The following is a 576,716-nucleotide window of genomic DNA, read 5'->3' as shown; positions in this document are numbered from 1 at the left end:
AGATGCATCGAACGAATCGACCAAATTCAGTCCATTTGAATTAATTTTTAGGCACGAAGTAAGAGGACAGTTAAAATTCTTTATGGAGAAATTAGTAAGTCAGAATTCAGAGGCCACCCATTTGGCCGATGTGTCAAATGGTAAGGAATGGTTGCATAAAGCTGGAGAGTTGATTCGACCACATTTAAAAGTATCGCAGCATACAATGAAACAATAAGCAGATAAGAAATCACAAAATCGCAATTTTGCAATTGGGGATAAGGTATTGGTGTTACTTCCAGTGACAGGCGAGCCTTATAAAAAAAGGTTTCATGTACCTTATCAAATTGAGAAGAATTTTAGTGATGTGAACTACTTGCTAAGGACTCCAGACAGGAAGAAATCTCACAGAGTGTGTCATGTGAATATGCTCAAAAGGAGAAGGAAGGCAAGAGGAGAAGGTGTTCATGTTAACAACACAGAAAGAAAAAACAAGTTCAGAAGATTCTGAATTTGACATTCCTCCAATCAAATTGAACAATGAGAAAGTTGTCAAAAATTGGGAGAAAATATTGAGTTACCTTCCAGAAGAAAATCGGAATGACCTGAACGATTTTTTACTCACATGAAGAGATATTCGGAAATAAAATGGAACTGCTAATTGTGCATGATGTAGATAGAGGAGATGCTGTTCCGATTAAGCAACATCCTTATGGGCATAACCGCCTAAAGTTGGCAGAGGTTCAGAAGGAGATAGAGTGCATGCTCCAAGATGACATAATCAAAGTGAGTTACAGTGACTGGAACTCACCTATAGTCATGGTGCCAAAGCCAGATGGTACCCAGTGGTCATGTGTGGACTATCGCAAAGTCAACGCCGTTACAAAGACTGATGTATATCCAATTCCATGTTTGGAGGATTGTGTCGAAAAAGTGGGAGAAGCCACTTAAATGTCTGACTTGGACTTGCTCAGAGGCAATTGGCAAGTACCTCTGTCAGAGACAGCAAAGGCAATTTTAGCTTTCATAACATCAAATGGACTATATCAGTTCAAAGACATGGCATTTGGTATGAAAAACTCTCCAGCTGCATTTCAGAGATTGATAATAAGGTCATTGCCAGATTAGCCAACTATGTGGTATACATTGATGACCGAGTGATTTTCAGTCAATCATGGAAGGAATATTTGCAGTGTTTTTAGGATTTGTTCGCTCGACTTCAGAAGGCAGGCTTGGCGGTAAATCTAGCGAAATGTGAATTTGTGAAAACTCAAGTCATGTTCCTGGGCTACGTTTTTGAACATGGACAAATGACCCAATCAGATATGAAAATGAAAGTAATTAGGGAATTTCCCACACCATCGTCAAAAGAAAAGCTGCAGCACTACTGTTCCTGGGATTGACTAGATTTTACCGAAAGTTTATGCCAAAATTTAGCAGTGTGGCTGCTCCAGCCACCGAATTGTTAAAAATGGACAAGAACTCCCTGTGGACAGAGTACTGTCGAAAGGCATTTGATTGCCTAAAAACTGTGTTAACCACTGCCCCAGTGTTAACCACAGCAGATTACAATAAGAGTTTCAGCATGGCTATCAATGCCAGTGATGTGGGTGTCAGTGCGGTGCTCCTGCAGAGGATGACGAGGTAATCAAAAGACCCATTACGTATTTTTCAAGTAAGGTGAACGTACATCAACAGAAATATTCAACGGTGGAGAAAGAGAATTGAAGCTTGGTGTTGGCATTGCAACATTTCAGTGTTTATATTACCAGCAATGCATCGGAGACAATCGCACGCACTGATCATAACTCATTGACAAGTGTGGAAAAATTTAAGGACAAAAATGCCAGTCTGTTTAGATGGAGCAGTCATTCAGTTTCACAATTGTACATTTGGCAGGTCGTGAAAACGGAATTGCTGATGTGTTATCGAGATTCGAATGAGATGCAGAGGCGTTCGCTGGAGGGTGTGCTGTGGCCTGAATTTTCATGGGTTTCTGCATGTTTGGATTTTGACAGTTGGTATAGTGTACATGCCTTTTAAAGAGTAATAAATAAGTTTGAATGGTTAAAAATGCAGCAATCGTTTGGTAGCGATGGGTCATTTTCATTTGTGGGGGGGGGGGGGTGGGTGGGAGGTATCACAAAGCTAACCCCTTTTTTGTCTAAAGGCTGTTCCTTGGCTCAGGGAGTATCTGTCCTTGGTTTTATTTTCAGAGGGGCAATAACATGGGGCATGACTTCGATCATTCTGGTTTGGTACAGAGATGAAAAGGATTTTCAGAGGCCTTTTGTTCATCTGGAAACAGATGAGATTTCAGGGCAAAGTGGTCATGCCTTCGAAGTGACCTGTATACTGAAAGGGGAGTGGTCAGCTCTTTCAGTTGAACTTGCTGAGCTTAGCTGAGCAGTTTCAGTTGAGTCTTGAAGTGGGAAGTTCAACAGAGAGCTGTGTGGAAACTCCGTGTCTTTTCTGCCCTTCAACTTCAACCTGAAAGCATATGTTCCACTTATACTGGGTTTTCAAGGGAGTTTCCTTATTGGGACTGTTGTGTGTATTTGGAACAGCATAATTAAGCCTAGCTGAACAGGTTGAGATCTGTAGGGGTTCTTTACTCTGTTCTTTGTGTTTCATTGTGTAATTTGTGACTAAAGTGTTTTTTCTGTTTTAAAATCCAGTAGTAAAAGTAGCTAATTTACTCTGGTTAATATTCATTGTGCATTTACCGAAACAAAATGCAAAGTTATGGTCTGAGCTGCCTGCTTAAGAAAGCTTTGAGTGGTCTAGCCTAGTCCATAATATCTCTAAGATGGAAGAAACCTCCTTGGGACTTGGTACAAATCATTCACTTCACTCCTCACCATCAGCAAATCACGTTAATCTAACACGTGTGTACCATTAGTAATGGAGGCAGGAGGAACAACATTGAATCTCTGATTCATTGGTGTGTCATGTGGCAGCATCAATTACATCCCGCTACTTCAGTGTTACAGTTTGGAGCAGTTAAATGGCCTCGTCTGTTGATGTGTCAGTGTCTGGAGAGGCGGAATGTCCTCTACCTGGCCCCAAGGCAGAGGTTCAAGGGTTTTAGTAGGCAACCCGTGGTTCCAGCTTACCAGTGTGTTGTGCTGACTAGACTCATTATCTTCCTGCGTCATAGGAGACAAACAGGAGGCTGGAAGAACACAACAAGTCAGGCAGCATCAACAGGTGGGGAAGTCAGCATTTCAGGTATAATCTTTCTTCAGGACTGTGGGTGGGGGTAGCGGGAGCAGCAGAAAAAGAGGAAAGGGACTGGTTTGGGTGTGGAGAGCAGCGGGATGGTGAGGTAGGAATACATGGACACAAGTGGTGGGTGCAACCTTCTTGGTCGGTAGGAGGGATGAATCCGATTGGGAGCTGGAAGGCAAGGTATCATGTGGAATTGAAAAAGGGGGAGGGTCTAGAAAGTAAGTAAGGACATGGCTGGTGAGGTTATTTCAACTTAGAGAACTCATTTTTGAGTCATCCAGGCTGTAGGCTATCCAGGCAGAAGATAAGATGTTGTTCCTCCAAGTTGTGGTCTGCTCACTGTGGCAGCAAAGAATGATATGGATGGTTATGATGGAAAGGGAGTGGGAAGGGGTTTGAAATGGGCGGTGACGAGGAGGTCAGGTTATACCCCACAGGCCCAACTGTGATGGTCAGTGAAACGTGCCCTTAGTTTACGTTGGGTCTCCCCAATGTAGAGAAGACCACATCGGGAGCACCTGATGTAGTAAACTAGGTTGGAGGAGAGGCAGGTGAAACTCTGTCTGACCAGGAAGGACTGTTTGGGGCGCTTTAAAGAGGTGAGGGAGGTGGGGTGCCAAAAGGTGATGCATCTTTTGCAATTGCAGGAGAAGGTACCTGGGGGCGATTGCAGTGATTGGTGGGGAGTGAGGCACAATAAACAATGAGAACGGCCTTTGTGGAAGGTGTGGCAGGTGGTGGGATCCAACCTAGTTTACTGCATCTCATGCACTCGATTTGGTCTTCTCTACTTCAGGGAGATCAAAGGTAAACTAAGGGAATGTTTTGCTGAGCATCTCAATCGGGCATGTCAGGGCTGACCTGACCTCTCAATCACCGCTATTTTCAATTCTCCCACTCAGTCCTTTTCTGACATGGCCACTGATGACCTCCTCCATTGTCAGAATGAACTTAAACCACAAAATGGAGGAACAACACTTCATCTATTGCCTGGCCAATCTACAAGCCAAAGGCCTCAACACTGAGTTCTACATTTCAAATAACCTCCTTTCCAATCCTTTAATTCCCTTTCCAGCTCCTCCTCCTACTTTCCAGTTCTCTGATCAACCCTTCTTCCACATACCAGCCGGATTCATTCCTCTCATTACCAAACCGGTGGTGCCCTCTATTTGTGTTCATCTATCCTCACTCACTACCGTGTCCGCTTCTCCCTCACCACGCCCCTTTATCTGTATACCCCCTTACCCCCATTCCCAGTCCTGAAGAAGGGTTATACCCAAGGCGTTGACTTCTCAACCACTTGATGCTGCCTGGCGTTTTGTGTTCTTCCAGCCTCCTGCGTGTCTACTTTGAATTCCAACATCTGCATGTTTTTAAAGTCTTCTTGTGTAATAATCAGGAGAGAGTGAATGGGTTGTGCCTCTTCTTATCCAATAGTTTCGATGGGCTGAATGGCTTCCTTATATTAATGTGAAACCTGCTTGAGTTGCTGGTGAACTCCTCTTTTTTTCCGTGGAAATGTCTAGTGCCTAGCAGTACTTTTCGATTAATGTTACTTATATATTAACAGCACAAGCTTGAATGTTGTCCGATTTCATATCTTAGCACCTGAGCACCTGATGAAGGACTTATGCCCAAAACATCGATTCTCCTGCCCCTTGAATGCTGCCTGACCTACTGTGCTTTTCCAACACCACACGTTTCGACGTCTACCACCCTGCCCAAGTCAATCTTCCTGTTATGTCATCAAATTACTTTAAGAATTTTGTCAGGCATAAACTTCCTCGCACAAAGTTACACTTACTATTCCTAATTAAAACCTATCTTCCCAAATGCATGAACATCTTATCCCTTCTCAAGTAACTTTCCTACCACAGATGTTAAATCTCCTGGTCTGTAGTTCCCAGTATATTTTGATCAGTCCGTCTTGAATAAGGGCACAAAATCTGCTATCCTCCAGTGGTTAATGATGATCAAAGTTATCAGTCAGGGTCCCCGCAAATTCTCCTGTAGCCCCTTGCAGTGTTCTTAGGTATATCTGATAAGGACCGTGAGATTTGTTCACTTCCAAACATTCCAGAACGGTCGAAACCTCCTCTATTATGATATGGATTGTTCCTAAGTTATCACATTAACTTCCTCAAGTTCTCAAGTCATAATGTCTTTCTCCAAGGTAAACATAGAGTAGAAATATTCCATGAGGACTTCGCCCATCTCTTATTGTTCCACACATACATGTCCACTTTGGTCTTCGACGGGTTCTATTTCCTCTCTATTTATTGTTTTTAATCCTTTAATATATTTAAAGTACCTTTTTGGATTCATCTTAATCTTCACAGCCAAGGCTCTTTCTTGCCCCCCTTTTCACAGTACTGATTTCCTTCTTCCGTAGACTCCTGTGTCCCTTATATACCTCCAGGGATTCCCTTGATCCCTGTTGCCTCTATCTGAGCCACGCCCCAAATTAGAACTTGAATCTGTGGACCAGTTTTGTTCCTCTCCATATCTATTTGAAACTTAATTGAACTATGGTTACTGGTCCCAAGGTGCTCCTCCACTCTTAACTCAGTCATCTGTCCTGCCCAATTTCCTAAGAGTATTTTGAGTTTTGCTCCTTCCCGAGTAGGCACGCTATATACTGCTTGAGGAAACTTTCCTGACGCATTTTACAGTTCTACCCGTTCAAATTACTTAACACTCTGGCAGTCCCAGCCTATGTTAGCAAAATTAAACTCCCCAATTATGATAACCCTATTGCTCCTCAGGTCTCCCCTCTCTCCCTGCATATTTGTTCCACTCATTCCTGTTGACTATTTGGGGGCCTATAATACAACCACAATCACTACACCATCCCGTTCCTATTTCTTAGCTCCACCCACAAGCCTCACTGGATGATCCTTCAGTTATTTCATCTCTGATTACTGCTGTGGTACTCCCCTTAAACAGAAATGCAACTTCCTCTCCCCTCCTCCCATCGTCCCTGTCCAGTCTAAAGCACCTGTAACCTGGCCCATTGAGGTGCCAGTCCTATCCCTCCCTTAGCATTTTTTTCAGTAATAGCTGTACTATACCAGTCCTGCGTACCTATCCATGCGCTGAGTTCATCGGCCTTACCTGTCAGCCCTCTTGCATTGAAATAAATGCAATTTAATCCAAAAGGCATTACTTTCTCTGTCGTATTCGAGCCGAACCTATTTCTTCAACTTACTATTTCTGATTGCTGCATCTCCTTCCAACCTCACGCTTGCCTCCCTGCTCTTGAGGATACGACCCCCCTGCGAATCTCATTTAAACACTCCCTTGTAGCACGAGTAAAGCTGGCCGCCAAGATATTGGTGCTTCGTCCATTGCATGTGGCACTGGTCACTGATGGTAATAAAAAATTACAGCGCAGTGCAAGCCTTTTGACCCTAGATGTAATCTCCCTCTTAGGAGATTTGCACTGTTAATTTTTTAAATGTTTCTCTTAGCTCTCGATAATCACTCTGCATGACCTCATTCCTATCTCTACAGGTATCATTTGTGCTAACGTGCATAATGACTTCTGGCTGCCCACCCTCCCCCTAGAGAATATTCTGCACCTTCTCAGAGACAGCCTGGACCCTAGAACCTGAGAGGTAACACACCATCCTGGATTCCCATTTGAGGCCATAGAAGCTCCAATCTGTTCCTCTAGCAATCAACTCTCCTATCTCTAAAACCCTGCTTACTTTTACCCTTTCCTGCTGTGTCCCAGAGCCAATGGTAGTGCCACTAACCTCGCTAATGCTGCTTTCCGCTGAACAGTCAATGCCCCCAACATTATCCGAAATGGTATACTTCTTTTCAAGGGGAATGGCAACAAGTGATTCCTGTACTCTCTGCCTACTCCCTTCATCATTCGTGATGGTCACCCAGCTACTCTTTGCCTGGAACATGACAGGGAGCAAGGAACGTCTGTTTAATTAAATTGTAAACATTTAAATGCAACAGACCTTACAAGTAAGCGTGATGAACTCTGGGTGTGGATCTTTACGTGGGACTGGGATATGATAGTCATTACAGAAACATGGATAGGGGCAGGTCTTGAGTGTGACCACCGCACTAAAGCACTTATCTTTCTCCAGCTCCCGAACACAATCACCAAGGAGCTGATGCTGGATGCATTGCCCACACGTGTAGTCATCAGGGACGTTGGCAATCTCCCTGAGCTCCCATATCCCGCAGGAGGAATATGCGACTCCCCCAAATGCCGTCTGGACTGCTGCAAGACTAAAGATAGAAGTACCTAGAGCTTGCTTGTACATTTTGCTGACCTGTTGCTCACTGAAGCTTATCAAACCAAAGCCTTACTACTTACTCTGCTACCGACAGATTGGTAAATGTGTCGATACAACAAAGGTTGTTGGAGTTGTGGATAATTTGGAGGGCTGTTGTAATTTGCAATGGGACACTGATATGATGCAGAACTGGGCTGATAAGTGGCAGATGGATTTTAACCTGGAAATGTGTGAAGCGATTCATTTTGGAAGGTCGAATTTGAATGCAGAATAAAGGCAGGATTCTTACTTTGTGGAGGAACAGGGGGATCTTGTATCATAGCTCCATCAGAGTTGCCACCCAGGTTGATAAGATTGTTAGGAAGGTAGATGATGTTTTGATTAGCAGGGGATTGAGTAGTATAAAGTGTTGGTTGGACGTCAAGGGCCAAAAGGTTAGTACTGTACTCTAATGTTTTATGATTCTGTTTCACCCAGCTTGTGGATTCTTATTAATTTTTGAATGTGTCATGGAGTAGTGTGTATGAGAACATTAAGCTTTTTAGGGGCGTTAGGCCAAGATCACCAGTTATGGTGCGCATTGTTACAGTCACGTGAAATTCAGTTCAATATGTGTGTGTCGAACTACACCAGACAGAATCTGTCAAGTTCAGTTATTAACGTGATTCTTGACTTGCCACTTCTTGCTGTTTTCTTCAGATACATTCTGCTGGGTGACCCATGTATTAATCTCTGGCCATCCACAGAGATGTACAATTTTAGTTTGATACTGGTGAATGTGAAGGTGCCATTTCTTACATACGGTTTTAGAGGTTTCTTTGTGAGACACGATGTGGTGCAGAAGACTGCAAACTTGTTAACGTCTTCACCCAGTGTCTGCTTCAGGTTTCAGATGCATGGGGTCTGGGAGACAGGCCAGATATCATCACCATAAGTGACTTGTGTGATGTGATTCTGACACTCCATACCCATTCATCTGCCCCCTGGACCGGGCTCAGTCTGAAGATGAATTTGTAAGGCATGGTTGTTGGCCAGTCATTGATCTAATTTGGACAGCATTTGTACCTACACAGAGATTAGTGAAAGCCTGATGACTAGTTTCTCTCCGACCCAAGGTGGAATCCAAATAATTTGTTGCGAAATAATGTTTCAATGACTGCCCTGACCCAGATGAATGACAGCACTCCATCCACTCCAGGAATTCCTAAAAATAATCAAAAACACCAAAATAGAGGAAGACGAAACAACGATCTCATTCGACAGAACAGCAAAGTTCACCTCCATCAACATCGACCTAGCAAAGGAAACACTTACCACACTTTTAAAAGAGACTACTACAAATACCCCAACAACCATCAATCACATTACCAACGAAAACATCATGAAGCTAGTGGACCTGTGCCTCCCCACCCACTTCACCTTCAACAACATACACGACAAACAAACCAACGGCATACCCATGGGTTCTCCGCTATTAGGATTCATAGCAGAAGCAGTAATGCAAAGACTAGAACAAACAGTCCGACCAACCATCAAACCAAAAATCTGCGTCCGCTATGTAGATGACAGCTTTGTCATCACAAAATGAAACAAGATAGAAGAGACATTTAGCATCATCAACAACACCCTCACAGGCATAAAGTTCACCAAGGAGGAAGACACTGACAACAAACTCGCATTCTTGGACGTCACCGTCGAAAGAAAGGACAACAGAGATCTACAAACCTGCGTATACAGAAAACCGACAAACACTGACCAAATACTTAACTACACCCGCAACCGTCCCAACACACACAAACGAAGCTGTATCAGAACACTATTCCAACGAGCCACCACACACTGCAGCACAGACAAACTTCGGAAAACAGAGGAGAACCACCGATACAATGTATTCGAGAAGAACGGATATTCAAAAATACAGTGCAGATTCGTGAAGAACAAACCACGACAAGCAGACCAAACACAGCCAGAAACCCTAACCACCTTACCATTATTCAAAGAAGTTTCAGAAATGACAGCCAGACTACTAAGACCCCTCGGAATCCAAGTAGCACACAAACCCACCAACACTCTGAAACCAAAACTAACAAACTGAAAAGACCCAGTGCAACCCATGGACAAAACCAACGTCATCTACAAAACTCCATTCCAGGATTGCCACAAACACTACGTAGGACAAACAGGAAGAAAGTTATCCACCAGGATACACGAACATCAGCTCGCCACAAAAAGACACGAGCTTCTCTCCCTGGTAGCCCTACACACGGATGAAAAAAAAAACAGTTCGACTGGGACAACACATCTGTCCTGGGACAGGCTAAGCAAAGACATGCCAGAGAATTCCTAGAAGCCTGGCACTTCAACCACAACGCCATAAACAAACACATAGATCTAGATACCATCTATCAACCCCTCAGAAAACGAACAGGAAATGGAATCGCCACAATCCCTAGGAAACCCATCCAGGACAAACATGTAAATAGAAAGCAGAAGACAACAGCTTCGCTTCACTTGGAGGTCGCCACTGATGATGTTACCTTGCCAGGTAATGAAACGTCTGGATATCAAACCTACAGCTCAGCGAGCAAACCTACACCCAGGGAGGAAGCTCTCTGGATAGATTTAAGAGCAGACCATTGTCTTCCTCAGTATCACAGGCTGCTGTGACTGAATTCCAATCTTTCAAAATCCATTTTCAACGTAGGTTATGATTGCAAGCTGATGAGTTTACTGATCTGAAAAATAATCAGATATTTGCTAAGTTCATGAATTGGGCAAAACTGTGAAATATGATTATTCATTGTTCAACCAAACAATAATTGCATCATCTCTGGAAACAAATGGGTTGATGTTATATTTATGGAACTATAATACAAAAGCCTGTCAAAATTATAAGATACAAAAATAAAGAATGTATATTTATTTAATAGCGAACAAAGAACGTGATATCGGACTATTGTGGTGATCACAATTACATATGCATTGTCAGTATTCAAATGAATACATCGTCGCTCCAACATTTGGAACGTGGTTGGCTTCTGAATGATTATGTTTTCAGAGAGAGAAAACGATTGAACATCATAGAGAAATAGCTTTCTTATACATTTATATATAATCAATCAGTTTAATTTCTCACCGAAACGTGTGATTTTCAGCTATTTGCCAACAGTTAAGAAATGACAATAATTCAACATGCACTGTGAATATTGATTAAATAAATGATTTGTGTTATTAAATTGAAGTGAACAATAATTTGAAACTTTGCAATTTTTAGAATGAATGGTATTTATCCAACTCCGAGGTCTTGTGCTGACAATCTTGAAACTGGGACATTTAGATGCTGTAATGCCAGCTAAGAGAAATGGAGTATTTTTATTTTACCCTGTATTTCTTTCAAAATTCTGTGCACTACAATAAGTTCACTTCTTTCTCTCTTCTGATCAATGAAGAGTAAATCTAATTTCTCACATCTTTAACTACATCCTTATTCCAGTTATCTTTCTGATAATTTAAGGTTACTGGTATTCTTCTGCAAAGTAATGAAGGGTGTGTGTTTGTGTGTGCGTGTCTGTGTGCATGTCTGTGTGTGTGTCTGTGTGTGTGTGTCTGTGTGTGTGTGTCTGTGTGCATGTGTGCGAGAGAGAGAGAAAGAGAGAACACTCCACTGTAATGTCTGAATTACACCCAGTGCCTCATGTAAAAGAGGTAAGGATTAGGAAGGCAGTATAGATTAAAATGTGGTTAAAGAGCTAGTTCAATTTTGAAGGTTTCAGATTTTTGGATCATTGGGATCTATCCCAGGACAGGTGGGTGCTTTAATAAATGAACAGGATTGCATGTTAACTGGAGGAGCATCAACATCCTGGTGGGGAAGTTTGCTAGTGCAAATTAGGTAGATTCAAACTCATAAACCAGGAGGCTGGGAAACAAAGCAGCAGGTGAGAAGATAAATAGACGGTAGAGGTGAGAAGGACATCAGGTACGGTCAGTCTCATGTCCATGCTGCGAGAAGGCATCAAAAAGTCCAAAATGTGAGTTGGAGGTTGGAATAAATGAAACTTAACAAATGAAGATGGGACGTGTTGGTGTTGTTAACGAGTGAGGTGTGTGAAATCAGGAAGCTCGTACTCGAAAAAATATTAAAGGGGAAAGACAAATCAAAATAACTTATTTAAAAACTTTGTGCATAAAAGCACACAGTATTTGGAATAAAATTTATGACCTGACAGTAAGTACAGAGACAAATGGGTATGACCTAGTAAGGATGACTGAAACATGGTTACAGGAAGATCAGGATTCGACAGTGAACTATCCATGGGTACTCAATGTTCCGAATGGATAGACATAAAGGCAATGGAGGTGGAATTGATGAATTGATTATAGACGATATCAAGTATATGTTAAGAAATGGTATTGGCACGAGGTAACAACATGAAAATCAGTCCAGGTGCAAATAAAAAGCAAGGGAAGAAACCTCTTTGGAAGAGTAATTTTCAGCCACCGTCTCCGCAAAGTACTTCTGAGATCGGAAATAATGAGGGCTCCTGACAAGGTAACAACGGTGGGATAAACGTGCATATTGAATCAATTAATCAATTAATCAACTAGGCCACGGATAGGCTACAAGTACAAATCGTAGAGTATATGAAGGATTGTTTCTGAGAGCACATATCATGGAACCAACCAGAGAGCAGGCTACTTTAGATTTGATATTAGGAAGGAATGAAAAACGATCTTGCAGTTAAGGATCCTCTTGAAAGGAGTGAACACAACATGATGCAGTTTCAGATTCAGATTGAAGGAGAGAGGACAGAGTCACATACGAGAGCCTTATTGTTGGGCAATGATATTTACAGTGGCCTAAGGAAAGGTTTGGTGTGGGGTGGGGGGGTGGATGCGAACAGTCAAAGGCAGGGAAGGTGAAAAAATTACCAAATACTTAAGGGGATACTAAATATCTCTCAATTAATGTTTGTTCGTGAGAGAAGAGGAATTGCATTACAGAGAAACAATATCCATGTCTAGGTAAGGTAGTCAATGACAGCATGAGGGCAAAAACTACGGCAAATCATACTGCACAAATTAGTCATGCTCGGAGGGATTGGGTAAGGCAGTGGCCTAATGCGTTATAGCTGAACTGTTCATCGAGAGACACAGATAATGTTCTGGGGACCTGGGTCGAATCGTGTCATGGCAGATGGTGGAATTTGAATTCAAATTTGGGATTAACAGACTGATGGTGAACATGAATAGATTGTCAGGAGAAGCTCACAAGTTTCACCAATGTTCTATTGGAAGGAAACTGCCAAATTACCTGGTCTGACGCACATGTGACTCCTGACCCACAGTAATGTAGATCACTCCTAACTGCCCTCTGGGCAATCACGGATGGACAATAAATGCTGGCTAACGTAGCAATGCTCTCTTCCTGTGAATGAATGAAAACAAAAAAAATAAGTTTCCTCAAAGGGTTAAAACACAACATTAAAAGAAGCTATGACAGGAAACGAACTGATACCAGAAGGTTTCACTAGTAAATAAAAAGGAAATGCGTAGTAAAACTAAGTGCTGGCTTTTTTCAGGATGAAACTGACATGTTAAAAATGAGAAACTCAAACATGGCAGAGGCACAAAAGCAATGTTTTCACAAACTACCCTAAAACTGTAGCTCCTACAGAGGATCTTGTTGGGATTACTGCTGTTTTTCATTTTTATAAATGACCTAGATGACGGCATAGAATGATGTGTTAGTAATATTATGGATAATATTAAGGTGGTTGAAGTGTGGATAGTGCTGAAGGATGTTGCAAGTTACAGAAGGGCATAGATAAGCTGGGAGGTGGCAACCTGAGTTTAATGTGAAAAGTGTGAGGTGGTTCGCTTTGGAAGGATCAACAGGAATGAACAATACTGAGCTAATGGTAAGATTCTTGGCAGTGTCGATGAGCAGAGAGATCTCAGTGTCAATGTACATAAATCGCTGAAAGTTGCCACCCTCTTTAATAGACTTGTTAAAAAGGTGTACTGTATGTTTGCTTTTATTGGTAGAGGGTTTGAATTTTGAAGCCACACGATCATACTGCAGATGCACAAAACTCCTTTGTGGCTGCACTTGGAGTACTACGCATAGTTCTGCTTGCTGCATTATTGGAAGGACTCAGAAGCTTGGAAAGGGTTAAAAAGAGATTTACGAGGATGTTGCCTGATCTGGATGGAAGATCCTATAAGAAAAGTCTCTGAGTTATTTCGGCTGTTTTCGTTCGAGAGAAGAAGGTTGAGAGGTAACTGAATTGATCTATATAAGATAATCAGAAGGTGAGATGGGGTGGAGAGTTTTATGAAGCTTCAAGTGTACTATATCATTAAGAGAGTTGAAATGTTCGCCAAGGGCTTAGCAAGAACACAGAGTAGTGGGCAAATTAAAATGCAATAATTGGTAAAACAGCTAGCAGTGTCTGGGTTACTATGAGACAAAAACAAATTCAAATTCAGCCACTCAGTTTAAATTCTGCCCAACATACCAAATGCCAATCAAGTTTGTATTTAGTATTTTGACAATATTAAAGCCAATGAAATGATCCAATGTTTTGGTGTATAAATATCAAACAATTTGAACTATTAGCCAGAGCGACAAAGACCAGCAAGCCGCCAATATGTCCAGCAGAAAGATCTGCTCTCTGACAGGTACCTTTCTGAAACAAAGACCTGGGAAGCAGAATTCTCAAGAACAAGAAAAGAAGACAGGAATATGGAGAAAAATCGACAGCTGCCTGGCTTTGAAATAAGATTTTTTTTAAAAAAACTTAATCAGCAATTTTTGATCGGACTATTATTATCGAGGTGGAGGTAAAATATAGCTTTAAGGTAAAATAGTTGTAAATAGTTGTTAGATAATATTCTCTGTTAGACTTAAGGAATAAAGTTGTTAATTTTTACTTTAAATATTAATTTCGGGATAGCTCTTTGCCTCTGGAATTTTAACAGATTACAGCACGGGGTGAATTCTTTACGTGTTGCCGTTTTAAATTAGCAGAGGGGTGTACCCCGGGTCGGAACAACAGTCAGAGCCTTTTTCCTCGGATGGTGATAGTTATCACGACAGATATACTTTTAAATTGGAGGGGTGTAATAGTTATAGGATAGATGTCAGAGGTAGTTTCTTTACTCAGAGAGTGGTAGGGGCATACAGCGCCCGCCCTGCAACCATAGTGCACTCACCAGCTTCAAAGGAATTTAAATGTTCATTTGATAAACATATGGATGAAAATGTCGTAGTGTAGAATAGACAGACTTCAGATTGGTTCCACAGGTGGGCACAACATCGAGGGCCGCAGGGCCAGAACTGTGCTATTATGTTCTATGTTCTATGATTGCTATGACCAGGGAAAAACGTATTAAGTAAACTAATGGGATTAAAGGCAGATAAGTCCCAAGTGTATTAAAGGAGCTAGCAGCAGAGATAGTAGATGTATTGGTTGTGATATTGAAAAATTACTTGGATTGTAGAAATGTGCCAATGCATTGGAAAATTGCTAATAATATGCCATTCTTATTCACAAGGGCGACAGGCAAAAGATGGGACACAATATATCAGTGAGTTTGACCTCTGTGTTGGGAGGTTGCTGGAATCAATCATAAAGAATGAAATAACTGAACACTTGGAAAAACACAGATCATGTCACCAGTTTCAGCAGTTTCAAGAAGGGTAGGTCATGTTGGACAAATCTGCTGGAGATAATTCAGGATGAAAACAGGAAGTTGTATAATCGGGATCCAATAGATGTCGTATCTCGAGACATTCAGAGGCATTTAGCAAGGCGCTACATAAACGACTGATCGAGAAGGCTAGTTCCCAGAAGTTTCCCGGCAGAGTATTGGCTTGGATAGAGGTTTAGCTGACTGACAAAAGGCAGAGAATTGGGAGATGGAGAAGTCAACATTGCAAGTGTATGGAACTGAAAATGACCATTTAGATTAGAATTAAAGAGCGTTGACCATTCTTTTGCGATTTATTATTTTTTTCTGCAGATGCAAAGGCTGGAAAGTGGGAAACGGGGCTGCAAGAGACCAAAAATAAACTACAGATGCTGGAATTCAAAAAAGACAAACAGAAGGCTGGAAGAACACAGCAGGCAAGGCAACATCATGAGGTGGAGAAGTCGACGCTTCATGTTTACACCCTTCTCCACCGCCTGATGCTGCTTGGCTTTCTGTATTCTTCCAGCTTTCTGCCTGTCTATGATAGAGCTGTAAAACATGTTTGCATTACTGCAAACTGACAAGTTGGACATGGTGTAAAAATATTGCATTGTCAACACCATTGGAATGTGGCCACAATCCATATTTTTGGCAAAAACGTCGAAGAATATAAAGATTGGAAAGCTAAAAAAGGGAAGATATGAAATGGATATCAGTCTATTGGTGCGTAAAAATGGCGAACTTGTAAAGCTTTGGGCAATACCATGATGACCTTTGAAAAGGTAAGGTGCTTTTCGGTGATTAAACAGAAACATGAACGTCTGTGGGTAAGCAGTTTGCAGGTGCCCATTTGACAGAATGGAGCAAAACCGATCAGTTGTCAGACCCAAGCAACATTTTTACCCAGGCAACAATTCAAATTCTGCCAATTAATTTAAAAAGGCACTTGGAGACTAAGGGTCCATTTTCGAGTTAATAATCTGAAAACAATCATATTAGAAGGATTTCTTGTGTCAAGGAGGTATATAAAACAGAGGCAATTGAACAGAGGGGGGAGAGTCAACTGTCTGAAAAGATGATGACAGGAAAGAAATATTGGGGTCTTGCAAGAAATTTCCATGCTCGGTATAAGAAGCTCTATCCATCAATAAAGGCTAAGCAAATATTCTTGAAACCAGAAAACAACTGAGAAAGCATTTCAGACAGAAAAAGATGAGGGAATAAGATACAGATATTTCAAGTGAACCCATTCTGTGAAACCTTTGAGAAACTAAGTTTTTATTTATTGTTCTTACTAAGAATGGATTTATGAGTGGAATCTGTATTATTAAAACAGCATATAAGGAAGATCCAGAATAGATAGTTATTTACAGAGTGATGGTTCACTTTTTCAGAGATTCGTTCACTGTTAGAGTTAGAATCATAGAATTCCTACCGTGGGGAAACAGGCCCTTTAGCCGAACAAGGACCACGCTGACGCTTTGAAGAGTAAACCACTCAGATGCATGCCTCTACCATATTAACGTCTGGCCAACCTACACATCCATGAACACTGTGGACAATTTAGCATGGTCAATTTACCTAACCTGCATATCTTTGGATTGTGAGACGAAACGGGAGCGCTGAGAATGTGTTAACTCCACAAAGACATTTGCCCGTGGCTGGTAGCGAACCCGGTTCTCTGGCGGTGTGAGGCAACAGTGTTAACCCCTGAGCCACCGTGCCACCTCTTAACAGGTAAATAGTTATTTGATAATTACAGAGTGCGAGAAAGGATTCCATTTCACTGAACCACTCCTTTATAACAAGCTGGTATCAAAGTGCTACATCACTTGTCACACTTCCTTACCATATTGTAAGGCGAGGAGAGATCTTCGCTGGGTGTATTGGTTTTAATTATCAGATGGATGTTGATCTCCACATCATAATATTATAGAAAACTCGAGGTGGGTCAAGTGAATGATATATTGGTATATGGAGTATAGCAGGAAAATGTGTATGTGTTTGAATAGATTGGTGGTGTGAATAGAAAAACTGTGTATTATTCCAATGGAGAGATTGCAAAGCTGAGGTACAGGGGAATCAGGCACCTGGATCACAAAAAAAAGCACATTGCTTGCGCATCATAGCGAGGCAATATAAATTTTCAAACCTTTTGAAAGGGAATATATGGAGAAGTAGGGAAGATTTACTACAGCTTGGCAGGGTAATGGTGAGACCACATCAGGAGAACTGAGGGCATAATGACATGAAAAGCAGTCCAGAGAAGATTCACTCAACTGATTCCTGTGATGAGCATTTATCTCTGGAGGAAACATGGTCAGACTGGCCTTGGATCTGTTGGAGTTTAGGCAAATGACATATGATCCATTTTAAACCAATATAATTCTGAGTAGTATATTCAAATTGAATGCTAAACCAATTTTCAATTTGTGCGAGAGATTTCCAGAAATGGATGGACTGCTGAAAACTGGAGAATATCCCAGTGAAGGAGTTGGTGATTGTTTTGACCATCTCATAGGGTTCTGCGTCTGTGGGAACTCCCCTCAGAGAGAGTAAGACATTGAATATTCTTAAGACACCGGCAGACAATTTATCGCTAATAATGATGCATGAACGTTATAAGGCATAGCACGAATATGTGTTTCAGGCCACAATCAGATCATCCATGATGTTATCACATGGAGGGCTTGGTTCAAGTTGTCCAATCACTTACTCCTGATCGTAGTTTCTACGTTGCTATTACCTTTAGATACTGACAAATAATGAAGACATTCTCAAGCGCACAAAGGTTCTCCCTTTCAGAATGATGAGCATAACTTGCAAATTTGATTTTTAAACAGCACTGCGAAAGCACACGCAGAAATTTAATGGAGTTCCGGTAGGATCAGATGCTTAGGCAAAGTAAAAGCCTAATTAAAACTGCGTTAGAAATCAGATCGGTTAAAATGGATGCCGTCAGTAGTGCAGATCCCTTTCAGTTGTTCTTGTGATGCGAATTCCGTTGGCAAGACCAGCATTTATTGCCTGTGTCTTATTTCCACTCAGAATATGGTGGTGAACCCCAATGATCTTCGTATTGTAGGTACACGAACTGATATGTTTCAAAGAAAGCCACAGGACTCTGAAAATCTGACAGTGAAGGGACAATGGTATTGATTGAAGTCAGGATGCTGTGTAACCTTGGAGGTTGTATTCATCACCACATGATGTTCACAGCAATGAAAATAGTGGGACTACATCTTCTGTTATAAAATGCATAAAGTCGTATGGCATACAAACAGGCCCTTCAGCCCAACAGGTATATGCCAACCAAAAGCTAACAAACTGCAATAATCTCACTTGCGTCCAGATTATAGCCTACTCTGCCCTGGCCTTTGAAGTGCTGAATCAGTTGCTTCTTAAATGCTGTTATCTTGTATTGTCTGTGTCTGAGTTGTCAGTTGGTTAATAATTTATGCGTGAAATGGATTCTACAAATAGATCACACAATTTTAGAGACAGTGACAGGCTCATCAGATCAATAAAACATCTGCATTGTTCAACAATTATTAGAAAATTGAGTTTTTTAAAAAACATTCACATGGGATTTTAATGAGGTAGACCGGCTTTAATTGCCCTTGAGAAGTCCCAGTACAGCTGGTGTTGGTAATCCACAGTGCTGCTGGGACTGAATCTGGGAAGTGCATTTGTGTGTCAGTATTGCAGCGAGGCAGTATTACTAACTACAAATGGATGTAGTGCATAATTAGGCCCCTGCTTTCTCTTCGACAACAGCTATTGCATCTGTATTCATCTGGGCACCTGAGGGTCTTCTCTGGGCCACTCCCTGCCTGGTGCCATGTAAATACTGGAATTTGGTGAACTTTAGGAGGTGAGTTAGTCACCACAGAATTGCCAACATCTGAAATGCTGTTTTTTTTGCATGGCCAGTCCAGTTGAATTTTTGACAGATGTTTATACTCTGGATATTTGTCATTGGGTATTGATTATGTCACAGATATCAATAGAAGGCTTTTAGATTCTCTCCAATTTGAGATATTAATTGTCTGGTCATATGAAAGAATTATTCTTGTTTGCCACTTATCAGATAAACCTCAATAGTGTTTACATATTTCAGAAGAGGGGCACAGCCTGCTCCAGTACCAGAGGATTGTAAAATGGTGCTGAAGAATGTGTTTGAGTTCAATTGGGACACTGTTGTTTTCCTACTCACTCAGCATTTTATTTGGAATCACACGTTCAAGTCACAGAAACATGGAATTGAATCAAGGAAATAGTTAGCAAAATCATTGGGCCTTGCATATTGGGTTGGGGTGGGGATGTGAATGCTGTGATGAACAACAGGCAGGAAATCACAGGAAAACATGTTGTTTGTCAAAGCGAATACCTGTGAACGAACTTAAGCTGCCCCCATCTCCCACATTCTCACCATCATCATTTATGAATATCACAGAAAAACCTTGATTTTCTTCCGGGTCTCCAGATGTTATTCACAGAGGAAGAATGAAGAATTCCAGTCTCCTGCTGTTCTTATTTTGGCGAATTTACAGAGTGATGTAGTTCAGTTCTTTTATGACGGGGCCAGAAATAACATTTGAACACAGCTGAACCTACTTTTACACTCTGCCACCTCTGCATGTTTTATTTATAAAGCTTGTAAATAATTTAGGAAAGACTAGGGTTTGGCACCTTGCACTGGAACATTTGTATTTTCCGTGACACTGGAGTATGCCCTGTGTAACATTCCCAGCAATAGTCAGAGCTGAAACAAAATCGCAGGATTTCTGGACTCATTCGTTTTTGTTTGGAAAAGCGAATGTGTGAGGATAAAGACTTAATTAAATTGCACCTAATGGACACACTGCAGGAGATTAGATCATATTCTCATATCTTCCATGAATTGGAAGCAAATTATTGGAACAAACGCCCATTGTTGCACATACTGTAGAAACAAACGTTTAAAAAATGTTGAGGCACCACACTAAGGGGGAAAAAACGTGTCGTCTGCACTTGATGGAGATACAAACATTCAGAATAATTGTACAATCTGAACAAGAATCAAGCGATAGAAAAATATATAACAAGTCTTTTCTCAGATCATGACCCCATCATGGCACATCAGTCCAATGTATCATCTTCGATAATTTACCTAATTTCTCCTGGTGATCCGCAAGCCCCCAACCCACACGCATACACACACGCTGCCCTTCCAACCCACACCAAATGTCCCCCAAGCTGATGGCCCTCTGATAGCAGAGGTCGCTTCCATCTCCTACACAAAATCCACAAACAGGACGACCCAGGCAGACTCACTACTTCAGCCTGTACCTGCTACGAACAATTCATCTCTTCCTCCATTGAATCAATCTTTTCCCCTGGTCTAGTCCCTGCCCACGTACATCCGTGATTCCTCTGACACTCTACACCAATTTCAGAATTTCAATTTTGCAGGCACCATCCACCTCCTGTTTCCAATGAATGTAAAATCACAATACACATCCACCCCCCCCCCCCACCCACCCCCACGAGGATGGTCTCAGGGCTCTCTGATTCTTCCTGGAACAAAGACATGAACTGCACCCAACCCCCACGTCCCTCCACCAACTGGCTGAGCCCGTCCTCTTCCTCAACATCTGTTTTTATCATTCCCATGATCATTCCAACTTTGCCTTTTCTATACATCTTTTCTCTCTTCTGGTGTATCTTGTGCCCCACCTCCTGATTACTGTTTGGAGGCCTGTACAAGGCTTCAACTATGTTTGTTTTATTCACCTTTTCCATGCCTCAATTCTACCCACACAGATTCTCCACCATCTGACCCTAAAGTCACTGGTTCCCACTATATCTCTCTCAGTCCCTCAGTCCATCCGTCACTGCATGCAGCCTTTCCTCGAGCCACTCCTGACACTCCCCAGAACTCATCACTTGGCAATGGATGCTCCCATGCAGGGCTGTTTACACAAAGACAGTGGGCACTTTCTGATCCACTCGGAATGCTTGGAAAAAACCTTACCATTGGAAGGAACAGAAAAGCTAAAATCCAAATGAATAGCAAAGCAGAGTAAACATGCCGAATGACATCCATCTGCTCTCTCTCTTTCTGGTCTTTCTGACCATTTTCTGTTTATCCTTGTCCATCTGCAAGATGGTCCATACGTTATACTTGGCCAAACAGCTTTGGTAGAGGTGATAGATATCAGATCCTGTGGTTACTGGACTGATTCAGTGGATTCCTCTTTCTCAGTTAATGAACTCACACTTAAGTATTTATTTTCAAGTCTGTCCATTTTAAACAAAAAGTCTTGGCAGAGTTGTGCTGAAATGATATTTAAATTTTAGAGACACAGGACTATGACATGTGGCAGTGAGATTAGGAATAGGAAAGTAGTACAGTTACATGTATATGGGCAAAGAGCTGGTAGAGGAGGCAGTACTTCTGACATGTGTATCATTGGTATTCCCGGTTCGTTAGGATATACACGAGAAGGATGGGATGGACATTAATTGGCAGCAATCTCTGATATCTGGGTCATTGGGATTCCCAGGTCTGTAGGATATACACAAGAAGGCCGGGATGGACCTGAACTGACAGCAATCTTCTGGCAGGAATGTTTGTTCTTGTCACTCAAGAGTGTTTAAACTTGTGTGGCCGGCCGGGGTGGCAGGGCGGGGGGAGGTGGAGGAGGACAGTGGGAACCAGAGCTGTCTGTCCACAAGTACAGTGTCTGAGAAGGATTGGCGACTAATCCCAGTACAGCTAAGACCATCAACAGACAGGAAGAGGTACAGACCACAATGGGCCTGGCAGTCTGAGGTGCGCTGATTATAATGTGAGGAATATGACAGTCGAGACCAATGAACTTGGAGCTTGGGTGAGTATATATTACTGCGATGTTAATATTACAGAGATTTGGTTGAGAGAGAGGGGCAAGACAGATGTCAATCCAGTGGGTCCAGAGAGAGTTGTATAATAAACAGTGAGTGGCTGGAGACAGTTGATTAATCTAAAATACTTATCCAGCACTTTACTGGAATTGGAAAGAGTGTGTGACTCAATGCACGGATTGAAGGGACAAGGGAGGAAACTGGAATTGTCTGTTTGCAATATTTTCTGTTTACCGACAATCTTTTGCAATCTCCTATTATCAGAGGCAAGGTGCTAACGTCGATAGAAGCTTGGCTGTCTTACAGAAAGCAGAGAATAAGGATAAAATTGCCTTCTCAGGATGGCAGTAAGTGACAAGTATTGTCCTACAAGATTCGGTGTTGGGATCACAAATTTTCACTTTATACAGTTAAAAATCTAGATGAAGGAACTGAGGGCACGCTGGCTAATTTTTAGAGTTAGAACGACTACAGTGTGGAAACAGGCCCTTTGGCCAAATAAGTCCAGACCAACTCTCCGAAGAGTAACCTACCCAGATCCATTCCCCGCTGACTAATAGCTTATTGCATAGACAATTTAGCATGTCCATTTCACAGAATCCATTTGGACTGTGCGAGAAAACTAGAGCACCTGGAGGGAACCCATGCGGACACGGGAAGAACGTGCAGACTCCAAACTGACGGTCACGCAAGGTGGGAATTGAGCCTGCGTCCCTGACACGGTAAAGCAGCAGTGTTAACCACTAAGCCACCGTGCCAAATTCAGCCGGATGGTTAGACAATACAAAGACATGTAGAGGGACAGATAACATTGAAGAGGTGGAGAGCTTGCAGAAATGTGCTCCACCGAATCTCCTCAACTTCCCACACCTCTGTACTTGATCCCTACTCTTCCTACCGCAGCAAGGATAGACCCTCATGATCCTCAACTTCCAACCCACCAGCCTCCAGATACAACTCATCATCTTCCACCATTTCCGCCGCCTACAATCAGACCCCACTACCAGAGGTATATTTCCCTCGCCACCCCTATCAGCATTCTGTAGAGACCATTCCCTCCACTACTCCCACATTAGGCCCAAACCACCCCGGCCCCATCCGCACCCCCACCAAGCCAACATTTTCTCCCGGAACCTTTCGTTTTCAACGCAAGTTGTGTAAAATCTGCGCCCACACCTCCCCCTCACCTCCATTCAAGGCCCGAAAGATTCCTTCTATAGCCTGCAGACAATTTTCTGTGCATACAAACATCTCATCTAAGGTGTCCATTTCTCCCTCCCTCCTTCATCTACATTGGGGAGACAGGATGTCAACTGATGGAACGCTTCAGGGAACATCTCTGGGACACACACACCCAACAATCCCACTGCCCTGTGGCTGACCACTTAAATTCTCCCTCCCATTCCACCATGGACATGACAGTCCTAGGGCTGATCCACCCCCACACTCAAGCCACCCAACACTGAAGGAACAACATCTCACCTTCCACCTTGGGAAACTCAAATCAAACGATATCAATGTCAATTTCACCAGTTTCCTCATCTCACCTTCCCCTCACATGATCTCGGGTGTAACACTCCAACTTGGCACCGCCCCCTTGAACTGTCCAACCTGTCCATTTTCCTTCCCATGTGTCCGCTCCACCTTCTGCTCTGACCTTCAATATCACCACCCACCTTCATATAACTATCGCCTGACAAGGTACCATTCCCCCAGGCTCACCCCCTCCCATTTATTTTTCAGCCCCCTTCCACCCACCCCACTCATTCCTGAAATGTTGCACCTCCTTCTCCTCAGTTGGTGCGTGACCGGCTGTGCTTTTTCAGCATCACACTATTTGACTGTGATCTCTAACATCCGCAGTCCTCACTCTTTCCTGCAGAAGGATGTGGACAGGTTAGGGGAGTGGGTAAAGAATTGGTCGATGAAGTAGATTGTGCGAAAGTGTGAGGCATGGATTATTTTCGATAGTAGGAGTAAAATCGGAAATCTGAAGTGCAAAAAAACTTGGGAGTTCTGATACAGGAGTCTCTCAAGGTCAACTTGCAGGTTGTCAGTAATTAGGAAGGTATCTGTCACGTGCAATTGTCAAGTACAATTCTCTTAATATATCCCTGTAGTTTGCTTGTTATAATCCATATTGTCTTAAGCACATTTTCCTGTCAGATTATGGACTATAAAAGTTCTTTCAATTTTATAATCACTGATCAGTAATTACAGGCTGTGTGTTTCAATTTATACAGGGAGAAGCTGATTTATGTGGGTGACACAGTGGTTAGCACTGCAGCCTCACAGCGCCAAAGACCCGCATTTAATTCCCACTTCAGGCTAACTGTCTGTGTGAAGTTTCCACATTTTCCCCGTGTCTGCAAAGGTTTCCTCTGGTGCTCCGGTTTCCTCCACAATCCAAAGATGCGCATGTTAGGGGACTTGGCCACGTTAAATTGCCCGTAGTTTTAGGTGAAGGGGTAAATGTGGACGAATGGGTCTGGGTGGGTTGCTCTTCGGAAGGTCGGTGTGGACTTGTTGGGCTGAAGGGCCTGTTTCCACATTGTAAGTAATCTAATCTAATCTTATTACTCCCATACCCAAGGCAGATTGAATGGTTACACACAATTAATCTACCATCTCCAACATTCACTCCCACATATCCCATGCTGAATTTGTAGATTTTAAACGTTATTTTGAATTTTAATAAAATCAATATTGAATTAAAAGGGGTTAACTGGAGTAATGTCAATCTCTGTAGATTCTAATTATCCCAGTGGAGGGTTTCCAGCGTTAAATAATAAATGGGCTCTGTCAATGTGTTATCTCATATTATGAGAGGGAGTATCAAGGACAGCACTAACAGGGATCAGCAGCTCCAGAGAGAAGGAGAGGAGAGATCAGAATTTGACAACATTAGACTGGAATGTTCCGACGATGGATAGAATCTAAATACATTCGACTCGAATGTTCCAACATGGATTAGAATCTGAGAACATTCAAGTGGAATGTTCCAACAATGGACAGGAGTTTATACTCGGGTCTTTACTATCTTTCTCAACCATGGATATCATTAGCATCACGGATCGAAAATATCCTTTGGATCATTCAAAGTGGTTACTATCCCATCTTCGCTGTAGTTGGTGTTCCGAGTAAGTCATTCTCTTTGACTGTTAAACTGAATTGAACTGAATTTCTGCTCATGACGTGTAAATTTTAGTAAAGTAGAAATCGATGTCTTCAGTTCCAATCAAAAATTCCTTTTCATATAAATTGTATAAAGCAAATTACTATTTATAAATTACTCACTGATATGAGAGAAGGAACCAGACTGTTCTCAAACTCCATAATCCTTGTTGTCCTGCACAGATTTACATCTCCATATCCTCCCCACATCCTGTCCAATGCTACCATTATGATATCCCAGTCTCCTCCTCAACCTCAGTGCAACTTCTGAATGAACTGTCGTTTGTGCTTTTGTTAAATCCGATACATCTGTTTCAAGTCTCTTCAAATCACGTGTCCATTACAAAATAATTGCACTTGAGATATTTAAATTGTTCTCTGTACATAATCTGTCAGATGTTAAACAGTGTATTGTGCTCAAGTCATTGACTCATAATCTACAGCCATCGAATAATAATCCATTGATATCACATGAAAGAAGTTGATATAATTAAATTGAAAACATAATTTGTGAGAAAAAGCCCATTTGCTTGCCTCTCGTCCTTTAGAGAAGGCAATGGGTCATTCTTTCCAGGTCAGGTCTCTGGTGTGACTGCAAACTCGCAGCAATATGTTTTACTCTTTACTGTCCTGTGGAACAGCTGAACCAGCCACTCAGTTCAGGTTTCGCATAACATGCTGGCCTGACCAGGACTGCATACATGCTGTGAGAAAAGAACAAAAGGAAAGATATCTCCCTTCCTCTGTCTGTGTCCCGTATTCCTACAGCTCATTTCCATTCAGGTAGGTGACCATTCCTTGTTTTAGGTGTATCTATCTCTTTGAAATTCTTCACAAGAATGTGGTTCATCTCCATCTCTGGTGATGGCTTTATTGATGCTGATGTACAGATATAAGGAACTTGTAAATTCCACATCAGTCTCAAGGCATAGAGAAGGTACGAGGATTTCACACCACAGGAAAGAAACAGAGATGGCAAAGTGAGGGAATGGAATTATTGTTATCAACTCTGAGAGTGTTATTGAGGCAGCATTTAGGGTATTGTGGACAGGCTTTCTTTCCTTTATAAGGAATGATCACCTCGTCACAGAGAGAATGTGATGAGTATCAGCAGACTAATTCCTGGAATGATGGTACCATGAGGAGTGAGTGAAGATTAATCTTTAGCACTGTGAGAGAATAAGAGGTGAATATATTTAAACTTGAGGGGAATGGACAATCAGTCATTATGTTCTAAACAGACACTAAGAACGTGATAAATTCCATTGTTTGTTTGTTTTTTCCTCGGATTATGATTCACGACAGTTTAAGTACCTCTGAGAACGTTTCCCCGACTTCACCCCTGCTCTCCATTTTGATTGACAGAGAAAAGTGCAGGCTTTGCATAAACTCTCTCCACATTAATAAAGTGCATTCGGTGCGTGTGATTCTGCACTGAACGTCATGTTATCCACAACCCGACAGTAGCCACAATACCATCACACTAAAACAGTTAACTCTTCCCACCAGCTTTTGTCCTCGATGGAGAACATGGGTGTGCCTTCTCGGAGATGGAAAATGCCTCCTTGAGACTTGGCACAAAGTATTTGGCTTCCCTCCTCACTGACAGCAAACCATATTATAATAGCACACGTTCCACATGCAATGGGGACACGAAGAACATCATGGAGCCGTCTCTGAGTGCTGTCTCTGCTCCATTGGTTAGTTATGTTGGAGCATCAATGATAAACTCCTGTTCCTGCATAAGCCATTAAGTGAATGAATCGCCTCTCTCTGGTCCCATTGAACATGTTCAAATTGTCTGATTGCATTTTTCTGTTTAACAGTTAGATGCACTAACCAGACTGCTTCTTTTCCTGTGTAACAGGCAGAAGGATTGAATGGGTTGTCCCTCTTCTTTGTTTATTAGTTTCGATGGGCTGAATGGCTTCCACATATCCGTGTGTAACCAGCTGGCAATACTAAACGAACTCCTATTTTAACTGTGGAAATATGTAGTGTCTGGCAGGACTATCACATGAATGTTACGGGCACTTTAACAGCACAAATCTGAATGTTGTCTGGGTCTTGCTGCACAGACACGCTCAGGAGCTGACAGGGGACAAAAGGTTCTGAACATTGTCTAAACTTCAGGGACCATCCCAACTTCTGATCTTCTGGTGGAGGAAACACATTGATGCAGCAGCTGGAGATGTTTGTGCTAAAGAAGCTCCCCTGAGGATCTCCTGAAGGGATGCGCTGGGACTGAAAGGATTGATGTCCACTAACCACGAACATTTTCCTTTGTGCTACGGATTATCCAAACCAAAGGAGATATTGTGGTTGATTCTCATTAAATTTAGTTTAGTCAGCGTTCCTTGATACCATACTGAGTCAACCCTTGCCTTGATATCAGGGACTGCCACTCTTGGCTGGGCTCCTGCGTTCACCTCTTTTGAACATGCCAATACGTCATTGTGTCTGTGTGGGAAGTGTTTTATTCTCACAAAGGCTAATGAATGTCAGGAACTATCAAGACTAGAGTGTTCGGAGATCTAGATCACTGAAAGTACTTACAGAGGAGGTAGATTGTTTTTTGCCCTCGATCATTGAGTTGAGTGGTGTGAAGAATTGGGAATTGAATGCAGTTGATGCTGACAGTGGTTCAGCCATGATGGTATACAATGGTATGGCAGGATTGACTGGCCGAATTTCCTGATCCTGTTCCTTATGTTCTCATGTTCTGTAACTGGAAAGTTAATGGTTGTAATTTTCCTGAATGTTCTGTTATTGAATGTTGCAATCAGAGAGAGCAAAGTATTTTGTGTATCATCTCTGAGTGATGTCTGTGAGCTGTATTCACAGTGAATCTGGGTCTAAAACATGACCAACAAATGAAGCACAAGTTGCAGAGAGGAGACACTCTGTAAAGAGACCAGAGGAGTCTTTCTAACTCAGCCTGGATTTCCAAATAACATATTCCAACCCACAGCAAACCGTGAGTGTCAGTCTGGATGGACTGAATGATATCCTGTGTTACTGTGGACCAGGTAATTGGAGCAAGTGCCTTCCATCTGCTGCTGTGCAGGGGCTGAATAGCACATTGGAACACATGAGTGAGGAGCAGGAGTGGGTCATTAGCCACTTTGTCACTGCTGTACCAGGGACTAAGATCGTGCCTGATCAGGCTGTGGTCTCAGAAACACAGTATGTGCACTGTTTTCCTTCTCTCACTTGTCTATCAAACATTTAACAGACACAACTTTGAATAAATGCAAACACCCAAGCATCACAAACTTCTGCGGAATGGAATTCCCACTTGTCCAGCCCTTTCAGAATTTCTCATTCGTGTTCCAACCAATGTTGTAGAATCGCTGATTCCTTTTGCAGACCCATTCATTACTGCTGTTGTACAAAGTACCTTTCATTAGCAAAAAAAAAAGCTTTATAATTCGATGAAATGTTTATATGTGTCTGCATAATTTTAGAAAATCGGTTGATGTCTTTATTATATCTGTGTTAAAATCAATGTCACGACATGGGGTGAAACCCTTCTGCTAATTTAAACCAGACACAAAGAAAAACTCACCTTATCTCGTAATCTGTAAAATACAAAGTGACAAAGAACTACCAACTTCCAGTATTTATAGAAAGCAATACCAGTTTATTCTTTAACCTAAAGAGAAAAGAGAATATTAAACAACAACTTCCTGCACTGTAATCATCCTTGTCTGATCAATTTATCTAACTCACACTCTACAGCAGTATACTGATCTGTTAAAACCACCCGATTCAGATTTATAAAAAAAATGAATTTCAAAACTAGCGAGTTACGTCGATTTTCCTGTGACTCTTCCTCTGTAGGATTTCTTGAGTCTTTTCTTAGTCTTCTGCTGCACTGATTTCATAGAAACAGGTACCTTTCAGTGAGGGATTCTGCAGGCAGTCTGCATTTGTTAGAGCTCTTTGCTGCTCTGGCTAACTGTTCAAACTGCCCAACTTTCTACTCCAAAACATCGGATTGTCTCATTGGTTTGATATCATTAAAATTCAAATTCATTTGGATTTTGGTATCATGGGGCGTAAGTTAAACTGATTGGCTAAAGTCGACTTCGTTGTATACCATAGCACTCAGCTCAGCTCTTTATTTCAGCCAAATGTTACTTTTTAAAAAAATGTTTCAGCACACTCTGTGCTTGTTAAGCCCTTGCCAGATTTCACTCTCTTTAAAAGGTACAGTGCACGCCTATGCATTCATAATAATCAATACATCGTATACTTAAAATTTATTCCGCAGTTTTAAACAGCCTGACAAGAGAAAATATGTATCCAGCTGATTTTTCCCAAACTCGGGAATCGTTCAAAAAAGCTTCTGATCCAATACTGAAACCGATAATGCTTCTTATCAAAAGGCCTTCTGGGAACGTGTGTACAGGGAGCAGGAGAATTGTGTTTCCAGCGCATCACTGATGGAGGGCTTATGCCTGAAACATTACCTTCCTGCTCCTCGGATGCTGCCTGACCTGCTCAGCATTTCCAATGCCACACTTTTCGCCTCTGACCTCCAGCATCTGCAGTCTCCCTGTCCAGATGCAGTAAAACATTCCCACAATTAAATCCGCTACCCTTTCCCAGAAACAACATCAATCCAAACCACTTGCGACAACTGCAGACTAACTTCATGGGGAAGGGGAAGCAGGAGGCCATTCAGCTGGACCAGTGAGAATGCTCATGGATGATCCCAGTGTGTCTGACTATCCGTCTCCTGTCTGTTCCCAATAAACATTGACTCTCCTGTCCAGCAAAGATCAGTCAAGCTCAGCCTTGAATATCTTCAATAACCAAGTCTTCACTGCTCCATGAGGATGAGGACACCACAGACAGCACAAAACTAAAGGGAAAGGGACATCCTCATTCCATTGCAGGGCCCGCTAGTTTAAAACTATGTTAACCTAACATCAAATCGCCAGCTTTCTTGAAACATAAGGACAGAATAATTAGGAACAGACGTAATCCATTCAGCCCTCGAAACATGTCCAATATTACCACTGACTCTTTCCAATCAAATATGATGGTATACAATGGTACGGCTCATTCCCATTCTCCACTCCTGTCCCAGGAAGAAGAGCTTATGCCCGAAACGTCGATTCTCCTGTTCCCTGGATGCTGCCTGACCTGCTGCGCTTTTCCAGCAACACATTTTCAGCCAGGAAGAGAATACCAGATAGCATAACACAACACGAGCATTTAAAAAAAGGAGCAGAATTAGGCCATTCAGCTCATCGAGACTGAATGCCATTTAATAACGAATTTGAGGTTTCTCAACGTCATTCTCCTGATTTCTCCCTGCAACCTTTGATGTCCTTATTCATCAAAAACCTATCTCTGTCTTATGGACGCAAATGTCCATGTCTCTGTGGCTTTATGTGTGTGCGTGTGTTTGTTCATGTGTTTGCGTGTCTGTGTATTTGGGTGTATACATTTGTGTGAGGGAGTGGAGAGAATGTGGTAACACTTATCCTGGCAGGACGGGGATACAGAATGTCCTTATTGCTGGACATTCCTTCAGATCATCTCAGCATCGAGGTGCGCCTCCCTGAACATCTTGTCCAATTCTGTCACACACACCCTGTCCCTCAGATCCCATAGAATCAGTTTGGGAGGATCTTAGCAAGGAGAAACAAACATTGGTGTGTTATGTCGTGCAAAACTATCGTGCAAATTTTGTGTATCTTATGATCTGGAAATTTGATATTGTGGGTGCCGCAGTAACTCTGAATTATCTCAAGTTGCATCTAAATTGCGTTAACTAAGTGACTGCTCATGCTGTGCAAAATAATTTCCAGAAGTGTATCAAGTAGACTGAAGAATATGTTGTGATCCAAACTAGAGACCAGGTTAGTTTGGATTTGGTGCTGTCTGGTCAGAAGGAATAATTGATAACCTTGTTCCGAAGCAGCTTTGGAGGAATAGTGACATTAATATGTTGCATTTTACACGGTGTCTGAATACAATATAGAATGTTTGAACATTCTGGTCAAACATCATGGAAACCTGGCGGATGGAGAGTCAAGTTTGCTCCACTGAATTGGGGAAGTACAATATAACATTCAGTGGGAAACAAGCAATGGTTATAAGAATCATAGAGTCTTAAAGCAGAGAGACAGACCCGCTAGTCCAAACTGGTCCATTTCGACCAAAATGTCCATTCACATGAACCTCATTTCCCTGCCATTGCCCGTATCCTTCTAATCTGTTCATATCCATGGATTTGTCCAAATGCCTTGTTGATGTACCCGCCTCAACAATTTCTGCTGGCTGCTCATTCCATATATGTACAAACCTCTGTGTAAAAAAAGTTGCCCCTCGGTTTCCCTTTTACTCTATCCCTTCTAATTTTAAACTGATGCCCTCTCGTCCTTGATGCCCAACCCTGGGTAAAAAAAAAGATTGCATATGCACTTTTCCGTGCCTCTCATGATCTTATATATTTCCATAGGATTTCCCCTCAGTCTCTTACAGTGCAAAAAAAAATGATCAAGCCTGTCCAAACTCTCCCTATAAATCAGGCCATTGAGTACTGGCAATTTCTTCTGCATTATTTCCAATTCAATCACATTCTTCGTGGAGCAAATTTAACAAAACGAACACAGTAACCCAAGTGTAGCCTCACCAGCGTCCTGTATAACTGCACATAACTCACCAAATTCGATGTTCAATTCCCTGACTGATGAAGGCCAGCGTGCCAAAAACCTTGTTCATTGCCGTCTACCTGTGATTCTATTTTGAGAGAACCGTACACCTGAATTCCAAGGACCCTCTGGTCAACTACACTCCTTAAGTCCCTACCATTCACCATGAAACCATGAAACTCCTACCTTGATTAGATTTTTGAAAATGCAACTCCATTTGCCATTTCTCTGTCCACTTCACCAGCTGATCGAGGTCCTGCTGCAATTTCTGATAACTTTCCTCACTCTCCACTATACCGACTATTTTAGTGTCATCAGAAAAATTGCTAATCAGGCCTTGTACATATTTCCCAACACAGACACATGTTTGACAACAAACTGAAAAGCAAAATCTCTGCAATGTTGTTTTGAAGTAACTTTATCCAAATATTATTCGAACTCATGACAAAAGGAGAAAAAAATGAGTGTTTGGCACAAATGTTATTCCACTCATAGAGTCATGCAGCACAGAGACAGACTCTTTGGCCCAAACTGATCCATGCTGACCCAAATATCCCTCCATAGTAACCCCATTTCCCTGCACTTGTTCCATCCTTATAAACCTTCCCTATCCATGTATTTGTCCAAATCCCTTTTAAATATTTTAATGTAAATGCCTTAACCACTTCCACTAGTAGCTCATTCCACAAGTGTACCACCCTCTGTTGTTTTCTCCTTTTATTTTTTTCCCTTTTATTGTTTCCCCTGTAACCTTAAACTGATGCCCTCAAGTCCTCGATTCTCCATCTCCGGGAAAAATGACTACAACCAGTCACTGTATCCATGCCTCTCATGATCTTGTAAATTTTTTTAAGAACCCCCAACAACCCCCCCCCCCCCCAACTCCTTCATTCTCCTCTGCTCCAAAGAAAAATGTCCTAGCTTGACCAACCTCTCCCTGTAATGTAGACCATTGGATCCTGGCATCATGCTTATAAATTTCTTCAACAATCTTTGCAGTTTAATAACATCCTTCCTTTACCTATGTGACTAAAACTGAATACAACACTACAAGTGTGGCCTCACCAACGTCCTGTATAACTGCAATATAACTTCCCAAATTCTATACTCCATGCCCTGGCCAATGAATGCCAGTGTGCCAAAAGCCTTCTTCACTGCCCTGTATACCTGTGACTCCATTTTCGGAGAATCATTCACCTGAATTCCAAGGTCTACCTGTTCCACTACACCATTGAAGGTCCTGCCATTCACCATAAAATTCCTACCTTAATTTAACTTTCCAAAATGTAAAATTCACTCTTACCTATATTAAACTCCGTTTCTATTTTTTGGCCCACATCCCCAGCTAATCATAGACCTGCTGAAATTTCGGAAATCTTCCCTCACTCTCCACAATACCACCTATTTTAGTGTCATCAGCAAACGATCTCATCATGCCGTGTATATTCCTAACAATACTAGTGATATAGATAACAAACAGCAATGGTCCCAGCACAACCCCTGAGGTACTCCACTATTCACAGGCCTTCAGTCTGACAAGCATCCTTCCACTATTTTCTTCTGCTTCTTACCATCAAGCTAAGTGTGTATCCAATTTGCTAGCTCCCCTTGAATTCCATGCGATCGGACCTTCAAAGCAGCCTATCACGGGAACCTTATCAAAGTCCTTACTGAAATCATTATAAACTACGTCGATCACCCTTTCCTTATCAACCTTCCTGGTCACTTCATCGAAGAACTCAAACACATTTGTGAGACATGATCTCCCGCTCACAAAACAATGCAATCGTTCCAGTTTAATAACAACCATTAATACTTGTTATTAAAATAAATAATAATGATTCCTAATCAAATCCTGTCTTTCAAATTGCATATATACCCTCAGAATTATCTCAAGTAACCTACCTACCACAGATGTTATGCTTACTGGTCTATAGTTCCCAGGTTTTTCATTGCTTCTCTCCTTGAATTAGGGAACAACCCTCCAGTCTTATGGGACCCCACCTGTAGCTAACGATGATGCAAAAATATCGACCAGGCTCCCCGTAGTTTCTTCTCTCGCCTCCTGCTACGTTCAGAACTAGGTGATTTATCAACTTTCATGCATTCTAATATATCTAATACCTCCTCAACTGTGATATCTCCAAGATATCACCACGAACGTCCCTAAGCTCCCAAATCGTCATGTCCTTCTCCACAATAAACACAGAGGAGAAGTGTTAATTGAGAACTTTGCCTATCATCTGTGATTCTACATGTCCAATTTGGTCCTTGAGCGGTCATATTCTCACGGTAGTCATTCTCCTCGCTTTAATATACTTAACCTCTTTGGATTCACCCTAATCTTCTCAGCCAAAGCTATCTCTTACCCCTTTTTTGCCCTCCTGATTTCCTTGCTCAGTAAACTTCTATGTCCAGGGATTCCTTTGATCCCAGTTGCCTGTACCTGAGCCACGCCTCCGTTTTCCTGGTCAAAGCCTCAGTAGCTCTTGTCATCCCGGGGTTACTCTTCCTGCCAAACTTGCCCTTCACTCTCACTGGAACATACAGACCCTGAATTCTAGCCAGCTCACTTTGAAATGCCTCCCACTTGCCAGAGGTCCCTTTGCCTGCAAACAAACTACTCCAATCAACCCCTGCAAACTCCTATCGAATTCCATCAAAATTCGCCTTCCCCAAGGTAGAACTTGCACCTGTGGACCGATGTTTCCCTCTCTATAACTTCTCTAAATTTAATGCAACTATGGTCATTGGCCCCAAAGTGCTCCCCCACTGCCACCTCAGTCACCTGCCATGCTCTATTTCACAAGAGTAGGTTGAGTTTTGCCCTTTCCCAAGTAGGTCCCTCTCTATAATGCTTGAGGAAACTTTTCGGAACACACTTAATCGGTTGACCCAATCTAAGCCCTTAATCCTGTGTCAGTCCCAGTCTATGTTAGGAAGATTAAAATCTCCCACTATGACTATACTGTTGCCCCCGCAAGTCTCCCCAAATCTCTGTACATATTTTTTGTTTTTTTTAATTCCCCATTTGGGCTCTATAGTACAACCCCAAAAATGTCACCACCCACTTCTTATTTATTATCTCTACTCACAAAGCCTCACTAAATGATCCATCAGTTATTTCATCTCTGATTACTGCTGTGATACTCGCCTTAATCAAAAATGAAACTCCCCATCCCCTCCTTCCACCGCCTCTGTCCCACCTAAATAACCTGCACCCTGGTACAATCTTGTCCCTCCCTTCGCCATGTTTCTGTAATGGCTATAATACTCCAGTCCCACCTACCTATCCACGACCTGAGTTCATCGGCCTTACCTGTCAGGTCTCTTGCATTGAAACAGATGCAGTTTAATCCGACAGGCCTTCCTTGCTCCCTGTCGTGTTCCAGCCTGACCTGTCTCTTCACTTTAATGTTTCTGATTACTGTTTTGCCTCCAGCCTCGCACTTGTCTCTCTATTGTTGAGGATCCCACACCGTCCCCCACTCCAGCCAATATAGTTGAAATCCTCCCTTGTAACACTAGTAAACCTGCCCGCCAGGATATTGGACCCCCAACAGTTCAGGTACAACCTGTCTCTCTTGAATAGGTCATCATTGCCCCAGAAAAGATCCAATGATCTAAAACTCTGCACCAATTCTTTAGCCATGCATTCATCTGCCATGTCCTCCTGTTCTTACCGTCACTAGCACATGGTCCTGGCTTAGATCCTTTACTCCTAGCTCTCCATAATAACTTTGCAAGACGTCATCCCTATTTCTACCTGTGTTATTGATACCAATGTGCACAATGACTTCTGGCTGCTCCTCCTCCCACTTGAGAACGTACTGCAGCAGCTCGGAGACATCCTTGATCCTGGCACGTGGAAGACTACACATCCTGGATTCCCATTTGCTGCCACAGAATCTCCCGTCTTTCTCTATCACTATCGAGTCTGAATAATTACTTCTGAAGTTATTCTGCTCGCACAACCTTCTGACAATGTGAATGCTACCTGGAACAATTCGATTTGGCTGAATTCCGTGTGCTTCAGGCAGGGAATTCCTGTGCTTCAGACATTCCAATGAATCCTCATCATGAATCCTCCATGAGTGATAAAATAGACTGCACTTTTTTTTTTTTTTTAGCTCGCACATATTGCTGTGGCGAGGGACAGGGAAAGAGAAAGGGAGCAATAGAATGTGCCTTCTTAGATAGATTACATTTTTTCCACCACTAAGTTGAATCAGTAATGTTATCAGACCCCAACCTGGACCATGTGAGCTCTCCTTGAACATTGTCTGAACTATTTGACTCCAACACATACTCTGCTCTATGTAGGTGCATCGTTGCTTCTGTCGTACACAGAATCATTTCATTAACAAAAAATGGCCCTACTTGATTTGAAGATATGTTTATATGTTCCTGCATAATCTAAAAATAAAACGTTTAATGTCTTCACAATATCTGCGTTAAAATGAATGTGTCTTACTCTTAAAGAAATACGGACATTGTTAGAAAAGCTCAGCAGGTCTGGCAGCATGTATGAAGAGAAATGAGAGTTAACTTTTCTGGTCCAGTGACATTGCCGCAGAACCTGTCTTATTCTTAAATTACTTCCCCAGTTTTCTTCTCCCACACAAGTGGAAATATACATCATATACACCAGCTGCTCTCTTCTCATAATATTATATGATCAATAAGAACATCTCTCATTTTCAGGTCGAAACAGTTAACCTTCATAACATAATGTCTTCGTAACAAGTCCAAGTAAAGAGAAACATGTTTGAAAAGTTTAAAAGCAGTTTAGCTTTTGGATTTGACTTTTGGGGATCAAAGCTTCAAACAGTACATCAGATGTGATCTCAGCAATGCCTTGTACCAATGTAGAAAAACATTGCTAAGATCAAAGCCAATACCCCTGGCATGAAACAGCATCATTCCGTTACCTTTCAAATCACATGCTTCATCTTCAGAGTAAGTTGATGTGATTCATGTGCTAAAGCACACAAATACGTTTGCACCACCGAGTTCTACATTGTCTCTCCATTTAAATTATTTACTGCTGTTTTGTCATTTCCCCAAAACACGAAGTTCCAGTCACCCACATTGTACTGATTTTCTTTTGTCGCAGGTTTACTCACTGCCCTCCCGTGTCTGTGTGCCATTGCAGATGCTCTGCCTCCACTTTCCATCTTATTGTATGAGCAAACTGAGCTCCAATCCATTCAGCCCCTTCATCCAAGGCATTAACCTTGATTTTAAACTGTTGATAAATTCACACTGATCCCTGAGGAATTCCACTAGTTACATCTTTCCAACCTGGAAACAAGTAATTCTCTCTACTTTTCATTTCCGGCGAGCTAACCAGGGCTCCCCTGCCAGTGTGTAACTGCCCAGAAAGGTGAATGGCCTCCTCCTGTTCGGTGTAGTCAATAGGTTGCATTCTATTCCTGTGCAACTCAATAGACGGGCAGAATGGTCTCTTCCTGTCTCATTATAACGATTCTGACTGGCTGAATGAGGTTTTCCTCTCTCTTTCTCTGTAACAGCCTCGAGGGGTAAATCGGGAGAACAACATGTGGGATAGGAGTAGCAGTTTATTATTCGGCCCCTCCAGCCTGCTACTCAGTTTATAAACATCATGGATGGTTTGCTTGTAGCTGACCAACCCCTTCCTGTTTGTTCCCAATAAATATTGACTCTCCTGTCCATCAAAGATCAGTTAAGGTCAACCTTGAATATCTTAAATGACCCAGTCTTCACTGTTCCTGGGGATGACAGCACCACAGATGGCACAGTCCTGCTTCATGGCAGGAGACAGTGTGGTCGTGGAGGAATGTGTATATGTTTCTGTGCATATATGCTTCATGGCAGGAGACAGGGTGGTCGTGGAGGAATGTGTATATGTTTCTGTGCATATATGCTTCATGGCAGGAGACAGGGTGGTGATGGAGGGATGGGTGTGTGTGTTTCTGTATATATCTGTTTAATTGAAGGAGACAGGGTGGTGGTGGAGGGTTGTGAGTGTGTGTTCCTGTGTATAACTGTTTAAAGACAGGATGGTTTGATTGTAGCTGACCAACCCCTTCCTGTTTGTTCCCAATAAATATTGACTCTTCTGTCCATCAAAGATCAGTTAAGGTCAGCCTTGAATATCTTAAATGACCCAGTCTTCACTGTTCCTGGGGATGACAGCACCACAGATCGCACAGTCCAAAGGAGAAATAAGCCACCTTACCTCAAACGGAAATGGGAGACACTTTAATTTTAAACTGTCCTAACCGCATAGCAAGCCACCTCCTCTTTTCAGAAATAAGGGCACAACAAATATGAACAGAAGCACACCATTCAGCCCCTCAAACGTATCCCACAGTCTCATTGACTGTTCAAGAAAGTATTTACCAAACTCAGCCTCCATTGCACCTTGGGAAAATATTCCGACCATCTTAAGGACATACAGCATAGGAAATTGAAATAAGGACATTTGACCCATCAGGTATACTTTGCGGTTGTGTCCTGCCTAACATGTTTCTTAAAAAAATTCTCCCGCCTTCTCACTTTAATTCTTGATACATGTTTTATTCAAAAATTATATATCTCTGCATTAAAGACACGACTGTACCTGTGTCTCGATATGGCGATATATGTGTGTGTGCGTGCTTGTGTGTATATTTGCTTATGGCAGGACACAGGGTAGTCGTGGAGGATTGTGCGGGTGTGTTTCAGTGTACATCTCCATAATGGAAGAGGATAGGGTGATCGTGAGAGCTGTGTGTGCGTTTCTGTGTATATCTGTTTAATGGCAAGAGACAGGGTGGTGGGCTTAGTTGTCTGTGTGTGTTCCTGTGTATATCTGTTTAGTGGCAGGAGACAGGGTGGTCGTGGAGGGGTGTGTGTGTGTGTGCGTTTCTGTGTATGTTTCCTTAAAGGCAGGAGACGGGGTGGTGGTGGAGAGAAGTGTGGGTCTGTGTGCTTCTGTATATATCTGTTTAATGGAATGAGACTGGGTGATGGTGGAGCTTCTGAGTGTTTTTCAGTGTATATCTGTTTAATGGCAGGAGATAGGCTAGTGTTGGAGGGTTTTGTGTGTGTCTGTGCCTGTTTCTGTGTATATCTGCTTAATGGCAGGAGACAGAATGGTGGTGGTAAAGAGTTGTCTGTGTATATTTCTATGAAGATCTGTTTAATGGCAGGAGACAGGGTGGTGGTGGTGGGTTGTATGTGTGCGTTTCTGTGCATATCTGCTTCATGGCAGGAGACAGGGGGGTCGTGGAGGGATGTGTATGTGTTTCTGTGCATATCTGCTTCATGGCAGGAGACAGGGTGGTGGTGGAGGGTTGTGAGTGTGTTCCTGTGTATGACTGTTTAAAGACAGGAGACGAGTGTGTGGTGGACGGTTGTGTTTGTGTGTGCGTGTTTCTGTGTATATCTGTTTAATGTCAGGAGACAGGGTGGTGGTGGAGGGTTGTGTGTGTGTGTTTCTGTTTATATCTGGTTAATGACCGGAGGCAGTGTGGTGGTGGAGTGTTGTGCGTGTATTTCTGTATATATCTGTTTAATGGCAGGAGACAGGGTAGATGTGGAGGGTTGTGCGTGTGTTTCTAAGTATTGCTGTTTAATGACATGGGACAGGGTGGTTTTGGGGTGTTGTGTGTGTGTGTTTCTGTGTCTCTCTCTTTCATGGCAGGAGACGCGGTGGAGGGTGGAGAGAGATGTGTGTGTTTCTGTGCATATCTATTTAATGACTGGCGACGGTGTGGTGGTGGAAACTTGTGTGTGTCCGTTTCTGTGTATATCAGTTTAATGGCAGGGTACGGGGTGGTGTTGGAGGATTGTGTGTGTCTGCGTTTCTTTGCATATCTGTTTAATGGCAGGAGACAGCTTGGTGATGGAGGGATGTGTGTATGTTTCTGGGGTTTTATGTTTAATGGCAGGAGACAGGGTAGATGCGGAGGGTTGTGTGTGTGATTCTATGTATTACTGTTTAACGACAGGAGACAGGGTGGTTGTCGGGGGTTATGTGTATGTGTTTCTGTGTCTATCTGTTTAATGTAAGGAGACATGTTAGAGGGTGGAGAGATGTGTCTGTGATTTTCTGTGTATATCTGTTTATGGCATATGACAGGTGGTGATGGAGGGTTGTCTATGTGTGTGTCGGTGTATAGCTGCTGAATGGCAGGAGGCAGGGTTGTGTGGGATGATTGTGTGTGTGTTTCTGTGCGTACCTGCTTGATGGAAGGAGACAGGGTGGTGGTGGAGGGTTGTGTGTGTGTTACTGTATTTCTTGGAGAGGTGCTAAATAAAGATTTCACATCGGTTTTCACTCAGGAAAAAAATATTGTAGAAGAAAAGAATGAGGTACGAGATATTAGACTAGAAAGGATCGAGGTTAGTTTCGCACAGGTGTTATCAATTCAAGAAAGAGTGAAAGTAGAGAAGTCCCCTGCGCCAGATGAGATTTATCTGAGGATTCTCTGGGAAGCTAGAGAGGAGATAACAGAGCCTTTGGCTTTGATATTTGAGTCGGCATTAGAGACTGGTTTAGCAACTGAGGACTGGAGGATTGCAAATGTTGTGAAATTGTTCAAGAAGGGCAGCAGAGATGACCCAGGTAATTATAGACCAGTGAGCCTTACTTCTGTTATAGGAAAGATCATGGAAAGGATTATAAGAGATAAGATTCATAATAATCTCGCAAGGAAAAACTTGATTTCAGATAGTCAACATGGTTTCGTCAAACGTTGAAAAATGTGGTGCTGGAAAAACACAGCAGGCCAGCACCACATTTTTCAACTCTGGTCTCCAGCATTAGCAGTCCTCATCTTCTCCATGGTTTCGTCAAGGTCATGTCATGTCTCACAAACCTCATTGAGTTTTTTGAGAAGGTGACCAAGCATGTGGATGAGGGTAGGGCAGTTGATGTGGTATACATGGACTTCAGTAAAGCCTTTGATAAGGTTCCACATGGTAGGCTGATGGAGAAAATGCAGAGGCATGGAATTGATGGTGATTTAGCAGTTTGGATTAGAAACTGGCTTTGTGGAAGAAGGCACCGAGTGGTGGTTGATGGAAAATATTCAGTCTGGAGTACAGTTACTAGTGGTGTGCCACAAAGATCTGTTTTGGGACCACTGTTGTTTGTTGTTTTTATAAATGACTTAGACCCAGGCATAGGTGGATGAATTAGTAAATTTGCCAAGGACAATAAAGTCGGTGGTGTGGTGGGCAGTTTGGAAGAATGTTACAGTTTGTAGGGGGACTTGGATAAACTGCAGAATTGGACTGAGAGGTGGCAAATGGAGTTCAATGTAGCTAAATGTGAGGTGATGCACATTGGGAAGAATAACAGGATGGCAGAATATTGGATCAATGGAAAGATTCTTGGTAGTGTGGATGTGCAGAGGGATCTTGGAGTCCATGTGCATAGATCCCTGAAAGTTGCCACCCAGGTGGATAGTGCTGTGAAGAAGGTATACGGTATGTTAGGTTTCATTGGTAGACGGATTGAGTTCCAGAACCGCAATAATCATGCTGCAACTATACAAAACGCTGATGTGGCCACACTTGGATTATTTTATACAGTTTTGAATGCCCCATTACAGGAAGGCTGTGGAAGCATTGGAAAAGATGCAGAGGAGATTTACCAGGATGTAGCCTGGTCTGAAGGGAAGGTCTTATGAGGTAAGTCTGAGAGACTTGGGTCTGTTCTCATTGGAAGGAAGAAGGCTAAGAGGGGATTTGATAGAGATATACAAGATGATCAGAGGGTTAGATAGGGTAGATAGTGAAATGCTTTTTGCTGGGATGATGACGTCAGTTTGTACTAGAGGGCATAACTACAAATTGAGGGGTGATAGATTTCAGACAGATGTCAGAGGAAAGCTCTTTACGCAGAGAGTGATAAGTGCGTGGAATGCCCTACCTGTTAATGTAGTCAACTCAGTCACATTAGAGAGATTTAAACAATCATTGGATAAGCACATGGATGATTTTGGGATAGTGTAGTAGGAGGAGCTGAGAATAGTTCACAGTTTGGCGCAACATCGAGGGCCGAAGGGCCTGTTCTGTGCTGTATAGTTCTATGTTCTATCTGTTTAATGGCAGGAGACAGGCTAGATGTGGAGGGTTATGCGTGTGTCTGTGTATAACTGTTTAATGGCAGGAGACCGTGTGGTTCTGGAGGGTTGTGCATGTATGTTTCGGTGCATATCTGTTCAATGGCAGGAGACAGGGTGATGGTGGAAGGTTGTGTGTGTGTTTCTGTGCATAAACGCTGAGTGGCTGGAGACACGGTGGTGGTGCATGGATGTGTGTGTGTTTCTGTGTAATTTGTTTAATGGTAGGAGACAGGGTGGTGGTGGATAGTTGGGTATATCAATTTCTGTGTATATCAGTGTCATATCAGGAGTCAGGGTGAGTCTTGAAGGGTTGTGTGTGTGCTTTGCTGGGTACATTTGCTTAAATGCCGGAGATAGGGTAGTCGTGGAGGAACGTGTCTGTATTTCTGCGTATATCTGTTTAACGGAAAGGGACAGGTTGGTGGTGGAACGTTGTGCGTGTGCTTTTCTCTGTACATTTGCCTAAAGGATGGAGCCAGGGTGGTGGCGGAGCCAGGGTGGTCGTGGAGCATTGTGTGTGTGTGTTTCTGTGTATATCTGTTTAATGTCTGGGAACAGGGTGGTGCTGGAGAGTGTGATGTGTGTGTGTGTTTCTGTGTGTATCTGTTTAACGGCAGGAGACAAGGTGGTGCTGGAGGGTTGTATGTGTGTGTGTTTCGAGGCATATCTGTTTAATGGCAGGAGACATGGTGGTGGTGGTGGGTTGTGTGTGCGTGCGTGTCGGTGTATATCTAGTAAATGGCAGGAGTCATTGAGGTGCTGGAGGGTTGTATGTGGGTGTTTCTGTGTATATCTGTGTAATAGCAGGAGACAGGGTGGTGGTGGATGGTTGTGTGTGTATTACTGTGTATATCTGTTTAATGGCAGGAGACAGGGTGGTGATGAATGGTTGTGTGTGTGTGAGCATGTCGGTGTATATCTACTTAATGGCAGGAGACAGGGTGGTGGTGGATTGTTGGGTTTGTGTGTGTGTGTGTCTGTGTATATCTGATTAATGACCGGAGGCAGGGTGGTGATGGATGATTGTGTGTGTGTTTCTGTATATATCTGTTTAATGGCAGGAGACAGGGTAGGTGTGGAGGATTATGCGTGTGTTTCTGTGTATTACTGTTTAATTGCAGGAGGCAGGCTGGTGGTGGAGGGTTGTCTGTGTGTGTCGGTGTATATCTGCTTATGGCAGGAGACAGGGTGGTGGTGGAGTGCTGGGTGTGTGTGTATCTGTGTATATCGGCTTAATGGCAGGAGACAGGGTAGGGGTGGTGGGTTGCTTTTCAAACTGGAATACTGGAGCAAGCCGTGATCCACAGGAAAATGTGTTGGATCCACGTTTTCTTGTCATTTCTATAAATGATTTAGGTGAGTATTACAGGAGGCATGATTTGCAAATTTGCAGATTACATCAAGATTGGTTGGACATTTGGACAGGGTTTGTATAATGGTTAACACTCTAAGATTACAAAGAGACCTTGATCTGTTGAAGCAGTGGATCATCGAGGTGTACATCAGAGAAACAGACCTTTTTACTCATCCAAGCTGACCAGATATTCTAAATTAATCTCCTCCCATTTGCCAGCATTTGTCCCATATCCCTCTAAACCCTTCCTATTAATATACTCATGCCTTTAAAATGTTGCGCTTGTACCAGCATTCAGTATTTCCTCTGGCAGTACATTCCCTACTCGTACCACCCTCTGTGTGGTAAATTTGAACTTTAGGTCCCTCTTAATCTTTCTCTTCTCACCTTAAACCTGTGCCTTGGACTTTTGGACTCCCATACCCTGGGAAATGGACCTTGACTATTCATCCTTCACATTATTTTACAAACGTCTAGGAAGTGCAAATGTGACTCCAATCAAATGGAATCTATGTTTTCTGTCATCCCAAGCCAAAATTCTGAAATTCAATACTGTCATCTCTTCCTTCTCCATCAAATCACAATTCCAAAATCATTTAAATCAACATGCTCCAGACTCGGATGACTGTCCGTGTGGAGTTTCCACAATAGAACATAGAAGAATACAGCGCAGTACAGGCCCTTGGGCCCTCGATGTTGCGCCGATCCAAGCCCACCTAAACTACACTAACCCACTATCCTCCATATACCTATCCAATGCCCTCTTAAATGCCCATAAAGAGGGAGAGTCCACCACTGTTACTGGCAGGGCATTCCATGAACTAACGACTCGCTGAGTGAAGAACCTACCCCTAACATCAGTCCTATATCTACCCCCCCTTAATTTAAAGCTATGCCCCCTTGTAATACCCGACTCAATACGCGGGAAAAGGTTCATACTGTCGACCCTATCTAACCCCCTAATCATCTTGTACACCTCAATCAAGTCACCCCTAAACCTTCTTTTCTCTAGTGAAAACAGCCCCAAGTGCCTCAGTCTTTCCTCATACGATTTTCCTTCCATACCAGGCAACATCCTGGTAAACCTCCTCTGCACCCGTTCCAATGCCTCCACATCCTTCCTATAGTATGGCGACCAAAACTGCACACAATATTCCAGATGCGGCCGTACCAGAGTCTTATACAACTGCATCATGACCTCAGGACTCCGGAACTCAATTCCTCTACCAATAAAAGCCAGTACGCCATATGCCTTCCTCACCGCACTATTTACCTGGGTGGCAACTTTCAGAGATCTGTGTACATGGACACCAAGATCCCTCTGCTCATCCACACTACCAAGTATCCGACCATTAGCCCAGTACCCCATCTTTTTGTTATTCTTCCCAAAGTGAATCACCTCGCACTTAGCTACATTGAATTCCATCTGCCACCTTTCTGCCCAGCTCTGCAGCTTCTCTATATCCTGCTGTAACCTGCCACATGCTTCCTCACTGTCAACAACTCCTCCGACTTTCGTGTCATCCGCAAACTTGCTCACCCAACCTTCTAACCCCTCTTCCAGGTCATTTATAAAAATGACAAACAGCAATGGTCCCAAAACAGATCCTTGCGGAACACCGCTAGTGACGGCACTCCATGAAGAAACTTTGCCATCAACTACTACCCTCTGTCTTCTTCCATCCAGCCAATTCCTAATCCAAACCTCCAACTCACCCTCAATGCCATATCTCCGTATTTTCTGCAGTAGCCTACCATGGGGAACCTTATCAAACGCCTTACTAAAATCCATATATACCACATCTACCGCTTTCCCCTCATCAACCTCCTTCGTCACCTTTTCAAAGAATTCAATAAGGTTTGTGAGGCACGACTTGCCCTTCACAAAACCATGCTGACTATCCTTGATCACATTATTCCTATCTAGATGTGCATAAATCCTATCCCTTACAATTCTCTCTAAGACTTTGCCCACAACAGAAGTGAGACTCACCGGCCTATAGTTACTAGGGCTATCCCTACTCCCCTTTTTGAACAAGGGAACCACATTTGCTATCCTCCAGTCTTCTGGGACTACTCCTGTAGACAAAGAGGACATAAAAATCAAGGCCAATGGCTCTGCAATCTCCTCCCTTGCTTCCCAGAGAATCCTAGGATAAATGCCATCAGGCCCAGGGGACTTATCTATTTTCACCTTTTCCAGGATTTCCAACACCTCTTCTCTACATACCTCAAAGCCATCCATTCTACTTATTTGTGCCTCAGTATTCTCATCGACAACAATGCCCTGTTCCTGAGTGAATACTGAAGAAAAGTATTCATTCAGTGTCTCCCCAATCTCTTCCGCCTCCACACGCAACTTCCCCCTACTATCCTTGACTGGACCTATTCCTACCCTAGTCATTCCCTTGTCTGCGAGGGCTTCGTCCAGGTGCCCTGGTTTCCTCCCACAATCCAAAAATGAGCAGGTCAGGTGGATTGACCATGCTAAATTGTCCTTTAGAATTAGGTATATTAATCAGAGGGAGATGGATCTGGATGGCTTGCACTTCGAAGGATCGGTGTGGATTTGTTGGGCTGAATGACCTGTTTCCACACTATAGGGAATCTAATCCAAATTTTGATATATAGAGAAACACCTCTGTGTGATTTGAAACTCGACCTTCAGGCTCAGAGGTAGGGACACTAACACCAATCAGCAATAGCCCCTAAAGCTGCAACATGATTCTCCTGTGTGTTTGTTTATCAGCCTCTTCTGACATGCTGTGACACACTTCCACAACAGGCAGCACTTGAATCCAGATCATATTTTATGTGTCAGGTTTCAGCTATGTATGCATTTATTAAACATGACGAAAAGACACAGGCAACAGTTCTCACTGTTAAACAAATGAAAGGTACTAGCTTCAACTGGAGGATGTTGAGTTCATGTGCTCTGCATCGAAATAAACTATGAATATTTATAAATGCTTGGCTATGATTTCCAGCTTAAATGGCTATTATCTGTAATCTGCAATATTCCAGAAAGAGTTCCTGCAGACACACTCTGCATATGAAGGATCTCGAAATGATATCAATGCTGAACAGCAGAGATGAGGAAATGGCACAATTTCTGGCCAAAAAATACTGGTCACTATCCCCAACTTCTAAGACGTGGCTTCCCTCTTCCTAAAATCATTCATTGGTACAAGGCAACTGTTTACTTTGCAGCCTCTCCTTATCCACTCCTCCCTCTGCCTGCGTAGGCAAACCAAGCTCTGGGTCTTTGGGAAACTCAAGGTGGTGTTTGTAGGCCTTCTACAGAGGTGAGGGTCTTTTAAACCTGAAGGAGGAGGGTGAGGGGTAGTAATATCACTCAGTGGGCTGAGGTGTGGTAGATGGAGTTTAACTTGGAGAAATGAGAGGTATGACATTTTGGTAAAATAAACAAGGGGAGGGCTTATACAAATAATCGTAGTGCATTGGTCGTGTTGTAAAATAGAGGGATCCGCAGGAGCAGGCCGAATTCTTTAAAATTTGCGGGAAATATGGACAGGGTGTTTAAGGTGCTTTCATTGCTCAGACCTTTGAGGCTACAAGTTAGGAAGGCATGCTGCTTTTGTGCAGGATATTGACAAAGCCTCTTCTGTGTGCAGTTCTGTTATAGGAAGGAGTTTATTAAGCTGGAGATAGTTCAGAAGAGATTTATCAGGATGTTGCCAGAAACATCTCATATTCTGCCTCAGGAGCTTACAAGCACGCTACATGAACATTGGATTCACTGATTTACAAATCTCCCCTCCATCACCCAGATTTCAGATCCAGCCCTCCGTCTCAGATCCGCCCTCTCAAGGAAACCGAACTGTCCATCTTCCTTCACACCTATCTGCTCCACGCACCCCACTGACCTATCACTATCACCCTCCTCCTTCGTTCACGTATTGCCTACCTTTCACTCAACCTCATCCCCACAACCCATTTACTCTCAGTCCCCTTCTCTTTCCCCAGTCCTGAAGAAGTGTTGTACCTGAAACTTTGACTCTCTTTCTCCTGGGTCATTTTCTAGAAAAAATGTGGGATACAGAAAGTTGAACTCATAACAAATATTAAAATGATAGAGTGTCCCACATGTTCTTCTACGTTTGAAGTTACTGGATTTCTTTCTGGAACAATTGGATTTGGCTGAAACCCCTTTGCTTCAGGAAGTGGAGAGATTCCAATGAATACTAATCAGGAATCCTTCTCGTGTAGTAACGATAACTCAGGCATTTTATGGGCGCACATTTTGTTCTTGGTCTGAATAAAGTAAGAGAGAGGGATTTTGTGTTTGAACAAACAATAGTGTCAACTGAACACTGGGCGGCACGGTGGCACAGTGGTTAGCACTGCTGCCTCACAGCGCCAGAGACCCGGGTTCAATTCCCGCCTCAGGCGACTGACTGTGTGGAGTTTGCACGTTCTCCCCGTGTCTGCGTGGGTTTCCTCCGGGTGCTCCGGTTTTCTCCCACAGTCCAAAGATGTGCAGGTCAGGTGAATTGGCCATACTAAATTGCCCGTAGTGTTAGGTAAGGGGTAAATGTAGGGGTATGGGTGGGTTGCGCTTCGGCGGGGCGGTGTGGACTTGTTGGGCCTGTTTCCACACTGTAAGTAATCTAATCATCTAATCTAATCATAAACTGGGCCATGTGCACTCTCCATGAACATTCTCTGGAATGAATGATAATGGACTATATGCTGGGACGTCATTGCTGTTATTGTACACAGTGTATTTCATGAGCAAAAAAATGTCCCCGCTTTATAATCTGATGACTTTTTTATGCGTCTGCTAATTTGTATATATTGGTCGATGTCTTTTATAATATGTGTTAATATCAGTACATCTTATTCTTAAAATTTATTCTCTACCTTTACTCTCCTTAACAAGAGAAAACATGCACCCTGAAACACTTTTCAGAGAATCATGTGTGGTTCAATAAGATTTCTCATCTAATATCTAAACCGATAATCCCCTATAACAAAAGGCCTCCAATCCAGGAATGAATGAAGGGAAACGTCTATGAAAATCTTCTCAAAGAACTACATCCTGTCTTAAATTTAGGGGATCAAAACTGCACACAGTGCGTCAGGTGTGGTCTCAACAATGCCCTATACAGATGCAGTAAAACATTCCTCACTAAACATGATATCATTTGCCAGAAACAGCATAATTCCATTTATCTTCCAAATCACTTGCTGTATCTGCAGACTGACTTCATATGATTTCCTCCTAATAGTCCTAGAATCATTGAAGAAAGGATTGGGAAGGTGATTCAGGAGATGAGTGACAGTAATAGGGTGGTTGTTATGGGGGACTTTAACTTTCCTGATATTGATTGGGAAAGCTATAGCTCAAGTTCGTTAGATGGGTCAGTGTTTGTTCAATGTGTGCAGGAGAGTTTCCTGACACAATATGTAGACAGGCCAACAAGAGGTGAGGCCATACTGGATTTGGTTCTGGGTAACGAACCAGGCCAGGTGTTAGAATTAGAGGTAGGTGAGCACTTTGGGGATAGTGACCATAATTCGGTGATTTTTACACTCGTGATGGAGAGGGATAAGTGTGTACTACAGGGCAAGAATTATAGCTGGGGTAAGGGAAATTATGATGCGGTGAGGCATGACTTAGGATGTGTGGCTTGGAAAAGTAGACTCCAAGGCAAGAGTGTAAATGATATGTGGAACTTGTTCAAGGGGCAACTATTGAGTGTCCTTGATAATTATGTACCTGTCAGGCAGGAAGGAAAGGGTCGTGCGAGGGAGCCGTGGTTTAATAAGGAATTGGAATCCCTTGTTAAATGGAAGAGGGCGGCCTATCTCAAGATGAGACGTGAAGGTTCAATTGGGGCGATTGAGAGTTATAGGGTAGCCAGGAAGGACCTGAAGAGAGAGCTAAAAGCAGCAAGGAGGGGACATGAAAGGTCCTTAGTAGATAGGATTAGGGAAAACCCTAAGGCTTTCTATAGGTATGTTAGGAATAAAAGAATGACTAGGGTAGGAATAGGTCCAGTCAAGGATAGTAGGGGGAAGTTGCGTGTGGAGGCGGAAGAGATTGGGGAGACACTGAATGAATACTTTTCTTCAGTATTCACTCAGGAACAGGGCATTGTTGTCGATGAGAATACTGAGGAACAAATAAGTAGAATGGATGGCTTTGAGGTATGTAGAGAAGAGGTGTTGGAAATCCTGGAAAAGGTGAAAATAGATAAGTCCCCTGGGCCTGATGGCATTTATCCTAGGATTCTCTGGGAAGCAAGGGAGGAGATTGCAGAGCCATTGGCCTTGATTTTTATGTCCTCTTTGTCTACAGGAGTAGTCCCAGAAGACTGGAGAATAGCAAATGTGGTTCCCTTGTTCAAAAAGGGGAGTAGGGATAGCCCTAGTAACTATAGGCCGGTGAGTCTCACTTCTGTTGTGGGCAAAGTCTTAGAGAGAATTGTAAGGGATAGGATTTATGCACATCTGGATAGAAATAATGTGATCAAGGATAGTCAGCATGGTTTTGTGAAGGGCAAGTCGTGCCTCACAAACCTTATTGAATTCTTTGAAAAGGTGACGAAGGAGGTTGATGAGGGGAAAGCGGTAGATGTGGTATATATGGATTTTAGTAAGGCGTTTGATAAGGTTCCCCATGGTAGGCTACTGCAGAAAATACGGAGATATGGCATTGAGGGTGAGTTGGAGGTTTGGATTAGAAATTGGCTGGATGGAAGAAGACAGAGGGTAGTAGTTGATGGCAAAGTTTCTTCATGGAGTGCCGTCACTAGCGGTGTTCCGCAAGGATCTGTTTTGGGACCATTGCTGTTTGTCATTTTTATAAATGACCTGGAAGAGGGGTTAGAAGGTTGGGTGAGCAAGTTTGCGGATGATACGAAAGTCGGAGGAGTTGTTGACAGTGAGGAAGCATGTGGCAGGTTACAGCAGGATATAGAGAAGCTGCAGAGCTGGGCAGAAAGGTGGCAGATGGAATTCAATGTAGCTAAGTGCGAGGTGATTCACTTTGGGAAGAATAACAAAAAGATGGGGTACTGGGCTAATGGTCGGATACTTGGTAGTGTGGATGAGCAGAGGGATCTTGGTGTCCATGTACACAGATCTCTGAAAGTTGCCACCCAGGTAAATAGTGCGGTGAGGAAGGCATATGGCGTACTGGCTTTTATTGGTAGAGGAATTGAGTTCCGGAGTCCTGAGGTCATGATGCAGTTGTATAAGACTCTGGTACGGCCGCATCTGGAATATTGTGTGCAGTTTTGGTCGCCATACTATAGGAAGGATGTGGAGGCATTGGAACGGGTGCAGAGGAGGTTTACCAGGATGTTGCCTGGTATGGAAGGAAAATCGTATGAGGAAAGACTGAGGCACTTGGGGCTGTTTTCACTAGAGAAAAGAAGGTTTAGGGGTGACTTGATTGAGGTGTACAAGATGATTAGGGGGTTAGATAGGGTCGACAGTATGAACCTTTTCCCGCGTATTGAGTCGGGTATTACAAGGGGGCATAGCTTTAAATTAAGGGGGGGTAGATATAGGACTGATGTTAGGGGTAGGTTCTTCACTCAGCGAGTCGTTAGTTCATGGAATGCCCTGCCAGTAACAGTGGTGGACTCTCCCTCTTTATGGGCATTTAAGAGGGCATTGGATAGGTATATGGAGGATAGTGGGTTAGTGTAGTTTTGGTGGGCTTGGATCGGCGCAACATCGAGGGCCCAAGGGCCTGTACTGCGCTGTATTGTTCTATGTTCTATGTTCTATGATTCATGTTCCAGGAACATGGAAACCGCCTATATCACAGAGTTCTGCAATCTCTCTCCATTTAAATTGTTTACAATTGTTTTATCCTTCCTGCCAAAATAGTCAACTCACGTTATGTTATTTCTGCTGAAGGTTTGCTCACTAACCTTCCCTGTCTGCATCACATTGCAGACTCATTACCTCCATTTGGCGCCACATTAAATGACCATCTTAGTGTACGAGCTAATTGAGCTTCAAGCCATTCCTTCCCCTTCCTCCAGATCTTTAATACAGATTATTGATCATTGATGACTCCATAGTGATCTCTGAAACACTCCACCAGTTACAGCTTTGCAGCCTGAAAATGAACCTTTATCTCTTCTTTCTGTTTCCTGTAAGTGACAGCATGTCTGTTCCTGTGTAGCAGTTCAGGCGGGTTGAATGACCTGCTCCTGGGCTATGTAATGTACTCAACGAGCTGAATTACTTCATTCTATATTCCTGTGTAACTTCTTCGAGGGGCAGAATGGTCTCCTCCCGTCTCATTGTAACGATCCTGTCTGACTGAATGGGGTGATCCCCTACACTGTAACAGCATCGAGAATGCATTGAGGGAACAACACATGGGATAGGGACAAGAGCATATCGCTGTAACAGCCTCGAGGGTGGATTTAGAGAACAATTCATGGAATGGGGCAGCCGTTGGCCATTCGGCGGCAACATTCAGAATGCTCATGGCTGATCAGACTGTGTTGGATCATCCGTCTCCTGCATGTTCCCAGTAAACATTAACTCTCCTGTCCAGCAAAGATCAGTCAAGCTCAGCCTTGAATATCATCAATAAACGAGTCTTCACTGCTCCCTGAGGATAAGGAAACCACAGATAGAACAACACTGAAGTTAAAGGACAACGTTATTTCATTGCAGGACCCGTCATTTTAAAACTGTATTAACCTAACATCAATCTCTTTCCAGACATAAGGATACAATAATTAGGAATAGACATAAAGTACTCAGCCCTCCAAACGTGTCCCACTGACTTTTCCAATCAAATACGTTTCAAACCAAGCCTCTGCTATGGTCTCAGAAAGAGAATGCCTGATAGAATAACGCCATACAAGCATTTAAATAGGAGCAGAATTAGGCCATTGGGCCGATCGGGTCTGACATGCCATTCAATAATTTCTTATATGTTCCTCAATATCATTCGCCTGCCTTCTTCTGATGATCCTTGATCCCCTTATAAATCAAAAACTTATCTGTTTGTGTCTTAATGACACGAGTGTGTGCTTGTGTGTGTGTGTGTGTGTCCGTGCATGAGCTTATTATCTGAGTATTTTCGTGTCTACTTCTGTCTGTGTATCAGCTTCTGTGTTTCTATCTATGTTTGTGTCTATTTGTGTGTGACTGTATTTCTCTCTGTGTGCTTCTGTGTATGTATGCCTATCTCCCTGCATGTATTGTGTGTGTTAGTATATTGGTGTTTTTACAAATATTTCTGTATTTTTCTATGCCTGCATCTCTGTTCAATGTTGTTTTGAGAGTGAGAGAACTGACGTTGGAACTGCCAGTGCCTTTAAAGTGAGAATTGCCCTTCACTGAACATTGCTCCTTACGTGGTTGGTGGGATGTGGATATTTCAGATTCTTCACATGAATCGTCCCGGTCCTTTCCAACCTGTGTCAGTGTCCTTCCTTCATGACGTCACCATACTTGGAAAAAGTCTCTCCCTGTCCGCCCTATCCAACCCTCCGATTATCTTATGTCTCTATTAAGTCACCTCTCAACCTTCTTCTCTCCAAAACAGCCTCAAACCCCTCAGCCTTTCCTCTAAGACCTTCCCTCTCTCCCAGCAAACATCCCAGTAAATCACCTCTGCACCCTTTGCAAAGCTTCCACGTCCTTCTTATAATGCCGTGACCAGAACTGTACACAATACTCCAAGTGCGGCCACATCAGTGTTTTGTACATTTGCAGCATAACCTGATCATTCCGGAACTGGATCCCTCTATTGATAAAAGCTAAAACACTGTATGCCTTCTTAACAACCCTGTCAACCTGGGTGGCAACATTCAAGGATCTGTGTACATGGACACTAGATCTCTCTGCTCATCTACACTACCAAAAATCTTACCATTAGCCCAGTACTTTGCATTCCAGGTACTCAGATCAAAGTGAATCACTTCACACTTGTCTGCATTAAACTCCATTTGCCACCTCTCAGCCCAGCTCTGCACTTTGTCTATGTCTCTCTCTGTAACCTACAGCATATTTTGTCACCATCCACAACTCCACCGACCTTAGTGTCATCTGCAAATTTACTAACCTAAAATTCTACGCCCAAATTCAGGTCGTTTATAAAAAAGTGACGAATAGCAGTGGACCCAACACCGATGCTTGCGATACATGACTGGTAACTGGACTCGAGGATGAACATTTTCCATCAATCACCACCCTCCGTCATCTTTCAGCAATCCAATTAATGATCCAAATTGCTATATCTCCCACAAACCCATTCCTCCGCATTTTGTACAGTAGCCTACTGTGGAGAACCTTATCGAACGCCATGCTGAAATCCATATACACCACATCAACTGGTTTACTCTCATCGACCTGTTTGGTCACCTTCTCAAAGAACTCAATAAGGTTTGTGAGGCACGACCTACCCTTCACAAAACCGTGCTGACCATCCCTCATCAAATTATTATTTTCAAGATGATTATAAATCCTATCTGTTATAACTTTTTCCAACACTTTACCAACAGCTGAAGTAAGGCTCGCTGTCTATAATTATCAGGGCTGTCTCTACTCCCCTTCTTGAACAGGGGGACCACACTTTCTATCGTCCAGTCTTCTGGCACTATTCCTGTTGACAATGGCGATTTAAAGATCAATGCCAAACGCTCAGCAATCTCCGCCCTGGCTTCTCAGAGGATCCTAGGATAAATCCCACCCGTCCAGGGGACTTATCTATTTTCACACTCTGCAGGATTTCTAATACCTCTTCCTTGTGAACCTAAATCCCACCTAGTCTAGTAGCCTGTATCTCAGTATTCTCCTCGACAACATTATCGTTTTCTAGAGTGATTCCTTTCGAAAAATATTCATTTAGTGCTTCCCCTATCTCCCCTAACTCCACACACAAATTTCCACTTCTATCCTTGATTGGCCCTAATGCTATTCTCGTCATTCTTTTATTCCTTAAATACCGAAAGAAAGCCTTAGGGTTTACCCTGATCCTATCCACCAACAATTTCTCATGTTTCCTCCTGGCTCTTCTGAGCTCTCTCTTGGTGCGTTTCCTGGCTATCTTTTAACCCTTAAGTGACCTAACTGAGCCTTCACATCTCATCCTGACATAAGCCTTCTTCTTCCTGTTGACCAGAGATTCCACTTCCTTCGTAAACCATGGCTCCCGCACTCTACAGCTTCCTCCCTGCCTGACAGGTACATACTTATCTCGAACACACAGGAGCTTTTCCTTGAATAAGCTCCATAGTTCTAATATGCCCATCCCCTGCGGTTTCCTTCCCCATCCTATGCTTCCTCAATCTTGCCTAATGGCCTCGTAATTGCCGTTCCCCCAGCTGTAACTGTTGCCCAGTGGTATACACGTATCCCTTTCTAGCACAAACGTAAACGTAACGGAATTGTGATCGCTATAACCGAAGTGCTCACCGACTTCCAAGTCTAACACCAAGTCTCATTACCCGTACCAGATCTAATGTGGCTTCGTCCCTTGTAGGCCTGTCTACATATTGTGTCAGGAAGCCCTCTTGGACAAAACCTGACCCATCTATAGTACTCGTACTATAGTGTTCTCAGTCAATATTTGGAAAGTTGAAGTCCCCCATGACAACTACCCTGTCTCTCACTCCTTTCGAGAATCATCTTTGCAATCCTTTCCTCTACATCTCTGGAACTATTCGGAGGCCTATAGAATACTCCCTGCAGGGTGACTTCTCCTTTCCCGTTTCTAACCTCAGCTCATACTACCTCAGTTGACGAGTCCTCAAACACCCTTTCGACAACTATAATAGTGTCCTTTAACAATAATGCCACTCCTCCCCCTCTTTTCCATCATCTCTGTTGGTACTGAAACATCTAAATCCTGGAAGCCGCAATAAGCATTCCTGTCCCTGCTCTATACATGTCTCTGAAATAGCCACAACATTGAAGTCCAAGGTTGACCATCCCATGCTGCAAGTTCACCCACCTTATTCCGGATGCTCTTGGCGTTGAAGTGGACACACTTCAAACCAACTTCTTGCTTGCCGGTGCCATCTTGCGTCCCTGAAACTTGATTTCAGTCTCCCTACGCTCAACCTTTTCTATACTCAAAATATAATTTTAGTTTCCATTCCCATACTGTTTAAACACACCCCAATAGCCTTAGCAAGTTCCCAACCCCCCCCCCCCCCCCCAGGATGTTAGTACCCTTCTTGTTCAGATGGTATTTATGTGGTAACATTATTAGAAACACTACTCGGGTAGTGTTTCCCACCCCTTCTCCTTCTCTAACCAAACAAAAATGTTCTGTGCGCCATGTTGGTAAGGTAACGAGTTTATTTTTTATTCCTTATTTCTCAAGAGTCTCTTTGGGAATTTAGAACAGTGGGAATGGAGATTCGGGAAGTTGAAAGTTCCTCCTGTAAAATGTGGGAGGTAAGGGTCACCACTAGTGTCCCTGCTGACTACATCTGCGGGAAGTGCACCCAACTCCAGCTCCTCGACAACCGCATTAGGGAACTGAAGCTAGAGCTGGATGAACTTCGGATCATTCGGGAAGCAGAGGGGGTTATTCAGAGGAGTTACAGGGAGGTAGTAACTCCTTAGGTACAAGAAAAAACAGATGGGTTACATTCAGGGGACGGAAAGGGAGCCGGCAGGCAGTGCAGGGATCCCCTGTGGCCATTCCCCTCAACAATAAGTATACCGTTTTGGATACTGTTGGGGAGACGACTTACAGGGGAAGGCGATGGGGCACAGGGCTCTGGCACAGAGTCTGTCCCTGCTGCTCAGAAGGGAAGGGGGGAGAAAAGCAGTAATCATTGGGGACTCCATAGTTAGGGGGACAGATAGGAGGTTCTGTGGGGATGAGAGAGACTCACGGTTGGTGTGTTGCCTCCCAGGTGCCAGGGTTCGTGATGTTTCTGATCGGGCTTTTGAGATCCTTAAGGGGGAGAGGGAGCAACGCCAAGTCGTGGTCCACATAGGCACCAACGACATAGGTAGGAAGAAAGATGGGGATTTAAGGCAGAAAGTCAAGCAGCGAGGATGGAAGTTTGGGTGAAGATTTGTAGCTCTGGTGCTCGTTGCTGTGGTTCTGTTCGCCGAGCTGGAAGTTTCTGTTGCAAACGTTTCGTCCCCTGTCTAGGTGACATCGTCAGTGCTTGGGAGCCTCCTGTGAAGCGCTTCTGTGGTGTTTCCTCCGGCATTTATAGTGGCCTGTTCCTACCGCTTCCAATTGTCAGTTTCAGCTGTCCGCTGTAGTGGCCGGTATATTGGGTCCAGGTCAATGTGTTTGTTGATGGAGTTTGTGGATGAGTGCATGCTTCTAGGAATTCCCTGGCTGTTCTTTGTTTCGCTTGCTCTATAATGGTAGTGTTGTCCCAGTCAAATTCATGTTGCTTGTCGTCTGCGTGTGTGGCTACTAGGGATAGCTGGTCATGTCGTTTCGTGGCCAGTTGATGTTCGTGGATGCGGATCGTTAGCTGTCTTCCTGTTTGTCCTATATAGTCATGCATGAGCAAAACTAATGTAGTGTACAAAATCCCATGCAAGGACTGCACAAAACACTACATATGACAAACAGGAAGACAGCTAACGATCCGCATTCACGAACATCAGGAAACACCACAGAAGCGCTTCACAGGAGGCTCCCAAGGATGTCACCTAGAAAGGGGATGAAACGTTTGCAACAAAAACTTCCAGCTCGGCGAACAGAACCACAGCAGCGAGGATGGAAGCTTAGAGGTCGTTTGTCGCCTGTGCCATGTGCTAGTGAGGCGAGGAATAGGGAGAGAGAGGAGTTGAACACGTAGCTACAGGGGTGGCGCAGGAGGGAGCGCATTAGATTCGTGGTTAATTGGGGCTCTTTCTGGGGTAAGTGGGACCTCTACAAGCAGGATAGTCTTCATCTGAACAAATGCTAAGGCTTTTGGTCGAGTTTCACCCTCCCCACCCCCACCAGGATATTGTTACCCTTCTTGTTCAGATGAAGACCATCCTGCTTGTAGAGGTCCCACCTACCCAGAAAGAGTCCCAATTATCCACGAATCCAAAGCCCTCCCTCCTGTCTCACCCCTGTAGCTATGTGTGCAACTTCTAGCTTCCATTCTAGCTCCCTGAATTTCTGCCTTAAATACCACAGAGATCAATGCTGTATCCCTTTTTATTCGTAATTCGGAGGTGCTGGTGTTGGACTGGTGTGGACAAAGTTAAAAATCACACAACACCAGGTTATAGTCCAGCAGGTTTATTAGGAGGCATGAGCTTTCAAAGCGCACTATCACCTGATGTAGAAGCAACGCTTCGAAATCTAGTGCCTCCAAATAAACCTGTTAGACTATAAGCTGATATGTTGCGTGATTTTAACCTTGTTATTTGGGATATTCATAAATGATGTCGATGTGAATATGGAGGAGGGTGGGGAGGAGTGTGATAAGTAAGTTTGTGTTTTACACAAATATTGGCTGGGTAGTCGGCAATGAGGAGGAAGGCCTTATATTGCAGGAAGATATAGAAGGAATGGTCAGAAGAGTAGATGAATTGCAGATGGAATGTAACCCTGATAAATATGAGGTGATACACTTTGACAGAATGAACCAGACAGGGAAGGACTCAATGAATGGCAGCACACTAGGATGCTCAGAGAGTGCTTCTCGACACATCAATGAATGTGACTGGACAGGTTAATACACAAGTTGACAAAGCATAGCGACCATAAACATAGCCTTTGCTCATCGAGGCATATATTATAAGCGCTCGGCCAGGTCTGAGTACTGTGTTTAGTTCTAGTAGCGACATAATTCAGTAAGGATGTGATTGCACTGGCGGGGGAACAGAGAAGATTCACCAGGATGTTCCCTGGGAAGGAGCCTATCAGCTATGGAGAGAGGCTGGATAAGCTCGGGTTGTTTACGTTGAAGCAGAGAAGGCTGAGGGGGATGTGATTCAGTAGGATGAGATTACGAGGGGCATGAAGAGGGTGGATAAACAACAGCTGTTACTTTTATTCAGAGGGTCAAGGACAGGAGAGCACACTTTTGAAGTGAAGGGATTGAAGTTTAGTGAGGACCTGAGGATTGTTTTTGTTTAACCCGAGGGTGTGAGGTCTGGAAAGCACTTCCTGAGGCAGGAGTTGTCAAGGTAACCACACAACTGTTAAAATGTCTCTGGACGAGCACTTGAAGTGCCATAACATTCCCGACTGTGTACCTCGTGTCGGGAAGTGGGGCTAATGTAAATTGCGCTGTATTTCTGATGGTACAGTGTCAATGCTCCTGTGAGTGTATGGCTGTGGAAGTTGAAACTTTATTGCTGGTAAAACACAGCAGGTCAGGCAGCATCCATGGAACAGGAGATTCGACGTTTCGGGCACAGGCCCTTCTTCAGGAATGAGCAGAGAGTGTTCAGCAGGAGAAGATAAAAGGTAGGGAGGAGGGACTTGGAGGAGGGGCGTTGGAAATGTGATAGGTGGAAAGAGGTCAAGGTGAGGGTGATAGGTCGGAGTAGGATGGAAGCGGAGAGGTCAAGAAGAAGACTGCAGGTCAGGAAGGCGGTGCCGGGCTGGAGGGATTCGGCTGAGACAAGGTGGGGGGAGGGGGGATGAAGAAACTGGTGAAGTCCAAGTTCATCCCCTGTGGTTGGAGGGTTCCCAGTCGGAAGATAAGACGCTCCTCCTCCGACCGTCGCGTTGTTGTGGTTTGGCGGTGGATGAGTCCAATGACCTGCATATCCTCGGTGGAGTGGGAGGGGGAGTTGAAATGCTGTGCTACAGGGTGGTTGGGTTGGTTCGTCCGGGTGGCCCAGAGGTGCTCTCGGAATCGCTCCGCAAGTAGGCGGCCTGTCTCCCCAATATAGAGGAGGCCACACCGGCTGCAGCGGATGCAGTAGATGATGTGGGTGGAGGTGCAGGTGAATCTGTGGCGGATATGGAAGTTTCCTTTGGGGCCTTGGAGAGAAGTGAGGGGGGAGGTGTGGGCGCAAGTGTTGCACCTCCTGCGGTTGCAAGGGAAGGTGCCGGGAGTGGAGGTTGGGTCGGTGGGGGGTGTGGATCTGACAAGGGAGTCGCGGAGGGAGTGGTCTCTACGGAAAGCTGATAGGGGAGGGGATGGAAATATATCCTTGGTGCTGGGGTCTGTTGGAGTTGCCGGAAGTGACGGCGGATGATGCGCTGTACATGGAGATTGGTGGGGTGGTAGGTGAGGACCAGTGGGGTTCTGTCCTGGTGGCGGTTGGAGGGGCGGGGCTCAAGGGCGGAGGAGCGGGAAGTGGAGGAGATGCGGTGGAGGGCACCGTCGACCACGTCGGGGGGGAAATTGCGGTCCTTGAAGAAGGAGGCCATCTGTGTTGTACGTATTTTGAACTGGTCCTCCTGGGAGCAGATGCGGCGGAGACGAAGGAATTGTGAGAATGGGATGGCGTTTTTACAGGGGGCAGGATGGGAGGAGGTGTAGTCCAGGTAGCTGTGGGAGTCGGTTGGTTTGTAGTAGATGTCCGTGTTGATTCGGTCGCCAGAGATAGAAACAGAAAGGTCTAGGAAGGGGAGGGAGGAGTCCGAGACTGTCCAGGTGAATTTGAGGTCGGGGTGGAAGGTGGTAGTGTAGTGGATGAACTGTTCAACCTCCTCGTGGGAGCACGAGGTAGCGCCGATACAGTCATCAATGTAGCGAAGGAAGAGATGGGGGGTGGGGCCAGTGTAGTTGCGGAAGATGGATTGTTCCACATACCCTACGAAGAGGCAGGCATAGCTGGGGCCCATGCGGGTGCCCATGGCTACTCCTTTTGTTTGGAGAAAGTGGGAGGATTGGAAATAAAAGTTGTTCAGGGTGAGGACCAGATCGGTCAGTCGAAGGAGGGTGTCGGTGGAAAGGTACTGGGTGGTACGGCGGGAAAGGAAGAAGCGGAGTGCTTTGAGTCCTTCGTGATGGGGAATGGAGGTGTACAGGGACTGGATGTCCATGGTGAAGATGAGGCGTTGGGGACCGGGGAAGCGGAAATCCTGGAGGAGGTGGAGGGCGTGGGTGGTGTCACGAACGTAGGTGGGGAGTTCTTGGACTAATGGGGACAGGACCGTGTCGAGGTATGCGGAGATGAGTTCGGTGGGGCAGGAGCAGGCTGAGACGATGGGTCGTCCGGGGCAGTCAGGTTTGTGGATTTTGGGCAGGAGGTAGAAACGGGCGGTGCGGGGTTGTGGGACTATGAGGTTGGAGGCGGTGGATGGGAGGTCCCCTGAGGTGATGAGGTTATGGATGGTCTGGGAGATGATGGTTTGGTGGTGGGGGGTGGGGTCATGGTCAAGGGGACGGTAGGAGGAGGTATCTGCGAGCTGGCGTTTGGCCTCAGCGGTGTAAAGGTCAGTGCGCCAAACTACTACTGCGCCTCCCTTGTCAGCTGGTTTGATGGTGAGGTTGGGGTTGGAACGGAGGGAGTGGAGGGCTGCGCGTTCCGAGGGTGAGAGGTTGGAGTGGGTGGGAGGGGTGTGGGAGTTCAGATAGCGGTTAATATCGTGGCGGCAGTTTGCTATGAAGAGGTCGAGGGCAGGTACGAGGCCAGCACGGGGTGTCCAGGTGGACGGGGTGTGTTGGAGGTGGGAGAAGGGGTCGTCAGAGGGTGGGCGAGAGTCTTGATTGAAGAAGAAGGCACGGAGGCGAAGGCGGCGGAAGAATTGTTCGATGTCACTCCGTGTATTGAATTCATTGACCCGAGAACGTGTGGGAACGAAGGTGAGACCTCTGCTGAGGACTGATCTTTCATCCTCAGAGAGGGGCAAGTCTGGAGGGATGGTGAACACACGGCAGGGCGGGGAGCTAGGACCTGGTGTGGGACTGGAGCTGGATGTGGGGGCGGGGTTAGGCCTGGGGGCGGGGACAGAGGTCGGCGTGGGGGCGGAGTTGGACATGGTGATGGAGACCGGCGGGGGGGGCGGGGTTAGGCGCGGTGACGGAACTAGGCCGGGGGGCGGAGTTAGGCGTGGTGGCGGAACGCGGCGTGGGGGCGGGGTTAGGCGTGGTGACGGAACGCGGCGGGGGGGCGGAGACACATGCGGCGATGTGGTCCAAATGTAGGTTGCTGACGTCACTGGGGGCGGAAGTAGCTGCGGCGACCACGGAGACAGAGTTCTTCCCCATAGCCGCGGAGGAAGGCTGTGGAAGGTCCGTCATTGAACAGCTTAAGACAAGATTGATGGGTTTCTCAAGAGCATCTCAACAAGGGTTATAAGAGTGAACTGGTAATAGCTTCTAAATATATGTCAATGACAAGACTAATGGCAAAATTAAGGTAAAAAAGGTTCAGCTTTCTTACACTCTGATACCAGGAAAAAAGACTGGAGTGAAATTAGAGACTAAACAGTTTTAGTGAAAGTATTGGGACTGAGTGCATGGTCATGGTTTTAGAATGGGAGAGCTGGCAGGAAACAGTGAGTAGGAATAAAACCATTTTGATTTTAGAAAGGAAGGCTTGGAGGATATAGCAAGGATCGGGGTTTGGGATACAACTGTTCCCAATATACATCATATGATTGGTTGGAGGGTTCAAATGCAATATTCCCACGTCTGCTGACAGCACGAACCGATGTCGGATTTTGACTGGTTGAGGAGGATGCAGAAAATCTCAACGGGAATTGAAGCAAGTGGAGTGAATGGGCAAATACATCACACATGGAGAGCAACGTGGGTAGATGTGACTTTGTATATTTTGGTGGGGACAGTAGAATGGCAGCTGGTCGTTTCAAAATGGATTGGCTGAAAAATGTTGATCTATAAAAGGACGTATGCTCGCTTTTCTTGTTTCCTTTTGAGCAGCCCTCTGAGGTCCATGCAAGGAAGTGAGTTCTGAAGCCATAAGTCAATACTGGGAATGGCATTGGAAGGCTGACCAGTGTCCATAGACCCACCAAATGGGTAGCTGTAAAATTGGAAAGGATCTGGGATCTCCCTGTACACCAGTCACTGAAAGCAATATTGCAGGCACAGAAAGCAGTTAGGAAGATAAATGCGGTATTCACCTTCATTATATGGGGGATTTGAGTATATGAGTAAGAGTATCTTGCTGCAGTTGTACAGGGCTTTGGTGAGAGCCCATCTCGAACATTGCGCAATATCTGTGCAGTTTTGGTCTCCTTACCTAATAAAGGACAATCCTGACATTGAGGGAGTGCATTGAAAGATGACCAGACTGATCCCTCGGATGATAGGCTTGTTGTGAAAGCAGAGTTTGGGGCGACTAGTCCTGTATTCCATGGGCTTTGGGAAATGAGTGGCAATCACAATGAAATATTTAAAACTCTGACAGGGTGAGACAGATTGGAAGCGGAGATGATAATTCCCCAGGCCAGGACGTCTAAAACAAGAACGTCTAAAACACACTATTAGGTACAGGCAGGTCACTCTGCATTGAGATGGGAATAAATGTCTGCACTCAGAGACTGGTGAACCTGGGAAATTCTCTCCCACACCAAGCTATGGAAACCAAAGCACTGAATATTAATAAGGCTTTCTCAACACTACAGGAATAGGGAGAGGGCAGGAATATGGTGTGAAGATAGAGGATCAGATACCAATATAGGTTGTTTGCCAATAACGCGGTATTTGTGTACCTGTGCAACACTGTGTTGTAGAAAATCGTGCAATATTAATAATAAGGCCTACAGGAAAAAGAGGGTAAATGGTGAACCCCCCAGATATGAGTCAAAACCAAAAAAAGTTAGTCTAACGCACACACACTAGTACAGTCTAAGTAAATCGTTAAATCATGCATTGTAATGAAATAGTGCAGTAAATGTAAAACTTTCGCACTATAGTCACTGACTACAACCCTGTACCTTTCACCAAGCTCTTGACCAGAAAGCACGCAAGCCGACTGACCACGTGATCCTGGCACGGAATTCCAGTTCTCCTCAAGATTCTCCCCCTGGTTTGAAATAAAGTTCCTTCTAAGTGTTGACTACAGATTAAGTTTCAGATTAAGTTTCAAGGCTTGCAGAGCGGATTACATTCCTGCTGTAGCTGAACACACTGAGGGTGTATTTTGCGGACAGAGGATCCTTAGGCTGGGTTTTGCTGTTCAGCTGGTGCTGGGGATGGAATCGTGTCACAGTAAACGTGAGCTCGCTTTCAAAAGAAAGGTGTGCAATTCATAAAACACATTGCAGCCAAATTATGTTTAATAAATAAGCGTTTTCAGAGAACCCCCTTTATATTGAATGGAGGAGCAAAATTGATGGACCGATGTTTAAACATACTAAGGGATATGAACACTGTGGGGAAAACTGCATTGAAAGATTTCTCCATGAGCTAGAATGGGGAAGGTCCAATGCGTCGAATGGAATTCGCTTTTCCTGATGTTTCTGTACAGTCTGCGGAGAAGGTCTGTAACTGTTGTCACAAGCTTTTAAACATTAGGAAGGCAGCATCTGTCCGGTCGACAGCACTGTGTTTCTATTCCTTTTCTGAAACCAAGCTTGTTGCTGGGTGTTCTGCCTCGGTTTATCCTTAAAGACCTCGGAGCAGTTTGATACAACTGAGTGTCTTGCTTGATCATTTCAGAGGCTGTTGAAGAGTTTTATCACATGTTTGTGTGCTTAGAGTTACTTTTAGGCCAGCCCAGGAAAGCACAGGAGATACACTCCCTGAAAGTGCATTGGGGAAGGAGTTTGATGTTTATAATCGACATTGGATTCCGGGTCACTGCTACTGACACCAGGTTTCATTTCTTGATATTTTATTAATTGTTTTTTAACTTCCACCAGTGGCTAGACCAGCAACCTGTTCTGGATTAGCAATCCAGTGACATTTCCACAACAGCACCATTTCCACATGGGGACCCATAAGAAACCACACTGAGCAGGTGCTGCTTGACAGCTCTGTCAAGAAGGACTCCCATCAATGTGACTATCGTGATGGAACTGAGGTCGTGGGAATTGGTCAGATTGCAATTATTCTCCTCTTCGAGGACTGGATATAGATGAGTAATTTTCCATATTGCCAGGGAGATGTCAGAGTTGGAGCTGGAATGAACCAGTTTCCCAAAGGACACGGCTTCATATGCAACACAAGCCTTCAGTCCTATTTCAGGAATGGTGTCAGGGCCCAATGCCTTTGGGGTATTTACTGTGTCTCGCTGTTTCTTCATGTCACGTGCGGCGAATCGAGTTGATTAAAAACTTGCATCTGTGATCCTGTGGGCATCAAGGCGAAGGTGAGTCAGATCATCGACTCGACACTTCTGGCTAAGGTTGGTGCAGATACCACAACCTTGTCTTTTACACTGATGTACAGTGCTGTTCCATTGCTTAGAATGGGGATATTTATGGAGACCTCTCCTCCAATGAGTTCTTTAACGTCCATCGACATTTATGCTTGGATGTGGCAGAACTGCAGAGCTTAGATCTGACCTGTTAGTCTCGAGCTAATTTACCCCTCTCCATCCGATGTTAGTCCTGCTGTAAGGAGTCAAGGGCGTTGTCATCAGGTTGTACACATGGTTCTGACTGTACAATGTTCACTCACATTCGTCACTGAAACATGGATCCGCTTGATGGCAATGGAAGACTGACGGATTATCCGGGGGAAAAAATTACAGATTGTGGCTGAATACGGTTCTGCTTGTACGTCTGCTGTGGTCTACAACATCACATGATAACTCAGTTTGAGCTACAAAATCTTCAATTCAATTCTACTGACTGTCCCCCACTTCACACAGAGACCCATTCACTCATCAACTCCGTACACAGTGACCTAACCTGGTTTCTGATGTTGTCACATTTTCATATTCTCATTGTGCTGAGGTTTTCTCCCTAGCGTTACGCCTCCACTTTGTTACAATACTCAAACCTTTAACATATGCATCTGAATCTTTTCCTTACCTGTACAATCATCTTCTGTGTTTGGTGTGAATGTGTTTCCCTCTGGTTTTCACCCTGACCATGATTAAGAGCTCCGTAGTGTCAGTGATGCCAGCCTTATGCAGTTTCAGAACCAATGCATTTGTGCAGCATGCATTATAGTTCTCTTCCTGTTGTAAGACGCTCCATGCTGGACAAGACGTTTGAGCAGCTTTGACCCACGGCTTTGGAACTTGTTCAAAACAGAAATTGCTGAAGAGCTAAGCAGGTCTGGCAGCATCTTGTGGAGTGAAAGCCGAGTTAATCTTTCGGGTCCAGTCACCCTTTTACAAAGCTCCCAGTTTCTCAAGCAATGTTGGCCTTTTTATTTCCAGTATCCATTGCTATTTGTTTAATGGAAAATTTGTGTGGTGCCTATTCATTTCTGGAGAAACTCAACATATGTGAAAGCATCCGCAGAGACAGAGAAACAGAGCTAACGTTTCAAGTCCAATGTGACTCTTCTTCAGAACTGAAAAGGATTTGAAACTGGGCTTTTTAATCCGTTGACAGAGGTGGGGGATGGATGACAGGGAAAAGACAGTGTGGCAAAAGGTGAATGGACTTTTAGCTGTGGTGAAATAGAAAGTTATGTAAATTGGACTTAAATTAAGGTGTGTGTAGGGGAAAGAGGTTCTCTCTATTGAGAGCAAGATAAAGAAGACACAGCTACACAAGGGCACAAGGAGACCAGGACGGAGAATGTGGAACATATGGTATTACACAGACATGACAACAAATACCTTTTCACTGTCGAGATCGTCACCCATTCAGGCAAAGAATTTCAGGTGTTTACATTCTTATTGGCACCAATAAGAGTTTCATGCTGCCTTAATATTGTAACATGGAGAAAAAGAAATAGAAGTATTAAGTTTGGGCTGAGTGTTGTTTACCTGAAGTTTTTAATACTGTGTCACATTTGCAGTGTTTATCTTTAAATGCTTGTTCATGAAGCTAGTAACAGATGGAATTTCGGAGGTTGAGGGGTGATATTACAGAAGTGTATGAAATCGTGAGAGGCATGGAGAGGGTGAATAGCCAAGGGCTTTTCCACAGGGTAGAGGAGTTGAACATAGAGGACATTGCTTTAAGGTGAAAGGGGGAAGATATAAAAGGGGACAAAGGGGCAACCTTTTCACGGAGAGGGTGGATGCGTGTATGGAATCAGCTGCCAGGCAGAGAGTGGTGGATGCATGCACAGTTACAACATTTCAAAGACATTTGAACACACGTATGAATGGGACATGTTTTGCGGCATATGGACCAAATGCAAGCAGATGGGACTAGTTTAGTTTGGAAAACCTGACCAGCATGGACAAGTTGGATCAAAGGGTCTGTTTGTGCGCTATATGACTGTATGAGTCTAGAAAGCGAGGGAAAACGAATAAAAGATATGATGTAAGCAAATTGTCAAGAAATATAAAAACAAGCATCTCGAGTTTTTCGGTGCATATAAAGAAAGTTCAAGATGAGTGTGCAGGGTATGATTGGGGAATTGGCTAGAGGGAACAGGCAGATATTTTACACCAGTATCTGACATCGTTCCTCACAGAGAAGGTATTGTAAGTATTTCAATGATGTAATCCAAATGGTACTAGGAGGGAATATCATGAGCTGCTTTTATCAAAAGAAACAAGATTTTTAACAAACAGGTAAGACTAAGGGTGGACAGGTCAGCAGTAATTTATAGCTGGTTTAAAAGAAATGGTTGCAGAGTGACTGGTGGCACTGTGTGAAATATTCCATTATTCTCTGAATTACGGGAATGTTCCAGCGAAACTGGAGAACCTGCAATGTGGCGTCTGTCTTCAAGAAAGGAGCGACACAGAAAGCAGGAACCATTTAGCCGAACCATTAAAGCTGGGAATCTGATGGAGTCTGTTATTAAGGAAGGAATTGAAGGGCATTAAGAAAAATTTCACGCAGAGTCAGTAGGGTTTTGTGAAAGGGAAACTGTATTTTGCCCTGTAAAATCATACAAAAACGTTTTGGAGATCCCTGAGAATGTCACAATCGGACTTGATAAAGGGGAACTGGTAGACACGAGGCTTTACACAGATTTTCCAGAAGGTATTACAAAATAAAGGTTCTTCCACAAAACAGAGGGTCTTAGAAGGACGGATAATGTATTACCATAGAATGACGATTGGTGAGCACATAGAAATCGGAGGGTCAGGATTCATCGATCTTTATGGTAAAGATGTATCTACTGGAGTACCACAAATATCAGTCCGATAACTTCAGTTATTTACAATCTACGCTGATTGCCTGATGGCGCGATCTCAGTACAACATACATCCGAGTTTGAGGATGACACTGAAAAACAAAACGCAGGTTTTTACTGAATTAGGAGGATTCCCAAACTAAAGAGCAGTACAAAATAATTGGCAAGTTCCTTTGTGTGAATCATAACGTCAGCATGCTGATGCAGCAAGTAACTAGGTTGGTTCATTAGGCGGGTTCCTGGGGTTGAAGGGTTGAATTGTTGAGTGCATCTAAAATGGTGAGGCGAACATACATTGTGGTTGAAATGAATGAAGGTGATGTTACTGAAACGTACAAGATACAGAGGAGGTTTGACGAAGTAGATGCTGAGAACGTGGCTCCACACCTGGGCAGAGTCTCCAACTCGGGGACATAGAATAAGGGATATCGATTTCAAACTGGGATGTAAAGAAATGTCTCCTCTCCGAAAGTACTGAATGTCAGGAAGTCCCCAAGACAGAGAGTTGTGGGGGCTGGGTCACTGAATGTATTTACCGACGGGGTGGATTTGGTTTTGACATATCAGCGAGTTGAGGGATACAAGGTGTTCGCAGAAAAGTGGAGTTGAACCGTGGAGCAGATCAACCATTTTCTTATTGAATAACAGTGCAGGTTTGAGGGGCCGAATGGCCTACTGCTGTTCCCATTTCTTACGTTCTTATGCTTTTGGAACGTCATGTTGTACAATGTTATATCTAGGGAGAGCAAAGGACTTGTTTGAGTTAATCTTGGGTGGGGTAGGGGGCTGCATTCACCGCTTTTCTGGGTCTGTAAAGTAACCGACATCTGGAGCAGAAGTTACAGAGAGGGGAAGCCTGGAAAGAGGGATTGTGGTTGGAAGTCATTTCCTGACCCAACCTTGATTTTGCAAGTATATTTCCAAAACTACACCTTACCATCGCAGTGCTTCGATCTGCCACTGTCGAGCAGGTCTGAAGGCTGAATGGAACATCAGAACACAGGGCTGAGGGACACGAGATGGCCATTCGGCATTTTGACACTACTCCACCAGTAAATAAGGTCGTGGCTCATCACATGGTGGTCCCAGCTGCACTTTTCTCTCCATGCAACATTATCCCTGATTCACCTGTCAAGGGACAATCAGTTGAAGCCAGCCTTGATATAATATAAAGATTCAGCCATCTTAAACTTCTGGGAAGGAGAATTCCTGCGTGAATAAATTTCCACTTTGTGAATTTCTTCTCACTCCTGTTCTGCTTGAGGTTGGAGAATGTTACTGTCTCATTTTCTTGTCCCACTCATCCACTGCTCACAGCAAATTTTAAATGTAACCAGGTTGGTGATATGGCAGATAATAAAGGTCTCAGACTGGGTCAGGTTCAGTGATAGGAACAAGTCAGGCAGATTTCCTTAGTCAGGAAAGTAAGTAATAGAACTAACGGAGGAGAATAATGGGTTTGTGGTTAGTGCTTTTGCCTTACATCACCAAGGAGATAGGTTCATTTCCAACCTTGGGTGAACCTCTATGTGGAGTTTTAACAATCTCCCTGTGTCTGTGTGGGTTTCCTCCCAGTGCCCCACTTCCCTCCCACAGTCCAAAGATGTGCAGTTTAGAGTGGATTGGTCATGCTAGATTGCCATAGTACCCAGTGATATATAGGTTAGGTGGGTTAGTCATGGGAAATGCAGGGTTACATGGGGGGAGGTCTGGGTTCGATGTTGCTTGGTGGGTTGGTGTGGACTTGATGGGCAGACTGTCCTGCTTCCACATTGTAGAGGTTCTATGACAATGATAACAAGTTTGGACTATACAAACACCCAGTGGGTATCTACCTAATTCACTCTCCTCTTGTATGTTTTAATCAGATCGCCTCTCATTCCAAGAGTAAGCTGTTAAAGCCTCCATAATATAAGCCCTTCATCCCGGGAATACTTGAAGTGAAACATTTCTGAACTGCTTCCTATGAAATGATATTGTTTCTGAGGAAAGGAGACAAAAACAAATCTCACACACAGATGACCTTTATGTTTGGTTTCTCAGTGTTGTGAGTCTTTGTAACGCTCTTCCCCGCAGAGTATTGGAGGCAGATATATTGAATATTTCCGAGGCACAGGCAGAAGATTCATAAATAAGAACGGAGTCAAGGATTATCCGGAATGGGCAGGAATGTGCAGTTTCGGGAAACACTGACAGTGGTACAATACCACAATGCTCCAGAACATCCAGGTACATAATGCAAAACAGAATTATAACATAGATTAAAAAGTTAAAATGCTAACAATGATAGAATAGAGTTCCAAAAACCATGGGGCTGCTCTGTCATTAGAGGGAAACCTCCCGTGGTGGTTTACCCTGAGGGTCACTACACCTCGGATGATGGGGTGAAGGTGACAGAAACTCCCCTTCATGGTAACCTCTGTCAGTGTGGAGAATTGAACCTGCGCTGTTGGCCTTCCTCTGCATCACACACTTGCCGTCCGTCCAACCAACTGAGTGGGAGACTGTGTAACTGTTACAGACAATACAGTCACAGAGAAATAGCAAGATAAACTTTCAAAACATGGTAAAAGGGTACAATTCAGTTAAAGGTCAAGATAATGGCTGAGGTTAAAAACGTTCTCTGCTGGAAATTGTATTTTATAACGAGACAAGTGTTTGGAAAGTGTCTTTGCCTGAATACAATAAGGTGAGACAAGTGAAATAACCATAATTACTAAATGTGATTGGATATCAATAACCATAAAATAAGTGTATACATTGATTGTTCTGTGTAAAGTGTACTTAACATTACGTAGAAGTATAAAGCTGATGGATATATTGTTTGGAGAGTCCGTCCACATGGAAAATGCCCTGGGACTGGCACTTGAAGAAAACCGGGGTAAAAGTGCCTGAGTGTGGTCTGCTCAGTGACAGGAACCCAGAGGTTTGATTGACAGAAATTTTCCTCTAACATGGAGCTGAGAAAACCATAAGTTAATCTAGAGCACGCTTGAAGGGCTGAATGGCCTCATGTTGGAATTGAACTGTATGTGATTTGAGTAGTGTACTTCTCTACTCCTTCGAATTCTATGTTACCTACTGGGGCATCGACGTTTTCCTGAAAATGGGAATTATTTGGAACATTATCTGGAGTATTCCATATCTGGCACTCTGTCAACATGTGGCGGTATTGCAAAGGCAACAGGGGGGAGAGAGAGAGAGAGAGAGAGAGAGAGAGCGAGAGACAGGGAAGGTGCTTCATGCAGTAGTGAGAGAGTTGGAGTGTGAGCCTTGTTCCCGGGCTGGTGCTGTAACAGCTATACAATGCTGTGAGGGAGCAGAGAGAATACGGTGAACCTTATCCCGACAGAGCAGGGAAGGTTACTGGTGCTTGTCCTGTGTTGCTGGACATTTCTTCAGACTGCAGATACTGCGCTGAGTTGGGTGGGGAGCTCAGACCACGCTCGGTGGGTCTGGTGGTGCAGCCTCCGCTGGGAATAGAATGGTCCTTCTCTGTACTCGCCTATCCAACAGGAGCTCCGTACTCCTGTTGAAGAATCATGGTGCAATTGCCCATTTTCTGCCCTGCTCGGGGTAGCTCCGAACTGATAAAGTTCAACTGTGTGCCCATTGGCCTCTTAAAGATGACACCAGTCCCCGGGGCCATGGAGTATCGGGGGCATCAGTGCGATGGCGAGTACCTCCAGCCATGATGGGTGGGAGACTCGGGCTGGTATTGAATGAAGGGGATACCATGGGGTGGGGTGGCTAGTTAATATGGTGAGTTCGATAAGATAGCAGCAGGAAACTAGCTCAGCTTCGTGCAGACAATCACTCTGTCACACTCAATGAACATGTCGCTGAGACAAATTATTGTTAGATTCAGCCCAATGAGTCGAAGACTCTGCTGACCCCACACCCAGTTACAAAGTTGCAGAACAAATGCTCATCCAATACTTTCCAACTTCTGAAAAGACACTACCATCCCCTTCATCCATCATTCCTGGGAATACTGTCTCATGTTGCAGGATAATGACGAAACATCTTCATTTCAGCATTCTGAAACCTGTGGTCTTAAGTGATATTTTTTTTCTCAATCTCCATTCCTCTTTTTCCTAAAATCCTTTTGTTTGTTGGTATGTAAACTGATTCCCCCGCCATCTCTCTCTGGCAGGGAATAAGGAATAGGGAATATGGACTATGGAATAAGGAATGTGAATCGGAGTGATAATGTAACTGGACGGGTAATTCAGAGGCACAGTCTATGACTCGAAAGTCAGTGTTTGCAATCCTCACACAGCCGATAACAGAGCTTAAATTCGAATGGCAAAATTTGGAATGAAACCTAATTTAATTAATTGAAAACAGAAACCATCTGGGTTTATTTTAATGTTTCACTGATAGCCTTTGGTAAAGAAACTTAACGTTATTGTCCATTCTGGACTAAGTGTGTCTTCAGATCCACAACAAAATGGTTGAATCCATATTGTCTTGACAAATTATCTCACAGTCAAGGGAAATTATTGATGGGCAACAAATGCTGCGCTTGCCATTGATGCTGACATCCCGTGAAACAACAGCATTAAAATAAACCAAGGAACTGTGAATGCTAGAGATCTGAAATAAAATTCTCCAGCGTCTGAAACTGTTGGAGAATCTCAAAAGGTATGGCAGGCTCTGTGAGGAGAAACACAGATAACGTTTCGAGTCCATTGACCCTGCTTCACAACGGAAAGCATCAAAGAGATAATATTATTTATCCTGGATGGTTGAGCTGGAGGGAGATGTAGGAGCATAAAAATATGTTGCTGGTGGAGCGCAGCAGGTCAGGCAGCATCCAAGGAGCAGGAGAATCGACGTTTCGGGCATAAGTCCTTCTTCATGAATGAGGAGGGTGTGCCAAGCAGGCTAAGATAAAAGGTAGGGAGGAGGGACTTGGGGGAGGGGCGTTGGGAATGCGATAGGTGGAAGGAGGTTAAGGTGAGGGAGATAGGCCGGAGAGGGGGTGGGGGAGGAGATGTGAGGAAGAAGATTGCAGGTCAAGAAGGCGGTGCTAACTCTGAGGGCTGCTGCTGCTGCTGAACTGAAAGGAAAATAAAATGGCAAGTTATTCTCACATGCCCCTTTTCCCAAATTCCTGAATATCACGTCCATTTAAATATCTCCCTGTTTGAAGTGAGTCATGTTCCCACTGAATCCCTTCTCAGATTGTGATGATCATCTCCATCGGCAATACAGGTGCTGCCCTGATAGTTGCCGAGAGGCAGAGAAACGTAATGTTCCATTGTCAACTGCTTTCGACAGAGGAACTGTGCAGAGTTGCAACCGCTTTCTCAGCCAGTTAGAGAAACTGAGGAGAGAGAGGCATTTTCTACACTGAATGGGTGCACCATGGGTGTGGGGATTTGACTTGCACCTGTCATTGGAAAGTCAGCGGGGTTTTTATGGATGGTGTTCCCGAGTTTGTTTTGTTAGCTGCTGGGTTCATTCAGGGATAACCGAGGGTCTGGCGACCGCACTCTGGACACTACATTTACAGAGTGTCTGGGTCCATGGTAAACAAATGGAGCTGACACTACACAGAAGTGAAGTTCTGGAAATAGGAGGAGGTAGGCACTGCACTATCCTCCCCGGGATTTCCAGGAACATTTGGCTAAGCTGCTCTCATTCCAAGTATAAAGTGTGAAAACAGTTTGATTAATATATGAGGTCGTCACTGAGCTGTGTCCCCTTCTTCAGTATAACATGTAGCCTCACACCAGGGACAGGACTGTGCTGACACTCACCATGAAGTGAACTGGATTGATTATGGAACTTTCCAGCGCAGGGGTGGGTGGCCGATCCATTATCTCCGGAGTGCAGTCCTCTGATGTATCACTCGCTGATAGAATCCATCTGCCCCGCTGAGAGGAACATATTGGCTCTGTCTCCACCGTGGAAGTTACAGAATCAAACTAGGAAACAGAATGGCTGGTGTAAAAGGTGAACAACAGGAAATTAGAATTAGTAAAAAGCATGTCTTTGAAAGTCTCATTGAACTGACGGTTTGTAAGGTGATGCATCTGATAAGCTACTTCCACGAGTATTAAGGAGGTAACAACAGAGCTAGTAAACGATTTATTGATTATTTTTCAAAGCTGCTTGGATTCTGGAAATTATCCTGCAGACTGGAAAGCAGCTATAGTGACACTAAATATTTAAAACAGATCAGAGTGAAAAAAACAGAAATATAGATACTGGATAGCTTGATGTCAGCTGTGAGGATAAAAAAAAAACACAATTGTAGCCTGATTTAAGAATGTGACTACTTAACACTTGCAGAATAATTACTTGATTTGGTAGAGTCTGCCCAGATTCAGGAAAGGGAAATCATCTCTGATAAAACGCTGGGGTTTGCGGAGATTCTCCGTTGTGACATCAACAATTGAGAAACAATGGGAGTGGAGTATTCGAGTTTTCAGCAGACGTTTGACATGGATGAATACAGGCGAGTGGAGAATGTTAGAGTCCATGGGTAGGTAGGGGTGGAATATATGCCATATGGATTAAAAATTGGGTAATGGAGATACGAGAAGAGTCGTGTTTTTCTCTGGACTGAAGTCTTGTTGGGTATCAGATGGATCACTGTTTGGAAAATAGTGATTCACATGGTATTAAAACGATTCAGATGGGAACAGCAAATATCATTATTCAACATTTATATTTATTAAATGGTGAGAGATTGGGTAGTGCTGTTGTTGAAAAGGAGCTGGATGTCCTTGGTCGTAAGTCACAAACAGAATTCTTACGGCACAGGAAGTAGATAATATGTGGTTCTTCATGCGACATGATTGAAGTACCAGAGTTAGTATATCTTTCCCAATGGTAGTGTTTGTGGAGGGAGTATTTGGTGCATTGTGTACAGATCTGTTCTGCTTTATAAATAATGGTCTTTGTCACCGAGACAGTGCAAATGAGTTTCAAAAGACTGAACCCTGGCATGATAGTGCCATCGGGGAGAGTGCAGTAACTGTGTGTTTAATCTGTAGCGCTGTGAGAGAATAAGAATTTGAAGCTTGATGGATATAGACAGAAACTCATTACGTCCCAAACAGCTGAATAGGGTGGAAATTTCATACTTTTCATTTGATTCCCGATAGTTTACATGCATCTGCAGAGCTCCCATGTCGATTGATAGAGAGGTGCAGGCTCTGAGTGAACTCTGAACATTTTAATGCACAGTTACTGCGTGACACTGCATTGATTGTCATTTGTACACAATCCTGTCAGCAGCTAAAATAACTTCATTCTGAAACAGTTAGCCATACCCCAGCAGCTTCTGACCTCCATGGAGTCCATGGGTCTGCTTTCTTGAAGATGGAAGACAACTTGGAGAATGGCTGAAAATGTTGGTTTCATTCCTACTGCCAGAAAGCCATATTTAAGTACCATTTTAGTACAATGAGTAATTAAGCCACGTAGTTCAATTTGGAGCAGTCTATCTGTGGATTTCTTGCACTATTTGTTTGTGATGTTGGAGGATCTCTCAGATCTTCCTGTTCTTGTGTTAGTGCCTTGAAAAGCTGAATGGCCTCTTCCTGTTCCTTTACATGTGATTCCAAGTGTGAAATGGTTTCGTTCTGATTCCGTGTAAGTGACGTGTGGGAGTGAGCATATTTCTTCTCTTCCTGTGTAACTGGAGGAGGGACTGAATGAGCTATCATATGTCTTGCAGAGTAGTTTTGATGGGCTGAAAGACTTCCCCATATTCCTGTGATCCCAGATTGAGGTGCTGAATGAGCTCCTACTTTTACTGTGGAAGCATACAGTGCTGTTATATGAATGTTACCCAGACTTTAACAGCACGATATTGAATGTTGTCCAGGTATTGTTGCATATGAACACAGATGCCTTCAGGAGCTGAAGGGGGATAATTTGTTCTGAACATTATGCAAACTTCAGGGATATCAGCACTTCTTCTCAGTTTGGACTCAATTGGCTGAATGGCCTCCTTCCACACTGTAGGGATGGTTTGATGATAAATTGGAGATGCCTTGTCTAAAGGAGCTACCTTAGGATCTCCGGCAGTGATGTCCCACGGCTGAGATGATTGATGCCATCTTATAATGAACATCTTCGCTTGTGCTGTGAATGGCTCCAGATAGTGGAGTGATCACAATCAATTCTTATTAAGTGCGCTTTTGGACAGGTTCCTTGGTGTCTTCCTCAGTATAGCACTGAATTTGTGCATCCTGCATTATTGTTCTCTTCCTGGTTTATGGCGCTATATGCTGAATAATGCGTTTGAGCAGCTTTGACACATGTCTTTAAAACTTATTCAACATCATAAATTGCTGGAGAAACTCAGCAGGTCTGGCTGCATCTGTGGAGATGGAGAAACAGAGATAATGTTTCAAGTCCAGCATGACCACATTTCAGAACAAAAGTGGACAAAGGATGATGGAAAACAGAGCATGTGGTGGTGCAATTCCACAAAGGAGGGGATTTTGATTGTGGTGAAAGAGAAACTGACGTAAAATGGGTCTAAATTAAAGTGTGAATGGGAGAAATGAGTTGTTTGTATTGTGCGTAAGATAAACAAGACACAGACAAGATCATTAGGAGACCAGGAAGCAGAATGCATGAAGGTTATTGAAATGTGAAGCAATGAGAGTGCCATGGTTATTCCTACAGACAGAGTGAGAGTGTTCCTCAATACAGTCTCTGTTTAGTCTACCCAGTGCAAAGGAATGTAGGGAAACCAGGAAGCAGAATGCCTGAAGAATGGAGAACAGCCATAATGGAGTCAGGCTGTGAAGTTATGGAATTGAATATTAACTCCTATAGGTGGAAACTACCAAAGTGCAAAGTGAGGTGTTACTCGAGCTGGGGTTATGCTTCATTGCAACATTACAGCAGCCCAGCCCTGATACGTTAGCATGAGAGCAAGGTAGGTTATTGAAGCGTGAAGGAACGAGAGTGTCATGGTTTTTCCTACAGACAGAGTGAGAGTGTTCCTCAATGCAGTCTCTGTTTGGTCTCCCCAGTGTAAAGGACACTGTATTGTGAGCAGCAATGAGGGAGACTGGATTGAAAGAGTACAAGAGAAATGCTGCTTCACCTGAGAAGTGTGATTGGGTCCTTCAACAGCGAGGAGGGAAGAGGTGAATGAGCATGTGTTGCAGCTTCTGCATTTGCATAGGACTGTGCCATGGAAGGAGTGGGGAAATGTTCGGGGTGATGGAGGGTGTCACAGAGGGAACAGTCCCTGTGAAATGCTGACTGTGGACGGGAGGGAAAGATGTGTTTGATGGTGCTGTCCTGCTGGAGGTGGTGGAAGTGGCGGAGGGTGATTCTGTGAATGTGGATTCTATCATTGTTCCGGGAAGGAGGGGACAGAGTGAGGGCAGAAGTGAGGGAGATGGGACAGTGACAGCTGAAGGTCCTGTGCACCGGAGTTTGGGGGTTTCTGGTTTAAAGTAAAAGGAGGTCACATCACAGGCAGCTCACTAGAATGTGGCATCATCAACCAGAAACAACAGAGACGGAGAACCTGGGAGAATGGAGTCAGTCTCCCCTGATCATGTGTTCAGCCACATGCAGAAGTTCCCCCTGAATGACTGAAAATAACCAGACATCGAAATTGAGAATTTCTGTCTCAACCTGCTCTGAAGCGGGATGTGGAAGTAGACCCAGAGGAAGGTCAGTGGGTGTGCATGGGCACACATTCAAGCAAATATTCCATAATACTCAGAAATTATTGTTTTTGTTCAAAAACAAGGGCTCGATAAGAAGATGAACCACCCATGGTTGACAAAAGCTGTCAAAGATGCTATTCAATCACAATTATGAGTGTTTGTGTCGGGCCGGGTTTATGATGTTTAGTTTAAGGACCAGAGCAGATGCTGGGCATGCATTTCAGCTGTGCTTCCTGAATTACCCCCCAGAAATCCGTGCCATTGCTGCTCCATCCTCTTCCTTGCTCGTCTACCCTTCCTGATCCCAGGTTCTTCCTCTCAAATTACAGAGCACTTTCTCTCATTCTGGACCCTACCCACTTCACCTGAAACTCTTTGATCAAGTCTACCTTCCCTGCATTCGCATCAAACTGCGTTTTGTGCTGCCACTTTACCTCTGGTCTCAGTGTGGCTCGACCTCTCCATTCTTGCTGTTTTACACCTCCCAGTCATATCTCATTCTGGAAAATGTTCTTCTTGGAATAAACCTAATTGAAAACACCTCTCCCCTTTTACACTGAATTCACAGTTAATCCAAATTTCCAAAAGTATACTCAGGCTTCACCTCACTCTGCTAAATGCAACTGCATGCTGTCCGTCTGGTATAATAATTCCGTTTCTCACAAAGATCTAGCCAGAGAAATGTTTTCACTGGAGGCATCATCATCCCCTTTCGACAAAGGACTTCAGGTGTTTAACTTCTTCTTGGCACGAGTAAGCAGTTCATGCTGCCTTAGTATTGTAACAGAGAAAAACAAATCACAATATAATGTTTGCTTCCCTGTCATTTTGGATATTGTTTCAACTTTGCAGTGCTAATCTTTAAATGATTGTTCTTGAAGTTCGTATCAGATGGAGTGTAGGAGGTTGAGGGGTGACATTCTAGAAGTATATAATATCATGAGTGGCATGGATAGGGTGAACAGTCAAGGTCTTTTCCACAGGGCGGGGGAGTTCAACATAGAGGATATAGGTTTAAGGTGAAACGGGGAAGATTTAAAAGTGACAAAGAGGCAACGTTTTCACGCAGAAAATGGTGTGTGTTTGGAATGAGATGCCAGAGGAAATATGGTAGATGCAAATACAGCTACAATATTTCAAAGACATTTGGACAAATATATGAATAGGAAATGTTTAGAGGCGTATGGGACACGTGCAAGCAGATGGGACTAGTTTGTTTCGGAAAACCTGGCCAGCATGGACAAGTTGTACCAAAAGGTCTGTTTGTGTGCGATATGACTGCATGAGTAGAGAAAGCGAGAGAAAAGGAAGAAAATACATGATGTAATTAAATTGGCACGAAATATAAAAGCAAAATTTCGAGCTTTTCCGTGTGTATGAAAACATGTTCAAGGTGAGTGTGTGACCTTTGGTAGAAGTAAATTCGGGAAAGTTTATTGAGGACATTTGGAGGGTGTGACTGGGAAATTGAATACTGAGAAGAGGCAGATAACTTACACCAGTGTTTTACATTCATTCCTGACAGGGGAAGGCACTGTAAGCATTTAAATGATATAAACGAAATGGTAAATGAGGGGAGTTCTTGAACTGTCCCTAACCAATAGGAACGAGTTTTTTTTTAACAAACAGATAAGACTAACTGTAGGCAGGTCAGCAGTAATTCAAAACTGGCTTTAATAGGTGTGGTTACAGAGTGACTGGTGGCCCTGTATGAAATATTCCATAGCTCTCTGGATTGCAGGAGTGTTCCAGTGACACTGGAGAACCTTCAATGTTTCGCCTGTCTTCAAGAAAGAAGCGAGACAGAAAGCAGGAATCATTTAGCCTCACCATTATTGCTGGGAATCTGCGTGAGCCTGTTATTACGGAAGGAATTGAAAGGCATTTAGAAACGCTTCACTCAGGGTCAGCATGGTTTTGTGAAAGGGCAACTATATATTGTCTGTAAAGTCAAGCAAAGTCTTTCTGGAGATCCCTGAGAATGTAACAAGTGGACGTGATGAAGGGGCAATTGTCGACACGAGGCTTTCCAGAGATTTTCCACATGGTATCACAAAATTAAGGTTCTTACACAAGACAGAAGCTCGCAGTATGATGGATAATGTATTAGCATTGTATGTCGCTTGTTTAACACATAGAAATTGGAGAGTCAGGATTAATCAATCTTTCTGACAAAGACGTATCTACTGGAGTACCACAAATATCAGTCCGGTAGTTTCTGTTATTTACAATCTTCACTGATAGCTTGATGGCGGGAGTTGAGTGCAACACCCATCCGAGTTTGGGGATGACACTGAGAACCAAAACGCAGGTTTTTACTTAATGAAGAGGACTCTCAAACTAAAGAGCAATACAAAGGGATGGGCATGTTTCTGTGAAAGAACCATAAAGTCAGCATGGTGACGCAGCAAGTAACTAGTTTAATTCATTAGGCGGGTTTCTGGGATAAAAGGGTTCAATTATTGAGTACATCTAAAATGGTGAGGCGTTTCTTCATTGTGTTTGAAATTAACGAGGGTGATATTACTGAAACGTACAAGATATAGAGGGGGCTTGACAAGGTAGATGTTGAGAATGTGGTTCCATTCCTAGGCAGTGTCTCGAACTCGAGGATATAGATACAGCATTAGGGATATCGATTTCAGCCTGAGGTGTAATGAAATGTCTCCTCTTAGAAGATCGTGACTACCCGGAATTCCATAACTCAGTGAGTTGTGGGGGCTGGGTCACTGAATGTATTTACCGACAGGGTGGATTGGATTTTGACACATCAGCGAATTGAGGGATACAAGGGGTCAGCAGGAAAGTGGAGTTGAACCGTGGAGTAGATCAGCCATGTTCTTATTGATTGACAGTTCAAGCTTGAGGGGCCGAATGGCCTACGCATGTTCCCATTTCTTACGTTCTGAAGTTATGCTGTTGGAAAATGGTTATTTTCCCAGAAGTCGTGTTGTACAAAGTTGCATTCAGGGAGAACAGAGGGTTTGTTTCTGTTAACATTGGGTTGGATTGGGGGCTGTATTCACAGCGAATCTGGGTCTGTAACATGACCCACATTTCGAGCAGAAATTACAGAGAGGGGAAGCCTGGAAAGAGGGTATGGGGGTGTGAGGGTCACTTCCTGACCCGGCTTGGATTTTCCAAGAACATTTCCGAAATTACACCTAACCATCGGAGTGGCCTCGATCTGCTCCTGTGTCGCAGGTCCAAAAGGCTGAATGGAACATCAGAACACATGGCCGAGGGACACGAGGGGGGCATTCTGCCCTTTCACACTACTCCACCAGTAAATAAGGTTATGACTCATCTCATTGTGGTCCCAGCTGCACTTATCTCTCCATGCACCATTATCCATGATTTACCTGTCTATGCAAAATTAGATGAAGCCTGCCTTCATACAATATAAAGATTCATCCATCCCAAACTTCTGGGAAAGAGAATCCCCACTTGAATGAATCCTCACTTTGTGAGTTTCTCTTCACTCCGGTTCTGACTGAGGTTGGAGGGTGTCACTATTTTCTTTTCTCGACCCACTCCTCCACTGCTCACAACAAATTTTAAATGGAACCAGATTGGTGAATGGCTGATGATAAAGGTATCAGACTGGGTCAGGTTCAGTGATAGGAAGAAGTCAGGCAGGTTTCTTCAGTCAGACACAAGTAACGTATATATCTAACAGAGGAGCACGAGGGATCTGTGATTAGCACGGCTGGTTTCAATTCCAACATCTAGGTTAGACTGTTGCTGGAAAAAGTACAGCTGGTCAAGCAGCATCCGAAGTGCAGTAAAATCGTCATTTCAGGCAAAAGCTCTTCATCAGGAATGGATGGGTTCAATTGCAACCTCGAGTGAACCTCTATGTGGAGTTTGAACATTCTCCATCTGTCTGTGGGGGTTTCCTCCCAGTGCCCCAGTTTCCTCCCACAGACTCAAGATATGCAGCTTCGAGTGGATTGGCCATGTTAGATTGCCCACAGTGCCCAGGGATGTGTCGGTTAGGTGGGTTAGTCATGAGAAATATAGGGTTACATGGAGGCAGGTCTGTGTGCGATGCTGCTTGGTTAGTTGATGTGGATTCGATAGGCAGACTGTCCTGCACCCAGACTGTACAGATTCGATGACAATGACAACAAGTTTTGACTATACAAACACCCAGTGGGCATCTTCTTGATCCGCTCTCCGCAAGGATTTGTATATATCAATAAGAACAGCTCTCGTTCCAAGAGTAACCTGTTAAAGACTTCATAATATAAGCCCTGCTTATATTTTATGAGGCACAGACGGAAGGTTTATAAATAGCAATGGAGTCAAGGATTATTAGGCAGGAATATACAGTATGGGTGAAATGCTTACAGTGGTACAAAATGACACAGATTCAAAACATACAGTAATATAATGCACAACAAAATTATAACATAGAAAATAAAATAAAATGTATCAGTGATAGAGTACAGTTCGAAAGGCCATGGGACTGCTCTGTCATTAGAGAGAGACCTGAGGGTCACCAGACCTCGGGTGATAGGGTGAGGTTGATAGAGCGTCCTCTTCATGGTAACCCCTGTCAGTTTGGGGAATTGAACCAGCGCTGTTGACCTACCCATGCATCACAAACCAACCGTCCATCCAACTAATTGTTACATACAGAAACAGGCACAGAAAAAAGGCAAGAGAAACTTTCATAACAAGGAAAAAGGTACAATTTAGATAACAAGATAACAGCTGAGAATAACATCGTTCTCTGCTATAAATAGTACTTTATAACAAGAAGCTCTCTTAGGCTGAATACAATACGGTGAGACAAGTGAAATAATCAGAATTATCAATTGCAATTTGATATCGACCTCCACAAGTAAGTGCATATTTTTGATTGGTCTATGTAAAATGTGCTTACCATTACATAAAAGTGTAAAGCTGATGGAATATATATAGAATATATTGTTTGCAGAGTCCATCTTCATGAGAAATGCCCTCGAACAGATGCTTGAAGAAAACCGGGGTAAAAGTGCCTGAGGGTCGTCTGGTCAGTGACAGGAACCCGGGGGGTTGGTGACTGAAAGTTCATGTAACATGGAGTTGCGGAAAGCATCAGATCAATCGCAATCTTATTAAATGCTAGAGCACATTTGAAGTGCTGAATGGCCTCATGATGGATTTGCATAATATGAGATTTTAAAAAAGCATACATCTCTACTTCTTCCCCTTATGAGTTTCATACTAGGGCATTGACATTTTCCTGAAAATTTGAATTATTTGGAGCATTAACTGGAACATTCCATAACCAGCACTCTCCAGAGTATTCTATTGCGTTGTGCTGGAATTGAAAAGGCGAGAGAGAGAGGGTGAGGCAGAGAGGGAAGCTGCTGCATGCGGCAAAGAGAGGGGTGGAGCATGAGCCTTGTTTGGGGGTAGGTGCTATAACAGATATACAGTGAGTGTGAGGGAGTAGACAGAATACGGTGACCCTGATCCTAACAGAGCGGGTAAGGTTATTGATTCTTGTCCCGTATTGATGGGCACTTCTTCAGACCAAAGATGCACTGAGTTTGTTGGCGAGCTCAGACCATGCTCGGTGGGTCTGGTGCTGTGCCCCCACTCTGGGAAGAGAACGGTCCCCCACTGTATTAGCCCATCCACCAAGACCTCCGTGCTCCTGTCGACTAACCGTGGTGTAATTGCCCCTTCTCTGCCAGCTATGAGTAAACTGTGCAGGGCAGCTCCGAATTGAGAAAGCTCAAACGTCTGCCTGTTGGCCTTTTAAAGATGGCACCAGTGACAGGAATAACGGAGTATCCAGGGGTATCCATGCGATGGTGACTACCTCCAGCCATGATGGGTGGGAGAATCGGGCTGACATTGAATGTAAGGGTTGTTAATGAGGTGCGTTCGATAAGATAGCACCAGGAAACTAGCTCGGATTCATGCAGAGAATCCCTCTGTCATACTCAATGAAAATGGCACTGAGACAAATTATTGTCAGATTCAGCCCAATGAGTCGAAGACTCTTCTGACCCCACTCCCAGTTACAAAGCTGCAGAACAAATCCCCATGCAAACCTCTCCGTCATCTGAACTCACATCACTGTCCCGTTCACCCATCATTCCTGGGAATATTGGCTCACGTTGCAAGATGCCGTTGAAATATCTTCACTTCAGCATTCTTAAACCTGTGATCTTCCATGAAATTGTCTCTCAATCTCTCTTTCTCCTTTTCCCAAAATGCTTTTGATTTTTGGTATTTAAACTGATTTCCCTAACATCTCTCTCTGGAGTGAGTTTCACAGCCACAGCACCCCTTGCCATGTTTCAACGGAGCTGTAAATGGATGGGGGCTGTACATCCTGTCACTTCCAGCATGGGCTGCAAGTTTCCCCACGCTGGGCCGCGATCTAACACCGTGTTACTGAGCAATGTACTGGGGTGGGGTACACAGCCCAACATGCTGGGAGGGTAACTTCTCCTGTTTTACGGATCAATGCTCTCGGATGGTGTACACAGTCTAACATGCTGGGACGGTAACTGCTTCTGGTTTACAGATCAAAGCACTGCTATTCACTTGACAGCTCCCCAGACTGAACAGATAACTTGTCAACGTTTATCGAGCAAGACACTGGTGTGGGCTGCATATCACCCCATGCTGGACAGCCCATTTCGTCCAGCTTTCTGAAGCAATGCACTGATGCTGTCTGTACTCTTCCCTATGTTGGACAGATTGATTAGTGAGAGCTGCACAGTATTCCATCCTGGACGGATTGCTGAATTTTACTGAACCTGGTCTGCACAGTGTTCCGTGCTGAACAGATATCTCACCTGGTCTTATATGTGTCTGGCCTGGATCTGTGAGGTGGAGTGTGCATCTGATATAATTCCTGACAGAGTTATCACTGGTCCAGCTCGGCGCATTCAAATGTCAAACTCCGTGTTTCTTCAACTTATCGTCCATTAAGTAATTACCCAATTACAACATGAATACCTGTCCTTCTTGCTATGGAGCCGAGCAAAGGCTCCTCAAAATATATGAAGAAGGTAGTCTCGACCCAAACATTTTCTTATTTTAAAGTTAATTGTCAGGTGCTGTGTTTCAGATGCAATTCGTTTGATCAAAATATTCGACATGAAGCAACACACAATTTAGTTAAACACAGTAGACAAAATACAATAAAAACAAAATGAACTTGGAATAACTTAATTTATTGGAAAACTTAATGGATTGATAGATTATTTAATTACTAAAGAGTAACTGCTCCAACATGGTAACATACTTGAAACACACACATGTCACAAAACAAATTCAGAAACATATTGTCTCACATGCAGTTCTCCAATACAGGAGGAATGAATATCAGAAGCCAATTCTGAGAGAAATCTCAGAGAGTGCAGCAGCCAGGAGAGATTTACTGCCTTCCAACTCTGCTGAGACCTCAGCAAAAACTGACGAAAGGGAAAAATGAAAATCCTGGTGCTGGGAGAGTTTGTCCAAAACTCCACTTGACCAGGCTGCGGGTGGAAAGACCACAAAACTGTATCTACACCGTTTATGCCACTGTAGGAGCCTTTCAGAAATGCCTAACCCCAGCTAAGCCGTAAAATGTTGATAAGATAAATGTCAAAGTTAAACATAAATAATTAATAGCAAACGATGCAACAGGCCAGGTGATCAGACAGGGATGGCCTAGGGAGCACAACAATTCCTACCCTGCCAAAACGCAGGGGAATCATCGAGCTTGTGAAGAGAAAGCATCATCTATCTGCCTCACCTCTAACTTTACAATTGGAGATTTGCCATTAGCCCAATAGTCAGCGATGTCAACATCTCAGGAATACAAAGTTTTGTTGTCATATGTCAGGGTTGTTGTAAAAGGGGTTAACTGGGGCTGTTTGTACAGTGACTTTGGTTGATGTCAGTCTCATGGATCTTAACTGTGTCACTGGAGTGTTTCCTCTTCTATTAACCTTTTATCTCATAGTATCAGCGAAAGCGTCATCCTCAAGATGATTGGGATCAGCAGCTACAGAGAGAGGGCGAGGAAGAGAGACTTAGAACATTAGACTGGAATGTTCCAACAATGGACAGGAGTTTATCGTTGGGTCTTTACTATCTTTCACTGGATTGAGCACAGTTAGAGTTGGGGATACAAGCTGTACTGTTGATTATTCAAGCAGGTTACTATCCTATCCTCGCTATTATTGGTGTTCCTGGTAAGCCTATCTTTGTCAATTCTATAAACTGTAGTGACGGTTATTGCTATTTCAGTTATTAATATTTAACAAATATATCTACAGTTCAATCACAAACTCCACTTTATTTCCATCAATCTCAGACTCCTCACTCATAAACATCTAAGAAGGAACAAAATTGTTCAGACACTTGAGTCTTCGTTTTACCTTCAACTGTTTCTTTATATTTTCTTTGCCATCAAACCTGCCTACGCCCAGCTTTGTAATATCCCCAGTCTCCAACTCTGCCTCAGTGCTGTTGTTGAATTAGCCATCATCTGTCCCCTTCTTAACTTCAGATTTACGGCTCCAGATCTCTTCTGACCTCTCCTCCAATTGCAAATATTTTGAATACATACTTGTTCTTGCCTCTCCAGCTATTTCATAATAGGGACTCCATATCAAAGTAATAATGTCACTGGACGGGTAATTGAGAGGCACAGGTTATAACGGAAAAGGCATTGTTCCAAATTCTATCACAGCCAATGACAGAACTTAAATTCGAATGACAAACATTTGAATGAATTCTCATTTTACTAACAGCAACCATTAACCATCAGGATTTCTTACATTATTTCACTTATAGCCTTTGGTAAAGAAACTAAGTGTGACGTCAGACCCATGGCCACATGGTGGCTCCATATTGTCTTGACAAATGACCTCACAGTCAAGGGAGGTTAGTGATGGACAACAAATGCCGGTGATGTTGACATCTGTGAAACAACAACATTAAAGATGAAGTAAACCAAAGAAATATGGATGCTGGAAATTTGAAATAAAATTCTCCAGCGTCTGAAAATATTGGAGAATCTCAGCAAGTATGGCAGCCTCTGTCAGGAGAAACACAGATAAAGTCTTAAGTCTAGTGACCCTACATCAACACTGAGAGCAACTGAGAAATAATATTATTTCTATCGGTGATGTCTGGATGAGTGAAGGGGAGGTTAGTTGAATGGGTGGAGAAGTGTCCAGCAAGAGAGAGAGAAAGAGAGAGAGAGGGAGGAAAAGAAATGAAAAGCAAAAAACTGACTGTTGATGATGAAGTAGAAGGAAAATAAAAATGGAGCGTCTTCTAACATAACGCCTTTTCCCCTTATTCCTGAGTATCACGTCAATCTAGATATGCTCCTGTTTAAAGTGAGTTATATTCCCTCTATCACTCTTCTCTGAGTGTGATGATCAACTCCATGGGAAATACTGATGCTGTCCTTATAGTTGCTGGGATACAGGAAAACGTAATGTGACATTGTCAACTGCTTCTTCAGAAAAAGGGACTGTTACTGTGGGACTGTGCAAAGATGTAACGGCTTTTTCAGCCAGGAAGACAAACATTTTCAACACGGAAAGGGTGCACTGTGTGTGTGTGAGGTTTTGACTTGCGCCTGTCATTAGACAGTAAGGGGAGGTTTAGTGGGTGCTTTCCTCGAGTTTATGTATTATCAGCTGCTGCATCCATTCAGAGAAACCTGAGGTCTGGTAACACCACTCTGGACACTGCATTTATAGAGTGTTTGGTTTCAAATAGAGCCGCGACTATACAGAAGGGGAACTCTGTACACGGGGAAGGGCTGGGCATTGTACTGTCCTCCCTGGGATTTCCAGGAATACTTTTCTAAGCTGAACCAATTCCAAACGTAAAATGTGAACATTTCAAAAATGAGATGGTCACTTAGCAGTTTCCCCTCCATCAGTATAACCTATAAACTCACACCAGAGACAGAACTGTGTTGCCACTCACTATGAAGTGAACTGGATTAATTCTGGAACTTTCCAGACAGGCGTTGTAAACATATTCATCATCTCCGAAGTGCAGTCCTCCTAAATATTCACTGGCTGTCAGAAGCCATCTGCCAGCTGAGAGGAAGATATTGAGTCCATCCCCCTGAGGAAGGTACAGAAGCAAACTTCCAGATATACTAGCGAACAGGGGACTGGTGAACATGCGGAACTGCACAAAACTAGAATTAATGAAGAGTATGTTTTTGAAAATCCATTCGAATTAAAGGTTGGTAAGGTGCTGCATCTGATGAGTTCCATCCCAGTGTATTGAGGAAGTGACAAGAGAGCCAGTGAAAGCAGTACTAATTATTCTTCAGAGCTGGTTTGATTCTGGAAAGGATCCTGTAGCCTGGAAAACATAAATATTGTAAACATAAATATTTTAAAAAGAACAAAGAGGGAAAACATCTTTTATAATAAATGTGACAACTGGACACTTGGAGAACAATGATATATTTTGATGGATTTGGCCTAGATTTAGTAAAGGGAAATGATCTTTGCTAAACCTGCTGGAGTTTGTGGACTCTGTCCGTTGTATCATTGCCAATTGAGAACCAGCAGGAGTGACGTATTTGAATTTTCAGAAGACGTTTGACATTTCTGAATGCAGTTGGGTGGAGAATATTAGAGTCCATTGTCAGGTAAGGGTGGAATACACCGAATGGATTAAAAATTGGATAATGGCAAAATGAACAGAGTAGCGTATTTTTTGTTTCTCTGGACGAAATGTTTGTGGGGTATCAGAAGGATCAGCTGTTGTGCAATAGCTGTACACAAGGTATAAAAATGATTCAGATGTGAACAACAAATACTATCATTCACATTTAAGTTTATTAAATGGTGAGAGGTTGGGAAGGGCTGTTGTTGAAAAGGACCTGGATGTCCTTGGTTATAAGTCACTAACAGAATTCGTATGGGGCAGAAAGTCATTCTAACTGTAAAGGATATGTGGTCAATCATGGAAAATTATTGGAGAACCAGAGCAAATATATCTTACTAAATGGTAGTGTTTTGTTGAGCCAGTATTTGTGGGTATTGTGTACAGACAGAATATGTTTTATAAATAATGATCTCCATGTCACTGAGACAGTGTACAGGAGTTTCACCAGACTGAACCCTGGCATGGTGTTAACATAAGGAGAGAGTGCAGTAACTATGTGTTTAATCTGCAGCGTTGTAAGAGAATAAGAAGTTGAAATTTGATGTTTATGGATGGACCCTCATATCTCAAGCAGCCATTGATAAGGTGAGAAATTCCATATTTTCCATAGGATGCTCGACTCCTAATATTTTACGTACCTGTGCTAAGACCTCATTTTGATTGACAGAGAGGTGCAGGTGCTGAATGAACTCTGAACAGTTTTATGCACACTTACTGTGTGATCCTGCACTCAATGTTAGATTGTACACAATCCTGTCAGAAGCCATTATACCTTCATTCTGAAACAGTTAGCCATTCCCCATTAGCTGCTTACGTCCAGAGAGAACATGGGTCTGCTCTCTCAGCGATGGAAGATGCCTTTGAAACTGATTAAAATTTGTCTTCATTCCTACTCCCAGGATATCATGTTAAAGTAAAACGTATGTACTATAAGTAATGACGCCACGAGGAATAAGGTGGAATAGTCTTATCTGTGCAGACCCTGCTCCATTTGTTTGTGATGTTGGAGCATCTCTGACATCTTCCTGTGCCGAGTTAGTGACTTGAGAATCTGAATGGTCTCTTCCTGTTCCTTTTTAATGACTCCAGGTGTGAAATGGTCTCTTTCTGATCCCGTGAAAGTGACATGTGGTGTTGGACAGACTGCTTGTCTTCCTGTGTGAAAGGCAGGAGAGACTGTTTGGCAGAGAGTTTATGTGCTCTGCCTTCGATTTCCATCTCAATTTCGCCCTCTCTGTCGATACCACAAACTCCTCCCATTTGTTGGTATTTAAACTGATTCCCAGGCGATCGCTCTCTGGCTGTCATGTTCATACCCACAGCTCCCCTTATCATGGCACGGTGTAGATATGGAGCTGTAAATGGATGGGAGCTGCACATTGTGTCACTCCCAGCATGGGCTGCAAGTTTCCCCACGCTGGCCAGTGATCTAAAACAGTGTTACTGAGCAATGTACTGGGGTGGTGAATACTGTTCCACACAATGGTCCCATATCTTATCTGGTTTTATGGATCAATGCACTGCTGTGGTATGCATACCTTTCCACTCTGGGTATATTGTGGCTTTTATTGTACAGTACATCAGCCCGGTCTGCACAGTGCTCCGTGCTGAGAACACTTCTGATCTGGGTTGAAAGATCAATGCACTGCTATGGTATGCCCAGTGTTTCACGCTGGAATGATTGCACGGTTGTGTTCAACAGTGCACGAGCCTGGTCTGCACAGTGCTTCATCCTGAACAGATATCTCCTCCAGAAATATGGTGTCACGGCTGGTTCTTTGAGGTGGATTGAGAATGTGATAAAACAAATCGTTTCAGTTGATATGACAATGCCTTGATTTTTTTTCTCATTCTTGTGATTGGACCCTCCAAATTCTGAATCCTGCGGCAAGTCCTTTTCTTCAGTCTACTTGCATATTTCGGCAATTTGTCCCATGAGTAATTGTCCAGTTATAATGTGAATAATTGTCCTGTCTAGTTCCCTGGTCTTTGAGACTGCTCACTTTGGAGCATCGGGATTCAGCGCTATGAACCTCAGGAAAGTCATTCCTCAGACTCAACGCTCTAGGGAATATAACCCCAACATATTCATACTCTCTGTGTAGGTCAACATCACCCGCTCCCCCAACATCATCAACATACTTGTAAATTTTAACTGCATCCTTTGAAGTTTAACAACATCTTTTCTATAGCAGGGTGATCAGAATTCAAAGCTGAAAATATGTTGCTGGAAAAGTGCAGCAGGTCAGACAGCATCCAAGGAAGAGCAGAATCGACGTTTCGGGCATAATCCCTTCTTCAGGAAAAAGGAAAGTGTGTCCAGCAGGCCAAGATAAAAGGTAGGGAGGATGCACTTGCGGGAGGGGCGTTGGAAATGCGATAGGTGGAAGGAGGTCAAGGTGAGGGTGGTAGGCCGGAGTGGGGTGGGGGCGGAGAGGTCAGGAAAAAGATTGCAGGTTAGGAAGGCGGTGCTGAGTTCTAGAGATTTCACTGAGACAAGGTGGGGGGGAATGAGGAAACTGGAGAAATCTGAGTTCATCCCTTGTGGTTGGAGGGTTCCTAAGCGGAAGATGAGGCGCTCTTCCTCCAACGGTCGTGTTGCTATGGTCTGGCGATGGAGGAGTCCAAGGACCTGCATGTCCTTGGTGGAGTGGGAGGGGGAGTTGAAGTGTTGAGCCACGGGGTGGTTGGGTTGGTTGGTCCTGGTGTCCCAGAGGTGTTCTCTGAAACATTCCACAAGTAGGCGGCCTGTCTCCCCAATATAGAGGAGGCCACATCGGGTGCAGCGGATGCAATAAATGATGTGTGTGGAGGTGCAGGTGAATCTTTGGCGGATACGGAAGTATCCCTTGGGGCCTTGGAGGGAAGTAAGAGGGGAGGTGTGGGCGCAAGTGCTTCATTTCTTGCGGTTGCAGGGGAAGGTGCCGGGAGTGGAGGTTGGGTTGGTGGGGGGTGTGGACCTGACGAGGGAGTCACGGAGGGAGTGGTCTTTTCGGAATGCTGATAGGGGACGGGAGGGAAATATATCCCTGGTGGTGGTGTCCGTTTGGAGGTGGCGGAAATTACGGCAGATGATACGCTGTATATGGAGGTCGGTGAATGGTAGGTGTGGACCAGTGGGCTTCTGACCTGGTGGCGGTTGGAAGGGCGGGGCTCACGGGTGGAGGAGCGGGAAGTGGAGGAGATGCGGTAAAGGGCATCGTCGACCAGGTCGAGGGGAAATTGCTGTGTTTGAAGAAGGAGGCCATCTGTGTTGTACGGTATTGCAACTGATCCTCCTGGGAGCAGATACGGCGGAGACGAAGGAATTGGGAATATGGGATGGCGGTTTTACAGGGGGCAGGGTGGGAGGAGGTGTAGTCTAGGTAGCTGTGAGAGTCGGTCGGTTTATAGTAAATGCCCGTGTTGATTCGGTCGCCCGAGATATAAATGGAAAGGTCTAGGAAGGGGAGGGAGGAGTCTGAGACGGTCCAGGTGAATTTGAGGTCGGCGTGGAAGGTGTTGGTGAAGTGGATGAACTGTTCAACCTCCTCGTGGGAGCACGAGGCAGCACCGATACAGTCATCGATGTCGCGGAGGAAATGGTGGGGGGTGGTGCCAGTGTAGCTGCGGAAGATGAACTGTTCCACATATCCTACGAAGAGGCAGGCATCGCTGGGGCCCATGCGGGTGCCCATGGCTGCTCCTTTAGTTTGGAGGAAGTGGGAGTATTGGAAGGAGAAGTTGTTAAGAGTGGGGACCAGTTCAGTAAGTCGAAGGAGGGTGTCAGTGGAAGGGTACTGGTTGGTACGGCGGGAAAGGAAGAAGCGGAGGGCTTTGAGTCCTTCGTGATGGGAGATGGACGTGTACAGGGACTGGATGTCCATGGTGAAGATCAGGTGTTGGGGACCGGGAAAGCGAAAATCATGGAGGAGGTGGAGGGCGTGGGTGGTGTACTGAACGTAGGTGGGGAGTTCTTGGAGTAAGGGGGACAGGACCGTGTCGAGGTATGCAGAGATGAGTTCGCTGGGGCAGGAGCAGGCTGAGACAATGGGTCGGCCAGGGTAGTCAGGTTTGTGGATTTTGGGCAAGAGGTAGAAACAGGCGGTGCGGGGTTGTGGGACTATGAGGTTTGGAGGCGGCGGATGGGAGATCCCCTAAGGTGATGAGGTTATGCATGGTCTGGGAGATAATGGTTTGGTGGTGGGAGGTGGGGTCATGGTCAAGGGGGTAGTAGGAGGAGGTGTCCGCGAGCTGGCGTTTAGCCTCAGCGGTGTAAATGTCATTGCTCCAAACTACTACCGCGCCTCCCTTGTCTGCCGGTTTGATAGTGAGGTTGGGATTGGGACGCAGGTTGTGGAGGGCTGCACGTTCCGAGGGTAAGAGGTTGGAGTGGGTGAGAGGGGTGGAGAAGTTGAGGTGGTCAATGTCGCGGCGGCAGTTGGCTATGAAGGGACCGAGGGCGGGTAAGAGGCCAACACGGGGTGTACAGGTGGATGGGGTGTAGTGGAGGCGGGACAAGGGGTCGTCAGAGGGTGGGCGAGAATCTTGGTTGAAGAAGTGGGCACGGAGGCGAAGGCGGCGGTAGAATTGTTCGATGCCACGCCACGTGTTGAACACGTTAATCCGGGAGCATGGCAAATGAAGGTGAGGCCTCTGCTGAAGACTGATCTTTCATCCTCAGAGAGGAATAGTTCTGGAGGGATGGTGAAAACACGACAGGGCTGGGAGCTAGGACCTGGTGTGGGGCTGGAGCTGGGAGTGGGTCTGGAGGGATGGTGAAAACACGACAGGGCTGGGAGCTAGGATCTGGTGTGGGGCTGGAGCTGGGAGTTGGTCTGGAGGGATGGTGAAAACACGACAGGGCTGGGAGCTAGGACCTTGTGTGGGGCTGGAGCTGGGAGTTGGACTGGAGGGATGGTGAAAACACGACAGGGCTGGGAGCTAGGACCTGGTCAGAATTCAAGGCAGTATTACGGAAGTGGCTGAACCTAGTGTGTAGGCGGCAGTGAGTACTGCTGATGCTGGAGATTAGATTCGAGAGTGTGGTCTGGAAAAGCACAGCGGGTTAGGCAGCATCCGATGAGCAGGAAAGTCAATGTTTTGGGCAAAAGCCCGATTCCTGTTGAAGGGCTTTTGCTCAAAACATCGATTTTCCTGCTCCTCGGATGCTGTCTGATCTAGCCTGCTTTTCCAGCACCACACTCTGATCCCAGTGTATATCTCAGATGGCCTCCTTCTTCGAAAAATGCTATTTCCCCTCCCACATGGTCGACGATGGCCTGCAACGCATCTTATCCACTTCCCACACCTCTGACTTCGGATCCCACCGCTCCAAATGCAACAGGAAAATAAAATCCCTGTTCCTCACCTTCCACCACACCAAACCACCAGATACAATGCATTTTCCTCCCCCATTTGCGCCAACTACAAACATACCCCACCAGCAGTGATATATTTCCCTCCCCACCTCTATTCTCATTCGATAAAGTCCATTCCCTCCGTGTCTACCTCATCAGGTCAACACTGCCCACCAAATCACTCTCCCCTCGCAGCTCCTTCCCCTGCCACCGCAGGAATTGCAAACCTGCATCCTCACCTCCCCCCTCACCTCCGCCCAAGGCCCCAAAGGATCCTTCCACATCCATCGGCATTTTACCTGCACTTCCAGACACACCACCGACTGTATCCGTTGCTCCCGATGTTGTCTCCTCCCCTTTGGGCAGACAGGACGCTAACTTGCGGCACACTTCAGAGAACATATCCAGGACACCCGCACCAGCCAACCCCATTGCCCCATGACCGAACATTTCAGCACACCCTCCCACTACACCATGGACCTGAGCCTCCTCCATCACCACCCCCTAACCATCTGATGCCTGGAGGGAGAAAGCCCCATCTTCCACCTTGGGACCCTGCAACCACAAGGGATCAATGTGGATTTCACTAGTTTCCTCATTTTCCTTTCCCACACATTAACCTTCCAACTCAGCATCGCCCCCATGACCTGTCCTACCTGCCCATCTTCCGTCCCACCTTTCTGCTCCACCCTCCTCTCCGACATATCACTTCCACCCCCAATTTTATCTACCTATCACATTCTCAGCTACCTTCCTCCATTCCCATCACCTTCCCATTTAACTCTCAGCACCTTTGGGCGACAAGCCTCATTCCTGATGAAGGGCTGACACATGAAATGTGGATTCTTCTGCTCTCCGGATGCTGCCTGAAGGGCTGTGCTTTCCAGTTCTGTTTGGTATCTTTCTACATATTATGATCGGTTGACGTTATCATGGCGGATGTATTATGCTCTTCGCATTATTCAATATATTTATTATCCGCTCCTGTCTATCATTGGTGTCCCTGGTAAGTCTCACTGTCCAGATATTTTTTCTATAAACGAGTTATGACTGCATTTCTGTTCTTTCATATACTCTACACATCTTGCCACCAATAGAGTTCCTGGTGATACTTTGAATCCAGTTCAATCCCTGTCTCCCTCATTGCTTCTGACAGTGTTACTCATGGGTCTCTATGTTGACCAACTCAGTTGCAGATGTGATCCATTGTCTCTCTGCCCTTGTTATTTAAATGTTCTGGGCGTGGAAGTCATTGACATCTATCATGTTTACAAACTCAGTTTCCTTCCTGAGACTCCATCCCATCCCAGGCCAATATATTTTGTTAACATTCATTTGTGGAACTTGAGTGTTGCTGGCTGGCCAGCATTGATAGACCATCTCTATTTGTGCTTTAGAAGGTGAGGGTGAGCTGCCTTCTTGACTCGCTGCAGTCCACTTGCTGTTGGTTGACCCACAATGCCAGTAGCGAGGGAATACCAAGATTATGACCTAACGACTGTGAAGGAACAGCAGGCGTTGTTTGAAACAAACCAATCACTACTTTGATGATCCCTTTGGCCATGAGCTGATTCCTAACACTATGAGGAATCTGAGGAGGTAGGGGAAGCACTAAATGAGTTTTTTGCTTCTGTCTTTACGAAAGAAAGGAACTTTGTAGTGAATGAAACCTTTGAAGAGCAGGTGTGCATGCTGGGATTGATAGAGATAGAGGAAGCTGATGTGCTGAAAATTTTGTCAAACATTAAGATTGACAAGTCGCCAGGCCCGGACCACATTTGTCCTCAGCTGCTTTGGGAAACGAGAAATCCATTTGCTTCACCACTTGCGAAGATCTTTGCATTCTCGTTCTCCACTGGAGTCGTACCTGAGGACTGGAGAGAGGCAAATGTAATTCATCTCTTCAAGAAAGGTAATAGGGAAATGCCCGGCAATTACAGACCAGTAAGTCTCAGGTCTGCCGTATGCAAAGTGTTAGAAAGGATTCTGAGGGATCGGATTTATGACCATCTGGAAGAACATGACTTGAATAAATGCAGTCAACACGGCTATGTGAGGGGCAGGTCATGCCTCACAAAACTTATCGTGTTCTTTAAGGATGTGACGAGAAAAGTTGATGAGGGTCGAGCTGTGGATGTGGTGTATATAACTTCAGCAAGGCGTTTGATAAGGTTCCCCGTGGTAGGCTCATTCAGAAGGTCAGGAGGAATAGGATACAGGGGAACTTAGATGTCTGGATACAGAATTGGCTGGCCAGCAGAAGACAGCGAGTGATAGTAGAAGGAAAATATTTTGCCTGGGAGTCAGTGGTGAGAGGTGTTCCACAGGTCTCTGTCCTTGGGCCTCTACACTTCGACATTTTTATTAATGACTTGGATGAGGGGATTGAAGGATGGGTCAGCAGGTTTGCAGACGACACAAAGGTTGGAAGTGTCGTTGACAGTATAGAGGGCTGTTGTAGGCTGCAGCGGGACATTAACAGGATGCAGTGATCGGCTGAGAGGTGGCAGATGGAGTTCAACCTGGATAAATGCGAAGTGATGCATTTTGGAAGGTCGAATTTGAAAGCTGAGTACAGGATTAAGGATAGGATTCTTGGCAGTGTGGAGGAACAGAGGGATCTTGGGGTGCAGGTACATAGATCCCTTAAAATGGCCACCCAAGTGGACAGGGTTGTTAAGAAATCATATGGTGTTTTGGCTTTCATTAACAGGGGGATTGAGTTTAAGAGTCATAGAACATAGAACATAGAAGAATACAGCGCAGTACAGGCCCTTCGGACCTCGATGTTGCGCCGATCCAAGCCCACCTAACCGACACTAGCCCATTATCCTCCATAAGCCTATCCAATGCCCGCTTAAATGCCCATAATGAGGGAGAGTCCACTACTGCTACTGGCAGGGCATTCCATGAACTCACGACTCGCTGAGTAAAGAACCTACGCCTAACATCTGTCCTATACCTACCCCCCCCCCCCCCTAATTTAAAGCTATGCCCCCTTGTAATAGCTGACTCCATACGTGGAAAAAGATTCTCACTGTTGACCCTATCTAAACCCCTAATCATCTTATACACCTCTATCAAGTCACCCCTAAACCTTCTTTTCTCCAATGAAAACAACCCCAAGTGTCTCAGCCTTTCCTCATACGATCTTTCTACCATAACAGGCAACATCCTGGTAAACCTCCTCTGCACCCGTTCCAGTGCCTCCACATCCTTCCTATAGTATGGCGACCAAAACTGCACACAATACTCCAGATGCGGCCACACCAGAGTCTTATACAACTGCAACATGACCTCAGTACTCCGGAACTCAATTCCTCTACCAATAAAAGCCAGTACGCCATATGCCTTCTTCACCACACTATTTACCTGGGTGGCAACTTTCAAAGATTTGTGTACATGGGCACCAAGATCCCTCTGCTCATCCACACTACCAAGTATCCGACCGTTAGCCCAGTAGCCCAAGTCGTGAGATCTTGTTGCCGCTCTATAAAACTTTGGTTAGACCGCACTTGGAATACTGCGTCCAGTTCTGGTCGCCCTATTATAGAAAAGATGTGGATGCTTTGGAGAGGGTTCAGAGAAGTTTTAACAGGATGCTGCCTGGACTGGAGAGCTTATCTTATGAGGAGAGGTTGACTGAGCTTGGAATTTTTTCATTGGAGAAAAGGAGAAGGAGAGCGGTCCTAATTGAGGTATACAAAATAATGAGAGGCATAGAGAGAGTCAATAGCCAGAGACTATTTCCCAGAGCAGAAATAACTAACAAGAGGGGTCATAGTTTTAAGCTGGTTGGAGGAAGGTTTTGAGGGGATGTGAGGGGCGGGTACTTTACACAGAGAGTTACGAGAGCATGGAATGCGTTGTGGAAGCAGGGTCGTTGGGGACATTTAAGAGACAACTGGACATGCATATGGTCACGGAAATTTGATGGTACATGCATGAGGATCAGTGGTCGGCACAACAATGTGGGCTGAGGGGCCTGTTCTGTGCTGTACTGTTCTATGTTTTATGTTCTATGTTCTATGCCCTGACCATTATTACTTTTAACTATTCACTGCTCCAGAATATACTTCTCTGTCTTAACCGATCTGCTGTTTGAACCTTCAGCTGTGAAATGTAGACTTAATGATGACAACAATCTGCTGCTGAAACTCACGAGTTGAAACCTGCAGAAACCAGTCTGATTCGACTTCAGACCAAAATCCCATCCGTCTGACATTTCTGTGCACGCTGATCTAAATCGCTGTTGTGTCTGGCAATGCCTTTATTTTAATATTCTTGAGCACTTTAACTCATCTGTCCATGAATCTTCCCTCAATCTCTCTGTGTAGATTATCCAAATCCCTGTCAGTTGTTCATATTTGACCTGGTTTTGTTCAAGTGCATTTTCTCTCAAGCAATGACTTTCGTCCTCAACCACCCCAAATGCACCCCCCCCACACACACACACACACCCACGCACACCACACACACACACACACACACCTCATGCTGGGCAGATAATCTAGTTTACTGAGCAATGCACTGGCATAGTCTGCGCAACTCTCCATGTTGGTCTGTCACCTTGTCCCAGTTTATGCTACTTGAAATGTTCTGTGGAGTCGATTCAGAATTTGTTGAAACAAACCATTTCAGCTGATCTGAAAATACCCTAATTTAATGTTCTCATGCTTGCAATTTTTCTCTCGAAGGGTTCAATCCACCAGTTAGTCCCACTACCCAGTCTTTTTCTATATATTTCCACCACACGTTCTCAGTTAATTAACTGTCTGTTTCTGTCTTTAATGTGAATCTTTCTATTCCTTTGTATCTTTCCCTGGCCTTGGTGTTTGGTTCCCGAGTGTATCGAGTGCTGGCATTGTGAAGCTCAGAAACAATGAATTGGTGTGTGTCAGGCTGTTGTTCACTTCCCAGTGTATCCCATTTGGTGCTCCATGTCGGGGGAGGGAGGTGTGTGTCAGTCTGTTGTTCGCTTCCCGGTGTGATTCATGTGGTGTTCCATGTTCAGGGGAGTGTGTGCCGTACTGTTGTTCAATTCCCGGTGTGTCCCATATGGTGCTTCATGTTCGGGAGTGGGTGGGTGTGTCAGGCTGTTGTTCACTTCCCGGTGTCCCATGTGTTGCTCCATGTTGGATAGGGGTTTCAGCAGCTTTGACTCGCTTATTTTAAAATTGATCTGTGCCTGTCCACTGAATGTCTGACTTCTGTGTTTGTCCCTTTGAGCTGATCGTGTGGTCAGTAACACAAGGAAGCCCGTTGAGTATTATTGTAAAGGACCAGGTACCTAACATTTCTGACAATGGTGTCACTTTAAAAAAGGTTATTTGCTCCTTCTCTTTAAAGAGAGATCTTAAAGGCCGAACTGCCGACTGCAAACGGCTGAAGTAAATAACTTGGGATGCTTTTAGTTTTTTTTTAAATATAAATAGTGATAACAATAGTCAGTTCACACATATCAGGCTTTCCAGTTTTTCTGAGCTGTAACAATCAAGGGTGCTTGGGGTGGGAGCACGATTGCATGCTTCAGTAAATGATCCCAAGCTGCTGTTCTCTCTGACGTCTGTCTTGATGCTGTTTCCTCCTGGATTCGAGAACTGCATGCATGACTGACTGGCCTTGGGTGTGTCTTTTTGCCAATGTACGAGTTTATGGGGTGATCGTACATTGGCATTGTTCATTAGTGGAAGGTACTTCGTCTATTCTTGTCTTAAGATTTCCAGTAGTTAAGTTATTCTACGTTCCTCTCCTTTTTGTGTGTATTTTTATTAGAGTAATTAAATAAATTGTGTTTTGGTTTAAGTTGATTTGTTTGAACAGCTGCATCACATCTCGAACACATTTCATCAGATCATAAGATCATAAGACATATGAGTGGAAGTAAGGCCATTCGGCCCATTGAGTCCACTCCGCCATTCAATCATGGCTGATAGGCATTTCAAATCCACTTACCCGCATTCTCCCCGTAGCCCTTAATTCCTTGTGACATCAAAAAATTATCAATCTCTGCCTTGAAGACATTTAGCGTCCCAGCATCCACTGCACTCCACGGCAATGAATTCCACAGGCAATTTGTCTCAAGAAATGTCTCCACATTTCTGTACTGAATTGACCCCCTCTAATTCCAAGGCTGTGCCCATGGGTCCTAGTCTCCTCGCCTAACGGAAACAATTTCTTAGCGTCCACCCTTTCCAAGCCATGTATTATCTTGTAAGTTTCTATTAGATCCCCCCTTAACCTTCTTAACTCCAATGAGTACAATCCCAGGATCCTCAGCCGTTCCCCGCATGTTTGACCTACCATTCCAGGGATCAGCCATGTGAATCTCCGCTCGACACGCTCCAGTGCCAGTATGTCCTTCCTGAGGTGTGGGGCCCAGAACTGGACTCAGTACTCCAAATGGGGCCCAACAAGAGCTTTGTAAAGTTTCAGTAGCACATCGCTGCTTTTATATTCCAACCCTCTTGAGATAAATGACAACATTGCATTCGCTTTCTTAATCACGGATTCAACCTGCATGTTTACCTTTAGGGATTCCTCCGCTAGCACTCCCAACTCCCTTTGTACTTTGGCTTTATGAATTTCCTCACCGTTTAGAAAGTAGTCCATGCTTGTATTCTTTTTACCAAAGTGCAAGACCTCGCATTTGCTCACATTGAACTTCATCAGCCATTTCCTGGACCACTCTCCCAAACTGTCTAGATCCTTCTGCACCCTCCACACTTCCTCAGTGCTACCTGCCTGTCCACGTAATTTTGTAAGATCGGCAAACTTCGCTAGAATGCCCCCAGTCCCTTCATCCAGATAATTAATATATAACGTGAACAGCTGCGGCCCCAAAACTGAACCCTGTGGGACACCGCTTGTCAGCGGCTGCCAGTCCGAAAAAGAACCTCTTAGTTCAACTCTGCCTTCTCTCAGACAGCCAATCCTCACTCCATGCCAGTAGCACACGTCGAACACCGTGGGCCCTCACCATACACAGCAGCCTCCTGTGTGGCACCTTATCAAAAATCTTTCACAGCTACCTTTACTATAAGACAAAGTTGGCGTCCAGGCTGCCATATTAAAGCATTTTAAGGCAGTCTGCTCTGGTCCATAGTAAAGTGGGGACTCTTGTCCGTTTCGAATTCGATAATTCCAAATCGGGTTCAGGTTCGGAATCTATACAGTGTGGAAACAGCCATTTGGCCCAACAAATCCACACCAATCCACCGAAGAGTAACCCAACAAGAACCATTCCCCTATCCTAATATTCCATATTTACCCCTGACTAATGCACCTAACTTACACATCCCTGAACAGTATGGACAATTTACCATAGCCAATTCACCTAACCTGCACATCTTTGGGCTGTGGGAGGAAAACTGAGCACCCACGTGGGGAGGGGGAATATGTGCACAGGGAGATTGTTGGGCTCAAATGCGGCGTTTGGTAGTCGTTAGCGTCTTTTGTTCCGCGCGTTGAATTCGGTTGGTTTGAACAGTGCTTTGTGAAGTAATGGTTCTTTCTATGTCTACGCGTTCTCTGGATGTGGAAGAAGTGAAGTTCGAGATTTTGCAAAAGTTGAACAAGGCAAAGTATTTAGAATTGGCAGACAAGCTGGATTTGGGTTTGTGTTTGTCTGTGAGAAAAGGAGATAATTACAGCTATATCTTGGCATTTAAATTTTGGTGGAAACATCGGAATCTTTGGAAATGGCTGGAATGCAATTGCAGATGAGGCAGCTTGAACACGAAAGGGAATTAAAACAGTTTGAAATATGGTTTTAAGTAGAATTAAGAGAAAAGGAAAGGAAGAAGAAAGACAGAAAAAGAAAGAAGAAAAACAGGAAGAGAGAGAGTTTCAACTTCAAAAGTGATCAATTTGAGAGAAAAGTCGACTTAGCAGGGTGGAGATGAAGGTAGACGGTGGGTTGGATGAGGAGGAGTGTGAGGATGAGTAACTCTATGGTACCAAAGGCCTGATGTGTATCTGTTTCAGTACACCCAGGCATTGTCTAAATTTGATGAGAAGGATGCAGACGTCTTTTTTAGTTTCATTTCAGAAAGTGGCTAACCAGATGCAATGGCCACTCACCATGTGGATTTAGTTCAGCCAAACAAAGCTTGGAGTGAGGTATTTGCATCCCTATCGGAGGAGGTATCTGACAAGTATGAGGGGGTCAAGAAAGCCATCTGAAGTGCATATGAGCTTGTCCAGAAGCCTAATGACAGCATTTTAGGAATCTAAAAAAAGCGTCCCTGGTTAAACGTAAATTGAGTTTGAAAGAATCAAACAAAGTAATTTTGAAAGATGGATAACGGTATTAAAAACAAAGCAACCAATGACACTCTTAGAGAGATTCTTACTTGGGAGGAATTCAAAAATTCACTTTCTGCAGTCGTGAGAACTCGTGTGGAAGAGCGGAAACTTAAAACGGCAAGCTTAGAAGCTGAAATGGCTGATGATTATCAGTTGGCCCATAAATCAAAGTTTGGCTTCTGTGAGGGATGGAGAAGAATTTGCGAGATCTTAAAATATATACATGTGAAAGTAATGTTTACTGGCATAGGCCAGGAGTAGCAGGTAAAGGAGAATCAGCATTGAGCGGTACAGAAGCATGCAAATCTTGGAAGCTGAGACATGAGGAGACATGTCATTGAGAAGGACTATTGGAGAGATGAGATTTGCTCCATTATGTAATGTGTGGTTGGAGTGTCCGGTGAAACTATCAACAGGAATATTTCACAATTGTGAAGGAGGCCTTGAGCTTGGTGTTGGCATTATAACATTTCAGCATTTAACTTGAAAATAACGTGCCCAAGACAAATCTACAAACGATCATAACTCGTAAAGGTTTTTGGAGAAATTTAGGGAAACAACTTCCGGGCTATTCAGATGGAGGTTATTATTGTTGCCATTCCATTTTGAAGTTATGCAGGTGACTGAACGAGAAGCTGTACTTGCGGCCAAGTTGTCGAGACTTGGATGAAGAAATACAGAGGCGTTCTGTGGTCGGAGTAAACTGACTGAAATAGAATGGAGTTGTGAATGTTTGTCTGCTTCGTGTCAATACAATATATATGCATTGTAGTCTACTGAAACAGTAAGAATAAGGAGTGTAAAATGAAGTCACCTTTGCATATTGATTGTTCATTTTTTTTTCAAGGGGGAGTTGTGACTTCTATGATCCGGAACTTTCCAGGCAGGACTGGTGACTTATCCATCATTTCCCAGTATGTCGACATCAATGTTACCATTCCAAGATGGAGGATATGTATGGTGGATGAGGTGAATACAATGTTTTCGCCCTCAGCAGGGATCTGCCGAGTGTATCTCTGCTTTCCCAGTAATTTTCCCAATGATGTACATGACTCTGCTGGTCCCCGTGTCATTGAGGAGATGGAGTGTAACTGCAGGAAATCTTACTCCATTAATGTGAGATGCGCTCATGCACAGTACATAATGTTGGCGAATACCCACTGTCCTCGCAGCAGCCACAGCCTCTTCATTCAGACGCAGTCAGATCATTCCTTCATCATCGGTCTCCATATAGAAATAAATGAATGTATCTTAAAGGCCGTCCCCTTGCTATACGTTTCAAAACATGTCCCCACTGCCAACCAACAACATTAGGCCAATGGGAATGGCATGGAACAGATCATCAAAGAGATGGAGCAAAACCTCTCATGTCTGAACTGGTCTGAGTCAACTCCCCAATACACAGTACTACTAAGCTCGGTAATCTCTCTCCATTTCAGTAACATACACCCTTCCATTCTTCCTGTAAATAAAATGACAGGTTATATCATGTTATATTCTACTGCCTTGCTTAATAATTTAATGTCTTGCTTATCACAGAGTCATCCGCAAACGTAATTATAGTACATCTGTTCCATAATCCTGATCATTGATATAGATTGCAAATAGTTGAGGATCAAGCACTGGTCATTGTGTGACTCCACTGGTGACGTTCTGTCAAACTGATATATACGGAGTGCCTGCTTCCTGTTTGATAAGCAGTCCTTCCCCATTCCTGTGTAACACATTCGAAGGGCTAAATAAGAACAAGGAATATCAGTCAGGAATTCAGCCGCTCCAGCCTGCTCCACCACTGAATACAATCATGGCTGATCTCATCGCGGCCTCTGTCCCACTTTCCTGCCGATCTCCATCCTGAAACTCTGGTCTGTTGTTGTAGATTGCTGCACATGATAAAACATCCACTCCACATCTACACTGGCAATTATTTTTTGCGTTTTACACACCTCAATTAGATCTCCTTTCATTATTATAAACATGAGACTATAGATCTGAACTGCTCAATCTCTCTTCATAAGACAACTCCCCCCCCCACCACCACCCCCCCCCCCCCCCCCCCCACACCCCCCACCAACCCCGGCTCCCATCTCTGGAGTCAATCTAATGAACATCTTCTGAATTACCTCCAATGCAAATGCATCATTTCTGAAGTCAGGGCACCCAAACTGTACTCCAGTTGCAGCCTCAGTAATGTCTTGCATAACTACAGCAAAAGTCCCTACCTTTCTACTCTATCGTTTTACAAATAAAACTGAAGCTACGCTTGCCTTTCCCATTACTTGATGTAGCTGCATGCAGGTTTTCTGTGAAATGCACGTGAACACATAGACGCCTCTGCACGTGAGCACTTTGAAGTTTCTCTCCATTTGGATAATAATTTGCCTTTTTATTTCGCTGGCCAAATTGAATAATCTCATAGTTATCCACTTTAATTTTCATTACCAAATGTTAGCCCATTCACCCATCCTATCCATATTCATTTTTAAACCTCTTACATCTTCATTCCGAAGTAATTTCCCACCGATGTTGGTGTCCTCTGAAAAATTGGTTATAGCATTTTCTATCCCGTCAACCGAGTAATAATATTGATGTAAAAAAGTTAAGGCATGAGTACTGAAATCTGCGGCACCCCAGAAGGTACATTTGTCAGAAGAAAATGACAGATCTATTCCATCTGACTGCATTTTGTTGGTTCACCAATCCTCATCCAAGCTAATAAATTACTCCTCAACCCATGTTGTCTGATCTTAACACTTACTCTTTGGAGAAGCATCATATCTAATCCCGTCTGAAAGAGCAGATATATTCCTTCGCACTAACCACCTTGTTTGTGACATCTTTAAATAACTCAAGCAAACAATTCAAACTCGATTTAGCCTTCGTAAAACCATGTTGACTCTGACGGATTGTGATTTAACTTTGCAAATGTCCTGAACAATGGACTCTAACAATTTGCCTTAAATTACAATAGTTTATTGTTACATTTTTTCCCTAATGTATACCATTATTACAAGTTCTTCCCTTTCGAAAACCTTCACGTTTTCTTTGGATTCCTGTTTAACGTGTGATATGGCTTGCATTAACATTATTTCGAGCACCAAGCTCGAGATCAGGTTATTTAGGAATTGTGTTGGATGATCAGAAGAGCTAATTGAAAACTTTTCAGTAGACGACCTTTTGGGAAGAGTGACCACAAATTTTTATTTGAGATTCGATTCCCCACAGTATGGAAACAGGCCCTTCGGATCAGCAAGTCCACATCAACTGTCCAAAGAGTTATCCACCCACTGATTTCCCTCTGATTAATGCACCTACCGCTATGGGCAGTTTAGTATGGCCAATTCACCTGACCTGCAAATCTTTGGACTGTGGGAGGAAACAGGAGAACTCGGAGGAAACCCACGCAGGTACGGGGAGAATGTGCAAATTCCACACAGTCGCCTGAAGCTGGAATCAAACAGGGGACCCTGTTGTTGTTAGGCAGCAATGCTAGACAATGAGCCACAGTGCTGCCTGTATTAGTTTTCTTTTATGCTGTTTGAGTATGCGACAGTTTTTGTTTTATTTGAAGTAACCGTTATAAATCTGAGTCATGAAAGCCATGAAAGTGTGAGGAGAAAGTGGGGACCCCAGATGCTTGAGATCAGAGTCGAAGAATGTGGTGCTGAAAAAGCACAGCCGGTCAGCCAGCATATTAGAAGCATGAGGATCGACGTTTAGGGCAGAAGCGCTTCATCAGGAATGAGGCTTGTGGGCCAAGGGGGCTGAGGGATAAATGGGTGGGGGGTTTGGCGGGGGGACGTAGCCAGGAATGTGATAGGTAGATGGAGGAGGGGTTGAAAGTGATAGGTGATGAAGGGAGGCAGAACGCTTCATCTTCTGCATCCATTCAAACCGATGTGGTCTCCTCAACATCGGCGAGATAGGGCATCAACTTGTGGATCGTTTCAGGGACACACTCACACAGACCAACTTCACCACCTTGTGGCTGAACACTTTAACTCCCCCTACCACTCCACCAAGGACATGCAGGTCCTGGCCACCTCCATCGCCAAACCCTAACCACCTGACGCATGGAGGAAGTACGCCTCTTCATCCACCAGGGAACCCTCCAACCATAGAGGATCAATGTGGATTTCACCAGTTTCCCCATTTCCTCTCCTCCCACCTTATCCCAGTCCAAACTTCCAACTCGGCACCGCCCTCTTGAATGTTCCTGTATGTCCATCTTCCTTTCCAACTATCCACTCGACCCTCCTCTCCGACCTGTCACTTTCACAATCCCCTCCCTCCTCCCCATTTACCTATTAGATCAAAGGAAGCAGCTTAGAAAAATGCCAAGTATTGTAGTGAGCCAGTGGATTCAGAGTAATGTAGGACCCAGCAAAGGAGGACAAAGAAACAGAGGTAAAAATCAAAAAGAGAAAAAGCATGCCAACACAATAACAACGTCAAAACTGCCAAAAAGCTGCTGTCAATGTATGAAACAACAATAAAAACAAGTTCAAATATGGAACAGTGAGTGTGTGGACAGGATAATTTATTGTATAAAACAGAGACATTACAGAGAAAATAAACAGTTTCTTTGTATCTGTCTTCATGGAAGAATTATGTCCAGAAATTCTCCCAGAAATACCAAGTGACCAATGGACTTGTGTAAGTAAAGTCTAAGATCATTCATATCTGGGGTGAGGTAATATTTGAAAAGACAACTAGACTGAGTGTTGATAAATCTGACAGACCAGATTTACTTCATACAAAAATTTCAGTGGAAGCAGCAATAGTCATATTGTTTGCATTACGGATTTTCACATTATTTTCCAACACATTCCAGAAAGGCAGGTGGCCAATCGGGATAAGGGACTGTTATAAATATTATCCGCCGGTTTAAGTAAGGATGAAGATGGAGAGTGGTGAACTACAGACCATTACCTTGTCATCCGCAGTCGGGTGTCTTTTGGACTTGATTACAAAGAACATGCGACTTGGTATATAGAAGGTAAGGGGAAAACTGTGGAGCATGATAATGCCTCGATGAAAGGAAAACCAAAAGTGGCAAACCTTCATTTGGGATGGTTTGGAGATAATTCTTGTCGACATTAGCAATGAGTATCCAATGGATAACGTATAGTTGGATATTCAGAAGCACTTTGTTAAGGGCTCACATACTAATATCATAAGAAAAATTAAAGCAGAAAGTATTGTGCAGATGGAACAGTAAAAATTAGGTATACATTCATGAGAATTTAATTGGAATATAGAAGATGTCGTGCACGCGTTGCATGGCGTGTTGCTGAGACAAAACTGAGAGTATTGTGTACTATTGTGCAGACTCCATCTAAGAAAAAATATACTGACTACCGAGGAACTGCAAAAGGCATTCTCCAGATTAATCCCTAAAATTGCAAGATTGTCTGTTTGGGAAACTCAGCCTGTGAATTCAAATTTCAAATAATGAGATGTGATCGTAGTGAATCTTAGAAACTTAGGGACATACAGGGGACTGAATAAGACAGGGGCCTGGAAAACTGCAAGCAGGCGCGATTAGGGAGAATCCCATGATATTCTACACAGACAACAAGTAGCACAGAATAATCAGTGAACGGTTCGTGTCCATTAGGAACCTAGAGGGCAATCAGTGTGTGACGTTGGAGAATATTGAGAGATTGTGACATGAGAGCTTCACAACTATTTTACTAGGGAGAAGGATGAGGCAGGTACAGAATTCGAAAAGATGGATGGGGAAGCTCTTGAGCAGATTGATGTAAAATGCGAGCAGAAATCTGAGGCTTTGGCTGATAGAAAATTGGACTGATTGCCAGGTCTGAATGAATTGTATCACAGGCTGTTGTGGGAGACAGGGGAAGAAAGACCCTGACTGAAAAAAATAATTAGAATCTGACCATAGGGGAGGTGTCAGAGGACTGGAGAACAGCTAATACGATTCCACTTTACAGGAAGGATGGAAGAGATAGACCGGGAACTATAGACAAGCAAGTATTAGATCACTGTTCGGGAAACTACTGGAGAAAATTGGGAAGGAGAAAATTGAACACCAATCAGAATGACAAGGCTTGATCAGGGATAATAATCATAACTTTATCAGAGGGAAGTCACTCCTAACGAATGTGAATTACTTTGAAGAGATCGCTTAATTAGTTTTGCAGCAACGCCTTTGACAAAGCTCCACATGGGAAACTGAAAAAGCAAATAAAATCTCACGGAATCAATGATAACTTGACAAGTTACAACGATAATTGTCTCAGTGGTAGGGGTCAGAGGGTGATGAGAGAAGGCTGTTTGTGTGACTAGAGACCAGTGTTCCCTGGTGTACCACAGGTACTGTGTCCCTTATTGTTTGTGGTATTCATAAATGGTGCAGATGTGAATGAAGGAGAGTGGGTGAAGGGGGTGGGGGTTGTGATAAGTAAGTTTGTGTTTACCTGGTTGGTTGGTAGTGAGGACGAAGGTCTTATGTTATAGAAAGATACACATAGATTAGTCAGCTGGTCAGATCAATGGCAGATGGAACGTAAAGTAATAAATATGCCGTGATCTATTTTGGAAGAAGGAAACAGACAGGGGAGGACTCAATGAATGGTAGCACACAAGGAAGCTCAGAGTGTGCTTCTCCACACATCCCTGAATGTGACTGGACAGGGTAATACGTTAGTTAAGAAGTGGACCTTTGGTGTCGCCATTATTAATCGGGGCGTAGATTATAAGAGTTATACACGGCTTTGGTGAGGCCAAGACAGAGTACTTTGTGTAATTCTGGGAGCCACATTACAGCAAGGACATGATAGTACTGGAGGGTGTGCAGAGAAGATTCACCAATATGTTCCCTGGAATGGAGCATTGCAGCTATGGAGAGAGGCTGGGTAAGCTCGGGTTGTTTAGTTTGGACAGAGAGGCTGAGGGGGATGTGATTCAGAAGGACAGAATGATGAGGGGCATGGAGACGGTGGATAGACAGCAGCTGTTCATTTTAGTCACAGGGCCAAGAACAAGGGAGCCCACTTTTAAAGTGAACGGTTTGAGGTTTAGTGAGGAATACAAGATAGTTATCTTTCACCCAGAGGGTGTTGGGGTCAGGAATTTAATTCCTGAGAGGAGAGTTATCACGGGTATTCTCACAGCCATTAAAAAGTGCTTGGACGAGCAATTGGAAGTGTCATAACATTCCAGGCCTTGGGCCTGGTGTAGGTAAGTGGGACTAGTGTAGATCGTGCTGTATTTCTGACAGTACAGAATAAATACTCCTGTGAGTGTATGGTTGTGCAAGGTCAGTCATTGAGCAGCCTAAGGCAGGAATTGATGGGTTTCTGAACAGTATATTCACAAGAGTTATAAGAGTGAACTGTAATAGCTTGTCAAATTATGTCAATGTGAGAAGTATGAGAAAACAATTGCAGCTTCCTTATAGTCTGAAACCAGAGAATGGACAATGGGGAACAGGGAAATGGCAGAACTATGAAGCCACTACCTCAATTCTGTCTTCACAGAACTTTCTATCAATACTAGGAAAACGACGTCTGGTGTGGAAAATGATATAGTACATGGAACGTAGAACATAGTAAGTACATGGTTTTGGAGAAAATATTGGGAGTGACAGTAATGGTCATAGACAACACTAATATATATTTATGAATTGGAATTATGATTGAGAAGCAGACTGGGAGACAAATGAAAGAGAAGCAATGGATGTAAACATTTGTATTTTCAGAAAAAAATTCGTAAAGCTCCAAGCCCAGTTTACAAAATTAAATCTTAGTGGATTGGGGCGAATATATGGACATGTTTCTAGAATTGGACAGCTGGCGGGAAACAGTGAATAGAAATAAACAGCCTCGTCAACAACAGCCTGACATTATATGCAAGGTTCTGTGAGTATGGCCATGTCTCAGACACCCCATCAACTTCCCCAGATATCTCCTGTCTCACCAGCAGGACAGACACGGCAGAAGTGGCAGAACAGTGGGGTACAGTTGGAAGGGAATTGCTCTGGGAGTCCTCACCAGTGACTCCGTATACCATGCTGACTCCTGGCGTTAGTTTACACATGGGAACGGAAACCTCCTGCTGATTACCATGTACCAGCCTCTCTCAACTGATGAATCAGTACTCCTCCATGCTGACCAACACTTGGAGGAAGTACTGAGGGTGGCAAAAGCGCAAAACGTACTCTGGGTGAGGGTTTTTAATGTCCACCACCAAGAGTAGCTCTGCAGCAACATTACTGATTAAGCTGGTCCGGTCCTAAAGGATATAACTGCTAGACTGGGTCTACAGCAAGTGGTGAAGGAAACAACAAGAGGAAAATACCTACTTGACCACATCCTAACTAATCTGCCAGTTGCAGTAGTATCTCTCCATGACAGTACCGGTAAGAGTGACCACCGCATAATCATTGTGGAGACAAAGTCACACCTTCACATTGAGAATAACCTCCATATTTTTGCATGATACTATCATCATGCTAAACTTCAAGCAGATCTAGCAGTTTAAGTCTGGGTTTCCATAAGGTGCTGTGGGTCAGCAATAGCAGCAAAATTGCACTCCAGTGCAACCTCACGGCCTGGCATATCCCCCTCACAACAATTACCATCAATCCAGAGGATCAACCTTGGATCATTGGAGAGTGCAGGATGGCAGGAGCAGCACCGGGCATACCTGACAATGAGGTGTCAGCCTGGTGAAGCCACCAACCAGGACAACGTGTGTGCCAAACAGCATAAGCAGTAAGTGATAGATAGAGCTAAGTGATTCCCACAAGCAACGGTTCAGATCTAAGCTCTGCAGTCCTTCTACTTCTAGTTGAGAATAGTTATGGACAATTACACAAGTCATTGGAGGAGGAGACTCCACAAATATCTCCATGCTTAATGATGGAAGAGCCCAACACTTCAGTGTATAAGATAAGGCTGATGCATCCGTAACAATCTTCAGTCAGAAGTGCTGAGTGGATGATCCATCTCAGACTCCTCCAGTGGTCCTCAGCAATTCAGTTACCAGTCATCAGCCAATTTGATTCAGTCCACTTGATATCCAGTTTCAGTTGGAGACACTGGATACTCCAAAGGGTACATACCCTGACAACATTCTGGCAATAGTATCGAAAACTTGTGCTGGAGAACTTGTCACTGCCCTAACTAAGCTGTTCCAATATCGTTACAACAACGACATTTCCCCGATTACGTGGAAAATTACCCAAGTATCTCCTATACGGAAAAAAAAAGAAAAAATCCAATCCGGCCAATTACCAACCCATCAGTAAAGTGATGGAAGGTGTGAGTGCTTTCAAGCAGCACCTGCTCAGTGATAACCTGGTCAATGATGCTCAGTTTGGGCTCCCCCAGGGTCACTTAGCTCCTGATCTCATTACCTTCGTTCAAACATGGACAAAAGTGCTGAATTCCAGAGGTGGGTGAGAGTGACAGCACTTTAAAACAAGGCTGCCTTTGACCAAGTGTGGCATCAAGGGGTGTTAGTAAAACTGGAACCAATGGATATCAGGGGCAAACTCCCCGCTGGTTAGAATCATACCTGATATATAGGAAGATAGTCATGGTTGATAAAGGTCAGCCAACTCAGGTCCAGGACAAGTCCATAGGAGCCCCTCGGGCAGATGCCTCAGCCCAAACATCTTCAGGGCTGCTTGATCAATGACCTTCCCTCTACTAAAAGGTCAGAAGTGGGGAATGTTCGCCAATGATTGCACAATGTTCAGCAAAATTTGTGGCTCCTCAGATACTGAAGCAGTCCATGCCCAAATACGACAAGATCTAGACAGTATCCACGCTGACAATTGGCAAGTTATATTCAGGCCACACAGATGCCAGTCCCTGACCATCATCACTAAAACACAATCTAAAGACGGCCCCTTGGTATTCTATGCTGTTAACATCACTGAATCCACAGCGGTTCAAAAAGGCAGCTCAACACCACCTTCTCAAGGGGCAACTAGGGACAGACAATAAATGCTGGCCCAACCAGTCACATCCAGATTCAGGATTTTTTTTTTAAACTTAACAGAGGAAGGTTGCTTAGTTATCATAGTGATCTGTGCTCAGGCCCCTGGTGTTCACAATACCCATTAAACATTTGGCTGTTGAAATAAAATACAATATATCCCAACCTGCTGACAGAACTAAAGGATGTTGGATTATGAGTGGGTGAGGAGGTTGCCAAAAAGCTTCAAGGTGACCAAGACAAATGGTGTGAATGGGCAAATACGTGTCAGATGGAGAGCGATGTGGGTAGAGGTGACAGTGTGCCCTTTGGTGGAAACAATAGACTGGAAGCCTATCGTTTGAAAAGGGAGTGTTTGAAACATGTTGATCTACAAGGGGACGCATGTTCCTTTTTGTTGTTTCCTTCTGCACAGCCCTCCGAGGTCCCTGCAGCGCAGTCAGTTCTGAACCCAGAAGACAATATTGTGAATAGCATTTGCACGCTCACCGGGGTACATAGACCCACCAATTGGGCAGCTGTAACATTGCACAGGATCTGGATCTCCCTGTACATCAGTCACTGAAAGCAATATTGAAGGAAATAAAGCAGTTAGGAAGATCAATGTGCTGACCTTCATTTCAGGAGGATTTGAGTCCAGGAGTAAGGGTGTCTTACAGCAGCCGTACATGGCGTTAGTGAGATCCTATCTCGAACATTGTGCAATATTGTGTGCAGTTTTGGTCTCTGTACCTAATAAAGGGCAAACCTGACATTGACAGAGAACAGAGAAAGATGACCAGACCGATCTTTAGGATGACAGGCTTGTTGTGGGAGCAGAGTTTGGGGCGACTAGGCCTACATTCCATGGGGTTTAGGAAAATGGATGGAGATTTAAGTGAGATATATATAACTCTGACAGGGTGAGACAGATTGGAAGCAGGGATGATAATTCCCCAGGCTGTGGTGTCTAAAACAAGGGGCCACAGTATTACGTACAGACAGTTCATTGTTCATTAAGATGACAATAAATGTCTGCACTCAGAGACTGGTGAACCTCGGGAATGCGCTGGAACCTGGAAGCCTACACACTGAATATAAATATGGATTTAGAGACAGTAAAGGGATGGTGGGAGAGAAGGAGAACGGTGTGGAAATAAAGTGCCAGCCATTATAATAGCGAACTCGATGGACCAAAGGGACTACTGAACTTCCTATTTTATAGCTTCCCAAGTTTATTCACGTTAACGGACATATTCATTGTGTGGGATAAGTGCATTGCAGGGATGTTTGAACATGAACAACAATGAGGAAGGCTCAATGTGTTGCATGGCCTAGTCCATTCCTGATGTTTCTGTGCAGTCTGTGGGAAAGCTCTGTAAAATGCTGTCACAAGCTCTCAGATGTTAGGAAGGAGGTCTCTGCAGGGTCGACAGGATTGTGTGTCCCGTTCCCTTTCCGTTACTGAGGCTGGGGCCGGGTGTTCTGTCCGGGTTCATCCTTTAAGACCTCGGAACAGTTTGATACAATAGGGTTTCTTGCTTGGCCGATTCAGAGACCATTGAAAAGTTTATCACATGGCTGTGTGTCTGCAGTCACGTTTAGGTCAGACCAGGAAAGGGATTCACTTCCTGAAAGTACATTGGGGAAAGAAATTGTCGTGTACAATCGACATTGGCTTCAATGGCACTTTTACTAACACCAGATTTTGCATCTTAATCCTTTGTCAATGATTTTTAACTTCCAGACCATTAGCCGGTTTGAATTAGTAATCAAGTGACATTTCCACAACAGCACCATCTCCACATGGGGACCTATCGGAAACCACACTGAGCAGTTTATTTCTGTGCTGCTTGACAGCTTCGTCAAAAAATATATCCCACCAACTTGACTGTCGTGATGGGACTGAAGGGGTGGTAAATCGTCAGATTGTAGTTATTCTCCTCTTAGCAGACTGGACATAGCTAAGTAATTTTCCAAATTGCCAGGGAGATGTCAGAGTGTCCCCAAGGACACGGCTTGTTGTGCAACACAAGTCTTCAGTCCTATTGCAGGAATGGGGTCAAAGCCCATTGCCTTTGTCGTATCGACTGTGTTCAACTGTTTCTTCATGTCACGTGCAGTGAATCGAATTGGGTGAAGACTGGCATTTGTGAATCTGTGGGCATCATGGCGAGGATGAGGTGGATCATCAACTCCACATTTCTGGCTGAGGATGGTGTAGATACCACATCTGGTCTTTTGCACTGATTTACAGGGCTGTTCGATTACTTAGGATGGGGATATTTGTGGATCCATTTCCTCCAATCATTTGTTTAATCGTTCATCACCATTTAAAACTGAATGTGGCAGGAGTGCGGAGCTTCGATCACATCTGTTGGTCAAGTGTGGTATATTTAATGCGTTAGCATCAGGTTTAGGTTCATGTGGTTCTGACCCTGACAAGTTCATCCACATTCGTTACTGAGCCAAAGATCGTGTTGATGGTAATGGCAGACTGAGGAGATTATCCCGGGCAAAATGTTACAGCTTGTGCTTGAATGCAGGTCTGCTTCTTCTGCTGCTGTGGTCTGCAGCACTACATGAATAGGCAATTTAGAGATGCAATATCTGAAATGCAATTCTGCTGCCTGTCCCTTAGTTCACAACGAGACCCATTCGCCCATCAGCCCTGTACTCAGTGACCTACTCTGGTTTCTAATGTGGAAATACTTCCATTTTCATATTCTCATTCTGCTGAGGTCTCTCCCTGGGTTATGCTTCCAACCTGACACGGCAAAACCAATTAATTGATTTTAATTCAATTGTTTAATTCATCTGAATCGTTCTTCCTTGAGTAATACCATCCTCCGTGTTTAAAATGAATGTCTTTCGCTCTGTTTCTCTCCCTGAACATGATTAAGAGCTCTGTCGTATCAGTGATGCCAGCCTAATGTAATTTCAGAGCCAATGAATTCCCTGGATTCCCAATCATCTTCACCACATGGTACGTTTCCACTTTTGGTTTGATTCCGTATAGTAAGGCTGCCTTGTCCTCCCATGAGTATGTTTCATCTCCTTTGGGGTGAATTTCTGATATCCTCCGAATTTTCCTCAGACATTCCTGCCATTGCTGCTCCTTGGTCTTCCCTGCTTTATTCCCCTTCCAATTAACTCTGGCCAGCTCCTCCCGCATGTCTTTGTAGTTACATTGCTCACTGATAATCACATTCCATCGAGAAGACAGCAATAGAAATAAACCGAAAGACGGAGTTTTGAGAGAAGGCACGCGAAGAATAATTGGTAAATGTCTTAACTAGCTACAAAGAGAGAAAGAGAGAGAGAATATAGATGAGGAAATGTGAAAATGAGAAAACTAGATTATTGAAAGAGGTCGATGTACATTCCTCAATATTTTGGCAATTCCAGCGTGCTGCGGTACTTTGCACAGTGCAAATACAACAGAGCAATATGTTCAAATGCTGGGTCTGATGGCAAAACTGTTATCTCCAATAATGTGACAGACACTAGCTTTGGAAAGAACCCCGCAGACCAATATATTGAAGTCCTGGTAGAAAGGGGATTAACTGAAATACGTTGGGATACCAGAAGCAAGAACGTATAACACACATCCTGATAAGAATGAGAGATTAGAGTCGAGAATTCCAGAAAAGGAGGGAACATTGAGAGAAGGGGAACATATCACTTTAGATGAGCGTCAAATAATGTTTTAATGTTTTATAAACTTTATACATCATGTTCATCATTTTTTTTTTAAAAAACTGTGTCTCTGTTGTTCATTTAGAATGTTCGCCACATATGAAAAATGTTACTTATCTGCACACACACATTGACTAAACAGTGTATATAAAATCATTTTTCCACCATTGTAATGGTGCTGTTGTCGCGTTACCAGGATACATGGACCCCAACTGGCCACCAAAAGACACGACCCACTATCACTATGTTCCTTACATACAGAGAAAGAAGGGGACCACTTTGACTGGGGCAACACAAACACATGCTAAGACACGTCAGGACCTTCTTAGAGGAATGGGTTCTAACCAGAAGTCCATCAATTAACACATTAATTTAATCCTATCTACATTCTCTTGTTAAAAAGAACCGGAAATGACATCACACACTTTAAAAAACGAATAGCTATAAATAGAGAGGCGGGGCATACCACCAACCCTTCAGCGAGACAACTTGCAAATATATAAATTGTCATTTTTCATTTATTAGTAGAATTTAGGAAATCTCTGTCACTCACGTTTTAACAGATTATGATGTGAGGTGAGCTTTTCTGGGTGTGTTGTTTTAATTAACAGTGGGATTCGACGTTGATGTCATCATAGTTTGCAGCCTTGCCGTGTGGGATTTGGACAGATTTGGGGTACTAAGGTTCCAGCAAATTTCAATACATTGCAATTAATGACCAAGATCTTCAAATAAAACCTGTGGGAAAATTAATTTAATTTTGTTCACTTGTGGTTGGTTCAATTAAAAGTGAGGGAAATGGCTTTTGATATTACTAAAGAGTTCCCAAATTTGCCAAGGGAGTTTAGAAAGACAGAAGAAGGAATATTTTTAGAATTAGCAAATAGTTTTGAATTGGGATTAACCAGGGACAAAAGGAAAGCTGAAATTGTAATGGAGTTGGTCAAGCATTTTGATGTATCAGAGAAACAGGCAACTGCAGTTGAGTTAGAATAAACTTAAATTGCAAATATGGCAACTGGAGTTAGAAATGAAAACAGGGACGGAAACAGAGAGAGAACGAAGAGAAAGGGAAAGAGAGGAAAAAGAGAGAGAATTTGAAATTCAGAAGTTGGGAATTAGACAAGAAAGTTAAATTAACAGGATAGAGATGACGGGAGAACGTAGGGATGTATTCAGCTATGTTAATACATTGCCATATTTCGGTGACAAAAACGTCAAAATCTGTTTTTATTTCATTTGAAAAAATGGCTCGGCAAATGGCGTGTCCAGTGAACTTGTGGCTAATGCTCCTTCAGACTAAGCTGGTGGAAACGGCTAGTGGGGTCTGTGCAGCGCTGTCAGATGAGCGGTCAAGAAATTATGTAGATGTTGAACTGGCTATTTTGAGTGGTTGTGCATTGGTACTGGAAGCATATAGAAAGAGGTTCAGAAATATAGAGATGGAACCAGGTCAGACATATGCTGCGTTTGAATGATAGATGGGTGCGGGCCTTAAAAATGAATAAGACTTGTGAGGCTCTAAGGAAGGTTATTCTGCTGGCGGAGTTTAAAGACTCACTTCCAGAGATGGTAAGAATTAGTGTGAATGAAGAGAAAGTTCAAAAAGTGAGAAGCGTGGCAGAAATGGCAGGTAAATATACCTTGGTGCATTAGATGAAATTTAGCTTTTAGGAGGATTCCCATCCTGTAAGGGATAGAAATTGGGAGAAGGGAAGATCCTATACTACAAAACAAATAGTCGAGCACACTGGCAATAGTTTACTACAGTTGAAAAAAGAAACCCAAAGGGGTTGAAAGGTGGTGAAAGGCCTCAGGTGTTCTCACTATAAGGGAGTGGATCAAATAAAATTACAGTGCCGATGGTTTAAGAAGGGCACTGGGAAAAAGATGTTTTCACTGCAGTAAGCTGGGACACACTGTGCTGGGCGTTGAAGGAAGACACTTTGGAAAAAGATGTGTAGAAGTGGTTCAGCCAGTGGCATCAGGGAAACTGGTAAAGGAGACCCCAAGTGGAGCCGAGGAGCTGCAGGAGAGTGTACAACCGAGGCAGGGGCTGGTTGTGGAGTCAGTGCCTGATCTCTACAAAGAATCTGCCTCTGTGGATGAAGTTTACTCAGAAAGAACAAGGGGAGAAAGGCAAGAAGTTATAAGTTTGTGAGATATGGAATCTGTTCAATCTCTAAAAGTTGAGAAGTGGGGCACTGGAAAAGCACAACAGATCAGGCAGCATTTGAAGAGCAGGACAGTCGACACATCAAGCATAAATCCAGCGTCAGGAATGTAGCGGGGGAACATGGGGACTGAAAGATAAATAGGACGGTAGGAGTTGGGCTGTGGGGAGGGCCACTGGTAGGGTGATAGGAAGATGTAGGTGGGAGTGATAGTGATATGTCGGAGGGGAGGGTGGAGTGGATAGGTGGGAAGGTAGATGGACAACTAAGACTGTGCAAGAGGGCGGTGCTAAGTTCAACAGTTGGATCTGGGATAAGGATGGGGAGGGGAGATTTGGAAATTTGTGAAGTTAATGTTAATGCCTTATAGTTTGTGGGTTCCAGCTGTCCTACCACCTATCCACTTCACCCTCCAGTCCGAACTATCACCACCACCCCCCACCTGCATCTATCTAACGCCTTCCAATCTACCTACCACCGAGCTCCACCTCCACCCTCCTATTTATTTCTCAACCCCTTCCCCCTCCCTCACGCCCCACTCTCCTGATGAAGGACTTATGCCTCAAATGTTAACTCACCTGCTCCTCAGATGCTGCCTGACATGCTGTGCTTTTCCAGCCCCACACTTTTCGACTCTGATCTCCAGCATCTACAGTCCTCACTTCCTCTCAACTTCTAATAGTAAGAGATGGAAATATTTTCACTCTTTCTGACATGTTCCTCAAAAGAGTGATAATTTGTGGAATGGGGACAGAAATTAAGCATTCCCTTGTCTAACATCAGGTTGGAGTGCCAAATCAGGTTTGGGGAAGTAACAGTGAGAGTGAGTGACAGAGGGTCAGTTCCAGGTATACGGTTTGTTCTTGTGAACGATTTAACACGATCCATGGTGGGAGTGACACCACTTGTGGTGGAGATGTCAAGGAAGACTAGGGAACTGGGGTGTTAAAAGTCATGGACTGAAGTCGGAGACTTCACACTTGGATTATGTATGTGAGGTGAGGGCGAGATTAGATGGTGTAAGTGAGTTAGCTGAACAGCACCTGAAGAGGACACAGCATAGAATGAAGCTGGTGGAAGATAAAAACTCTGAAACTTTGACAATTTCCTGTGGGGATGACGTATTAGTATTGCCATCAGTGGTAGGAAATCCCTTCAAATCCAGGTTTAGTGGCCCCTTTCAAATTAAAAAATAATTGTGTCAATTGAACTATCTGGTAAAGATACCGGATATGATAAAAACATTATCGAGTATGTCATGTGAATGAATAATGCACCAGCCACATTCAAGACTCAGGAACAGAGTTGTGGCCAGATGAACAAATTGTGCAGCTTATCTGTATGATGTAGTGATCTTTAGCAAGTGATTGAAAGCTCACATGTTACAGTTGGCAGAGCATGTTGAACGATTACAAGAAGCAAGCTTGGTAATAAACTTTAAGAAAACAGAATTCGCGAAGGCAGAGGTGACGTTCTTGGGACATTGCACTGGACATTGAAGTTTGACCCCATGGAACACAAAGACGAAGGGCTTTGAGGGATTTCCACGACCATCCTCGAAGAAAAAGGTGGTTCGATTTTTGGAACTGAGTGGATTCTATCGGACGTTTGTTCCAAACTTCAGCACCGTATTAGCACCACTGATGGATTTATTAAATAAGAATACAGAATTGTGGTAGACAGAACAATGCCAAGAGGCATTTGAGAATTTTAAAGCAGGTCTAATCACCGCACCAGTTTTAGCTGTACCAAGTATTATGAAAACCTTTGAAAATTGTATTTGATGCTAGGGATATAGGGCTCGGAGATGTATTGATACAGAAAAATGATGATGGAATTGAATGGCCAATTGTCTATTTGTTGAAAAAACTCAACATCCACCAGAAAACAAAACATCCCCATTATTGAAAAAGAATGATTGAGTTTGGTATTGACCTGACAACATTTTAATGTTTATATGACAAACAAACTGCCAGAGTCGGTTGTGCACAACAACGACAATCCTCTCGCTTGTTTTGGAATAGTTAAAGACCAGGATATGAGACTATTTCATTGGAGTCTCATATTACCAACTTTAAACTTACAAAATGTACATGCTGTGGGTCCTAAACATGTGATAGCAAATGTGTTACGCGGATGTAAAGTAAAAAATGTAGATAAGATTTGACTTATTCCAGTGTTATTATTGTGTGCAGAATTAATATGAATGGTATAACTGAGATTAATACTTTTATATTTCATAATAATGAGATTAAGAATTAGAGAAAAAGAAATGAAGCCATCTTTTTATTCTGATGTTTTTTTATCCCTGAAGGGGGACGGTGTTATGAAGCCGAAAATATGTCCGGTCACTTTAAGAGAGAACGGGTTTTGCTGAACAGAAAGTACAGTGACAGATGCCAGCTAAAGGTCACACTGTTCCACATGTCACCATTAACTGGGAAATAGATACCCGAGTTTTGGTTGTTGTTTTGACAGCAATTCAAATATAACCACAGAGTTTAAATAACGCTCAGGATACCAGAAGCCAACGGAATTTGAATATTATTGTTTGGACACCTGGAAAGCAATCAAATTGTGAGAATTATTGTATCATGGGGAGTATATAAACCCAGCATTTTGAACACTAGAGGGAGAGCCACTGCCATCCAACAGCAGAGTAACTGCTGTAGAGCAGGAGTGCTAACTAGCCACCTCAAACACTCTCTATCAAAGACATATGTTCATTTAAAACCTCCTTGCAGTAAAAATAAACAAGACCCAGTGAGATCAGCAGCTGGAAGAGTGAACACAGCGGAGAAGATAGAGACTGTGTTCTTGAGGTTGTACTGTTTAATATGTGGGTTGTCAGAACAACATATTTTTATGCAGTTGGAGTCAGATAGTAATAGTTAAGAAAAGAGGGGCTTGTATTTGTGAATAGTTGTTGTTTAGTGTCCCCTATTTAAGTCAAACAAACTAATTTGTTATTTTTGTTTAAATATTGGAATTTAGGAAATCTGTGTCACTCATATTTTAACAGATTACGAGGTGAGGCGAGCTTTTCTGGGTGTTTGGTTTTAATTAACAGACGGGTTCGACTCCACTTTGTAAATGTCCATCCACGTTAACCCCATTTCCCTGCAGTTGGCCCATATCCTTCTAGTCCTTTCCTATCCACATATTTATCCAAATGCTTTTAAAACATCTGCTGGAAGCTCATCCATGTACCAACCCTCTGTGTGAAGAAGAGACCCCTCAGGTTCCATTTATCCATTCCCCTTTAACCTTAAACGAATCCCCTCAAGTCCTCGAATCTCTAAACCTGGGGAAAAGACTGACAGAATTCACCCTATCCATACTCCTCATGATCTTATACAGCTCTATAAGGTCCACCCTCAGTCTCCTACACTCTAAATAAAGGACATAGCTTGTCCAACCTCTCCCTATAACTCAGACCGTTGGGTACTGGCAATGTCATTGTAAATTTCTGCTGTACTCTTTCTAATTTCATAGCACCCTCCCCATAACAAGGTGACAAATACTGAACACAATGCTCCAAGTGCAACCTTAGCAAAGTCCTGTGTAACTGCAACATAACTTCCCAACTTCTATACTCAATGTCCTGCCTGATGAAGGCCAGTGTGCCAAAAGCCTTCATCACTGCCCTATGTACCTGTGTCTCCACTCTCAGAGAACCGTGCACCTGAACATCAAGGTCTCTCTGTCCACTATAACCCTTAAGGCCCTCCCATTCACTATGAAACTTCTATCTTGATTAGAGTTTCCAAAATGCAAGACCTCACACGTCTATATTAAATTCCATTTGCCATTTCTTGGCCCACTTCTCCACCTGATTAACGTCCTGCTGCAATTTCTGATAAACTTCCTCACTGATCACGCTACCACTTATTTTAGTGTCATCTGCAAACTTACTAATCATGCCTTGTACATTCTCAACCAAATCATAGATAAGAAGCAGCTATGGACACAGCCTCCAGTCTGACAAACATCCTTCCACAAAACCCTCTGGTTCCTTCCATCAAGCCAACTGTGTATCCAATTGGCCGGTTCCTCCAGCATTCCACGTGATGAAACCTCCCTGAGCATCCTGCAATGTGGAACTTTATCAAAGGCCTTACTGAAATCCATGGAGACTACGTCTACCGCTCTGCCCTCGTCAACCTTCTTGGTCACTTCATCAAAGAACGCTAACAAACTTGGGAAGCATGATCTCCCACTCGCAAGTCTATGCTGACTGCTCCGAATCAAACCCTATGTAAGTAATGGGTGCAATCAATAGTATGCTTTCTGTCATTGTAAGATGATTCACTTTCATAAGTAATGCCATCTTCCTGTAGTTGTAGATCCTTGCTGAGAGATCATTTGGGTCACTCTCTACAGATTTGATCTCCTTTGTAAGGAATAATCTCCTCACCACAGACACGGGTGATGGTTTCATGAGGAGACACAGTGAATAAGCTGAGTGTTTAATCTGTAGAGCTATGAGCGACGAAGAAATGGAGTCGCTAAACATGAGGAGTGGCAGCGATCACTTACTTCCAAAACAGACATTAATAGGGTGAGAAATACCATACTTTACCCAGGATTGATTGGTTTGATTTATTGTCACGTGTACCTCAGTACAGGAAAACACTTTATTTATGAGCAGTGGAGGCAGGTCATAGGAAGCATGGTCAGACCAATCATAGGGTGGAAATAGACTTGGACAGAGTAAGGCATTCAGGCTACACTGAACAGGACGTGCACTAGACAAGATCAACATGAGCATGATCAGCATTAATTGAACATAGAGAGTCCATTCATCAGTCTAACGTGACTTTCCTAATAGGTTATAAGCCTAAATTAACTCGCCCCATGTTATTGGGCAGTCATCGTGTGAACCCGTACTGAAGGTTAGGTTGCTTACAATCCCCAACAGCAGCCACAATACCTTAAATCAGAAACAGGTAGCCATTCCCACCCACTTCCGCCCTACATAGAGAACACCAGGCTGTCTTCTCAGAGATAGAAGATGCCTTCTTGAGACTTCACACAAGACATATGGTTTCCCTCCTCAACACTAGAAAACTACGTTAAAGTCCCACGTGTGTATCATGCGCAATGGAGCCACGAGGAACAACGTGGGACAGTCTGTGCAGTCTCTGCTCCACTTGTTCATCATGTTGGAGCGTCAGTTTGGAGACAGTGACGACTGCTGATGCTGGAGATCAGAGTAGAGAATGGATTGCTGGAAAAGCACAGCAGGTCAGACAGCATCCGAGGAGCAGGAGAATCTACGTTTTGGGCATAAGCAATTCATTAGGAATCAGCATCAATTACCTCATTCTGTCCCTTTGTAAGTGCGTTGAGGGGGACTGGCCTCCTCCTGTTCCTATATAAGTGACTTAAGGGGCTGAATGGCCTCCTCCTGTTCCTATGTAAGTGACTCAAGGGTCTCAATGGCCTCATCCTGTTCCTATGTAAGTGACGCAATGGCTTCTTCCTCGTCCGATTGGACAGGGCCAAGGGCCTGATTGGGTTACCCCTCGTTCCTCTTTGAGAGCTCGATGTGCTGACAAGTGAGATGATGCTGCAGCTTTAAGAGGTTATTTTTGTCCTGGTTTCTTTTCAGAGAGAGATTTAACGATTTTTACCAAGCTGACTACTTAAGACCCCTTGCGTAAACAGCTAGCGAGGTCTTAGGTTTATTTTAATGCAGCGTGAATGGGTGTGGCCAGCTCTCACAGATTAGGATCTCTGGGTTTTGCTTTCTCAGTAACATCAAAAACTGTAGGGGTCTCCACAGAGTTGGAAGCGTCAGTGAATGTCTCCTGGTTGCTACTGTCTCTGAAATTTCTCTTGATGCTGTTCTTAATTCCTGGATTGGAGAAATATTTGTGACATTCTGTGTCTGAATTTTCCTTTCTGCCAGGGGCTGTGTTGATGGGAGTTTCCTATATTGGAACAGTTCATTATTAACAGTTCCCAGATCAATTATTCTGTTAACTTGGTAATATAATTACGTTATTCTAAATTCTTCTTTCTTTGTTTTTATTTCATCTTTCATGTTTAAGTAAATGGTGTTTTGCTTCACGCTGAGTAGTTTGGCCAGTCACATTGCATCTGGAACAGACAGTTTACATTTCCTTAAAAATACAAAAAAGAGTCTAGGCTACGCCTTCAAATATTTTCGAGGGGCTCTGGTGTGGTCCATCACACTCGACTCCTTCTCTTCCTGAGTAATAGGCTGGAGGCACTGAATGGGCTATTCCTGTTCATCTCGAATAATGTCAATGGGCTGAATGGTTTCCTCATATTCCTGTGAAACCAGCGTGAGGTGCTAAATGAACTCTTATATTACTGTGGCAATGTGCTATGTCAGGCAGTGCTGTTACATGAATATTAAAGACCCTTTTACAGCACAAGCCTCATTGGAGTCTGGGTCTTGCAGCGCATGGACACAGACCAGTTCAGGAGCTGATGGGGTTAAATTAGTCTGATCATTGTGGAATCTTCAGTGACCATCCCCACTTCTAATCTTATGTGGGGAGGGGTGGGGATGGGGAGAGATTGATGAAGCAGCTGAAGATGTTTGTGAAGACGAAGCTACCCTAATGAACTCCCACCGAAGTGACCCAGGACTGAGATGATAAACATCTTCCTTTGTGCCATATTTGCCTCTAAACACTGGAGAGGTTACTCTGATTCCCATTAAGTCCAGTTTTGTTAAGCTCCTTGATGTCAACAGAAGATAACCACTGCCTTGATATCAGGGCCAATCATTTTTACCTGAACCTTTGTGTCAACCTCTTTTGTTCATATCAATAGGCCATGATATAGGAGCAGCGAGTGCTTTCTTCAAACAGGTGGTATTGAATGTCAGGATTTCTCTTCTAAAGTGTGTTCGTGGAGCTAGATGACTGAAAGTATTTGAAGAGGATGTCGATGGATACTGACCTGTCAGAGAGTTGAGGGCTATGAAGAATTGGGTATGAAAGAGGATTTGAGACCTAGAGCAGATCAGCCATGATCTTAGTGAAGGGCAAGGCAGGCTTGGGGAGTGAAAGACCTACCCCTGTTTCTGATGTTCTCACATTCTGTTATTGGAAAGTTAGTGGGTGTTATTTTCATGGATGTTCTGTTACTACATATTGCAGTCAGGGAGACCACAAGTCACAATTTTAAATCCATTATAATCAGTTTGTTCAGATGTATCATGAGACACCTCTGTGGGCTTTACACCTAGACCTTTGTACCCAGAGGTAGGGACACTAGCGTCACTCAGCAATACCCATAAAGCTGTAACAGTATTCTCCTGTGTGTTTTATTCATCAGCCTGTTCTGTCATGCTGTGACATACCTCTGCAACAGGCAGGACTTGAATCCAGGTCTTATGGTCCAGAGCTAGGAACACTACCACACAAGTCCAGGAATTGGAATCAAATCCAGAGCTCTGGCTCAGAGATAGGGACACTACCCACTATACCACCATACCCAGGTTTTGAATCATATTTTAGTGCCCACTTTCAGGTTGGTGCGGATTTATTATAATCAGGTTACCATTACTGAACTACACAAAACACTTTGTATTGTTAAACAAATGCAAGATATTTGTCTCAATTGTAGGATATTGAGTGTACGTGCTTTGCTATCGAAATTAACTATGAACATCTTTAATGGCTGTTATCTGTAGTCTGCAATATTAGAGAAAGAAAGCCTGCAGACACACTCTGCACAATGAAGGGTTTCAAATGGATATTTATTACTGAACACCAGAGAGGAAGGAAGAGCCGCTGCTTACTGTCCAGCCTCTCCTCCACAATGCCTGTGTCTGCAATCTGTCCCTCTTCCCCCTAACGACACAAGGCAAACCAAGCTCCGGGTCTTTGTGAAAATTAAGGCTGGAGTGTGCAGGCCTCCTGGAGAGGGGTGGGGTATTTTAAAATTGAAAGGGGGAGGGTGAGGTGGCTGTAATATCACACACTGGGCTGAGGGGTGGCAGGTGGAGTTTAGTTTGGATTAATGCAAGGTATTGGATTTGGTAAATCAAACAACAGCAGGACCTATAGAATTAGAAGTAGAGCCTTTGGCAGTGCTGTAGAACAGAGACCTAGGCCGTCAGGTATAAATCTTTAAAATTTGTATCTCATATAGATAGTGTGGTTAAGAAGGTGTTTAACACACGTGTCTTCATTGGTCAGACCGTTGAGTATCGGAATTGGATTGTGATGTTGTGGTTGTACAGTACATTGGTGAGACCCCTTCTGGAATATTGTGTCCAGTCTGGTCATCCTGCCCGCTCATTCCATAGGCACAACACCCTCTGGGTGAAAAAGCTTCCCCTCAGGTCACTTTTAAATGTTTCCCCTCTCACCTTAAGCCTATGTCCTCTAGTTTTGGACTCCCTGTACCATTAGAAAATACCTTGACTATTCACTTTGATATTACTGACCTTGATATTATTAAGCTCAAGGGTTCAGAAGAGATTAACCTGGATATTGCTGAGAAAGGACGGATTGAGGTATAAGGAGAGGCTGGGTAGGCTGGGACTTTTTTTTACTGGAGAGCATGAGATTAAGGAGTAACATTACAGAGGATTATAAAATAATGAGTGCTACAGATAAACTGAAGGGCTGATGTCTACTCCCTAGAGTTGGGGATTCAAAACTGAGGGATATTTTAAGGTGCGAAGAAAAAAGATTTACAAAAGTCATGAGAGGTAATTATTTTAGACAGAATCTGGCTTGTGTGTGGAATGAACTTCCAGAGGAAGTGGTGAAAGCAGGGACAGTTACAACGTTTAAAGGACATTTAGATCAGTGCATAGGTAAGACATCAATTTGGATGGTGCTGTGAGCAGCTGCCCTCTCCTTCCCCCTCTCTGAATGAATCCCTGTTGGTTTTCACCCTCTGCCAATGCCTGTGAAGTGGCGTGTGGAGGCCAGCAGAGGGTGGCATTGCATCACTATAAGCACAACAGCTACTGCCAGACCTACCCCACACAGAGACACACAGATATACACACAGCAATTGTTAGAACACAGCGTGAAGCTCATCTGGTAACTTAAATGAAGCATACAGAATGCTTAATTCACCTCGTAAACTGTTAAAATATGAGTGACAGATCTGCCAAATTCCACTGTTTAAATAAAAACATCAATTTATTTTTTCACTCTGAAAGTGAACATTTTACATCAACTATTCACAACTCTGAGACCCCCTTTCTCTTAACTCTTATTACCCGACTCCAGCTCTATAACGATATATTGTTTCTGGGTCTGACATCCTCTCATACCACAGGCGCTTGTAAGCTCTCAGTTCAGAACAGCATTCACCCTCTCTTAAAGGTATAGTACACGCTTTCAACTGCATTACATTATACCCTGATGAAGTGGAACCTTTCCGATTTCTCTTGCTCTATGTCATCTACTCTATCTCATATGTGTCAGGATTTTTGTTGCTCCATTGACAGCATGTCATTATTCGACTCTGTCCGTGGGAATATATCAGTATTTCACTTGCTCACACTCGTGAATGTGGGGCAGGATTTCAGTTTTTCATGGAGACTGTGACGAAGATAAATTATTGTTAGCGTCTGCCATTGAGTCATAGATTCTGTTGAAACCAATTCTAGTTACAACGTGCAAAACAAATGCTCATCTGACGTCACACCAATATCCCTTTTTCCCATCTTTCCTGGGAAGATGAGCTCATGTTACAGGATGCTATCGAAGTGTGTACATTTCAGCTTCCTGAAACCTGGGAACACATCCTTCCATGACACTATCTCTGAGTCTATCTGTCTCTGTCTATACCCCAAACCCCTCCCATGTGGTGATATTTAAACTGATTCCCCCGCCATCTCTCTCTGGCAGTGATGTTCACAGCACTCCCTTGACATGGCACAATGGAGATATGGAGCTGGAAATGGATGGGAGCTGCACATTCCGTCACTTCCAGCATGGGCTGCAAATTTCCCCACGCTGGGCAGGGATCTAACACAGTGTTACTGAGTAATGCACTGGGGTGGTGTACACAGTTCTAATTGCTGGGGGTAACTGCACCAGGTTTACAGATCAATGCACTGGGGTGGTGCACACAGCTCTACATGCTGGGAGGGTAACTGCTCCTGGTTTACAGATCAATGCACTGGGGTGGTGCACACATCTCTACATGCTGGGAGGGTAACTGCTCCTGGGTGACAGATCATACACTGGGGTGGTGTACACAGTCCTACAAACTGGGAGAGTAACTTCTCTTGGTTTACAGATTAATTCACGGGAGATCACTGCACAGGTCGCTGTGCTGGTCAGACTGTACGGTTGAGGTTTATAGATATTGCAATGATGTGGTTTGTGTAGCTCCTTCTGCTGGATGGATAATTGTTTCAGGTTCACACATTAGTGCCCTGATGTGGTCTGCACAGCTCCCAGTGATGGACAGATTTTTGTTCCGTGTTAATAGATCAATGCCCTGATCTGATCTGTGCAGTGCTCCACTCTGTTCAAATTGCTTGGTTGTACTGAGCAGTACATTGGCCTGGTCTGCACAGTGTTCCACGGTGAACAGATATCTACTCTGGGTTTATGGTGTCTGGGCTGGTTCCGTGAGGTGGATTGAGAAGGTGGTATATCTAACCATTTCAGCTGATCTGGCAATGCCTTTAGTTCCCATTCCTGTTTTTGGACCCTCCGTCTCTCACCCCATTAATGTTACAGTGTGTCCAGGCACAGTACATGATGTTGGTGGGGTGGGTAGAGGGGAAAGGTGATGGACAGGTCAAGGAGTTCCCTGTACGTTCTGTCCCCAACATTCTATAACTGACATTCACCGGAACGTTCTGTCCCCAACATTTTATAACTGCCATTCCCTGAAACGTTCTGTCCCCGACATTCTATAACTGACATTCCTTGTGAACGGCCAGACGTCAGTGAATTAAACAAACGATAAGATCCCGAGGGAAGAGAACCCGTTCCAGGGAGAGGGAGACACTATTCCGAAGGCCCCTCAGCCTGTTAATAGGGTGAATACGTTTTCCCTGCGTTTACATTTTCTTCCCGACACAGGATCGACCACAATTTAGAACAAAATACAGAAATTTCCAAACTACGTTTGTCTTCAGGAAAGTGGGAGAGAATCCTTCAGGACAGCAGCATTTCCACCCTCCGTATTAAGAACTGGAAAGGAGTGAGCTGTGTCTGCTCTCGAGTGATCGATTGTGTGGGAATGTTCTAGAAACCATCTGTCCTTGTGGATGTGTCTCTGTGTGTTTGGGGAGGGAGGGTTTCTTGTGGTTTATGTCACATTTTTGTCAGTAATTCCGATCTTCCCATTTATTATTCAAGCTCCAATTAATTTAATAAATCCCTGAATACAGAGACACATTTGAAAATCTCACTGGGTCCCCAATCAAACGTATCCCTTTGCCTCCAGGCTGATGGATAATGGGTTTGTTTTCCTTCCTCACAGTTAACATAGTGACCATCTACGTCCTGCTTTATAAAGATTGTGGATTGTCTCCATGTGTCAGACGTTACCTGGGGGCCATGGCAGCGGCGGATCTCCTGGTCATTATCCTCGACCTGATCCTGAGACACATTCCCATTGTTTATTCGGAACAGTTTAATTTGCTGAAGGACTCCGTCCCCGTGTGTAATATCCATGCCGTCCTGCTTTATGCAGCCACTGACTGCTCTGTCTGGTTCACCGTCACTTTCACCTTTGACCGGTTTGTGGCCATTTGTTGCCAGAAGCTGAAAAGTAAATATTGCAGTGAGAAAACAGCGGCTGTGGTTCTGGGAGCAGTGACTGTGCTGAGCTGTTTAAAGAACATTTTCTGGTATTTTATGCTCACGGCTCGGTATGGGCTGGGGAACCGTCCCTGGTTTTGTGATGTAACATTCGCTGTTCATGACTCCATTGTCTGGGTCACAATCGAGTTCCTCCACCACATTCTAACCCCGTGTGTCCCATTTCTCCTGATTCTGCTGCTCAATGTTCTCACCGTCAGACACATTTTAGTGACCAGCAGAGCCCGCAGGAGACTCCGCGCTCACACCAATGGGAACGCTCAGTCTGACACAGAAATGAGAAACCGAACAAAATCCATCATTTTACTGTTTGTGATCTCGGCCAATTTCATCCTGTTATGGTCAACGTTAATGCTGTATTCTGTATGGTACCGAATGTGGTGGATTGGGTATCAGTCTGTGTATCTCCATTACTTTGTGCAGAAATTGGGCTTCATGCTGCAGCTCCTCAGTTGCTGCACAAACACTGCGATTTATGCCGTGACCCAGACTAAGTTCAGGCAGCAGCTGAAGAATGTGCTGAAGTATCCCTTCACCCAAATCCATCCATCAATCAATATCCCTCATTAATCAATCCATCCGGGATTTTCTCATTTCAGTTCAGTGTTTCAGTGATGGAGCAGCCTTTCGCTATGGTAACAGACTGAGGGTGGCGCTGGTTTGTCCATCCTTATCCCACAGTGGGTTACAGGTTGTTAGAAACACAATTATCAAAATTAACTGACACCACCAAAAAGTCTGGAAACAAGACAATTTATTTACGAACTTGCAAGTACGGGCTGCATAAGCTTTGCCAAGCAAATGAGCTTGTCAAGCGAATGAGCAAATTAGCATTTGGATACACGATCAATTATACCTTTCAGCTGCATGAGGTCACGTCTCCCACCCCCGTAACATCCAATCATCTTTTACCTGTGGCTACGTGACTTCCCTTTTATCTAAATTAAACTTGATTTCTATTTTATTGGGCTTACGGCATACTTCTTTGACCATCTTGCAAAAACCCGTATCACATGTTACGTTTGTGGTTTCACCTTGTTGCTCTTTTCCCACGGGATAAGGGGTCGCTACACTTACCACCTCCTTGCAGCTATCTCGATGACTGGGCTTTTCGTTCCTCTTTTCCCATGGCACATATTCTTCTATGTCTAGTAGATTAATAATTGAGCTTTAATTATTGCAATACTTAGCTTGCCAGCATTATTTATTTTCTGCAAAAACAACATACTTTTCTATTTCTCACAACTCCCCCATTTCTTTTCTTTTACAATTTGTTGTTTTTGCATTTTTCTGTCCTCTTTTTCCCGTTAAGAAGCGGAGGTTCACAGTCTGGTTTCAAATTCATGTAGCAGCCTTTGACTTTCCCTTCGCTGTCTGTTTTCTACATCCTCACTTTTTATAGCTGTCTCCTCCAGATTGTGCCTCTCTTTGTTATTCCAGAGATAGAGTTCATTATCCGTTGGGTTAAGCCTTGTACGCAAGGTATAATACAACAGCCAACTGTGCTGCAACCCTCAAAGTGGTGAGAACAGTAGCTATCACCTCCTTCCACTCCTTGTATCCTGATTCTGGCCCACCTGTGAGCGATGTTTTAACCAATTCTTCTGATAGGATGGTCAATCATTGCAATGCACGAGTAATTGTCCCATCATTTGCTATATTATTCGGAATAAAGGTACAGCAGCTTTCTTTTAACATTACACATACACCACCTTTTTCGGCTCGGATCATGTCGAGGGCCAGTCTGGTTTCTCAAGACATACAGCTCGTGGCATTAAGCTGTTCAGCAATTCCCTGGACTGCATCTCTAGCATATTTAATAAATCTTTGTTGGTTATTAAAAATGTAGTTTATCCATTCTACCTATTTATTAATCGTTACCCACCAAAATAGGGATGATTCAAAACCTGCTGCACTCTGATTGCGAGTCTTAAACTCGTCAGGCACCACTCTGGGGACCCCTATGGAGTCTCGATAAATCCTGTCATCAACGGAAGTACCCAATAACGATTTCTTGCCTCATTCATTCTTCTTTGCTACCTCCTCCTTTTTCTCAAATGCCAAGGTAAATGGAATTGCCAATTTTACAATTGCACAAGTGCCTCGCCAGTTAGAGGGCATGGTCGGTCTTAAAGTCTTTCCACCACAGTACCACCACAAATCCGCTCGGAGTATTTTTAAGGCTGAATAGTTCCTTCCCCACTCTGTCTCGGAGACTGATTCAACTTCCAAGCATAGCTTTAAGTCTCCTAGAAATCGTGACTGACCTGTCCCATTCCTCTTTACACATTCGCAAATGTAGGAGATTTTCTCAATTCCCCCTTCTTTAAGACAGGAAACATCGACACCAATGTTCGACAAGCAGGGTTTCCCCATGCCGTCTCATTCTGGAACAGGGCTATCATGCATAGCATACCAGTCTTATCTCGCTTCCACCCGAGCGGAAAGGGGACCACACGAGCCATTGGTCTTCCCGAGGCACATGCATAGCAATTGCTTTTATTTAGACGTTTTGCCGCATATCAACACCCATTCTACCCAGACATTTGTCTCCATGTATCCAGGTTCTATTTCAATGGTTTGTCTTCAGTCGTTAACTTCTATAACTTTTACCAAATTCGGGTCACCGTGAGGGATAAAAGGTTTTTGTTCTTTTTGTTTTCCCTTCTCTACCATTATTCGGAGACAGCATCCAATAAAACACTTCCAGGGTAGCTTCCAATGATCGTACTCTTGCATATCCTCAGAGCGTCCACTGGGGCTTCCATTAAAATCCTAAGGTTGTTACTAAGGGGCCAACTTGCATTTAAACTAGTAGGAAAGGATTCTTCAGAGGAGGTTTTTTAACAGTGAGGTATATCGGGTTGCATTTCTTATCAGTGCATTCGAGGGACGGACGAAAGGGATCTCTATGAATTGTGATGCCGGGTGGTGGCCCTGTCATACCAAATTTTGTCTGCATTTGGTTCTGGAGATTAATTGCAAAGGTACTGTATTTTCTCTGTTTCTTTACATCTCCGCAATCTACTAGGCTGCAAAAATCACATTTTATTACGTGCGGTTATTCAGATTCAGGGACTTTTAATAGTACCGAACATGTCAACCTTATTTCGTGAAGCCTCAACATTAAGAGGATGAAGTTAGCAATTATAGAACATAGAACACAGAAGAATACAGCGCAGTACAGGCCCTTCGGCCATCGATGTTGCATCGATCCAAGCCCACCTAACCTACACTAGCCCACTATCCTCCATATGCCTATCCAATGCCCGCTTAAATGCCCATAATGAGGGAGAGTCCACTACTGCTACTGGCAGGGAATTCCATGAGCTCACGACTCGCTGAGTAAAGAACCTACCCCTAACATCTCTCCTATACCTACCCCCCCGTTAATTTAAAGCTATGCCCCCTTGTAATAGCTGACTCCATACGTGGAAAACGATTCTCACTGTCGACCCTATCTAAACACCTAATCATCTTATACACCTCTATCAAGTCACCCCAAACCTTCTTTTCTCCAATGAAAACAGCCCCAAGTGCCTCAGCCTTTCCTCATACGATCTTCCTACCATACCAGGCAACATCCTGGTAAACCTCCTCTGCACCCGTTCCAGTGCCTCCACATCCTTCCGATAGTATAGCGACCAAAACTGCACACAATACTCCAGATGCGGCCACACCAGAGTCTTATACAACTGCAACATGACCTCAGTACTCCGGAACTCAATTCCTCTACCAATAAAAGCCAGTATGCCATATGCCTTCTTCACCGCACTATTTACCTGGGTGGCAACTTTCAAAGATTTGTGTACATGGGCACCAAGATCCCTCTGCTCATCCACACTACCAAGTATCCGACCGTTAGCCCAGTACCCCATCTTTTTATTACTCTTACCAAAGTGAATCACCTCACACTTAGCTACATTGAACTCCATTTGCCACCTTTCTGCCCAGTTCTGCAGCTTATCTATATCCCGCTGTAACCTGCCACATCCTTCCTCACTGTCTGCAACTCCTCCGACTTTCGTATCATCGGCAAACTTGCTCATCCAACCTTCTAACCCCTCCTCCAGGTCATTTATAAAAATGACAAACAGCAATGGTCCCAAAACAGATCCTTGCGGAACACCGCTAGTGACGGCACTCCAAGATGAACCTTTGCCATCAACTACTACCCTCTGTCTTCTTCCAGCCAGCCAACTCCTAATCCAAACCTCCAACTCACCCTCAATGCCATACCTCCGTATTTTTTGCAGTAGTCTACCATGGGGAACCTTATCAAACGCCTTACTAAAATCCATATACACCACATCTACTGCTTTCCCCTCGTCCACCTCCTTAGTCACCTTCTCAAAGAATTCAATAAGGTTTGTGAGGCACGCCCCGCCCGTCACAAAACCATACTGACTATCCTTGAACACATTATTCCTATCCAGATGTTCAGAAAGCCTATCCCTTACAATTCTCTCTAAGATTTTGCCCACAACAGAAGTGAGACTCACCGGCCTATAGTTACTAGCGTTATCCCTACTCCCCTTCTTGAACAAGGGAACCACATTTGCTAGCCTCCAATCTTCTGGCACTACTCCTGTAGACAACGAGGACATAAAAATCAAGGCCAATGGCTCTGCAATCTCCTCCCTTGCTTCCCAGAGAATCCTAGGATAAATACCATCAGGCCCAGGGGACTTATCTATTTTCACCCTTTCCAGAATTTCCAACACCTCTTCTCTACATACCTCAAAGTCATCCATTCTACTTAATTGTGGCTCAGTACTCACATTGACAACAGTGTCCTGTTCCTGATTGAAAACTGACGAAAAGTATTCATTCAGTGTCTCCCCAATCTCTTCAGCCTCCACACGCAGCTTCCCACTACTATCCTTGACTGGTCCTATTCCTACCCTAGTCATTCTTTTATTCCTGACATACCTATAGAAAGCCTTAGGGTTTTACCTAATCCTACCAACTAAGGACCTTTCATGTCCCCTCCTTGCTGCTCTTAGCTCTCTCTTCAGGTCCTTCCTGGCTACCTTAAAACTCTCAATCGCCACATTTGAACCTTCACGCCTCATCTTTACATAGGCTGCCCTCTTCCATTCAACAAGGGATTCCAATTCCTTATTAAACCACGGCTCCCTCACACGACCCTTTCCTCCCTGCCTGACGGGTACATACTTATCAAGGACACTCAATAGTTGCTCCTTGAACAAGCTCCACATGTCAATTACATCCTTGACTTGAAGTTTACTTTTCCAGGCCACACATCCTAAGTCATGCCTCACAGCATCATAATTTCCCTGCCCCCATCTGTAACTCTTGCCCTGTAGTGCACACTTATCCCTCTCCATCACTTGAGTAAAAGTCACCGAATTGTGGTCACTGTCCCCAAAGTGCTCACCTACCTCTAATTCTAACACCTGGCCTGGTTCATTACCCAGATTCTGGATCAGTGGTGCTGGAAGAGCACATCAATTCAGGCAGCATCCGAGGACAGGCAAAATCGACGTTTCGGGCAAAAGCCCTTCATCAGGAATAAAGGCAGAGAGCCTGAAGCGTGGAGAGATAAGCTAGAGGAGGGTGGGGGTGGGGAGAGAGTGGCATAGAGTTCAATAGGTCAGTGGGGAAGGAGATGAAGGTGATAGGTCAGGGAGGAGAAGGTGGAGTGGATAGGTGGAAAAGGAGCTGGGCAGGTCGGACAAGTCCAGACAGGTCAGGGGATCGGGTTTCTGGAGGTTAGAAGCGAGGATGAGGTGGGGGAAGGGGAAATGAGGAAACTGTTGAAATCCACATTGATGCCCTGGGGTTGAAGTGTTCCGAGGCGGAAGATGAGGCGTTCTTCCGCCAGGCGTCTGGTGGTGAGGGAGCGGCGGTGGAGGAGGCTCAGCACCTCCATATCCTCGGCAGAGTGGGAGGGGGAGTTGAAATGTTGAGCCACTGGGCGATTTGGTTGATTGGTGCGGGTGTCTCGGAGATGTTCCCTAAAGCGCTCTGCTAGGAGGCGCCCAGTCTCCCCAATGTAAAGGAGACCGCATCGGGAGCAACGGATACAATAGATGATATTAGTGGATGTGCAGGTAAAACTTTGATGGATGTGGAAAGCTCCTTTGGGGCCTTGGATAGAGGTAAGGGAGGAGGTGTGGGCGCAGGTTTTACAGTTCCTGCGGTGGCAGGGGAAAGTGCCAGGATGGGAGGGTGGGTCGTAGGGGGGCGTGGACCTGACCAGGTAGTCACGGAGGGAACGGTCTTTGCGGAAGGCGGAGAGGGGTGGGGAGGGAAATATATCCCTGGTGGTGGGGTCTGTTTGGAGGTGGCGGAAATGTCGGCGGATGATTTGGTTTATGCGAAGATTGGTAGGGTGGAAGGTGAGCACCAGGGGGGTTCTGTCCTTGTTGCGGTTGGAGGGGTGGGGTCTGAGGGCGGAGGTGCGGGATGTGGATGAGATGCGTTGGAGGGCATCTTTAACCACGTGGGAAGGAAAATTGCGGTCTCTAAAGAAGGAGGCCATCTGGTGTGTTCTATGGTGGAACCGCTCCTCCTGGGAGCAGATACGGCGGAGGCGGAGGAATTGGGAATACGGGATGGCATTTTTGCAAGAGGTAGGGTGGGAAGAGGTGTAATCCAGGTAGCTGTGGGAGTCGGTGGGTTTGTAGAAGATGTCAGTGTCAAGTCGGTCGTCACTGATGGAGATGGAGAGGTCCAGGAAGGGGAGGGAGGTGTCAGCGATGGTCCAGGTAAATTTAAGGTCAGGGTGGAATGTGTTGGTGAAGTTGATGAATTGCTCAACCTCCTCGCGGGAGCACGAGGTGGCGCCAATGCAGTCATCAATGTAGCGGAGGAAGAGGTGGGGAGTGGTGCCGGTGTAATTACGGAAGATCAACTGCTCTACATAGCCAACAAAGAGACAGGCATAGCTGGGGCCCATACGTGTGCCCATGGCTACCCCTTTGGTCTGGAGGAAGTGGGAGGATTCAAAGGAGAAATTGTTAAGGGTGAGGACCAGTTCGGCCAAACGAATGAGAGTGTCGGTGGAAGGGTACTGTTGGGAACGTCTGGAGAGGAAAAAACGGAGGGCTTGGAGGTTTTCCTGGTCATGGCGGATGGAGGTGTAGAGGGATTGGATATCCATGGTGAAGATGAGGTGTTGGGGGCCGGGGAAACGGAAGTCTTGGAGGAGGTGGAGGGCGTGGGTGGTGTCTCGAACGTATGTGGGGAGTTACCCAGAACCAAATCCTGTATGGCCTCACCTCTTGTTGGCCTATCTACATATTGTGTCAGGAAACCCTCCTCCACACATTGGACAAACACTGACCCATCTAACGAACTTGAGCTATAGCTTTCCCAATCAATATCAGGAAAGTTAAAGTCCCCCATAACAACCACCCTATTACTTTCACTCTTCTCTTGAATCATCCTCGCAATCCTTTCTTCTACGTCTCTAGGACTGCTAGGAGGCCTGTAAAAAAACTCCTAACAGGGTGAGCTCACCTTTCCTATTCCTAACCTCAGCCCAAACTACCTCAGATGGCGAGTCTTCATCCATCGTCCTTTCCACAGCTGTAAGACTATCTTTGACAAGCAATGCCACACCTCCCCCTCTTTTACCCCCACCTCTGACCCTACTAAAACATTTAAACCCTGGAACCTGCAACAGCCAATCCTGCCCCTGTTCTACCCATGTCTCCGTAATAGCCACAACATTGAAGTCCCAGGTACCAACCCACGCTGCAAGTTCACCTACCTTATTTCGTATACTTCTTGCATTGAAGTATACACACTTCAAACCACTTTCCTGTTTACAGGCACCCTCCTTTGAAATTGATGCCACGTCCTAACCTCCCTACACTCCAGGTCCTGCACCCTAAAGCTACAGTCTGGGTTCCCATGCCCCTGCAGAGTTAGTTTAAACCCCCCCCCCCCCCCCCCAAGAGCACTAGCAAACCTCCCACCAAGGATACTGGTGCCCCTCAGGTTCAGGTGTAGACCATCCTGTTTATAGAGGTCCCACCTTCCCCAGAAAGAACCCCAGTTATCCAAATACCGGAATCCCTCCCTCCTGCACCATCCCTGTAGCCACGCATTTAACTGTTCTCTCTGCCTATTCCTCGACTCTCTATCACGTGGCACGGGTAACAAACCAGAGACAACAACTCTGTTCGTTCTAACTCTGAGCTTCCAACCTAGCTCCCTGAAAGCCTGCCTAACATCCTCAGCGCTCCTCCTACCTATGTCATTGGTGCCAATTTGGACCAGGACTTCGGGCTGCTCCCCCTCCCCCTTAAGGACCCGGAAAACACGATCAGAGACATCACGTACCCTTGCACCTGGGAGGCAACATACAAACGTGAGTCTCTCTGCTTCCCACAAAACCGCCTATCTGTGCCCCGAACTATCGAGTCCCCAATTACTATTACTCTGCTCTTCTCCACCCTTCTCTTCTGAGTAACGGGGACAGGCTCCGTGCCAGAGGCCTGAGCCCCGTTACTTGCCCCTGGTAAGTCGTCCCCCCACAAGTATCCAAAACGGTGGGGGGGGGGGGGGGGAACACATGCTACCCATTTTATGATAATCCTCTTATACTTACTCACCCCGTTACTCTGTTTACTTCTCTTATTTATCGTCTTTTTCAGATGTCTGGGAGAAATGAATCCACACAGCTCTTAAAATTAATAACAGCAGTTTTAAATCAATAGCAGCAAATTTTAGAAGTCTCTTATGTCAATTCAGTCTTTCTGCTCAACCTGATTCTCAGAGGGTCCTCTGTAGGATGAACTTGCCACTCTGCCGAGGGAGTAGGTGCGTCTACCGGACCCTTAACGCGAGTGTGATGGCTACACCCTTTTTGTGTACCCATACTGCCGTCTCGGTAGTCAGGAGAGTGAGGAACGACCCTTCCCAATTTGGATGTAGTTTGGTATCTTTCTAAGTCTTTATCAGAACCCAGTCTCCTGGCTTTATCTGGTGTGCTGCGAACTCTAAAGTTGGTGTCTGAGCCAAGAGACCTTTATTCCTAAGAAAAGACAATGAAGAACCAAGAGCTACAATATAGTTTTTCAGAAATTTATCAATAAATTCGGCCGTAGGTACTTCCCCTCTCCCCGTCACAGAAATGCAGCTGGATTCAAGCAACTGTCCGTGACTAACACAATGTCATTCTGCTTTATTAGGATTGTGTCATATTTCAAAATCCTAGAGTCTGTGAGCCATCGTCCTGCCTTCTAATTTAATATGGTCCGTATCTGATGTGGGGTGCTAACTATTAAAGCTCCCCATAAGTAAGTTTCCTACTCTCCTCCGCCATCAGACTGTTGCTGTCACTGCCCGCATACATTCTGGCCAATAATGCACGCAGTCAGGTTTTAAATTAATCATGAATCAATGTGACAGGTCACCCAAAATGTGTGAAGGTCGCCTGACAATACTAATTCAGGTCAACACAATCGATCCACCACAAATACCAAATGATTAAATCGAGAATGAATCAATTGTGCCAGCCCGAACCGACACTAGTTATTAATTATTGTATAATTCCTGGTGGAAAACGCAACAAGTGACCAAAACATTCCAACAGCTGTAATCGCGCAGTTCTGTTTGTTTACCAGTCACCTGTGATGTCTCATTCTGTTTCTGTATTTGTTTTGCTCGAGCACATTCATTTTAAAAACCCCAACAGATTCCATAGCACTATTTGCAGTTAATTTGATCCTGAATTTATTTCAACATCTTGTCATGAGCGCAAAACTGATTCTTCGTACCTCTCATCACAAAACTGCTCTCATGGTCCAATTAACATTTTCGTTCTCACTCCCGTGGGCTGAAAATTTAAGGATGATCTTGCTGTCCTCTTATTGACTAGGAAAACTACGTTCTCTTTGTACGGTCCCCCCCCTACCCCCGCCCCACGGCCTTTAATTTTATTATGGCTTCCTGGCGGGTCCCTGGGGGCAGGAACTCCTGACACTCCTATTTTCATCAAGTTTCATACATGGCATTGCCTTTACTTCCTTTTTCGGATCTGGACACTTTCTCTTAAAGTAACTGGTCTTTCCACAGAAATAACATCCCACCTGTGGGGATTTCCAGTTTGATCCTTGTTCCTGTCTACCAGATCCCTTAACATCTCCTCCCCATCCCTTCTTTTATGTTCACTATGTTGCCTGCCACCAGTCCAGTTTCAGTCTCCCGATTCAAATCCAAACGTATTCCTCCTAAGTATTTCCGGTCAATTATTGCTCGATCACAATGCTATAGGCTGCCTTACAAAGGGGCCCGCCCATCCAAGCCAAAGCTTCAATTCGTATAGGCAAATCCCCTTCAACGCACCCCCGTCCTCCATAACTTTGTTCCATGTAAGGATAAAAGAGGTTAGTTAGAAACTGACAGTAAGGTAGTCATGTCCTGTAAAAAGAACAGAAGTTTACTTTTATTTCATAATCTGTAAAATCCTTAACCTTAAAAGAAATCATGTTAAAATTTCCACAATAGAAATCAGATTCAAAACAGTCCCGGATCTTAGGCTCCAGGGAACAAAGCACAAACGTTTAATCACCAGTAAACAAATGTACATTCAAACCGAATCACAAAGCATTCTTCTCGCTGTGCAGCTTCTCTCTCTCTATCTCTCTCTCACACACACACACACACACACACAGACACCATGTCTCACAGAAACTTTGAGTTTCCCACAACAACTCCTCCAGCTTTTGAACATTTTTCTGGATGTCTTTTTCTTTGTACTACTCTTGACGACCTGTCTATAAATGGCTGATCTCCTTCATGTAAAGGAATATCCTGTATGTCGGCTCTTATTCTGGTCGCGTATCTACGGGCTCTCCCTTCCATATAAAGGTAACTGGGTTCAAACAGGTGTCCGTTGTTAACACCAGGTCTTCTCTCTCCATAAGGATGATTTCATATCTTAGAATGCTTGAGTCTGTTCCCATCCTTCTAATTTTTGTCGTTTCTTTTGTATGTCTGGCCACGATTTGGTTTCAAACCGGACCTTGAAGAGTCCCCGCCTAAACATACCTCTTTCCTTTCCTGAGAATAACGTTCATAAAATTGCCATCAGTTCTCTCCCTGTATATAAGTTAGGTACTAGAAATTGATCTAACTGCTCAGCCAGTCCCGCCAGATCCGCTATCGAACTTTTCATCTCTTTCTTATAAGTTCTTACTTCACTACTAATTCGTGGTGTATTAATATATTCAATTTTACCGTCACCTACAGAGACTTCCCTCGAGGGAACTAATTGGGCGGTGGTCTTATCAGTGCCCTACTCTTTCTGTTTCACCATTGATCTCATTTGCCTCAAACTTACCTCCAAACCTTCCTTATTTCCCTCAAAGATCTTCAGGGAAACAATACTTAGCTTGCCAGCATTATTAATTTTCTGCAAAACCAACATACTTTTCTATTTCTCACACAGGTGTAAAAACAAATTTCAATAAACTTTAGACGAGGCCACCAAAGCTGGAAAGAAGACAATTTATTCTACGATATTGCAAGAAAGGACCCAATTGCAGAGAGCAATTGAAGTGAAGAAAATTTCAAATTACTACAACAGTTATACTTTTGAGTTGCGTGAGGTCATCTCTCCCGACTCCTATATTACCTAATATTTCTCGTTAACTTCGCCTCTGCCCATCTATGCTCCGTGCCCATTGCCCCCTTCTTTCCAAGTTGGCAATTTTCCCCTCTGTAAATGCTGACACAAGGCTAACCTTGTATCTTGATGTTCCTTTTTCACTTGTCCATTATCCATAGGGACATCAAGATCTGCTCTAATATTTTGTATCAATTCTGCTGATACATTCCATCCTCGGATATTTCATTAACTTGTATCATTTCGTATAGCCCAAGCATTTTGGTTATCTCAGCTTTTTGCTGAAAACATAATTTTTAAACAGAACTTATTGAACTTATTTGAAACCTTCAATAATTACACACCAAAGTTACTATTTAATTAACCATCATTATAGATTATTTTCCCTCAATACCTACAGAGTTAATAATTTCTTTGCTGTACCACTTTCCTGTATGCGTTTTCTATATCTGCAAAAACAACACTGTTTCCCCATTTCTAACAACTACCCCATTTCTTTTCTTTTACCATTTGTTGTTTTTGCAATTTTTATTTTCTGCCCTCTTTTAACCCTAGGGTGTAGTGGTTCACAATCGCGTCATTTCTGCCTTTCTAAGTCTGTCTTTTCTCAAACTCTAGGAGTAATCTACCACACTTTCGTTCCTGTGCTTGAGCTATAGTTATGACCATCATTGATTGTTGTCCTCCCAAAGATATTACCAGCTTAATCATTATTCATTTTAACACATTAAATCCTATCAGTAAACCTACAATTATTAGTAATGCATGAATACCTAAATTAGCTAAACATTTTCCCCAACCGGTCAGTCTCCAGTCACCCCATTGCCATCTTTCATCTTTTCGGAGTTCATCCGCAATTTCTCTTATGTTGCTTATCTTTTTCTTTACTATTTCTGCCTTTTCTTTCACTATGAAAGAGGTGTCTGGGATGAAGGTGCAGCATTTCTTACCAATCAGCGCACAGGTTCCCCCTTTTTCGGCCAAGAGATAGTCTACAGCCATTAGATTCTGTAAAGCTGTTCGTCTCGTTGCTAACATTTCGGTGGTTATGGCTGATATCTGGGATTGAGTTTCTCCCATTGCGCCGGTGGTATCATTAATTAAATTTTCAAGGGCAGCCGCCAGTTTCTGTATTTCCACCCCTGCCCTTGTAGTGCCGTAGTTTGGGAGTAGTGTCCACAGCAAACGGTCTCCTTCAGGGACCTCTCGGGTCTTACACCTTATTCCCCTCTCCTTTCTCAGGTTGAGCTCATGTTTTCTATTCAGAGGTGAGGAACTATATAAGCAAGGTAACAGCAATCACTCCAGCATTTCTTGTTTTGAGGCAACGCTTCAACAATTTCATAACATACATTTATTTCCACACATTCGGTCACACGAGCGTATTATTACCCGGGAATAAATGGATAGGCCTTCAGACCACATACCCAATATGTCCCGTTCAATACTTGAGGAGTGTTCTTGGCAGTGGCTTGGTTGGTGTAGGTGCAAGATGATTTTCCTAATTGGAAGGTTGCGGCGTCATTTTGATTACAGAAACAGGTTGTATTCACCGCTCCTTTCAGTGGCGAAACTCTGAAGCTATTGATAACACCTTGAGTTTTTGGGGCCGGTCTTGGGAACCATCTCGCAAACTTATAGGTGCTCTTTTTAGATTCCCACTTTGTATTTTTTGAGCCCGAGTCAAATTGTTGTACATCGTACAATTTTTCTTTAGTGAGTGGTATTACCAAGGTGGGGATTCCTGATTCACCATGGTGTGGAATTTCTGCACAGACCCATCAGGCGGCAAGTCCCTCTTGCTTGGCATAATTATGGCATAGAGTAGGAAAGTGATATTTCCCGTTTCCTTGAACAGTTAGTACTACTAACGTTAATCATTTAGGCGCCGGGGAGAGGTGAGTCCACGCAACCCTTACAATCAATACAATATATATCATCAAACATTAAAAGAGTATTTTATCTCAGCTCATTCCCTCTTTCTCTGGTTAACTTTCAGAGGGTTGTCTGTAGGATGAGCGTGCCACTCCGCCAATGGGGCGTTCACAGGATCTTTGACGCGAGTGTGATGACTCCACCTTTTCTCAGCAGTTCGGATGGCTGTCTCATTAGTCAGGAGGGTTAGGAATGGTCCCTCCCAGCTCGGGTGTAGTTTGGTATCTTTCCAGGTCTTGATCAGGACCCAGTCACTCAGTCGTATCTGATGTGCTGCAAACTCGAGTGGCGGTGTCTGCACCAGCAGGCCTTTGTTGCTAAGATAAGATAATGAAGAGCCAAGTGCCACACACAGTTTTTCATAAACTTGTCATTAAACTCAGCTGTAGGCTCCTCTCCTTTCCCTCCTAGAAATTGTAGTCCAAACATCATTTCATAAGGAGAAAGCCCGATATCATGTCTTGGGGCAGTCCGAACACATAATAGCACAATAGGCAAACATTTGGTCCATGGTAATCGAATTTCTAGGACTAGCTTAGATAATTGTTTCTTTAAGGTCTGATTCATTCGTTCCACCCGTCCAGAGGAGGGTGGGTGCCAAGGGGTGTGAAATCCCCAAGAGATCTCTCATCTTGCCATTACTTCTTGTAGAATCTTGGAACTAAAATGGCTACCTTGATCTGAATCTATACTTTCCACTATTCCATATCGTGGGATTATATGTTCAAGGAGGGTTTTTACCACTCCTTTTGAGGTGGCTGATGACATTGGGAAAGCCTCCACCCACCCGGTTAAGTGGTCTACTAAAACCAGCAGGTACGTCTGTTTTCCCACTGGGGGTAGTTCGGTGTAATCCACCTGTATACTTTGGAAAGGTCTCAGTCTTGGGTTCCTTCCTCCTTTGAGCCCTTCCTTTATTATTTTCTTATTGATCTTTTGACAAGTTATGCATCCTGCACATATCTGTGTTGCCAACGTATATATTCCCTTACATCCATATTTCCTCAATACTCCGTCACACATGGCTTGTGAGCCTCAATGGCTGCCTTGGTGTAAGGTGGCCAAAATATTTCTCATGACTGATTTACTCAGCAATTCCCGCCCATCAGGGAGAATCCATTTCCCTTCAGTTGTCTTAGTGGCCCTTATTTCTTGGAACTCTTTCTCCTCCTCTTCCATGTATACGGGGTTCATGGCAGAAGCGTCAATTAGGGGTATAAGAACCTGTATCCTTGTGACTGGGCGGTTCATAGCTGCCTGTTTGGCTATTTCGTCTGCTAGTCTGTTTCCCTTTGCTTCTACAGTACTCCCCTTCTGATGTCCAAGAATATGGACTATAGCTATTTCTCGGAGTAATTCCATCTTTTTAATACTTGTCCTATTAACTTTTCATGTACTAACTCCTTTTCCCGACAATTGATTAGTCCTCGTTCTTGCCATATCTTTCCAAAGATATGGACTACTCCGTAAGCATATTTAGAGTCAGTGTAGATAGTTCCATCCCGATTCGCTAAGTGTTTTAAAGCTTGATTTAATGCGTACAGTTCACAGGTTGGGCTGACCATGTGTAAGGCAGCCGGTCTGCCTCCACTGTTTGGTTTTTGTTACCATCCACTACTGCATATCCATTGCGTCTTTTTCCTTCCACTATTCTCGATGATCCATCTATAAACAATTTATCCCCGTCATGTAAAGGTAGATCTCTCAGGTCCTGTCTAATTTTGGTTTGATACTCTATGATATCTAAACAGACATGTTCTAATTCTTGTTTGTCTAGGGGTTCTCCCTTCCATAAGAAGGTAGCTGGGTTTCGACAGGGGTCTGTTGCTAACACCAGATCAACTTTTTTCCATCAGGATGGCCTCATATTTAAAATTGCGAATCTGTTAACCATCTCCCTGCCTTTTGGTTTAACACAGTTCAGACTTGAAGGGGGTACTAACTACGAGCGCTCCTCCAAAAGTCAGTTTTCGGCTTTCTTCTACCAATATCGCAGTTGCTGCAACTGCCTGCAGACATTCAGGCTATCCCCTTGAAACAGGGTCCAGGATTTTGGACAGGAAGGCTATGGGCTGTTTCTTCCCTTCCCATTTCTGGGTTAAAACTCCTAAAGCTGCTTCATCGATTACTGTCACAATAAGGTGAAATGGTTTCTCTCTGGAAGGAAGGGCCAATATTGGAGCTTGTGTTAAACTACGCTTCAATTCAAGTAACCCTTCATTTTCCTTTTCTGTCCAGTACAGGTTTTCGTGTTCTGAATCTGTCAGTTTGTAATATAACCCTTTCGTTTTCTGGACATAGTCTTCTATCCATAATCTGCAATAACCCATCAGCCCCAGGAACTTTCGTAATTCTCGTTTGGTGTTCTGGAGGGGCAGTTCTACTGTCCCTTGAATTCTTTCGGGGTTAATGCGTCTAATTCCCTCACTAATAAGGTGTCCTAAGTATTTTACTTATTTTTCTACATATTGCAATTTATTTTTGGATACCCTTAAACCCTGTTGCTCTATGAAATTCAACAATCCATTGGTGGCTGAATTTCCATCGTTTCTCTTTTGTCCTGACACTAGGAGATCATCCACATATTGCAACAGTGACGTTTCCCGATGCATTTTATATTGTTCCAGGACTTTTTCCAGTACTTGCCCGAATACGTTAGGTGATTCTGTGAATCCCTGGGAAGTACTGTCCATTGGAATTGTTGTTTTCTGTCAGTGTATTGGTTTTCCCATTCAAAAGCGAACATGTCGCGGCTCTCTTGGGCTAAAGGACAAGCCCAGAATGCATCCTTTAAATCTATTACACTAAACCAGCGGTGGTTACACGGTATTCTACTAAAAAGGGTGTATGGTTTGGGCACCACTGGGCACCGTCTCTGGACCAGCCCGTTCACTGATCTGAGATCTTGTGCCAGTCGGTAAGTCCCATCTGACTTCCGGACCGGTAGTATTGGGGTATTAAAGGGAGACATGCATGATTCCAGTAGTCCTTCTTTTACTAGACAATCTATTACTGGTTGTAAACCCTTGCGCCCCTCTAATGAAACCGGATATTGTTTAAGCCTGACTGCTTTATTCTCTTGGGACAGTATAATTAATATGGGATTGACTTTTAAATGACCCATGCTGCCGGGTCTCGCCCACACGTTAGGATTTATCTGTTCTTCATCACTAACCGTTAGTTTATTTATTGTCACAGTAATTAACTATTCTCTACTCCAATCTTTAAATTTAACCAACTTATTAAATCTCTACCCTAAAGAGTGCTTCCAACATCAGGAATATATAATAGTTGTCCCGTCACTTCTTCATTATTTCCCTTTATTAGGGTCGGCTAGAAAATGGGTACTAAGAATCCTTCTCCCTTTACTCCAGAAACTCTGAGACTTTTATTAGTTAATTTAACACCGCTCAGTCTAAAACTTAGAGATGACCATGCCGCTCCTTTATCCACCAAATACACTGCCTCCTCCTCTTCAGGTCCCACTTTCAAATTTATAAGGGGTTCCCGGTGGGTCTCGGGAGGAAGGAACCCCTGACTCCCCTATTCTTCATCAAAAGTCATCAATGTAATAGCTTCTCTTTGTTGTCCTAACTTTGCACATTCCCTTCTAAAATGTCCTGTTTTTCTGCAGCAATAACATCCTGCCTGTTGCCTTCTCCCCTTACTATCCGTTGCTTTTCTTTCTTGTCCTAATTTTCTATTCGTAATTTCCTCGACCGCTGCAACCATTATCCTAACTTTCTGTTTTTGCTTTTCGTCTTCTCTTTTCACATATACTTTCTGTGCTTTATGCAACAATTCTTCCATCCGTTTTTCCCTCCACCTCTCTAATTTCTGTTACTGTTTTTTATATGTCTGGCCATGAGTTTGTAACAAACTGGACCTTTAAGAGTCCCTGAGCAACTGGATCATCGGGATTTATTCCCGAATATTTTCCAGTGGCCTCTCTTATCTTTGCAAAAAGGCTGACGGGGCTTCATCTTTCTCCTGCCTCACTTCAAAGGCTTCAAACAAATTCTGAGATCTGGGTGCTGCGTCTCTAATATCCAAAATAACCATTTCTCGAAAGTCCCTCATTTCTCCTCTATCATGTTCATCCATGCCCTCCCAATGAGGCTCCACAGTGGGGAATTTATTTTTAGCTGGTACTACTCTTTCACCCACCAGATGTCTCTTTTCCCATTCCTTCAGGGCAGCTCTTCTAATCATACCCCTTTCTTCTCCTGAAAATAATGAACGCAGAATGCTTATCAATTCAGCCCATGTAAATAAATTCGGCCCCAAGAACTGATCCAACTGTTCTGCCAATCCTGTGGGGTCGTCAATTAATCTTTTCATTTCCTTTTTAAAAGATCTGACTTCGCTGCTAGTCAGTGGTACATTGACATATTCAATTTCACCATTACCTATGTGTACTTCTCTAAGGGGCTATATTGGTGCCGTTGCCCACATATGTCCCCCTTTTCCCTCTTTTTCATTGCTGATCTAGTTTTAATCGGACTCAGGGGAGGTTCTTCCCCTGGACCATTTTCACATTCTTTCACTGGGGAGGGCGCTGTGGGAGAGGAGAAAGACGTCGACGGACCATTATTGTCGTTGTTGTAAGATTGGGGTGGGGGGGGGGGGGGGGGGGGTTTGGCAAAGGATCCCAACGGGACATTTTTGATTCCTCATCATCTTTTACTGACTTTTTCAAAACAACGATTCTCAGACACCCTATCCAACAAGCGGCATAGTCAAATTCTTTACGGGAGTACCATTTTTTATTTACATAGATATTTAAATCTTGACATAGCCAATCTTCGTCTGAAGTATATTTAGGCCAAAATATACTTGGGGTTTTAATGCTTTCCTTTGTCCAGACAAAACAACAAAACTTTGTCATTTGTTTTTTATCCTTTCCTCGCATCCGAGGGTTATACTTGTCTCATAACATTTTTCCTAAAGGGCTGTCCGTTGGAATGCGGTCCAAGGACATCCTTTTAGTTTCTCCTTCTACACTTAAATCACTATTATTATTTCCCATTTCAAACTCGGCCGTTTCTTTATGTAACTTAATTAACCTTACTGAGGTTCGGTGTAACCTTCTTCAGCACCCACTTTAGGGTCCTGACCTTCGCGTGGGGGATTTTCACTCTTAACAACCGGTCTAAGGCTGGGTGGTCGAATCAGGTAGACACCTCACTCATCAGATTAATTTAGCCAATTAACTACCTTAATTTATGTGTTGCCAATTCACCGTACTTCTCGTACGTGCCCGACCACCAAGGCAATACTTAAAGGTCCATTTTCATACCTTGGTCTGTGCATAAAAGTTCCCTGGTCGAATGCACCTCGTCCCGCGGCAATACCTGGCAGCAACCATCCCACTGCTTACCCAGACAACAATCGCTACCTATCCCGGCCGCCCGGATACCCAGGTCTTGTATACACAAAAATTGTCCTGACCAAAGCCGTGGCGTGTCAGCGTGCTCTGTCCCACGGCAATGGCAGCAACAACCGTTGCTTGCCAAGGTCTCCCGGAGATATACAGATATATCTTACCCGGGTCGTCTGTACACAAAAGTTACCCGACCAAACCTGCCGCACGCCAGCCAACGGCAATGGCAGCAACAACCGTTGCTTGCCCCAGTCGCCCGATGATGTACAGATATATATCTTACCCGGGTTTTGTGTATAAAAGAGTTTCCCAACCAAACTTGCCGCGTGTCAGCACGCTCTGCCCCGCGGTGATATCAGCAAATACCGATACCATCCCGGTCACCCGGATAATACTTATTTAGGACCTTTTTCTTACCCGGGTGCTGTGCACAAGAGTTACCCGACCGAACCCGCCGCGTCTCAACCCGTCTTGTTTCCATGGTCTCTCAGTCCGGATCTCGCTTGCCTGAGCCGCTGCGGCAAAGAGGGAAACTAAAGACTGCCGAAATCAACGAGGTGCACCTTCTCCATTTTCCCAATAATTGCCGCGCGACCGGAGCTTGGGTTCCCAGGACGAGCACCCAAATCTGTTAGAAACAAAATCAATAAAATTTAGACGAGACCACCAAAACTGGAAACAAGACAATTTATTCTATGATCTTGCAAGAAAGGACTCCAATTGCAGAGAGCAATTGAAGTGATGAAAATTGAAATAACTACACAGTTATACCTTTGAGTTGCATGAGGTCATCTCTCCCGACTCCTATATTACCCAATCTTTCTTATTATTTTCTACCACTACCCCTCTGTGTTCTGCCCTTATTGTTTCCTCCCCTCTCCAAGTTGGCAACCTTTCCCTCTGTAAGTGCTGACATAGGCTAAACTGTTATCTTGATGTTCTTTTACTTTGCTTGCAACATCTTCCATTGTTCATAGGTACATTCCATTCTTGAACATACGTTTTGGCAATGTATCTTTTCTTGCCGAGATTATGCGTTTCAGCAATCTTAGCTTTTTTTGCTGAGACTGTTGTTTTAAACATTGTGATGAAAGGAATTATTTTCTTTAATAATTCTACATTAAAGGTAGTCTTAATTATACATAATTATGCATTAAAAGTAAAGATACATTTCCCTAATACTTGCTTAGACCCCTTTTCTACGCATACACTCCCTTCCTTTTCTATTTCTGTAAAAACAACACACTTCCCCATTTCTTACAGTTAGAGACTGAAAGGTGATCTTCTCAAGACTTATAAAATCATGATGAGCATAAGGTGAAGAGGTAGAGTCATTTTCCCATGTGTGGTTGGTCCAAAACTAGAGGGCACATGCTTAATGTGAGAGGGAAAAGATTAAAAGGGATCTGAGGGGCAACTTCTTCACGTCGAGGGTGGTGCTTGTATGGAATGAGCAGCCTGAGGAAGGAGTGGAGTCTAGTACAATGACAACATTTAAAAGGCATCTGATTGGGTAAATGAAGAGGAAGGACTTCGAGGGATATGGGCCAGCTCTTGGCAAATGGGAATCCTGGATTCCTGGTTGGCATGCATGTGTTCGACCGTAGGGTTTGTTTCTGTGTTGTACATCTCTATGACACTAATAAATTAAAACTAAGATAGGTTTCTATTTTATGGAGATGTAGCACAATTTCAGATAATTCTCTTTGGAGCTGAGAATGTTAAGCAGTAATTTCGACCAGGAGCAGATAGTTTTCAGGGATATTTAATTTACAGAGAGACAGAGAGAAATTATAAACTTTGTCACATTTTTTAGTAACTTCTTTCATTGGCAAATAATGCAGGGTGAAAATGTGAAAATCGTTTTACTCAGTAAGTTCTGAGCATCTGGAACAGTTGAAATGGCAGGTGGATGCTGATTCAGCAGTTATTCTAAAACAGATTTGTAACAACTTTTTGAGGGAAGATTTGGAGAGCTGTGTACAACTGAGAGGGGGGTTGGGACAGATTTGCAACATCTCCAGAGGGACAGAGTGCAGCCCCAATGGGTTGAGTAGCCCCCAGCCCCTGTGCTCTCTGATACTGCACCATTCACTGTGAATGATGAAACTCATCCAAGGGCAGAGAGAGGGAGGATCCCAGCACTCACCTCACAATTGGGCCTTGCTGATTGATGGCAGCTGCAGACCAATAGGAGTGTGGTGCTGAAGCCAATGGGAGAGAAAATCGGGATGGAGCCAGCAGGATGACATGTGACCATGAGCTGTTGACTCCAGGTTCGCACCAATAGGAGGAAACTTGGTGTGGTTCTGCAGCCAATGGGACTGAATGAGGGGTGTGTCCAGCAAGGTGACATCTGGCCATGAGCTGTGGCACAGTGTCACTATCAGGCCGTGGGGGTGTGGTCAGTGAGTGTGAAGGGAGTGGGAGAGATAGCAGAGACTGGGAGAGAAATGGAGTTAGTGTGGACTGGGTGGGTTTATAAATACAGTATAGGTTGCTAGACCTGAATTAGAAACTCCCAGTGAAGTAAAATCAAAAGAACTGCGGATGATGTAAATCAGAAACAACAACCAGAAAGTGTTGGACAAGTTCAGCAAGTCTGGCAACATCTGCGAAGTGATTTCAGAGTTAGCATTTCGGATCCGGTCACTCTTCCTCAGAGCTGATAGTCAGAAAATGTTGGTTTATATGCTGAAGGAAAGGTTGCGGGAGGAAGTAAGGAGTAAAGGATAGATAGGGATAGAGTGAGAAGAACATTTGTATTCAGAATGTTGTTAGGAGGGTGAATTGCTGTTAATGGAGACTTGGTGGTGAACCATAGGTAGTGTGGGCTAGGACAAGGGGGGAGTTCAGGCTGTAAAATTGCTGAACTTGGTATTGAGTCTGGAGGGCAGCACGGTTCCAAATGGAAAACGAGGTGTTGTTCTTTCAACTGATGTTGATCTTTGCTGGAACACTGCAGAAAACGTGAGACAGATGTTGGCCAGCGGACAGGGTGATGTGTTAAAGTGGCAGGTAACTGGAAGCTCAGGATCTCTGTTTACATGGAGAATATAAATCATCTGCCGGCATTTCGGCCGACTGCAAGATGCCACCATCAGACATATTCCGCTCCCCTCCCTTGTCCACTTTCTTGGTCACTCTAGCCCACTCCCCACCCCAGCACCTTCCCTCTCAACATGCTCATCCCCCACCCCAGCACCTTCCCTCTCAACATCCCTCTACCCCAACCCTGCCCCAACCCTCTCAACATCCCCCGGCCAACACCAGCACCTTCCCGCTCAACAACCCCCTCCGCACACCAGCATCTTATCTCTCCACATCCCCCTCCCTGACCCCAGCACCTTCCCTCTCCACATCCCCCTCCTCCACATAACACCACCTTCCCTCTCAACATTCCCTCCCCCACCACAACACCTTCTCTCTCCACATCCACGTCCCCACCCCAACACCATCTCTCTCAACATCCCCCTTCGCCACCCCAGAAACTTACCTCTCAACAAACCCCTTCCCACCCCACCGCCTTCCCTCTCAACATCCCCCTTCCCAACCCGAGCGCCTTCCCACTCATTATCCCCCTCCCCACCCCAGCGCCTTCCCTCTCACCATTCCCCTCCCCCACCCCAGAACATTCCCTTTCACCATCCCCCTCCCCCACCCCAGCATTTTCCCTCAACAATCCGCTCACCACCCCACCGCCTTCCCTCTCAACATACACCTTCCCTACCCCAGAACCTTCACTCTCAACAATCCGCTCCCCACCCCAGCACCTTCTCTCTCCACATCCTCCTCCCCCACCCCAGCAACGTCCCTCTCAACATCCCCCTTCCCCACCCCATCACCTTCCCTCTCACTATCCACCCCCCCAACCCAGAACCTTCCCTCTTATCATCCCCCTCCCCACCCCTACACCTTCCCTCGCAACAACCCCTTTCCCACCCTGCCATCTTCCTTCTCAACATCCCCCTTCCCCACCCCAGGGTTCCCTCTCATCATCCCCCTCCCTACCCCAGCGCCTTCCCTCTCACCAATCCCCTCCCCACCCCAGCACCTTCCCTTTCTACTTCCCCCACCCCTTTCCCAGCACCTTCCTTCTCAACATCCCGCTCCCCCACCCCAGCAGCTTCCCTCTCAACGTCCCACTCCCCCATACCAGCACCTTCCCTCTCAACATCCCCTCCCCCCTCCCCCACCTCAGCACCTTTCCCCCCCAACAACGCCCTCCCCCACCCCAGCACCTTCTCTCTATACATCCCCCTCCCCAGAATCTTCTCTCTCAAAATCCCCCTGCCCCACCCCAGCACCTTCCCTCTCAACAACCCCCTCCCACAACCCAGCACCTTCTCTCTCAACATCCCCCTCCACCTCCCCAGAACCTTCTCTCTCAAAATCCCCCTGCCCCACCCCAGCACCTTCCCTCTCAACATCCCCCGGCCAACACCAGCACCTACCCTCTCAACAACCCCCTCCGCACACCAGCACCTTCACTCTCCACTTCCCCCTCCTCCACAATACACCACATTCCCTCTCAACATTCCCTCTCCCACCCCAACACCTTCTCTCTCCACATCCACCTCCCCCACCCCAACACCTTCTCTCTCAACATCCCCCTTCCCCACCCCAGAACCTTCCCTCTCAACAATCCGCTTCCCACCCCTGCACCTTCTCTCTCCAAATCCCCACCCCACCCCAGCAACGTCCCTCTCAACATCCCCCTTCCCCACCCCATCACCTTCCCTCTCACTATCCCCCTCCCGCACCCAGGCACCTTCCATCTCAACATCCCCCTCCCCACCCCAGCACGTTCCCTCTCAACATCCCCCTCCACCACCCCAGCACCTTCCCTCTCACCATCCCCCTCCCCCACCCCAGCACCTTCCCCTCCTCAACCCTCTCCCCAACACTGAACCTTCCCTCTCATCATCCCCCTCCCCCACCCCAGCACCTTCCCTCTCAACAACCCCTTTCCCACCCTACCGCCTTCCCTCTCAACATCCCCCTTCCCCACCCCAGCGCCTTCCCTCTCACATCCCCCTCCCTACCCCAGCGCATTCCCTCTCACCATTCCCCTCCCCACTCCAGCATCTTCCCTTTCTACTTCCCCCACCCCTTTCCCAGCACCTTCCTTCTCAACATCCCCCTCCCCCACCCCAGCAGCTTCCCTATCAACGTCCCACTCCCCCATACCAGCACCTTTCCTCTCAACATCCCCCTCCCCCTCTCCCCCAGCACCTTCCCTCTCAACTTCCCCACCCCTTCCCAGCAGCTTCCTACTCAAAATCCCCCTCCCCCACCCCAGCTGCTTCCATCTCAACGTCCCACTCCCCCACCCCAGCGCCTTCCCTCACATTATCCCCCTCCCCACCACAGCGCCTTCCCTCTCACCATTCCACTCCCCCACCCCAGAAACTTCCCTTGCACCATCCCCCTCCCCCATCCCAGCATATTCCCTCAACAATCCGCTCACCACCCCACCGCCTTCCCTCTCAACATACACCTTCCCTACCCCAGAATCTTCACTCTCAACAATCCGCTCCCCACCCCAGCAGCTTCCCTCACAACGTCCCACTCACCCACCCCAGCACCTTCCCTCTCAACAATCCCCTCCCCACCCCAGAACCTTCGCTCTAAGCTTCCCCCTCCCACACCCCAGCACCTCCCCCCTCAACAACCCCCTCCCTCACCCCAGCACCTTCTCTCTCAACATCGCCGTGCCCCACCCCAGCATTTTCCCTCTCAACAACCCCCTCCCACACGACAGCACCTTCCCTCTCAACAACCCCCTCCCACAACCCAGCACCTTCTCTCTCAATATCCCACTCTCCCACCCCAGCACCTTCCCTCTCAACATCCCCCTCCACCCTCCCCACCCCAGCACCTTCCCTCTCAACTTCCCCACCCCCTTCCCAGCACCTGCCTTCTCAACATGCGCCTCCCCATCACAGCAGCTTCCCTCCCATCGTCCCACTCCCCCACCCCAGCGCCTTCCCTCTCATTAGCCCCCACCCCACCCCAGCGCCTTCCCTCTCACCATTCCCCTCCCCCACTCCAGAACCTTCCCTTGCACCATTCCCCTCCCCCACCCCAGCATTTTCCCTCAACAATCCGCTCACCACCCCACTGCCTTCCCTTCAACATACACCTTCCCTACCCCAGAACCTTCCATCTCAAAATCCGCACCCCACCCCAGCACCTTCTCTCTTCACATTCTCCTCCCCTACCCCAGCAACGTCCATCTCATCATCCCCCTTCCCCACCTCATCACCTTCCCTCTCACTATCCCCCTCCTCCACCCCAGCACCTTCCCTCTCAACACCCCCCTCCCCCACCACAGCAGCTTCCCTCTCATTGTCCCACTTCCCCATCCATGCGCCTTCCCTCTCATTAGCCCCCTCCCCACCTCAGCGCCTTCCCTCTCACCATTCCCCTCCCCACTCCAGAACCTTACCTTGCACCATTCCCCTCCCCCACCCCAGCATTTTCCCTCACAATCCGCTCACCACCCACTGCCTTCCCTCTCAACATACACCTTCCCTACCCCAGAACCTTCCATCTCAACAATCCGCACCCCACCCCAGCACCTTCTCTCTCCACATCCCCCTCCACCACCCCAGCAACTTCCATCTCATCATCCCCCTTCCTACCCCAGCGCCTTCCCTCTCACCATTCCCCTCCCCACCCCAGCACCTTCCCTTTATCCTTCCCCCACCCCTTTTCCAGCACCTTCCTTCTCAACATCCCCCTCCCCCATCCCCAACCCAGCACCTTCCCTCTCAACTTCCCCACCCCCTTCCCAGCACCTTCCTTCTCAACATCATCCTCCCCCACCCCAGCAGCTTCCTTCTCAAAGTCCCACTCCCCCAACCCAGTTCCTTACCTATCAACATCACCCCCACCCCAGCACCTTCTCTCTCAACTTCCCCCTCCCACACCCCAGCACCTTCCCCCTCAACATCCACTTCCCACACCCCAGCACCTTTTCTCCCAACATCCCCCTCCCCCACCCCAGCACCTTCTCTCTCAACATCCCCCTCCCGCACCCCAGCACCTTCCCCCTGAACAACCCCCTCCCCCACTTCAGCACCTTCTCTCTCAAAATCCCCCTTCCCCACCCCAGCACCTTCCCTCTCAACATCCCCCTCCCCCCTCCCCACCCCAGCAGCTTCCCTCTTAACGTCCCACTCCCCCATACCAGCACCTTCCCTCTCAACATCCCCCTCCCCCTCCCCACCCCAGCACCTTCCCTCTCAACTTCCACAACCCCTTTCCAGCACCTTCCTTCTCAACATATTCCTCCCCCACCCCAGCAGCTTCCCTCTCAACGTCCCACTCCCCCAACCCAGTACCTTACCTATCAACATCCCCCTCCCCACCCCAGCACCTTCGCTCTCAACTTCCCCCTCCCACACCGCAGCACCTTCCCCCTCAACATCCCCCTCCCACACCTCAGCACCTTCTCTCCCAACATCCCCCTCCCCCACCCCAGCACCTTCTCTCTCAACATCCCCCTCCCGCACCCCAGCACCTTCCCCGTCAACAACCCCCTCCCCCACCTCACCACCTTCTCTCTCAAAATCCCCCTTCCCCACCCCAGCACCTTCCCTATCAACAACCCCCTCCCACACCCCAGCACCTTCTCTCTCAATATCCCACTCTCCCACCCCAGCACCTTACTTCTCAACATCCCCCTCCCACACACCAGCACCTTTCGTCTTGAAATACACCGCCTCCTGTCAAGAGCACCTGCCATTCACATTATCTTTTCTCTTCAGGGTTTATATTGCTCTACCAAGGTCACCCCTCAATCTCCGACATCCCAGTGAAAAATATCCCTTACCATTCAGCCTCTACTTATAACTGAAACCATACATTCCCATCAACATCCTGGTAAATCCCTTCTGAATCCACTCCAATTTAATGATTTCCTTCCTATGACAGCACAACCAGAACTGAGCACAGTATTCCAGAAGAGGCCTCTCCAACTTCCTGTACAACTTCAACATAACGTATCAACTCCTGTACTCAATGGTCTGAGCAATCAAGGCAAGCATGCTAGACACCTTTTTAACCACCCTGTCGACATTTGCAGCAAATCTCAGAATTGTTTTTTTTAGATTACTTACAGTGTGGAAACAGGCCCTTCGGCCCAACAAGTCCACACCACCCCGCCGAAGCGCAACCCAACCAGACCCCTACATGTACCCCTTACCTAACACTACGGGCAATTTAGCATAGCCGATTCACCTGACCTGCGCATCTTTGGATTGTGGGAGGAAACCGGAGCACCCGGAGGAAACCCATGCAGACACGGGGAGAACGTGCAAACTCCCCACAGTCAGTCGCCTGAGGCGGGAATTGAACCCGGGTCTCTGGCGCTGTGAGGCAGCAGTGCTAACCACTGTGCCACCGTGCTGCCCAAATCTGAACCCCTAGGTCGCTTTGTTCTGCATCACTGCTCAAGGCCCGTAAAAGTCGAATTGTGTATGTATGCTGTAGTGTTTTATGTAAGGGGCATGGTAGACATTGAATGTGGAGAAATAGATGGTGACATTTTGAACATGTCCATCCTACAGAGGTGGTGATGCTGGTGTCTTGAAACACATAAAGCTTTGTAAATCCCTAGGGCGCGATCAGGTGTACCCTAAAACCCTGTGGGAAGCTCGGGAAGTGATTGCCGGGCCTCTTGTGTCATGAGGATGGATTGGACAGAGTCCGCATGAGTTTAAGAGAGGGGAATCATACTTAGCAAATCTACTGAAAGTTTGAGGATATAACTAGTAGCATTGATACGATGAAACCAGTGGGTGTTACTTTGACTTCAGAAAGTTTTTGATAAGGTCCCACAGAAAAAATTAGCATATAACATATGAGATTGGGGGTAATGTATTTGCATAGACAGATACCCAGTTGACAGACAGGAAACAAAGAGCTGGAACAAACAGGTAATTTTCTGAGTGGCAGCCAGTGACCAGTGAGGTACTACAGAGATCAGTGTTTCAAACCCAGTTATTCACAATATTTATAGATGATTTATATGAGGGATCTATTACTATTTCTAGGTTTGTGGGTGACACAAAGCTGGGTGGAAGGGTGAACTGAGAGGAGGACGGACTGTGAGGACGATACAGAGATGCTTCAGTGTGATTTGGATAAGTTGAGTGATAGGGAAAATGCATGCCAGATGAAATATTTTTTGGATAAATGTCAGATTTTTGGTTGCAAAAACAGAAAGGGAAACTATCTGAATAGAATTGGAAAGTTGGAGGTGCAACTAAAGGTGTCTTTGACCACCAGTCACTGAGACTAAGCATGCAAGTGCAACAGGCAATGAAGGTAAATGGTATGTTGGCCTTCATAGTGGGGTAGTCCAGAACCAGTGATCATAGTCGAAAGGACATAGGATTCGGCTATTTAGAAGTGAAATGAGGAAATATTTCTTCATCCAGATAGTGGTTAACTAACAAAATTGTCTGCCACAAAATATTTCCGGACAAAATATTGAATATTTTTAAGGGATAGGTATAGTTCTTAGGGCTAAAGAGATCAAATGGTATGTGGAGAAAGTGGGAACAAGGTTTGAAATTGGATGATCAGCCATGATCCTATTGAATAACAAAGCAGGCTCAAGTGGCTTACTACTACTCTTGCTTTTTATGTTTCTAACAGGAAAAAAAGTCAAATATTTCTAAAACCTGTCAATTGCTTTTCTGGATCACAAAAGATTTTTTTAACAGCCTCTTTAAGGTTTTACACGAACACAATTGTTACAAAGTTCCAGTGACATTTAATTCACCCTGGGAAAGGGTGCAAGTTTCTATTAGTTTTCCAATATTTCAACATTCACACAACAAATATAATTTATATTTTAAATTCTGCATGAGGTTTCAAAAATCCAGTAATTTGACTGAATTTTATTCAGAAAGGTTGTACAGTCTACCATATAATCAAGGCCATTATATCGAAACTTTCACATCACATTGTATAAGACAAAGGTGAAAATTAAAATAAATTGGATTATCATGAAATACCAATACATTGTTGCAAAATGACAAAGCTGTTTCCCCCTCATGATTAATTAATGAATAAATGTTCAGTTAAATGCAGCGTTCTAGCAAAAATACTATTTAAAACAGGTTAAGTTCATAGCACAGTGCAGATTGTGTACACAGCTGCGCTGTAACCACAGGGTATATTTGTGTTACTTGCTTTTATTGAAGATGGTTTCATGGAATAGGAGGGTTGCCAATGAAACCAGCATTTTTGCTCATTCCCAATTGCACTTAAGTGGTGGTATGCTGGCCTCTTGAAGGTACACCCACAGTGCAGTCAGGATGTGTTCCAGGTTTAGTGATATGATTCCAATTCAAAACTTAATGCAGCTTGGAGGGGAACTGGGTGGTGGTAGCATTAGTAAGAGAGCAGTAGCCAACATTGTCTTAAGATAGCACAGATAATGGGTTTAGAAGCTGCTATCAAAACAGCTTTGGTTAGTTGCTATAGTGCACCTTATCTTAGGGTTGACCTCCTGGTTTGATGCTAATGGTTGAATGTGTGATATGCCAAACCATGAGACTACAGATTGAGGAGTACAATTCTGCTGCTGGTGATGGCCCACCGTGCCTCATGGATGCCCAGTCTCAAGTTCCTAAAATGGCTCAAGTTTGTCCCATTTAGCATCGTGAATCATCAATGCTATTTTTCCGGTAAGAACTGTTCACCCTAAGGGCTGTTATCATTGATGGTGGAGTAGCCCAAATTTCTCAATTAACAAAATCAATTTCACAATTATCTATGAAACTGACACTTAACTCGAAGCATTTTGCTGTGAAGGCAAGTGTCGAGAGTGTAATGCTGGAAAAGCACAGCAGGTCAGGCAGCATCCGAGGAGCAGGAGAATTGATGTTTTAGGCATAAGCCCTTCATCAGGAATGAAGCTTCTGGGTCGGGGGGCTGAGAGATAAATGAGAGAGGTGGGGTTGGAGTAAGGTAGCTGGGAAAGCGATAGGTGGTTGAAAGTTGGGGAGAAGGTGATCAGTCAGAGTGGGAGTGATGGACTGGTCTGGAGGGCGGTGCCAAGTTGGAGGCTTCGGACTGGGATAATGTGGGGTAAGGGGAAATGAGGAAGCTGTTGAAATCCACATTTATCCAATTTGGCGGCAGGGTCTCAAGGCAGAAAATATGAGGCGTTCCTCTTCCAGGCGTTGGTTGGCAACGGTTTGGAGGTGGATGAGGCGCAGGAACCTGCATGTCCTTAATGGATTAGATGGGGATGTTGAAGTTTTCAGCCCCAGGGCGGTGGAGTTGGTGAGTGCGGGTGACTCAGAGACGTTCTCTGAAACGATTCACAAGAAGGCGTCCCGTCTATCCGATATAGAGGAGACCACACCGGGTGCAACGGATGCAATAAATGACATTGATAGAGGTGCAGGTAAATTTCTGACGAATGTGGAAGGATTCACTGGGGCCTTGGATGGAGGTGAGGGGAGTGGTGTGGGTTCAGGTTTTCCCTTCCTGCCCTGGCAACTCGGCACCGCCCTCCAGACACGTCCATCACTCCCCACTCTGACTGATCACCTTCTCCCTTACTTTCATCGACCTATTGCTTTCCCAGCTACCTTCCCCCAAACCTCACCCCCTCCCATTTATCTCTCAGCCCCGACCCACAAGCCTCATTCCTGATGAAGGGCTAATGCCTGAAACGTCAATTCTCCTGCTCCTCGGATGCTGCCTGACCTGCTCTGTTTTCCAGCACAAACTCTTGACTCTGATCTCCATCATGTGCAGTCCTTACTTTCTCCTCCCTGTAAGCCTACTTTATCCCCACTTTTAATGATCAGACATTTTCCTTCCCTGCCCTTAGGTCTCATAACAAAAGTCACCAAAAGGAAATACACCAAACAATAAAGAATATAAAATTTCTAATCACTTATCACTGAGTAAAAGTAGTCACCATAGCCCTGGAAGGCAGTAGGGCTGCTCTGTCATGACAGAAAAAGTGGTGGTTTAACCTGAGGGTCACCGCACCTCAGGTGAGGGACAAGTTTGAAAAGGTGGAGCTTTCACGGTAACCTCAGCCGATGCAGAAATTGAGCCTGTGCTGTTGGCATCACAGCATTGCAAACTAGCAATCCAGCCAACCGAGCTAACTAACCTTTATTACAGCACGTGCAAAAACATGGGAGAGAAAAAGAGGTTTAACCAAGCAAGGGACTGGAGCATCAACCAACAATGAAAGAAAATGGTGATTCTCAAAACACAGATGGCCAGTTAGACTCAGATATACAAATTGGAGATAGGCCCTTTGGTCCAATTTATCCATGCTGACCAGATATTCTAAACTAATCTCGTCTCATTTGCCAGCATTTGACCCATATCCCTTTAAAACCTTCCTATTGATATATCCATCCAGATGCTCATTTAATGTTGTAATTCTACATGCCTCCATACTTGGCATGGAATGAGCTGCCATACCTGGCAGCTCATTCCATACTTGCGTGAAAAGGTTGCCTCTTAGGTCCCTTTTAAATCTTTACTCTGTCACCTATGCTGTCTAGTTTTCGACGCCCCTATCCTGGGGAAAAGACCTTGGCTACTCACCCTATCCATGCCCTTTACTATTTTATAGACTTTGAAAAACATCCTTCAGCCTCTCTCAATAGCTCAAAGCCTTCACCCCTAGTAACATTTTTGTAAAACTTTTCCGGACCCTTTCAAGTTTCACAACACACTAGCACTGAATGCATTCTTCCAAAAGTGGCCTCACCAATATCCTGCACAGCCACTACATGACATCCCAACTCCTACACTCAATGCACTGACCAATAAAGTCAAGCATACCAAACGGCTTCCTCACCAGCCTGTCTGACTGAAACTCCGCTTTCAAGGAACTACGAACCTGAACCCCAAGGTCTCTTTCTTCGGCAAAACTGACCAGGACCTTACCATTGAGTCCTGCCTGACCTGCCTTACCAAAATGCAGTACCTCACATTTATCTAAATTAATTTGATCAGAAAAAAAGCACCAGTAGTTTAGCACATCATCCCCATCTAATTATGTATTAAATATGCTAAACCTGAATCAAACCTTGCTTAAGCCACATTTGGATACTGTGTGCTGGCAGATCACCATACAATCAACAGAAAAAAAGAAACCGAAGCGGGTACACAGAAAAGATTGACGAGGTGGATCACAGAAATGTGTGGGTTTACATGTCAGCAAAGGGTTGACAGGCTGCGTCTCTCTGAAAGGAGGCCAAAAAGAGACGTGATGGAGGTCTTTAAAATGATGAGAGGATTTAACAGACTGGATACAGACAGAATGTTTCTTTTCAATTGGAACAGCATATCCTGAAGTCACAAAGTCGTCACCAAGAAGTCCAACAGGGAGATATGGAACCAAAAAAGAGAAAATGCCTGAAAAACTGAGCAAGTCTGGCAGCATCTTTAAGGAGAGAAAGAGTGGACGTTTCGAATAAAACTGACCCTTTGTCAACGCGGTCAGTTAGACTCGAAACGTCAGCTCTTTTCTCTCCTTACAGATACTGCCAGACTTGCTGAGATTTTCCAGCATTTTCTCTTTATTGGTTTCAGATTCCAACATCTGCAGTAATTTGTTTTTATTTCGGGAGATACGGAAGTTCTGCAGAATAGGATTACAAAAATGAAGCACAGGAAGTGCTTGAGTCCAATCTCATACGTTTAAGGGGAAGATAGACAAGAGAAGAGGCATAGAGGAATAGAGAGTTAAAGTAATAGATGAGTAAAGGTGACAGGAGACACGGGTGGAGCAGTAATACTGACGTGAACTGATTGGAACAAATCAAAGAATCCATACAGTGTTGGAACAGGCCATTTAGAACATTGAGTCTGCAATGAGCCTTCGAACAGCATGCCACCCAGACTGACTTCCCTACACTTTTCCTGTAACCCTGCATTTCTCATGGCTAATTCACGTAGACTGCACATCCCTAGGCACTATGGGCAATTTAGCATTGCCTATCGACCTAACCTGCACATTTGTGGACTGAGGCAGGAACCCCACGCAGACATGAGGAGAATGTACAAACCCCACACAGACAGGCCCTGAAGGTGGAATCGAACCTGGGTTCCTGGCACTGTTAGGCATGGTGTCGGGTCTTTGCACTTTGAGACAATTAAGTATGGTGCCGCACTAATAAGGCCTGTTTGCATCCTCTATTGTTTATACAATCCTCTTCGGAGGTTAAAAAAAAAGCTTACACAATGATGTAACGCTGATAATCCCACCAGGAAGAACAATTGCTGCAACATTTGCATGGACCTCAATTTTCCCATCACAACCGCTGAAATGCAAAGCAAGATTAGCACTCGTGAACATTTTTACATTGCAATTCAATTCTGAGACTGTTATACCAGGGCAATGGGGGTAAATAAAAAAAGATGAGGGTAAGAAAAACACTGCACTACTTGGAGAGCCGTCGCAGTGAGGGTTTTTCTGTTGTAGGAGACCAGAACAAGGGGTCATAATTTTAAAACCAATTCCAAACCATTCAGGAAAGGCCTTTCATACATAGGGCTGTGTGAATCCCAATATTTACCCTTTCTTACCCCTCCCTGCTTTGGCCCATTTTAAAAAAAATTAGGCTTTGAATAAATTGAGAAGTTCAAATGTGATACTGATTATTTTTTGCTTTTAGGAATAATTATTCAGGGAAACAGACCAAGCAGGGAGATGTAGATCAATTATAAAATAATTATTATTACTATAAAATAAGTATTATTTCTAAAGGCAAACAGATGAATGGCTCAACAACCTAGTCCCATTCATATGCACATGATCAAGTGCAAAGATGTTTTGACTCCTTTGTAGGATATGCTGATAACAGGTAGTAGACATATTACAGGAAGCGAAAAAACAGAAGAACATATACATTCGGCTGAAAGCTCAATGTCTTGAATTGTCATTTCAACAGAATGCAGAATAAAACGCAATAACTTTGAATACAAAGGATGGTATTTTCAGCAGCAGCAGATATTCCTGAATATACAGGTTTAGGTTACAGAGATTTGACCTCTACATAAATAAACGTGCACATATTATCAACTTAATAAAAGTACTGAGTTTCAAGTTGATGTTTCTCACTAGCAGGCAAACCATTCTTATATAGATATTTTTATTGAAAATTTAACATGTTTTTCAAGTTTAGAAAAAAAAATCCAAATTATAAACATTGATATACAATTAAATTTTAAATAAATAATAACTAACATCTATCAAACAGAAAAAAGAAATACCGAGAGAAAAAAAACAAAACTCAACTAACTACTAATCTAACGTACAACTCACCAGAGTGTATAATTAAATCTCTTACATTATTCAGAAAAAAAAGATAACACAGAAATTGAGGAGTAAAATATATGCTCGGAATGTGTTAATATCAGATCATTATAAAACCCGTATCTTTTCCTTAAAATACGAAGAAAATGTATATTTTAATGACAATGTAGACTAAAAACTCTGCCGATAGTAAGCATGGATTAACAGAACTTTAACAGAACACTTTTGAAGTATAAGTAAATCAAATTAATATATACAATGTAAGCTCAAGCTCCTTTGAACATTAACTACTTACATAGAACATTACAGCCCAGTACAGGCCCTTTGGCCCTCGATGTTGCGCTGACCTGTGGAAACAATCTGAATCCCATCTAACCTACATTATTCCATTATCAACCATATATTTATCCAATGACCATTTAAATGCCCTTAGAGTTGGTGAGTCCACTCCTGTTACAGGCAGTGCATTCCATACCCCTTCAACTCCGGGTAAAGAAACTACCTCTGACATCTGTCCTATATCTATCAACCCTCAATTTAAAGCTATGTGTCCTCATGCCAGCCATCTAAATCTGAGCAAAAATGCTCTCTCTGTCCACCTAATCTAACCCTCCGACTTTTTCATACGTCTCAATTAAGTCACCTCTCAACCTTCTTCTCTCCAATGAAAGCAGCCTCAAGTCCCTCAGCCTTTCCTCATAAGACCTTCCCTCCATACCAGTTTACATCCTAGAAAATCTCCTATGCACCATTTCTAAAGCTTCCACATCCTTTGTATAATGCAGTAACCAGAACTATACCCAATACCCCAAGTGCGGCCCCACGAAGGTTTTCTACAGCTGCAACATGACCGTATGGCTCCGAAACTCAATCCCTTTACCAAAAAAAAAAATAACACACCGTATACCTTCTTAACAACCCTAGCAACCTAGGTGGCAACTTTAAGAGATCTATGTACATGGACACCGAGATCTCTCTGCTCATCTACATTGCCAAGGATCTTCCCATTATCCCAGTACTCTTTACTCCTGTTGCTCCTTCCTAAGTGAATTACCTCTCACTTTTCTGCATTAAGCTCTGTTTGCCACCTCTCAGCCCAGCTCTGCAGCTTATCGAGATCCCTCTGTAACCTACAACATCCTTCACCACTCTCCATGACTCCATCAACTTTAATGTCACCTGAAAATTTACTCACCCTTCGATGCCCTCATTTGGGTAATTTATAACAATGTCAAACAGCAGTGGACCCAAACCAGACCCTTGCGGTACCTCACTCGTTACTGGACTCCAGCATGAACATTTCTCATCAGCCACCAGCCTCTGTCTTCTTTCACCAGCCAATTACCGATCCAAACCACTAAATCCCCAGAATCCTATGCCTCCGGATTTTGTGGAATAGTCTCCCGTGGGTATGCTTATCAAATGCCTTACTGAAATCCACAGAAACCACATCAACTGCTTTAACTTCATCTAGCTGTTTGGTCACTTTCTCAAAATAACTCAAAATGGTTTGTGAGACATGACCTAACCTTCACAAAACTGTGTTGACTATTACTCATCAACTTATGCCTTTCTGATGATTATAAATTCTATCTCTTATTAGCTTTTCAAACACTTTTCCCACAACCGAAGTAAGGCTCACTGGTCTATAATGAACAGGATTGTCTCTACTCCCCTTGTTGAACAACGAATCAACATTTGGTCTCCTCAATTCTTCTGCTACTGTTCCTGTAGACAATGACGATATACAGATCAAAGCCAAAGGTTCTGCAATGTCCTCCCTGGCTTCCCAGAGAATCCCAGGATTAGTCCCATCTGGCCGTGAAGTCTTATATATTTTCACACTTTCCAGAATTGCTAACACATCCTCATTTACCTCAATCCTCTCTCGTCTAGTACCCTGCATCGCAGTGTTCTCCTCGACAACACTGCTTTTTCTCCAGTGTAAATGCTGACAAAAAAATAGTGCTTCCCCATCTCCTCGGATTCCACACTCAACTTCACAAAACTATCCTTGATTGGCCCTAAACTTTATCTAGTCATTCTGTTAGTCCTGATATATCTGTAAAAAGCTTTATGGTTTTCCTTGATCCTATCTGGCAAAGACATCTCAAGTCTCCTCCTGGCTCTTCTTAGCTCTCTCTTTAGGTCTTTTCTGGATAACTTGTAACTCAAAGTGTCCTAAATGAGCTTCACATCCCTTCCTAACATAAGCCTTTTCTTCCTCTTGACAAGAGATTCAAATTCTTTGTTAAACGGCGGCTCCCAACACATGGTATAATGATGCTCTATTTACAGACAAACTTGGGTAAATCTGCCCAAGGGGATCACACATTTTCACCACTGCTGATTTAGCAACTAAACCATAAAGGGAATGATCAGGATTTATGATTTTGTTAAACAGCAAATTCTTCTTGATATTTTATAACTTTAATGCCCCTACATGCTTGTCATACGCAATTTGGAGAATACTTATTTCAACTGGACATTGTTTATGCTCACAAAATTAAAAAGGGTACTTTAAAAGAAAGCCTGGAAATAAAGAGTTGGTGTCAGTAAAAGTATCCATAAAGAAGTTAAGCAGCCATAAAAACTCAACTAATTAATGGATGGTCTTTGAAGAACTAAATCTTCTGACCACAACTAATCTTGCATATGTGACTACAGTATCATGGCAGTATGGTTGGCATGCACACCATACATACCAATCTCTTGAAATCGTTTGATATTAAGTGGTATTATCATCACTGATTCCCTCACGATTAACGCAATGGAGTTAACCCCGACCTGAAACTGAACCGGATCAACTATACAACATTATGTCAACAAAAACAGGTCAGAGGCTGAAAGTTCTTCACTAAGTAACTCACTTCCAGTCTCCCAGTACATGCCTAAGAAACATAACACCAGATAGGATATAGCAACCTGCTTGATCAGCACCCCCATTCACCAACCTATACATTCACTTCCTTCATCAATAAACAGGGAGAGCTATGTGCACTATAAGATGCACTGCAGCAACTCACTAAACTCCTTCAACAGCATCTTCAAAGACTGCAACCTCTGTCACCTAAAAGATCACAGGCAAGTAGATAACATTGAAACATCATTACCTGTAAGTTCCTCTCCAAGCCACACACCGTCCTGACTTAGGAATATATCATTCCTTCACTGCTATAGGATCACAATCCCAGGTACTTTTTTCCTATCAGCATTGTGATTGTACCTGTAGCAGGTGACTTCAAATGTTTGAGGAAATGGCTCACTATCAACTTCCCAAGTGCAATGAAGAAGTGATAACAACACTGACCTTGCCAGCAGTGCTAACATCCATTGAAAATAAAATGTTTAAAAGCCTGACCCGTGGATTAGGACAACAGTCTTACATCAGTCTGCTACAGAACCCTGAGCTCCAACCCTAACAACACGTGAGGGTTTATATATTTATGTTTACCTAGCAAGACTGCAGTGGCTCAAGGTAGCTCACCACCGTGACCATTTCGAGAACGAGGGAAAGGTACCAAATACCAGCATTACCGCAAACATCCAAATTCAAACAACGAACTAAAAATCTGAAACAAATAAAATCAAATTTGACTTCATTCTTCTCAATCCACAAAAGCAATAAGGGGAAAGATGATGTGAATACCTCGATTCTGGACAACAGCACGATTGCAATGAGAAAAGACAACGGTTTCCCTCCCTTTTCTGGGAAGGATTACTGGAAGGAGCTGCACATTCTAACATCGCATTTTTGAAAGGCTATTAAGCTTAACATCCCTACATAGGTCAGCTCCTACCTTTTTCTGGGGATACAACCAGTCCAGCTCTGTTTGGGATTTTACTTCAAGGCTTGTCCTCGCAGTTTGAGGAGGGCCACCTGGTGCGGTGCACGCAGCTCCTCCTCCTCCATGTACTGTTGCACCATCTCCATGGTGAATGTAGAGAAACTGTCTTGTCTCCCCGAGAAGAGCATGCTTGAATAATACTGGACAGTGAAAGACAGGAAGACAAACTAGAGTGAAGTGATCTGCTTCCCCTGACTCAAGTAAAACTTGCTCTGTAATCCACAAAAACACCGGACTGAGTGCAGATAACAGCAACACTTAAAAGTAGTTGGAGTATCATCTGACATGCTAATCATGCTGCATCACAAGTGATCCCATCAAACTATCCTAATATTTATCAGGATTGGTAAATGCTGGCTGTGTCAATTCATCATCTGTGTAACACATTAAGACCGGCGAAGTCCCTCATCCTGATAATTTTCTGGTCAGGACTCCAGTCACTAATTTGCTGCCAGGTTCTGATAAATAACGAAAAACACAACAGGAGTTGCACTTGCAGAGAATAAGGGTGCAATGGTTACATCAACATCAGAACACGAGGAGGCTACTTAGCTTCTTCAACTTATTCCACCATTCACCCAAATTATGGTAATCTTCATCACCATAACAAATCCATGTCTTTGTCCCATAATCCGACAACATTTTCATTAAAAATCTACCAACCTTAGATTTAAAATTTACAAATGATTTCCCATCAATCGCTGTTTGTGGAGCTTTATCAAGCTTTATCAATTTCTGTGCATAAAAGTGTTTCCCGATTTCAAACCTCAATGTTCTGATTCTAACACTTTATCTGTTTAACTTTTATTCTTAAGTTAAGCCTTGGAACCCAAATATCACTTCAGTAAATCTACACTGCACTTTCACTCAGAATGATACTCTTCTTAAGCCATGGTGCCCAGCCCTGACAGCTTGGTCTAACTAGGTTCTGATTTGCTGAAGCATGACTTCTAATCCTTTGTTTTCTAGACTTCTGTAGAGATCAATGTCAACATTCCACTTGCCCCTTGATCATTTTTCTGAACCTGTTGGTGACATTTTCATAGACTATCCAGCTGGATCAATCCCACCAAGTTTCTTTGGACTCCACTCTCTCTCAATTTTCATAATCAAGAAATATCCTATTTTGATCCAACCTCTCACAAACTCATCTGTTGTTGTTTTTTTTTAATTTACTGAATCTATCAATATTGCTTTCTAATGCTATGCTTCATCTACCTACACTTGGAATCGCAGTAATCTGCAGAGTGGCCCCAAATTTTGAATGTGGCTTTCCTTTCATTATGAATAGTGAATAATTAGGACTCCAACATCGATGCTTGCAGGATATCACTCACCATATCCTTCCAATCCGAATATCTCTTATTATCTGCACAAATGTCTCTTGTTCAAATCAAATTCCTCTGCAAACCCCCCCTGCGTTTTGCATCTTTTTACCATCCTTAATGGAAAGTAGAAAGGTGTAAATTCAGGGACATTCTTAGCAGTCAAATTTAGCTTGTATTTACCTGACTGGGTGAGCAAGGAATCCCAGTAAATATTAATCTTCGTCTTTACTACATGGGAACTCGATCACAAAGATTAACAATGTGAAATATTTATTCTTCTTCAAACTGTATAAACTCTGGGCACATTGTTACCGAGTGGTACTCGCTTTTTTTTCAAAACCACAGGCCTCGTCCAACTGTTGGCTAACACTCGTTACACCATATGGTCCTCATCCTCTCCATCTGAATCTCATGGCAAGTTACCTCGAGCATAGAGAGGAACAACTATTCCAAGCCCTGAAATCCCACTAATTAGCACCACCTCTCAACTTAAACCATAGAAGCCGATTGATCCGCACTATGTCCTCATCTGAATCATCCTGCTGGCTGCATTTCTTCCCCATATTAAAGCGGTGATGGCTCTCTGATGGCAGAAGGGAACGAAAGGATTTGTCTTCAATCTCATCTTCAGTCATTGACTCGTCGAACTTATGGGAGTACTCAGTGGCAACAGAAGCAGAGTCTAGAGAGACAATAAATGATTTACGTTGTTCTTTGTTATTTTCCATTGCTCACTGACAGGTTTAGAACTTGAACTTGAAGTTAAGGGCTGAGCTCGAATCCAAGGATTAATTATCTGCTCAAGGAGCAGAGTGGGGTTACAATTATTGATTCAACATAACTTTGATATTGAATCACACAATGTTTAACATTGCTCATGCACAACCCACAGATCCAGGGGAAACACAAGGAACTTGGATTGAATAGCTGAAGCACATGACTGAATAAAGGAGTCTTGAAATAAATCAGTGCAAGACATGTGCCTATTTGACCCACATATCTTTGGATAGGGAAGGAGTGCTAATGTAGCAATACATTTTATTGATTCGAATCATCTAACCAAAGAGACACATTTCCCCGTTAAGACATGAGGTCAGTGGAAGGACAAAACATCCTTTCTGGTAAAAGAATTCACCTTTCTCACCAGGTAATAAAGGCACACTGTCTCTGTGGATCGAGTCATTGTCCACTGTTAGAAACACCTTCTCAATATTTCCCTTTGTGTGGCCAGAGGTTCTTATTTTCTCCAAAAATGATAAGGGTGAGCTGTCTTTTTTTAGATTAGATTCCTTACAGTGTGGAAACAGGCCATTCGCCCCAACCCTCCAAAACGTAACCCACCCAGACCCATTTCCCTCTGACAAATGCACCTAACATCATGGGCAATTTAACATGGCCAATTCACCTGACCTGCACATATATAGACTGTGGGAGGAAATTGGAGCTCCAGGAGGAAACCCATGCAGTCACAGCGAGAATGTGCAAACTCCACGCAGGCAGTCACCCGAGGCTAGAATCGAACTTGAAATACTGGTGTGTGAGGCAACAGTGCTAAGCACTGAGCCACCATGCCACCCTTACTTACTATTGCCGCTGCTGCTACTATAGGAATGTTACAGATCAACACAGATGCATAGTTTCAGGACACAAAAACAGGTTCTCAGTATTTGTGATTTACACAAGCTTCCTTCTCAACCTAAACCCATCAACATAGTTTTCTTTGATTTCGTGTATTCCAAGCCCCTCCTTGAATTCATCTGTTATTTGTTTGAATTATTTCTGATGAGGTAAGTTCTACATTCAAGCCCCTTTCTGGGTAAAAACTTTGTCGCCCTCTGAAAATTCCCTGTTGGATTTAATAGTGACTACAATTATATCCACAGCTCCAGGGCATAGTGTCATTCACAAGCAGAAATATATTTTCTAACTCTATCAAACCCCTATGCAACTGGACCATGTCACTCTTTTTCAATGAGACTCGTCTGTCCAATCTTACTTGATGAATTCAAATTCAGTTGTGATATAATTCCAGTAACTATTCTTTATCTGCCCTACTGCCTGTACATCCATATTACAGTATGAAGATTAGAATTATTTGCAGTGCTACAAGGGTGATCTGTCCATGGTTCTACACATATCTAACACATTTCCATTCTGTTAACACAGAAATAAAGCCATGCTCTACTTTTCTATGTAACCTCACAAACCGGTGCCATTTACTGTCAGTGACTCATTCCTATCTCCAGATCCCTCTGCCCTATTTAAGGACATATTAACAATGAGAAAGTGGTCTCTTTATTCGTTTGATCACAGTGTACTACCTCACACATGGGTGGAAGTTAACCTTCCACAGCTTTGACTGCAATATTCCCGGAACCAAATCCTCCCAACAGTAAATCTTCTTAAAGACAAAACTCCAATATATTAATGCAATTAATCTCGTCAACTATTTCTTGTTTGAAAAGCACTAACTGTCCAGCTCAGTTTTGAACAAACATCCTCTGCAACAGTTATTAAAATGTCACAAGCTGAACTACAACCACTATTTGCATTCATATTCATTGCAGCCCAAGAATGAGATGTGGTATCATTGAAGTCTATAAAATGGTCTAGGGATTGACCGAGTAGATGCAGAGAAGATGGTTCAATCTAAAATGAGGAGTCGTAAGTTTACAATAAAGGGAAAGCTGGAGGAATTACTTCTCTTCGAGGTTGGTGAATCTGTGGAATTCACTACCTCAGAACAATGTGGATTCTGGGACATTAAGTAAAGTTAAATATGAGATACGCAGGTTTTTAATTAGTAATGGGTTGAAGAGTTAAGGAGAGCTGGCAGTATTAGTGTTAAGGCCAAGATGAGATTAGCCATGACTGTATCAAATGGCACAGCAGGTACAAGGGGTTGGATTGATAATCCTGCTCCTAATTCTGATTATGTTCTTATTTCAAAAGGCGGAAGTAAGAGGCATGGACTAATACAAGGTGTTTAATGGGCATGGTATTGGAAAGACTATGGTGAGAGGCTGTTTGATTTGGTGAAGTGAGCTACAATATCTCTACAGTAGTGTCAGCAGACCAGCTGGGCCCAGCACAGAGAAAAGGCCGTGATGTCTCCTTTGCAGCATCTTTCCCCACCTATCCATTTCTAGTTTCGACCTTATTCCCTCCTCCCTAGCTTTCAACTTGAAGCTCCCTCACCAAAAACCTTGCAACCTCTTTCTCCAAACCCACCATCACCGAATCCCCCACCATCAACATTCTGGAGGTTTACTGTTGACTAGAAATTGAAGTGGACTAGCCATTTCACTACTGTAAATAAACCACTCCCCGAATCTCTGAAGCCAGTCCACCATCTACAAGACACAACTCAGGAGTGCAATAGAATATCCGCTACTTGGCTAGGTTTGGGTGCAGCTCCAAGAACACTCAAGAAGCTTGACAGCATCAGGAAAACGCAGACTGCTTGATTGGCACCACATTCACTCCCTCCTCCACTGATGCTAGGAACAGCATTATGTACTATCTACAAGATACATTATATCAATTCAAAACACTTCAATAGCATCTTCCAAACCTATGACCAATGCCAACTAAAATGAAAAGGGAAGCAGATTCATGAGAACACCACGTTATACAGGTTCCCTTCCAAGCCACTACCATTTGGAGTTGAATATCTTTCAGCCTTCCTGAAGTGTCATTGAGCCAAAATTCTGGAACTCTCTCCCAACAGCTCTGCCAATAGGCCTACAACCCACACAGACTGCAGTGATTCATAAAGGGAGCTCACAAGTATCTTCTCAAGGGCATTTGAATGAGGCAATAAATGTTCGCACAACCAGTGACACCCACATTCCACAAATTAATTAATTCCTTAACGCCTCCTTCCTTCCTTCCACAACACTCCCACCCAACATCAGCTGCGCTGTGCAAACACAAGCCTTGAGCAGCATGTGGTAGCCTACAAGGAGACCCAAGCCACATTCAGGAATCTCTTGAGGCCCTGAGCCGTGCTCAGAAAGGGGTGGTCCTGAATGAATAATAATCCCCAGCGATTCACAGAACGTAGTTAACAGTGAAGCTATCAGTTGCCAACTTCTTCACAAATAGACTGTTTGGGACACGGGATGAACGGCCAGAGTAAGTGGTAGATGCAAGTACAATTACAACATTTAAAAGACATTTGGAGAGGTACTTGAATAGGAAAGGTTGAGGAATTTGGGCCAAACACAGGCAAACTGCACGAGCATACTTTTTGAAATTTGGTTGGCATGGATGTGTTGGACCGAAGAATTCATTTCCATGTTGCATGACTATGATTATATTGTTTTCAGCCACGGTAGTATTTTGCAATTGTCCTAAACTATGGTGTAATTGAACAAGTCAATGGAGGCGTTTGGCACCAGGGCCACAGTACTCTGTCGGTAAGATGTTGAGTAGTAGCTGCAATTTAGTTGGCATTTAATAGACACAATAATGGAGAAGTATGCAAGGAAATTACTGTAGGTGTTGGAATCTGTACTGAAAACAACAAATGCTGGAGCTGACAGCAGGTCAGGTATCATCCATAGAGACCAAGCAAACTAACGGTGAGTCTCAATGACTCAATCAGAGCTCTGACGAAGCGTCATCTGGACTCAAAATGTTAGCTTGCTCTCTCCGTCGAGTTTTTAAAAGAAGTTCATGGATGAAAGTGTCATTGGCTCGGCAGCATTCATTGTCCATCTCTAATTGCCCAATGGGCAGCTAAGAATAAAGCTCATTGTTGTGTGTCTGGAGTCACATGTAGGAAAAACTATGTAAGGATGGTAGCTTCTAACCTCAAGCATGTTGGTGAACCAGATAAGTTTTCCAAAACTCAACAAATGATTCATGGCTATTGAGGGAGTGCAGCGTAGGTTCACGAGGTCAATTACTGGAATTGCGGGACTACCTTACACTGAAAGACTGGAGCGACTGCGCTTGTATACCCTTGAGTTTAGAAGACTGAGAGGAGATCTCATTGAGACAGATAAGATTATTCAAGGATTGGACACTCTGAAGACAGGAACATGTTTTTGCTGAAGTGTGAGTGCCGAAACAGAGGACACAGCTTAAAAATACGGGGTAGACCATTTAGGGCAGAGATGAGGAGAAACTTCTTCACCCAGGGAGTGGTGTCTGTGTGGAATGCTCTGCCCCAGAGGGCAGTGGAGGCCCAGTCTCTGGATTTATTTAAGAAAGAGTTGGATAGAGCTCTCAAATATAGTGGAATCAAGGATTATGGAGATACGGCAGGAACAAGACACTAATTAAGGATGATCAGCCATGATCACATTGAATGGCGGTGCAGGCTCGAAGGGCAGAAAGGCCTACTCCTGCACCTATTGTCTATTGTCTCTTGTGATGAGATTTTTAATTCCAGATATTCACTGAATTCAACTTCCACCATTTCCTGTGGCAAGATTCAAACCTGGCTCTCCAGAATGCTGAAAAATGTGTTGCTGGAAAAGCGCAGCAGGTCAGGCAGCATCAAAGAGGCAGGAGAAACGACGTTTCGGGCATAAGCCCTTCTTCAGGGATTAGGATGGTGTGCCAAGCAGGTTAAAATAAAAGGTAGGGAGGAGGGATTAGGGGGAGGGGCGTTGGGAATGTGATAGGTGAAAGGAGGTTAAGTTGAGGGTGATAGGCCGGAGAGGGGGTGGGGGCGGAGAGGTCGGGAAGAAGATTGCAGGTCAAGAAGGCGGTGCTGAGTCCGAGGATTGGGACTGAAATGAGGTGGAAGGAGGGGGGAAATTAGAAAGATGGAGAAATCTGAATTCATCCTACAAGGAGAGCTCGAAGAGAAAGGTGAGCCACCTGTGAGTAACAAAGGCAGTCAAGGGCAGTACCCACAAGGAAAAGAATGACATAGCAGCGGATGACTAAAAAGACAGAAAAATGAACATGTAATAAAATTGACAAGAAACAAAAATGAAAGGCAAGAGTTATACAGGAATATAAAAGTTGAGTATCTAAAGTCAGCATCGAACCCTTGGAGGTTCTGACTCTGTAATTGATAATGGGTACAGGGAAACAGCAGATAATCTAAACTGATATTTCACATTGGTCTTCATGAAGGAAGATACCGTTATCATCCCAAAGGTAGCAAATAAGCAAGTTAACCATGGGGAGAAAAACGTTATAAAAGTCTTTGTCACAAGTGACAAAATATTGACCAATTAATTGGACTAAAGGCAGACAGGACCTCATGGCCTGGATCAAACATCTTTGAGGTAACTGGCTGCAGAGACATTCAAGGCATCGATTGGAATATTCCAGAATCAGGGGAAACAGGGAGCATCCAGTAGATTGATCAACTGTCCAAGAAGGGAAGGGAGACAGAAATCAGGAAACTATAGACTAGTAAGTTTAATATCTGTTTTGGTAACATAGCAGAGTCGAATATTAAAGTATGAAAGAGCAGGACATTTAGAAAAGCTTATCATTAAACATGGTAGACTTGGTTTTGTGAAAGAGAAACTATATTTGACAAATTTGCGACAGTTCATTGAGGAGATAACAAGCAGGGCTGATAAAGGGCAATCCAATGATGTTCTGTATTTGGATTTTAAAAATGCAAATGATAAGGTGCTACACAAACGTTAATTGCACAATATAGGAGCTCACTGTATCGGGGTAATGTATTTGCAGAGACTGAGGATTGGTTAACCACACTGGCTGTTGCTGAGACCTCATTTGGAGTACTATATATAATAATGCTCCTATATTTAATAAAGGGTAAAACAGCATCGGAGTCCATTCAAAACAAGATTCATTTAGGTGCTTCGAGGGTGAAAGGATTGACCTATCAAGAATAGATAAACAGTTTAGGTCATTATTCAATAGAATCTCGACAAATAAGGGGTGATCTTATGGAAACAAGAATCTGAGGAGCTTGACAGGGTAGATGTTGACGAGATCTTCGATCACCAGTGAAGTTTCAAACCAGGGAACATTACAGAAGGGAACATTCATTTTTTTTTAAAGTAAAGAATTTTTACTCTCAGTGAATGGCTAGAATTTTCTAGCCCAATGAATTGTGAAAGTTAAATGTGGTAGGGGAATGGGTCTGCTTGGGTTACTCTTCGGAGGGTCAGTGTAGCTTGTTGGGCTGAAGAACCTGTTTCCACACAGTAGAGAATCTATGATTATATCTCAAATTATTTTAAAAGAGTGCATATAGATTTTTGAAATATTGAGCAGTTGAGGGCAATGCGGATCAAGCATAAAAGAGGTGTTGAAGCCTGGGTTGGCCCAGCCATGATCTGATAGAATGGGGGAACAAGCTGATGGGGATGAATGCCCTACTATTTCTTCAATTCCTTGAAGCTCCATTTCATGCTTTTTGGCTCCAAAGAAGACCGTGATACAATGTGCTAAAAATCTCAGATGTTGTGAAAAGGAGTGAAAATGGGGTGTTTATGTACTGATTCAGATGGGACTGATTCATCAATCACAGCTATGCAGTCATGAGTAGGAAGGTAATCCCTCCATGAATAAAGGAAATCTACTGCAGAGCTCACACAAAGGGAATTCTTACACTCAGTAAACTCTCCCATCACATGACCCAACATCTCAGCAAAAACAGGACGTACTGCGCATGCTCTAGCTAACAAACGTACCCCGGGTGTTTGATGTCAACACCGGACCAATGAAAGGACGTTGGCGGAGCTGGAGGACCTGGCGGGGCGGTTGGCGTCCAACCAATCAAAGTGAATAAGGGGCGGAACTAGACTAAACCACGTGATCACCCTCGCGCGCGGAGCAGAGTCGCTGAAATGAATGCTCCGGAAGTTATGGAGCGAAATGATACGTTAAGGAAAGAAATAAACAGAGGGAAACCGGAGGAAAACTGTGTTGCTATGAACAGAGAGGTTTTGCAAACATGTTGTGCGCGCCGAAAAACGCACATTTGAACGTCCCAGTCCCATGTTTTCAGTAAACGGGGAATTGCCTCAGGGCGCTGACATCTTTATTCGGGGCAACGATTCACTGAACACGTCTGCGGCCGCCATCTTTGTAGGGGGCAAGGTGCAGCCATGCGCATGTGCAGCCTTTCCCTGGGAGAGTCATTGTGATCATAGCAGCTCACACTGCTCTGATTCATTTCTGGGCTCCCTCATGACCACTTCGTCGTAGCTTCCTCGGTCTGGAACCATGGATGTATTTTTGGTCTGTTTTGTACTGTAATATTACTTTTATAGACCCTTTGTAAATGAGGTTTTCACTGCAGCCCAGACACTGACCATGTGCTGCTCTATTACCAGATTATTTTTTTCTAGAATATCTTTGACAGTCAAGAATTATTTTTCCAAATAAGTAAGTGCATTTTCCTTCCATTTCTAACTATCAAATTCTGCACCTTTTTCATTCCCTCTAATCTATATTACACTCCCTGAAACATCAACTGTGTTTCTCCTTCCACAGATACCAGTGATCAATGCCAAAGCCCTGTTGCCCGTGGAGAGGGTGATGTTTAACTTTCTTGTACAGCTGCAGCTGGTATGGTATAGGTGTTCCCACAATGTGGCGAGGTAAGAGACATTAAAGATTATTCATTCAGCAACAGTACAAATTTGAAGATAATGTCCAAATCAACAACGGTTTGTATTATTATTATCATGCTTATAATTTCATAAAAAATATTATTGAGAACTTTAGACATAAAGCCAGAGATGAATATATTAGGTCAGGTGACCAAAAGCATTGCCAAAAAGCAGGTTTTGATGAATGTCTTAATGATGGAAAACAGACCTATGAAGTTTTAGTTGAGAATTCCAGACAATGTTGCTTTAGCAAATGTGGAAACAGCCACACAGATGAAGCAAAGAAGTAACAAATTATTGGGAGTCTGATGTGGTTCTGTTCGCCGAGCTGGAAGTGTTTGTTGCAAACGTTTCGTCCCCTGTCTAGGTGACATCCTCAGTGCTTGGGAGCCTCCTGTGAAGCGCTTCTGTGGTGTTTGCTCCGGCATTTATAGTGGCCTGTCCCTGCCGCTTCCGGTTGTCAGTTTCAGCTGTCCGCTGTAGTGGCCGATATATTGGGTCCAGGTCGATGTGTTTGTTGATGGAGGTTGTGGATGAGTGCCATGCTTCTAGGAATTCCCTGGCTGTTCTTTGTTTGGCTTGCCCTATAATGGTAGGCGTTTCGTGGCTAGTTGATGTTCATGGATGCGGATCGTTAGCTGTCTTCCTGTTTGTCCTATATAGTGTTTTGTGCAGTCCTTGCATGGGATTTTGTACACTAAATTAGTTTTGCTCATGCTGGGTATCGGTTTGGTCATGTATAGGACAAACAGGAAGACAGCTAACGATCCGCATCCACGAACATCAACTAGCCACGAAACGACATGACCAGCTATCCCTAGTAGCCACACACGCAGACGACAAGCAACATGAATTTGACTGGGACAACACTACCAATATAGGGCAAGCGAAACAAAGAACAGCCAGGGAATTCCTAGAAGCTTGGCACTCATCCACAAACTCCATCAACAAACACATAGACCTGGACCCAATATACCAGCCACTACAGCGGACAGCTGAAACTGACAACCGGAAGCGGCAGGGACAGGCCACTATAAATGCCGGAGGAAACACCACAGAAGCGCTTCATAGGAGGCTCCCAAGCACTGAGGATGTCACCTAGACAGGGGACGAAACGTTTGCAACAAAAACTTCCAGCTCGGCGAACAGAACCACAGCAACGAGCACCCGAGCTACAGATCTTCTCACAAACACTGGGAGTCTCGAAGAAAATGGGTTGTCGAGGTCTCAAAGGGTGTGTGGTGCGCGGAGATTGGAATGATCACAGCCAGGAAAAAAGTCAAGAGTGAGAATTTTAAATTGTTGTTGCTTATTAATATGATGTTGCTTATGAATAGGTTGGATGAACATGTTTGGGGAGAAGTGAGCACGTGGGCGACAGTTTTAGATTTTCTTGAGATTATAGGGAGGTTGAATTTGGGAGGCTGGCCAGGAGTGTGTTTGGATCTTTAAGTCTGGAGATAACACACAATGGATGAGAGTTTCAATATATTAGCTGAGATGAGAGTGTAATCAGCTGGAAATAGTGGTGTTGGAGTGGGACTGGGCTGTCAACTTCACTCCATCTCTGGGATTCAGCTGGTTGTCAGGTTAAGAATCAGGGCTGCAACACAATCGGGAGCTGAGTGGTCCCGGTGGAGCCTAAAATGAGTGTCGCTCAGCTGGCTGTTGCTGAGCACCTGCTGATTGATAGCCCTGTTAATGACATTTTCTATCACTTTACTGCTGATCGAGTGTGGACTGACAGACGGAAATTTTCTGGGTTGGATTTGACCTGTGATTTTGTGTTGAACATCCCTGGGCAATGTTCCACATTGTCGGTCGATGCCAGTGCTGGAGCGGTAGGTGGCTTGGTGGGAGGCAAGTTCTGGAGCACAAGCTATCAGTATTATTGCCAGAATGTTAGCAGGACCCATAGCCTTTACACTATTTGTCCACTACTTGATATTACTCAAACTAAATTGAACTGGCTTAAAGCTCACATCTGTGTCGTAGGGAATCACTGGAGAAGGCTGAGATGGATCATCTCATTTTGCATCTGGCTGAAAATTACTGCAAATTCTGTCATCTTATCTTTTGTATGGATGTGTGAGACCCCTCCATCAGTAAGGGTGGGGATATCTGTAGTGCTTCCTGCAACAAGTTGTTTTATTGTTCATTACCATTCACAACTGGGTGTGACACAACTGCAGAGCTCCGATCTGATCCATTGGATGTGGGATCGCTTCGCTATATCACTTGCTGCTGATGCTGTTTGATATGCAGATGGTCCTGTTTGGTAGCTTCACCAGTTTGGCACTTCAATTTTAGGTCTGCCTGGTGCTCCTCATGGCATGCCCTCCTTTTTTGTCAATTCTGATGTGTGAGTGCGGGATTTACAAACACATGAGATTACAGATTGTGCTGGAGTACAGTTCTGCTGCTGTTGATGTCCCACAGTGCCTCACAGGTATCCAGTTTGAGTTCCTACATCTGTTCGAAGTCTGTCCCAATTATCACGGTGATAGTACCACTCAACACAATGGAGAGTACTCTCAAATTTAAGGACCCTACCAACTCAGTCAGTAATCCTGCTGCTGAGCTACTCTTGGTGGAGGACATTGAAATCCTGTACCTAGAGTACTTTTGACACCATTTTACTGCCTCAGTGCTTCCTCCAAGTATTGTTCAACATGGAGGAGCACTGATTCAATAGCTGTGGGAGCACGGTACGTGGTAATCAGCAGGAGCCATGAGACTTTCTGGTGTCCAAAGTCAATGCTAAGTACTCCCAGGGCAAATGGTTCCTGTGTGTACACCACTGTGCCATCACCTCTGCCTGGTCTCTCCTGCTGGTGGGACAGGACATATTCAGAGATTTCAGGAGAAAGTGAAGATTGCAGATGCTGGAAATGAGAGTCGAGAATGTGGTGATGGAAAAGCACAGCAGGTCAGGCTGATGAAGGGCTTAGGCTCGAAACATCGATTCTCCTGCTCCTCGGATGCTGCCTGACCTGTTGTGCTTTTCCATCACCACAATCTCGATATCTAGGGATGGTGATGACCGTGTCTGGTCATTGTCTGTAACGGATGATTCCATGAGTATGACTTTGTCAGGCTGTTCCTTGACTAGTCTGTGAGACAGCTCTCCACATTTTGGCACAAAAAAACAGATAGTAGTCTGGAGGATGTTGCACGGTCAAGAGGGCTGATTCTGTGGTTATATTTCCTAATGCCTTGTTAGATGCCGAGTGGTCCATCCAGTTTAATTCTTTTGTTGAGACTTTGCAGTGATTTATACAGTGAGTAGCTTGTTGGGCGACTGTCAGGTTGGCAGGATTTTTTCCGCCATTGACGATGGTTCCGCGGAGATCAGGAGATTCCTAATTCCAGTTAAATTTTACTTGAATTCAGATCCCACCACCTGCCGAGCTAGGATTCGAACCAGGACTTCAGTTGTACATTTTAATATTCTGAATAAAAGTTAAATACATCAGGTTTGTTCACACACTTTAAATATCACTAACCCTGGTTTTGTTTCTTTGTAAACACTGCCCATCATCCTGTCTCCTTCATCCTTCCCTCCAACATCAAGAGCAAGGAGCACATTGAGTTTCTCTATCACTAAGACTGAGACAATCCGATCAGCCACCTCTGCTGCTTCTCTCCCTCCCACTAGCACACGGAGCCAAACTATCTCACGTGGTGTTCCTGGTTTTTGTCCCAAAGTTACATCTTTCTCCAGTTTCTTGTCAAGCCTTATCAGGGCTCATCTTGACCTTTTACCCTAGTCTCTCTAAATTCCGAACATTACATCTCTGTTTCTTCCTCCTCCTCATCACTCCGCCTCGCCAATTCACAGATATTATTCCTTTTTGTGTTTGTCTTTTCTGGTTATGTCCTTCTCTTTCATTCTGCTAAAAACTAATATTTGACCTCACCATCGTTGGAAAATTCTGTTCCATCTCCACTCTCCCTTTCAAAATTCATTGTATTTGATGTACCTCTATCCTTGGCTCCTCCCGTATCTCTCCTACATACTGCCAGGAGGTGACATCATACAAAAGCACAATGTTGGCCTTCACATTTACACTGACAAGGCTCAGCTCTCCCTCCCCATCATCCCTCTCCATTGCTCCATTGATACTCTGTTATCAAACTGCTTACCACGTTCCCACTACTCGATTCGCTACACTTTCCTCAAATGAAATGTTGCAATGGTTCCATTGCAAACATTCCATTGCCTTCAGTTGCTATTTCAAAATACTTTCCCTTACTGCTGTGCCTATCCCTCTCCCTGGGAACTATCTGAGGCAAAACCACAGTCTTCACAATCCTGCTGTCATATATGACCCCAAGGTGACCTTCTGATCAGACATCTACACAATCCCAAACACCAGAAATTCCAGTCTCTAAAACGTTGCTTGTCTCCACCTCACCCCAGCTCCATTGCTACTGAAAACCGTAATCTGAGTATGTGTTTCCTTAAACCTGACGAACCTGAAACAGAACCCTTGATTCAGTGACTGACACAGAATCTGGTTCCAGACTCCCCTCCCAGTATTTACTCTCAGACACATCCTCGCAGTTTCTATCCTGTCAAACACCTTAGGAATCCCATATGTTTCAACAAGATCACCTCTCATTCTCCAGAATCAAGTGAGTAGATACCCAACTTGTTCAGCCTTTGCTTACAAAATAATTCCTCCAAACCAGGGATCATCCCAGTGAACCTTGCCTGAAATGCCTCCAATAAAGTGACACATTTCCTTATCTAAAGGGACCAAAACTGCTTTCATTACTCCAGATACGGTGGTCTCAACAGCACTGCATAAAGTTACTCTCAGGTTACTCCAAACTGTCATACTGAAAACCCTTGAAACAAAACATTCCATTCCCCTTCCTGATGACCTGTTGTAACTGTGTGCTGGCTTTCTGTGTTTCCTCACAATTTCACCCAGCTCCCTTTGTGGTACAGCTTTCTACAGTTTCCACCGTTTAAATAGCACTCCTCTTTTATTGTGTCCTCCAAAATGACCAATTTCCCTTTTTGCCAAATTATACTCCATCTGACAACTTGTTGCCCACATCTCCTGTGCATCTCTCTCTCTTCACAATCCTCTGAGAACTTTACAGCTTTGCCTTTTCGAGGAGATTCCCCTCCCCCCACCCCCATTCTTCTAAACATTTACAGGGAGCACTGGGAAGTGTGCAAAGTTGCGTTGTTTTTAGGGATACTCTGTGGGATGACTGGGAGGAGCATGTTGCCCATTGGTCAGAATGGACACAACTTGCCCATCAAGCTGCATGAGCCTTTCATACCCCATGTCTTATTGATGAGGCACAATGGCAGCACGGAAGGAAAGAAAAGGAAGCAAATCCTGCTCTCCACATCTCACTAACACTGGGACCATTCTGTCCCATGTGTCAAATATCTGTCCTGTCCAGTCACCTGAAGTCCCAAGGTGGAAACTACTAGAAACCCACATAGATTTCCCACTGAATTGACTGCTGGTCTCCACGAGGGTAATGTGTTCAGTCATCCTGGGACAGGAGGAGGGGATGGTGTGAGTTTCTAATATGAACTGACAGTGACAGACTTTATAAACATGTGTTACAGGATACTACAGGTAGGCATTCAGATGGTAATCTCAGTAATTGTAATGCCAAACCCTGACAGAATTTCAGAATTCATCAGGGCCTGGATATTTGCATTGTGTGTGAGGATTATGTTCCAGCTCAAACCCGATTTCTGCATAAACGTTCTCCTCTGAATCAGCCCATTCTCATAATAGATCTCCCCAAACCATCAATGTGTCCTCTAGCCCTTGTATCATGAACTGATGGGTGTAAGGTTTATTATTATAACGTGTAACTTTTGTGAACCCCTCTCTCACAGCTCCCATCAAGTTCATTTGCTACAAGGAGAACAATCTATTTCCCCAAACCCCTGATTGCCCAATGTCTCTTTGTCTCTATAAGATTCACCTCAGGATTGTGTTGGAACAGTCTCCACTTGCCTGCATCAGTGCAACCCCAACAATATTAAAGAAAGTGAACATCCTCCAGGACAAAGCACTGTGCTTGAGTGGTGTCCCAACCACGAACTTCAGCATTCTCTCTCTCCACCCCTGAGGCACAGTGACACTGTGGAAAAGGTAAAGTCAGCATTGTCCTAGCAGGTCGTACGACCGCTCTCTCGTTATGGAGAGATGTAGGGCGGTGGTATGACCTGAAGGTTACCACAGTCCAGGCAAAGAGAAAGGTTGAGAAGGAGAGTCCATCTATTGTAGATCGATATTATCTATGTATCCGCAACAACTATATCATAACAATGAATAATGAAAAAGAATATCCAAACACTCCACTAAAATCCCCCATTCCTTGAACCATCCTGGTCAATCTCCTGTGCGGCCTCTCAGGGACCCTGCCATCCTTCCCAATGTGTGGGCGATCTCTGGTTTGCACTGACCCAGCTGCTCTTTGTTCTTGTGGGTGATGTCATCATTGAGCAACAGTTGCACTAAACCTCATTTTTTTGAAGAGTGGGAGACACAGAATTGCCAATAGCATTTAAGACATATTTAGGTGCACGCTTGCGATGCCAAGACAGATAACGCGATGGACCAAGTATTGGAAAATGGATTAGGATAGTTAGGTGGTAGATTTCTTTACTGGCACAGACTCAATGGACCACAGAGCCTTTTTTTCTGTGCTGTACACCTCTAGATACTTAATGTAGGAATATGACAGGCCACATTTGAAACTAGGCCAGAAAAGGCGATATTAGAACAGAATGTACATGATAGGTCTATGTGTTTGGGAGGAAAGTGAGAGAGAGATTTATGAGGAAATTCTGGAGCTCGGCACAGGAATCTGAAAGGACCGTCATCAAGTGAGGAATAAAAATGGACTCTCCTGAAGGCTGGAGTCAAAGAAAGGCACATGTAGCAGAGATTTGAGAGACTGGAGGGGATTAGAATTAGGGGTAGTTCTGATCCTGTGCCCACACCTCCTCCCTCACCTCTATCCAAGGCCCTAAAGGAGCCTTCCACATCCATCAAAGTTTTACCTGCACATCCACTAATATCATTTATTGTATCCGTTGCTCCCGATGCGGTCTCCTCTACATTGGGGAGACTGGGCGCCTCCTAGCAGAGCGCTTTAGGGAACATCTCCGGGTCACCCGCACCAATCAACCAAACCGCCCCGTGGCTCAACATTTCAACTCCCCCTCCCACTCTGCCGAGGACATGGAGGTGCTGGGCCTCCTCCACCGCCGCTCCCTCACCACCAGATGGATGGAAGAAGAACGCCTCATCTTCAGCCTCGGAACATTTCAACCCCAGGGCATCAATGTGGACTTCAACAGCTTCCTCATTTCCCTTTCCCCCACCTCATCCTAGTTTCAAACTTCCAGCTCCGCACTGTCCCCTTGACTTGTCCGGACTTGTCCGACCTGCCTAGCTCCTTTTCCACCTATCCACTCCACCCTCTCCTCTCTGACCTATCACCTTCATCTCCTCCCTCACTCACCTATTGTGCTCTATGCTAATTTCTCCCCACCCCCACCCTCCTCTAGCTTATCTCTCCACGCTTCAGGCTCTCTGCCTTTATTCCTGATGAAGGGCATTTGCCCGAAACGTCGATTTTGCTGCTCGTCGGATGCTGCCTGAATTGCTGTGCTCTTCCAGCACCACTGATCCAGAATTTCCTATTCGATACCTGTCTAAATGACTTTCTCGTAGAATCCCTACAGGGTGGAATCTGGCCATTTGCCCAACATATCCACCCACACCCATTCCCCTACGTTTACCCCACACTAATGCACCCAACATACGCATCTCTGAACAGTGTAGGCGATTTAGCATGGCCAATTTACTCGTGGGAGGAAACCCACACAGACACGGGGATAATGTGCAAAGTTCACGCAGAGAGTCGCTGGAGGCTGGAATTGAACCCGAATCCCTGTGCTGTGAGCCACCGTGCTCCCCAGCAGTTGTAATTGTGTTCACATCTACCACTCCTCTGGAAGTTCATTCAACACATTAACCAACTCAGTGTAAAAAAAATCTACAATGTCTTTTTAAAGCCTTTTCTCCCCTCATCTGTAATGTTATGCAGCCCTCTCTTGAATTGCATCCCCTCCTGGAAAGGGCCTCTAATGAGGTCACCCCTCAACCTCCGACACTCCAGTGAAAAGAAGTCCCTGTGTCTCCTTATAACTGCAACCATCCATTACCATCACCATCACCATCCTGGTAAATGTCTTCTGAATCCAATCCAATTTTATGATATACCCCCGAGACCGGCACAACCAGAAATGGGCACAGTAATCCAGAAGAGACCTCCCCAACATCCTGTACAGTCTCAACATAACGTCCCAACTCTTATACTCAAAGATCTGAGAAATGAAGGCAAATGTGCTAAATACCTTCTTAACCACCCTGTCTACATATGACACAAATTTCAAAAACCTGAACCCTTAAGACTCTTTGTTCTTTATCACTTCTCAAGGCCTGACTTTCAATGTGTAATTCCTGCCCTTATTTGTTTTATGAAAATGTAATATCTTGCATTTATTCAATTTAAACTCCATCTGCCACTCTTCAGCCATTCACCCAGTTGATCAAGATCTCTTTGGAATCGTACAAAACCTTTGTTGTTTTCCACTTTAACATCATTTTTCGTGTCACCCACAGACTTACAACCCAAACTTTCCATATTCTCATTGAAATCATTCATATGAATGGCAAATAAAAGTGGACCCAGCACTGATCCCTGTGGAACACCGTTAGTCACAAGCCTTTAGTCTGAAAAACAACCCTCCACTATTTCTCTCTCGCCGACTATTTCAATTCTGACTATCACTAATCATTCCATATCTCTCCAAATAAATGTATCCTATCCATCAGAATCACTTGCAGCAACTTACCCATCACTAAAGTCAGACTCACAGGCCTCTCGTTTCCAGGCTTCTCCTTATATTCCTTCACAGACAACGGTACAACATTGGCCACTCTCCAGTCATCAGACAACTCAGACGCCATTTTTGATTGTACAAATCTTTCCAAAAGGAGCCGACAATTTCGTCCCACCCAAAGTGTTCCCCTGCTCTCACTTCAATTACTTACCCTGCTTATTAACTGAGAAAAAGTCAGGTTTCGCTCCTTCTCTGACAGGAACATTTACATATTGATAAAGAAAATGTTCTTGAACTCATTTAAGAACATAACTTCGTCACCAATTAAATCTTTCACACTATAGTAGTCCCAGTCAATATTTGGAACATTTAATTCACTACTATTACAAACTTATTATTCTGCCATATTCCTGAGTTCTCTCTGTACATTGTTCCACAAGTTCCCTCTGATTATTGCAGGGTCTATAGCGCCATCGAACAAGGTGATTTTTTTTGTTTATTTGAAAGCCTCTGTGAGCACAGCATTTCAAAAACAAAGCTGTCTTCCACGATTTCAGTTTTCCTTGTGAATATTCAGAGGATGTGGGTGTCACTGACCAGGCCAGGATTCATTGCCCATGCTTCATAACTCAGAGGGCAATGAGAGTCAGCCGCATTGCTGTGGGTGTGGAGTCTCACGTAGGCCAGAGCAGGTAAGGATAGCAGTTTCCTTCACTAAAGGACTTTAGTGAACCAGATGGGTGTTTCCGAACAATCGACAATGGTTTTATGGCCATCATTAAACTTTTCATTACAGATTCTATTGAATTCAATTGCCACTATTTGCCATGGTCGAATTTAAGTCCAGGACCCCAGAACATTACCTGGGTGTCCAGATTACTCCTCCAGGTGACAATACCTTTTAGGTGATCGCCTCCCCTGATAATGATGTTAAAAATAAAAGATCTCCTTCTATGTTTGTAATTTGAGGAAATGAATTAAGACATCTCCAAAGACTTCTTCAAAAATCTAGCGAGAATAAACTGTTTGGGGAAACAAATCGTACTTTTTTGAAGGTTTTTTTTCGATCTGATTAGTTAGAATTGACAGTGCAGCAGTCTGTAAGGTCTGTAAAAACAGTAAGTAAGTTAAAGCTTTATCAATGTTTCCTTTTACAGAGTTTGCATTTCATAACCAGTAATTGCTACTCAAAATCATCAAAAAGACTCAAAGTGCAATTAAATTCAATCTATAACAGATGAGCACTAAGAGTTAATATACGACTGCATTCAACAGCCTCGGCACTAAAATGGTCTCTCTCCCTCTCTCGTGTCCTTTTGAACTCTCAAGCAAACATTTCCTTTCTCTCTGTGACAGCCCCGCTTGCAAGGGCTAATAAGAATCCATTATAATCGGCAGCGTCTGACCGTTAATTACAACGCATTTGATAGTACCGATTTTCGTTTCAGGGTCAGATTCAAACACTGTCATTACTTTCACAAGGAAATGCCTGTCAATGTTATCACTTGGTGTCCTGTTAACACAGATACACCGATACTAAGCCAAATGTTCTTAATTGCCTCACAGCATCGTGTTATCATTTGCTGACCCCAGGTGTCAATATCTTTTGCATTCTTAAAGTTCACCCCTTTTCTGAGCCCTTCTGCCTGTCTATTTTCTAGTGCAGTAAATGTGTTCAATATTTCAGCATTACATTTTAGTCTTTTTTTGTGAAACTAATAAATTAAAATAGATTTCCTTTTATTTTATGGAGAGGTAGCAAAACGTCTGATAATTCTTCTTCAAGCTGAAAAGTTTAAGCAGTGATTTCGAACAGGAGCAGATTTGTTTCCAAGATACTTAATTTACAGAGAGACCGAGATATAAATCATTTAACACTGTCACAACTTTTAGTCAGTAATAAAATTGGCAAAACATGCAGGGTGAAAATGTGAAGATTATTTTACTTGGTAAGTTCTGAGCATCGGGAACAGTTTGAATGGCAGTTGCATGCAGATTCAGAAGTTATTCTTAAAATGGTTTGGAATTTAACTTGTTGAGGAAAGATTTGGAGGGATATGGACAATAAGGAGAGGGATTGGGACAGATTTCCAGCATCTCCAGAGGGAGAGAGTACAGCCCCAATGATCTGAATTGCCCCCAGCCCTTGTGTTCTGTGATACTGCCCCATTTACTGTGAATGATGAAGTTCATACCAGGGCAGAGAGAGGGAGGATTCCACCACTCACCTCACAACAGGGCCCGGCTGATTGATGGTAGCTCAAGACCAATAGGATGTGAGTTGGTGTGGACAACACGTGACGAAGAGCCATGCAGGCGCAGTGTCACTGACTCATGTAAAAAAACCCGAATCATGCAACGAAAAACGTCATTACTTGAACCATCCTGGTAAATCTCCTGTACCCCCTCTCAGGAACCCTGCCATCCTTCCCAATGTGTGGGGAATCTCTGGTTTACACAGACCTAGCTGCTCTGTATTGTTGTGGGTGATGTCGTCGTAGAGCAATGGTTGCACTAAATCTCACTGTCTATAAGGGTGGGAGACACAAAAATCCCAACAATATTTAAGATGTATTTAGATATACTCTTGCAATGCCAAGGCAGATACGCCTATGGGCTATGTGCTGGAAAATGGGATCAGAATACTTATCTGGTAGTTTCCTTTATGGCACAGATCCAATGGACCACAGATCCTTTTTCTGTACTGAAGGAATTCAAGACAATTAATATAGGAATATGTCACGCCACATTTGGAACCAGGTAAGGGAGGGGATATTAGAAAAAAATGATACATGATTGTTTAATGTTTTTGTGAGGAAAGCTCATCCCAGCTCTTCCCCCTCCCCATCCCAGCACCTTCCCCCTCAACATCCCCTCCCCACCCGAGCACCTTCCCTCTCAACATCCCCATCCCCAGCACAGCATCTTGCCTCTGAAAATCGCCTTCCCTACCATACCACCTTACCACTCAACATTCCCTTCCCAAACCACAGCCCCTTCGCCCTCAATAACTCCATCCCCAACCCCAGCAACATCCTTCTCAACATTCCCTTCCCCAACCCCAGTATCTTTCCCTCTGAACAGCCCCCTACCCACCCAAGCCCCACCCCTCACAACATACCACACTGCCACCCGATCAATTTCCCTCTCACCCATTCCCCTCCCCACTCCAGAATCTTCCCTCTAAACATCCCTCCTCCCACTACAGCACCTTCTCTCTCAACATACCTCTCCCCATACCCAGCACCTTCTCTCTCAACATCCCCATTCCACACCCCAGCACCTTCCCTCTCAAAATCCCCGTCCCCACCCTAGCAACTTCCACCTCAATGTCCCCCTCCCACCCCAGCACGTCCCCTCTCAACTTCCGCCTCACCCACCCCAGCTCCTTCCCTCTCAACATCCCCCTCGCCTGCCCAGCAACTTCCCTCTTCAGTTGCTATTACAAATTACTTTCCCCACACTTATGAGCCCCTCACTCTCACTGAGAACTGTCTGAGGCAGAACTACACACTTCACAATATTGCTCTCATATCTGACCCCAAGATGACCTTCTGATCAGTCATCACAAACATCAGGAATTCCAATCTCTAAAATGTTGCTTGTCTCCACCTCACCCCAGCTCCATTGCACTGAAACCTCATATCCATGTCTGTGTTGCTTTAAACTTGACGAATCTGAAACAGAAACCTAGATTCGTGACTGACCCAGAATCTGGTTCCAGACTCCCCCATGGTGGGACACACCACCTCAGTATTTACCCTGGAATATATGTTTCAATGAGATTACCTCTCATTCTTCCAAAATCCAGTGAGAGGTTTCCCAACTTGTCCAGCCTTTTTTTAAAAGATACTCCCTCCAGCTAGGGATCATCCCAGTGAATCTTATCTGAAATGCTTCTGATGAAATGTTATGTTTCCTTAACTAAAGTGTGCAAAGTTACGATGTTTTTATGGGTAATCTGTGGGATGACTGGGAGGAGCTTGCTGCCCATTGGTCAGAATCGAGATAACTTGCCCATCAAGATGCATGAGCCTTTCACCCCCCATATCTTATTGATGAGGCACAGCGGCAGCACGGAATGAGAGAAAAGGAAGCAAATCCTGCTCTCCACATCTCACTGAATCTTGGAATATTCTGTCCCATGTGAAAAAGATCAGCCCTGTTTAGTCACATGAAGTCCCAAGGTGGAAACTCATACAAACCCACATAGATTTCCCTCTGAACAAACTGCTGGTCTCCACGAGGGGGGATGTGTACAATCATCTTGTGCTCGGAGGAGGAGATGGTGTGAGTTTCCAATCTGAACTGACAGTGACGGATTTTATAAACTTCTATTACAGGATACTACAGGTGGACATTCAGATGGGCATCTTAGTAACTGTAACGTCAACCTCTGACAGAATTACTCAATTCACCAGGACCTGGATGATCACATTGTGAGAGAGTGCTGTGTTCCAGCTCATTCCCACTTGCTGCATAAAAGTTATCCTTTGAATCATCCCATTCTCTGAGTTGGTCTTCCCCCAAATCATCAATATGTGTCCTGTAAATCCTTTTATGATGAGCTGACGAGTGTTAAGTTTATCATCTTGATGTATATGTCTTGTGAAACTCTCTATGACAGCTCCGCTCAATTTTCTTTGCGACAAGGAGAACGATCTCAGTTTCCCAAAACCCGTGTTTCCCCAATGTCTGTTTGCTTTCTATAAGGCACACATCAGGATTGTGTTGGAACAGTCTCCACTTGCCTGCATCAGTGCGGCCCCCAACACTATTAAAGAAAGTGAACATCCTCCAGGATAAAGCACTGTGCCTGAGTGGTGTCCCATCCACCAACTTCAGCAATCTCTCTTTCCACCCCCTAGGCACAGTGGCATCACTGTGTAAAAGGGAAAGTCAGCATTGTCCTACCAGACCATAGGGCTGCTCTCTCATTAGGGAGATATGTCTGCTGGTGGTTTAACATGATGTTTACCACAGCCCAGGCAAGGGGAGAGATTGGGAAGGAGAGTCCATCTATTGGAGATGAACATTTTTGTGCATTATTAACGCTGATGTCCTGCAACTAAAATCCCCCATTCCTGAACCATCCTGGTAAATCTCTTGTGCCCCGTCTTAGGGACCCTGCCAAACTTCCCAATGTGTGGGGAACCTCTAGTTTGCACAGACCCAGCTGCTCTGTGCTCCTGTGGATGATGTCATCATAGAGCAACAGTTGCACTAAACCTCACTGTCTCTCAGGGTGGGAGACAGAAATCCCAATAGCATTTAAGGTGTATTTGGGTGTACACTTGCGACGCCACTACAGATAAATTTTGGACCAAATATTAGAAAATAGATTAGTAAAGAGGTTGTTTTCTTTTTGTCACAGACAGACCCGATGGACCACAGAGACGTTTTCTGTGCTGCAGACGACTGAGATGCCTAATATAGGAATACGACGTGTCGAATTTAAAATTAGGTCTGAGAAGTTGATGTTAGATCAGATGAGACATGATTGTTTGACGATTTTTGGGAGGAAAGAGACGGAGAGGTTCAGGAGTAAATTCTGCTACTTTGGGCGCAAGAATTTGATAATGCCATCATCACGGGTGAAATAAAAGTGAGGTATCCTCAAGGCTGGAATTAAAGAAAAGCACACATAGCAGAGCTTGGAGACACTCAAGATTGGAGGTAGGAGAATAATGAGGCTGGAAGAGTCCGGGAGGATTGTGAGTTTGGAGGATGTTAGAGATAGAGATGTTTGTGATAGCAGAGATAGTGTCGGTTTTGAGGCTGGAGAGGAATTAGATATAAGGAAGAGTTGTAAGGCTGGACGACGGGACAGTGATGGAGTTGTGAGAATACAGGAATTAACAGATAGTGAGAGTTAGTCATACAGATAAACAACACAGAAACAGACACTGAGATCCAACAAATCCATGTCTACTATCTTTCCAAACTGGACTAATCTCACCTGCCTCTACTTGGTCCACACCCATACAAAAATGTAGTTGCCCCAAATGTCTCTCATAGAATTCCATGCCCCTACTCTACACCCACCCTTGACTAATTCACCCAATGTACACATCCCTGAACACTCGGTGTAATTTACGATGGCCAATTCATGTAGCCTGCAGATGCTTAGACTATGGGAGGAAACTGACACCTGGAACAAACGCATACAGACACTAGGAGAACATACAAGCCCCACAGAGACAGTTGACCCAGGCTGGAATCGGCCCAAGGCTGTGAGGTAGCAGTGCTAGCCACTGTGCCACCCTGATATTGTAATTGTACTCACAGTTACCACTTCCTTTGGAAGTTCATTCCACATATGAACCACTGTCTGTGCAAAAGCTTTTTTTAAAAATTCTTTACATCTTGAATCGCGCCCCCTCCTGGAAAGGACGCGTGCTATTCACATTACATAGAATACAGAACATAGAAAAATACAGAGAAGTACAGGCCCTTTGGCCCTCGATTTTGCGCCGATCCAAACCCATCTAACCTACACTAGCCCACTATCCTCCATATGCCATATCCAATGCCCGTTAAAATGCCCATAAGGAGGGAGAGGCCACCACTGCTACTGGCAGTGAATTCCATGAACTCACGACTCGCTGAGTAAAGAATCTACCCCTAGCATCTGTCCTATACCTACCACCCCTTAATTTAAAGCTATGCCCCCTCGTAATAGCTGACTCTATATGTGGTGAAAGGTTCTCATGGTCAACCCTATCTAAACCCCCAATCATCTTGAACACCTCTTTCAGGTCAACTCTAAACCTTTTCTCGAATGAAAACAGCCCCAAGTGCCTCAGCCTTTCCTTATACGATCTTCCTACCATACCAGGCAACATCCTGGTAAACCTCCTCTGCACCCATTCCAGTGCCTCTACATCCTTCCTGTAATATGGCGACCAAAACTGCAGACAATACTCCAGATGCGGCCGGACCAGGGCCTTATACAACTGCAACATGACCACAGAACTCCACAACTCCTCTACCAATAAAAGCCAGTACGCCGTATGCTTTCTTCACATGACTCTTTACCTGGGTGGCAACTTTCAGACATCTGTGTAAAAGGACACCAAGATCCCTCTGCTCATCTACACTACCAAGTATCTGACCATTAGCCCAGTACCCCATCTTCTTGTTACTCTTACCAAAGGGAATCACTTTACACTTAGCTACATTGAACTTCATTTGCCACCATTCTGCCAGCTCTGCAGCTTATCTATATCTCGCTGTAACCTGCGACATCCTTCCTCACTCTCAACAATTCCACCGACTTTCGTATCATCAGCAAACTTGCTCACCCAACATTCTAGCCCCTCCTCCAGGTCATTTCTAAAAATGACAAACAGCAATGGTCCCAAAACAGATCATTACGGAACACCGCTAGTAACTGCAATCCAAGATGAACCTTTACCATCAACTACTACCCTCTGTCTTCTTCCAGCCAGCCAATTCCTAATCCAAACCTCCAACTCACCCTCAGTGCCATACCTCCGTATTTGTTGCAGTAGCCTACCATGGGGAACCTTATCAAACGCCTTACTAAAATCCATATACAACAGATATACCGCTTTACCCTCGTCCACCTCCTTAGGCACCTTCTCAAAGAATTCAATAAGGTTTGTGAGGCACGACCTGCCCTTCACAAAACCATGCTGACTATCCTTGATCACCTTATTCCTATCCAGATGTTCAGAAATCCTATCCCTTACAATTCTCTAAGACTTTGCCCACAACAGAAGTGAGACTCACCGGCGTATAGTTACTAGAGTTATCCCTACTCACCTTCTTGAACAAGAGAACCACATTTGCTATCCTCCAGTGTTCTGGCACTACTCCTGTACATAACGAGGACATAAAAATCAAGGCCAATGGCTCTGCAATCTCCTCCCTTGCTTCCCGGAGAATCCTAGGATAAATGCCATCAGGCCCAGGGGACTTATCTATTTTCACTCTTTCCAGAATTTCCAACACCTCTTCCCTACATACCTCAAAGCCATCCATTCTAATTAATTCTGACTCAGTATTCACATGGGCAACAATGTCGTGTTCCTGAGTGAATACTGACGAAAAGTATTCATTCAGTGTCTCCCCAATCTCTTCAGCCTCCACACGCAAATTCCCACTACTATCCTTGACTGGACCTATTCCTATCCTAGTCATTCTTTTAATCCTGACATACCTATAAAAGGCCTTCGGGTTTTCCCTAATCCTACCAACTAAGGACTTTTCATGTCCCCTCTTTGCTGCTCTCAGCTCTCTTCAGATCCTTCCTGGCTACCTTATAACTCTCAATCGCCCCAATTGAACCTTCACGCCTCATCTTTACATAGGCCGCCCTCTTCCCTTTAACAAGGGATTCTAATTCCTTATTAAACCACGGCTCCCTCACACGACCCTTTCCTCCCTGCCTGTCAGGTACATACTTATCAAGGACACTCAATAGTTGCTCCTTGAACAAGCTCCACATATCAATTGCGCCCTTCCCTTGAAGCCTACTTTTCCAAGCCACGCATCCTAAGTCGTGACTCACCGCATCATAATTTCCCTGCCCCCAACTATAACTCTTGCCCTGCAGTGCACACTTATCCCTCTCCATCACTAGAGTATAAGTCACCGAATTGTGGTCACTGTCCCCAAAGTGCTCACCTACCTCCAATTCTAACACCTGGCCTGGTTCGTTACCCAGAACCAAACCCAGTATGGCCTCACCTATTGTTGGCCTGTCTACATATTGTGTCAGGAAACCCTCCTGCACACATTGGACAAATACCGACCCATCTAACGAACTCGAACTATAGCTTTCCCAGCCAATATCGGAAAAGTTAAAGTCCCCCATAACAACCACCCTATTATTTTCACTCTTCTCCTGAATCATCCTCGCAATCCTTTCTTCCACTTCTCGAGGACTATTAGGAGGCCTGTAGAAAACTCCTAACAGGGTGAACTCACCTTTCCTATTCCTATCCTCAGCCCAAACTACCTCAGATGGCGAGTCTTCATCCATCGTCCTTTCCACCGCTGTAATACTATCTTTTACAAGCAATGCCACATTTCCCCCTCTTTTACCCCCACCTCTGACCCTACTAAAACATTTAAACACTGCAACAGCCAATCCTGTCCCTGTTCTACCCATGTCTCCGTAATAGCCACAACATCGAAATCCCAGGTACCAACCCACACTGCAAGTTGACCTACCTTGTTTCGTATTCTTCTTGCATTGAAGTAAACATTCTTCAAGTCACTTTCCTGTTTTCACGCACCCTCCTTTGAGATTGATGCCATGTTCCTAACCTCCCTACACTCCAGGCCCTACACTCTAAAGCTACAGTCTAGGTTCCCATGCCCCTGCAGAGTTAGTTTAAACGCCCCCTCCCCCCCCCCCCAAAGAGCACCAGCAAACCTCCCCCCAAGGTTACTGGTGCCCCTCAGGTTCAGGCGTAGACCATCCTGTTTATAGAGGTCCCACCTTCCCCAGAAAGAACCCCAGTTATCCAGATACCGGAATCCCTCCCTCCTGCACCATCCCTGTAGCCACGCAATTAACTGTTCTCTCCCTATTCCTCGACTCTCTATCACGTGGCACGGGTAACAAACCAGAGCCAACAAGTCTGTTCTATCTCAGCTTCCAACCGAGCTCCCTGAAAGGCTGCCTAACATCCTCATCCCTCTTCCTACCTATGTCTTTGGTGCCAATGTGGACCACGACTTCGGGCTGCTCCCCCTTAAGGACCCGGAAAACACGATCAGAGACGTGACGTACCCTTGCACCTGGGAGGCAACATACCAAACGTGAGTCTCTCTCGCCCCCACAAAACCGCCTATCTGTGCCCCGAACTATCGAGTCCCCAATAACTACTGTTCTGCTCTTCTCCACCCTTTCCTTCTGAGCAACGGGGACAGGCTCCATGCCAGAGGCCTGGACCCCATTGCTTACCCCAGTTAAGTCGTCCCCCCCCACAAGTATCCAAAACAGTTGACTTGTTCTTGAGGGGAACGGCCGCAGGGGTCCCTGCACTGGCTGCTTCCTCCCAGTCCCCCATCTGTCTGCAATCTTTGGAGTTACTACTTCCTTAAAGCTCCGATCTATGACCCCCTCTGCCTTCCGAATGATTCTAAGTTCATCCAACTCCAGCTCCAGCTCCAGTTCCCTCACACGGTCTTGGAGGAGCTGGAGATGGGTGCACTTCCTGCAAGTGTAATCAGCAGGGACGACCATGGCATCCCTCACCTCAAACATGTTGCAAGAGGAACATTGCACTGCCTTCACTGCCATCCCTCTAAAAGCAACCTTTAAAAACAAACTAGGTCCAAGAATAGAACAAGCAAAATGCAGTACTTACCACAACGGGTGGGAGGCACTACCTCTGTAATGCCTCGGGTTCCTCTCCTGCGCACTTTTATAGGGAAAATAACCTACCCAGGTAAGTCTGCGCTACAACAGCTTCCGGGTCCGCTCCTCGCTTTTTTTAAAAAAAACCTGTACTCTTTTTCTTATTACCAGTACCCTTTATGGTTTTATAAACCTCTGATAAGATCACCCCTCAGCCTCCTACACTCCAATGAAAGACGGCACAGCCTATCCAGCCTCAGGTGACTGCTTATAATTGAAACCATTCATTCCCACCAATATCCTGGTAAATCTCTTCTAAACCCGCTCCAACTTAATAATGTCCTCCCGAAAACAACACAACCAGAACTGGGCACAGTATTCCAGAAGATGCCTCCACAACGTCCTGTACAATCTCCAACATAATATCCCAAATCTTATACTCAAAGGTCTGAGAAATGATTGCAAGCATGCTAAACACCTTCTGAACCACCCTGTCGACATGTGACACAGGCTTCAAAGACCTGAAACCCTCCATCTCTGTGTTCCCATTTCACTACTCGAGGCCCTACTTTTAATCGGTGCCTGCCCTCGTTTGTTTTATCAAGATGTAATATTTTGCATTTATTCCAATCCAAAAATCCAAAAAATCCTGAGCGCTACAGACAGTAGGAGCACACTAAAGAGGGAAGTCAGGACGGCAAACAGGGAACATGAGATAGCTTTGGCAAAAATGGTTAAGGATAATCCAAAGGGTTTTTATAAATACATTAAGAACAAAAGGCTAATTAGAGAGAGAATAGGGCCCCTCAAAGATCAGCAAGACAGCCTATGTGTGGAGTCACAGTAAATACTAACCGAGTATTTTGCATCAGTGTTTACTGTGGAGAATGACATGGAAGATATAGAATGTGGGGAAATCGATGGTGATATCTTGAAAATGTCCATCTTACGGAGGAGGTAGTGCTGTGTGTCTTGAAACATGTAAAGCTTGGCAAATCCCCAGGACGGATGAGGTATACTCTATAAGTCTGTGAGAATCGATTGCTGGGGCCCTTGCAGAGATATTTTCGATTAGATTACTTGCAGCGTGGAAACAGACCCTTCAGCCCAACATATCCACACTGACTTGCCGAAGCGCAACCAACCCAGACCCATTCCCTTACAGTTCACCCCTTCACCTAACACTACTGGCAATTTAGCATGGCCAATTCACCTAACCTGCACCTTTTTGGACTGTGGAAGGAAACCGGAGCACCCAGAGGGGACCCGCGCAGCTAGTGGAAGAATGTGCAAACTCCAGACAGTCAGTCGCCTGAGGCGGGAATTGAACACAGGTGTCTGGCGCTGTGAGGCAACAGTGCTAACCACTGTGCCCCCATGCCGTCCATCAATGCATTGTTGAATGTCATAGGTGAGATTCCGGAAGACTAGAGTTAGGTTAACGTGTTGCCGCTATTTAAGAAAGGGGGTAAAGACAAGCCAGGGAACTATCGACCAGAAATAGGGGTAATAGGTTTAGGGTGAGAGGGGAAAGATTCGAAAGGGAACTAAGGAGCAACGTTTTCACTCAGAGGGTGGTGCGTATATGGAATAAGCTGCCAGAGGAAATGTTAGAGGCTGGTACAATTACTGCATTTTAAAGGCATCTGAATACTTATGAATAGGAAGGGTTAAGAGGGATATGGCCCAGGTGCTGGCAAAAGAGACTAGATTAGTTTCGGATATCTGGTCGGCATGGACAAATTTGACTGAAGGTTCTGTTAGGTGTTGTTCATCTGTGACTCACAGCTCAGTGGGTTTCGATCTCTTCAAAGATAAATCTTCGACTGTCTTATTTTTGTAAATCTATGACATTCAGTAGGTGAGGGTTTATTTATTTATATTCGCATCTTATGATACTTTGATTAAGTTTTTAAATATAACACATTGGTACTAATTTATGCTCGAGTAGTATTTTGTGAAGCAGCAAGACTGTGCCTTTGTCTGGGTCTGTAGAATGTTAAGGTGCAGAGATGGCATTCGTACGGGGATGTGCTCTTCCTATCGGATGTAGGAGATGAGGGAAAGTTTCAATGGTTCTCATGATTGTCTGCAGGAGGTGAGGGAACACATCCTATAGGATTTCATGGATCAGATGGAACTTTGATTAAAGAATGAAGAATTTGCCAGAGCTGGAGGGGTGGTGATAGATGGCAGTTTCAGAAAAGTAGGAAAACTGCAGATGTAGTCAGATAAATGGGTTACACCTCCTGGGAAAGGTAGGAGCGGAGGGCAAGTCGTGCAGGAGTCTCCTGTGGTCCTCTCCATCTCAAACAAGTATACTGTTTCGGAAAATGTAGGCTGTCCCAGACTCTTGTGTGAATGTTGCACTGACAGCCAAGTTACTGGTACTGAGACTGACTCGAATGTAATGAGAGATATATCAGGTGCCAAATGATCAATGATGATTGGGGACTCTCTGGTCAGGGACACAGACTGTCGTTTCTGCAGCTGACATTGAGATATCAGAATGGGTTGGTACCTTCCTGGTGACAGGGTCAAGGATGGAGTGCAGAATATTCTGAAAGCGGAGAATGATCAGTGGGAGATCATTGTACATTGGTACCTATGACATAAGAAGAGAAAAGGATGTCGTCCTGATGAGAGAATATAGCAAGTTAGCGTGGAGGATAAAAAGTAGGTCCTTGTGGGTAGTAATATCCTGGTGCCACGTCCTAGTGAGAGTAGAAATCGCATGATAGAGCAGAAGAATGTGTGGCTAGGAATCTGGAGCAGGGGAGAAGGATTCACATTTTTGGACCCTTGGTATCTCTGGGGTAGAATTGTTCTGCATAAGAAGGATGCATTGTACCTGAATTGGAAGGTGTCTAAAGTCCAGGTAGGGAGATTTGCTAGCGCTACTCGTGAGGCATTTAACCAGTGAGGGAGGGGAGCAAAATCCAAAGAGATCGTGAGAAAAGAGGTATGTCTGAGGCTGGTACAGTTGAGAAGTTAGACAGCCAGGATGGGCAAGGGCAAGGAACAGAATAACGTGGGACTGACAAGTTCCAATGGACAAAAGGTGCAGGAGTAGGCCATTCGACCTTTTGAGTCAACACCACCATTCATTATGATCATGGCAGATCATCCACAATCAGTATCCTGTTCCTGCCTTAACCCATAAACCTTGATTCCACGATATTTAAGAGCTCTATTCAGCTCTTCCTTGAAAGCATCCAGAGACTTAGCCTCCTCTGTCTTCCAGGACAGAGCATTCCATGTGTCCACTACTCACTGGGTGAAGACGTTTCCTCTCAACTCTGTTCTGAATGACCTACCCCTTGTTTTAAACTATGTCCTCTGGTGCTGAACTCTCTTGTCAGCGGAAACATGCTTCCTATCTCCAAAGTGTCCAATCCTTTCATCATCTTATACGCCTCAATCAGACCCCTCTCATCCTTCTAAACTCAAGCGTATACAAACCCAGTCGCTCCAATCTTTCAGCGTGAGATAGCCTCACCATTCCGGGAATTGACTTCGTGAACCTACCCTGCACTCCCTCAATAGCCAAAATGGACTTCCTCAAATTTGGAGACCAAAACTGCACACAATACACCAGGCGCGCTCTCTCCAGGGCCCTATACAACTGCAGAACGACGTCTTTGCTTCGATACAATTCCTCTTGTTATGAACACCAGAATGCCATGAGCTTTCTTCACTGCCTGCTGTACCTGCACGCTTGCTTTCATTGGCTGATGTACAAGAATACCTAGATCTCATTGTACTTCCCCTTTAACAAATGTGACTCCTTTTAGATAGTAATCTGCCTTTCTTTTTTGCCACCAAGATGGATAACCACACATTTATCCACATTAAACTGCATCTGCCATGCATCCGTCTACTCACTGAGCCTGTCCAAGTCACCCTGTATTCTCATAACATCTTCCTCACATTTCACCCTGCCACTCAAAGTGGTGTCATTAGTAAATTTGCTAATATTACTTTAATGCCTTCATCTATACCATTAATGTATATTGTAAGCAGCTGCTGTCCCAGCACCGGACCTTGTGGCACCCCATCACCGCCTGCCATTCTGAAAAGGACCTGTTTATCACTACTCTCTGCTTCATGGCAGCCAGCCAATTTTCAATCAAAGTCTGTATTTTGCCTCCAGTACCATGTGCCCTAATTTTGCTCACTAATCTCCTATGTAGGATTTTATCAATGGCTTTCTGATAGTCCAGGTACACTGCATCCACTGGTTCTCTCTTGTCCATCTTCATAGTTACATCCTCAAAAAATTCCAGAAGGTTCGTCAGGCACGCTTTCCCCTTCCATGCTGACTCTGATGAATACTATTAGTGCTCTCCAAATGAGTCGTAATTTCATCTTTTATAATTGCCTACCGCATCTATGCCACTACTGACGTCAGGATAACCAGTTTACAATTCCTTGTTTTCTCTCTCTCTCCTGTCTTGAAAAGTGGGATAACGTTAGCCACCCTAGAATCCGCAGGAACTGATCCTGAATCTATAGAGCATTTCAAAATGATTACCAATGCGTCCATGATTTCCAGAACCACCTCCTTAAGTACCATAGGATGCAAACCATCAGGTTCCAGGGACTAGTTACCATCAGACCTTACAGTCTATCCAACACCATTTCCTGCCTAAGATACATTTCCTTCAGTTCATCCATTACCCTAGGTCCTTTAGCCATTATTACATCTGGGAGATTGATTGTGTCTTCCCCAGTGAAGAGAGATCCAAAGTACCAATTCGACTCTTCTGCCATTTCCTTCTTCCCCGTAATAAATTCACCCGTTTCTGTCTTCAAGGGACAAATTTTAGTCTTAACAATTCTTTTTCTTTTCATAGACCTGAAAAAGCTTTTACTATCCTCCTTTATATTTTTGGCCAGTTTGCCTTTGTACGTCATGTTCTCACCACGTATTGCCTTTCTCGTTATCCTCGGTTGGTCTTTAAAGTTTGCCCAGTCCTCCGGCTTCCCGCTCATCTTTGCCGTGTTATTCTTACCTTTTATCTTCATATTGTCCTTAACTTCCTGCCTCCCCTTAGGATCTTTCTTCCTCTTTGGAGTGAACTGATCATGCACCTTTTGCATAGTATCCAGAAATATATGCCATTATTGTTCCCCTGCCATCCCTGCCAGGCGATTGATCCATGGATCATTGACCAGCTCCATAGTTCCCTTTGTTCAACTGCAATACTGACACTTGTGATTCGCCCTTCTCCCTTTCAAGTTGCAGATTAAAACTGATCATATTATGGTCACTACCTCCTAATTGCTCCTTTACTTCGAGGTCCCAGTTCAAATCCGGTTGTTACACAACACCAAATCCAGTATTGCCTTCTCCCTGGTAGGCTCCAGTACAAGCTGTTCTAAGAATCTATCTCGGAGACACTCCATAAACTCCATTTCTTGGAGTCCAGTACCATCCTGATTCTCGCAGTCCACCTGCATGTTGAAATTCCCCATAACAACTGTCGTAATACATTTGCAACTGGCCAATTTCAACTCCTTCTTCGAATTACAAGCTACGTCTAGACTACTGTCTGGGGGCAAGTAGATAACTCCCATTCGGGTCTTTCTACCCTTCCAATTTCTCAGCTCTATCCATACTGACACGACATCTCCTGATTCTATGTCGCCCCCCCGCGCCCGCCCCCACGCGCCCGCCTTTGCAAGGGGCTGAATATTATCCCTCACCAACAGGGCCACCATCCCCCATCTGCCCATCGGTCTGTCCTTTCGATAGCAATGCACTGCATTTATTTCAATGCCAGAGCTTGACAGGGAAAGTAGGTGAGCTTCGGATATGGTTTTGAACATGGGACTGGGATATCATGGGTGTTACAGAAACGTGGCTCAAGGATAGATAGGGCTGGCAGCTTAATATTCCAGGATATAGATGCTATGGAAGGACAGAAAGGGAGACGAGAGGAGGCAGAGTGGTATCTTTGATTATGGTTGTGCTTAGGGAGAATATTCCTGGAGTACGTCCGGTGAAGTTATTTGGGTGGAACTGGGAAATAAAAAAGGGATGATCACTTTTTTGGAGTTGTCTGTGTGGATTTCATCTGGGTGCGCTGGAATTCTCCCACAGTCCAAAGATGTGCAGGTTGAGTGGATTATCCAGGCTAAATTGACAATGCTGTTCAGGAATATGCAGGTTAGGGTGGATTATCCAGACTGAATTGCCCATTGTGTTCAGGGATGTGCAGGTTGGGTGGATTATCCAGGCTGAATTGCCCACAGAGTTCAGGGATGTGCAGGTTGGGTGGATTATCCAGGCTGAATTGCCCATAGAGTTCAGGGATGTGCAGGTTGGGTGGATTATCCAGACTGAATTGCCCATAGTGTTCAGGGGTGTACAGGTTGGCTGGATTATCCAGGCTGAATTGCCCACAGTGTTCAGGGATGTGCAGGTTGTCTGGATTATCCAGGCTGAATTACCCACAGTGTTCAGGGATGTGCAGGTTGGGTGGATTATCCAGGCTGAATTGTCCATAGTGTTCAGGAGTGTGCCGGGTGGGTGGATTATCCAGGCTGAATTGCCAATAGTGTTCAGGGATGTGCAGGTTCGGTCGATGAGCCATGGGAAATGCAGTGTTACAGGGGTAAGGTGGGAGGCTGTCAGAGTCATTGTAGATGTGATGGGTCGAATGGTCTACTTCCACACTGTCAGGATTCTCTGATAATTCTACTAGATTTAAAACAGTTACAGAAAATATAGACCAGACCTAAAAGTTGGTGTTTTAAATTGGAAAAAGGCGAATTTTGACGGCACAAGGCGAGAACTTTCAATATTTCTTTGCTATTCCCAGGTAAAGGAACGGCTGGAAAGTGGGAACATAAGAATATACGGAATAGCAGCGGGAGGAGGCCATCTGGCCCCTCAAGCATGCTCTGCCATTCAATAAAATCAGGGTTGATCCTATCATGTCCTCAGCTCCACTTTCCTACTCCTTCACCAGAACCCTGAATTCCTTTCCATTTCACAAATCTGCTTTTGCCTTAAAGACATTCAAGATGAAAACCTCAACTGCTTCACTCAGCAGGGAATTACATAGATTCAGAACCATTTAGCTGTAGAAATTCCTCCTCAACTCAGTTCTAAGTCGACTCCCAATTATTTTGACGCTGTGTTGTCTAGTTTCACCCGCCCCGGTGGAAATGAACTCCCTGCTTCAATCTTATCTATTCCCTTCTTAAATTTATTATTTTCCGATGCAACCTCGCATTCTTCTAAATCCCAAAGAATATAGTCCAAGTCTACTCAATCTCTTCACATACGCCAACCCTCTCAACTCCAAGCTGAATCTAGTGAACCTCCTCTGCACTCCCTCCAGTGCCAGTCCATTCTTGCTGACGTAAGGAGACCAAACCTGTACGCAGTATTCGAGGTGTGGCCTCACTGGCACCCTATACAGATTCAGCACAACCATCCCTCTAGCAGTGAAGGACACTATTCCATTCACCGTCTCTTATAGCCCCCCGGGATACATTCCATCATGGCCAGGAGATGCATCTACCTTTAGGCTATTATCTTTCCCAACATTGCTGCTTTACTGATTACTTATTCAAATTGTCTCATTTTTCAGGCCTATGGAGACAATGTGAGTACACAGACAGTATGTTCCTGTTAAGGCCAAGGCCGGTCGGTGTAGAGAATGCTGCCTGTCAAGAGAAATTGAGGCTCTGGCAGAGAAAATAAATGAGGGATATGACAGGTACAGACGCTGGGTTTGTGTGAATACCTGGAGGTGTATGATGCAGTAGGAGTATACTAGGAGGGCACAAAAAGGGCATGAGATAGCTTAGGAAAACATGTTTAAGGAGAATCCAAAGAGATTCTACAAGTACACGAAGGACAAAAGAGCATCCAGGCAGAGAATAAGGAACCGCAAAGACGTGCAAGGGTGTCTGTGGAACCACAGGAGATGGGAGAGATACTATCCGAGGATTTCATGTCAGCTTTTACTGCAAGACGATATGGAAGCTAGAGAGATTGGAGAAATCAATAGTGATAACTTGACCGGTGTCCATATTACAGAGGAGGAGGTACTGGATATCCTATAATACATAAAGCTGAATATCTCTGGTACCTGATCAGGTGTATCCCAGAACTTTGTGGGAAGCTAGGAACGTGATTGCTGAGCCCCTCGTTGCGATATTTGTATCATCGATCGCCTCAGGTGGGGTGCTGCAAGACAGGTGCCATTATTTGGGAAAGGTGGTAAGGAAAAGAGAGTTAAGTATAGAGCGGTGCGGCTGAAGTCAGTGGCAGGCAAGTTTTTGGAAGGCATTCAAAAGGACAGGATTTGCATGTAATTGGAAAGGTAAGAAATGATTAGGGATAGTCAGCATGGCTTTGTACATAAATGACTAACTTGGACTTCGGAAAGATGTTCAACAAGGTTCCACATAACAGAATGGTCAGCAAGTTAGACAACATGGGATACAGGGAGAACTAGCTATTTGGATACAAAATTGTTTAGAAGCTTGGAGACAGAGAATAATGGTGGGTGGTTGCTTTTCGCACTGTAGGCCTGTGATGAGCAATATGCTGGAAGGATCAGTGCTGGGTCCACTGCTTTTCATCATTTATATATTGATTTTTATGTGGATATAGGAGGAATGGTTAGTCGGTTTACAGTAGACGCTAAATTTGGAGATGCAGTGGATGGCGAAGAAGGTTACCTCAAAGTACAATGGGACTTCAATCAAATGGGCTGAGGAGTGGCAGATGGAGTTTAATTCAGATAAATGTGAGGTTCTGCATTTTGGAAAAACAAATCAGGGCGTGACTTATGCACTGTATGGGAAGGCCCTCGGGAGTGTTACTGAACAAAGAGACCTTGGAGTGCAGGTTCATAGTTCTTTGAAAGTGGAATCAGAGATAGGCAGCGTAGTGAATAAGGTGTTTGGTGTACTTGCCTTTATTGGTCATTGCATTGAGTATAGGAGTTGTGACATCATTTTGTGGTTGTATAGGACATTGATTCTGCCACTTCTGGAATTCTGCTTTCAGTCCTGGTCTCCCCGCTGAAGGATGGATATTGTAAAACTTGAGAGGGTTCAGAAAAGATGTACAAAGATGTTGCCAGAGTTGAGATTTTGAGCTATATAGACAGAGGCTGAATAGGCTGGGGCTGTTGTCTCTGGAGCATCCGATGCTGAGAGATGACGTTAGTGGTTGATACAATCGTGAGGGGCATGGATAGGGTAAACAGTCAGGGTCTTATTCCCTGGTGAGGTGAGTCCAAAACTAGGGGGCACAGGCTTAATGTGTGAGGGAACAGATGTAAAAGAGATTTAAGAGGCAATGTTTTCAAGCTGAACGTGATATGTGAAGGGAATGAGCTGCCAGAGAAAATGTAGAGGCTGGTATAATTACCCAATTATGACTTTGAAATGTTGTATGTGATTAGCAAAGGTTTGGAAGGATATGGGCCAAGTACTGGCATATGGGACGAGATTAATTTAGGATATCTGGTCGGCATGGACAAGTTGGACCGAAGGGTCTGTTTATGTGCTGTACATCTCTATGATACTAATAAATTAAAATTAAGATTGGTTTCTCTTTTATGAAGAGGCAGCAGAAGGTCAGACAATTCTCCTTGGAGCTGAGAAGGTTAAGTTGTGATTTCAACGAGGAGCAGATTTGTTTCCAGGATATTTAACTTGCAGAGAGACAGACTGAGAAAGTATTAACGTCATAATTTTTAGTAACTACTTTCAGGTACCTGGCAAATAATGCAGTGTAAAATTGTAAAGATTATTTTACTCACTAAGTTCTGAGCATTTGGAACAGTTTGAACTGAGGCTGGATGCAGATTCCATAGTTATTGTCAAAACAAATTTGGAATTTAACGTTTTTAAGGAAGACTTTGGAGGGCCACAGGCAAATGGGAGGTGAGTTGGGACTGACTGGCGCCATCTCCAGAGTGAGAGAGTACAGCCCAATGGGATGAATAGCCCCCAGACCCTGCGCTCTGTGATACTGTCTCATTCACTTTGAATGTTGAAGCTCATCCCAGGGCAGATGCATACAGATGTACAGCACGAAAACAAACCGTTTGGTTAAACTCGTCCACGCTGACCAATTATCCTACACTAATCTAGTCCCATTTTCCAACACTTAGCACATATTCTTCTCCACCCTTCCTATTAATATACCAATCCTGATGCCAAATGGCATTATTGTACCAGCCTCCACCATTTCCCCTGACCGAAGATTCCATACACGCACCAATCTCAGTGTGAAAAAAGTTGACCCTCTGGTCCCTTTTAAATCTTTACGCTCACATCTTAAACCTATGCTGTCTCGTTCTGGACTCTTCCCCCACCCCGCCCCCCCCCCACCCCACCCACACCCCACGTCAGGGAAAATACCTTGTCTAATTATCCCATTCATGTTCCTCATGATTTTATAAACCTCTATGAGGACACCCTCATCCTCCAATGCTCCTGGGCGGAGCCCAACACCATGTCACAATGGGGCCCGGCTGATTGACGGCAGCTTCAGACCAATAGGAGAGTTGGCGTGATCGTCTAGCCAATGGGAGTGATTGAGGAGCTGGGTCCAGCACGCCCATACATGCCCAGCTGTGCAGGCGCAGTGTCACTGTGAGGGGGAACTCAGTGAGTGTGAAGGGAGTGGGAGAGAGTGGGAGGGTTAATAAACATACAGCGTAGGCTGCTCGACCTGAATTAGAATTTCTGGGAAAATTAGAATCAAAAGAACTGCAGGTGCTGTAAATCATACAGCAACCAAAAGGTACTGGTAAATCAATGCAGGACTGGCACCATCTGTGAGTGAAATCACAGTTAACATTTTGGTTCCTATGACCCTTTCTGAGAACTGATGTAACTGAGAAACAATTGTCAGTTTATATGCAGAAGGTAGGGGTTAAGGAGTAAATGATAGGTGGGGATAGAGTCCAATAAAAGAGATGGAAGCAGTTGAACAAAGGAATGGATAACGATTTGGCTGGGGGAGGGTGAATAGCTGTTTATGGGGACTGTTAGTGGATAACCATATGTAGTGGGTATTGGCAGGCTATGTAATAACAAGGACTGGTCTGTGGGGTGAGGGCTAAGGCGCTAGTACGTGAGAGAGTTCAGGACCTAAAATTATTGAATTTGATATTGACACCAGAGGGTTGCAGGGTCCCCAAGTGGATGATGAGGTGTTCTTCTTCCAGCTTACATTAAAGTGTGGTGCTGGAAAAGCACAGCAGGTGAGGCAGCATCCAAGGAGCAGGAGAATTGATGTTTTAGGCATACGCCCTTCATCAGAAATGTGGGGGATGGAGAAGAGGGCTGAGAGATAAGTAGAAGGAATGTGTGGAGTTGGGGGCGAAGGTAGCTGGCAAGGGAATAGGTAGATGCAGGTGGGGCTAATGGTGAGAGGGTGGACTGGATAATTGGGAAGGAAGATGGACAGGTGGGACAGTTCAGGAGGCCAGTGCGAAGTTGGAGGGTTGGATCTGAGATAAAGTGGGGGAGGGGAGATGAGGAAACTTTGATGCCGTGTGGTTGAAGGGTCCCAAGGTGGAAGATGAGGTGCCTTATCCTCCAGACGTCGGGTGGCTCGGATTTGGCATTGGAGGTAGCCTAGGACTTGCATGTCCTTGGTGGAATGGATTGGGGAGTTAAAGTGGTTGACCACACGTCACTCGGGTTGGTTGATGCATGTGTCCCAGAAAGGTTCCTTGAAATATTCTGCAAGTTTGCGTCCTGTCTCCCCAGTGCAGGGGAGAGAGCAAAGGACACAATAGGTGAAGTGTTTGGATGTGCAGGAATGTCTCTGCTGGATGTCGAAGAATCCTTTGCTGCCTTGGATGGAGATGAGTGGGGAGGTGTGGGCACAGGTTTTACAACTCTTGCAGTCGCAAGCGAAGGTACCATGAGCAGAGGGTGGGTTGGTCGGTAGCGTGGATCTAACGAGCAAGTCGCAGAGGGAATGGTCTCTGCAGAATGCTGAAAGGGATGGGGATGGAAATGTTTCTCTGGTGGTGGGGTCTGATTGTAGTTGGTGGAAATGGCAGAGGATAATGAGTTGTATTTGGGTGGAAGGTGAGGACTGAGGGTACTATCCTTGCTGGGGTTGGAGGGGTGTACTTCAACGGCAGAGTTGTGGGAAGTCGAGGAGATACACTGGAGTGTATTGTTGACAACATGGGAGGGAAAATTGCAGTCTTTGAAATAGGAGGCCATTTGGTATGTTCTCGGGTGTTCTGCCAGATTGCATCAAGCTTAACTAGAACACTGCAGTAAGCATGAAACAGAGATGTTGGCCAGGGAACAGGCTCGTGTGTTAACGTAGCAGGAAACTGGAAGCTCAGGGTATTTTTGCAGCAGAACGGAGATCATCAGCCACCATTTCCACCACCTCCACTGAGATGCTGACACATTAATGTCCCCTCCATTAACAGCTATGCACCCTCCCAGCCAGATTGTTATCCACTTCTTTGTCTTTCCAAATGTTCCATTGGGTTCTGTCCCCACCTATTATTCGCTCTTTATCTCCTATCTGCTGCAGTCCAAAGATGTGCAGGATAGGTGAATTGGCCAATCTAAATTTCTCGTCGTGTTCCGGGATGTGTAGGTAGGTGCATTAGTCAGGGGAAATGTAGAATAATAGGGTCAGGAAATGGGTTTGGGTGGGATGCTCTTCACAGGGTGGGTGTGGACTTGTTGGACCGAAGGTCCTGTTTCCACACTGTAGGGATTCTAACTTTCCCAGTTGCCATCGGTTCTGAGGAATGATCACTGGATCCGGAATGACCCTTGGTGTGTGCAGGAGGCGAAAACTGGAAAAGGGAGAGTGGCAGCGGAAACCGGATGAAATAATTCAGTTTAGACTGGGAGTGTTTAATTACACGCTGTGCAGGTCATTATTCCTGAATCAGAAACTCTTGGTCCCACATTTACAACAAATTGGAAAATGTCTGCGGCCCTCAGGCAGTGATATGTCCTGGGTTATGGTCACCGTAATACTGGGGACAAGGTAGAGCGAAGCACATGCGCATGTCCTCTTCCTGGGTGGGGGGGGGGGGGGGGGGGGGCGATTTGAAGAGGAACATTTACACATCAAACACATACCAGAGAAATATTTGTCTTTACCATTCACCCTGCACTTACTGAGTTTTCTTTTGTGAATTCTATTTATAGGATATTAATTGAGAATAATTGAGTCCGGGATCTCAAAAGCAAGTTTCTACAGTCAGCGGAGTCATCAGGATCTGAATATTATTGTCATTTACCTGTGGAAAAAGAAAGGTTTGTCTGTTCTGTCTGTGGGAAAGTATCTCATATTTGTTTGTCAAGCAAATTGCAAAATGTTGTTCATGTTCCTGGTTGGATCACCTTGGGGTATGTGTTCTGTTCTGGGCCCTGCAGTTGAGGAAGGAGATATTGCCCTGAGAGGGAGCACAGAGTTATCCAAAGTACACCTCGTCTCTTTGTAGGAACATTCAGATTTAGACCCAGCCACTTACTTCATGATGTTAACCTGTAAACCCCTTATTTTCAAATCCCTGAAAACTACCCATTAAAATTCCTTATGGACTCAAATTCCAGCACCTTTTCAGGTGTAATGTTCCAGATTCTGACAACTGTCCATTCATTTAGAAACTGCGCCATGTTGACTCTGAGGATACAAAGGGCAGAATTGAAAGATGAGATGCTGTTCCTGAGCTCCGATTGAGATACATTGCAACACTATAGGAGGCTGAGGGCAGTGTAGGTGTGAGCAGACGATGGAAATGACAGGGCTGCACTGTGAGTGCTGCTTGACTCAATGAGAGTGTTTTGGACTTGGGTGCAAACAGAGTGATTTGAGACAAGGAGAAGGTGAGGCTGAAACTCAGTTTTAGTCCAGGCCATTGAGAAATTCACATTGCCCCAATGGGAGCAGACAGTTTGTAAGCGATGCCATGGAGCATTTTCGAACAGTTTTTAAAATGTAACATATCAGCTTAAGTAAAGATCGGGGCTTTTGATTATAATGGAAATGTTTGAAGTTAAGGAAGATTGATAGCTCATTTGAATTCTCTTAAAGGGAGTAACTAGCTGAATCAAGAGAGATGTTGTGACAGTAGCCCCCAGACCAGTGGCGTGCTCCACTTGCACCATGTGGGAAATATGGGATGCTTCCAGTATCCCTGACGGCTATGTGCGCCGGAAGTGCGTCCATCTGCAGCTTCTGGGAAACTGCTTGTCAGAGGTGGAGCTGTGAGTGGCCTCACTATGGAGCATCTGCGATACTGAGAATGTTATGGACAGCACATTTGGTGAGTTAGTCACACTTCAGGCGAGGGTTACACAGGCAGAAAGGGAATGGATGACCATCAGATCAAGTAAAAGGCTCAGGAAGAGAGTGCAGGACTCCCCAATGGTTATGCCCCTCTCAAACAGATACTGTACACCGCTTGGGATTCTGTAGAGGGCGGTAATGGGTAGGGTGGCCACTCGGGAAATCAATACCTGCCAGGGTCATGACACCACAGAGAACTCTGCTGCACAGAAGAGGAGGAATGAGAGTGGCAGGGCTATCGTGACAGGGGATTTAATAGTCACGTGCTGTTGAGAGCAGGGACAAGAGGGTGGATCAACTGGATGTGTGGCTAGAGAAATGGTGTACCAGAGAAGGGTTCAGAATCTTCAGGCATTGGGACAGTTTCTGGATTAGGTGGCACCTGTACAAGCCTGACCGGCTCCCCCTGGGTAGGGCTGGGAGAAATCTCCTGGTGCCAGTCCTATTGGTGAGGTTTTATCTATCTGGCAGGGGGATGTGAACTAAAGTGTAGGCTTAGATGGGTCAGATTCAAGTCAGGGAATGGGAGGTAGGATATCAGTGATGTAGTCACCAGCTCAGAAAGCCAAAGGGAGGGAGGATTAAACAAGAATTGAGTCTTTCTTCATCCATCAGTCCTGACATCCCAGGAATCAGAGTCAACAAAATATGGAGCTCGACAGCTCTCTTTCTCTAAGTGCTTCAGCAAAATGGTGGAAATCTACAATAAATACGAAATTTGCTGGAGATCATCAGCAGGTCCACAGCATCTAAAATGGTGCCATTTTCAGGAAACATTGCACCCTTGAAGAAGTGCTGAGATGATCACACCAGGCACTACAATATCGATTACATGCTGAGTGCCAGAACGTGGAACTCGAATAAATAGATGCTAGATGACCAGCATAAATACGATGGGGTTGGAAAGTCAACGTTTCGGGTCAAGACTATTACATCAGGACTGACAAAGGGTCCTGAGCCAAAATGTCAACTTTCCAGCTCCTCCGATCATGCCTGACCTTCTATACAGGAGGCTGAGGGCAGTGTCGGTGTGAACAGACGATGGAAATGACAGGGCAGCACTGTGAGTGCTACTTGACTCAATGAGAGTGTTTTGGAGTTGGGTGTAAACAGAGCGATGTGAGACAAGGAGAAGGTGAAGCTCCTCTATAAGGTAATCCTGCAGTCTCTGAAGCGCCACAGCTTGCCACAGTTGTTAGGTCTGCTGCCTCACAGCGCTAGAAACCCGGGTTCATTTCCCGCCTCAGCCAACAAACTGTGTGGAGTTTGCACATTCTCCCCGTGTCTGTGTGTGTTTACTCTGTGTGCTTCGGTTTCCTCCCACAGTCCAGAAATGTGCAGGTTAAGTGAATTGGCCATGCTAAATTGCCTGTAGGGTTAGTGGAATGGGTTGGTATTGACGTCTTTGGCCGAGGGGCGTACTTCCACACTGTAAGTAATCTAATCTTAAAAAAAAGCCCCGGCCTAGTCAACCTCTCTCTTTAACTCCATAATCCTAACAACAACGTTGTAGATATTTTCTGAAACCCTTCAAGTTCAGAAAAACAGACTCAGGGATGTATAGAATGGAAACAGACCCTTCAGTCCTACTCGTCCATGCCAACCAGCCCATTCTAAACATGCACCAACCTTTGTCTGTGTGGAGCAGGTTGTCCCTACGGTCCCCTTGAAGTCTTTCTCCTCTCACGTCAAACCTATGCCCTCTGCTTTTGGACTCCCCTACCCTGGGAATAAAGAAACTGTGACGAGTCACCCTGTCATTGCTCCTCACAATTTTATAAAGTTCTGTAATGCTATCCCACAGCGTCCACTGCTCCAGGGAAAATATGCTCAGCCCCTCCCTATGGTTCAAATGTTCCAATCCTGGCAACACCGTTGTAAATCTTTTCTGAACTCGTTTAAGTTTCCCAACATCCATCCTATAGCAGGGAGATTGGAAGTGAAAGCAGTCTAAAAGTGGCCGAGCTAATACATTATACGGCTGAAACATGATCTCCCAACTCTTATACTCAATACACTGCCCAGTAACAGCTAGCATACCAAACACCACCTCACTGACCTGTATACATCCTCACCTTTTTCCCCCTCCGTCCACGCATCAATGAATTTATTACAAGCCGAGACGTCGAACACTTCTTCCGCCGTCTCTGAGCTTACTTTTACAATCAGGCCTCCCGCCCACCCACCTTCCATGGACCACTTCGCCTATCTCCAGCACACTCCATTTACCTGGACACTCCATGTTGGCCTATTACCCGCCCTCGACGTCTTCATTTCCAACTGCAGCTAGGACATTAACCACCTCAACCTGTCAACCCCACTCCCCCACTCCAACCTCTCACCCTCACAACACGCAACCCCCCACTCCCTCTGCTCCAATCCCAACCTCACTATCAAACCAGCAGATAAAGGGGTGCAGTGGTAGTCTGGCGCACTGACCGCTACACCGCTGAAGCCAGGGGCCAACTCGAAGACACCTCCTCCTACCGACCCCTCGACCATGACCCCCACCCCCATCACCAAACCATCAAATCCATGCCCATACAGAACCTCATCACATCATGTTCTACCTCCTTGCCAAGATCCACAAGCCTGACCACCCTGGCTGACTCATTGTTTCAGCATGCTATTGCCCCTCCGAACTCATCTCCACTTACCTTGACACTGTCCTCACCCCCCCAATCCTGGAACTTGCCATATATGTTCGAGATACCACCCACGCCCTAGAGTACCTCCAGGATTTCTGTTTCCCTGACTCCCAATGCCTCATCTTCACCATGGAAATCCAATACATCTACACCTACATCCGCCATGACCAGGGCTCCAATCCCTCCATTTCTTCCTCTCCCGACGTCCCCAACAGTACCCTTCCACCGACACTCTTTCGTTTGGCTGAACTGGTCCTCACCCTTAGCAATTTCTCCTTTGATTCCTCCCACTTCCTCCAGACCAAAAGGGTAGACATTTGCACACGTATGGGCCCCAGCTATGCCTGTCTTTGTTGGCTACGTAGAACAGTCAATCTTCTGTAATTACACCGGCACCACTACCCACCTCTTCCTCCGTTACATTGATGACTGCATTGGCACCACCTCCTGCTCCCGCGAGGATGTTGGGCAGTTAATCAACTTCACCAACACATTGCCATCCGATCTTAAATTCACCTGGACCATCTCTGACACCACCTTCCCCTTCCTGGACATCTCCATCTCCATTAATGACGACCGACTTGACACTGACACATTTTACAAACCCACCGACTCCCACAGCTACCTGGATTAAACCTCTTCCCACTCTACCTCCTGCAAAAATGCCATCCCGTATTCCCAATTCCTCCACCTTCGCCATATCTGCTCCCATGAGGACCAGTTCCACCACAGAACACACCAGATCGCCGCCTCCTTTAGCGACCGCAATTTCCCTTCCCACATGTTTAAAGATGCCCTCCAATGCATCTCGTCCACATCCTGCACCTCTGCTCTCAAGTCCCAACCCTCCAACCGTAACAAGGACAGAACCCCCCCGGTGCTCATATTCCACCCTACCAACCTTCGCATAAACCACAACATGCAACAATATTTCCGCCAACTCCAAACTGCCCCTACCACCAGGGATATATTTCCCTACCCACTCATTTCCACTTTCCGCAAAGACCGTTCCCTCCGTGACTACCTGGTCAGGTCCACGCCCCCCTACAACCCACCCTCCCATCCTGGTACCTTCCCCTACCACTGCAGGAATTGCATAACCTGCGCCCAAACCTCCTCCCTCACCTCCATCCAAGGCCTCAAAGGACCCTTCCACATCCATCAAAGTTTCACCTGCACATCTATCTATATCATTTATTGTATCCGTTGCTCCTGATGCAGTCTCCTCTACATTGGGGAGACAGGATGCTTCCTACTAGAGCACTTTAGGGAACATCTCCGGGACACCCGCACTGATCAACCCCACCGCCCTGTTGCCCAACATTTCAACCCTTCCACTCACTCTGCCGAGGACACGCAGGTCCTGCGCCTCCTCCACCTCCGCTCCCTCACCACCTGACGCCTAGAGGAAGAATGCCTCATCTTCTGCCTCGGAACACGTCAACCCCATGGAATCAATGTGGATTTCATCAGTTTCCTCATTTCCCCTTCAGCCACCTCACCCCAGTTCCAGTCTTCCAACTCAGCACCGCCCTCATGACCTGTCCTACCTGCCTATCTTCCTTTCCACCTCTCTACCTGACCCTCCTCTCTAACCTATTACATCCATCCCCACACCCCCCCCCCCACCCCCATTCTCCTATTGTACTCTTTGCTAACTTCCCCACCCTCCTCTCTGGCCTATTAATCTACATCCCCACTCCCATTCACCTATTGTACTCTATGCTACTTTCTCCAGACCCCCATCCCCTCTCATTTATCTCTCCACTCTGCAGGCACCCTACCTCTATTCCTTATGAAAGGCTTTTGCCCAAAACGTCGATTTTCCTGCTCCTTGGATGCTACCTAACCTGCTGTGCTTTTCCAACACCAGTCTAAACTCGACCCTGTCTACATTTAACCCCACTTCCAAAGATCTAACAACCCACACTGCATGGTCTATTTTTTCGTCAGCACATCCCAGGAACCTACCATTATGAGGTTGTGTCCTATCCTGGAAACATCTTTCCGAAATGAGGGAGACTACAATTGAATGCAGTATTCTGAAACTGGCCTCACCAATACCCTATGCAGCCACAGCATGATCTCCTAACTCCGGTACTCAGTGACATAATCCCTACAGTTTGGAAGCAGGCCATTCGGCCCATGATGCCATACCAAACATCGGAAGAGCATCCCACCTGAACTATGTAACCTAGCATTTTTTCCATCGCTAATCCCCCTAACTCGCACGACTTTGGATTGTGGGAGGAAACCACAGCACCCAGAGGAACACCACGGAGATGCACAGAGGGAGAAATGCAATCACCACACAGAGTGGAATCGAACCCGGGTCTCTTTATTGATCAGTGCACAGACCAATAAAGGTCAGCGTCCCAATGCCACCATCAGCACGTGATCTCCCTGAAACTCTACTTTCCAGTAACTATGCAATTGTTCTGAGCCCTTCAGAGGGATTGAAGGTGAGGAGGAGAAAACAGGAACAGGATGGAGTTGTAGATCTATAAAATAACAGTGTCCCCCCTCTCTGTATCACCCTCTCTGTGCCCCCCTCTCTCTGTCTCCCTCTCTGTGTCCCCCCTCTCTTTGTGTCCTCTCTCTCTGTGTTCCACCTCTCTGTTTCCCACTCTCCTTTCCCCTCTCTGTTCCCCCCTCTCTTCCCCCTCTCCGTTCTCCCTCTCTCAGTTCCCCCGTCTCTTTGTTACCCCTCCCACTCCCGTTTCCCCCCTCTGTTTCCCCCCTCTGTTTCCCCCCTCTGTTTCCCCCCTCTGTTCCCCCCTCTGTTTACCCCCTCTGTTTCCCCCTCTGTTTATCCGCTCTGTTTCCCCCCTCGTCTCCCCCTGCATGTCCCCCAATCTGTTCCCCTCTTCTCTCCCCCCACCCGTTTCTGTGCCACCCCTCTCTAACCCCACACCCTCTGTCCACTCCCCCACCCTCTGCCCAGCCCCCGTCCCTATCCCCTAGTTCTGTACTCCCCAATCACAGGGAAAAGACCTTGGCTATTTATCCTACCCATGTCTGGCCTGATTATTTTAATCTCTATAATGTCACCTCTCAGCCTCCGATGCCCCAACGAAAATATCCTATCCAACACTGGCAATATCCTTGTAATTATTTTCTGATCCCTTTCAAGTTTGAGAACAACCTTCCGACCGGAATGAGACCAGAATTGCATGTCATGTTCCAAATGTTGCCGAATCAATGTCCTGTACAGCCGCAATATGACCTCCCAACCCGAAACTCAATTCACTGACCAGTAAAGGAAACCAGATCAACTGTCGTCTTCACTATCCTACCTGCTAAGGTAGTCACCTTAGCCACATTAGGGAGATTTAAACAATCCTTAGGTAAGCTCATGGATGATTTTGGGATAGTGTAGGGGGACGAGCTGAGAAAAGTCCACAGGTCGGCGCAACATCGAGGGTCGAAGGGCCTGTTCTACGCTGTATTTTTCTATGTTATATATTCTATCTGATTTAAATCCCCTTGTACTTTGAGGTAACCTTTTTCACTTTCCACCATACCTCCAATTTTAGTGTCATCTGCAAACTTACTAACAATACCTCTTATGTTCACATTCAAATCATTGATATAAATGACGAAAAGTAGTGGATCCAGCACCAATCCCTGTGGCACTCCACTGGTCACAGGCCTCCAGCCTGAAAAGCATTCCTCCGGCACCACCCTGTGTCTTCTACCTTTGATCTAGTTCTGCATTCAAATGGTGAGTTCTCCCTGTATTCTATGAGATATAACATTGCTAACCAGTCTTCCATGAGGAACCTTGTTGAATGCATTACTTAAGTCCATGTCGATCATGTCCACTGCTCGTCGCTTAGCAATCCTCTTTGTTACTGCTTCAGTAAACTCAGTCCAGTTCATGAGACATGATCTTCTAGGCGCAAAGCTGTTATTAATTTACTGGACTTACCTCTGTACATTGGTGTCTGCGCAGGTGTTACTAGGTTATCGGTGTTAAATATTCTCGATAAAGTTCACATACACTAGCTTTGTGTCAGTGACTGTGCATTGACTCTTATTAATATCACCAGCACGGGTTAGTTCCATTTGAAAAGCAGTTCTTATAACCCTCACCCACACCCATCTGCTCTGTCTCCTCCATCCCCACCGTAGACAATAAGTGTGAGGAGCTCATGGAGTTTCCAGTTGAGTGAGATTGAGAAAATCTTCCCTTCTTTCCACTAGCCCACCAGGAAATGGTGGATATGTCCTGACCTCTGGATCAGGAGGATTGGGTTCAGAGTTGAGTAACAGCATCTTTGAAGAGGCTGATTAGAAAACATGCCCAAGCCTCCAGGCCATACTGTCTCCCAGCTGTCCCTGCTTCCGAACAGAACCTTCCTGTCGTTTCTCTCCTGTCAGACTCTCCCATTGCTCAGTTTGCCTAGGATCCCCTCCTGCTGCTGCACTGATCCTGTCCCTTAGTGACCTGCCCATCCCCCAGTGTCCTCCACATTCGTTCATTGTTTACAATCCCATTGTCCTCGTCGTCCAGCCCCGCCACCTCCACTCTATTAGGCAGCAGCTGCTGTCAACCACCCAGCCTCCTGTGTGAACTAGAGCATATGCTGTCGGAGGGGAGACCAGGGCACGGGCAAAGTGCTGGCCAATTCTTGGCGCTGTGCAGTCCGGTCAGTGCCAGGGAGAGAGGCTGTGGGTGTGTGGGATTAATCTGTCATTGGCAGCTCCCTCCCTTCCTCCCTCTGAAAACAGGACCCGGGGAATGACCCCTCACTTGGTATCGAGACAAGTCGTCGAAGTCTCAATGGGGGAGCAATTTGCAGAAAGTTATCAGAATTCTTGTGAAGATTCATGATTATTATGGAAAAAGTCAAGGATAGGGCTGCGTTTGGAGTTCTAATTCGGTTCATTATAGTTCAACTAGATATGATTTGGCCAGTGTGTTCAAGATGGTTCTCATCAGAGGGTGGGGTGGGGAACACAAATAAGAGGCTCCAGATTGATTTTTCCCCAACGTGGTTCTGACCAGGAAGGAAACCCTGAGATGGTGGGGGGAGGATTCACAACACCGGGAGCCTGCAAGTCGGACTCATTTGAGTTGTTTCTTAGTCTGCAAACAGGAGCGAGGAAACTGAATTCAAAGAGAGGAGAGAGAGGGTGAGAACTCTGTGTGGAGGAAAGAAGTGAGGAGATTGGTTTGGTCCTCAGTTAACAGAAGAGAAAAAGTGTGAGACTGAGATTTAAATCTTTGAGCGAGCAAGAAAACTACAATTTAATCCTATCATTGTCTTATGAAGTTCCATCCTGTATTAACGTGGTGAGTTGTTTTCTCTGTTGTAGGATACTGAAAGGGTGGATTTGCGGATGAGAAATTAAAATTGAACTTCATGTTCAGATCTGATAGTTACTTGATCGGTGCAGATCTGAATACCATTGGCCTTTTTATCTGGATGGAAAAGTGTGTGTTCTATCCGTGGGTGAATATTTCAAATGTCAGTGTGATTGGAAAAATTACTGAGACAAAGCCAAGTCCATGTTAGTGTGGTTTGTGGCTTTGATTGGAAGCTGTTTATCAGGATTATCTACATGGTAACGGCAGTTTAAAAAGTCTAGTTCAATTCAGCACTTTGTGTTTAAACAACACACCCCTCCCCAACACCCCGCTGGCTCACTCAAGTACCTGACAGGCGCTTCAGTTTCAGTGGGGTTGTCTGTCAGGATTCAAATGTGGAGGAGCCAGTGGTGGAGTGGGGTGGACAAAGTTATAAATCACACAACACAAGGTTTCAGTCCAACAGGTTTATTTGGAAGCACTAGCTTTCAGAGCACGGCGTGATTTTTAACTTAGCAGGATTATCTCTACGGTGACAGACTTCTTCAGTTAAGTTCTTCATCAATTACAGAGGTCATATATTCCCCCTACAATAGGTTCCCCTCTAGCAGTGTAAACTGCTAGTCTGACCCTGTGGATAGCTATTCATCACTGTCAATCCCCAATCCCATAAAGCGTTCTGTTGATCTTTAAAGTTTTTTCTTAATTCCTATTTTCTCGCTGGTCTTTGCCAATTTGTATGCCTTCTATTTCGAGTTGATAGACTCCCTTATTTCCTTAGCCACCCATGGCAGATTACTACTTTTCCTACAGTCCTCCCTTTTCACTTGCATATATTATTGCTGAGCTGTTTGAAATAAATGCTTTGATATTTCTCCACTGTCTGTCAACTGTCCCACCGTAAAGTCTTTGCTTCCAGTCTGCATTAGCCAATTCCTACCTCATTCTATTGTAGTCTCCTTTGTTTAAGCACAGGGTCTTGGGATTGGATTTAATCTTCCCGCTTGCCATCTTGTTCTAAATTCAAACAGACTTATCACAAATCTTTTATCAGATTACGAGATGAGGCGATGTTTCCTGAGTGTTTTGGTTTTCATTATCAGAGACCTTGGCTTTGTAATAAAGTATAGGATAGATAATCACAACAGAGTATTCTGGACGGTGTGAATGTACTGCACAGTTTCAGTCCATAAATCACTGCCTCCCCGAGTGTAAAATTGCTAAATCATTGTCTCCTGCACGCTTTCTCAGCATTTAAGTTTGGAACGCTAATCCACCTGACTATCCTGCATTTTCTGTAAATCTCTTTTGGTGAAGGTGGTGAGTTTTGGATTCAGCTTTCCAGTTATTACTGTAAGAAGATAAGCACTGGGCACAGGAGAGGCAATGCAGCCCTTCGAACCAGCTCCACCATTTAATACGGTGATGATGGAGCTCACCTCGGTCTCAGCTGGATTTTTCTCGCCTGCTCTCTCTCACCCTTCAACGCATTGCAAATTAAGCATCTGTATCTCTTCATTAAATTTTTTCATTGTCCTGGCATGCACTGCATTTTAAATTGGGAATTCCATAAATTAAAATCATATCGAGATAGGTACATTCTTCCTCATGAAAACAGAATAGGGTCCCTATAGTGCAGAAACAGGGTATTCATCCATCGATTCCACACCAACCCGTTGATGAGCATCCCATTCAGACCCACCCATTCCAGTAACCCTGAGTTTCCCATGGCTAATGGCCTAACCTGCAAATGTATGGACACTGTGGGCAATTTAGCATGGGCAATCCACTTAACCTGCACATCTTTATACTGTGGTAGGAAACTGGATCACCCAGAAGAAACCCACGTACACATGGAGAGAACGTGTAAACTCTACACAGTCGCCTCAGACTGGAATCAAACCCACGTCCCTGCCGCTGTGAGGCAGCTGTGCCAACCACCTCTGAGCCACCTCTGCTTAAAATCTGCTACCCCTTATTAACCTCTCCACACCAACATTGGATGAATCTATGCTCCTTCCATCAGAAATTGGGTTGTCTAACCAGATGTCTCAGTAAAACCCAGTAACAACCCACATGTCCTGTGTGTCTGAATGGTTATCCTATACACAACATCCTCCAGCCCACACTTTCCATTCACCTTCCAGTGACAGGGCTCCAGTGCTTCATGGGGACGACAACTCCCTGAGGAAGAGACCACACGTGTGTGGGGAAACCCGGCACTGCACATGTACAGAATGTGGGCGGGTTTTCGAGTATGTGCTTTGAGTAACCAGCGGAAAACATTTCACAGTGCGATTGGCTGGAGGAGGAACGTATCTGCTTGTAGTATTAATCGGTTGGTGGTCAAAGAGTCACTACACCCACATGGGACCAAGTTCCATCCCCAACTTGTCATAATACTGGGAATCGAACAATGGGAAACAAAGAAGGATCTGACCCATTCTCCCAGACTGAAGGTTCCTCTTCTGTCCAGGATCTGCCACCTCCCTTTCTGTTTCCTTTTGTTTCATTCTGCTGTTACATTATTGAACTACAGCAACTGAAGGGAAGGGAAGTGAACCCAGAAAGGGTGCAGAGTCTAACCAGGAACAGGAACAGTGGTGGCATGGATCTGTTTACCGGTAACTCCATGAGAATGGGGAGGGGATACATTAGAGACAGCAGAGGCAGAATGGTGGAAGAGAGTATGTGGGCTGGAGGGTTACAGCTTTGGAGAAATGGGAAAAATATATTACAGAGAAACGAGAATTGTCTGTTCTGAATTTCTAATCTGTATTTAAACCTTTATACAGGGTGATAGGTAATGAATATTTGCAGACTGAAATCTCAAAATCATGTGCAGATCGTTATTATGTTAATAAGCATTCGAAGAACCAAAGTTAAAGAATCACTCGGCCAAAATCCTGCAATACTCTCCCTCACAGCATTGTCGGTCTATCTGCGCCAAATGGACTGCGAATGGTTCAAGACAGCAGCGCACTACCATCTTCTAAAGCGTATTTAGAGATGGGGAATAAACGGTCTGAGCCAGTGATGCCCATATCCTGGAAATGGTTTCTATCTCGAGTTGCTGAAACCCAGTTGATGTTATTGCAGGATGATGAGGGATTGTGACTGCATCCTCCAGGGGGCAGAACCATCACATTACCCCTGCCTACACCCACACAGTAACACAGCAACATCACTGGAACAAAAGGCAGTGAAGCCAAAGGAGGACTTAGATGTAGTTTCTCGAGATAATGTCATGAAAGGGGATTGGAGCACAGCACGAACAGGAGACTGAGCTGGATGATCAGCTGTTTCCCTTTGAAGGGTGGAGCAATATCGAAAGGCCGAATGGTCTTCTCCTGCTGCTCTCTCCCAGGAATGTATGTAGCCATGGAGCCGAGATAGGAAGAAGTGGGCAGGGCAGGGATTCTCCAGGAGATTACACTTCCACATCAGTTTTCAGTGAGGGATGGTTTAGTGGATTTTATTTAACTTTTGTCTTTAACAGAAGGTTTGTGAATTTGGTTTTAAAATATTGTAGATGTTTATTCCACAATAAATAAAATTAAAGAAAATAAAGGAAACTATCTGAATATAACAGTTTTAAAATTTCAAACGCCCTGTAAAACAAAATTCTGTCTACTCCCGGACGCCATCACTTTCCACTTACTCAAACTCCAGGGAAATATTCCTTCCCTCTCTGAACCGTTGGTTTGATTTAACTGCTTTTCAGTTCTCCTTCTGTGAGCTGTGAAGCGTTAATTTTTTTCCCCATTTCTCCTACCCAGAAGTGTTATGACACACAGCTGGGCAACTGTCCCACCATCAAAATCATCATTCCGCCGTTTTGCCTTTGCTTAATATATAATCACCAGCAGTAAACACCCGTGTAAGCAAAGAAAGCCTATATAGGCAAAGCAAACCAATACAAGTGACAGCGTAGGAAAGGACTAAATCAAAGTAGAGTTGGGGGTGAGGGGGCAGCGGTGGAGATAAAGCACTGTATCCCCTGCGGTGCCCACCTCTATCTAAAGGCATCGAGAGCATTGATACACACCACATGCTCCTTCTCTAGGGACATCCCACTGTGTAGCCTTTTTCCTCAATCATGGAATAGAATCCCAACAGTTTGGAAAGAAAGCAATGGCCCATCAAATCCCGCCTACTATCCGAAGAACATACCACCCAGAGCACTCCATCCTGTGACACTGCATTTCTTATGGATGATCCACCTCGTCTGCACATTCCTGAACATTGTACAATTAAGTACGACCGATCCACCTAACCATATCATTGGACTGTGGGAGGAAACCAGAGCACCTGGAGGGGGCCCACACTATCATAGGGGAATGTGCAAACTTTACGCAGGCAGTCTACCAAGACTGGACACCAACCGTGTACCTGGTGCTGTGAAGCGGCAGTGCTACAATCACAATTTAAATCAAAACAGATGATCCCTGCTCATTGTCACATTGTTGTTTGTGGAGATTTATTGCTCACAGAGACATCCTGAGGTTCAGAATATAGTGATTATAAATTTAGTCAACACCAGCCCAGTTAATGTCATTAACAATCCAAACATCAATACGCCAACATTTTCATCTTGTACAAGGTCCAGTCCTGACTCTGATGAACAATAACTGCAGAATCAGAGTCCTGCAGTGATGTCTGAACTTTACCCCACACGGGGCATGTGGATTACCACTTCCCTACAGTCGTAGTGAAAACTCAGTAAATCCCTTGTCACATGGAGAGGTAAATAGCTCCTACCCAGTGTGATCCCGCTGGGGTCTCACCAGGTGGGATGAATCACTGAATCCCTTCTCACACACTGATCATCTGAATGGCCTCTTCCCTGTGTGGGGTCACTGGGCTCTCAGCGGGTGGGGCATTTGAGTGAATCTCACCCTACACTGGGAACAAGTGAATGGCCTTTCCCCAGAGTGGGCTCACTGGTGCTTCAGTAGGTCAGAGGACTGAGTGAATCCTTTCCCACACACGGAGCATGTGAATGGTCTCTCCCCAGTGGGAATTCACTGATATCTCCACTTTTTGGAGATTTGAATGATTCCTTTCTCACATATGGATCAGGTGAAGGGTCTCAATCCTCTGTGCCCTCTCCGGTGCATTAGCAGATTGTAAGATCGAATAAATCCCTTCCCATACGTGGGGCAGGTGACAGACCTCTCCCCAGTGTGACTGTCGGTGAGTGTCCCGATGGGAGGGGCAAGTAAATTCCTTCCCACAGTCCCCACATTTACACAGCCTCACCCTGGTACTGTCATATTCGTGTCTTCCGAGATCACATGACCGCTGAAATCCTCGACCACTGGCACAACATGGGAATGGTTTCTCTGGGCTGGGATTACTGTTTTACCCTTCCATATTGGGTGAATTGGGTGACTATCAGATCGATTTAAAGTCTGAATTTCCCATCTGTGAATCATTTTGCTGTAAAACAAGTTTATCTCTGTCATTATTGCAGTACGATTGCAAGAGGAACTGAGAACAGTGTCTAACTATCTATATTATTAGTGTCTGCTCAGGATCTGATTTCCCTGCTCTCCAGGTTAACATCAGTCTCTCACACACGCAATGTCTCCATCCCTTTAAATGACAACAGCAGAGAAGGTCAGTGTTCCTTTAAACAGCCAGCCTCTGCACATGCTCCACTGACTCAAATGAGCAGCATAAACCTGTAGACGCAAAGATACCCACGCCGCCCGGAAGTCAAGGCAATGGGGGGACTGAAGGAAAGGTTGCAATTACCCGCTGAGGTGTAAACTCACTTGCTCAGTCACACTGCGGACAGGCCGTCCACCACTCCCATATGTGAGAAGTAATCACTCAGGAAACCAAACTGCAGAATCACCTGCAAGTTTATAAATAATAGGAGGGGTTCGATTCTGATGTGACTACAACTGTTAAGCAATGAACAATGCTTGGACGTCTGTTTCCAGTTGAGTTCCACCATTTTATGATGTTTATCAAAATTTACAATTATTTGCCGGAGTCATAATTTAGAAGTTGCAATGCGATGCAACAATTGGTCGAGTTGTTGACAATGACGAAGATTGCCAGGGACTGGACAGATGTATCAGACAGGTGGAAAGCGAAAATGATGAATGGCATTGAATGAAGAGTAATGAGTGGTAATGAATTTGGGAAGAGGAAACAATAACAGTGAGGATTATGGGTGTTTTAGAAGCACAAAGCGATGTTGGAGTGTACATTCACAGATCACTGAAGATTGTTGGACAGCAAGGTCAGTTAGTTGAGAGGGCTTTTGGATATGTTCTGTTGCTGACCATTGGCTGGGGATGATACCAGAACCGCCAGTTGAGGGAAAATCTAAAGGGCTGAGCACAAGTCTGGTCACTACAGTAATCAACATTTTTTAAAATTGTTAAGATAAAAGATGGAGAGCTGAAGTAGGCCACTATGCCCATCAAGTCCGCTTCACAAATCAATGCGTTTATCACTGATACCTCTCTCCAAGTCATGGTGGAATATGCCTTGGAGGGTAACTTGCAAATGATGGCGTTTCCATGCCTCTTCCCACCTTGTCTTTGTCGTCGGTGCAGTTGTTGATCTTTGAAGCTTCTGTCAACAAAGCCTGGCTCAGTGACACCAGTGCGTTGTGTAAGTGTGCACTCTGCTGCAATTGCGCCTTAGCGTTGAAGGGAGTAATGATTGCAGTTACTTTTTAGGGTGCAGTTATCGTGAAGGGTGTCTAGTTCGTTAAATGTTATTTAAGCTTCACCCATCCAGGCAAATGGTGAGAGAAAGATCTGTTACATATCTGATTTGCGCCTTGCATCACCATGCAGGCTTCACGGATTTAAGAGCTGAGTTAATAACCACATAAAATGCCTACCCATGGATTTGTGTTTGTTGCCAAAGTATTTATATAGCTAGTCAAGTTCCGTTTCTCACAAATACTTGTTCCCTGGACGATTATACGAGGGAATCCAGTTGTAATAAGCTATTGAATGTCACTGGGATATGATTAGATTCTCATTGGTCAGAATTATCATTATTGTTTTTGGTGTTTATGTGGACCAATCCGATTGTTATTCCTAACTGATTCCAGTACAGCACCGCCTGCAAGTGGAGGGAAATGGCTGAATACTTCACCAATGGATACAGCTCACTTCAAGGGGAAGGGATAAACAGTACTATCCCGTGTGCAGGGAGACATAATGAGAAGGAGATGTTATTGAAACGCTTTGCTACTTAGAATTCCTGAAGCAAGGTGGGATGTAGTTGGCTCTAAGCGGCTCTCAGCTGGTTTGGTGTTGGAAATGTAAGAGTGTCACTGGCTCGTTTATCTCGGGGCATGACATTCCCCGAGCTTGTGTTGAACTGGCATGTGAGAGAGCCTTACTTCAAATTGCCATCGAGCCTTGGTCGTTTGATTTCACTTTTGCCAGGTCGCCCTGTCAGCTGTTCGATTTTTTTTAAAAAAAATGTCCTTCATGAGGTTGGTCTCGTTGAAATAGGTTTGAGTTTGGGACCAGAGTGCCAATGTAGTGAACATGGTACAGCAGCACACGTGGTGAAAGTGAAATAACTGTTTCACCCACACAATCCCACGCTGAAAACATCCACCATCTGGATGTTCACACAGTTCTGGGTGTGAAGGTTTAGGAAGCAGGGACATGGCATGAGTGGAGGCAGCGCTGAACAGGTTGATGGGAATGATGCGGTATATGAGGAATGTCAGCAACAAAGGTGTATTGGAAAGTTGGGACAGTTCTCCTTGGAGAACCGAAGGCTGATAAATCGCCTGGTTGAAGCTTTCGAAGTGATGAGGGGTTTAGACACGCGGAGATAAAGGAGTGAAAATGCTCCTACGCCTGATAGGATCGAGAACGATTCAGCACAGATTTCAAGTCATTAGGAAAGGAAGTAAAAGTGACATGAGGAGGAAGGTTTTCACACAGGGAGTATTTAGCACAGAGGCATGGTGCTAAAGTGCTTTAGTATGGTGGTCATCACTAAAGAGAACGTGTTAGAAGACTGAATGGCCAGAATGCAGATAAATCATCTGGACCAGACGGACTACACCCCAGCCTTGTAAGGGAGATAGCTGAAGATATAGTGCAAGCGTTAGATGTGATCTTTGAGGAATGACTAGAATCAGGATAGTGCAAAATGGACTGAGTATAGACAACGGAATGTGGTGGTCATCACCAAAGAGAACGTGTCAGAAAACTGAATGGTCAGAATGCAGACAAATCATCTGGAGCAGATGGACTACACTCCAGCCTTGTAGGGGAGACAGCTGAAGATGTAGTGCAAGCGTTAGTTGTGATCTTTCAGGAATGACTAGAATCAGGAAAGGGCAAAGTGTACTGGAAAATCGCTAACGTGACATCCCGTTTAACAAGGGATTAAGGCAGAAGACGGAAAATTACAGACTGATTAACCTAACGTCACAGCCACCGAGACTTTGAGAACATTACAGACTGATTAACCTAACCTAACAGCCACTGAGACTTTGAGAACAAATGTGTGGGCCAGTTATGGAAAGGTGTAATAAAAGCGGAGTTGTCAGAGTGAGTGACTTCAACATCCCCAATATTGATTGTGACTCCCTCAGAGCAAGTGGCTGAGACGGGGCAGAATTTGTTTGGTGCATTCAAGCGGGTTACGAGAAACGGTATGTGGATAGTCCATTACAGAAAGGGCCATATTGGACCCCGTATTGGCTACTGAGCCTGGACAGTAGTTTGGAAACATTTATAAAACTCCTTCAGTTTTAAGATAGCTAAGAACATGTATAAGTCAGGACCTTTTTGAGATGCTATGGAATTGGGGTAAGGCAAGTTATGTCAGTATCACGCAGGAACTAGAGGTGTTAATTGGGAGAAGGTGCTATCAGGCAAATCCACATTTTGTGTGTGGCAACTGTTTATTAAATCCTGATTGCAATATCATCAGGTGAATGTCCTCCCGACTGTTCGAATTTCAAACTATTTTGTTTGAACAGATATTTCGAGGCCGCTGTATTCCAGAGAACAGCAAGAGATAATGGATGATTGTGCTCTGTGTCCTTCACTGAACCAGCTTGATATGAGTTTTATTTAGAAATTCCCCTGAACCGCAAGCTCTTTGTCTGGGAGCCATACCCTGTGAGCACCATGCTGATAATGGTTGTGATCCCAGATCATTTATCTCCTATAATATCACAGAGTTGAGTGGCTGACAGCTAAACAGAATCCAATAGACCAATTGACTGGATCCAAAGAGAAGGTGGATTAATTGAAATAGACTGTGCCAACAATAGCAGAAACTGATAACCCCCTGCGACACTATGCGATAGACTGGGCCAGAGAATCTCATTGAGAGGGATCACTGACAGAGGGGATATCAGCTTCTCAGCTGTGGGTCAAGAAATGACTGAAAACGTTTACACACCACTTCCATGGTTTCGTAATCCACACTTCACTTCATATAGCTCGATATAATGAGTGTATTTTAACAATCTTATCTCTTTGTACATTTCATATTTTGGTTTGTCCAGAAAATCATTTAGTCCGTCTAGTTTGTGTTGAATAAACACATTTCATTTCGGGGGAAGAAAGGACCTGTTCTGATGGGACAGCCTTCATCGTATCTATGCTGGGACCAGAGTCCGAATGAATTGCATAACTAGGGTGGTAGACAGGGAAGTAAATGGAATAGGAGTGGTGGTGGTGGCGGGGGTGGGGGAACGTGAATCAGTTACGGGGTAATTAGAAAAGCTGAATTAAAAGAGGAGGTAAGAGTCCAGAATTCAGGATATAGTATTAAAATCTCCAGCACAGACATTAATCGGATAGAGTATCTAGAAATGATTAACAAAGAAACTTCAAGCACACTGGAAAACGAATGACCATGAGAAGAGGGTTAGTTAACACAGAACTGTCAGTGTTATATCTGATTGCATGCAGTATAAGGAATAGGGTAAATGAATTCCTGACCCAGATCGAAATTGGCAGGTATAACTTGATGGGCATCAGGGAGACATGGCTGCAAGGGGATCAGAATTGGGAGATAAATATTCAAGCATGTGCACTCTATCCAAAAGATACGCAGCTGGGCAGACGAGGTGGGGTTGCCTTATTAGTAAGAAATGAAATTAAATCAATAGCAAGAAATAACATAGGGTCAGATGGTGTAGATTCTGCACGGGTACAATTGAGGAAACATAATGTTAAAGTAACTAAAGTTGGAGTCTTACACAGGCCTCCAAACAGTAGTGAGGAGCTGGGCCATCAGATACATCAGGAGATAGAAAAGATGTTTAGGAAAGACAAGGTTACAGTGATCATGGGGGATTTCAATATGTAGGGGGACTGGGAAAATCAGATTGGTAGTGGATTGTAAGAAAAGCAATTCGTGGAATGTCTACAGGGTGTTTTTTTTTAGTAGCTTGTGGTGCAGTTCACGAGGGAACAGGCAATACTGGTTTTAGTGTTGTGCAAAGGGGCAGGCTAGATAAGGGAGCTTAAGTTGAAGTAAGGTGTCGGAAGCAGCAATCACAACATGGTTGAATTCATTCTGCAATTTGAAAGGCAGAAGATAGAATGAGAGGCAACGGTACTTCAGCTGAATAAAGGCAACAGCAGAGGCATAAGGGAGAAGCTGGGTAGAATTGACTGGGAGAGTAGCCTAGCAGAAAAGACAGTAGTACAGCAATGGCAAGAGACTGTAAGAGTAATTTTGGAGACACAGCAGATATTCATTGCAAGGAGAAAGAAGCATGTACAGGGAGGATGACGCAACCATGGCTGACGAGAGAAGTCAGGGATAGCATCAAAGCAAAAGAGAGAAGTATATAACGTAGCGAAGGACAGTGTGAAACCAGAGGATTGGGAAGGTACAAAGACCAGGAGAGGGCAAAAAAAAAATGTATAACCAGGGAGAAAATTAAATAAGGGGGTAAGCTAGCCACTTACAAATATATAAAGTTCAAAAGAAAGGAAATGATACCAGAGAGGTAGTGATGGAGTACAAAGGAATGGCTGAGGAACTTTGCGTCAGTCTTCACAGTGGAAGACATGATTAATTTCCCAAAAATTCAACAGGGTGAGGGGCAGAACGTAGTATGCTGATCATCACCAAAGAGAACGTGTTAGAAAACTGAATGGCCAGAATGCAGATAGATCATCTGGACCAGATGGATTACACCCCAGCCTTGTAGGGGAGACAGCTGAAGATGTAGAGCAAGCGTTAGTTGTGATGTTTCAGGAATGACTAGAATCAGGAAATGGCAAAGTGGACTGGCAAATGGCTAACGTGACACCCCGTTTAACAAGGGATTAAGGCAGAAGACGGAAAATTACAGACTGATTAACCTAACCTCAGTTGTGGGTAAGGTCCTGAAATCCATTGTGAAGGATGTGATTTCTGAATACTTGGATGTAGCTGGTAAAATATAGCAGAGTTAGCATGGTTTCATCAAGGGGCGGTCATGCCTGACAAACCCACTAGAATGTTTTGAGGAAGTACTGAGCAGATCAGGAGAACCAATGGATATTATCTACCTGAACCTCAAGACTTATTTTGACAAATTGCTACACTAGAGGTTATTGAGAAAGGGGACCCATGGTGTCATAGGCAACGTGCTAGCATCGATAGAAGCCAGCAGAGAGCAAGGCTAATATGTGCCTTCTCAAGACGAAAGTCAGTGACAAGCATTGTTCCACAAGACTCAGTGTTGGGATCACGAACTTTCACATTATGCAGTTAATAATCTAGATGAAGGAACTGAGGGCACTTTGGCTAATTTTTAATATTAGAATCACTAGAGTTTGGAAACAGACATTTTGGCAAAATAAGCCCACACCAACCCACCGAAGAGTAACCCAACCAGACCCATTCTCCGCTGACTAATAAAAATGTTTTGGTCAATTTAGCATACCAGTTTCACGTAATTTGCACATGCTTGGACTGCAGGACAAAATCAGAGCACCCATGGGGCGAATATTCAAACGCCAAACGGGCGGTTACCCGAGGAGAGAATTGAACCTGGGTCCCTGGTATTGTGAAGTATCTGTACTAAGCCACCGTGCCACCCACAGCCTGATCCCCAGACAGTACAAAGATATGAAGAGGGTCGGATAGCATTGAAGAGGTGGCGAGCTTGCAGAATGGTGCTCCACCGAATCTCCTCAACTTCCCACACCTCTGTACTTGAACCCCACCCTTCCGTCTACAACAAGAATAGACCCCATGGTCCTCAACTTCCATCCCACCAACCTCCAGCTACAACTAATCATTCTCCACCATTTCTGCCACATATCGTCAGACCCCACCACCAGAGATATATTTCCCTCCCCACCCCTATCGGCATTATAGACAATAGACAATAGGTGCAGGAGTAGGTCATTATGCCCTTTGAGCCGGCACCACCATTCATTATGATCATGGCTGATCATCCTCAATCAGTATCCTGTTCCTGCCTTATCACTATAACCCTTGATTCCACTATCGTTGAGAGCTTTATCCAACTCTTTCTTAAACGAATCCAGAGACTGGGACTCCACTGCCCTCTGGGGCAGAGCATTCCACACACCCACCACTCTCTGGGTGAAGACGTTTCTCCTCATCTCTGTCCTAAATGGCCTACCCCTTATTTTTAAACTGTGTCCTCTGTTTCGGGACTCACCCATCAGCGGAAACATGTTTCCTGCTGCCAGAGTGTCCAATCCTTTAATAATCGTATACGTCTCAATCAGATCCCCTCTCAGTCTTCTAAACTCAAGGGTATACAAGCCCAGTCGCTCCAATCTTTCAACATAAGATAGTCCCACCATTCCAGGAATTGACCTCGTGAACCTACGCTGCACTCCCTGCACAGGGCCCTGTACAGCTGCAGAAGAACCTCTTTGATTCTATACTCGATCCCTCTTGTTATGAAGGCCAGCAATCTACAAAGAATTATGTACCTACACCCCGAGCTTCCGTGTTCTCCAACACTACGCAAAGCCCTATCAGTAATTGTATAAGCCCTGCACTTTTGTTGTATCAAAATGCAATACCTTCCGTTTATCCAGATTGACTCCATGTTACATTTTTCAGTCCAACGACTTATTGGATTCAGATCCTTTTGAATCTTAGATAATCTTCCTCACTGTCTACAATTCTGGTATCGCCTGCAAACCTACGAAGGATGCCTGCTGTGATTTCCACTGTTTTTCATATAGATTCATATTTACTTGGAGTGGCCGTGATTCAGCAGTGTGCAGATCATACAGCAGTTAGACATGAAATTAACCATTAGGAAGAAGGCCGCAGACTGCAGGGAGATATCAAACAATTGGAAAGAAAAATGGTGAAAGCAATTCATTCCAGGGAAGTGGGTGAGAGTGCAGCAACATCAAACTTCAAACGAGCCGACCACGCTCCAGTTGTGGCACTCAGCTGTCTCAGCAAGATGTTTTGTAGATTGCTATGTTATTATAAACGGGAACAAATTTTCCCTCCTATCCTACCTTTGACCAGGAGCACTCCCAATCTCTGAATTGTTTGCGCCTCTAAACCGTCATAGAAGTACTGTGCATTCACCAGTTGTATCACTGGAGCCATCGAGATGCTCTGCGACTTTATTCCCATCCTGATCTCCAGTTGGAACTTCACGGCAGCGCCACTCAATTCCTCTGATTCTGGGGCTGGGAACTGGGACTCTGTGGCAGCAGTGGATACTGCCTTTGTGGGGAAACTGGTGAAGTAGCCGATGTTAATCTGCATTACTATTGAAGCATACATTTCGACAAAAACTGCACTGTCCCCGGAGTCTTTGATGTTTTGGAGAAATATATTTATCTCAGCCTTCAGCATATTAATGATGGAATCACCACAGCCTCCGGGGGCACCAATGTTAAACGGTCAGCCCATTCTGAGTTCCCACAATTCTGCCACTGTTCGCTAAGCACTGATATTGTTCATTTGGTGTTCTGCCTAACATTTCCTCTGCTACTGTACCTATTGGGCACTTTTCACATGTTCGTTTCTGGGATGCCGTGATCGTTTGGTGGTTAGTATTCTGCGTTGTAGCCACAACAACCTCGGTTAAAATCTGAGTCACGCAGTAATTGCCCTATCTGTCCCAGTTGTTATGAAACACAAAGGGATCAGTTGTTTTGACATGGTAGTTTTCTCCAAGGTCATGTTTTTTTCTCTTCAAATTCTGCTTGCTCACATCTCTGTGTTTCATATGTCAGAATTCAAATCGTCCCGTTCTCAGGGATTTCTTCCCTCCTACAATCACTAACTGAACTTTCCATCTCACACCCCCATTTCATTAATTTGGAGATGCCGGTATACAAACATAAAAATCTCACAACACCAGGTTATAGTCTTAGAGGATTAATTGAAGCACTAGCTTTCGGAGCACTGCTCTTTCATCATGTAGTTTTCGAGTCATTTCCTATTTCACTCAGGCACTGCAGAATCAAACACTGACTCTCACTTTAATACCGTTCAGTCTGTGCTGCTGTGGTCACTGTTGCTGGGTGAACGTGCCCAAACCCCATCATCGGGAAAGGCAGACCAGTTGATCCATTTGGTTACCACTATTGTGAGATCAATACTCATGTAGCAGCTTTTACTGACATGGACCAGAGAATATTGGGGGGGTCAAGCTCAGGAAAATGACGCAGGGCAGTATCGGGGAAAAGCGACTTCACTGGAAAAGATCAGTTTCACCGGTTTTCTACAATGGCCGAGCGCTATTACCACTGACCATTAAACTGCTAATTCAGACACCAGGGACTCGGGTTTGACTCCGACCATGTTTGGTGGTAGAATGGGGATTCAATAAATATCTGGAATTACGAATTTAATAACTCCTATAAATCCATGGTCAATTGTTGTAAAACAAATCTGACGTCCTTTGAGGAAGGAAACTGCCATTTTTACCTGGTGGGGCCTCCATGTAACTTCAGACTCACTGCAATACAGTTGAGTTTCAACTGGCGGTGTGCAATTAGGGATAGCAATAAATACTGCCGAGCCAGCGACGCCCCCATAGTGTAAAATAATAGAAAAAAAGCTCATTCGGTTCTAGCTAGATTACTGTGTGCAGTTCTGCAATTCACAATATAGCATGGATCTGATCGCACTGGGAACCTTGCAGGAGAGATTCACTGGGATATTGTCTGGGCTGAAGAGTTTCAGAATTGAGTAAAGATTGGACACACCGGGGTTGTTTATCGCCGAGCAGCGCAGATTGGAGAAGACATGACTGAGAATTACAAAATACTGAAGGATATGGACAGGCTAGACTGAAAGAAGCGTTTCTTATTGATGGAGGGATCGAACACCGGGGCCAAGAGATTTCGGGTAAAGGCAGAAAGGTTTGAGTAGATGTGCGGAAAGGGTCAGAGAGGGGGAAACTCTTTTAACCTGAAAATAATTCAGATGTGAATTTGTGATGCCAAGACATATGAGACTATGTGCTAAACGATGGAAATCTTGATTCATGTCGTTAAGCAGTTGTGTTGAACAAGTGCGGCCACAACTGGCTGAAGGGCCTCCTTCGACGTTGTTGTCCTCCACAGTATCGTGGTTAGTGTCCCCTCCTGTCACAGGGCTCAATTCTCCGCTGGGGGCATCGTAAATGTTTTAAACCTGTCGCTCTGTTCCCCAGTGAAGGTTAATAATGCTTGGCCTTCCATTCTCGAAGGGACATATCACAGCAAGGACAGTGCTATATGAATTAGTTGGGGAAGGATTGCAACTCCTGGGGAGAGAGAGTGTCGGTGAAAGTGCAAACACGTAACTTCTGCAAACTGCACATTGTATCTGTGTTGCAATGAAAACCATTATATAGAGTTGTTCCTGACTGATATGTTTATTTAAAGCAGGAATCTGAGGAAGAAAACAGAGTAAACCCATTCAGACCTGAGTGCAGAAACATTTCCAGCAGCACGAATGAGGTTGTACCGCGTAGAACCGCGTTTGGATGCATTGAATTCAGGTTGATGGGTGCAGCTTGCTATCACTAGGCTGAGTTACCAGTGTGTAAAGCCATTACACATGCTACAGATAGTGTTCAATGTGATGGTACATTTGCTCAGTGGTTCGCACTGCTGTTAAGTCTGTAGGTTAGGTGGATTGGCCATGTTAAATTGCGCTGATATGTCCAGGGAGTGAATTCATTAAGTTAAATGAATTAGCCATGGGTAACGTAGTCATAAGGTCAGCAGTCACACGATGCCAGGTTTTATTCCAGCAGGTTTATTTAAAATCACAAGACAGGACTGCGGGGATTGAGAAGGGAGCTAGGTCTGGTTGAGATGCTGTTCAGAGTTTCTCTACAGAATCTATTGGCTGAATTGTACTGGTAGGGAATCTGTGATTCTATCAGAGAGGACACTACCAGCGTTTACTGGGCTGCTAAGACATTAGAGACGATGCTGACGGCGTTTAGTGGGGATGGAATTTTAATTATTTGTGTTTTGGAAAACTTAAAACTAAACCAAGCAAAACCGAATGGAAGTTTTCCAGAGTATTTGAGGGTTGGAGAGAGTAAATAGGTGATAAATTCACTCTTTCAAGTTCGCAAATTTTGAACGTCAGACTTAAAACCATCGATGTAGGACAAAGAAATAATGGGAGCAGATTTCTGTCACTCAGAGAATCCGTTTCCAAAATATTTGGAAAGGCACATTTAGAGACACACAAGCAGTGAGTTTCACTAGGAGAGAGACAGCCTGTGGCCAGGTAAAAGTGTAAAAGTGGGGTGTGGGGGGTGGAAGGTGCGAGGAGACAATGTCTAATTTGGACGACACTAGATGTAAAGAAATATCGGAAACGTATGCAGCTGAATAAGATTCAGCAAAAAAACTCAGAGTTTTGAAAGATTTCTATTAATATTCCACATGAATCAAAAATGGAACTGAGCAGATGTTGTATATTGTCAAGCGAAGATATTCTATAATGAATAGGAAGTGACCGGCCTCTTGGAGATCGATTTCCTGCTTTAATCCCATGCCTTAAAGATGGGAGGACAATCGCCATGATGTTGGGTTCATTTGATACCCACTGAAATCTGCCAAAGTAACTGAACATCAAAACTGGCATCTTGTTTTGTAGTTTAACCTTCCGTTTTTCTCATCAGTATTTTCTTTAAGCTGAAATAAATTCGGAGCAAAATTGAATACAACATGAAACGTTCAAATCATATAAATCCAATTCACTTCCGGACATTGGAATGAACAGAGTGAAGTTGCAGCAAAATTAATAAAATGAAACGAACAAAACTGCATTTTCGGGAATTTTACCCAGTTCAGGTTCAGCCATGTGAGAAAGACAATCGAGCTAAAACATCACCTTCACTTCTCTCTCCATATATACTTCTTCACGTGAGAGAGAAACTGTCTGAAGAAATTATGCGTCAAGACTAAATGTGCGTGTGAATGTGACGGGAATTTCATCTTCGCTAGTTCATTCTGAAACAGTTCCGACTCGAAATAAATCAAGGTCAAGGTATTCCTTCCAAGGACGAGGTCAATTCCTTGGAATTTGCTGGTATTATTATTCCACTGAAAGCAGAAACATAATGGTGCGGATTCGATTCCGCTCAGGGAATTTCTTATCCCCTAGGTGCACCATATGTAATCTTGATGTGGGCACATGTGAGTGCCTTTGCCATGGGCTGAAGTGGCCCAGAGGTTAAGGCGACGGGTTGCTCTTCCATTGTGCATGTGTGGATTCGAATCCTACTCTGGCTGTTACTTCTATCAAACGCAGCGGTGGTTTCCCTTTGTGCCTCGCATCTTTAGGATACATTGGATGAAGAATCTTGCTCTTGTCCTTCATTGAACTGGAGATTTGTGATAAATCGATAGCACATCAATGTCGAAATAAACCAATTTGATTCTGTTGCAAGTTGAATTGGGATAATGAAAAAGGAGGGCAACGTTTCTTTCCTCCCTTCATTCCATCTTGACGTTGTATGAATTTACATCGAATGAAAGCGAAACAAATAAGGAGAGATCAGGTGCAATATTTATCCAGTGAGATTGTGAATTTTAATGTAATATTCCACACAAAGTTCTGATTATTATTTTATCAGTCAATTGAATTGGAACCGCAGAAAACTTTTCCAATGAAATGAATCATTCATTCTTCCACAACCTTTTGTTGTGTGAATCATACCGCGATCCATCATCCAACGTGATCACCAAGTTGCCAACAGCATTAGATCCACCAGTTTTCTTTAGCAATCACAGCTTCTGCACATACCCATCTGTGGTGTGCGCAGTGCCATGTGTTGTCTCCAGGCCACATCACATTTCTTGCTCATGAGCTTGTGCGCCTAGTCCCTGATCTGTCTGATACGTTTGGAAACCTTTTCTATCACTTAATCCCATCCTCTCAGAATTCTAAATTTATCAATAAAGTAAGATGTTAGACCAAATGATGTAGGATTCGAAGTGGGCCATTCAGCCCATCGAGTCTGTTCCACCATTCAATGAACTCATGGCTGATCTGATAATCCTCAACTCCATTCTCCTGCATTGCCTCGACAAAGCTCCATCGTCTTTCTCATTAAATATCTGTCTGGCACAGTTTGAACATACACCACAGCTCAGCCACAGCAGCAGTTTCGGTAAGGAGTTCCACCGATTCACTGGCCCCTGAGCAAAGAAATTACTTATCATTTCTGAGTAAATAGGCAATATCTAATTCTGAGTTCATGTCCTCTGGTGTTCTCCTCATACCAGAGGGTGAACCACCTGCCAGTAACTACCCTGTCAAGATCCCACGAATATTGGACGTTTATAAATGTTATTATGTGTTTATAGAGCTCCCCTGCACCTCCTTTGTTTCAAGGAGAATAATCCCAGCCTAACCAATCATTCCACGAAGCTCCATTTTCTCCAGTGTTGACAACATGTCCGTAAACCTCTGCTGTCCCCTGCAGCGTCCTTACATATTATTACGGCAGGTGGAGACATTTATGCGAAGAAACGGTTGAAACTTCAAGCGCAGACGGGAATTGGAACTTGAAATCACACAGCGACTGGAATCAGATTTGTCCACATAATGACGAAATAGAGTAATGATAACTCTGATAAATCAGAATCTAATCATATCCCACTGACATTCGTTGGCTTTACTGAAACCAAATTATCCCGTGTAATTGTCCACAGAGCTAGTATTTAGAAAAATATACGGATGGAAACTGGCTATATAGACAATTTGGCAACAAAAAAATGTCCATTAGTGTCGTTGGTGCACTCTGCTGCAATTGTGGCTTAGCGGTGAAGAGAATGAATATTGCAGTTATTGAAGAGGGTACAATCAAGTGACTGCATTGTCCTGGACCGTGTCCAGTTCCTTAAGTGTTATTGAAGTTACACGCATCGAGGCAAATGGAGAGAGTTGTGTTCCACGTCTCATTTGTGCGTTGCAAATGATGCAGGATTCACTGAGACGCAAGTTGAGTTTATAATAAAAAATGTCCACCCTTTCCAGAATTTCCAACACCTCTTCCCTGCATACCTCAAAGCCGTCCATTCTAATTAATTGTGACTCAATATTCACATCGGCAACAATGTCCTGTTCCTGAGTGAATACTGACGAAAAGTATTCATTCAGTGTCTCCCCAATCTCTTCAGCCTCCACACGCAACTTCCCACTACTATACTTGAGTGGACCTATTCCTACCCTAGTCATTCTTTTATTGCTGACATACCTATAGAAAGCCTCAGGGTTTCCGCTAATCCTACCAACTAAGGACTTTTCATGTCCCCTCCTTGCTGCTCTTAGCTCTCTCTTCAGATCGTTCCTGGCTACCTTATAACTCTCAATCGCCCCAATTGAACCTTCACGCCTGATCTTTACGTAGGCCACCCTCTTCCATTTAACAAGTGATTTCAATTCCTTATTAAACCACGGCACCCTCACGCGACCCTTTCCTCCCTGGAAAGGAATCAGTAATAAAGTCACTGGTGAAACGGTCTTGATGGGCCAAGTTGCATACTTCAGCCTTCCATGTTTTATCTTACAATTTAGAACAAAATATTGTTTATGCTGTGACCTGACATGTGCTCAGTCCTTTAGGTGTTCCCTAAACTGGTGGTTGCTAAGGTTCTATTATCATCCACAGCCTGTGGTCAACAATAGAAAATATCCGAAAACGCTCTCAATCAACTGATTCCTCTCAAGAATAGAGTGGTGTTGGAGAAGCACAGCAGGTCCGGCAGCATCTGAGGAGCACGAAAAATGAACGTTTCAGGCAAAAGCCCTTCTTCAGGAATGAGACTGGGAGCATATTGGATAGACAGATAAATGGGAGTGGGGCGGGGCTGGGAAGAAGGTAACATGAGAGTGCTGCAAATGGATGGAGGTGGGGGGTGAACATGAAATGTCAGAGAAGGTGTAGTGGATGGGTGGGAATGAAGATGCAAGGTGTGACAGGTCAGGAGGATGGTGTTAAGCTGGAAGTTGGGAATTGGTGTAAGGGAGGGGATAATGAAATGAGGAAACTGGTGAAGTCCAAATTGATGCCATGGGGTGGAAGTGTCCTGAGGCGGAAGATGAGGCTTTCTTCCTCTAGGCATAGGGCGGTGAAACAGTGGCGATGGAGGAGGCCCAGGACCTGTATGTCCTCGCGAGATTGGGAGGCGGAGTTGAAATTTTTGGTCATGGGGGCACTGGGATTGATTCTTGCGGGTGTCCTGGAGATATTCTCTGCAGTACTCGGTGAGAAGACATCCGGTCTCCCCAATTTAGAGTAGGCCGTATAGGGAGCAACGAATACAAGAAATGACATGTGTGGAAGTGCAGGTTAAACTTTGATGGATGTGGAAGACTCTATGGGAGCCTTGGACAGGGATGAGGGGGTGGATGTGGGCGCAAGTTTTGCAATTCCCGCGGTGGCAGAGGGAGGTGCCGAAGAGAAGGGTGGGACATTGGAGGGAGTGGACTTGACTGGTTAGTCACAGAGCGAATGGTCTTAGCGGAAAGTGGATAGGGGTGGTGAGGAGAACATATCCCTAGTAGTGGGATCCGTTTCGAGATGGCAAAACTGTCAGCGGGTAATGTGATTTATGCAGAGGTTGGTGTGATAGAAGATGAGGACCAGGTGGGTTCTGTCATTGTTGTGGTTGGAGGTTTGGGGTTCATGGGTGGAGGTACGGAACATGGATGAGATGCGTTGGACGGCATCTTCAACCACATTGATTGGGAAGTTCCGGTCTTTAAAGAAGGAGGCCATCTGGTGTGTTCTGTGGTGGAACTGGTCCTTTGGGAGCAGAGAGTAAAAACAATGACTGCAGATGCTAGAAACCAGAGTTTGGATTAGAGTGGTGCTGGAAAAGCACAGCAGTTCAGGCAGAATCCGAGGAGCAGAAAAATCGAAGTTTCGGGCAAAAGCCCCTTCATCAGGAAAACAGGCAGATTGCCTGAAGGGTGGTAAGATAAATGAGAAAAGGTTGGGGGTGGGGAGAAAGTAGCATAGAGTACAGAACACACCAGATGGCCTCCTTCTTTAGAGACAGCAATTTCCCTTCCCACGTGGTTAAAGATGCCCTCCAATGCATCTCGTCCACATTCCGCACCTCCGCTCTCAGACCCCACCCCTCCAACCGCAACAAGGACAGCACCCCGCTGGTGATTACCTTCACCCTACCAACCTTCGCATAAACCAAATCATCCGCTGACATTTCCACCACCTCCAAACGGACCCCACAACCAGGGATATATTTCCCTCCCCACCCCTTTCCACCTTCTACAAAGACCGTTCCTTCCGTGACTACCTGGTCAGGTCCACACACCTCTACAACCCACCCTCCCGTCCTGGCACCTTCCCCTGCCACACGTCCTCCCTCACCTCCATCCAAGGTCCCAAACGAGCCTTCCACATCCATCAAAGTTTTACCTGCACATCCACCAATATAATTTATTGTATCCGTTGCTCCCAATGCGGTCTCCTCTACATTGGGGAGACTGGACACCTCCTAGCACAGCACTTTAGGGAACATCTCTGGGACACCCGCACCAATCAACCACACTGCCCTATGGCCCAACATTTCAACTCCCCCTCCCACTGTGCCGAGGACATGGAAGTCCTGAGCCACCTACACCGCCGCTCCCTCACAATTGACGCCTGGAGGAAGAACGCCTCATCTTCCGCCTCAGATCACTGCAACCCCAGGGCATCAATGTAGACTTCACCAGTTTCCTCATTTACCCTTCCCCCACCTCACCCCAGCTCCAAACTTCCAGCTCAGCAATGTCCGCATGACTTGTCTTATCTCCCTATCTTGCTTTCCACCTATCCACTCCACCCTCCTCCCTGACCCATCAGCTTCATCTCCTCTCCCACTCACCTTTTGTACTCTATGCTACTTTCTCCCCACCACAAACCTCCTCTCATCTATCTCTCCAGTCTTCAGGCTCTCTGCTGTATTCGTGATGAAAGGCTTTTGACGGAAACGTCGATTTTACTGCTCCTCGGATGCTGCCTGAACTGCTGTGCTTCTCCTTTGGGAGCAGATGCGATAGATGTGGAGGAATTGGGAATATAGGATCACATTTGCGCAAGAGATGGGGTGGGAGGAGGTATAATCCAGACAGCTGTGGGAGTCAGTGGGTTTGTAAAAAGTGTCAGTAACACTGAACTCGAGGGATATATTTCCCTCGCCACCCCTATCCACCTTATACATAGACTGTTTCCTGCACGACTACCTAGTCAAGAACACGCCCTCCAATGACCCAAGCTCCCCTCCCAGCACCTTCCCTTGCCACCACAGCAATTGCAAAACCTGCACCCACATCTTCCCCATCACATCCTTCCAAGGCTCCAATAGATCCTTCCACATCTATCAAATGTGCATCTTCACTGCCACACATTCATTTATTGCATCTGTTGCTCTCCTCTACATTGGGGCCAACAGACACCTTCTCGCAGACCGCTTAAGAGAACATTTCCAGTACATCCGCAACATTCAACCCCAACTCCCCATGATCAAAAACGTCAACTCCCTCCACCCCCACTCTCCCAAGGACATGCAGTTCCTGGGCCTCCTCCACCGCCATTTCCTCAACTCCCGATGCCTCATCTTCCACCTCTGGACCCTTCAACTCCAGGGCATCAATGTGGTCTCCATCAGCTTCCTCATCTCTCCACGCCCACCTTACCCTAGTTCCAACCTTATAGATTGGCACCATCCTATTGACCTCTCCCACCTGTCTATCTTCCTTCCCACCTATCCGCTCCACCCTCTCCTCCGACCTATCACTTTTAACCCCACTTCCATCCCCCTATTGCACTCTCAGCTAAATTCTTCCCAGACCCAGTCCTCCCGTTTATCTCTGCTCTCGAGGCTCTCAGCTTTAATCCTGATGAAAGGCCTTTGCCCGAAACGTCATTTTTGTCTGCAACTCGGATGATGCCTGACCTGCTGTGCTTCTTCAGCACCACTCTAATATCGATTCTGATTACCAAAATCTGCAGTACGTACTTCCATCCAAATGATTCCCCTGTCCATTGATCTTCAGCGATCGTGAATGTCCACTCCATGATGTCTTTGTCCGTGTACTCCACACAGAATGCTCACTGTTATTGTTTCTTCTCCACAAATTCATTAACATTCATTGATCTGGATTCAATTCCATTCAGCATTTTGCCATTCCACCTGATTGATACATCCCTGCAGTCCCTGGCATTCTTCACCATAGTCAACTGCACGACCAATTGTTGTATCATCAGCAAACCTCTGAATCATGACTCCTACAACTAAATCTAAATCACTGATCTACATCAGCAAACAGTGGCACTCCACTGGAAACACTCATGCAAACAGGGTTCATTGCTGGTTGGGATTAACAGCTGCAATAACAGCAGAATCGAACTTCTGTTGTCATTTGTAAACTTGCTGGTGACTCTGCCAGTTGGTCTTCTGAGAGATCACTTCTCACATATGGGAGTGGTGAATGACCTGTGCGCACTGTGACTGAGTAAGTGAGTTTACACCTCAGCGGGTAATTGACTCCCTTCCTGCAGTCACCCTATGGCCCTGACCTCTTGGCGCTGTGGGTATCCTTGTGTCTCTTTAGTTTGAGAATCAATTGAATTCGAGTCCACACAGACACGATTCCCGTTTCGCCTGTTGTCCAAGTATTTTTATTCTTCCTTATTCTCCCACGGAATGTGGCTATCATTGGTCTGAAGAGCATTTGTTGTTCATTCTAATTCACCTTGAACTGAGTCATAGGGCATTCATGGTGGAACCACATTATTGTGGATCTGGAGTCACATGTTGACAGGACACATTACAGTCAGCATACTTCCCTTTCGAAGGGACATGAATGAATGAGTTTTCAGCAATATAAAGTTATTGTCTCTGTTCCTGAGATTGGGTTTATTTCCCAGATTTTATTCATCGAATTTAACGAGCAACAGCTGCCACGTTCCAGTCTCCAAAGATTACTAGCCCAATCGATCGCCGCTGCACTAACAACTCCCTGCTGCATTTCTCCATTCAAAGAATGACATTATCAATTCAGATTATCCCAGATGGAGAGAGAATACTACGCGTTTCTGTGTTGGAATGGAAACAATTTACGCTGGATTGAAGTGTTTACTGGAGCAAGAGACTGATGTGGAGACGATGAGAGCAAAAGCAGTTCTTACTGTCAAAGTAACAAAATACCACTTTGTGAAGGAAAATCTCTTAGAATGCTTTCAACACATCGACCTCTCACTTAAAGCTCCAGCATGCTTCCTCTGAGCCAATTCTCAGTGCGGGTTAATGCTGCTGCTGAATCTTAATAATATTATAAATTGAGACCAATATGCCCTTCCACCTCGCCTTTGACCAGAAGCACTCCCAGCCGCAGCATTTCTCGTGTTTGGATAAATAGACAAAGTCTTTTCCCTGGGGTCGAGGAGTCCAGAACGAGAGGGCATAGATTTACATTGAGAAGGGAAAGATATAAAAGAGACCAAAGAGGTAACTTTTTCTTACAGAGGGTGGTGCGTGTAGGGAATACGCTGCCAGAGGAAGTGGTGGTGGGTAGTGCAATTGCAACAATTCAAAGGCATTTGGATGGGTATATGAAGAGGAAGGGTTTGGAGGGATATGGGCCGATTGCTGGCAGGTGGGGTTAGATTGGGTTGGGATATTTGGTTGGCATGGACCAAAGAGTCTGCTTCCATACTGTATATCTCCATGACTCTATGACCGCGCCTTTACCAATCGTGTCACGGGTGCCACAGAATAGCTTCACTTGCTCATTTCCACCCCCACTTCCGGTTTGGTATTCGCGGCTGTGCCACGAAGTTTCTCTGATTCCGGTTTTCGGAACTCGGGTTATGTGACTGACTGCAGCCGTGGGTACTTCCTTGTGTGGGGAAGTTGGTGAATAAACTGTTATTAACACATTGTTAATAGCACATTGTTATTGAAACATACATTGCAACAATATCCCGCCCTATCCCCTGAACTTTTTTGTTTCTAGCAATCTATCAAACTCAGTCTTGAGCATGCGGTCCTCGATGGAACCACCACAGCGTCTGGGTACATCGAATTTAAAGATTCAGCTAATTCTGAGTTCCCACATGTCTGCTATCGCTTGCCTAATATTCCTGTTCTGCATCTGCTACTCCTACTAACATCTCCTATTTCACTGTAAATATTGCTGGTTTTAAACGCGTGTCTCTGCATGACTCAGTGATGGTTTGAATATTAAAAGATTCTGCATTGTGGCCGCCGTAAGCTCGTTCGAATCCGATTCACTGGATTTTACTCCTTGTAACTCATGCTGAAGAAACACAGAAAGGAATTAGTTGAATTTACACTAAAGCAAAATCAGAGATTATGATTTTTCCCCATCAAACCCCTCTCTCTCACATCTCTGTGAGTCATATATCAGGATTTACACTCACCCATTCTCGGAGAATTCCCTCCCGCCCGCAATCACCTCTTTCAAGTTCCGCCTCCCATTTCCCTTACAATCACTTTCACATTGATCTCGTTAGGTCTGTGCTGCTGTGCTCACTGTTGCTGAGTGACTATGCCCAAGTCTCACCATTGGTACCCTCAAACTAGTTGATCCATTTTGATATCGCGGTTGTGAGCTCAATCCACATGGCACAGCTTTTACTGACATGGACCAGCCGTTATTGAAACATCAGACTTAAGAAAAGGCCACAGGGCAGCATTGAGAAAATGAAACTTTATTCAAAAAACACCAGTTTCTGTGGACTTCCGCCTCATTTATTTCACTTGTTCATTCGGCTCAAGCGAGACTATTGTGTGTAGTTATGCAATTCACATTATAGCAGGGATGGGATAGCACTGGAAACGATTCAGGGGAGATTTGCCAGGATATTGTCTGGGCTGAAGAAAAGAGATTGGACAATTGTTTTTCATAGAGCAGAGGAGATTGTGCGGGTGGTGGGGGGGCGGGGGGGGGGGGAGGGCATGATTAAGATGTACAAAATACTGAGGGGTATGGATAGCATAGACGGAAATACATGTTTCACTTTGACGGAGATTTCGATCACGGGAGGCCACCGATTTACGGTCAGAGGCGGAAAGATTAGAGTGAATGCGTGGAAAAACGTTTTCAAACAGTGGGTGTTTGAAATCTGGAAGATAGTGTATGCAAGACTCTGAGAGGCAGAAATCCACATAACTTTCCGAAGTATTCCGTTGTGAATTTGTGATGCCAAGACATACAAGGCTATGGGTCAAGTGATTTGAAAAGGTGTTAGGATAGTTAAGCGATTGTTATTGAGCAATACAGATACTCCGTTCTAAGTACGGGTTAGTAATACCTGTCCTTCCATTCTCGAAGGGACATGTCACAGGAAGAACTGTGCTGTCTTAATCAGCGTGGGGGAGTACTACTGCTCCCGGGGAGACAGACTGACAGTGACAGTGCAAACACGTGAGATCTGTAAGCTCTACCTTGCGTCAGTTTTGGAATGAAAATCATTTGGTAGTTTTGCTCCGTAGTGAGGTGTTTACTTATAGCAGGAAGCTCAGGAATATATACATTGTACTGCCCTTTCCCCACTGGCCCATACCACCATTCCACGAAATCCCAAAAGTTGTAATGCTGTTCGTTTACAATGTCTCTCCTCACAGTGTAAGGTTTCAGTGATTAATCTGCCCATTACTCAATTCAGCAAACTGCATTTCCTGCTCACAATGTGATCTCGTCTAGACTGGGGAGTGAAAAACAGAGCGGGTGACAAACGTGTGTATACCGACGTTCTGTCGGTAAGCAAAGACCCTGAGCTTCCAGGTAACTGTCACTGCAACATCCCACTGTGTTCCCATACCTCCATTTCAGTTTGGTCTGCTGCAGAACTCCCGCATAGCACAGCGTGAGTTAGAAGAGTGGCAAGTTATTTTCTCATGAGAGACCGTGCAATCTTCAGTACCCAACATCGATTTCAATCATTTTATACACAAACTTATACACATCAGGTGCAATGTGCCTCAACGACAGGACTCGCTGCAGTAACATCCCATGCTGATTCAGACAGCACAGTCCTCGCTGTGATTTCGAGAAGGACACAGATACTGTTGCCCATGACTGGGAGAGATTCTCTCTTTCCTCGCAGTTCTGCACTTTTCTGTTTCAGATGGCGTTATTTGCACAAGGTTCCCAAAAGAAGATGAGGTCCTGTGCCTGCACGATCTCCGTCTTGTTTAGCTTTCCAGAACTTCCATAACTCCCACTCCCTCTAACACCCTCCCCTGCTCCACAACTCCGTAGTTGATAGGGAATTGAAGAGCGCGTTCACGTTTCTCTCCCACTACACTGATTGCCAATAGAAGATGGGTTCGTCCAGCTGCCAATGGTGGGAGCCCGCTCGCGGGGGAAGCGGCTAGCACAGCCTCCTGGGAAATGGGAATCAGAATGGCAAGGAGCTGTTATTAAAACTCAGTGCTAACTTCACTCCGAAACAACAGAAGCAACCTTTTTTTTTAAACAAAGAGTCTCACCTGATTTATGGATCATGCTTCTGCTGCGGTCTGGCTTGTTGGTCTTGGGTGTGATATCACCTCGGGCGGGTGATGTAAGTGCGAGAAGTTACACTTGAGCCCTGGAGTTTTGAATCCAGTTCCAGTTTGGACTCAGAAGGTATAATTTTGATGATATTGAGGTCAGATCAAGGTACCGAAGCTTAAAGACACACAGCAGAAGCTTCTTGTAGGCCGTTACGAGATGCAGAAATGGATTCTCTCACTTCAAATGATGCTGATCCTGTTCATGTAGATTTTGCCGAGTGCACGTCCTGTGCGGAGTAACCTGAAGCTCTGATCTGTCCAAAATGTTGTCTTTTTCTCAGGCTGTGATCTGCATGCCCTTGATTGTTATGATCTGCCTTTACCAAACGCAAACAACGGTTTTCACTGTACTCATGTTCATGTGACAATCAATCAATCAAATAAAGTCAGTCAATCGAACCACATAGACATTTTCTTATTGTTTGGTGCCAGCACAGCGAAGGTTGTCTGCATGGCCTCACTTTGCACTGTGACATATTTTGTGATTCTGAGTGAGATCACAAAGAATGTGAGAAGTTACTCACAGGTTATATTGACACAGCCAAAATACATCTGTGCCACATAGTATCACACAATAATAGTGAAGACCTTTTGCAATCATCCTCTGAGGTACATGCCACACGCCAGACGAAAAGCTGAAGACAGTGTGATTCTGTTATGGTCAGCGCTAACAGAGCGGCCCAGCGCGAGCGTATTGGGCTCATAACCCGGAAATTAATGGAATGAAAACATCCTCTGCTCGTTGAAAATTCCAAATTTCAGTGTGTGTACTGTCCCCGCCAGTGTTTCGCTATAACAGAGGTCTATTCTACGTATTGCATGTTGTTTTACTTTACACTTCCTTTCATTCAAAGTATCTGAAATGAATATCACTACTGATACACCCGCCAAATTGACACAGGTGAGGAAACACACTTGTGAATGTCTACAAGCTGTTTTCTTGTTCTCTGTTGGTCTGCTCTGACCTGATTCGGAAAATCATTTGCCAGAGCTGGGAATAAACTGGTGATGGTGAGATATATCAGTTGTAGATTGGTCTATGTGCACGACGCCCTGCTGGTATTCCCCACGCTGCTTCACACAGCAGTGTCTTCCCTCGAAATGAAAAGCTGTGAGTGACAATTAGATCAAGTTGATGGAGACAGCATTACGATACAGACACAGCTCCGCATTATTAGGACATATATCACCAACTATGAATAACCACAGAGATATACAAGCGACAGAGAGTAGCCATGGACTCGATGGGCTGAACAGCTTCTGTCGGCACGTGAGTGAAGCCACACTTTGTTGCTGCCACTCTTCCTGTCTCTGGGACGGAGTGGCTGATGGAGAAACAATGTATCATTGTTAACGTATCGTCTACGTTAGACAGTCTGCAGCCCCGCAGCTCAGGGCTGTGGGGATGACTCTCAGTGAGTGAGCATTTCACTCGGATTGTCTTCATCTGTGACAGTTGGGGCTCAGCGGTTAACTGCTGCCCGATTGCAGCAAAGAATCTGATGTCACTGTTACAAAAGCCTTTCTGCAGGATTGCTGTGAAGATGGATTCTGAACACCAAACAAACTGCACAAAGATGCCCTCACATAAATTTACCTGAGGGTAGAGAATCCAGAGTACATTTCTGTCTTTCCCACCAACTCAACATCTTTATCGCTGTCTCAGATGCATGACATTTGGAGGATGTTCCCAATCAAACTAACTGATTTCCAGCACTTGATGGAACTGGCTGTGCCGATGAGAGCGAGCTTTAGAGTGTATCCGCGCTTGCCTCTCCTCACACTCCTTGCAGGTGGAGGGAAAAGAGCTGAATATGCCGATGGCGACAACTTAGTCCAAGCAGAAGGAATAAACAGCACCGTCCCGCAAACAAGGAGACGAAATGAGAAGGCGATATTCTTGAAACACTTTGGTGCTTACGAATCCGAGAGCACAGTGGGATGTAGTTGGACCAGAGCGACTCTCAGCTGCTTTGGTGTTGGAAATGTAAGAGTGTAGCGGGCATGATCTTCGCTGAGCAGCTTGTGTTAATACTGGCAAGTGAGAATGTCTTACTTCAAGTCGCCTTCGAGCCTTGGTTGTTTGATTTCACTTTTGCCCTGCAATCCAAACAACTATTTGATAAAAAGCTGGAAACCATTAGGTTTAACCTTGAAATACCTTTGAGCTTTGGGAACAGAAGTGTCATTGTAGTGGTGATGGCACAGTATCACATGTGGTGAAAGCGAAATAAATGTTTCAGGATTCTCACCCACACAATCCCACTCTGAATAAATCCATCATCTGGATGTTCACACAGTTCTGGGTGTGAAACCTTTGGAAATGGGGACATGAAATGATTGGAAACAGCCCTGAACAGATGGATGGGAATGGTGTGGTATATGAGTAATGTCCACAATAAATGTAATTTGGAAAGTTGGGACAAGTCTCTTTGGAGAGCAAAAGGCCGAAAGCTGGCCTTTTAAAACCTTTCAAAGACATGAGTGGGTTAGACGGAGGAAATAAGGAAGGGGGAAATGCATCTACGCCTGAAAGGATCGAGAACGATACGGCAGATATTTAAAGTCATTAGTAAAAGAAGAAAAATGTACATGAGGAGAAACGTTTTCACATAGGCAGTGGTTAGGGTCTGTAAACTACTGCCTGACATTGACAAAGAGGCAGTTTCAATCGAGTTATTTAAAAAAATAAACGATGTTTATGTTGAAAGGAGAAGTGTGCAGAGTTTCAGGGAGAACGCAAGAGAATTATACCAAAAGAAAAGCACATTTATCTCTGTGGAGAGCCAGCACAGCTAAGTTGGTTTGTGACAAATTTGTGATTCTGAGTGGAATCACCGTTCGACCAACAGAACGTCATGAGTTAGACCAGGGTGATATTGGCAAAGCCGGGACACATCTCCACAACAGAATCTGTGCCAGCACGTACATGTCACAGGGAGGATGGCGCTGTCTGAAAGTCCTGCTGGTGTCCTGCGTATCAGACACAGCACCCTTCACTATTGTAGGGTCGCCAAGCAGTCGAAGATTCAGGTTCCGGTTTGGCAGGCGGTGTAGGTTCGAATCCCAACTTTGCAATTTCTGCAACAGCTGCAGCATGTTAAAGTGCCGTGGTCAAAGCCAAACAAAAATCAGAACAGCAAGTCTTCAACTTGGAGAGTTAACTGCAGCGAGAGGGCAGACTCTCTCAAAGGGGTCAGTGTCCGTGCTGTCATGACGTGTTCGCCTCCCACACGATAAATCATAGGCTCAAGCAGCTCTACTGCTGCTTTATGTTCCAGGCAGGTTGAGTTTTTACTGGATGCAAATGGAGACTGTTACTTCATCGCTGTTGTGAAACAAAGTCCCGCAGTGACTCTACTCGCAGTTATTTGGTGTTCTGGCGAATGGGAAAATAATTGCGATGTTATATATTAACTTTCTCTCATTTCCTTCATTTCCGTCCTGGAGACATCAGGGAAAGGTCATATAATCGAGACTGTGATTGGTGACATTCACCTTTTATGGCCCATTCTTATTATGTTCTTTCTTTCCCTCTTTTCAGCACTTTCTTGGAAGTGGTGATGCACTAAGGTTCCAGTATGTTTGAAAGAGTAGTTTGGGATTGTCCTGTTGTTAGCTGTGAGATTAGTTTATAACTCACGCACTCGGACTGTCTCACATTTAGTATTCATGCTTCTCTGTGTCTGAAAATGCATTAGGTATGCCAGTTTTGTTTGTGTTCCGTGTTAAATGCTTTCTGTTTCGCGATTCGCTCAATATATTACGAGTTACCAGGGTTTCTGAGGTAACTTCCAGCAGCAAAATCCTCAACTGAGGATCTGGGAATATTTCACAGAGTATGGTCAGTCGGGGCAAAAGTAAGGAAGTTTTTCGTTTCTGCAGTGTTTCACAATACTACCTTTCCCGTGAGCAGTCGAACTATTGCGCCACAGCAAGCGATAGCAAGCAAGGAAAATTGGGCATTGTTTGGGAACAAGAATTCTTTGGAGGGAATACGAAACACGGCAGTGAGGAATAATAAGATTTCTGAGAGTGAAATTGAAATAGAAGTGGCCGAGAATGGATGTTCTGAGAGAAAATGGGAAACAGGAGGCGGAGAGAATGGGAAACACTGTTGGCAGCATGGGAGATCTGAGGCTGAATAAAAAATATAGGCGTGAGGGGGAATGGGAATTCTGAGTGGGAATGGGATACAGGGGAGTGGGATGAAATAGAAATTCCGAGAGGTAATTGCAAATGACAGTGGCAGAGATTTGGAATTCTGAAGGGGAATTGGAAATAAAATGTGGAAAAGTGTAGGAATTTTGTGAAGGCATGGGAAATATGTGTGGGCTCGGTGGATGAGCAATGGGAAATGCAGGTGTAGAGCTGGGGAGGGGCGTCTGCATTGGCTGGTCTTGGGAGGGTTGATGTGGACTCAAAAGGCCAAAAGGCCTGCTTCGACACTTTCCCGAATCTCTGATTATCGATCTCTGCCCCACCTCCGTTCTTCCACTGCAGAAACCTCGTCAATGCCTTTCTTACGTCGAGACTTGACGATTGTATTATACTATATGTTCTATTCCAGAAAGCCGGTTTGTGAAGGATAGAACCAATCATTGCACCACTTAGGTTAATGTACATGATTATACATTGCAGGCAAGGGATTTGCATTCCTTTAATTACAGTTTTTGAGAATTACAATTTCAATTGCTCCATTAATGGAAGAGCCTTCAGTTACGAAGACAGTGACCTCTTTAATTCCTTCCATGAACTTTGCTTCTGTCTATGTCGCTGTCCTCCTTCAATACACTCAAACTGTATGAAAGATTTCACATCTGGCCTTGGGTCTCTATGAGGCTCAGGAATATGTTTTATTCTATTTCTGACGAGCGACTTGGCTTGTTTTATCACATGAAAGATTTATTGGAAATGCATATTTTTAAAGATAGAACAGGTGACTGCGAAATAAAATGGTCACAGTAAATTTCAAAAGTGATGACTATGCTTGAAAAATCGCAAATTTAAGATGTGCAGATATGATGGGTGTGTACATGCACTTCTTTAAAAAAACACTATTTGAAAAGGTATCATCCCTGAGATTAATTGGCACGGAATTAAGGCAGGGATAGAAAATTGGATTTAAACGGAAGGGTGGAAATTTGAAAAAGGACTTGTGGAAGTTCCAGAGTGGTTCACGTAAGGAGTGGTGTCTGGTAGGGCTTGCTTCTCAGGGCACTTATCGTTTCGGTGTTAATTTCATAATTTTATTATGTGCCAAGTGTGTGGCGTTGAAAATCAGAATATTGTAAAATAAAAAGTATGATTAGTGTTTTGGAATAGTTAACGAAGCTGTAATGAGGTTTGTGAAGAAGCAGGAATTGTTTAAAGATGACAGGTAGAATTGTCTTGGCGGATGCGTGTGTGACAATAGACAATAGGTGCAGGAGTCGGCCATTCCGCCCTTCGAGCCTGCACCACCATTCCATATGATCATGGCTGATCATCCTTAATCAGTATCCTGTCCCTGACTTATCTCCCTAACCCTTGATTCCACTCTCCTTGAGAGCTTTATCCATTTTTTTCTTCAATGAATCCAGAGACTCGGTCTCCAATGCCCTCTGGGGCAGAGCTTTCCACACAGCGACCACTCTCTGAGTGAAGACGTTTCTCCTCATCTCTGTCCTAAATGGTCTATCCCATTTTTTAAGCTGTGCCCTGTGGTACAGCACTCACCCATCAGCAGAAACATGTTTCCTTCCTCCAGATTGTCCAATCTTTTAATAACCCTTTATGTGTGTGGCAGTATATTTGTTCACATTTTAGATTAAAAGTACCAACAGCAATTGTAATTTGAGTGGGAGCAGTCCTGCTGCTTTGTAACAGCAAGTTCATAGGGCAATAAAAGCTTTACCTCAAAAGCTGTGCTTTTGATTCTGGAGCGAATCGAATTCAAGAACTTAGGAGGTGAGATTGTTCAACCAACCCCCACCCCCCTATAATTCTGGGTGGCCTAGAAAAGGTGTCACTAATCCACCTAACCATACATCTTTGGACTGTGGGAGGAAACTGGAGCACCCAGAGGAAACACACATGGGTACAGGAGAAATGTGCGAACTCCACATACAATTGCTCAAGAGAGAAACTGAACCCAGGTACGTATGGCTGTGAGGTAGCAGAGCTAACCACTGAGCCACCATGACACCCAAGGGGAACTTTAAAATCAATCTCCTTTCTTATCCTTCCTTCTTCCTTTTTCATAAACTTAGAAAATAATGTCAGACTGGAATCAATGTTTGCTTTCTTCTCCGATTTTTAAGTCTCCTTCCTCAAAAGTGCCTGAGTGTACATAAAAGCCAGATGGCCAGTTAATCAGCTCCAGAGTCTGTGCGCATGGCAGACCTAGTCTAAAATCCCACCAAGCATCTGCAGCTGGTTTGATCAGCCTGTTTCTGTGACACAGTCAGGAAGGACATTTCAAACATGACCAAGATTCACAGACGTTTCCTAAAGTCATTTGGTGTGCTTCGAAATTCAAATATAACGTGCATTTATTTTTAAAATGTAGCATGGCTGACAGTGTAGCACAACACGAGGAATGGTGATTCTCGAGCCTTTTGTTTTGTGTGAAAGTGAGAATAGCACCTGATTTGGGCTTGCTGTAGGATTCAGTAAGGGTGTTTTGTTACAATTTACTTGTGGGATATGGGCACTGCTGGGTGTCCAGTATTTATTGCCCTTCCATAATTGTCCACAGAACAGTTAAGTATCAGTGAACCACATTGCTGTGGGTCTGGAGTCACATGGAGAACAGACCAGGTCAGGATGGCAGTTTCCTTCCCTGAAGAACATTAGTGAACCAGATGTTTTCTTTTCCTCACAATCGAGAATGAATTCATGGTTTTCATTAGACTCTTAATTCCAGATTTTTAATTTTATTGAATTCGTGCTGGGATGATGACATGAGTTCTGTCACAGAAGGTTTTCCCTCTAGTTTTGCTGAATACTGTGTTGTCACCGTCAGAGAGGCCGAAAGCCCAAAGTAAGTCAGCATACGTATGCTAGATTGTCTGTTAACATCTAGTTATGTCAGTTTCCTTTGGAATGTCTTGAGTTCAAACAGTAAGAGCTTAATGCTGATGCAAGTTTGATTCATTGGTCTGTAACTTCGGTCATGTTGCATCTGTCTAAGTTGGAGAAAGAATGGGGCCAGCTTTTCAGAAAAACAATGAATGCAATGGAAGTATTCAACAAAGAAAAATCAACTCATAGCATTTCTGTCTCTCCAGTTGTATCCCTTTGCCACTCCAGCCTCCCATTTGCTATCCTCAGCTAGTCCAAATCCTTTATATCACAGCAGCATATTCCAGCCTTGAGTGAACCCAGCATTTACTGAACACAAACCTGTCTCTGTAAAGGTACATTATCATGCCACATCATCCATAACTCTCACCAACAGACTTGATAATTCCATCCTCTTTTGGTCAGATGTTTCTCCTTATACTCCATAAATGTGAACACTTCCAAATGTCTGCTGCCTGCATTCTGGAAAGGGCTTTTATTGTGACAACTATCAATCTGGCCTTAATGACTTTGCCTCCAAAACATCTAACTTCTCCAATCTAATTGTCATATTTTTGAAAGTCTTTCATGATGAATCCATGCCTTACTTTATGACCTTTAGTCTAACATTGTCCTCCAACCTCTTGTGGTTTTAAGTTCCCTGACTGGTGCACCCCTTCCAGAGTTAACTTAAATTCAGGCCATGTATCGTAGCCTCATTGTAGAATTCCTTTCCAAATCCCATTCCTCTCCTGTCCTTCAAATGCACATCTTTTGCAAGCTTTTAGTCTCTAGCTTCTTATTTTGGCTTTTTTCCTCAATATGTTTCTGACCGTAATTGCACCATTATTACCGATGCTGACTGCCGAAATAGTTCTGCTGTGTGATCGGCTGGTGTGTACGGTGATACTGCAGATCTGATTCGGAGATGTGTATGGCGACACTGTGGCTGCCAAGAGATCAGTGTGTTCATTGCGCGAGGGTTTTGTCAGTGGCATCGCAGGTTTGATTAAAGTTGTTGAACAGGGTGTGAGAAGTGTGACCAAGTGTTATGCAGATTTACATATATCTCTTATCCACTAATGTAGTGTCCAAATTCAGTTTGTTTTTAATGAGCCCTGTTAACATCCATTGGGTGGATCTTCTACAGAAACTACGTCAGTCCAGAGTGCGCTGAGGGACGAACTTAAAAAGCACTAGACTATTGTGGACAAGCTGAAGAAAGAACAGAAGAAACGTCAAAAGGAGCGATTTAAAAGAGAGGAGGCCAGCCTCATCACACAACTAGAGGTGAGATTGAACCCACCACGATGCTGCAGATTTCAGCTGGGGATGTATGGAACATGCGAACTTGAAGTGATTGCAGTTCAGAACATTTCACATGTTTCCATTCTGCATTCCCAAAACCAAATCAGTATCCATCTCCTTTAATTAAAAATTGTTGGGGGCTATGAATTTTGTTCTTGACAACTTAAGGAAAAGTGATCTAGCAGATTTCCTTTTTCTGTTTTTTTCTCTCTGCCATGAATAAGAGTTTATATATTCTGCCTCACGTTCATTCAAACCGAATTCCTCAAATTCTTCTTCCTAGCCTCCTCTCCTCCTACTTTCAAGAGCTTCCTTTTTTCCAATGGGGTCTTGAATATTCTGATCTTATACTTCCTTCTTCCTGACCAATGTCTCACTATTCTTTAATCAAACAGCTTTGGGGCCTCTTTCTTGTTAAATGCTGCATATATGAATTGCTGTGATGTTGAATGGTGTGTGCAAGGGTTTGAGAGGAAAATGTGGAATAAATAAACTTGCTTTTGAAATTATTCAACCTACTGTGCTTTTTGTTATCCCTGTTAATCTTTCTTAATTTTGTTGTTAACGGATTTTACAGATTGCTAAAATTAGATTTGTTCATTCAGAAAAGTATTTGTGGTTTGTCTTGTGCAGTTAGCAAAGTAGTTTCATGCGTACTTCTTTACATCCCAAAGTTTAATGTCATCTTCACGCCATGTTGCTTTCAGTCGTATGGTGGCTTTATTAAGGCGGCACACGCTGAACTCAGTAAAGATCTTGATGTTGCCAGCTCAAGTTAACCCAAAGCACAGATTAAAACTCTGTACTCTACTGCTACTGAGAAGCCAAAGATTAAACCGCTGTCTCTCTGCAGAGATAGCTTCAGTAATGGATGTTAATTGTACAACCTTATGAAGGGATGCCTCTTGTATTTCCCTTTTATACCCTAGTGGAACCCTTTTGTTTTACCAAATTAGTGGGTGACTAAATGGTTCTTTACTTAAGGAGGCCAGAACATTTACAGAGACTTTACAGCCGGGAAACGTGCCTTTTGGCCCAACAGGCGAGTGCAGATATTTAGTCTCCATAGTAGTATACTCCCACTTTGTCTCATCCCATCAGTGTATCCTTCTGTATGTTTCTCCCTGAGATACTTGTCCAATTTCCCCTTTAACATATTCATGATATTCAACTTAAGCATTACTGGTACTAGATGTTATGTGGTTCCATGTTTTCACCTTTGTCAGCGGAGAATGCTTTGTTTTGAATTTCTGATTTGATTCATTAATGTTAACTTCCTGTTCAGGTCAGCCTCACAAGTGAAAATATTTCTCCCTGCGTGCAGTTTAAGCACCTTCATTTTTAAATTTCACAATGAAATCTGGTTTTAAAGTTCTCCATCCAGTTACTATCTTGTACAGTTAATGGTAGGGCCTTGGGGAGTGTTGCTGAAAAAAGAAAGACATCTCGGGATGAAGGTATATAGTTCCTTGAAAGTGGAGTTTCAGGCAGAAATAGTGGTGAAGAAGTCGTTTGGCATGCTTACCTTTATTGGTCAGAACATTGACTGTAGGGGTTGAGGCAAGTAGACAAGTCCCCTGGGCTGAATGGGATTTATCCAAGGATTCTCTGGGAAGCTTGGGAGGAGATAGCAGAGTCTTTGGCTTTGATATTTGAGCCGTAACTATCTACAGGTTTGCTACCAGAGGACTGGATGATTGCAAATGTTGTGCCCTTGATCAAGAAGGACAGTAGAGATGACCCAGTTAATTATAGTCCAGTGAGCCTTACTTCTGTTGCAGGAAATGTTTTGGAAAGGATTATAAGAGATAAGATTTATAATCATCTAGCAAGCACCAATTTGTTATTGCACAGTCGACATGGTTTCATCAAGGGCAGGTAGTGTCTCACAAACTTCACTGATTTTTTGAGAATGCGACCAAGCACGTGTTTGAGGGTAGGTCAGTTGACGTGGTATACATAGACTTCAGTAAGGCCTTTGATAAGACTGTTGGAGAAAATACATAGACATAGAATTGAGTGTGATTTAGGAGGTTGGATTAGAAACTGGCTTTCTGAAGGAAGGCAGCGAGTGATGGTTGATGGAAAATATCCAACCTGGAGTCCGGTTACTAGTCGTGTGCCACAAGGATCTGTTTTGCAACTACTGCAGTTTTTCATTTTTGTAAATGACTTAGACGCAGGCATAGTTGGATGGATTAGTAAATTTGCAGACGACTCTAAAGTCGATGGTGTAGTGGACAGTGTGGAAGAATGTTACAGGTTGCAGGGGGACTTGGATAAACTGCAGAATTGGGCTGAGAGGTGGGAAATGGAGTTCAATGCAGCTAAATGTGAGGTGATGCACTTTGGGAAGAATGACAGAAAGGCAGAGTACTAGGTCAATGGAAAGCTTCTTGGTAGTGTGGATGTGCAGAGGGATGTTGGAGTCCACTTACATAGATCCCTAAGAGTTGGCAACCAGGTGGATAGTACTGTTAAGATGGTATATGGTGTGTACAGTTTCATTCGTAGAGGGATTGAGTTCCGGAGCCGCAATATCATGCTGCAACTACACAAAACGCTGGTGCAGCCATACTTGGAATATTGTGTGCAGTTCTGGTGCCCATATTTCGGGAAGGATGTGGAAGCATTGGAAAAGGTGCAGAGGTGATTTACGAGGATGTTGCCTGGTCTGGAGGGAAGGTCGTATGAGGAAAGGTTGAGCAACTTGAACCTGTTCTCATTAGCAAGAAGGCTAAGAAGGGATTTGATGGAAATATACAAGATGATCTGAGGCTTAGATAGAGTAGACAGTGAAGATCTTTTTTTTCCGAGGATGATGACATCAGTGTGTACAAGGGATCATAACTACAAATTGAGGGGTGATAGATTTAAGACAGATGTCAGAGGCAGGTTCTTTCGTGAGAGAGTGGCTAGGGAGTGGAATGCACCAATGTAGTTAACTCAGCTACATTAGGTAGATTTAAACAATCCTTTAGTTAAGCAAATGGGTGACTTTGGGATAGTACAGGGGGATGAGCTGAGAATAGTTCGCAGGTCGGCACAGTGGTTAGCACTGCTGCCTCACAGCGCCAGAGATCTGGGTTCAATTCCCGCCTCAGGCGACTGACTGTGTGGAGTTTGCATGTTCTCCCCGTGTCTGCGTGGGTTTCCTCCGGGTGCTCCGGTTTCCTCCCACCATCCAAAGATGTGCAGGGTCAGGTGAATTGGCCATACTAAATTGCCCGTAGTGTTAGGTAAGGGGTAAATGTCGGGGTATGGGTGGGTTGTGCTTCGGTGGGTCGGTGTGGACTTGTTGGGCCGAAGGGCCTGTTTCCACACTGTAATCTAATCTAAAAAAAAAACATGGACTACTTTCTAAACGGTGAGAAATTTCATAAAGCCAAAGTACAAAGGGATCTGGGAGTGCTAGTCGAGGATTCTCTAAAGGTAAACAAGCAGGTTGAGTCCGTGATTAAGAAAGCGAATGCAATGTTGTCATTTATCTCAAGAGGGTTGGAACATAATAGCAGCGATGTGCTACTGAGAATTTATAAAGCTCTGGTTAGGCCCATTTGGAGTACTGTGTCCAGTTTTGGGCTCCACACCTCAGGAAGGACATACAGGCACTGGACAGTGTCCAGCGGAGATTCACATGGATGATCCCTGGAATGGTAGGTCTAACATACGAGGAATGGCTGAGGCTCCTGGGATTGTACTCATTGGAGCTTAGAAGGTTAAGGGGAGATCTAATAGAAACTTACATGATAATACATGGCTTGGAAAGTTTGGACGCTAGGAAGTTGTTTCCGTTAGGCGAGGAGACTAGGACCCGTGGGCACAGCCTTAGCATTAGAGGGGGTCAATTCAGAACAGAAATGCGAAGACATTTCTTCAGCCAGAGAGTGGTGGGCCTGTGGAATTTATTGCTGCGGAGTGCAGTGGAGGCCGGGACGCTAAATTTCTTCGAGGCAGAGATTGATAAATTCTTGATTTCACAAGGAATTAAGGGCTACGGGGAAATGCGTGGAAGTGAAGTTGAAATGCCCATCAGCCATGATCAAATGGCGGAGTGGACTCGATGGGCCGAATGGCCTTACTTCTACTCCTATGTCTTATGGTTTTATGGTCTTATGCTAGGCATTTCTATGACTGTAACTCGAGAGAGAAATTGTTAATGTCGACGATTTCACCCATGATTCTGTGCGGATATGCATGTTCTCTATAAACTCACCGATAATCTCAGAAGCATGAGTAGTTTGGATTCTATGGAGACCATGCGCAATGTCACATTGATCAGGAAAGTGAGAGAGTGTGAGATAGAGAGAGACATGGAGCTGCTTTCTCCGGCAGCGGCTGCAATCGGCTTCAGAGAACGGCGCCCAGAGCCGGTGTGTGAAAACCTCGCTGGGAGAAAGGAGCGGAGAGAATTCACAAATCCCAGAAAAAGGTTAAGAAAACCCTTTATGCCCGAGTGAGGAGGTTGCGGTCTCTGATCAGGGGAGTAGCCCAGTATCATGGCGGCCATTTGTTTGAGGGAAGAGGGCGCGCAGGCCTCAGGACTGCCATCTTGAGAAGGTCAAGTTGCGGGGGGCGGGACAATCGGGGTCTGTCGAACAATCAAAGGAAAGGGAAGACCCATTTTTATTGATTAATTCCACGAACATAACTCCACTGGGCAATCTCGCAGGAATATGCTCTCTCTTTACTGCTGGGATGTTTCACCCAATCAGAACCAGCAGCTCTCCTCCTCTCTCAGCTCCCCTTCTGTCCTTCCTGCAGCATCTGTTCCCTGGAACTCTGAGCTGCCTGTCCTCTCCCTCCCTTAGCTGTTGTTCTGTAATACCTGTGATGTCCAAGTCCCATCTTAGATTACTTCATGAAAGACTTGAATGCACCTATGGATTTTTGTTAACATCAGCATTTGTTTAGTACTCACTTAGAGGTTTTTCATTACATCTTTTTTGAAGCATTTAATTCACATTCAATCATTTGCAATGATGGGATTTGAACCTGTGTCCAGAGAACATTCGTTGAGTTTCTGCATAAGTTGCCTCACAATGATACCACACGGCCATCACTTTGCCTGCTCACAGGTTGCTCATCCCAGTGCAATATGAATCAAAACCCCTTCTTCCTGCTCAATTATTTGATACTGACACCTTCTTGCACGCTGGTGACGTCACTCAGTATCTCTCCATGAGGTATCCATCACAGTGCGGTTCTAATTGCTGCCTCTGTAAGGGCCTCTCGCTCTTGCAGCTACTTCAGATCCTGAGCCAACATAATTCTCCACTCCAGAGAGACGAGGCTGCACAGGCCAGGGATGGAGCTTGGGATTTTCCAGGTCTCTGTGGGATACAGTGCCGTTCGACATGTGTAGCCCTCACTGCATCAGTCTAATTTCCCATTCTGTCCATTCCGCTGTCTCCTGTACGTACTCAGTAAATTCCGGACTCAGTAGACTTCCCAACTGCTGGGTGTCTCATCCATCACCTCATTGAAGATGATTGGTCAGCCAGAAATACGAAGGGCAGGGAGATCCGGAGCCTTCAATAAATCCTGCAGCGAGTCAGATCATTCACAGTGTACAGAGCGGACAGCAATGAGAGGGCTTCAAACATTTGCTAACAAGACATGACACAGATACAGTGCTGGAGGGGGAGCACAGTACAGACACACAGCAGACTCAATCACCATCCATACTTGAAGTATTGTTGTACTCGGACAGCATCGGGAGTGTCACAGTTATCAATCCAGGCCTGTGCTGTCTTAGTGAGCATCAGTACAACAGAGGGGAATGCAGGCCTCTCACATGAGGGTGGGAATGCTGCCTGGAAACTTTCTGCTCTGTGTTCCCTCTCCAACACTGTATCTATGCATGTCTCGTGGATCAGTGACTTTAATCATTCTAACGCCAAAAACAGATCCTGTATCTGTCATCTCCTCCACTCACACCAATCCCTTCACATATTTGAATTCTGCTCCAGTCCAGGCTACCATCCATATCTCTCTAACTTGCTTCAGTCTTGACAGCATGTCTTGATAGTCTCTCCTCCAATTACTCGAGACGTAGGGTCTGTTTCTGTGCTGCATGAGTCTTTGGGTGAACTTGTCCAAGCTGCCCAACTTTCCTAAATGTGACAAGTCACGTTTCCCTTCATTTGGCCCATGGCCCTTCAAACATCTCCTCTCCATATTCCTGCCCAAGTGCATTTTCCATGTTGTCATTGTACTTGTTTTTACCCTTTCCTCTGACAGTCCGTTTCGTCTATGCACCATACTCTGTGGAACATGTTGTTCCTCAGCTGGTTCTTTAAATCTTTGCTCTCTCACCTCACACTTATACCTTTGAAGTCACCTACCCTTGTCTGTTCACCTTACTTATGGCTCGCACGGTTTTACAAACCTGTATAAGGTCACCCCGTATCCTCCTCTGCCCAGGAGAAATATTGATGACAATGTTACAAATATCTCCAATTCATGTACTCAATGCTCTGACCGATGAAGTGTACCAAATGCTGCTTTCACCACACTGACCACCTGTGATGCCACCTCTAAGGAACAATGTCACTGTACCCCTTGGTCTCTCTCCATTCGACCTCATTGGCCAGGGTCGACCATTAACTGTGTTAGTCCTCCCTGGTTTGTCTTAACAAAAATCCGACACCTGAATTAAATTTCATCTTTCACTCCTTGGCCTACTGGCCCCATTGATTAAGACCCCCTTCAATAACTGTCCCCCTGCCCACTGTCCCACTAATCCTGGTATCCACAAACATACAGGGACTCCTGTATTTTCACTCACAGCGTTTAGTAAATGATGCAAAACAGTGGTCCCAGCACCAGTCTTTATGGCACACCGCTGATCAGAGGCTTCCAGTCTGAACAACCACCCTCTACCACCACCCTCTGCCTCCCAAGAATTATGTACCTGAACCCCGAGGTGTCTCTGTTTTACAACACTACCGAAGGTCCTGCCATTTATTGAATAGGATCTACCCTTGTTTGTTGTACCAATTGCATTACCTCACATTTATTCAGATTGAACTCCATCCAAGGTTTGTCAGCCGTTTCACCCATATTCTCAAGATCATATCCATTCAAACCTTTCTTATTCCTGTACTAATCCAAATGCCTTCTCGACATTGTAATTGTCCTGACATTCACCCCTTATTCGCAAAATTAATTCCACATACAAACCTCCCCCTGTGCAACAATTTGCCCCTTATGTCTTCCTTTTTAATGTCTCTCCTCTAAACTTCAAAACGTAGACCGTTTTGAAACTCCCCTGTCCACGGTAAAAGATAACTATATCTATCTCCCTCATTATTGTATTAACTTCTATCAGGTCTCCTCTCAACATTCAGGCTTCAATGAAAAATTCCAATCAATCCAGCCTTTCTTTATTACTGAAACCTTCCACACCCAGCAATATCCTGGTACATCTCATCTGAACACACTACAGTTTAATAATATCCTTCCTATAACTGGGCGACCAGAACTGGACACAGTATTCCAGAAGAGGCCTCACCAATGGTCTGTACAATCTAAACGTGACTTCCCAACTCCTATATCCAAAGGACAAAGCAATGAAATCAAGTGTGGCAGCACCTTCATAAGCCTGACATGTGACCTCTTCTTCTTCACCAGAGCATGAACAGTCAGCCAGTGTTTTCTAATTCTGTCAGCACAGAGCAGCACACAAACGGGAACATGCATTTTATCTCGCATTTAAATATTCTCTCTTGCTAGACTTCCCTTTACCTGCAAATGGCTTCCACTTTTAAAAATCATCATGTCCAACACCATCAAGATTGGTCTTGCTCCATTTTCTAACTTGAACTTGTGGACCAGGCCTGTGATTTACCAAAGCTGTTTCGAAACTAATTGTGGTGACTTTCCAAATTGCTCCCCCACTAACACCTCAGTCCCTTTCCCTACTTTGTTTACCAAGGGGCGGGCAGGTTTAGCCCCATTCTCCAGTTGGGCCGTTTACATATTGACTGGGAGTTTCTGGAACGCACTAAACAAATTCTTTCCATCCTAATTTTTTTTTTACGGTGGCAATCCCAGTCCATATTTGGAAAGGTTAAAATCCCCTACGATTACAACTCTCCTAGTCTAACACATATCTCCTGACAGATTTGCTGCTCCATCTCCCACTGACTACCGCTGTAGTACAATTGCAGTACAATCATAGCAAACTGATGAACTTTTTTTTCTCAGTTCCACTAATATTGTTTAACTGTGTGATTCCGCGTGAATATTCTCTCTCAATACTACTGTGATGTTTCCCCCAATCAAACCCATCACCGCTGCTCCGCTTCTGCCTCCTGTTCAATCCTTCCCATTGCATTTATTCCATGAAACAATGAGCTGCTGCCAGTCCATCTATTGCGCAATTCTACAATACCTATTATATTCCATTCCCAGGACCCCACCCGTGCCCTGGGGTCATCTGTCTTAACTGTTGAGGGCCCCACAGCCCTGCCAGACTAGTTTGAATCTTCTCGAGCAGCTCCAGCAACTCACCCCATCAGGCACCCCCAGTTCAGGTGCCTTCCCCACTCGGTCTATCTGTTCTGACACCTTCAGGGATCTATGTACTTGGACACCAAGACCCTGTGTTCCTCAATACTCCACAAGGACTTCTGTTCATTCTGTGTATCCTTCGCTTATCATACATTCGACAGGATTTGACCTCACACTAATCAGAAGTGAACTACATCTGAGTTTACTCTGCTCAGTTTATCATCTGATCGATTTTAGACAGGAGCCTGAGACCATCCTCCTGACTGTGAATAACACCCTCAACTTTTATGTCATCTGCAAACCTACTAATGATACCTTCTGCTTTCACATCCAAATCATTAATGGACATAATAACCAGCAATGGCTCCTGCACAGGTCCCTATGGTACACCGGCTGGTGAAAGGCTTCCAAATACATAAATAGGCGGATACAATTTGCCAACTTGTCTTGGACTCCATGGTCTCTTCCCTTTTGGACCAGCCTTCCATGTGGGACATTGTCCAAGACCTTACTGACCTCCATGTAACGCACATCATCGGCACTGCTCTCCTCAATATTTTGAGAGGTCATTTCAAAATATTCAACTGAATTCCTGAGGCAACATCTTCCTCTACCAAATCCGAGATGATGCAGCCAAGTTGATCCCTGCCTTTCCAAGTGTTGATTCATCTTATCCCTCAGAATTGTTCCCAATAATGTCCCTCTCACTAATGTCAGACTATCTGTTCTGTAATTACCTGGCATATCCCTGCTGCCCTCCTTGAAAAGCTGAACCATATTAGCTATCCTCCAGTCATTCTGCACTTCTCCTGTGGCCATCAAAGTATTGAACATATCCACCAGGACCCCAGCAATCTCCTCCCTTACCTCCCACAGCATTTGATTGAGCACTGGGGATTTCTCCGCCTTTATGCCTGTTAAAACTTTTAATTCCTCCTCCTAATCAATCTTAACATGTTCCAGAACCTCACCATCGCAACTGAAATCCCCGGCTACAATGCCTTTCCCCTGTGTGAATACAGATGGGAAGTATTCATTGAAGACCTCACCTACTACCTCTGGCTCCATGCACAGATTGTCCCTTTGGTGTCTAACAGTCCTCACTCTTTCACCAGTAATCCTCTGACTCGAACTGTACTGGTAAAATACCTTGTGGCTTTTCCATAGCACTGTCTGCCAAGGATATTTCATGACCATTTTTTGACCCTCTTTTCTAAGGACCCGCTGCCCTCGCTATACTTGGAGAGGGCTTCACCTGTGTTAATTGCGCTGTATTTTCTTTATCAAACTCACGATATCACTTGATCTGTATTTGCTGAACTTGCTGCCTTTGACATTCACTCTTAAAGGAACACACTGGCCATGAATCCTCACCGTATCACTTTAAAATATTCCCACTTTGCAAATAAGGCCCCAACTGCAGGCATTTCCTCCCAGTCTCTGTTTGTCAGATCCTGTCTAATGATAGCAGTAATGACAGGAGACTCCGTTGTGAAGGGGCCAGACAGGAGAATGTGTGGCTGCAGTACCAGATGGTGTGCTGCCTCCCGGGTAACAGTGTCAAGGATGTCTCTGAGCGGTTACAGAACATTCTGAAGGTGGAGAGTGAACAGCCAGAGGTCATTGTGCACATCGGTTCATATGACAGAGGTAGACAAAGGGAATGGGCTCCTGTGAAATGAGTATCGCGCGTTAGGTAAGAAGTTAAAAAGCTGACCACAAGGAAAGTGATCTCTAGATTATTCCCAGTGCCACTCACCAGTGGATATAGAAATAGAAAGATAGGTCGGATGGATTTGTGGCTGTGGAGGTGGTGTAGGGGCAAGGGTTTTCAGTTCTTAGACCATTGGGGTCTCTTCTGGGTTAGGGGTGACCTGGACAAGGGGATGGGTTGGACTTGAGCCAGAGGGTCACCAGTATCACTGCGGGAAGATTTGGTAGTGTTGCTCTGGAATGTATAAATTAGTTAGGCAGGAGTTTGAGACTCTCAATAAGAAAGGGACCATTGAAAAGTCATGTGAAAATACATTAGCCATCAAGACCAAGTTTCCTATTCAGGATATCCAGGAGCACAGTCAAGGGAGAGAAACACACTTGGTTTAAAGGGCATTCATTTCAACACACGAGGCCTGACTGTTAAGGCAGACGAGCTCAGAGCATGGATTAGCTCTGGGGACTGGGATATTATAGCCATAACAGAAACATGGCTGAGAGTAGGGCAGGACTGGCAGCACAATGGCCCAGGATACAGAAGCTACAGGCGTGACAGAGGGACAAGTAAGTGAGGAAGGGGAGTTGTCCTTTTGCTAAGGGAGGGCAGAACAACAGTGCTTAGAGAGGATACTCTTCAGGGGTCATCAAATGAGGACATATGGTGAGAAGTTAGAAACAAAAAGGGAATGGTCAGTCTACCAAGATGGTGTTCTAGACCCCCAAATATCCAGCGAGTGCGAGAGGAGCAGATGTGTGAAGAAATTCTATAGAAATAATAGACTAGTACTGTTTGCAGATTTTAACTTCCATTGTATTGACTGGGACACTCAGAGTGTAAAAGGCCCCTATCGGGTGGAATTTGTTCAAAGTTTCCGAGATCAACATATCGAGGGCCCCACTCTACTCAGGCGGGAGCAACACTGGACGTCCCTTCAGAAACCAAAGTCAGCCAAGTGACTGAAGTGTCAGTCGAAGAGCACTTTGGGTCCAGTGACCACAACTGTCTTCGTATTAACACAGTTATGGAAAAAAGATCAGACAGCTCCACAGATTAATGTCTTAAACTGGAGCAGCGCCAGGTTTGGGGCCATTCGGCAGGATCTAGCAGGGGTCGATTGAGTGAATTAAAAATCACACAACACCGAGTTATAGTCCAACATGTTTATTTCAAAACACTAGCTTTCAAAGCGCAGGTGATCATCCCAAAAGATAAAATTAACACTAAATTTGTTTGCTATTACATTCCATGACACTACTACACTGTTGCTATAAATTCTATATCTTATGATTGGGCTCCACACCCACCTGATGAAGACGCAGCGCTCTGAAACCGAGTACCTCCAAATAAACCTATTGGACTGGAAGCTGGTTTTGTGTGATTTTTAATTTTGCCCACCCCCGTCCAACACAGACGCCTCCACATCATGCTCCCATCAACTGGGTGAGTCTGTTTGAAGGAAAACGAATGACTGACAAATGGGAGGCTTTTAAAAGTGTGTTGTCAAGAATAAAGGGCCAGTGTGTCCCTGATAGAGTTATGGGAAAAACTGGCAGGTTTAGGGATCCTTAGCTCTTGAGGGATATTGAGGCTCTGTTGAAGAAAAAAGAAAACAGCATACATTGTCTTCAATGTTTCTGTATCAAAGTAACCTCTTCCAGTCCTAAAGACACGATCACTCGCTGGAGACTCGACAATCCTTTCAGGACCCTACAGCACTCCCAATCTGCGTACGCAATGAAAGCCTGTGACTCTCCCAATCCAATTCCGACAAGACCCACTATCTGTGTGTCATCCTCCTGTCGCCAGCACCCACCCTATCAATGTAAGTTTCTCCTGTATCTCCATGCATTTACTCATCTTCATAACTTTCTCCAGCTCTTACACCCCTACCTGTGTAAATGTCACCCTCCCCTACAAACCTTCCCAAAGTGACCACACTGGAAGATGTTACTTGTGCTTCCTTATCTGTGAAACTGTCTCCAACCAGAATTACTGTCCTTCTGAAAATTCCGTCAGACTCCACACCCTCCAAGTCTAAATGATCTGCAGAAGTAAACCTTCCTATATCTATGAACATCTTCAGTCACGACTACCCTCCCTATCTCTGTTTGGTCCTCCAGTCTATACAGCCCGCTTTATTTCTGTCATCTGTTCCATTCACCGCACTCTGGGGAAAAAAGAAGCTTCTTGCTGTCCACCCTGTCTATACATCCCATGATTTTGTAGACCTCAATCAGGTCCCCAGTCAACCTTTGTCTTTCTAATGAAAATAATCCGAATCTATTCACACTTCCTAAATAGCTATCCTCTTCCATACCAGACAAGATCCTCGTGAACCTCCTCTCAACCCTCTCCAAAGCATCCACATCCTTTTGGTAATGATGTGATCAGAACTGCATGTAATATTTCAAATGTGGAAGAAACAAAGTCCAATAAAACTGTAATATGACCTGCCAACTCTTTTTCTCAATATCTCATCCAATGAAGGAAATCGTGCCACATGCCGCCTTAACCACTTTACTGGCCTGTGTTGTCACCTTCAAGGAACAATGAACATGAATACCCAGATCACTCTATACGTCAGATTTCCCCAGGACTTTTTCATTAAGTTTGGTCTTGAATTGAATTTTATGAAATGCATCCTCTTGCATTTGCCTGGATTGGACACCCATCTGCCATTTCTCTGCCCATCTCTCCCCTGCTGTATACTCTGACAGTCCCCTTCACTATCTGCACCTCCACCATTCTTAATGTCATCTGCAAACTTGCTAATCAGGCAAACTATACCTTGCTCCAAATTATTTATGTATATCACAAACAACAGTGGACCCAGCCCGGATCCTTGTGGAACAGCACTGGGCACAGGTCTCCATTTTGAGAAATTCATTTTACTATAATCCATGTGCATGTCCAAAAGTTAAGTAAATGTCCCTAATGTAACTATCTCTACCACCAACGATGGCAGTGCATTCCACACACCCACCACTCTCTGCGTAATGTACCTACCTCTGACATCTCCCATAAACCTACCTCCAATTACCTTAAACTTATTCCCCATCGTAATAGCCATTTTCACAATGGGAAATTTTCGGGCCACCCACTCTCTGTATGCCTCGCATCATCTTGTACACCTCAATCAAGTCAGCTCTCATCCTTTTCATTTCAATGGGAGAAGGCCTGGTTTCCCCAACATTTCTTCATTCGACCACTCTCCAATCCAGAAAAGATCCTGATAAACCTCTTCTGCGCTCTGTCCAAAGTTTCCACATCTTTCCTATAATGAGGCGACCAGAACATAACACAATATTCCAAGAGTGGACTAACCAGGTCTATATGGAGCTGCAGCCTCACGTCACAGGTCTTAAACTCAATCCCCTTGCTAATGAATGCTAAGACATCACAGACCTTCTTAAAACCCTTTCAACACGGCTGGCATGTGTGAAGGGTCTATGGACGTAGACCCCAAGATTCTTCTGTTACTCAACACTACCAAGAATCCTGCCTTTTACCCAGTAGAGGTTCTCAGCAGAAACCTTCAATCTTAAACCCTCCCTATTTTGGTACCTTCCTCCAGTCCCCACAAAACCCATAAACTGTGAAACGTCTTCCAGTCCCTAAAATCCTCCTTAACTCTGTAATCTACGTTATTAGTGTGAACGGTTAAAATTACCAACGCCAATTTTAGCCACTTCAATATTACTAATAACTGCAAAATCCTCCAATCATGATATCCCTCCCTAACTCTGTAACCCCCACCATCCTCCAGTACCCTTCTAGGGAACGTTGCAGAGGAAGGAAGCGTTTTAGAGTCCGGGTCATGTTACGAACTAGGAAGGGCTGCAGAACCTGGAGGGTAGTCCGAATATAGGAGGGGATAGGGATCCTGCAGAAGGTTAGACGGAGCGAGATTCATAGAACCTGCGGGATGGGACCGGGAATGGGTTGTAGAACCTGAAGGATATTTTAGTCTGAATGACTGATTTATTTTTGTTTAGCATGTTGGGCCGTTCTTGTTGACCTAATTTTGGAGATGTTTACCAGAATTTCTGTGGCACAGCTTCAGATCCCCAGGCTGAGAGATGTGAGTTCAGATGTGAATCTATTTGCATATTCTGTCTGTGTGCCTGATACTGACCTGGAGCTGCTCTGATAGAAAGCACTCTCCGTGCATCTGGTAGCATCCAAATCTACAGGACTTACCAGAGCTCACCTATCCAAAACCTTCATTTAGAATGTGCTTTATTTTTTCATTATTTTCAAATGGCAATTTCATGAGATGCAGGAGTTAGGGTTTGGGAATATGACAAGAGAACTAAGCTTTTGGTTAAGAAAAGGAAGGAAACATTTGTCAGGTATAGACATGAGAAATCAAGTGAATCTTCAGACTATAAAGGCAGGAGGACTGTATTTAAGAGGGTAATCAGTAGGGTAAAAAGGGGACACGAGATAGCTCTGACAAATAGGGTAAAGGAGAATCCAATGGGTTTTTATAAATACATAAAGGACAAGAGGGTAAGGAGGGAGAAAATAGGGTCCCTCATAGATCAGCAAGGCAGCCTTTGTGTGCAGTCGCAGGAGTTGGGGGCGATACTAAACAAGTGTTTTGCATCAGTGTTTACTGTGGCGAAGCAAATGGAAGAGAAAGAATATGGGGAAATAGACGGTGGCAACTTGAAAACGTCTATATTTAAAGAAGAGGAGGTGCTGGATGTCTTGAAACATATAAAAGTGGATAAATCCCCAGGAACTGATCAGGTGTACCTTGGAACTTTGTGGGAAGCTCGGGAAATGATCGATATGCGCCTTGCTGAGAAATTTGTATAATCGACCATCACAGATGAGGTATTTGAAATTTTGAGGTTCTCTAACGTGGTGCCACTATTTAAGAAAGATGCTCAAGGAAAGCTAGGAAAGTCTGGCCAGTGAGCCTGACATCAATAGTGGGTAAAGTGTTGGAGGGTATCCTGCGATATAAGATTTACATGATTTAGTGACTGGGGATAGTCAGCATGGCTTTGTGTTTGGAAAAACATGTCTCACGAAATTGATTGCTTTTTTTGAAGAAGTAACAAAAAGGATTGATGGGGGCCAATCATTGGATGTGATCTATATAGACTTCAGCGAGGCGTTCGAAAACGTTCCTCCTGGAAGATCGGTTCACAAGATTAGACCTCATGGAATACAGGGAGAACTACTCGTTTGGATAGAAAACTGGCTCGAAGGTAGAAGACAGAGGGTGGTGGCGGATGGTTGCTTTTCACACTGGAGGCCGATGGAGTGCCACAAAGATCGGTGCTGGGTCCACTACATTTCATCATTATAGAAAAGATTTGGACATGAACATAGGAGGTACAGTTAATAAGTTTGCAGATTGCACCAAAATTTGAGATATAGTGGACAGTGAAGAAGGTTGCCTCAGATTACAACGGGATCTTGATCAGATGGGCAAATGGGCTGAGGAATAACAGATGGAGTTTAATTCAGATAAATGGGAGGTGCTGCATTTTGGGAAAGCACATCTGAGCAGGGCTTTTCCAATTAATAGTAAGGTCCTAGGGAGTGTTGCTGAACAAAGATACCTTGGAGTTCATAGCACCTTGAAAGTAGAGTCGCAGGTGCGCGGATAGTGAAGTAGGTGTTCGGTATGTTTTCCTTTATTGGTCAGATCACTGAGTACAGGAGTTTGGAGGTCATGTTGCAGCTGTGCAGGATACTGGTTAGGCCACGTTTGGAATATTGCGTGCAATTCTGGTCTTTGTACTACTGAAAAGATGTTGTGAAACTTCAAAGTGTTCAGAAAAGTTTTACAAGGATGTTGCCAGGGTTAGACGATTTGAGGTTGAAACGACTGTTTTCCCTGGAGCGTTGAAGGCTGAGGGGTGACATTCTTGAGGTTTGTAAAATCATGAGGGACATGGATAGGATAAACAGACAATGTCTTTTCCCTGGTGTGGTGGAGACCAGAGCCAGACGGCATAGGTTTAGGGTGAGAGATGAAAGATTTAAAAGGGACCTAAGGGGCAACATTTTCACGCAGAATGTGGTGTATGTTTGGAGTGTACTGCCAGAGGAAATGGTGGAGGCTGGTAAAATTGCAGAATTCAGAAGGCATCTGGATTGGTATGTGAATAAAAAGGGTTTAGTGGGATATGGGGCAAGTGCTGGCATATGGGACGATGTGTTATTCAAAGAAACACTGATTAAAACATTCAAGGAGGATCCCGGATAACATCATTCTTGCCAATGTATCTGTTCCAGATCATACAAAGATTGAAGTCCCCCAAAATTATCACACCACCTTTGTTACAAAGTGCAATGAATTCCTGTTTAATGCAGGGATATGCAACGAAATACTGCTAGCCAGCTTAAAAAAATGTCCTCTTGCTTTTGTTTTTGACACGTAACACCCAGCATTTGCATTCAGGCTGATTCAATTGCATAATCTGAGGCCAAATGCTTTCTCTGTAATGCCTTTGTTATCCATTAGTGTCAGGGTCCCCATCTTGCTTTTCCGTTCTGCCTGAGATCCTGTCTGATGACTAAATCTCATTTTTCTCTGTGTCACAACTCACCATAATGCAGGTACTTTGTCCATTCCAAAAATAAACAGCATTATAATTAACATTTTCCCACAATGTCCTGTCACAATCATATTCGCTGGTGTCCAGTTTTAGTTCAACTCTGTCCTTTCCTGTTCCTTTGTGCTTGTCGTCAGCCTCATCCCCATGCGGTTCCGAGGCTTCACATTTTCTCATGGGATTTGGAAATCTGGTTTCACCTGAACCCTGTCCCTGCATCCTCTCTGTCAGTTTAAAGCCCTATCCATAAACCGACCGACATAATTGGCCAGGACACTGCTTCCAGCTGGGTTGGTTTTAATGCACTCTTGGGATGTTGCTGTCTCTGGCTGGCCAGCATCTTAGGTTTACCCTGACCAGTCTTAGACCTGAGTGGCTTGCCAGACCATTTCAGAGGGTGTTTGAGAGTCAAACCAATTGCTCTGAGTCTGGATTCATATGTCGGCCTGATCGGCAACCAATAACAGATTTCCAGACTTAAATGGTATTTAGTAGTCAGATGGGTAACCCTGCTACGGGCATTAAATTCTGGATGCACAGTCGAGTGAGAGTAACGCGAGATCATTGCCTGGCACACTGATAGCTCCCACATCTCTGAGTACTGATCCAAGTGCACCTTCTTCCTGACCGTGGTTTGATTGTGATGCCTTCTTGCACTCTGGTGATATCACTCAGTATCTCTCCATGTGATATCTGTCACCGTGAGGGTTTAATTGCTGCCGGTGAGTGCAGCCTTTGCAGCTGCTCCAGATCCTGAGCCAACAGAACTCTCCACTCCACGGAGACGAGGCAGCTCAGGCCAGGGATGGAGACAGGGATTTTCCAGATCTCTGTGGGGCTCAGTGCCATTCTCCATGTGTAAACCTCACTGCATCAGTTTAATTTCCAATTCTGACAAGTTCTCTGTCTCCTGTAGGTGATCAGGATGTTTTTGACTCTGCAGAAGTCCAAATTCCTGTTTCATTCATCACCACACTGAAGACAGTTGGTCTGCGAGAGTGAGATCTAGAGCCTTCAGTAAATCCTGCAGATAGGTAAGATCACTCACAATGAACAGAGCAGAGTATACTTAAGGCATCAAACTTTGGTCCAGAAGACATGACATAGATACAGTGTTGAAGCACGAACACAGAGCATGATGGTTTCCAGGCTCAATCTCCACCATCTTGTTTATTTTCATCACTGCTGTACTGAGCCTTCCCATGTCAATATCGGAAGTTGAAAGTTATCAATCCAGGCCTGTACTGTCTTAGTGAGGATCAGTACAATAAAGGGGAAAACAGGCCTCCCCCCAAGGAGATGGCATTGAAACCTGGGATCCTTCTGTTCTATATTCCCCCCTCACGCTGTCTCCTGTCGTGTGATAGAGTCGTACAGCAAGGAGACATACCTTTCAGATCAACTCATTTGCGCCAGTGTCTTGAATGCTTGTACTTGCCAGAAAATTTCCTGTTTTTATAACCTCCACCCCTCTCATACTCCCGCTGTAGATTTGAAACCTACTCCAATGCTGATGTCTCTCCCAGTGTGTACATTGCTCCAGTGTTGATAACATGCCCAATCTCAATAATCTCATCCTGTACCCAGTACAATAATCCCTATTTCTGTAGTCTTGCACAATACTTACGGTGCCCCCGTCTCTGTAAATTCCTCCAGCCTGGACCAAAATACCCACCTGTCTACCTTCCTCAAGCCCCAGGAGAACATGATATCACTGCAGGCCATATAACACTCCTGCCTCCTGGCCTACAGCACCACGCAATCACAGTAAGGTTTTCTCATCCCTACAGCGCTCCTTATCTGTATAAACACCTCCAGACCCTTTTCAAGCCACAACAACACTCCACAACTCTGTTTGCTCCTCCACTCCCGACAGTCCTCCCAGCACCTCAAACATTCCCTCTTTGTGTAATTCTGAAATTTGGTGCAGCACGTTGGCTCAGTGCTGAGCAATGGTGCCTCACAGCGCCAGAGACCCAGGTTCTATTCCTCCCTTGGGTTACTGACTGTGTGGAGTTTGCATATTCTGCCCGTGTCTGCGTGGGTTTGCTCCGTTTTCATCCCACAGTCCAAAGATGTACAGATCAGGTGAATTGGCCATTCTAAGTTGCCCATAATGTTAGTTGCATTGTCAGATAGAAGAGGCTCTGGGTGGGTTACTGTTTGGAGATTTGGTGTGGACTTGTTGGGGCGAAGTACCTGTTCCCATGCTGAAGGAAATCTAATCTAAACTCTCCCTCCCCGTTCCATATTACTGTCCCTAAATATATCCCTCTATCCATAAACAGCCCCAAACCCTTCAAACCTCCGAGACTCTGTGAACTCCCGCAGGCTCCCTCCTTAACTTAGTAACGTTTTCTAGTCCTGTAACACTCTGAAAATGTGAACATCCTACAATCCTCCCTACCTGCGTAATCCTCTCAGGTCGCTGTAACATCCCAATCTGTGGAACCAACTCCAATGTTTGTGACTCTCCCGATCAGTTTCTACAAGACTTACTATCTCTGTAACCTTCGCCTGTCACTATCACCAGCCCTGACATTGTAAGCTCCTCCAGTCTCTCCACCAATCTAATCATCTCCATAACCTTCTCCAGCTCTTACACCCTATCTGTTACACTCCCCTACAACCATCCCTAAAGCAGATACCTCCTCTAGTGTCTGCAATAGTCCCTATCTGTGTTAGTGTCTCCAGGCTCGATTGCTGTTCCCGTCTCTGTAAGCTCTGACAGATTGTACAGCTTTCCGATCCAATTAATTTCCAGAACCTCAGCATCTGGCATCAGCAAATCTATTCATTACCTACAGCCTTCAATAGCTGTGTTCGTTCCTCAATTCTATACAACTTCATAATCTCCGTAAATAGCACCATTCCATAAAATTCTCCCTATCTGCGTAAACTGCCCCAATCCTACAGTGAGAAGCCTCACTGTCCTTTTGATCACCTGTAGTCCCTTCAGATCTTCCTGCATCTTTCCTGACTCCATTGAATACAGTTCATCCCATGTTATAACTCCTATAACTCATATGTTACTCCCCATCTCTGTGTTATTTTTCAGTTAATGCAATTCTCATTCTTTAGCTCCAGAACGATGTAAGGTTATTGATCCCTTGCAGCATGTTTAATACCTATAGCAGCCTCCAACTCCTCACTGCATCCTGTCGCTGTAACCTCCTCGAATACTACAGCTCACTGTCTTTGTAATATCTTCCAGTATCTGCAACCCTGTTGATTTCTGTAACCTCCTCCAGAACAGCACTCCACATCTGTGTGTAACTGATGGGAATGCTGCAAACCTGCCTTCACAGTCCTCACTAACTCTCTGAACTCCTGCAGCCCTACAACCCTCAGTTTCTCTGGCTCTTCCAATCCCTACACTTCTCCCTTGCTGTGTGAACTTATCAAGCCCCTTCAACCCTTCCTATCTCACTCACCCCTGCATCTCCAACTTTTGTCCATGTCAGTGTAATTCCCAGCACCAACAATCATCCCGGTCTCTATAAACTCATGCAGCTCCAACTACCACGACAATCTGTGTAATCTCGAGTCCGTCCAATCCTTCCTTTCTCTCGAAACTCCTGTAGCTCTACATACCACCTCATCTGTCTAATCTCCAGTGCCTATAACCCTCCCTTTCTCTAAAATCTTCTGTAGCTCCAACTACTACTGTGCAATGTCTCGTCCCTATATTCCTCCCGATCTCTGTAAGTTCTTCAGAACTGATAACCATGTAAATCTCCATCACATCTTTCAGCCCGACAACCTATCTGATCTCTAACCACCAACAGTGATCTCAAACCACCCGAACTCTGTAACATCCTCCAGTCTCTACAGCCCAGATTTTCTCTGTTAGCTTCTCTGGTATCTGTATTCCCCTTTATCTCCGGTTACAGATCCTTGCTCAGGGAAACAATGTCTCAGTACCGAATCTGTAAGAACACAAGAATCTTTGCTGTATCAATAAATTTGCCTTATTTTCTAAAATTTAGCGACTGCATCTTCAACCTTCTCCACCTCTTCTCGTCAATATCCCTCGACTTTGCAGAACAGCCTGGTGATCTTTCTCTGGATTGCCTTCAATGCAAGAACATTTTCCCTCTAGATAGGGGAGAAAACCTGTTCACTGTATTCTCAGTGTAGGCTGACTGGAGTCCTCTACGTTTCTATGAGTTCTCACCTTCCACTCTACCAACCTTCGCATAAACCAAATCATCGGCCGACATTTCCGCCACCTCCAAACAGAACCCACCACCAGGGATATATTTCCCTCCCCACCCCTCTCCGCCTCCCGCAAAGACCGTTCCCTCCGTGACTAGCTGGTCAGGTCCACGCCCCCCCTACGACCCACCCTCCCATCCTGGCACTTTCCCCTGCCACCGCAGGAACTGTAAAACCTGTGCCCACACCTCCTCCCTCACCTCCATCCAAGGCCCTAAAGGAGCCTTCCACATCCATCAAAGTTTTACCTGCACATCCACTAATATCATTTATTGTATCCGTTGCTCCCGATGCGGTCTCCTCTACATTGGGGAGACTGGGCGCCTCCTAGCAGAGCGCTTTAGGGAACATCTCCGGGTCACCCGCACCAATCAACCAAACCGCCCCGTGGCTCAACATTTCAACTCCCCCTCCCACTCTGCCGAGGACATGGAGGTGCTGGGCCTCCGCCACCGCCGCTCCCTCACCACCAGATGGATGGAAGAAGAACGCCTCATCTTCCGCCTCGGAACATTTCAACCCCAGGGCATCAATGTGGATTTCAACAGCTTCTTCATTTCTCCTTCCCCCACCTCATCCTCGTTTCTAACCTCCAGCAAAACTGTCCCCTTGACTTGTCCGGACTTGTCCGACCTGCCCAGCTCCTTTTCCACCTATCCACTCCACCCTCTCCTCCCTGACCTATCACCTTCATCTCCTCCCCCATTGACCTATTGTACTCTATGCTACTCTATCCCCACCCCCACCCTCCTCGAGCTTATCTCTCCATGCTTCAGGCTCTCTGCCTTTATTCCTGATGAAGGGCCTTTGCCCGAAACGTCGATTTCGAAGCTCCTCGGATGCTGCCTGAATTTCTGTGCTCTTCCAGCACCACTGATCCAGAATCTGGTTTCCAGCATCTGCAGTCATCGTTTTTACCTCCTCTATGTTTGTTTCAAGCCTTCCCTATGTTTATTCTCCATTCCCTTTGAAATCAATGCCAGCATTCCATTTACATTCTCTCTGTCCTGCTGGTCTTGTATGCTACCTTTCTGAGACTTATACACAAGGTTCCCCATGTTACTCCGTGGTGTAACTTTCTGCAGTTGATCTGAAACCAAGAGGTGACAGCATTAATCACAAAAGTGCTGGAATGTATGGTAAACGATATGCCAGAAATGCTTACTGCACACTTAGAAACATATGGAATAAGTGCAGTCCATAAGACCATCATGTATAGGGGTAGGATTAGGCCATTCGGTCCATCAGGTCTATTCCACGATTCGATCATGGATGATTTTTTTCTTAACCCCATTCTCTCACTCCCTGTAACCCTTGATCTCCTTATTCATTCAGAACCTGCTTATCTCTGAGTTAGATACACTGAATCACTTTGCATCCACAGCCCCATGAGGCAGTGAGTTCCACAGGTCCATCACCCTCTGGCTTAATAAATTCCTCCACTTCTCCATTCTGAAGGGTCATCCCTTCACTCTGAAGCTGTGCCCTTGACCCCTAGCCTCTCCTACAAGTGGACACATCCTCCCCACGTCCACTCCATCCAGCCCCTCAGTATTCTGTAAGTTTAAATGGGATTCTACCGCCGCCTCTGAAACTTCATCAAATGCAGACTCAAAGACTTCACCTGCTCTTTATACGGCACGAATTTCTTCCCTGGAATCTTTCTTCGTAAACCATTTCTCATACCCCTTCACATCCTCTGTCCAGACTCTGAATGAATAACCTGTAGCGTGAAGTCCAAACACTGACGCCTTCGGAGCTCCCCTCATCACCAGTTCCCATCGTGAAAAAGACCCCTTTCTTCACACTCAGACAATCAGACAAATCCTCTATCCATGCTCAGCGTGTTGTTCTGACAGGGACATTTCATTTCACACCCACTGCGGTTCCGGGTTTGTGAACGGCTGTTGAAAGTGCCTTACTGAGTGACCTCGTGCTACTTGTAGATCTTTTATTCCTTCATTCATTCATGAACATGAGCTTTGTTGGATGCGCCAGCATTGATTTGGAGTTGTCCCTGAGAAAGTGGTAGTGAGCTGCCTTCCTGAGCCCCTGCACCAGCCGTTGGAACTACGGCTACAACACTCCACATGTCTGTAACTGCTCACAGACAATGCAGCTCTCTCCGTATATGTAACATCCTCCCCGCCATAACAATCTGACAGTTCCTCACAATATCTCACCTCCTACATTCCCATCTGTTCCTGAGATCACTAAAAATTGTTTAAACTTCTGATCACCCAAAATTTCTCCCTTTTTAAAATTGCAACCCTTTCAGTTTCTATTACTCTCCATACAACTGCAATCAATGATAGCATAGGTTCCCTTCCTTAAATCTCTGTAATTACAATAGTTGTGTGTGCTAAATTGGCAATTTTCTTCCTACTTATCATCTCAGGACTTCCAGCCTCTACAATTCCACTATTTGGAATGCTCCCATTCTCTGTACCTCCTCATGTCCTGGGGGTACTTGAAAACCACCAGTGTCCTAAAGGTTTATATTCCGCCCAGTTACTGCAAGTCTTCTAACTCTGTAACATCAACAGTCTCCAGTACCATACGACACTTGCTGGCTGTCAATTTGCATTTGTTGAAGTCTACACATCTCTGTAAGCAGCTCAGAAAAAGCCCTTTAGACTCTACATAGCTCCATCCTGAACAAGCCACTTTCTCTCTATTTGTTTTGCCTTCTTCAGTGTCTGCAATTCTCACTGTAACTTCCAGTAAACTTCTTCAGTAGCTGCAGATCTGCCCAGCTCCCCAAATAACCTGTTACATCCGACATAGCTCGCTCAATCACTGTAACGCCCTCTGCTCTGTCTAATCCTCCTCTTTTCCACTGTTTTCCAGGCACGATAGCGACTCTGTAAGGCAGCAGTGCGGAATGGGATGTTATAAATCTCAGCTGAGGTATGAGGCCTACCATTACCTGGGAGTCACAAGGGCAGAGAACCTGAGAGAGAGCAGTACAGAGAGTGAGAATATAAATCAGTAGCGAGGATTCGAGGACGACTGGGACTTGGAGTTGGAGAAAAAGCAGAGCAGGAGGCTCGAAACCAGCACTGAGTCACAGAGGGAGTGACCATGTGAGGGAGCAACTTGGAACAGGAACATGTGGCTCACTCACTCCTGGGAGTTACAGAGGCAGCAAAGTGAGAGGATATAAATCAGCCTAGTCGTACCTGGGAGTCACAGCCACGGTGACTCTGTGAGGGAGCAGAGTGCAGTGGAAGCTGGAGGATGAGACGTACCTGAGAGTCACAGAGACGGTAGCCCTGTGAGGGAGCAGAGTGGAGTGGAAGCTGGAGGATTACATGTACCTGGGAGTCACAGAGATGGTGACCCTGTGAGGGAGCAGAGTGGAGTGGGAGCTGGAGGATTAAACGTACCTGGGAGTCACAGAGACGGTGACCCTGTGTGGGAGCAGAGCTCAGAGGCAGCTGGAGGATTACACATCCCTGGGAGTCACAGAGACGGTGACTCTGTGAGGGAGCAGAGTGGAGTGGGAGCTGGAGGATTACACGTTGCTGGGAGTCACAGAGACTGTGACCCTGTGTGGGAACAGAGTGCAGTGCGAGCTGGAGGATTACACGGACCTGGGAGTCACAGAGATAACTTTCTGCTGCTGGGACCTGCCTGCACTGAGTTTGGAAGAAGTGCAAGAGACATCACAGAAAAGGCTGTAAGTTAATTGGCTGATAATTACACCGTTATTAACGATTGTCAGTTATTTGCTGTAAGTCAGCAACGTTATTTTTTTCAATTTCTGAAGTAAGGATTGATCTCAGAAATAAAAAAGAATGTGAAATTCCGAGCCAGTATAACAAATTACCCTCCGTAAGCCACAGTGGAATAAGGGACTTAACCATATTGTTATTTTTCGGATGTTACCTTCATTCTAAGTAATTAATAAAGTTACTCTAGACATGATGCATTTTACGACATGACAAGACATGTTTGTCAGATGGTAAATGTGTTCTGTTACATTGGGAAGTCATAGCCCCTGCTCGTGTCCTAGATGAACACTGGGTCTTGGAGATCAGACAGTGCTAGAGACTCTGTTCTGCTGAGAGTTATGGGGATAGCATACACACAGAGCAGATCACCCTGCAGACATGACAGCCTGGAATAAGGAAGGGAATGGGGGACTAGGCAATCGAAGAGAAAAGTCAGGGAATCCAGGAAAACCCTGATATCTCCCTCCCAATTCAGTTTCCCAGTTTGGAAGCTGATGAAGGTGCTGTGGATTTCTATAATGTGCAGACGATCAGAAATCGTCTGTGGCACCACAAGCAGACTGACTGTACAGGAGGGGAGGGAGAAGGAAGGAGAAGCAATAGGCACAGGACATTCAGGAAATTGAAGAAGATGTCAGTGTTTCTGTAATTACAGGATAGTGGGGTTAAGAATGTCACTGTGTCTGCAGGACATTCGTCTGGGGGAGAGTGAGCAGTCAAAGGGCACGTCCATGTTGGTAGGAATGACCTGGGTAGGAAGGGTGAAGTGGTAGGGAGCTTGGTGGATGGTTAGCAAGCCGGTCCGCAAATCTAGCAAGCCCTTGGTAACTGCCAGTGCCGTGTCTAAGTGAGAACAGGACTCGGAGTTTTAGGTAGTTGAGATTGTGACTGAAACGATGGTGCAGCAGGAAGGGCTTCAGATTCCTATGACATTGGGACTGTTTCTGGGGAAAGCAGCAGCTGTACAAGCTGGATGGGCTAACGTGACAGAGCTGGGACTGAATTTCTTACTGGTTTTTGGGCGAGAGATTGAAAATAGCTTGGCCTGTGCTTAGGATCCATAAAGGAATAGTAGAGGAGACTACCAGGATTCTCAAAATACTGCGAAATTGAGTTGGTTCTAACTTACAACAACAAGTTTATCTGTGGAAGATGGAGTAAGAAAGAAAGCCTTAATCTGAGGTCCTCTGCGTGGACATGATTACTCGGAGTGTGCTTAGTTACTGATGCAGATTGGTGTGTGGAAATCTGGCTCAAGGAATGGTAGGACTGAGTGTGAATTATTGCTGGGGATAAAGAATTCCAAAATGAAAGAAAGGAAGGGAAAAGATGAAGGGAGAAGTGCTGATTTAGATTAGCATTAGTTAAGGAGTCCAAGAGAAAGATGATCCATCCAAGGACAGAATTAATTGGCTGGAGCTACAGAACAAAAAGTATACACTTACACTGTGCGGTACAGTCTGTTGGGCAGCAACCAAAGAAATGATGGAGAGAATAAATATGCAGGCCCGTTTGAGAGCCATGACAATACTGCAGATTAGTTATACTGAGAAACTTAATTTATCCAGGTATTGACTGGGTTATTGGTGGCGCAGGGTCACGAGGGGCGAGTGTTCCTAGATTACCTGGAGGAGAGATTACTGCAGGAGTATCTGTACAGCCCAAGAGAGCATGTACTATTGGACCTGGTCCTTGGGAAAAGTTGGGGCAAGTGAATCCAGTGTCAGTAGGGGAAGATTTTGGGTGGCAGCAATCATTTTATTGTAACGTTCAGGATGATAGTAGACAATGATATACAGTAATTGAGAATGAGAAGCATTAGATGACTGAGAACAGCCTTCAATGGGGCAAGAATGAAGCTGGGAAGGTTTGACTGGAACACCAATTTGGTCAGAAAATGACAAACTGAACCATGGGCTCACTGCAAAGAGTAGATGGCTTGGATCCAGTCGAGGAATGCTCCCTAAAATAGGAACGGCAGGATAAACAACCCCAATGCTCCCTCGGTGACAGTGAAGAACAATAGAATTCGTGTCAGATGGAGAATTGAATTGGGAACCACGAGGAATGCTGGAGGTTCAGAGGGGAGATGGTCGAGCAGAGCGGAATTATGGAAAAACTGAGAGCCACCATAGAGCTGTCTCAGAATCCTCCTGTGAGCCCCTCATAATGAGCGTGTTAAAAGATGGAGTAAGTCTGCATCAAAATTAGAAAGAGGATTTATACCTGGAAAAAGATCTCCACAAGTAGTTAAGATACAATGTTGTAGCTGCATGTTTGACTGAAACATTCAGGAGGCGATTGGGTGATTTTTAATACAAAACAAATGTGAGGATGTGAGTGAAGGAAAAGATAATTACTCAGCAAACAGTTAAGTTGAAGAGCTGGATAGCCATCATCGGCCATATGGCACCCTTCTGTGCCAAAAGACGTCTGTATCATTCAGTGTGATGTCTTGAGAGTCCTCCAAATCCAAAATATTCCGTCTTTGTAACCTCGTCGATGCTGTATGATACATTCTAATCTCTGCAATCTCCATCAGCCAATGTCACCCTCCTTATCTCTGTAACTCATACAATCCGTATAAACCTTCTTTCTCTGGAATCTCCTCCAGCCGCGATAACCTTTCCTCTCTATAATATATTTCTCAAGTCTTTACAGCTCTCCCCTTCTCTGCAACTACTCTGATCCACAGAAACCTAATCTTTGCAATCTCCTCCGATTCATACAACAATCAGCATTACTAACCACCTCTTGCCCTGACAAATTGCAGTATCTCCATAAACTCCAGTCACTACAGTGTTCATTGTGTCTCCAACGTTCTCCAGCACTGACAACCCTGCCCATCTCTTTTCTTTGCTCCAGTCCCTACAATTTTCCCTGTTGTGTAACCTAATCCAATGCCTAACAAGCTGTGTAACATCCTCTAGTCCCGACCATGCTCCTGATTCTGTAACCACCTTCGGCCACGACACAGCTCACTGTCTCTGCAACCTCCAGATTCTAAACCCCTCCTGATCTGTGGAAATTTCCCCATCCCACCCTCTCTCTGTAATAGCTACCCAGATGTCAAAACTGAAATAACTCCACAAAGGCTGGTATCCTGTTATCAAATCACCTTTTGTTTCTACATGCATGATCCATGTCACTGACCCACGCTAGCTCAGAGGCGGCTCTTATATTTAACAGATCCCCTGATGCTTCTATTTATTTCTGAGCCGCCCTGATTAGAGCCGGTTAACAGTCCCAATCAGGGAACACGTATTAATGAGGTTTACCTGACTGACCTCGTTCCAATCACTATAAAAGCACTTCACGTATTTCTAACGTTCATGAACACCTGCAAATCCTCTAGTCTCTGAAACCTCTCCAGTTCAGCCAATGCTGTCTCTGTAAATTTCCCCAAGGACAGTCCTGTACCTTTCAGTCGAACCTCCTGTTATCAATCTCATGCAGGACCAATACAAGCTTTTTTCCCCTGTTTTCCACAAACTCTCGGTCTCAATGTTCTCCACTCAGAACATCTACTACTAATCACTACCTGGTTCCAAAAACTCGGTCTGCAGTTTGTGTGTAACCTTCTCCATAAGGAGGAAGGGGATTTCGAAGCAGGGAACTTCATAGGACATGGATCCCTTCACACAAATAGGAATGTTTGTAGAAACTAGTGGGTTTACAGAAGTGGGAAGGGTCATGAAACATGAAGGATGTTTCAGAGACTGGCCGTTTGTTGGCACAGTGGACAGAATTTTTATTTCTGGAGTCGAAAGATAAAGAGAAATAAATCATGTGCTAAATTGTCCAGGTAATATTTTCATCAGGTGTCGGGGAGTGTTTCTCTCAAGGCTCTTGTAGCCAGAATATTGATCTGGCTGATTCAGCTCCATTTTTACTTCAACCAAAACCTAAAACTACTCTTGTCTTTTTAATCTCCTTCCGCCCCGAGAACAACCGATATCCCTGCAATATCCCATAACCTTCACACACCTTCCTATGTCTGTAAGGTCCTCTGGACCCTACACCTATCCTGGACTTTGCACTTCCTGCTATCCCTGAATTCCTTCCTAATGTTTCAACAAGGCCAGTGAAATAGTAGCTTTACATAGCATGAACCAGGTCAGATGCAGCTGCCATTATGGAGACGTGGCTGCAGTGTGACAACGACTCAGAACTGGATATTTCAAAGGGGTTGAACAATTTACACAGAAAGGATAAAAAGGCTAACACGGTGAAGTACACGGTGTATAAAGATTGGCATCAGTAGTATTGTGATGCTAATCAATTCACACACTGCTCCTCCCTGCTTTCTCCCCTCATTCCTGCGTATTGATCCTATCAGATATTGGTAACCCTTGAAAACTTCTTAAAATAGTACAGTACAGAGGAAATCACTCTGCACACTAACTCCACTGGACAAGATGTAATGTTATTGTTGAAGCCCTAGTTCTGCCTCCCCAGAGACTGTGGGCCTTCAGGTGCAGCTCCCGGCACCCTTTTAAAATGATTTGCGAGTTTATACCTCTACTCCACTTCCATGTGTGACTCCCAGATCTCGACCATACTCTGGGTGAAATAACAACCTTCCTCAGCACTTCGCTAATATTTCAACATTTAATATTCACCGTTGGTAACGCAATTCTACAACAGGAGCAAGATGTTCTCTCCCTTTCTACCCAGGCTCCTGACAATATGTGCACCCCAATCAAATCTCCTTTCAGTATCCTCCATTCCCCTATCTTTCCCAATAACTACACTTCCACTGTCACAGGGTGAAGTATCTCCTCTGTACCCTCTCCAGTCCAATTCAATCCTTCCATGTGATGGGGTGACCAGAACTGTACACAGTTCCCAAGCTGTTATGGGCGGCACGGTGGCACAGTGTTTAGCTTGCTGCCTCACAGCGCTAGAGACCTGGGTTCAATTCCCGCCTCAGGCGACTGACTGTGTGGAGTTTGCACGTTCTCCCCGTGTCTGCGGGGGTTTCCTCCGGGTGCTCCGGTTTCCTCCCACAGTCCAAAGATGTGCAGGCCAGGTGAATTGGCCGTGCTAAATTGCCCGTAGTGTTAGGTAAGGGGTAAATGTAGGGTGGGTTGCGCTTCGGCGGGGCGGTGTGGACTTGTTGGGCCGAAGGGCCTGTTTCCACACTGTAAGTAATCTAATCTGTTACAGTTCCAGTATAAGCTTCCTGCTCTGAAATCCTGGAATTTTGCCTGACAGAGGAAATAATGCCAATTGCTTCATTAACAAGATTATTGATCTGTCCAGCTTCCTTAATTTATCTGCCCACACTGACCATATTCTCATTTATTGTCCATTCCTCTCTATTGTTAATGTCCCCAAATGCCTTGCCTTGCATTTCTCTGGATTGTTTGCTCCATTCATCTGGATCCTATAGTTTCTGTTTTTAAACAGTCTGCCATGGGATCTCTTGTCAAATCCAAGTAAGTCGCATGTAGTTACAAGTTACTGCCTCACACAAACACAGGCAGATTAATTACACACGATCTTCCTTGAAGAAATCCAGACCGACTATCCTGGAGTCCCTGGGACTTCCTCAGTGACCGTTTATCCACTGTCTCAGAATTCCAGCCGCGACCTATTCAGTCAGTCCCTTGCTCCACATTAAACAAAGCTGCTGTGTTAGCCGTTCTCCAGTTCTCCGGAACCATCCCTGCATCCAGGGAGGATTGGATAACGTAGGTAACGATAAGGCAGGGGATTTTCCCCGGCTCCTTTTAACAGTCTGGAACATTGTGTTACCCCTTTTTAATCAATTGAATCTCCTGTATAATTCTCCGCTCCAAGTTTGTTGTTCCCAATATTTCATCTCTACTTTGATTCAGACAGACAGAGGCCTAAACCATCTTATGATTTCGTCAAGTCTCATTTTAATCGGGTTTCATGGAGTGTTTCTGTCCACAAGGTGAATTGCATTTTCTCATGATACCATCTCCAATTTGCCTCATACTCTCCCTTCCCGCATGGTCTTCCTCTCATCTGACACTAACGCGATGATTTTTCCCCTTCGTCATTACAACTGCCCCTCTGCCTGGATATCCCAGAATGCACCAGCCTCCCTGTTTCCAGGAACCATCTTTAAAAAGTCATTTTACTCTTGGAGTGTGAAGCCGAAACTGGCCTGGACATGGCAGAGGGGGTAAAACTGGGGCCTCACTTTGTGGCCAAGCCACTTGTCCTTGTGTATAACATGGTTCATGAGAGGGTCATTATCTTCCTCCAGGGATGGCAGGGGAAGCTATGACACGAGACTCTGCCAGCTTGGACCGAGGCTGATCCCTGGGTGAGTGAGGTGCCAGCCTTCTGGGTGAATATCCAGCAGTATAGGAAGGAGGTCAGTGACCTTCTCCCCTCCACCAGGGTAAGTGCCACCATCTGCACTTTGTGACCTCACTCTCACTCTCTGTTACTGCACCCACCTCCCACCAAGGCTCATGTTCTCCCACTCTCATTGAATGCAGCACCCTCTCTCAGTGTCTCTCATCTCTTCTCTGCCTCTCTGCCCAACTCTGCCTGGTGTCTGTGCTGCCCACTCACTCACTCAGGACACCTCGATACCTTTCCCCCAGCTGTCCCAGCACTAACAGCTGCACCAACCACTTCCATTTCCCTAATCCTTATTGGTAATTCTCACATTCCGAAAGGAACCATCCCACACTAGGGCACAAAGACCGAAGAGGGATATAGGGCAGCCTCACATTCATCTCCTCACCCCCTCAAAGGGGAAGGATCCTGAACCTAACAAACACGAGAGGCTAACTGACCGTGTCCAAGTTCCCGGACTGGGATCTGAGACTCCCCCTTACTCACTGTGCTGGGCACCGTGACTGACTGTAGACAATGATATCAAGCTTCCTGGGTTTGTGTCCCTGCTAAACACCAAAACAACACAGCAGGCGGGTGAGACTGGTAGCTGTAGCTGAGGGGAAACGCTGATAAAGGCAGGGCAAGGCAAGGCAATTATTCTGTGAGCATTCAAGTCAGTTCAAAGTGAGTGTGTACAAACACGGAGTGAGCAGCCCAAAGAGACAGAGCATGAGCTGGGTGTGTGTCCCTGAGCACAGCGTCCTTGCAGCAGCATTGAGTGTGTACAACCATGGAGTGAGCAGCCCAGAGGGACATGCCATGAGCTGGGTGTGTGTCCCTGAGCAGAGTGTCCATGCAGCAGCATTGAGTGTGTACAAACACGGAGTGAGCAGCCCTGAGGGATAGGCCATGAGCTGTGTGTATGTTTCCTGAGCACAGTGTCCTTGCAGCAGCATTGCAATGAGAATTGTCAGTGCACCCTGATCTGCAGCATTGAAGTACTGAAGCGTACTGTCAGTGGATCGGAGATGTGATGGGAATGCATGGTGAGGCTCGCATGTGTCAGATGCCAGCATTGGAGGGTGTGTACATGCAGCTCCCGCGAGACGTTGGTGTCCAGGATTGAAGTCTGCAGGAGCGAGCGGCGAGATGGAGTCACCAGGTACCAGGTCTGACTTTCATGTCAAATTCTCCATATTGAGTTTCCCCACAGTGGGGGAGGATATGAAGCTGCAAGTTAATGAGGGGGTGGATCCACAATAATGTGGCTGTTGATCATCAGTAATCATTCAGTCAGCATCTCGCCAATCCCGCGCTCAAATCTTGACTTTAAGAACAGCCCAGTACAGGAACAGGCCCTCAGCCCAGCAAACCCGCACTGGCACATGATGCCATTCCAAAGTTAAAACAAAAGTTTTTGCTCCGATACCTTCTATGTCATTCTATTCCCTACTTACTCATACTTGTGCCAAGATCCCTCTTAAATTTGCTATATTGGCTTATTACCCTCTATCATTGCATTCCAGGCACTTTCACATTCTGTCTGGAACAGCAAAAAAAAACTTACCTATCACATCTCCTGAACTTTCTCCCTTTTACCTGAAACCTACGGTCCTCAGTAATTGATATTTCTACGCTGGGGGAAAAGAAAGCCTCTAACTGTCCTTCTAGCTATGCCTCTGATAATGTTGTAAGTATCTCTCAGGTAGCCCCATAGCCAATGATGCCCAGGTGCACACAAGCCATGTGTGATCAATTACTCCTTCTGGCTAATACCCTCCAAACCAGACAACATGCTGTTAAAACTTTTTCATACCCTCTCCAACACTTCAAAATCATGTGGCAACCAGTACTGTACACAATATTCTAAATGTACCTCGAAATAAGTTTCTCTACAGCTGCAATATGACCATTGTCATTGTCCATCGATCTCTCAAAGTTGTCACCAAGTTGACAGGGTTGTTCAGAAGGAATACGGTGTGTTGTCTTTCATTATCGGGGTATTGAGTTTAAGAGCAGCGAAGTTATTTCTTCGCGCTATAAAGCTGTGGTTCAACCACACTTGGAATATTGTGTTCAGCTATGGTTGACTTATAAAAGGAAACACGTGGAAGCCTCAGAGAGTGTGCAGAGGAGACTTACCATGGTGCTGTCTGGACTGGAGGGCATATCTTACAAAGAAAGTTTGAGCTGCGAGGGCTTTCCTCCAGCAGTGGTAGTAGAGTCAGATCCATTAGGGATATTTAAGAAGACTCTTGGATAGGTACATGAAAGTTAGTGCATTGTAGGTTATGTAGGTTAGTCTGATCTGAGAGGAGGATAAAAGGCTGGCAAAATATTGAGGGCTGAAGTGCCTGCACTGTGCTTTACTGTTCTATGTTGCAAGTTTCACTCAGCTTGTGGATTCTCGTCATTTGGTGAATGTGTGAGGGAGTGAGGTGTGTGAGGGAGTGAGGGAATGGAGTGTGTGAGGGAGTGAGGTGTGTGAGGTCAGGAAGGTGGGGAGGGGCGTTAGACCAAGACTTCCAGTTTTGATGCAATTGTTACATTCACCTGAGTGTCAGCACAATATGTGTGGTTATCTAGACCAGACAAAATCCACAAGTTCAGTTATTAAAACGATTTTGGCTTGCCGTTCGCTCCTGGTTTCTTCAGATAAATTCTGCTGCGTGACACATGAATTCGTATCTGACCATCCACAGACATGTATAATTTTGTTTTGATACTGCTAATGTGAAGGTACATTTATTGGATATAGTTTCAGAAGGTTCACTGTAAGACACAAAATGCTGCAATAGACTGTCAAATGTGAATGTTTTCACCCAGTGTCTGGGCCAGGGTGCAGATGTATGAAGTCTGGGGGACATGCCAGATGTCATCACCATAAGTAACTTGTGCGTTGTGATTCTGACACTCCATGTCCATACATCTGCTCCCTGGGCCAGGCTCTGACTGATGATGAATTTGTAAGGCCTGGTTCCTGGTCAGTCATTGGTATCGAATTTAGACAGCATTTGTACCTACACTGAGAGCAGTGATAGCCTATTGGCTAGTTTCCTCCTGCTCAAGGTGGATTCCAAATGATTCTCTGTGAGGGAATGTTTGAATGACTGCCCTGACCCAGGTTGGAAACTCTCTTCACAAATTCAGGACCAGACCAGTGTCTCTCTGAGTGCTACATGCGGCTGTGATGTTCAGTAGCACTGTACCAGAATCAGGCCTTTTAGAATCCATTTTTAATGTCGGTCAAGATGCAAAGTGATGGGTCTGCTGACCTGAATAATGTCCAGGAGTTTGCCATGTTTGTGAATTCGGCAATAATAAGGTATGAGCTACAATTATTCAACGGAACAATAACTGCATCATCTCTGAAAACAATGAAGTTGATTCTATACTGATGGAATTAAATATAAACACCGAACAACTTTTTATGATGCAAAAGTAAAGAATGCACGTTTTGTTTTGTATCGAAAAAGGAATGTTGTCTGACTATGCTGGTGATCACAATTACGCATTGAATCTCTGTATTCAAATGCATACATCGTCGCTCTGTTATCTGCAAAATGGTTGACCTCTACGTGATTGAATATTCAGAGTGAGCAAATGATTGGACAATCAAATAGAATTTTAACTCTTACACATTTAAATATAATCAATCGATTTAAGTTCTCACCTGAAATGTGTGAGCTTCAGTTATTTGCCAACAATTCTATTAGTTTTAAAATAATGATGGAAAAGGATAGACAAGATCTAAAAGTTGAAGTTCTAAATTGGAGAAAAGCTAATTCTGACTGTATTAGGCAAGATCTTTCAAAAGTTGATGGCAGCAAATGTTCGCAGGTAAGTGAACGGCTAGAAAATGGGAAGATTTCAGACATTAGATAGCCGGAGTCCAGAGACAGTATATTCTTGTTAGGGTAAAAGGAAAGGATGGACGATATAGAGAGTGCTGAATGACTAAAGAAATTGAGGGTCTGATTAAGAATAAGAAGGAAGGATATGACAGGTACAAGCAGGATAGATTGAGTGAATACTTAGAAGAGTATAAAGGCAGGAGGAGTATACTAAATAGGGAAACAGGAAGGCAAAAAGGGGACATGAGATAGCTTTGGCAAATAGAGGTAAGGAGAATACAAAAGGATTTTACAAATACATGAGATAAAAAGGATAAACAGGGAGAGAATAGAGCCCTCAAAGATCAGTAAGGTGCCTTTGTGTGGAGTCGCAGGAGATGGGAGAGATACTAAACGAGTATTTTGTATCACTGTTTACTCAGGAGGAGGACATGGGAGATGTACACATACGGAGAAATAGACGGTGATATCTTGAAAAATATCCATATTGCAGTGGAAGAAGTGTTGGATGTCTTGAAACGCATGAAGATGCAAAAATACCCAGGACCTGATCGATCAGGTGAAACTTGAAAGGGTTCAGTAAAGATTTACATGCATTTTTCCAAGGTTGGAGGGTGACAGGTATAGCTGGAGCTTGAACAGACTGAGGCTGTTTTCCCTGGAACGTTGGAGACTGAGGGGTGACCTTATAGAGGTTTATAAAATCATGAGGGGTATGGATAGGTTAAATAGACAAGGTCTTTTTTCTGGGGTAGGGAAGTCCAGAACTAGAGGGCATCGGTTTCGGTTGGGTAGGGAAAAATGTAAAAGAGATGTAAGGGGCATTTTTTTTCCACTCACAGGATTGTACGTGCTTGGAATGAACTGCCAGAGTAAGTGGTGGTGGTTAGTACAAACATACTATTTAGATGGCGTCTGGATGGGCATATGAAAAGAAAGTGTTTCGAGGGATATGGGCTGAGTTCGAGCAGGTGGGAATAGATTGGGTTGGGATATCTGGTTGGCATAGACAAGTTGGACCGAAGGGTCTGTTTCCATGCTGTCCATTCATTTGACCCTGTGACTGTAATTTAGAAATGCAAATAATTTGACATGCACTATCAAAGAAATAAATCGTTTATATTATTAAATTTTAGCTTACAATAAGTTGAAAACTTACTATTTTTAGAAAGATTGATAAAGAACAAAGAACATTCCAACACAGGAACAGACCCTTCGGCACTCCCAACCTGTGCTGATCCAGATCCTCCTATTTTCTAAACCTGCCACCTATTTTCTAAGGGTCTGTATCCCTCTGCTCCCTGCCCATTCATATTTCTGTCTAAATACATCTTAGATAATGCTATCGTTCCTGCCCCTACCACCTCCTCTGGTCACACGTTCCAGGCTGCCACAGCCCTATGTGTAAAATACTTCCCACATATATCTGCCCTAAACCTTTCCCCTCTCACTTTGGACTCATGATCCCGAGTAATCGAGTTCCACAATCTGGGGGAAAAGCTTCTTGCTATCCGCCCTGTGTATATCTGTCTTGATTTTGTAGACCACAACCTTCGACTTTGTCATGAAAATAGTTCTAATCTACTCAATTTTTCTTCATAACCAGCACCGTCCAACCCAGGCAGCATCCTGATGAACCTACTCTGTACCCTATTCAAAGCATCCACATCCTTTTGTTTATGTGGTGACCAGAACTATGTGCGGTATTCCAAATGCGGCCAAACCAAAGTCCTATGCAACTGTAACATGCCCTGCCAGCGCTTGTACACAACACCTGATCAAATGAAAGAAAGCATGTCATATGCTGCCTTGACCACTTTACTGACCTATGTTGGCATCTTCAGGAAACAATGGACCTGAACACCTAGATCTCGCTGTAAGTCAATTTTCCCCAGGACCTTACTGGATTGTTCACTCTTGAACTGGATCTTTCAAAATGCATCACCTCACATTTGCACAGATTGAGCTCCATCTGCCATTTCTCCGCCAATCTCTCCAATCAGTCTATATTCTGCTGTATTCTCTAACAGTCCCCTTCACTGTCTGTTACACCAACAACCTTGGTGTCATCTGCAAACTTGATAATCAGGCAACCGATACCTTCTTCCAAATCATTAATATATATCACAAACAACACTGGTCATAGGTCACCATTTTGAGAAATCCCCTTCCACTATTACTCTCTGTCTCCTGTTGACCAGCCAGTTCTCCATCCATCTAGATAGAACGCCCTGGACCCCATGCGACTTCACCGTCTCCATCAGCCGACCATGGGAAACCTAATAAAACGCCTTACTCAAGTCCCTCAGTACCTTCTCCAGCAACTTCCCGACCACTGATGTCAGGTTTGCTGGTCTACAATTACCTGGATTTCCCCGCTATCCTTCTTAAACAAGGGGACAATATTAGCAATTCTCCAGTCCTCCCGGTCCTCACCCATGTTCAAACATCCTGCAAAGATATATGTTAAAGCCCCAGTTATTTCCACACACACGTCCCTCAGGAACCTGTGATTTATCCCATCCGGACTTGGGGGCTTGTCTACATTAATACCTTTTAGAGTATCCAAAACGTCCTCCCTCTTTATGTCGACTTGACCAAGAGTACTCAGAGATCTATCCCTAACCTCAACATCCGTCACATCCCTCTGCTTGGTGAATACAGATGCAAAGTACTCGCTAAGAATCTCACCCATTGTCTCTGACTCCATGCATAACTTTCTTCCTTTGTCCTTGTGTGGGCCAAACATTTCTCTAGTTACCCTCTTGCTCCTTATATATGAAAATAACTCTTTGTGATTTTCCTCAATTCTGTTTGCTAATGATACCTCTCATTACCACTTTTAGACCTCTTAAATCGTCGATATTTACTGTGAAATATAGCTAGTGAAAACAAAATAAACGTTTGTTCGTGCGAGTGGAATTCAGAACTTTCGAAAGTGTTTTGTGGCAAAAAAAAATTGAAATCCGTCTCAGTGCAAATAAAAAACAGGAGAACAAACATCTTGGGAAAAGTAATTTTCAGCCATTGTTCCCCCCGCCCCGCCCCCACCCAAAGTACTTCTGAGGTAGAAAAGAGTGAGGGCTTGTAACAAGGGCACAACAAAAATTATGGGTTGCTTGAACATGCAAATTGGCTCAATTAATCAATTTGACAGTGATATCCTTGAATAATGATTCATAGAGTGCATGAGAGATTATTTCTGAGAGCAGGACGTCATGGAACCAACCAGAGAATGGGACGGCACGGTGGGTCAGTAGTTAGTACAGCATCAGGGTCCCAGGTTCGATTCCAGCCTCGGGGAACTCTCTGCATGTAGTTTGCACATTCTCCGCCTGTCTGCGTGGGTTTCCTCTCACAGTCCAAAGATGTGCAGGTCAGGTGAATTGGCCATGCAAAATTGCTCATAGAGTTAGGTACATTACTCAGAGGGAAATGGGTGGATTACTATTTGGAGGGTCGGTGTGGACTTGTTGGGCCGAAGGGCCTGTTTCCATACTGCAGGAAATCTAATCTAATTTAGATTTGATATTATGTAACAAGAACGGATTAGTGGATGCGCTTTGCCTTGGAATAACCACAACATGCTGGAGTTTCACATTCAGAATGAAGACTGAGTCATACATGAGAGTTTTAGTGTTAGTCAATGAAAACTATACTGGCCTAAGGAAGGATTCGGCTGTGGTGGTCTGTGGGGGGGGGGGGGGGGGGGGGGGGGGGGGGGGGGGGGGGGGAGAAAAGAACAGTCAAAGGCAGGACAGCTGAAGAAATTTGGCAAACAATTAGGGAGATAATAAAGATCGAAGAAGATTTTCATTACGGAGAAAAATCATCCATATCTTGATAAGGAAATCAAGGATAACATGAAACCAAACCCCAGGGCATATCATACTGCACACGTTAGTCACACTGTGGAAGATTGGGCAAATCAGTGGCCTCGCGGTGTTATCACTGAATTCTGATGTGACAAACCCAGATAATGTTCGAGTGACCTGGGTTCAAATACTGCCGCAACAAATGGCAACAAACAATCCAAATTCAAATCTGGAATTAAGAGACTGATGGTGGTTATGAATCGATTGGCAAGAAAGACTCACCTGGTTCACTAATGTCCTTTAGGGAATGAAACTTCCATTCTACCATAGATTCACCACTCTCAGGCTGAAGACGTTTCTCCTTATCTCCATTCTAAAGATTTTCTCTTGACTCTCAGGCTTTGTCCTTGAGTCCTTTCTTTCCTAACAGTGGAAGCATCTTCCCAACATCTACTCGGACCAGGCAACCAGTATTCTGTATGCTTCAATTAGATCCACCTTCATCCTTACAAACTTCAGCGAGTATAGACCCAGAGATCTCATATGTTGATCTTTTCATTCCTGGGACCATTCTTATGAAGTACCTATGAACACGTTCAGGGATGGTACATTTTTCCTGAGTTATGGGGCCCAAAACGGTACACAATGCACCAAATGTGGTCTGACCAGAGTCTTATAGAGCCGCGAAAATCCATCCCTGCTGTAATATTCAAGTCATCTCAAAAGAAATGTCGTTACTGTATTTGCCTTTCTGACCAGACGGTCCACCTGAAATAATAATCTTACGATGGACAATAGTAAATTGTTACAAAAATGAACAATGATTAAAGCATGCTGGGAAGTAGAACCCAGCCTTGACCAAAGTCTCTGTGCTCATCCACATGCTGCAGAATCCAGACAGGCTGCAGCTACCCAGAGATGGTTGCAAAGAAACCTGACAGCTACAGACCCTACAATACACAACTGAAGTTAGACCTGAATGTTACAATGGAATGTCGCCTTTGGGCCATCAATGTGACAAAACCAGGTTGGGTCTGATTGATCAGGGTAATTTATCATTCCATTGGCAGATTCTCCACACCCTCTCAAAAGGCATGAATATTTGGGAGGAACAGAATCACCGTAAAACCGCTCTGAGAGTGATAACTCGAGAATAACCATGAAAGAAAAGACACCTCCAAGAACATCAGAAGAACAAGAGGACTTCTCCAGTTGGAATCAGGTAAACTTCTGGTGGGGTGGTATGTGATCATCCAAAGTTACGTTAAACCATAAGATAGATTGTAATGTTTTTCATTTCGTTATAATACGTTTTATTGTTCTAAAATTAATTGTGTTCAATAAACAAATATCATTGTTTATAAGAGTTGACTCAGTTCGTTTGGTGAATTTTAGATTTCAAACACACTGTGCGGCAGATACAGCACCTTCCTTCCTACTGACACAGCCTGCTCATTTACCTTGAGACAATCCTGACTGGAACTCGCAACACTGCACTTAAGACTTCTGAATTTTCTCCCCAGTTATAAAATTGTCCATGCCTTTATTCTTCCTACTAAAGTGCATCACCTCGCACTTTCCCAAGTGTACACCATCTGCCACGTCTTTGCCCAGTCTCCTACCCTGGCTAAATCCTTCTGCAGTCTACCTGCCATCTCAATGATACCTGTCCCTCTAACTACCTTTGCATCATCAACAAACCTCGCCGGAGTGCCCTCAGTTCCTTCATCGCGATTGTTAATGTACAAAGAAAGAAGTTGTGGTTCCCTTGCGGAACACCAATTGTCATTGGCTGCTATCCTGAGAAGGACCCTTTTATTCCCACTCTCTACCTTCTGCCAGACAGTCAAGCTTCTGTACACATTAGTACCTTATCTCTGACACCATGGGCCCTTATCTTACTCAGCAGCCTCCTGTGAAGCACCTTGTCAACGTCCTTCTTGAAGTGCAGATAGATAACATCCATTAGCTCTCCTTGGTATAACCTGTTTGTTACATCCTCAAACAATTCTAACAGATTCATTAGCATGACCTCCCCTTGATCAAACTATACTGACTTAGCACTACTTTACCATGCACTGACAAGTATTCAGAAATCTCATCCTTCACAATGGATTCCAGGAACTTACCCAGGATTGAGGTTAGGCGAATCAGTTTGTAATTTTCTGACTTTTGCCTTATTCCATTTTTAAACAAGGTGTCAGCGAGATCCAAGATGGCGGCGAACCAGTAGGTCTGATTCTGCAGAGCTCTGCCCAATACTCAGGCAAAGTGAGATACCCACCCTAACCTCACCTGTTAAATTGCTCAAATATTTTTTGGCCAGCAGCCTTGGCAATTCTACATCAAACTTTAGCAGACTGATGCTTTTTTAAAATGAACAAAGGTGAAGGCTCTTGCAGTTCACAACAGGCAGGGACTTCTCCCCCACTACCGCCTTAGCAACAAAGACGTCTGCGGCCGCCCCGAGGGCCTGACCTGCAGGGACCAGACTAATCTGAGAGTTTCTTAACCTCTGAGAGAAGATTGATGAGTCCATTGAAGTGACGCTGTCCAGATGAGAGTCAATCTCGGTCGTGCTGCAGAAACATGACGGAGAGATCGAGAAACTCGGGCAGCGTGTAGATGTGGGGTGGAGCAACGGGCCGCGGCCTCTGAGACAACTGCTGAGTCATCCATGGGTCAGGTCTAGCCACTGGAACATCGAGTCCGGACCTTGGATGAACATATTGTTGACCTCGAAAATCGGAAACATTGGAAAAATATTTGTTTGATGGGCCTTCCCGAACGGGAGGAGGAAGGACAGCTTGTTGATTTCCTGGAGCAAAGGCTCCCACAGCTGCTGAAACTGGAGTCGGAGCTGGGCTGGTTGCCGGTTGAGCGGGCCCATCGGGTTCCTGTGCGCCGGCTCGGGTTGGACCAGCGCCCCCGCCAGGTTCCTCTTCAACTTCAACATTAGAGGGAAAAGCAGATGCTGCTCGAGTCCACCAGAGTGTTGGGGAAGGATTCTCATGCCATGATATACAAGGGCTCCAGGATAATGTGGTCTGTAACAGGAAGGAATGTGATGAGACGAAGATAGCGTCTGAGGGATTTAAATATTTAATATTCTGCGATACCAGGCAATGCTTTGCTGTAGTCATGGAGGATCTGTATATGATTTCAGATCACCGGAAAAAGGTAAAAGAATTCCTGGATGCTCTCAAATGTAGGATTTGAATTTAATGGACAATGACTTTATGTTGCCCACATTTTCTTTTTTCCCTCCTCCTTTCTTCATTTTGACTCTTCTCTATCTTTCCGTGGTGGTAGGGGAGGGGAAGTGCTAATTCCTTATCCTTTCTATGGACTCTTAGCTATAGCTCATGCGGTTTATTTGTTTATTGGGGGACGTTTCTGAGTGTTCTTTTTTATTTGGTTGCTTATTACTTGCTGGGATTGTAATTTTGTCATTTTATATATTTTCATCTTGTGTTGGTTTGCTCAGTGTATCGAGGTGTTGGCATGGGGTGTCGTCCACTTTTAACTTCTGTCTAAAAAGATGTTGGAACTTATTTACTCTACTCTGTAATGCCCGGGCTGAGGGAATGCCTCTGGCTGGGAGATTTTATGGTGGGATTATTGGAAGGTAGTAGTGCCCCTTGTGAACAAGGGGGAAAGTCTCCTTTCAAATATGTTTCATGTTATTTGTTTTTAGGAATAGTTCTTAGTTGTTTTGATTTAGCCGTATTAAAGAGTGTTTTATGTGTGAATCATTTTTCGTTTTATCCAATATCTTTTGGGTGGGGATCTCCCTCCTTGGGGTGTCTCGGGCTTGCTTGGATTATCATGGCTAATCATTCGTTTACGTGGTGCACCTGAAATGTCAAGGGGAGCCACTCAGCAATCAAAACGAAAAAGATATTATCAAGTCTTTAAAAAGTAACGGTGGATGCTGCCCTTGTACAGGAAACACATCTACTTGATAAGGAGCATTAGAAGCTGCAACAGGGTGGATTTGGCCAGGTGTTCTTTTCATCTTTCAGCTAAAAATGTAGGGGAGTTGCCAATCTTATTGAGAAGAATCTTCCCTTCCAAATGCTAAACCAGCTAAAGGATGAGTCTGGATGATATATTTTTAATTAAAGACCTAGTATATGGGGAGGAATATGGGATTTTGAATCTCGATTGCCCACCAGTGCACCATTTAAACTTGTAATGGAAGTGATCTCCAAGTCGATGGCTCTTGCGGTGCACCACACAATTATAGGGGGAGATTTTACTTGTATCATCGACTCAGGGGTGGACAGAATATCTGTGGGCATATCTATGAGATCTAGGCAGTTGGCGGATCTGCGTAGGGAGTTAGGGCTGGTAGGTATGTGGACGTGTCTTCGCCCTCAGGGTAGAGACTTTACTTTTTATTCTAACCCACACAAGTGCCATAGCAGAATCGATATGTGTCTGTCCCCTCGACCCTTTTGAACTCAATATTGTTTTGTAAAGTAGATAATATAACTATTTCCGATAATGCCGCAATATATATAGAGGTCAAGACTAGTGATGACGAGACAGCTTCCCGACATTGGCGTACGGACACTTTCCTATTGAAGAATAGTAAGTTCATAAAATATTTCTGGCCGGAATTTAAAACCTTCTGGGATATCAACTCCAACACGGCCAGTAAACCTTCGGTGATGTGGGAGACTGGTATGGCCGATGCGTGAGGCTTGGTTATCTCACATTCTGCGACCCCGAAAAGACAAAAGGGAGAACAAACGCGTCTGGTTGAAGCTCGCCTGAAGGCGCGTGAGACGACGTATGTGGATAGACCCTCCATTTCTAAACTACAGCTGATCACAGCCCTTACGGCAACTTTGAATACCACACTTACTCAAACAGCAAAGAGGGAGATCATAAAGGTGAAGCAGAGATTATTTGAATATGGTGACAAGCCTGGCAGGTATCTAGCATGCCTTGCCAGAAAGAAAAAGGCTCCCCAAGCCATTATGTCTATTAGAAAGAGTGCTGGTACCCTGACTTGTAATCGTGAAATAAGCAATGCAGCCTTGAGAAAATTCTGTTTCAAATTGTATAGGTCAAAGAGCTGTGAGGATAGAACGAGGAAGATAGAGTCTTTTTAAAAAAAAATATCTGGCTCTTCCGGGCATAACCTCAGAGCGGGTGTTGTTCTTGAATTCCCGCCGGCAACCCAGGAAATACATGAGGCGGTAAGGCAGCTCCAGAGTGGCAAAGCGCCTGGACCAGATGGATTCCAGGCTGAGTTCTATAAAGAATTTATTGGAGAATTGGCCGTGCCACTTATAAATATATATATAATTATTCACATATTCAGGACTGCCTCTCGCCTTCTCTGAGAGAAGCAAATATTTATCTCATTCTTAAGAAGGGAAAGGGCCCAGATGACTGCTCTTTGTACAGACCTTTATCCTTGTTGAATGTGGATTTTAAAGTTCTCACAAAAATGTTGGCATTAATACTGGCGAGGATTTTACCATTCGTTATAAAAGAGGACCAGACAGAGTTTATCAAGCGTCGCAGATCAACTAATAACATTAGAAGAGTCTTAAATATGTGATAAGCCTGCCAGCAGGGAGCGATACTGGGATTAGTTATCTTCCTAGAGACAGAGAAGGCATTTTATTGGGTAGAATGGCCATATCTCTTTTAAACGCTGGAATGGTTTCGTGTTGTAGAGGTCTTTACTAAATGGGTTACTATATTTTATAATGATTCAAAAGCGGTTTAACTTCGGATAGTGTTAGCGTTGGGAGAGGTTGTCGACAGGGATGCCCTCTCTCTCCATTATTATTTATGCTAGTGATTGAGCTGTTGGCGGAAGCTATATGAGCCGATCCTAATACAATGGTTCTGAAGAATAAATCGGGTAAGCACAAAGTTATTCTCTACGCAGATGGTGTCCTCCTTTTCTTAAATGATCCATTGACCTCCTTGCCCTGCTTAATTCAAGTGGTCAACTTATTTGGTATGTTCTCAGGTTATAAAATCAATTTCAAGAAATCGGAGGCCATACTGCTGGGAGTTCTTGCCAGTATATCCAAATTTACGAATGGATCCCGTTTCCCCTTTCGGTGGTCACTGGGAGCTTTTCTTTACTTTGGTGTCTTTAATACTCCGGCATTCAGTCAGCTATATAAAGCCAAGTATACACATTTATTTGAGAAAATATGATTGGACCTTCAACGCTGGGAAGACCTCCCGATATCCTGGCTAGGTAGAATAGCTTTGGTCAACATGGACATCATACCTGGCCTTTTATACGGTATGAGAATGCCCCCCTTGATGCTGCCGAGACAGGCGCTGCGTCAGCTTTATGGTTGGCTCGGCTCCTTTATTTGGATTCATAGACGGCCCCTTATTAAATTAGAAAAGCTACAGCTTCCACAAGTAAGCGGTGGGCTGGATTGTCCTGATTTTATGAGGTATCAATTGAGCTCTCTATTAACCGACGTTGCTGATTGGGTATTTTGTGAACCACAGTCAATCTGGTTACATATTGAAGCCTCCCTAGCAAAATATCCAATCATCAATCTACTATTTATGGACAAGATGAGAGTTATTACGGATCATTGTAAACATTCTATTGTATTAAATTCAATCAAAGCCTGGAGGATAATGCGACAGGATGAGGGTAAACTACAAAAAAAAACCCCTTATACTCCTATGGAGGGAACGTTGGGATTCCACCCAGGGCTGAGTGATGCTGTATTCAGAACCTGCCAGTGCAAAGGTATTTCCTGTTTGGGAGATCTGTTCGATGGGGATGTCATGATGTCCCTCGAATAGCTGCGTCAGACGTTTGAGCTGCATAGCAAAGATCTTTTTCGATATTTTCAAATAAGAGACTTTTAACAAAAGAAGACCATGTTGATAATTGATACTTATAAATCGGATAGGGAAAGGAGAGTGCGTCGGCCGATAGGTCCGCCCGTGGTCAGTACTCTCTACCACTAACGATTTAATATTTATCGAAGGACATGGAACGGTTAAATAAAACCTAGAGTCAAGAATTGGGGATGGAAATTTCTTAGACGTTTGGGAGTGCATCTGGGAAAACGCCAGGAAGATCTCTGTCTGTAACAGAACTCAGGCTACCCAATTGAATATACTTCATAGGGCTCAGATGGCACCTGATTGACTTGCAAAGTTCAAGGCAGGAGCATCTCCAATGTAGCCCATATCAAAATATTAGTTGGTAATCTCACTCATTGTCTGTGGACCGGCCACAAGATCTGCAGATAGTGGGAAAGCGTAGTGAATGCCTTGGCAAAGATTTTGGTTACAGAAATTGGGTTGGACTCAGTGTCTCTCCTTTTGGGCTCCCCAAATTTCCCTTTTTGGAAGTACACAGGAGGAAATAATTCACTATCCTTTCCTTTTGTTCGACGAAAGATATTTTATTGAATTGGCTATCCGAAGGTCCCCCAGGAGCTTCAAATTGGCACAGGATAGTCATGAAATATATCCCCCTTGACTTCCTTCTGAATATGATGCACCAAAAAACGTAATTACTTTATACAACATGAACTACCTGTTATATAAAATATTTTGAACTACATTTACACAGATATGTCAGCCACATTGTTCAGGGCCTTTTCTTAGCCGTGGGATGGTTCTGGCTGGTTCGGGGGCTCCAGAGAGGAGGAATCCCATGTAGCTACGGGCTCTGCTACGATTTAATGTAAATTTATTTTGAATATGTATCTATTTACTTATTTTCTTATTTATTTTCTTTTCTATTTTTGTCTACTGTTAGTAATGCAGGACATCCTTTTCCATGCTTTGATAGTTTGTAGAATGGATTAATAGTATTTTGTTACAAATTCTATATTGGGGTTATTACTCTATTGTAAAGCAGAATACACTAGTTTGTACTATTTTTGTAACTTTAGAAAATATTACAAAAGTCTTCTGTTTTCAATAATAATATCTACAAAAAACCGGGTGTCACATTCGCAATTTTCACATCTTCTGGGACCTTCCCTGATTCTAGAATTAAAAGATCACTCTTAATGCCTCCATACAGTTTATTTATCCATTTAGTTTTTCGAGCAATTTCTCCTAATCGGATCTGCCTCCTCACTCTCTTGAATGTTTGGGATATTATTCATGTCATCCGCCGTGAAATCTGACGTGAAATAATTATTCAGTTTCTTATCTATTATTTGTTCCACACTGCTGTCTCTCCAGCCTCATTTTCCAGTGCCTCAATATCCACTTCTGCTTCTCTTTTTTGGCCTTTATATATCTAAAGAAACTCTTACAGTCGTCCTTTCTATCACTGGCAAGCTTAACCTCATATTTAATCTTCCCCCTCCTTATTTCTTACTTTGTTGCCCTCTGTTCATTCTTGAAAGCTTCCCAATGATCTGGCTTCCCACTGCCATTTGCCATGTTATTTACTTTCTCTTTTATTTTACCCGAGCCATGAATTCTCCAGTCATCCATGATTGCCTCATACTTCCTGTACAATGCATCTTTTACCTTGGATGAATCTCTGCTGTGACTCCTAAATTGCTCCGAGAAACTCCCGCCATTACTATTCCACTGACATTCCTGCTCGGCTCCTCTCCCAGACAATTCTACTCAGATCTTCCCTCATGCCTTTGTAGTTGCCATTATTCAGCTGTAATATTAACTCCGATTTTACCGTCTCACTCTGAAATTGAAGAGTAGGTTCAATACTATTATGATCACTGCCTTCAAAGGGTTCCTTCACCTTAAGCTTCCTTATCAAGCCTGCCTCTTTGCACAACACTAAATCCAATATTGCCCGTTCCCTTGTTGCCTGCACCATAAACTGCTCCAAAACTCTATCTCGTAGACATTCCACAAATTCCTTTCCTTGAAACCCAGTGCATCTGCATATTGAAATCCCCCCAATCACCGTAACTTTGCCTTTCCTACACTTTCTTTTCCATCTCCTGTTCTGTCTTGCGCCCCAGCTGCTGACTACGATTCGTAGTACTGTATATAAGTCGAACTATGGTTTGTCACCTTTGTGGTTCCTCAATTCTGCCCACTTACATTCCACAATATCTGACTCTATTTCAAGTAATGGGAACTGAGCGATGGGACTGCAAAATACTTCAGTATTGCCATAAATTTATAGCTAAGGCATTGAGTAAAAATATTTCATTGCCATTTACTTTGAAATGTCGCCACAGTGTATTTGTTTGGCCAAATATTCTGTCTGTATTATGGAAGAATATAAACCTTTGAAAATGTGACAGAAGGAAGATATGACGAGGACCTGAGTCTATAAAGAGATTAAGGTGGGTCAAATGAACAGCCAAATATTGGTGTATGGAGCACAGTTGGAAAATATGCCTGTGCTCAAAGTTGTTTGAGGGTTTAATGGAAACACAGGGCATTATTTCAATGGAGAGACTGGCTTGAGGCACAGAGGAACCGAGGAACCGGCACCTGGATTACAAAATAAAACCTTTAGATGTACATCATTTTTTTAGAAAGGTAAGTTAAATGCAGAAAATTTCTGAAACAGAATACATTTAGAAGTAGGGAATATTTTCCACAGATCTACAAGGTAATAGTTTAACCATATCGAACGTGCTATGACCACAATGATATGAAATGCTGTCCAGAGAAGATTCATTCATCTGGCTTTTGTGAGGATCGTTTATTTCAGGAGGAAATCTTGACCTGAACGGCCCTGGATCTGCTGGGGTTGAGGCGAGCAGCACATGATCTTGTTTAACCCCAGAATATTCCAAGTAGTCTTTCCAAGTTGAATTCTGAAACAATATTTCAGCTTGTGTGAGAGATTACCATGAGTGAATGGACTATGAAACTGAAGAACATCTCAGTGATGAAGATGGTGATTTGGTGTAATTCTCTCAATGTGTTGTGTCTTTATGGAACTCTCTTATCTTACCGCATGATGGAGTCGTTTTAATTCCTTACCCCTGATGCTAGTTTCTACATTTCTGTTGTCATTAGATACTGAAAAGAATATGACACGTTTATCATGAACATGAAGACTTTTCCTTTCAGATTATTTGGCACGGTTTTGTATATGTAATTTTTAAACGCAGTCAAAAGCACTCAGGAAGGATTCATGATGTTGTAGAGTAGTCAGGAGCATAGAACAACGGGAAAGCCTCGCTTGAAACTGCTTTAGAAATCAGATTGGGTCGAATGGATAACTTTAACAATGCAGATTCCTTTTAGTTATTCTTGTGAGGTGCGTTTCATTGGCAAGGTCAGCATTCTGTTGCCTGTGTTTAATTTCTGATCAGAATATGGTGATAAACCCCAGGGATTCTTGTCGTGCAGGAACACTAACAGGAATGTTACAAAGAGAGAAATGGGGTTCTTAACAATTTGATTGTGAAGGGAGAATGATATAGCTTCAAATCCTGTGTGCCCTTGGAGATTGTATTTCTCACTATTTGATGCTCACAAGCTATGGAAATAGTTTGACCACATCCTCTGTTTCCAACAATTAAAGTGACAGAGTCATACAGCATACAAACCGGCCCTTCAGCCCAATGCAACTACGCCAGCCAGAAAACACCAAACTATATTATTCCCAGTTACCTGAATATCTATAACCTACTATTCCCTGGCATTTTGCGTTTAAATGCTGCATTACCGAGTATCTATGAACTGAGCTTTTTTGTTCTTCCAATATATGCACGAAATTGTTTCACCGAAATAGATCACACAACATCAAAGACAGCGACGAACTCATCAGATCAATAAAATGTCCTCGTTGTTTAATAATTATTAGAAAATCGGATTGTCTTTTTAGTTCATTTGGGATTTTAATGAAGCTACAGCAGCATTAATTGCCCTTGAGAAGTTCCCGTCCAGTTGACATTGGTCCATCCAAGTGGCTGTTGAGAGGGAGTACCAGCAGTGCATCTCATGTGCTGGATTAACTGGGAGTAAATATTAATTGTGATGGATGGAGTGTTAAACAAGCCACCATGCTGTGATAAACAGCTCGCAGGGTAACAGACTCTTTGTCAATACGAATATATGGGAAGGAATTTATTCGTCTTAAGAGAACAACCTTACACGAGAAGTCTATATAATAATGAAACGAAGTCTGTTTCTATGTTATTGGTGATCTTAAAATAATGGCGTCCAACAGCTGGAATAATATTGATGCTGTTGTTGGACGATTCTTGCACTGAGCATGTGAATTACCTGGTTGAGTTCAGAGATGGCTGGGCTGTCCGAGGTTAAGTGCCGTTACTCCAATGGACGATGCTTGTTTGTACTCTCGCCACAAACTGATCACAGTTCGATTTAACAAATCAACATGTCCCATTAGTTGCTGCTTCAGAATATACCAAAGCTTTCATGGCTGCCACCACATGTAATCATGTAATAAAGACAAGGCCCATCGAGTCTGCACCACCCAGTGCTGATACAAGTGCTTTATAGTGTTTATGAGGTTACCTTCCTGAACCACGCTCCCAGGCAATACATTTTTTGACACAGATCAGGCTCTGTGTTCAAAACAGATTTCACAAATCCTCTCTTAGTATCTTCTCTTTCACTTCAAATGTACTTCCTCTTGTTTTTGACCCTTTGACTAAGGGGAATAGCTGTTGTCTGTTCACTCGTCCCATATCTCTCATGCTGTAATACACTTCTGTCAGGTTCACCCCTCACTCTTCTCTGCTCCAAAAGCAAATGCAACGGATCATCATGGTTTGACATCACTCTTGTTTTGTTACAGCTTCCAAAGTGCAGCAGCATCTCACATATTTCAATGTTACCGTTTATCAGTCATTGATCTGACCATCTGTCAATTCGTTTGTACCCTCTTGTAACCAACACATTCCTGCTCACTGTGACCCACCCGGCTAATAATTGTGTCATCTACAACATGGTTTATCATCCTCCAATATCCCCTCCATTTCCCACATTCTTATCATCAACATTTATGAATTTCAGAAACAAACCTTGATTTTCTTCCTATTCTACAGATGTTGTTGCAGAATTGGGAATTCCAGTCTATTGTTTTTCCTATTTTGGTGAATTTACAGCATGAATCAGCTGTGGTCTATTGTGAGAGAGCCACAAATATTATTTTGGACATGGAGCTGAATTCTGCTTTTATACTCCGCCCCTCTGCATGTATCATTCATATGGTTTGGACATCATTAACTTTGGTCTAACTTTTGGCACCTTGCCCTGCAACATTTCCATTTTACGTGGGCCTGTAGTTTATTCTTTACAACATTCGCTGCAATAGTCAGAGTTGAAAGAACCTTTTCATCTGCAGGATGGACACAGGCTCATTCATTAATTTTGTTTCAAAGAGCGAGAGTAATGATGATAAAGATTGATTTAAATTCTGGATTATAAACACACTCTAGAACATCAATTCACGTTCACATTTCTATGTTGAATTGGAAGCAAATTAAAAGAACAAACACCCACCGTTCTGAATATTGTTTGAAAAGTGATGTCATGTTGAAATAATGCATTAAGGAAGATCATGTATCAATTTTCTTTTGAATATTGCGAGGACATTGTTCAAATAAACAGTGTTCTTGTATTTTGCTGCTTATTATTTCAACTGATCTTCCCGTGTAATTTGAGGTGAGATCAGAGTGACTTATCTTTCAATCGAAGCAGGACTTGACTGAGGATGGAATCAAGGACCTGAGAAAAACTGTGATTAATAGTAATTAGAGAACATTTCACACTGGGAATGGGAACAATAGAAAAATCAGTCGCTGAAAGCTATCTTCCAAGTTGCATGTCATCCTGACGAGGGACTAATTTGCTGATCGTTCACAAGTATTTGTTAAATGCAGCTACAAGCAGCTCTGTCTGGATCTGCATCACTTTTGATTGAAGAGGTAAAACAGGGCAACTATATGCCGCTTATTCCAGAGCCATGGGAAATGACAAATAAACTCTGCCTTTGCCAGTGCCTTCCAAAACCCTGGATGAATATGTCTTGTTGACAAATACAAAGATATTTTATGTTTTCACAGTTATATGGAAACTCTCAGAAAGGTAAGACCTTGCTGAATGAGCATGATGCTAGTGACATCGGGAGCATGATAAGACATTGTTAACAATTGGGATCAGTACTTCAATCAGTACTTTCAGAGGATTGATCATGTGATGTCATTTCCACCAAGTTCAACAATTTCATACTGAATTATGACAGTGGCAATAAATTATTCGTATTTGGGGAGCTGTCAGGCACAGAGTTTTTAATTTTTCATTCAAAAACAATAACCAAATACTTGAGCGTCAACAGTAATGGCAGCTTCACTGTTCCCTTTCAGATCAGACAAATATCCACGGTCCAAAAGAGTAACTAACTTGAAAGTGCAGGAAAACATTTGCAGGTTCTGAGCAGAGAGAAACACAATAAACCTTTTAAGTCCAATATGAGTTTTTCAGAAGAAGATCCTATCAGACTCAATATGCTGCCTCTGTTTCTACCTCCAGATCCTGACTCATCTGTGGTGTTTTGTCACTGCTTACTGTTTGTATTTCAAATTTACATTTTCCCCAGTATTCCCGAGCACAGTGACTCCGTTTTGGGGGAGGGGGCCGGAAGGGGGCATGGTGTCTCAATGGTTAGCATGGCTGTTTCACAGTGCAAGGCTCCCGGTTTGGGGGAGAGGGGAAGGGCAGCATGGTGTCTCAGTGGTTAGCACAGCTGTTTCACCGTACCAGCTACCCGTTTTGGGGGAGGGGAGGGGGTCATGGGGTCTCTGTGTTTAGCACGGCTGTCTCACAGTACCAGGGCCCCGGTTTGGGGGGAGGGGAGGGGGGCATGGTGTCTCAGTGGTTAGCACGGCTGTTTCACAATACCAGGGACCCGGTTTGGGGGGGGGGGGGGGGGGAGGGGAGTGCAGCATGGTGTCTCATTGGTCTGCAGGCAGTTTCTCAGTACCAGGAACGCACTTTGCTTCCACCGTCAGGACTGTCTGTATTGAATTTTCACATTATCCCCGGGTGTGCTTGTGTTTCCTCCAGGTTCCTCCCACAGTCCAAACAGGTTCAGTGTATTGACCATTCTAAATTACCCATCATGTGCAGCTCGGTGTGTTAGCTATGGGAAATGCTGGAATCGGGTAGGAAACGGGTTAACCAATGGAAGTGCAGAATTAGGGCATGAGGTGGTCCTGAATGCAATGCTCTGCAGAGGGTCAGTGTGGACTCGATGGGCCAATGTTCCATAATATATAAAAAAAAGGTTAAATCAAACAAAGTAAGTTACTGGCGATCTGAACCAAACAGAAACAGAATGATGTGGAAACGGAGCAGTTTTGGCAGCCTCTGTCAAGAGAAAAGCAGAGTTTGCATTTTAAATCCACTCACCATGTATCAGATCTGAAAGCAGCTTGGAAATAGTATAATGTGTGTTGGTGAAATGATTGGAATATGTGGAGAAATAGAGGGATAAAAAAGATTATTGATAATCAGCTGCGATGGAATAAAATGTGAGATTATTTTCATGTATTTTTCACCTTTTCCCATATTCCTGAGTATCATGCACATGTAGGTATATATCCAAGTCACTGTTTCAAGTGAGGACCGTCCCCTCCATCTTTCTTTCATTAATGGGACATTGGTGTTGGTGGCTAGCCCAGAATTTATTTTCCTTACCGAGTTGCTCTCGAGAAGCTGTTGGGGAACTGCCTTTCTGAACCCATGCAATTCAAAGTGCTGTCGGCTGCCAGTGCTCAGGTCTGTTTGGTTTCACTTCTTTAAGAACTTGTAGTGTTGTATCTGAATGGCTGGCTTGACCTTTGCAAAGGGCATTTGAGAGTCTGCCATTGCTGACGGTCTGGAGTAACATGTAAGTCAGACCAGTGAAGAATGCAAGTTTCCTTCTGTGGAAACAGGGTTTTTTGTTAGTGTTGACAGTCATCAATATTTCATTAGATTGCTAATTCCAAACATTTTATTGAATTAAAATTCCACCATCTGCTGTGGTGGGTTTGAAGTCCAGGTTTGGGTCATTGTGTGATGTACATAGCAGGCTGAATGACATCAATCTCTTCCTGCGTAAATCCTTAGAGGGCAGAATGGTCTCCTCCTATCTCATTTTACTGACGCTGACTGGCTGAATGGGATCTTCCTTTATCTCTGTAATATTACTGAGTTCATGAGAGAACAACACATGAGGCAAGAGCATCGGCTGACCATTCAGCCCGTCGTGCCTGCTGCACCATTCAGAATGTGTATTGTTGATGTGATTGTAACTAATCACCCCTTTCCCCTCTTTTCCCAATAAACATAGATTCTCTTGTTCATCAAAGTTTTATGATACTCAATCTTGAGTGTTTTCATTAACCCAGTCTTCACTGCTACTTCAGCCTGAGAACACCACAGAACACAGAACCTTAAAGAGAAAGGAACATCCCTGTCTCAGTCTGAAATGGGAAGGCCCTTAGTCTCAAAATGAGTTACCCTCAAACCAGTCGGCACTTTTTTAAGATAAAAAGGGATGATAATTAGGAACAGATATTGAACATTCAGTCCCTGAAACCTGTCCATATTCCCATTAACTCTTCTAAATCATATACTTAACAATTTGAATCTCCACTGAACTTGCAGGAAGACAGTCCTAGGCACCAAAGATCATATCAGCATGAGACACTGATGCAGAATTAAGCCATTCAGTCCATCTAATCTGCAATGACAATTGATCACGGCAGAAATATTTCTCAACGCCATTCTCCTGACTTCTCAGACTGACCATTGATCGCGTATTAATAAAAAGTATATATATCTGTATCAAAGCCATTGTCTGCCTGTATGTTTGGGGGCGGGGGGGGGGGGGGGGGGTGTTCGTGTGTTTGTGTGTAAATGCCCATATCCATGTGAGTATCTCTGTGTGCATGTGTTATGTGTGTTAGTGTCAGAATCTAAGTTTGTGTGCACCACTGTCTGCATCTTTTTATAATGTTGTTTTTGAAGAAAACACATTGAAATTGGAATCAATCTCCTTCCTGCTATCTCTCTGTCTGTCCCAGTTGTTCATAGAGTTCGTAGAATCCCTACAGTATGGAAACAGGCCCTTCAGCCCAACACATCCTTACTGATCCATCGAAGAGTAACACTGACCCTTCGAAGAGTAACACATCCAGACCCATTCCCCTACTATCCTACGTTTGGTCATGACTAATGCCCCTTATCTACACATCCCCGCGCACTATGGGCAATTTGGCTTGGCCAATTCACCTAACCTGTACATCTTTGTACTGTGGGTCGAAATCGAAGCACCCGGGGGAAACCTACGTAGACACAGGGAGAATGTGCAAACTCCGCACAGTCAGTTCCCGAGGGTGGAATTGAACCCTGGTGCCTCGCGCTGTGAGGCAGCAGTGAGAACCATTGAGTTTTATGAACAGATTCATACAATACTACCCTCTGTTAGTCTCCCCACGCCTCTGCATCAGTGGCAGAGATTTTTTACTCTCTCAGAAGATAACAAATCCTTTCCTGTTGATCTCTGAAATTGCATGGCTATTTGGTTTTTCACATAATATCTTTTGGATACACAGCCGGTTTCGTCAATGCTGATTGATATTACAACTACTGCTAGGCCTTTCTCAGGACGTTCTAATACTTTCTCACATAATTTTTAAGTATTAGAAGACACAGAAGGAGAACTACATTCTTCTTATTTCCTAACAAAATGTTTCACTCGGAGGTGAGCATTTTCATTCCGACAGGCCGAAGTATATTTGTAAACCTCCATCTACCAGCATTGTGTGTGTGCGTGGAGGGGAGGAGGGGGAGTGTGAGGTTGGCTGGGGGGGTTCGGTTGTGTGTTGATGATGTTGTCAGTTTGCATGGTGTTGTGAGCTGCTTCCCTCCCACCCTCCCAGACTGAATCCTCGAGGGTTATCACACCCAGCCATTGTCGCTGCAGTAGGGTGGGGAGGCCATCTGCGGGAGAGATTGTGTCATTTTAAGCACCACAGAGACTTTCAGACCTGCACCTGCATGCAGGTACTCACAGAGTTGCGTGTGTGTTGCTGGAAAAGCACAGCTGGTCGGACAGCATCCAAAGTGCAAGACAATCGAGATTTCAGGCCACATCCCTTCATCAGGAAGTTTAAATCCTGGAAATGTGGGATGACCATAGCCTTAGAAAGCCTCAAGATTCCCACTTTTACATTGTAGTCCTCTCGAGATGAATGATAACATCGTATTTGCCTTCTTAACTAATAACTCAACCTGCAAGTTTATCTTCGGCGAATCCCAAGTCCCTTTGAACATCAGATTTCTAAATTTTCTTCCCATTTAGTAAATAGTCCATGCCTGTATTCTTCATACCAAAGTACATGACATCACGCTCTCGCAAATTGTATTCCATCTGCTACTCCTTTTCCCATTCTCCTATACTGTCTAAATCTTTCCGCAGGTTCCCTGCCTCCTAAACACTACATTTCTCTCCACCTATCTTTGCATTATTGCAAACGTAGCTAGAATGCCCTCAGTTCTGTCGTCCAGATCATTAATCTATAAAGTGAAATATTGTGGTCCCAGCACTGAAAATTGTGAAAAACTACTAGTCATCGGCTGCCATCCTGAGGAGTATTTTATTCCCACCCTGCCTCCTGCCAGACAGGCAACGCTTTATCCATGTTAATACATGACCTTTAACACCATGCGCCCTTGTCTTACTCAGCAGCCTCCTGTGCGGCACCTCATCAGAGGCCTTCTGGAAGTTCATACAGGAACTCCCATTGGCTCCCTTGATCTGACCTGCTTGTTACCTCTTCAAAGAAATCTCATTAGCTTATGGGCAAGGTATTTATTGAAATGGGAAGCAATCAGAAGGTCTGAGTCATTCCTACAGACAGGGAGGGGAGTGTTCCTCAAAGCAGTCTCAGGTCTACAGTGGAAAGGAGACTGCATTGAGAGCAGCGATGACAGGAGACTGGATTGAAAGAGTACAAGTGAAATGTTTTTTCACCTGGAAGGTATGATTGGGGTCTTGGACAGTGAGGAGGGAAGAGGGGAATGGTCAAGTGTTGCAGCTTCTGTATTTGCATGGGAAGGTGACATGGGGGAGTGGGGAAGTGTTCGGGTTGATGGAGGGTGTCACAGAGGGGATAGTCCCTGTGAAATGCTGACAGTGGACGGGAGGGGAAGATGTATTTGATGGTGCTGTCCTGCTGGAGGTGGTAGAAGTGATGGAGGATGATTCTGTGAATGTGGATTCTCGTGCAGTGGGAAGTGAGGACAAGGGGAGGTCTATCACTTTTCTGGGAAGGAGGGGACGGAGTGAGGGCAGAAGTGAGGGGCATGGGGCAATCACAGCTAAAGGCCCTGTCCACCGGAGTTAGAAGATTTCTTTTTTGAGAGAAAAGCTGGTCATCGAACAGAAATGGCAGAGCCAGAAAAACTGGGAGAATGGAAGTCACTTTCAACTGATCATGTGTTCATCTGCAGACAGAGGTTCCCCCTGAATGATTGAAAAGAGCCAGGCATTTCAATTGCAGATTTCTGTCTTATATCTGATCTAAAACGGGATGTGAAAATAGACTCAGGTAAAGGTCAGTAGATGTGTGGGTGAGACATTTAAACAGATAATTCATAACGGTCATCAATAATTGACTCTGGTCAAAAGGAAGATGATATGAAGATGTGAAGATGACTCCTCCCCCCCCTCCATGATGCACAATGGCTGTGAAGGATAACTAATCAATCCCAAACTACAGAATTCAGGTTGGTGAGCTCTAGCATTGGCCACATTTGGGAAGTTTATTTTTGGAATCAGAAGCAGATTGGATAAAGTATAATATAAAGAAAAAATATTCTAAAACTGACTAGAAATATGAAAAAATAAAATTATCACCAAGAGTTTTTCCATACCAACTATAAAACGTTCATGATGTATGTATGACCCTTGGAAGAAAGGCAGGAAAGTATATGTGGAACACCTGGAGAATGTGACTGAGGAACTGGTTTCAGGGAACAGGTAGAGAATTTAAAACAGTATTTTACATCGTTCCTCACAGGGGAAGTCACAAAGTAATTCAATAATATAAACAAAACTGTAGTCGGATGAAAGTTCTTGAACTGTCTCTAACAAAAGGAACATTTTTTTAACAAACAGGTAAGAATAAGGGTAGACAGGTCAGCAGTAATTCATAGCTGGTTTTAGAAGAAGTGGTAACAGAGTGACTGGTGGCACAGTGCGAAATATTCCATAACTCTCTGGAATACAGGAGAGTTACAGCGAAACTAGAGAACCTGTAATGTGACGCCTGTCTTCAAGAAAGGAATGAGTCTTCAACTGTTTAGGCGATTCCATTATCTGAATGGTGCAGTATATTTGAGAGCCTGAATGGTCTCATGATATACTTTCATCCTGAGTGATTTTTAGAAAAAAATTTCTCCTTCCACTGATGTGTGACAGATTGGGGGACAAACATTTGCCTGAACCTGAGCATTCCAGTTACAGCATTTTCCAGAAGAATTTATAACCATGGCGGGGTATTGAATAGGCGAGGGAGCTTGTAGGTGCTGCATGCTGTCGTGAGAGTGGTGGAGCATGAGCCTTATTCGGGCGTCAGTGCTATGACAGATATACAGTGAGTGTGTGGAATCAGAGAGAATATGGTGACCCTTATCCTGACAGATTGGGAAAGGTTATTGAGGCTTGTCCTGTGTTGCTGGACATTTCTTCAGACCTCAGGTACTGCACTGAGCTGGGTGGTGAGCTCAGACCATGTTTGCTCGGTCTGATTGTGCGGATCCTCTGGGAAGAGAAAGATCCTCTTCTGTACCAGCTGTTCCACTGTGTCCCTGTCAACAAATCGTGGTATAATTGTCCCTTATCTCCCATGCTCAGGGTAAATTGTGCTAGGCAGCTCTGAACCGAGAAAGCTCAACCGTGTGCTCGTTGGCCATTTACAAATGGGTCCAATGCTCAATTTGTAAGCTCTGAACATTGTTCAATCCTAGACGGATTGCTAGTCCACTAGCAGTACACTTGTCTACGAAGTGTTTCATGATATCTCATCTTGCCTTATATGTGTCCGGGCTGAAACTGTGAGGAGGAATGAATATCCGATATAATTCCTGACATAACTGTCACTCCTCCAGCTCGGCCCATTCTGCTGCCAAACTCCATATTTCTGCAAAATTTTGTCCATGAATTAATTACCCAAGCAAGACATGAATATCTGTCCCTCTGTTATGGACCAGAGCAGATCCCCTCAAAGTACATGGAGAAGATAATCTCGACCCGAGCGTTTTCTTATTTTAAAGGTAAATGTGAGGTGTTGTATTTCAGATGTAATTCGATTGGCCAAAATATTCGACATTAAGAAAAACACAATCTATTCAAACACAGTAGACAAAACATTACGAAAACAAGAGGATCTTGGAATAACTTAATTCTTTTGGAAAACTTAACAGAATAATAGGTTATTCAAATAACAGTAACTGCTCCAATATAGTAACATCCGAGAAAAACTCACATGTCGAAAAACAAATTCAGGAAACAGATTGTCTCACATGAAGTGCTCCAATCCAGGAGGAAAGAACATCAAAAACAATTCTGAGAGAAATCTCAGAGAGAGAGTGTGTAGCAGCCGGGAGAGATTCACTGCCTTCCAACCCTGCTGAGACCCCAGCAATAACTGACGAAAGGTAAAACGAAGAATCCTGGTTCTGGGTGAGTTTGACCATCACTCCACATGACTGGACCGTGGCTGCAAGGACCATAAGGAATGGAGTGCATCTACACCGTCTACGGCATTGTAGCAGCCTCTCAAAAATGCCTAACCCCACCGAAGCCATTAAATGATAGTCAGATATATGTCAAAGTTAAATATAAATACATAAACCGAAAGAATGCAGCAGGCCTGGTGATCAGACACAGATGGCGTCAGGTGCCCAGAAATTCTTACCTTGCCAAAACACAGTAGAATCAACGAGCTAGTGAAGAGAAAGCATCATCTCCCTCCCTTACCTCTAACTCTACATTTGGAAATGTACCATTCGCCCAATAGTCAGCGATGTCAGCATCCCATCCAGTCCAAGTGTTATTGGAATATGTCAGGGTGGTTGTGAAAGGGGTTAACTGGAGCTGTTTGTTCAGTGACTGTGATTAATATCAATCTTCCTGGACTTAACAGTGTCACTGGAGGGTTTCCCTCTTCCATAATTAGGGGCTTCTATCAACTTGTTACGCCATAGTATTCGGGGCAGCGTCATCCTCGACACGATTAGGGTCAGCAGCTACAGAGAGAGGGAGAGATCAGAATCTGAGAAAATTAGCCTGGAATGTTCCAACAATGGACCAGAACCTGAGAACATTAGACTGGAATGTTCCAACAGTGGATCAAAATCTGAGAACATTAGGCTGGAATGTTCCAACAATGGACAAGAGTTTATCCGATGGTCTTTACTATCTTTCTCTAGATTCGGCATGGTTAGAGTTGCAGATAGAAGGCGTACTGATGATTATTCAGGAAGATTACTACGCCATCCTCGCTATCCTTGGTGTTCCTGGTAAACCTATCTCTGTCAATTCTATGATGATGGTGAGGGTTATTGCTACTTCGGTTATTTATATTTAGCAAAAGCATAAACTTTCAGTCATAAACTCGACTTCGAGTCTCCTTTTTACCCTAAAATGTTCTACAATTCTGGATTGTCTCTCATTAAATCCACCTCTAAAATATCTCCAGTCTCCACTTCTGTCTCAGTGCTGTTGCTGAATGAGCTTGTCATCTACCCCTTCCTTAACTTCAGACTTTATGGCTTCACTTCTCTTCTGACCTTTCTTCCCCATTACAAATATTTTGACCACAAACTTATTCTTGTCTCTACAGTTACTTCACAGCAGGGGCGCTGTATCAGAGTAATAATATCACTGATTGTGTAATTCAGAAGCACAGGCTATGACTCTAAACTTATTGTTCCAAATCCTACCACAGCCGATGACAGAACAGAAATTCGAATGATAAAAATCGGAATGAAACCTAAATTCACTCGTGGCTACCATAAACCACCAGATTTCTTTTTCCTTATTTTACCGATAACCTTTCGTAAAGAACCTTAACATTTTTGCCCAGTCTGGACTAAGTGTGAATTCTGACCCATAACAATATGGTTGGCTCCATATTTTCTTGACAAGTGGCCTCACAGTCAAGAGCAATTAGTGATGGACAACAAATGCTGGCAGCCTGGGAAACAACAACATAAGATGTTAAATAAATGAAGGAACTGTGGATACTTGAGTTCTGACAAAATTCTTCAGCATCTAGAAGTGTTGTAGAATCTCAGCAGTCATGTCTCTCTGTCAGGAGAAACACAGATAACGTTTCGAGTTCAGTGACCTTATCAAAACTTAATGCAACTGGGAAGTAATATTATTTATATCAGGGATGATAAGAAGGGTGAGTGGGAGGTTTGTGTTGAATGAATGGAGGAACGTTCAGCGAAAGAGAGACAGAGCAAGAGACAGGCAAAGCAAGCAGAAGGATTGCTGATGATGAACTGCAAGGAAAATAGAATGGGAAGTTATTCTAACATTTTCCCTTTTCTGATATTCCTGAATATCACGTAATTTAGGTATGTACCTGTTTAAAGTGAGTTATGTTCCTTCTATCTCTCTTCCCTGAGTGTAGTGACCAATTTCGTCGGCAATACTGGTGCTGTCCGACTAATTGCTGAGATACAGAGAAACATAACGTCACATTGTAAACTGCTTCTTTCGAGAGAGTTACTGTGGGACTGTGTGGAAACGTAACAGCTTTCTTAGCTAGGAAAAGAAACTGAGGAGAGGGAGGCATTTGCGTGCACCATGGGTGTGGGAATTTGACTTGCTGGTGTCAGTAGAAGGTCAGTGAAGTTCAGGTGAATGGTTTTCCTGGCTTTGTATTGTCAGCTGCAGGGTTCATTCAGGGAGACCTGAGGGTCTGGGGATGCCTCCCTGGATACTGCATTTACAGAGTGTCTGGGTGCATGGGAAACAAATGGAGCTGAGACTAGACAGAAGGGAAGCTTTGTAAACAGAGAGGAGGTGGGCATTGCAATTTCCTCCCTGGGATTTCCAGGAACATTTGTCTAAATTGGACACATTCCAGGTGTAAAGTGTGAAGCCAGCTTGGTTCAAAAATGATGTGCTCACTGAGCGGTGTCCCCTCCTTCAGTATAACCTGTAGCTTCACACCAGGGACAGGACTTTGCTGACTCTCACCATGAAGAGAACTGTTTCGATTCTGGAACTTTCCACCCAGGAGTGGGTCATATATACACCATCTCTGAAGTGTAGTCCTCCGATGTATTGCTAGCTGACAGAAGCCATCTGCCTGCTGAGAGGAATACATTGGTTCCATCTCCATACGAGTTGGTATAGAAACTAACTTTCTGAAAAATAAGGGAACAGAGTGTCTGGTAAAAAATGATGGACGGCAGAACATTAGAATTAATGAAGAGTATGTTTTGAAAATCTAATTGAATTGAAGTTTCATAAGTTGCTGCATCTGATGAGCTCCATCTCAGAGTATTGAAGAGGTGGCAACAGAGCTAATGAAAGAATGACTGATTATTCTTCAAAGCTGGTTACATTCTGGAAAGGATGCTGCAGACTGGAAAGCAGTTATTGTTCCACTAAATATTTAAAATAGGATGGGGAGAGAATACAGAAAACTAAGTAACTTGATTTCAGCTGTGAGAAAAATATTGTAACCTTTTATGAAGAATGTGACAACTATTCTCTTGGAGAATAATGATATGATTTGGTGCATCGGACTAGATTCAGGAAAGGAAATAATCTTTGCTGAACCTGATGGGGGTTGTGAATATTGTCTGCTGTGACATCGACAATTGAGAAGCAGTGGGAGTGGAGTATTTGAATTTTCAGAATACGTTTGACATGTTTGAATATGGGTGAGTGGAGAATATTAGAGTCCATGGGTAGGTAGGGTTGGAATACATACTATATTGATTAAACATTGGGTAATGGAGAATGAGAAGAGTAGTGCATTTTTTTCAGGTCTGAAGGCTTGTTGGCTGGAAGAAGGAACAGTGTTTTTGGAGGGTATTCACAAGGTATATAAATGATTCAGATGTGAACAAATAATACAATCATTCCCTTTATATCTATTAAATGGTGAGAGGTTGGGAAGGGCTGGTGCTGAAAAGAACCTCGATGTCCTTGGTCATAAGTCACTAACAAAATTCTTATGGGGCAGGAAGTAAGTGATACGTGGCACTTCATGCAAAATGATTGAAGTACCAGAGTTATATACCTTTCCCGATGGGAGGGTTTTATTGACACAGTATTTGGTGCATTGTTTACAGATTTGGTATGTTTTATAAATAATTGTCTTTTTGTCACCGAGACAGTGCAAAGTAGTTTCACCAGACAAAACCCTGGCATGGTGGCACCATGAGAAGAGAGAACAATAACTATATGTTTAAACTGTAGCGCTTTGAGAGAATAAGAAGATGAAACTTGATGGTTTTCGACGGACACTCATTACGTCCTAAACAGCTGAATAGGGTGAAAATGCTATATTTTAACTGGATGGTTGACTCCCGAAAGTTTATCTGCCTCTGCAGTGCCCTCATGTCTATTGACAGAGAGGTACAGTCTCTAAATGAACTCTGAACACTTTAATCTACAGTTACTGTGTGAAACTGCATTGAATGTCACTTTGTACACAATACGATCAGCAGTCACAATACCTTCATTCTGAAACACTTAACAATTCCGCACCACCTTCTGACCTCCATGGAGACCATGGGTCTGCTATATTGGAGATGGAGGACACCTGGGAAAATGGTTAAAAAAGTTGGCATCATTGCTACTGCCAAAAAAAATGTTAAAGTTACACAAATGTACAATTAATAATTAAGTCACGAGGGACAAGATGGTGCAGTCTATCTGTTGGGTCCCTGCTCCATTTGTTTGTGAAGTTGTAGCATCTCTAACACCTTCTTGTTCCTGGGTTAGTTTCCTGTTCCTCAGTAAGTAACTCCAGATGCAAACCACTCTCTTTCTGATCCCGTGTAAGTGAGGGAGTTAGCAGATTCCTTCCCTTACTGTGTAATTGGCAAGAGGGACTGAATGAGCAATCAAACGTCTTGTCCAATATTTTGAAGCGTTGAATGACTTCCGCATATTCTTGTGAACACAGATTGAGATGCCGAATAAGCTGCACCTTTTACTGTCGAAATGTAGAGTGCTGTTACATGAGTGTTACCCAGACTTTACTAGCACGATATTGAATGGTGTCCAATTCTTGGTGTACATGCACACAGACTGTTTCAAGAGCTGAGGAGGGCCAACTTGTTCTGAACGTCAGTGAATATTAGCACTTCTGCTCTGTTTGGACTCAATGGGCTGAATGTCCTGCTTCCACTGTGTAAGGACGCTATGCTGACAAAGTGGAGATACTTGGGCTGAGTGAGCTACACTTAGGATCTCCAGCAGAGATGTCCAACGGCTGAGATGATTGATGCGCACCGATGATAAACATCTCCCTTGTGTTGTGACGGACTCCAAAAAGTGGAGAGGTCGCAATAAATTCACAGTCAGTGCAATTTTCCTCAGATTCCTTGATGTCATCCTTGGTCAAAAACTACCTTGAGTTCAGGCCCAGTCTCTCTTTCTAATCCCCCGTTTTTCCTCTTTTATTCATATCAATAGGTCATGGTGTAGAAGCAGAGAATGTTTTCTTCAAACAGAGGGTAGTGAATGTCAGGAATTCCCTTACACAGAGGGTTAGGAGAGCTAGATAATTGAAAGGGACCAGTGGTGTCCCGCAGGGATCCGTTCTGAGACCTCTGCACTTTGTGATTTTTATAGCTGACTTCGTTGAGGAAGTGGAAGGATGGTTTAGTAAGTTTACCAATGACACGAAGGTTTGTGAAGTTGTACATGGGTGTTTGGAGGGCTGTTGTACGTTGCAACGGGACATTGACATAATGCAGAGCTGGGCTAAGAAGTGGCAGATGAAATTCAAACTGGTAAAGTGTGAATTAATTCCCTTTGCAAGCTTAAATTTGAATGCAGAATACAGGGTTATAGGCAGGGTTCTTGGCAGTGTGGAAGAACAGAGTGATTTTGGTGTCCATGTCTCTAGATCCCTCAAAGATAATACTCAAATTGGTAGGGTTGTTAAGAAGGCGAATGGTGTGTGAGCTTTCATGAGCAGGAAGATTGACTTTAAGAGATGTGATGTTATGCTGCAGCTCTGTCGAGCCCTGGTTAGACCGCACCTGCAATATTGTGTTCAAATCTGGTCACCCTATTATAGGAAGGACGTGGAAGCTTTAAAATGGTGCAGAGTAAATTTACTAGGATGCTGTCTGTACTGGAGGGTAGGTCTTATGAAAAGAAATTGAGGGAACTAGGGCTTTACTCATTTGCATTAAGAAGAATGAGAGGTGACTTGATAGAGGTGTCAAAGATGATGAGAGACAAAGAGAGAATGAATAGTCAGAGACCTTTTCCGCAGGGCAGAAATGTCTATCACGAGAGGTCATCATTTTTAGATAATTAAAGAAAGGTTTGGGGGAAATATCAGCGGTAGGATAATTTTTAACACAGAAAGTGGTGGGTGTATGGAATGCACTGCCAGCGGTGTTAGTAGAGTCAAATACGTGAGGGAAACGTAAGAGATTTTTGGACAGGCACACAGAAGAGAATTCTCTGTGGAAGAGAATTTCCACTTGAAAGGCCCTTTTTAGAATTGCTCCTCATCCCTCTTATACAATCAGAGAGTCACACAGCGTGCAAACAGATCCTTTATTCCAGCCTGCTCACCCCGACCAAACACCACTGGCGACAAGCCTCCAATCTAGAAAACAATCGGTTACCTTCGAGACAATTTTGTATCCAATTGATTAGTTTTCCCTGGATTCCATGTCACTTGACCTGAATAATCTATTATAGGGAACCTTATTAAACGCCTTGCTGAAGTCTGTGAAAACAATATATTCGACAGCGCACTCTTCAATCTTCTTTGTCACCTTTTCAAATTATTCAATCACATTAATGAGACATGATTTCCATTACACAAAGCCATTTTGACTATCCCCAATCAGTCCTTATCTTTCTAAATGGATGTAAGTCCTATCCCTCAGAACTCCCTCCAACAAACTCCTCTACACTGAAGTTCGGCTGACTGAGTCGATAATTTCCTATGTTTTTGGACCGCTGTTCCCTTTTCTAGTCCCACCCCTCCACTGGCCACAAAAAAAATAATTATATCTATGTTGGTGATATGGCCAATGATATAGTTCTCAGAGTGTGTCAGGGTCAGTGTTAGGAACAAGTCAAGCAGATTTCTTTAAGCTGCTAAAACAACACGTTTATGACCAAAACAAAGTTACTCAAACTATGATGGAAAGAGGAATGACGAGAGGATATTGCAAATATTTACATTGTTATTTCCCTTTGAAAAATACAGTGGAACACACACATTCTCTCTCTCTCTCTCTCTCTCTCTCTCTCTCTCTCTCTCTCTCACACACACACACACACACACACACACACACACAGACACACACACACAGAGACACACACACACAGACACACGCACACACACGTTTGATAACAAACTGAAAAGCAAACTATCTGCAGCGTTATCTTGACAGAACTTTGCCCAAATAATCTTCGAACACATGACAAAAGGAAATATGACAGTTTGGCCCAAATGCTGTTCTATATATAGAGTCATCAAGTCCTAAAGCATGGAGAGAGGCCCTTTGGCCCAAACTGGTCCATGCTGACCCAAATGTTCATCCACACTAAGTCCATTTCCCAGCACATGGCCCATAGCTGTCTTGTCCTTTCCTGTCCATATACTTTCCAAATGCTGTTTAAATATTGTTAATATAAATGATTCAACCAATTACGTTGGCATCTCATTCTCCTTGTGCAACACTCTCTGTGTAAAACAGTTTCCATCGGTTTTCCTTTTATTCTTTCGCCTCTCACCTTAAACTGATGCTCCCTCGTCCTCAATTCCCCAACTCTGGGAAAAAAAGTTGAGTCAATTCACCCTATCCGTGCCTCTCATAATCTTGTACACTTCTCTTCTATAAGATCCCCCTCAATCTCCTACGCTCGAAAGAAAATAATCCTCGCTTGTCCAACCCCTCCCTATATATCATACTGTTCAGTCCTGACAACATGTATGTAAATTCCGTCTGCACACATTCCAGTTTAGAAACATCCTTCTGATCGCAATGTGACCAAAACTGAACACAACACTAAAAGTGCAGCCTCACCAACATCCTGTATGACTGCAACATAACTTCCCAACTTCTCTCCTCCACGTCCTGATCGACGACTGTCAGTGTCCCAAAAGCCTTCTTCACGGCCATATCTAACTGTGACTCCACTTTCAGAGAACGGTGGACCTGAACTTCAAGGTCCCTCTGCTCAACTACACTCCTTAAGGCCCGATCATTCACAACGAAACTCCTACCTTGATCTGACTTTGCAAACATTCTTCAGCCCACTTCTCCAGTTTGATCAAGGTCGTGCTGTAATTTCTAATAACCTTCCTCACTCTCCACGATGCCACCTATTTTAATGTCACCTTCACATTTACGAATCATGCCTTGTACATTCTGAAGAATATCATTGATATCGATAACAAATAGCAATGAGCCCAGCACTGACCCCTGAGGCACTTCATGTATCACAGCCCTCCAGTCCGAGAGCATCCTTCCACTATTACCCTCTGCTTACTACCATCAAGCCAATTGTGTGTCCAATTTGTCAGCTCCCTCTCGATTCCATGCGATTCTAACCTTCCAGATCAGCCTATCTATGGTAACCTTGTCAAATGCCTTACTGAAAACCATACAGACTATGTCTACCGCAGTGCCCTCATCATCATTCCTGGTCACTTCATCAAAGAACTCAAACAAATTTGTGAGGCATGATCTCCCACTCACAAAGCCATGCAATCTTTCCAATTTAAAATCAATCTAAATATCACACGGTATGTGGTATTGGAACTTGCATCATGAGTAGATTTTGTACCTTTGTCATTGAACTATGTTGACAAAAAGCAAGTGTGGCATGGTGGTTTAGTGGCAAGTACTGATGCCTCATAGTGCCATGGATCCGGGCTTGATTCTAGCTGTGGGTGACCCTCTGTGTGGAGTTTGCACATTCTCCCTTTGTCTATGTATGTTTCCTCCGGGTGCTCCATTTTCCTCTCACAATCCAAAATTGTACAGGTCAGGTGAATTATCCATGCTAAGTTACCTATAGAGTTGTGTGCATGAGTCAGGGTTAAATATAGGGTAGGGGGATGGGACTGGGTGGGTTACTGCTTGGAGGGTCGGTATGGCCTTGTTGGGCCAAATTACCTGTTTCCATATTGTAGGGAATCTGAAAAAAAACATTTCTAATCAAAAGCTATCTTTCCAAATGCACGTACATCTTATCACTCGGAGTCTTCTCAAGTAACCTACCTACCACAGATGTAAGGCTTCCTGGTCTGGTAGTTCCCAGATTTTTCTTTGCTTCCCTTCTTTAATAATGGCACATTTGCTACCCTCCAATAATCAGTAACCTAACCTGTAGCTAACAATGATGGAAAAATATCAACCAGGGTCCCCGTAGTTTCTTCTGTCGTCTCTTGCAGTGTTCTAGGAAGCATCTGTTTAGGACCAGGAAGTTTATCCTCCTTCATACATTCTAATTCATCCAACAAGTCCTTTCCTGTGATATTGACTAACCCAAGATGTTACCACGACGTTTGTTAAGCTCCCAAGTCTTCATGTATTTCTCCACGGTAAAGACAGAGGAGAAATATTCATTGAAAATCTCGCACACCTCCTACGGTTCCTGACATGCATATTCACTTTGGACCTTGAGCGGTCATATTCTCGTTTAGTTATTCTTTATTTCTTTAATATAGTTAAAGAACCGCTTTGGATTCACCGAAATCTTCTCAGCCAAGGCTATCTTGCGCCCCTTTTTCGCCCTCCTGATTTTCTTCTTCAGTGATCTCCTGTATTCCTTTGTATACCTCCAGGGAATTCCCTCGATCACAGCTGCATGGACCTGAGCCACGCCGCCTTTTTGCTGGTCAAAGACTCAATACCTCCTGACATCGAGGGTTCCCTATCCCTGCTAACCTTGCCTTTCACCTCAAAGGCATATATAGATCTTGAGCTCTAGACATTTCAATTTTAAATGCCTCCAACTTGCAGGAGGTCACTTCGCCTGCAAACAAACTCCTCCAAACAACCCCTACAAGCTCCTGTGTAATTCCATCAAAATTCGCCTTGCCCCAATTTTGAACTTGAACATATGGACCGGTTTTGTCCTTCTCCACAATTTAAAAACTAATGCAACTACGGTCACTGGTCCCAGAGTGCTCCCCCACCTTCACCTCAGTCACCTGTCCTGCCCTCGATCTTACAGTAGGTCAAGTTTTACCCCTTCCCGAGTTGCACCCTCTACATACTGCTTGGGGAAACTTTCCTGAACACACTTAATAGATACAGCCCATCTCAGTCCTTAATTCTATGTCATTCCCAGTCTATGTTACGAACATTAAATCTCCTACTATGGCAATCCCATTGGCCCTGGAAGTCTCCCCAATCACTCTACATATTTTTGTTGCACGAATTCCTCGTTTACTATTTGAGGACATATGGAACAACCCAAATAATATCACCATTCCCTTCTTACTTCTAAGTTCCCCCACAAATCCTCACTGGATATTCCTTCAGTTATTTTATGTCTGATTACTGCTGTGAAACTCGCCTTAATCAAAAATGAAACTCCCTGTCCCCTCTTTCCAACATCTCTGTCTCGCACAAAGGACCTGTACCCCAGTACATTTAGTTGCCAGTCCTGTCCCTCCCTTAGTCATGTTTCTGTACTGCAATAGCATCCCAGTCCCACGTACCTATTCTCGCCCTGAGATCATCGGCCTTACCTGTCAGCTATCTTGCATTTAAACAGTTGCAATTTAATCCTGATTTGGAGATGCCGGTCTTGGACTGGGGTGGACAAAGTTAGAAATCACACAACACCAGGTTATAGTCCAACAGGTTTACTTGGAAGAACACGAGCTTTCGGAGCGACGCTCCTTCATCAGGTGATAGTGGAGGGCTCGATCGTAACACAGAATTTATAGCAAAAATTTGCAGTGTGATGTAATTGAAATTATACATTAAAAAACTGATTGTCTGTTCAGCCTTTCATCTGTAGGAAAATATAGTGATAGTTTCGCTTCTTTCATGTGTAAATCACAAAACCATTTTTTTAAAAGTTGCATTCTCAGGTTAGCTGTTAACAATGGTGATAGCTAGACAAAATGTTGAAGGTGTTAGCCCCCTGTGTTCTCTGTGTATGACCTGATGTTTAGACTGAATCTAATCTACAAAGTGAGATAACAGAGTTTTACATAAATCCATGCAGTTTTTGAGCTCAGAGTCGACTGTTTACAATTAATTCTACAATTTAATCCAACATGCATTCCTTGCTCCTTGTCGTGTTCCAGCCGAACCTGTCACTTCACTTTACTGTTTCTGATTACTGTATCTCCGTCCAGCCTCGCACTTGCCTCCCTGCTGTTGAGGATCCCACCCCTCACCAACCACAGCCAATCTAGTTGAAATCCTCCGTTGAAGCACGAGCAAACCTGCCTGCCAGGATATTAGTCCCCTTCTAGTTCAGGTACAACCCGTCCTTCCTGAACAGGTTACCGCTGCCCCACAAAAGATCCCAGTGATCCAAAACTCTGCCCCCTGCACAAATTCTTTAGCCACACATTCATCTGCCATATCCTTCTGTTCTTACCCTCACTCGCACTGGAAGTAAACCGAATATTACCACTGCGGTGGTCCTGTCTTTTATCGTTTTTCCTCGCTCTCTATAATCACTCTTTCTATCTCATCACTATTTCTACCTGTGTCATTTGTACCAACGTGCTCCCCCGCCCGGTGAGAATGTTCTGCAGCCGCTCTGAGACATCCTTGACCCTGGCACGTGGGAGGCTACACACCATTCTGGATTCCTATTTGCAGCTACAGAATCTCCTGTCTGTCCCTCTCACTATCGAGTTTGAAAAATTACTTCTGAAGTTATTCTGCTCGCACAACCTTCTCACAATGGGATTTCTTGCTGCAACAGTTGGATTTAGCTGAATTGTTTTTTTCTTCAGGCAGTGGGAAAATTCCAATGTATCCTTATGAGGAATCCTCCATGAATGGGAAAGACAACTGGGCTTTTTTTTTATCACTCCCACACATTGCTGTGATGAGCGACAGGGAAACAGAAAAGGAGCAATAGACTGTCCCTTCACAGATTGGCTGCACTTTTCTATCTGTAAATTAAATCAGTTACGTTATCAGGGCCCAAACTGGACCATGTGAGCTCTCCTTGAACATTGTCCGAACTATATGACTCCATCACATTCTCGACTCCAGATCAGTGCATTATTGCTGTTGTCGTACACAGAATCCATTCATGAACAATAAATGGCCCTATTTGTTAATATGTGCATGTGTAGTGTAAAATCAAGCATTTCATGACTTCCCAATATCTGCTTTAAGGTGAATATGTTTTATTCTTAAACAAATACAGAAATTGCTGAAAACTTTCAGCCTGTCTTGCAGCATGTATGAGGAGAAATCAGAGTTCAATCTTTCTGTCCAATGACCTTTCCTTTGAACCTGACGTTTTCTTAAATTATTTCCCCAGTTTTATTCTCCCGGTATTCACCAACGACACTCTTCTCAAGATTTTACATGGTCAATAAAACAACCCTCATTCTCAGGATGAACTGTTAATTCTTCATAACGTAGTACCTTCATCCCAAGAATGAGTAAAGAGAAACATGTTTGAAAGGTTTTGAAAGCAAATTTGTCTTTTTTTCTAGTTTAGGCAATTATAACTACACATAATATATCAGATGTAATCTTAGCAATGCAGAAAAACATCGCTAAGATCATACCCAACCGCCCTTTCACGAAACAGAATCATTCCATTTACCTTCCAAATCACTTGCTGCATCTTCAGAGTAATTTGATGTGAGTCATGTACTAAGACACACAGATCCCTCTGTACCACTGAGTTCTGCATTGTCATTGCACTTAAATACTTTTCTGCTGTTTTGTCTTTTTCCCGAAATCAGAAAATTCCCATCACATCTGTATTGTACTGTTATTTTTTCTGCTGAAGGTTTGATTACAACTGTCCTCTGTCTGCATGCCATTGCTTGATGCTCTGACCTCCCCCAGTTTGTGTCCAGTTGCAGACGTTCTGCACTCCCAGTTTCTGTATCCCGTTACAGACTCTGCTCTCCCTCTGTCTATATCCGACTTTCTGTATCCCGTTACAGACTCTGCTCTCCCTCTGTCTATATCCCACTCTCTGCCCTCTCTCTGCTCACATCCCATTGCAGACTCGATGCCCAACTCCTCTCTATATCCTATTCCAGACACTCTGCCCTCTAATGTCTGTTTCCCATTGCAGACGGTCTTCCCTCCACTGTCTGTATCCCATTGCAGACGCTCTGCCTCCCCTGTATGGATGCCACTGCAGACGCCCTGCCCTCTCTGTCTGTATCCCATTGCAGATGCACTGCCCTTCCCCTGTCTCTAACCCATTGCAGATGATCTGCCCTCCACCTGTCTGTAACCCATTGCAGACGCGCAACCCTTCCATGTCTGTATCCCATTAGAGACGATCTGTCTCCATTTGACATCTTACTGAATGACTATCCTGGTGCATGAGCAAACTGAGCTCCTTCCCCTTCATCCAATTCATTGGTATGGATTGTAATTTGTTGATAACCTCACACAGATCCCTGAAGAATTCCACTAGTTACAGCTTCCCAAACACAAAATGAGTAATGATCTCTACTCTGTATTTCCTGACGCCACCCAAGGCGCCCCTGGCCCTGCATAACAGCCTGGGATGGTTATGTGTCATCCTCCTTTGCTGTGTAATTTACTGAAATGATTTGAATACTTCATTCTATTCCAGTCTAACCCCATGGAGATGCATTATGGACTTCCCCTGCTGCATTGTTACGATGCTGACTGGCTGAATGGGATCTTTATCTCCCGCTGTATCAACCTCGATAGGCGAATTGACAGAACAACGTGTGAGATAGGAACAGCAGTTGGCTATTCGGCCCCTCCAGCCTGCTGCTCGATTTAGAAACATCATGGCTGGTCTGATTGTAGCTGACCACCTCCTTTCCTGTCTGTTCCCAATAAACATTGACTCCCCTGTCCATCAAAGTTCAGTCAAGGTCGGCCTTGAATATCCTCAATGACCCAGACTTCACTGTTCCCGGGGGATGAGAACGCCACAGGTCGCATAATCCAAAGGAGAAAGGAACAACGTCAAGTCATCTCCTCTTTTCAGGAACAAGGGCACAGCAAATAGGAACAAATATAGACCATTCAGCCCCTCAAATCTATCCCACAGTCCCATTGACTGTTCAGTCAAGTTCTTATCTAACGTAGCTTCTACTGCACTCTTGGGAAAATAATCCTGACACCTTAAGTCCACAGAGCATAGGAAATTGGATTTAGGCCATTTGGCCCATCAAGTCTACTTTGCTGTTTGATCCTGTCCGGTGTGTTTCTCAACATAATTCTCCTGCCTTCTCACTGTAACTCTTGATCGTTGTTTTAATCCAACTTTACCATCCTTGTCTTAAATACATTTTTGAGTCTGTATCTCTATATGGATGATTGTGTGGTTGTGTTTTTGTGTTTGTGTGTGCGTTTTTGTGTGTGTTTCTGTGTATATCTGTTTAATAGCAGGAGACAGGGTGGTCGTGAATGGTTGCTTTTTGAACTGGAAGCCTGTGAACAGCGATGATCCACAGGCAAAAGTGTGATCATCGCTTGACATGCGGAGGACAACAGGTTTGGGTGAATAGTGGACAGTGTTTGCATAATGGAGAACAATTGAGATTTCAAAGAGATCTTCATTAATTAAATCAATGATTCATAGACATGTACAATAGGGAAAGAGAACCTGCAACTCGTTCATCCCATCCAACGATTCTAAATTAATCCAGTCCCGTTTGCCAGCATTAGGTCCATATCCCATTAATCATATAGCCACCAGTTGCCTTTTCAATGCTCTAATTGCTCCAGCCTCTAACAGCTCCTCTGCCAGCCTATTCCATACAAGCGCCATCCTCTGCAGGAAAAAAAAGTTGCATTTCATTGTCTTTCAAATCTTTCTCTTCCCATCTTAAACCTATGCCTTCTAGTTCTAGTCTCTCCTACCTTGGGGGGATGAAACCTTGACCATACCCTATCCATGCCCTTCATATTTGTATAAACCTCTGGAAAGTGCAAATGTAACTCTGATCAAGACGATTGGCTGTGCTTTCAGTCATCCTGGATCTAAATTCTCAAATTCAGTAGTCGGACCCCTTCCATCTCCATCATGACACGATACCAAAAAAATTTAATCAACTTGTTCAGACATATAATGAATCAGCACTGTGGGATTGTAAACTAAAATTTTCGGCACAGTGATAGGGACACTACCATCATTCAGCATTAGCCCCTAAAGATGCAACATTTTGCTCCTGTGTGTTTGTTCATCAGCCTGTTGTAACATGCTGTGATACACCTCCACAGGATATGAATAAACACCACCTTCTCCAGAGACAGGTGCAGTACCATACGTTGATGGACGGAATCGATTTCAGAGTTCCGGCTCAGAAACCTGGGCACCACACACTACACAAGGCCTAAACCATTCCCAGATTTTATGTCTTATTTTAAGTATATGGATTTATTAAATTCTGGTTAACATTACAAGATTATACAGTGGACATTTCTCATTGAAAAGAAGTGCAAGTTACTAGCCTCAACAATAGGATGTTGAGTGCATTCGCTGTGCTATTGAGATAAACTATTAACATCTTCAATTGCTTGGCTATGATTTCCTGTTTAAATGGCTGTTAACAGTCGTCTGCTATATATCGGGGAAAGAAATCCTGCAAACACACTCTGCACTATGAAGGATCTCGAGTAGATATCAATACTGAACACCAGAGACGAGGAAAGAGCATAATTCTGTCCCAAATCACCGGTCACTATTTCAAATCTCGAACATGTGGCTTTCTTCTTCCTAAAATCATGACGTCATACAAGATACCTATTCACTATCCAGCTTCTCCTTATCCACTCCTCCCTCTGTCTGCGCAAAGCAAACCAAGCTCTGCGTCTTTGGGAAAGTCAAGACTGTTGTTTGTGGACCTACTGGAGAGGGGGGTGTCGTTTTAATCCGAATGGGGAATGTAGAGGGGATAATAATATCACTAACCCGGCTGATGTGTGGCACATGGAGTTTAACTTGGATACATGCGATGCATTGCATTTTGGTAAATCAAACAAGGGGAGGGCTTGTACAAATAATGCTGGACTTTGGTAGTTATGTAGAAAAGAGGGACCCGGGGCACAGGTGTAATTCTTTAACGTTTGTGATGCAGGGTTTTTAAGGATACTTCATTGCTCAGACCTTTGAGATTAGAAGTTGAGAAGTCATGCTGAGGTTGTGCAGGACATTGATGAAGCCTCTTCTGCTGTACTGTGTGCAATTATAGTCGTTATGTTGTAGGAGGGATATTATTAAACTGGAGAGGGTTGGGAAGAGATTTACCAGGTTGTTACCATGAATACTTCATCTTCTGCCTCGGGAGCCCAAACACAAGGCATGAAGATTGAATTGACGAGTTTCCAAACCACCCTCACCCATCCAGATCCCAAATCCAACTCTGCGACTCAGGTCCGCCTCTCGAAATGACCTATGTGTCCATGTTCCTTCGCACCGACCGCTTCAAACTCCCCGTCGATCTATCACTATCACCTTCCACCTTCGTCCACGTATTGCCTATCTTTCCCCAGCCTCACCCCACCACCCATTTTCTCTCAGCCCTCTTCCCCCTCCCCAGACATGAAGAAGAGTCCTGACTGAAAAGATAACTCTCTTGCTCCTCGGTTGTTGGCTGACCAGCTGTGCTTTTTCCATTATCACACTTTATCTACACTGAATTCTCCAGCATCTGCAGTCCCTATTGTCTCTTAGGTACCATTATATCGTTGTCTGTTGTAAACGCACACAGTCTAAGAGACATTTTCTTCAAGATCATGGATGATAGAAGTTTTCTCAATGTTTTATTGATATTGTAATGCCTCAGCAGCAGGTACAGGACGCATGCTTCCATTTATAAACAGGGAAGCATATTCATGTTCCAATAAATCTTCAGTATTACTCCCATATCCAAGGCAGATTGAATTGAATTGACCTACAAGCCCCAACATTCACTCCCTCAGTCACCGTCACATATCCGTATCAGAATGTGTAAATATTAATCGTTATTTTGAATTTTAATAAGATAGTATTGAATTGAAACGGGTTAACTGGAACTATTAGTTCAGCGAATGTTTTTGATGTCAGTCTCCGTGGATCCTAAATGTGTCATGGGAGGATTTGCCTCTTCTATTAATTAAGGATTTGGTTTAATGTGTTATCCCATAGTATGAGCAGGAGCTCACCGACAGCACTAACAGGAATCAGCTGCTCCAGAGAGAGGGGGAGGAGAGATCATAATCTGAGAACTATAGACTGGAATATTCCAACAATGGATCAGAACCTGAAAACATTAGACTGGAATGTTCCAACAATGGACAGGAGTTTATTTTATGGTCTTTACTGGATTTCCAAGCCTGGAATATTATTAGTTTGGTGGATCTATAATTTTCTGCTGGTTATTCAAGCTGGTTACTATGCCATCCTCGCTATAGTTGGTGTTCCTGGTAAGTCATTCTATCTGTTCATTAAGCCAGGTTAAACTGAATTGCTGCCCATATTATTTAAAATTTAGAAAGGTAGCCGTCAAGATTTTCATTTCTAATGCAATTCCATTTCACACAAATTATAACGAGAAAATTACTCATGACAAATTACTCACCAATATGCGAGGAGGAACCAGACTGTTCTCAAACTCCATAATCCTTCTAACCCTGCACAGATGTACATTTCCATATCCTCCCCACTCACTAATCCTGTCCAATACCACCATCATGATATCCCCGCCTCCTCCTCCGCCTCAGTGCATCTTCTGAATAAACCATCAATTGCCTTTGTTAAATCTGGACACAAGTTATCAAGTCCCTTCTAACCACATGTTAATGACAGAATAATTGCGCTTGAGTATGTTGAACTTGTTCACTGTACAAAATCAGTCAGACAGGCAAAGAACTGCATGCTGCTTTAGTCATTGCACATAATCTAGAGACACAGAATAATAATCTGTTGATATCTCATGAAGGAAATTAATGTAATTGAAATGAATCTATCATCATTTGTGAGAAAAAGCCCATCTGCTTGCATCATGTCCTTCAAAGAAATCAATGGGTTATCCTTACCCAGTCAGGTCTGTGGAAACTCACAACAATGTATTTTACTCTTTATTGTCCTGTGGAACAGCTGAACCAGTCACTCAGATCAAGATCCATATAACATGCTGGCCTGGCCAGGGCTGCCCACATCCCGTGAGAGAAGAACAAAAATAAAGTTAGCTCCCTTCCGGTGCCTGTTTCCCTTATTCCTACACTTCATTTCCATTCAGGTAGGTGACTATTCCTCATTTCAAGTGCAATCTTTCTGACTGAGTCTCTCCCCAAGCGTGATGGTCATCTCCCCGGACACCTCTGGTGCTGGCTTTACTGATGCTGACATTCAGATGTAACAAACGTTTAAATTCCGCATCAGTGGCAGTGCATAGACTCGGAATGGGGTTTTATGTCATAATAAAGAAATGGAGACCGGTAAGTGAGGGAAAGGAATTATTATGATCATCACTGAAATTGTTGTTGAGGCAGTATTTGGGACACTGTGGATCGATTTTCTCTCCTTTAAAAAGGAATTATCTCATTGCAACAGAGACAGTGTAAAGGAATTTCACCGGACTAATCCCTGGGCTGTTGGTAAAAGAGGAGTGAGTGAAGGTTAATCTGTAGCACTGTCAGAGAATAACACGTCATTGCATTGAAACTTGATGGTGATGGACAATCACTCGTTATGTTCTACACAGACTCTGAGAAGACGATAAATTCCATGGCTTGTATTTTTTTATTTTACTCGGGATGCATGATTCTGGATATTTAAGTGTTTCTGAGGATTAAAATCTTCAATCAAATCCTGCCTTGATATCCGGCTCAATCCCTCATATCTGAGCAGATCAGTTAATCCCTTTTGTAAAGGTTAATAAGATGGTGTCTGTCTGGAGAATATTTTCTTCTCACAGAGGGTAGTGAATGTCAGCAATTCTCAGGTCTAGAAATTTAGGGGAGCTAGATGACTGCAAGTATTTAAAGAGGGGATAGTTGGATTTTTGACCTGCCAGAGAGCTGAGGGGTGTGAAGAATTGGGCTTTAAAAAGGAGTTAATACCAACAGTAAGTCAGACATGATCACATACAATGCCGTGAACAACTGAATTACCTACTCCTGTTTCTTATCTTCTCATATTCTGTATTTGGAAAGTGAATGGTTGTAATTTTCCTGGAAGAGCTGTTGTTGAATGTTGAGGACAGTGAGAGACATGTATTCGGTGAGCCATCGCTGGGAGTGATATGGGCCCGATATTCACAGTGAATCTAGGTCTACAACATGACCAACAAATGAAAGCCCAGTTGCAGAAATGAGACATTCTGTAAAGAGATGGGAGGCCTCTTTCGTAACCAGCCTGGTTTTGCCATCACATTTTCCAACCCACACCAACCCACACAGTGTTGATGACTGAATGGTATCCTGTGTTACTGCGGACCAGGTATTTGGAGCAAGTGGTCTCTAGCTGCTCCTGTTCAGGTGGTTGTAAGGACTGAATGGAACATAGGAAATAGGACTGAGGAGCAGGAGTGGGTCATTAGACACTTTGTCATTGCTCGGCCAGACAGTAAGATCATGGCTGATCTGAGTGTGGTCTCCGCAGCACTTTTCTGTCTGTCCACAATTTTCATCCATTCACATGTCTGTCAAATGTTGCAAAACACAACTTTGAATAAATGCAAGCACCAGGTACAATACTAGGAAACTGCACAAAGTCAAAGTACACAGGCAGCACATTTCTGGAAGGCACCAGGGATTTATCTATCAGTCTTGTTCCCATCCAATTAATTCTGCTGCCGTTTATCATTTTTGATTTGTTCATGGAATGTGGCAGTTGTTGATAGGCCAACATGTATGGACCATGTCGAATTACGAAAGAAGTGGTGGTGTTGAGCTGCCATCTTGGGATGAAACTTCGGGGGAATAGAATTACCATTTGAACAGCCCAGTGAGAAATTCTCATTCCTGCTCCAACCACTATTGGAGGGTCACTGTTTCATTAACCAGCCCCTCTACTCCACTGGTCATTTTCCCGACAAATGTGAGACACAGAGTCACACACGTACAGACACATACACGAACGCACATGTCTTAAGACGAAAAAGAATAAGGAAAGGTTTCCAGAGTTTCATAGTAGTTGAACTCATATCAAATGGAAAAGTGATAATGCGTCCCAACTGCTATTCTGTCTCCGATATTATTCTACTCAAACAAACTGCAGGTATGAGACTTCATCCTGGAACAGTTGGATTTGGCAGAATTTCCTTTCCTTCAAGCAGTGGAGCGATTCCTTTGAATCCACAGCAGGAATCCTCCATGTTTGGTAAAGATGACTCAGGGATTTTTGACTCTCGCACTTTGCTGTCAGGAGGGTCAAAGTGATAGAGAGTTAGCAATGCGGCTTATGACCATAAGATCATCGGATATAGGAATAGAAGTTAGGCCATTCAGACCATCGAGTCTGATCCACCATTCAACAATGGCTGACAGGTTTCTCAACCACATTCTCCTGCTTTCTCCCTGTAACCCTTGATCCCTTTGATACTCAAGAACCTTTCTATCTCTGTCTTAAATATACTCAATGACCTAACATCCACTGCCTTCTGTGAAAATGAATTCCATAGATTCTGCACTCTCTGGCTGAAGACATTTCTCCATATCTCCATTCTAAAAGGTATTCCCTTTACTCTAAGGCTGTGTCCTTGGGTCTTAGAGTCTCCTCCCAATGGAAATCTTCTCAACATCCACACGTCCAGGCCATTCAGTATTCTGTATGTTTCAATTAGATCAACCCACATCCCTCTGAACTCCATCAAAAACAGACCCAGAGTCCTTAAGCTTTTTCATTCCTGGGGCTATTCTCGTGAACCTCCACTGAACGCCTTCCAAGGCCAGCACATCCTTCCTGAGATATGGGGCTCACAACAGCGCACAATACTCCAAATATGGTATGACAAGAGCCTTACAGATCCTCAGACGTACGTCCCTGCTTTTACATTCAAATCCTTTCAGAATAAATGCCATCATTGCATTTGCCTTCCTAACTACTGACTCAACCTGCAAGTTTACGTTGAGAGAATCCTGCAGTAGAACTCCGAAGTCCCTTTGCACTCCAGATGTCTGATCTTTCTCCCCATTTAGAAAGTAGACCATGTTATCTTCCTACTAAAGTGCATGTTCCCACAATTACCATCTTTGTACTCCACTTCTTTGCCCATTATCCTAACCTGTCCAAAGCATTCTTGAGCCTTCCTGTCTCTTCAACGTTACCTGTCCCTTTCCCTATCATTGTATCATCTTCAACTGTAGCCAGAATGCCTTCAGTTCCATCATCAGGATCGTTCATGTGTAAAGTGAAATGTTGTGGTCTCTACACTGGGCCTTATGGAACACCACTTGTCACCGACTGTCAACCTGAGAAGGCCACTTTTATCGACACTGTTTGCTTCCTGCCAGACAGCCAAACTTATATCCATTCTAGCACCTTCCCTCTAACACAATTGGCCCTTGCCTTACTCAGTCGCCTCCTGTCGTCACATTGTAAAGACCTTCTGGAAGTCCAGATGGATGACATCCATTGGCTTTCCATGTTCAAAGCTGCTCATTACGTCTTCAAGGTTTTCTCGCAGATTTTCCAGGCATGATCTCCCCTTGATGAAAACATGCTAACTTTGTCCTACTTTGCCATCCACCTCCAAGTATTCAGAAATCTCATACTTCACAATGGATTCCAGGATCTTACACACAGCCAAGTTTAGATTAGTCAGTCCATACGTATCCGTATTTTGCTTTACTCCCTTTTTAAACAGGGTTATCACGTTAGAGATTTGCCAGTCCTCTGGGAATCTCTCTGATTTGCACGACTCCTAAAAGATCACTACCAATGCCTTCACTGTGTCATCAGCTATCTGCCTTAGAACTCTGGATTGGAGTCCATCTGGTCCAGGTGATTTACTTACCTTCAGGCCATTCCGTTTTTTCCAGCACTTTCTCCGAGGTGATGGCTACCATTCCGAGCTCTGTCCACTCACTCTTTTCAATTTTTGGGGTATTACTCGTGTCTTCCACCGTGAAGACTGACACGAAGTAATTATTCAGCTCCTCAGCCGTTTCCTTCTTCCACACTACTATCTCTCTAGTGTCATTTTTTCGTGATTGAATGCCCATTTTTGCCTCTTGCTTGCCATTTATCTATCGAAACAAGCTCTTACACTCTTTCTTTACATGATTGGCTTACTTACTCTCATATTTAATTTCTCACTCCTAATTTATTTTTTGGTTCCTCTCTGTTGGTCTTTGCAAGTGTTATAACATGGTGATGAACCCCTCTGTTAATTAAAGCAAACACCCAGGAAAACTCACCACACCTCATAATCTATTAGAATTTGAGTGAAAGAGAACTCCCACATTTCACTATTTAAAGAAAATAATGTCAATTTATTTTTTTAACTCTAAAATTGAACATTACACAACAACTATTCACAAATCCAATGCCCCCCCCCCCATAACTGCTGATTATCTGCCTCCAACTCAATTAAATTACGCTGTTTCAATAAAAAACTTATGAAGATTTCATCAACTTAATTTCAAAGCCACATATCCATAGGCTTCCTCTGTGACGTCACTCTTCTGGCTGTTGAATTCCCTGGGTCGTCATATTTCTGTTTATTGTGTATGAGTTTTATATGAAAAAATATCTTTGATAGAGAGTATTTCCTAATGTCTTGCAGAGCAAGATGGTTGATCCACAGCTTCTTCTGACTCGATAGCATCTGCTCTCTCTCCAACTTTCAAAATGTCCGCATTTTTGAATCGTTTTACTGTTCGATGTTGGCAAAGCTATAGATTCAAACTCAATTTGCTTTCAGTGACAGCGAGAGCGAAGGAAAGAGTGTGTTGCTTGCAATAGTGAGAGTGGTGGAGAAAGAGCCTTGTTCGGGGGTAGGTGCTATAACAGATATGGCAAAAGTGAGGACTGTAGATGCTGCAAACAAGATTTACATCAGAGTGGTGCTGGAAAAGCACAGCAGGTCAGGCAGCATCCGAGAAGCAGGAAAATGACGTTTCAGGCAAAAGCCCTTCATCTGGAATACAATAGATATGCAGTGACTGTGAGGGAGTAGAGAGAATACGGAGACACTTGTCCTGGCCAAGCGGGGAAGGTTATTGATGCTTGTCCTGTATTGATGGACATTTCTTCGGATCATTTCAGCGTCGGGGTGAGCCTCCCCAATGTCTAGTCCACGTCTGTCACGAATGACACTACAGACCATATCCCTCAGCTTCTTTAGAATCAGTTTGCGTCGATCTTGTAAACAACAAGGAGGAACACACATTGGTGCCTCACATATCTAAACCAAAACTGCTGTGCAAATTTTGCGCATCCGACGCTCTGGAAATTTGATATGCAAATATTGTCGGTGTTGCAGTTATACTGGATGAGCTAAAATTGCATCTAAACTGCGTTCACAAAATGATTGGTAATGCTGTGAAAAATAAATTTCGTAAGTGTATATGAGGTAGGTTGAAGAGTATGTTGTGAATCAAACTAGAGAGCAGGTAATTTCAGGCATGGTGTTGTGTGGTCACAAGGACTAATTAATAACCTTGCTCTTAAACAGCTTTTGAGGAATTGTAACACTAATATGTTGCATTTTACACGGCGTCTGCATGCAACATACAATATTTGAACATTACACTCAAATATCATGGAAGCCCGGGGATGAGAGGATCAACTGAATTGGAAAAATACAATATGACATTTAGCGTAAACCGAATAATGGTTGTTATTGATTGAAATACTACAATGTCTAAAATATATGTACATATTACTAAGTTACAAACATCAAATAAAAGGGAAGGTGACTCAATGATGGCTAATGTAAGAAATTAAAGATTGCATTAAATCAAAGGAAGCAGTTTCAGAAGAATTCCAGATATTGTACAAACCTCAACATTCTGAGAGATTTACTTTTCCGATAATAAGGACGAAGAAAGTGTTCAGGAAATCAAAAAAGAACATGAATACAAACAGGAAACACAAAGACTGCTTACATCTACGATCCATAAACCAAAGAAAACAAAAGCAAGGTCAAATATGGAAATTTGTATGGTATAGGAGAATTTACCGTGCGGAAAAACAAAATGGCAGAAAAACTAGCCAGCTACGTTGTATCTGTCTTCATGGAAAAAGCTCCAGGAAATCTCCGAGGTATAGCAAGTGATCACATGGGACCTGTGGAACTAAAGACATAACGTCAATTCGTATCAGCAACAACGTAGTATTTGAAAGTGTAGCTAGGTTGACTATTGCTAAGTTTGATGGGCCAGATATACTTCATATCAAAATGTCAGAAATAAAACTGCATATTAATTGAACTGTCGATGACTGTCTTTTATTTTCCTGGAGATCCTGCAAAGGCCTTAAGCCATTGTGGATAACTGGAAGGCAGTAAACATGATCCAACTATATACGCAGGCAAGAAGAGATAATGCAGAGGACTGCAAACCAATTAATTTGACATCTGTAGGGAAACAGTTGGAATCTACTATATAATATGTGATATTTAGAAATGAACAGCAACATTGCAGAGAATGACTATCTACTTCTGACAGAGAAATCATACCCGACAAACTTCGGAATTGTTTGAAGTTGTTTCTTGCAGCATAGACAATGGACAACCTGTGGAAGTTGCGTATTTGGATTTTCAGAAGTCTTCCTGTAAGAACTCACACAGTGAGTTCGTAAATGCAATTAACGTGAATCGTATTTGGAAGAATACATGTAATTGGAAATTAAAGTTATTATGGCCTTCGTTTAAGGGAATCTGAATAGAGATGTAAAGACATCATTAAGCAGTTGGACAGAGTGTTGGTGAGAATATACTTGGAAAATTGTGTACAGTGTTGGTGACCAATCTAAGAGAGAGTGCATTGATCACAGAGGGCGTTCAATGGACATTCTCCAGATTAATCCCTCAGATGACAAGATTTTCTGATGGGGGGACTTGTCTTGTGACCTCCCCAGTTTCAAAGAAAGAGAGATGATCACAATGAAATTTAGAAAATCTATCAAACATTTGGAAAGGTGGAAACGAACAGAATGTTTCTCTGGCTGTCTACTCTACACTTAAGGCAAATAATGGCAGGATAAGGGACAGACTATTTGAGACCGCAATAAGGAGGAAATTCTTCACTCGCAGGGGACTGACACATGTAGGGTCATGCAAAACTGCTGGCAAGGCAAGATTAGGGTGAATCCCCAGATATTCTACAGATATGTCATCTGGAACAGAATAACCAGGGAACAGGTAGGACCTATTAGTGACTTGTCAAGTTGCATCCAAACTCAACTTCGTGGTAGAAGGCTGTTTGTGTGACTGGAGAACAATGTCCCCTGGTGTACCGCAGAGATCAGTGCTGTATCCCTTATTATTTGTTCTCTTCATAAGTGATGTGAATGTGATGTGGGGAGGGTGGGGGGGGGGGGGAGTGTGACAAGCAATTCCGTGTTGGAAACAAAGATTGACGTGGTGGTTGGTAGTGAGGAGGATGGTCTTATGTTACAGGAAGATACTGGTGGATTGGTCAGATGGAAATGATAAATGGCAGATGGAATGTAACCCTGATAAATATGAGGTGATGCACTTTGGAGGATGGAACTAGATAGGGGAGAATTCAATGAATGGCTGCACACTCGGAATTTCAGGGGGTGCTTCTCTACACATCCTTGAACGTGACTGGATATGATTATTGTTGAGTTAAGCAAGACCGTAGATATAGCCTTTGTTCGTTGACACACAGATTATAAGAGGTATATAGCACTTTGGTAAGGCCAAATTAAATACTATGTGTAGCTCTGGGAGCCACATTACAGGAAGGATGTGGTTGTATTGGATGAGTTGCAGAGGAGATTCACTGAGATGTTCCCTGGGATGAATCGTATGATCTGTGGAGAGGGGATGGATAAGCTCGGGTTGTTTCCATTGGAGCAGGGAAAGTTGAGTGGGTAAGTAATTCAGGCTTAAGATTACAAGAGGCATGGACAGAGTGAATAGACAACAGCTGTTCTTTTTAGTCAAAGTGTCAGCTTCCTTACAGTCTGAAACCAGGGAATGGAGAATGGTAAACAGAGAAACATGAATCAACTACTTCACTTCTGTATTCACAGAAAAAGGCATAAACAAAGCCTTTCCAGCAATAGGAGAAAACCTGAGACTGAGGAGAAAAGTATATAGGATTAAATTAGTAAATAAACTAATTTGAAGAAATTATTGGAACTGAAAGTAATGGGCAGAGAAAAAAACAACACACATTGATAAAATGGGAAACATATTTGAGAAACTGACTGGTAGATTAATTACAGAAAAGCAGTAGAGGTACTGAACTTAGATTTTCAGCGAGATTTTTAATAGAGTCCCTTTTGGCTAAGATCAAGTGTCTGTTCATAACAGGACGGGTGTCGAGTTTCCAGTCATCACAACTAGTCGAGATCATCGCAGGATCGTGATTGCACGTTGGAGGATCTTTGGTTGCGCTGCCCTGCTCTTGGTGAATCTTCATGCTCGCTTTGGCCTCACGCCAATTCAGGTACCAGCCAAGCTATGATCTATGACCTCAGCAGCTGGCCGCAGACTAGACCAGGACATTCGCAACACAGGGTGACTGTGAAGAAGGTGGAGGATCGTACACCTGTCAATCGGATGTTGTTCATGAAGAAGATTTTGCTCGAGTGCTGCTGATGTGAAGCAGCCGATGTGTGCTGCATGTAGGCTTTTACTGGGGCAGGCTATTTCGATGTGACCTTCAGGAAAGTGAAGCAGTGCGAGCAGCTCCAGAAGGTCTTCAAGGAGAAGGAAGGGGAGCCTCTGTTCTCTATCTTGTCAGCTGTTGTGTGTGCGTCCTGCGCAGAACAGTCGGGTTGTTACGATTCATTTGTACAGCTCCCACTTTCCAGCAGCTGATGTCCTCACTTTCTTGAGAAGATACCTCCAGGTTGAGGCAGAATGCACTGATGTGGTTGACCCTTTCAGAATCTAGACCAGCAAGCGGCAGGTCAGGGTAACCCTGAGGGTCGATGCCATGGGAACATGCTCTACCCACAATCCAGCTTTGCAATCGGAGGGAGCAGAATGTACATGACATACGAAGCACAGCCAGAAGTGTGCTAAATCTGTGGTAGGTCAGGCCACATTGCGGCTGACTGTAAGGTCACTATCTGTCGGAACTGCAAACAGGAGGGTCACCCGACCAAGGAATGCAAAGAGGCCAAGAACTGTAATCTGTGTGGAGAGGCGTACCAGTGTACACGGCCTGCCCAAAACGAGCGTCCCCCACCAACGCACAGATGGCCAGAGGTGAATAGTGGGCTCAAGGAGGGTCATCACCAAAGATCAGCAAAGCATCACAAATCAGCAAGGGAACGGTATCTGGTGGCACCCAGAAGGAAGGACAGGCTGGAGCGGAGCAGACAGCAGCCAACAGGTAGGTACAGCAGCCGATCCAAGCTTCTACAGGTCAGATGTAGGCAATGGAGGAGGATAGAACCAAGGAGGCAGAAGAGTGGATTCTTATAAAAACAGGAGGACGAAAACGTGCCAGGCCCCCAAAACCTACTAGCAAAGGGGAGAACGGCAGCTGCACGGTGAGGATGCTGGTAGCTCTTCGGATGGTGAAGATGGGCGGCACGGTGGCACAGTGGCACAGTGGTTAGCACTGTTGCCTCACAGCGGTGCTGCTCACAGAGACCCGGGTTCAATTCCCATCTCAGGCGAATCTCTGTGTGCATGGGTTTCCTCCGGGTGCTCCAGTTTCCTCCCACCATCCAAAAATCTGCAGGTTAGGTGAATTGGATATGCTAAATTGCCCATAGTGTTAGATATAGGGGGATGGGTCTGGGAGGGTTGCGCTTCGGCAGGTCGGTGTGGACTTGTTGGGTCGAAAGGCCTATTTCCACACTGTAGGGAATCTAATCTAATGAATGGTGGGCTCAAGGAGGGTCATCACCAAAGAAGAAACAGAGCGCTGCGGGGAGAAAGGAGGGCAGAACCTCCCAAACAGGAAACGACGAACCCTCTGAGGTGACTGGTAAAGGCCACCCTCTACAAGGTGAAAACCAGGAGATACCCACCACCCCACAGCTCAAGGTAACTTGGATCAGCATCCATCTTCTGCTCTGAGCTGAGGATTAAGGAAACCATTGTCTTCTTATGTTAACGCCAAATTTAAGGAAGATCCTTTGGTACTCTACCTGCAATAACTTATTTTTGCTTGAATTAAAGTCGACTCCCTGCCTGTGTCCTCTCTGCCTCCAGAGTCTTTGTCCCTAGCTGGGGAATCTCGCTCCTACAATAAGCAAGGACATACAGATCAGAGGGTAAACTAAAAACAGACTGACGCATACAGGCTACACCACAAATGGCATGCAATAGGCAAGATCAACGTGATTAAGATCAGCACTATTTGAAGTCAGAGATTCCATTCCTCAGTTTAAAAATGGTTGGGAAGATGCTCTTGTTGAGCCGTTGGTTTGAGTGTTTAAGCTTCTGTACTGTCTGCCTGATGGAAGAGATTGTTTGTGATCCAGAGTGCAATGGGTCTTTGGTTGCCGTGTAAGTGGAGTCAATGGACGTGAGGAAGGCTTCCTTCATGGCGTGGGCTGTGCACACAACCTTCTGTCATTTCTCTTACTGTCCTGGGTTGGGATGTTGCCACACCAGGCCATTATGCACCCAGACGGTTTACTCTCAGTGGTGCATTTGTAGAAAGTGGTGAGAATCCTGATGGGCATGCCAAATGTCCTGAGCTGCCGGAGAATGAAGAGGGGTTGTTGTGCCATCTCGACTGTCACATCTACATGGAAAGTCCAGGACAGGCTATCGGTTATCTTCACTCCGAGGATCTTAATGTTGTCCACCATTTCAACTTCAGTTCCATTGATGGAGATGGCGGCATGTTCTCCTCCTTTTTTTCTGAAGTCATTGATCAGTTGGTTAGTTCTGCTGATGTTGAAAGAGAAGTGGGTCTCAGTGCAGCACATCACAAAGTCCTCTATTTCCGTTCTGTATTTTGACTTGCCATCATTACATATCTATCCGAATATGATGGTGTCATCAGTGAACATGTAGACGGCATTCGTTCAAAACTTGGCAATACAGTCGTGTGTGTACAGGGAGTATAGTAGGGGGCAGAGGACACATCCTTTGGGATTTCAGTGTTGAATATTATCATGGAAGAGACACACTTACCTATTTTCACTGATTGTGCACTGTGGGTCAGAAAGCTGAGGATCCAATTTCAGAGGGCAGAGCCGAGAATACGGTCAGGGAGTTTTGTGATCAGTCTGAAGGGAATAATGGTGTTGAAGGTGAACCTATAATCAATGAGCAGGAATCTGACGTGCGTGTCCTTGTTGTCCAGATGAACCAGGGATATGACACCCGCATTGGACACATTCCGCTTGTAGGAAAATTGTAGTGGATTGAGGCAGGCTGGGAGACTGGAACAGATGTTGGCCATGACTAGCCTCATAAAGCACTTCGTGCAGCCCCTGGCTGCTGCACGCTAAAGAGAAATGTCCCAGCTTATCCATATTCTCCCTATGACTCAGACCCTTGAGTCCTGGCAACATCCTTGTAAAGTTCCAGTTTAATACCATCCTTCCTATAGCAAGGTGACCAAAACTGAACACAATGTTGAACTTGGAACTATTTGCAACTGTAAGTTTTACTCTGCTGCCAATTATTATGCTGCTGTGATATTGTTTTATTATTTGTGTTATTCTGAAATCATGTTATTAATTAAAACTCCTGATGGCAATTCCCTCGGGTGAACATCCTCCTGACTGCTTGAATTTGAATCAATCTATTTTGTTTGGACAGATATTTTGAGGCCTCTGCATATCAGAGAACAGGAAGAGATAATGGATGTTTGTGCAGTGGGTGTCCTTGACTGGACCAGCTTGTCTCCCCAGGCACCTAAAGCTGTCATTGTGGGTCATAATACCTCAGAATTGTTACATCACAGAAGGAAGCTATTCAGCCCATTGTAGGTCCATGAACATAGAACATTACAGCTCAGTACCTGCAATATTCTTCAGCACTACCCACAGCTCCACCGACCTTACTGCGAACTGTAAATTTACTAACTCATCCTTCCATTCCCTCATTAAGAACATTTTCAAGAAGACAAAGAAGAGTCGTCCCCAAACAGACTTTTACAGTATACCACTAGCGACTGAACACAACGATGAACATTCCCCATCAACTACCACCCTCTGTCTTCTTTCAGCTATCCAATTTCTGATCCAAACCACTAAATCACTCTCAATTCCACATTTCCGTATTTTCTGGGAGAAAGTAAGGACTACAGATGTTTGAGATCAGAGTCGGAAGTGTGGTGCTGGAGTAGCACAGCAGGCCAGGCAGCATCCGAGGAGCTAGGAGAAAGTGAAGACTGCAGATGCTGGGGACCAGAACACTGATTTCTGATGAAGGGCTTACAAATGAAACATCGACTCTCCTACTTCTTGGACGCTGCCTCATCTGTTCTGCTTTTCCAACGCGACACTCTCTATATTTTCTGCATTACGCTAACATGGGGGTCATAAAAACGTTTTACTGAAATCCATATACCCCACTTTATCTTCATTCACCTGTTTACTCACCTTCTCAATGAACTCAGTAAGATTTGTGAGACACGACATACCCTTCACAAAACCTTGTTGACTATCACTAAACAAATGATTCCTTTCTAGATGATAATAAATCTTATCTCTTATAATCCTTTCCAACACTTTACCCATAACTAAAGTAAGCCTGGTATATAATTACCAGGGTTGTCTCTTCTCAATTTCTTGAACAAGGGGACATTTGCTGTCCTCCAGTCTTCTGGCTCTATTCCTGTAGACATTGGTGATGTAAAGTTTCGAACCAATGTTGTGTAACCTCCTCTCTAACTTCTCAGAGAATCCTAGGATTAATCGCATCTGGCCAAGGGGACTTATCTATTTTCACACTCTCTAGAATTGCTAACATCTCCACCTTTCGAACCTCAATCCCATCTAGTCTAACAGCCTTTACTCGATAGCATTGCCTTTCCAGTGTGAATACTGATTTAAATATTTATTTAATGCCTGTTCTATCTCCTTGGACTACACACACAACTTCACACTACTATCCTTGATTGGCCCTAATCATAATTTGGTCATTCTCGACATACTGATAGAAAGTTTAAGCGTTTTCCTCGATCCTACTTGCCAAAAGATTTCTCATCCTCTCTCCTGGCTATTCTTTCAGTCCTTCCAGGCTAACTTGTAACTCTCAAGCATCTGAACTGAGCCTTCAATTTTCATCTTTGCATAAGCCTCTTTCTTCCTCTTGACAAAAGATTCAACTTCTTCAGTAAACCACAGCAGCCTCAGTCGACCACTTCCTTCTTTCCTGACATGAATAAACTTATCAAGGACACACAGTAGCTGTTGTTTGAAAAAGCTCCACATTTGAATTGTGCCTATCCCCTGCAGTTTCGTTCCCCATCCTATGCATCCTAAAACGTTTCCTGATCGCATCATATTTGTCTTTCCCCCAGCTATAACACTTGCCCTACGGTATACACACCTGTCTCTTTCTATCGCTAAGGCAAGCATAACTGAATTGTGGTCACTATCAGCCAAGTGTTCATCTACCTCCAAATCCAATACCTGGTCTGGTTCATTACCCAGTACCTCTTCCAATTTGGCCTCGCCCCTTGTTGGCCTATCTACATACTGTGTCAGGAAACCAATGGACAAAAGCTGACCCATATAAAGTAATTGAACTGTAGCGTTTCCAGTCAATATTTGTAAAGTTAAAGTCCTCCATAACAACTACTCTGTTATTTTCGGATATAAGGATACAATAACACGGAATAGACAGAAACAATTCCGCCCTCCAACTTTGTTCCACAATACCACTGACTCTTTCCAATCAAATATGTATGTAACCCAGCATCTGTTGCTGTCTCAGGAAGCATAACACCACACAAACATTAAAGATAGGAACAGAATTAGGCCATTCGGCCCATCAAGTCTGACATGCTATTCAATAATTTCTTATATGTTTGTCAACATGATTCTACTACCTTCTCCCTAGAGTTCTTGATCTCCTTGTAAATCAAAAACTTATTTATTTGTATCTTAATGACACTAGTGTCTGGCTCTTTGTGCGTGTATATGTATGTGTGTGTCTGTGTCAATGTGTTTGTTATCTGTGTATTTTTGTGACTACGTCTTTCTGTCTGTGTATTAGCCTGTGTGATTATATCCGTGTTTCTGTCTATTTGTGTGTGACTTTATATGTCTCTGTGTGCTTCTATGTGTGCCTCTCCCTATCTCCTTGTATGCATTCTGATAGTTGGTATATTGGGATGCTTACCAATACTTCTGTGTATTTCAATTCCTGCATCTCTGTGAAATGGGGTATCTGTTCTATTGTGAGTGAGTGAGATGAGTTTGGAACTGTCAGTGGGTTTAAATTGAGAATTGTTCTTTACTGAATATTGCTCCTTTCTCGGTTGGTGGGACGTAGATGTTTCAGAATCTCCACACAAGGCCTCCTGGTCCTCACCACATGTCAGGGTGGGGAGATGAGGAAATGGAAGTCAGGAACTCGACCACCTGGCTTGGTCTATTCTGTCCTATTCCAGGCTGTTTCTCGTGGAATGGGAGAAGGGGAGAGACGGAGTGAGGGCGGGAGTGGGTGGCCCTGCTATTAGTGCTGGTGTAGGTGGAGGGCGGAAGGGTGAGGTGTCAGGATGGAGTCTGTCCATAGTGTTGTATCCACGCCGTGTTATTAGTCTGCACGGCTATAGTGTCAGTGACAGAAAAAGTGGGGGAAGGAAGGTGATGAATTCAATCGTGAGAGTGGTCATGCTTGAGCCTTATTTGGAGAGACAGTGTGATCCTTGTTCGTGGGCTAGGTGCTATAACCGATATACAGCGAGTGTGAGGGAGCAGAGAGAATATACTAACACTTATCCTGACAGAGCAGGGAGGATATTAATCCTTGTCGTATATTGCTGACCAATTCTTCATATCATCCCAGCGTCTAGGCGAGTCTCCCTGTATGTCTTGTCCAAGTCTATCACTAACAACGCCACAGACACTGTCCGTCAGATCCCACAGAATCAGTTTGGGCGGATCTTACAAATCGCAAGGAGAAGCAAACATTGGTGCATTATATATCGAAGCCAAAACTGTCGTGCAAATATTTTGCATCATATGCTCTGGAAATTGGATATGCAAGCATATGCAAGGGGAAACAATGGCCTCGTGGTATTATCGCTGGGCTCTTAACCCAGAGACCCAGGGAAAGTTCTGACTGCCCAAGTTTGAATTCTGTCATGGCGGATGGTGGAATTTGAATTCAATATGTTTCTGGAATCAAGGATTTATGATTACCAGGAATCCATTGTTGATTGTTGGAAAATCTCATCTGGGTCATTGATTTCTTTAAGGGAAGGAAACTGCTGTCCTTACCAGGTCTGGCCTGCATGTGACTTCGGACCCAAGGCAATGCTGTTGACTTTTAACTGCCCTCTGGCATGGGCAATAAATGCTGGTTATCCAGCGACGCCCTCATCCTATTGATGAGTAACAAATAATCGTGGGTGTTGCAGTAATACTAGATGGCATCAAGTTGTACCAAAACTGCGTTAACTAAGTGACTGCTAGTGTTGTGAGAAATATATTCCTTAAGTGTGTATCAGGTGGGTTGAAGAGTATGTTGTGAAACAAACTAGAGAGCAGGTTATTTTGGATTTGGTGTTGTGTGGTCAGAAAGACTAATTACTAACCTTGTTCTGAAGCAGCTTTGAGAAATTGGAACATTAATATGTTGCATTTTACATACCATCTGCATGCAATATATTTATTTTGAACATTACCGTCAAGCATCATGGAAGCCTGGATGCTAGAGGGTCAAGTTAGCTCCAGTAGATTGGAAAAGTACAATATAATATTCAGTGAGAGACAAGCAATGGCTGTTCCAGTCACAGTCCTACGGCATAGAGACAAAGTGGTCCATTCCAAACAAAATGTCCATTCACACTAACACATTTCCCTGCTATTTCCCGGTATCCTTCTAAGCTTTTCCTGTCCATGTATTTGTCCAAATGCCTGTTAAATATTGTTAATGTACCTGCCTCAACCATTTCCGCTGGCAGCTCATTCCATATGCATACCACCCTCTGTGTAAACAAAGTTGCCTCTCGTATTCCCTTTTATTCTTTCTCCTCAGACCTTAAACTGATGCCCTCTAGTCCGGGATTGTCCAACATTGGGGAAAAAAACTGAGTGCATTCACTCTATCCATGCCTCCCATGATCTTATCCACTTCCATGAGATCCCCCTTCAGTCTCTTTAACTCTAAAGTAAAATGTCCTAGCTTGTCAAACCTCTCCTTAAAACCCAGACAATTGAGTCCTTGACAGCATCCTTGTAAATTTCCTCTGCAGACTTTCCAGTTTAATAACACCCTTCCCTTAACAAAGTGAACAAAACTGAACATAATGCTACAAATATGGTCTCACCAGTAAAGCATAACCGAAACATAACTCCTCAACTTCGGTATTCAATGCCCTGACTGCTGATGGCCAGTGTGCCAAAAACCTTCCTCAATGTCCTGTCTATCAACATTCCGAAGAGAATCGTGCACCTGAATCCCAGGGTCTGGCTGTTCCACTACAACCCTTAAGGCCCAACCATTCACCATGAAATCAGACCTTGAATTGACTTTGCAAGATGCAAGAACTCACATTTGTCCACATTCAACTCCATTTGCCATTTCTTAGCCCACTTCCTCAGCTGATCAAGGTCCTGCTGCAATGTCTGACAACCTTCCTCACTGTCCACGATATCACATTATTTATTGTCATCTACAATCTTATTAATCATGCCTTGTACTTTCAAATCTAAATCCTTATACATAAAACAAACAGTAATGGTCCCAGCACCGAACACTGAGGCCTCCTGTCCGACAAGCATCCTTCCACTATAACTCTCTGCTTCTTACCATCAAGGTAATTTTGAATCTAATTTCCCCTGTTCCCACTCAATTCCATGCAATCTAACCTTCCAGAGCACCGTACCATGAGAACCCTTATTGAAGGCCTTACTAAAATCAATTGGACTACATATATCACCCTGCCTTCGTCAATGTTGCTGGTCACTTTTCATCAAAGAACTCTAATAAATTTGTCAGCAATGTTCTCCAATGCACAAAGCTGTGCTGACTGCTCCTAATCATACCCTGCCTTTCCAAATGTATGTTTATCTTATCTCTCAGAATCTTCTCAAGTACCTGACCAACTACAGATGTTCAGTTTACTGGTTTATCCATCCCAGGTTTTTCTTTGCAACCCTTCTTGAATAAGGGCACAACATTTCCTGTCCTCCAGTCATCCGGGACCTCACCCATGGCCTGCGATGATATCAAAATATCAGCCAGGATCCCACAATCTCTTTTCTATCCTCTTGAAATGATCTTGGATATATCTGCTTAATAGAAATACTGCAAAGTCTGAAACAAAAGTCAATTTCTTTATGGTAAAAACACCCAAGACTGAGAAAGTGATTTAATGATGGTTAATATAACAAATTAAAGACTATATTAATCATAACAAGTGACTTCAGAAGAATTTCAGAAACCTGAGAAATGTCAGAAATTTACAATTCAGAAAAGGAGGGCCATGAAACTGATGAGGAAATCAAAAAGCGAACGTGCATGCTAACAAACAGGAACACAAAGAGTGCATAAATCTACATATGTATGTCAAAGGAAATAAAATAGAAGCAAGGTCAAATGTGTAAATTTGTAATCGGGAGATGAGAGGTTATTCTAGAGAACAGGGAAATGGCCAATAAAATAACCAGTTATTTTGCATCTGTCTTCATAGAGGAAGATCCAGAAAATCACCCAGAAATACCACTTGATCATTTCGGACTTGTGGAACTAAAGACACAAAGTCAATTCATATCAGTAACAATATAATACTTGAACGTGGAGCTGGATGGAGCATTGCCATGTCGACCGAAACAGATGTAATTCATTTCAAAGTGTCAGAAATAAATCAGCAATAGAAGTATTAATTGCACTGTCGATGACTCTCGTTTATTTTCCTGTACATTCCATTGAGGCTGGAAAGCCAGTGTAGGTAAATGGAAGGGAAAAAACGTGATCCAAGCATGGTAGGTAGATGAATGGAATGGAGCTAAAAATATGTTGCTGGAAAAGCGCAGCAGGTCAGGCAGGATCCGAAGAGCAGGAGAATCGACATTTCGGGTATGAGCCTTTCTTCGTTCCTGAAGCAGGGTTCATGCCCGAAACGTCGATTCTCCTGCTCTTTGGATGCTGCCTGACCTGCTGCGCTTTTCGAGCAACACATTTTCAGCTCTGATCTCAAGCATCTGCAGTCCTCACTTTCTCCTCGATGAATGGAATCATTCCAGACATCTAGAAAGGGAAAAAGCGATAGTGCGAAGAAATGCAGACGAATTAACTTGACATCTGTAGAGAAACGTTTGGAATCTATGAGACAGGATGCGATATTGGATATTTAGAAATTAACAGCAACATTAGAGAGAATTAGTATACATTTCTGAAAGGAAATCATACTTCATAACTTCGGAATTTTTGAAGGGTATTTGGAAGAATATATGTAAGTGGAAAGTTAAAGTTGGGTTCACCTTCAATGAAAGGAATCAGAATATCGATGCAATAAAATGGTGAATTAGTTTCACAGTGTATTGGTGAGACTATACCTGGAATATTGTGTACAGAGTTGGTGAGCCTGTACCTGGAGTATTGTGTACAGTTTTAGTGACCTAATCTGAGAGAGAATATATTGTGACCACAGAGGAAGTGCAATGGACATTCTTCAGATTCGTCCTTCAGATGGCGAGATTGTCTGATGCAGAAACTCGGCCTATGTTCTCTGGGGTTTCAAAAAATGAGAAGTGATCGCAGTGAAATTTAGAAAATTCACTAAACACATGACAAGGTGGAATTAAACATGATGTTTTTTTTTCTGGCTGTCTACTCTACATTTAAGGCAAATAATGGCAGGATAAGGGACACGCTATTTAAGACTGCAATGAGGAAGAAATTCTTTACTCGGAGAGGAATGACTAATACAGGGGCATGGAAACCTGTTGACACGGCAAGTTTAGGGAGAATCCCCAGGTATTCAACAAGTGTGTCAAGTAGAACAGAACAACCAGGGAATAGGTAGGAGTCATTAGTGACTTGCCAAGTTGCATCTAAATCAACTTTAGTGGTAGGAGTCAGAGGGTGATGGTAGAAGCCTGTTGGTGTGACTGGAGACTGGTGTATAATGGTGCAACATAGGGATCAATGTTGTGTCCCTTATTATTTATGATTCGGAAATGTCAGTGTTGGACTGGGGTGGACAAAGTTAAAAATCACACAACACCAGGTTTATTCGGAGGCACGAGCTTTCAACTCGCACAACTACCTGATGAAGGAGCTGCGCTTCGAAAGCTAGTGCCTCCGAATAAACCTGTTGGACTATAGCCTGGTGTTGTGTGAACTATAACCTTAAATTTTGTGGTATGTATAAATGGAACATCTGTGAATTTGGACTAGGGGTGGGGAGAGTGTAATAACTAAGTTTGTGTTCGATACAATGATTGACCGGGTGGTTGGCAGTGAGGAGGATGGTCTTATATTACAGGAAGATACAGATGGAATGGTCAGAAGGACAGATCAATAGCATATGGAATGCAATCCTGATAAATATGAGGTGATGCACTTTGGAAGAAGGAAGCAGACAGGGGAGTACTCAGTGAATGGCAGCACATTAGAGAGCTCAGAGGGAGCTTCTCCACATATCCCTCAATGTGACTGGACAGGTTAATACACAGCTGAAAATGTGTTGCTGGAACAGCGCAGCAGGTCAGACAGCATCCAGGGAACAGGAGAATCGACCTTTCGGGCATAAGCCCTTCTTCAGGAAGAAGGGCTTATGCCGGAAACGTCGATTCTCCTGTTCCCTGGATGCTGTCTGACCTGCTGCGCTGTTCCAGCAACACATTTTCAGCTCTGATCTCCAGCATCTGCAGACCTCACTTTCTCCTCGAAGGTTAATACACAAGTTGAGAAAGCAAAGGGGAGCGTAAGCATAGCCTTTATTCATCGAGGCACAGATTATAAGAGCTATGCGGAACTTTGGTTAGGCCAAGTTGGAATACTGTGTGCAGTTCTCGAAACGACGTTACAGGAAGGATGAGATTGTACTGAAGGGGGTTGTAGAGGAGATTCACCAGGATGTTATCTGGGATGGAGCATATTAGCTATGGAGAGAGGCTGGATAAGATCGGGTTGTTTACATTGGAGCAGAGAAGGCTGAGGAGGATGTGATTCAAAGGAAGATTATGAGGGACATTGAGAGGATGGATAGACAGCAGCTGTTCCTTTTAGTCAGAGGGAGAAGAACAAAGGGGATCACATTCTTAAAATATAGGGTTTGAGATTTAGAGGGAAGTTGAGGATCATTTTACACTCAGAGGGTTTTGGGGTCTGGAATGCACTTCCGAAGAGGGAGTTGTCAAGGATAACCTCACATCTGTTACAAAGTACTTGAACGACCTCTTGAAGTGCCATAATATTCCCAGCTATGGAGCTTGTGTAGAAAAGTGGGACTCATGTAGACCGTGCTGTACTTATGGTGCAGAGTCTATGCTGCTATGAGTGCATGGTTGTATAAGGTCAATCAATGAGAAGCTTACGACAGGAATTGATGGGTTTCGGAACACTCTATATGCACAAGGGTAATAAGAGAGAACTTGTAATAGCTTCAATACGTCAATGGCAAAATTAAAGGAAACGAACGTGCAGCTTCGTTACAGTCTGAAACCAGAGAATGGAGAAGAGGGAAATGGCAGAACTATGCAGCAAATATTTCAGTTATGTCTCCACAGAAGAAAACAAAACAAACATCAATCTTCCCAGCAATACAAGGAAAGCTTAATCTGGTGAGAGGGAAAAAGGGAGTAGAATACAATTAGCAAATAAATGTTATGGCGAAAATACTTTAACTGAAAGTAATGGGCTGAGACAAAGGCAACAGAGATTTATCAAATGGGAATCATATTTGAGAAACTGACTTTTAGCAAAACTATGGAGAAGCACTCAATGTCATACGATTGGATTTTCAGGAAAATTTTTGATAAAACCCCAATCCTACGATGCAAATTCGAATCCTATGGGACTGGGGCTAACCGAAGGGCATGGGTTTAGAATGGGAGAGCTAACAGGAAGCAGTGAGTAGAAATAAATTATTTTTTTATAGCAGAGGACTCGGGAGTACAGCAGGATTCAGTGTTTGGGCCCTAGCTATTTCAAATACACATCAAACGTTTGTTAGAGGGAATCAAATGCAATATTCCCAAGCCTGATGATGGCACTAATCGATGTCGGATTATGGGTGGGGGAGGAGGCTGTGAAAAAAGCTCCAAGATGACTGAGGTAAGTGGAGTGTCTTTGCAAATACAGGGCAATGAAGAGCAATGTGGGTAGATGTGACGTTGTACCCTTTGATGCGAAAAAGAGAACGGTAGCCTACCAGTAGAAAAGGTTGGAAAATATTACTCTATAATGGGATTTATGATTCTTTTTGTTTCAATCTTCACCGACCTCTGCAGTTTATACAGGGCAGTGAGTTCTGAAGCGAGAAGAAAATACTGGGAATGACATTGGGACACTTACCAGTGTACATAGAGCCACCAGGGATCTGGATCTCCCTGCACACTCGTCACTGAAAGTATTTTTTGCAGGAACAGAAAGCAGGTAGGAAGGTAAATGGTGTGTTGGACCTTCATTGCAGGGGTATTTGTGTCCAGGTGTCAGGGTGTCTTACTGTAGCTGTACAGGCCCTTGATGAGACTCCATCTCGAACATTGTGCAGGATTGTGGGCAGTTTTGGTTTCCTTACCTAATAAAGGACAATGCTGACATTGCGGGAAAGCAGTGAAGGATGACCAGACTGATATCTGGGATGACAGGCTTGTTATGGGAGCAGAGTTTGGGTCGACTGAACCTATATTCCATGTGCTTCAGCAAAATGAGTGGATACCTCAGTGAAATATATAAAACTCTGACAGGGTGAGACAGATTACAAGCAGGGATGATAATTTTGGAGCCATTTCAGAGGCCATTGAAGAATTTATCACATGTTTGTGCGTCTGGAGTCACTTTTATGCCAGACCAGGAAAGCACGGGAGATTTACTTCCTGAAAGTACATTGGGGAAGTAAACTGATGTTTACGATCAACATTGGCTTCAGGGTAACTATTACCGACACCAGATTTTATATCTCAGTATTTTATTAATTGTTTTTAACTTCCACCAGCTTCCAGAGCATTATCATTGTCTGGATTAGTAATCCAGTGACATTTCCACAACAGCACCATCTCCACATGGGAACCTATCAGAAACCACACTGAGCAGGTTATTTCTGTTCTGCTTGACAGCTCTGTCAAAAAAAGAACTCCCACCAATTTGTGTATCGTGATGGGACTTAGGGCGTGGTAATTGGTCAGATTGCAATTATTCTTCTCTTTTGGGACTGGCCATAGTTGAGTAATTTTCCATATTAGCAGGGAGATGTCAGAGTTTGAGCTGGAATGAAACCGCTTCCCCAGGGACACGGCTTGTTGTGCAGCACAAGTATTCAGTCCTATTGCAGGAATGGGGTCAGAGCCCATTGTCTTTGTCGTATCTACTGTGTTCAGCTGTTTCTTCATGTCACGTGCAGTGAATCGAATTGGTTGAAGACTGGCATCTATGATTCTGTGGGTATCTTGGCGAGGGTGAGGTAGATCATCCACTCAGGATGAGGATTTTGCAGACACTACATCCTTGTCTTTTACACTGAGGGTGCAGGGCTCTTCCGTTATTTAGGGTGGGGATGTTTGTGGAGCTCTTTCCTCCGTCGTTTGTTCACTCGTCCATCATCATTTGTGACTGAATGTGGCAGGACTGCAGAGCTTCAATCAGATCTGTTGGTCAAGTGCGGTAGCTTTTATGAGTTAGCATCAGGTTTAGGTTCATGTGTTTCTGATCTTGACACGTTCACCCACACTCGTCACTGAGCCATAGATCGTCTTGATTGTCATGGCAGACTGAAGGATTATCCCTGGGCAAAAATGTTACAGGTCTGTGATTGAATGCTGTTCTGCTTCTCTTGCTGCTGTGGTCTTCAGCACTATATGAAAACGCAGTTTTGAGCTGCAATGTCTGCAATGCAAGTCTGTCTGTTCCCCAGTTCACATCGAGACCCATTCGCCAATCAGCCCTGTACTCAGTGACCAACTCTGGTTTCTGATGTAGAAATACTTCCATTTTTAAAAATTTTAATTCTGCTGAGGGTCTTTCCCCGGGTCATGCTTTCAATCTGACACATTCCACAAAAGCATTTAACTGATTTTAATTCAACTGCTTATTTCATCTGAATCGTTTTTCCTTCATGAATGCCGTCTTCGGTTTTAAAGTGAATGTGTTGTCCTCTGTTTCTCTCCCTGACCATGATTAAGAGTTCTGTAGTTTCAGGGAAGCCAGCCTTATGTCATTCCACAGCCAATGAAATCTCTGGATTCCCAATAATCTTCACCACATTGTATGTTTTCTCTTTTGGTTTGAAACTGTCCCTTACTTGCTTTATCATTCATGGATGCCTTGTCCTCGCATGAGTATGTTTTATCTTCTTGCGGATGAATTTCATTATGATAAGAATTATCCCCAGAAACTCCTGCCATTGCTGCTCCATGGTCTTCCCTGCTCGGCTTCTCTTCCAAATAACTCTGGCCAGCTCCTCCCGAATGTCTTTGGAGTTATATTGCTCAATTCGCCAAAAACGGATACCCGCGCAATTTCATCAGCAGATGCCTAAGAGAAAGACCACGGAACGAGGACATACCACAACCAAAAGGACTAGCCACACTACCATACATCAGGAGCATCTCGGAACTGCCTGCCAGACTACTGCGACCACTAGGACTCATAACGGAACACAAACCAACAGCCACGCTCAGACAACAACTCACCAGAACGAAGGACCCGATACCCAACATGAGCAAAACGAATGTAGTGTACAAAATACCATGCAAGGACTGCACTAAACACCATATAGGACAAACAGGAAGACACGTGGCTAATGATCAATTGTGTAGCTCCCCTTTCTCAAATAAATGTGGAAACCAATATTTGCTGACTATAATGTGTCTACGAGATTTCAAGAGGCAATTCCATTATGGATTGTTAAGGTAAAAAGGGAGGTGGAGGGGTTGGTAGCTTTCTTTACTCTAGTCCTTTCCTATCCACATATTTACACAAATGCTTTTGAAATGTTGGTAATGTACCCCCTCAAGTTCATCTGCTGGCAGCACTTCCACACACCAGTTCCTTCCCCTATAACCTTAAACTCATCCCCTCTAGTCCTCGATTCTCTAAACCTTGGAAAAGGACTGAGAGAATTCCCCCTATCCATATCCCTCAGGATCCTATACAGCTCTATAAGGTCCCCCCTCAGTCTTCTACACTCTGGAGAAAAAGTCCTAGTTTGTTCAAACTCTCCCTATAGCTCAGACCACTGTGTCCTGGCAACGTCCTTGTAAATTTCTTCTGCATTCTTTCTAATTAGGTAACATCCTCCCTATTACAAGGTGATAAAACTGAACACAATACTCCAAGAGCAGCCTTACCAAAGTCCTGTGTAACTGCGACATAAATTCACAACTTCTATACTCAGTGTCCTGCCTCATGAAGTGCAGTGTGCTAAAAGCATTTTTCACTGCCCAATCTACCTGTGACTCCACTCTCAGAGAACCGTGCACCTGAATACAAAGGCCTTTCTGACCACGACACCCCTTAAGGCCCTTCCATTCAACAGGAAACTCCTACCTTGATTTGAGCTTCCAAAAGGCACATCTAGACTACATTCCATTTGCCATTTCTCGGCCCACTTCCCCATATGATTAAGGCCCTGTTGCAATTTCTGATAAACTTCCTCACTAACCATGCTCCCAATTACTTTATTGTCAACTGCAAACTTACTAATCATAACTTGTACATTCTCAACCAAATCGTAGACAACAAACAGCAATGGACCCAGCCTCCAGTCTGAAAAGCAACCTTCCACTAAACCCTCTGCTTTCTATCATCAAGTCAACTGTGTATCTAATTGGCTAGTTCCTCCAGCACTCCACCTGATGTCACCTTCCAGAGCAGCCTGCCATGTGGGACTTTATCAAAGGCCTTACTGAAATCCATAAAGATGATGTCTACCGCTCTGTCCTCATCAACCTTACTGATAACTTCATCAAAGAACACTAACAAATTTGAGAAACGTGATCTCCCACTCATAAGTCTATGTGGACTGCTCCAAATCAAACCCTGTGTAAGTAATGGGTGCAGTCAATGGTAAGCTGTCCTTCATTTTATGATGATTCGAGTACATAAGTAAAGCCATCTTCCTGCTGTTGTAGAGCCTTGCTGAGAAAGAATTTGGGGCATTCTCTACAGAGTTGATCTCCTTTGTAAGGAATGATCTCCTTACCACAGACACGGGTGATGGTATCATGAGAATAGAGTGAAAACGCTGAGTGTTTAATCTGTAGAAATGTGAGAGACAAAGAAATAGTGATGCTGAAACAGGAGCAGTGGCAGGGATCACTTATTTCCAAAGAGACGTTGATAGGGTGAGAAATTCCACACTTTACGCAGGATTGATTGGTTTGATTTATTGTCATGTGTACCTCAGGGAAACACTTTATTTATAAGCAGTGGAGGCAGATCATAGTAAACATGGCCAGACAGATCATAGGGTGAAAATAGACTTGGACAGAGTAAGATATACAGGTTACACTGAACAGGAGAAGCACTTGACAAGATCAACATGAACATGATCAGCATTATTTGAACTTAGAGAGTCCATTCATCAGTCTAATGTGACTTTCCTAATAGTTTATAAGCCTAAATTAACTCTCCTCATGTTATTGTGCAGTCGGCGTGTGAACCTGTACTGAACGTCAGGTTGCTCACAATCCCCAACAGCAGCCACAATACCTTCCTTCTGCAACAGGTATCCATTTCCATCAGCCTCCTCCCTACATAGAGAACACCAGGCTGGCTTCTCGGAGTTGGAAGATGCCTTCTTGAGACTTCACACATATGGCTTCCCTCCTCACCGCGAGAAACAAACACGTTAAAGTCCCACGTGTGTTTCATGAGCAACGGAGCCAGGAAGAACAACGTGGAGCAGTCTGTCTGTGCAGCCTCTGCTCCACTTGTTCATCATGTTGGAGCATCAATCTGGAGACACTTAAGACTGCCAATGCTGAAGATCAGAGTCGAGCGTCGATTGCTGGAAAAGCACAGCAGGTCAGGCAGCATCCGAGGAGCAGGAGAATCGACGTTTCATGCATAAGACATTCATCAGGAATCAGCATCAATTACCTCATTCTGCCCCCGTGTAAGTGCATTGAGGTGGGAATGGCCTCTTGCTGTTCCTGTGTAAGTGACTCAAGGGACTGATTGGCTGCTTCCTCGTTCGATTGGACAAGGCCAAGGGCCTGACTGGATTACCCTTGGTTCCTGTTTGGCAGCTTGATGTGCTGACAAGTGTGATGATGCAATAGCTTTAAGAGGTTATTTTGTCCTGGTTTCTTTTAAGAGAGAAATTGAACGATCGTTACCAAGCTGGCTAGTTAAGACCGCTTGAGTAACAGCTAGCGAGGCCTTAGGTTTATTTTAATGCAGTCTTAATGTTGTGGCCAGCTGTCACAGATTAGGATCACTGGGTTTTGGTTTCTCAGTAACATCAAAAACTATAGGGGTCTCCAGAGAGTTGGAAGCTTCAGGGAATGTCTCCTGGCTGCTGCTCTCTCTGAATTTTCTCTTGATGCTGTTTTCAATTCCTGAATTTTCCTTTTTGCCAAGGGTTGGGTTTTGGGAATTTCCTATGTTGGAATAGTTCATGAGGAGTATCTCCTCGATCTATTATTCTGTTCAGCTGTCCAATAGAATTACGTTATTCTAAATTCCTCTTTCTTTGGTTTTATTTCATCTTTCGTGTTTAAATAAATGGTGTTTTGCTTACCACCGAGTAGTTTGACCAGTCAAATTGATGAAGCAGCTGAAGATGTTTGTAAAGAGGAACTACCCTGAGGATCTCCCACAGAGCTGACCCAGGACTGAGATGATGAGCATCTTCCTTTGTGTCATGTTTGACTCCAAACACTGGAGGGTTTACTCTGATTCCCATTAAGTCCAGTTTTCTTAAGCTTCTTGATGTCAACAAAAGTCAACCATTGCCTTGATATTGGGGCCAGTAATTTTTTCCCTGAACCCTTGCGTCAACCTCTTTTGTTCATATCAACAGGCCATGATGGCGGAGCAGCAACTATTTTCTTCAAACAGATGGTATTGAATGTCAGGATTTCTCTTCTCCAGAGTGTTGGGGATCGGCCCAACAAGTCCACACCGAGCCGCCGAAGCGAAACCCACCCATAGCCCTACATTTACCCCTTACCTAAGGCTACGGGCAATTTAGTATGGCCAATTCACCTGACCTGCTCATCTTTGGACTGTGGGAGGAAACCGGAGCACCCGGAGGAAACCCACGCAGACACGGGGAGAACGTGCAAACTCCACACAGTCAGTCGCCTGAGGCGGGAATTGAACCCGGGTCTCTGGCGCTGTGAGGCAGCAGTGCTAACCACTGTGCCACCGTGCCGCCCACCAGAGGAATTGGGCATGAAAGGGCATTTCAGACCTGGAGCAGATCAGCCACGATCTTCGTGAAGGGCAAGGCAGTTTTGGGGAGTGAACGAGCTTCCCCTGTTTCTGATGTTTTCACATTCTGTTATTGGAAAGTTAGTGGGTGTTATTTTCATGAATGCTCTGATATTGGATATTGCAGTCAGGGAGACCAGAGGATTTTGTGAGCCATCTCTGGGTGAGCCATCTATGGGCTGTATTCGCAGTGAGTCTGGGTCTACAACATGACCAACAAATGGAGCACAAGTTGCAGAGAAGGTACGATCTGTAAAGAGAGATGAGGAGCCTCTTTCATACCCAGCCTGGGCTTTCCAATTACATTTCCCAAATCACCTCAAACCGTGTGGGACAATCTTGAAGAGCCGAATGTTTTCCTCCGTTTCTGTGCAACAGGTTATAGCAGTATGTAGCCTCCAACTGCTCCTGTCTAGCAGGTATGAGGGGCTTAATGGAATACAGAAACATGGGACTGAAGAACAGGAGTTGGTCATTAGACACTTTGAGCCTTCTCCACCAGGCACTAAGATTGTGGCTGATTGGGTTGTGGTCTCAGCTTCACTTTCCTCTCTATATCCCATTATGCATGACTCACTTCTCTGTCAAATACTTAACTAATGCAGCTTTCAATCAATGTGAACATAGGGGCACGATAAACTTCCAGTGAAGAGAATTCCCACTTGACAGGTCCATTCAGAATTATTCGCCATCCCTCTTGTAAAATCAGAGAGTCATGCAGAACGGAAACAGACCCGTTAGTCCAATCTGTTCACTCCGATCAGATATCATATCTGATCCAGTCCCATTTGTCAGCATTTGGCCAATATCCCTCCTCTTTCAGATACGTTTCTAATGTGCGATTGTAACCGCCTTCACCACTTCCTCTGACAGCGCTTTCTGTACACACACCACTCTCTGTGTGATACGTTTAAATTCAGGTCCCTTCTACATCCTTCACCCTCTCCCCTCCAAACTATATTCTCCTGTTCTGGACTCCCCTACCCTGGGGAGTAGAACGTGGCTGTTCAGAATATCCATGCCCCTGATGATTTTATAAACCTCTATAATTTCACCCCTCAACCTTCGGGGAAACACCTCAACCTAATCAGCCTCTCCCAAAATCTCAAATCTCCAGAACTGGAACGTCTGTGCAAGTCATTTCTGCAGAAAACCGAGTTGTACGCAGTAATCTTAAAGTGGCCTTACCAACATCCTGTACAGATGTAACATACCACCACAACCCCTGTACTCAATGCTCTGACTGATTAAGGCAAATGTGCCAAATGTGTTCTGCACCACACTGTCTACCTGCGACTCCACTTACAAGGAACAATGTACCTGCATCCCTAGGTCCCTTTGTTTCACAACATGCCCCAGGACCTGACCATTAAGTGTATAATTTCTGCCCTGATTTGCCTTCCCAAAATGCAAAGCCTCGTATTTATCTAAATTAAAGTTCATCTTCACTCCTTGCCCCTTGGTCCCATCTATTTGTGGTCTCGTTGTACTCTGAAATAATCTACTACACCACCTTTCTGATGTAATCTGTAAACTTACTAACTATGGCCCCAATATTAACATCTAAATCCTTCAAATAAATGAACTCAGTACTGATTCTTGCAGCACACTGCTGCTCACAAGCCTCCAGTGTGAAAAATATCCCTCTTCCTTCAAACCAATTGTGACGAGTTTCCTATGTATCCCAAGTGACATAACTTTATTCATCTGTCTACCAATCGGAATAAAATACTAGTTATGAAGAGAGGCTGAGTAGGTTAGGTTTATTTTCACTAGAAAAAAGGAGATTGAGGGGGGACCTGAGTGAGATTTGCAAAATCATGAAGGGAATAGACAGGATGGATAGAGACAAGCTTTTTCCCAGGGTGAAGGATTCAATAACGAGAGGTCACACTTTCAAGGTGCGAGGTAGAACGTTTAAAGGGGATACATGCGGTAAGTACTTCACATAGAAGGTTGTGGGCGTTTGGTACGCGTTGTTAGCAGAGGTGGTAGAGGCAGGCACGGCAGATTCATTTGAGATGCGTCTGGACAGATGCATGAGTAGGTGGGGAGCAGAGGGATACAGATGCTTAGGAATTGACCGACAGATTTAAACAGTACATTTGAATCGTCACAGGCTTGGAGGGAGAAGGGCCTGTTCCTGGGCCGTAAGATTTTCTTTGCTCTTTGTTCTTTAAATGAACACCTTGCTGAAGTCCATTTAACAATGTCTACCAAACTGCCTTCATCAGTCTTCTTTGTTACCTCTTCAAAAAACTGAACCAAGTTAATGAGGCATGATTTCCCATGCAGAAAGCCACGTTGTCTACCCCGCTCAGCCCTTGCCTTCCCAAATGTATGTAAATGCTATCCCTCAGAATCCCCAACAAAACGTACCCACCACTGACATTAGGCTCACCGGTCTATAGTTCCCCGGCTTTTGGGGTCACTGTTTCCTTTTTTAGTCCCACTCCTCCACTGCTCACAATAAATGTTAAATGTAACCACGTCAGTGATATGGCCGATGATATCGGTCTCAGACTGGGTCAGGGTCAGTTTTCGGAACAAGTCAGACTAGTTTCTTTTATCTGGAAAAACAACACGTTTATGATCCAAAGCAATGTTACTCAAACTATGATGGAAAGATGAATGGCAAACTGTTTGGGTATTGCAAATATATAATCAATATTTCCCTTTCTAAAAACAATGACACACACACACACACCACACATACACACCGAGAAACAAAATCTCTGCATTTTTAACTTGAAAGAACTTTGTCCAGATATTATTGGAATTCATGACAAAAGGAAAAATTACGAGATTGTCCAAAACGTTCTTGTGCTTCTGAAGATATTGTACAACACAGCTGCTCGTAATGGGATTTCATCCTGGGAGAGTTGGAATTTGGCTGAATTCCCTTTGCTTTGGGCAGTGAGGAGATTCCAATGAATTCTGGTCAGGGATCAACCAACGGGTAGCACGGTGGTTAGCAGTGCTGCCTCACAACACCAGGGACTTGGGTTTGATTCCAGCCTTGGGTGTCTGTAGGCCGTTCCTTCTCGGGCAGATTACATTTTCTATCTCTCTGAGCTGAATCACACAGTAATATCATCCTCTCCCAAACTGGACCATGTGAGATCTCCTTGTACATTGTCCAAACTATGTCTCCATCACATTCTCTGTTCCATGTAGGTGCATCATTGTAGCTGTCATGTCTAGAGGCATACCATTAGAAGAAAATGGTCTTGGTCGATTTGAAATATGTTTACATGGCCCTGCGTCATTAAAAAAAAATAAATTGTTTAATTTATTCAGAATACCTGTGTTAAAATGAATGCGTATTTTAAAGAAATACAGAAATTGCTGGAAAAACTCGGCAGGTCTGTCAGCATCCAGATGCCTTTTACATGCTGTAGTTGTACCAGCCTTCACCACTTCCTCTGGCCGCTCATTCCATATGCACACCACCATCTATGTGAAAAGATGCCCTTTAGACTTCATCAAAACCTTTCCCCTCTCACATTCAACCAATGCCGTTGAGTTTTGGACGACCCTAACCTGGGGAAAAACTCTGACTACTCTCCCTATCCATGACCGTTCTGATTGTATAAACCTCTACTGCTGCCAAATGTGACTCCAATCAACACGAATGGCTGTACTTTCAGTCATCCTGGGCCTAAATTCTGAAATGCAATACTGACACCTCTTACTTCTTCATCACGTCACAATTCTAAGTCCATTTTAATCAGTTTGTTCAGATGTATCATGAGACACTTCTGTGGGATTTACGCCTGGACCTTTGTGCCCGGAGATAGGGACACGAGCATCACACTGCAATACCTATAAAGCTGTAACATTATTCTCCTGTGTGTTTGTTCATCAGCCTGTTCTGACATGATGTGACATACCTCTGCAACAGGCAGGACTTGAATCCAGGCCTTCTAGTCCAGAGCTAGGAACACTACCACACCATTTCAGGAATTGGAATCAAATGAAAAGCTCTTGTTCGGAGACAGGGACTCTACCCACTGCACTATCATGCCTAGTCATAATTTAATGCCGGCCTTCAGCTCGGTGTGGATTTATTATAATCATTACTGAACGCAAAAAACACTTTGTGTTGTTAAACAAACGCAAGATATTTGTCTCAACTGTAGAATGTTGTGGTTATGTTTGCCGAGCTGGGAATTTTTGTTGCAAACGTTTCGTCCCCTGTCTAGGTGACATCCTCAGTGCTTGGGAGCCTCCTATGAAGCGCTTCTGTGGTGTATCCTCCGGCCTGTCCCTGCCGCTTCCGGTTGTCAGTTTCAGCTGTCCGCTGTAGTGGCCGGTATATTGGGTCCAGGTCGATGTGTTTGTTGATGGAGTTTGTGGATGAGTGCCATGCTTCTCGGAATTCCCTGGCTGTTCTTTGTTTGCCTTGTCCTATAATGGTAGTGTTGTCCCAGTCGAATTCATGTTGCTTGTTGTCTGAGTGTGTGGCTACTAAGGATAGCTGTTCGTGTCGTTTCATGGCTGATTGATGTTCATGGATGTGGATCGTTAGCTGTCTTCCTGTTTGTCCTATATAGTGTTTAGTGCAGTCCTTGCATGGGATTTTGTACACTACATTAGTTTTGCTCATGCTGGGTATCGGGTCCATCGTTCTGGTGAGTTGTTGTCTGAGGGTGGCTGTTGGTTTGTGCGCTGTTATAAGTCCTAGTGGTCGCAGTAGTCTGGTTGTCAGTTCTGAAATGCTCCTGATGTATGGTAGTGTGGCTAGTCCTTTGGGTTGCGGCATGTCCTCGTTCCGTTATCTTTCTCTTAGGCATCTGTTGATGAAATTGCGCGGGTATCCGTTTTTGGCGAATACCTTGTATCGGTGTTCCTCTTCCTCTTTTTGCAGTTCTGGTGTGCTGCAGCGTGTTGTGGCCCTTTTGAATAGTGTCTTGATGCAACTTCGTTTGTGTGTGTTGGGGTGGTTGCTTTCATAGTTCAGGACTTGATCCGTGTGTGTGGCTTTCCTGTGTACCTTTGTGGTGAATTCTCCGTTCGGTGTTCTCTGTACCATCACGTCTAGGAATGGGAGTTGGTTGTCCTTTTCTTCTTCTCTCCTGAATCGGATTCCTGTGAGTGTGGCGTTGATGATCCGGTGTGTTTTCTCTATTTCTGTGATTTTAATTATTACAAAGGTGTCATCAACATATCTGACCCAGAGTTTGGGTTGAATTTGTGGTAAGACTGTTTGTTCCACCCTTTGCATTACTGCTTCTGCTATGAATCCAGAGATCGGTGAGCCCATCGAGACACATAGGGTCTTTGGCAGTCTTGTAGAACAGAGACCTCGTCCGTCAGGTATAATTCTTTAAAATTTGCATCTCATATGGATAGTGTGATTAAGAAGGTGTTTAACACACTTGTCTTCATTGGTCAGACCTTTGAATATCGGAATTGGGACGTCGTGTTGTGGTTGTACAGGACATTGGTGAGAGCTCTTTGGAATACTGTGTCCAGTCTGGTCATCCTGCCCGCTCATTCCATAGGCACACCACCCTCTGGTGAAAATGCTGCCCCTAAGGTGACTTTAAAATGTTCCCCTCTCATCTTAAACCTATGTTCTCTAGTTTTGGACTCAACGTACCCTTCGAAAATGCCTTGACTGTTAACTTTGATTTTATTGACTTTGATATTATTAAGCTGGAGAGGGTTCAGAAGAGATTAACCGGGATTTTGCTGGGAAAGTAAGGATTGAGCTATACGGAGGGTTGGGTCGACTGGGACTATTTTCACTGGACAGTATGAGATTACAGGGTAACTTTACAAGGTTTATAAAATAATGAGGGGTACATATAAACTGGAGGGCTGATGTCTATGCCCTAGATTTGGGGATTCAAAACTGAGGGATATTTTAAGGTGCAAGGAAAAAGATTTACAAAAGTCATGAGAGGTAAATATTTTAGACAGAATCTGGCTTGCGTGTGGAATAAGCTTCAAGAGGAAGTGGTGAAAGCAGGGACAGTTACACCGTTTAAAGGACATTTAGATCAGTACATGGGTAAGACTCAGTTTGGATGGTGCTGTGAGCAGCTGCCCTCACCCTCCCCCTCTCTGAATGAATCTCTGTTGGTTTGCACCCTCTGCCAATGCTTGTGCAGTGGCGTGTGGAGACCAGCAGAGGGTGGCATTGCATCACTTTAAGCACCACAGAGACTGCCAGACCTGCCCCACACAGAGACACACAGATACACACACGGGAATGGTTAGGGCACGGCGTGAAGCTCATCTGGTAACTTAAATGAAACATAAAGAAATGCTCAATTCGCCTCATAAACTGTCAAAATATGAGTGACAGATCTGACAAATTCTACTGTTTAAATAAAAACATCAATTTATTTTTTCACCCTGAAAGTGAATATTTTACATCAACTATTCTCAACTCCCTTTCTCTTAACCACTTATTACCCGACTCCAGTTCTATAGCAATATATTGTTTCTGGGTCTGCCATTCTCTCATATCTCAGATGCTTCTCAGCCGTCAGTTCAGAACAGCACTCACCCTCTCTTAAAGGTACAGTACACACGTTCAGCTTCATCACATTTTGCCCTGGTCAATATAGATAAGTGAACCCTATCTGGATTTCTCTTGCTCTGTGGATTGTCAACATTTCATCTACTCTTGTCTGGTATGTGTCAGCACTTCTGTTGCTCCATTGACAACATGTCATTATTCGACTCTGTCGGTGCTAATATAGCAGTATTTCACTTGCTCACACTCGTGTGTGTGGGGCAGGATTTCAGTTGTTTCTTGGGGACTGTGAGGCTATGACAATCTCAATGTTTGTAGATGGCACCGAACGCGGAAGAACTCTGAAGTCGATGGAGGAGAATGTGGAACTGTAACAGGACAATCACACGTTGATGTAGTGTTCATGTTTATGGCAGATGGGGATCAATGCAGAGCTGTGTGAGATGATGCACTTTGGTAGGAAAGACAAGTTTAAAACAGGCTGTTCCATTATAAAGGGACTGCAGGAACAGAGAGCGCTGAGTGTATATGAATGAGCACAGATTGTTGAAAATGTCAGGACAAGTGAGGAGAGCAGTAACTATCACAGATTAGTTTCAGTATCTGAGCTGTTTACAGGGGGGGGGGTGTAGGAGGGAATCTCCGTGCCCCCTTCCTGGGAGGTGGTGGTGACGGTGTTTGTGAGCCCACCCTCCTACCCACAGAGACCGTGGGGATTCCATTTGTAGCAGCCCAACCAAAAAAGGAGATGGCATCAGGGCCACGGCTTCTAAGTTGAGCCGGGGGGAAACGGAGCTTCCAATGGGTTTAAAATGGGAATTGCCCTTCACTGAACATTGCTCCTTACTCGGTCTGGGGGACGTGGATATTTCATAATCTCCATACGAGGCATCCCGGTCCTCTCTGCCTCCAACCAGGGCCCTCCCCAAATGGCGGGGGGCGTTGGGTGAGGGAACAGATATTGGGCACTTCACTACCCGGCTTGGACATTTCTGTCCTACTCTCGGCTGTTTCTCCTGGAATGGGAGGAAAGGAGAGAGGGAGGGTGGGAGTGAGTGGCCCTGCTGTTAGTGCTGGTGTAGGTTGGAGACAGGTTCATGGTGAGGTGTCTGGAGGGAGTAAGTCCGCAGTGATGTATCCATGCAGTGTTATTAGTGGAGGGGCGTAAAGTGGAGGGGGAGAGACAGAGCGAGAGAGAGAGCACGAGAGAGAGAGCGCGAGAGAGATGGCGCGCGAGAAAGAGCGAGACAGAGACATAGAGAGACAGAGACAGAGCCAGAGAGAGAGAAGTTGAGGCTTGCAGCAGTGAGAGTGTTGGAGCAGAAGCCTTGTTAGGGGGTCAGTGCTATAACAGATATACCGTGAGTGTGAGGGAGCAGAGAGAATACGTTAACCCTTATCCTGACGGAACGGGGAAGGTTATTGATGCTTGTCCTGTATTGCTGGACATTTCTTCAGACCTCAGATACTGCACTGAGCTGGGTGGTGAACTCAGATCATGCTCGGTGGGTCTGGTGGTGTGGCTCCCTTTAGGAAGAGAATACCTCCCCCCCCCCCCCCCCGCCCCAATGCTAGCCACTCCACCAGGACCTCCATGCCCCTGTCGACAAAACGTGGTGCAATTGCCCCTTATCTGCCATGCTCAGGGTAAACTGTACAGGGCAGCTCCTAACAGAGAAAGATTAACTGTGTGCCCATTGACCTTTTAAAGATGGCACCAATGTCAGGGATCACAGAATATCCAGGGGCACCCGGGCGATCGTGAGTACCTCCAGCCATGATGGGTGGGAGAATCGGGCTGGTATTGAATGAGCGGGACACCATGGGGTGGGGTGGGTAGTGAATGAGGTGAGTTGGATACAATAGCATCAGGAAATTAGCTCAGCCTCGTGTGAACCATCCCTCTGTCACATTCAAGGAAAATCAAACAAAGATGAACTATTGCTAGAATCTGCCCAATGAGTCAAAAATTCTGTTGAAACTAATTCCCGTTACAAAGATGCAGAACAAATGCTCATCTGACTTCACACAAATATTCCTTTGACCCATCTTTCCCGGGAAGACAGGCTCATATTACAGGATGCTATCGAAGTGTCTACATTTCAGCATTCTGAAACCTGGGAGCACATCCTTCCATGACACTGTATCTCGGTCTCCCCCTCTCTGTCTATACCCCAAACCCCTCCCATGTGGTGATATTTAAACTGATTCCCCTGCCATCTCTCTCTGGCAGTGATGTTCACACCCACAACACCACCTTGTCAAGGCACAATGGAGATTAGGGAGCTGGAAATGGATGAGAGCTGCACATTCTGTCACTCCCAGCATGGGTTGCAAGTTTACCCACACTGGGCAGGGATCGAATACAGTGTTACTGAGCAATGCATTGGGGCGGTGTACACAGTCCTACATGCTGGGAGGGTAACTGCTCTTGGTTTACAGATGAGTTCACGGTGATCACTGCACAGGTCGCTGTGCTAGTCAGACTATCTGGTTGAAGTTTATAGATACTGCAATGATGTTGTTTTTTGTAACTCCTTATGCTGGTTGGATGTTTGTTTCAGGTTCACACATTAGTGCCCTACTGCGGTATGCACAGCTCCCCGTGCTGGACAGATATCTAGTCTGGGTTAAAAGATCAATGCACTGCTGTGGTCTGCACTTCTCCCGGAGCTGGACAGATATCTCGTCCGGGTTTATAGATCAATGCACTGCTGTGGTCTGCACAGCTCCCCGTGCTGGAAAGATGTATGGTCTGGGTTTATCGATCAATGCCCTGATCTGATCTGTGCAGTGTTCCACTCTGGACAGATTGCTGGATTGTATTGACCAGTGCAATGGATGAATCTGTACAGATTGCTGGGTTGTACTGAGCAGTACACTAGCCTGGTCTGCACAGTGTTCCACGGTGAACAGATATCTAATCTGGGTTGATGGTGTCTGGGCTGGTTCTGTGAGGTGTATTGAGAATGTGGCATATCTAGCCATTTCAGCTGATCTGGCAATGCCTTTAGTTCCCATTCCTGTGATTGGACCCTCCGTCTCTCACCCTATTAATGTTACCGTGTGTCCAGGCACAGTACATCATGTTGGTGGGGTGGGTAGAGGGGTAAGGTGATGGACAGGTTAAGGAGTTCCCCGGAACGTTCTGTCCCCAACTTTCTATAACTGACATTCCCCGGAACGTTCTGTCCCTGACATTGTTTGTGAACAGCCGGACGTCATTGAATTGAACAAACGATAAGATCCCGAGGGAAGAGATCCCGTTCCAGAGAGAAGGAGTCACTGTTCCGAAGGCCCCTCAGGCAGTTAAAGGTGTGAATACGTTTTCCCTGTGTTTACATTTCTTCATCACACAGGATCGAACACAATTTAGACCAAAAGACAGAAATTCCCAAACTCCGTTTGTCTTCAGGAAACTGAGAGAGAATCCTTTAGGACAGCAACGTTCACACCCTCCGCATTAGGAACTGGGAAGGAGTGACCTGTGTCTGCTCTCGACTGATCGAGTGTGTGGAAATGTTCCAGAAACCATCTGTCCTTATGGATGTGTCTCTGTGTGTTTGGGGAGGAAGGGTTTCTTGTAATTTCTATCACATTTTTGTCAGTAATTCAGACCTTCCCATTAGGTATTCCAGCTGTAATTATTTTAATAAATCCCTGAATACAGGGGCACATTTGAAATCTCACTGGGTCCCCGATCAAACGGGACCCTTTGCCTCCAGGCACATGGATAATGGGTTTGTTTTCCTTCCTCACAGTTAACGTAGTGACAATCTACGTCCTACTTTATAAAGATTGTGGATTGTCTCCATGTGTCAGACGTTACCTGGGGGCCATGGCAGCGGCGGATCTCCTGGTCATTATCCTCGACCTGATACTGAGACACATTCCCATTGTTTATCGGGAACAGTTTTATTTCCTGAGGGAGTCCGTCCCCGTGTGTAATATCCACGCCGTCCTGCTTTATGCAGCCACTGACTGCTCTGTCTGGTTCACTGTCACTTTAACCTTTGATCGGTTTGTGGCCATTTTTTGCCAGAAGCTGAAAAGTAAATATTGCAGTGAGAAAACGACGGCTGTGGTTCTGGGAGCAGTGACTGTGCTGAGCTGTTTAAAGAACATTTTCTGGTATTTTATGCTCACGGCTCGGTATGGGCTGTGGAATGGACCCTGGTTTTGTGATGTAACAGTCGCAGTTGGATCCTCCAGTGTCTGGGTCACAATCGAGTCCCTCCACCACATTCTAACCCCGTGTGTCCCATTTCTCCTGGTTCTGCTGCTCAATGTTCTCACCGTCAGACACATTGTAGTGACCAGCAGAGCCCGCAGAAGACTCCGCGCTCACACCAATGGGGACGCTCAGTCTGACACTGAAATGAGAAACCGAAAAAAATCCATCATTTTACTGTTTGTTATCTCGGCCAATTTCATCCTGTTATGGTCAACGTTAATGCTGTATTCTATATGGCACCGGATGTATTATTTAGTGGGTACCCCTGTGTATCTCCATGACTTGGTGCGGGAATTGGGCTTCATGCTGCAGCTCCTCAGTTGCTGCACAAACACCGCGATCTATGCCGTGACCCAGACTAAGTTCAGGCAGCAGCTGAAGAATGTGTTGAAATATCCCTTCTTCCAAATCCATCCATCAATCAAATTCCCTCATTAATCACACCATCTGGGAGTTTCTCATTTCAGTTCAGTGTTTCAGCGATGGAGTAGCCTGTCACAACTCAGGGGCCAGTGAGAAAAGGCACCATCCCACTGACTGTATCCATCACTTCCATTTATAAACAATAAAAATGTTCTTTAAAGTATGCGAGCAGCAGAGTGACCGATGTTGTTGCGTGTCCTTGTGTTGGAGAAGCTGAGCTGGAGAGAGACAGACTCAGCCCCAAGTCCTGGTCCTCAGGGAAGTGGAGGGCACCACGCCTTGAGCTCAGGAGCTGGGTTTAACTCCATCTGTCCCCCCGACTCAAACCTGTCCTCCCCATTTCTCTCGGCTCCTCTTTCCCCTCATTTCTCTCCCTGTCTCTCACTGCAAACACTTCCTCTCTCACCACGTATGGGGGAAAGGGAAGAACCAGGGACACAGAGTGAATCAGACAGAGTGGGAGGGATGGAGGGGGGAAGAGAGATTCAGTCAATGAGAAACGGAAGAAGTTGAGGAGAGAGAGCGAGAGGAGGGGTGGGCGGGCGAGAGAGGGAGAGAGTGCGAGCGAGAGAAGGGGGAGAGAGAGGGCGAGAGGAAGAGAGAGGGACAGAGGGCAAGAGAGGGGGGCGGGCGAGAGAGGAAGAGGGGGAGAGAGGGCGAGAGAGGCAGAGTGGACGAGAGAGGGAGAGAGAGGACGAGAGGAAGAGAGGGAGAGAGGGCGAGAAAGGGAGAGACAGCGAGAGAGGGAGAGAAAGGGAGAGAGAGGGAGAGAGGCCGAGCGGGCGAAAGAGGGAGAGAGGGTGACAGAAAGAGAGAGGGCGAGAGAGGGAGAGAGGGCGAAAGAGGGAGAGAGAGTGAGAGAGGGCGAGAAATGGAGAGAGGGAGAGAGAGGGAGAGAGAGGGAGAGAGGGAGAGAGGGTGAGAGAGTGCGAGAGAGGAAGAGAGGGCGAGAGAGGGCAAGATGGTGAGAGAGAGAGAGAGGGCGATCGAAGAGAGAGGGAGAGAGAAGAGAGAGGGTGAGAGAGGGAGAGAAAGGGGGATAGAGGGCGAGAGAGGGCGAGAGAGCCTGAGAGGGCAAGAGGGCGAAAGAGGCAGAGAGGGCGACAGAGGGAGAGAAGGTGAGAGAGAGGGAGAGAGGGCGAGAGAGGGCAAGACGGCGAGAGAGAGAGAGGGCGAGAGAAGAGAGAGGGCAAGAGAGGGAGAGAGGGCGAGAAAGGGAGAGAGGGCGAGAGAGAGAAAGAGGGAGATAGGGAAAGGGCGAGAGAGGGAGAGAGAGTGAGAGAGGGAGAGAAGGAGAGAGGGCGAGAGAGGGAGAGAGGGCATGAGGGAGAGAGAGCGAGAGAGGGCGAGAGAGGAGAGATGGCGAGAAAGAGAGGGCGAAATGCGAGAAAGAGAGAGAGGGCGATGGAGAGAGAGCGAAAGAGGGAGAGGGGCCGAGAAAGGGAGAGAAGGCGAGAGAGGATTAGAGATGGAGAGAGGGAGAGGGAGGGGGTAGATGAGAGAGGGAGAGAATGAGAGCGAGAGAGGGGGGCAGGCGAGAGAGGGTGGGGGGGAGAGGACCGAAGAGGAGAGAGTTCGAGAGAGGGTAAGATAGCGAGAGGGAGAGATGGCGAGAGAGAGAGAGAGGACGAATAAGGGAGAGAGGGCGAGAGAGAGAGAGAACGAGAGACGGAGAGAGGGTGAGAGAGGGAGAGAGGGTGAGTGAGGGAGAGAGGGCGAGAGAGGGCGAGAGGGCGAAAGAGGTAGATATTGGGTGAGAGAGGGAGAGAGGGCGAGAGAGCTAGAGAGGGAGAGAGGGAGAGAAAGGGAGAGAGGGAGTGAGAGGGAGTGAGGACGAGAGAGGGCGAGAGGGCGAGAGAGAGGGAGAGAGTGCGAGAGAGGGAGAAGCGGCAAGAGAGGGGGAGAGGGCGAAAGAGGGAGAGGGCGAGAGAGGGAGAGGTCGAGAGAGGGAGAGAGGGCGAGAGGACGAGAGGGAGAGAGGTCAAAAGAGGGCGAGAGAGGGCGAGAGGTAGAGAGATGGAGAGCGGGCGAGAGAGGGAGAGTGGGCGAGAGAGGGAACAAGGGCGAGAGAGGGAGAGAGTGAAGGAGAGGGAGAGAGGGCGAAAGAGAGAGAGAGGGCGATAGAGGCAAAGAGAGTGAGAGAGGGCGAGAGGGCAAGAGAGGGAGAAAGGGAGAGAGGGCGAGAAAAGGTGAGAGGATGAAACAGGGAAAGAGGGCGAGAGAGGGATAAACAGCGAGAGAGGGCGAGAGGGCAAGAGAGCGAGAGAGGGAGAGATGGAGAGACGGAGAGAGGGCGAGAGAGGGAGAGAGCAATAGAGAGGGAGAGAGTGCGAGAGAGGGAGAGAGTGCGAGAGAGGGAGAGAGGGCGAGAGAGGGAGAGAGGGCAACAGGGCGGGAGTGAGGGAGAGAGTGCGAGAGAAGGAGAAGCGGTGAGAGAGGGAGAGAGGGCAAGAAAGCGTGAGAGAGGAAGAGAAGGAGAGGGGAGGAGAGAGGGCGAGAGGACGAAAGATGGAGAGAGGGTGAGAGATGGAGAGGGAGCGAGAGAGGGAGAGAGGGCTAGAAAGGTCGAGAGAGGGAGAGAGAGGAAGAGAGGGAGAGAGATGAAGAAAGGGCAGAGGGAGAGAGATGGATAGAGAGCGAGAGGGAGAGTGGGCGAGAGAGGGAGAGAGGGTGAGAGAGAGAACAAGGGCGAGAGAGGGGAGAGGGAAGGAGAGAGAGAGAGGGTGAAATAGGGAGATAGGGCGAAAGAGGCAAAGAGAGTGAGAGAGGGCGAGAGAGAGAGGGAGAGAGGGCGAGCGAAGGAGAGAGCACGAAAGAGGAAAAGAGGGCGAGAGAGGGATAAACGGCGAGAGAGGGCGAGGGGGCAAGAGAGCGAGAGAGGGGAGATGGAGAGAGGGAGAGAGGGCGAGATAGGTAGAGAGCAATAGAGAGGGAGAGAGTGTGAGAGAGGGACAGACAGTGAGAGAGGGCGAGAAAGCGCGAGAGTGGGAGAGAGGGCAAGAGAGAGACAGTGGGCGAAAGAGGGAGAGAAGGCAAAGTGGGAAAGCGGGTGAGAGAGGGAGAGACGGCGAGGGGGGAGAGTGGGAAAGAGGGCTAGAGAGGGAGAGTGGGCGAAAGAGGGAGAGAGGGCGAGAGAAAGACAGAGGGCGAGAGAGGGACAGAGGGCGAGAGAGGGAAAGAGGGGGAAAGAGGTAGAGAGAGGGCAAGAGATGGAGAGAGGGAGAGAGGGCGAGAGAGGGCAAGAGGGCGAGAGTGAGGGAGAGAGTGCGAGAGAAGGAGAAGCGGTGAGAGAGGGCAAGAAAGCGCGAGAGAGGAAGAGAAGGCGAGGGGAGGAGAGAGGAAGAGAGGACGAAAGATGGAGAGAGGGCGAGAGAGGGAGAGGGAGTGAGAGAGGGAGAGAGGGCGAGAAAGGTCGAGAGAGGGAGAAAGAGGAAGAGAGGGAGAGAGATGGAGAAAGGGCAGAGGGAGAGAGATGGATAGAGAGCGAGAGGGAGAGTGGGCAAGAGAGGGAGAGAGGGCGAAAGAGGGAGAGAGGGCAAAGTGGGAAAGCGGGTGAGAGAGGGAGAGATAGGGAGAGAAAGCAAAAGTGGGAGAGGGCGAGAGAAAGACAGAGGATGAGAGAGGGTGAAAGGGCGAGAGAGGGCGAGAGGGCAAGAGAGGGGGAGAGAAGGCGAGAGAGGGGGAGAGGACGAGAGGGCGAGAGAGGGAGAGAGGGCGAGAGAGGAAGAGAGGGCGAAAGAGTTCGAGATTGGGAGAGAGATGGAAAGAGGGCAAGAGAGTGAGAGAGGGCAAAAGTGGGAAAGTGGGCGAGAGAGGGAGAGAGGGCGAGAGAGGGCGAAAGAGTTCGAGAGAGGGAGAGAGATGGAAAGAGGGCGAGAGGGAGAGAGATGGATATAGAGCTAGAGAGGGAGAGTGGGCGAGAGAGGGTGAGAGGGTGAAAGAGGGAGAGAGGGCAAAAGTGGGAAAGTGGGCGAGAGAGGGAGAGAGGGCGAGAGAGGAAGAGTGGGCGAAAGAGTTCGAGAGAGGTCGAGAGAGGTAGAGTGGGCGAGAGAGGTAGAGAGGGCGAGAGAGAGCGAGAGAGGGAGAGAGGGAGTGAGCACGAAAGAGGAAGAGAGAGGCAGAGAGTACGAAAGAGGGAGAGAGTGCGAGAGTACGAGAGAAGGTGAGAGAGAGGGAGAGAGGACGAGAGAGGGAGAGAGGGTGAGAAAGGGAGAGAGTGCGAAAGATGTAGAGAGGGAGAGAAGGAGAGAAAGTGAGAGAGGTAGTGCGAGGGAGAGAGGGCGCAAGAGGTTGAGAGAGAGGGAGAGAGTGCGAGAAATGGGAGAGACAGTGAGAGAGGGCGTGAAAGGGCGAGAGAGGGAGTGTGGGCGATAAAGCGCGAGAGTGGGAGAGAAGGCGAGAGAGGGTGAGAGGGCGAAAGAGGGCAAGAGAAAGACAGAGGGCGGGACGAGGTGAGAGGGCGAGAGAAGGGAGACGGTGGAAATAGGTAGAGAGAGAGCAAGATATGGAGAGTGGGCGAGAGAGGGAGAGAGGGCGAGAGGAAGAGAGGGAGAGAGGGCGAGAAAGGGAGAGACAGCGAGAGAGGGAGAGAGGGAGAGAAAGGGAGAGAGAGGGAGAGAGGCCGAGCGGGCGAAAGAGGGAGAGAGGGTGACAGAAAGAGAGAGGGCGAGAGAGGGAGAGAGGGCGAAAGAGGGAGAGAGAGTGAGAGAGGGCGAGAAATGGAGAGAGGGAGAGAGAGGGAGAGAGAGGGAGAGAGGGAGAGAGGGTGAGAGAGTGCGAGAGAGGAAGAGAGGGCGAGAGAGGGCAAGATGGTGAGAGAGAGAGAGAGGGCGATCGAAGAGAGAGGGAGAGAGAAGAGAGAGGGTGAGAGAGGGAGAGAAAGGGGGATAGAGGGCGAGAGAGGGCGAGAGAGCCTGAGAGGGCAAGAGGGCGAAAGAGGCAGAGAGGGCGACAGAGGGAGAGAAGGTGAGAGAGAGGGAGAGAGGGCGAGAGAGGGCAAGACGGCGAGAGAGAGAGAGGGCGAGAGAAGAGAGAGGGCAAGAGAGGGAGAGAGGGCGAGAAAGGGAGAGAGGGCGAGAGAGAGAAAGAGGGAGATAGGGAAAGGGCGAGAGAGGGAGAGAGAGTGAGAGAGGGAGAGAAGGAGAGAGGGCGAGAGAGGGAGAGAGGGCATGAGGGAGAGAGGGCGAGAGAGGGCGAGAGAGGAGAGATGGCGAGAAAGAGAGGGCGAAATGCGAGAAAGAGAGAGAGGGCGATGGAGAGAGAGCGAAAGAGGGAGAGGGGCCGAGAAAGGGAGAGAAGGCGAGAGAGGATTAGAGATGGAGAGAGGGAGAGGGAGGGGGTAGATGAGAGAGGGAGAGAATGAGAGCGAGAGAGGGGGGCAGGCGAGAGAGGGTGGGGGGGAGAGGACCGAAGAGGAAAGAGTTCGAGAGAGGGTAAGATAGCGAGAGGGAGAGATGGCGAGAGAGAGAGAGAGGACGAATAAGGGAGAGAGGGCGAGAGAGAGAGAGAACGAGAGACGGAGAGAGGGTGAGAGAGGGAGAGAGGGTGAGTGAGGGAGAGAGGGCGAGAGAGGGCGAGAGGGCGAAAGAGGTAGATATTGGGTGAGAGAGGGAGAGAGGGCGAGAGAGCTAGAGAGGGAGAGAGGGAGAGAAAGGGAGAGAGGGAGTGAGAGGGAGTGAGGACGAGAGAGGGCGAGAGGGCGAGAGAGAGGGAGAGAGTGCGAGAGAGGGAGAAGCGGCAAGAGAGGGGGAGAGGGCGAAAGAGGGAGAGGGCGAGAGAGGGAGAGGTCGAGAGAGGGAGAGAGGGCGAGAGGACGAGAGGGAGAGAGGTCAAAAGAGGGCGAGAGAGGGCGAGAGGTAGAGAGATGGAGAGCGGGCGAGAGAGGGAGAGTGGGCGAGAGAGGGAACAAGGGCGAGAGAGGGAGAGAGTGAAGGAGAGGGAGAGAGGGCGAAAGAGAGAGAGAGGGCGATAGAGGCAAAGAGAGTGAGAGAGGGCGAGAGGGCAAGAGAGGGAGAAAGGGAGAGAGGGCGAGAAAAGGTGAGAGGATGAAACAGGGAAAGAGGGCGAGAGAGGGATAAACAGCGAGAGAGGGCGAGAGGGCAAGAGAGCGAGAGAGGGAGAGATGGAGAGACGGAGAGAGGGCGAGAGAGGGAGAGAGGAATAGAGAGGGAGAGAGTGCGAGAGAGGGAGAGAGTGCGAGAGAGGGAGAGAGGGCGAGAGAGGGAGAGAGGGCAACAGGGCGGGAGTGAGGGAGAGAGTGCGAGAGAAGGAGAAGCGGTGAGAGAGGGAGAGAGGGCAAGAAAGCGTGAGAGAGGAAGAGAAGGAGAGGGGAGGAGAGAGGGCGAGAGGACGAAAGATGGAGAGAGGGTGAGAGATGGAGAGGGAGCGAGAGAGGGAGAGAGGGCTAGAAAGGTCGAGAGAGGGAGAGAGAGGAAGAGAGGGAGAGAGATGAAGAAAGGGCAGAGGGAGAGAGATGGATAGAGAGCGAGAGGGAGAGTGGGCGAGAGAGGGAGAGAGGGTGAGAGAGAGAACAAGGGCGAGAGAGGGGAGAGGGAAGGAGAGGGAGAGAGGGTGAAATAGGGAGATAGGGCGAAAGAGGCAAAGAGAGTGAGAGAGGGCGAGAGAGAGAGGGAGAGAGGGCGAGCGAAGGAGAGAGCACGAAAGAGGAAAAGAGGGCGAGAGAGGGATAAACGGCGAGAGAGGGCGAGGGGGCAAGAGAGCGAGAGAGGGGAGATGGAGAGAGGGAGAGAGGGCGAGATAGGTAGAGAGCAATAGAGAGGGAGAGAGTGTGAGAGAGGGACAGACAGTGAGAGAGGGCGAGAAAGCGCGAGAGTGGGAGAGAGGGCAAGAGAGAGACAGTGGGCGAAAGAGGGAGAGAAGGCAAAGTGGGAAAGCGGGTGAGAGAGGGAGAGACGGCGAGGGGGGAGAGTGGGAAAGAGGGCTAGAGAGGGAGAGTGGGCGAAAGAGGGAGAGAGGGCGAGAGAAAGACAGAGGGCGAGAGAGGGACAGAGGGCGAGAGAGGGAAAGAGGGGGAAAGAGGTAGAGAGAGGGCAAGAGATGGAGAGAGGGAGAGAGGGCGAGAGAGGGCAAGAGGGCGAGAGTGAGGGAGAGAGTGCGAGAGAAGGAGAAGCGGTGAGAGAGGGCAAGAAAGCGCGAGAGAGGAAGAGAAGGCGAGGGGAGGAGAGAGGAAGAGAGGACGAAAGATGGAGAGAGGGCGAGAGAGGGAGAGGGAGTGAGAGAGGGAGAGAGGGCGAGAAAGGTCGAGAGAGGGAGAAAGAGGAAGAGAGGGAGAGAGATGGAGAAAGGGCAGAGGGAGAGAGATGGATAGAGAGCGAGAGGGAGAGTGGGCAAGAGAGGGAGAGAGGGCGAAAGAGGGAGAGAGGGCAAAGTGGGAAAGCGGGTGAGAGAGGGAGAGATAGGGAGAGAAAGCAAAAGTGGGAGAGGGCGAGAGAAAGACAGAGGATGAGAGAGGGTGAAAGGGCGAGAGAGGGCGAGAGGGCAAGAGAGGGGGAGAGAAGGCGAGAGAGGGGGAGAGGACGAGAGGGCGAGAGAGGGAGAGAGGGCGAGAGAGGAAGAGAGGGCGAAAGAGTTCGAGATTGGGAGAGAGATGGAAAGAGGGCAAGAGAGTGAGAGAGGGCAAAAGTGGGAAAGTGGGCGAGAGAGGGAGAGAGGGCGAGAGAGGGCGAAAGAGTTCGAGAGAGGGAGAGAGATGGAAAGAGGGCGAGAGGGAGAGAGATGGATATAGAGCTAGAGAGGGAGAGTGGGCGAGAGAGGGTGAGAGGGTGAAAGAGGGAGAGAGGGCAAAAGTGGGAAAGTGGGCGAGAGAGGGAGAGAGGGCGAGAGAGGAAGAGTGGGCGAAAGAGTTCGAGAGAGGTCGAGAGAGGTAGAGTGGGCGAGAGAGGTAGAGAGGGCGAGAGAGAGCGAGAGAGGGAGAGAGGGAGTGAGCACGAAAGAGGAAGAGAGAGGCAGAGAGTACGAAAGAGGGAGAGAGTGCGAGAGTACGAGAGAAGGTGAGAGAGAGGGAGAGAGGACGAGAGAGGGAGAGAGGGTGAGAAAGGGAGAGAGTGCGAAAGATGTAGAGAGGGAGAGAAGGAGAGAAAGTGAGAGAGGTAGTGCGAGGGAGAGAGGGCGCAAGAGGTTGAGAGAGAGGGAGAGAGTGCGAGAAATGGGAGAGACAGTGAGAGAGGGCGTGAAAGGGCGAGAGAGGGAGTGTGGGCGATAAAGCGCGAGAGTGGGAGAGAAGGCGAGAGAGGGTGAGAGGGCGAAAGAGGGCAAGAGAAAGACAGAGGGCGGGACGAGGTGAGAGGGCGAGAGAAGGGAGACGGTGGAAATAGGCAGAGAGAGAGCAAGATATGGAGAGTGGGCGAGAGAGGGAGAGAGGGCGAGAGAGGGAGAGAGGGCGAGAGAGGCAGAGAGGGCGAGAGAGGGAGAGAGGGCGAGAGTGAGGGAGAATGTGCGAGAGAGGGAAACAGTGGCGAGAGAGGAGAGAGGGCAAGAAAGCGCGATAGAGGGAGAGTGGCAGAGAGGGCGAGAGATGTAGAGAGGACAAAAGAGGGAGAGAGGGCGAGAGAGGGAGGGGGACTAGAAAGGCAGAGAGGGCGAGAGAGGGAGAGAGGGCGAGATAGTTCGAGTGAGGGAGAGAGAGAGGAAGAGAGTGAGAGAGATGGAGAGAGGGTGAGAGAGGGTGAGAGGGAGAAAGATGGATAGAGAGCGAGAGAGGGAGAGTGGGCGAAAGACGGCAAGAGGGCAAAAGTAGGAAAGCGGGCGAGAGACGGAGAGAGGTCGAGGGGGGAGAGTGGGCGAGGGGCGAGAGAAGGAGAGAGAGGGAGAGAGGGCGAAAGTGGGAGAGAGGGAAAGAGAAAGACAGCGGGTGAGAGGGCGAGAGAGGGAAGGAGGGCGAAAGAGTTTGAGAGAAGGGAAAGAGGGCGAGAGAGGTCGAGAGGGTGAGAGGGAGAGAGTGAGAGAGGGCGAGAGAGGGAGGGGGCTAGAGAGGCAGGGAGAGCGAGAGAGGGAGAGAGGGCGAGCGCGAGATTGGGCAAAAGAGGGAGAGAGGGTGAATGAAGAAGAGATGGCGGGAGAGGGACAGACGGAGAGAAAGTGCGAGAGAGGGGGAGAGAGGAAGTGAGGGAGAGAGATGTAGAGAGGGCAAGAGGGAGAAAGATGGATAGAGAGCGAGAGAGGGAGACTGGGCAAGAGAGGGAGAGAGGCCAAAAGTGGGAAAGCAGGCGAGAGAGGGAGAGACGGGGAGAGTGGGCGACAGGGCGAGAGAGGGAGAGAGAGGGAGAGAGGGCGAAAGTGGGAGAGAGGGCGAGAGAAAGACAGAGGGCGAGAGAGGGTGAGAGGGCGAGAGAGGGAGAGAGGGAGAAAGAGTTCGAGACAGGGGAGAGAGGGAGAGTGGGCGAGAGAGGGAGAGAGGGCGAGAGAGGGTGAGAGGGCGAGAGAGGATGAGAGGGTGAGAGAGGGCGAGAGGGCAAGAGAGGGAGAGAGGGTGAGAGAGGGGGAGAGGACGAGAGGGAGAGAGGTCAAACGAGGGAGAGTTGGCAAGAGAGGGCGAAACGGTGAGAGAGGGAGAGCGGGTTTGCGAGCAAGGTCGAGAGAGGGATAGAGAGGGAGAATGGGAGAGAGATGGAGAGAGGGCGAGAGAGGGAGAGGGGGCGAAAGTGGGGGAGAGGGCGAGAGAAAGACAGAGGGCGAGAGAGGGTGAGAGTGCGAGAGAGGGAGAGAGGGAGAACGAGTTCGAGAGAGGGGAGAGAGGGAGAGTGGGCGAGACAGAGTGAGAGGGCGAGAGAGGATGAGAGGGTGAGAGAGGGAGGGAGGGTGAGAGAGGGGGAGAGGACGAGAGGGAGAGAGGTCAAACGAGGGAGAGATGGCAAGAGAGGGCGAAACGGTGAGAGAGGGAGAGCGGGTGGGCGAGCAAGGTCGAGAGAGGGATAGAGAGGGAGAATGGGAGAGAGATGGAGAGAGGGCGAGAGAGGGTGAGAGAGGGTGGAAGGAGGAGAGGGCGAGAGAGGGAGAGAGGGCGAAAGAGGCAGAGCGGCCGAAACAGGCAGAGAGAATGAGACAGGGCGAAAGGGCAAAAGAGGGAGAGAGGATGAGAGAGCGAGTGTGGGCGAGAGAGAGGGAGAGATGGAGAAATGGAGAGATGGAGAGAGAACAAAGAGGGAGAGAGGACGAGAGAGGGAGAGATGGCGAGGGGGAGAGAGGGCGAAAGAGGGAGTGAGGGCGAGAGAGGGTGAAAGAGGGAGAAAGGGAAAGAGAGGAAGAGAGGAGAGAAGGGAGAGAGGGAGAGAGGAAGAGAGAGAGGGGGCGAGAGAGGGAGGGGGCTAGAGAGGGAGAGATGGCGAGAAAGGTCGAGAGAGGCATAAAGAGGAAGAGAGGGAGAGAGATAGAGGAAGGGCAGAGGGAGAGAGATGGATAGAGAGCGAGAGGGAGAGTGGGTGAGAGAGGGAGAGAGGGCGAAAGAGGGAGAGAAGGCAAAGTGGGAAAGCGGGTGAGAGAGGGAGAGAGGGCAAGGGGGGAGAGTGGGCAAGAGGGCGAGAGATGGAGAGATAGGGAGAGAAAGCAAAAGTGGGAGAGGGCGAGAGAAAGACAGAGGGTGAGAGAGGGTGACAGGGCGAGAGAGGGAGAGAGGGCAAAAGAGTTCGAGAGAGGGGGAGAGAGGGAGAGAGGGCGAGAGTGGACGAGAGGGTGAGAGAGAGGGTGAGAGGGCGAGAGAGGGAGAGAGGGGGAGAGAAGGTGAGAGGGGGGAGGACGAGAGGGCGAGAGAGGGAGAGAGGGCGAGAGAGAGGATGAGAGGGCGAGAGATGGAGAGAGGGCGAGAGAGGAAGAGAGGGCGAAAGAGTTCAAGAGAGGGAGAGAGATGGAAAGAGGGCGAGAGGGAGAGAGGGCAAAAGTGGGAAAGTGGGCGAGAGAGGGAGAGAGGGCGAGAGAGGAAGAGAGGGCGAAAGAGTTCGAGAGAGGGAGAGAGATGGAAAGAGGGCGAGAGGGAGAGAGATGGATATAGAGCTAGAGAGGGAGAGTGGGCGAGAGAGGGTGAGAGGGCGAAAGAGGGAGAGAGGGCAAAAGTGGGAAAGTGGGCGAGAGAGGGAGAGAGGGCGAGAGAGGTAGAGAGGGCGAGAGAGAGCGAGAAAGGGAGAGAGGGAGAGAGTACGAAAGAGGGAGAGAGAGGCAGAGAGCACGAAAGAGGGAGAGAGTACGAGAGAGGGTGAGAGAGGGAGAGAGTGCGAAAGATGTAGAGAGGGAGAGAGGTAGTGCGAGGGAGAGAGGGCGCAAGAGGGCGAGAGAGAGGGAGAGAGAGCGAGAAATGGGAGAGACAGTGAGAGAGGGCATGAAAGGGCGAGAGAGGGAGTGTGGGCGAGAAAGCGCGAGAGTGGGAGAGAGGGCGAGAGCGGGTGAGAGGGCGAAAGAGGACGAGAGAAAGACAGAGGGCGGGAGGAGATGAGAGGGCGAGAGAAGGGAGAGAGGGGGAAAGAGGTAGCGAGAGGGCAAGATATGGAGAGAGGGCGAGAGAGGGCGAGAGGGCAAAAGGTGGAGAGAGAGAGAGGGAGAGAGGGCGAGAGAGGGAGACAGGGCTCGAGAGAGGGCGAGAGGACGAGAGAGAGAGAGAGAGAGAGGGCGATAGAGTGAGAGAGGAAGAGAGAGGGCGAGAGAGGGAGAGAGAGCAAGAGTGAGGGAGAAAGTGCTAGAGAGGGCAACAGTGGTGAGAGAGGGAGAGAGGGCAAGAAAGTGCGAGAGAGGGAGAGTGGCAGAGAGTGCGAGAGAGGGAGAGCGGACAAAAGAGGGAGAGAGGGCGAGAGAGGGAGGCGGGCTAGAGAGGCATAGAGAGCGAGAGAGGGAGAGAAGGCGAGAGCAAGAGAGCGCAAAGGAGGGAGAGAGGGCGAGATAGTTCAAGTGAGGGAGAGAGAGGAAGAGAGGGAGAGAGATGGATAGAGGGCGAGAGAGGGAAGAGGGAGAAAGATGGATAGAGAGCCAGAGAGGGAGAGTGGGCGAAAGACGGAGAGAGGGCAAAATTAGGAAAGCGGGTGAGAGGGGGAGAGTGGGCGAGATGGCGAGAGGGAGAGAGAGAGGGAGAGAGGGCGAAAGTGGGAGAGAGGGAAAGAGAAAGACATAGGGTGAGAGGGCGAGACAGGGAGAGAGGGCGAAGGAGTTTGAGAGAGGGGAAAGAGGGCGAGAGAGGTCGAGAGGGTGCGAGAGGGAGAGAGGGCGAGAGAAGGAGGGGGCTAGAGAGGGAGAGAGAGCGAGAGAGGGAGAGAGGGCGAGAGCGAGACAGGGCAAAAGAGGGAGAGAGGGTGAATGAGGGAGAGATGGTGAGAGAGGGAGAGAGGGAGAGAAGGTTCGAGAGAGGGGAGAGAGGAAGTGAGGGAGAGAGATGGAGAGAGGGCAAGAGGGAGAAAGATGGATAGAGAGCGAGAGAGGGAGACTGAGCGAAAGAGGGAGAGAGGGCAAAAGTGGGAAAGCGGGCGAGAGAGGGCGAGAGGGCGAGAGAGGGAGAGAGGGCGAAAGTGGGGGAGAGGGCGAGAGAAAGGCAGAGGGCGTGAGAGTGCGAGAGAGGGAGAGAGGGAGAAAGAGTTCGAGAGAGGCGAGAGAGGGAGAGTGGGCGAGAGAGGGAGAGAGGGCGAGAGAGGGCGAGAGAGGGAGAGAGGGCGAAAGTGGGGGAGAGGGCGAGAGAAAGACAGAGGGCGAGAGAGGGTGAGAGTGCGAGAGAGGGAAAGAGGGAGAACGAGTTCGAGAGAGGGGAGAGAGGGAGAGTGGGCGAGAGAGGGAGAGAGGGGGAGAGAGGGTGAGAGGGCGAGAGAGGATGAGAGGGTGAGAGAGGGCGAGAGGGCAAGAGAGGGAGAGAGGGGGAGAGGACGAGAGGGAGAGAGGTCAAACGAGGGAGAGATGGCAAGAGAGGGCGAAACGGTGAGAGAGGGAGAGCGGGCGGTCAAGCACGGTGGAGAGAGGGATAGAGAGGGAGAATGGGAGAGAGATGGAGAGAGGGCGAGAGAGGGAGACAGGGCTCGAGAGAGGGCGAGAGGACGAGAGAGAGAGAGAGAGAGAGGGCGAGAGAGTGAGAGAGGAAGAGAGAGGGCGAGAGAGGGAGAAACGGCGAGAGACGGAGAGCAGGCGAGAAAGGTCGAGAGAGGGATAGAGAGGTAGTGTGGGAGAGAGATGGAGAAAGGGCGAGAGAGAGCGATAGAGGGCGAGAGGTAGAGAGATGGAGAGAGGGTGAGAAAGGGAGAGAGGGCAAGAGAGGGAGAGAGGGCAAAAGAGGGAGAGAGGGCAAGAGAGGGAGAGACGGTGAGAGAGGGTGGGAGGAGGAGAGGGCGAGAGAGGGAGAGAGGGCGAGAGAGAGCGAGAGAGGGAGAGAGGGAGTGAGCACGAAAGAGGAAGAGAGAGGCAGAGAGTACGAAAGAGGGAGAGAGTGCGAGAGTACGAGAGAAGGTGAGAGAGAGGGAGAGAGGACGAGAGAGGGAGAGAGGGTGAGAAAGGGAGAGAGTGCGAAAGATGTAGAGAGGGAGAGAAGGAGAGAAAGTGAGAGAGGTAGTGCGAGGGAGAGAGGGCGCAAGAGGTTGAGAGAGAGGGAGAGAGTGCGAGAAATGGGAGAGACAGTGAGAGAGGGCGTGAAAGGGCGAGAGAGGGAGTGTGGGCGATAAAGCGCGAGAGTGGGAGAGAAGGCGAGAGAGGGTGAGAGGGCGAAAGAGGGCAAGAGAAAGACAGAGGGCGGGACGAGGTGAGAGGGCGAGAGAAGGGAGACGGTGGAAATAGGCAGAGAGAGAGCAAGATATGGAGAGTGGGCGAGAGAGGGAGAGAGGGCGAGAGAGGGAGAGAGGGCGAGAGAGGCAGAGAGGGCGAGAGAGGGAGAGAGGGCGAGAGTGAGGGAGAATGTGCGAGAGAGGGAAACAGTGGCGAGAGAGGAGAGAGGGCAAGAAAGCGCGATAGAGGGAGAGTGGCAGAGAGGGCGAGAGATGTAGAGAGGACAAAAGAGGGAGAGAGGGCGAGAGAGGGAGGGGGACTAGAAAGGCAGAGAGGGCGAGAGAGGGAGAGAGGGCGAGATAGTTCGAGTGAGGGAGAGAGAGAGGAAGAGAGTGAGAGAGATGGAGAGAGGGTGAGAGAGGGTGAGAGGGAGAAAGATGGATAGAGAGCGAGAGAGGGAGAGTGGGCGAAAGACGGCAAGAGGGCAAAAGTAGGAAAGCGGGCGAGAGACGGAGAGAGGTCGAGGGGGGAGAGTGGGCGAGGGGCGAGAGAAGGAGAGAGAGGGAGAGAGGGCGAAAGTGGGAGAGAGGGAAAGAGAAAGACAGCGGGTGAGAGGGCGAGAGAGGGAAGGAGGGCGAAAGAGTTTGAGAGAAGGGAAAGAGGGCGAGAGAGGTCGAGAGGGTGAGAGGGAGAGAGTGAGAGAGGGCGAGAGAGGGAGGGGGCTAGAGAGGCAGGGAGAGCGAGAGAGGGAGAGAGGGCGAGCGCGAGATTGGGCAAAAGAGGGAGAGAGGGTGAATGAAGAAGAGATGGCGGGAGAGGGACAGACGGAGAGAAAGTGCGAGAGAGGGGGAGAGAGGAAGTGAGGGAGAGAGATGTAGAGAGGGCAAGAGGGAGAAAGATGGATAGAGAGCGAGAGAGGGAGACTGGGCAAGAGAGGGAGAGAGGCCAAAAGTGGGAAAGCAGGCGAGAGAGGGAGAGACGGGGAGAGTGGGCGACAGGGCGAGAGAGGGAGAGAGAGGGAGAGAGGGCGAAAGTGGGAGAGAGGGCGAGAGAAAGACAGAGGGCGAGAGAGGGTGAGAGGGCGAGAGAGGGAGAGAGGGAGAAAGAGTTCGAGACAGGGGAGAGAGGGAGAGTGGGCGAGAGAGGGAGAGAGGGCGAGAGAGGGTGAGAGGGCGAGAGAGGATGAGAGGGTGAGAGAGGGCGAGAGGGCAAGAGAGGGAGAGAGGGTGAGAGAGGGGGAGAGGACGAGAGGGAGAGAGGTCAAACGAGGGAGAGTTGGCAAGAGAGGGCGAAACGGTGAGAGAGGGAGAGCGGGTTTGCGAGCAAGGTCGAGAGAGGGATAGAGAGGGAGAATGGGAGAGAGATGGAGAGAGGGCGAGAGAGGGAGAGGGGGCGAAAGTGGGGGAGAGGGCGAGAGAAAGACAGAGGGCGAGAGAGGGTGAGAGTGCGAGAGAGGGAGAGAGGGAGAACGAGTTCGAGAGAGGGGAGAGAGGGAGAGTGGGCGAGACAGAGTGAGAGGGCGAGAGAGGATGAGAGGGTGAGAGAGGGAGGGAGGGTGAGAGAGGGGGAGAGGACGAGAGGGAGAGAGGTCAAACGAGGGAGAGATGGCAAGAGAGGGCGAAACGGTGAGAGAGGGAGAGCGGGTGGGCGAGCAAGGTCGAGAGAGGGATAGAGAGGGAGAATGGGAGAGAGATGGAGAGAGGGCGAGAGAGGGTGAGAGAGGGTGGAAGGAGGAGAGGGCGAGAGAGGGAGAGAGGGCGAAAGAGGCAGAGCGGCCGAAACAGGCAGAGAGAATGAGACAGGGCGAAAGGGCAAAAGAGGGAGAGAGGATGAGAGAGCGAGTGTGGGCGAGAGAGAGGGAGAGATGGAGAAATGGAGAGATGGAGAGAGAACAAAGAGGGAGAGAGGACGAGAGAGGGAGAGATGGCGAGGGGGAGAGAGGGCGAAAGAGGGAGTGAGGGCGAGAGAGGGTGAAAGAGGGAGAAAGGGAAAGAGAGGAAGAGAGGAGAGAAGGGAGAGAGGGAGAGAGGAAGAGAGAGAGGGGGCGAGAGAGGGAGGGGGCTAGAGAGGGAGAGATGGCGAGAAAGGTCGAGAGAGGCATAAAGAGGAAGAGAGGGAGAGAGATAGAGGAAGGGCAGAGGGAGAGAGATGGATAGAGAGCGAGAGGGAGAGTGGGTGAGAGAGGGAGAGAGGGCGAAAGAGGGAGAGAAGGCAAAGTGGGAAAGCGGGTGAGAGAGGGAGAGAGGGCAAGGGGGGAGAGTGGGCAAGAGGGCGAGAGATGGAGAGATAGGGAGAGAAAGCAAAAGTGGGAGAGGGCGAGAGAAAGACAGAGGGTGAGAGAGGGTGACAGGGCGAGAGAGGGAGAGAGGGCAAAAGAGTTCGAGAGAGGGGGAGAGAGGGAGAGAGGGCGAGAGTGGACGAGAGGGTGAGAGAGAGGGTGAGAGGGCGAGAGAGGGAGAGAGGGGGAGAGAAGGTGAGAGGGGGGAGGACGAGAGGGCGAGAGAGGGAGAGAGGGCGAGAGAGAGGATGAGAGGGCGAGAGATGGAGAGAGGGCGAGAGAGGAAGAGAGGGCGAAAGAGTTCAAGAGAGGGAGAGAGATGGAAAGAGGGCGAGAGGGAGAGAGGGCAAAAGTGGGAAAGTGGGCGAGAGAGGGAGAGAGGGCGAGAGAGGAAGAGAGGGCGAAAGAGTTCGAGAGAGGGAGAGAGATGGAAAGAGGGCGAGAGGGAGAGAGATGGATATAGAGCTAGAGAGGGAGAGTGGGCGAGAGAGGGTGAGAGGGCGAAAGAGGGAGAGAGGGCAAAAGTGGGAAAGTGGGCGAGAGAGGGAGAGAGGGCGAGAGAGGTAGAGAGGGCGAGAGAGAGCGAGAAAGGGAGAGAGGGAGAGAGTACGAAAGAGGGAGAGAGAGGCAGAGAGCACGAAAGAGGGAGAGAGTACGAGAGAGGGTGAGAGAGGGAGAGAGTGCGAAAGATGTAGAGAGGGAGAGAGGTAGTGCGAGGGAGAGAGGGCGCAAGAGGGCGAGAGAGAGGGAGAGAGAGCGAGAAATGGGAGAGACAGTGAGAGAGGGCATGAAAGGGCGAGAGAGGGAGTGTGGGCGAGAAAGCGCGAGAGTGGGAGAGAGGGCGAGAGCGGGTGAGAGGGCGAAAGAGGACGAGAGAAAGACAGAGGGCGGGAGGAGATGAGAGGGCGAGAGAAGGGAGAGAGGGGGAAAGAGGTAGCGAGAGGGCAAGATATGGAGAGAGGGCGAGAGAGGGCGAGAGGGCAAAAGGTGGAGAGAGAGAGAGGGAGAGAGGGCGAGAGAGGGAGACAGGGCTCGAGAGAGGGCGAGAGGACGAGAGAGAGAGAGAGAGAGGGCGATAGAGTGAGAGAGGAAGAGAGAGGGCGAGAGAGGGAGAGAGAGCAAGAGTGAGGGAGAAAGTGCTAGAGAGGGCAACAGTGGTGAGAGAGGGAGAGAGGGCAAGAAAGTGCGAGAGAGGGAGAGTGGCAGAGAGTGCGAGAGAGGGAGAGCGGACAAAAGAGGGAGAGAGGGCGAGAGAGGGAGGCGGGCTAGAGAGGCATAGAGAGCGAGAGAGGGAGAGAAGGCGAGAGCAAGAGAGCGCAAAGGAGGGAGAGAGGGCGAGATAGTTCAAGTGAGGGAGAGAGAGGAAGAGAGGGAGAGAGATGGATAGAGGGCGAGAGAGGGAAGAGGGAGAAAGATGGATAGAGAGCCAGAGAGGGAGAGTGGGCGAAAGACGGAGAGAGGGCAAAATTAGGAAAGCGGGTGAGAGGGGGAGAGTGGGCGAGATGGCGAGAGGGAGAGAGAGAGGGAGAGAGGGCGAAAGTGGGAGAGAGGGAAAGAGAAAGACATAGGGTGAGAGGGCGAGACAGGGAGAGAGGGCGAAGGAGTTTGAGAGAGGGGAAAGAGGGCGAGAGAGGTCGAGAGGGTGCGAGAGGGAGAGAGGGCGAGAGAAGGAGGGGGCTAGAGAGGGAGAGAGAGCGAGAGAGGGAGAGAGGGCGAGAGCGAGACAGGGCAAAAGAGGGAGAGAGGGTGAATGAGGGAGAGATGGTGAGAGAGGGAGAGAGGGAGAGAAGGTTCGAGAGAGGGGAGAGAGGAAGTGAGGGAGAGAGATGGAGAGAGGGCAAGAGGGAGAAAGATGGATAGAGAGCGAGAGAGGGAGACTGAGCGAAAGAGGGAGAGAGGGCAAAAGTGGGAAAGCGGGCGAGAGAGGGCGAGAGGGCGAGAGAGGGAGAGAGGGCGAAAGTGGGGGAGAGGGCGAGAGAAAGGCAGAGGGCGTGAGAGTGCGAGAGAGGGAGAGAGGGAGAAAGAGTTCGAGAGAGGCGAGAGAGGGAGAGTGGGCGAGAGAGGGAGAGAGGGCGAGAGAGGGCGAGAGAGGGAGAGAGGGCGAAAGTGGGGGAGAGGGCGAGAGAAAGACAGAGGGCGAGAGAGGGTGAGAGTGCGAGAGAGGGAAAGAGGGAGAACGAGTTCGAGAGAGGGGAGAGAGGGAGAGTGGGCGAGAGAGGGAGAGAGGGGGAGAGAGGGTGAGAGGGCGAGAGAGGATGAGAGGGTGAGAGAGGGCGAGAGGGCAAGAGAGGGAGAGAGGGGGAGAGGACGAGAGGGAGAGAGGTCAAACGAGGGAGAGATGGCAAGAGAGGGCGAAACGGTGAGAGAGGGAGAGCGGGCGGTCAAGCACGGTGGAGAGAGGGATAGAGAGGGAGAATGGGAGAGAGATGGAGAGAGGGCGAGAGAGGGAGACAGGGCTCGAGAGAGGGCGAGAGGACGAGAGAGAGAGAGAGAGAGAGGGCGAGAGAGTGAGAGAGGAAGAGAGAGGGCGAGAGAGGGAGAAACGGCGAGAGACGGAGAGCAGGCGAGAAAGGTCGAGAGAGGGATAGAGAGGTGGTGTGGGAGAGAGATGGAGAAAGGGCGAGAGAGAGCGATAGAGGGCGAGAGGTAGAGAGATGGAGAGAGGGTGAGAAAGGGAGAGAGGGCAAGAGAGGGAGAGAGGGCAAAAGAGGGAGAGAGGGCAAGAGAGGGAGAGACGGTGAGAGAGGGTGGGAGGAGGAGAGGGCGAGAGAGGGAGAGAGGGCGAAAGAGGCAGAGAGAATGAGACAGTGCGAAAGCGCAAAAGAGGGAGAGAGGGTGAGAGTGTGAGTGTGGGCGAGAGGGAGAGAGGGAGAGATGGAGAAATGGAGAGAGGGAGAGAGAACAAAAGAGGGAGAGAGGACGAGAGAAGGAGAGATGGCGAGGGGGGAGAGAGGGCGAAAGAGGGAGTGAGGGCGAGAGAGGGTGAAAGAGGGAGAAGGGGAAAGAGGAAGAGAGGAGAGAGAGGGTGAGAGGGAGAGAGGGAGAGAGGGCGAGCGAGGAAGATCGAGAGAGGGCGAGAGAGGGAGGGGTTTGGAGAGGAAGAGAGAGCGAGAGAGGGTGAGAGGGCGAGAGAAAAAGAGGGAGAGAGGGCGAGGGAGGGAGAGAGGGCGAGAAAGTTTGAGAGAGGGAGAGAGAGGAAGAGAGGGAGAGATATGGAGAAAGGGCGAGAGAGGGCGAGAGGGAGAGAGATGGATAGAGAGCGGGAGAGGGAGATTGGGCGAGAAAGGGAGAGAGGGCAAAAGACGGAGGGAACGCAAAAGTGGGAAACCGGATGACAGAGGGAGAAAGGGCGAGGGCTGAAAAGTGGGCGAGAGGGCGAGAGAGAGGGAGAGATAGGGAGAGAAAGCAAAAGTGGGAGAGAGGGCAAGAGAAAGACAGAGGATGAGAGAGGGTGAAAGGGCAAGAAAGGGAGTGAGGACGAAAGAGTTCGAGTGAGGTCGAGAGAGGGAGAGAGGGCGAGAGAGGGAGAGAGGACGAGAGAGGGCGAGAGAGAGTGTGAGAGGGCGAGAGAGAGAGCGAGAGAGGGCGAGAGGGCGAGAGAGGGAGAGAGGGGGAGAGAGGGGGAGAGGACGAGAGGGAGAGAGGTCAAAAGAGGGAGAGAGGGCGAGAGAGGGTGAGCAGGCGAGAAAGATTGAGAGAGGGATAGAGAGGTGTTGTGGGTGAGAGATGGAAAGAGGGCGAGAGAGGACGATAGGAGGCGAGAGGTAGGGAGATGGAGAGAGGGCGAGAAACGGAGAGAGGGCAAGTGAGGGAGCGAGGGCAAAAGAGGGAGAGAGGTAGAGAGAGAGAGATGGAAAGAGGGCGAGAGGGAGAGAGATGGATAGAGAGCGAGAGAGGGAGTGTGGGCGAGAGAGGGCGAAAGAGGGAGACAGGGCAAAAGTGGGAAAGTGGGCGAGAGAGGGAGAGAGGGCGAAAATGAGAGAGAGGGCGAGAAAAAGACAGAAGGTGAGAGAGGGTGAGAGGGCGAGAGAGAGAGAGAGAGAGAGAGGGCGAGAGAGGAAGAGTAGGCGATAGACTGTGAGAGGGCGAGAGAGGGTGAGAGGGTGAGAGAGAGCGAGAGGGCAAGAGAAGGAGGGAGGGTGAGAGAGGGGAGAGGACGAGTGGGAGAGAGGTCAAAAGAGGGAGAGAGGGCAAGAGAGGGCGAAACGGTGAGAGAGGGAGAGCGGGCGGGCGAGCAAGGTCGAGAGAGGGATAGAGAGGGAGAATGGGAGAGAGATGGAGAAAGGGCGAGAGAGGGCGAGAGGGAGAGAGATGGGTAGAGAGCGAGAGGGAGAGTGGGCGAGAGAGGGAGAGAGGGCGAAAGAGGGAGGGAAGGCGAAAAGTGGGAAAGCGGGTGAGAGATGGAGAGAGGGCGAGGGGGAAGAGTGGGCGAGAGAGAGGGAGAGATAGGGAGAGAAAGCAAAAGTGAGAGAGAGGGTAAGAGAAAGACAGAGGGTGAGAGAGGGCGAGAGGGCGAGAGAGAGAGAGCGAGAGAGGGCGAGAGTGCGAGAGAGAGAGAGAGGGCAAGAGGGGGAGTGTGGGTGAGAGCAAGACAGGGCAAAAGAGGGAGAGAGGGTGAATGAGGGAGAGATAGCGAGAGAGGGAGAGAAGGCGAGAAAGTTCGAGAGAAGGGGAGAGCGGAAGTGAGGCAGAAAGAGTGAGAGAGGGCGAAAGGGCAAAAGAGGGAGAGAGGGTGAGAGAGGGAGTGTGGCCGACAGAGAGAGAGGGAGAGATGGAGAAAGGGAGGGAGGGAGAGAGTACAATAAAGGGAGAGAGGACGAGAGAGGGAGCGATGGCGAGGGCGGAGAGAGGGAGTAAGAGGGAGTGAGAGCGAGATAGGGTGAGAGAGGGAGAAAGGTCAAGAGAGGAAGAGAGGAGAGAGAGGGAGAGAGGGCCAGAGAGGAAGAGAGGGAAAGAGGGCAAAAGTGAGAGAGAGGGCAAAAGAGAGAAAGCGAGGGAGAGAGGGCGAAAGAGTTCGAGAGAGGGGAGAGAGGGAGAGAGGGCGAGAGAGGTCGAGAGGGTGAGAGAGGGAGAGAGGGCGAGAGAGGGAGGGGGTCTAGAGAGGCAGAGGGAGCGGGAGAGGGAGAGAGGGCAAGAGAGGGAGAGAGGGCGAAAGAGGGAGAGAGGGCAAAAGTGGGAAAGCGGGCGAGAGAGGGAGAGAGGGCGAGAGGGGGCGAGTGGGCAAAAGAGTTCGAGTGAGGGCGAGAGAGGGATAGAGAGGGCGAGAGAGGGAGTGAGGGCGAGCTAGAGGGTGAGAGGGCAAGAGAGAGCGAGAGAGGGCGAGAGGGCGAGAGAGGGAGACAGGGCAAGAGGGGGAGAGTGGGCGAGAGGGAGAGAGAGGGAGAGAGGGCGAAAGTGGGATAGAGCGCAAGAGAAAGACGGAGGGTGAGAGAGGGTGAGAGGGCGATAGAGGGAGAGAGGGCGAAAGAGTTCGAGAGAAGGGAGCGAGGGAGAGAGGGAGAGAGAGGTCGAGAGGGTGAGAGAGGGAGAGAGGGCGAGAGAGCGAGGGGGGCTAGAGAGGCAGAGACAGCGAGAGAGGGAGAGGGCGAGAGCGTGACAGAGCAAAAGAGGGGGAGACGGTGCATGAGGGAGAGATGGCGAGAGAGGGAGAGGGGGCGAGCAAGTTCGAGAGGGCGAGAGAGGGAGATAGGGCGAAAGAGTTCGAGAGAAGGGAGAGAGGGAGAGAGAGGTCGAGAGGTTGAGAGAGGGAGAGAGGGCGAGAGAGCGAGGGGGGCTAGAGAGGGAGAGAGCGCGAGAGAGAGAGAGGGCGAGAGCGAGACAGGGCAAAAGAGGGGGAGAGGGTGAATGAGGGAGAGATGGCGAGAGAGGGAGAGAGGGCAAGAAAGTTCGAGAGAAGGGGAGAGCGGAAGTGAGGCAGAGAGAGTGAGAGAGGGAGAAAGGACAAAAGAGGGAGGGAGGGTGAGAGAGCGAGTGTGGCCGACAGAGAGAGAGGGAGAGATGGAGAAAGGGAGAGAGGGAGAGAATACAATAAAGGGAGAGAGGACAAGAGAGGGAGTGATGGCGAGGGCGGAGAGTGGGAGTAAGAGGGAGTGAGGGCGAGATAGGGTGAGAGAGGGAGAAAGGTAAAGAGAGGCAGAGAGAGCGAGAGAGGGAGAGAGGGCGAGAGAGGGAAGGGGTCTAGAGAGGCAGAGAGAGCGAGAGAGGGCGAGAGGGCGAGAGAGGGAGAGAGGGCGAAAGTGGGATAGAGCGCAAGAGAAAGACGGAGGGTGAGAGAGGGTGGGAGGGCGAGAGAGGGAGAGAGGGCGAAAGAGTTCGAGAGAAGGGAGAGAGGGAGAGAGAGGTCGAGAGGGTGAGAGAGGGAGAGAGGGCGAGAGAGCGAGGGGGGCTAGAGAGGCAGAGAGAGCGTGAGAGGGAGAGAGGGCGAGAGCGAGACAGGGCAAAAGAGGGAGAGAGGGTGAATGAGGGAGAGATGGCGAGAGAGGGAGAGAGGGCGAGAAAGTTCTAGAGAGGGGGAGAGCGGAAGTGAGGCAGAGAGATGGAGATAGGGCAAGTGGGAGAAAGATGGATAGAGAGTGAGAGAGGGTGACTGGGCAAGAGAGGGAGAGAGGGCGAAAGAGGGAGAGGGCAAACGTGGGAAAGCGAGGGAGAGAGGGCGAGAGGGGGCGAGTGGGCGAGAGGGCGAGTGAGGGAGAGAGTGGGAGAGAGAGGGCGAAAATGGGAGAGAGGGCGAGAGAAAGACAGAGGGCAAGAGAGGGTGTGAGGGCGAGAGAGGGAGAGAGGGCGACAGAGTTCGAGAGAGGGGAGAGAGGGGGAGTGGGCGAGAGAGGTCGAGAGGGTGAGAGACGGTGAGAGGGCGAGAGAGGGAGAGAGGGTGAGAGGGCAAGAGAGGGAGAGAGGGTGAGAGAGGGGGAGAGGACTAGAGGGAGAGAGGTCAAAAGAGCGAGGGAGGGCAAGAGAGGGTGAAACGGTGAGAGAGGGAGAGCGGGCAGGCGAGCAAGGTCGACAGAGGGATAGAGAGGGAGAATGGGAGAGAGAAGGAGAGAGGGTGACTGGGAGAGAGGGCGAGAGAGTGAGAGAAGGCAAATGAGGCAGAGCGGCCGAAAGAGGCAGAGAGAGCGAAGAGGGCGAAAGGGCAAAAGATGGAGAGAGGGTGAGAGAGCGAGTGTGGCCGAGAAAGAGAGAGGGAGAGATGGAGAAAGGGAAAGAGGGAGAGAGTACAATAGAGGTAGAGAGGACGAGAGAGGGAGCGATGGCGAGGGCGGAGAGAGGGAGTAAGAGGGAGTGAGGGCGAGATAGGGTGAGAGAGGGAGAAAGGTCAAAAGACGAAGAGAGGAGAGAGAGGGAGAGAGGAGAGAGGGCCAGAGAGGAAGAGAGGGAAAGAGGGCAAAAGTGAGAGAGAGGGAAAAAGAGAGAGACAGAGGGCGCGCGAGGGAGAGAGAGCGAGAGAAGGTGAGAGGGCGAAAGAGTTCGAGAGAGAGGAGAGAGGGAGAGAGGGTGAGAGAGGGAGAGAGAGCGAGAGAGCTAGGGGGTCTAGAGAGGCAGAGAGAGCGAGAGAGGGAGAGAGGGCTAGAGCAAGGCAGGGGAAAAGACGGAGAGAGGGTGAATGAGGGAGAGATGGCGAGAGAGGGAGAGAGGGCGAGATATTTCGAGAGAGGGGAGAGCGGAAGTGAGGCAGAGAGACGGAGAGAGGGCAACTGGGAGAAAGATGGATAGAGAGTGAGAGAGGGAGACTGGGCAAGATGGGAAAAAGGGTGAAAGAGGGAGAGAGGGCAAAAGTGGGAAAGCGGGCCAGAGAGGGAGAGAGGGCGAGAGGGGGCGAGTGGGTGAAAGAGTTCGAGTGAGGGCGAGAGAGGGATAGAGAGGGGGAGAGCTGGCGAGAGAGAGGGTGAGAGGGCGAGAGCGAGAGAGCGAGAGAGGGCGAGAGGGCGAGAGAGGGAGACAGGGCAAGAGGGGGAGAGTGGGTGAGAGGGAGAGAGAGGGAGAGAGGGCGAAAGTGGGAGAGAGCGCAAGAGAAAGACGGAGGGTGAGAGAGGGTGAGAGGGCGTTAGAGGGAGAGAGGGCGAAAGAGTTCGAGAGAAGGGAGAGAGGGAGAGAGGGAGAGAGAGTTTGGGAGGGTGAGAGAGGGAGAGAGGGCGAGAGAGCGAGGGGGCCTAGAGAGGCAGAGAGCGCGAGAGAGGGAGAGAGGGCGAGAGAGGGAGAGAGGGCTAGAGCGAGATAGGGCAAAAGAGGGAGAGAGGGTGACTGGGAGAGAGGGCGAGAGAGCGAGACAGGGCAAAAGAGGGGGAGAGGGTGAATGAGGGAGAGATGGCGAGAGAGGCAGAGAGGGCAAGAAAGTTCGAGAAAAGGGGAGAGCGGAAGTGAGGCAGAGAGAGTGAGAGAGGGAGAAAGGGCAAAAGAGGGAGAGAGGGTGAGAGAGCGAGTGTGGCCGACAGAGAGAGAGGGAGAGATGGAGAAAGGGAGAGTGGGAGAGAATACAATAAAGGGAGAGAGGACGAGAGAGGGAGCGATGGCGAGGGGGGGAGAGGGCGTAAGAGGGAGTGAGGCGAGATAGGGTGAGAGAGGGAGAAAGGTCAAGAGAGGAAGAGAGGAGAGAGAGGGAGAGAGCGAGAGAGGGCCAGAGAGGAAGAGAGCGAAAGAGGGCAAAAGTGAGAAAGAGAGCAAAAGAGAGAGAAAGAGGGCGAGCGAGGGAGAGAGGGCGAGAGATGGTGAGAGGGCGGAAGAGTTCGAGAGAGGGGATGGAGGGAGAGAGGGCGAGAGAGATCGAGAGGGTGAGAGAGGGAGAGAGGGCGAGAGAGGGTGTGGATCTAGAGAGGCAGAGAGAGCGAGAGAGGGAGAGAGGGCTAGAACGAGATAGGGCAAAAGAGGGAGAGAGGGTGAATGAGGGAGCGATGGCGAGAGAGAGAGAGAGGGCGAGAAAGTTCGAGAGAGTGGGAGATCGGAAGTGAGGCAGAGAGATGGAGATAGGGCAAGTGGGAGAAAGATGGATAGAGAGTGAGAGAGGGAGACTGGGCAAGAGAGAGAGAGAGGGCTAAAGAGGGAGAGAGGGCAAAAGTGGCAAAGCGAGGGAGAGAGGGCGAGAGGGGGCGAGTGGGCGTGAGGGCGAGAGAGGGAGAGAGGGGGAGAGAGAGGGCGAAAATGGGAGAGAGGGCGAGAGAAAGACAGAGGGCAAGAGAGGGTGTGAGGGCGAGAGAGGGAGAGAGGGCGACAGAGTTCGAGAGAGGGGAGAGGGGTGAGTGGGCGAGAGAGGTCGAGAGGGTGAGAGAGGGTGAGAGTGCGAGTGAGGGAGAGAGGGTGAGAGGGCAAGAGAGGGAGAGAGGGTGAGAGAGGGGGAGAGGACTAGAGGGAGAGAGGTCAAAAGAGGGAGAGAGGGCAAGAGAGGGTGAAACGGTGAGAGAGGGAGAGCGGGCAGGCGAGCAAGGTCGACAGAGGGATAGAGACAGAGAATGGGAGAGAGATGGAGAGAGGGTGACTGGGAGAGATGGCGAGAGAGTGAGAGAAGGCGAAAGAGGCAGAGCGGCCGAAAGAGGCAGAGAGAGCGAGAGAGTGCGAAAGGGCAAAAGAGGGAGAGAGGGTGAGAGAGCGAGTGTGGGCGACAGAGAGAGAGGGAGAGATGGAGAAAGGGAGAGAGGGAGAGAGTACAATAGAGGGAGAGTGGACGAGAGAGGGAGAGATGGCGAGGAGGGAGAGAGGAAGAGAGGGAAAGAGGGCAAAAGTGAGAGAGAGGGCAAAAGAGAGAGACAGAGGACAAGCGAGGGAGAGAGGCCGATAGAGGGCATGAGGGAGAGAGTGGGAGAGAGGGTGAGAGAGGTAGAGAGGGCGTGGAAGTGCGAGAGAGAGATTGAGGGACAGAGAGGGAGAGATGGCGAAGGAGAGTGAGAGAGGGCGAGAGAGAGAGAGGGCGAGAGAATGCGAGAGATTGCAAAAGAGGAAGAGAGAGGGCGAGAGAGTGAGAGAGGGCCAGACAGGGCAAGAAGGCGAGACAGGGAGAGAGGGAAAGAGTGGGTGAGAGGGAAAGAGAGGCAGAGAGGGAGAGAGTGCGAGAGAGGGCGAGAGGGAGAGAGGGAGAGAGTGGCGGGAGAGGGTGAGTGAGGGCGAGAGATGGTGAGAGGGCGAGAGGGCGAATGAGGGAGCGAGGTCGAGAGAGAGAGGGAGAGAGGGCGAAAGAGGGCAAGAGGGCGAGAAAGAGAGAGAGTGTCAGACAAGGAGAGAGGACGAGAGAGGGCTACAGGGAGAGAGGGCGGGAGAGGGAGAGAGGGCGAGATGACAAGAGGGCAAGAGAGAGAGAGAGAAGGTGAAAGAGGGCGTGAGGGCGAGAGAGGCAGATAGAGGGCGAGAGGGAGAGAGGGAGAAAAGGCGAGACAGGGCGAGAGAGAAAGAGATAGTGGGAGAGAGAGAGAGGGCGTGAAAGGGAGATGGGGCGAGAGAGGCAGAGAGGGAGAGCGGGTGAGAGGGCAAGAGAGAGTGAGAGAGGGAGAGTGTGCAAGAGAGGAGGAGCGAGAGAGGGAGAGAGGGCGAGAGAGTGAGAGGGTGAGAGAGGATGGGAGAGGGAGAGATGGGGAGAGGGGGAGAGATGGTGAGAGAAAGGGGTTGGGCGAGAGAGGGAGAGAGTGAGAGCGAGGGAGTGGGGCTGAGTCAGAGAGGGAGAGAGGGTGATAGAGGGAGAGAGGGCAAAAGAGGGAGAGAGTGCGAGAGAGGGAGAGAGGGCGAGGGGGGAGAGAGGACAAGAGAGCGAGAGTGGGCGAGAGCCGGAAAGAGGACGAGAGATGAAGAGAGAGAGAGCGGGCGGGAGTGGGAGAGAGGGCGAAAAAGGGCGAGAGGACGAAAGAGGGAGAGAGGGTGAGAGAGGGAGAAATGACGAGAGAAATTGAGAAAGGGCGAGAGAGGGAGCGAGGACGGGAAAGCGCGAGAGTGTGAGATGGGTGAGAAAGGGAGAGAGGCCGAGAGAAAGACAGAGGGCGAGAGAGAGAGAGGGCAAGACATGGAGAGTGGGCGAGAGAGGGAGAGAGGGCAAAAGAGGGTGATAGGGCGAGAGTGAGGGAGAGAGTGCGAGAGAGGGAGAAGCGGCAAGAGAGGGAGAGAGGGCAGGAAAGCGCGAGAGAGGAAGAGAGGGAGAGCGGGCAAGAAAGGTCGAGAGAGAGATAGAGAGGGAGAGTGGGAGAGAGATGGAGAGAGGGCAGGAGGAAGATAGGGCGAGAGTGGGAGAGATGGCGAAAGAGGGAGAGAGGGCGAGAGAGGTAGAGAGGGAAGGAGAGGGAGAGAGGGTGAAAGAGGGAGATAGGGCGAAAGAGGCAGAGAGAGTAAGAGAGGGCGAGAGTGCGAGAGAGGTTGAGAGAGGGAGAGAGGGAAAGAGAGGGAGAGAGGGCGAAAGAGGCAGAGAGAGTGAGAGAGTGCGAAAGGGCGAAAGAGGGTGAGAGGGCGAGAGAGGGAGTGTGGGCGAGAGAGGGCGAGAGAGAGCGAGAGAGGGAGAGATGGAGTGAGGGAGAGAGGGCGAGAGAGGGAGAGAGGGAAAGAGAGGGAGAGAGGGAGAGAGGGCGAAACTGAGAGAGAGGCCAAGAGAGAGAGACAGAGGGCGAGAGAGGTCGAGAGGGCGAGAGAGGTCGAGAGGGCGAGACAGGGAGAGCGGGTGAGAGAATGAGAGAGAGCGAGAGAGGGGGAGAGGACGAGAGAGGGGGAGAGGACGAGAGGGAGAGAAGTCAAAAGAGGGAGAGTGGGTGAGAGAGGGCGAAACGGTGAGAGAGGGAGAGCGGTCGAGAGAGGGATAGAGAGGGAGGGAGATGGAGAGAAGGTGAGAGAGGATGAGAGAGGGAGAGAAGGCAAGAGAGGGAGAGAGGACGAGAGAGGGAGAAAAGGCGAGTGAGGGAGAGAGGGAAGGAGAGGGAGAGAGGGCGAAAGAGGGAGAGGGTGCGAAAGTAGCAGAGAGAGTGACAGAAGGCGAGAGGGCGAAAGAGGGAGAGAGGGCGAGACAGGGAGAGAGTACGAAAGAGGGAGAGAGGACGAGAGAGGGAGAGATGGCGAAATAGGAAGTGAGGGCAAGAGAGGGCGAGGGAGGGAGAACGGGGAAGAGAGGGAGAGAGAGGGAGAGAGGGAGAGAGGGCAAGAAAGTGCGAGAGAGGGAGTGAGGGAGAGAGAGGAAGAGAGGGAAGGAGAGGGAGTGAGGGGGAGAGAGGGAGAGGGAGAGCTAGAGACGGCGAGTGAGGGCAAGAGTGCGACAGAGGGAGAGAGGGCAAGAGAGGGCGAGGGGCGAGAGAGGGGGAGAGGACGAGAGGGAGAGAAGTCAAAAGAGGGAGAGAGGGCGAGAGAGGGAGAAACGGTGAGAGAGAGTGAAAGGGAAGGAGAGGGAGAGAGGGCGAGAGGGGGAGAGAGCGAGAAAGGGCGAAAGAGGGAGAGAGAGGGAGAGAGATGGAGAGAGGGCAAGAGAGGGTGAGAGAGGGCGAGAGAGAGAGAGGGTAAGAGAGGGTAAGAGGGCGAGACAGGGAGAGAGGGTGAAAGAGGGAGAGAGGGTGAGAGTGGGACAGAGGGCGAGAGAGGGAGAGAGGTGAGAGAGAGTGAAAGAGAAGGAGAGGGAGAGAGGGCGAGAGGGGGAGAGAGCGAGAAAGGGCGAAAGAGGGAGAGAGAGGGAGAGAGATGGAGAGAGGGCAAGAGAGGGTGAGAGAGGGCGAGAGAGAGAGAGGGTAAGAGAGGGTAAGAGGGCGAGACAGGGAGAGAGGGTGAAAGAGGGAGAGAGGGCGAGAGTGGGATAGAGGGCGAGAGAGGGAGAGAGGTGAGAGAGAGTGAAAGGGAAGGAGAGGGAGAGAGCGTGAGAGGGCGAGAGAGGGAGAGAGGGCGAGAGAGGGGGAGAGGACGAGAGGGAGAGAAGTCAAAAGAGGGAGAGAGGGCGAGAGAGGGAGAAACGGTGAGAGAGGGAGAGTGGGCGAGAAAGGTCTAGAGAGGGATAGAGAGGGAGAGAGAGGGAGAGAGGGCAAGAGAGGGTGAGAGAGGGCGAGAGAGAGAGAGGGTAAGAGAGGGTAAGAGGGCGAGACAGGGAGAGAGGGTGAAAGAGGGAGAGAGGGCGACAGTGGGATAGAGGGCGAGAGAGGGAGAGAGGTGAGAGAGAGTGAAAGGGAAGGAGAGGGGGAGAGAGCGAGAAAGGGCGAAAGAGGGAGAGAGGGGAGAGCGGGAGAGAGAGGAAGATAGGGCAAGAGAGGGAGAGAGGGAGAGTGAGAGCAAGGGACGGCGAGAGTGGTCAAGAGGGCGACAGAGGGAGAGAGGGCGAGAGAGGGAGAGAGGGTGAGACAACGAGAGAGGGAGAGAGAGGGAGAGGGCAAGAGAGAGGGGAAGAGGGTGAGGGAGGGAGAGAGGGAGAGAGGGAGAGAGAAGGGGAGAGGAGGAGAGGGAGAGAAGTCAAAAGAGGGAGAGAGGGCGAGAGAGGGAGAAACGGTGAGAGAGGGAGAGTGGGCGAGAAAGGTCGAGAGAGGGATAGAGAGGGCGAGAGAGAGAGAGGGTAAGAGATGGTAAGAGGGCGAGACAGGGAGAGAGGGTGAAACAGGGAGAGAGGGCGAGAGTGGGATAGAGGGCGAGAGAGGGTGAGAGGTGAGAGAGGGTGAAAGGGAAGGAGAGGGAGAGAGGGCGAGAAAGGGCGAAAGAGGAAGAGAGGGCGAGAGCGGGAGAGAGAGGAAGATAGGGCAAGAGAGGGAGTGAGGGTGAAAGAGGGAGAGAGGGAGAGTGAGAGCAAGAGACGGCGAGAGAGGTCAAGAATGCGACAGAGGGAGAGAGGGCGAGAGAGGGCGAGAGGGTGAGACAAGGAGAGAGGGAGTGAGCAAGAGAGAGGGAAAGAGGGTGAGAGAGGGAGAGAGAGCGAATGAGGGAGAGAGGGCGAATGAGGGAGAGAGGATGAGGGAGGGAGAGAGGGCTAGAGAGGGAGAGAGGGCGAGAGAGGGAGAGAGGGCGAGAAGGAGAGAAGTCAAAAGAGGGAGAGAGGGCGAGAGAGGTAGAAACGGTGAGAGAGGGAGAGCGGGCGAGAAAGGTCGAGAGAGGGATAGAGAGGGAGAGAGATGGAGAGAGGGGAAGAGAGGGTGAGAGAGGGTAAGAGGGTAAGAGAGGGAGAGAGGGCGAAAGAGGGAGAGAGGGCGAGAGCGGGAGAGAGGGCGAGAGAGGCAGGCAGGTGAGAGAGGGAGAGAAGGAAGAAGAGGGAGGGAGGGCGAAAGAAGGAGAGAGGGCGAAAGAGGCAGAGAGAGTGACAGAGGGCGAATGAGGGAGAGAGGGCGAAAGTGGGAGAGAGGGCGAGAGAGAGCGAGAGGGGAAGAGATGGAGCGAGTACGAAAGAGATGAGAGAGATAGAGAGGGCGAGAGAGGGAGAGAGGGCGAGAGAGGTAGAGACGGCGAGAGAGGGAGAGAGGGCGAGAGAAGGAGAGTGGGCGAGAGAGGGAGAGTGGGCAAGAGGGCGAGGGAGGTAGAGAGGGTGAGAAAGGGCGAGAGCAGGAGAGAGGGATCGAGGGCGAGCGAGGGAGAGAGGGCAAAAGAGGGAGAGAGAGCGACAGAGGGAGAGAGGGCGAAAGAGGGCAAGAGAAGCAGAGAGGGCAAAAGAGTGAGAGAGGGAGAAAGGGGGAGAGGGGGTGAAAGAGGGCAAGAGAGGGAGAGAGGAAGAGAGCGGGCGAGAAAGGGAGAGAGAGGGATAGAGAGGGAGAGAGATGGAGAGAGGGGAAGAGAGGGTGAGAGAGGGTAAGAGGGTAAGAGAGGGAGAGAGGGCGAAAGAGGCAGAGAGAGTGACAGAGGGCGAATGAGGGAGAGAGGGCGAAAGTGGGAGAGAGGGCGAGAGAGAGCGAGAGGGGAAGAGATGGAGCGAGTACGAAAGAGATGAGAGAGATAGAGAGGGCGAGAGAGGGAGAGAGGGCGAGAGAGGTAGAGACGGCGAGAGAGGGAGAGAGGGCGAGAGAAGGAGAGTGGGCGAGAGAGGGAGAGTGGGCAAGAGGGCGAGGGAGGTAGAGAGGGTGAGAAAGGGCGAGAGCAGGAGAGAGGGATCGAGGGCGAGCGAGGGAGAGAGGGCAAAAGAGGGAGAGAGAGCGACAGAGGGAGAGAGGGCGAAAGAGGGCAAGAGAAGCAGAGAGGGCAAAAGAGTGAGAGAGGGAGAAAGGGGGAGAGGGGGTGAAAGAGGGCAAGAGAGGGAGAGAGGAAGAGAGCGGGCGAGAAAGGGAGAGAGAGGGATAGAGAGGGAGAGAGATGGAGAGAGGGGAAGAGAGGGTGAGAGAGGGTAAGAGGGTAAGAGAGGGAGAGAGGGCGAAAGAGGGAGAGAGGGCGAGAGCGGGAGAGAGGGCGAGAGAGGCAGGCAGGTGAGAGAGGGAGAGAGGGAAGAAGAGGGAGGGAGGGCGAAAGAAGGAGAGAGGGCGAAAGAGGCAGAGAGAGTGACAGAGGGCGAATGAGGGAGAGAGGGCAAGAGAGGGAGAGACGGCAAGAGAGGGAGAGAGGGAAGGAGAGGGAGAGAGGACGAAAGAGGGAAAGAGGGCGAAAGTGGGAGAGAGGGCGAGAGAGAGCGAGAGGGGAAGAGATGGAGAGAGTACGAAAGAGATGAGAGAGATAGAGAGGGCGAGAGAGGGAGAGAGGGCGAGAGAGGGAGAGACGGCGAGAGGGGGAGAGAGGGCGAGAGAAGGAGAGTGGGCGAGAGAGGGAGAGTGGGCGAGAGGGCGAGGGAGGGAGAGAGGGTGAGAAAGGGCGAGAGCAGGAGAGAGGGATAGAGGGCGAGCGAGGGAGAGAGGGCAAAAGAGGGAGAGAGAGCGACAGAGGGAGAGAGGGCGAAAGAGGGCAAGAGAAGCAGAGAGGGCAAAAGAGTGAGAGAGGGAGAAAGGGGGAGAGGGGGTGAAAGAGGGCAAGAGAGGGAGAGAGGAAGAGAGAGGGCGAGAAAGGGAGAGAGGTGAGAGAGGGTGAGAGGGAAGGAGAGGGAGAGAGGGTGAAAGAAGGAGAGAGGGCGAAAGAGGCAGAGAGAGTGAGAGAGGGCGAGAGAGCGAGAAAGAGCGAAAGAGGGAGAGAGGGCGGGAGCGGGAGAGAGGGCGAGAGAGGGAGAGAGGGAAGGAGAGGGGGAGAGGGCGAGAGAGGGAGAGAGAGGAAGATAGGGCAAGAGAGGGAGTGAGGGTGAAAGAGGGAGAGTGAGAGCAACAGACGGCGGGAGAGGGAGAGAGGGCGAGATGGCGAGACAAGGAGAGAGGGAGAGAGAGGGAGTGAGGAAGAGAGAGGGAAAGAGGGTGGGAGAGGAAGAGTGGGAGAGAGGGCGAGAGAGGGAGAGTGGGCGAGTGGGCCAGAAAGAGAGAGTGCGAGAGAGGGAGAGAGGGCGAGAGAGGGAGAGAGGGCGAGAGAGTGTGAGCGGGCGAGAGAGGGACAGAGGGCAAGAGAGCAGGAGAGAACGAGAGGGAGAGAAGTCAAAAGAGTGAGAGAGGGCAAGAGAGGGAGAAACGGTGAGAGAGGGACAGTGGGCGAGAAATGTCAAGAGAGGGATAGAGAGGGAGAGAGGTGGAGAGAGGGCGAGAGAGGGTGAGAGAGGGTAAGAGGGCAAGAGAGGGAGGGAGGGCGAAAGAGGGAGAGAAGGCGAATGAGGGAGAGAGAATGAGCGAGGGTGAGAGGGCTAGAGAGGAAGAGAGGGTGAGAGAGGGAGAAACGGTGAGAGAGGGAGAGTGGGCGAGAAAGGTCGAGAGAGGTATAGAGAGGGCGAGAGATGTCGAGAGTGGGCGAGAGGGTGAGAGAGGGCGAGAGAGAGAGAGGGTAAGAGAGGGTAAGTGGGCGAGACAGGGAGAGAGGGTGAAAGAGGGAGAGAGGGCGAGAGTGGGATAGAGGGCGAGAGAGAGAGAGGTGAGAGAGGGTGAAAGGGAAGGAGAGGGAGAGAGGCGAGAGGGGGAGAGAGGTGAGAGAGGGTGAAAGGGAAGGAGAGGGAGAGAGGCGAGAGGGGGAGAGAGCGAGAAAGGGCAAAAGAGGGAGAGAGGGCGAGAGCGGGAGAGAGAGGAAGATTGGGCAAGAGAGGGAGTGAGGGTGAAAGAGGGAGAGAGGGAGATTGAGAGCAAGAAAAGGCGAGAGAGGTCAAGTGTGCGACAGAGGGAGAGAGGGCGAGAGAGGGCGAGAGGGTGAGACAATGAGAGAGGGAGAGAGAGGGAGTGAGCAAGAGAGAGGGAAAGAGGGTGAGAGAGGGAGAGAGGGCGAATGAGGGAGAGAGGATGAGGGAGGGTGAGAGGGCTAGAGAGGGAGAGAGGGCGAGAGAGGGAGAGAGGGGGTGAGAGGGCGAGAGATGGAGAGAGGACGAGAGATTGGGAGAGGACGAGTGGGAGAGAAGTCAAAAGAGGGAGAGAGAGCAAGAGAGGGAGAAACGGTGAGAGAGGGAGAGCGAGCGAGAAAGGTCGAGAGAGGGATAGAGAGGGAGAGAGGTGGAGAGAGGGCGAGTGAGGGTGAGAGAGGGTAAGAGGGCAAGAGAGGGAGGGAGGGTGAAAGAGGGAGAGAAGGCGAGAGAGGGAGAGAGAAGGAGAGAGGGCGAGACAAGGAGAGAGGGAGAGAGAGGGAGTGAGGAAGAGAGAGGAAAAGAGGGTGAGAGAGGGAGAGAGGGCGAGCGGGCCAGAGAGAGAGAGTGCAAGAGAGGGAGAGAAGGCGAATGAGGGAGAAAGGGAGAGAGAGGGTGAGAGGGCTAGAGAGGGCGAGAGGGCGAGAGAGTGGGAGAGGACGAGAGGGAGAGAAGTCAAAAGAGGGAGAGAGGGCGAGAGAGGGAGAAACAGTGAGAGAGGGAGAGCGGGCGAGAAAGGTCGAGAGAGGGATAGAGAGGAAGAGAGAGGGTGAGTGAGGGCTAGAGAGAGAGAGGGTGAGAGAGGGTAAGAAGGCAAGAGAGGGAGAGAGGGCGAAAGAGGGAGAGAGGGCGAGAGCAGGAGAGAGGGCGAGAGCGGGAGAGAGGTGAGAGAGGGAGAGAGGGAAGGAGAGGGAGAGGGGGCGAAAGAGGGAGAGAGAGGGAGTGAAGACGAAAGTGGGAGAGTGGGCGAGAGAGAGCGAGAGGGGGAGAGATGGAGAGAGTACGAAAGAGGGAGAGAGGATGAGAGAGGAAGAGAGGGCGAGAGAGGGCGAGAGAGGGCGAGAGAGGGCGAGAGAGGGAGCGTGGGGAAAGGGCCAGAGAGAGAGAGGGCGAGAGAGAGAGACAGGGTGAGAGAGGGGGAGAGGGAGAGAAAGGGAGAGAGGGCGTGAGAGGGAGACAGGGCGAGAGAGGAAGAGATGGGAAGAGAGAGAAAGAGGGTTAGAGCGGGCGAGAGAGTGAGAGACGGCAAGAGAGGGAGAAAGGGAGAGAGAGGGCGAGAGATGGCGAGAGTGGGCGAGAGGGGGAGAGAGGGCGAGAGAGAGAGAGAGGGTAAGAGAGGGTAAGAGGGCGAGACAGGGAGAGAGGGAGAAAGGGAGAGAGAGGGCGAGAGATGGCGAGAGTGGGCGAGAGGGGGAGAGAGGGCGAGAGAGAGAGAGAGGGTAAGAGAGGGTAAGAGGGCGAGACAGGGAGAGAGGGTGAAAGAGGGAGAGAGGGCGAGAGTGGGATAGAGGGCGAGAGAGGGAGAGAGGTGAGAGAGGGTGAAAGGGAAGGAGAGGTAGAGAGGCGAGAGGGGGAGAGAGCGAGAAAGGGCGAAAGAGGGAGAGAGGGCGAGAGCGGGAGAGAGAGGAAGATTGGGCAAGAGAGGGAGTGAGGGTGAAAGAGGGAGAGAGGGAGAGTGAGAGCAAGAGAAGGCGAGAGAGGTCAAGAGTGCGACAGAGGGAGAGAGGGCGAGAGAGGGCGAGAGGGTGAGACAAGGAGAGAGGGAGAGAGAGTGAGTGAGCAAGAGAGAGGGAAAGTGGGTGAGAGAGGGAGAGAGGGCGAATGAGGGAGAGAGGATGAGGGAGGCTAAGAGGGCTAGAGAGGGAGAGAGGGCGAGAGAGGGAGAGAGGGGTGAGAGGGCGAGAGAGGGAGAGAGGACGAGAGATTGGGAGAGGACGAGTGGGAGACAAGTCAAAAGAGGGAGAGAGGGCGAGAGAGGGAGAAACGGTGAGAGAGGGAGAGCGGGCGAGAAAGGTCGAGAGAGGGATAAAGAGGGAGAGAGATGGAAAGAGGGGAAGAGAGGGTGAGAGAGGGTAAGAGGGCAAGAGAGGGAGAGAGGGCGAAAGAGGAAGAGAGGGCGAGAGAGGGAGGGAGGTGAGAGAGGGAGAGAGGGAAGGAGAGGGAGGCAGGGTGAAAGAAGGAGAGAGGGCGAAAGAGGCGGAGAGAGTGAGAGAGGGCGAATGAGGGAGAGAGGGCAAGAGAGGGAGAGACGGCAAGAGAGGGAGAGAGGGAAAGAGAGGGAGAGAGGGCGAAAGAGGGAGAGAGAGCGAAAGTGGGAGAGAGGGCGAGAGAGAGCGAGAGGGGGTGAGGTGGAGAGAGTACAAAAGAGAGAGAGAGGGAGAGAGGGCGAGCGAGGGAGAGAGGGCGAGAGAGGGAGAGAGAGCGAGAGAAGGAGAGTGGGCGAGAGGGCAAGAGAGGGAGACAGGGCGAGAGAGGGTGAGAGGGCGAGAGAGGGAGAGAGGGCGAGAGAGGGAGAGAGGGCGAGAGAAGGAGAGTGGGCGAGAGAGGGAGAGTCGGCGAGAGGGCAAGAGAGGGAGACAGGGCGAGAGAGGGTGAGAGGGCAAGAGGGAGAGAGGGCGAGGGAGGGAGAGAGGGTGATAAAGGGCGAGAGCGTGAGAGAGGGATAGAGGGCGAGAGAGGGAGAGAGGCCGAAAGTGGGAGAGCGGGCGAAAGAGGGCAAGAGAGGCAGAGAGGGCAAAACAGTGAGAGAGGGAGAAAGGGGGAGAGGGGTGAAAGAGGGCAAGAGAGGGTGAGAGGTCGAGAGAGGGAGAGAGGAAGAGAGAGGGCGAGAAAGGGAGAGAGGTGAGAGAGGGTGAGAGGGAAGGAGAGGGAGAGAGGGTGAAAGAAGGAGAGAGGGCGAAAGAGGCAGAGAGAGTGAGAGAGGGCGAGAGAGCGAGAAAGAGCGAAAGAGGGAGAGAGGGCGAGAGCGGGAGAGAGGACGAGAGAGGGAGAGAGGGAAGGAGAGGGAGAGAGGGCGAGAGAGGGAGAGAGAGGAAGATAGGGCAAGAGAGGGAGTGAGGGTGAAAGAGGGAGAGAGGGAGAGTGAGAGCAAGAGACGGCAGGAGAGGTAGAGAGGGCGAGAGGGCGAGACAAGGAGAGAGGGAGAGAGAGCGAGTGAGTAAGAGAGAGAGAAAGAGGGTGCGAGAGGGAGAGAGGGAGAGAGGGCGAGAGAGGGAGAGTGGGCGAGTGGGCCAGAAAGAGAGAGTGCGATGAGGGAGAGAGGGCGAATGAGGGAGAGTGGATGAGCGAGGTTGCGAGGGCTAAAGAGGGAGAGAGGGCGAGAGAGGGAGAGAGGGCGAGAGAGTGTGAGGGGGCGAGAGAGGGACAGAGGGCAAGAGAGCGGAAGTGAACGAGAGGGAGAGAAGTCAAAAGAGGGAGAGTGAGCAAGAGAGGGAGAAACGGTGAGAGGGGGACAGTGGGCGAGAAATGTTAAGAGAGGGATAGAGAGGGAGAGAGGTGGAGAGAGGGCGAGAGAGGGTGAGAGAGGGTAAGAGGGCAAGAGAGGGAGGGAGGGCGAAAGAGGGAGAGAGGGCGAGAGAGGGAGAGAGAAGGAGAGAGGGCGAGACAAGGAGAGAGGGAGAGAGAGGGAGACAGGAAGAGAGAGGAAAAGAGGGTGAGAGAGGGAGAGAGGACGAGAGAGGGAGAGTGGGCGAGAGAGAGAGAGTGCAAGAGAGGGAGAGAAGGCGAATGAGGGAGAGAGGATGAGCGAGGGTGAGAGGGCTAGAGAGGGAGAGAGGGCGAGAGAGGGAGAAAGGGAGAGAGAGGGTGAGAGGGCTAGAGAGGGCGAGAGGGCGAGAGAGGTTGAGCGGGCGAGAGAGGGAGAGAGGGCGAGAGAGTGGGAGAGGACGAGAGGGAGAGAAGTCAAAAGAGGGAGAGAGGGCGAGAGAGGGAGAAACAGTGAGAGAGGGAGAGCGGGCGAGAAAGGTCGAGAGAGGGATAGAGAGGAAGAGAGAGGGTGAGTGAGGGTTAGAGAGAGAGAGAGGGTGAGAGAGGGTAAGAAGGCAAGAGAGGGAGAGAGGGCGAAAGAGGGAGAGAGGTTGAGAGCAGGAGAGAGGGTGAGAGCGGGAGAGAGGTGAGAGAGGGAGAGAGGGAAGGAGAGGGAGAGAGGGCGAAAGAGGGAGAGACGACAAGAGAGGGAGAAAGGGAGAGAGAGGGCGAGAGATGGCGAGAGTGGGCGAGAGGGCGAGAGAGGGAGAGAAGGAGAAAGAGGGAGGGAGGGCGAAAGAGGGAGAGATTATGAGAGAGGGTGAGAGAGGGAATGAGGGTGAGAGAGCGAATGAGGGAGAGAGTGCGAGAGAGGGACAGAGGGCGATCGGGTGAAAGGGCGAGTGAGGGAGAGAGGGCGAGAGAGGGAAAAATGGCGAGAGAGGGAAAAATGGCGAGAAAGGGAGAGTGGGCGAGAAAGGGCGAGAGAGGGAGAGAGGGATAGAGGGCGAGAGACAGAGAGAAGGCGTGAGGAGGAGAGAGGGTGAAAGAGGGCGAGAGAGGTAGAGAGGGCAAAAGAGGGAGAGAGGGCTAGAGTGGGAGAGAGGGTGAAAGAGGGCGAGTGAGTGAGAGAGGGCAAGAGAGTGAGAAAGAGAAAGAGAGGGCGAGAGACGCCGAGAGAGGGCCAGAGGGTGAGAGAGGGAGAGATCGTGAGAGAAGGCATGAGAGGGAGTGAGAGCGAGAGAGCGAAAGATGGAGAGAGGGCGGGAGAGGGAGCGAGCATGGGCAGGCGAAAGATGGAGAGAGGGTGAGAGAGAGAGGGCGAGAGAGGAAGAGAGGGCGCGATACAGCGCGAGAGGGTGAGAGGGCGAGAGAGTGCGAGAGAGGGAGAGAGGGCGAGAGAGGGCAAGAGGTCGAGAAAGAGAGAGAGAGAGAGGGTGAGACAATGAGAGAGGGCGAGTGAGGGAGAAAGGGCGAGAGAGGGCGAGAAAGGGCTTGAGAAGCGAGAGACGGATAGAGGGTGAGAGAGGGAGAGAGGGCGTGAGGAGGAGAGAGGGTGAAAGAGGGCGAGAGAGGGAGAGAGGGAAAAAGAGGGAGAGAGGGTGAAAGAGGGCAAGGGAGGGAGAGAGGGCAAAAGCAGGAGAGAGGACGAAAGAGGGAGAGAGGGTGAAAGAGGGTAAGAGAGGGAGAGAGGGCAAAATAGTGAGAGAGGGAGAAAGAGGGAGAGAGGGAGAAAGAGGGCAAGAGAGGGAGAGAGGTTTAGAGAGGGCGAGTGAGTGAGAGAGGGCAAGAGAGGGAGAAAGGGAGAGAGAGGGCGAGAGACGGCGAGAGAGGGCGAGAGAGGGAGGGATTGTGAGAGAGGGCGAGAGAGGGAGTGAGGGCGAGAGGGCGAAAGTTGGAGAGAGAGAGGGTGAGACAAGGAGAGAGGGCGAGTGAGGGAGAATGTGTGAGAGAGGGAGAGAGGGCGAGAAAGGGCGTGAGGAGGGAGAGAGGGATAGACGGCGAGAGAGGGAGAGAGGGCGAGAGAGTGGGAGAGGACGAGAGGGAGAGAAGTCAAAAGAGGGAGAGAGGGCGAGAGAGGGAGAATCAGTGAGAGAGGGAGAGCGGGCGAGAAAGGTCGAGAGAGGGATAGAGAGGAAGAGAGAGGGTGAGTGAGGGTTAGAGAGAGAGAGAGGGTGAGAGAGGGTAAGAAGGCAAGAGAGGGAGAGAGGGCGAAAGAGGGAGAGAGGTTGAGAGCAGGAGAGAGGGTGAGAGCGGGAGAGAGGTGAGAGAGGGAGAGAGGGAAGGAGAGGGAGAGAGGGCGAAAGAGGGAGAGACGACAAGAGAGGGAGAAAGGGAGAGAGAGGGCGAGAGATGGCGAGAGTGGGCGAGAGGGCGAGAGAGGGAGAGAAGGAGAAAGAGGGAGGGAGGGCGAAAGAGGGAGAGATTATGAGAGAGGGTGAGAGAGGGAATGAGGGTGAGAGAGCGAATGAGGGAGAGAGTGCGAGAGAGGGACAGAGGGCGATCGGGTGAAAGGGCGAGTGAGGGAGAGAGGGCGAGAGAGGGAAAAATGGCGAGAGAGGGAAAAATGGTGAGAAAGGGAGAGTGGGCGAGAAAGGGCGAGAGAGGGAGAGAGGGATAGAGGGCGAGAGACAGAGAGAAGGCGTGAGGAGGAGAGAGGGTGAAAGAGGGCGAGAGAGGTAGAGAGGGCAAAAGAGGGAGAGAGGTCTAGAGTGGGAGAGAGGGTGAAAGAGGGCGAGTGAGTGAGAGAGGGCAAGAGAGTGAGAAAGAGAAAGAGAGGGCGAGAGACGCCGAGAGAGGGCGAGAGGGTGAGAGAGGGAGAGATTGTGAGAGAAGGCATGAGAGGGAGTGAGAGCGAGAGAGCGAAAGATGGAGAGAGGGCGGGAGAGGGAGCGAGCATGGGCAGGCGAAAGATGGAGAGAGGGTGAGGGAGAGAGGGCGAGAGAGGAAGAGAGGGCGCGATACAGCGCGAGAGGGTGAGAGGGCGAGAGAGTGCGAGAGAGGGAGAGAGGGCGAGAGAGGGCAAGAGGTCGAGAAAGAGAGAGAGAGAGAGGGTGAGACAATGAGAGAGGGCGAGTGAGGGAGAAAGGGCGAGAGAGGGCGAGAAAGGGCTTGAGAAGCGAGAGACGGATAGAGGGCGAGAGAGGGAGAGAGGGCGTGAGGAGGAGAGAGGGTGAAAGAGGGCGAGAGAGTGAAAGAGGGCAAGGGAGGGAGAGAGGACTAAAGCAGGAGAGAGGACGAAAGAGGGAGAGAGGGTGAAAGAGGGTAAGAGAGGGAGAGAGGGCAAAATAGTGAGAGAGGGAGAAAGAGGGAGAGAGGGAGAAAGAGGGCAAGAGAGGGAGAGAGGGTTAGAGAGGGCGAGTGAGTGAGAGAGGGCAAGAGAGGGAGAAAGGGAGAGAGAGGGCGAGAGACGGCGAGAGAGGGCGAGAGAGGGAGGGATTGTGAGAGAGGGCGAGAGAGGGAGTGAGGGCGAGAGGGCGAAAGTTGGAGAGAGAGAGGGTGAGACAAGGAGAGAGGGCGAGTGAGGGAGAATGTGTGAGAGAGGGAGAGAGGGCGAGAAAGGGCGTGAGGAGGGAGAGAGGGATAGACGGCGAGAGAGGGAGAGAGGGCGAGAGAGGGAGAGAGGGCTAAAGAGGGAGAGAGGGTGAAAGAGGGCAAGGGAGGGAGAGAGGGCAAAAGAGGGAGAGAGGGAGAAAGAGGGAGAGAGGGTGAAAGAGGGAGAGAGGGAGAAAGAGGGAGAGAGGGTGAAAGAGGGAGAGAAAGGGAGACAGGGCGAGAGCGGGAGAGAGGGCAAGAGATGGCGAGAGAGGATGAGAGGGCGAGAGCGGGAGAGAGGGCGAGAGATGGCGAGAGAGGGAGAGAGGGCGAGAGAGGGAGAGAGGGCGAGAGGGAGAGAAGTCAAATGAGGGAGAAAAGGGGCGAGGGGGAGAAACGGTGAGAGACGGAGAGCGGGCGAGAAAGGTTGAGAGAGGGATAGAGAGGGAGAGAGATGGAGAGAGGGCAAGAGAGGGTGAGAGAGGGCAGGAGAGCGAGAGAGGGAGAGAGGGTGAAACAGGGAGAGAGGGCGAGAGCGGGATAGAGGGCAAAAGAGGCAGAGAGAGTGAGAGAGGGCGAGAGAGGGAGAGAGGTGAGAGAGGATGAGAGGCAAGGAGAGGGAGAGAGGGCAAAAGAGGGAGAGAGGGCGAAAGAGGCAGAGAGAGTGAGAGAGGGCTAGAGGGCGAGAGAGCGAGAAAGGGTGAAAAAGGGAGAGAGGGCGAGAGCGGGAGAAAGGGCGAGAGTGGGAGAGAGGGAAGGATAGGGAGAGAGGGCAAGAGAGGGAGAGAGAGGAAGAGAGGGCAAGAGAGTGAGTGAGAGTGAAAGAGGGAGAGAGGGAGAGTGAGAGCAAAAGACGGCGAGAGAGGTCAAGAGTGCGACAGAGGGAGAGAGGGCGAGAGAGGGCCAGAGGGCGAGACAAGGAGGGAGCGAGAGAGAGGGAGAGAGTGCGAAAGAGGGAGAGAGAGCAAGGGCGCTAGAGAGGGCGAGAGAGGGAGAGAAGGGGAGAGAGGGAGAGAGGGAAGGAGAGGGAGAGAGCGCGAAAGTGGGAGAGAGTGCGAGAGAGGGAGTGAGGACGAGAGAGGGAGAGAGGGCGAGAGAGGGAGAGAGTAGGAAAGAGGGAGAGAGGACGAAAAGGGAGAGTTGGCGAAATAGGTAGTGAGGGCGAGAGAGGGCGCGAGAGGGAGAAAGGGCAAGATAGGAAGAGAGGGAGAGAGGGAGAGAGGGCGAGAAATTGCGAGAGAGGGAGTGAGGGAGAGAGAGGAAGAGAGGGAAGGAGAGGGAGTGAGGGTGAAAGAGGGAGAGAGGGCGAGTGAGAGCAAGAGACGGCGAGTGAGGGCAAGAGTGCGAGAGAGGGAGAGAGTGCGAGAGAGGGCGAGAGGGCGAGACAAGGAGAGAGGGAGAGAGAGGGAGTGAGGAAGAGAGAGGGAGAGAGGGTAAAAGGGCCAGAGAGAGAGTGCGAGAGAGGGAGAGAGGGCGAATGAGGGAGAGAGGATGAGCGAGGTGAGAGGGCGAGAGAGGGAGAGAGGGCGAGAGAGGGTGAGAGGGCGAGAGAGTGCAAGAGGGCGAGAGAGAGAGAGGGTCAGACAAGGAGAGAGGGCGAGAGAGGGAGAAATGGCAAGGGAGGGAGAGAGGGCGAGAAAGTGTGAGAGAGGGAGAGAGGGATAGAGCGATAGAGGGCGAGAGACGGAGAGAGGGTGTGAGGAGTAGAGAGGGTGAAAGAGGGCGAGAGACGGAAAGAGGGCAAAAGAGGAAGAGAGGGCAAAAGAGGGAGAGAAGGTGAAAGAGGGAGATAGAGGGAGAAAGTGCAAAAGAGGGAGAGCGGGAGAAATAGGGTGAGAGGGTGAAAGAGGGCAAGAGAGGGAGAGAGGGCGAGAGAGGGAGAGAGGGTTAGAGAGGGCGAGTGAGTGAGAGAGGGCAAGAGAGGAAGAAAGGGAGAGAGAGGCCGGGAGACGGCGAGAGACGGCGAGAGGGCGAGAGGGCGAGAGAGGGAGAGATCGTGAGAGAGGGCGAGAGAGGGAGGGATGGCGTGAGGATGCAAGAGGGAGAGAGGGCGAGAGAGGGAGATAGCGTGGGTGGGCTAGAGAGGGAGAGTGCGTGGGCAGGCGAAAGATGGAGAGAGGGTGAGAGAGAGGGTGAGAGAGAGAGAGGGCGAGAGAGGGAGAGACAGCAAAAGAGGGAGAGAGAGCGAAAGAGGGAGAGAGAGTGAACGAGGGCGAGAGAGGGAGAGAGGGCGAGAGCGGGAGAGAGGGCGAGAGAGGGTGAGAGATGGTGAGAGAGGATGAGAGGGCGAGAGAGGGAGAGAGGGCGAGAGAGAGCAAGAGGGCGAGTTAGAGAGAGAGAGGTTGAGCTAAGGAGACAGGGCGAGAGAAGGAGAGAGGGAGACAGGGCAAAAGAGGGAGAGAGTGCAAAAGAGGGAGAGAGGGTGAAAGAAGGCAAGAGAGGGAGAGAGAGGGCGAGAGAATGCGAGAGAGGGAGAGAGGGTGAGAGAAAGAGAGAGTGCAAGAGAGCGAGAGAGGCCCAGAGAGGGTGAGAGGGCGAGAGAGGAGAGAGGGCGAGAGAGGGAGAGAGTGGGCGAGAGCAAGAGAGTGAGAGAGGGCAAGAGAGGGAGAAAGGGCGAGAGACGGCGAGAGACGACGAGAGAGGGCGAGAGGGTGAGAGAGGGCGATAGAAGAGAGGGAGAGAGAGTGAGAGAGTGGGCGAGAGAGGGTGAGAGTGGGCGAGAGATTGTGAGTGGGCGAGAGGGCTAACGAGGGAGTGAGGGCGAGAGAGGGAGACAGGGCGAGAGAGGGAGCGAGGGCGAGAAATGTCGAGAGAGGGAGAGTGCGCGAGAGGAGGAGAGAGTGCGAGAGCGGGAGAGAGAGTGCAAGAGAGGGAGAGAGGGCAAGGGAGGGAGAGAGGGAGAGAGGGCAAGAGAGGGAGTTAGGGCAAAAGAGGGAAAGAGGACAAAAGAGGGATGCAGGGTGAGAGAGGGAGAGATAGAGAAAGAGGACAAGAGACGGCGATAGAGGGCAAGAGAGGGCGAGAGGGCGCAACAAGGAGAGAGGGAGAGAGAGTGAGTGAGGAAGAGAGAAGGAGAGAGGGTGAGAGTGGGAGAGAGGGAGAGAGGGGTCGATAGGGCGAAAGAGGGAGAGTGGGCGAGAGGGCCAGAGAGAGAGAGGGCGAGAGAGGGAGAGAGGACGAGTGAGTGAGAGAGGGCGAGAGAGGGTGAGAGGGCTAGAGAGGGAGAGAGGGCAAGAGAGCAAGAGAGGGAGAGAGGGCGAGAGAGGGAGAGAGGGCGAGAGGGGGAAAAGGTAGAGAGGGAGAGAGGGTGAGAGAGGGCGAGAGGGGATAGAGGGCGAGAGAGAGTGTGACAGCGAGAGATGGAGAGAGAGCGACAGAGGCAGAGAGGGCAAAAGAGGGAGAGAGGGTGAGAGAGGGAGAGAGGGCAAATGATGGAGAGAGGTAGCGAGAGGGAGAGAGGGCGAGAGAGAGGGTGAAAGAGGGGTAGTGAGTGATAGCGGAAGATAGGGCAAAAGAGGGAGAGAGGGCGAGAGGGCGAGAGAGGAAGAGAGGGCGTGAGGGAGAGGGGGAGACAGAGGGAGAGAGGGTGAGTGAGCGAGAGAGGGCAAGAGTGGGATAGAGAACAGAGAGTGAGAGAGGTCGAGAGAGAATGAAAGCGAGGGAGGAAGAGAGAGAGAGAGGGCGAGAGAGGGAGAGACGGCAAAAGAGGGATAGAGAGCAGAGAGAGGGAGAGAGGGAGAGAGAGGAAACTAGGGCCATAGAGGGAGAGAGGGCAAGACAGGGGGAGAGTGCTGTTATGAGTCGTAGTGGTCATATTTATCTGGCTGTCAGTTCAGAAATGTCCTTGATGTATTGTAACGTGGCTAGTCCTTTGGGTTGCAGCATGTCGTCATTCCGTTGTCTTTCGCTTAGGCATCTGTTGATGAAATTGTGGGGGTATCCATTTTTGGCGAATACATTGTAGAGGTGTCCTACTTCCTCTTTAATGCAATTCTGGTGTACTGCAGTGTGTTGTGGCCACAAAAGGGCAGCAGACCAGAACTGCAAAAAGAGGAAGAAGAAAGTTTGTGAGAAAATTTGTAGCTCGGGTGCTCGTTGCTGTGGTTCTGTTCGCCGAGCTGGAAGTTATTGTTGCAAACGCTTCGTCCCCTGTCTAGGTGACATCCTCAGTGCTTGGGAGACTCCTGTGAAGTGCTTCTGTGATATTTCCTCTGGCATTTATAGTGGCCTGTCCCTGCCGCTTCCGGTTGTCAGTTTCAGCTCTCCGCTGTAGTGGCCGGTATATTGGATCCAGGTCGATGTGTTTGTTGATGGAGTTTGTGGATGAGTGCCATGCTTCTAGGAATTCCCTGGCTGTTCTTTGTTTCGCTTGCCCTATAATGGTAGTGTTGTCCCAGTCGAAATCATGTTGCTTGTCGTCTGTGTGTGGCTACTAAGGGTAGCTGGTCGTGGCGTTTCGTGGCTAGTTGATGTTCATGGATGCGGATCGTTAGCTGTCTTCCTGTTTGTCCTATATAGTGTTTTGTGCAGTCCTTGCATGGGATTTTGTACACTACATTAGTTTTGCTCATGCTGGGTATCGGGTCCTTCGTTCTGGTGAGTTGTTGTCAGAGTGTGGCTGTTGGTTTGTGTGCTGTTATAAGTCCTACTGGTCGCAGTAGTCTGGCTACCAGTTCAGAGATATTCTTGATGTATGGTAGTGTGGCTAGTCCTTTGGGTTGCAGCATGTCCTCGTTACGTTGTCTTTCACTTAGGTACCTGTTGATGAAATTGCGAGGATATCCGTTGTTGGCGAATACCTTGTATAGGTGTTCCTCTTCCTCTTTTGCAGTTCTGGTGTACTGCAGTGTGTTGTGGCCCTTTTTAATAGTGTCTTGATGCAACGTCGTTTGTGTGTATTGGGGTGGTTGCTTTCGTAGTTCAGCACTTGGTCTGTGTGTGTGGCTTTCGTGTGTACCTTTGTGGTGAATTCTCCGTTTGGTGTTCTCTGTACCATCACGTCTAGGAATGGGAGTTGGTTTTCCTTTTCTTCCTCTCTCGTGAATCGGATTCCTGTGAGTGTGGAGTTGATGATCCGGTGTGTTTTCTCTATTTCCGTGTTTTTAATGATTACAAAGGTGTCACCCACATATCTAACCCAGAGTTTGGGTTGAATTTGTGGTGAGACTGTTTGTTCTAACCTTTGCATGACTGCTTCTGCTATGAGTCCCGAGATCGGTGAGCCCATGGGTGTGCCGTTGATTTGTTCGTATATCTGGTTGTTGAATGTGAAGTGTGTTGTGAGGCACAAGTCCAGTAGTTTAAGTATGCCGTCTTTGTTGATGGGTTCAACGTCCTGTTGTCTGTTCTGTCTGTTCAGCAGGTTGGCTATTGTTTCTCTGGCTAGGGCTTTGTCAATAGATGTGAACAGTGCCGTTACGTCGAATGAGACCAAGGTTTCTTCCTTGTCTATGTGTATATTTCTGATGATGTCCAAGAATTCCTGTGTTGATTGTATAGAGTGTCTGGATCCGCTGATCAGGTGTTTCAGTTTCTGCTGTAGTTCTTTGGCCAGTTTGTGTGATGGTGTCCCTGGTAGTGATACTATGGGTCTGAGTGGGATGTCTGGTTTGTGCACTTTAGGTAGTCCATAGAATCTAGGGGTGTTGTTGCTTTCAGGTTTCATTCTTTGTAGGTCCGACCTGGTTATCTCTCCGTTTTTTTGTAGATTCCTCAGTGTGTTATTTATCCTATTGGTGAGCTGTGAGGGTCAAACTCCCTCTTTTGGTAGGTGTTGGTATCTGCAAGTAGTTGTTGTGCTTTTTGGATGTATTCTGCTTTGTCCAGGATGACCGTCATTCTGCTTTTGTCTGCTGGTAGTATGTTTATGTTCTTATCATTTGTTAGTGATTTTAGTGATTCCCTCTCCTTGGTGTTGAGATTATGTGTTTGTCTTTTCCTTGTTATCAGAGGTATGATACTTTGCCTCACTGTTTTTTGTGTCTCTTCTGTCAGTCCATTTTTCCTGAGTATGCATTCTAGTGCTGCTAGGAAGTCTGCTGTCTTGGCGTCCCTGTGGTTGTAGTTGAGTCCCTTGGCCAGTATTGTTCTTTCCGTGTCTGTGAGCTGACTGTGGGAGAGGTTTTTAACCCAGGTGTGTGTTGTGGTGTCCTCTTTGTTGTGTGTTAGTTTGGCCATTTTTTTCTTTTCGTGCCGTTTTTTTTGCGGTGTGTGGTCCTATTCTGTAATATGGTGAGAGCTCGTTCTATGATCTGGGTCCATTCCTGATTAGTGGTTTTTGAAATTAACGACTTTTGGCGCGCAATTTCTTGTCGGGTATTTATGAAGTTTGTTGTGTGCGTCTGTAATCATTACTGGATCTTCAACGCCAAACTAACAGGAATTCGATTCACGAGAGAAGAAGAAAAGGATAACCAACTCCCATTCCTAGACGTGATGGTACAGAGAACACCGAACGGAGAATTCACCACAAAGGTATACAGGAAAGCCACACACACAGACCAAGTCCTGAACTATGAAAGCAACCACCCCAACACACACAAACGAAGTTGCATCAAGACACTATTCAAAAGGGCCACAACACACTGCAGCACACCAGAAATGCAAAAAGAGGAAGAGGAACACCTGTACAAGTTATTCGCCAAAAACGGATACCCGCGCAATTTCATCAACAGATGCCTAAGAGAAAGACAACGGAACGAGGACATGCCGCAACCCAAAGGATTGGCCACACTACCATACATCAGGAGCATTTCAGAACTGAGAGCCAGACTACTGCGACCACTAGGACTTATAACAGCACACAAACCAACAGCCACCCTCAGACAACAACACACCAGAACGAAGGACCCGATACCCAGCATGAGCAAAACTAATGTAGTGTACAAATTCCCATGCAAGGACTGCACAAAACACTATATAGGACAAACAGGAAGACAGCGAACGATCTGCATCCATGAACATCAACTCGCCACGAAACGCCACGACCAGCTATCCTTAGTAGCCACACATGCAGTCGACAAGCAACATGAATTCGACTGGGACAACACTACCATTATAGGGCAAGCCAAACAAAGAACAGCCAGGGAATTCCTAGAAGCATGGCACACATCCACAAACTCCATCAACAAACACATCGACCTGGACCCAATACATCGGCCACTACAGCGGACAGCTGAAACTGACAACCGGAAGCAGCAGGGACAGGCCACTATAAATGCCGGAGGAAACACAGGAGGCTCCCAAGCACTGAGAATGTCACCTAGACAGGGGACGAAGCGTTTGCCAGACAAATTTCCAGCTCGGTGAACAGAACCACAACATTTACATAAATGATTTGAATGCGAGCATAAGAGGTACAGTTCGTAAGTTTTCAGATGACACCAAAATTGAAGGTACAGAGGACTGCAAAGAGGATTACCGAAGAATACAACAGGATCTTGATCAAATATGCTGAGAATTGGCAGATACAGTTTAATTCAGATAAATGCGAGGTGCTGCATTTTGGGAAAGCAAATCTTAGCAGGACGTATATACTTTATGGTAAGGTCCAAGGGACTGTTGCTTAACAAAGAGACCTTGGAGTGCAGGTTCATAGCTGTTTGAAAGTGCAGTCACAGGTAGATTGTAGAGGGAAGAAGGCGTTTGGTATGCTTTCCTTTATTTGTCAGAGTATTGAGTACAGGTGTTGGGAGGTCCTGTTGCGGATGTACAGGACATTGGTTAGGCCAATGTTGGAATATTGCGTGCAATTCAGCTCTCCTTCCCATCGGAAAGATGTTGTGACACCTGAATGTGTTCAGAGACGATTTACAAGAATGTTGCCAGGATTGGAGGATTTGAGCTATAGGGATAAGCTGAACAAGCTGCGGCTGTTTTCTGTTGAGTATCGGAGGCTGAGGGGTGAACTTATAGAGGTTTACAAAAATATGAGGTGCATAGATAGGGTAAATAGGCAAAGTCTTTTCTCTGGGGTAGGAAAGTTCAGAAATAGAGGGCATAAGTTTAGAGTGAGAGGGGTAATTTATAAGAAACCTCAGGGACAACATTTTCACACAGAGCGTGGTACGGGCATGGAACGAGCTGTCAGAGGAAGTGGTGCAGGCTGGTACAATTGCAACATTTAAGAGAAAATTGGATGGGTATATGAATAGGAAGGGTTTTGAGGGTTATGAGCCGTGTGCTGTCAGGTGGACTCGATTAGGTTTGGATGTCTGGTCGGCATGGACGATTTGCACCGAAGTGTCTGTTTCCATGCTGTGCATCTCTATGACTCTATCTATATCTGTTTGCAGGCTTCCACATCTCATCATACTATGCCCACCCCCCGATTGTGTTTTGAGAGAAAAACTGGACACATTTCACTCTGCCACTTCCAAGTCATTAAGACAGAGATATATCATTTAAGCCCGATGCCTGACCAATCTTTCCAACTTGAAAACTGCTCATTAATCTTGATTCGGGGATTTCTGTTAATTCGGCAATGGAAAGACAATGCTGCTTTATTTCTCAACGCCGTGAGCTCCTTTCTTGAACAATGGACTTTTTCGTACCCCCTTATTGACTGCTTGCTATAAATTCAAATGGACTTTACTGAACAGCTTCCTTCATTAACTCTACAGGTCATGTTAGCGATGAAATCTGCACATTGCCATGTGTGATTTTCCTTGCAACAAATGATGTTGACTTAGCTGTACTGTAATTATCCCTTCTAAACGTTCTGCTTTTCTTCTTTTGCAATGGTGTTTCACATTATCGAAATGACAACAAAGGCATTAGAACAGATGGATGCAATTTAGCCCATGAAGTCAGCGACAACGTTCTATGAGATCAGGGCTGATTTGCTTAATCCTCAACTCCCCTTTTCGGTCTTATCTCCGTGATCCTCGACTTCCGAAGTAACGTAATGTTTGTCTCTCTCAACCTTGAATACATGCATAATTCACAACCCTCTGTTTTAAAGAACTCTACAGATTTCCTACCCTCTGAAAGTAATAATAGCCTCCAGATCTGAGTATTACATATCTGACCCCTTTCCGCTGTGCAGAGACCCTCTGGTCCCACATTATCCCGGGTGCAATTCAGAGCATAAAAAAACATCTCAAGGTCGGTCAACACTGTCGAGTGCCAGTTGTGAGTATTGGAACCATTGTCTTTTTGTTGACTTTTGAATAAAAAAAGACCTGAAATACACATTAGATTTGCCAGTGTTGAATCTTTTTCAAAAGCACATCATTGGCTGTAATTTCGCTGGTGGTGTAGGGCGTTGTACAAATACAAGGACATTTTTTTTTCATTCTCGATCCATTGCTGCCTTTATTCATCCCTCGGTACATGAAAATGTATCGTTCCCATCGACTTTACCTTTCATCAATGTTTGTTTTACAACTTGATCTCCCATCCTCTTCCTTCGTTCTGAACCAAAATAAGGGGACAGCGAATACTGGAGTCATGTTGCGGATAAGACAAATGCTGGAGTTTCAGATTGTAACCACCCATTCCATTAAACATATTAAGCAGCGATGATTTAGAAATTCAGTGGGGTTTCCTGGCGCATGTTCGAATTCTCCCAACTATGTTTTGAATGAATTCCTGCAAGACAAATTCTCTCTCATACTTCAAAAAAAAATCTCAACAACCCATGACAGTCATTCGATTAGAGTTAGGAAACTCAAGTCCTTCATCAGAAATATATCATACTCAAAATGCTATCTCTGTTTCAGTTTCCACATTTACCACCAGAGACGTCGGGTTTCTGCAGTAGTCTGTGAACGCACTGTGCACAAGCGCTGCATTTCATTACATTCCTTCAAACCCAGTCCTCTGCACACTGGCCCTGGTCAGTGGCAATAATTCCTACTACTTGTCAACGTGCTAATGTCCATCGCTCACCCCCCATCAAAATAAATAGCCGCAGGAAATCTTCAGTTAACGTTCCTTGCACCAGAGATAGCCTCGGGAATCTCTCAAAAAACCGGGACTTCTTCACCCTGGACGTGCTGTAAGGCAGAGGATTGTGAAGAGACTTTGGGAAAATATTATCACTTGACAAGTGGAAAAATGTTAAGGAGGCAAAACATATAATCTAGTCCCCAGCTTTGTAAATCTTTAAAAACTCTCTGAGAAGTGAAATCAAAGGGGAATGAAGAATGGTGAACGGTCCGACTGAGCAGAGACAGTCAAGATTGCTTCCCCTTCTTTAAGAGAACATTAACGTTAGTGGGCGGCACAGTGGCTAGCACTGCTGCCTCACAGCGCCAGAGACCCGTGTTCAATTCCCGCCTCAGGCGACTGACTGTGTGGAGTTTGCACGTTCTCCCTGTGTCTGCGTGGGTTTCCTCCGGGTGCTCCGGTTTCCTCCCACAGTCCAAAAGATGTGCAGGGCCAGGTGAATTGGCCATACTAAATTGCCCGTAGTGTTAGGTAAGGGGTAAATGTAGGGGTATGGGTGGGTTTCGCTTCGGCGGGTCGGTGTGGACTTGTTGGGCCGAAGGGCCTGTTTCCACACTGTAATATAATCTAATCTAAAAAAAAATAATAATCTAATCTAAAGGTTCAATTAACATTGATGTTCTCTGGACAAAAACTGATCCGAGACATTTAAATAATTCTCGTTCACGTACATGACGAATACAAAGCTCATCTGGACTCTGGGACAATGCAAAAACTCGATAGCACACATGACACTGAGAATCTTGAAGGGATATGGTCCCAGTTGGAGCATAGCTGGTTCCCAGTGACATGGGTGTGCCTGTCGTGGACGGGATCAGACTGTTCTCATGTCTCCATTATGAATATCTCAGGCTTCATTTTGGAAAAAAATAAAGCTGGTAGAGGACAATTTTGTTTTGGGAAGGACAGACTGAAGTTGGAGGCCAGTCACAGCCTGATTTAGATAGTCGGGCAAGGTTTTAGGTTTGGAAGTTTCAGCGCATTCGACTGTTAAATGAAAGGTTGCTGGTTCAAGCTCCAAGGGTGACAGTGATCGCTGTTCTTAGTACATCTGTTTTCTCTGCTGCGTAGTTTTGTGTAGATAATGGTGTCAGGAAAACGTTCTTCAAACGAAAATTTTTCATGTGAAGAACCATAAATAAGTTTCTGCAATGTCTTAAAGATTAATGTAAACAACTGTGGATTCTGGGAATCTGAAAAAAAGCAGAAACTGTTGACGAAACTAACTTGTTTGGCAGTACCTGTGGCAGATTACTGAGTTCTGATGATTTTTTGTAATATTGTCTATGCTTCTCTCCGCATAGATTTTTCCAAACTTGCTGAGTTTTGTCGTGGAGAAAATATAGAGATTCACAAGGAGCCGCAGAGAGGTCTTCAAGAAGTAGCTCCTTTATCTGTAATCAATAAACCGTGACACTGAGAAAGCAGAATCTCGAATGCCCACGAACGCCATTGTCTTTATATCGTTTTTATCATGTTTCTGTTTGATGAATCAGCATTCAAATATGTTAATCGAAGTATCTCACTATAACTGCACAATAAACCAGTGATGATAGTTCCCATCATCTCTTTCATTGTTCACTCTACTTAACATTATTCTATTTTCACGGTTAGATTTTTAGCGTCAGCATTTGTAAACATGGTCTTTCATTCGAGACCCTACTTAATATTTTCCCAATGTCATGATCAGTTATTTATTGTCGGTAGTCTCAAGTAGGCGGTCTATAGTATTAATTAGACATTTAATGTCATGTCCCAAATATTGATGTTCTCAATCTTGTCATGATGATACAAAATAGGGAGACTAACTTTGCTAGCTGTGTAATCTCATTTTCACCATAATGACCTTTCAGCCTCAACCTTGCTCTGCTAATTTGTGTAAGAGCATTCCACGAATCTTATCTCATCCTGCATTCCACAGACCTCTTGCAACAGATCGCCAGTGGTCTTCCTGCTTTATCCCTTCCTTTGCTTTCATTGTCTTTGTTTTCCATTCTGTCATTCTGACTAATAGCAGTCATTCCTGGCATTGGATTCGCTGAGGGTGAAGGGTCAGTGAACAGAGCGGACTGTCCCTGTTGTTCTGTTCCTGACTCTCCACCTCCCGCTTTGTTTGTGACCACTCAATCTCCCGGGAAATGTACTATTCCTAGCAACGGTTGCCTGTAGTTATTGAAGTGGCAGTAGTCATAATAATAATAATAATAATAACAATATCAATAACAAAAACATTGTGGCCCGGTGCAGCTGTGATCAGCTGAAGAGCCTACTGCTGTACTGTACTGCATTTTCTGACTTTCCAGCATAAAACTCCGAATCTTCAATGTGTCATAACATTTCTCTCTCATTCTTCTAACATCCAATGACATAAAGCTCCATATACTCCATCTCTTCAAATTAGAAATTACATCCATTCCCAACATCAGCCGAGTGAACCTTATCTGGCCGGCCTTCAACACAAGAATATATTGCATTGGGGCACTCATACTTTTCATAATAGTCTTGTGTGGCTTGACTTGTGCCTTGCATTGTTTTAGAAAGACTCCCTATTATCAGACTCCATTCCCTTTTTAATAAATACAGATAGCATTTGATTTGCTTTCTGTATGCGTGCTCATCCTGTAAGCTTTATTTTTCATATTCATGTACAACAACATCTAAAGGCCTTTGTGTATTACGTCTTAAAGCAAAAGACGTTAGCCTTATTGCAAATCAGGAACGTGCTGCATTGTATATCAAAGGCTATGGCAAACAATAACTGAACTCTTACAAACAATAGGTGATGAATGAGTTGATAAAAGAGAGATATCTTTTCGATGGACCTGTTGGATTTTATGTTTTGGAGTGGCTGTTAATGGCTAATGTGGGAGAGTGATATGGTTTATTTGTACTTTCAGAAGGCGTTTGGCAAGTTTCCATAAGGACTACAGAGGAAATAGGGAAAGAATAGGGGCAATCATGATAAAAATCAACGAGACCGTCTGTGTGGAACCACCGGAGGCGGGGAAGATCATAATCAAATAGTTTGCTTTGGTACTTACTGTGAAGACTGTAATAGAAGCTCGGGGAATTGAGGAAATAAATAACGGAGTATTGACAAGATTTCAAAAAGAACAAAAGTTTAAAGAACAAAGAAAATGTACAGGAACAGGACCTTCTGCCTTCCAAGCATGTGCCGATCCAAATACACTGTCTAAACCTATCACGCAATTCGAAAGGATCTGTATCCCTCTGCTCTCCACCTATTCATGCATCTGTCCAGACGCTCCATAAATGAATCTACCATGTCTGCCTCTTCTACCTCTGCTGGCAACGCGTTCCAAGCATTTATCACCCTCTGTGTAAAGTACTTTCAGCGTGTAACCCCCTTAAACTTCTGTCCTCTCACCTTGAAGACGTGACTTTTCGTTAGTGAATTCGTCATCCTGGGAAAATGCTTATCTCTATTCACCCTGTTTATACCCTCCATGATTTTGTTTAGAAATTGACGTAAAGATGGAAGATGTGTAGGGTAGGCGAAAGGACATTAAGGTGGACAAATTCCCAGGATCATTTGGGATCTATCCAAGGTTGCTGAGGAAGGTGACAGAGTAAGTAGCTGAGGCCCTGACATATAACTTTGTAGCATCCTTAAGCACAGGTGAAGTGCCGAAGGACTGGAGTGTTGCTAATGTTGTCCCCATATTCAAGAAGTGCAGTAGGGATTTTCCAGGTAACTGCAGTCCATTGACCCTCATGTCAGTCGTGGGAACGTTCGGATGAGATTTCAGGAGCAGTGGAAGTTCATAAGACGCAAAAAGGTCGATAAATCCTCAGGGTCTGATCAGGTGTAAGCTAGGGTTCTGTGAGAAGCTCGGAAAGAGTTTGCAGTGCACATTTTAGATATATTTGTGTCATCGACATCAGGGGTATGTGCCGGAAGATTGGATGGCGGCTAATGCTGTCCCGTCAGCTAAGGGATGCAAGGAAATACCAGAAAACTACAGATATCAGTGTTGGCAAGTTGTTGGAACTGATTCTAAGTTCTTCATGTATTTGGAAATGCAGAGGCTGATTCGAGAAATTCAGCATGGCTTTGTGCGTGAGAAATTATATCTCACAAACCGAATTGAGTTTTTGGGGATGTGGATAGGACGAAGTGCAGGACCTATTTTCTACATCAATGCCTTGACAAGGTTCTACATGGTCGACGGATTAATAAGGTGGGATTCAGGGAGAGCTCGACAATTGGATACAAAATTGGCTTGATGGTAGGAGCTTTACTGTTTTAACTGCAGGTCAGTGGCCAGAAGAGTGTGACAACGTTTGGAACAGGGTCTCGTCTTTTACTTCCTTTACACAAATGATTTGGAGGAGAATATAAGAGGCATGGTTAATATGCGTTTGGGAGACACTAAGGTTACTGGTAAGAAGGAAACTTGAAGAAATTGTCAAATATTACAATGGGATGGTGATCATTTGTGTCAATGGTCTGAGCAGCAACAGATATAGTTTGATTTAGCTAAATGTGAGGTGTTGCATTTTCCTCACGCCAATCGGAGCAGGACATATACGGGTATTTGTGGGCCGATGCGGAGTGGTTTCAAACAGGGAGACTTAAGGGTGCAGATATAAAGCTCTTTCAAGGTGGTGTCCCAGGTTGACAGGATGGTGAAGAAGGCATTTGGCACGTTTACCTTCATTGGTCAGAGCATTCAGAAGAGGGATTAGGGTATCATGTTGTGGCTGTACTGGACCATTTATTGTCATCTAATGATGCCTATAAAAGCATTGTTGAACATTAGGAAATGCTCACCTGGTCCATTTATATCCTTTCGTGAAGCACATCAGATATTCATACTTGGGTCGGTCAAGATGCAACTCCATAACAACAGTAAAATGTTTGACTGAGCGCCCCTTTGCAATTGGAAGTGGGTAATGAAAACCCACACCCCATGAATGAATAAAGTAAGGTGTATATTTCCTTTCCATACCTCTGCAAATACTCCCAGAGTACTGACATTATAATGTTATTCAGTCCCTTGCAACACTCACACCACGTCTATCACCTTCAATTCTCCCTGTTCCTATCATCTCACGAAACCCTGAAAATGCTTCCTCTTCCTATTGCCCTCCTCCTGCGAGGAGACTTCTTTGCGACCACTTTGACAACTACATCAAAATTTGGGAGCGCTTTATCCCTTAATAAAACACAGTCGTCACTTACAATTATCAGCTTCTTTTCCCCAGAGTCTTCTGAGCCTGTCTGAATCGAATCTGATCCGTCCCATTTTGAGTGACGGCTCGGTGGGCATTTATTGCTGAAGTTTTATCTGTTTCAGTAGAACGTCCTAATGCTGAAGGTTATTAAATGTTCCTTCAAATGTTTTCCAATGTTCACTTAAAGACACATGCTTCCATCTCAAAATTAGAGTGGTGCTGGAAAAGCACAGCAGGCCAGGTAGCATCCGAGAAGCAGGAGAGTTGACGTTTCGAGTAAAAGCCTTTCAACACGAATGAGGCTGGGAGCCTTTGGGTGGAGAGATAAATGGGAGGGTTGGGGCTGGGGGCAAGTATGCTGAGAGTACAATAGGTGGGTGGAGGTAGGGGTGATAGTTCGTAGAGGAGTGTGGAGCGGATAGGTGGGAAGGAAGATTGACAGATGGGACAGGTCATGTGGACAGTGCTGAGCTGGAAGGTTGAATCTGGGGTAAGGTGTTGGGAGGGAAATGAGGAAACTGATGAAGTCCACGTTGATGTCATGAGTTTGAAAGTTCCGAGGTGGAAGATGATGCGTTTTTGCTCCAGGCCTCGGGTGGGAAGGGAGTGGCAATGGAGGAGTCTCGGTATCTGTATGTCCTCGGCAGAGTTGGGGAGGGTGTTGAAATTTTCACCCACGGGGCCGTGTGGTTGATTGGTGCGGGTGTCCCAGAGATGTTCGATGAAGCACTCCACGAGTAGGTTTTCGATTTCCCTAATGTGGAGGAGACCACATCAGGAGCAACGGGTAATATAAATGACATGTGTAGCAGTACAGGTGAAAATTGATGAATGTGAAAGGCTCCTTTGCGGCCTTGGATGGATGTGAGGGGGGAGGTGTGGGCGCAGGTTTTGCAACTCCTGCGGTGGTAGGGGCATGTGCCAGTAGGGGAGGTTGGTATGTTAGGGGGCATGGACCTAACCAGGTAGTCACGGAGGGAACAGTCTTTACGGAAAACAGATCGGGGTGGGGAGGGAAATATATCTCTGATGGTGGGGTCCATTTGTAAGTCGAAGAAATGGCGGAGAATGATGAGATGCATGCAGAGGTTGGGGAGGTGGAAGGTGATTACCGGGGCGTTTCAATCCTTGGTGCGTTCGGAGGGGTGGGGATCGAGGGCGGAGTTGCGATGGAGGGCATCTGGGAGAGGACATTGTGGTCTTGAAAGAAAGAGTCAATTTGTCAATTTTTATTACCGGTTTCTGAGATTTCCTGATTCAAATACTATCATGTGAAATGGTAGGATGTGAACCTGGGTCCACACAACTTTAGCCCAGTTTCTGGATTAACAGACCACTGATAACACTATCGCAGGTCCCTTTCACAGCTCACTCATCCCTGAATACTGATACCAGTGCACATTCTTTCGACAGTATTGTTTGATCCTGATATCTTCCTTCAATCTGGTGAGATCACTCAGTATCTATCCATCGGTGTGTGGGTCCAATTGCTGCCTCTGTAAATGTCTCTCGCTCTTGCAGGTGCTTCAGATCCAGACTGGGATTTTCCAGATCTCTGTGATGCTCCGTGTCACTCAGCATGTGCAAACCTCGTTGTAACAGTCTCTTTAACACTGTCTATTTCACAGTCTCTGCTCGGTACATGGGAAGTTGCTGTATTCGGACTCCAGTCTCATCCATCAACTTATTGAAGAAACATGTTCATCGAGAGCAATAATGGGTGGGGAGATCTGGAGCCTTCAATGAGTCCTGCAGTGAGGTAAGAACACTCATGGTGCACAGACGAGAGAGCGATTACTCCATGCATTGATTCAAAAGACGTGACGCACAGACAGTGCAGAACGAGGAGCACATTATAGACATCCTGCAAGCGCAAAAACCACCCCCTCATGGAAGGACTACTTTAAGCTTTAAAACAGCCGAGGAAGCTCACCGTTATCAATCCGGGTCTGTGTTGAGTCCGTGAGCATCAGTACAACAGAGGTGATGGCAGGCCTCCCACGGTAGGGTGGCAATGCTGCCTGGATCTTTCTGTTCTGTGTTCCATCTCCACCACTGTATGTATGAAATGTCTTGTGGATCAATGTCTTCAATCATTTCGACTCCTATAACCGTTTCTATCTCTGTAACCTCCTGCTTCTCTACAATCTCTCTACGCATTTGCAACATCTCCAATCCAGACTTTAATTCCGATGTCTGAACCATGCTTCAGTCTTTGCAACAAACGGGGACGTCAGTGATATTATCGTTACATTGTTAATCCACAGATCCAGGTATAATTCTGGCGACCTGGGTATGAATCCTGCCAGGGCAGATTTGAATTTAATAAATATCTGAAATTAAGACTCCAATGATGACAATGATCCATTGCTGATTGCATATTAGCCCATCTGTTCCACAGATCTCCTTGAAGGTAGGAAACTATCATACTTACGTGGTGTGGCCGGAAAACGACTTCAGACCAACAATAACATGGTTGATACGGAACTGTCCTCTCGGTGACTACGTGATGAGCAATGAATGCTAGCCTGGCCATCGGCTCCATCATTCTTTGAATAAATTTGCAAGGAACATACCTTAACATGGTAACCGCCTGCTCCCAGTAACTGGAGTTATGGACTCACGCAGCACAGAAACAGACATTTCAGCCCATCCCTTCCATGCTGACAAGTTTATGAAAACGAAATAGTCGAATGTGTCTGTATTTGTCCCAAGCCCTGTCTGAGTAATCTGGCAGTCATTATCGAGATGTCTTTGATATGGGGTGAGTGGAGAACGTTTCTGGTTGCGTTTTGTCTGCTTGTTTGGTTTTGTTGCTGAAGAATCAACAAACTGCCATTCCAGATGTCACAGTAGAGCGAACAGCCAATGGAAAATTTCAAACCAGCGTTTATAGGAAAACAAAACATACGAACCAAATATTGAACTGCAGAAACAATCATCCCAAAATCCACAAACAAAGTTGCATCAGAATATTATTTCAACGAGCCAGCACACGCTTCAGCGCAGAGGAACTCCGCAGAACAGAGGAAAATCACCTATACAGTGTACTTAAAAAGAATGGGTACCCAATGAACACATTCCATCGATTTCTCAGCAACAAACCCTGGGACAACGCATCCTTCCGAGGACAAGCCAAACAGAAAGTCGCACGAGCATTCATGGAAGCATGGCATTCCGACCAGAACTCCACCAACAAATATATTGATTTGGACCCAGTTTACCATCCGTTGAGATAAAGAACTTTGAAATGGCATCACCATACGAAATGTCATCACCACAGGAAATGGCATCACCAACCCAAAGAAATCCAAAAATACAAATAGAAAGCAAAAAACACCAGCAGTGCTTCGTCCGAAGGCTCAATGAAGGTGTGACCCAGTATGGTGACGAGCCATCTGAAAATGAACCTTCCAGCTCAGCGAGCAAACCTACATCCAGAACCTCAACGTGAGCTACAAATCTTCTCAAAACTCGCTAACTCTCCATTTAGTTACACCACCGCAACTCTGTCCCAATCTCTCTTTAACTCCCACGCGCTCTCTGTCTACACCCTGCTCCAAACTTCTCTCTACCTCCCGCCCACCCTCTCTCCATTCCTCCCCACTCTCTCTCAATATATAACCAGTCATGTACACTCTCCCATCCCCCTTACTCTGGCTCTCTCCCTCTACACGCTCCGAGTCGGTCTCTCTATCCACCCTTCGCTCTGTTTGCATACACTCCATCCACCCACTCGTTCTCTCTACCCCGTCCCATTCGCTTTATTTATCTTTCTCTTCAGTCGCCCACCTTTTCTCTCTCTCTACCCACTACCTATCTCTCTCCATCCCCTTTTCCTCTCTCCTCCACACGTTATCCATCTGTCCATCCCTGGCAATCTCCCCGATACCTTCCTCCCTCTCTGTCACTCTCTTTACCCTCCTACCCTCTCTCTACCCATCTCACTCTCTCAGTCTCTACCACTTTCTCTCGTTTTGTCTCCAGCACCCTCCCACGCTCGAAATATCACCGTCTGTACAACCATCTCACTCTCTCTCTACACTTCTCAACCTGTATCCCTCTCTACCCTACTCCCTAAATCGCTCTCTGTTCATATACCTTCCCATTTTTACTCTGACCTGCTCCCACTGTGTATGTCTCTTTACCTCGCTCTCTGTCTCTCTATAAATCCCTACCCTTCTCTCTTTCTATCACACAGTCTCTCTCTCTCTACTGTCCTCCCAATCTCTCTCTACCCCTTTTTCTCTCTTCTGTCTCCTCTCCCGCTCTCTCTCTCTCCCTCTCTCTACGCCCTCCAACTCTATCCGTCTCTTCCACTCCGACTTTACCTTTCTCCACCATTCTAAACTCTCTCTCTGCCACTCTCCCCTACACTCTCTGCTCTCCCCACTGCTTTCTGTCTCCCCCAACATTCTCTCACTCTCTCTCTCTACACTCTGTCTATGTATCCCCGTCCCACACCCTCTCTGTCTCTACACCGTCCCATTTTCTGTCTCTCTCTAACCCCTCTAAGTCTCTTTCCGTCTCTCTTCCTCTCTACACCCCCACTGTCTAAAGACTCCCACTCTCTCGTTCCCTCTCGCTCTCTTTCTATGTGTGCGTGTGTGTGTGCGTGCGCGTGTGTGTGTAGATATATATATATGTGTACACACATATATATATATATATATATATATATATCCCTATCTCTCTACTTCTCTCTCTCTCTCAGGATACCCCTTCGACACTAACCCTACACCAATGCGTGTGTATCTACATCACTCCCTTGCACTCCCACTCTCTCCCACCTCCAACTATCTCTCTCTACACAACATTCTCTCCCTCTATTCTCTCCCACTCTCTCCGCCTCTCTCTTTTCCTCCCTCACTATTTCTCTCTTTATCCCTCTCCCGCTCTGCCTATTCTCTTCCCCCTTTCTATTTCTCTCTCTCTCTTTATGTCTCTACGTTTCGGTCTGACTCTCTATCTCTACAGCATTCTCTTTGCCCCTCTCTCACTCTTTAACCCCCTCCCATTCTCGCTCTCGCTAACCTCCCCGACTTCCTTCCAATTCTCTCTCTCTACCATACTTCCACTCTATCAGTCTAACCAACCCACTCTCTGTCTCTGCTTTTCCCTCTCATTTACTCTCTCTCTAGCCCCTCCCATTCTCTCTATCTATACAGCCCTCCCCTCTAATCCACTGTCACTCTCTCTCACTCTCTACGTCTCTCCAAAGCTCTCTCTTTTGCTCTACCCCCTCCCCCACTGTCTTTCTCTACCTCTCCCACACTAACTTTCTCTAACACACAGCCGGACTCTCCACTCTATTCCCTCCCATTCTTTCTCACTCGTTTCCTTCCTCACCCTCTGTCTCTCGTTTTACCCCTCTCCCGCTCTCTCTATTCTTCTTCTCTCTCTTCATCACTCCATGCTCCCCTCTGACTCTCTCTCTATCTACCTCGCCTCTCTCTCCACCTATTCACACTCTCGCTTTCACTGCACAATCCCTCTCTCTCGACCTCCTTCCGAATCTCTCCCTCTACATCGCCTCCCACACTCTCTCTATTTCTGTACCTCTCCCTACTCGCTGCCCCTGACATGTATCTTTCTCTCTACCCCTCTCGATCTCTCTCTCTGCCCTCTGCCATCTTCTCTTTCCCGCCCCTCTCTCTTTTTTCACTCTCGACTCCAATCCCAATCTCGCTCGGTCTGTATCTAACCTGTTCCCACTTTCTCTCTTTCTCACCCCCTTCACTCGCTCTAACCCCTCTCACCCTCTCTCCCTACCCCTTCCTAATCACGCGCTCTTTCTCTCTACCCACCAGCTCTCTCGCTGTCTCTGTCTAAACTCGTCCCACTCTCGCGCTCTCTCTGTCTATCTCCCTTCCACAGTGTATTTCTAACATTCTCCCAGTCTCTCTCTTTACCGCCTCCCACTCTCACTCTCTCTACTCCCTCCATCACTCTTATATTTATTTTTTCTCTCTCCTCTACCCCCAGCCACTGTGTCTCTCTCCACACCCCGCACTCTCTCCATGCTCCAACTGTGTCTCTTCACCACTTCCAATCTATCTACATCCCTCCCACACTCTCTTGACTGCCCTCCAACTCTCTCTCTCCATCTCACCCCTCCCACTCACTCAAGCTCTCTCCCTTCTCCATCGCTCTCCCTGTTCACGCCGCTCAACTCTCCCTCTCTCTATCCTCCTTCCACACTCTCTCCCTACACAACCATGGTAGAGGGCGGCACAGTGGCACAGTGGTTAGCACTGCTGCCTCACATAGCCAGAGAGCCGGGTTCAATTCCTGCCTCAGGCGACTGACTGTGTGGAGTTTGCACATTCTCCCCGTGTCTGCGTGGGTTTCCTCCGGGTGCTCCGGTTTCCTCCCACAGTCCAAAGATGTGCAGGTCAGGTGAATTGGCCATGCTAAATTGTCCGTAGTGTTAGGTAAGGAGTAAATGTAGGGGTGTGGGTGGCTTGCGCTTCGGCAGGTCGGTGTGGACTTGTTGGGCCGAAGGGCCTGTTTCCACACTGTAAAGTAATCTAATCTAATCTAAAAACTCCCACTCACTGTGTCTTCCCCAACACGCTGACACGAGACGCCCTTCCACTCTCTGTCTCTCTCCCTCGTTCTGCTCTCTCACTACTCCTCTCCCACGCCCCTCTCACTCTATTTTCTCCCACAGTGTCTCTACGCCACACCAAATCTCTTTCTCCCTCGTCCCTATCGGAAATCTTTGTCTCTCCACACGCTGTTTTCGTTCTCTCCATTCCATCCCACTCTATCTGCCAACCCCTAGCCACTCACTCCCTCCAAACCCCTCCCATTCTCTTTCCCTCTCTTCGCTCCTCCAACTTTTTCCCCGCGCACACTCACTCTCTTTACCCCCTCCCATTCTGTCTCTCTACTTACCTCCCATTCTCTCTCTCTACAACCCTTCTACCACCTCCCTTTCTTGAACCATACAGCATCCCATTCTGTCTCTAACCAACGCCCACTCTCTGTCTCTCGTTCCCTTTCCCTAATCCCTCCACACTCTGCCTTTATACCACCGTCTTCATCTACTCCCTTCCCACTCTCTGTCTACTATCTCCCACTCTTTCTTTCTTTATGCCCTCCCACACTGTCTTTCAATACCACACACCAGCACTCTCAATCCGTCTATCCGCCTCCCGCTTGTAGTCTCTACCGCTCTCCCACCCGCCTCTACGACTCGATCTCTACACTAGCCTACTCTCTCTCCACCTCTCCCAATTTCACAATACTCCCTCTTTCAATCTCGAAACTTCTCCCTGACACTTTCTTTCTCTACGCCGAACCTCCTCTCTGCAGTCCCCTCCCATTTTCTCTCTGCCCCTGTGAAGGTCTCTCCATACCCACATACTCTCCCTCTCTACCACCTCCCAATCTCTCTATCCCTCCAACCCACTCTCTCTCTCTACATCCCATTCCACTGCCTCCCTCTCTCCTTCACATTGCACCCTCTCACACAGTTTCTCTCCACCTCCTCCCACTGCATCTCTCTCTCTCTCTCTCTCTCTCTAACCACGCTCACTTACTCTCTCTTTTTGACTTTCCCTCCCTCTTATTCTTATCCGCACTCTCTCTCTATCTATCGCCGACGCTGTCTCGCTATGACGATTCCCCCTCTCTCTGTCTCTCTGCCCGCCTCACTCTCTCCTCTCTCTGCGCCCAACCACTTCCTCTCTCTTTGCCCCTCACTCTCTCTTATTACCCACTTTCACACGCTGTGCCTCTGTCTTTTCCTCCCTTCACCTCTTTAGTGACAGAAAGGGGTAGGCATATACCACTTGGACAAGAGTTACAGCTGGGGGAAAGGCAATTACGATGCGATTAGGCAAGATATCGGAAGCATAAGATAGGGAAGGAAACATCAGGGAATGGGTTCATTAGAAATGTGGAGGTTGATTAGATTAGATTCCGTACAGTGTGGATACAGGCCTTTCCACCCAACAAGTACTCACCGACTCTCTGCAGAGCAACCCACCCAGACCCATTCCCTACATTTACTCCTTTACCTAACTACGGGCAATTTAGCATGGCCAACTCACCTAAGCTTCACATTTTTGGAATTTCGAGGAAACCGGAACACTCGGAGAAAACCCACGCAGACACAGGGAGAATGTGCTAACTCCACACAGACAGTTGCCTGAGTCAGGAATTGAACCCGGGTCTTTAGCGATGTGAGGGAGCTGTGCTAACCACTGTGCCATTGTGCCAACCTAGCTTATTCAAGGAAAAGCTCCTGAGTGTCCTAGATAAGTATCTATCTTTCAGGCAGGGAGGAAGATGTAGAGTGTGGGAGCCATGGTTTACGAAGGAAGTGGATTCTCTGGTCAAGAGGAAGAGAAGAGAAACTCAGTTATGGAGCTTGAGGGTTACAAAGTAGCCAGCAAAGACCTAACGAGAGAGCTCATAAGAACAAGCAGGATACATAAGAAGTTGTTGGCGGTTAGGATCAGGGTAAACCCTAAGGCTTTCTTTCTGTATTTAAGGAATAAAAGAATGACAAGAGTAAGATTTGGGCCAATCAAGGATAGTAGTGGGATGTTGTGTGTGGAGTCAGAGGAGAGAGGGGAAGCACGAAATTAATATTTTTCGACATAATTCACTCTAGGAAACGAAAATGTTGTTGTGGAGAATACTGAGACACAGGCTACTAGACTACGTGGGATTGAGTCAAAAATAATGACTGCAGATGCTGGAAACCAGATTCTGGATTCGTGGTGCTGAAGAGTACAGCAGTTCAGGCAGCATCCGAGGAGCAGTGAAATCGACGTTTCGGGCAAAAGCCCTTCATCAGGAATGGATTTAGGTTCACAAGGAAGAGGTGTTCGAAATCCTGCGGAGTGTCAAAATAGATAAGTTCCCCGGGCCAGATGGGATTTATCCTCTGGAAGCCAGGGAGGAGATTGCCAGCCTTTGGTATTGATCTTTAAATCATCATTGTCTACAGGAATAGTGCCAAAAGACTGGAAGATAACAAATGTGGTTCCCCTGTTCAATAAGGGGAGTAGATACAACCCTGGTAATTATAGACCAGTAAGCCTTACTTCAGCTGTTGGTAAAGTGGTGGAAAAGGTTCTAAGATGTCGGATTTACAATCATCTGTAAAAGAATAATTTCATTAGGGATAGACAGCACGGTTTTATGCAGGTTTATCGTGCCTCACAAATCTTATTGAGTTCTTGAGAAGGTGGCCAAACAGGTAGATGATAGTAAACAGGTTGATGTGGTGTATATGGATTTCAGCAAGACGTTTGATAAGGTTCCCCACAGTCGGCCACTGTACAAAATGCGGAGGAATGAGATTATGGGAGGTATAGCAGTTTGGAAAATTAATTAGACTGCTGAAAGAAGACAGAGGTTGGTGGTTGATGGGAAATGTTCATCCTGGAGTCCAGTTGTTAGTGGTGTACTGCAAGGGTCGGTGTTGGGTCCACTGCAGTTCGTCATTTGTAGAAACGCCCTGGATGAGGTCGGTGGAGTTGTGGATAGTGATGAAGGATGTTGTAGGTTACAGTGAGACAGAGATAAGCTGCAGAGATGGGCTGAGAGGTGGCAAATGGAGTTTAATGGGGACAAGAGTGAGGTGATTCACTTTGGTTGGAGTTACCGGAATGCAAAGTACTGGGCTTATGGTAAGATTCTTGGTAGTGTAGATGAGCAGAGAGATCTCGGTGTCCAGGTGCACAGATACTTGTAAGTTGCCACCCAGATTTGCAGGATTGTTAAGAAGGCAGACAGGGTTTTAGCTTTTATTAATAGAGAGATCGAGTTCAAGAACCAGGAGATTATGTTACAGCTGTACAAAACTCTAGTGCGGCCGCACTTGGAATATTGTGTACAGTTCTGCTCAACGCATTATATGAAGGATGTGGAAGCTTTGAAAAGGGTGCAGAGGAGATTTACTATATGTTGCCTGGTATGGAGGAACGGTCTTACGAGGAAAGGCTGAGGGACTTGAGGCTGTTTTCGTTGGGGAGAAGAAGGGTGAGAGGTGACTTAATAGAGTCATATAAGATAATCAGAGGGTTAGATAGGGTGGACAGGGAAAGCCTTTTTCCAAGTATGGTGACGGTGAGCACGAGGGGGCATAGATTGAGGGGTGATAGATATAGGACAGATGTCAGAGGTAGTTTCTTTACTCAGAGTGGAAACAATATGGAATGCTTTGCCTGCAACGGTAGTAGATTTGCCAACTTTAAGTACATTTAAGTCGTCATTGGACAAGAGTCTGGACGTACATGGAATAGTGTAGGTTAGATGGGCTTCAGATTGGTATGACAGGTTGGCGCAACATCGAGGGCCGAAAGGCCTGTACTGCGCTGTAATATTCTATGTTCTATATTCCTCTCTGTCTCTATATCCCTCATTCTCTCTCTACCCCTTCTCTCGTGTTTTTTTTCTCTGTGTCTCTCTTTACCCCATATTCTACCTGTCTACCCTCTACTATCTCTGTTACCCGTACTCTCTATCCCGTCCCACACACTCTCCCTTCACATCCCTCCCTCGTTTTGTCTGTACTGCGCTCCCACTCTCTGTCTTTGTATTCCTCTCTCTCTTTCTGTCTCTACACCACTTTCAAACTCTCCCTCACTCGTGTTAACCGATCCCTCTCTCTCTACGCTTGCCCACTCTCTCCCTCCCTCCCATTCTCTCTCGCTGTATCCCCTTTCACTGTCTCTTTCTGACTACTCCTCACACTCTCTCACATTATACAACCCTCCACACTCTCTTTATCCGTCGACTGTCAACCCACTCAGTCTCTCTATTATCCTCCCATTATCTCTGTCTCTCTCTGCCTGCATCCTCCGACACTCTCTCTCGACTCACTCTCTCCCTTTGTACCCCTTATATCTCTCTCTACCCCTCCTTCTTTCTTTTTCTCTGTCTGACTTTCTGTCTAAACTCTCGCCTTCTCTTTTCGTCCATCACATTCTCTCTCCCCACATCCCTCTCTCTCTATCACATCCCAATCATTCTCTCTCTCTCACTACACCCCATCCAATCTCTCTCTACATCCCTCGCACTTTCTGTCTGCCGCCACACTATTCCTCTGCCTCTGCCTCTCTTCATCTACCCCACACCCACACTCCATCCACCCCATTCTCTCTCTAACCCCAAAACTCGTCTTTCTCTGGGCAACCTACTCTTTCTCGATCGACCAATGGTTCACCTCTCTCTCTCTATCCCCTCTCAATCTCTGTCTCTCTCTCTTTCCAAGCTGCTCCCACTCTCTCTCTACCTTTACGCCCGCTCTTCGAACAGCTTCCCCTCCCACATTCTCTCTCTTCCCCTCCATCTTTCACTCTTTTTTCTCTCTCTACACCCGCCCACTCTGTCTCCCCTTTCCCACACGTCCTCTCCGTCTGTCCCACTGCACCCTTCCCACTTCCTTACTTACCCCCTTCCTCTGTGTCTAAGCCGTCCATCTCTATCTTTCTCTCTCTCTCTAACCCCTCTCACTCTCTCCCCACCCTATCCCACCGTCTCTCTTTAACGCCTTTCCATCAATCTCTGCCACTGTTTCTCCATCCTTCTCTCTCTATTTCTAATTCCTACCTCCCTATCTTTGTCTCTGTCCTCATCCCGCGCTCTCTATCTCCTCCGTTCCCTCTCTGTTACCATCTCACACCCCCTCTCCAGCTCTTACTGTCTACCGATTTCACATCCCTCCCACGCTCACTCTCTCTGTCTGTGCCACCCAAGCACATACTATCTCTACCCCTCCCCCTCACTCTGTCTCTCTTTCGAACCCAATCCCCCCTCTCTTTCTGTGTTTCCATCGCCCTTCTCTGTCTCTCCCTATTCCTGTCTCTCCCCATTCCTGTCTCTCTGCCTCCCCCTCTATATTCTCCCACTCTCTATCTACCTGCCTCACACTCTCTCTTCCCCTCCCACTCTTTCTGTCTCACTCTCTCTAACATACCGAAACTCTGCCTCCTCCCCTTACCTCTCACCCTTCCGCTAGCTCCTCCTCTCTCTGCCTGTCTTTCTCTCTCCCCCGGTCCATTGGTCCTCTCTCTCTCTCGATACCCCATCCCACTACCTCTCTCCATCTTTCTATACCCCCTCCCACTCTCTCTCGACCCAACTCCCACTCTACCTCTGTTACCTTCTCTCTGTACCCACTCCCACACTCTCTCACTCTGCACCCTGACTCTCTTTCTCTCTCTACTCCCTCACACCCCCTCTCCCTGACCCTCCCCATCCCATTTTCTCTGTTTTTGCATCCTCTCTCTCCCCACTCTTTCTCATCTCCCACCCACTCACTCTCCCGCTCACCCTCCCATTCTCTCTCCTTCTCTCTCTACACCCTCCCACTCTCACTCTATTCCCTCACACTCTCTCTCACTCTACCCCTTCTTCTCTCTCTGTCTATCCCTCTCCGACTGTCGTTCTCTCCCTCACTTGCACTCTCTCTCAACCCTTCCCACACAGTCTCAAACTTTCTTCCGCTCCCACCCTCCGTCGACCTCTGCACCTCCACCACGCTCTCGGTCAACACCCCCACACATTATCTTTCTTCACTCCTCCCAATCACTCCCTACCAACTCCATATGTCTCTATGCGTCTCTGCGCCATCATTCCTTCTCTATGCCTTGCTAGTCTGTCTCTCTATATCGCTTTCTCACACGCTCTCTGCCTCTCCCTATCCCCACTCCCTCTATCTGTCTCTTTTTCCACTGTCTCCATCGCTCCTCTTTCTCCCCCTCTGTACTGACATCCCAACCTTTCTGTTTCTACATCCATATCTCCATCCCTGTCTATCCCACTCCCACTCTCTCTCAATCCCGCTCCCGTAATTTCTGTATCCCCCTCTCCCACACTCTTTCACTCCAAATCTGCACGGTCTCTATTTACTCCGCCCCCATTTCTCTCTGTCTCCTCCTTCACACATACACTCCCTCACTACCCCATCACAATTTCACTTTGTCTGTATTTCTCTCCCTACCCCACACTCTCACAACCCCCACTCTCGCTCTTCATATACCCACTACTCTTTCTTCGTATGTCTACACCCCTCCTATTCTTACTCTATGCTCTCCACACACTCTCTGCACCCGTTCTTCTCTCTCTCGCTTTGTCTACCCCATCTCTCACTCTCGATCTCTACCTTACACCCATTCCCTCTCGTACTCCTTACCCCGTTCCACTGTCCCTCTACCACTCAACCACTGTCTTGCTCATCATCCCCCACGCTACCTGTCGCTCCATCCCTTCCCACTCCCCTCCCTCCTATCAACTCAACATCTCTCTCTATCTCTACCCGGCTTTTCACTCTCTCTGTACCTCACTCCCAATCTCTCCCTCTCTACCGTCATCTGACTCTCTCTCTCTAAGCCCAAGAGCTATATCAACCCCCTCCCACTGTACATTTCTGTCTCTCTCTATGCAGCTTCCCACTCTTTCTCTTTCTACCACCCTCCCATTCTCTCTTCCTCTATCCCCTTCCACTGTCTCTCATTCAACTCCAATTCTCTCCGAAAAATGCTCTGACCCTCTTCCAGTCCATCTATCTATTTCCCCAAACACACTCCTTCTATCCTCATCCAACTGTCGCTCTTTGTACCCTCCTCCCTCTCCCGTTCCCCCCTCACCCCTCCTACTCTAGGTCTCACTGTTCCTAAACCCACTCCCACTCAAGCTCTGTCTATACCATCCTCCTAAACTCTCTCTACCCCGCTCCACGTCTCCCAATCTACACTCCACCTCTCATTATCTCTCTCTCGCTGTGTTTCAAACCCCTCCATCCTTCTATATATACGTCCAGCCCACTCTCTCTATTTCTCCCCATCTCTCTCTTTACCAACGTCTCACCCTCTCTATCCCTACCCACTCCCACTCGTTCCGTCTCCCTAGTCCTCACACACTCTCTCTAATCCTCCCACTCATTCTCTCTCTGTCCCTTGCACGCTCATTCTCTATCACCACTCTCACCCTCTCTCCATACTCTCACACACACTCTCTCTCCTAACTTTATCTCTTTTTGCTCCCTCGTTCTCTCTCTCTGTACCAGCCTCCACTTCACTCTACACCACCCGTGCCTCTCTACCTACCACTGTCTCTATATATACATTTCCCCTCTCTCTCTACCACCAACCCACTCTCTTTTTCCATCCTCTCTCTGTAACCCATTCCACTCTCGCGCTCTCCCTACCTTACTCCCAACTTCACTATTCCCTCTCCCACAATCGCTCTCTTTACCCCCACTTTCTCTCTCTCTATCCCCTCAAAATCTCTTTCTCTCTCTACTCCCTAACATTCACTCTCTCTCTGCCCCATATCAGTTCTATCAGTCACTATTTTCTCTGTCATGCGCTCGCCCCTCCCACTCTCTATAACTACCCCTGAGACTTTTCCTCTCTGTCTCTCTGTCTACCCCCTCCCACTTTCACTGTCTATCTGCCCACACTCATTCTCTCTCTCTACACCTCCTTCTCTCTCTGTCTTTCCACCCACTCCTTCTCCCTCTCTCTTTCTATCCATGTCCTCCTCTCGGTCTCAATCCCACTTCCATTCTCTCTCTCTACCTCCTCCCAGTCTCTTTCTGCACCCTCCCTCTCTCTATGCCTCTCTCTCTAGCACCTTCCCTGCCCATCTCTCTGTACTGACATCCCCCTCTCTCTATAGCATCCAACTCTCTCTCTGCCCCGCCTCTTTGACTCCTCTCTCTACTATCCTCCCTCCCCGTCTCTATAATGCTATTCCAATCTCTCTCTGCCCATCCCTCCCTTCCGCTGTGACACCTCACATTCTTTCGTTCTATCCACCTCACTTACGCTCTCTCGCTATTCCGCTCTCTTTCACTCTCTACCCCATCCCACACTCCCTCTCAGTCTAAACTCCACTCACTCTCCCCTTCATCACCTGTCCCTGTCTCTCTCTCTCTATTCACATCTCACACAATCTCTCAACCCCTCAAACTCTCTCACACTCCATTCCCACTTTCTCTCGCTACCCTTCTCCAACTCTCTCTCGACTCCCACACACACTCTCTCTACCACCGTGTCACTTTCTCTCTTTCTCTACCGCCTCTCTCCCTCTTGCATTCTCTCTACCCCTCTTGTCCCTCTGTCCTTCCCTCTACACCTCCTACTCTCAGTATTCCTGACACCCTCTTTCCGTCTACCCCTTTATCAAACATTCTCTCTCTGTCCCCCACCTTCTCTCTCTGTCTACCCCCTCCCACTCTCCCTCTCTAACCCGTTCCCATTCTGTCTATACCCCCACCGACACATTCTGTTTTTTCTCTAATCACTTCACACTCTTTCTCTCCACACCCCTGTACTCTCGCTCTTCAATCTCCTCCAACCCTCTCTCTCTGCCCACTACCTCTGTCTGTCTCAATCCCCTTCCTCTCTGTCTCAGACTCTCAACGTCAACCCTGTCTCTCTTTCTCTGCAACCCTACTACTCACTTCCTCTACCCACTCCCACTCTCCCTCTTTAACATCCAACCACTCTCTCCTTCTACGTCCGCCACTCTCCCTCTCTAATCTTCCCCTCTCTCTTTCACTCTCTATCTCTCAATACAGCCCTCCATCACACTTTCTCTACTCCACTCTTTATCTATCTACACTACTCCCAGGGTCCAATTCTCTCTCTCTTTAACCCCCTCGCACTCTCTCTATCTACACCCCACTACTGTCTCTCGCTAATCTCTCCCACTCTCTCGCTATTTCCCTCCCACACCCGCTCTCTCCCCATCCCTCTCTCTGGACAAACTCCCACTGTAGCGTTCTCTCTATCCCACGTCCACACTTTCCATCAACTCCCTCCCACAATCTCTCACACTCCAGACGCCCATCTCTCTCCCTCTACCACCTCCCCACGTGCCCCTGTCTCTCTCTACCCCCTTTCTCACACCCAGCCCAGTCAGACTCTATCTCCCCCCTTCTCTCTACCCCCTCTAGTCTCGCGGTCGCTCTCTCCCTCTCTCTTTCCACGCCACTCTCACTCTCTCTACTCCACGCTCATCCACACTCATGGTCAATCTCTCATTCTCTCTACCTACTCCCCAATTCTCTCTCACTACTCCCCCACATTCACTCTCTCTCTCTAACCCAATCCCACTTTCTGTCTCTTACCCTCTGTTCTCCCCTTCACACATGCTCTCTCTAATACCGTCCACTCTGTTCCTCACTAACCCCCCGCCGCTCTCTTGGTCTTTTTTCCTACCCCTTCCAATCTCAAGCAAACTATACTGCCAATACGTCGTCTTTCTCTTCACCTCCCTCCATTTCCTCTCTCTCTCTCTCTATCCACAACCTACTCTCGCACTCTAACTCGCTTCTGCTCTCTGTCTATCCCCTGTCCCCCCAACTCTCTCTTTAGCTGGCCACCTCCCACTTTCACTCCCTCAACCTCTCTCCCACTCTCTCTGCACTCCTCTGCACTCTCTCTCTACACCTTCACACTTTCTGTCTTCCCCACCACTGTTTTTCTCTGCATACCGCAGTCTCCTCCTTTTTCTACCCTCTCCATTCATTATCTCCCGACATACCTCCTCTGCCTCTCTCCCTCTCTCTGCCTCTAATCCCCTCCCACTCTCTCCACCCTCTCCCCTCTCTCTTCCACTCTCTCTATCTGTCTGTACTCCTCCCACTCTTTCTTTATCCCTCTACCCCACGATCTAGCTATCTACACGACACCCACTGTCTTCCTTTTTCACTCTTTAACTCACTCGCACTCTCTCTTTGCACCCTTCACCACTCCTCCTCGTCCTACGCCCTCAATAAAATGCCACACTCTCCACCGCCTCCCACACTCAGTTTGTCTCCCATGCCTCTCTCTCTATTTCTCTCATCTTGCCCGCTCTCTCTATACACGCCTCATTGTCTCTCTCTCCATTCTACCTGATCACTCTCTGTGCCCCTCCCACTCTCTCTGCATGTCTCGCCATCTGTAATCTCATACTCTCTCTTTCTCTCCATCCCTTCCTCTCTTTATCAGCTCCCACTCACTCTCTACATCTCCACTCTCTCCTTTCCGCCACTGTCTCTCTATCTGTCTCTTATCCCCTCCCTTCTCTCAATTTCTCTATAATCCTGACCACTCTCTCTGTCAACCCACTCTCTCATTTTCAATCTCTCAATCTCTCCATATTCTCTGAGAATCTTCTCCTCCCAACATTCTATCTATCTACACCAATCCCAATATCCGCTTCTCACTCCATTTTTAACAACCTCACACTGTCTCTTTCTACACCCACGCTGTCTTCCTTTATCACTCACAAAATCTCAATCTCTCCCCGCTCTTCTCTCTATTTTCCCCTCCCAGGCTTTGTCTCTGTCTACCCTTCACTCTCTCTATGCACTCATGCTCGCTCTCACAATCGCATCACACTCCCAGCCACTCTTTCCGTCCACACACCCAACTCTCTGTCTCACTCGAAACCCTCTCCCTCGCTCTCACTTCCACTCCCAAGCTATGCCTCTCTCTCCCCAACCATTTCTCTCCACACTCATTCTCTCACTCTTTCTTTCACTTTCCACTCCGCCACTCTCACATCACACCTCAACTCTCTCTCTGTATGCCCTTCCCACCAATGTCTCCCTCTCTACACCCGCCTACACTCTCTCCAGACCCCTTCCCACAATCTCTCTACACTACGTCCATTCACTCGATCCTTCCCCTCCACACTCTCTCTCCCCTACACACTGCCTCACTCTCAGTGTCTTTACGGGAACAGAGAGAGGGGTTAGAGAGCGCAGGGAGATAGAAGGGGTCAGAGAGTGGGGGCACAGAGAGAGGTGGAGAGAGAGAGAGAGGGGACAGAGAGAGTGGACAGAGTAGGGGATAGAGAGGGGAACGAGAGAGAGGGAGAGATAGAGGGGGCGACAGAGAGGGACATAAGGGGGGTCGGAGGGCAGAGAGAGGGGGGACATAGTAATGGGGGATAGAGAGAGGGGGACATTTATGTCTTCACCCTCCCACGTCGTCTCTGTGTCTCTCTATCCCCGTCTACTCTCACTGTCTTTATTACCCCACTCTCTGTCTACAACTTTCTTACTCTCTCTCCATCCCTCCTTCTCTCTACCTATCTTCCCTCCTCACAATGTCACTTTCGAATCCACACCATTATCATCGTCTTAGTCTCTTTAACCCACAGCACTCTCTCTCGACGCCAATTCTGTCTGCTTCGTTCCCACCCCTCAAATAACTCCCACTCTCTCTCTAATCGCCCTGTATCTCGCGCTGCCTCTACACCCTCCGACTGTCTCCCTATACACACCAATTCTGTCTCTATCTTCTATCCAACAAATCATTCCCTCTACCCATTCCACTCTCTCTGTCTCTCTCTACACCATCTTCCTTTCTCTTTCTCTCCACTTCCTCTTTCTGTCTCTCCACGCCTACCTCTCTCTACCACAAACACTCTCTCTCTACCCTTCTTACTCCTTCTCTACACGCCCCATCCTCTCTTTACCCCCTCCCTCTCTATCTCTATCTGTCTGTGTATCTTATCCAACTCTCTTTCGCTATAATCCTTCCCACACGCTCTCTACCAACTCACTCTCTCTCTCTTTCAAACTCTCAATCTCGCTATACTCCTCCGAATCTCTCTCTACCCCACACTCTGTGTATCTGCATCACTTCCAATATTTGCCTCCCACTTCTTCTTTAACTATCCCGTACTCTATCTCTACTCCCCAATCCCCTACCGCCACCCACACAACTTCTCTGTCACGCCCGCTCTCTCTGTTCACTCCCAAGCTCTGTCTGTCTATCCATCCCTCTCTCTACATACTCTTTCTCTCTCGTGTTCCCATCCACTACGTCTATCACTCCACACAAACAACTCTCTGACACTATCCACTACCATCTCTCTCTTTACCACCTAACCACACTCTCTCACTCTGCGCTTCTCCCTCTCTCTGCCTTCTCGCAAGCTCTGTCTCTCTGCACACATTCTCCCACTCTCTCACCCGCCTTCCCCTGTCACACTCTCTCTCACAACACACCCTAACTTTCTCTCTCTATTCCCTCCCACAACCATATCTCTCCATGTCCTCCCACTCTCTCCCTACACCTTCCCAGCCTCTCTCTACCCCACGCTCATTCACTCTATCTCTCCCCTCCACACTTTCTCTTCCCCACACACTATATCACTCTCCCACCTCACTCTCACTCTCTACATACCTTCCGCATCTCTGTCTCTCCCCTTCCTCACACTCCCTCTCTCTTCACTCTCCCAATTTGTCTCTTTCTCTCTCTCTATCCCATTCCACTCTCTCTCTTTATTCCCTCACTCTCTCTCTCTCTCTACATCCCTTTCACTCTCTCGCCTTACAACCTCTTCCCACTGTCTCTCTCTACCCCCTCCACCTCTCTCTCACTACCCACCACTCTCTCTCCCTGTCGCTCTGTGTCCAAAACCTATCCATCCCTCTCTCCCTTCTAACTGTATCCCACTCCCACACTCTCTCCTACCCCTGCCCCTCTCCCTGTATCTATACTCCAATCCCACTATGTCTCACCATATATTTCTCACTCTTTCTTTCACCCCTCACTGGCTTTCTGTCGATATCTCTCGCACTCTTTCTCTCTATCCCCTTCCTCTCTCTCTCTATACAGCCACCCATCCTCGCTCTATCCACTCCCATTCTCTCTCGATCTATTTTTGTACACTCTGAAACTCTCTATATCCACCACCCTCCCATTCTGTCTCTCCCTCTTTCGCCCTCTACTCCCTCCCTCTCTCTATCTGTTGCCGTTTCCCTCTTTAAATCTCTCTGCCCCCACCTACAGTCACTGTGTCACCCTCCCACTCGTCTCTCGACCCACGCATTTCTCTCTGTGCACACCTCTGACACGATTCACTCTCTCTATCCTGCCATCCAACTCTCTCTAGCACCATTCCTCGCATTTTCTTCCTGCACCCTCACTCCACTCTCTCTCTGAATCTTTCTCTGGCACCCAGTCTGGCTTTCCCTACCATCTTCTCTCTCTCCTTATCACTTTTAGGCCGTTCTTCTTTCTTTCTGTATACCCTCTCCTACTCACACTCTCTTTACACCTCACACTCTCGCTCTCCCTCTACCCATCTCCCATGGTCTCTCTACTCCCTCCCCCGCACTCTCTCTCCAAACCCGTCACATTCTCTTTCTTTATGCTGCTCTCTCATTCCGTCCCTACTCCTTTCCCACTCCAATCCCCATTCCACTCCCAAAGACACTAACTCTACAACACTTCTCTCTCTGTCTCTACTCCCTCCCCACATTGCGCTCTCTCCTCCTTACACTCACTCTCTCTCTACCCACTCCCACTCACACTCTATCTCTCCCTCTGCCCGTCACCCACTCTCTCTCTATACCCCCGCTCTGTCTCAAATGGCCTCTTATCCTCCCGCTCCCTGTCTACCCATCCCACTCTCCCGGAATCCTACCCACTGTCTCTCTTTGTCTTCCCCACTCTCTCTGTACCTCTCTCTGTACCACCTCCCACGCTCTCACTCTTCCACCCTTCCATTCTCTCTCTAAACCTCTCCCTCAACCCCCTCCCTCTTCCACTATCCTTCTCCCTCTCTCACTACCTCTTCCCGCTCAACCCCACGACCCTGTCTTCCTCTCTCTCTTTCTACCAATTCTGCCAATCTCTATCCATATACGGCAATACCACTCTCTATCCCTAACCCTGTCTCTCACTCTCTCAATACCCCCACTCTCGCTCTCCCTCTACCCATCTCGCTCTCGCTCTCTGCACCTCTTCCCATTCTGTCTCCCTAACTCCTCCCACAATATCTCTCACTCTACACATCCCACTCTTTCTCTACCCCTCCTCACCTTGCTCCCTCTACGCTCTCAAATTCACTCTCTGTTTTTACCACCTCCCTCTCTATCTCCCTGCAATTATTTTTCTCTTTACCCCAACCACACTCTGTCTCTCTCTCTCTCCATAACTTAATATTCTCACTCCCTCTACGCCCACTCCCTATCTGTCTTGACCCCTTCCTCTCTTTATCGCTTATCCCACTCCTTCCTCTCATTCTCTACCACGGCACAACTGTCTCTCTCTCACTCTCTACACCCTCCTTTGTCTCCCTCTTTCAATACCCCTCCTTCTCTCTCACTCTCTCTCTTCCACCTCCCTCTCTCTCGCTGTCTCTGACGATGCCCCTGCAATTCTCACTCTCTCTCTCCCTCACTCTCTCCATACCACCTTCCAGTCTCTCTGTCTCGACACCTCCTTCTCTCTGTCTACTCCCCCACGCTCGATGTTTAAAGCACTCCAATCTCTTATCCCCTCCCACACACTTTCTCACTACTCAACAACCCAACGTATATCTGCCACAACCCCTCCCCTATTCTCTCTCACCACTCCTCCGCACTCTGTATCTCTCCAGCCCCCTCCCACTCTGTCTCTTTTTACCAACTTCCTCTCTTTCCGTCTGTACTCCACTCACTGTCTCTTTACTCTAATCCCATTCTCATTCGTCTCCCGGTGACTCTCTCTCTGCACAAATTTAACTCATTCTCTTTCCCTCCCGTCCACCACCCCTTCCATTTCTCTTTGTACCCCCACTCACTCTGTCTATACTCCTCTCTCTCTCTGTATATCCCGTAGCTTTCTCTCTCCCTTTATCCACATCTCACTCTCTCTATCTATCCTCTCGTGCCCTCTCTCCATTTCTCTGTCCACACGCTTCTTCCTCTTCCTATACAGTCATACCCCTCTCCCTCTCTCCCCATCCCTCTTGTTCTTTCACTCAACTCTCCCCGTTCTCTCTACACTTCTCCCAAACTATCTCTCGACCCCATCACACAGTCTCTCTTACTCAAAACAAGCCACTCTGTCTGTTCATTCTTTCTCCACGTCCGCCTCTCACACTAGCCCCTTACACTCATTCACCCTCTCTACCCTAATCCCATTCAATTTCTTTCTCTGCCACCCTCCGACGTTCTCTCTACGCCCTGCTCAATTTCTCATTCCACTCTACATCTTTACCTCCTTGCCGTGATCTATCCATCTTTCACCTCTGCCACTCTGGTTCTCACTACCTCTAACGCCTCCCAGTCTCTCTCTGTCTCTCTCTCCCTCCCCTCCTCCACTTATCTTTCACTTTACCTCCATGACATTCTCGCTTTCTCTTTCACTCCCTCTTTCCAACTCTACAACCAACCCACACTCTCTCTCTGCCAAGTTAAAAATCACACAACTCCAGGTTATAGTCCACCAGGTTTAATTGGAAGCACACTAGCTTTCGGAGCGACGCTTCTTCATCAGGTGATAGTGGAGGGATCGATCGGAACACAAAATCTACAGCAAACATTTACAGTGTGATGTAACTGAAATTATGCGTTGAAAAATTGATTGTCTGTTAAGCCTTTCATCAGTTAGAATACAGTCACAGTTTCACTGTATTCGAACAGATGAAAGGCTTAATATACAATCAATTTTTCAATGTATAATTTCAGTTACATCACACTGTAAATTTTTGCTATAAATTCTGTGTTACGATCGAGCCCTCCACTATCACCTGATGAAGGAGCGTCGCTCCGAAAGCTAGTGTGCTTCCAATTAAACCTGTTGGACTATAACCTGGTGTTGTGTGGTTTTTAACTTTGTACACCCCAGTCCATCATCGGCATCTCCAAATCATGACTTCTCTCTCTGCCACCCCACTCTTTCTCTACCGATTTCCAAACCTCTCTCTGGGCAGCCCTCCCACCCTCACTCCCTATCTCTCTATCTGCCCACTCCCTCTTCCTACTCCCTCCCAGTCTCTCTCTCTCTTAACTCCACTCCAACACTCACCACCTCTCCTTTCACACACTCATCCCTCTAAACCCTCTGTACTCCCCCGCTCACTTTCTGAAACTGCTCATTCTCTTTCTGCGTACTTCTATCCCACTTTATCTATCCACTCCCAGTCTCTCCTTCTACCCATCTGACACTCTCTACACACACTCATAATCTATCTCAGTACATCCTCCACCACTCTCTCTCCCTGTTCCCACTCACTCTCTCGAACTCTCCCTCGCTCTGTCTAATTCTGTCTGTACATCCTCCCACTCTCTTTCTAGATTCCCTCCCATTCTCTCTCTCTGCCCACTTCCCACACTCTCTACCCTCTCTCTCTACACCATCCTAAAATCTCTCTTAAACCCCACACCCGTCCACTCTCTGTCAACCCCCTCACTCTCTGTGTATTTCTCTCTCTACCTTCTCCTACTCGACTTTTCTACACACCTCCGTATCTTTCTCTACTCGCCTCCCACATTCTCTGCAACCTCTCTCTCTATTCCCTTATAGTATATCTCTCAAAGCCCACTCTCTCCATCCACACCCTTTCCACTCTCTCTACCCCTTCTCACTTTCTGTCTCTCTACTTCCCTTCACTTTCACTTTCTCTCTCTCTACTGCACTCTCGCACTCCCTTTATCTCCCTCCAACACCCTCCCACCTCGCCCTCTCTTCCTTCTTCCACTTTCCGTCTGTACTCCATTCCCGGTCTCAGCCATTCTCTCTTAACCCGACTCCCACTCTCTCCAATCCCCTAGTACTCTCTTTCTCTGTGCAAAACTCTCCCACTCTCGATATCTCTTCCCACTACCCACTCTGTACCCACTCTCTTTCTGTTTCTATCCCCCTTTCACAACCTCCACACTCACTGCCCACTTCCCACTCTCCCTCGCTCTTCCACCTTTTCACTGCTACACCGTTTCACTGTCTCTTTCTCTACCCGTCTCTCTCTACATAGACCCCACACTCTCGCGTTCCAAATCCATCCCACTCACTGACACTCGACCCACTCCCATTCTCTTCCGCTGCCCCATTACTACACACTCCACCCTTCCCTCTCTCTAGTCACTCCAATCACTCTCTCGCTTTGTCTATTACCTCCCACTTTCCCCATCTCTCTCTTTGTATACACTACCACGCCCTCTCTCTACCATCCTTCCAGTTTATATCTCTCCCATTTTTTCTCTCTGTGCCTAACAGTCTCTCGCTCACTCTCTCTTTATACCTTCCCAGTCTCTCTGCCGACCCCTCACACACCCTCTCTCGTCTCTCTCATTCAGCACCCTTTTCTTCCCTTCTCTCTCCATCACGCCATCCCACTCTCTCTCCATCTTGTCCCCTCTCTATATACCATCACGCACTCTCAATCTGTCTCTCTCACAATCTCCCACTCTCCCTATCTCTACCATCTTCCCTCTCTCTCGAATACCCCACTCCTCTCTGTTTCTCCGTCTACCACCGAATAGTCTCTCTCTCTCTCCCTCTTCCGCTCTTCCACTCTCTCTATCTGCTCCTAAATGCTCTCTGTAGACCCCTCCCACTTTCTCCCTCTATCCCCTCCTAAGATCTCTCCACCAATCCCAAACTCTCTCCACGCATCTCCCATCCTCTCTTTATCCCACTGACTCACTTTCACGCTCTCAAATACTGTCTCGACTTCAGTCCCGAATTCTGTCTCTCTACACTCCTCACTCTCTCCCTCTCTAACACCTCCACACATCTCTCTCTACTCCCTCACACTTACTCATTCTTTCCACCCCAATCTCACTCACGTTCTCTCTTTACCACCGTCGCACAATCACTCTACCTCCACCTCTCTCACACTACCGTCATCCCACTCTCTCTTTATACCCCTGATGCTCTCTATCCCTCTCTCTTCCCTCCACTCTCACTTTCACGTCCTTGACACACCTCGCACTCTCAATCCCTCCCACTGTCTCTTCCTCTACCCCCTTCCACTCTGTCCATCACCACATTCTCTCTCTTCCCCAACTTTCTCTCTGTATCCTCTCCCCTTCTCTCCATGTCTATTCCTGCCCCCTCTCTCTCTACCTCACTCCAATTGTCTCCCTCTCGCCCCCGCTCACACTCTCTCCTTCTCTCTCTACGACCTCCCACTCTCTCTACCATCCTATCTCTCCCCTATCTATTTCTCTCTGTGTCCTTATTCCACTTCCACTCTCTCTCCGCACTCTCCCCCTCTCCCTCGCCCTCTCTCACTCCACACCACCCTTTTCTCAATCTCACTATACCGCTATCATGTACTCTCTCTCTCCCTCTCTCTCTTTATACCCCCACACGCTCTCTCTCTCTCTAACCCTCTGACACTCTCTCTCTAATCCCTCCAACACTGTCCCTTTACCCCTCCCACACACTCTCTCACTCTACACACCCGACTCTCTCCACGCCCTGCACTCTCTCTTCCCAATGCCTCAGTTTCTATCTCATCATCACTCCCACTCCCTCTACACCCTGCATCTCGCTGTCTCTGCAATCACTACTCTCTGTCTCCACCCAATATCCCTTTGTTTTTCACTCTCTGTACTTCCTCCCACTCTCTGTTTCTACACGCCTTCCAGTTCGCTCTCTCTACTCGTCTCCTACCGTCTCTGTGTTCCCTCTCTGTCTCTACCTCCCTCCCAACATCTCTCACGCAAACCTCTTTCTCTCCCTCCACTGCCTTCCCAATTCCTCTGTACAACCTCCCACGATTATTATCTCTCTACTGGCCTCGACTTTCATTTTTTCTCTCTATACTACACTGCCACTCAATCTCCCTCCAACAACCTCCGCCTCTCTCTCTCCTCGCTGCTCCATCGCACTCCCTTTGTCTCAATCTGCCTTCTTCACACCCTCTCGCTGTCTGCTCCCACTGACCCTCACCCTCTCTCTCTCTTCCCCTTTCACTGTCTCAGCTTAATCCCTGTCTTTGTCATTCTCTCTTTTACCATCTCCCTTTTGTCTCTCTCTATGCAACCCTCTCCCCATCCCTCACTCTCTATCAGCCTTCAAAACGTCCCTTCTTCTGTCTCTAACCCCTTCCCCCTCACTCTACCCAACCATTCTCTCTATCCGCCTCCCCTTCCTCTCTCTTCCACTTTCTCTCTCTAAATTCCTCCTTATATCTCACCCTCAGCCATCACTTTCTCTCTCCATGCCCTCCCACTTTCTCTTTGTACGCCACTGCCACGCTCTCTCCCTACCGTCTCCCACTCTTTCTGTCTCTCTACCCCACCCACTCACACTCTCTTCTATACCCCACCTATTCTATCTTTCTATTTCACCAACGCCGTCCCACACTGTCTGTTGCTCTTCCCCACCCCACTTATTTCTCTCTATCCCACGCTCTGTCTCTGTCATTCTCTCTGAACCAGCCCCTCACTCTCTCTTCCACTCTCCAATTCCCTTCCACTCTTTCTCTCTGCCTACACACTCCCTCTCTCCGTCATTCTGCACCCGCCTCCCAGTCTACCTCCCTCTCTATCCTCCACTCTTTTTCTCATACTGCACTCTCTTTCACTCCATTAACTCGCTCTGCCTCTCTTCCTCCATCCCTCTCTATCTGCACCTCGTCTTAATTCTCTCCCCATCTCTCTCTCTCTCACTCCGCTTGATCCAATCCCCTTCCTTTCTCCCTCTCTCTCCCTGTACTCTCATCATGCAGTTTCCCCCTCTCTCACTCCGCCATTTTCTCACTCTCTCCCCACTCCATCTCCACATACGCTCTCTCTATCTCCACCTCTGTCTCTCCACATCTCTCTCTCTTTCCTCCTGTCTCTCCCGTCTTGTTTGTCTCTCTCACGTTAACTCTTTCATCCCTCTCTCTCTTCTCCCTGTCTCTGACTCTACCCCACATCTATCTCACCCCTACTCTCCCCTGTCTCTCTACCCTCTCTCTTGCAACCCTTTCGCAAACACGTCTCTCTCTCTCCCCAACTCTCTCTCTCTACTCCCTCTGTCCCACCTCTCTTTCTGCCAATTCTCCCTCTCGCAAAGCTCTTTATCTCTTCGGTCCTTCTCTCTCCCTCCCAACCCACACTCTCTTTCCATCTCCTAAGCTCTCTCCTTCTCCATCTCCCTTTTCATTCCCCAAACCGCTCTGTTTTCCCGTCCTTCGTTTTCCCCATCTTCCTCTCTTGTCCTCCTCTCTCGCTCCAACATCCCTCCCTCTTTTTCAAACTTCAATCCCTGTTTTCCCACTTCCCTCCCTCTCACCCATGCCTTCCGTCCCCTCTCCTCTATCTCATAGTCTCTTTCGCTCCCTCTCACTCTCTCTTCTCTTTCTCTCTCTATCCCCACTCCCTGGCCCTCCCACTCTCTCTCTTCCCCTCCCATTCCCCACCACGCCCTCTCTCCCTCCCCGTTTGTCTCTACCCCTGCCTTGCTCCGTCTCTCACCCATTCCCTCCCTATCTCATTCTCTGTCCACTTCTCTGTCTCCTCTTCTCCCTCAACCCTCTCTCTCCGACTCTCGTTCTCTCCCTCCAACTCTCTGTCTCTTCCTTCCCTCTCCCTCCTGCTCTGCGGCCCTCTCTCTCACTCTCTCCCTCCTCCATCTGTCTCACTCTCACCAGTCCCCCCCTCTATCCCACTGCTCCCTCCCTCTCCCCATTTCCCCGCTCTCCATGCGCCCACCTTCCTCTATCTCGCTCTCTGCTGCCTCTCTTTCTCCACCTCTCATTCTGCACCCTCTCTCTCTCGACCTTGTCTCTCCCTACCTCCCCACGATCTCTCTCCCTGGCCCTCTCTTCATCTCTCTCTCTCTCTCTCTTTCTCTCCCACACTCTTTGCCACTCTGGTAGAAATGCAGTGACAGGGTGCAGGGGTGTAAGGGGGAATGAGTTATGGGGAGAGAAATAGAGACAGAGAGATAGATGCGGTTGAACGGAAATGGGGGAACATGGTAGAGAGATACATTCTGCTTAGGCCAGGTCGGAGTGTGTGACCTAGACGTGAAAGTATGAAGAGAGTAAGTTAAACAAAACTTCGTAGTTCAGGCCCCGGTCCCCTCCACTCCCTGATGACCGGGACGTGGGCCTGAGTTCGTCTGTCTCCAGCACCGCTTCTTCAATACAAGGACAACCAACAACAACATTCCCTCTTCTGCTTGGCACTTTTTAATGTATATTTTTGTTGTTTACAAATTGAAGTGAAATATACAGTCTGTGGGATCATGCCTTTCCTCACAGGCTCTGGGTTGAGAGAAACATTGAAATATGTCCATTTAAACACTTGTGGGATAAGTTTGTACGAACCAGCACTACCCCCAGCTTTTTACATTGGGGACAGGCTGAGTTCATGCTGAAACATTGAATTGAAATGAGGACGTATTCATGAATGAATGAATTTGATTCATTGATGAATTTGGGTAAAGGGATGTTTCAACACATTCTTCAGCTGCTGTCTGAACTTAGTCTGGGTCACGGCATAAATCACGGTGTTTGTGCAGCAACTGAGGAGCTGCAACATGAATGCCAATTCTCTCACAAAGGGATGTAGATACACAGCGGTCTCCACAATACACCACATCCGGTACCATATACAATACAGCATGAACGTTGACCATAACAGTAAGAAATTGGCCGAGATTACAAACAATAAAATTATAGATATTTTTCGATTTCTTATTTCTGTGTCATACTGAGCGTCCCCATTGGTGTGAACACGGAGTCTCCTGCGGGCTCTGCTGGTCAATAAAATGTATCTGATGGTGAAAACATTGAGTAGCAGAATGAGAAGAAATGGGAGAGCCGGAGTTAGAATATAATGGAGGAACTCGATTGCGACCCAGACTCGGGAGTATCGAACATATCCTTTTACATAACAAAACCATCTGGTGTTCTGCAGCCAATACCGTGGAGTGAGTAGAAAGTACCAGAAAATGTTCTTTACACTGCTTAGCATAGTCACTGCTCCAAGAGCCAAAGCCACCGTTTTCTCACTACAAAATTTACTTCTCAGCTTTTGCCAGCAAATGGCCACAAACCGATCAAAGGTGAATGCCACGGTGAACCAGACAGCAGTCAGTAGCTGCATAAAGCAAGACGGCGTGGATATTACACAGCGGGATGGATTCCAGGAAATGAAAATGTTCGTGATAAACAATGGGAATGTGCCTCAATATCAGGTCAAGGAAAATGACCAGTAGATCCGCCACTGCCATGGTACCCTGATAACGTCTGACACATGGAGACAATCCGCAATCTTTATAAAGTAGGACGTAGAGCGTCACTATGTTAACTGCGAGGAAGGAAAACAAACACATGATATATCATCCTTTAGATAAAATGACGAGTTTGATTGGGGAGCCAGTGAGATATTCAAGCGTGTCACTGTATTCAGATATATTGAAATCAAAAAACAAATGGTTAGGTCTGAATGGCTGACAAAAATGTGTCATAAAACACAATTAACGCTTCCTCCACAAACACACAATCATAAGAACAGCATCGTCTTCTCCCTGGAATGGGATCTGTTCCTTCAGGATTTTATTTTGTGTTCATTTCACAGCCGTCTGACCGTTTACAAATAATGTCTGGGCAAGGATGTTACAGCTAACATCTGACACAGAAATTTCCGGGAAATATCAGTTATAGAATATCCAGTGAATGGTAGTTATAGAATGTTCCAGGGAATTGCACTTGTACAATTATCCTGTGAATGTCAGTTATACAATGTTCCCGGAATATCGGTGGTAGAATATTACAGGGAATCCCCAACACACAATGTCCCGGGAAATGGTGGCAAAAGAACGTTCCTGGAAATGTCGAGTACAGAATGTGACAGACTCGTAAAGTTGTTCCGCCTATTAAGTTTGGTGAGACCCACTCAGCCTCACGGTGGCAATCCCTTCCTAAACGTAACTCAACTGGCACATTGAACACAAAAATGAATAAGATACAGATAAAACCTCAGACATTGTTCGTAAGATCCTCTTTAATGATTATGCAGATGTAATAATTTATTAAGCTATTTCCCCCACCTACTTTTCATCTCTAACATTCACAGCTGTAAAATGTCCTGGATATTGAGTTCCCAATATTAGTTACACTGCAGTCATGTCTTTCTAATACCATTGAAGCTTATCCATTTTACTCAAAATATACATTGATTCACCCAGCATGTTTTGCGAATACAACTCACATTCAGCTAGAGCTCCTTTCATTCAGCATTTTAACCTATTATTACCTACTCCATTGTTACTTTTGTTACTTGTATTGACCGGTCAGGAAACGGTCTGAAACTGCCATACATAAAGGATAAGGACCGGATGGGTAACGCTTACCAAATTCCCATCAGTATTCCTGGGTGCATTCTGTCCCACCAGCAGGACATACCCGCCAGTGGCGGGAACACATTGGGATACAATCAGGAATGGAGTTCCCTGGAATCCAAAACCTGGATTCCAGAACCGGGGATATCTCATTTTAACAGGTCAGACAAGGTCAGCAAAATCTGCTGCTGGTGAACATGTAGGGCCCTCCACACCTCCCCTCGGAGATAAATCAGTTTTTCCCGGATGTTGAAAACAAATCAGAGGCATAACTGAGGGTGACAAGGATATATAACAAGGGTGTTGCACTTCAATGTCCATCAGCAAGAGAGTTTCCACAGGCCCACGACTGACTGAACAGTGCAAAGTCTGAAATATGCAACAGCCAGACTATGAGAAATGATGGGGGATCCAGTAAGATGAAAACATGGCCACCAAACTACTTGTCACAGATTGATATGTCCCTAACAGTATCATTAGGACCAGCCAGCACATGGTCCTGGCGGCGGTGAAGTCTCATCCTCATATTGAATATACCGCCCACTGTATTATGTGGCACTGCTCCTTCGAAATAGGACATACTTCTAAAGACGTGAGCAAATGAAAACTTGGCATCCATGAGGCACTGCAGGCTATCAGCAGCTGCAGAATCAATGGCCTTAGCTCCATCATAATGTCAGAATTGGGCTCTTCACTGAAATTTCCAAACTAATCAGCACCATTCATAATTGCGCCTACACTGAAGCAGGGTATTCAGCCCATCAAGTATTTTAAGCAGAAACGGAATGAGGTCATTTAGCCATTCAAGGTTGTTACACAGCAATTCAAGCAGATCTTTTTAATCTCTCATGCCTGTTACACAGGAAATGGAAGGGAATAATTTGCCTTTCAAAGTTGCGACACAGGAATACGGTGAGGACTGCTGATTGAGCCGGGACCAGGCATAAATTAAGGATTAATCAGTCTTTCTCAGTTTAACGCACGTTAACGACTGTAGCGACACAGTGTCCAGCGCTGGGGCCTCACCTATTTCCAAATCAAATCAATGGTTTCGCGAAATGGAACAAATGCATTCAAACAAAAATAGGCATGAACTGAAGTTAGCAGGAGCAAGTAGAGAAACTCTAATTGGATAAGCATTAAACAACAATTATAGCCAGAATATAACGTGGGTAACATTGAACCTGTGATTTTCTTCAGAAATATTAAAAGGCTGCATAACACATAAATTTACGGATAAGACAGGATTTAGCGATACAGTCTGTGTACTGGAGGATTCACTCTGACCCGTTCAGACATCGGAAGTGTTGCTCCATGTCCCTGATAGTTTGCTTCCTGGCATTCCAGGTGCCCCCATTGCTCTCAGTACACACGGGATATTTTGATGCGTATGGTTTGCGGAGGGGAGTTGTGAGGAGAGCCTTTGTCCGCCAGGTCATCCTTTCTTTTTACGTGGAGACCCAAAGCCTATGGGAATGGCTGACTGTGTTTACATGAAGAGGCTGTGGCTGCTGCCAGGACAGTGCGTATTCAGCAGCATGATACTTTGTGCATGGTCACACAGCATCATTAATGGTGTGAGAGATGGAGGGTTCAAACGAATGAGAACTAAATCTATATCCAGATCTGATGAAATGGTAAGTTGCATCACATCATCAATCCACCTCACAAACCAGCCCCGACACCCTAAACCCAGAGGAGATATCCGTTCAGCATGGAGGCCTTGGAGAACAGCCTCTCCTCGGACTAACCAAGCAATCTGACGAATGTGCAACGCTGTGTAGATCACAAGCGTATATTAGTCTATAAATGCAGACTAAATATCTGTCCAGCACCAAGAGCTATGCAGACCACAGCAGTTCATTGAGACATAAACCCAGACTAGATATCTGTCCAGCACAGGTAGTTGTGCAGACCACAGCATCGCGTTGATTTGTAAAGCTGGAGGTAGATACTTGCCCAGCACAGGGAGCTATGCAGACAACAGCAGTACATTGATCCATAAACGGGAAGGGAAATCGGTCCAGCACGGGGAGTTATGCAGACCATAGAAGTGCATTTATCTATAAATTAGCATTAGATATCTGTTCACCACAGGCAAATATGCACACCACATCAGGGCATTGATGTATAAAGCCGAACTAGATGTCTAGTTGTAGGTTTTCTCGCTGAGCTGGAAGGTTCATTTCCAACGTTTCGTCACCCTCCTATGTAACAGCTTCAGTGGGCATCCGGTTGAAGCACTGCTGCTGATTCCTGCTGTCTGTTTATGGTTGGGGTTTCTTTGGGTTGGTGATGTCATTTCTTGTGGTGATATCATTTTCTGTTCTTTCTTCTCAGGGGGTAGTAGATGCGGTGTAACTCGATGAGTTGGTTGATAGAGTTCAGCTAATCACAAAACGGCATGACCCTCTCTCGCTAGTATCCTTACATCCAGATAAGGAAGGACACCACTTCGACTGGGACAACACACCCATCCTAGGACAAGCAAAACAGAGACATCCACAAGCCTTCCAAGAAACATGGAATTTCACCCTAATGTCGACCAACAACTCCATCGAGTTAGAAACTATCTACCACATCCTGAGAAAAGGAACAGGAAATGATATCACCACAGGAAATGACAGAACCACAGGAACTGACATCACCAACCCAAAGAAGCCCTAAACATATAAATAGAAAGCAGGAATCAACAGCAGTACGTCGCCCAGAGGCCCAGTGAAGATGTTACCTATTAGGGTGACGAAACGTCTGGAAATGATCTTCCAGCTCAGCGAGGAAACTGACATTCAGAACGTCAAGCTTAGCTTCAAATCTTCTCAAAACTCGCAAAGATCTAGGTATCTGTCCAGGACAGGAAGCTATGCAGACGGCATTATTGCATTCATCTATAACCCCCGACTACATATCTGTGTACCGCACGGAGCTAAGCAGACAATGGTAGTGCATTGATCTGTAACCAAGGAGTAGATATACGTCAGCACAGCGAACTGTGCAGACCACGCCACGTGCATTGAACTGTAAACCTGGACGAGAAATCTGTCCAGCACACACATCTGTGCAACACACGCCAGTGTATTGATCTTTCAACGTTGACTGTATATCTGTCCAGCTGCACATACCTGTGTACAACACAGCAGTGCATTGATCAATAAACCTGAATGAGATATCTAGAACCTGTCGAGGTATCTGTCCTGCATGGGGAGCTATGCAGACCACAGCAGTTCATTGAGTGATAACCCGGACGAGATGTCTATCCAGCACAGGGAACTATGCAGACCCCAGCAGTGCATTCATCAATAAATCCGGAAGAGATATCTGTCCAGCACGGGAAGCTAGGTAGACAACGGCAGTGCACTGATCAAAAACCTAGATTAGATATCTGTCCAAAATGAGAGCTATGAAGACCACTCATGTGCATTGATTTATACAACAAGTCTAGACATTTGTTCAGTACAGGGAGCTATACAGACCACATAATTGCATTGATCTATAAAAACTGACGAGATATCTGTTCTACACGAGAAGCTATGCAGACCACAACAGTGCTTTGAGCTATAAACCGAGACTAGATATTTGTCCAGCACAGGCAGCTATGCAGAGCAAAACAGTGCATTGATCTGTAAACCCTATCTAGACGTCTGTCCAGTTCGGGAAGCTATGCAAACTCTAGCAGTGCATTTATGTATAACACCGGACTTGGTATCCGTCCTGCATGGGGAACTATGCAGACGACAAAAGTTCATTCATCTACAAACCCGGCCTAGATATCTATCCAGTCCTGGGAGCTGGGCAGACCACAGCAGTGCATTCATTAATAAACCCGGACTAGATATCTATCCAGCAGAGGGAATTTTGCTGACCACAATAGTGTATTGATCTATAAACCCAGACTAGATATATTTTCAACACTGGGAGCTATGCAGATGACAGCCGTGCATTGATCGATGAACTCAGGTCGGTTAACTGTCCAGCACGGGCAGCTATGCCGACCACAGCAGTGCAATGATCTGTAAACGGGATCTGGATATCTGTGTAACAGTGAGAGCTATGCAGATCACACCAGTGCTTTGATACAGAAAACCGGACGAGATATCTGTCTAGCACTGGGAGCTACACAGACCACAAAAGTGTATTGATATAAAAACGCAGATTAGATGCCTGCACAGCACGGTGAACTGTGCAGACCTCACAAAAGCATTGATCAAAAACTCTGGTGTAGATCTATGTCTGGTACTGGGTATTACGCAGGCCAACAGTACATTGATCAATAAATCCCGAATACATATCCATCTAGTTCAGGGAGATATGCAGACCACTGCAGTTCATTAGAACATGGAACATAGAACAATACAGCACAGAACAGGCCCTTTGGCCCACGATGTTGTGCCGAACATTTGTCCGAGCTTAAGCACCAATCCATGTACCTATCCAATTGCCGCTTAAAGGTCACCAAAGATTCTGACTCTGCCACTCCCACAGGCAGCGCATTCCATGCCCCCACCACTCTCTGGGTAAAGAACCCACCCCTGACATCTCCCCTATACCTTTCACCCTTCACCTTAAATTTATATCCCCTTGTAACACTCTGTTGTACCCGGGGAAAAGGTTTCTGACTGTCTACTCTATCTATTCCTCTGATCATCTTATAAACCTCTATCAAGTCACCCCCTCATCCTTCGCCGTTCCAATGAGAAAAGGCCTAGCACTCTCAACCTATCCTCATACGACCTATTCTCCATTCCAGGCAACATCCTGGCAAATCTTCTCTGCACCCTCTCCAAAGCTTCCACATCTTTCCGAAAGTGAGGCGACCAGAACTGCACACAGTACTCCAAATGTGGTCTAACCAAAGTCCTGCACAGTTGCAACATAACTTCACGACTCTTGAATTCAATCCCTCTGCTAATGAACGCTAATACACCATAGGCCTTCTTACAAGCTCTATCCACCTGAGTGGCAACTTTCAAAGACCTATGAACATAGACCCCAAGATCCCTCTGTTCCTCCACTTCACTAAGAACCCTACCGTTAACCCTGTATTCCGCATTCTTATTTGTCTTTCCAAAATGGACAACCTCACACTTGGCAGGGTTGAACTCCATCTGCCACTCCTCAGCCCAGGTCTGCATCATATCCAAGTCCCTTTGCAGCCGACAAGAGCCCTCCACACTATCCACAACTCCACCAATCTTCGTATCATCGGCAAATTTACTGACCCACCCTTCGACTCCCTCATCCAAGTCATTAATAAAAATTACGAACAGCACAGGACCCAGAACTGATCTCTGCGGAACTCCACTTGGAACTGCGCTCCAGGCTGAATATTTACCATCTACACCACTCTCTGACTTCGACCGGTTAGCCAGTTTTCTATCCAATTGGCCAAATGTCCCTCTATCCCATGCCTCCTGACTTTCCGCATAAGCCTACCATGGGGAACCTTATCAAATGCCTTACTAAAATCCATGTATACTACATCCACTGCTCTACCCTCATCCACATGCTTGGTCACCTCCTCAAAGAATTCAATCACACTTGTAAGGCAAGACCTACCCTTCACAAATCCGTGCTGGCAGTCCCTAATCAAGCAGTGCCTTTCCAGATACTCATAAATCCTATCCCTCAATACTCTTTCCATTACTTTACCTACCACCCAAGTAAGACTAACTGGCCTGTAATTCCCGGGGTTATCCCTATTCCCTTTTTTGAACAGGGGCACAACATTCGACACTCTCCAGTCCCCTGGTACCACCCCCGTTGACAGTGAAGATGAAAGATCATTGCCAACGGTACTGCAATTTCCTCTCTTGCTTCCCACATAATCCTAGGATATATCCCATCAGGTCCGGGGGACGTGTCTATCCTCAAGTTGTTCAAAATGTCCAACACATCTTCCTTCCTAACATGTATCTCCTCTAGCTTACCAGTCCGTTTCACACTCTCCTCTTCAACAATACGGTTCCTCTCATTCGTAAAAACTGAAGAAAAGTACTCATTCAAGACTTCTCCTATCTCTTCCGACTCAATACACAGTCTCCCACTACTGTCTTTTAATGGACCTACCCTCGTTCTCGTCATTCTCATGTTTCTCACATACGCATAAAATGCCTTTGGGTTATCCTTGATCCTATCCGCCAGAGATTTTTCATGCCCTCTCTTGGCTCTCCTAATCCCTTTCTTCAGGTCCCTTCTGGCTATCCTGTATCCCTCCACTGCTCTGTCTGAACCTTGTTTCCTCAACCTTATGTAAGCCTCCTTCTTCCTCTTTACAAGACATTCAACGTCCCTCGTCAACCAAGGTTCCCTCACACGACCATCTCTTTCCTGCCTGACAGGTACATACATATCAAGGACACGTCGTATCTGTTCCTTGAAAAAGTTCCACATTTCCACGACATCCTTCCCTGACAGCCTATGCTCCCAACTTATGCTCCTCAGATCCTGTCTAACAGCATCGTAATTACCCTTCCCCCAATTGTAAAATCTACGCTGTTGCACGCACCTATCTCTCTCTATAACCAAGGTGAAAGTCACAGAATTGTGGTCACCATCACCAAAATGTTCACCCACTAACAAGCCCATCACTTGTCCCGGTTCATTACCGAGTACCAAATCCAAAATGGCCCCCCCTCTGGTCGGACAATCTACATGCTGAGTTAGAATAGCTTCCTGGACACACTGCACAAACACCGCCCCATCCAATCTACTTGATCTAAAGAGCTTCCAATCAATATTTGGGAAGTTGAAATCGCCCATGACTACTACCCTGTGGCTTCTGCACCTTTCCAAAATCTGTTTCCCAATCTGTTTCTCCACATCTCTGCTGGTATTGGGGGGCCTAAAGTAAACACCCAACGAGGTGAATGCACCTTTCCTATTTCTGACTTCAGCCCATACTACCTCTAAAGGCAGATCCCCCTCGAACTGCCTTTCTGCAGCTGTTATACCATTTCTAATTAGCAACGCCACCCCCCTCCTTTTTTTTACCACCCTCCCAAACCTACTGAAACATCTATAACCAGGAACCTCCAACAACCATTCCTGTCCCTCTTCTACCCACGTTTCCGTGATGGCCACAACATCGTAGTCACAGGTACCTATCCACGCCTTAAGTTCACCGACCTTATTTCTGATACTCCTTGCGTTGAAGTATACGCACTTGAACCCATCTCTGTGTCCACAAGTCTTCCCTGTCAGTGCTACCTTCTTCACAGCCTCCCCACACACTTGGACATCCTGACAAACAGCTAGCCTACTTGCTGGACTACAAGTCCGGATCCCATCACCCTGCCAAATTAGTTTAACCCCCCACCCCCCCCCGAAGATAGCTGGCAAACCTACCCCCCAGGATATTGGTGCCCTTCTGGTTCAGCTGCAACCCGTCCTGCTTGCACAGGTCCCACCTTTCCCAGAATGCAGTCCTATTGTCCAAATACCTGAAGCCCTCCCTCGTACACCATCCTTGCAGCCACGTGTTCAACTGCACTCTCTCCCTATTCCTTGCCTCACTGTCACGTGGCACCGGCAACAACCCAGAGATGACGACTCTGTCTGTCCTAGCTTTCAGCTTCCAGCCTAACTCCCTGAGCTCTTGAATGACCTCCCCACCTCTCTTCCAACGTGCACCACGACTTCTGGCTGCACACCCTTCCCCTTAAGGATTCTGAAGACACGCTCCGAGACGTCACGGACCCTGGCACCCGGGAGGCAACAAACCATCCGAGAGTCTCGTCCTTGCCCACAGAACCGCCTGTCCGTCCCTCTAACTAGAGAGTCTCCTATAACTAGCGCTCTCCTCCTCTCCCCCTTTCCCTTCTGAGTCTCAGAGCCAGACCTCACGCCACAGATCCGGTCACTGCAGCTTACCCCTGCTAGGCTGTCCCCCCCACCAGTACCAAAGCAGTATACCTATTGTTTAGGGGAATGACTACAGGGCATCCCTGCACTGCCTGCTTCCTCCCCTTCCCACCTCTAACTGTTACCCAGCTACCTCTGTTCTCTGGCGTAACTATGTCCCTGTAGTTTCTATCTATCACATTCTCAGCCTCTCGAATAATCCTCAGTTCATCCAACTCCAGTTCCAGTTCCTTAACTCGTTCTGTGAGGAGCAGAATCTGACTGCATTTCCTGCAGATGAAGTCGGCAGGAGTATCGGTGGTCACCCCTACCTCAAACATCCGGCAGGAGGAACATTCCACTGCCTGCGCTGCCATTACTCTACACTTCGTCCAGTGTAGATTCATAAAGCTGGGTGAAATATCTGTCCAACGCCGGGCAACTTGCAGTACACAGCAGTGCATTGATCTCTAAATTCGGACTAGATATCCGCCCAGCACAGGTAGCTGTTCAGAGCACAACAGTGCATTGATCTATCAACCCGATCTAGATATCTGTCCATCACAGGAATCTAAGCAGAACACTCCAGTGCATAGGTCTATATAACCAGACTAGATATCTGTTCAGCACGGGGAGCTATACAGTCCACATAAATAAATTGATCAATAAACTAGATCTTGATCTCTATCCATCACAGGGTACTGTGCAGACCACAACATTGCATTTGTCTATAAGCCCTGACGTGGTATCTGTCCAACACGGGGAGCTATGCAGATGACAACAGTGCATTGATCAATGAACCAGGACTGGTTAACTGTCCAGCACTGGCAGCTATTCCGATTACAGCACTGCAATGATCTATAAACCCAGACTGGATATCTCTCCAGCCCCGCGAGCTAAACAGACAACAACAGTGCATTTATCAATGAACCAGGACTAGATAACTGTCCATCAGTGGCAGCTGTTCCAATCACAGCGATGCATTGATATATTAACTCCTATAAGATATCTTTACAGCACCGTGAGCTATGCAGACCACGGAAAATCACTGATATTACAAACCCAGACTAGATATCTGTCCAATACGGAGAGGTATGCGTACAAGAGAAGTGCATTGATCCAGAAAACCGGGATAGGATATCTGTCCAGCATGGAGAGCTATGCAGACCACAATAGTGGATTGATCTATAACCTCAGCCAAGATGTATGTTTTTGGCAATGGGGAGCTATTGATCTAAAATACCGGACTAGATATCTGTCCACCTTGGGTTGCTATGCAGACTAGATCAGTGCATTGATCTTTAATCCCGGACTAGATACCCGTCTCATATAGGAAACGTCGCAGACCACAGCAATGCACAGATCAAGAAACCCGGATTAGATATCTGTCCTACACAGTGAACTATGCAGCCTACAGCACTGCATTGATCCATAAACCTGGACTTGATATCTGTCCAGCACGGAGAACTATGAAGCCCACGCCAATGCATTGATCTGTAAAACCAGATATTCGTCCAGCACCAGGAGCTGTGCGGAGAAGAAAAATGCATTGATGTATAGACACAGATTAGATATCCCCCCAGCACAGGGAACTCTTCAGACCAACGGAGTGCACTGATCTGTAAACACAGATTAAATATCTTCGAGGAGAAAGTGAGGTCTGCAGATGCTGGAGATCAAAGTTGAAACTTTATTGCTGGAACAGCACAGCAGGTCAGGCAGCATCCAGGGAACAGGAGATTCGACGTTTCGGGCACAGGCCCTTCTTCAGGCCCTTTCCTGAAGAAGGGCCTGTGCCCGAAACGTCGAATCTCCTGTTCGCTGGATGCTGCCTGACCTGCTGTGCTGTTCCAGCAATAAAGCTTCAACAGATTAAATATCTGCCCACCATAGGAAGCTATAAAGACCATAGCAGTGCATTCTTCAATAAAACAATATTGGTCCTTCACAGGAAGATATACAGACCAGAAAAGTGCATTGATGTATAAACGCAGACTAGATTTCTGTCCAGCACAGGGAACTATGAAGACCGCAGTAGTGCATTTATCAGAAAAACATGACTCAGTATCGGACTTACACAGGGAGCCATATAGACCAAAAAAGTGCATTGATTTGTAAACCCAGACTCGATATCTGTCAAGTACTGGGAGGTATGTATCCAAGGTCACCGTGAGTCAGGCACTTTGGAAGGGTTTGAGATGAATTTTCTGACACTTTTGCTAACTTTCGTTGTTTTAATGCATTCTGCGAAATTTCTCTGAGAATGTATGGCAAAGTCCTGAAACAATGCAATGGTAGAATTGGGACAACAATGTGCATGTGCATCTCCTTTTGTTAATATCTCACGGACAACATTGCAGGAATCGGACAAATTTTCTCTGAGTCTCCAAAGTTATACTTTGAAGACGGAGCAGTTGGGAAATGTCCAAAAGATGGCGGCATTTGGGTTTTTCAAGCCTGATCTACTCTGCTCTGCCCTTCCTTCAATTTTATCGATTAATTTTATTCTTTTCTGGAGATCGGTGTCAATCATTTAACATTTCAGAATTATTTGGATGGGAATGCAGGAATGGAATTCAGGATCGGAGACTGGTGCGGATCCGTGGGTTTTGAAGCCTGGTGCTGTCCGGAGACTGGGTTTGGGGCTGTAAGGATACTGGTCCCGGTGCGGTCTGGAGACCCGGCCCAGAGTGGGCTGGAGTCTGAGCCCGGTGCAGTTTGAAAACTTGCCTGGTGCAGTATGGGAATGGGTCCGGTGCGGGCTGGAGACTGGCCGGCTGCGGTCTGGAGGCAGGGCGTGGTGCAGTCTGTGTTCTTGGTACAGACTAGGATGTAAGGCACCGGAAATCGAGTTCTTTTTTCTTTTTTTATCCTTTCTTTCCTATTCCATAATTTCAACTATTATTGTTTCAAATTTGGACCAAATCTTTGATTATCTGTACCTGGACATCGAAATAGAGATAAGGGGCATGACGGTGACTCCCTGGTTACAACGACTTCCTCACTGCACCGGGTTCAATTCCAGCCTCAGGCGACTGTCTTTGTGGAGTTTGCACATTTTCCCGTGTCTGCACGGGTTTCCTCCAAGTGCTGCGGATTTCTTCCACAATCCAAAGATGTGCAGGATTTAGCCACGCTAAATTGCCCATCGCGTTGGGAGTGGGTAGGTTAGGTGCATTAGTTAGGGCTAAATGTTATGTAGTAGGGGAATGTGTGTGGGTGAATTACTCTTTGGAGTTTCGGTGTGCAATTATTGGGCCAAATGACATGTTCTTTTTAAACTATAGTGGTTCTAAATGCAGTGAGGAAACAGTTCATGTGACCAAACAAGTCAGCGCCGACCCTCTGAAGAGTAATCCAACGAGACTCATTCCCCTAGGCTATTATTCGACATTTACCCCTGACTCATCCACCTGACCTACATATCCTTGAACATTATGGATTATTTGGCATGATCAACTTACCTAAACTGCATTTCTTTGCATTGTGTGAAGAAACCGGAGCACCCACCGGAAACCCACACGGACATGCAAGGACGTGCAAATTCCACACAGACAGTTTGTAATCAAAAGTGAGTCCCTGGCGCTGTGAGGCAGCAGTGCGAACCATTGAGCTAACGTGCTGCCTGAATCTTCGACCTAGTATGGTGCAATAAGTGAAGATATTGCAAAGTTTTAACTGCATCCATTAGAGTGCACACAACAATCAAACCAATTCAATTCAAATGTGAGGGAGTCACTATCTTTGATTTCTTTTCCAAATAAAGCTGCTGCTTGTGCATTGGTGGGGGCAGCCAGCAGAAGGTAGCAATAAATAATTTTAAAGACAAGAGTGAAAGATAGGTGGCGAGAGAGTGAGAGAGATGGAGGGACATTTCGTTTGCTATATGAATAGGAAGGGTTTGGAGGGATATGGGCCGGGTGCTGGCAGGTGGGACTAGATCGGGTTGGAATACTGGTCGGCATGATGGGTTGGACCGAAGAGTCTGTTTCTGTGCTGTACATCTCTATGACTCTGTTTCAATAGATTGACTGCCAAAACAATCGAAACAAAAATGCTCAGAGATGCGGATGCAGAGATGCACACATTAATCGACTAAAGCACACACAGAGAAATAGAAAAACACAGATAAAAACACACATGCCCACAGACATATACACACAGTTTTATGCAGATACACGGCATCTCATGCCTGCCTTACCATTCACTAACACCATGGCTGATCAAATCTAGGCCCAACTTTATTTCATCTGAGAAAATAATGCAGTTCAATTGACTGAGCTGTTGGATTGAGAGCAGTTTGGGACCAGTGAGTGTAATTCTCTTCGTTTCAAAATACTTCTGGAAAATGTTAGGCCTGGTCCACGAGGTAAAATTAAAATTAGGACAAGGCTAATTTTGATGATTTCAGGCAGAAACTTCTCACAAATTATTAGGGGGAACCTGTGTACACGTAGAGGGACGCCACGAAAGTGGGAGTCTTTCAAAAGTCTGGATTAGTGGTGCTGGAACAGCACAGCAGTTCAGGCAGCATCCGAGGAACAGTAAAATCGACGTTTCGGGCAAAAGCCCTTCATCAGGAATACACGTCAATTTTACTGCTCCTTGGATGCTGCCTGAACTGCTGTGCTTTTCCAGCACCACTAATCCAGAATCTGCTTTCAAGCATCTGCAGTCATTGTTTTTACCTGAAGTCTTTCAAAAGCAATAAAATGAGTTTTCAGGGACAGCATGTTCATATTAGTGTGAAGGGCCATGCATGCAGCAGTAGAAACAGCATATGACGTGGCTATGGAAGCTCTGGTCAAGGAAAAAGAAGGATCGAAACGTCATCTGTCGACAGCGGGGATCAAGTGAATCTCTTGAGCGTACGGGGTGCCAGAGTTCATTTCCAAGGGAAACCAGTAGGTAAAGAAAGGGGCATGAAATAGCTTTGGCTGATTAGGTTAAGGACTATCAAAAGAGTTTCGACAATGGTATTAAAGGCTAAAGGGAAACTGGGGAGAGAATAGAGCCTCTTAAAAATTATAGAGCCATGTGTTACGACACCGGGTAAACTCTCCTGCTTAATTTAAAACCAGCAATTCAGAAAAGATATATACCGTGCGGCAATCTGTAAAAGATTGAGTGGCCAGGAACAATATAAAATAAAAATGAACAACTTTATTTCTTAAAGTATAACAGAGAACAATCAATTGACCACTATTTACAATTTCTTTCTCTAAGCTTTCTTTTACCTTCCCTTCCATCATACTTGTCCGATTAAACTCCCAATTAAGGTTTATAAATACAAACAACTTCTTATCTCAATACCAGGTAGTTTTAGTCTCTTGTCTTTGAATCATTCTGTGTCTTCTTTCTCCTTGTTCAGAATTTCTCTGTTTCAGGTTACTGATGGAAAAGGTGAGTTTTGTTTTCAAGCAGTCTGCTATATGCGAGGACTTGGCAGTTCTCCACCCAACCCTGCTCAATTTCCCCCCAGTCCTTTTCCCCAGAGAATGGGATTGTATCCTTGGATTTTAAGATTGTCAATATACTCAATTCAAATTTGATTAGAATTCTTTTTCCAGTGTATAATTGAAATTGAACGGCCGGTTTCGAATTTGTTTTTTTTTCTCCAGGCAACGAAATAATCGAGTTATTTGACACAGTGTTAAATTGTTGCCTTACTGAGAACACTTGTTGCGGTACCTTGTTGTTCTGCTGCTTTTCATTCTCCTAAAGGTACACCCACATCTTCAAAATTCTCTGTGTGGAACGACGGGAGATAAATTAGGTTTGTGAGCTTTATTGTCAAATCAATTATCATGAGGAGATTGAAAATTTACAAGATGACACTTGTGAAGCAATCTTACATAGAAATGTATCCCATTCCCCACCCCACCCATTGTACAGAATCTTGGTACAACGTTGAAAACCAAAGATAACAAATTCAAAATGCAAAGAATTCAGACCTTGGTGCTAAACTGGAAAAAACAAACACATAAACACTGTTGCCAGTTCAACAATACAATCTATATGTGCCTGACCACGCTGGTTTCACACACTTCCCAAAGACTTGATCTACCCGACCCCGCTGCCTTCCATCTTTCTCCTGCTCGATGGGTGAGATCCTACGCGTATATGTTGTATCATTGCTTACTGTGGAGAAAGACATGAACGCGAGGGAACTCGGGGAAACAAAATAATGTTATATTTTGAAACGAGGTCAAATTTCAGTAATGGAAATCTTTAAGGGCATAAACGTGGCTAACTACCCATGATATATTCGTGTAAACCACAACATTGCAGGAAGCTGAGGAATAAATGGTGGGGCCCCGAGCTGAGTTATTTGCATCATTGCTCAGAATTCTGATGTCGGATCACAGGATTCAAAACGTTAACTCTGATTTGTCTGCCCAGATGCTGCTGGACCTGCTGAGCTTTCCCAGCACCTTGTTTCTTTGTCTGATTTACAAAAACGGCAGTTCTTTCGTTTTTTCTATGTATCATTGAGAGCCACAGATGAGGTCCTGGAGGACTTGAAGACAACTAATATAGTAATATTATACTTAAAAAGGCTGCAAACAAACGTAAAGGATTATGGAACGGTGTGTCTGATGAAACGAGTAGGGAAGTGTTTGGAGGAGATTCTGAGAGATAGTATTTACACATATTTGGAAAAGCAAGAAATGATAAGGGATAGTCAGCACGGCTTTGTGTGTGAGAAAACGTGTTTCACAAACTAGATTGCAATTTCTGAAGAAGTGACCACGAAGGTAAATGAAGGTAAATCAGCATACGTTGTTCACGTGCACCTTAGTGAGGTCCAACAAAAGTCCGCATGATAGGCTGGTTAATTAGGTTAGTTCACTGGGGTTCAGGGAAAAGTGGCCAATGAGATATAAAATTGGCTTGACGGTAGGAGACAGAGGGTGTTGTGAGAGATTTGTTTTTCCACTTCGAAGCCTGTGACCATGTGCCAGAGGACCATGCCACTGTTGTTCATCGTTTTTGGAAATATTTGGGATGAGAATATAGGAAACGTGGATAGTAAGTTTGTAGTTGAAACCAAATTTGGTGTTATAGTAAACAGTGCAACAGGCTTTCTAAGAGAACAGTGAGATCTTGATCAAGTGGACCAGTGGGCCGAGCAATGGCAGATGAAGCTTCATGCAGATAAATGCGAGGTGTTGCATTTTGTTAGAAAATTAGGGCGAGATTTACACAGTTAACGGGAGGGCTCTGGGCAGTGTTGTCAAACAGAGAGACCCAGGCTGCAGGTACAAATCTCCTTGAAAGTGGAGAGACTGGTAGACGGGACAGTGAAGAAGGCGTTAGATATTCTTACCTTCATCGTCAGGGCACTGAGTACATAAGTTGGGACATCACGTTGTGGCTGTTCAAGAGAATGCCGCATTTACAGTACTGCGTTCAATTCTTGTCGCCTTGCTATAGGAAGGATGTAATGAAATGGAAAGGGGAACAAACATTTTATAAATGATGCGAAAGTAATTGGAGTTTTGAGGTATATGGATAGGCTGGGATTTTGCTCCGTTTGCATAGGAGGCTGAACAATGACGTTATGGAGATTTACAAAATCATGAGGCACATGGAGCGGAGGATAGGCAAGTTCATTTCCCCAGGTTGAAGTGTCTAAAACCAGAGAGTATAGGTTTAAGGTGAGAGGGAAGAGACATAAAAGTGATCGAAGGGACAGATATTTCTTCACGAGGGTAGTGTGTTTTTGTAAGGACCTGTCAGTGCAAGTGGTCGAGACTCGTACAATTACAAAGTATAGTAGACAATTAGATCACTGCATGAACAACAAAGGTTTCGAGGGCTGTGTGACAAAAGAAGTAAAATATAACTAGTTCAACTTTGGAAAACTGGTGAACATAGACGTGTGGGCTGAATGGTCTGTTTGCATATTGTATGACTCTAAAAGTCCATGACTCTAAAACCCCTCTTTCATTACTGATTTGTCATCGCACTCAATTCATTCGTAAGTGAAATATCCACTTTAAATGCGTTCAATGATCTGGGTCGCCGAATTTCGTTAAATACAGAATTCCTGACATTGATGTGATGTTGTAGACCACAAAAGCATCAAAAGCAGAATTATATTCAAGCGCAATCTGTACCGTTTTCCTCGGGATAATTCCTCAGTTTACCATTAACATTCAGCCGCTCTGTGGTTCAGTAATGGGTGTGGGTGAACATGTCAGGGATAGAACCATGTGTACCAAATATTGGTGTAACCCCTTCAAGTTATTCCCCTTGGCTGCTTGCCTTCCAAACAGCGGTACTAACATGTGATCGAGAGGCCGAAATGATCCCAAGACAAACAGGAAAGCAGTTCTACTAAATTCAGTCATAAATGGTGATGGATAGTTAAGCAATTTTCTGGTGGAGAGGGCACCACAAATATCCCTATTTTAAATACTGGAGGACGACTTTAACATCAGTGTAAAGGACAAGAATGCAGTAATGGTACCATCCTCAGCCAGAAGTTTTGACCACCCTCGCCATTGTGTCCACAGAATCACAGATGCCAGCCTTCACTTAATTGATTCACTGGCACGTGACATTAAGAAACAGCTGAACACATTGGTTAAGGCAAAACAATGGGCTCTGACATTATTCCTTCAACAGTACTGAAGACTTGTTTTGCACAATAAGTCATGTCCCTGGGGAAGCTGTTTCATTCCAGCTCCAACTCTTACATCTACCGAGCAATATAGAAAATTACTCAACTACGTCCAGCTCCTAACGAGGAAAATAATCACAATCTGACTAATTGCCACTTCCTGAGTGTCATCCCGATAATCAAATTCGTGGAAGTTCTTCTTGATAGGGGAGTCAACCAGCATAGAATTAACCTACATAGTCTAGTTTCCGATAGATGCCGATGTGGAGGTTGTGTTGTTGTGGAAATATCACTGGATTACTAATCCAGACCAGACTACTACACTGAAAGCTGGTGGAGATCAAATAAAAGAAAACAAATACTAAAATATCGAGATCTAAAATCTGCTCTCAGCCGCAGTGACCTTGAAGCTAATGTCGATGTTAAACACCAATTTGCTTCCCTAATGTACTTTCAGAAAGAGAATCTCTTGTGCTTTACTGGTCTGCCATAAACATTACTCCAGAAAACAGAAAAAAAAGATAATCTCTTCAATTGTCTCTGAAATAGCCAAGAAAGACAGTCAATTGCACGAAACTGCTTCGAAGTCTTAACGAATTATAGCGGACACAACACCCGGCACCAGTCTCAGTATCGGAAAAAGGAATGGGAAACACACTCCAGTCGATTCTGCAGAAGCCTCCTTCCAAACATCTGAGAGCTTGACGCAACATTTACAGAGCTTTCCCGCAGACTGTACAGAAACATCGGAAAAGGAGTAGACCATTTAACACATTGACCGGTACCCATTCTAGTTCTTGGTCGGACATCTCCTCAGTGCAATTTTCCCTCCAATGTACACATCCAGTAATGTGATTGGCCTTGAGAAAATATAAAATAGGAACTGCCGGATTTCCTTTGGTCCTTCGACTTTTCCACCCAAACCAACATAATGATGGCAGATTCTTTTTCCACTCTGCATACTCCAGCTCTCTCCCTCTCCCTTCAGTTTCTCGGAATCCTTATATTCTGTGCCTACTCTTCTACAGCCTTACATGGGAGAGAATTCCCAGGTTCATAATCTCTTAAATCAAACATTTATTCTCATTTGAATGCAGAGTCGACTGCCTGGACCTCATACTGTGGCTCCTTGTTTTAGACGTCCCAGCATGGGGAAGTAGCGTACATGCTTCTAATCAGTGTCACAGTCTTATATATTTCATTGCGATCTCTTCTCATTTTCCAAACCCCATGGTTTCGGGGTATAGGCTGAATTGACCCTGACTCTGCTTCCACAACAAACCTGTCGTCCCAAAAATGAGTCAACACATCATTTATTTTCGTAAGTGCTTTTCGCTCCTGCAATTTTGCTTTCAGTGACTGGTGTACAGGGGGATGCAGATCCTGTCCAATGATACAGCTACCCACTCGTGGGTTCATGTACACTAGTCAGTGTGCCAATGCCATTCCAGTATTGACTTCTAGCTTCAACGTAAACTGCCCTGCACGGACCTCCCAGGTCTGTACAGAAGAAAACAAAAATAAAAGAACACAAGTTCCTTTGAAGATCAACATTTTTAACCAATCCTTTTCCCAATTAGACTGCTATTCTGTTGTTCCACTCGAAGTGGACAATGTCACATCTATCCACTTGCTTTTCATCAGTAACATATTTTCCGATTCATTGTACTTGTCCCAATCACCCTGGAGCTTTTTTACAATCGACCTCACCCACTCACAATGCAACATTCGTTAGTGACAAGAGCAGACTGGCATATATTGAATTTGACACCCACAACCCAATTTTTGACAAATATTGGGAATAGCCGGGGCTCAAACACTATTTTCTGCGACATTTCATGAGGCTTCAAACAGATAATTTTATTTCTGTTCACTGTTTCGTGTCAGCTCTCCTATTCTAAAACTATGCCCACACTTGAGCCCCATTCCCATAACCATTGATCTTGCACACTAGGTCAGATTCTTTATCAAAAACCTTTCCGAAAATCCAAGTGCACTGCATCCATTGCTTCTCTGTAAGTATCAGTCAGTTTCTCAAATATGATTCCCATTTCATGTTGACGTGACGACTTCTTTACCCATTACATAAGAACAGAAGAACTTTGCAGCATTCTTAAACTACACGTGAATTGCCGTAGGAATGGAGAGTTGTTAATTAGATTAGATTTCAGTGTGGAAACAGGCCCTTTGGCCCAACAAATCCACACCGATCCGCCGAAGCGAAACCCACCCATACCCCTACCCCTACATTTACCCCTTACCTAACACTACAGGCAATTTAGTATGGCAAATTCACCTGACCCTGCACAACTTTGGATGGTGGGAGGAAACCGGAGCACCCGGAGGAAACCCACGCAGACACGGGGAGAACGTGCAAACTCCACACAGTCAGTCGCCTGAGGCGGGAATTGAACCCGGGTCTCTGTCGCTGTGAGGCAGCAGTGCTAACCACTGTGCCACAGTGCCACCGTGCCGCCCACGTTCTACGTAACTAAAAATCAGTGAACCTGATGCCAATGATGGGAAAGTTGCTGGAGAATGTACTTAGAAGTCGAATCTATTGACATTTGGAAATGACTGGGTTCTTAAGTGATAGGTAACATGTTTGTTTGCGGGGGAGATTGTGCCTTACCAGTTAACAAAACTTTTTGAGGCATTCACAAAGATCATCGATGAAGGAAGGGATGTAGATGTCATTTACATCGAATTTATTCATACGTTTGATAAGATTTACCATTGTAATTTAATGGAAAAAGTGAAGTTACATGGTATGGCGGGTTTTCTAGCCACGTCGATAAAGAACGTATTGCGCAAAAGCAGACAGACAGTAGTAGTTGAAGAGAGGTTTTCGAAATGTAGAAAGGTGACCAGTTGTCTTTTACAGAGATCAGTGCTGGAGTCATTGTTGTTTGTGACACATTAATTATCTGAAAGAAGGCATGGTTGTCTGATCAGTAAGTTTGCAGAAGACACGAAGATTGGCGGAGTAGCAGAAAGCATGGGCGACAATCAAAGAATACAGGAGAGTATAGATAAACTCGACAGTTCATTGGAGAAGTGGCAGATGGCGTTCAATCCGGACAGATATGAGAGGAAGCATTTTGGGAGGTCTAATTCTCGAGCGAACTGTACTATACACAGACGAGCCTTAGGGAAATTTAATGAGCAGAGAAATCTTTCAGTTCAGATTTGTTGTAACCTGAAGATGGCTGCACAGTTGGAGAGAGTGGTCAAGTTGGCATATGGTATGCTTGCTTTCATCAGACAGGGTATTGAGTATAACAGCTAGTATTTCAATGTTACTACTGTACAGGAATTTGGTTCAGTAGCATTTAGAATATTGTGTACTTTTCTGGTCGATACATTACAAAAAGGATGAGAACGCTTTGCAGAGGGTACAGAGTCGGTTTACGAGGATGTTGTCTGGTTTGGAAGGTGCAAGCTATGAAGAGATTTTGAGTAAGTTAGGATTGTTTTCATTCGTGAAAACGTGATTGGGGGGGCTGATTGATGTCCAAAAAATCATGAAAGGTTCAGCAGGGTGAGGGATTCAATAACAAGAGGTCACGAGTTCAAGGCGAGTCGAGAATTGTTTAAGGGGGATTCGCGCGTTAAGAACTTTGCCCAGAGGTTGTTCGGTGCCTGTAACGCGTTCCCAGGAAAGGTAGTAAAAGCAGGCATGATAGATTCATTTAAGATGCGTCTGGACAAATGCATGAGTAGATGGGTTGCAGAGGGATACAGATCGTTATGAATTAGGTTTAGAGAGTAGATTTGGATTGGCACAGACTTGGAGGGCCGAAGGACCTGTTCCTGGACTGTAAATTCTCTTTGTTCTTTCTTTGTTCTTATAAGAAATAGGAGCAGGAGTCGGTCATCTGGTTCGTCAAGTCCGCTCGTTCATTCAACAAATCATGACTGATGTTTTCATGGCCTCAGCTCCACATAAACGTCCTCTCACCACAACCATAAATTCTTTTACATTTGAAAAAACAAAGTCGACCTTGGCTTCAATAACATTCTGTAACAAAGCCTCAGTTACTTCAGTGGACAGGGAATTTCACAGATTGACAACTTTCTTCGTCAAGAAGTTCCTTCTCAACTTTCCGCTATCTGCTCCCCCTAATTTTGAGGTTGTGCTCTCTTGTGTCTGTTTCATCTGCCAGTGGATACTTCGCCTATTTCTGCCTTATGTATTCCCTTCATAATTATATATGTTTCTATAAGATCGTCCCGTCATTCTTCTACTTTCGAGTCAATATATAATTCCAGTCTACTCAGTCTCTCCTCACAAGCCAAGCCCCACAACTATGGAATCAACCGAGTGAACCACCTCTGCATCTACACTCGTGCCAGTATTTCCTTTCTCAGTGAGGAGACCAAACTTTCATGCAGTAGTCCATCTGTCACCTCATCAGCATCGTATACAGCTGTAACATGACCTCCCTGCTTTTAAACTCAATCTGTTCAGCAATGTACGAGAAATTTCCATTTACCTTCTTAATTACATATTGCACCTTCAAACCAAAAGTATGTGATTCATGCACCAGGTGACCCACGTCCCTGCGCACAGAAGAATGCTCCAAGCTTTCTCTTAACATTCAAATAATGATCCTTTATACTGCTATTCCGACCAAAACGGATGATTTCACAGTAATGAATATTGTACTCCATCTATCTATGTCCCTTTGCAAAGTTTCGCAGTCTTCTGCACACTTTGCCCTACCACACACCTTAGTGTCATCCGCAGACTTTGACACACTACACATGGGCCCAACTCTGTAACAAAGATATACATTGCGAAGAATTGCGTCCCAACAGCGATCCCAGAGGGACACCACTAGTCAGTGAACACCAACCAGAGAAATACTAATTTAATCCCACTCTGCTTCCTGTTAGCTAACCAGTGCTCTATTCATGTTAATACATTACCCGTAACTCCATTCATCTTTACCTTACGCAGCAGCATTTTTGAGGCACTGTATTGACTGCCTTTTGCAAATCTAGTATAGACCACAACTACTGGTTCCGCATATTCGTAATGACTTTATAGAATTACAGTAAATCAGCTGAGCGTGACCTGCCTTTCAAGAACCGGTGCTGTGTCTGCCCAATGGGATGATTACTATTTGGATACTTTGCTGTTCCTTCTTTGATAGCAGATTTAATTATTTTCCACACGACAGAGGTTAAACTAACAGGCTTGTTAGTCCCCACAGTTTGTCCACCTCCTTTTTTAAAAAAAAAGTGGTGTGACCTTTGCTATTTTCCAAACTGCTAGAAATGCACCAGAGTCCTGTGACTTTAGAAAAAGAAAATCCACAAATCTACTTGTTATTTTTCCACCATCTCTTTGAGTACACTGGGACGCATTCCGTTTGGTTTAGGAGACGTTGCTACCTTTAGCTCCACTAGATTGTTCAACACTATCTCTTTCATGATAATGATTGTTCTCAGTTCCTCACATACCTTTGTCTCTTTGACAATAACGGATTTGTTATTGGTGCTCCGCCACTGCGAAGAGCAATACGAAATATCTGTTCAATCCCTCAGCCATTTCCTCATATCCTATTACTAAATCCCCCTTCTCAGCCTCTGAAGGTCGTTTTATATACGTTTTAAAATTATATACTGAGAGAATCCTTTGCCGTTTACCTTTATATTCTGAGCTATTTTACTCTCATCATCTTTCTTACATTTATTGTGGCTTTTTTGTGGCTTTCTATTGAATTTGTAAGTTTTCCTAATCTTCTAGTTTCCTACTGGTCTTTGCCATTAATTATGCCATTTTAAAAACATTAATAGCTTCCCTTATTTCCGAAGACATCCATGGCAGTTTACCCCTTTTCTAAAAGTCCTTCCTTTTCACTGGTACATACTTTTACTGAGCTATTTGAAAATTTGCTTTGAAGGTCACCCAATGTTCATGAACAGTCCCACCATAAAGTATTTGCTTCTAGACAACTTCAGCCAAATCCTCACTCATCCCATTGTAGTCTCCATTGAATTAAGCATAGGACGCAGGTATTGGATTTTATATTTTCACCTTCCACCCATATTCGAAATTCAACCATATTTTCATTCACAGTAATTTCTCCCAAAGCATTTGTTTAGTAACTTCATTCTTTTTCTCCCGATACTTAGGCGTCCCAGTCTTACTGGGAAGATTTGATTTGTTTGGTTTATTTTACACTGTGAAGACAGAACTGAATAAATTGCTTCATAGTTCTGCTATTTACTGCTTTCATTCTCAATTCTTCGGGTTCATACGGGAAGGTTGCTGCATTTGTCTTTTCTTACCTTTTCCAGTGTCAGTTAATTGTTACATCTCTTGTCAAGAAATTATTCTGAATCCCAACAATTCCTGTTCACACGATACAATCACAGAGGCATACACTGTGTACTATCAGAAATGCAGATCGATGTACATTCGCCCAATTTCTGACACGAGGCCGGTAGTCCGGAATGTTATAAAACTTGAAGTGCTCTCCAAGTAATTTGTAATGGTTGAGAGGTACTCGTAACTATTCCCCTCTCTGGAAGTGCATACCAGACCAGAACACACTCTTGGTGAAAAGCAATCATTAAATCCTCTTTAAATTTCAAACCCTTCACTGTAAAAGTTTGCTCCCTTGTTCTTGGCCCTTTAACTAAAAGGAACAGCTGCTGTATCCCTGCCCATGCCCTTCATAATCGCCCTTCTGAATCACGTCACACTCAGACATATCTGCTCCACAGAAAACAACTCAAGCTTATCGAGCCTCTCTTCATTCCAGATATACTCCATCCCAGGGAAAATCCCGATGAATCTCTCTGCCGCCTCATCAGTGCAATCACATCCTTTCTTTAATATAGTTTAGGGTGTAGGTTTGCTCGCTGAGCTGGAGGTTTGATATCCAAACGTTTCATTACCTGGCTAGGTAACATCATCAGTGGCGACCTCCAAGTGAAGAGAAGCTGTTGTCTCCTGCTTTCTATTTATATCTTTCTCCTGGATGGGGTTCCTGGGGTTTGTGGTAATGTCATTTCCTGTTCATTTTCTGAGGGTTTGATAGATGGCATCTAGATCTATGTGTTTGCTTGTGGCGTTGTGGTCGGAGTGCCAGGACACTAGGAGTTCTCTGGCATGTCTTTGCTTAGCCTGTCCCAGGATAGATGCGTTGGCCCAGTCGAAATTGTGTTTTTTTTTCATCCGTGTGTAGGGCTACGAGGGACAGAGGGTCGTGTCTTTTTGTGGCTAGCTGGTGTTCGTGTATCCTGGTGGTTAACGTTCTTCCTGTTTGTCCGATGTAGTGTTTGTGGCAGTCCTTGCATGGAATTTTGTCGATGACGTTGGTTTTCTCCGTGGATTGTACTGGGTGTTTTAAGTTTGTTAGTTTTTGTTTGAGAGTGTTGGTGGGTTTGTGTGCTTCTAGGATTCCAAGGGGTCTGAGTAGTCTGGCTGTCATTTCTGAAACTTCTTTGATGTACGGTAAGGTGGTTAGGGTTTCTGGCTGCGTTTGGTCTGCTTGTCGTGGTTTGTTATTGAGGAATCTGCGCACTGTATTATTTGAGTATCCATTCTTCTTGAATACGTTGTATAGGTGGTTCTCCTCTGTTTTCCGAAGTTCGTCTGTGCTGCAGTGTGTGGTGGCTCGTTGGAATAATGTTCGGATACAACTTTATTTGTGTGTGTTGGGATGGTTGCTGGTGTAGCTAAGTATTTGTTCAGTGTTTGTCGGTTTTCTGTACACGCAGGTTTGTAGTTCTCCGTTGTCCTTTCTTTCGACTGAGAATTTCTAGAGGCCTGGCACTCCGACCACAACGCCATAAACAAACACGTGTCATCTAGACGCCATCTATCAACCCCTCAGAAAACGAACAGGAAATGACATCAACACAAACCCCAGGAATGCAATCCAGGAGAAAGATATAAATACAAAGCAGGAGACAACAGCTTCGCTTCACTTGGAGGTCGCCACTAATGATGTTACCTGGCCAGGTAATGAAACGTCTGGATATCAAACCTACAGCTCAGCGAGCAAACCTCCACCCTAAACCTCAGCCTACAAACCTTCACAAACCTTGCTTTAATATAGTGCCCAGAGCTGCATAAAACATTCCATGCTGGTCCAACCAAAGTTCTGAATAGCTTTTACAATCGATGTCTCGATGAGTAAAGGTTGTGCTTTCTTTCACGAATGACTTTTTACATCGTCTATTACCTGTCATATTTAAGTATGTGTGAGAAACACACTCTGTGTTTCCCAGTGTGCTGCCATTCATTGAGTACTCCTCTGTCTAGTTTCCTTTTCCAAAGTTCATCATCTCATCTCTATCAGGGTTGCATTCCAAACGCCAGTGATCTGCCCTTCTCAGCGTTCCATCTGCATCTTCCTGTAAAATATGAACTTCCTCTTCATTCATGAAGAAGGGCTTATGACCGAAACGTCAATTCTCCTTCTCCTTTAATGCTGCCTGACCTGCTGCGCTTTTCCAGAAACACATTTTTAAGCTCTGATCTCCAGCATCTGCAGTCCTCACTTTCACCTCCTTCCTCTTCATTGCCAAAAACTTAGACAATCAATGTGTCAAATACGAAGTTACCTACCAAACGTCCCCCACTTCACTCAGCTTCCACATCTTTCTCGTTTATGAATACAACAAATAATAAGGGACACAGCATTGGTCACTGTGGTACACCACGAGACACTGGTCTCCAGTCGCACAAACAGCTTCGCCCGCACCATCCTCTGTCTCCTGCCACTGAAACAATTTTAATGTAACTTACCAAGTTACAATTGATACCATGATATTTTACTTTATTGATCAGTTTCCCATATGGGTCCTTGTCATTGGCCTGGTTGCAATAACCGTGACAATGTCCTCCTCGAAAAAAATCAATAACATTCATTCAGCATGACTTCCCTCTGAGGAATTCATGCTTACGATGCCTGATCAAACATTGCCGATCTAAATGAAAATCAATATTCTCCCTCCCTGTTTTCTCTAATAGTTTACCTAAAACTGATGTGATACTCATCTATATTATCCTGGTCTATCTCCACCACTCTGTCTGTAATGGGTGTTCTCCAGTCATCTGAAACCTCCACTGTGACCAGATGCGACTTAAACATTTCGGTGGGCTTTTTCTCCCTTGCCTCCAACAGCAACCTGTGATACAACTATTCCAGACCTGGGGACTTAGACAATTTTATACCAGCCGAAACCATCAATCCCTTTTCGCATCTGACATCAATCTTCTGAAGAGCTTCCCATTCTATCTTCTAGAAATCGGAAATTGCCTCCTCTTTATCCCAAGTAAAACAGATGTGAAGCTCTAATGTCACAATCTATCAATGTTCTCCCACTTCAGGCACACGTTAACCCATGATTTCTGATAGGCCCCGGATTATTCCCTGATTATTCTGTTCTTCTTGATGTCCTTGTGGAAAATCTTGGGATTCTCGTTAATCTTGCTCACTCTTGTCAATGTCTTATGTTCGCCAGCCCCCTCTGGGTGAATAGTTTAAGATTCACTGTGATCACCTCTCATTCCATGACATTCTGGAGAACAGAAGCCGAGTTCCCTCAGCAGAAAATCTTGCCATCTTAGGAATTAATCAGGAGGAGACCCATTCATTTTCAGCGATCAGTTTGTTTTACTTAGATGAGGACATCAAAACTATGCACAATTCTCCAGGTACAGTTTCACCACCACAGTACAGCAGACAGCATCTGTGGAGAGAGAGCCAGCTAACGTTTTGAATCTAATTGATGCTACATTGTCCATGTTCTGATTCCATTTAAACAATGGCAAACCTAAATTTCACCTTCCTTGTCTTGCACATGTTCCTCCCAATACCCATTGCTCCAATTTGTTTTCTGCTGAGTTACGGTATGAATTCTTTCGAAATCCTCCTGAACATGCAAGTATACCACTTGCACCAGTTCTGCATTGTTTATGTCTGCAAGAGATATCTTCAAGCAAAAAGGTTGTAAATTTGACTTCTCTTTCAGAAATCGAGAATCATTCCCTGAACGTTTGCTATTACTTTCTAAGTGTCCAATTTCGCATTCTTTCAAATAAATTGCAACGGATTCCCTTGTGTAGACTGCAAGTAACAGGGCTGTTGTTCTGCACTGTCCCTCTACTTCCGTTCCTGAGTCATTGGAATGCATATCTGTCCTTCTAAATTAAATACAGAAAATACAGTGATCCCCAATACAATCAATCTTTCTGAAGCTCCTTTGTCTGAAATCCTGCCATGAAGTTTATTTCGTCCGTTGATAAGTGCACTACATCAATGCATAATTCAACCGTGCTTACAAATATTACCTCATTACTGATATGAAAGATTTTAATCTTTGGTTACATAAGTCCCACATTCACTTGCTGATTCTGGGAGATTTTCTCGATCTTCCTTCAGGAAAAGCAGACATAAAGTAACTGTAGCGATTCCTGTCATTTTCTTTTTTTCTGTTCTCTACAATAAATTATCCTGTCTACACATTCACTGTTCCACATTTGAACTTGGCTTTGTTCTCCTTTCAAATATTGATAGAGGGTCTTCCTCAGTATTTTTGTTTCTTGTTCGTTTGCATTCTTGTTTTCTTTTTGATTTACTTACTATTTGATCAGTCCTCTTTTGTTGCAATGAATCCACAAAACCTGGCATTTTCTGAGTCCAATTGCTTTGTTCGCATTGGTTAAGTCATTTTTCCCTTTTCCTGTTTGCACCTTCAAGGATATATACGACAGACCTTAGAGTTGTCCATGAATAAGATACATTGCCATTCTTTTATTAAATCTTTTTAAATGCACTTTTCAAATACATTTAAGCCAAATTATTATTCACACCTTAATGGCTTGCATGGCTCATTTATATAGGCCCAGTCAAAGAAAACAACTGCTTTGCATTCAGACGTTATGCAGTATTCAATTTATTAAGATCACTATTCGCCAAAGGTCCTTTGCAACAAATGTTTCAATTAGATCTTCTGATCACACAACACTAATTCAAAAACAGCCAGATCTCTAGGTCGGTGCATTAACGCTCATGCAATCCATTTTTCCAGCATTATCAATCAGTTAAAAATCACACAACCCCGGGTTATAGTCCAACAGGTTTAATTAGAAGCACACTAGCTTTCGGAGCGTCGCTCCTTCATCAGGTGGTGGTGGAGGGCTCAATCCTAACACACAGAATTTATAGTAAAACTTTACAGTGTGATGTGACTGAAATTACACATTGAAAAATTGATTGTCTGTTAAGCCTTTCATCCGTTAGGATACCATGACATTTTCACTTCCTTCATGTGTGAATAACAAAACTTTTTTTTAAAAGTTGCATTCTCAGATTAATACAGTTTCGTTGGAACTTGAAGCTGAACATTATCTACCGTATTTACTACATTATTTACTATAGTACCCACAAGCATCGAATTTCCTGTTTGATAACATTCCTAACATTTTTGTTGCAGCTTTCATTTTGATATCTAACTGCCATCTGTTTCTCAACTCCATTTTGCCAGATTCGATGGAAGCTCAGCGATGTGGGCACTGTGGACATCAATGGTAGATTCAGGAGAGATATTTGGGGAGGCATACCTCAACATTCATATCAGCCTGCATACTTACCTGTTCATCTCAATGTAATTATACCATTTTTACCAGATCTCCTGTTGTGCCGGTGAGTAAGGAAGGACAATGACTTTTCAGCAAATGGTGTGCACTTCCCCAGAGAGCGAAGACTGCGCACACTTGGGTGGGAACTTTATAGCAGGCTGGTGAAGTGTTACTGCTGCTGTACAGGATCTTAGTACGATCAAATCTGTAGCAGTGTGTACAGATTTAATATTCTCACTGAGGAAAGAATATAGGAATCAACTCAGAGATGGTTCCCTCAACTGAATACTGATTTTAAGGTGTTAATCATGGAATAGTTACAGTGTGGAAGCAGGACACTTGAGCCAACGACTCCAAACTGATCCTTCGAAGACCATCCCATCCAAACCCATCCTTTCCCCAATCTCTGTATACATCAATTTTTTCCATAACTAAAACGCCTCGCCTGCACATCCCTGGACATTATGTGTAATTAGCTTAGCCAAACCACTGATGCGGAAAATCTTGAGACCGTGGGAGGAAACTACTGTACTCAATGTAAATCTTGCAGACATGGGGAGAATGTGCAAACTCTACACAGACAGTGACCCGAGACTGAAATTGAACACAGATCTCTGATGCAGGGAGGCAACAGTGCTAACCCTTTAGGTACCAAGTGTGGGCAAGGCAACTTTCCTGCACAATTCAGCCCTCTAAATGTGACCTAACAGCAGAAAGATTCCATAATTTCCCAAACCTGTCATTAAGCGCAGGCGTAAAACATTGAAAACTGAATTATTTTCATCAGGAACAGGAAGAGGACAGTCAAGCCATCGCGACTATAATGTAGGGACATCAGGAGGACATTCAGCCCATCAATTGTGCAAATCAGCAACAGAATGAGTCCAATCAACCGATCATAACAATTGGAGCAAATTATTTTCCATCTTTGTGCGTTTTATGCAGGGATTGAAACGGAATGCAGAGGTTATAGAAAAGGAAAGATTGAGAATGACCAACTTCACGAGGGAATGAAAAGTTGTGAGCAAACTATTGGGATTGAAGCCAAGTTGCTAGAATCTGTTGTTAAAGAATTAATAACAGGAGATATACAACGTCAAAAAGCAAACCATCGCAGTCAACAAGATTTTATGAAGGACAAATCATGTTTGAATGCATTGCCTATTTCGTTTTTAAATTGCCAAGCAAGTTTGGTAATGGGGATCCAAGAGGTGCATTAGATCTGGACTACTAGTCAGCATTGCGTAATGTGCCACACGAAATACTAATATGTAATATAAGAGCAAATGGGGTGGAGAAATACTAATTCCTTTGGAGAGAGCATTGGCTAACCAATAAAATCCATGGTATGAAGGTGCTGGTGATGGACTGAGTTGGACAAGGGCAAAAATCACACGTCATAAGTTTATAGTCCAACAGGTTTATTTGAACAGACTAGATTTCGGACTGCTGCACCTTCATCAGATGTTATTGAAAGAGCAAGACTTTCGACACAGAATTTATGAGGAAAGGATCAAAGGGTTGCACAATTCATGTACATGACTTGAACACACCTCAAATGGCTCTTAAATCTTAAATCGGTTCGAATGGAGTTTCAGAATTCGATTAATTAATATGCAAATCGAATACTTTACTTCAATCACTGGGCTGGAGATAATTTAAGGCATTATCGATGAGGTTAAATATGAACAACGGGCAGGCGTTTGGTCATTCATCAGAGAGAGACTAAAAATCTTATAATAGACAGAGGTGGCGATGTGTTTGAGATTATTAAAGTAAACGCATTGCCAGACCCAGCAACAATACGAGTCAATCCACACAGGAATGTTGGGATTTTGCTGTGAATTCGGACACAAGCTGTGGAGTATCGACTCAGATTTGCTTCCGCAGGTTTGAATCTGGGAGTGTCAGCAGCAGATTGTTGACATCATTAAGGCTGTATTTCATCGCTCAAAGTTTAACTAGCAGATAGGATGAGCCAGCGAATTATATTCAGGAGGTGTCAGGAGTTGAAATTAGGAAAGGTAAGAGTATGTCAGGAATCAGCTCGTTGCCTAAGGGATCACAACAGTTGTGACTCCTTTATTTCAGCCTTAGATATTGATCAGCAATAGGATGCAGTCAGAGGAAGGAAATGGAGTTTGCGAACAGAATTGAAGTCAGTGACATTAATTTTCACAACATTCAAATATAAAGGGCAGTAAAACAATGATTCACAGCTAAAACTGAATCGATCAAACTTGAGAGACACGAGTAACACTGCCAGAAGCAAGGAGGGAGACAGTAACTAATCAAGTTCACTGATGTAGATAGTAATGGTCGGTAGATTGAATATCTGGATTCCGAGTCCCTACAGAAAGAATAATGGTGGCAATAAGAGTAGACTAAATGAAAGAACAGTAATGTAGTCATAACTCTTTATTTGGAAATAATGTCTGGACAGTCAGACTTACAACGGACTCGAACAATAGGCTAGGATAAGATGATAAAAATATTGAACAATGCAAAAAGCAACACAGATCCGTGAAGATAATGATAGCGCATCATTACATGTAGAAAGAACCCCTAAATTGAATAAATTCCAGTCTAATGCTGTAACATAGCAGTTTATTGTTCTCAGATTCTGATCCACTGTTGGAACATTCCAGTCAAATTTCACAGATCCTGATCTCTCCTGTCCTTTTCTCTGCGGCTGCTTATGCCTGTTATTCTGTCGATTATGCTTCCGCTCATACGAGGGGATAACACACTGAACAGAGCCCATTTCTGATTAACAGATAGCAACCCTCCACTGGAATAATGAGAATCCACGGCGATTGGCATAATCATAGTGACTGAACAGACAGGCTTCTTTAACCCCTTCCTTATCCCATTACATATCGCAATAAAAGGGAACATTTGCTCAGTTTGGATGGAATGGATGAGAGTTACTCAGGGAGCACGACAACCATTCAATCCATCTAATCTTTTTCCAAATTATGTGTGAACGTTGCCAAATCACTGCAGGATTGTATATGTCCCACCATGTTTATAAAAGGAGACAGAGATAAAGCAAAATGACTGTTCAGGAATTTTCTGGATACCTCAAACTAACGATTGCACATCGATTTTGTGTGGGGCTACTCCTGGTTTGATGTGTCCTGTTATCAAATCTTTTCATAAACTTGAGACAGAGCATTCGATTGCTGTTCACGAACAGGGGAATCAACTTTGCTCCCATGTGCCTGTTACAGAGGGATGGGGGAGGTCATTCAGTCGACAATAGCCTATTATCACTTTAAGAGGTGGAAAGCTGCTATGTTGCAATGGGAATTATTACACAGAGAAATGCTACTTCAGCTGTACGAGAGGACACCTGACGTGCAATGTGTTTCTTGCGTTTCTGTAACAGAGAAGGGAGGGACCTCCAATAGATACTGTTTATCCGCTGCTCACCATCCACGGATTGCTGTGTCATTTTGGCTCAGGCTTGTTGTGGATATTCAACCTCTTGAGCCTGTTAGATACAGACCTGAGGAAGTCATTTACCTTTCAAATGTGTTACATAGAATCTATTTGTGTTAATATAGTTGTGGAAAGTGATAGACCTGAAGTAAACATTAAACTTCAAACTTGGAGTCAGGCCAATTTTGCAAGTGTAAGGCAAGCCCTTTGAAAAGTTGAGTGGGAGATGCTATTCATCAGTAAGTGGATAATTGCAAAGTGAAAGGCCTTCAAAATTTGGATTAAGATGACCCAGTGACCATGTTTTCCTGCTTGTTAGACGGGCAAGCATAGTAGTTGGAGGTATGCTGCATGACTCGTGATATTAATGCTGCGGTCAAGGAATAGATGGATTCATATGTCAGTTATACACAGCTGGGATAGACTTAAACCCGAGACGACTATAAGGGCAGAAGGAGAAAAGTCAAGCGGGAAATCAGGGCCATTTAAAAGGATTATGAGATGGCTTTGAGTTAACAAAACATTAAATAAATTCTACAAATTTACGAATGGGAAATCATTAATTCCGGAGATAATAGGACCCGATAAAGATGAATAAGACTGTCTTTGTGTGGAACCACAGGAGATGGATGAGATTCTGAACAAGAAGGCCGTTAATATTCACTTTGGAGAATGCTACAGGACCGATAGAACTTGGAAAAATATATAGTGATACCTCGAAAAATGTTTATTTACAAGGAGAAGTGCTGGACATCTTAAATCGCATTGCTACGACACGGGATAACCGCCTCTGCTAACTTAAACCGGCAAAACAGAAAAGGTTCACGTCGTCCTGTAACCTGTTATAATTGGAGAGGCAAAGAGTTATTCCAGAGGTCATTATTTAATGTAAAAATTAACAACGTTATTTTTAAAGTCCAAGAGAAAATATTAAAAACGAAAACTATTTACAACTCCTCTCTCTGAAATATATCTTATCCCACATTCTACAATACGAAGCCGATGACAAATCCCAGTTAAGATTTACAAAAGAAAAAAATCACATTTCAAAACGTGTCAGCTTTTCAGATTTTCGTTTCTAGATTTTCCTCTGTAGATTCTTTCCAGGTAGGTGTGTTTTGTGTGCAAGTTCATTGTAAACAGGTACCTACCAAAGAGTTCTTCAGCTAGTCGTCGACATTTGATAGTCATTGGCATTTTTGGCCCAAATGTTCAAAATATCCGGTGTTATACCACAAAAAATCAAATCGTTTCATTGCATTTTGACATTATCAAAATAATAATTTAAAATTAGTATGGAATTTGATGTCTTGGGGCATAATTTAAACTGATTGACAGAATGTGTTTATTTCTTGTTTGATGGATACCGAGCTGCTGTTATTTGTTTCGACCAAGTGTTACCTTGTTAGTTTGTTCAGGACTCCCTGTGATTTATCGATACTTGCTAGGTTTTCAACTCCTTTAAAGGTATAGTGCACCACCACACCTTCAGAACACCTTCTCCCTTAAGAAACGAATGAACCATAATAATGAAAATATGGCTTCGTTTTCTTTTCTCTAACCTCTTTCTTTGAGGTTAGTCTTGGAAATTCTTGGATGGCCCTCGTCTTTACATTCCGTGGGTTCTACCTTCTATGGCCAAAGGTTTGTCCCAAGAACATCACTGCGCTTTTGCAAATTCAGTTTTGTTTAAGTTTATTTCCAGTTTTACTTCTCGCAGTCATTCAAAAATCGCTGTCAAGTGTACCACGTGATCATTCCAGCACTTCACTACATCGTCGCAATGGACGGCATAGTTTGTTAAGCCAGCCACAACTCTCTTCACGAGTCTTTAGAATATGGCGGATGTGTACTTCATTCCTGAGGACATAATTTTGAATTGATATAGACCAATTGGGATTCCAAATACTGAAATTTCTCGCGGCTTCTCTAGTAAAGTGCCTACCAGTAACTACGCAGTATATTCAATTTGGTAATGTAACTGACTTGTCCAACTTTCTCGAGACGGATCTCCAATCTCGGTATTGGATATGAGTTTGATTTGTTAATGGCAATGACCTTCTGATATCTCAGGCAATATTGGTGAGTCCCATGCAGTTTAGGAACTAAGACTATCGGCGATCTCCACTCTCTCTGGCTCGGTTCGATGACATCCTCATTGAGCATGGTCTCCATCTCTTTCTGGACATGTCTGGCTTTGAAAGGATAAAGCCGATAGGGGTTTTGTTTTATCCAAGTAGTATTCCATACGTTCACTTTGTGTACAATAGAAAGGGTTCTTCCTAACTGATTCTTACATACGTTGTCTTTCTGCAGTAACAAGCCTTTCAACTGCGCCTTATGCTTCGGAAAGAAATAGTTTACCCACCTATCCCACGACACAAGGATTCTTCATTTTTTACTATATTTTGAGTCACACAGAAATCTACATTACCTGAAAATGATCCCTCACTCTGCGGGGAAATAACTAACACCTGTCTCTACAGGACATTCTCTTTTCTGGTTCTCTGGAAGTGACGTACACACTCATTGTTTATCCACGTGAAAGGTTCTTCAAATGCAGGAATTAGCAGCAAGGATGCTTGTTGTATTACTGCCAGGAGTCTGCCCACCAATTGGCATTTATGACACCTACAGAAAGAGTTAAATACATCGTTGTGCATTCCAGGCCAATAAAACATTTATTTTAATTACGCCACCTGAATGTGACTTGCTACAGGTAGTTCATCTGTTCCCCATAATACTTCCTGTCTGTATGCTACCGGCACACAATCTGATGCAGTTCGTTCTATTTCTCCTATGCACTAACCAGCTGTGGTTTCTACTTCCGTCTTAGCATTCTATCTTTCAGATAATAATCCTCAGAAATCTCTTCTGCCTCCGTTTCGGAGTACACATCTTTAACTAGCACTCCACCCTGATCTTTCGCAGGGGAATGCTAAATTTCTGTCCATCTATCCCACAGGTTACTACACTATTAGGTAACAGCTCAGAAAGAATGTGAATTTCCTCATCTCTAACTATCGGAAACTGGTTTGATCCTGTCTCCCTGAAATGTATTATTTCTCGCCTTTCTCACCCAATTCTTTCTGAGAAAACTTCACCCATAGAGGCGAATTAGTTATGGAGATGATTTGCTAACATCATACCCAGCCCCTGCCTCGGCTGAGTACTCCCGTGCGGCAGCTCAGCTACTTTCCATTTCTCATGTCACTGGCTTAGCTTCTTTCACCACATGCTTTCCCACAACGCCTTTCGTTAACGACCAACACTGTAACTTTACGTGTCCCGCTTTCTGGCAGAGAAAACACTGTGTATTTGCTGTGTCCCACTTCATTAGGGAAAAACCACCTGAGGCATTTCACCTTCTTTCCACCCTCTTGGGTTTATTTAACCTCTGGTAAATTCTTACCATTGTTCTCTTCTCTTTGTTTCGTAGTGTTGGTTCTCTCGCTCTCCCAACTACTATGCCTCGCTTGACGAAAATCCGGCCAGAAGCTTGCACGACGCTCCAACATGCGTTCATCTGCTAATTCTGCTGACCTGCTCACTTCCTGAAATTTCTGTTGCTCCACGTGAATTCTTAACATTTCTGGAAGTGAGCCTGACAACTCTTCCAGCAAAATAATTTCTCTCAGAGCCTCATTGGCCTAAACTAAATTAAAGATCGCACCCATCTTTCAAAATGATTGTTTAATTCTTTCGAACTCAGCATACGTCTGAATTGGTTCATTCCCTATATTTCAGAACCGCTGTCGACATGCTTCTGGTACCAATTCGTAAGCATTTAAGATCGCCTGTTTAACTCATCATAATGTCTTGACCCCTCATCTGACAGCGTGGCAAATACCGCACTAGCTCTGCCTACCAGTTTCGTCTGAACTATAATCGCCCATGAATCCCTAAACACTTCATCTGCATCGTCGATTTTTTAAAAGACATAAAGAAGGATCTAATATGTTTCTCAGTAAAGTGTGGCAGATGTCCAAATTATTTACGTGCATCACTACCTTCTGTTTTCATATCCATCCTGTTAGCTTGTCTTATCACATTCAAGTACTCTCTCTATTTACTCTGTTCCCTCTCTCTTTCACTCTTTTTCTCATTTCTTTCTTCTCTCTCTGTGTGGTCAGCGAAGAACATTCCCTCTCTCTTTTCCTTTCTCTCTTCGCTCTCTCTCTCTCTCTCTTTCTCTCGACCTTTGTTTATTTTCTAACGCCATTTTGCTCAATTGTAATTTAAGTTTTACAACATCTGTTGCACGTATCTGTTTCTCTGGCTCACTTTATTTTTTTCTTAATAAAAATATATGATATAAAATAAAACAAGTGAGACCTGCTCCAGGTCTCCTCGCTTTGAAATATCTCCATTGAATACTTTGTATTTTTTATAATCTATGCTGGCCAGCTGTCATTTGTATCCATGGAGTCAGGCATTTTCCCAGTAATTGGCTATTTGTTTGAATCAAGCTTATAAAGTGCTTTCATGGTGAATTTAATAGAGGTAACGTCACATCCACACCGTTTCACTGATGTCATCAATTAATAGAAGCCTAAATACTGAGGTCATTACACTGCTCTGGGTCAGAGACCTGTAATTACTCCTGGGTTTATTATGGCCAGATCTTTCAATAAACGTAGAATTATTAAAGCGGCAGAAAAGTAAAAGGAATAAAATTCTCTTTTCAGCAGAACAGCCAATACTGACTAATATGACATGCACCATCAGTGAATTTGAGCAATGGGAAATTACTATATTACATTCTGAATCAAACATTGAGTTACAAGTTCAGGGTTAAATTAGCAATAGTTTATAAAAACTTGAGTTTCTTTTTCCAAGATAAGGAAGTGAAACTTAAATCCTTGCATTTGGGATGTTTTCCCGCCGTCTCAATACAGTGGTTCTTCGGTTGACCTCTTTACCCCCCAGCCAGCAGCTCCTGCCGTCACAGCCAAAAATCTGGATGTTGACAAGAAGTACTGAATATTAATTTTGTGATCATGCACATATTTAAAATGTTGTAACTGGTACTTTATGACCAGTTGCAGCTGTGAAGGTAGCTCACCCTGTGAAGTCGGTGGAAACCTAAGATTGTCATAAACTAAAAGAAACTAAGTGGCAAGTAAGTTTGGTCTGATATCAGATTAAACTTGCTGTGTATTTGGGATCCAATAATATGAAAGGGAACTGCTGGCAGTTCTTGTAAGATTATGTCAGGATTGCCTCAGGGAGGCATCAACCCAGGCTACAGCAATTTCAGAAAACAACTACTTGACTGGTTCTGAAATGTTCGGCTTATTTTGAGAGAGTAGACAATGTTGCATCAGCATAAAACATCCAAAGTTTTTCAATGGTCAGTTGAATGTTGCTTGTCTTTCAGTGTGAAGGTCTTGCATAGCCCACAAACGGCTATAAACAAGGGTGACATACTGAAGAAATGTTTTTCTCTTCTTTTTATTCTGTACTGTCTCTTCCACGCCCCAACCCCAGACATTGCCTCATTGTGATGTCCTGTAGACATCCTGTGGAAGTGAAAGGAACCCTATACCCACACGACCATCTTACACAGTCATTCCTGATGAAGGGCTCTTGCCTGAAACATCGATTTTCCTGCTCTTCGGATGCTGCCTGACTTGCTGTGCTTTTTCAGCACTACTCTAATCTTTACACAGTCATTGACTAACTTAAGCAAACTAGTTGACCAGATTTGAAATCCTGAATCTCAAGTCTGTGATTTTTTTTTGTGAAATTGCTTTGGACTTAATTCTGGATAAGTATACTAATGTTAAATGATTTAATTTGTGCTCTTTGATCATCTGCTATTCTGGAAATATTGTCAGTGCAAACTGTGAGGAAAATGGGAATGCAGGTTCTCCAGGATCAAGTGAAGTGTTTTCAAAGTAACTTTAGTTCCATGCATGACTAAGTTCGTCATATTTCAGAATATAGCAAACCTTTAGGAAATACCTGGAGAGCTGGCAGTTTGTACAATGTTATACAAATATCAATGGTAACAGCTCGGAAGCAATGATTTGATTATGTTTGTACCAGCTCTCAATTAGGAACTTGCCTACATTCACTCCCAAGTCTCTCTACTATGTATTACTGCAAAACGTCTCCTTCAGAAAATTGTAGCTCCCTTTCGAAGACCTCAGTTGAAGCTGTCTCCACCACTACTCTATTAAGCAGAGCATTCCAGTTCGGAACTATGTTATTTTAAACAAAAACCAACCAAACTGTTGTTTTTCTTTTGCTGATCATCTGAAATCAGTGTTCTTTTGTTCTCAAGGCTTTTTAAAATAGAAGCCCTACAGTGTGGAAATAGGCCATTTGGCTCAACAAGTCCACACCAACCCTCCAAAGAGTAACCATTCAGATGCATTCCCCTACATTTATCCCTGATTAATGCACCTAACCTACACATCCATGAACTGTGGGCAAGTTAGCATGGCCTGCACAGCCGGAGGAAAGCCATGCAGACACGGGGAGAATGTGCAAACTCCACACAGACGGCAACCTGAGACAGGTAACAAACCCAGGGCCCTGGCACTGTGAGGCAGTCGTGCTAACCACTGGGCCACCGATTGTTTGTCTGTTCTTACCTGCTCTATCCAAATTCCTCATGATTTTGAATACATGGAAAATGTCTTCTTTGTCTTATCTTCTCCATAAAGAGCAGCCCTTGCGTCTTCAAACTTTTCACATATTTGTCCAGTTACTCATCTCAAGAATCTTTTCTTCACCCTCTCAAATCCTTTCCTGAAGCATGCTGCAAGAATAGTGGACATGAGGGAAAACCAGGACATTTTATAACCATTTATCATAACTTCCATATTTTGCATGCGAATGTCCTATATATAAAGTTCAGAATCCTTATGATTTCTTCAACCTGCACTCCCACCTTCATAATTTGCATGCACACACAATATGTGTAATATATATTAAATATGTTGTGGTTCTGTTCACCGAGCTGGGAATTTGTCTTGCAAACGTTTCGTCCCCTGTCTAGGTGACATCCTCAGTGCTTGGGAGCCTCCTGTGAACCGCTTCTGTGATGTTTCCTCCGGCATTTATAGTGGCCTGTCCCTGCCGCTTCCGGTTGTCAGTTCCAGCTGTCCGCTGCAGTGGCCGGTATATTAAGTCCAGGTCGATGTGTTTGTTGATAGAGTCTGTGGATTAGTGTCATGCTTCTAGGAATTCCCTGGCTGTTCTCTGTTTGGCTTGCCCTCTCATGGTAGTGTTGTCCCAGTCGAATTCATGTTGCTTGTCATTTGCATGTGTGGCTACTAAGGATAGCTGGTCGTGTCGTTTCGTGGCTAGTTGGTGTTCATGGATACGGATCGTTAGCTGTCTTCCTGTTTGTCCTATGTGGAGTTTTGTGCAGTCCTTGCATGGGAATTTGTACACTACATTGGTTTTGCTCATGTTGGGTATCGGGTCCTTCGTTCTGGTGAGTTGTTGTCAGAGTGTGGCTGTTGGTTTGTGTGCTGTTATGAGTCCTGGACACATCGACCTGGACCCAATATACAGGCCACTGCACCGGACAGCTGGAACTGACAACGGAAGCGGCAGAGACAGGTCACTATAAATGCCGGAGGAAACATCACAGAAGCGCTTCACAGGAGGCTCCCAAGCACTGAGGATGTCACCTAGACAGGGGACGAAACGTTTGCAAGACAAATTCCCAGCTCAGCGAACAGAACCACACCAACGAGCACCCGAGCTACAAATCTTCTCCCAAACTTTGAATATATTAAATATCCTATTGGGATCATTTAGGGAAGCATTGATCATTGTATCATTAGATTTTAGCTTGGGAATAAAATGCTCAAGGAACAATCCAGAAGAATTCTGAATTGGAGAAGGGCCCATTTCAATGCGGCAAGAGGACATTTGCAGTAAGTACATTTGAGCATAAGTTTGGGCAAAACTGCAATGAAACAACAATTTGCCTTCCAAGAGGAGATTGTTCAGCTCCAGTCTTAGTGTTTCCACATGCAGGAAATGGTGGCAAAAACAAAACTCTAATTCCCTGCACGATGTAACAAAGGATGAGGATTATTGATAACCTCAATGAGAACAGAACTAAATATAGGCAGTTCAGAGGGGAAGTGAAGAAGTAAATTAAACTGGCAACTAATATTAAACGGGAATCCAACAGTCATCGTTAGTCTTGAACAATGAAAAGGTAGCGAAAGAATGAATGGAAATGTTTTCTCTGTACCTTCTCTTATCAAAACATTTCATCATTTTAGAAACGTCAGTCTTCTTTTAAAGAGAGAACTGAATAGCATGACATTTCTTCCTTGACATACACAGCCAGAAACTTGTGTATCATTCTTAGAAATCTTCTCTTCACTCTCTCTCCTGCTACCATATCCATTCTACAGCATGCCAACTGGAACTGCAGGCAATACTCTTAATTAATGTTGACCAAATTTTTTATAGGGACCCTACTTTCAAATGTATCCTTTTATAGATAACGCTTTGAGCTTTGTTTGCGTTTTTATGGCCTGCAGAACTTGTGGTGAAATTGTTAGTGACTGATGTAATTGTCTTTTTACCACAAAGACGATCCCTTTTTGCGTCTCCCCCACTTAGATGTGCATCTTCGAATAAGTGACCTGCACATTATTCCTACCAAGATGTACCACCTGACATTTATCTGTGTGGAACTTCATTTGCTAATTATTCGACCATCCTGTAAATTAATTAATGACACCTTTCAACTTCTTGCAGTCCTCAAAGTTGACTATCTTATCACATTTCTCTTCCAATTTGATGTCATTGAATTGCTTTTTTTGTAATAATGAGAGATAATATTTAATTTGCATTTTTACTTTATTTTGAATTTTTAGTTAAGTACTTAGGGAGGTGCAGTAATCCTCATGGTAATGATGACAATTAAATGTAGGATGATGGGTAGATGAAAATTATTACAAACTCAGAAATAATTAAGAGGCTCAGTTAGCTGCAAGGTCAAAGCAGGATTTTATTTTACATGAATCATATGGTGAGGTTATCCATAGTGCAATGACTTTTTGTCCATTTCCTTTTTTGTTGTAGTTTATTTCCCCATGTCTTTCTGTGCTTCTGGTATCAAATTAAAAAGGCGCCCATTCACGATTTTAAACCAACTGCTATGAAAAAAAAACCAGCATTTGGATAAAACGCAGCATGATCTGTGAAGCCATTCCTCTTGGCAGTTACATATTCACAGCCACGTACAATAATATAGGAAGAGGCTGAATAGGTTGGGGCTGATTTCCCTGGAGGCTGAGGGGTGACTTTATAAACGTTTATAAAATCATGAGGAGCTCAGATATGGTAAACAGACAAGATCTTTTCTCTGGGATGGGCGAGTCCAGAACTAGAGAGTATAGGTTTATGGTGAGAAGGGATAAAGCTGAATGGACCTAAGGGGCAACATTTCATGGAGAGGGTGGTGTGTATGGAATGAACTGCCAGAGGAAGTGGCAGAGACTGGTGCAATTACAACATTTAGAAGACATCTGGATTGGTATATGAATAGGAAGGATTTAGAGGGATATGGGCTAAGTACTGGCAAATGGGATGAGATTAGTTTAGATACCTGGTCAGCATGGACGAGTGAGACCAAAGGGTCTGTTTCCGTTTTGTACATCTCTATGACTCTATTCCTTTGCTCTTTGGATTGTCCTTTACATTATCTACCAAGGCTATCCAATACTCCTCTTCTTCCCTCCTCATTTCCCTCATTAGAATGTCCCTACACCTCTTGTACTCTTCAAGAGATTCACTTGATCTCAGTTATCTATGTCTTACATATGACTACTTCTTATTCTTAACCAGAGCCTCAATATCTTTATTCCTCCAGTGTTCCCACCTCTTTCAAGCCTTACCTTCACTTTAACGGGAACATAATGCCTCTGAACTCTTGTTTTCTTATTTCTGAAAGCTTCCCACTTGCTGGCCAACATTTTAGCTGCAAACAGTCTACTTCAATCGACCCTTGAAAGTTTATGTATTAAACTATCAACATTTTCCCAAGTCCAATTAAGAACTTTATCTTGTAAACAATGCCAATCCTTTCCATAGATACTTTACAACTAATCAAATTATTATCCCTGGCACCAAACTGTTCCACTACTGACACTTCAGTCATTTCCCCCGCCATATGTCACAAGAGTAGGTCATGTTTTGCTCCTTCTGTGGTAGTTACATCTAAAAATAATGAGGAAACTTTTCTTGAACACTTAACAAATTCGTCAGCATCCAAGCTATTAAGACATCCAAGCTATTAAGACTATCCAAGCTGTTTTATACTTGTCAACCATCTGTTCATGGGTGTTAGCCGTTTCAGAATGTTGTTTGTTTTGTTGTGTACGTTCTCGGAGTTCAGTGTTTGGAGTTCTTATTGTTTCAACCTGTGCTTTGGTGTATGAGGCAAAATGACAGAAAACTATTAACAAATTAAAATATTATGATATTGGAAGAACAGGTAAGAGCTTCAAAGTCTTACCGAGGGTTTGTAGGAAAGGACATAGAAAGCAGCAAAGTTTCCAGTACTTCGGATCACTGCCTTCCCTGATCGAAATCGACCTGTGATTTATAATTTTTGAGGGTTGTTATTCATTAATATTGGTGTGTCAGATAGATCTCAGTCTCAGGGAGGTGTAATGTTCTTCTTTGTTTTATGATGGTGAACATAGAATAGGAAGGGTGTAAACCCAAAGGGGACAGGAGCAGAGGATCCTCCATGTATATGTGCTCTAATCAGGAAATGTGGACAGAAGAGCAAATAAACCCTACGTCATCAATAACACTGTAGAGAACAAACACAAAGCAATTATGTTAAACTGAAATAAAACAGTCGCTTGTCTCACCTGGAATATTGTATCCAGTTTCAGGCGCCACAGTTTTGAAAAAATGTAAAGCTATGAGACAGGCTGCATGACTGCTTCACAACACTGTTCCTGGGATGATGTACCTCACTGATTTTGATAAATGGACGTTTCTCCTCTTCTGATAGTTTCCAAACTCTGTGAACAGTTGCTATGATTGGTCCTCAATTCCTTCTTGCATCATATAGAATCCAATGGTTGAATATTTCCAGTACTTCTGAGCTCTGCCTTGCCTGATCAACATCGACCTCTGATTTATTCTTTTTGAGGGTTGTTGTTCAGTAATATCCCTGTATCAGATATAACTCAGCCTAATTTCCTGGGACTTGACAGGTGTGCTGTATCAAATCCCAGGATTTGTGCTCCATTAGATTTATGAATGAGGAAAAACTCCAGTTCTGAGAATCCGCCCTGGGATTGTGCACGTGTTGTGCCTGAATACCTGACTGAAGGTTGTCGTTTTGCTGATGAATGTTTCGTTGGGCGCTTAAGGTGGCAATTTCTGCATTACTAACCCAGGCTCTCCCCACATTGGGAGGACTTTTCGTTTAGACAGAGCAGAGTAAACTTTCAAATTCCGTTGCCTGCCTTGTATCGGCTTCTGGTGGAGCAAAGCTCCTCATTTGTACCATTACGTGACCCAAGGCCAGTCAGTACCTTCGGTGTATAAGATGAAATGCTGACTGATCATTCTGCCTCTGTAGTGTATCAGAAGGCATACCGTGTGAAAGATACATTGACATTAGTGAGCCGCATGGTGACGCAGTATTAACCTAAATGACTGGATGAAACACAACCAAAGAGAACAAGTGAAAGTACTTGGCTGGGAAAGGAGTGGGACGTGGGAAAATGTATTATTACTGACTGGCCTTGAAGAAGGAATTAAGCAAACTCGAGGTTAGTGCACATTCATTCAAGATTTATTAACCATTTCAGAGAGCAATTTTATCCAAAAGTTTATGTTAATGTTAACAGAAGTGAATACAAAGACTGGATGGCACATTGAGATGAGATCGTGTGTGCTGTGAGCTGTGAGTTTTCTGTTCATCTGTAACAGTTAACAGAAAGGGAATACAAAGGATCATTCTAAAGGGTAGGCAACCATTCTGAATAAGGATCAAATAAAAATGAAATAAATAGCTTTCAAACAACTGGGAAGCTACAAATTCTTCCAACAACAACCATCTCAACGATATCAAAGTAAAAAGGAAAATCCATCAATCATTGTCTCAGTTACACGCTGATAAACTGAAGTGATCTCACTGTTAGAGTCAGCAACAGGACAGATTGTAGATTGGGAATTCAGAGATCTTGATAAGCAGATCAGGAAAACCGACAGGGTCCACAACTCATTCACTCTACCTGGAAAAGAGAGGGAAAGCAATGACGTAGATGTTGATGGTCAGGGGTATTCCAGTTTTAATTTTTATTCATACTTAGAGATTTCACAAAACATATTGGGCTGCTTGGCGTGTGAAAAATGTGATTATTCTCACCTTCACCAGAGTGACGGCAGCGCTGTAGAAAACATGCAGGAAGACCAGGGTAATGAATGTGGAAACAGTTGCCATTATCATCCTCATAATCTTCAATCCAGGTGCGATCTATTGAATCTACAAATATAAAACTGAGAGAACGAATTAAATTGTTTATTGATCCAGTACGATCTATCTGCATCCAAGTCATGTAATTGGAGACCATTACATCTTTATAATGCAGTCAGATGTTTTTCAAATGTGATTATCTGCATCTATTAGTGCATTATTGACTCTCAGCAAGAACTTGCAAAAACTAACTGCACATGCTCTTTCTTCATTGTGCGTGTCAGAACATTTTTTTTTTCTTTTAATCTGTTATTGAAGGATATTATTATTTGAGGAATGCCTATTGGGAACGATTATTTTAATTATATCATTATATTTTAAATATAGGCTGTGACAGCAATTTAATTGAAAATTGTGGCCATCATTGGATAAAAATTCAAATGTGATTCTCATCTTTAGTTATTGGTGGCCAATTGCTTGGCAGATTATGAATATAAGTTACATCCACAGTAAGAACATTGCTTCATATATCTGTTTGTAGGATCTCTACATTTAGGAATACGTTTTTGAACATGTGTCCCTTAATGTATTTGATCGACTGCTTGATGTGTATGGTTTTCCTTTCATGTTTGTGTATGTGGTTATGAGGTACTCTGACTTCACTCTTGCCCATGTTGGAGTCTGTGCATGAATAAACATATTCATGCTCCTTTACTGCTGGTGTGCTCACATGTTTTTGCATGTAAATTTTGTTCGATTCACAATTATAAGCATCATCATGATAATATGCCACTTTGTTGATGCCTATGTTTATCTCGTAATGTCTTTGTGACTGTTCACTTGTCGTTAGTGCTATCTAAAATGTGCGTTTGTGTGTCTACTTCAGATCCTACCTACACTTGGTTATTTTCATGTTTGTTATTAATAAACGTTAGCGTGCAGCGTCATGTTTTGATGGATGTTTATATTTATGTGATGATATCTGCCTGTTTGGCAATCTATCCTAAACCATATTCTGATAAGCTTGTTTATGTTATTGTGTGTGGATAGTTGCTGATGCTTGTGCCATTATCCTTGTTTAATGAATGCCCCACTTTTTGTTGATCTGTGCACTTGTGTGTCTGAATTTCTGTGTATGTGTGACAGCGTATACATGCTGATCAAAGTGGTTTAAAAATAAATAATTAAGGTGCCTCTGTCATCATATGTTTGTGATTATGAAAATGGGAAAATACTGATATTAATGTCTATCTCTGTGCACTTATGCAGGAGGGCATGTTGTATCTGTGTTCATGCATCTATGTCTGAATGCATTGTGCTGTATGAATCCATATATATTTGTGTCCATTTGTGTGTTACAGTGTGTCTATGTTTTTCATGGTTATGTGTGAGTACCCCTGTTCATTTGTGTATTTGCTTTTCTTTCGGTGCATGTGAGTTTTTGTAAGAGCTTAGATGAATGTTCAAGTACCAGTTGCGTGTGTGGCTCTGTGCGTGTATGCGTATGTGACGTCTTATTGAATGCACATCGGTGTATGTGTGTGCGCGCGTGTGTGTACATAAATGTGTCTTTAGGTGAGATCATGTAAATGTGTCTTTACGTGTGTCATTTGTGAGCATCTCTCTGTATCTGTGTGTGTTTCCGCTCTTATACCAGACTGCAATTTTTATTATTCTAATTTTATTGTTCTAATTTTAATGGATTGCCCACAATTTGATCTGACCTTGGTGTTGTCGGGAACATTTCCCATCATTGTGAAGAGATAAGCGTTTTATGAGCGACTCTTCCGTTGCAGTGAGCGAATTTCCGTCTGAGACAAAAGTCCTGAGTTCAAATCCCCACTGCTCCAGAGATAACATTTCTCAATATGTGTATTAGAAAATAGCGACTCGTGTTCTGTATCTGAAACAATGCAACATCAGGTGTTTGAATACTCTAACTGATCCCATATGCTCCAGAAAACTGAGACAAGACTATGGAATACAAACCGGGATGATGCAAACACCAGTTTTGGATTATGAGAGTCACTGTTAATCATTTGTTAACAGAGCCAAGCATGTCCAACATGCTTCAAAGGTATTATTTTGCATGGGCATTTTACATCTTCAAGTAGTAAGCAAGAAGCTGAATGTTCCTGTTAGTAACGGGGTTACATTACAGAGGACCTCTACTGTGAAAACTCTGCACTGGGAGTAAAAGTACAGACCGTTCATCGTTCCACTCTCCTCTTCCCTGTGCTCCACAACAACCTATCTGTTGGTTCTCTTTGGTGTGAAAGTGAAGATACATTCTGTCAACTCATGCACTGGTGCAAGATCCCTGGCAGTTCCCCAGAAACAAAGGTTACATTGAAATTGCTCTGCACTCTTTACAATTGGTACCTTTTGAAGAGATTAAAAGTCTCTTAAATTTACGTTTCCAATTGGTGCAATGTGGCAGTTTAAAACTGACGTGAATTTTGTAAGAATTGGTAAAAACAAGGATTGCAGATGCTGGAAACCTGATTCTAGATTAGAGTGGTACTGGAAAAGCACAGCAGTTCAGGCAGAATCCGAGGAGCAGGAAAATCGACGTTTCATCAAGGGCTTTTGCCAGAAACGTCGGTTTTCCTGCTCCTCGGATGCTGCCTGACCTGCTGTGCTTTTCCAGTACCACTCTAACCTAAATTTTGTAAGAATGGCCAATCGGGGAATCAGGAACACGAAACTCATCAAAACTCATGGTCTACCCTTGACATAGAATGGACATTGAGGAGAAAGTGAGGTCTGCAGATGCTGGAGATCAGAGATGGAAATGTGTTGCTGGAAAAGCGCAGCAGGTCAGGCAGCATCCAGGGAACAGGAGCATCGACGTTTCGGGCATTAGCCCTTCTTCAGGAATGAGGAAAGTTGGTCCAGCAGTCTAAGATAAAAGATAGGGAGGAGGGACTTGGGGGAGGGTCGTCGGAAATGTGATAGGTGGAAAGAGGTCAAGGTGAGGGTGATAGGTCAGACTGGGGTGGGGGCGGAGAGGTCGGGAAGAAGATTGCAGGTTAGGAAGGCGGTGCTGAATTTGATGGATTTGACTGAGACAGGCTGGGGGGAGGGGAAATGAGGAAACTGGTGAAATCCGAGTTCATCCCTTGTGGTTGGAGGGTTCCTAGCCGGAAGATGAGGCGTTCTTCCTCCAACCTTCGTTTCGCTGTGGTCTGACGATGGAGGAGTCCAAAGACCTGCATATCCTTGGTGGAGTGGGAGGGGGAATTGAAATGTTGAAATACAGGGTGGTTGGGTTGGTTGGTCCGGGTATCCCAGAGGTGTTCCCTGGAACGCTCCGCAAGTAGGCGGCCCGTCTCCCCAATATAGAGGAGGCCACATCGGGTGCAAAGGATGCAATAGATGATATGTGTGGAGGTACAGGTGAATCTGTGACGGATATGGAAGTTTCCTTTGGGGCCTTGGAGGGAGGTGAGGGGGGAGGTGTGGGCGCAAGTCTTGCACCTCCTGCGGTTGCAGGGGAAGGTGCCGGGAGTGGAGGTTGGGTTGGTGGGGGGTGTGGATCTGACGAGGGAGTCACGGAGGGAGTGGTCTTTACGGAATGCTGACAGGGGAGGGGAGGGAAATATATCCTTGGTGGTGGGGTCCGTTTGGAGGTGGCGGAAATGGCGGCGGATGATGCGCTGTACATGGAGGTTAGTGGGGTGGTAGGTGAGGACCAGTGGGGTTCTGTCCTGGTGGCGGTTGGAGGGGCGGGGGTTCAAGGGCGGAGGATCGGGAAGTGGAAGAGATGCGGTGGAGGGCATCGTCGACCACGTCGGGGGGGGGGAAATTGCGGTCCTTGAAGAAGGAGGCCATCTGGGATGTGCGTTTTTGGAACTGGTCCTCCTGGGAGCAGATGCGGCGGAGTCGAAGGAATTGGGAGAATGGGATGGCGTTTTTACAGGGGGCAGGATGGGAGGAGGTGTAGTCCAGGTAGCTGTGGGAGTCGGTTGGTTTGTAGTAGATGTCCGTGTTGATTCGGTCGCCTGAGATAGAAATAGAAAGGTCGAGGAAGGGGAGGGAGGAATCTGAGACTGTCCAGGTGAATTTGAGGTCGGGGTGGAAGGTGTTGGTGAAGTGGATGAACTGTTCAACCTCCTCGTGGGAGCACGAGGCGGCGCCGATACAGTCATCGATGTAGCGGAGGAAAAGGTGGGGGGTGGAGCCAGTGTAGTTGCGGAAGATGGATTGTTCCACATATCCTACGAAGAGGCAGGCATAGCTGGGGCCCATGCGGGTGCCCATGGCTACTCCTTTCGTTTGGAGGAAGTGGGAGGATTGGAAAGAGAAGTTGTTCAGGGTGAGGACCAGTTCAGTCAGTCGAAGGAGGGTGTCTGTGGAAGGGTACTGATCGGTACGGCGGGAAAGAAAGAAGCGGATGGCTTTGAGTCCTTCGTGATGGGGCATGGAGGTGTACAGGGACTGGATGTCCATGGTGAAAATAAGGCGTTGGGCACCGGGGAAGCGAAAGTCATGGAGCTGGTGGAGGGCATGGGTGGTGTCCCGAACGTAGGTGGGGAGTTCTTGGACTAAGGGGGACAGGACGGTGTCAAGGTATGCGGAGATGAGTTCGGTGGGGCAGAAGCAGGCGGAGACAATGGGTCGGCCGGGGCAGTCAGGTTTGTGGATTTTGGGCAGGAGGTAGAAGCGGGAGGTGCGGGGTTGTGGGACTATGAGGTTGGAGGCGGTGGATGGGAGATCCCCCGAGGTGATGAGGTTATGGACGGTCTGGGAGATGATGGTTTGGTGGTGGGGGGTGGGGTCATGGTCAAGGGGGCAGTAGGAGGAGGTATCTGCGAGCTGGCGTTTGGCCTCAGCGGTGTAGAGGTCGGTGCGCCAAACTACTACCGCGCCTCCCTTGTCTGCTGGTTTGATAGTGAGGTTGGGGTTGCAACGGAGTGAGTGGAGGGCTGCGCGTTCCGAGGGTGAGAGGTTGGAGTGGGTGAGAGGGTGACTCCTCCATCGTCAGACCACAACGAAACGACGGTTGGAGGAAGAACGCCTCATCTTCCGGCTAGGAACCCTCCAACCACAAGGGATTAACTCGGATTTCACCAGTTTCCTCATTTCCCCTCCCCCCAGTCTGTCTCAGTCAAATCCATCAAATTCAGCACCGCCTTCCTAACCTGCAATCTTCTTCCGACCTCTCCGCCCCCACCCCAGTCTGACCTATCACCCTCACCTTGACCTCTTTCCACCTATCACATTTCCGACGCCCCTCCCCCAAGTCCCTCCTCCCTATCTTTTATTTTAGCCTGCTGGACCAACTTTCCTCATTCCTGAAGAAGGGCTAATGCCCGAAACGTCGATACTCCTGTTCCCTGGATGCTGCCTGACCTGCTGCGCTTTTCCAGCAACACATTTCCATCATAGAATGGACATTGTCCGATTTCATCACAGTGGGATTTAGGTTGGCTAAGGTACTTGGTGAAATACTGCAATGAGAGAGTTTTACTCTGTTTCTCACCCAGGGTGTATCTGAGCGGGAACATTAACCGCACAAGACACACTTCCCAGACCTGTTAATAATCCAATTTAATTGTGTGGAGTTTGCACATTCGCCCCGTGTCTGCGTGGGTTTCCTCTGGGTGCTCCGGTTTCCTCCCACAGTCCAAAGATGTGCAGGTTAGGTGAATTGGCCATGCATTAGTCAGGGGGAAATGTAGGGGAATGGGTCTGGGTGGGTTGCTCTTCGGAGGCAGGTGTGGACTTGTTGGGCCGAAGGGCCTCTTTCCACACTGTAGGGAATCTAATCTAATCTCAACTGCACAAATGGAGTAGAAGAGTAGGAAACAATTAATTCAGCGGTTGTGTATTTAACTCAAATGTGGAGGAAAACACTTTATTACTTTTGTTGAATTATTAAATACAACTTTGAGATTATAATTGACATGAATTAACAGTGCAAGCGAAATGTTTACAAAACTCGGTTTACCACTGGTTTTCTTGACTGTTCTGTTGATGATCTTCAACGGAACCACTTCTTGTCCCACCACACAGGAGAAAGAAGCAAGATTGGTCATCTGCTGAAATGGATAACAGGCTGTGCATGAAGAAGGAAGTGATGTCGCTCTCCGCTATCACCTCGGTGTTCTTGTAGTTACTGGGATTTACAGGCTTGCCATTGTTTGTCCACTTGACGAAGATCTCTCGGGGGGAGAAACTGCTCACGAAACAGATGAGGGAGAGAAACCATTCAGCAGAGATTTCTTCTGTTGGTGGCAGGAGCACAGACACTGATGGCTCCAGTGGATTACTCACTGCAGAATATTTGAGACAAATATAAATCAAGTATAAAAATCCAGAATCAATATCGCGATTTCACTCAATATTAAAATATGCCATTTGTAATTTGGGATTTATTCACTTTCATTTTCTAAAAGGAGCAGAATGGTATCCATAATGTTCAGTAAAAGATGTAAAATGTTTCATTTGAAAGTCGTCTCCATGTTTCCAGCCCACAACGAGGACATTCTGGCCATTTGTCATTGCTGATAGTGACGTCACAACGCAGGCTTCTTCCCGCCTTATCTGACTTAATCAGAATACAATATCCTTTGGTCTGTCTCTTTCTTAGGAGGAGAAAGTGAGGTCTATAGATGCTGGAGATGCTTTTATCGTAGCCTGCTGGACACACTTTCCTCATTCCTGAAGAAGGGCTTATGCCCGAAACGTCGATTCTCCTGTTCCCTGGATGCTGTCTGACCTGCTGCGCTGTGCCAGCAACACATTTTCAGCTCCGACTCTTTCGAAATCAGCTACCTTGCAATCCTGCCATCAGACGCATCATTAATGCTCCCAACGGTGTTTGCTCATTACCAAGCAAAGCCTGCCATTGATGTAACTGGTTCTGGATCATACATGGGATGCTTTGTGTTTAAATCTCACCGCTCACCTTTCTCCTTGTGGATAGAGTGTCTCAGCAGAGTCGGTAGATTGTGATGGTACACCGCACATTCAAAAGTAACGCCACTCAGCCAGGCTTCATTAGAAATGTCTAATTTGCTGAACACGCTGTCGGGATTCTATCCAGATTGCTCAGCAATTTTTAATTTCAGAGGCTTATTTTCTTGTATATAGGTGACGCTGACTCCAGAAGGAAGATTGGACACAATGCAGGTTAACGTCACCATCGCCTCCACTAAGACCTGTTCTCCTGGCGGCTGGAGGATTTTAACTGTGTAATCATGGCACACAGTATCTGGCGGGAAACAGAAATCAAAATCAATGGAAAATGCCACTCTAGGATGAAAACACCTACTCTTCAGGTTATTTCCTCACAAGGTGAAGTAACCACCTTCGAAATGGCAACTTCCAACTATTGCTGAAACCATGCTTACTATTGTTTATGTATTTTGATCTGTGAAAGCATTCGTGATTACCTATAACATGCTCTGTGTAATTATTCCTAAAGAACACTGGCTTTGTAACAAGTGAAACCTGTGAAAAAAGTAAAATCATCGAAGATACCATAATGTAATCCATGAAGTTATCTTTCTTTCAGAGTTGGTCTCTTACTTGAGACCATCTATTGATACTTGGGACAAGAGTAATCAATTGATACTTGGGACAAGAGTATATAATGAGTTCATTTCTATGTCCATGAACGTTATGTGCAAATGCTGCTGGTCACGCTGAGTGCCAAATCAGATCCCGAATTTTGGACAAATTGTAATTAATCCTAATTATTGTCTATGTCTTCATGCATTTGCAGAGGTTCTAAAGTGTTACAGGAGCAGTGAATGGCCATGGAAATTCTGTTCATTATATTTAATGTAATCAAAAATACTTGGCATTATTGGTGTGAGATCATTCTCTAATTTATGACATTATTCCTCGTGGGCTGAATTAGGGGTAGATCTGAAAACAAGACACTGAGTGCAGCAATGGACATCATGAAGGACACCCATCCCCTCAAGTCTTTCCCTCCATTCAATGAGGCCATGACTGGTCTGTTCATTCAATTTCTTTACCAAGCTGCATTTTTTCATTTCTTCACTGAACAAAAAAAATATAAGCAGAAGCATCTTAAATTAATCTACAAACTCGATGGAAATTTGTACAGGTTTTATTCAGATGTCGACTACTCACTGTGTAAACATCTCCATCCCAAATCAAGCTGAATCAGCATGTCTCGAATTCCTAGTTCATTTATCCTAATTGTACCATTCCCACCAGAATTTATTCTCCTGGCTCACTCACTAATTACAGAGAGCGTCTTAAAGTAGCTCAGAATCCAAGGGTCGGCCATTTTTCAAACAACTCACGGTGATTGACTTTGGATGGAAATCGATGATTGAACAGACGACCGTTGCAAACTTGCTGCTTGCGATTTCTTCACTGGAGCTCACAGTTAGGAGAAGAGTTGGAGGGAGAACATCTGGACCTTTAGGAAACACACATATAAATTACCTGACGAATTTTGTAACAAGTTCTTATATATCAAGGTCTCTTGTGGTTAATGGATACTGACCACAATATTACCAGAATCATAATTGTGCAGAGGGCTAGAGAAGCTGGGATCCACACAGAAAGTTCAGCAGGACAACATGAAGGTCTAAAATTAGAGGACACAGCATGGGAGTCAAGGAGGCATAGAAATGTTAGGCTAGTTAAATCAGAAGGGAGATAGCAACATTGGATGGTATTGGTTTTAATGAAAGAGTTTGATGAACAAGGCAGAGGAATTAACGGCGTAAATGAGGGAATGGTGTAGTTGCTATCATGGAGACATGTTGAGAGAGGGGCAGGAGTGACTATTCAATATCCAGGATTTAGTATCTTCAGGCGAGACAGGGAAAAATGGAAAAAGGATGGGGGTAGGGGGTGTGTGGTCGAGAATGTCAGTTCTGTCGTAATTCTGACAAGAGTATTTTCAGCTGGAAAGAGAAATGAAATGATGGATGCCTCCTCGAACAAAGGCAAATGGACAGTACTTCAAAACCAAAATACAGCAAACATAACTACTGGGAGAGTACGACAGACCTTACTGTAGGTCCAAAAGGCTGAGAAGTGCAGATACATGGGCAAATGTCAAAGAAACGTAAATTAAATAGGGGAATGAGAAAAGAGGATTTTAACTTCCTCAGCATAGGCTTAGATGCTCATTTTGTCAAAACATTAGAGGGAACAGAAATCTGAAAATTCCCTAGGAGAGTATTTTAACAAAGTTTGTGTTTAATACAGAAAATGTTAATCCAGACCTTGCAAGAGGGGGGTGAACCTGAACTTAACTTTAGGGGATGAAGTCGACCCAGTGGGTAAAACACCAATGGTGAGTACTTGGCAGACAGTGATCATGAATCTGTTGGATTCCAGATTGTTCTGGAAAGGGATAGAAATGGGCCCAAAGTTCTGAAAGGGGAAGGACAATGTTAATAAGGTCAGGTAATGAATTGACCAGAATTGACTGGAAGCTAACACTTGGTGGTAAGTCTAAGTCAGAGCAGTGGGACACATTTAAGAACAAAAACATGAAAAGCACAGGGAGGACATTTCCCATGAAGCCACAGCGTGGAACCAAGAATGCATCGAGCCCTGAACATAAAAGGGCATGGAGGGTGAGATAAAGAAAAACAAGGGAGGCTTCCGGTCTAGACTGAAATCTCAAAACAATAGAAACTGGAATGAAGTACAGATCGTGCAAGGGAGTGTTTGCAAGAAAGAGGAATTAGGAAAGCAAAAGGAACCATAAGAACATAATAGCAGTCAAAATAAAGGAAATATTTTTAAAAGTTATAGGCTCATTCATAAACGAATAATTCGGGAAACAGTAATGCCCCTAAGTGTTATTATTGGTGTGGATCCAGAGGATTAGGTTGCGGTCGAAACAAATGTGTTGTGTCAGTGTTCACTAGTCAGAGGGACAATGTGGGGACAGAAATCATGGAGGGGTGTTGTGATGTACTTGCAGAAATTAGGATAGATGATGTGATGTTCTGTGCTGGATGAAAAGTGGTTATATTTCCAGGGCAGATGAAATGTATAACAAGCTGTTGAGCGATTCAAAGGATGAAACAGTTGGGTCGCTGACAATAATTTAGAATTCCTGTCTGGCCACAGGAGTTTTGCCAAGTGAGTGTAGATCAGCCAACGTTGCACTGTTATGCAGGACGAAGGAAGGGATAAACAATGAAACCACAGATCTGTCAAGCTCATCTCAGTGGTAGAAATACTATTGGAACTATTGAGGAGCGGAATTAGCCTTCCTTTGGAAGATCAATCAACAACGTTCAGCATGGTTTGATTGAGATGTGGTCATGTCTTAACAATTTGATGTAATTTTCAGAGATAACTCAATGTCCAGATGATAGCAATAATCAGAGCCAATAGGATCTGTGTTCATTTGACAAATTGGATCCAGAATTGGCTGAGTGGTGGGGAGCAGGGGATAATGGTCATAGGGTGTCTGCATGAATGGAAATTTATGTCTCGTGGCGTTCTGCAGGGATCAGTGTTGATTTCGTTGCTATTTCTCTAATATATCAATGATTGAGGCGAGAATGTAGGAGGGTTAACCAGTAAGTTCACAGATGAAAGGAAAATTGTCATGTTGGTAAATCATGAGCATGATCGCTTTAGATTACAGGAGGATATACTCGGGTTAGTTGCAAATGGAAATCATTCTGGATAAGTGTAAGGAGATGTAATTCGGCACAAGAAATTGCGAGGTATTACATTTTGAATCGCGGAACCCTGGAAAGGATTAGATTAGATTACTTACGGTCCAACAAGTCCACAGTGATCCTCCAAAGAGCAAGCCACCCAGACCCATTCCCCTACATTTTCTCCTTCACCTAACACTACGGGCAATTTAGCTTGGCCAATTCACCTAATCTGCACATTTTTGGACTGTGGGAGAAAACCCACGCAGACGGGGAGAATGTGCAAACTCCGCACAGACAGTTGCTCAAGGCAGGAATGGAACCCAGATCTCTGGCGCTGTGAGGCAGCAGTCCTAACCACTGTGCCACCGTGCTGCCCATGGTGGCTGGTATTTATAGGGGTGGACTGGATGAACCAAAGGGCATTTTCCTGTGCTCTATCAAGTGATTCTGTGAAAACTGTTCTAAATAATGCCTAATTCATGTTAATCACAGATGCTGTTTATCTCAGTTCCCACAACACGTACCTGGACATGACATTTCTTTGCTCTTGTGTGACCCGCTGTGTTGAACCTCACAGTAGATTTTGCTGGGGCAATCTACCGCTGACCCGGGCAGGGTTAACTGGCTGCTCGGGGTGTAGGTTCCCTTCTTGTTTCTCACTGATGGGTAAGTCTTTAATCCAGTCGTCATTAGCTCCCCACCTTTCTTCCAGGTTACCTTGGTGACGTCAGGGGAATAGTCCATCGCCAAACAACCAAAGATCACAGAACCGGGGTTGTGCTCCTGACAGGAGGAGATCAGGCCATAAAGTGTGGGGGGAGACGATGTCTCTAGGATAGAATGACCAATTGAGCACATTAGTTTCTTTTAATTTGACCTTATCAGTTACTCAAATGTATCCTCAGCTGTAAACGTTTGGCAGTATGCTCCTGCTGAAGTCTACAGTATAACTGGGGTTTATTTTTGTTTCTAACCGGTTGCTGATCATGATCTATTGGTTCCCTCTTCAGAAACATTCCCTCCACCTTGGCCATTACCATATAATTTGGGAAGAAGAACATCTGGATCCCACCACCTGTAAATGTTTGAAAATCTCATTAACTGACACTTTCACTGGATTGCAATTGAAGAGCAGAGAGGTTTCACAAAATACAAACCAAGGAAATGGGGATTCATTGAAATTCTACAGTGTGTGCAAACAGGCCATTTGGCCCAACAAATCCACACCCACCCTCTGAAAAGTAACCCATCCAGACCCATTACCCTACCCTATTACTCTACATTTAACCCTGACTAATGGACCTTACCTCCCAATCCCTGAACACAACATGGCAAATTCACCCAGATTGCATATCTTTGGACTTTGGGAGGAAACCCACACAGACATGAGAAGAATGTGCAAACTTGATACAGTCACCCGAGGCTGGAATCGAACCAAAGTCCCTAGCGCTGTGAGGCAGCAATGCTAACCATGGAACCGGCGTGCTGCCCCACTCGGCACCATGCTGCTGGAAATCAGAAACAAAAACAGAAATTGCTGGAAAAACCCAACAGCTGGCAGTATCTCTGGACAGAAATCAGAGTGAACAGTTCAGGTCCAGTGAGCCTTCCTCACTTATCAATGCAAGGCAGAATGTTCTCTCTGGGAGGAAGGTCACTGCAGCAGCAGCACAGGCAGGAGCTGAGCACTGGGACGAGGAGGATGGCTGTCACGGCTGAACTCATGCCAATTGGCTGGAAGCTGAAATTTCTAATTTATAATTATCTTAATTTTGGAGGCCTCTGAAAAATGGAGGACCATTAAGGTTCAGAGACTTCGAAGCATTCCAGCTAACTGAGCTGACTATTTACGTCAATATGATTTGAGAAATTAACAATTACTCTTTAACTTTAATAACTATCAAACTGACACGCAGTTCACCACCAAAACTCTCATCTCTCAGACTAACCACTCCCTCTTTGACTAGACCTAAATTCCCACCCACATTGACAAACACTACCCTGTTACTCACCCATTCATGCCCGGAATACACCATCCCTATCACAAGAAACATATCCAAGGCAATCCATATTGTTAGTGCAGATGAGCAGAGAGATCCTGGTGTCCATGTACATAGATCCCGAAAAGTTGCCAGTCAGGTTGATTGGGTTGTTAAGAAGGCATAGTTTGAGTTGGCTTTCATTGGTAAAATGACTGAATTTCAAAACCATGAGGTCATGCTGCAGCTGTACAAAACTCTGGTGTGGCCACAGTGGAGGTCTTGAGTACACTTCTGGTCCCACATTATAGGAAGAATGTGGAAGCTTTGGAAAGAGTCGGAGGAGGTTTACCAGGACGTTGCCTGGTATGCCGGGAAGGTTTTATGAGGAAACAATGAGGGACTTGAGGCTGTTTTTGTTTGAGAGAAGAAGGTTGAGAGGTGACTTAATTGAGACATATAAGATAATCAGAGGGATAGATGGGATGGACAGTGAGGCTCCTTTTCCTTGGATGGTGATGGCCAGCAGGAGAGGACGTAACTTTAAATTGAGGACTGATAGATAAATGTCAGAGATGGTTTCTTTACTCAGAGTAGTAGGGACGTGGAATGCATTGCCTGCAACAATAGTATCCTCGTCAACTTTAAGGGCATTTAAAATGTCATTGGATAAACATATGGATGAAAATGGAATAGTGAAGGATCGATAGGCTTCAGATTGGTTCCACAGGTCGGCACTACATCGAGGGCCGAAGGACCTATACTGCACTGTAACATTCTTTGTTATATAATCCAGGTGGACATAAAATCTCAATTTCTTTCACGCAATTCCACTCCTGCCACCCTGCACCTGGTTCTTGTTGCATTTGGCCCTTACTGGACCTGGCATTCTCATTTTCACAACTTCTGACAGAACCCCACTCCACCAGACATGACCTCAGCCCTTGGTCACTGACATCGCAACTTACAAAAGTCAACCTGTGCACTTTGCATCCTAGCTCCTTTCACATCTGTCCTTTACCACCTGCCATTTTGCCAGACTCTGAGCTTTGCATTTTGAAATCACGTCCACCTGCTACTTCATAACAGTGACCTTCTACCTCCTGAAACAGCCTAGCTCCCTGCCCGCCTCTCCACTAACCAGCCTCGCACCCTGCCAATCTCTCCACTAACCAGCCTCGCACCCTGCTAATCTCACCACGAACCAGCCTGGCACCCTGCCAATCTCACCACTAACAAGCTTTGCAAAGACAGACCGCCTACATTTCAGCTCAAGTATCCCTCACCTACCAAGCACAATTCGACCAAATTATCCTTGTGACCGTTACCATTTGCTTTGATGCCACCCTGCCAGACAGGTTGCATACAAGCTTACCCAGCAGTCACCCAACACCTCACAACCTACCAGCCCAAACCCTCCCACATTCCCAATCTATCCCTTCACTAGCTCACCAGCTTCCAACTTTGAGCCTACTCCACCATAAAGTCAGGAGTCATAAAGTCATATAGCACAGAAACAGTTCCGTTGGTCCAGCCCATTCATGCTGACCAGAGTTCCCAAATTAAACTAATTCCATTTGTCTCCCTTTGGCCCATATCCATCCAAACCTATCCAGCTCCTGTACCTGTCCAAATGTCTTCGACTTTTTGTACCTACCTCTGCATTTACTACTTCTTCAGACAGTTCATTCCAATGTCTGGGACAGTTACAACATGAAGCCCTAACCGCTGCACTCAATGCTCTGACCAATGAAGGCATATGTGCCAAACAACTTCAATACACTAGCTACTTCAAACAAACTTTCATGAATCTATGAGTCTGATCCTCCACTTCCCTCTGTTCAACATCACTACCCAGTGCACACCATTAACTCTGTAAGAATCTGTGTATCTGAACCCCCAAGGTCTCACTGTTCGACAAAACTACCCAGCGCCCTACCATTAATTCTGTAAGTTGTGACCTGATTTATCTTCTCAAAAAGCAACAAGTCGTATTCATTTAATTTAAACTCCATCTGCCACTCCTCAACCCACTGGCCCAGCAGATCAAGATCTCGTTGTACTTTTAGATAACTTTGACTGCCAATTATACCACCAATTTTGGTGTCATGAGCAAACTTCCAAATCATGCCCCATTCAATGTTTTCAAGACTTTTAACCAATATTGTACCCTGCTTGTCTTTTTCCCCACATACCTGTAACTTTTATTTAAGGATTGAAGGAAACTATCTCCTTCTTGAAATCATTTAATGTTTTGGCCTCAATCAATTTCTGTGGCGGAGAACTCCAAAGGTTCACCATTCTTTCGTTGAACAATCGTCTTCAATTTTTATCAGGTGTTGGAAAGAGTGATGAGCAGCAAGATTTATGATGGTCCCATGAATGGAATAGCATTCTGGAGGGACTGAGGTGCCGTCTTCAGCTTTCATTTTGCATGCTGACATGTCCCTTCGGCAGCTTGTTCCAAAACTGTTATCTTTGAAGGTAAGGGCGTGCATGCATGTAAATGCTTCACCTGAGACCTTTCCTCCAAATTTGACTCCATCTTGACTTGCAACTATTTCCCTTCCCCTTTGCTCTTCCTTGCTCACAGCCATGGGACTCACTTTCTAACAGCGCTGCGAATGTCCTCATACCACACAAACCTCAGCAATTCAAGTCGGCTGATGACGACTCCTTTCTCAAGGAGATACAAAAAGTCCCACCTGTCGAGAGATGCAGATAATCACTGGAAAAATTGAAAATTATTTGAGGGATTTGTGAATGGTTTCCTTCTGTGTCGTTTGACTGTGTTTTCACTGAACAAACAGTGCTACTTGATTAGACGACTTACAGTGTGGAAACAGGCCCTTCGGCCCAACAAGTCCACACCAATCCGCCAAAGTGCAACCCACCCAGACACATTACCCGAAATTCACCCGTTCACCTAACACTACGGGCAATTTCCCATGGCCAATTCACGTAACCTGCACATTTTTGGACTGTGGGAGGAAACCAGAGCACCCAGAGGAAACCCACGCAGACACGGGGAGAATGTGCAAACTCCAACAGAGAGTCGCCTGAGGCGGGAATTTTTAATCATATAATGGGAATGAAGCTTCCCTCATTTTTAGCACGGCAACCACAAATTATATTTCTTTATTCCAGGCAGGCATAATGTTAAATTAATGGAATATGATGACTGAGATGTTTACATTGAAAATTATCAGAAATTTAAAGCTTAATTTCATGACCAATTAATTTCAGCCTCATTGTGTCACTTCAACTTTTCACAGAAATGTCTTTCAAAAACGGTGTTTTCCTTTTGTTATGGGCAGTCGAATCATTAAATCTGGGATAGTTTTTGCTTGTTGATCAAAGGTGGTGAAGAGTTTTAGCCAAAGGGAGGCCTGTGGAGTTAGCGTGCAGATGCACCATGATCTCAGTAAGTGGTGGAACAGCTCGAGCGATTGAGTGCCCTTCTCCTGCCCCTTCCTATCATTGTGTCATTCGTTAGGCTAGCACTGGCGGTGAACACTTTTTATTAAAATATTTTCACAAATTAATTGTTTCACACATTCTTTAAAAATCTTCTGTTGATTACAGGTATTTGGAATGGGAGTATTGACATTCTCTACTTGAGTGATCATAATAACTCCCACCCACTTACAGCAGCCATTGCACTCTGGAGTGTGTTGTTACTTCATGCTAGTTTCTTGTAAAACTAAAGCTTGAGATCTGTGCGCTCACATTCAATGATTCTCTGATATTAAATAGCTCTGAACATTCTCAATTTGTTCAAATGAATTTTCTCTCTGAACAACTTATTTCATTGAACAGAACAATGAAACAATAAACTTTGAATGCTAGAAAACTGAAAATAAAGATAGAAATTTCTGAAGAAACTCAGCATGTCTTGCGGCTCCGGTGGAGAGAAAGCAAGGTTAACGTTTCACATCCAGAGACCCCCCTTCAGCAAATTGTTTTCATGTTTTTGGCACAAGGACTCACACCTGTTGAGTTAGACAGCGATTGCGTTTGCTTGACTCCTGTTGGAAAAGGATTCTTAGCAGAGGTACTAGATGATCTGAGATAGCGATTCCAGACCATTTGAAAAGCTATCACCATCTGCTGCAAGTGTTGGATTCAGTGGAAACCCCACCGTACTAAATAATCAAAATCAGCCACAGCATGGTGGCACAGTGGTTAGCACTGCTGCCTCACAGCGCCAGAGACCCGGGTTCAATACCCGCCACAGACTAACTTTGTGGAGTTTGCACGTTCTCCCCGTGTCTGCGTGGGTTTCCTCCGGGTGCTCCGGTTTCCTCCCACAGTCCAAAGATGTGCAGGTCAGGTGAATTGGCCATGCTAAATTGCCCGTAGTGTTAGGTAAAGGGGTAAATGTAGGGGTATGGGTGGGTTGCGCTTCGGCAGGGCGGTGTGGACTTGTTGGGCCGAAGGGCCTGTTTCCACATTGTAAGTAATCTAATCTAAAAAAAATAGATTAAAATGTTTTGAAGTGTATCATGACCATTGCCAGTGACATTAAAAGCTCACGTAGGTTTTCAAATAATAAGATGCAAAATAATTTCTGATTCTACACTGTGCCACTAAACACATCCCAGGCACAAAGAAAATGAGCAACATATTTCCCTCTGCCTCGCTCAATCACATGGGAACAACTTAGGGCTCTCAATTCTGAGGCACCTAATCAAATATTGCATTTCTGGCAGATAAAAGTGGTTTTGAAGCAGGAGATGAAATTGAACTGCCTGAGATTCAGGTATCCGAACTGGACAATGTGAAAATGGTCAGGACCGGTTGACAAGTTAGTCGCAGATAGCACTGAAACAAACTGTACAACAGTCTAGATCCTAGCAGATACATCTGCTCAATTCCTCACGTCAAATATATTCACTGTAATTTAACATTCATCATAGGAACTAACCAGAGGATCGTCATTAATGTGAACGAGAATGTGTTCACAATGAACATAGATAACCATCGATTTAATAAACTTAATAAGTCACGGAAATTAACAAAATTATTGTGGCGGGACATACTGCGAATTTAAGCACAACTCTGGAGGAAATGGATTATTCGCTAAATTATCTTTGCATATTCTTAAAACATGTCTTGAACTTTGGAGATTTTGCATGCACTGCATAAAGCCAATACTGCATTCCAGTGTGGAAATGCATTTCTGTGGAAGAAATTAGGACAAGTATTTACTGTCAGGTTTGCTTTACAATGGCAAGTTCATTTTCTTGTTAGCTGCTTTGTAATGAACGAAAATGTTAGTAAAGGTATGAATTGAAAACATGTTTCTGTCCAGTGGTACCCGCTTTAACTGATGTCTAAATCAATGTGGGTGGCACGGGGCAGCTCAGTAGTTAGTACTGCTGCCTCACAGCACCATAAACCCAGGTTTGATTCCAGCCTCGGGGACGACAGTCTGTGTGGGTTTCTTCCGGGTACTCTGGTGTCCTCCCACGACCCAAAGATGTGCAGGTTAGGTGAATTGGTCATGCTGAATTGTCCATAATGTTAGGTGCATTACTCAGGGGTAAATATAGGGTAGGGAAATGGGTTTGGGTGGGTTACTCTTCAGAGGATTGGTGTGAAATTGTTCGGCCGAATGGCCCGTTTCCATAGTGCAGGAAATCGCATCTAAATGATTGTCATACTTAACTAATGCAAACAGTCTCCTTCAGATCGGTACATTGCAATAATCAGGCAAGTATATTAATTAAAATAAATATTACTCCATTTTCCGTTTGAATAAACAATGTGCTCTGTTATCCTCTGGTCCATGTCTTCTGCAAATTTGTGAACTCTGCATAAGTCTGAACACATCGATGTAAAATACATTTCTCTGCAGTAAAGTATGCCTATAGTTTTAGAGTAGATTTCCAACAGTATGGAAGCAGGCCATTTGGCTCAACAATTCCACACCGACCCTCTGAACAGTACGTAACCCACCCAGAGCTATTCCCCCTACCCTATACTTACCCCTGACTAATTCACCTTAACCTACCCATCCTTGACCAGTGTTCACTTTAGCACAGCCAATTCACCGAACCCGCACAGTGGAAGAAAACTGGAGCACCCAGAGGAAATCCACACAGACCCAGAGAGAATGTGCAATCTGCACACAGACAGTCACCTGAGGGGGAACCGAACCAAATTCCCTGACGCTGTGAGGCAGCAATGCTAACCACTGAGCCACCGCGCTGCCCTGTGAGTTAATGAGTGGATTATTTTATTTAATTCGGAATTTGGCCTTCGTCACATAGTCACGCTAGCAATTATTTCTGAAAGAATGATTCTTCAGTTGATATTTTGTTGTAAAATGTAAGTTTCTATTTAAAACTCACGGATTGGGAATACCTAAAGCACTGTGCAGATTAAATTATTCAGTTAACCTTTATTCTTTTTCCCTGCAAATCCAGCTTTATCAGCGATATAACAATTTATTATCTCAAGTTACTTGTGAAACTGATCAAAGCAGTGAAACTGATCTGTTCTTCACTGAAATATTTTGAGCAGAATTTCCAAATGGTCTTTGCTAATGATCTTTTCCAGCCAGAAAGCTTGGGTGTAGTGTACCGTGGAATTGAAATATGTTTCTTGGTTAATTATAGCATAGTCATAGAGCAAGACCTATTAGAACATTATACTTTTGAAATTCTATTTATTTTTCCTCTATGACTTGAAAACTATTTGAAGACAGACCTTGTGATTGAGGTAGACAGTTAGATTAGATTCCCTACAGTGTGGAAACAGACCCTTCAGCCCAACAGGTCCACACCGACCCTCTGAAGAGTAACCCACCTTGACTCATTTCCCTACGTTTACCCCTGAGTAATGCACCTAACATAATGGGCAATTTAGCATTGCCAATTCACCTAACCTGCACATCTTATTGATTGTGGGAGGTAACCGGAACACGCAGAGGAAACCCACACAGACACAGGGAGAATGTGCAAACTCCACACAGACAGTCACCCGAGGCTGGAATCAAACAGAGTTCCCTGGTTCTGTGAGGCAGCAATGCTAACCACTGGGCCACTGTGCCGCCCCGACTTGAGCTCTGAATTTGGAATGGAAAGAGTGGATTAGATTAATCCTTAATTATTGATTCTAAGTAAAAATCACACCCTAAGGTATCTGTTTTCCCTCCATTTCCAAAACCTTTGCAATATGCTTTTAACTTAACATTAAGCTTTATGAAATTTCAACTCACATGCTGATTGCATTGAATAAGGAAACTGGAGCGGTTGATTTGTCACCAACCATGTAAACAGTGTGATAACAAAGTAGAAACCAGAAACCGTTTCCCAAATATAACAAAGTTAATGTTACTCAAGCACATTCCCTCCTCAACAGAACAAAGATCACCAAACCACAACACTGAGGAACACCGATGTGTTTGCAGCAGAACTGGCTCTGCAAACATTTTCAACAGAACCAAGGACATGATGTAACCTCACAAAAAAAATTTCACATTGAACTCTAACAAAACCGCTCAGTATCAAGCAAACTAATGATTAAATTGAATAGAAATAAGAAGTCATAACAGCAGCCTTGCTTGTGATGGAACTTACATAACAACACGTAAAACTTTAATGTTTCCAGCAACAGCTCAATTTATTTCCAACCTGCACAACTTTTCTGACCATGACAATCTTGTGCAGTGCACAGTAGAGCAGTTGAAGGCATATATTGATTAATCACTTTAAGGTCAAAACAAAATTAGTTCAATGGGCAAACATTACCACATTATAGTTGTGTGTTATAGTAAGTTTAGTTTCAATTTACGTAATCTGATCAATTCTGCAGTTTCAGATTTGAGTCCCAAATTTTATTTTGAATGAGGCTACTGAAAACAAACTTTTACTTAGTTTACAATCAGAACTGAGATTTTTATTTAAAAAACCGTCAATGCACTAAAATGTTTTTTTTTTCATTTCTCACACTTCCGTGTGTCTGCCTAAAGTTGGTTTTCAGTTACAAAAGGATGTAATGTTTTCAATCAAGCAGAGAAAAAAATTGCCATACGAGTTTAACAAATGCAGAAACGATTCAGGAAAAACAAAGAGCTTCACAAATATTGGTATTTAAAAGTAATCCAGAAAGACCACATCCTCATCAGAAAGATACTGAAAGCATGAAAACGCAGATCAATTCCACAAACTGAATAAGAATCCAATCAACTCAATGCAACAGAATCAACAGCTACTCCAGACCTTGTTCGGGAACCTGTCACACCCAGTGCATGGAGCTGCTGCCAAGATTGAAGCTGCTGGTTTTACAGGTCAGTCTCAGGCTGCCTCCGGGACTGCCAGTCTCTGCGTCTGGCTGAGTCAAAACAACCACCGACTGGACACCTTTAAAAAGAAAACAAATAAACCTTGAGCATTAACGCTGATGTAATGGTGGCTGAGTCTTTCAGATTCCTGGGATAGACTAACATTGAGACAGTAACAAGGGAGACTGGAACAAAAAACACTCACATGATAAGAAAGTCAGTAACGACCTGAGAAAGATTGTCGACATAATGATTCGGATAAGTTGTGGGAAACGGTTCTATCAAGATCTTTCTAAACAAAGCTGATCCAGGAGTGTTGAATTACGGTCCAGTGCCCAGGATTTATATGACCATCGGAAGGAGCAGGTTTATACCTTCCGCCTGTTGGTGTCCTTCTGGAGGCTGAGACCGGATCTTGGTATCAGCTTGCACAGCCCGAACACATGGGCTCATGAGGTTATGCTTAAACACAGGCATATACACATCTTGGGATATTTGTTTTGCTGCATTGCTTCTTTGGAAGCTATTTTTGAATAGTGGAAGTAAAATTGAGTAGCTTCAAGTCTGTTTCAGGTGATGGTTGCAAGTGCTTTGTTTAAAAAAAAAACCAAACAAATTCAATGGGAAGTGTAAGGCATAGGGTTAAAATTGTGCAGAATAAGGGAACAGGTGTTGCTTCTTCAAAAGTTTACATTATACAATTAGGCTGCGCATGTAAACAGTGAGAAGTGAAAACAGGTAGAATTATCTATGACTAATAGGGCAGAGTGACCGTGTAGCAGGTTGTACCAGGCATAGGAAAACAGAAGAAGCGAAAACAGGTAGAATTATCTATGACTAATAGGGCAGAATGACTATGTACCGGGATGTACCAGTAACAGGAGAATAGTGTGTCAGTCTCAGGAGGGGAGTGGCTAACAGATGGAATTTAGTTTGGCAGGATGATCACACCAAGACAGCAAACTATGCCAGGATAGTCACGTATAAGGAATGAGATAAATAAGAGTAAGAGACTACAGGCTTAGAGTAATGGGAGAAGTAAACAGAGGAGGAGAGAAGCTAGACAAAGGCAAAGTGAAGCTCGAGCTTGTGATAGGCTACGTGCTACAGCAAAAGTAACCAATGGGGTGAAAGGGGAGGATCGAAAGACACAGCTGAACGACATAAATCATAATGTAACCCTCAGATCGGGGTGCTTACTCGTTAGGCAACTATTCTTGCAAGTACATATCAATAAAATTCACTGCTTCAGAATTTGACTCGGACTGAAATTTTTTAATATGGGAGTTTTGTTTCTCACATTTTGGGGGCTCGTCTGGGTTGTCCATCATGACCAGTGGGGTAGGCACCATCGATGGCTGGGCAGAAGTTTCTAGTTTCTTTTAGAATGGTCCTGTGCTCCTCGGCAGTGGGTTTCCCCTTCTGGTTGACTAATTGAGATCTGATGAGAGTCTATCTGAACCAGGCAAAAGGTTGTAAGTAGGGACAGGGAGCCAGGCAACTCCGTGCATGTACCAAGCAAAAGAGATTTTTAAGTACTGCTTTAGTGGCTGGGATTGAGTTCTAGTAGTTAATAAGTGTCTAATGAAGGAACTCAAATGGGCTGTGCCGAGGGAAAGGAAAACGCCTCCGGATAAATGGAAATGGAGGTGAGGTCCCTGACAACATACCTCCAGAAAGTTCGTTGGACGGGATGTGTGAAATTGGAAAAATAATACTTGTACAAGTGAAAAAGATAGGATAAATATGATTAAACATTATTGCTTTGTATGGACTAAGGAATCCATTCTTCATCCCGCCGTCTTCTGGCCAAAATATGTGTCGAACGAAGACTGCGTTTGTAAATATTTGAATTTATATGTCAACAGAAAAGAGCCAGGAGGGATCAGATTAAGCTTTGTGTTGGAAGGGCTAGTAGCTGAAGGGCTACTGAGGATACACTTCGTAACTAAATCGTGGCCAGACATCCAGAAAAGAAAATTCAGAAAATAGATGGGTGGAGTGAGAAATTGCTTGATGAATTGTTAAGGGAGGCACAGAAAGTGTTTGTAAAGAGAGATGATGAGAAGTCTCTAGAGTTGTTGTTGCGGAAAGCCCAGAAAGTGGCTGTGAGATACGGTGTGTGTGTGTGTGTGTTTGTGTGTGTTTGTGTGTGTGTGTGTGTGTGAGAGAGAGAGAGAGAGAGAAGAGGGGTGGGGGGGGGGGGGGGGGGAGAGCTGCACAGCTAATAGAAAGTTTAATCCTTTGTGAGTCGGTCTGAATGCACATTTGTTTGTTGGTGATGGAATATTTGTACTTTGTTCCCTGGAACTTGAGATCCGGGACTGTTTTGAATCTGATTTCTATTATGGAAATTTAACATGATTTCTATTAAGGTTAAGGATTTTACAGTGATTATGAAATAAAATGTTAACTCCTTTTCTTTTTATAGGCCACGAATGCCTTACTATCAGTTTCTAACTAATCTTTTTTATCCTTACATAAAAGCGATTTCATATCAGCTTAATACAGAGGAAAACAACATGATCACCTTTTTTTCTGTTTCAGACTCATTTGTTTTCACTTAATTTTAAGCCGTAGCTTTTTTCAGAAAGTTCCTTCCCTCATTGACAGTTGAAGTTTCAGTTCAATATTAGATTGTAATAAATCAATCCTATGGTTAATATCTGCGACCTTGGATTTGGCCTTTATTCATGCTTTAGAAGTTTTTTTTAAACTTGAATAGACAAATCATTTTAAGACAGCTCCAGTTATTTCACGACCTATAGCATTGTAATTGAGCAATGACTGGTGAGGACTACTTAAGAAATCTAATTTTGGATTTAAATTAAGGGACTAAAACCGGGCAATAATAGTGGATTTCAAATTTAGGAACTGTATGCATTTTACATTTTAAATATTAAATACTGAATAAATGCATTTATAATATATAAATATATATTTAAAAGTAAGATGGCAAAATATATAGTTAGAAACAGGCTTTAAAGTTATACAAGCATAAATTGATAAATTTGTATTTGAAGCTATAGGGAGCAAGAATTATTGCAATATTTCTTTTAAAAAATCAAGATCTAAACAAAACATTGTGTGATGAAGAATGGTCATAAGGTGGCCCTAAAGCTGTTCAATGGTTAAATCGGCTCAGCAATTAATCTAGCGATATAACATGGGAGCGGGAACGAAAGAATTAATTGGACTATGGCGACAGTTTTGTGATGAGAGGCACGAAGAATCAGTTTTGTGCTCATGACAAGATACTGCCACCAAATTGGGGATTGAATTCACTGCAAATAGTGCTATGGAATCTGTTGAGGTTTTTAAAAATGAATGTGCTCAAGCAAAACAATTACAGAAACAGAATGAGAAGTGACTGGTAAGCAAACAGGACTGCGCAATTACAGTTTTTAAAATGTTTTAGTCACTTGTAGCGTTTCCATCCTGAATTACAGATAATGATTATTTTATTTATATAATATATATAATTAATAATTAATATTTATAATAAATCAATTGTATTAGCCTGACTCAATATTAATTGGCAGGATTCCTTCACATATTCTCAGTGACCTGTCATATTGATTTAAAACATGACAGCATTAATTCATTGTTAATTAAAGAATAGAAAGCTACATTACTGGCCAGTGTGTACAGGCAGTGGCAGCAACAGCCTTATTGGTAGAGGAGAGTCGGAACCTTACTTTTAGGGGAAGCCTTAATAGTCAGCATCTCACATCAGGCATGGACCATATTAAATCAGAAAGCAGGGCGGTGACTTACAGACTCTAGAATTCTAAAATATGAAGCAATTCTAATAGAGACGGACGATCTTAATTTGATCACAGACATTTGTCTGAATCCAGCTACCTATCTCTGGAAAGGGGAGGATTAAGCTCCCTCAGACCCAGAACAAGACTGCCTTATCATTATAGAATATCAGACTAAAGTAAGAATGGATCTTAGCGATATCCCTCTACATGCAGGGGCCAGACTGTTCATTGACGGGTCCTCCAGACTGATTGAAGGTAAAAGACACAATGGAGATGCAGTAGTGGATGGAATAGAAGGGAGTGTTATTGATGCTAGTAGACTACCCAATGATTGGTCGGCTCAGAGTTGCAAACTTCATTGACTTAAGACCTTGGAAGGCAAAGAAGGAACTGTATCCCCAGATTGTAAGTCTGCCGTCGGGGTGGCACACACATTTGGGAAGGTATGGCAGGAGAGGGGACTGATAAACAACAGGGGGAAAGAACTAGTTCATGAGGAATTGATAAAGCAAGTGTTGGAATCCCTTTTGTTGCCAAAGGAAATAGCAATAGTCCACATCAATGGACATCAGCAGAGGGCAAAGGGAAATAGATTGGCAAATGAAGTCGCTAAGGAGGCAGCTCTGAACCCTCAGCCCACTACGATATATATATTTTGGTCCCTATGGTGCAGGAACCTGGGGGGAAACAGATATTTAGCGCTAAGGAAGAGGGAGAGTTAGAAGAACTTGGAGCTACGCAGACAGTAGAGAGGCGCTGGATGCTACCTGATGGCTGGGAGATGCTAAATAAGATGATGATGCGAGAAATTATGGCTGTCTTACACCAGGGGAGTCACTGGGAGTGCAAGCAATGTGTGATTTGGCCTTAAGGAAATATGGATGCACAGGGATCTATACACTAGCTAAACAGATATGTGAGGGATGTATAACACACAAGAAAGTAAACAAGAAGGTAGTGAGGAAACAAGTCCCAGGAGGGAGAGAACCTGGGCTAAGACCATTTCAGAGCATTCAGGTAGATTATACCAAATTACTCCGAGTGGGAAGACTGAGGTATATGCTGGTAATGGTTGATCACCGATCTGGATGGGTGGAGGCGTACCCTTTAGCCACTGCCACTGCAAGTGGGGTGTCCAAGATAATACTTGAACACATAATTCCCAGATACGGGATAGTGGAATGTATAGATTCGGATCAGGGAACTCATTTTACTTTCAGGGTACTCCAGGGAGTGATGAAGGGGCTAGGAGTCCCCTGGGAGTTCGACACTCCTTGGCACCTACCTTCATCAGGAAAGGTTGACAGAATGAACCAGACACTCAAGAAGCAGTTACCTAAATTAGTAGTAGGAACCAGACTCCCTTGGACTAAGTGTTTACCTATAGCCCTTTTGCGGGTGTGAATGGCCCCAAGGAAAGATTTGGGGCTGTCCCATTATGAGATATTGTTTGGCCTGCCCTATCTGGCAAAGAAAGGGGAACTGCCAACCCTGGAGACTAGCGATCTGTTCTTAAAGAAGTATATACTGGGCTTGTCCTCCTCTTTGTCTTCTCTTAGCAGACACAGATTACTGGCACAGACTCCGCCCCCTGAATTCGCCGTTCATTCCATCCGGCCGGGAAATTGGGTCCTAATTAAGTCATGGACAGAAACTAAATTGCAACCGGATTGGGAGGGACCGTACCAGGCTCTTTTGCCTACTGAAACAGCGATACACACGGCGGGGAAAGGCTGGTCTCACTACACCAGGATTAAAGGACCGGTGGAATCCCCGATTAAAAAAGAAGCCTGGACGGCCGGATCAACGGGAGAAACACTGAAACTCAGACTCAAAAAACTTTAAGTAACTGATTTTTATGCGGACGCGGGATAGTTTCTTTTTGATGTCTATATATTGTATTGCATGTTAAATCTCTCGGTCATTCAATACTATTGTAGGACGCTTAGGGTTACCATATTAGCCTTCTTAGGATTGGGATTTTGTCAAACGATGCTGTCATCTCCATATTTGTTATTAACGGTCCCTGAGTCTGAATATCCACAAGTAATAGAGGTCGATGCTTGCAGCCGATTAAAATGGGCAGATGGAAAGTATCAGAGGGAGTATATTTCCTCCGAAATCCTTCTTAGGACCCGACCGGACACAGGGTATGGTTCGCAAAAACCACGACCTGGCATCACTATCCATAGAGCCCCCTTTCACACAGCCCTAGACTGTCCTTACAGAAAGTGCCACCCGATATATCTCACCATTAAAAATACCTCCTCTGAAGATTCCTTTCCCCGTAAAAACGGGTCTCGACTCCTTAGTAACAATTTAAAGATAGTAATGGCTGCCACTGGGAAGTGTTTTTCGGGCTGCTGTTTCCTATAGTTGGAGGAAATGGAAAACGAGCCTAACAACTTGATAGTAAGATACATCCTTTTGCCCCTCCCAACAACCCAAAGGTGGTAAAAATTATAGAGGCCAAGGACTTGAAGCAAACCACTGAAATGGAAACTGGATACAGGGATGCAAATGCCTGCGTTGAATGGGTAAAGTACACTGTTAAAACTCTGAATAAAAGCAATTGCTATGCATGTGCCTCCGGTAGACCAGTTGCCCACATAGTCCCCTTTCCGCTCGGGTGGAACCGAAATAGGAAAGGCATGGAATGTATGATAGCCCTATCTCAGGATAAGACTGCATGGAATGATAGGAATTGTATATCCCTATCTCTAATGTTCCCTCCCTTGGAGAAGACAGATTTGAAAGCTCCCCCCTATTTTTGACCACGGTCGGGAATCACACATTGTGTATAAGCCGACAGGGTACAAATCGGTCTAGAAACTTGGGGGAGCTGAGGTTATGTATGGAAACTCAGAATGACACCGAAACAGACAAAGGGGGGAACTACTCAGCACTCTGGGTTCCCCGGGCGACTCTCTGGTGGTACTGTGGAGGCAGAGTATTGCAATCTACCCTACCTCCTGACTGGAGAGGGATATGTGCATTTGTACAATTGGCAATCCCATTCACCTTGGCATTTGAGAAGGAGAAGGTGGTAGTAACAAAGAATGAGAGGAGTAAAAGGTCGTTATTAGAGACCTCCTTTGATGATAGGATTTATCTCGACTCTATAGGAGTTCCGAGAGGGCTCCCGATGAGTTCAAGGCCCGCAACCAGATTGCAGCAGGTTTCCAATCGGCCCTATTTTGGTGGGTAACAGTCAACAAGAATGTGGATTGGATAAACGATATTTTTTTTGCAGCCAGCAAAGATTCATCAATTATACTACAGATGCTGTCAAGGGTATTTCCAGGCAACTTGATGCAACCAGCAGAATGGCCTGGGAAAACACACTGGCCTTAGATATGATCCGAGCCAAAAAAAGAGGGTTTATTAGATTAGATTACATTACAATGTGGAAACTGGCCCTTCGGCCCAACAAGTCCACACCGAAGCGCAACCCACCCATACCTCTGCATTTACCACTTACCTAACACTACGGGCAATTTAGCATGGCCGATTCACCTGACTTGCACATCTTTGGACTGTGGGAGGAAACCGGAGCACCCGGAGGACACCCACGCAGACAAGGGGAGAACGTGCAAACTCCACACAATCAGTCGCCTGAGGCGGGAATTCGGGTCTCCGGCGCTGTGAGGCAACAGTGCTAACCACTGTGCCACCGTGCCGCCCATGTGTGATGTCAGGAGGGAGCTGCTGTATCTTTATTCCTAATAATACAGCACCTGATGGGTCAATCTCTCGTGCCTTGTGAGGATTGGCCACTTTGGCGGAAGAATTGGCTGAGAATTCAGGAGTGGACACATCACTCACGAGATGGCTGGAATTATGGTTGGGAAGTGGAAAGGTGTGGTAGTCTCCATCCTCACCTCCCTGATAGTGGTAGCAGGGGTACTGACAGCAATTGGCTGTTGTATCATACCTTGTGTAAGGGGGTTAAACAAGCTGCTAATTGAGACGAACTTGACCTCTTGAACAATGAGGGGACCTTAAGGACTATAAATGAAGTCTCAGGGATGATGCTAGCGAACTGGAAGGCAACATATGAGACAAATGCAAAAGACACCACTTAGTAGCCAAGAAGGAAAGGGGGTGGGGGGGGGGGATTGTAACGTATCGGGTTAAAACTGTGCAGAATAAGGGAACAGGTGTTGCTTCTGAAAAAGCTTACATTATACAATTAGGCTGCGCCGGGAAATACTAAACAGTGAGAAGCGAAAACAGGTAGAGGTATCTATGACTACTAGGGCAGAGTGACCGTGTAGCAGGATGTACCAGTAACAGGAGAATAGTGTGCCAGTCTCAGAAGGGATGTGGCCAATGGATGGAATTTAGTTTGGCAGGATGATCGCACGAAGACAGCAAACTATGCCAGGATAGTCACATATAAGGAATGAGATAAATAAGAGTAAGGGGGGCGACAGGCTTAGAGTAATGGGAGAAGTAAACAGAGGCGGAGAGAAGCTAGACAAAGGCAAAGTGAAGCTCGAGCTAGTGATCGGCTATGCGCTACAGTAAAAGTAACCAATGGGGTGAAAGGGAAGGACCGAGAGACGCAGCTGAACAGCATAAATCAGAATGTAACCCTCAGACCGGGGTGCTTACTCGTTAGGCACCCGTTCTTGCAAGTACATATCAATAAAGTTCACTGCTTCAGAATTTGAGTCGGACTGAAATTTATTAATATGTGAGTTTTATTTCTCACACAAAGGGACAATTAAAAAATAAAAGTAGTAACCTTACCAAATTGGTGTGCATAATCTTTTTTTGGTTCGAGGAGGAGGATGGTTATTACCTTAACTACATTGATGAGGAATTAGGATTTTTTGGGAAAGCAAGCCAGGATAAAGAAAGAAATCTGGATCGAGCAAATGTTTGGAGTTTATAATCTGCTCGCAGATTGATATGGCACTGGATATGAGGGTCCCGAGGTCACAATGGAATGAATGACTGATTTTCCAATTATGAACTGAGGTAGGGATGGGTGTAGGTGCCATTTCACAGATGGAAGCAATGACCCTTGGTGGCGAATTGATCTCGGGCTCCATTATGAAGCCACAAGCAAACATTGTTCATCCAGAGGCAATTCTCATTGAGCCCAATGGAGTCACTGAGAGCCACAAAACATTTCCATGGAAGCACTGAGGATGTTGGCTCATCAACGATATCCGGCGCCATTCCCGAGCATGAGGTCACATCTGTTACTGTGTTCTCTGATTGGAGCTGTGTTGTTCTCCCGAACAACACAGCAGCTGATTCGTGGAAAGAAATGAATCTCAAAAGGAAGTGATATCAGCATCAGGCTGGGGTAACTGAATGGAAACACAAGTATTGCTGAAAATACGCTTATAATCAAAAAACACAGATTTCTTTCACAGTATATTATTTAATCTTTATAACAGGAAACTTCTTGCGTTCTTAAATTCCATCCACAAGTGTGCATCAGAGAATTCCATGAGCAGGAGTTTACAGGAACCTATCATTGCTGTTCCCACATTGGCATGCAGTGAATGATGCTACTTTCCTTCAGATCTTTTTGTTTTGGTATTGGTTCACTGTCTGAGAAGTGATTATTTGGAATGAATTTCTCTTTCGGTTATGCTTTTTTTGTTCAACTTTCGATGAACAGTTGCTCATTGCTAACAGCACTTTACTTTGCACCTGCACTTATTTTCTTATTGCTCCTTATGGGCATTCCTTGCCCAATTGAAAAGGAATGTTATCATGTTGCCAATCCTCCACCTCTTTTCGGTCCCTTCCTCACATGGACTCCTTGTTCCATTATCTGCTGCGCCTAGTGTTGGCTCTTATTTATTTGGATTCATTCAGCAATTGAATTATTTTTATCACTGGATATTTCATGGCATACGTTAACGAAACTCTGAATGCTTTCTGCATCATCACATATATACATGCATTTGTGCAGCAACTTAGGTTCTGCAGCATATATGCAAATTGTTCAAAGAGATAAAAATCATCCCAATTCAAGGAAAAACCAGCATTAAATGCATATGTAATATACACCGACCAGAGAAGGATAAAACTGGTGGATATAGCAAAGAGCAAAAACACAGAATTGCGTCTGTTGTCTACCTCTGGTTCATTCTCTGTTTTGCTTTGACCCCTCAGTTCCACACGTACCTTAATGGCCTCAAGGATATGTCTGACAGTCAGAATGTTAATAAAAAGAATAAAAGTGAATGGGAATAATGGAGCTAAAAAACATTCAAAGTATTTAAAACTTGCATACCGAGGGCCATTATAATAACTGTAGCTGGAATAACAATACCATGGAACATTGTTGATGAATATTAGAGGTTCATATCGAAAGTATTTGGGAATGTTCTTTAAAGAAAAGAAAATGCACATTGTTGCTAGAACTCTCGTTGCAATTTTCTCTGTGCAATACGTAGTTTTCATCTGATGAAAACAAATGGCGACAAATCGATCAAAAGAAAAAGCGACAGTGAACCAGACAGCACAATCCGTTGCTAAGATGTTCAGGACATACGTAACATGGCAAACAGAAACGATGTCCAGGAAACATTGTGGATAAAAGTAGTAGTAAAGTCAACGAATTATGATTTCAAAGAAAATGAACAGTAGCTCAGACGCTGCCATGGCTACCAGATAGCAAGTGTTGCATGTAGAAAGACCACACTTGTCCCGACAGTGGAATATAATCGCCACTAGACTAACTCTTAAGGACATAAAGGAAACAATAGGGAGTTACTGATTAAATATTCTTTGGTTAAGTACAGATGGTAAGGAATGGTTTTCACACAATGGTAATTGTTGCTCCATGCCACATCAAGATAAAGAATTATAACCACAACATCAAAGATTAGATTGGATTACATTATAGTGTGGAAACAGACCCTTTGGCCCAACAAGTCCACACCGATCCGCCGAAGCGCAACCCACGCATACCCCTACCCCTACATTTACATTTACCCCTTACCTAACACTACAGACAATTTAGTATGGCCAATTCACCTGACCTGCACATCTTTGGACTGTGGGAGGAAACCGGAGCACCCAGAGGAAACCCACGCAGACACGGGGAGAACGTGCAAACTCCACACAGTCAGTCGCCTGAGGCGGGAATTGAACCCGGGTCTCTGGCGCTGTGAGGCAGCAGTGCTAACCACTGTTCCACCGTGCCGATCACAAAGCTTCTGAAAATGAATCAAATGCACTTACAAAAGAGACAGGGAAGAACATTTACAACAATAAAATTTGGAATGAAGGATTCCCGATATAAGGAAATATTAGAGACTTTGGGTTTGCTTCTTCTTGCAGAGAAAATTAAGAAGTGACCTTACTGAGAAATTCAAAATTATGAACACTTTTATCAGGGTAAAGAATGATATTTTAATCATTGATGTGTCAATAAGTAGGGATCACATCTTCAGCATTGTCAGCAAGAGAGGTGGGAGTAAGATTAGGAGAAAGTTCTTTACTCAGAGTTGTTAGGATTTGGAATGTCCTGCCTGGGAGGGTGATGGAAGTGGATTCTATAGGAACTGTCAAAAGGGAGCTGGATATACTTTTCAAAGTGATGAAATGAGAGTCCTACATCGATGCGGATAGATCGCAGGACAAGCAGGGGAGCTCATTTGGGGGCCAGTACAGACAAGGTGGGTAAAATGGCCTCCTACAATTCTATGATTCTTTACCATGAGCAGCGGATCAATCCCAGAAACACGGTCATGTACTGGAGGTTTTATTGGAATCAGCAGTGGCTGATTTCATCCACTGTGAGGGGACTCAAAATGGCTGGAGATTTCATTTACACCACCATCCACACAAAAACACTTGGATCTATAACATAAAGAAGGGGTGACACCTCATGCAGATATTGACTGCGAAATTTCTGCATTCAGATTTGCTCAGATTCCCTCTGGAATTGTACATCTTCAATGTAGAATCTAAAAGTATGGGGCATTGAAACACTCCACAGTGCCCAGAAATGGATGGCTTCCACAATATGAAGAAACAAATGATGAGACATTGAGTTCATCCCTCAGAATATCCTGACAATCTGAACTATAAGTATTCAGCAGTGAATTCATTCACCATACCCCAGATTGGATACCCACCACAATCAGAAGAACTTCAATATTTGATATGGCCTTCTCTGACCCACAGCCACTCTTCCCTGCACATGTCCAAGATTGTATGTCACAGCCCCAATTCAAATAAAATCTGAATCCGTGCAGCATTGGTTATTGAAACTTCCCAGTTGAGAAATCACATTCTATATCTGAGATTAAGCAAAGCTTTCTGACTGATGTCCAGGCTCACGCACCGAAGCTCTTCTGTTAGGCCCCGCCTTGTGAATAGCGCTCCCCCTCCCAGATTTTGAGCCCATAACGGGGCTAGGAACCACCATGTTTTAACCAGCATTGTCCATGGAAATCACAAGAATTGGACCACAGCTTGTTCCAGGAAACCCCATTGTATCATTGCTTGGCATCAGGATCTCCTTTCTTGGATTCAGGCCAATGCTGAAGATTAGGGGAAACATTGATTGAATGGGCTTATCAAGAGACGATAAATTCACAGACTTGGATAATGTCCCAATGACAAATGACAGAAATTGAATTGATAAAAATATGGACTTGAGAGTCTAATGACACCCATTAAACTGGTTCAGAGATATCTTTGTGCATGTGTAGAAATAGTGATTATTTTTAAAATGTGATCGCATCATGCTTTATTGTCTGGCTAAATATTCATTGCCCAGCTCTATTCGCCTTTCTGTGTGTGCTGGAGATCTGCCTCTTTAAACGTCTGCTTTATATCGTGGGGTGCAGGAAACCCCACAGTGTTCTTGGACAGCGTTGCAGAATTTCTACCCAAAATGTTTTGGGTGGTGGACATCGATTGGAGAGACAGGTAGAGAGCTTATTGCCATGATAATTAGAGTGTCTAACATACTCTGTTACCATAACTTTTGTATGGCTGGACCAGGCCATCTTCTTATCAATGGTTGACCCAGGAAGTTGGTTAACATGCATTCAGAGATGGTTAGCCAATGGGAGATTGGCAGATCCTCACTGTTTTGAGACAATCATTGCCTACCACTTGTGGGATGCGAATGTTACTTTTCAATTATCAGATGTTATCTCACTGTGTATGAACAAATTCAAAAGTCAAACAGCACCGGTTCACAGTACAACAACGTTATTTGAAATCACAAGTGTTCAGAGCACTACTCCTTCATCAGATAAAGGGGAGGAGCTTTCCTCCACTTTACTTGAAAAGAAGAACTCTCCAAATTGTTGTGATTTCAAATAAACCTGTTGAACCATAATCTGATATCGTGGGATTTTCGTTTGTCCACCCTAACCCAACACCGGCACCTTCACACCACTGTATATGGACACAGACCTCTTCATTATCTAATTAAGTAAATAGTGCTGAACATTGTGTAATTATGATCAAACATCTCCACTTTGGAAACGACAATGGGGGAGGGGCACTGCTGAGGCAGCTGCAGATTTTGGGGCCTAGGACATGACCCTGAAGAATTCCGATGGAGATGTACAATAGCTGAGGAGATGGCACTCTCACAGACTGAACCATCTTCATTTGGAGTCAGTATGAAACCAAAGAGAGTTGTAATCTCATTGACTCTTTTCTGAGGGCTCCTTATTGTGAATATGTGGATATAATATATCTGTAAAAGCTGAATATTTCTTTTCAGTCGTTAAAATGTAACTGTAAAAGTAGGTGAAACTGGTTGAGGAACACATCATCAATGTTTCTGTGAATCAATCAAACAATCCTGAGATTGGGGCAAGACAGAGTTAACATGTCCGAATGTTGGAAAGTCAGAGGCTCTAGTACAATAAAAACAGCAATGCGTGACAGAGTACGGACCTCTGGGTCGGGAAGAGAATGTCTGTCATTCCCATACTAAAATAAGAAAACTGCTCACAATTCTGGAAATGAGAATTGTGAGCTGAGTTGGAGAATGCAGGTTGCAGGCTGAATCGAATATTTATGATGAAGATAAAATAACTCCTTCACAATTTTCTGTGTTTAAATTGCCACATCCAAAAAGTGCGTGTGTGTATACATTATATATATATATATATGCACACATACACACGCACACACACATACATATATCTCGAATTTCGCTGAGAGATATTTGAATAGTGTGCTAAAGTTGGGTATGAAATGTCAAAGTATTTTCGGATGCAAAACATGGAAATGGTACTTCCATTAATGAGAGAGACCATACTGGAGCCATTAATATGGAATGCTCATTCAGGATTCAAAAACATGACAATAGAAGAGGCTTGTATAATATATTAATATATAAAACGTTTGGTATTCTGGACTGTTAATGCTATGTAATGCTCTCCAACTCAATTATTAATCATAGTCATAATATTATAGGTACTGAAGTTAGTTAGTTGATGAAACATTTTTATTTGTATTACCATTAGTATTTTTATTTTTATAGATTGCCTTTATAGATTGGCGCACATTTTTCATTGAAACGTCTTCCTCCCATGAAGGATATATATCACGAAACAAAGAGCAGAACTCACTGAAACATTAGTTGTGGAAACATCATAAATTATCAATTGACCAACTGTTTATCAAAACCTAATTAGGTACAGACTTGAGAGAGTGTGACCATGTCCAACTCAAATCCATCCTTATTAATGTCAAGACAATAAATTAGAGTAATCATGTCCCACAGCTTGCCCTAACCTTGCTGGAAGATTAATCAATCTGAATTATTTGGACAAACATACAATGTCTATGGGGCATTTGACTGAATTAACATTGCTGCTCTGCCATTTTCCCTTTCTGAAAATCATCACATCAGTTTATCTCCATTTTGGAAACTTATACCAAACATAGGTGAAAAATTTCCCAATTGTACTCCACGATGTTTCTGTGTTCTGGACAAGACAAACATTCCTCAAAAACATATCAGGAAATAGCCTGGACTCTAATTGTTATCTTATTTAAAGGCAAGCGTAAGGCACTGTATTCCAGATGTGATTTGATTTGTCAAACACTCAGCTTTAAGAAAAACACAAATTATTCTTCCACCATAGTGAAAGTACAAATCAATAATGAAGAATTGACATAACTTTAACTCTGTCGAAATTCATAATAAATTATTATATGATTTAATTATGACTCATCAACTGCACCAATACAGCAGCATTCCCATAAGCATATTTGGTGAAGGTAAATCCATCAAAATAGATTTCCCTCATTTGTTGTCTCTTCCAATCTCAGAAGGAATGCTGACAGAATGAATCCAGCAGCAGAGAGAGAGACCTCAAGCTGTTTGCAGCAGCGGAGAGAGAACTGTATCCAGCAGTTTCAATCCAAAGCTCACACTTCATTAACTGCCAGCCCTGGGTCTGTATGAGACTGACTCTACCAGCTCATTTTTCGTTTGTCTACTTAAAAAAAAAAAACCTGCATCTATCTACTCTGTTTTCCATGGAGCCTTGGCACCAAATTTCCAAACCCCTCTTCAAAAGAAACAGGACAGAACAAATTCCTCTTAAAGGCAGATATCATCACAGTTGTCAGCTCCATCAGTGGACAGAACAGAATTATCAGTTGGACAACATATAACGATAACAGCATCAAAGGGCAAAGTGTGAAACATCCTGTTTGACAAAGATGTTTGATTCTCTATGGGACAGCTACTGAAACAGCACTCCAGATCTCAGTGTTAGGCTTTTGAAGTCTGAACCACAGTACTGTGCACTTTTGACAAATAGCACAGCTTACATGACTTTTTGACAATCAAATAATTTCAACAATTTAGAATGAACTGTTCTCACAAATATCATGCCTCCACACATCTACTCACTGCTGATAACCTGCATGATCATTGAAGCCAGCTGTGCTGATCCTCACCTATCACATCATAAGCTGCTGAACCCACCCATTCCCCTGTTGTATCTGGGCTCCTGCTTGGAGCAAACTGCCTGAGCAAGATCCACCAACACAATGCCTTTCCATAAAGGAATGGGAAACACCAGGTGTCACTGAGAGGTGGACTGTTACAAAACCCACCTGACCGATAGCAGGCTGTGAGCTACCACAGAGAGAGCGTGTGGATTCACTAAACACTTTCTTGAGCAGTCAGGGCTGAGGCTCAGACAAACACCATCAATGTGGCCTCAATGCTAACCCATTCTGCACAGTACAGAGAAACAAACAATGCTGCAATTTGCTGAGGAGCCTCCTAATTAGCAAACTATTCACTTTAAACTCCGAGAACGAAGGCAATATTGTCTGTCATTGAGATTTGCTTCGCTAAATGGAAATAAAATAATTAGCAATCGTACAGTGGAAATCAGCATGGTTTAGTCCAGTGATTCATACAATTGAAGTTGTTACAGGACTTACCAGGAATGCCAACAATGGCAAGGATGGTGTAGTATATTTTTGCAATTACTTGTCTTGCAAGATACATTTTGTTCTTAGTTAAGCAGCCTTTCAAAGCCCTTCCTGCTGTTGGCAAACTGTTGGAATCAGAGAATTACCGAGGAATTGGACTTTATATTTTGTGGTCTCTCCAAAGGGGAAACCTTGAATACACCTGATTACGACAATAGGTTTATTTTAATGATATGATATTGAGATTTATGTCTGTGGTTGAGTACTCCAAAGACTGGATAAATCTGATCCTATGAGGTCTAAAATGTTATTTGCAATTTGTCTTCAAACAACAATACTTGCATTGTTTCATGAGCTATCAGCTCAATCTATATATAATTGATTTGACATTCTTTTGAATGATGAACTTCATTTTGCTGAGGCTATTTAGTCATTCAATACGCCATGTTGGAGAGCTCCATGTAAATTGCACTGTTATACCATTGTTTTCCTCGTTAATTCAGTTTTACAACTCATTTGAGAAATCCTATATGTGATTGAGCACTCTGGTGCAGAGCCTGAATCTGATACTGACCACACCAATGACTGCAATGAACACTGGGTCATATTTTCTCAAAACATAGACAAAAAAGAATTCAGAACATTAATTTCAGAATCATAGAACGATTGCATCATAGAGGACAGAGGTGGCCCATAGATCCACTGAGTTTGTAAAATTACACAAAATACTACAAGTCTCTCTTCCCAACATTTAGAGCCTCTTCTTGAATTTTTATGAGATTTCAATGCTCATCCAAGTGCTTCTTTAAGGTTTTGAGGATTCCCACCTGATTTACTGTTATGCTGGTGTCACTTCATAAAGTTAATTCTGTCCCTGTTTAGTTTTTTTGAAGAGAGAGTTCATAAAGGCAGACGTTCTGAAGAGATTTAACAATAGAAGGGGAGCAGCCAGTTCTCTCAGTTCAGGTTTTGTCCAGTTTTAACTTAACTGTAGCAATCCCAGGATGTGTGTATGCAGGAGAGTGGCATGCTTCAGTGTGGAGCCACAGGAGGTGGCGGAGATATGAAATCATTATTTTGCATCAGTGTTTGATGTGGAAAAGGGCATGGAAGATATAGAATGTTAGGAAATAGATGGTGGCATCTTGGAACATGTCCATATCACAGAAGAGGGGGTGCTGGATGTCTTGAAACATATAATAGTAGATAAGTCCCCCAAACCTGAACAGGTGTACCCGAGAACTCTATGGGAAGCTAGGGAAGTGATTGCTGGGTCACTTGCTGAGATATTTGTATCATCGATAATCACAGGTGAGGTACCGGAAGACTTGAGGTTGGCTAACATGGTGCCACTATTTAAGAAAGGTGGTATGGAAAAGGGAGGGAACGATAGACTGGTGAGTCTGACATCGGTGTTGGGCAGGTTATTGGATGGAACCCTGAGGGACAGGATTTACATGTATTTGGAAAGGCAAGGACGGATTAGGGATAGTCAACACGGTTTTGTGCATGGGAGGTCATGTCTCATGAACTTGATTGAGTTTTTTGAAGAAGTAACAAAGAGGATTGATGAGGGCAGAGCAGCAGACATAACTAAATGGACGTCAGTAAGGCTTTCAACAAGGTTACTCATGAGAGATTGGTTAGCAAGATTAGATCTCATGGAAGGTAAAAACTAGGACTGCAGATGCTGGAACCCAGATTCTCGATTAGTGGTGCTGGAAAAGCACAGCAGTTCAGGCAGCATCCGTGGAGTTGTGGCCCTCAGCTGAGGCAGGACTGACTGTAGAGAGGTTAGGTGCCGGTGCATTGCTGCGAGTGTGGAGCGGAGGATTCTGAAGGAGAACCGTTCCTGGTATTTTTGAATCTGTAGTCTATACTGTTTGTCCAGTTCAGATCCGAACTCTGCTAGTTTAAAGGTGTTCCGAAGTCCATGTGGGATGAGTTGGTTACGGAGGCAGGCACTGAGGAAGCAAATGTGGCTGTGGCAGCGAGTCTGTTTCAGGACATGGTTGAAGAGCTTCAGGGCAAAGGAAATTACTTGAGAGTTACAGTGGGAGAGGGACTCCCTGAGATTCTTGTAGCGAGAGGAGGAAAACTTCTTCAAGGCAGGCATCCTTGCAAGAGGATTCGCAGTAGGGTTAAGATAAACTCGGTAAAAACAAGGACTGCAGATGCTGGAAACCAGATTCTGGATTAGTGATGCTGTTAAAGCACAGCAGTTCAGGAAGCATCCGAGGAGCATCATGGAGTACAGAGGGAACTGGCCATGTGGATACAGAACTGGCTCGAAAACAGAAGGCAGAGAATGGTGGTGGAGGGCTGCTTCTCAGACTGGAGTTCTGTGACCAGTGGTTTACCAAAAGGATCGGTGGTGGGTCCACTCCTTGTTGTCATTTATATGAATGATTTGGATGTGAACATGGGGAAAAGGTAAGTAAGATTGCAGATTGCACCAAAATTGGAGAAGTGTTGGAGGGTGAAGACGTTTACCTCAGATTACAACAGGATCTTGATTAGATGAGCCTAAGGGCTGAGAAGTGGCAGATGGAGTTTAATTTAGATAAATGTGAGATGCTACATTTTGGAAAGGCTAATCAGAGCAAGATATATACACTTAATGGTGAGATCCGAGGGAGTGTTGCTGAACAAAGAGACATTGGAGTGCAGGTTCATAGCTCCTTGAATGTAGAGTCACAAGTAGAGAGGATAGTGAAGAAGGCATTTAGTATTCTTTCCTTCATTGGTCAGAGCATTGAGTATAGTAGCAGGGAGGTTATTTTGCAGCTGTACAGGACATTGGTTGGGCTATTTTTGGAATATTGCGTGCAATTCTGGTCTCCTTCCTATCGGAAGGATGCCATGAAATTTGAATAGCTTCAGAAAAGATTCAGAAGCATGTTGCCAGGTTTGAAGGATTTGAGCTATCGGAAGAGGTTGAACATGGTGGGGCTGTTTCCCCTGGAGAGTCAGAGTCTGAGGGGTGTGCTTATAAATGTTTATAAAATCGTGAGGGACATGGATAGGATAAACGAACAAGGTCTTTTTCCTGGGGTGGGTGAGTCCAGAACTAGAGGGCATAGGTTCAGAGTGAGAGGGGTCAAATATTAAAGGTCCTAAGGGGCAACTTTTCTCATGCAGAGTTTGATGTGTGATTACAATGAGCTGCCAGAGGAAATGATGGAGGCTACTACAACTGCAGCATTTAAGAGGCATCTGGATGGGTATATGAAGAGAATGAGTTTAGAGGGATATGGGCCAAGTGCTGGCAAATGGGACTTGGTTGGGTTCGCCTATCATCTCGTCATTGATGAGTTGGACCAAAGGGTCTGTTTCTGTACTGTACATCTCTATGACTCTATAACACCCAAAGACACTCAACCCTCTGAGAGAAGAAGTTCCTCCTTGTCTAAGTCTTCACTTGGCATCCCTTTATTCTGAGATGATGCCCTTTGGTCTTGACTCTCCCATGAGGGGAAATACAGTTTCAATATTTTCCCTGGCAAGCCCCTTAACAATCCTGTATGTTTCAATTAAATCATTACTCATTCTTCTAAACTGCTTAGTCTTTGCTCATAAAATAATTCCTTCATTCTCGGGTTCTTCTGAGTGAACCTTCGCCGAACTGCCTCTAATAGAATAATATTCCACCTATAACAAGGGGATTAAATCTGCTCACTGTGTCCCAGATGTTGCATCACCAAAAGCTCATACAGTTTCAGTAAGACTTCCTGACCTACTTGTATTTCAACCCGTTAAAATAAGAATCAACATTCTATTAACCTTTCTGATTACCTGCGGCACCTCTGCTGTTCACTTTGAAGTCTCTCTGTGTTACAGCTTTTCTCCATTTCCTCTAATCTCCTGATCTCCCTTCTTAAATGAATATCTTCTCATTTTTGCACATTATACTACATTTGCGAACTTTTTGCCCACTTACTTAACCTGTGAGCTGTTTGTGCTCCTCTCACTAGTAGCCTTTCCACCTATTCTTGTGTTGTCTGCCAATTTGATTAAACTTAATTCGCTCTCTTCCTCCACGTTATTGACACATATTGTAAACAATTGCAAGTGCAGCATTGATCCATGTGAACCCCACTATTTACAATTGCTGACCTGTAAAAGAACTCCTCACTCTCACTCTCTATTTCTTGCCCATTCGTCAATTCTCTATCCATGCCAATATACTACCTCCAACACCTTGCTCCATATTCTCCTTGACTATTTCCCCAGATTCATTTTCTAAAGAGCCTATGTTCACTTTGACCTTTCTCTTCCTCTTTATATATTTAAAGAAGCTCTTATTATCAGTTTTTATATTCCTTGTAGTTGAATAGAAGTTTTCCCATCTGAATTATTTTCTCTCTCTGTCGTTTTCGTCCTTCTTTGCTGGATTCTGAATTTATCTCAGTCTTTGCGGCTGTCACTAACTTTTGCTTTTGCCTAAATGCTTTTTCTCTCAACTTTATATTCTCCTTAACTTCCATGTTAGCCATGATTGGTTCTCTTAGAACCTTTTCTCCTTACTAGGATATAATTTTGTTGAGAGCCATGATTTCCTCCCGAAACATCTGTCATTGTTTGCTCACTGCTCTTTCCTGCTAAACTATCCGCCATTGTAATTCTCTGTAACTGAAACCCTTGTTTCCCACCCAAAATTTTCACTTTCAGACTAAATATTTTTTCATGTTCCGAATATTATTTTCGAAAGGATCTTTTACTCTGAGGTTATTTACTATACTTACTAAATCATTCCCCATTCCCAGGATCAAGATATCCCTGCTCGTAGGCTTGATGTGTCTCCTGTCCTTGTCTTTCTCCATAGTAGATACCATGAATTTTAGAAGGTGCTGTTGAAAGAACTCTGGGGAATTTCTGCAATGCACCTTGTAGAATGTATGCGTTCTTGCCACTGTGCATCGGTTTCAGAGAGAGTGAACAAAAATGTGGATGAATGGAGAACTGATCAAGTGGCATGCTTTGCCTTGAATTTTGTTGACCACTTTTGGTTGTTGATGAAGCCAAACTCATCATAGCCAGTCATGGATATTTGATCACACTCCTTTCACGTGCCTGTTATGTGGGCAGGCTTTTGAAGTCAGTAAGTGAGAAATGAAGAAATATGAACTCACTTGAGAGTTCCTATTGCCCTGCCATTGTTAACCAAACTATGAACAAGTTGAGTTTCCATTTAATAGGAATAACCAGGATGTTATTCAGGGATTGCATGCTCAGGGGAGTTAGTTAGAGGTAGTCTAACTGGATCTTAATTCAACTATTAATTGTCATTTAACAGTCCAAGCCTGTTGCTTCCTGTACTCCAGCTTGGGCGGCCTCAATTTTTAAAACTTTCATGCATGGATGTGGATCTCTCTGTCTAGGCCAGCACTTATTGCACATTCTTTACTGCAGTTACTCGTCAACCACATTGCTGTGATCTGGAATCAGACTTGGGAGAACTGAAATTTTCTTCCTAAAGTACATCACTGAAACCTTGATGATTGGCTTTTCTTTACACTCGTTTCAAGGTCTTTGAATTCAAATTCCACCATCAACTCAAAGTCTGTTTTTTCTTCATCACAGTCTGTTTATCAACAAGAAAAGAGTCATTTTTTTGTGTCTTCCATTTCCTGCTCTCAAACGTCTCTCCAATGTGGGACACATTCTTAGTAAATTGGGTAATCTGGCTTCATCCTTTACATCTTTACTGTGAGGTATAATACTCCTCAATCGTTTCTTGTTGTCCAGGATATGGGGGACAATTGGTTATCTGTAACTGCGTCTCAAATCGGTTGTGATTCCATTTAATCTTACTGTGTTTTAGGGAGATGTTTGGTCATGTAGTTCACAGGAGTGTTAAACAGTGTGTTACAAGAAGAATTAGAACAGCCTAGATATAAACTTGATGATATGTTTTGTTTTGTCTGTTTCTGTTCTTGGATTCGAACTCTACAACCGTTAAGTTCCTGTTGAAGTGCAATGATTATTAACTGTTTTAGTTGACAAGATTCCACCAAGACAGACTTGAACAAGCAATTGAAGAAGGAATAGAAGACCTTGGACCCGTGTTAACAGTTGCTGAACAACTCACCAAACAAGAACATCATGTAAGTGGAAGGCAGTGATGAAATCCACACCTTCGATCAGCCAGGAAATTTCAACTACTGGAGTGACCAATTAAAAACAAAGTTGCCCCTGTAACTGAAATGAAACAAAACAGAGAGAAAGCTTTTCCAATCGCAGACTGGTTTTCTTATATGTTGATTACTGGTTCACGAGTGGAACATATAATCCTGTTGTAAAGAGTAAGAGTTGTCCATTTGGTGCATTCTCCCTACTGTAACATTCAATTCGACCATGGTTGAATATCACCTTAAGTCAGATCTACAGTATATAAAAAAAAGGCACTTCAGCACACTAGTCAGAAACTGGTTTTAATCCCATTTTTCAGAACTTGGCCCTTAGCCTTGTGAGTCATGGCATTGCAAGTGCACATTGAAATACTTCTTTAATATTCTGATGGTTTCTGCCTCTACCAACGTTACAGGCAGTAAGTTCCAGAGACCACTGCCCTCTGGATGGAAAAGCTTTACCTCACATCCCCTCTAAACCGTCTGCTCCTCACCTTAAATCTATGACCGCTGGTCCTGGATCCCTTCACCAAATGAACATGTTTCTTACTGTCTATGCCCATCATAATTTCATGTACCCCCTCAATCTTCTCTGCTCTGACAAACGTAGGATGACTAACGGAAGCTCTCCATTGCAGACAATTTCCTCTGTTAACATGAATCTGACTCTCATTCAACAGCTGACCTTTCTAAAGAAGTGTACATGTAATGTGATAATTGTAATGCAAGCCTTCTGTGTGTCTTTGTGTGATTGTGTGTGTCCGATGAGTGTCTGTCTCTGACTGTCTTGCGTTATGTGCGAGTTTGCTGGTCTGTCTTGGTGTTTCTATGTCTGTGTGCTCCAGAGTCTGCTCCTGTTTGTGCATTTATCTGCACTTTGTGTGAGGCTATGTGTGAGTGCAGACAAGTGTTTGTGTGTTCATTTGCATGCTGGCTTGTTTCTCAGTCTGTTTGAGGTGTCTGAGTGTTGATTTGTGTGTCAGTGATATTTACAGACCCAGAAGATTGAGGTTAAGCAGTGTCTGTTGATGTGTGTGAGTGTGCATTTGTGAGTGAGTGATTGTTTTGAATCAGGATAGAATAATAGAGTGGAGAAGAATGTATGGTTCCCTTTAAGACAGAAAGTACTTTTCTAAACTTAAGGTACAGCAAAGGCAGCCTTATACAGGCTGTTCCAAGATAGACACATGTAACTGCTCACTGGATACCTGATTTGGGGTTGCTGTTTTGACAATAATTCAAATCTGATCGGTTCATTTAAACCAAACACTCTGCCCTTCAAAGCCAATCAAATTTAAAATCTGATGATGTTGACAACCTGAACCCAATCCAGCTATAAGAATTTCAGGTATAATAATATGAGTCCGGCTCACACAGGAAAGCAGCAGTAGAAAACGATCCAGTTAAGGAAAGAGACCATTGGTGATGGAGGGTCGTGCAGCAACTGTGAAAGGAAAGGGTTAAGGCAGTCACGCAAAAGACTTTTTGAACATGTCCATTCACAGCTAGAAATAGCAAGATGGGATGGGGCTCCCGAGAGGTTTTGATAAATGTCCCATGCAACATGGAGTCGTTAGAGTCAGGGATCTCTCGAGTGTGGTCCTGGCGGAGTGGGGGGCGGGGGGGTGGGCGGGGGGCGGTGTATGCCATGAAGGGAAGCATTCAATTTGTATAGGGATTGCCAGAGAAGAAGGACAACCAGACAGGATGAGCAGATTATAGCTGTGTCAGGAACTGTTAATGGGCCGACACTGATAGGTACAGGATCAGAAAAATGTTCAACCTTGGGTACTCCAGAGACGAATAGTATTGGAGCTGAGAGAAAGTGCCGCTGAGGGAGGTGCTCCAGAGTTCCCCAAAACCGAGATGCTATGATCCCCCATTTTAACATTCATCACTGGGTTCTCTGATGGGGGATGGGAGAGTTGGATCGAGACGGCCTGCAAAATCTCTCTCATGCGGCACCCCAAGACATTAGGGATGTGTGGAAATGGATCATTAATAGTATAACTGGCCTGTTGAGGTCGCGGTTGTGGAAGGAGTTGGTATTGTTCTTGTTTTTGTTGTAGCAATGGTTTAGGGTTTCGTGATCGGCATTCTCGTGCCCACATCTCCTGCACTTTTCTTTGGTTTTATTCCCGTGTAGCTGTCTCTGTCCTTTGATTTGTCTCTGATTACATGACTGTGTTAACATAGGATATGCCTCCTTTTCCTTTTGGTAATTAAAAAGAACTTGTCAGTCCAGATTTAAAAGGCTGTGATATTTGCTTCTGGATTAGTGGTGCTGGAAGAGCACAGCAGTTCAGGCAGCATCCCAGGAGCAGTAAAATCGACATTTCGGGCAAAAGCCCTTTATCAGGAATAAAGGCAGAGAGCCTGAAGGGTGGAGAGATAAGCTAGAAGAGGGTGGGAGTGGGGAGAAAGTAGCATAGAGTATAATAGGTGAGTGGGGGAGGGGATGAAGGTGATAGACAAAGGAGGAGGGTGGAGTGGACAGGTGGAAAAGAAGATAGGCAGGTAGGACAAGTCATGGGGACAGTGCTGAGCTAGAAGTTTGGAACTAGGGTGAGGTGGGGGAAGGGGAAATGAGGAAACTGTTGAAGTCCACATTGATGCCCTGGGGTTGAAGCGTTCCGAGGAGGAAGATGAGGTGTTCTTCCTCCAGTCGTCTGGTGGTGAGGGAGTGGTAGTGAAGGAGGGCCATGACCTCCTGTCCTCGGCAGAGTGGGAGGGGGAGTTGAAATGTTGGGCCACAGGACGGTGTGGTTGATTGGTGTAGGTGTCCCGGAGATGTTCCCTAAAGCGCTCTGCTAGGAGGTGTCTAGTCTCCCCAATGTAGAGGAGACCGCATCGGGAGCAACGGATACAAAAAATGATATTGGTGAATGTGCAGGTAAAACTTTGATGGATGTGGAAGGCTCCTTCAGGGCCTTGGATGGAGGTGAGGAAGGAAGTGTGGGCGCAGGTTTTGCAATTCCTGCGGTGGCAGGGAGAGGTGCCAGGATGGGAGGGTGGGTTGTAGGGGGGCGTGGACCTGACCAGGTAGTCACGGAGGGAACGGTCTTTGTGGAGGATGGAAAGGGGTGGGGAGGGAAATATATTCGAAGTCTGTGAGAAGATTTGTAGCACTGTCCGCTGCAGTGGTCGGTATAATGGGTCCAGGTCGATGTGCTTATTGATTGAATCTGTGGATGAGTGCCATTCCTCTCGGACAGAGAACAGAGAACGGCCAGGGAATTCCTAGAGGAATTCCAACCACGACAAATGCCGGAGGAAAGATTACAGAAGCGCTTCACAGGAGGCTCCCAAGCACTGAGGATGTCACCTAGACAGGGGACGAAACGTCTGCAATACAAATTCTCAGCTCGGCGAACAGAACCACAACAGGGAAATATATCCCTGGTGGTGATATTTGCTTCCTTGTTGATTGTTTGCCAGATAATGATATGCAATTTAAAAGCATGGGCATGCTGAGGTTGCATACAATTAACAATTAACACTTCCTTAAATTCCTTTCGGCATTTGATCACATAAATCTTATCTCATGAGGGGTCACCATATCTACCCTCTATATTTGTTCTCCAATATCTGTTTTTTTCCAATTAAAAAAACGTCTATATGCCAATTACCACGTAACCACCCACATAAAATTGCTAATTTATCATTTGCCAAAGCGGGATGCCAGCAGAGGATTCCCAAACCTCTTTAAAGGGGGCAATGGATTCTGGCACGGGTTCATTAACATTTTGTAGACAACTGGTGACTTCTCCAAAGTTTGCTTGCCACTGTGCTACTGTCATGATGACAATCTTAACAGTAATTTCAAACCAAGATATTATTCCCTCCACATTAACCCATGGCCTCGGGGGAAATACAATGGAATTTTTAATGGTTGTCCAATGCGTCCTGTATGCTAAGGTCATTAAAGTTTTGGCATCCTGATGCAAGCAGTTATAATAACTACAGATTTGTAATAACCAATTAAAAGACGATGTTGGGCACTTGAGTGGGTTGTGGGTGTGCTGAACCAGGCTGTGAACTTCAAAGTGAGTCCAGGGCTTATCAAATGGAGTTTCACCTTTCATTATCCTTGGGAAAACAAATTCTTTGTTGCTAATTTTCTGTGAATTGTGAGACCTGGTGCCTTGTGCAGGACGAGAAAAAACTGGATGTGGATGAAAGAGCAGACTCTGAAACAGGAGTTGAATCAAGTCTGCTCGGACCTGCTTCAGTGGTTTCCTGAACACCTTCCGTCCAGGTGCTAGGACCCTGTTGAGAACTTGCACCAGTATTTTGTGGTTGAGTAATGAGAGCTGTATCATCCTTTCTGACAGCCTTTTGTCCCTGGTCAGATTCCCTGCTTGGTCAGGAAGCAACAAAAGCAGCAATCTCATCTATTTGAGGATCGGAGTCAGGGGCAGAGGCAGTAAATTTAGGATACTGAGGGGATTGGGCGGCAGTGCATTGGGAAGGTTTTCTGGCGAGATCTCTGGAGATTGACTGCGATTTTTATTCTTTGGAGGTTGATGGCCTTTACACACTTCCTTAAATTCCTCTCGGCATTTGATCATATAAATCTTATCTCATGAGGGGTCACCATATCTACCCTCTATATTTGTTCTCCAAAATCTGCTTTTTTCCAATTAAAAAAACCTCTATATGCCAATTACCACATGACCACCCATATGAATCTGAAGTAAAATGAATATTATTTTTGCTATCACAAGTTTCTTTCCAAACAATATCAGCCGGTGATCCTGGAGGAACCAAGGGGTCTTCTACCTTACTCTCGACTCAAACATATATACCATGTCACCTCTCTATAGTTTTCGAGAGTAAACAGATGTGGGCTGCCCTTCTCAGCGGAACAAGGTTCATTTGTCCCCGAGGGCAGCCTTTCCCTGGTATGTATCGAGTTCAGTGAACCCTTCGACTTGTAAACGAATGAACAAACAAAACAAATAGGCAAAAGACAGAGTACAAACTAAAAACTAAAACAGACAAGAGCCGTCTAGGCAAAACAAACACCAGCACTGTAGTCATATTCTCAAAGTGCGCTATAATTTTCAATATATACCAACATTATTCTTTGCAAACTACGATATACTTTTTTGAATTTTTGCAGTCCGGGGCCAGCCTCATGGCTCAGTTTGGATCACGCAGACAGCCAGTTTCAGAATCGTATCATAAATCAATTTTATAATTTTAAAAATTGCATTTATTAAAAATTGCAATAAACAAGGGATCCTGTCGACTATGCCAAACTGTTGAGGAAAATTTCGGAAACAGACCCTGAGTAGTGACCAACTTTATGAGTCATGATATATCATGGGAGCACTTGAAAATCAAATGCTCGCAATACAATACATCTTTATATAGTATTTTTAGTAGTAATGAATCTTTATGTAGTATTTTAATTGACAAATTACAAGTCTGGACATAGTACGATAAAATAGCCACTAGATGGCCAACTTGCACTTTCAATAATAGACTGGAAGTTTTGCCAAAATGTATACCAGAGACGAATTGTCTACGTTGTGCGTGTCAACACTTTGCACTTGCATTACTGGAGTAAGAACTAAACAGATGTTTATAATAGTTTACTAACGCGCAGTCTGATAGTTAGCAATGTAAAGAGTCACCTTCCCAATACAGTGTTGCAGAGATGCATAATAGAACATAGAACATAGAAGAATACAGCGCAGTACAGGCCCTTTGGCCCTCGATGTTGCGCCGATCCAAGCCCACCTAACCTATACTAACCCACTATCCTCCATATACCTATCCAATGCCCGCTTAAATGCCCATAAAGAGGGAGAGTCCACCACTGCTACTGGCAGGGCATTCCATGAACTCACGACTCGCTGAGTGAAGAACCTACCCCTAACTTCAGTCCTATATCTACCCCCCCTTAATTTAAAGCTATGCCCCCTTGTAATACCCGATTCCATACGTGGGAAAAGGTTCACACTGTCAACCCTATCTAACCCCCTAATCATCTTGTACACCTCAATCAAGTCACCCCTAAACCTTCTTTTCTCTAATGAAAACAGCCCCAAGTGTCTCAGTCTTTCCTCATACGATCTTCCTTCCATACCAGGCAACATCCTGGTAAACCTCCTCTGCACCCGTTCCAGTGCCTCCACATCCTTCCTATAGTATGGCGACCAAAACTGCACACAATATTCCAGATGCGGCCGCACCAGAGTCTTATACAACTGCATCATGACCTCAGGACTCCGGAACTCAATTCCTCTACCAATAAAAGCCAGTACGCCATATGCCTTCCTCACCGCACTATTTACCTGGGTGGCAACTTTCAGAGATCTGTGTACATGGACACCAAGATCCCTCTGCTCATCCACACTACCAAGTATCCGACCATTAGCCCAGTACCCCATCTTTTTGTTGTTCTTCCCAAAGTGAATCACCTCACACTTAGCTACATTGAATTCCATTTGCCACCTTTCTGCCCAGCTCTGCAGCTTCTCTATATCCTGCTGTAACCTGCCACATCCTTCCTCACTGTCAACAACTCCTCCGACTTTCGTATCATCCGCAAACTTGCTCACCTAACCTTCTAACCCCTCTTCCAGGTCATTTATAAAAATGACAAACAGCAATGGTCCCAAAACAGATCCTTGCGGAACACCGCTAGTGACGGCACTCCATGAAGAAACCTTGCCATCAACTACTACCCTCTGTCTTCTTCCATCCAGCCAATTCCTAATCCAAACCTCCAACTCACCCTCAATGCCACATCTCCGTATTTTCTGCAGTAGCCTACCATGGGGAACCTTATCAAACGCCTTACTAAAATCCATATATTCCACATCTACCACTTTCCCCTCATCAACCTCCTTCGTCACCTTTTCAAAGAATTCAATAAGGTTTGTGAGGCACGACCTGCCCTTCACAAAACCATGCTGACTATCCTTGATCACATTATTCCTATCCAGATGTGCATAAATCCTATCCCTTACAATTCTCTCTAAGACTTTGCCCACAACAGAAGTGAGACTCACCGGCCTATAGTTACTAGGGTTATCCCTACTCCCCTTTTTGAACAAGGGAACCACATTTGCTATCCTCCAGTCTTCTGGCACTACTCCAGTAGACAAAGAGGACATAAAAATCAAGGCCAATGGCTCTGCAATCTCCTCCCTTGCTTCCCAGAGAATCCTAGGATAAATGCCATCAGGCCCAGGGGACTTATCTATTTTCACCTTTTCCAGGATTTCCAACACCTCTTCTCTACATACCTCAAAGCCATCCATTCTACTTATTTGTGACTCAGTATTCACATCGACGACAATGCCCTGTTCCTGAGTAAATACTGAAGAAAAGTATTCATTCAGTGTCTCCCCAATCTCTTCCGCCTCCACACGCAACTTCCCACTACTATCCTTGACTGGACCTATTCCTACCCTAGTCATTCTTTTATTCCTAACATACCTATAGAAAGCCTTAGGGTTTTCCCTAATCCTACCGACTAAGGACCTTTCATGTCCCCTCCTTGCTGCTCTTAGCTCTCTCTTCAGGTCCTTCCTGGCTACCCTATAACTCTCAATCGCCCCAATTGAACCTTCACGTCTCATCTTGAGATAGGCCGCCCTCTTCCATTTAACAAGGGATTCCAATTCTTTATTAAACCACGGCTCCCTCGCACGACCCTTTCCTCCCTGCCTGACAGGTACATAATTATCAAGGACACTCAATAGTTGCTCCTTGAACAAGCTCCACATATCATTTACACTCTTGCCTTGGAGTCTACTTTTCCAAGCCACACATCCTAAGTCATGCCTCACCGCATCATAATTTCCCTGACCCCAGCTATAACTCTTGCCCTGTAGTACACACTTATCCCTCTCCATCACGAGAGTAAAAATCACCGAATTATGGTCACTATCCCCAAAGTGCTCACCTACCTCTAATTCTAACACCTGGCCTGGTTCGTTACCCAGAACCAAATCCAGTATGGCCTCACCTCTTGTTGGCCTGTCTACATATTGTGTCAGGAAACTCTCCTGCACACATTGAACAAACACTGACCCATCTAACGAACTTGAGCTATAGCTTTCCCAATCAATATCAGGAAAGTTAAAGTCCCCCATAACAACCACCCTATTACTGTCACTCATCTCCTGAATCACCTTCCCTATCCTTTCTTCAATGATTCTAGGACTATTAGGAGGCCTGTAAAAGACTCCTAACAGGGTGACCTCACCTTTCCTATTCCTAACCTCAGCCCAAACTACCTCAGATGGCAAGTCCTCATCCATCGTCCTTTCCACCACTGTAATACTATCTTTGACAAGCAATGCCACACCTCCCCCTCTTTTACCCCCACCTCTGACCCTACTAAAACATTTAAATCCTGGAACCTGCAACAGCCAATCCTGTCCCTGTTCTAGCCATGTCTCCGTATTCGCCACAACATCGAAGTCCCAGGTACCAACCCACGCTGCAAGTTCACTACCTTATTTCGTATAATAAAGAGAATTATTGTTCGTTTCAATAATGCTTGCATTCAATGTGGATAAAATTATTCTTTCTTCCTTGTAAAGTTAGGCCAGTCAAAATGTTACGTAAACATTTTCCTGAGTAATCAATTTTTAGCCAAGCTAGATGTAAAACCTAAAAGTAATTTTAGGTTACAAAAAAATTCTTCCACACAGAGGAATAAAAACAAGTGTTTCTGAAAATCCAGGGGAGAGCTTCTGCCACCCAAAGAGTTCCAACAGCCCTAACCAGCTCTGAAAGAAATCTCAGAAAGCACCCTCCCTTAAAGGAAACAAGGAATGTTATATAAAAATACTCACATGTTAAAAAAAGACATTGAAGACAGCTCAGGGAGAAAAGGACAGAATGAGAAGGATGGATGGGAACAATAGATTTGCAAGACCAGAAGGAAGGTGGCATAAGAGACTGCATGGAATTTGAGAAATTAAGTTAATTTAATGTTTAGCAATTGTTTTACTGGAATAACATTTTAACAGAGTTGGGGTCAGTCAGTGATTAGGTAAGGAAAAGGGGACTCACATTTATTAATAGTTTTTGTTTGGAAGACACTGTTAAAATGAGGAAACTAAATTGTTTTTTTTAAAAAGTGGAAATCAGGGGTTTTCTTTCACTCATGCATATTTTTAACAGTTTACGAGGTGAGGCGAGTTTTTCTGGGTGCTTTAGTTTCAATTATCAGAGGGGTTCGACCTCTGCATCATAACATTAGTGAGACATGATTTCCCACACACAAATGCATGTTGACTATCCCGAATGAGCTGAAAATGTGTTTCTGGAAAAGCGCAGCAGGTCAGGCAGCATCCAAGGAACAGGAGAATCGACGTTTCGGGCATAAGCCCTTCTTCAGGAATGGGGAAAGTGTGTCCAGCAGGCTACAGGTGGAAATGCGACAGGTGGAAGGAGGTCAAGGTGAGGGTGATAGGCCAGAGTGCGGTGGGGGCGGAGAGGTCAGGAAGAAGATTGCAGGTTAGGAAGGCGGTGCTGAGTTCGAGGGATTTGACTGAGACAAGGTGGGGGGAGGGGACATGAGGAAACTGGAGAAATCTGATGTCACTATTTATTTTCCCACATTCTATATCTTTCATATCCTTCTTCACAGTAAACACTAATACAAAATACTCATTTGGCATCTCTCCAAATCTTCATACCTGCAGTTCCACATAAAGGTGGCCTTGCTGATCTTTGAGGAGTCCTACTCTCTCTTTCGTTACCCTTTTGTCCTTAAGGTATTTGTAGAATCTCTTTGGATTCTCCTTAATCCTATTTGTCAAATCTATCTCATACCCCCTTTTTGCCCTCCTGATTTCCATCTTAAGTGCATTCCCACAGCCTTTATACTCATTTAAGGATTCACTCTATCTTTGCTGTCTGTACCTGAAACATGCTTCCGTCTTTTTCTTGACCAAAACCTCAATTTCATTCGTCATCCAGCATTCCCTGCACCTAGCAACATTGCCCTTTATCCTAACTGGAAAACATTGTCTCTGGACTCTAATTATCTCATTTCTGAATGTTTTGTATTTTCCAGCTGTCCCTTTACCTGCGAATACCTGCACCCCACTCCCATCAACTTATGAAGCTTCTTGCTTAATACCATCAAAATGGGTTTTTCTCATAATGAGAACATTTGACTTTTAGATCGTCTATCCTTTTCCATCACTATTTTAAAACTAATAGAATTATAGTCACTGGCGTCAAAGTGTTCCCTCACTGACACCTCGGACACATGCCTTGCTTTATTTCCCAAGAATAGCTCAGGTTTTATACCTTCCCTAAGAGGCACATCACATACTGAATCAGAACATTTTCTTGTACAGACTTAACAAATTCCTCTCCATCTAAAATCTGAACACAATTGCAGTCTCAATCAATGTTTAGAAAATTAAAATCCCCTACCATAACGAACCTGGAGGCAGGTGAGCAGAGGTGGTGGGGTTGCCTTATTAGGTAAGAAATTAAGTTAAACCATTAGTAAGTAACAAAGTATGGTCAGATGGTGTAAAATCTGTGTGGGTCGAATGGAGGATACGGAAATGTAAAAAAAATACCATAGTTGGAGTCACAGGCCTCCAAACAGTTGTTAGGAGCTGGCGTGCAGGACACACCAAGAGATCGAAAGGATGTGTGGGAAAGGCAAATATACAGTGATCATGGGGGATTTAAATATGTAGGTGGACTGGGAAATCAGATTGGTTGTGGATCGCAAGAAATTCGTGGAATGTCAATGAGATTGCTTTTTGGAGCAGCTTGTGGTGGAGCCCACTAGGGAACAGGCAATACTGGACTTAGTCTTGTGAAATGAGGCAGGCCTGATAAGGGAGCTTAAAGTGAAGGAACCCTTAGGAGGTAGTGATCATGATCAAATGTACTCTGAAATTTGAGAGGGAGAAGATAGAATCAAAGGTAAGTGTATTACAGCTGAATAGATAAATAAATAAATACAGGAGTTTCTGAAAGTAACTCAGGAGACACAGCAGAGATTCACTCTGCGGAAAAAGAATCATTGTTCAGGGAGGATGAGACAACCGCGGCTGACAAGGGAACTCACAAATAGCGTAAAAGAAAAAGATAAAAGCATATATGAAGCACATGGCAGTGGGAAACCAAATCATTGGGAAGCTTACAAAGACCAACAGAGGGCACTAAAAAAAGAAATAAGGAGGGAGAAGCTTCAAAATGAGGGTAAGCTAGCCAGTAATATAAAGGAAATTTTAAGTGCTTCTTCAGATATATAAAGGGCAAAAGGGAGGCAAAAGTGGACTTTGGGCTATTGAAAAATAACAGTGGATAGATAGTTGTGGGCAACAAGGAAATGGCAGATTAACTGAATAATTATTTTGCATCAGTCTTCACGGTGGAAGACACGAGTACTGTCCCAAAAGTTCAAGGGGGTGAAGGGGCAGAGCTGAGTATGGTGGCTATCACCAAGGAGAAGGGGCCAGAAAAACTGAATGTCCTGAAGGTGGATAAATTGCCTGGACCAGATGCACTACACCCCAGAGTTCTAAGGGATATAGCTGAATAAATAGTGAAGGCATTGATGGTGAACTTTTGGGAATCGCTAGAATCAGGGAGGGGCCCCAGAGGACTGGAAAATCCCTGTGACACCCCTGTTTAAAAAGGGAGAAAGGCAGAAGATGGAAAATTACAAGCTGATTAGCCAAACCTTGGTCATAGGTAAGATACTGAAATCCGTTGTGAAGGATGAGATTACTGAATACTTGGAAGTGCATGGTGAAATAGGGCAACGTCAGCATGGTTTCATCAAGGGGACGCCATGTCTGACAAACCTCCTGGAATTCTTTGAGTAATTAAGTACTGAGCATGTTAGACCAAGGAGAACCAATGGATGTCAAGAAAGCCTTTGGCAAAATGCTGCACAGGAGCCTGCTGAGCAAGATAAGGAGTCATGGTGTTAGAGGGAAGGTGCTAGCATGGATAGGAGCTGGAAAGCAGAATGGGGATAAAAGGGTCTTTCTCAACCGATGATGGCAGCCGATAAATGACAAGTAGAGTTCTGGCTTAGAGTTGGGAAAACAACTTTTCACTTTATACGTTAACGATCTAGATGAAGGAACTGAGGACATTCTGGCTCAGTTTGCAGATGACCCAAAGATAGGTAGAGGGACAGGTAGCATTGCGAAGGCAGGGAGGCTACAGAAGGATTTGGACAAGTTAGGAGAGTGGGCAAAGAAATGGCAAATGGAGTACAATGTGGGAAAGGGTGAGGTCATGCAGTAAGAATGGAGGTATGGAATGTTTTTGAACTGGGGAGATAAATCCAATGTTTGAAGTGCAAAGAGACCTGGGAGTTCTAGTCCAGGGTGTTCAGAGAAGATTCGCAAGAATGATCGCAGAAATGAAAAGCTTACCATATGAGGAACGTTTGAGGACTGTGGGTTTGTACTCGATTGAGTTCACAACGATGAGGGAGGATTGAATTGAAATTTACAGAATATTGAATAGCCTGGACAGAGTATGTTGGGAAAATGTTTCCATTGTTAAGAGAGACTCGAACCCAAATGAATAGCTTTAGAATAAGGGAAGAATGGATATAAAGAGAAACCTCTTCAGCCAGAGAGCGGTGATTCTATGGAATTCATTGCAACTGAAGGCTGTGGAGGCCAGGTCATTGAGTATACTTAAGACTGAGATAGATAGGTTCTTGATTGTCAAGGGGATCAAACATTACATGGAAAAAGTGGAATAAGGAATTTGAGCAACTTATCAACCAGAATTGAATGTGGAGAAGAGTCGATTGGCTGAATGGCTTAACTTCTGCTCCTGTACCTTATAGCTTATTATTCTAACAGATAAATGAGACCTCCTTACAAATGTGCTTCTCAATTTTGCACTGACTATTGGTGGTTTTATTTACAATCCCGATAAGGTGATCATCCCTTTCTTATTTCTGAGTTTCACACTAATAAATTCCCTGACTGTATTCCAGGAATTTATTCCTTAAGTACCATTGTAGTGTGATCCTTATTCGAAAACACCACTCGCCCTCTGTCTTGCCCCCCTTTCTATCCTTCCTATAACATCTATACCCTGAATCATTAACCTGACAGTCCTGTCCCTCCCTGAGCCATGTCTCTGTAATTGCTATGATATCCCAGTCCCAAGTTCCCAACAATGTCCTGGGTTTGTCCACCTGACCTGAGAATTATGGTGCAATTACTCCTTCTAATACAGGTGACTTCTACCTCCGAAACGGTGAGCACAGTTGCCTCACAGTGCCAGGGACCCAGGTTCAATTCACACCTCAGGTGACGATCTGTGTGGAGTTTCCACATGCTCCCTGTGTCTGCGTGGGTTTTCTCTGGGTGCTCCAGTTTCTTCCCACAACCCAAAATGTGCAGATTAGGTGAAATGGCCAAGCTAAATTGCCCATACTGTTTAAGTATGTGTAGGTTAGGTGCCTTAATCAGGGGTAAATGTAGGGGAATCGGTCTGGATGGCTTATTCTTCAGAGAGTCGGTGTGGACTTGTGTTGAAGGGCCTGTTTCTACACTGTAGGGTTTCTGTGATTCTAAAATGCCATTGTTTTGATCTTTCTACCACAAAGTTCCAAAACAATGCAATAGCTTATGAAACGGTAATTACTGCTGCGAGAATTTGGGGAAAACAGTGTCAACACTGAAAGTACCTCAAACAAAGAGCAGCTCTTATAGCCACACTTTTTCCGTGAGAGAGTAAGATCGCGAGGGAGAAAATGTAGAAAGTGAGAGAGAGTGAGAGACACAGACAAAGAGAGAGACAGAGAGAGAGAGAAAAGAGGAAACATCAGACAGATACAAACAGGAGTTAAGGAAAGACATGGTGAGATTAGAGAGGTGATATTCATCAGTCTGGGGGATCACACCTCTCTCGATGATCTCTCCTTCTCCCTCTCTCCCATTACGGACAGTCCATGACCCTGGGCTTGCTTTAGCAAAGCTAGTTCAGGGAGGGGTCGTGAGGTTAAAGAATGATAACTGCCAATCAAAGTTAAGTACTGCCCACATTTACTCGCAGAGTTGGACAGAAACACACTGATACTCACCCTGTGTTCACTACACACTGCATAAAGGATATTGGCTATCAGAACCTGGTTGAAATATGTCACTCAAAGACCACCCTTCGACTCCAGTCCAAGTTCATTCCAGTCAGTTCCCAAATCCCTCTAACTGTAGTACACCTCTCCCAGAGATCGAGCACACCAGAGTCAGCTTTATGAGATTGGAGGGGGAGAGAGGAGGTGTGAGAGAAAATAGCAAGGAAATAGTTTAGTTCAGACTTCCCTTGGACTAATTCTGTTTTGCATTTGACTGTCTTGGAATGAAAGTGACATGTATTTTCAAACTGATCAAATTCCTTTTAGCTTTGAGTTTTCCTTTTGATTGATGTAAAATAGGTAATTGTCAGGAATCTAACCCAGGTCGCTTGTTTGGAAGGCAGTTACATTCACCAGGATACCACCTTCGCTGCACACTTTAACACAAAATAATCCTCAAACTGTGGAGAAGGATTAAAAGCTAGAGAGATTGGAGAAATGTATAGTGATATCTTGTGAATAGTGACCATATTCCAGAGAGGAGGTGCTAGACATCCTAAAATGTATAAGGGTGGATAAATCCACAGCGCCTGATCAGGTATATCGGAGAACGTTGCAGGAAGTTCAGGAATTGCTGGGCCTCTTACTGAGATATTTACATCATCAATGACTACGGCTTAGGTACCGTAAGGCTAGAGGGTGGCTAATGTTGTGCAATTATTTAAGAAAGCTGGTTAGGAAAATGCAGGGAACTATAGACCAGTGAACCTGACATCTGTGGTGGGTAAGTTGTCGGAGCGGATTCGGACAGACAGGCTATACACATATTTGGAAAGACAGGGATTGATTAGGGATAGTCAATATGGGTTTGTGCATAGGAAATCAGTGTCACTAACTTGATTGAGTTTTTTGAAGAAATCACGAAGAAGATTTATAAAGGAAGATCATTTTACGTTGCCTATATGGAGTTCAGCAAAGTTCTGGATGCAGATTTGCTAGCTGAGCTGGAAGGTTCATTTTCAGACATTTTGTTACCGTACTAGGCAACATCTTCAGTGGGCCTCCAGGTGAAGCACCATTCATGATTCCTGCTTTTTATTTATATATTTGGGTTTATTTGGATTAGTGATGTCATTTCCAGTGGTGTTGTCATTTCCTGTTCTTTTTCTCAAGGTGTGGTAGATGGGGTCTAACTCGATGTATATGTTGACAGAGATCCATTTGGAATGCCATGCTTCTAGGAGTTCTCGAGCATGTCTCTGGTTGACTTGTCCTCGGATTGCTGTGTTGTCCCAGTTGAAGTGGTTTCCTTCCCTATCTGTATGTAAGGATACTAGTGAGAGAGTGTCATGTCATTTTGTGGCTAGTTTTGTGTTCATGGTCTTTCAAAGTGGATTTGCTGTTAGACAAGGGACTGAAGAAGACGTTTGCTATGCTTGCCTTTATTGGTCAGTGCACTGAATATGGAGTTGGGATGTCATGTTCGGGCTGAAAAGGACATTGGTGAAGCCACTTTTGGAATACTTTCTTTTCAATTCATTTTGTGGTATGTGGGCATCACTGGTTGGCCAGCATCTATTGCCTGTCCCTTGTTGCCCCTCGACAAGATGGTGATGAGCTGCCTCCTTGAATCACTTCCATTCCCCTGTTGTGGCTTAACCCACAACGCCATTAAGGAGGGAATTCCAGGATGTTGACCCAGCGACAGTGAAGGAACACCAACAAATTTCCAAGGTAGGCTTGTGAGTGGCTTCATGTTCCTGTTTTCGGCTACTCTTGTCCTTCCAGGTGGAAGTGGTCATGGGTTTGGAAGGTGCTATCTGAGGATTCTGGCTTAATTTCTGCAGTGCACCTTGTGGATAACACACACTGCTGCTGACCATCAGTGACTGTTAGAGTTTAGATTACATTAGACTAGTTACAGTGTGGAAACAGGCCCTTCGGCCCAACAAGTCCACACCGACCCGCCGAAGCGCAACCCACCCAGACCGCTTTCTCCTACATTACCTACGGGCAATTTAGCATGGCCAATTTACCTAACCTGCACATTGTTGGATTGTGGGAGGAAACCGGAGCACCCGGAGGAAACCCACACAGACACAGGGAGAATGTGCAAACTCCACACAGTCAGTAGCCTGAGGCAGGAATTGAACCCAGGTCTCTGGTGCTGTGAGGCAGCAGTGCTAACCACTGTACCACCGTGCCGCCCATTGTTGCACAGATGAGTTGCACCTATCCAGGCACGTGGAGAATATTCAATTACTCTCCTGACGAATGCTTTGTGGATGGTGGATAGGCTTTTGGGAACTAGGAGGTGAGTTACGCCACTTGCAGCCACTGCATTTATGTGTTGTGTCCAGTTGAGTTTCTGACCAATGATAACTCTCAGGCTGTTGTGAGTGGGCGACTCAGTATTGGCAACACCACTGAATGTAAAGGAATGGTGCTTAGTTTGTCTCTTACTGATTATGGTCATAGCCTGACATTTGTGTAGCTTGAATATTACTTGCCACTTGTCAGCCCAAGCCTGGATAGTTTCCAGATCTTGTTGAATTTGAACATCGAACAATAGAGCGCATACAGGCCCTTTAGGCCTCAATGTTGCATCGGCCTGTGAAACTGCTCTGAAGCCACCACTCCATTATCATCTATATATTTATCCAATGACTATGTAGATGCCCTTAAAGGTGATGAGTCGACTACTGTCGTCGGCAGGACATTCCATGACCCTACTACTCTAGCTTTGTGCCCCCGTGCTAGCCATCACCATCAAATGAAAATCAAATCTCACTGTCTACACTATCTAATCCTCTGATCATCTTGAATGCCTGTTAAATCACCTCTTAACCTTCTTCTCTCTAATGAAAACTGCTTCAGATTCCTCCCCCTTTCCTTTTAAGATCTTCCATCAAAACCAGGCAACATTCTGGTAAATCTCCTCTGCACCCTTTCCAAAGCTTTCACATCCTTCCTGTAATGCAGTGACCAGAACTGTATGCAATACTCCAAGTGTGGCCACACAGCGTTTGCTGCAACATGACATCTTGGCTCCGAAACACAATGCCTCTCCCAATGAAGCTTTCTTAACAATCCTATCAACCTGGGTGGCAAATTTCAAGGATCTATATAAATGGACACTGAATCTTTTTGATAATCCACACTACCAAGAATCTTACAATTAGCTCAATACACTATATATCTGTTACTCCTTCCAAAGTGAATTAACCTACACTTTTCCACATTAAACTACAAATGCCATCTCTCAACCCAGCTCTGCAGCTTATCTATGTCCCTCTGTAACCTGAAACATCTTTCCACACTGTCCGCAATGCCACTGACCTTGGTGTAATCTGCAAATTTACTAACCCATCCTTCTATGCCCTCATCCAGATCATTTATAAAAATGGCAAACAGCAGTAACCTCAAAACAGATCCTTTCAGTTCACCACTAGCAACTGAAGCTCAGGGTGAACATTTCCCATAAACCACCACTCTGTCTTCTCAGAGTTAGCCAATTTCTGATTCAAACTGCTTAATCACTCTCAATCCCATGCCTCCGTAATTTCAGCAATAGCCTACCATGGGGAACCTTGTCAAACACATTACTGAAACCCATACACACCACATTGATCAATCTACCCTCATCCATGGACCTCGTTACAATCTCAAATAACTCAATAAGATTCGTGAGGCATGATCTACACTTCACAAAACCGTGTTGGTTATCCCTAATCAAATTATTAATTTCTAGATGATTAAAAAGCCTAACTCCTACAATTCTTACCAACAGCCGAAGTGAGGCTCAGTGGTCTATAATTACCAGGGTTGTCTCTATTCCCTTTATGGAACAAGGGGACAACATTTGCTATCCTCCAGTCTTCTGGCATATTCCTGCAGACAATGGCAACATAAAGATCAAAGCCAAAGGCCCTGCAATCTCCTTTCTAGCTTCCCAGAGAATCGTAGGATAAACCCCATCCAGCCCAGGGGGCTTATCTGTTTTCACAATTTCCAGAATTCCTAATACTTCCTAGATATAAACCTCAATACCATCTCCTCTAAGAGCCTGTAACTCAATATTCTGCTCGACAACATTGTCTTTTTCCTGAGTGAATACTGGCGAAAATGATTAACTTAGAGCCTCTCTTACCTCTTCGGACTCCAAACACAAATTCCCACTGTTGTCCTTGACAGGCTTGAGTCTTACTCTAGTCATTCTTTTATTCCTGATATACTGAGAGAAAGCTTTAGGGTTTTCCTTGATCCTACCTACCAAAGACTTCTCATGTCCCCACCTGGCTCTTCTTCGCTCTCACTTTAGATCCTTCATGGCTAAATTGTAACTCTCAAGTGCCCTAACTGAGCTTATATGTCTCATCTTTACATAAGCCTTCTTCTTCCCCTTGACAAGAGATTTGAATTCTTTCATAAACTACGATTGCCTCGCTTGACCACTTCCTCTCTGCCTGACAGGTACCTACTTATCAAGGACGCACAGTAGCTTTCACTTGAATAAGCTCCACATTTCAGTTGTGCTCATCCCCTCAGTTTCCTTTCCGGTTCTATGCATTCTAAGTCTTGCCTAATAATTGCCTTTGCCCCAGTTGTAGCTCTTGCTCTGTGGTGTATGCCTGTCATTTTCGATCGCTAAAGTAAACATAACCAAATTGTGGTCACTATCACCTCAGTGCTCACCTACCTCCAAATCTAACACCTGGCCGGGTTCATTACCCAGTACCAAATCCAATGTGGTATCACCCCTTGTTGGCTGATCTACGTACTGTTTCAGGAATCCCTCCTGCACACATTGGACAAAAACTGACCTATCTAAGGTTCTTGAACAATAGCATTTTGAAACAATATTTGGAAAGTTAAAATTCCCCATAACAACTCCCCCATTACTTTCTCTCCTATCCAGAAACATCTTTGAAATCCTTTCTCTCCATCTCTGGAACTTTTCAGAGGCCTTTCGAAAACACCCAACTGGGTGACCTCTCCTTCCCTGTGTCTAACCTCTGCCAATATTTCCTCAGTAGACGAGTCCTTATTAAGTGTCCTTTTTGCCACTGTAATACTGTCCTTGAGTAAAAATGTCACGCATCCCCCTCTTTGACGATCTTCTCTGTTCTTACTGAATCATCTAAATCCTAGAACCTGTAACAAACGCTCCTGTCCCTGCTCCATCCATGTCTCCAAAATGGCTACAACATCGAAGTCCCAGGTACTAACCCATACTGCAAGTTCACCCACCTTATTCTGGATGTTCCTGTTCTTGAAGTAGATACTCTTCAAATCATCTTTCTGCCTGCCGCTACATTCTTACAACCTGATCTCACTGCTCTCAATCTCCTGGACACTGAAGCTACAATTCCAGTTCCCATCCCCCTGCTGAATTAATTGAAATCCTCCCAAACAGCATTAACAAACCACCAAACCCATGCCCCGTAGCAGCGCCCTGTTTTTGTTACCTCTCTGGTTCAGGTGAAAACCATCCCATTTGTAGAGATTCAACCAACACAATTATTCAGATATTTGACTCCCTCCCTCCCGCACCATCCCTGAAGCCACATGTTCATCTCTCTCTTCCTATTCCTCACCTTGCTTGCACATGGCATGGGTAACAAACCAGTGATAACAACTCTGCTTATTCTTGCTCCAAGCTTTCATGCTAGCTTCTTAAATTTCTGCCTGACATCCCCTTCCCTTTTTCTACACATGCCGTTGGTGCCTCTGTGACTATGACTTGGAGCTCACCCCCCTCCCCCTTTAGGATCCCAAGAACATGATCCGAGACATCACGAACTCTGGCACTTGGGAGGCAACATGCCAACCATGAGTCTCTCTCGTTCCCACAAAACCTCCTGTCTCTCCCCCAAAATATGGAGTCCCCGATGACTAATGCTTTGCTCCTCTTCCCTCTTCCCTTCTGAGCAACAGGGACAGAGTCTGTTTGACAGAATTGTGCCCTATGGCTTATCCGGTGTAAGTTGAAACCCCCAGTAGTAATCAAAATGGTATAATTATTATTGAGAGGAAACGGCCACAGGAGATTTCTGCACTGTCTGCTTGTTCCCTTTCCAGCCCCTGACTGTAATTCATTTGCCGTTTTCCTGTATCTGAGGTGTGACTACTTCCCTGTAACTCCTATCAATAACCGCCTCAACCTCCCGAATGATCCGAAGTTCATCCAGCTCCAGCTCCCGTTCTCTAACACGGTTTCTGAGCAGCTGGAGTTGGGTGCACTTCCAACAGATGAAGTCAGCAGGGACACTAATGGTGAGCATTGCCTCCCACATGCTACAGGACGAACATTCAACTGCCCTTACCTCCATTCCCACTGTTCTGAATTCCCAAAGAGACTACTGAAAATAAAACTAGTAACCTTACCAAATCGGTGCACATAACATTGTTTTGTTCGAGGAGGAGGATGGGTGGGAGACGCTGCCTAAGTCGTGTTTTGGGTCAACCAAACACCCAAATATATAACCTCACTTACTCAGCCGTTCGCTCCTGGACAGTGTATTCTCCGTCTGTTCATGAGGTAAGCTTTTTATAGGATTTATTTAATGTCCCAACAGCCCCCGGTTTTCACTCTCTCTGCACATGCTGAAAAATTGAGGCTGCAGATTCATAAGGTAAGCTTTTTTACCGACACAGACAGCTTCAGTGTCTGAGGAGTCGTGAATGGTGCTAAACATTGTACAATCATATCGAACATGCCCATTTCTCACCTTATGATGTAGAAGGTCATTGATGAAGCAGCAAAAGGTGGTTGGGTATAGAAACACCAGCAGAAATAGCCTGGATCTGAATTGACTGACCTCCAACAAGCACGGCCATTTTTCCGATGTGTCAGACATAACACTGACCACTGAGGAGTTTGATCCCTGATACCCATTAATTCCAGTTTTGCTCGGGCTCCTTGATGCTACACTTGGCCGGAAATAGCCTTGGTGTCACCTCCGGAATTGCTATTCTTGTTGTCCGTATTTGAAGCAAGGCTGTAATGGGTTCAGGAGCTCAATTACTCTGGTGGAACCCAAACAGAATGTTATTGCTTATTGCGAAACAGATGCTGCTTGATAGCACAGTTGATGACAAACATGTTCAACTCTGATCTCCCTGCTATAGAAAAGATGTTGTGTGACTTGAAAGTGTTCAGAAAATATTGATGAGGAATTTGTTAAGTTTGGATGGTTTGAGCGACAGGGAAAGTCTGACTCGGCTGGGCTGATTTTCCCAGAAGTGTCAGAAGCTGAGTTGTGACTGTATGGAAGTTTATAAGATCATGAGGGACATGGATTGGGTGAATAGTGAAGGTCTTCAACCAGGGTAGGGGGGTCTAAAACTAGAGGACATAAGTTTAAGGTGAGGAGAAAAATATTTAAAAGGGAACAAAGGGACAAACTTTCACACAGATGGTGGTGCAAGTTTGTAATGAAATGCCAGAGCACATAGTGGGGTTGGTGCAATTACTATAATTAAAAAGCATCCAGAAAGGTATAAAACAGGCCAGGTTTAGTGGGCTAAGTGCAAATGATGGGATATGGGACTAGATTAATATAAGATATCTGATTGGCATGGATGGGTCACACTGAAGGGGATATTTCCATTCTGTACAACTCTATCACTGCATAAACATACTTAAAAAGACCTTTATCAGGCCAAATTAAATCAAGTTATTGTTGATCCATCGCAGGTGATATCAGGTAAGATGTCAATAACTTCTGCAGTCGGGAGATTTTAAGGAGCATTTAAAACAGGAGAAGGAGCTCTTTAATCGGAAGGATTTAGAGATGGAGTCAAGAAATTGAGACCGTTCAGTAACACAGGATTGTTCACAATTTTCAAACTTACTTTTGATTCTGGAATTCTTACCTACCATTTCATTTGACTTAATTCAATGAAATCGATAATTTCGTATAACATTTCACCAGCTGGTAACATTTATATCACAGCAGAACATCTAATACTTTCAGATTGAGTTTACACCACAAGAGTCGCACCAATCTGTTTTTTTTTCGGTTTTCAGCGGCAGCAGCTATTTGAAGGGCAGGAGCTGACACCAGGGGCCTGCCGGGAGCGGTGAGTCCCTGATTGGTGCTTTTAAATTTGAAGTCAGAGAGCAGAGGTTTCTGGGAAAGGAGGGACTTCTTATTTTTATTTCCGTCCTGCTATATAAGTCAGTGTTTTCTCAACCCGAGACCCTAGCTTTGTAGGGCCTCCCACCCAACCACCTCCTCTAACCATAAAGACCAGGGACATATTAGCTAAGCATCTCTTTTTTACTTTGTGACTAGTGGACTAGCAGGGATGGCAGTGCAGGGAGAACAATGTTCCTCCTGCATGATGTTTGAGGTCAGGGACACCATTAGTGTCCCATCCAAGTACATCTGCAGGAAGTGCACCCAACCCTCGCTCCTCCAAGACCATGTTAGGGAACTGGAGCGGGAGATGGATGAACTTCGGATCATTCGGGAGGCAATGATGGATAGGAGTTACAGGGAAGTGGTTACTCCTCGGCAAGAAGAAAGCTGGGTGACTCTTCGAAAGGGGGAAAACGAGTCAGTGGAGGGATCCTGTGTGGCCATTCCCCTGAGAAACATGTATACCGTTTTGGATGCTGTTGAGGGGGACGACTTACCAGGGGCAAGCAGTGGGGCCCAGTTCTCTGGAACAGAGCATGTCCCTGTTGCACAGAAGGGAAGGAGGGAAAGGAGAGTGTTAGTCATTGGGGCCTCAATAGTTTGAGGCTCAGATAGAAGGTTTGTTGGGAACGAACGAGATTCACGGTTGGTGAGTTGCCTCCCAGGTACCAGGGCCCGTGATGTCTCGGATCGTATCTTTGGGGTCCTGAAGGGAGAGGGTGACCAGCCTCAAGTCGTTGTCTATGTAAATACCAACAACATAGATAGAAAGAGGGATAGGGATGTAAGGCAGGATTTCAGGGAGCTCGGGTGGAAGCTGAGAGCGAGAACAAACAGAGTTGTTATCTCTGGTTTGTTACCCGTGCCACGTGATAGCAAGGCAAGGAATAGGGAGAGATATCAGCTGAACACGTGGCTTTAAGCTTGGTGCAGAAAGAAGGGTTTCAGGATTTTGAATAATTCGGGCTCTTTCTGGGGAAGATAGGACTTGTACAAACAGGACGGTCTTCACTTGAACCAGAGGGATACTAATATCCTGGGTGGGGAATTTGCTGGTGCTATTTGGGTGGGTTTAAACTCGCTCAGCAGGGGGAATGGGAACCGAAGGTGTAGTTGCAGTGCACAGGAGGATGAGAGTAGGAAGGACAGGGACAGGATTTCAGGGTCACAGGTAGGTGAGATTGCAGCATGGATAGGTACCTGGGACTTCGATGTTGTGGCCAGTTCGGAGACATGGATAGAGGCGGGTGAGAAATGGATGTTGCAGGTTCCAGGGTTCAGATTAGATTACTTACAGTGTGGAAAGAGGCCCTTCGGCCCAACAAGTCAACACCGACCCGCCGAAGCGCAACCCACCCAGACCCATTCCCCTACATTTACCCCTGCACCTAACACTACGGGCAATTTAGCGTGGCCAATACACCTGACCTGCACATTTTTGGAGGAAACCGGAACACCTGGAGGAAACCCACGCAGACACGGGGAGAATGTGCAAACACCACACAGTCAGTCACCCGAGGCAGGAATTGAATCCGGGTCTCTGGCGCTGTGAGGCAGCAGTGCTATCCACTGTGCCACCGTGCCGCCCACTTCCATTAAAAACAGGCAAGGCGATAAAAGAGGAGGAGGCGTGGCCTTGTTTGTCAAAGATAGTATAACGGTGGCTGAGAGAATTTTTGATGAGGTCTCATCTACTGAGGTAGTGTGGGCTGAGGTTAGAAACAGGAGCGGAGAGGTCACACTGCTTGGAATTTTTTTATAGGCCTCCGCAGAGTTCCAGGGAGGTGGAAGAGAGGATTGACAAAATTATTCTGAGTAGGACTGAAAGGAACAGGTGGTCATTATGGGGGACTTTAAATTCCCCAACATTGACTGGAAATGCTATAACTCTAGTAAGTCAGATGATCAGTTTTTGTCCAATGTGTACAGGAGGGTTTCCTGACATAGTATGTCGAAGGGCCAACAAGAGGGGAGGCCACATTGGATCTGGTGCTTGGTCATGAACCAGACCAGGAGTTTGATTTAGTTGTAGGGGAGCACTTTGGAGAGAGTGACCATTAATCAGTTACGTTTAGTTTAGTGATGGAAAGGGATAGGTACTTGCCACAGGTCAAGAGTTATCGATGGGGCAAGGGCAATTTTAATGCGATTAGGTAAGAATTAGGATGCATAGAATGGGGTAGAAAAGTGCAGGGGATGCAGACAATGGAAATGTGGAACTGGTTTAAGGAACAGATTATTGCTTGTCCTTGATAGGTATGTCCCTGTCAGGCAGGGAGGAAGTGATAAGGTCAGGGAACCGTGGTTTACTGCAGAAATTGCATCTCTTGTTGAGAAGAAGAAGGAGGCTTTTGTGTTGATGAGACAAGATGGTACAGATGAGGCGATGGAGAGTTACAGATTAGCTAGGCAGGATTTAAAGAGAGAGTTAAGAAGAGCCAAGAGAGGACATGAGCAATCTAGCAAATAGAACAAAGGAGGACTCTAAAGCTTTATGTAGGTTTGTGAGGAATAAAAGGATGATTAGGGTAGGCATAGGGCCAGTTAAAGACAGACGTGGGAAGTTGAGTGTGGACCCTGTAGAAATCGGAGCGATGTTAAATGAACATTTCTCATCAGTGTTCACTCAGGAAAAGGAGAATATTGTAGAGGAGAAGAATGAGATACAAGATATTAGATAGAAAGGATCGAGGTTAGTTATGCACAGGTGTTATCAATTCAAGAAGGTGTGAAAGTAGGCAGGTCCCCTGGGCCAGATGGGATTTATCTGAGGATTCTCTGGGAAGCTAGGGAGGAGATAACAGAGCCTTTAGCTTTGATATTTGAGTCATTATTGTCTACAGGCTTGGTACCAGAGCACTGGAGGATTGCCCTTGTTCAAGAAGGGCAGTAGCGATGACCCAGGAAATTATAAATCAGCGAGCCTTACTTCTGTTGGAGGAAAGGTTTGGAAAGGATTATAAGAGATAAGATTTATAATCATCTAACAAGCAACAATTTGATTTCAGATAGTCAACATGGTTTCGTCAAGGGCAGGTCGTGTCTCACGAACCTCATTGAGATTTTTGAGAAAGTGACCAAACATGTAGATGAGGGTAGGGCAGTTGACGTGGTATACATGGACTTCAATAAAGCCTTTGATAAGGTTCTACATTGTAGGCTAGTGGAAAAAACGCAGAGGCATGGAATTGAGGATGATTGAGCAGTTTGGATTAGAAACTGGCTTTCTGAAAGAAGGCAACGAGTGTTGGTTGATGGAAAATATTCAGTCTGGAGTACAGCTATTAGTGGTGCGCCACAAGGATCTGTTTTGGGACCACTGCTGTTTGTCATTTTTATAAATGACTTAGACGCAGGCATAGGTGGATGGATTAGTAAATTTGCAGACGACACTAAAATCGGTGGAGTAGTGGACAGTTTGGAAGAATGTTACAGGTTGCAGGGGGGCTTGAATAAACTGCAGATTTGGGCTGAGAGGTGGCAAATGGAGTTCAATGCAGCTAAATTTGAGGTGATGCACTTTGGGAAGAATAACAGGAAGACAGAGTACTGGGCCAATGGAAAGATTCTTGGTAGTGTGGATGTGCAAAGGAATCTTGGAGTCCATGTGCATAGATCTCTGAAAGTTGTCACCGAGGTGGATAGTGCTAGTAAGAAGGCATACGGTGTGTTAGGTTTCATTGGTAGAGGGATTGAGTTCAGGAACTGCAATATCATGCTGCAACTATACAAAATGCTAGCATGGCCACACTTGGAATATTGTGTACAGTTCTGGTCGCCCCATTACACAAAGGATGTGGAAGCATTGGAATACGTGCAGAGGAGATCTACCAGGATGTTGCCTGTTCTGGATGGAAGGTCTTATGAGGAAAGGCTGAGACACTTGGGTCTGTTCTCATTGGAAAGAAGAAGGCTCAGAGGGGATTTGATAGAGTCATACAAGATGATCAGAGGATTAGTTAGGGTAGACAGTGAAAGTCTTATTCCTAGGATGATGACATCTGTGTGTTCGAGGGGTATAACTACAAATTGAGGGGTGATAGATTTAAGACAGTAGTCAGAGGAAGGTTCTTTATGCAGAGAGTGGTAAGGGTTTGAAATACCTTACATGCCAATGTAGTCAGCTCAACCACATTAGGGAGATTTAAACAATCCTTAGATTAGTACATGGATGATGATGGGATAGTGTAGGCGGACGAGCTGAGAATAGTCACAGGTCGGCGCAACATCGAGGGTCGAAGGGCCTGTTCTGCGCTGTATTGTTTTATATACTATATTCTAATCCAAGACAGATGCGAATTCAAAATCGAGAATTTGGAGGACAATATGCATGTGTCAATTATTACGTTAACTGGATGATGAGGAAATGGAATTTGTTGGGAAGCCAAACAAGGTAAAGGAAGAAATCTGGATAAAGCAAATGTGTGGAGTTCATAATTTGCTCTTAGACTGATATGGCACTGGATATGAGGGTCACGAGCTCACAATAGGATGAATGACTGATTTGCTAATTATGAACTGAGGCAGGGATGGATGTAGGAGCCATTTTACAGATGGAAACAATGACTGTTGGTGATGATGAGGACTTGTTTTTGAATTGATCTAAGGCTCCATGATGAAGCCACAAGCAAACATAGTTCATCTAGGGGCAGTTCTCATTGAGCTCGATGGAGTCACTGAGAGTCACAAAACATTTCCATGAAAGCACTGAGGATATTGGTTCATCTGCCATATCCGGCGCCATTCCCGAGCATGGGATCTCATCTGTAACTGAGCTCTCTGGTTGGAGTTTGTATTCTCCACATCAACACAGCAGCTGATTTGTGGAAAGAAATGAATGACAAAGGAAGTGATATCAGCATCAGGCTGGGGGGAAATGAATGGAAACACAAGTATTGCTGAAAATACACTAAAAATCAAAAGACACAGATTTCTTTCACAGTATATTATTTAATCTTCTCGTATACGAGAAGGAAACTTCTTATATTTTTAAATTCTATCCACAAGTGTGCATCAGAGAATTCCGTGAGCAGGAGTTTACAGGAGCCTATCATTGCTGTTCCCACATTGGCATGCAGTGAATTATGCTACTTTCCTTCAGATCTTTTTGTTTTGGTATTTGTTCACTGTCTGATAAGTGATTATTTGGATTGAATTTCTTTTTTCAGGCCAATCTAATTGCCCTTTCAGTTAAGCCTTTCTTGTTCAACTTTCGATGAACTGTTGCTTATTGCTAACAGCACTTTGCTTTGCACCTGCAGTCAAAGAGTCATAGAGATGGACAGCATAGAAGCAGACTCTTCGGTCCAACCGGTCCATGCTGACCAAATATCAGAACCCAATCTAATCCCACCTGCCAGTGCCCAGCCCATATCCCTCCAAACCCCTCCTATTCATATACCCATTCAAATGCCTCTTAAATGTTGAAATTGTACCAGCCTCCACCACATCCTCTGGCAGCTCATTCCATACACGTACCACCCTCTGCGTGAAAAAGTTGCCCCTTAGGTCTCTTTTATATCTTTCCCCTCTCACCCTAGACCTATGCCCTCTAGTTCTGGACTTCCCGACCCCAGGGACAAGACTTTGCCTATTTATCCTATTGATGCCCCTCATAATTTTGTAAACCTCTATAAGGTCACACTGCAGCCTCTGACGCTCCAGAGAAAACAACCACAGCCTGTTCAGCCTCTCCCTGTAGCTCAGATCCTCCAACCCTGGCAATATCCTTGTAATTGTTTTCTGAACCCTTTCAAGTTTCACAACTTCTTTCCAATAGGAAGGAGACCAGAATTGCGCGCAATATTCCAACAGTAGCCTCAACAATGTTCTCTAAAGCCACAACATGACCTCCCAACTCCTGTACTCAATACTCTGACCAATAAAGGAAAGCATACCAAATGCTTCTTCACTATCCTATCGACCTGCGACTCCACTTTCAAGGAGCTATGAACCTGCACTCCAAGGTCTCTTTGTTCAGCAACACTCCCTAGGACCTTACCATTAAGAGTATAAGTCCTGCTAAGATTTGCTTTCCCAAAATGCAGCACCTCGCATTTTTCTGCATTGAACTCCATTTGCGACGTGTTAGCCCATTGGCCCATCTGGTCCAGATCCTGTTGTAATCTGAGGTAACCCTCTTTGCTGTTCACTACACCTCCAATTTTGTGGGCATCTGCAAATCTACTAACTGTACCTCTTATACTCGTATCCAAATCATTTATGTAAATGACAAAACGTAGAGGGCCCAGAACCGATCCTTGTGGCACTCCACTGGTCACAGGCCTCCAGTCTGAAAAACAACCCTCCACCACCACCCTCTGTCTTCTACCTTTGAGCCAGTTCTGTATCCAAATGGCTCGTTCTCCCTGTATTCCATGAGATCTAACCTTGCAAATCAGTCTCCCATGGGGAATCTTGTTGAACGCCTTACTGAAGTCCATATCGATCACATCTACTGCTCTGCGCTCATCAATCTTCTTTGTTACTTCTTCAAAAAACTCAATCAAGTTTATGAGACATGATTTTCCACGTACAAAGCCATGTTGACTATACCGAATCAGTCCTTGCCTTTCCAAATAAATGTACATCCTGTCCCTCAGGATTCCCTCCAACAACTTGCCCACCACTGAGGTCAGGCTCACTGCTCTATAGTTCCCTGGCTTGTCTTTCCCACCCTTCTTAAACAGTGGCACCACGTTTATCAACCTCCAGTCTTCTGGCACTTCACCTGTGACTATCGATGATCCAACTATCTGTTTTTTTTTTCCAGGACTGTGTTTGTGGGATGTTCCTGTATTGGAACATGTAATTAGTAATAATTACTGTATCAGGTCACTTAAACTTTCCAATAGTTACGTTATTCGAAATTCTGCTTTCATTTGTTCGTGTTTCAGCTGCAGTGCTTAAATACATTCTGTTTTGCTTAAAGCCAAATAATTTTTTCCTGTTCCATCACACCTGGAAGACCCACTTCACACCTGGAAGACCCACTTCACATCTGCCTTTAAAATTAAAACAAAAGTTAGCCTCTCGGCTACCTTTTAAAAATATTTTGAGGGGGTCTGGCCTGGTCAATAACAGTTACACTCACAGGCAAAATAGTGCTGACCCCTACCATCCTCTGGGTGTTATGTCCCCTCTAAACGTCCTGCCTTTCATATTACAAGTTATGCCCGCTTGCTCTTGTTCCTTTGGCTGAGGGAAATAACTGTATTCTGTTCACCCTGTCCATGCCCCTCATAATCTGATAAATCCCGATGTCTTCTCTAAACAAAGTAACTCAAGCTGATCCAACCTCCCTCTTCACAGCTAAATCACTGCAGCGCAAGCAACATTCTACTGAATGACGTTTGCACCCCTTCCAATGCAATCACATCCTATGGTGCAGTGACGAGAACTGCGCACAATACTCCAACTGTGGGCTAAACAATGTTCCGACTGCTTGAGTTTTTGCAGTAGTGAACAAGAACATAGATAAGGGTAATGTGGTAGACGCCTTAGCTAAGCCTTTGACAATATATCACATGGTAGGTGGTTGAGTAAGGTTGAATCTCGTGGAATCCAGGGACAGCTTGCCAATAGGATACAACATTGGAGTGACAGAAGAAGATAGGGGGCGTTGGTAGCGTGTTGTCTTTCAGACTGGAAGCCTGTAATGAGGAGTGTGCCACAGGGATCAGTGCTGAGTTAATTGTTATTCTTTACCTATATAAATGATTTGTATGAGAATTTAGGAAGTACGTTTAGGAAGTTTGCACATGACACCAAGATTTGTGGTAAGGTGAAGAAGATTATCTGAGAATTCTGCAAGATTTTAATGAACCTATTATACATAACTCGACTGGTAAAGGCATGCGTCCTGAACATCTTCTTAAACGTCCTAAGAACCTGTCCTGTTGCTTCAGGGATCTGTTCAAAATCACCTCAAGCTCATTCTCTTCCTCGAAGCATCCTAGTGAATTACCATTCGTTGACCATTACCTTGTCTTGTAACTTCTTTCAAAGTGCATCACCTCACATTTATCAGGGTTACATTTTATCTGATCTGCCCCTCTGATAAACCTGTCAATATCTATCTTTAACTTAAAACTATTTTCCTCACTGCCATCCATCCGGTCAATATTTGTGTCATTTGTAAACCTACTTGTCATTCAAAACCAAGCCCTGCACGCTCTCATTCCCCCACCCACAACACATAGACACACACATACACACACACACACACACAGATGTGGGCACACGTGTGCACATCCACATGCACATATACACACACCATAAATACCTCACGCATCTGTAAATTATCCTTTGACTTTCTACTCAAGACCTGCCTTTGCATAGGAAAACAACTCACTCTGCACATCCGTATTTACTTCAAACATCCAACTGCGCAAATACACTAACCTATTTTGAACGGGGACGAAATGAATGGTCTCACAATTATTCACAATGGATTGAAGTGAATGCAGTTCACAAACACCATTTAATCGGTCTGCATTCTTGATTTCTAACCAGGGCAAATTAACATGACACTCAGTAATCAATAACAAAACGTAAATATGTAGCTTGAAATTGAAACAGAAATATCAAGTTGTGGGTTCTGAATCAGAGCTAAAAATGTGTTGCTGGAAAAACGCAGCAGGTCAGGCAGCATCCAAGGAGCAGGAGAATCGACATTTTGGGCATGAGCCCTTCTTCAGGAATCATCAGCCCTGAAGAAGGGCTCATGCCCGAAACGTCGATTCTCCTGCTCCTTGGATGCTGCCTGACCTGCTGCGCATTTCCAGCAACACATTTTCAGCTCTGATCTCCAACATCTGCAGTCCTCACTTTCTCCTTGTGGGTTCTGAATCAACTTGGAAGCCAGTCATTGAATTTGGTCACATTCAGATACTTCAGAACTATTATCATGGACCTGGATCAAATCCCATCATGAAAGTTGCCAGAAATTCAATTAAAGAAATATATGGAATTATTACTGTAATGTTGACCATAAAACTAGTGTCAATTGCAGCAAAGGCCCATCTGGGAGAACACAAAGGCATTTTACACTTACGTGAGGAATAAAAGAATGGTCAAAGAAAGAGTAGGGCTGATCAGGGATAGCATAGGGAACTTGTGTGTGGAGTCTGAGTCGGTAAGGGAAGCCCTAAGTGAGTTTTTTGCTTCTGTCTTAGCAAAAAAAACGAACTTTGTAGTGAATTAAAGCTTTGAAGAGCAGGTGTGCATGCTGGAATGGATAGAGATAGAGGAAGCTGATGTGCTGAAAATTTTGTCAAATATTAAGATTGACAAGTCGCCAGGGCCAGACCAGATTTGTCCTCGGCTGCTTTGGGAAGCGAGAAATGCGATTGCTTCGCCACTTTCGAAGCTCTTTGCATCCTCGCTCTCCACTGTAGTCGTACCTGAGGACTGGAGAGAGGCAAATGTAATTCCTCTCTTCAAGAAAGGAAATAGGGAAATCTCCGGCAATTACAGACCAGTAAGTCTCACATCTGTCGTCTGCAAGGTGTTAGAAAGGATTCTGAGGGATAGGATTTATGAACATCTGGAAGAGCATGGTTTGACTAAATGCAGTCAACACGGCTTTGTGAGGGGCAGGTCATGCCTCACAAACCTTATCGAGTTATTTAAGGATGTGACTAGAAAGGTTGATGAGGGTCGAGCTGTGGATGTGGTGTACATGGACTTCAGCAAGGCATTTGATAAAGTTCCCCATGGTAGGCTCATTCAGAAGGTCAGGCGGAATGGGATACAGGGGACCTTAGCTGTCTGGATACAGAATTGGCTGGCCAACAGAAGACAGCGAGTGGCAGTAGAAGGAAAATATTCTGCCTGGTAGTCAGTGGTGAGTGGTGTTCCACAGGGCTCTGTACTTGGGCCTCTACTGTTTGTAATTTTTATTAATGACTTGGATGAGGGGATTGAAGGATGGGTTAGCAAGTTTGCAGACAACACAAAGGTTTGAGGTGTCGTTGACAGTATAGAGGGCTGTTATAGGCTGCAGTGGGATATTGACATGATGCAGAGATGGGCTGAGAGGTGGCAGATGGAGTTCAACCTGGATAAATGCGAGGAGATGCATTTTGAAAGGTCGAATTTGAAAGCTGAGTACAGAATTAAGGATAGGATTCTTGGCAGTGTGGAGGAACAGAGGGATCTTGGTGTGCAGGTCCGTAGATCCCTTAAAATGGCCACCCAAGTGGACTGGGTCGTTAAGAAAACATACAGTGTTTTGGCTTTCGTTAACGGGGGATTGAGTTGAAGAGTCGTGAGATCTTGTTGCAGCTCTATAAAATTTTGGTGAGACCGCACTTGGAATACTGCATCCAGTTCTGGTCGTCCTATTATACGAAAGATGTGGATGCTTTGGAGAGGGTTCAGAGGACGTTTACCAGAATGCTGCCTAGACCGAAGGGCTTATCTTATGAAGAGAGGTTGACTGAGCTCAGACTTTTTTCATTGGAGAAAAGTAGGAGGAGAGGGGACCTAATTGAGGTATACAAGATAATGAGAGGCATAGACAGAATCGATAGCCAGAGACTTTTTCCCAGGGCTGAAATGCCTAACACGCGGTCATAGTTTTAAGCTGGGTGGAGGAAAGTATGGAGGGGATGTCAGAGGCGGGTTCTTTACACAGAGAGTTGTGAGAGCATGGAATGTGTTGCCAGTAGCAGTTGTGGAAGCAAGGTCATTGCGGACATTTAAGAGACTGCTGGAATGCATATGGTCACAGAAATTTGAGGGTGCATACATGAGGATCAATGGTCGACACAACATCGTGAGCTGAAGGGCCTGTTCTGTGCTGTACTGTTCTATGTTCTTTTCTAATGGCCTTTCGAGAGCGAAAATCTCTGTCCTTACCTAGTCTGAACTATATGTCACTCCAGACCCACAGAAATTGGTGTGGTTAGTAGATGTGAGCCATCTAAGCTCCAGGACTTCACGGCAGGAGTTCTACAATATTGTGCCCTCGGCATAACTATCCTCAGTGACTGTATAACTGACATTCCACCATCATTGAGTCATAATTCAGAGTGTTCACTAATAATTGTACAATGTACTATTAAAGCACACAGTGTCTATCTGCAGCAAGATCCCAGCAACGTCCAGGCCTGGGATGACAAATGGGAATTAACATTTGCTCCACACAAATGCAAAGCAATTAGTGCCTCCAATAAGAGATTGCCTACATGATGCCTCTTGACAGT

The sequence above is a fragment of the Chiloscyllium plagiosum genome, unplaced genomic scaffold, assembly GCF_037043375.1.
Source record: "Chiloscyllium plagiosum isolate Xiang-an unplaced genomic scaffold, Cpla_swu_hap1 HiC_scaffold_29, whole genome shotgun sequence".
NCBI lineage: Eukaryota > Metazoa > Chordata > Chondrichthyes > Orectolobiformes > Hemiscylliidae > Chiloscyllium > Chiloscyllium plagiosum.
The sequence above is the reverse complement of the archived record's forward strand: the minus strand, read 5'-3'. Positions refer to the sequence as shown.